This window comes from Neodiprion pinetum, chromosome 3 (assembly GCF_021155775.2).
Source record: "Neodiprion pinetum isolate iyNeoPine1 chromosome 3, iyNeoPine1.2, whole genome shotgun sequence".
Lineage (NCBI taxonomy): Eukaryota > Metazoa > Arthropoda > Insecta > Hymenoptera > Diprionidae > Neodiprion > Neodiprion pinetum.
Window position 1 is genome coordinate 41,942,250 of NC_060234.1, and position 576,716 is coordinate 42,518,965.

A 576,716-nucleotide genomic window follows, 5' to 3' on the forward strand; every position below is an offset into this window, starting at 1 on the left:
CCGAGAGCATTCTTCAGGGCTCTCGAGTCGAGTTGTTCCGTAGCGTGAACATCCGATAACCGATCCCGCATGGTTTTCTGGCTGAGCCAGTCCTCTTCAAAAATGTTTACTTCGTGATTAAAATTTATATCGACTGTTGTCTAGAAGGTTATCAGTTCGAACAGTCAAACGTCCAAATGGTTCGAATTTCGATTGGGGTTATAATTTCAGAAAATTCCGAGGAAGTTATCGACACCATCCAAATCATGCACAATTCTCAGGCCATGTCTACTGACAAAATCTAACACAATGGTCTCTTCGACTTTGTTTTTTAAACTTTTAACCATTCGAAATGTTGATCAACACAATTTTTTAATGTCGTTTCTGCTTTGAAATGACTTCACCGATTTTCATACGATTTCTTTATCTCACGTGAAAGAAAGAGTCGCTTAGGTATTTTTTTTTCATATTCTGAAACCTACTAGCATCCTTCTAAAATACATTCTTTAATTTTTTACACTACCATGAAGCAGCCAAACATACTATTTTCAATCTCGAACACAAAAATGGATTAGAATGATATCAAGTTTTAAATTTAATAAACAGCCTATCATAGAATACTTGAAAGTGAACATTGATATTTTCACCAGAAGGCTTGTATCATATTGGTCTCAAATATGTTTTGCAAACACTTTTTCGTACACATCGCATGCTTAATACTTAGCAATAAACTTCAAATTTATAATAGTCTGAGATTGCAGAGTTAGATATTGCACATATAGGATACAAAAAAAAAAAAAAATCCCTATCAAAAACAGACTTCACCCCCTGTTAAAGGAATGCTATACCTGCAATTTCTTCTGAAATCAGATAAGCGACGATGTGACTGATTAAATTTTTTGTTTTTCTTGTCAAAATGACGTGCGCTGAAAAACAGAAATCTTCAAGAATCGTCAGTAACGACAATATTTCGCGTAACCTGGAGGGGAAGGGAAAAATATCGTTCGGATGTTGAACCGAATCGCTTCTCTGGATCCGAGTCACTCCACCTAATGCGTACGATTTCACCGATGATAAAAAGATGATTTGGTTCGCGCGTCGCGACGCTGCACATGCGCGGCGTTCGTCGCGATTTAGGCGGGAAATCGCGAACGATGAATTCGTTTCTGAGAGGCTGCGTGAAGCGAGTTGCGCTTCGAGCTCGGGGAATCCCAGTGTCAATCTCCTCGCTTCCCGGGCGTAATACCGCTTAAGGTGACTGGCGGAACGGTGGAACTGCCGCCTTAAGCAACGCAGCCGGAAATAACCAACGCGCGACATTTCCTTGCTCGTTTTACTCTTCCGCTTGTATATTGCGCGAACGAATTCGCCGCTGAAGAGAGTTTGGAACATCCTCTCAGCGCTAGGGAGAAAAAAAATGTCTGCGCGTTGTTTTTGCAAATACTTCGATCTGTTTTCTGGAATAAGTTTCACCGAAGAAAATTTCCAAAAATTTGCAGTTCAGACGTTCGTTTTATCAACAATTTTTCAGAAGTTCAACATTAACTACATACATAAACTTATACCAATAAAAACTTTAAACTAAATTAAAACGCGCATTAATACTTCCTGAACTGTTACAAACGTTGAATAACATTAAAACAAACTTTTATCCCGAACAAGAAGTGAAAATATCGTGTATTGTTTTTTCTTTGTTTTTTGTTGTATTTTTTTTTTTGCCTAAATTTTACCAAGGTACGAAGCTATGTTTATTTTACCTACACTACGCGTAATTAGTGGCGGTACAAGAAAATGACTTTATAATGCCGGCGTAAAAGAAGAAGGCGTAAAGAAAAGAACGAAAAAGCAACAAGAATCGCTTACAAGGTTTAAGAAGCGACGTTGTGCGGAAATGGAAATTAATTATTTAGCTCCGTGAAAAGACGTCGCGGTTCCTGTAATTTCTCAATTTTTTTTTCTTTTTTTTTTCACCTTCTCTTTTTCCGTCTTTATTCCCCTTTCTTCATGAGCACGAAGAGGCGATTATAAACACTTGAGTTGTTGCGGTTACTGTGGGAAAAGACTCCGTTGAATACCGATGTATAATTTTGAAACTAAGATGAATACCGCAATTTTCCGCACTCTCGCTCCCCCTTCCTTTTTCCGTTTCATTACCCTTTCTGGTTTGAACATTCTTTCGATCACCGAAAACCATCGAAGCTTACCACAATTACAAGAAAAAAGATCCGATGGCGCAATAAATCCAGAAATATCGATTTTTCTACGTCGAAAATGCATTACGACGATTTGTTATCGCCGAAAGAATTTCTCGAGAAGAGAACAACTGATGATAGAAAAATTTTGGGCGGAGATTTGTTTATGATGAAGAATTTGAAATAAAATGTCGCCCATAATCGAACCAAGTGTCTCTTTAAATGCGCTTTAAGTTCGTAAGATTAATTTGTAATTATACATTTTTTTAGAAGTATCGTTATTGCGCAACTTTATACATGATCATATTTCGAAACTCAACACCTTCGGTCTTTTTTCGTTTGGTAGCAATTTGTTTTTTAACAGAAAGTAATCTGCACAGCTGGTATCACAAGTAAAAAAAAAACCCGGTTATAAACCTGGCGTGGTTTAAGCGAAACCGTGATTTGCAAGATTGATAAGAGAGAAGAGGAACAAAAAGTAGTTCATCCCACGTCTTGAAACAGCAGGCGAAGTGTTCTCGCCGTTTCAATGAACTTCCCGTCTCTCAAAAGTTTATTTATTCACCGACCAATTTCATCGCTTGCACATTATTTCAATCTAATAGAGCCAATTTTTAATAAATCTCGACAGAATAAATCGCAGCTCCGAATAGCAAAAAATATTTAGGTAGGTATTTATATAACGTATACACGAGTTCTACATTCCTCGCAAAAGTTGTTCGGCACCGAAGCTCCGAGGGCCGGGAGAAGTCGGATCTACCTTTTACGTGAGCCGAATAAAATTTCTCAGCTCGCTCAGAGGGTCTCGAGATATCAAGGATCCCTTGATATGTTTAAACGAAAATATTATACCTCTTTTATGCCCCATTATTGTTGTGCGGTTGAAGAGAAAAAAGGGCGAACTCGACGGCTTATATTTAGCCAATCTTGATCCTTGTAACGAATGAAAAACTGTCCGTTGTATCGAATATTACCAGCCAGAAGGTACAGGAAGTAATAAAAACCCTCTGAGATCGTACAGCTTTATTTTTAGGAACGGGTTCGAGATGAAAAAAAAAAATCACCCTATCCAAATCGGGAAATTCGCTGAATTTTCAATATCATGGCCACCCCGTGTTACATCGGGAAAATTCATCATCAGCAAGTCCCGAATTTTAGGATTCGGTTATTCAACGAAGGCATAAAATTCACGTTTGATATTCCGCCTACAATGAAAAATGAAATCATCGTAACAAATTGTCAGTATTAAGTCTATTCTCGTCGCTATACTCGTAAAATCTCGGGGTAATTTCAAGCGGGTAAAGATAAGCGAGGAAAGATTGTTCTTCTTGAAGAGAGAAAATTAGAAAATGAAAGAAACAAAGCAGAAAAGTAAACCACCACAAGAAGAAGGGAAATCTGCCGAGCCAAAAAATAATGAATCTTGAGAACGCGTTTAGGTCGTGTAAAAAATCTGTATTATATACATTCCTCGGCGTTTCCCACGCGAGCGGTAATAAAAATAGTGAAATAAGGAGGAGCGTCGAAAATGTTCAAGGACTCTTTATTGGACCGTTTGAAGAATCCTACAAGGGCGTGGAGGAAAAGGGAGATGCGGCGGGTTGGCTACTGCTTGTAATTTCCCTGCGCTTGATTTACCTAGGCAACAAATTGACGGAGAGAAATCGCATTAACGAGCGACTTACCAAGATCAAAGGAAGCCTCTCGGCCCCTCTATATCACAATATATCGAACCTCCTCCACCCCCGGCGTAATTTCTGCAAAAGGGTCTGAAGTTTCGCCGTCGTTATTACAGGTACCTACACACCCACGTGCCTGCATACTATACATGTATGTAACTATGTCCATTTAGTATATCGCCAATTTTCACCCTCAAATTTTCCCACGTTTCACAGCCACAATAGTCCACTGGTCATATTCTGAAATTTTATCACTTGCGTTACGGTGAATCGGTGATTTTCGTTATGGAACAACTCAGTGCTTTTGAGATAGGTAATATCTTGACGTGCCTACGAGATCTTTTCAGCCTAGGAAACATAACCTCAACATTCATTTTTAGCCGTTTTAACGAGAAGAAATCGATGATCGTTGGTTTTAGGTTATGAATATAGTTTTGCAAAGATGAACGAACTTTCTTAGGTCATTCGCAAAAAATATGGCCGTATACTGAAATTTTATCACTTGCGTTACGGTGAACCGGTGATTTTCATTATGGAACAACTCAGTGCTTTTGAGATAGGTAATATCTTGACGTACCTACGAGATCTTTTCAGCCTAGGAAACATAACCTCAACATTCGTTTTTAGCCGTTTTAACGAGAAGAAATCGATGATCGTTGGTTTTAGGTTATGATGTATTCATGTTTTGCAAACATGAATGACCTCTTTTAGGTGGTCCATAAAAACTATTCTATGTAGTGGCCGCTTTAGAGTTTTCACTTTACTCTACGGACGATTTCTTATCAGTCTGTAAGATAAACTGTTAAATCGGTCTACTGCATCCGTTTCGTTATTTGCTAGTTTTAATTTCCGGTAATTGAGGTTAAGTCACGTGGTAAATGATGGTAAAATATTACTCGACCAAAAAACATTCAAGTTTTTTTTTTATTAGTTTCACCGTTTCACCGTGACAAATCACAGACTTTCATTATACGGCTCATTTGGAATTTAGGCGCATGTGGGAGAAACTGATGGCTTTGTGAACAAGTGGGTTTTATGCACCTACCGGAGAGTCGAATTGTCGAGAGGGAATCGCACGCACAATATACGTGTTGCAATTTGCTGCAGGTTGAATTTACGTGCGCGTTAAGTCCCGTACGTTCGATTTCAGAGCGTGTGACAGAGGCGCGCAATTTGGCCGATACTGGAATCATATTTCGTGAAAGTAATTGCGAAAGCCGCAAACCATGATCGGACGGCTGTTTTCGATAATTCGAACGCGGTTTCGATCGATTTATTAATTATTATCCTCATTAATTTTTGCCTCAGACTGTTCTTCACAAAATTATCAGCTGTTTCCAGGGAAATGACGACGCTATTTAATCCGGGTATATTATACCGCGTTCTTTGATGTATAATCGGGTAAAAGTCAGACTCTGTGAGAAGAATCCGTCTCAGCTACCTTGAACTGAAGCTTTTGAAGCGAAGGCTGTTATTCCGTTATGTATTCAAAAAATTCGCTGTTAAATCTGCGGAGAATCACGCTACGCGATCCTTTCAGGATAACACTGCTTCGCTTCACTTATAAATTACAATCCTTCATCCCCTGGGCTTATCGTACTTCGAAATAATCGCTTGTGAAGGCTCGAAATTCCCCGCCAGCCTTAAGAATTTTTTCAGCTTATTTTCCGACACATCCGTTTCAGAGCTGATCTCTTACGTTTCGTATCTTGTTGTGTCAATCCCTTTGAAACGTACTATTATACGCGTACAACGAAGCAGTGAATTCAATATAAAAATACACCGAATAGAATCGAATTGAAACGCGAAATCTCTCGTGAATCTTACTTTTCTATAAATGGAATCAGGATCAAATGTTGAATTCGTTGAAAACTTTTCATCAGGTTATTTATTCATGAAGAATATAAACTCTGGGAACATCAGAGTCGGTGTATTTTGTTCAGCAGTGGGTACATAAATGACTGCCTCGAGTGAAATTACCTCTTGGTACAAAATCCCGTCCCGCTGTACTCAAGACCCTAATCAGCTCTCGCATTTTCCGCCGCTACTGCGACATCTCCGATCTTTTCGTCGAGGGGAATTACGCGTGTAAACGGGAGTTCTAGATTTCCGAGGTTAATTAGAACGTTCGTAGACCTGCAATTTGGAACGTTGCCGTTTTCCCCCGGCAGGAAACCGTCGCGCAAATCATCCCTGCACAGCTTCCAACTGGTAAAATTAATCGCCGCTGATCCACTCCCGATAACTTTTTATACACAATGCCAAATTCTCAAGACGCCCGGTCATAAATCAAGGTAATTTTCACATTACCCCGTCCAAGGTGGCCACAAATTTTTAGGAATAAAATTCCACGTCATTTCCAGGCCCTCCAGAATCTAAGATCTATTTTTTCCTGACGTTTTCCCAGTTCTGGTAAGTTACTAAAACCTAAATCATTCAGCTCTGTATTCGGTTCAAATTCAATTCGAATTGAAACAAAATACAATGTACAAAAAAGCCAATTTAAGCCGATTTTTTTTCTGGACGCATAAATCTAAACTTCTTACCTCAAAAAATCATTATTAATTCCCATGACAGAAAACTGATAGTATTCCAGTTTTTTCCATGACCAAGTTAAAATTTTCCTGACAATTCAAGGTTTTCCGGAGGTGTGTGGCCACCCTGACCATCGAGCCTGAAAAGCTTCTCCGCTTTTTGTCCTTCCGATCTTTCCCCCTTGGAGTAATCCTGACGAGAAAAAGATCGAGAAAATGAACATGCGAGGCGGTGTAATTTAATTGACACCGAAATCGAAGTCAGCGGGTTCTCGTTGTAAGACCGATTTCTAGTAAACGAAAAGGGAGAAGAAAAGATTTGGCGAAACACGCGGCCGGGAATTGTTTCGTTCGGTTTTTACATCCCCCGGATAAAATTGGAACGCGAAGCGAGGTGAATTTAATCTTTTTCGCGGGTCGTCGGGCACCGCATATCGGAGTCCAGGCACGGAAAGTATCCGGAATATTTGACGCCAACTGACGGGCGCCACTCGCCGCGTTGCGTGAAGCTGCGTGTCCAACGCGTTCGCTCGAATTAATCTCTCGGAATGGCGGGATGAAATACTTCTCTCAGAGCTGGCGAGAAACTGGCCGAAGAAATATATATCCGCACAGCTCTTGAAGTTGCAGGGTGCCGAACCATATAAACGGTGATTCCCGAAGCCCCTCGCGTCACGCATTCTCCGTTTACCGAGCAGAGAAAAAAATGACTCAAATTTTCCGGTTACGGCGAAAGAAATGTTTCATTGATTCAAATCAATATGGTTTTACTCACAAGTGAGGTATTCCGGATCGGTATATCCGGTTTGATTTCTTTTGTAGTATGTTATAGTAGACTAAAAACTATAAACGACATGTATTTTTTTTTTTTTTTTTTCAAATTCCATTAAAGACTTTAAGGTGGTGAAACTATCCTCCAAAGTAAGGCATGTCAAGGGGCGATTTGGTATAATACTCTTTAAACAAATCCAACTAGAAAAGTTTTCTCATAACGAGATATAAAAAATGTAACGGTGGTTTTACCCCCTTAAAGTCTTTGGTGGAGAACATGACATTTCTTTCGTCACATTTGATCGCTATATTTGGCGAATCTGATAACGATTAGTTTTACTGTTTTTCAAAATCCATCGAAATTCACCAAACAATACGATTCTAAAGTTATAAAAAAATGGAACAATAATATGATCTTTTAAAAATAGTCATTAAACTTTCTCCACTCGAATTTACGATCTTTGATATCTTTCTATATCGAGATGAGGTTCTGTTAATTCAATTTAAATAAATTGACCCCCTTAATTTTACCATTATTTTCGTTTGCCAGATTTTTTTACTGGACTGTACGGTCCTCAATATGTCAATCAGTAACGACTAAGAAGTTTAATTTAAAATTAGCTTCAATTGTCTACTCAAGGTGCGTCCCCGTTACCATTTCGCACATTTACAATTTCCGTCCCTCGCTGGTGTAACTTCCTGTTTCGAAATATCCGCCCTTTCTCGTGAATACCGGAGGTGGTTAAGCCCTGAGGACCAATAAAGGGATGAAACGAAAACCGTGTCGCAGTTAGGTGAAAGATAGAGGCTTGTATTCGCACTTAGGAACACGTTATAACCTTCGTCGGCTTAATTATAACTCGATACAATACTAAACAGTGACAATAAGGAGTGAATTATTCAGGGTATAGTGGTTGCTTGTTGTACGTGCGTCACGGTATGTTTCACACAGATATCTGATGCATTTGTACGTATATATGTATACATGCTGATGGAAACTTGCGACGGCCTCACTTACCCCTGCAGTGCGAGGAATAATATACCTAATTAATCACCTCCGATTGCCTGCAGTAACGAATCCCACACATCGAAGTCTGACACCAGACTCAGTCACCGTTTGTCTTCCTTTCGAGAATGTAAACTGATCGAAGTGGATCGGACGTAGACGTACAGTGTAATATAGACAACCTACGATATAGTTAGACACTGAAAACTAACATGCCCATTTATGTAATACGTAGTATAAAATAGACAACCTACAATGTAGTTAGACCCTGAAAACTAACATCCCCATTTGTCTAATACGTAGTATAAAATAGACAACCTACAATGTAGTTAGACCCTGAAAACTAACATCCCCATTTGTGTAATACGTAGTATAAAATAGACAACCTACAATGTAGTTAGACACTGAGAACTAACATGCCCATTTATGTAATACATAGCATAAAATAGACAACCTACAATACAGTTAGACACTGAAAACTAACATGCCCATTTGTCTAATACGTAGCATAAAATAGACAACCTACAATACAGTTAGACACTGAAAACTAACATGCCCATTTGTCTAATACGTAGCATAAAATAGACAACCTACAATACAGTTAGACACTGAAAACTAACATGCCCATTTGTCTAATACGTAGCATAAAATAGACAACCTACAATACAGTTAGACACTGAAAACTAACATGCCCATTTGTCTAATACGTAGCATAAAATAGACAACCTACAATACAGTTAGACACTGAAAACTAACATGCCCATTTGTCTAATACGTAGTATAAAATAGACAACCTACAATACAGTTAGACACTGAAAACTAACATGCCTATTTGTTTAATACGTAGTATAAAATAGACAACCTACAATACAGTTAGACACTGAAAACTAACATGCCCATTTATGTAATACGTAGTATAAAATAGATAACCTACAATGTAGTTAGACATTGAAAACTAACATGCCCATCTATGTAATAAGTACACAGTTCATGATACACATATTATAAAATATCCAGCAGATACGTTACGCGTCATTAATGAATAAAGTGTTATTACAAGCAGTTTATCAGTGTTAATCAAGAACCCTATCCACGTTACGTGCGGTAATATCCACGATTCACCGACATGAGACACCCGCGCACACTCAACGACATTTGCTTTCTCCTTCTCGTACACCTTTCTTCTTCTAAAAAAAAACAAAAAACAAAATGATGAACCGACACGTTTCTACCGTCGACAACCGAATTTATCGTTAGTGGTGATCCCAGAGAGAAGATCCACGCTGTAGGCAAGAATCGCGCCGTCTTATCCATACGTATAAGATCCAAGCCTCGACTCGTTTCGTTGGTCCATTAGCAAGGATCGCTAAATGGAGTCGAGACAGTTTCGTGCGTCTCCGAGTACTGCGCCGTTCTCTGTGCTAATCACTTTAGCTCTTGCAGGTTCTCTTGTATTATTCCTTGTAAGTATCGTTGCGAAGAGCTGCTGAACGCGGCGCCATGTTTGCTTGCTTCTCGCTAGCCGCCCGAAAGGATCGTGAATTATGAAACGGCGAGAGTGAGATGGGAATTTCAAAATTTGATAACTTACAGAGCTGTGCACGGAAATTTGGCCTCTTGAATTATAAGCACACGGGATACGTCGACGAGGCAAAAGCGGCCTCGGTATAGTGTTTTAGAAGTCTGCACCCACTTTGCCGGCTTCTACGACTACCAACTTCGGTAACTCGAGCCGCTCACTGCAGAAGGGTTTGCCAATCTCGTTGCAAAGTCAAGACTCACTTACAGACGCGCCCAGCGTTCCACGTACAGGGTGTACTTTAGGGTGGTATTTAAAAACGTTACTTTCGACCGGCTCGCCCCTAAAATCGGTTTCACATAATTCAAAAATAATTCCTTAACGCTTTCAGATTTATATCTCAACTCCAACACGTGCCCCCAAGAGCTTGGATTTCCTCAATGAATCTTTTTATACTTTTCTGGTGTAAAAGGGTTTTTTGGGACGCTGATTACGAAGCTGGACTCTAACTTTGAAAATTTAAAGTGACGGACCCAATATGGTGGACCAAAACCCCAAAAGCCACTTGATATTGTGATATATGATCTACTATTATATTTTCAACTTCTTAATTTCGAGATCAGATTCCTAATCAGCGAGTTTGAAAACCCTCGAGTACCGAGTTTTATCGAAATGAAATGTTTTTTTGGATTCTGCGCCACCAAATTAGATCCGCCGTTTTGAATTTTTTGACGTTGAGTCCTGATTCGTAATCAGCTACCCAAAAAAACCTCTCTACGTCAAATCTCATTTAAATCCGTTCAGCAGATTTGACGTGCCGCCGCAAGGGTTGAATGGAATCCACCCTCTTTGGAGCTCGGGTTAGAGTTAAGATAAAAATGTGAATAAATTAGGGAATTATTTTTGAATTATCTGGAGCCGATTTTGAGGGCGAGCCGGTCGAAATTCAAATATGACCTTTTTAAGGACCACCCCAGACTGCGTGGCTACTTCAAGGCGAATTTCCCGCCAAGGTATGAATACAAGAGAAAAACGAGTTTGAGGGGGATGAGGATGCCGAAGCGTCTCGACGCCTCGACTTATAATTGCAGTCGTCCGCTAGCGACGGGAGACACTTTGCTAAAAGGTAAATTAAAAATGGTAATTGATGGTAGAGTGGGAGAGAAGAGGATGACGCGAAGAAGGCGCGATGTCCTTCGATGGAATCTCTTTATCTTTTCGCTTCTCTTCTTTTTCTTCATCCCCGCACTTTCAGACCTCGAGAGCTGCGGGAGTGGGTGGAAATATTTTCTTCTAAATTCCCTTTTTGCAGCGGAAGGACGCCTCGCTAGCACTGAACCGTGAACGTATAGCAATACAATTGCGAGTCAATGACGCGTTCAATCCCGAATCCTCCGCATGACTACATCATACACCATGCATTCATACCTATAAGTATATACGTACGTGGGCTCATAAATATACCTGGATATGGAGGACGTCGCAGTTTGAATGATTCTCTGGCCCTTAGGTGTGGCAAAGGTACCCCGTGCTTTATATTTCGATGCACTCTTCGTGATTCGGGATCATGGAATAATGAAATTTAAGGGGTCAAGAGGTTGAAAAATCGATTTTTAAGTACTTTTCATGAAGAGCCATTTCAATTTATTAACATAATAATTTGTATATATGTCGGGGCAACATTGAACTTCATTCCGATATTTTTTATTTGGAAAAATAATGATTTTTAAATAGCCTGGATTATCCGAAATAAAGAATAATAAAAAAGATCTAGTTGATGTAAGGTATTATCTGATTTTTAGGCGAAGTAATAAGTAAAATATTAATTTTTAACAAAATGGCGACTTCTCAAAAAAAAAATCCGATTTGCCATAAAAATTTTTGCCTTAGTTTCTTTATAAAATACAAAATATTTACCGGCGAGAAAAAAATCCTTCGATCAAGGACTGAACGATATATGCATGAAGCTTGTTTAAAAATTTCAGGCTGATGGGTTCAACCGTTTCGGAGAAATCTTGTTCACCGACTTTGAAAACATAGTTTTGAGAAAAACGCGGTCAAAGTTTCAAACGCTCCGGGGCGACTTTGCAAATGTGCGCGTAACTTGGAGAATATTTGTCGAATCAATGTAAAATTTTCAGTGTATATACCTAAACATATATATATATGTATGTATATATTACCAAAATAAAATTTTTAAAAATCGAGTTTTGAAAAATTCCGACCCTGGGCAACCCCTAAAATCATAAAAATGTAAATTTACGTCGCATGTGTACCTATATAGCAAAAAACGACAAATAAAAAAATAAATGAAAGGAAATAAAAATGTCTGCATAACAGCTCGTCCGTCAAAGCTGCCCCGACGTCGAGGATCGTTTCTGTTTCTTGAAGTCTCATTCCTATCGCCCGTAGAGTCAGGCCTGCAAGAAAGTCCCCGGTGTATTGAGTTGGAAGAGGGAGCGGAACGAGCTGTTGCGAGCCAGGAAAGATCAAGCTCAAGCTCAAGCTCAAGCATAAAGCTCAGGGCTCAAAGCTTCCCGGGGCTTTCAAGTTTCGAGTTCGAGATCGAACTCCACTTTCCTGTTGTTTTTCCACCCTGGCTATGGGCAGGCACTCATCCCTGCCCCCCTCCCCCCACCCAACTCCCCCCCCCCCCCCCCCCCCCCCCCCCGCAGATCGTCCCCAGGCCCCGAAACTATACCGAAAGCTCCCCAACCCCTTCCGAACGAGTCTGCCAAACTCTTGAGAACCGAATCCTGCTTCAACTTCTCTTCGTATCAAAACGAGCCTCCACCTAATCCTGCCACCTCGGTTATCGATACGCGAAGGTTTAATCGATGATGAAAAATGAATGATGGGCCCTTTTTTATCTCGTTCGAATGATGTCGCTGGTCCTTTACTACCTTCGATGTGTTAGACCCTTTGAGAAAATCTTTTCACAGCATTTACTCCCTCCTCGAGAAAGAAGAAGACGACTTATTCTTAAAGATAAATGGACCCCAGTGTCCGAATCAAAAGCTTTAGCGGCTGTGTAATCTCTGGCGATGTCATTTGTGCCAGTGACAGTGGACACACAGGATGCCAAAAAATCCCTGTACGTAATAGAAATGAAATTGAGCAGATTCGGATGACACTATTTAATACATTAAGGAGATCCGCGAGTGAAATTTTAGCCCTACGATACATGTGTGCTGAGAAGCCGCTGATTTTTTTTTTATTTTTTATTCTTTCTTTGTTTTTGGATAAAATCATTCCCCATGTCGAAAAATAATTTCGGAAAAATCTGGGATATTTTCGAAAATGATATTTTTGAACAACGAAGAATGAAAATTTATATGAATATACAAACCCCGTTACTACGAAATATTTTATTTTTTTTTTTTTTACTTTTCCGTCTCACTTCCGCTACTTCTGCTACTTCTAGATCTATATCTCAAGAGAGTAGAAGTCATAAAACATGAAATTGAAGAGCTTGCCAGTATGAAAAAGTGCATTTTAGTGGTTTTTATTTACTTAAAAACGTATCTGCTCCTTTAAATACTTGATATCAAGATTCGTCGGTTATAATAAATAACAATAATAATCAGCGGCCTTGTAGCACATATGTATCGTAGGGCTAGAATTTCACTTAGAGATCCCCTCAACCCCTTAGCAGTCGGACGAAAATGATATTTTCGTGCTACTTTTGGGTTGAAAAAAAAAAAATCATATTTCTCCTATAATTCAAAGACCTCAAAAACGATGATTTGCCAAATCACAGTCAAATCGACGTAGTAAAAATATGTTTTTTTTCTCAAACGCCCACATAAGTGTCACGACAGAAAAGTGGCACGACTTTTTTCCGCCTATATATATGTCACTAACAGTCAAGGGGTTAAGAGTATGAGATAAAACTTTCCAGGTACTTAGAAAGTTCAAAGTGATAAAACTCTGTTGACGTTGATTCGATTCTAATGTTTTTCCGCTATTCCCAAATATCAAGTCAGATATACCTATCTCTGAATGTGAATTCTTCAAGTTGAACCCACGAATTGTCACATCGACCAATGTGGTTGAATCGTAAATTGCAGCCCGGTGCACGAGTCAGTTTATGAGAAGCGATTCGACCCGAATCCGAGAAAAGTGAGTTTCCGGTGTAGTTTGGGGTAGGAAATTAAAATGCGCCACCCTGTACGAAGTACAGAAGTTGTGGCAGTGGCACGACCACCTCTAAGGCCAGAGCCGATCGATCCGGCGTTGCAGTTTCGGTGTTTGTCGTTTCGGGCGTAGTAACGCCGCCTGGCGTGCCTCGAGCTTTCAGTCAGCCAACTTCCAACCCGGTAGCGAAAGCTTCGCGCGAGCGCACTTTATCGCTCTGGCGGCTACAGGCAACGCACACTTCGCCGACATAAACGCGTAAAGTTCGTTTCTGGTCCCCGTCGCGTGTCCCGTAAATACGGGGGTCCAACGAACCGCGTAAATAATCAACAACAATTAAATTAAAAGCTCATATCCCGGGAGGCCGCAAGCTGCGGATTGTCCGAAATACCGATGCTCGATGTTCGCGTTGATGTTGATGCGTGCAGATCTCGTTATTCTCGCTTTTTCGCTCATTTCGTTTCATTCCATTTTTCTATCGACGAATTGAATATTCGACGAGACACTTTGACAAATTTAATTATTATCGTTTGCACTTTGCGATATATTATACCTAGCTCTCTACGGTGGAAAAATGTTTTCAACAAATATATGAAAAAATTTTAAACATCGCTGTCAGTCAAATTTTTCTACGCTTAAATACCTCTCGTTTTATACCATGATTATTTTCGCGTGATTCGATCCTCTTCAGCGATTGGACAGAAATTTAATAACGCAAAGTTTTCAAATACCTTCAGAGTTTCGACAAAGAAACTGAAACTTGGATGATATATTTAATAAAATATTGAGCTCAAATTACGCTCAAGATAATCAGAGGTTAAAAGATTTGTTCAAAATTTCATTTGTTACAAATATTTAGAAGTATATTTTTCTGCACAAGCGGAGCTCTTGTGCATACGTATTTCAACGAAAAAAAGGCACAACGTTATCGGGTTGAAAATAATTTTTCGATGCTAGCGCTGGTAACTTGATTGTAACAATTTTTCAAAAGCTTCAAATTATTAAAGCCATGCCTACGGAATATCTGTATAAATTCTCTCGCGCTTATGAATAGAAGATCGAAAAAATAAAGCTTCGATTAGCGTGCGTAAGCTTAATATATAGATATATGCGTAGAAATAAATGGTCCCCTGGGGTTGGTTCGACAGTCCTGCACCAGACGGGGACCCCTTATGGGGAAATTGACAAATACCTGATCGGATCCCGAGCTCCGCCGGCATTGTACGTCGGGAACAAAGGAATATATCCCCGGCATCGTAATTATCCAGGCTCGATCCTGTTAATTAAGAAGTCGCAAAGTTATACGATTTTATTGTCGCCTTTGTGGTCCGATCCTGTCTGACAAAGCCACAATTATTCCAAAACTTTTTATGAGGAAATTGGCTCCTGGTGCGAGTCGAGGTATTAATATTACTCGACGTTGGGTTGCGAAGAGATGAGAGAATATTCGTAACCGATACTTTATCAGAAGTTGGAGTTTAGGCTGGTAAGTAATACTTTTATACTTACATCATCGACAAGGGTTCGCTGAGTAAAATTCTTTGCAAATGTAAATACAACGAAAACCGAGGGATTCATTTAATACTATTATGATTCTTAGAGGAAACTCTGAATATTCTGAAATATCAGTTCCCGTTAAAAATACAGATGAAATATTACGGATTCAGATTTCACGTATCATATGACAAAATGTTATCTGCGTTGCGAAAAAGTAACAGCATATAATTCTCATCGTAATTTGCGAGCATATAAATGTCGTGGAATAATGGTTCGAAAGCTATCGATACGCAAAATCTTGTAAAGCTTTTTTCGCGCTGACTTGATTTCATGCAGGGATAATTATTATTTATAAACGTATAGTTTAGCGCCGGTCGGCTGACCAAAGTCAAGTTCTCAGGGAGGATTCAGGGTAAAGGTTTCGGAGCCGGGACCGAAGTTCACGACTTGATTTACGAGGGAGGCAAAATGACGAGGGGTCGCCGCCCGGAGCCTTCGGCTTTTCGCCGCTTGACCATGTACATCATAGATATACGTATTGTACGTACATAAAACGAAGAACGTTATACCCTGAAGTATAAGGTACATAATATACCCATCGCGTGTACATGATGTAACGAAGGGGGGGGGCCAAAGCGTTATACACTGCAAACTGCTACGCCGGAGGCAATTTCACGGCCTATCGGGGTAACGAGACTCCTGGGGAAAACTTCGCCGCTGCTGCAGCTGCACCCTGACGACGCCTGAAGCGCATCGCGAGTCACGAGTCACGAATCAGCACTCCCAGGACGGCGCTAGGACCCCCCAAAACGGGACTGCGGACATCGAGAAAGAGGGCGCAAAGTGATTTTTCTACCCAGACGTCTCAATCGTCAAATTAACCTTGAGGATAGATATGTGGTGTATAAAAAGGAAAGAATCACGAAACGAAGACTGAGAGAGTGCTTAAACTTAGGTGAATTAAGACCAAATACGTCATCTTAAAGCGTAGGGGGGGATACAGTTTGGGTGATCTAAAATCGTACCTATTTTTGGGATTTTTTTTTTTTTTTTTTCAAAGAAAATGTACGTACTTAGAACCATTTGAGTTGGACGGCTTTGTTATATATATTTTCGAGGAAATTTTAGAATTTTTTTCATTGAAATCGGTAACAGAATATATAATAATCGTATGAGTTTACAGCCAGCCCCCCCCCCCCTCCCCCCCTTTAATGCAGAGAAACCAGAAAAAGTATCCAACAATAAAACAGCAGATTTCGTGTAACGATCTGACGCTTTACATCGAAATAGATTTATCTCATTGTCGGCAAAATTCATGTCAAACTGTTTGTGCGGAGTTCATGACTGATGAAAAATATCGGTTATCGTCCGTTGAAGTCTGAAAAACTATACGAATTTTGCATTCACGTTATAATATACGTACGCGATAATATATACCTAATTGTTAGTCGTCTCAAATTATATCACTGAACTATATCGATCGAGATTTGCAGTAGTAGACTTTTTTCTACGTACGTACCGAAAGAACAGTTTTCTTATAAACTTTGGTCAAAACTAATCTTGTTTCTTGATTCCAAACTTCTATTTTTTGATTTGTTCCAGTTTAAAATTTTTTTTACCCTGCTGTACTGTACTAACTGTTTTTGTACATATTTTTTACACTCTGATCAGGTCGAAATTACATTCTTTCCAGAAATCCGATAACGGGAAATTACAATTTTCACCCAAAATTGGACAGAACGTTCCTTCGAATTTAGACAGGCTAATTCCATTCGAATGGTTTTGCATATCAAGGCGACATCCCTCGGGGCTGTAGGTATACATACCTATATATGTGTGTATGTATATATATATATATATATATATATATATATATATATATACATATTTATTTATATATACGTATACGTGTATAATATTTTTAACATGGAAAGGGTATTTTTAGGGAGGGTCAAAAAGGTTGGAAAAAGGTCGCCCCCGCGGGTGGGAAAATCGACAAGGACCCCTAATTACATCCCTTAAAAGCGCGGAGCTGAGCCCGCGGGCTGAACTCACCGAGCTTCATGTTTGTATATGCACATTAATACACCTGCATAATCGCCTATCACTGTGCCCACTAACATTCTTCGGCAAATCACCTACCTTTACACGTCAGATGCACGTGCGTACAGGGCGTCTGCTCCTCCCCCCCATTTCATCCCTGTTTCAACCCTCGACTCTCTCGCTCACCGCGTTATTTCCCGAGATGCCATTAGCCGTATAGATGACGGGGATGCGACCCGGAACCCCTGCAGACTACCCTAGGATATTTTACATCCACTTTGGACCCAGCGATCATATTCCTCCTGCAGCAGCGATATTCTTGTTCCGACTAATCTTCATCGCGCGTATAACCGATAACAGCGCTCGTGATACGCTTCGCTGCATAGATTTCTCCATCAAATCGTCCCTCTCCATTCGCTGTAAACTTCACGTCACATATTGAAGATCTTGTTCCAAGATTACACCTCACAGGTATAAATTATATTATATAATATTGTATAAATAATATTATATATTAAATGAGAATTATACCTTTGAGGAATATAAGAATGTCGAAAATTATTATTCTGTCTTCTTATTTCACCTCTCGTGTTCAAATACATACACCTTTGTGACAGACGAAGTTCAATGGTAAATGCGAACGACAGACGGCAGCACATGTACACCCGTATATGGCAGAACTTGCGAGCCAAATTCTACCGCCCCGGTCTCTCGTCGAAGACGAAATATCGACTAAACTACTCCTGCCACCATGTCGTTCGGCGTGTAACAGCCCTCGGCAACCGGCGAGTACTCGTAGCGATCGTGCGGGCGAAACACTCTTCGAGGTGTCTCAATGGCGGCCATTTTGATTCCTTACCAACGCTCGAATTCGTTCACCCGACATGTCGAATCACGTACTAGGTATGTAACCGCGCAACTTTGTACCTATCGACGATTTTCGGACTGCAACTGTATTAATAATGGTAATAAGAATGATCGGGGATACGATTAATTCTGGAACATTCCAATTCGCGAATCACTCACGTTCATTTCCCTCCAAGACTTGTAAGCAGTAAATACAGTAGATGCATAGTTCGCAGCTGGCGCAATCAGCACGAGTGCTACTCCCGTAATGAGCACACCTCGTAAATGCTCGCTCTTCTCGGAGCTATGCACCCCACGAGGGAGAACCAACGAAGAGAATAGAAAGGCGGATCCCCTGTAGCTACGTGCATCAACCACTATTCGGCAAGATCTCGTCTTCGCGGGGAAGGTAAGAAATTAGCCTCTTACGCGTCGCTGAATGTACGAGCTGAAGCTACCATGAAGAGCTTCACTGATGGCTTCGCGAAGCGATCGCGCCGAGGTGTTATTATCGTCGTTCTTATACCGGGGGACGGATTTTTCACCGGAAGTCGGTTACCAAATATTCTGATACAATTTTACGGCGCGATTCACGTCGCTTGTAATGGTTTTGGGCGATGGTCAAATGGATGAAAGAAGATGCTCCTATAAAAGAGTGACGGGTTTTAGGTGGGATCGTTAATTATATTTATATACTACAGCGACGACGGGCTCGTGGGAAAATAAATATTCAAGTTTGTAGGGTGAAACGAAGGTCTATATTATGCCGCGTAAAACGTTACCATAGCAATTAGAATTCTAATCAAGAAGTTGCGTTTAAGTCTAAGGCTGCGGTTACGACCGTCGAGCGACTGTTGCTGAAAGATACTCGAGTAGAGACGATATAAAATCGCTAAAACTGTTTTAAAAACAAGTCGAGGAGTTGGACTGCCGGTGGGATGCGGATGTACCATTATTGTTTTAAAATTAAATTATGTCCCTGCGAAACGACTCGGTGTGTGAGTAGAAAGAAACGATGAGAACGTGGCGCGAGCTTGTAGGATAATGATAATAAAACCCGCTGGCTATGCCAACGGTTATTTTTATTCTCACCACTGCAACGATTCAATTAACGCAAAAAGGACCCTTTTCCGTCCGACGTTTAGTCGAGTTTATTTCAAAGCTTTTATCGCGCTACATCTCAGGATCTACATGCCTTACCAACTTTATTCCCGGTAAGAAATAAACGAAGAAAAACGATATAACGAATCGTTGAAACAACGTCGTTTTAACCGTATCACCTCACGGAGAGTTCCAGGAATTATTGAACAGCTGGGCAAGAAAACGGATAAACTTTGCGAAGCTGAATCGTATAATATATACGTGACTGAGAGTTTGACAGATTGGTTTATCCGAAGTTCCGAAACTCGCGTCAATAAAGCTCTTCGCAGTAGTTCGGCTTCTCTCATCACCGATCTTTTTATTTCGATTCCGACTTCCTTTTTTCACATTCCATGATCGATGCCCAGCTCGATACTTCGCCCGAATTTCCGGTTTTACTTTACTCTTCGCGCCCTGTATTTCGCCTCCGACGAACCTGAAAGAAACAAGACAAACCCGGCAGTTCTTTTCGCGGTTTATGAACATCACGAAAATCCAAAGAATATCCTTCACAGCGGGCTGCATATATGTATAGGCGTTGAACGACGTTGACGTGCGAAATGATCTGTGAGCCAAAACGGCTGACAGGTATTATCGATAATACGACACGTGAATTGGCTGCGGAAGGCAGGGAAAAGGGAGGAATCCCTGTCCCACCGTATCAGAAATCCCTTCGGACGGATTCGGTGAGGATCTGCGCGAAACGAAAGAAAGAAAGAATGAAGGATCAGACGAAGTGTGTAACAAATAAAGTAAGAGAGTGACGGAGGAAAAAGTGCAGAAAAATAAGGCATTCTCATTCCTTCCTCTCCTTCTAAATTTCATTATTCACTATAATTTATTCATTTATTCATTTATTCATTTACGGATTATTACAGTAGAATAGTTGGGTCGCGGTCGGTCTTTTTGTATATCGACACAATAATGTCTAATGATGATGTTATACATACATACAAATATATCATATATTTGTATATATATATCATATGTAACATATATTTATATGTATAGTAAATATATAGATGTTGTATTGATTTTATATATATGTATAGTATTTACAATTTATTTACAATGTCCTCGTAATATGCGACGTATTAAGAACACGCAATCTTACAAACCTAATTAAGCCATGCTCGTAGATATTATATATTTAGAATTACGTATACATATTATTATAATTATACGTCCAATGTCTCGATCCTTCTCGTCAGATATTCACCTACATTGATTGTATTTCTGTATATATTGTACCGAAAAATCAAGAAATACTATAATGAAAAAACAGCGAGGAATACGGAGATTTTTTTAAATAATAATAATAATAATAATAATAATAATAATAATAATAATAACAGTAATAACAACAATGATAACAATAATAAAAATCATTAATGGAACGACCGAAGAAGAAACAAGTTGGATAAAAAAAAATACAAAAATAAAAATTGTAATCAAAGAAAAAAAAAGCAAAGAAGCGCGTCAATCGCTTCGTGAAATCTATCCATCTAATTATTAGAGACTAGAAAAATGTATAATATTATATGTATACCTATAGCTGAATTTATTTTACATTGGATGGTTCCATTCTTTCTTTTGTTTATTGTAGGCATATATGTATACATATACATATACATATATACTGTGTATGTATGTGTATATCATATATATATATTAAATCGCATCTAAGTGCAGGTCTAAGTGTGTAGTGGGACGTCGATAATTTGAAGAGATGGATCAGCGCGTAGGAGAGGGCGGAGCAAGAGCCACGGAAGATTCTGGATATCGGGGCAATAAATCATCTTACGTGGTAGCCGGGATTAAAAATGAACACAATGAAGATACTTCAATTAGAGCTAGGAAAAATGAGCCTCAGATTTTGAGAAAAATCGAAGTACTCGATGAAAGTAGTTCGTCCTCAGATATACCAATTTACACAGATAAGCTTTCCCCCGAAAAAAATATACTTGATGAAAGCTATGATTAAGAACAGATTCGGCCTATTTCCGTGACTGCTGACAGCTCTGATAAACTAAAGCCCAATGGAACTGAAATGCACTGTGATGATGATGATGATGATGATGATGATGATGATGATAGTGTGTTTTTATTTGAGGGGAACTGCAATTACGTATTAGCGTCGTCTAAATATGGTGAAAAGAAGAAGCTTTATTACGATACAGTGCTGCCTACGATTAGAAATTATCTGGCCCTCGATGACAAAAACTTAATCTTGACTAATACGGACGACAGTTTCCAACAAGTGTGGGTCGAAATGAAATCTCGGTCTACAAGCATACCCCAGTAGGCCCAACGAATCTTCACTTCCTGATCCAATGGATGTCAAACCGCTTGGCCAAAAAGAACAGGCCTTAACTGCTGAAGAACTGGCAGATCTTCACAGATCATTGAATCCTCGTCCAAGTGAAGACGAGCGAGTTGGAGATCCAGAAGATCTAACAGCTTCTCTCTTGCCGTTTCAACGAGACGTTCTCGCATGGTTTCTTTGGAGAGAGAGAAGTAAACACCTTTCGGCGGAATTTTCGCTGATGGTGTGGGTTCGGTTGAAACGTTGACCATTATAGCCCTCATTATTTTAACTATAACGGATGCACATGATGACGTCAATGACGAAATTAAGGATGGTACATTGGTGGTGTGCTCATCTACGCTTCCTTTTAATTGATAAGATGAAACAGAAAATCATGTGAAACAAACAAAGTATACTATCTCTTGAACTGGGTCATAGAACTGATGGAGTAAAGGAACCAAGACGTTTGCCCAGAATTGATATAGTTATTACCACTTATAATTTAATTTGCAAAGATTATGAAGATGCCTAGATCCTCTACCAGATCAATTGGAAAAGACTTGTACTTGATGTGGCTCATACAGTACGCAATTATATAAACGAGACATCGGAAGCAGTTTGCAGGCTCTCAGGGCACTACAAGTTGGGCTTTAACTGGTACACCTATACAAAACAAGGAATCAGATCTGTACAGCCTTTTGAAGTTTCTGAAATGTTCACCATTTGATGGTCGGCGTGTCTGGAAGCGGCTGGTTATTAAGAATGCTGTTTAACACAAGAGACTAGCTATTGTCATGAATGATCTATATATTAAATCTATCTGATATCCTTTTTAGAATACAACAACGATAATAATAATAATAATAATAATAATAATAATCATTATGTTACCTATATAATAATTCGATATGATTAAGTACCCTATAGATCGAAATCAAAAAATCACTTTGTGGTACAATGTCACGTGGTGTACGTGGCGTATACGTATCGTTACGTTTGAAAAATACAGTCTTTTATAATTATTAATAATAGCAATAATAATTGCGAGTGAAAAAATCTTATAATCACGATACAAAACATGTATATATATATATATATATATATATGTATATATAATGATATATATATATGTATATGTAATGAATTATATTTCGACAATTTCAGAAATATGACCACCTTGACGTAACATATTTGCAATATGTTTTCATTGTTTTATTGTTTCTTAAACGAAGTCTGTATTTCAAGATTACATTGCAGGCCAATGATTGTAAAATTTTCTGAAACACGTTCCACGGAAAATCTTCGATGAGAAAAAATTATCACGGTGTCAATATTCGTAGTACAAAAATCGTTTGTATTTGAATACATGTAAAAAGCTTGGACCGCGAGGATTTTTCTTGTTCAGAAATTTGGCAAAAAGCTCTTGAGATCAATTAGAGATAATGAAAAAAAGAAGAACAGCTCTTTGAAGTTCTTCTAGAACTTCAACTGTTAATTATGTAAAAATTCAACGACGTCCCCCTTCAAGGTAGTCATACACGTATCGAAAGTTACAAGTATCTATAAAAACGGCTACATCTGGCAAAACATAGTCTATTGTAAACATAGGTATAAAACTAGCAAGTTTAAGTATAATAACAACCCCGTTGAGCGCGTGATGACAAGGATCATGAAATATGTCTATAGGTATAAGTTAGAGATAACAATGATGCAGAATCCGAATGGTGAAAAAAAAAAAAAAAAAAATAAAAAGAATAAACAATAAAAAATCATACAAACAAAAGAAAACTAACTTTTTTATTTTATAGAAAAGGGGAAGCGGTTGCAGTATTTGGAATAAATTTTATTACCGTGTACCCACATACCATGCGTATGCTAAAATTGTGCCATTAATCGCATAAACGATTGTACAACGTTCAAAGGATCAACGGATGAATCGCACAACCCTAATCATACGTACACTTGGGAACCATGAATCTCACAATCAGACGGATAATTTTTTCCACTCGACAGTTACGTTGGCAACACAGAGAAACCTACAGCGCCACATTGGGCGAGCGCGAAACGAACTCAATCTCAATAAGCGTAACATAACCCGTGACCGTGTCAATCCAACAAGTCATTATTCTCGCGGTATTTTAAGGTTAGATTCGACGGTCATGGGTTATGTTACGTTTATTGAGATTGAGTTCGTTTCGCGCTGAGCCGGCTGTGGCGCTGCAGGTTTCTCAGTGTTGCCAACGTAACCGTCTAGTGTAAAAAATTAGCCGTCTCAGATTCATTGTCCTCGAGTGTACAATGTCATACCTAAGATAATAGTGGGGGTCAATTTTCCTCCTCAATAATTTTCTCCAAGGTGTCAGACGATCCGTTATCCTTGTGATTAGCGGCGTTGCATCGGGGGAAAAATTGGGCGGTGCCAACGGGGCCGACGAGGAGGCCCTTCCTGAGGACGTTTAGGTACCCCTAGCTCTGCACTATGTCGTTGAGGTACTCGTCGTGGGTGGCGAGGAGGTGCCGAGGTACGTCCAGGGCCGTGTGAAGGGTGACGCAGACCCCCCGATTCAGGCTTACCGCCGGGTAGAAAACGCCGTAGAGATCGCGGAAGGCCACGCCGCCCTGCGGCTGGTCGTTTACGAAGAAACGCAGCGTGTGCGTCGTCTCCAGGTCCAGCAAAACGCCCACCGTCGATCCCTGCTGCACGCCGCCCTCAGTCCGTTGCGCGTGACCGCCGGCGTGCATGAACCACGACCTCTGACGGTCGATGTACATGCTCCAACCCTTGTCGTCTTTACCTGCGGGGAAAATACCGGCCCGAACACCGTCTTGAGTCTCGCTCTTCTACTCGAGTCGAGTGTGAAACGTAGCGAGAAAATAATTGGCGCGGAAAAGCGTCGGTGACATTTTTTTCAGAATTTTTTCAACAAAGGAATGCGCGATGCTGTAGATACGTATGTATATACATTAAGGTTGTCATTATATGGAGTTCAAAAAAAAATTCACTATTGAACGTGTCAAATCGGTTCCAAATGGTGAAAAAAAAAAATTCCCTATATTTTTCAGACTCCTATTTCATTCCCCTAGTCACCCTGTTTGAGCGGGAAGTTTAAAACTTTTCGAAAATATCCTCATTCACTATATTTTGTACTGTATTTTTGTTTCAAAGTTATTCGTAGGCAAAAAAATCCACAATCTCGAATATTCATTGAGATTCGTCTTCTTTTCAGTGAAAAAAAAATAATCGTTTTGTCAATCAGACATAATTTGAAGAAAAAAAAATTTGAAACAAAACACTAGCATTCGTTTAGTCAGCACTGTAATAAAATAATCCACATGTCGACACTATTAGGTAATATCACAGTCGATGACGTGCTAATGTTGAGGTTATTTTTTTTTACCTAATCTGATCATTTGTCATTTTGAAAAAAATTAATTAATGTAGGGGAGTGAAATAAAGACCTGAAAAAGTTGACTAATTTTTTTTTCACCATTTGAAACCGATTTGACACGCTTCATTATAGATTTTTTTGTTTGACGCAATATAGGGACCACCCTAATGTATACACTATTGGACAACGTCTTCGTGGCGTCAGAATCTGCATGTCGACGCCATTTTCTTGACACATAACCTAACTTTTCAATTCTTATGGACGCAAAATTGTGATACGTGATCAATGCTTGTCCAACCAATCACTTGTGGAAAACAAGGTCAAAGACCGTCAAAGATCGTCAAAGTCGTTTGCGGCTTGGTTACGTTAGTTTGATTTTGAAACCACCAGATACAGCCTTGCAAACTGACTATTCCGGTAGTGTATATTTGAATTTCGTACAGGTTTGCCGATAATTTGATTAAGGTGTATTGAAATCTCTAAGCGACAAACTTTTGGACCCTTTCAGGATGAATGAAACACGATACGTTATATGTTGACTAATTTGTGTAAGATGATTCTTGGCGAGGGTTTTCGGGGTTCCCGATTGCGAATCTAATATCATGGTGCGAGTTTCCAACTTCTGAACGAGGAATCCAATTTCGTGGATGGAAGGGTATGGAAACTAATGGAAGTCGGCTTTCGGAGTCGTTTGAACTGTCATGATTTAAAAAATACGGCTCCGAGATTGCGGATCGGAAAAGAAGGAAATAATTTAGAAAAATCGAAAATCGAAAGTTTTTTTTTAACGATTTTGAATTTCATTATATCGATATCAGACTTGGCCGAAAAACTGTGACTCACTGATTTCTGAACAATTGACGCACGATAATTCTTTGTTTACTGTTTTGAAATCTAACAATTTTTATACCTGACTATTACAACGGTCGAGGGAGAAAAATATGGACACCGATTTCCATGAAAATCGGAGGTTGTTTCAGATTTCAGGCCATCATTTAATTCGTAAATAAGAGAGAAAAAAAAAACGGTCTTGCAATGAGACATCGCAAAGAAAATATATTAAAAGAATAAAATAAAATGAAAATAATAAAAGTTTCAAGAACAAGAGTCTGTAGTCATGGACTTTTGACCTTTTACCGAAACGCGGTGAATCAATAGCTTCGTCTCGATATTACAATCTCCTTTGATCCTTCACCCGGATGAAAAACCAAGAGAAGAATAAAAAGGGGTAACAGAGAAATGAATTGCTGACAAAATTACGTCAGGATATAATACCGAATAAATCTGAATGGTCCGACAGATCGATCTGGAATGAACGAACCACCGAATTCCATTGATCATGACGATGAAAATTATGACAACAATAACAATAACCCATTAAAAACTCACCCAGCATCTGATCGCGGGCAACGTCAGCACGAGCAACTCCAAAGGCAGGATCGGTGTCGCTGTGATATCGGTCGATGGTCAATTCCCAGTAATGAACACCTCGGGAAAATCCAACACTCGAAAGAACGACCCGATGCTCGTACCCCTCGCAAGAGGCGCTCGTCGCGTCCTCGGAGACAGTGACTTCCTGGGGAACTCCGGGTCCCATTCCCATCCCCGAGGACATTCCAGATCCCATCGAGGCACCCAGAACCGAACTCGAAGGACCGACGGCCCAGGAGAACCAGGCGACTGGTTCACGCCGCGGGGAAATGTACAGGTGAAAATTATTGCGGGGTTATAGATTTTACCGCAAGGGTTAGAGGACAGTTTTCTTTAAGGGGATGTTTGCAGGAATTTCAGTTAATTTTTCTTTCTCGTGCAGGAAGAGTTTTAAAAATTTTTACAAGTATCAGGTACGCATGGATAGATGTCTTACATATTTTAGAGTAAATTTGCCTCGTTAGATCCTCGTTTAAATATATCAAGGTGATGCTCGGAGTGCAATTTTAATAGAGGGTAAAAAGGTGGAAATTCATTTCGCGCAAGGTTTCTCACTTAATATTTGTAGCATAGCATACGGATTTTTCCGACATAATCTATATGGAAATGCACACAAATTGTCATAGAATTTTTTCAACAGCTTCATTTTGACGGAAGATGTATCATTTTTTTAAATCATGACAAAAAACGAACCGTTTTTCAACATAAAATTTAAGGTATATCACTCAGAGGTGAGAATTTGAGAAAAATTCTATGACGATACGTGAAAAATACTTAAAAAAGACAACGTGTAAAAATTTCAGGTGAATCGATCAGAAACTGTATAAAAAAACCTTGCGTGCAGCTTTGAAAAATCAAAAGTGAAAAAAATACATACAAGTTTATACTGTTTAAAAAAAAAAAAATACAGATTTTCAACGGCTACAAATTTTTTTCGGACCAAAACTGATACGGGCTCATTTAGAGAAGAGATTTAAATCTACAAAAGTGCAAAGATTTTTTTACCGTAAATACCCCCTTAATTTTTAATGGTTCACGAGGGCGAGTTTTTTGAACAACTTTCCATCAGTCGAGTCAAGTTCTCGCGTGTCATTGTTTGACTTTCAAATCCAAAAGGACTTTAAACTGGCGGCTAGAGTTCCGGTTTGAGTACCCGACGGGTGTTTGAAGAGGAATTTGTGTTCTTAACCACGTCTCGTAAAACGGAACGACAAACGAGAAAGTAAAAAAAAAAATGAAAATGAGAATAAAAAATAAAGAAGAAGTTTGTCGGTTGTTCAGGTGGTGAAAGCGGTCTTACTCGTGAACAAATTTTGGGCGTCAGGGTAGAAAAGCCGTAGGGTGAAGATGTAGTGAAAACAGCGAGTGAAGAGGAAAAGGGAAAAAAAGGGAGAAGAGGTACGGCGGAAATCAGTGAGAGAGAGGGAGAGAGGTCGGACTTACCCTCGGCAGTTTGTAGGCCGATCAGTTCGGAGTATTCCCCTTCACCGGCACTGTTGAACGCCCGCACCCTCGCGTTGTACAGGGAATTGAAGTGGAGACCATCGACCGTGCAGATTGTCTCTCGTCCGCAATAAACCTCCTGTGAACCGGCAAGTTTCGATGCCTTAAAAATCGGTCGAGGCAAGCAAAAAAGGAGAAAAGCAGCACACGGCAGAACGAAGGAAAACACACAGAACGAGGGTTTCGAGTCACATATTTAAGGGGCAAAAAGAGGATGAAAAAAGAAGGGGGGAACAAGGAAGAGCTTGGAACCACGCGAGGTGAAAAATTGAGACTTGCCGCGCTCTCAAGGATGAATGGGCTTCGCTTTCTGAATCAAAAGTTAAGAACAGAGAGAAAATCGTTGGAAAAGTTTCCCGCGATGTTATTTATCGGGTCAAATACACCAGAGTTTAATCATTTTGAATGTTCTGACTACACGGATATGCAAAACTAGAATTTATTTTTCAACTGCATGGGATGTTTTTGGTAAATATTATGTTTTCGAGTGTGACGAATCCAAAAATTACTTCCATTTTTCTCAATCACGTACAGTATTTTTATAATATATAAGGTGTTTGCATAAAAGAAGCGTAACAATATTGAAAAAACCACCGTTGTATCACAATTAACTAAACAATATTTCTTGTACAATTAAACAAATAATTTCTTTATGAAATGTATTCAACATTCCGTGTTCATTCTTTTCGCCTGTGAAACCTTTCCTTCTTCTCTTTGATACACATCCGAACACGCTTCCGCTTTTCATTTTCTCTTTCTTTTCCTGTTTGTATTTATGAAAACTTTTAGAGTCAATAATATGATACCAGATTTTGAATGACACGGGAGTTTCACTCCATGAGTTCAAAGAAAAAAAAAAAAAAACCTGACGTGATGGATCTTTTTGAATATTTTTCGTGGTTTCAGTGATTGAAAAACCTATAAGAAACAGTATAAAAACACTTGTTCAGTTTTTTGATTGCAAACCTGTGTTACAACCTCTTTTCAGATTGTCGATATCTTAACTTGTGACGTTCGATTTTGCTTGGGTCCATTTTTATTACATAGCACGGATGTTGTTACATTCCCGTTGACCATCATTGACGCAAATAACATTGCCGAAGATTTTTCGACACGTTTTTTTTTTTTTTTTTTTTTCACCCTAACTCTATTCAACAGACCAATTCGTCCATAACGACGCGAAAGGAGAATTTAAAAAGCACAGCTCACTCTGAACTCCCCGCCACAACCATCGTCAAGTTCTAGAAGATAGCCTTCGACGGCTGGTCCTCTTTGTCCACCACTTCCTCCTCCCGGAGGCTGCCAAGCAACGGTAACGCTGTTGTTCTCCGCGCTGCATTCTTCCGGTATTAATTGAGGTGCACCGGGTGCTGTAACACGGGGAAAATCCACGTTACACCAAGAATCGGGATGGACGTCTCACATTTTTTAAGTTGCAAAACTTTTGAAAAAAAGAATTTGTCCCTTTAGAGCTCAGAATGTGTGGAATGATTCTGTGAATAAACAAGTAAACAGGATAATAGAAAAATGTGATTTGAATAACCATAATAATCACATGATTCTTAAATTCCAAAAACCAAAAACACAACTGGTGAACTAATTATAAAAAAAAAATGTAGTGTGCACAGCAGTCGGTGTATGATTTTCCTGTACGAGATTTTTGTGTAGGTATCATTTTTGTAGTATCATTAAATTTCCCAGGTTTTGTCCAAACTGTAGATCGAATAAAAAAATGTCACGCATTTACGACTTCTGTAAGGGACTCGCAAAAACGTAGGAAATTTCAAACGAGTTCACCGAATTTCGTATTATAGAATTCCAACATTGCGAATCATATTCAGGTATTCAATTACAAAGTAAGATTTTTTATAAGTAATACTTTGTTATAGATATATTATGATTGAACGAAACGGGGAATGGAAGAGGAAACATTTCCTGAAATTTCATTGTCGACTTCATCTCGATTTCAACATCTGAGGAGCAATGAATAACACTCCGATACAGGAATTTCGTAGGATTTCACGCGATATTGAATACAGAAGCTGATGCAACAAGAGAGAGAGAGAGAGAGACAGAATTATATTCCCTCTCCTTCCGAGATTTCGGGAAATTTTACCTTCGGTATGAGATATCAGAGATATCGTACAACTGTAAACAATTCGTACTTATAAGATGTCCACGTTAAAGGTACAATAATTTCACAATAAATCTGGAGAATTACCCTCGATTTCGGTACGCGAGACATCGGAAGAGAAAAACTCCGTGAGGGTTTCAAAGGATTTCTTAGGACTTCGGAGAATCCGTGAAACATCAAACTTGATCGTTGCGAAAAATTAACCCCTCGATTGGGAAGACCTGACGAGGATGAAGTTAGTAGCGTTTTTGTAACTATTCATGTTTAGGAAAAATCGTTATTTCGCACCTTTAGGGGTTCTTCAAGGATTTTTCATGAAGAGACGTTTCAATTTATTAATGTAAGAATTTATATACATATTCGGGTAACATTAAACTTCTTTCTGATATTTTTTATTTGTAGAAATAATGATTTTTGAAACTGCCATAGCCGATCTCCGGGAGCAGCTTTAAGAAAAGGTTTATCTCTGGACTGGATCATCCGAAATGAAAAAACAAAAAGGATTCAGTTGATATAGGGTATTTACTGGTTATTGGTCGAGGGAATAAGCAAAATATTAATTTTTAACAAAACGGTAGCTTCACAAACAAAAATTCGACTTTCCATATAATATTTCGCCTTAATTTGTTTATAAAACAGAATATATTAACCAGCGAGGAAAAAACCTTCGATAAAGAACTTAAAAATACATTCGTAAAGCTTGTGTAAAAATTTGATACTGATCGGTTCAGCCGTTTCCGAGAAATTTTGCTCGTCCGAAATCACCGACTTTAAAAACACAGTTTTCAGAAAAGCACGTTCAAAATTTTAAGAGCACTTTCAAACGCGCCGGGACGTTTTTGCAAATGTGCGCGTAACTTGAAGAATATTTGTCGGATCGACATGAAATTTTTTACGCATATACTTGAATATATGTAAATTACAAGAATAAAATTTGAAAAAAAAAATTGTTTTCGAAAAATCTAAACTAGGTATACCCCATTCAGCAATGTCCTAAATTCAGTAAACCATGATAAACAAAAACATGTTAAAATTGCGCAATAACGATTTTTAACGTTACTAACTTCAGCCAATCGAACAAGTATTATTCTATATTAACGCAAGTCTTCCTGGAAAAGTAACCGCCACTCTGCTTTTGGCAATCCGACAAAACATGGCTGCGCTTGTATCATGCAGGGACGAAATTTCGGATCGACGGTCTTCGAGGCGGAAATCGTTCCGCATAGACAGCCTTTGACTCCCGAGACATAGTTGTTCCTGGCACTCGGGGTCGGGTTAGTTCGGGTCGGCGTGTGCCCACCCTGGAAAATAGTTTACCGCATTGTTGACAGTGTGCCTCGTTTGTCCCTCCGAGAATCCCTGTGCAGGCCGCTAATAAACTTCGGGAACATCAGCAGGGCGGTTGACAAAGACAAAGGTTTTCGTAGCGCAGACGTCTATCCTCTATATATATATATATATACGAAACGACGTGAACGAAACAGGCCCGAGATCGTTAGAATCGCGGCAAAAACACAAGAGTTTGTTTATTAAGAACGTTTCAATTGGGATAAAAAGTAGAAGCGTGACTAGAGCAATATGGCGTCGCAACTGCATAACAGCTGATCAGTTGAGCTAGAATGTACGAACATAAGGAAACAGGAAACTTCCTTCATTTGATTCGACTTTTGTTTAGATACGTTGAGTTATTACCAAGTGAAATACACGTTGAAAAACGATTTTTGTAATTAAATCCCACCCCGTTAGTGTGGTATTTTTTCCTGCCACCAGATGGCATCCTTCGATATTTCAAAACCCAGTTTTACGATAATTTATCAGATTGTTGATATCTAAACTTGTGTCAATCAAATTTGATCACATTCTCAAATAAAGTCGCTGAAGATACGTTATTGTAAACGGATTTTTCCACTTTTCCCAACTTTTTGTTCAGCCGTCCGTCAGATTCATCGTTAAATTTCGTTTCGCCCAACGCGATATCGGCGGTTAAACGCGCTCGCGAACTTCTTTTTTCTTTTCTTTTTTTTTTTTTTCATCTCACTTCCTTTCTTCCGCTCGGTCGGTCGAGCCGCAGGGTGACTGGAACTCGATTCTCGAGGGACAGATAGACTGGGATATCACAAGAGGGATAAAACATCCCCAAAGACCTCTTCGCTAGCAGCGGAAAGGCTGTATGAACTCGCCTGGATGCAGTCAGGTGCGCGAGACCAAGGCGGAGAAACACGTGTAACGATTTCGAAATGAGGTTTCCCCGAGAAAAGGCGATCTTGTACTACAATTCGCGATTTCGTGAAACTTGTATACGCTGCATTGTAGATTTTGAACTCTTTTAAGTTAACATGTTACGTGGAATAGTCACAGAACAAGTTCTGATAGTTAGAAGATTTAATGAAATTGTACGATATTGTTTTACTGCGTTTTGCAGTATAGGTGTATCGAATATTGAGAGAAATATTTTTGAAAATAGATCGTGAAACGAAAATTTCGTAAAATTATAGAAAGTCGTTGAACGCGCTAACGTAGTGTAAAAAATCGCGTTTTGATCGTCGAATTTATTATAACCATGTGAAATGAGATTTCACTTTCCATGCATTCTTAATTTTGGATAATTTTGACGTAATAGATTTTTACCCGACGATGTTTCGGTAACGGATGAACGGATTTTGATGATATTGGTCTCAATCGACGCGGTATTTTTCTAACTTGAAGCTGGTTAGATTTTGAGAAGAATTGATTGAACTATTCCCGAGTTGTTTTCAAAAACGTAATTTTTTTTTATCAAGTGATAACGCGAAAACGGATCGACCGATTTTTAAATCACTCATGACACTTGGTCTGGATTAATCTGACTCAATGGCCGATAGTAAAATCATCGCGTCGAAAATTGTCAGTCGACATTTCCTGCCCATTGCGACACCTCGAAGCATGCTTTTGTCCATACTTCAAAAGCAAATCTATAGACACGAACAACGTAGCTAATTGTCAACATGTGCAGATCGCTGAACTCGTTTTACGATCCGGTTTTTGCCGTTTACCAATGACCGATTTCCACCCCGTGTAAATTCTATTTAGTTCCAGTCGAGGTTCCAATGTTGTTCTGACAGATTCCGACAGAATAATCAATCGTCCTTGTGTTGTTTGTGTTCGTGCAGTGCGTGCATGTTCGAGTGTACATTCTTTACCCATACAATGTATCCTCATCATCCGTTTCGGATTGTTTGATTGTTTGATTGCTTTACCTGCGGTCGGATAACGGTCCTCCCCCTCGGCGGCTGCAGCGTCCAACATTACAACGCTGTTTATAACACGAACATGTATTGACAAAATCTAACCTAACCCCTAACGCCCAGATATGAAATTTGGAGCCGAAAGAAACTACGGTTTCCGGTTTTCTTTTGGGAATTTTTAATAAATCCCAAAGGCGAAAACATGAAACTTTAACGCAGTTTCTAATTTTCTCTCTGCATCCGCTCCATCGATTCACATTACATTAGTATATCATGAATTCAATTTTTCGTTCATAAGCTTCTAATCGCTGTCCAGAAGGGATGGAATTAAAGAAATTCAATTTTAGTTTTTGAAAAGTTCTGAAACAGGTCTTGTGATTTTTTCATTTATTCAATTGCAACAGATCGTCTAAAGTTTGTAAACACATCGTCTCACGTTATGAAGCTTTCTTCATCTCAGTATCTCACAAGCTTCAAAACTCGAGAGGAAATTTTAACACTGAGATTGAATTTAGCAGCGTTATAATAACATGGATATTGGACAAAAGCACATTATTTTTCAAAATTATAACCACTTCTGATGCGGTGAGGTTTGTAAAATGTGTCTGACAGTCTATGGACTCTGATGGAGAACAAAGATTTCCTAAAAATTCAAGGTTCCTCCAGGAAATTATTCAATAACATACAGTGGGTGTTAGTTTAAAGACGAAACAAAAAATTATACGTATATATATATGTATAATTACCCTCACGGAAAAAACCCCAAATTGGGTGTAAATTCGTACCCCTAACTTTTTTCTTATGGGAAATTAGCATTATCTATGAGTTGGGGATACGAATTTACACCCAAGTGGGGTTTTTTTGTCCGTGAGGGTATATACACACATAGGATGTCCCAATTTAAAAGACGCATCAGTTTGTCAACCGACCTGATGGTTCAATTGGAAAGTGTGTCCTACAAAAGTTGTACGGTTCCGAGGAGGATTCCATTTAAAAAAGAATGCTCCATCTTCCACAGCATCATCACCACTTGAATTGCTGGACCGCGTGAAAAAAGTTCTTCACGTGTCCCCCTCCGAACCATACAACTTTTGCGGGACCCGTTTTCAGATCGAACCATTGGCTCGACTGAAAGGGTAATGCGTCTCTTAAATTGGAACGGTCTGTATACATACACATATATACGTATATATAAATCCCGATCCTCTCGACGAAATGAAATCTCAGAGCGGGCGGTGAGACGTCGAGTGACAATAAGTGAGGGCAGCATGTTCGACAGACTTACGTTTCAGCTGCACGAAGGTGAGCTGATCGATGGCCCTGCGAAGGGGTTTGTCGTCTAGGGTGAGGTCGAGGAGGGGCAGCCTCGCGGCTTCCTGAACACCCTCGGCTGCGCCCCAGGAACCGGCGGCCGTCGAGGCCCTCACCGAGAGCATGCCGCCGACCTGGAGGAAGGCCGTGCTGTCCGTCTCCTTGAGGGCCTCGATGCAGAAGGTCAGGAGGGCCGTCGTCGCCTGGAGGTGTGAGGCGCACCTCGCGACGTATTCTCGGAGCGACCGAACCCGGTTGTCGCGAGTCTGTCGAGCCGCGTCGATCAAACGACCCTTTCGGGCATGGATCTGACCCACCAGGCTGGCCACCGTGTCGTCCACGTCCCGCTCCAGCGCTGCGCACTCTTCCTGTAATGGGAAATTCGCGGCTTTATAACCTCCCGTTTCACTGTTTTCAAAAGAAAAAAGGGAGTTATTGTAATCGGTGTAAAATTTAAAAGTTGAGCTTTCGCTAGATCTCCATGTTTTCAGTTTGGAGAATGAACGTCCGGTTGTGTGGATGTACACTTGGGTGCAATGGATCTGAGACTGCTGTTTTTTTACACTAGACAGTTACGTTGGCAACACAGAGAAACCTAAAGCGCCACAGTCGGCCGAGCGCGAAACAAACTCAATCTCAATAAACGTATTATAACCCGTGACCGTGTCAATCCAACAAGTCATTATCCTCGCGGTATTTTAAGGTTAGATTCGACGGTCACGGGTTATGTTACGTTTATTGAGATTGAATTCGTTTCGGGTTCGGCCGACTGTGGCGCTGTAGGTTTTTATGTGTTGCCAACATAACTATCTAGTGGAAAAAATTAGCCGTCTCAGATTCGTTGTCGCCAAGTGTACATGCACGTATGTGATCCATTTTTTTGTCCGACGATATCTCGAAAACTAGTTACCGGATTTCAATAAATTTGGTCTCAATCGATGCGTCTTTTCCAAACTTAGAATTTATTAGATTTCGGCTTTGATCAGTATAGTACTGTGTCAATTATTCAAATAACAAAGTTCCAAAAAAATCAAATAAAAATGTTAATATCTTGAGGACGGATGAATGGATTTGAGCGAAAATTGGTACCGTGAGGTTTTTTGGGTCGTTGATCAAGATTCTAAGGTCAGATTTGCAAAATTTGAATTTGGCGTATATAATGACCTGAAAAATAAAATTTCAGAAAGAAGAAATGGTACTTATGCCACGACGGCGTCTGGGGAATTTTGGTGAAACAACTTCTTTTTTCTTAATTCGTTAATTCGACTGCATTTCGTAAATATCAGGACATAATCCGATCTAGAATTTTCTGCTCTATACAATGGTCAAGTCATTTTTCATCTGTTGATAGCAATTTAAAAAAAAAGAATTGCTAAAAACGTCAAATTCTGCCGTTTTCCTGAGGGTTGGAAATCCTTATACACACAAAAATGCAGCAATATCCCGAATGTTTTAATTTTATTTTATTTCAGACCTATTTTGACCGTACTAGAATAGTCCATATTCCATGATGCGGGTTGCGTTAAAAGGGGTAATCCTATCTTTTCTCCCCTCTTACTGGAACCCTCAGGGAACGTCGGCTCGTAAGAAATTCTAATTAACACGCCGGTGCAGGAGAGCTTAACAGAGATAAAGTGAGAAATGAGGAATGAGAGAGAGGCGGTATCCTCTTCGCACGTTTGACAGAGCTCGAGTGACGAGATGAACTGGAAGCTGGAGACTACGAGCATCGGGAGGAGTAGAAACGCGGGATAGACTGTACGTTGCCGGTGCAGGTAGAACACAAGGATAATAACCGCGAGGCAACAAACTCACGTGAACTTTGTCCGTCATTCCTTTCAACCTCTGGATAAACTCGGTCGTGGATCTCGCCCGCTCGGACAGCTGTTGCAGATTCTGTGATAACTCCGTCTGAAAGTAGAGGAAGAAAAAGGAAGAATTATTTTACAGCTGTTTATCAAATTGAAAGGAAATTTCGACGACGATTGTTGGAGAAAATACTATTTATTAATTTTATCGTGATATTTTTTAATAAGTTATAATTATATTTTTAACCTACGAAGACCTTTTCAATAATGCTGTGAAATAAAATATAAAATCTCTGATATCCATGCGTTTTTTTTTTATTTATGCTGCTGGCATCGATAAATAACATACATAATCAACAAATGACGATATTTAATTGGCTGCTAATAAAAAAAGGAAATTCATTTCAGCTAATTTGTGTAGAAAATAGTCTTCCGAATGAAATAAATCAATCGTAGAGTGACAATATCGAACGAATCTACTAGATTTTTGACGATGTTGAAGTTTTTTGAAACAAAGCATCGATTTCTAACAATCAGCTTTCGTCCGAAATTAGAATACTTTCCGTTCTTGTATTTTTTTAAAATATATCTGCAGATCATAACGAATGTTATAAATTAATTGTGAAACCAATAAAAATATACCGATTATTGGCCAGATACTTAAGAATGACAAAAATTAATTGATTTTGGATTAAAGCGGTTATTTTTTTTACCGATAAATCGAGTATAATCGATTATTTTTCCTCACAATCGGTTTTTGTTTATTACTCCCATGAACGACGCAATGCAATATCAATTAATGTGATTAAAGTATCAATTATTATCATTGTCTTACTTACTAAGTATCTGTTTCACATGATTAGTAAAAGATAAATGAACATTATTACCTGAAATTGAAAAATATTTTGAATAAAACTATAAACTATCAAAAAACTTTTTCGCTATTAAGACCAAATGTACGAAAACTAACGAAATTTCGGTATCAACAACACCGTTTCAAAAAACTACGAAATAATCGTTGAATCCATTAATTCTTACCGATTCAATCGAGTCCTGTTCAATTATTATTTTGGACCCGATAAATCGATGCATCGATTGTTTTCAACTTACCGGCCATCGCTTACGTCGGGCAAAACAGCCTCTTCAAAAACGCATTAAGCGAAGACTTTCACTGACTTGACCTAAAAAAAATTTCAAACCGCAGAGCCTGGCTCACCCTAAATGATAATTAATTATTGATATCGATGCCTCGGCACCCTTCAAGCCTTGTTTCACCCCTGGCCCTCCTTTCTCTCACAGTGCCGGATCAATACAGGCGCACGTGACGCCCCGATCACCGTCGACGGGCACCGGGAAAATAGTCAAGCAGTCCGAGAACGGTCTCAGAATTACGAGGGACGTGAGAAAAATTGCTTTCCTGTCTCGTTTTTTATACATTTATTTCTCCTTTTCTTCCCCGACTCAAATATTTTTCCATTTCTCCAAGAAAATATTCACCACTTAATTCCGTGCACGATTAACGTGCTGTTTCGATCTTTCGTTAAATTTTTTTTTTTTTTGTTTTTTTTTTAAACAAATCGTTAGTCCGATGCATGTATGTATTCTGGTTTGACGACGAGTGCGGATTCTGAATTCCGCAAAGCTTGAATTTGTTGTTATTATTATTCTCATTCTTATCCCGCGAACGATTTTGCTCCTATAACACCCACGATTTCTTACAATTTCCCGGATCACGCGACCGAAATTCCGTAACAAGTACCGGATGTTCAATTACACGCGAGCAGCGACGAAAATAGCTCGTCGAGACAATGTTATCGTACATGTATATACGTATGTATATACGCCTTGCAATATTCGTAGCTTTCACCGTATTTCATGGTTTTGCTGTTTTCTTACCTCGTGCAGTTATTTGTTCTTCTCTCCGATCTCTGTATACCAACTTTACGATATTTCTCTCCAGACAGGATATTACAAACTTTAGTTTTCTCGATTTCTCGAATTTTTCCGCCTCGTTTTTCATCCCATATATAGGTATATAGGTACATATATGTATATATATATATATATATATATATATATATATAATGTTATCCGATTCTTTTCTATTTTTTTCTTCTTCTTTCTGATAGCGTGAATACAATGATAATTGTAACTTGACCGAGGTGAAGTTATTTCGTCATTTCAAATTTAAATTTATTTATTTATTTATACAATATACCGTAGGAGAGAGAAGATCCTACATTCATACATTTTTTCACGAAAGTAATCGAGGGATGAAAAAACTTCCAGAATAAAATATTCTTTATATCCCGTGCGAAGTAATATTTATATTATATATATATATATACATGCACACCTGAGTTTACATACTTCATATACTACTTCAGTGGCTTTTCATTCACGTTACATGTACGTGTATATAAAAAGCCCTGCTTTAATATTATCACACGTATACCTTTATGTAAATACATACCTACTTACATATCAGGTACACGTATATATATATATATATGTATAATATATGTTGTATATCCGAATCGCGGAGATCTATACATTTTTCCCATTATTAGCATATGAAAGCTTGGTAGGTAATACAGATTTTATCAATATATATATATACATATGTATGTACAGTATGTATGTATAATACCACGGCAGAATCGCTGAGGAGGACAAGACCAGAAACTGCGAGTGAAAGATAAGCATGAAGCATGCATCTTGGTATAAGTAATACATATATAAGGCATTCTCGGCAGGAATGAAACGAAGATAGAACGTGAAGCGATTTTCGCAAAAGTAGATAATGTATATATATATATATATATATATATATATATATATGTATATATATATTAAAAGTGATGTGAGAAAAAGAGAAGAAATTCTTTTTTCTCTCTTTGTAGCGCGTTTACATATGAAAAAGATTTGAGAAAAAAAATATATACATACATCTATCCTCGCCGATATTTTTTTTTTTTGTTTGTTTGTTTCCTACTGCCAGAAGCTCGAAATTCGAATCATTACCAGAATCTCACCCTTCGCTCCCCCGGGAATTTTCAGGATGACTGGACACCCCAGGTGATTACTTGGAAAACTTTTACCTTACGGCTTTCGCGGCGAAGTTTGTGCAAAAGGAGGCGTTAATTTTTACAACAAGGGACGATAATTGCAAGCTTGAATAACCCGGTAGAGTGGAAGAAAAAATAAAAAAAAGAAATAAATAAATAAGATAAATAAAATAATGATAACAAAAGTAATAAACGAGTTTAGAAAAATAACATAACTTGTATAATGTATAATTATTATCACGAATTGTTCGATGGAAATAACTAATTATTTGTTATTATAACCATTCGATGGCATGTCCTCATGTTTTCTCTCCTTCTCAATCAACTACCAAGCATTATTACTTAATAATGCTGTGTATCATATCGTGCCGTATATGATATACTTTATATTACTAACCTCCCGCAGTCTGTAAAGAGTCTAGACTCGGCGAAGCGGAGGTTTAATTAAGATAATAGCGTCTCGGCTACAGACTCATTGTCAACTCGGAGGCCCTGCAGCCATTGTTACTCAAGGCGTGTGTTCGTCGTGCAGGGAATTGTATGTAAAAAAAAAAAAAAAAGAAAAAAAAAATCAAAAAATCTATGTAATCACGCGGGGAGATCTTTCATTCGGTAAAGACGCGATAAATCGCTGATGAAATTGATCGAAAATGTACATAGAACAAAAAAATTATGGGGAAGAAAATTGTTTAAACGTTTTGAAAATTGTGGGGAAAAATTGTGGCGTTATGTGACACGAGAAAAATTTGAGTAATGTGTAAAGATAAGAAAAAAAAAAAAAAACATCTTGAAATCAATTTCACGAATGAAAGTGCGGGGATAATAATTTTTAATGTGAAAATACAGAGCTTCGTAAGTTATGTAACGATAAACGAAATTATAAATACAATGGTAATAATTTTCTCAGCAAGCTTAGTCCGGGCGTTTTAAAAATCGAAGCCAGAGTGTATCTTTCTTTTCTCTCTCTCTCGTCGTTCGCTTGAGATTTTTTTTCATTTTTTTTGTTCATTCACTTCTCGATCTTCCAATACGAACGCCCTTTGGTAAAGTCCAGACTCGAATTTTTCTTCTCTCGAGAATTCTATTTCGTAGAAGCTAAGGTAAAAGGTTGGACTCTATCACCCCTGTACCCTGTATGAATATAATTTTCAATCAAATGAAAATAAAGTAGGGTACGAATAAATATATAATATGAGATAGCGGGACGGGTTGAGAGGAAGTGTGAAAAGGTCCATAGATCTAAAATAAGGGGGAGAGAGAGAGAGGGAGAGAAGCGTAGGTAAGACAGATTTATAGCTCCGGAGGAGGAATTGCACGGGTCCGGCGATCCAGAGGCGAGAAAGGGGTCGAAGAGACGGTGAATATAGCAAATGTGTACAGGATCTGGTAGCTGTGTATGTATAGGAATGCGTTATATAACAAACAGAGGCATTCTGTACGTGCAGAGGTAAAGAAGAAGAAAAAAAATAAATAAAAAAAAAAAAAAAAAAAAACAGCATCTCTAGAAACATCTAAGCCTGGAATAAAAATTTATCATTGTACTGCGTTGAAAAAAAGAAAAGAAAAGAAAAATAACTCGAGGCTGGTTCGACGATTCGTCGTCGGCGACTTTGCGAGTAAAATTTTTATACGTAATATCTATACCTGGATGTGTAATATGGGATAAACAAAGGTATGAGGTAGTAAAAGTTGCCGAGAAACGTAAAATGACAAAATTGATCCCGATAATCGCGATCTTCCGCACTTCCGTGAATCGTTATATTTATAGGTAATCCATATCGCGAAAATATATCGCGCTTTATATTGCAGGATAGAGATAACTTGACGCCCATTCGTGGAGAGGATGATGAAGAATAAAATATAATACTCGTTTTGTTGTTTTTTTTTTTTTTTGAATTTATATTTTAATAAACAAATTTTGATTCTATACATCGGGTAATAATCAAAACCTTCGTTTGTTACCTTTAAAGTTTGCTTTTGACTTTGTTATGTCGTTAAATAATCACCGGTCGATACGAATTTTTAAGTCTGCAGGTTTGCGGATGTGAAATTTTGATTCATTTCACGTAACTAATAGAAGAAGAAAAAGCAGTTTTATCGGATAATGCTTGCTTTTGTAGAAAACAAAACGATGATTCGGTTATAGGGAAAAAAAAAAAAATTACCCATCTTCTCAAACATTTATTATTGTGAGTAAAAATTAAACAAACATCACTTTTGCATTAAAATTTTTCACTAAACGTCTCTCAAATGCGAATCAATTCGTCCAATTAGCCAAATCAACAATTGTTTTATTATATTGTTCTTATAATTTGTCTTTAAACAATTCGTTTCACTGGTTTTGTTTTTTTATTTTTCTTAATTGTCTTCTTCTTTGTTTTAATAATCCTTCTACCGATTTCGAGTGCATTGAAAATCGCGTTTCTATACCGTCAGGAAAATCTTCTAGATTCAGTATAATTCCAATGACCCAGTTAAGAGATATATGTATATACACACATAACCCAAGTTAATTCCAAGATACGAATCAGTAGAATTAGTAAGATATGTACAGAGTGCATCCAAGCTCCGACTGCATCTCGCTATGCACGCGATGCGCTTGCTTATAGAAGCCGCGATAATCTATTAACAGAAATTACACTATCCTCAGGTTCTGTTTCTTCCATCATCCCCTCCTTCACCGTCATCTTCTCCAATCATGCTTTATACACACGAGTTCAGTTGTGCTTACGGACAGAAAATAAAAGGTATAATAAATTCACCCCGGATGATAAGTTAATTTTTCGATCAAACAAATGAAAAACTTAAACTTTGACGATAATTAAAACGAACCAAAAGAAATTAGGTATCAATACCACTTACATTGGTAAAATACCATGCAACACGGATTATTTTTATCGCACGATAAATCATTTACATTTAATTATTATGTTTATTACGCCTGTAATATATGTATGTATATTGTATATATATATATACAGAGCTGATAAATGGAGGATTTGATTGTAAAAAAACGAACAGACCAGGCCTTGTGTTCTAGACTATAAGAGCCGGGCAGAACCAGAGCTGCTGAAAGCCTGTCTAAACAATATTCGTAGTAACTTTATACGTTGGAGAGATGAAGATTCGAAAAAAGATACACAGAGTATCACGTGTGCTGCGATTCGATCAATTCGTGAGAACGAAAACCGTATTACACGCACTTACAGGGCATCCATGTTGAACTGGTCGAAAAAAAATTTTTGAAGCATATCTATATAGGTATGTTAAAAAATGCATTACGTGCATGTATCGAGTTTAATTTATATGCAGCTACCCAAGTGGACGCAGCGCGTATATATAAATGATGTAAAGTTACGGTCAATCGGTGCAAGAAACTTACAAGCATCTATATCGTTCATACAATATGCACGTTGCACGTATTTAAATTCTTCACTTATTTATAGACAAGTTAATGGGACGCAGAGACGGTGTCGAGGGGGTCAAATCGATGGAAATTGCCGATGGATTAAGTATAAACCGAGAGAAATGAAACCGCGGCGACAATAACCTTTGAGAATAAGAGGGTAATTATTTATTGCACGTTGTCTCGTTGTAAGAACGGTTTGATTTTGTTTCGTTATTCATTGATTTGTTTGTTTTTGTTTTTATTATATTCTTAAATCTGCAAATGCAACGCGGCAATCGAATAATTATATCAATGAAAATTTGACGAGGCAATATTTTTCCTCAATATTTTTTATAATCAATCACCGTTGAACAGATTTTAATACGTATAAAAAAAAAAAGGTAAAGGTATAATAATTTCAGGCCGTAGGATGAATTTTTATTATATATTTATGTATAATCGCGTGCGAAACGAAACTTTTGCGCAAACGAAGCTTTGAAGTACCTGTGGAGCAATTTTGTCCTTCGTACAGGACGAGAAGAAAAAAAAAAAAGAGACGGAGAAGAAAGGCTTGAATTTTTTACACCCTTTATTGCTGTTTTTTTTTATTTATTTTATTTTTTTTTTACAATCTCCACCCTCTCACTTTCTTCTTTCCTTTTCCCCGCTGCATAAAATTCGCCGATCCGCCGTGAATATTCGACAGGGTATAGAATTAATTCGCGAAACGATCGCGTAGCGTGACTATGTACGAAATTTGCAAAATAGAAAGTAAAGAATGAAGAATATTAACGATACCGAGAAGCGATAAAAATGAACCGACGGACGATGTAATAACAAGGCCTTTGAAATTGTTACAAGGCTTCGTATAATTAGTCTCGTTTTTATCCGAACTTTGTTCACTTTTACGTTCGATATATTTGAACGCGGTGTAAATAGCTTTTTGGTTTCGAAAAAAAAGATGAAAAAAAAAAACAAAGTCAAAGAAGAAGCAAACACGAAAGCGATAATAAGTGAACAAAGAACGAAAATTTAAATAAATTTTTCATATTCCACTGCCTAGAGCCTAGAAATATATGTCATAATTCTATGCTTTGTAGCTGCTTTAGCAGCTTAATTATTATTAAGTGCGCTTGAATTTTACAGGCGAAAATATACGTATATCAGCTTATGCAGACACGGGGCAAACCGCAGACTTGCGGCTTTGCGGTTTCGCGGTATTTCGCGCCATCCACTACAGAAGACCGCACCCTACATAAATCCGCGACCTTCTTCCCTTCTTTCGATTCCGGGACAAAAGTAACGCAAGGGGCATGGCTTGAAGTGCTCCACAAGACATCCGATACGCAATTTCTGCAGGTACTTGCAAATCAATATAAAGAAAGATATTTCTATGAAACAAAACAAAAGGAACAATCATTTTTTCGTGATACTTCTCACCGAATTGGATAGCAAAATTTGTTGTTATTTGACTTGGCATGGAACGCCCTGTACATTGGTGAGCATAATATGCCGTGCCAATGACAGGTGAATAAATATCAAGCAATAAAAGAGTGAGAGAGAGAGATAGAGAGTGAGAAACAAAAAGAAGATTAGTATGGAGTAAACCGGCGTTCATAATTCACGCTGAGGATATTTTATCAACGGGTTGAGACGAAACAAAAAAGAGGGTAAAAGGGAAAAAAAAGCAAACCTATGTAGAGTATTATGCCTGTTCACCTCTCTTTCACTTCCTATCTCGCTGTTATCTCGGTTTGTTCCCTTTGTCACGGGGCAATTTGTTCGTTTGAGAAAGGCGGGTCCAACAGCTGTTCCATCGTCTGTATTGCCTTTTGTCGTTGAAATGATTAATTCCACTTCTCTTTTTACCTCGAAATCTTTATCTGCCGTGGCACCGTCTCCCTTCGCTTATAATATACACCTACAGAAATCCGCCTCCCCTTTTATATATATATATATATATATATATATATACATATCATAATGGACGATGCTCACCCTTGCACCCTTTCGCTTTTATACGAGTACCATGAAGTGAGTCACAAAATGAAAGAGGTGGATTTTTCATTTTATTTTGCCTTTTTCCTCTTCTCTTTTTTTTCTGACCAATATACTTATGCGTACTATTATACGAGGGTTCTCGAGAATTATTATGTAATGAAATTCGTCTTTCATGTCGAAACCTGTTTACAAATTTATTTTTAATTTTTTTATAGACTTCACATGCATAATACCGCTTTTATTATACGTACATATCCTTCACGGACAACAGAATACGCCATTTATATTTATATTCACAATTCACCTTTGATCGACTTCGCTGGCCAAAGTGCAAAGAAAGTAAAACAAATCTTCACGAATCTATCAAACGTTATCGATGGAATGTATTTTCAATTCAATTGAATGCAATTTCCCTGAATAATCCAAAATTATTTTCCTACAATGGTCAATTTTTACCCTCAAATCCATTGAAAAAAGAAATGTTTCCGTCGCCACGATTGGTAAAGTAAACAAATCCTTTATCCCTGCGTGTCGAACCATCCATTTGTCATTCCGATATCGATGCACGAAAGTATGAGGATAATGTATGACATTATAATTGAAGAGCTTTCACTGATCGAAGTTCAATTATTCGGCAAGTTGCGGCGGTAGATAATTCATGAGCAACGGTTGGGTAAATGTTTGATTTCGGGAGTAGCTGTGCAAGCATGTTTTACAGCGGACTCGATTATAGGTATAGGAGGTAAAGTGTGTAAGGATTTAACCCGACAAATCGTTGGGGTCGAAACTCAACCGAGCCAGTAAATGAAGGAGACGAACAGCGTGCCGAACACGCGCATGCATGTAAATGTTGAGCCCACCTGAGGGCTTCTGGTACCGAAACCCACCGGCCGACCATGATGGGCTTGTTTGATGTTACAAGGGTTCAAACCGCGTCTCTATCCGCTCGGTGATTCACGAATTTACCAAAAATACCCCCAAAGCTCGGTGGCCTTGCGTGCAAAACGACCTTATATCCATACGACTTAGAAACGGTCCGAGATTTAAGGTATAAAACGATCCGGATAGTCGGGTCAAAAACTCTTGTTCGCATTTTTAGTCGAGATCGGGATCTGATATATCTGATTTCTGTATTGATTCTTCAAGAGCCAAAATTTTATATGGACAATTCAACACTCACTCAATCTGCCCGCATTTATACAACTTGGAACAAATTTTACCTAAATCCGCCTGCATTTACGCAATTTAGAGTTCATTTTAACGAAAATTCGCCTGCATTTATGCAATTCATGGTACATTTTATCGAAATCCGCCTGCATTTAGGCAATTTACGATACATTCACCTGACATTCGCCTGCATTTATGCAATTCAGAATACGTTCAGTCAAAATACGCCTGCAATTAGGCAATTCAGAATACGTACTACCATTCGCCGTTTGTCCAACTGTTCACGATTCGCCAACTAATCACTATCCAACCAATTGCGGATTACAAGACAAATGCTGATCGGTAAAATGTTCCCAGAATCGCTTAGGTTCCGACAAGTTTTATCAATTATAATCAAAATAATTCGGTATCAATTATCTAAGACGGATCACATGAATGAACTTGTTTGGTTTACGACCAATTTCGATGAACGGTAATTCATTTTGTTAGTAATAATGAATTCTACAAAAAACCGGCTGAATCGAATTTATCATAGTTACAGATTTGTCCATTTAAAAAAAGGAATAATATTATTATTCCGAAAAGTTTTTAACAACTGAACTCATTTCGTGTGAATACGTTGATTCTTTCCTGTTCCACCGCATCGAGGTAACATTGTTTTCACATCGTTCAACTCGATTAACCTGCGCCGCAGTTATTCAGTCTTAATTTCGCGATTCTTTGGCAGGGACAGTGTTTCGACCGGACTGTACACCTGATGCATTCTTAATAATTCGCCGCCCCCATTCCCCGAGGGAATCCCCGTAGAGTTTTGAGTTTAGTAGCCCTGGAAGGAGGACAAACAGAGTTAGGGCGGACTGGTGCAACCGGTTGCCGCGCTTTGATGCGCTCCTAAACAAACTTCCAGCAGGACTTTGCACAGGTTACACAAGGGCGGGGGCGGCGGCGGCACACGTGCAGCGCTTGTCCTCCTCCATTCACTGGGGACGCCGGCGCGAGTCGGCGTCGCGACGCTTTCGTCGGCCAAATGTTTGAAGACGAACGGGACCCACCGTCTCATTCAAAAGTTAGGAAACGAGACAAAAAAAAAAAAAAACATTTAAATAACTTGCAGGGGTGTTATTTGTGCCAATGACGGTGTAAACGAATTAAACAACATTCTTATCACAAGCGATGAAAAAGAATCTGAGGAAGTTCGAATCGCACAACTTAAAATATCAAGTATTTGAGAAAAGGTTATATAATTTAACTTTCGAAAAGATTAAACTCCTGCGTTTTTCAATCGATCCTAATGATTTTTAACCTATTTTGCTCACAATACAGATGTGGCCTGCCAGAATGTTTATCAATAGTTACCTGCACAGTAGATAAAAACAGACTTTTTAAATATCAAAGATTTGTTTAATATTGCGAGAGAATTTCTGATAGAAATGATCAGATTTCAGCCATTTTGAGCGTTTCTAATTATGCAATCATTTGTCGAATCGTTGATAACTGAGCTTCTGTGGTTCGAAGTTGGTCATATTCGTCTCTTCATCACGTTCTTCATTCAAGTTCCCCGTCATTGGCGATGATAACAGCTGGAAATCTAGGTTCTGAAAATTTAGAACCTGTTTTTCACGTGTTTCCAGCTTTGATTTCGTAGACCATTCACCGTTAAGGAAGGCAAGTCGATGTAGCGTAAACTACTAAACGAACCAGTGATGGTTATTGATTGACCGTCAGACTCCGTCCCACCGTTTCACAGGACCCGGGATCCGTTCTCCATCTCCCAATTTTCCCCCCTACTTTTGCTCCCACTCTCAATCCTACAGGAACCCTCCAGGCCTTCCTGTGACAGCCGGCGACGTTGCTTACACTGTTCCCACGGCTAAGCACGAGCAACACAAAACGCCGTATGCTTCCTCCACCCCCCCATTCCACCCTCAGGATTAGTTTTACACATTTACGGATATGGCGCGTTCCTTGCCAACTCGACCGGCTGCAATCCGCGTTTCGAAATTCCGAGGGATCAAGTTACGAAAAATTCGTGTGCATCAGGCGTTATGAAGGGGCTTAATTCGAATGGATGGCTGAAAAAATTGCAGATGAATTTTTGCAATTTTTCTGCCGACAGCCATTTGGTTCGTTCCATTTTAATTTTGTTCATTTTCGAAAAATCGGTCCGTTGAGATCTGCTTCAAAAGTCTGCGGACAATGTATTTTGATAGTTGAAGTTCTTGGAAATCAAGCGGAGGTGAAATCTGCCGAAATTTTTATACCTAATGAAAATCAATCGGAATGTTTACCTCGTGAATGCTCGGCAGAAATTTAAACAATTCAGCGAGTGCTTTTACCAACGATAAATCTGAATATTTATTATTCACTTCGGAATTTTCACCCCAACCTTCTCGTTTTCCAATAACCATCACACATTTCAACATTATTGTCCCAACTTTATCGCAGCATTGCAATTTCGAATCAATAATTAATCAACCGCAATGATTCCTAGCTGTTGAAAAAGGACGAATCTTTTAATTAAATATTTATACTGTTAAATGAATTAGTAAATATAAACCGGTCATTACGGTTTGAAACTCTGAATCAACAATCATGATAAGTGGAAAAATGGTAAAAAAAAAAATATCCTCAACGTAAACGAAAAATCGTTTCTTCATTTTTTCCTCCAAATTTCGGATTCAGACTTTATTTACCGTTAACAAACGTACATATTTAAATATATCGAGTTAAACGTTTCCTTACGATAAATCAAATCTTAGTTGAACCAGATACGATTTCTTAACAATAAAAAAATTTCCACCCGTCACTATTTGGCTCAACCAAAGTTTGACATTAATAAGAAAACATTTATTTCGCCAAACATTTATCCAAGTAAACTCTGTTCTCATTGAATACGTCCGCAATTCCGCAGCGCGCAGCAAACTAATTAATTCTTTTATCGATATTTAAAATTTGACTTCCACGAATGCGCGTGTAACCTACAAGCGTATGCAATAAAGGCACGTCGCGTCGGTTTATACGTACCTATACGCGAATCAATTTGCGTTCGTTCGCTACAAGTCTGCAGCTTATACAGCAAAACTCGCGTCGCCTCGTCGTAGAAAATTCGCAATTCGCGCCCGAACGATATAACGGCAATTACGTAACTCAATTCGAACGTTCCTATATACGCGGGGGGTTCGAGGAGGACGCCTGCCTGCAGGGCGCCTGATATACCGACTTTCAATCGAAACTTTCACCCTCCCTCCCTCCCATCCTCTCTCCCTCTGTCTCTCTCTCTTTCTCTCTCTCTCTCTCTATCTCTCCTCTCCTTCCGCTCGAGCTACCCTCGGCTAGATTGGACCTCAGCCTCCCGCCGCCTCCTGTTCCACTTCTACATCCACATCCCCTCATCCCCATCCCGAACCCCCGTCAACGAAGGGCGGTTCCAATGAAATTTTCAACTCTGCGTAGCAGCGAATGCATCTCCCATATTATACATGTATGTATGGTTAAGTTCGCGTATTTATCCCTTTGCAAGTACATACGTATGTGTATATATATGTATACATACAGTCGCAGATTCTGTGCAGAGAGCTGATTTCTGCATACCCTTGGCACGGGAATAACTCTCTCGTAATATCTTTCCCTTCTATTTTGCATCACGTTGCGTGTATATTCCTCGATGGAATTGTGAAACGATAAACCTAAATAAATATCGAGGCAAATAGCAATTTTCTCTCCGATATTTTACGGTCTTATTTAAAATTTCATTGTCAGTCAAGAACAATGGTTAAAATAGCAAAATTGAGTGTTTCCTTTTTTTTTTTTTTTTTCTTTTTTTTTAATTATATACAATAAAATCGGAGAACGAATCTCGGTTAACAAAAGAGATTAATCAAATCTCTTAGAAAAAAAAATTCTTTCGGGGTAAAAGTTTCTTCAATGATTGTATAATTTTTTCGGATTTCCAATAACGGATAAACAATAATTCACTGCAAATTTTTAAGATCTCGAATTAAAGATCGACTCATTGTCCGTCGAGTTAACGATTTATACCAGGAAAAGCATGAAATTTGTTTAAATAAATTATTGTACAAATAACGATTATGCGCCATCGAAAAAAATTGACAAGTTTGAAAAATTCCGATTCCTATAAATAGAAGAACAGGAAGCAACCGAAAGTGAATTATTATAAAAAATTTTGTATTGTTTTCGTGCCGCATCTCGCTGTTCTGCAGCTGCTTCGTACCATCTACTCAAACTTACGCGTACATCACACAAGAGACACATATATATTTATATATATATGTATAACTCTAATATGTACATAACGACCCGTTGCGGGGGTGTTGACAGAGCGTGTGTTTGCATAATATAGAGTCGATCCGTCTCGCAGTCTCCCCGAGAGTCAAGAGGGAGGAAAGTGGGGAAGGGATGCCGCAGAGTGCAGCACGAGAAGTGGAAGAAACCTTTTTCGCTCCTTCGCGTTATACGCAGTCATACGTATTGTGTACCTATACTTTGTTTTTACTACACGTTTTTCTCCTTTTAATAAAAAAAAAAACATCGAATAGCCCCCGTGCACGTATACCGCATCGCCTATACAAATGTGTATAATCTACGTATATGTATATGCATCCATCGTACTCGTTTGATCTCTCTGGAGTTGCAGAAACGGCGATCATGCGCGGAAATCTCTAAGTGGGGGTGAAAAGAGCGGAACAAACTTTTTTGACCAAACGTTTTACATTTAGGTACAAACGAAAGGCAAAAGCCTGACGATAAGTATCTTCAGATTCTGTGAAATGAAAATTTAACGAGAGACGTATTGAACCTTGAGTTGTAAGATTTGAAAACTTGAAACACAAATTTCTAGTATCATTCAAAAATCAAGTAGATTCTTGCCGGAATTCTTCGATGATACAGTTTGATATTTTTTAACCTGGAGTGGCAGAAATTTTTTTCGAAAAAGAACAGCGTCAAATTTTGTAAAGTTAGAATATTCCAGCGATCTCGATAATCAGTTGAAATTTTGATAATAAATATAATAAAAAGTAGACGAAATGTCGAGAATCGAAAAAAAAAAAAGTTCCAATTCACACCGAGGTATTTCAATTTGGCAATTATTTCATTTGAGAATTGTTGTTAGATACGCGAGTTCCTGCTTTGCACGTGAATAAAGGGATCCAATAATCCGAGCTTTTCTGACTACTACCATAAAAGTCAATTTCAGCTGCAGGGCGCGGAATCAGAGAAATCCTCTCTGTGAGCACAGAAGGTTGCGCAGAGCCGAAGCTGAGGTCTCGGTTTATAAGGAACTGCATACCTGGCCGAGCGTGAAAAATTGATTGGTCGACATCTGTCGGCGCGCTCTCGCGGTTAAAACCGGTCCTAGAAGTTGGAGAAACAGCGACGCTGTACGCGACTGACGTGTCTTCGTCTATGCATCAAAGGAGAAGAAGAAGAAGAAGAAGAAGAAGAAGAAGAAGAGACAAGAAGACGATGCGACGCAGTCTGTAGATGCCTATTTGTGTCCAACTTCTGATACGGTATGCCAGGAGAAGCTTCTGGAGTAATCGTGACTCCAGTGACATCTGGTGACGAGCAATTTTCGATGTTGACTTTACAGGATTTTGAAAAGGGATGCAGTGTGAATGTGATACGATATAATCGTAATATCGTTGGATTAATGAATGAGCTTTGACTCGTTGACTTTAAAATAAAAATATTCAGTCAAAATGCCTTTGTTCGAGTAAAGAAACACTTTTTCGACGATTTTCAGATGTTTTGGGCATGTTTTAGAGAATAAGTTTTTCGACTACACATAAACTCCGTACGTATCTTCAGCCTGTACGTTTCAATTATAACACACTTGGTGCGAGACTCCACCATGCCTCCTGAAACGTGGAAGAGTGGCAAAAAAAAAAGGGCAGAAAAAACAAATAAGAACCACATTTTTTGTGCCAAATGGAGTGATATTTCTGGATCAGTGGTTAGATACGTTCAGCTTCAAGTACATTGAGGAAGAAATTCGAGTTCCTAAAATATAACGAGAGAAAAACAATCTTCTCTCCTCTGATCGCCGACATTTAAGGAGGTTGTACTCCCAACGTAACCGACATGTCCAAAAAATTCTCCAGCTCAGAATCACTGACTTCTCATCTCAATTCTACACTGAAGTCGCTAAAATCGAGAATTAGATCGTCAGAACATTTCAATCATAAAAGTTTCATTAATTATCAACTAATTATTACAAACGAGGAATGCAAAAGCTAGAACGAATGAAAATGTTCAACGATTGATCCGAAGAGGTTGCTGAAATTTATGGAGAAACTTGAATTCGCTACGATCATGTTATTATAAGTGTGAATGATTTGTTAGATTTTTTTATTTTCGGATAGTTGGGATTGAACATTTTCTAACAAAAAATAATTCTTGCCAACACATGCTTGAAAAATTAGATTTTCCACACCTGTTTTCGAATATTCGCTAATTCAAAATTCCATAAATAAGAACGTTCGGAACGTCGAACGACTGTGGAAATTCAATTCAGCGGTACAAATATTCATTCAAATTTACAAAATCAATCGAACTCTAGTGCCCAAACACAAAATTTCCCAACTTTGCACAATGTCCACGATATAAGTAAAATCGTTTTAAGATAAAACAAAATCTTCGGTGAGTGGGTGCAACAGCTTATACCCGTATATTTGAACCCTCGCGGTATTCGAATCGTGAACGTATCATCGCAACCTTATCACCATAATCATCACAATCCCATTTACATAATGATCCGTATACTTCATTCGCTATTCAACGTAGCAAATGGTTAATCATGCGGAAAACTTGGTGTAGAACCGTTTTGAATAATTGCATAACCTATAGCTGTGCGTGTATGTGTATATGTATATATATATATATATATATATATATATATATATACACGTATCGCTTACATAGATGCATACGTAATTATCTCGACAGGTGAAACAATATCGTAGGGGGAGAATGATGTATATAATGTATGTTACGTATATAGTTGTCGTCGTGCATACATATATGTATAGATCGTGTACACATGTACACACAACGATTATGGGTGAATAGACGTTATTCAAGGGGTACATAAACAGGTAGGTACGTGAGGTTTCTAAGTAGGTTTAATAATAAAAGCAATGCAGGAACGGCTGAAACGAAGGGGTTTCACCGGCACAATTTACCTGCGTCAAAGCTAAGCGAAGGGTTGATTTGCTTATCGGTAGAGCGAATCGCGTTTAATAACTCAGGACGTATATGCATAACAATTCTACGCTCGACGACGAGAAACACATTTGGTAGGTTTAACATTTATACACATAGGTTTAACATGTATACATGTATATTTTATACGTGGATAAGAGTTTATCTAGGTAGGTACCTACAACGTGCGAGAGACTTTAACGGGCAGTAAACGTGGGTGAAATTGAATGAAAGTGATCGAGACACGCGAGCTGACTGTTATAAATCCACACAGTTTGTCACTCCGCACTTACACTGTTATACAGACGGCTGGACATCGTTCTATAAGACTTTTTACATACACGCACGAGCTTAGGTGAAAAAATGAAAATGCTTAAAGGCTGTATAACAGCTACGACTGTACAATTTTGTCGATTTTGTGCTATTCATGCGTGTTTAGTCAATTTACGGGTAAAATAAATATCATATTTATTGATATTAATTTTCAACCATTCGATAAATTCTCAGAATTGTGCGATCAACTGGTGCAGCCCAATCATAAAAAAAGCTTTAGAACTGCGATAAGGATGGATTTTTTTTCTCGTATTAAATACCCCAACTTTTCCCCGATTATACCTGTAAAGAAAAGTTCGCGGAATGGGGTTTTAAATGAAATAACAATACGTCAGTGGAACGTGAACGTTTTAATTCAAAGTTTCGCAATCAGTTGATATTAATAACGTATATATGTACGATTGTACGGGTATAACACGTGTATGCGCATGGGTATAGTATACAAAAGGAACGATGTGTACGATAAAGGAGTGTAGTTTAATTTTCCGTTTAATTTAATCCCCGCGAAATCGAAATTCAAATTTTTTGCACGCGGTGCTTCGACTTCCCCGGAGAGAAGGGCGCGTCCGTTGAATACAGCATTTGAAACCGGCATATGTGGCATTGATTTCATTATGTACCATAAGTATTGATTTTTTCGTCGAGGGGCGCAGACTTGCTCGTGCACTCTACGTCGAGAGAAAACGTGACTGCATGCAGCAAGCACAGAGAAGCCGCTGATACAACATACTCGTATAATACTTGATATAATATCACATACAATATTGAGTATATAATAATGGGAGGATTCCGTGAAAGTGAACGATGCTAGCAACGATTCGCCGCCGGATAGGCAACCCTCGTTACACCGGACGATACTTACCACGTGTAAGATGTATCTCCGGTTGCCTATCTGACGGCGGCGAAGCGTCGCTGGCATCGTTCGCTTTCACGGAATTCTACCGATACGTTTGTGTACGTTAGGGCAATCCTGATTCATTAGCTGTACTTGAATAAAAAAAAAAAAATTGAAGAACAGTGTAACATGAAATATCGATAATAACAAAATACACGCGTACATAATTTAGTTCGAAAATTTCTTGCTGAATCACGTTCTTCTTTTCATATTTATCGGATTGTCTTTTTCGAAAAAATTTGTTGTATCAGTATTTTTCTACGCGTGAATGAGCGGAGAGCTTGAAGACGAATTGAGCAAATTGACGAACATTTGTTGTAAAATTTGTGTCTCTTCGGGACTCCGGACTTGGTGGGTTTTGACGATTGACAAAGTGACTGAGGCAGCGGACGGCCACTATATACGGCACAACAACCGCGAGAGTATGGAGAGATTTTCGAGGGGAAGCTTAGCCGATAAATATAGGCGCCGGAGGAGTTTAGAAGAAGAGAACACACGTGACAGCCGCTGAGCAGCGTCAGTGTCTATTTTTTATCCGACGTCTTATTGTGCCCCAGTAATTTCCTCTCTCTCTCCGTGCGCGAGCTTTTTCATGTCTATGTGTATAAAAGTATTATAGTTGTCACAGATAGTTTCACGCGTTCATACCGCGGAGAAAAAGTTGCAGCAAAGAGCGCGGAAAAAGGAAAAAAGGAAACGAGAGACCGTCGGAGAAAGAGATAAAACGTGGGACGAAAGGGGGGAGGTCGAAGATGAAGATGAAGTCGAAGATGAAGTTGAAGATGAGGAAGAGCGAACGCGTGTCGGACTTCGCCAGGTCCCTCGGGTATTAATAGTTTCGTACACAATCGTTGTGCCGAGTGAGTCACCGGCTGATGTCCACGCGTACGTTTCGCCTTCCCTGCTTCCACCATCTGAGCAAGATTTACCCGCGAAAAGCTCTCGACTTCCGGGTTTCATTCATAAACGAGTGAAAAAGCACTTGTGTACGTAATAAGCACGCAAGCTCGCTCGTGTTGTTAAGGATGCCCGTGAATCGGCACCGCCGTCTGACAACGAAATTTAGGAAAAGAGACAGAAAAACGTTTCGAATCTCAACATCAACGTTATTTACGCCGATGACGCAACGACGTGATAAGTCTGTAAGAAAATTGGAATACCTAACGAAAGCTAAATGGTATCTGTACAATTGGACAATTTAACTGTGTTTAATATTAAGCAGATCTTGAGAGAACTGTCGGTTTCACATCTATATAGTTCCGTTTGCATATTCTGTGTACTTTTGTGTATAATACGTTGGACGACTAAATATAAATACAAAAACTAATTTACAGACTTTTTTTTTTTAATACCGGACTTGAACATTGACAAAAGTTTTGAAAAATTCTTGAGATTATCAAGTTCAAGATAATCAAACTCTGGTCTTTTTCATCCTATTTCAATGTTTTCCGGTTCATTCTCTACACCGTTGAATACATTTTTTACATCGTTCTTTCTTTTACATAAATTTTGATTTACAATTAGACGGTTCGGCTCATTCACTTTATTAATCCGTTGCGTGGCCGACTTGTACAAAAACGGCTGAAAATTATTAATTTGTTATGCCACGATTTGAAAAATATCCCTCACTCCTCATCATCATTGTAATAATTATTATAACTGTCTACAACTCTTCCGCGGCAGTAAACTCGTCGTATATAGATGATATTTTTAATCCTTCGCACAGCTGCGATGCCTGTGGGGCAAAAGCCGCGAAACAGGGAAAACGAGTAAAAGGCTTACCAGCCACCACCAACCACCACCACCACCACCTGTGCGGGCGGCTTGAAACGGGCCGAAAATTTATTCGCATTTTAATTAAACTCGTCGCTCGACGTTTCACTCACTCTTCATCTCTCTCTGTCCCTCTTTTTCGCAGGTTAAAATGGGGAGAATTACACATGATCATATTTTCCGCACCTTTATTTTTGACGATTCAAACACGCATTCCTTGTTTTCATTTTGCAGATCCCCGCGCACTTTCGGAAACAATTAAACCCTTCTCTTCGTGTCCAGAAACTCTTCTTTGATGTCCAGAACGTTGCGTGCATGAATTTCGTGTGCAATTCTCGTTTCGTTCCTCTCTTATCGTCGTAGCAAAAAAAAAACAAAAAAACTCTACCTTCCACACGAGAATCTTACAGTTTTTTTTATCGGTACGTCAATGTATGTTCTAGGATGTTTCAGTGAAAAATCGTTTGCGATTTTCCATCATGGCAAACCCTAAAAAGTTTGTTTAGGAAACAAGAAATCTGTCAAAAGATGAGCGTTTTACGTTACGTGGAAGATTGCGCTCAGTTAATTTTTCACTTTTTCTTTTCTTAAGATATGAAGTATTGTAAACGATTTTTTTTTTTTATCGTTCACATCAATCGTAATATCAATTTACGTCTCAAAGAAAACCCACACTTGTAATGCTAAGTCTCCAGTCGATATTTGACAAGCGCAATGTATCTGACGATTTTTTTTTTTTTATTAATACTTCAATCTCATAAAATAGTTACAACTTAACATGAACTTTTAATTTAGGAGAATAAGATTCCCGGTTGATACGATATATTGTGTTATGGATCGTGATCTTTGGGTTGAATATGAATGTCTCGAAAAAAATAATGACTGAAATGCTGGAACGTGTTTCTTCTCAAATTAAAAAATAAATGTGAAAGAAAGTCAAATATCAAACGAGCGCGATCTTCCAGATAACGTGTGACGCTCAGTTTTTCACAGAATCTGTCTTTTAACCTAAACAAACTTTTTAGGGGATCGTCAATTATTTTTTTCTAAAACACCCTAACATACATATATATACATTACAACGTTTTTGCCATACTCCAACGGAATTATGCCAATCGAATCATAGTGAACTGGTTTAAATAGACGCCTGTAACGCAGATATCCATATCGCTGATGTATGTGGTACAACGTATATCGTAGAGAGAACTAAGGAACGGCGACGATGGTGGTTATGTGCGGTTAAACTGGTCCGTGATATGTGAGGATATACGGCGACCCGCGAGGAGGAGAAACCCGGTCACCAGACTCCGGGCCAACCTATAATACCTTCATGGCCCTTTGTTCTCCAAGTTCCTCGAGTTACCAGGTACCACCGACCTCCCAGTCCTATCGTCATAACAAAACCCGAGGATTTCGCCCGGCTAATGGGACAACGAATGGCAAAAACGCCCGCCCGTGTACATCCGCCGTTCCTAACCCCGGAACCGCGTCCTCAAATCGCACTTCTTCGGAAGTAGCGGTAAACAAATACATGGTTTTTTATGAACTTGGATTTTATCACGACCGGAACAAAATCGACACTTTATATATTTTATATATTTCATCTATAGTACCTACATAGACTTCGTAATTTAACCCTATATTTTTTATACAGATTGTATATCAAGCATGTCAACAATGTCAATACACAGACACGAAAAACTTTAATCCCAAATTTTTGTCAGATTTGTCCAAGCTTATATCGATATAGAAAGCTGTTTTACCAACATAAATGTCCAAAAATATGAGCTACGTTTGATATACAGGGTGTCCCTAAATTGCCTCCCACGGACTAGCCAGCATGATACCTCGTTAAAATCCAACCGAGAATTTTTTTTCCGGAAGCTCGTCCGACGCGTAGTTTTTGAATTATAAGCGATAGCGCTAGGCCAATCAGAGTGCACCATTTCATCTAGATTTGCCGCCACGGATATTGCTGTTTTGTTCGTCTGGGTGAATTATTATTATTCGTTTACGAATTAAATATCGGCACCTCCCCTCTCTCCCTGTTGTACCCCTTCTCGAGCGCTGACCTCGGTATTGTTGCCGCGGCATACGCTGCCGGCCGCACATCCATGGGCGCACACTTGTGTGTGTAAACAGAAGCGCATCCTCAAGCATAAGGGGTACAGCAGCGAAAGAGGGGAGGTGCCGATATTTAATTCGTAAACAAATAATAATAATTCACCCAGACGAACAAAACAGCAATTTCCGTGGCGGCAAATCTAGATGAAATGGTGCACTCTGATTGGCCTAGCGCTATCGCTTATAATTCAAAAACTATGCGTCGGACGATCTTCCGGAAAAGAAATTCTCGGTTTGATTTTAACGAGGTATTATGCTGGCTAGCCCGTGGGAGGCAATTTAGGGACACCCTGTATATATGCAGGAGTTGTAACCATTTTTGATCGACTTAGAAAAATCTGTTTCTGCATTGCTAGTCGCTATTCCGTAAATATTATAATATCCACGTAAGATGAAGCCGGCAAGTTTCAATCAAAACTTCCCAAAGTGTTACGCAAGTCGTTCTAGAAGTATAAAGATGAATACCTATGTATGCGTAGACTGGCGGTCTTCGGTCTGCGTACACACAAAGAGAACTCTTTTGAAATTCACTTGAGGTCATTTGAAATTTCTTTTTGTGTAACGAACAGTCTTTTGAACCGAGTTGAAGAGTGACGAGAATTCCATTTCAAGTCTTTTGCGGTCCTTGGAAGCCTTTCATTCTCGGAGATGAAAACCATTTCGAGACCCGCTTGTGTGCGCGGTGCAGCAGCAAGTCTCGAAGCGAGATGTGTTGATATGTGTATGGTGAACCCCATCGCGGCACGCAGAATGCAGGTTAACCCCTCGATTATAAACACGAGGAGTTTACGCAGCTCCGAGCATACAGGGTGTCCCGTAAGTCGCGGACAGTAATTAGCCCGTGGCAATGTTGTGGGTGAAAAATGTGAGGATAATAAAGTATCGGTGAAATTACTGTGTACAATATACTATATCTATAATATATCGCATGATATTTGGAGAAGGAGCGTGCATTTTTCTTACCTCTGATTGGATCGAAATTTGAGAATCGGTGATTTTTGAAGTCTCTGATTACGGATTTGAACTGAAAATTTGAGAATTCAAAGTGGCGAATCCAATATAGCCGTGGAAAATGCAAGAAGTTATTTGATTTTGGTTAAACTTGGTACCTGAGGGTTTTCAGAGTGCTGACGACATGTCTGACGTCAAAATTCGAAAATTCAGAACGCTAACTACAAAGAGTCAGACATTCAGCATTTCTGAACTTTGACTTCAGATCCGTTATCAGGGACCTCAGAAACCCCTAAATACCAAGTTTCATGCAAATAAAATCGTTCAATTGCGTTGGTGCCACGATTTTGAATTCTCTAATATTCACTACATATTCGTAATCAGTGACTTCAAAGATCCTGATTTCCAAATTTTGAGTCGTTCGAAGGTGAGTAAAAACGCATGTCCCAAGTGGTGAGACATCCAATTTTTTTTAGAAATTTTACCTAAAATACCATACAATACTTCGCTGTTCCTATTTCCAAGACTAACGATACCGCGAATTACGGAACACCTTGCATAAACGAAAATGAAAAACCGCCGCCATTCAAGGTGCACCGCAGAGTGCCAATTTCGCTTCGATCGTGGCAAAATCGTCGCGAATTCGGGATTGATCGAAAACTGAGTACTTCCGGCGAGCTGGAATATTTTATAATACTTGACGCATTTCACGAATCGATTCGAACCCTCGGGCGTTGTTTCGCCGTCGGTATAAGCTTGGCGGGCTTCACGGTTCCGTGGCTTATTACATTCGCCCGATTTTCAGGGCGCAATTTGCATTTCGATTCAGCCTCGATAACAATCAATAATTCAATCCTGACGCGGACAACAAAGCCCGACCGAATCTCGGGCTTGTTCCTCTTCCCTTCCTGCCCGGTTCATGCATCTCATCTCAACCCAACGACACAGGTCCTTTGTATTATGTACCTTGTACGTGCACTTATACCTCGACACGTATTGATGGCATTATGGTTGGAGAGGATTGAAATTATTCAGGAGAATCAAAAAAAGCCGGTATTGAAAAGCGTTTACGGTAAGAGAGACCCGATAAACGTTTTTTTCGCACAGCAATAACTTTTTATTCCGCTGCACAATCGACTATACTTATATTGCCAATTACGGGGCTATATAAAGGAAGTAATTAGATTCTAGAAATTTCAAATATCGCACTTATACATAGGCCGAAATTCAGTTAAAGAAAACACCGTGGGTATTCGACATCTTTCAAGGCAATTTAGACAATTTTCCAGATGTGTCTGACACGTGATTTCTCGTATGCATGGTTGAATAGTTTTCATCCTTGTTATATCCTCATCTTTTCTTTTTATTAAAGAAATACGCGGTGAAAATTTTTTGTTTCAAGATTTAAAAAATAAATTTTCAAAGTTATTTGTAACCCGTGAAACCGGAAGAATATAGGAAATATTTTGAAACTGCACCGTTAACTGCATGTTTGACGATTTGAAGGATTTGCTGAAGAAATGAGAATAAAATTTTCTTCCAATATCGAATTTTGTTGTTTCATTTCTCACGGTTTTCAAAGTAATGAAGAAAAGCTACACTCGGTGCAAAAATTCCCTGATCGGTGTAAAAGTTTTCCAAGAATTCCAGCTTTCTTAACAAGATTAAGATTTTAATCACTCTCTGCGTAATGCCAAGTTTCTAAATGTTTTCTAAAAATTGACAGTCAGTCCGTAGATTTTTCTACTGCAGCGATTTTCACGCAGGGTCCAGCATGTAAGAAATATAAGAAGCCAATGAGAAAGAGGCTAACTATATAGATAGACCTAAGATATAGACTGAGTTGACCCTCTAGACAATTGGTATTCCATGGTTTTCTTCTCTCGAGCTATAACACCGATACCTTGTTTTAACTAACGCCATCATTGAAGCTAAAATAGACGCTACGCTATAAGTGCACGAAGTTCTGTTTCTTGTTGTATCGTAATAAATACTATAATAAAATTTTAAATCTACCATGAAAGAAATCCCGTCCCACAATTATCTTGGCAACACGGAAGACTCTCGATCCCAAATTTCAAGCAGCGGCCTTATAACGAGCGGGTTTATAACGAGAGTGGTCATCCCTGCGAAACCTCCGATTGCCGTTAGAAAAAATTGATGATACCGGGTAAAAAATATTCCGAGTCGAGCGAAATTATTCCGTGTTCCCCTTATTCCCGGTTCCCGGACCCGGGGCTGACTAGACTCTAGTCCTGAAAGCTATATCTGCAAAGTTGTTATCGAGGGTTGGACACGCGACACGTGGCAGCACCGAGCATGAAGGGGTGGAAACCCATGGAGACATGCACTTCCCGATGTGCGCAACAACGCCATTAGACATTCGTGCAAGCGTACTGCTCGCGCAATGGTACAAAAACGCACACCGATGCATAATACACACACACACGTATTCTCAGCTCGTGTTCGTATAAAGCATGCACGCAGCGAATGCATTCCCGGTGTAACGACGAGCCATAAATTCACCATGCAGATACCGTTCTTAGTTCGTTTCTCACACAAGCCACGATAGGCTCGGTTATTTGTGGAAAATAGATAATTTTTTACAATTTTTCATTGCGAGATAGTCGTGTACCTGTACTGAGTATTCTTATCAAATTATCGTATTATTTGAGACGTAAGGATCGGTTTGAAAATACGAAAATAGAAAATACTGGAATTAGTAACGCAAGTTAAGTCATCGATGCGTCGTTTCAAATCGCATTGAAATTGTTCAAAATTCAAATCGAATTCACACAATTTACAATGGGTTGCTTATATACAGTAGACCATTCTCTGAAAGTCCATTGGAAAAGACTTTTACAATCGCGTTGGCGTCGATAAACATTCAAGTTAACAATTTCGGACCGGTGTTGGTTATAATCAACAAATGGCAATTTCAAATATAGTACTCAGAACAAAAAAAAAACTATTTCATTGACTCAGTAGAAATTAGTCTTCCGAATAAAATGAACAATGGCAGAATAAATGTTTTCTAAGATTATATAATTGACGCAAGTCAAACTTTATGTGAACATACAGGAAAATTGGAGGTTCGTTTCTTCTTAAGGGGTTTTCGATAGATTGTACACGACGTAATTTATCCATTCGCAAGTGTTTCTTCGCATAAAGTTCTGAGAAGTTTGAAAATCGCTGAATCATCCTTGAAACATCCTTTGGCAGAAAGTAGTAACGTGTAAATAATTCACAGACGAACTTTTTCAGTAAAAGTCAATCTATTTGCATAGGTACAGTCGCAATATCGAGTTACGAGACTGCTGCTCGTTTCAAAGCGAGTATATCTAATCGTGCGTAAGTCAAAACGGATCCGGAGTTCTTTTTTATTTTATTTTTTTTTAATTCCCTTGCACATCTTCTAGATAAACATTACACTACACGATTGTTCAACGAGTTAGATGCGCAGTTAAAAAATTAACGTTGCCAAAATGTTTGAAAACTAAGGGTATCGATTGGTTCGTTATTCGGACCGTCGAGTTCAGGGCGTGTGTAATAAATACACGGGAAAACATGAGCTTGCAGATTTGGTTGGCAAAATTTGAAGTATCTGTGAGAGCCGGACGCGTTATAGGTATCGCATAACCAGCGTATAAACTCTGTCTCTGAAATATGCTATAATAATAAAAGTCAACGAAGCTTTAAAGCACAGGGGCAACGGCGGCGGCAACATCGATGGCTATCAGCCGGTCATGAACGTCACTCTTTGAACGTTATATGGACGTGGAGAAACACCGAAAAACTTTTCCAGTAAAAGTCGTATTATACATACATATACATAAAGAAAGGGGAGGACGGCTCGCCGGTTCCCGAAAGACCGAGAGAAACGTATAATGTATAAATATCGTACCTAAAAACTACGTTGTACGTACTCGAAGATTCTGTACGCATTTAAATACATACGCGATGTACTTTACATAATACATTTAGATGCTAAGTAATGGCGGTTATTTGAAACGAAATCCCGATTTCTTTCTCTCGAGAAACTTTCCAGAATCAGGTTTGATTTTTTTTTTTTTTGGTATTGTTTTTATTAAATACCGATTTATCTCCTTTATCTTTATTCCAATCATGCGAATCACTGATTCTCAGTTCGAAGAACACCGCGGACCCTCATTTTATACATTGAGCATTAATAAAACCCGACATTGACTGAACGTTACGTTCAGATTATTCTCTCGAATTGACGCAGTGAACATTTATTTTATGCTTTCGGGATAATATACCGTATAATATATTGTGCTTGTTTTTTTTCTTCTTTTTTTTTTTCGAGGTGAGAAAAAGATTATACGAATATACACCCATGTTCTGAAAACTGAACATCTTCGAAGTCATTGTAGAGGAGTTGTAAATTATAATTATTCGGCTGTAAATGTTTCGTTATCGGCGATAACTTTCCCGACTTAATTAGCGTCGTTCTTCTCTTATTTCTATTTTTTTACACATTCAAGCACACGTTTCACACGCCAATATCTCAGGAGTGAGAATGTAATTGAGTCGTTCCATTACGATAAAATCCCTCTTGAACATGTCGACACGTGGATACAAATGACGTAGCATCTCCTAGATAGTCATTCTCACAATATTGAATATTCAACCGCTTCATCGGTCTTCGTTCCTATCAAGAGTCTCGGCAGAGTCTCGCGCCAAGTCTACTTTGAGTCATCGTGATAAGTATTCTTACCACCTATTTTATATCCGTTTTTTGTGCATTTAAAGAACTTTGGAAACATATTTCTTTGCGGTTTATTTCTCATTTCTGATAGTATACTAATGGGTATTCAATACTCCGGGGTAATTATTGCGATATAATGTACAATGTTATTGTTAGAAACAAATTGATCGAAAAACAATCGTGAATAATTCATTTCCTAGAAAGTTAACTCTCTACACGTATACATGTTTTACATAAATTATTAATTTTTGGGCTCGCTGATTACGAATTTGAAATGAGAGTTCGAAAATTCGGTACGGCGAATTTAATCAGCGACCCCGAAATTTCTGCATAGAGTTTTTTGACCGGATTCAATCAAATTTGAATTTTGCGTCCGCCGTGTTGGATCCACCATTTTGAATTTTCAAAATCTGATTTCAGATTCTTAATCAGCGAGCCTGAAAATCTTGTTATGAAAGTTGACTTGGCACAATAATTTGTGACTGAAGGGGTTAATGAATTCTACGAATATATTTGCACAAAGGGAATCAAGTCTTTCTCTCATTCATTTACATTATGTGTAAGAAACACGGAAAAATAAATCACTGTTTTGTAATCTCCGAATGATTTCAAAAGGGTTTAGTTTCCAAAAACTAAGTGGATATCTTGTCGTTTGTTTATCCAGTTCACCGATTATCAGATAATATTCCCACAAAGTTGCGTATTAATTGTCTTTTTACTGTAAAGAATAAGAAATTAGGAATAGAGAAAAATACGCTTGTAAAAATCTCTTGCAAAGTTATTTATCAAACCTGCTTACCAAAACATGATTTCAATTTTTCCTTCTTCCGTGCAGATTAGTGTTTCAAAAAAAGTGGGGTAGGGATAAAAAACTGCAATTGTTGATTTATAGAACGATCAGAGTATCGAATTTTCATAGACGCGAAAATTGTATTCGTAGAATTTAAAAATGTGGAAAGTTCAAGTACCGAAAATTGACAACATAATAAGAAAACGAAATACAGAAACACAAAGCATAGAAAGGTCAAACATGGAACATGTTCTGTGATGTGATTCTATATATTATCGAGAGGAATTCTGACGATTCTACAGTTTGGAATCCTATGTTCTGACCTTTCCAATCTTTCACGTCTCCATACTTCGACTTTGAAAATTTTTAAATTCTATATATCGTATTTTGGCTTTTTTAAAAATTCGATATTTTGTCCCATCGATTGTTTACTCTTTCTATATTTCTATCCCAAATGCAAAGTCGCGACAAGCAAAGCAATGAATCGGTTCGATGACGCCGCATCATCGCCAAGATGAGTGGGAGTAAATTGTCACCGAGAATTCTCATCGCCAGGTGCACATGTGAGATCGCATAAATACGCCTGCAGGGTAACCGAGTTCGTAGTTGTTATCGGGGTCGTTTTTGCCCCTCACACGAGTCGGAACAGAAGTAAACTTTGGCTCGCGTTCAAGTATCTATTTTCGTATTTAGCGTTTTCAACAACGCACGCACCTTGTTGCTGCTGCTGCTGCGTGCTGCAGCACGCGTGCTCTTAATTTTGCGTAAAGATAACGACTCTGCGTACTGTCACTCTCCTCTTCCTTTCAACTCTTCCTTTTATCACCGTGAAAGCTCTTCTGCGGCACAGAAGGCGAAAACACTACGCAAGCGGTTGAGACGAATGACGCTTACTCGGAATAATTATACACCGGATGAGACGGAGAAAGAGAGAAAGAAACAAAGAAAAAAAACAAAAAACCGTAAGAACAATCGGTGTATAAAACTTGTTTTGGTGTTTTTCCAATCCACTTATTCAACCTTTTTTCCTCATCCTCGACGGAATGTAAAACTTCGTCAAATCAATCAATAGATTTATTTTCAACTCAGTCAAAGCTTCGATCATCATTATTGATAGACCTGTGTGAATATAGAGGTTTTTTTTACTCTCGATATGTGTATAATAAAATTATAAAATACCCAACTTTGCTATTGATACGTGACGTAAATATGTGCTATACGATCGATCGACGTTAATGGAAAGACTCTCAAAATAACAAGATTACACACGAATTTTTATCAAACTATTTATGAGCCAGCGAATTAGTTGCAACTACTACGTGATCTACTATTTTTTTAAATAGGTCACCTCATTATATTCTCAGTAATCTTGTTACATCATGATAGAGCGTTTTTAAAAAGCCGGCAAGATCATTAGGCCGGGAAAATAATATTTTGTAAGTTAATAAAGGGGCTTCAAATAATAGCGTGTCAATTTCTTTGAGATGCTGAAAAAATAGGCAAATCCGGAAGTGAAGCAACGCGTGATAGGGAGGAAATGTGGCCATCGGAAAATGTATTTAACGAAGTTAATTAGTTGGACGATAAAACGTTTCATTCGATTTTACTACGAGATAGCCACACGTTAGGTATATATTAAATTTATACACATTTGCAAGCTAGGATGATTTTCTTGAAAATTCTAGAAAACCAGAGATTTATTAAAATTATAAACAAGAGCTCGAATATCGATCCTTATTTACATTTGATTAAAAACGTGGACAAAAATCTGGTAGATTCATTCGATATATTTTATTGGGAAAACAGTTTTTTACAAATCCGCTGAAATATATTTTTCGTCTTTAATAGTCCTACTCGTTGATCATAAACAATATCAGTACATTATGGCAAAATTGAATATTCAATGATATACCAATTTAAAAAAAAATTCATAAACCGAACAATAACATTGTGAAACAAAATTTTGAAGCAATTTTAAATCGATGTGTAATAATTTTATTATCTTTATTTATTTTTTATTTTTTTTTCCGACGTATTAGGAAAAAATGTTTGAAATAATTGGCCAGCTAAAATTTGCATAAACAATGTTTTCACCACATACACTGTCGTCTCTGTCACTTTTTTATCTTTCGACAAAAACATGGAATCCGGCAACGGCGAGGATGAGAGAATAGACGACAGAGTACATAACGTACCATGTACCTAATTTACGAAAGGGATACATGCGCGATATAGGTATACTCGTGACTAAACTCGCACGTGTTTGACGTTTAGAAAGCAAGGCAAGAGCTGTTGAGAGCCAGCCATAAGCATCGGAGGCATCCAGGCATTCAGCCCTAGGTTGCGCAACAGCCGCGGGATTATTCTAGACTTCGGATCTCATCGAGTATAATTATACCTGTGTAGAATTATAGGCGATGTACGACACATACTCCGAAAAGTAATTAGAACGAGCAGGCCATCTTATCCTCTACAATAATTAACGTGTTTGCAAGTTTGACTCGATTATCCAGAAATAGAATAAAATTGTCGATTAATATTGAGGAGAAAAGTAGTTTCAGTCTTTCTTTTTGCCAGGCAAATTTTCACGGTAATTATGCCCTCGTTTGCAGTAATTTATAGTATATGTATATAGAATAAAAAAAGGAAGTACGAAGGAAAGAAAGGAAGGAAGGAGATAAAGAAGAAGAATCTCGTCGCGACGCTTGATTAAGAGCCGGTTTTACTACGGCAGTGGAAACGGGTATAACGTGTATACATTTCCAAGTATAAGTGTAGCTGCAGAAGTAAGCACGGGCGTATAAAAAATACCATCTGCCAGTATAACGAAATAGGCGCGATTTTTAATCCGACATTTTGATCCGTTGACGCGATACTTTCACAGGGTTAACTCGGGTCGTATATAACCCTAGGATATTTTATACCGCGTCACCTTTATACATGAGATCCCATATATTTTTACAACACTTCCTTGACTATTCTTATCTGCTCCCTTAGAATTGTTCAGATTCTTCAATTTCGTTCAAAGGCAATCTCGAGCTTTCCATCACGGGAACAAGAATCACGCCTACTTTCTCGGAGCAGATATTCGACAACTAAGAGATGAAAATCTTCCGGAAATGAATATTATATCGGAAGAAAAATTTTGTTGAAAAATTCGAATTTCTTAAATTGGATGTTTCAGCTCACCGAATGTTTTTTCGTTACACCTTGGACGAAATTTAACAATGGTATCTCAAACGATTCGAAAGTTCAGGGCAATTAAATTGAGACACGTTATATCGGGTTATCGCATGTGGCAAACGAGCAGATTTACTTAAGGTTAAACAGAGAACGGAGTGCAGGCGCCGTTTGCGAACAAGTTTCCATTTGCGGCGTTGTAGTACAAACGTTACGTAGATTATAGGTGGTACACTAACTGGCATCACGTGGAAAGTTACCGAACAAAACGAATTCTGATGCAGCAGATACCTGGACGCGGCCACGATACATAATACATGGTTGTACATGGACGAACTATACGTTGGTAAAATCGACTTTATAATCCATATCCCAAAGCGGAGCTTAACTTTGTAACATGTTGTACACACCGCTCTAACACCATCCGCGAAGAGTTTGAAAAACCGCGTTGAATACCGGTGATCAATTTTATATTATAGTAGAGAAAAAAATTTCAATCAAAACATTTATCCTTAAATCGGATAATTGTTTCATTAATATGACTCTTGAAATTATTTCGCGCAATAATTTCCTCGTATTAGAATTCAAATTATATCTCGTTTCCCGCGCATTCGCGAAGAACACGATCCACGCGGTGATTCGCTGCAGACGAATGACGTCACCGCTGCATCACGTTTAACGGACAATTCTCCTAGGATTTCAACCGGATTACGTTACGTCAGGTTGTCGAAACCGAAAAAGAGACTGGAATGTAAAGAAAAAGGACATCATGATAAGTTTCCAAGTTACGACGAAAGAAATCCTTCGATTAAAAGACCGGAAGACAGCCTATTGTAAACACTTACGTCAACATGGGCTAGGTAAATACAATAATAATATCCATGTGTAATTCTTGGCTGATACACACCAACCTATAATAATAATAATAATAACAATAACAATAATAGTAATAATAATAATAATAACGTGAAAAAACTGGATGTTCGAGTTTTTCCTGCGAATATATAAAAGTTGAGAATATTCCGGGGGGTCTGCGGAATAAGAGTGCATAACGAGTGTGGATGGGTTGCATATACGCGGTCTTGTACTTCATTTGTATAATGTGTAGTGTTATATAGGTAAGAGGAGCAGGATATCCGGAGAGAGAGAAAGAGAGAAAGAGAGAGAGAGAGAGAAGATTAAGAGGTGAGAACACTAGATGCGCAAGGCTTTGTACTCGTCTACCCTCTACTGCGAAAACTGATACTTCCGTTACGCTGATGTTTCCTGTGGTATTTGTTCAACGCAACCCCTCCACTATCAAATTTAATGGAGCATAGAAAACTACCTTCGAATATGGCGCTGCGCCCGGGCATCCCTTCAAATTCAATGTTTCTCGATTTGATGAAAATGGTCGGAAAAACTGATGGTTGAAATTCAATTTTTTCACTTTGCGTCATCGTCTTGTTACTATTGTCGTCGATTTTATGTCTTTGTCAGTTAAACAAGAAAAAAAACGCTTTCTCCACAAATTAGTGTTCTTATTGTTAGTATTGAAATTCTCAGAAAATCAAAATTTATGAGCGATCATTGACATGAGAAACGAACGGAAGAACGTTTGAAAAAATTCGTTCTACAAATTGATTTTCGCACGGAATTCGGGGGCAAGAGATCGCAATTTCAAGCTCCTAAATGGTTATTTCTTAAGCTTCGTGGGTGAAAACAATGTAAGCATAGAAGAAAAAAAGAGCGTCAACTAATTCAGACCTAACAATCCGCACGAGGGAAAGGAATTCTCAAATTTATATTCACCGTTTATTTATCCACTTATTTATTTTCAGAGAGTCTCGTTAAAAGTCCCCGAGGAATTGAGTTGAGCTTTAATTAATACGGGGAATTCTGTCTGTTTAAAACTCGATTGATACGTTTTATGCTCCGCTTATTATAGATATACCTATAAGGCTTCAAATCTAAACACATTTGACGCAGCAGCAGCAGTACTCAATACGTCTGTGTTTAAATAAATACACGAGATATTTATTTTCTCGTCGAGTGCATCAGAGAATTCACAAATTCCGTATCTATTATTGTGAGCGTACCTTTCCGTAAAACGTATAATTTCATTCCACGTAAAATTGAAAAAATAAACTCAGACCAATGTATTTTCAAAATGTATTCAAATACTCGGGATTCACGGTGAAATTTACTTTGGAAATATGATACGTTAATAAAAATGAACAGCGTGCGTTGTATCGAATATGAACTGTCTCGTTTCTATCCAATCATTCGATGTTGAACATAATTTTTTTTTCTTTTCTTCATAACATTTCTCAGTTCCCTTTCGCCTAATCAAAGTTTATCTTCGACATACTGTTAGATACACATTTAAACGTGAACCGATCTGCAGTATCGGGAAACGCGTTCGACGTGATTCCATTACTTTAAAGTACCCTTCTTCCCTCATGTGACGTATCGTCATATTTGATACACACGTGGGAGAAGCAGGCAGCCATAACGATGCTGCCAATCGATGCATGAAAGTACCACTTTACAATCTAGACATACGACGTAACTCGATATAATACATATTTAAATATACATGAGATATACATATACTTACAGCCATACGCGCGGCTTTTAGAGCACGTGACAACGAAATAAAAAAAAAATGAAAAATAAAAAAAATTTTGAAATTTTTTACCAGAATTTCAATGGATACGGAATTTCAAACACCACTATTTTACTTTTATCTTAACAGGTTTTGATCCGACTTTCTGCTTTTTTTTTTTTTGTTACACGTTTAATCAAAATTATTTCCAACGTTAATTATAAATTTATACTAATTGTATCGATAATTTAAAAACGAATTTCAACAAACTACCTGCAAAACTGTTTTACAAACTCGTCGTTAAATCGAAAATTCAAATTCGTAATCTAAGCTTCGAGTAGTTAATTTCTTGTCCTGAATTAAAACCCGTGCAAGGATCGAATTTACTGAAAGAAATTCTCGTTTATCCCGGAATATTTTCGCCTGCGCGTTAAGGCGATAAATATTATTCGCGATATGCGGTTCGTTGATACTCGATAAATTCTTAGGTATCTAGCTTGTAATATATCTATACCGCGCATCATGAAAGTCAAGGAAGACCGCGTCGGAAATCGAGCGATATATATACCGATACACATATTATACATTGATGCGGATACCTTACACACATCTACTTATCCACTTCATAAATCATGCATGCGATTTGTGGTTTATGTACATTGTATGCACATACGAGATACAGGATACCCAATATTACATATGCATACTCGCAATACTTCAAATGCAAACGACGCGGCGATTATTCGCACGAGATTTATGCGATTATTAAGCTATATCAATACGTAGGTATTCTATTTTTCACTAATTTTAAGAGGTTGGTTTTTTTTTCCCTCTCTTTCTTTTTTTACCTACGCATAAATTCTTGCTTAACGTATAACGTAAAATGAAAATAACAAACGAAGAAGAACGACGGAACGAATGGATAAACGAATTAAGGATAAAATAAAAAACGAGCGTTAATAAAACCTCACTGATCGGAGTTACAGATTCCCTGACGGAAACTCAAGACCAGGTGCATCAGAATCGCCGTCCCAGGTGCGTTTGTGTACTTTGTCCTGGTGTTCCCAAATCTTGCACCCTGCCTCGAATAATCGTTATACTTTTATAGTCGATTTCACCCGCGAGTATCGAAGTAATTATTCCACAAACCAAACCCAAAGACTCTTGTCAACTTGCCATAAAACCATGCGAATGTCCGTATACGAAATTGGGATCCGTTCAGAGAAAATTCACACCGCTTAATTATCACTCTTCTTTCCCACGTCCGTAAGTTGCGCTGATAATTTATGGTCTTACCCCTTGCAATTTGCGGTTTTGAATTCGCGGTTGGGTAAATATATCGCACAAAGTGATCGAGGTATACATCGTGCACATGGGCCAGGTGGCACCAGATGCGCGAATACGAAAAGACGGTTCAAACAATGTTCAGCCCTCGTCCTGCGATGAAAGTTTCGACTGAGGATTACGAGGACAGCTGCGTCTGTCCTGACGTCGATCACGAGGAACTCTCCTGTTAGTTTTCGAATGACGGGTATAACGCGTTATGGGGTATTCCTTTTCCGACGAGCCAACCAACGAAACTCTCGGCAAACGACGCTGGAGCGACTGATTTATACTCGTGGTTACATCACTGGAGTTTTAGGTTCCATTCGGATCACTAACGGTCAATCATCGTTCATTCGTGTACAGATTTCGTTTATAGGTGGATTGAAACTAGCGGAATTGATAAGAGAAGAAAGTCTTAGGTTACATATGCGACGACTTTTGATAGATATTATCAAAAAAGAAGAAGAAATGTTTTTACGAAGACATGCGATTGGACTTTGTAATGCTCAAAGATTGACCTGTTACTTTTGGAAATATGCGTATAGTACATTGTAAGAGTATACTTTGATATCCTTAAACAGGAAAATGGATGCAGTTTTGAATATCAAAGGTCGATATCAAAGTGCAGTCTCATTATACCGGTAAGGTGTACCATGAATTCCTAAAGTTAGGGAACGAATCGTCAACCATGAGGCCCGAAAGCTTATCGTCATTCCAAATTTTGACTCGCGGGTAGATTAAACTCGCGACGTGACATTTATCTTGATTTCGTACTTCCGAACCATGATTGGCAAAAATTCTCCCTCAACACGAGCATATTCTCTTACTTACCAGAAAGATTTAGTTGTTGTCATTGTTATATATGTACAATTCTTGAATACTCTCGTGCACATTTTTTGTCGTAACCGAAAAATACACGCAATTCCAAGTAAAAAGTGAAAATGAGTTTTCTACCTGTAACCAGAAAATCAACTACGAGAATTTTCGAACTGTAACTGTAGACGGACGAACCTCGCAGGTAGAAAAAACGACTGAATCCTTTGAATCGGGGGTGGGGGAAGAAGTTCAGGGACGTACCTTTTGGGCCTTGCAGGCAGCGGCGAGGGGCAGCACGTCGTGGGGATGAGCGGCGTGTCTGTCCCGAAGGCACAACGAGCATGCGGCGCTTTTGCACATCGCGCAGTAGAGACAAACCATTTCTGTAGGATGTTCGGCGCACCCCGTCGCACCCGGGTCACCCGGTCCTCGTTGCCTCGTCGAAGAGGACTGCCAGCTGCCCCTTGGTGGTCCGAGGTTATGAGCGGCCAGGGGCCCTCTGTTGGGGTGACAAGATTCTCGGCAGGAGTCGCAGTAGAGAACCTGAAAGTTTGCGGAAAGGTTCGTATCAATAACAAGGATTTTAGTGATCGTCGGGAAAAAATATCGTTTCTTCGATTAATCGAACTTGCCTTATAATAATTCTCCAGGCAAATCGGTATATGAATCGAAACCGTCGACTAATCGATTAGCTGGAAAAACGATTAATCGAAAAATTCAATTAATCGCGCTGCACTTGGTAGAAGCAACGCGATACAATATCAAACCGAACGTAGTAATCGGGACTGTTTGTTATAATTAGGGGTCGATTAACCGATTTAGCTGCTATGTAATCAGATGCTCGAATGGATTCATTGATTATTTATGCTTGAATAGAGACAGTTGGTGATAATCGGATATAGATTCCAGGCGTATTAGTAAACGGCTAATCAAGTGGACACAAATACCCTTTGAGGTGTTATTATGTCATACGGAATGTAGCCAGATTTGATAAATGAAAGTGACCGAAATGAGCCGTAAAAAGGAATGTAAAAATTAATTTATCTACGTGTTATACGTCGTTGAAAATGACTAAATGTGACCACAAAATCCATCGCTGAATTTTTATTGTTCTCTTACGTTTCACGAGAGTTTATAGTCAATTGATTAAAAAAATTCTGAATTTATTGGTTAGGATGCATATGTGTTTGGGATATACAATTTAGAGTTATTCAAATATCTGTCAGCGTATAACGGAAGCATATGAAAAGAAAAGAGAAATGAGAAAAGGAAGATAAACAAAATCGAATTCGGTTACTGTACAGATACATGCGGAGAGATTCATCATCGACGAAACTTGACTTGTTTGTAAATGCTCGAATTCCAATTAGAAAATTCAGTCAGTTGTTTTTTGCGACTCGTCAAGAAAGGTTTCTCTCAATTAGGGTACGACCTTTGATAAGACCAGAGTGAGTTTGAGTTTCTCAATGTGCCTGTGTTACGTATGTAATTCAACGGAGTTAATTCGGAAACAATGATACCTAACAAGAACAACAACAAGAACAACGATAATCCTACCTGGAGGGATCTCAAATGAGCCAAGTTGAGCCATTATATTTGATATAGAATTGAATGACAGGGTAACTAATGACACGAGGGATCCTGAGGTAAGCCCTTCGTTCGAAACCCCCCGTTTTTTAATCTCATCACACGATATACGTCAAAACGTGGAGAGATTATGGATGATGAATATACTTCGCCGTTTTTTTACGTCATCCCGGAGAGATCAACAACAGCGGAAATGTCATACGGCCAGTTCTCTCGTTGAAAAACACAAATAACATTATGCAGAATACATGACGATAGAAAAATCTCTACAGAGCAATACACGTGTACCTGTGTATCTAATCTAATCCCAGAGTTGAAAGTGTTTTTTTTTTTTTTAATGCATATACCAATATTTTATTTCTTCTGACACTAGGTGGGGCTTTATTTCAGGCGGTCTACAATTAAACTAATCTCACCGCTGAACGGAGGTGAGATGAGAGTAAGGGTAACAACATTCTGCGGAGAACTGGGTTAAGGTGGGCGAGTGAAGTGAAGAGACTTTTTGGCACACACCTCCAAAGAGGAAATAGCATCTAACAAGGTAGAAGAAGCGGGAGAGAGGAGCAAAGAATTTATCGCGGAGGTTTCCCTTTCGGAAGTTCGAGGGACGGACAGAAACGGAAATAGTCGGTTAAACAGTTCTCTTGACAAATATATAATCCTGTAAACTGTCGAACAACTGTAATTAAACTCGGATCAACACAGCTGTCCTATCAAGGCCGGGGAACGCGATGCTGGTGGTTCAATTTCATTGCTTGAATCACGTCGATGATCGTGAAGAACCTTTATTCGAACCCCGTAAAAGGACTCGTGGGACTTTGTCATCTGCAGACGCGTTTTTTGCAAAATACGGTTTCAAGCAAATACTGCTACGTGGGACTGGATTTTCACCGAAATTGAAGTAAAACCCTCGGTTCATCTCTCGGACATCAAAGAGCCCGGGAAGTTTGCGCACTTTCGTATTTGCACAGATTTTTAGCAAATTTTGTACTTGTAGATTTGTCGATGACTGACTCTGATCGGCTAAACAACGGTGAAAAAATTGGGTGACTCGATTCCTGCTACTCAAGAGATCCTGTGCAATTTAAACGGTTTCTGCATTTTAAGACGCTATTAAGATGGGATACATTCCATTAAAAGATTCGATTGTTGAACTCGTGAATTTTAAATCGAACGAGAACGTTCCGAGTGCCAAACTTCGAGATCCTTTCTGCCACAAAATTTCCCTGTGGGATTCTCAGATTTTCCAAGTTTTCCAGGTCACCCTAAACTCCATTAAGATCCGATATTCTCAATCAAATCTGGCAACCCAGAATCGAATTCTAATGTTGAAACGTACGACGATTCGATGTTTTCTTACACTTTATGGGGTTTTTAAGTTTTCGAGATTGTTTTAATCGCACGACTTCCGTTAAAATTCGAATATTGAACCACTCCGAACCTAATCCGGATTTTAGAACACTGAATAATCCCGTCCTACGATTTTTATGCCCACTACGAAAACGGTCTTACAAGTTTTCGAATTCATGACCATGAAGTTAGTAACGTTAGCGTAAGTAACGAAACATTGGGGAAAAAAATTACTATTTTGCAATTTTGTAGTGACTTTGAAATGGCTAAGTGTTGAAAATATGAATTACCGATTTGCCTTATTATAATTTACTGCATTTCAGAGACTCCTAAAATTACGAAATAACGGATTTTTCGAAACGTCAATCATTGCAATAACGTTACTAACTTCAACGTCATCCGAATTTGTGATGAATTGTGTTAAAATTTGAACACAGAATTCAGAAATATTTACTCCGAATTTGAAATAACCAAATACCCACCAAAAGACACTTCTGTCTGTTAGTTGATTATACCTCAATTCCTTTAAAGACGTACTATACTAAACTAGGGAAAAAAAATTGAACAAATCACGAGATCGAAGTTAGTAAAGTTATGATAGCCAAGCACGACAAAAAAAAAGTGTCTATTTTCCAACTTTAGAATGACTGCAAAATTTGATCAGGCTGAAGTTTGTAACGGTAATGTAACGATACATCTTTGGAAAAAGTCGTTATTTTACAACTTTAGGATTACTTTAAATTTCGTAAACTGTTATTACAGGATATCATCAAACTCAGATTCTGTGAATTCAAGTTTTTCAGGTGTTCGAAAGGTGCAAAATAATAATTTTTGTTACAAAGTTTCGTCACATTAATGGCAGTAACTTGAGCCTTGTAAAATTTGGGCATGTTTTCCTTGATTATGTTCTACCGTATCTCGTACAATCCCAAAGAGTGATCGTAATGAAACGTTAATCCGATTGAATGAAAAGAAACTCTAGTGGCGTGATGTGAACGTCGAATTGGCTCACCTCGCACTGTTCGCAGGCGACGGTTGCCTCCCGAGGGTCAGCCTCGCACATCTGACATTGAAGCCTGACGTTCCGGGCCTCTTGGTACTTGTCAACGATGTGCTGCATGGCCCTGTACTTGGGTAAATTGTGCGCACCACCCTCGTCAAAGTAGACCATCTTCTGGCAAACAGGACATGCAAGACAGAGGGTGCCCCCGGAGGGTGGAAACCCTCCGTTCCCCGGTGTGCCGACGTAGCTTCCGGGTCGCGAGGAGGTCGAGGTACTGCTGCAAACGACCCCCGAGTCGGTTTCCGACAGTATCGATAGCTTATCGGCCTCCTGGTCGGGCCCGTTTCCCGCCGGATCGGGGGCGCAACATTCCGGCTGTGAATCGGGGGGGGCCTGAAGGCCCACGGCACAAGAGAGGCAAAGCGCGTGCCAGCAGGGCAGCAACACAGGCTCGGAGAAAAGCTCCTTGCACGAGGGGCATCGCAGCTCGTCCTCCATGCCGAGCGTTGGAACCACAAGGTCTCAAGTCCTCGGCTCGGCGCCGATCGGTGTTTGAGGATCGGTTCACCTCACGAATCGGCGCATCGCACGACACCTTATCACAATATCATCTCCCCGTGGAGGCACTGAACTAAAAAACTTCTCGTTAGTACAATAACGAGCTGCGATTCGGTTTTTTTTTTTTATTACAATTTTAAATAATATATAGCACTCTTGTGTTACTTGTAGACTTTCCGGCGCGAACTTCACCCCGGTCCCGTTTCCTCGTTCAATTGAAACCGCACTTGCACTCCTCGGAACCAATGTCGACCCGACGCACAGCTATGCATCCAGGAGAGACGTCAAGCTGGCCCGAACGGCAGGCTGCCACTGGGTTGACTGACTCCCGGTTCTCGGACTGAACGCTGCTGCGCAGACGGTCCACGCACGGATTCCTCTCAGGACCGTAGAAAGGGGGTTTATCTACTTGTGAACGTTCGTTTGGGGCGCCGTCGATGACGTGACGAATCTTCCTTTTGTCTGTTGTCTGAAAACCGGGCAGCTTCACGCCCTTGAGATTATTTTTGTTATGGTAATAGGTATTCTACGGTCGAAAGTCGAGAGTATTGACAAATCGGTTTACTTGAACTCAAAAACGACCGTTCGCTCGGTGTATCTACGAAAATAGCTTGTAAACACGGGTCTGCCAGTTCCATAGACTTATACCATTCAGAGATCATTTGCTGTGCTCCAGGTCACAGCTATGTGGAAACAAACGTACAGTCGAGACGATTATGAAGCATAGAATTAACCATTTCTTGGACTCTATATTTTTCTAAGCGTTTTAAGGGTGTTAAGGGAGTGGTTGTAATCGGGGATATCAACGAATTTTTCAAACGTTTTAGCTACGCTGAAAGATGAAAGAGTCTTTGGAGAAATAAGCAAAACTGAATTCTTCACGGATTTACGATCAGAGGTGAATGCAGTTAAAAGTATAAACTCTGGAAACTACCAGATAATATAATCAACGTACAAATAAAGAATATATAACTATATACATTACATATGAGTTGTTGACTCGCCAGCACGATTTCCTGCACCATGTACCGATATAGGTGTTCTCTTTCAAGCGATAAGGAGACACTTTTACTGTCGCTACACCTGTGGAGATATGTTGCAAAAAAAAAATTGCTACACCATTGCAGGTGTCCAATTGAATTTTCAGTGATACTATTTGCATCAGCCTGATTACCTGTCTATCGATTGAACACAGTTACTTCGATCCATTTTTTTGTAATAAAGTGGAATATCGATCATTCAGCGGTGTGTGTTACTTCAAACCACTATCGATCCATTGGTAAAACCGTAAGATAAGCAGCCCCTCATGTTTGCTTGGGATTATCCAGCGAGGAAAAATACACAGTTGAGAAATACGTTGGTATAATAGCGCTGCAGACAGTACCGGAATGAAAGACGTATCTACCTGGGTTGAAAATTATTTTAAAGCTTAAGTAGAATAAAAATTGAACAACGACGAAGATAAGAAGCGCTGAAAATTCTACACTGTTATAAAATAGGACAGCATGTCAACTTTCCTATTATACACTGTACTGCACCAGGTAGTTCATATTTTACGATCTTGTATCACCGCACCTAATCTGCCGTAGCGTCGTTCTTTTTCTTCTCCTCGGTACAACTCTTGTAGCCCTGAACCATTCTCCGGCACCGTTCTTTGTTGTCGTTTTTTAAACAACATACCCACCCAGGTATATGGGTATAAACTTCGTTCCATTGAAAGTCGAACGTCGAGTTGCATCGGACGGAGAGTGGAGATCTGCTTCCAAGGACAAGGGAGGGGATGAAAAGGGCCAGTTGCATGATGGACCCCTGGAAGCGTCGAGTCTTGTCATTGTCGGGGCCCGATCAAGCATGCAAGTCTCCGACAAACATAATTCTACAGTAATCGCGTATGCTTCGGTTAACAATCCAAAAAAAGCATCGAAGTTTTGATAGCCCGTGAACCGTCCGTCGGTTTGTGATTTCCTCTGCTAGACCTTATCGATTGCAAACGTATTTAACCGTATGAGTCTATATTATCGAAAGAGTACGGGGATTAAAATTGAAACCTAAAAGTGATTTCAGGAGTGCTTAACTATAACTAGCAAATAGGTATGGCAAAACGTAAAGTTCAGCGGATAAGGGGCCCTAAATTTGAATTTCAATTATGTTCGAATCGAAGTAGTGATTTGAACATTGGCAGATTAAACCGCCTCAATTATTCACTCGAGAGTTTTGCAATTGGAGTTCATTAATCCTGCGTCTATATTCTAACTAGAACAAGCGTATTTCCTTGCGTAATAGGCAGTGACGATATTTTGCAAGTTCGCGATAGTAAAGAACACTCGCGAACGCGTCTCGTTCGAACAGCTTCACCGTCGTGACGTTGGAAGAACGGTGGCGCCACTTGCCGATGTTAGTAATCGAGATGGCAAGCGCCGTCGCAGCAAGAGCCTCGCATACGTCGACACGACGTCATCATGACGTCATTAATGAACACCGGCGACGATTTGCCAAATTATTTTACACATCAGATATTTTAAACCAGTTAAAGAGGGGGGGATCCGATGATCAGAATCTCTACTACGCACCAGTCAGTAGTGTCGATAAGACAGTCTGACGCAAAAGTGTCTGGCAGGCGTTTCTGTGTCGAAACGTAGAGCTCAGTACGATTTGACGTGACGTCGAAAGGCTGCGTGTAATTTTTGCAGCAAACGCATCCGTTGTACGTCCTTGACCATCGCGCTAATTGCATAACGTTGTTCTTGACCTTCGCGTATCATTCTGGAAACCACTTATTCGTTAGATAGACGTTCGCCACCTGTACAAACGCGCCTTGTACTAATCGAAATCGGAGTGACAATTCCTCGAGTCAAAATCGAATTTGGAATTTCAGTTACTATTTAATTTACATGTTATTGTTTCTGTAGTAAAAATTGAATCCTGGGGTTTGGACTTGGGAACGGACAGTTTCGTCAAAGATATCGAAAATCCACGAAGCTTGAAGCGACAATGAAAGGCTAATCTTACACCGCTTGAGGAAAAGTCGTTGGATGTGTCAATACGCATGAAATTCTTATCTGTAAACGCTGGATTGTATATAAAAATCGATAAGAACAAAATATTTCCTCGTCAACGTGGATCGGTCACGCATATGCCAAATGATCCCAGTGTAGTATTTCGACACTGCTGATTGAACCCACATACCCTGGGAAATTTCCTCGCTTTCGTAACATTTAATTGGTTATTCGCGCGCAAAAATTAAATCCCACGATCAAAATGTCTGCAAGCTTCCTGATACGTTTGTCGGCTCGAAAACCTGCCCGGCAATTGGCTAAATTATACTCAACTAGCGGAACCAGGTTGGTATTCAATTCTGTAAGATATTACAGTGAATATTTACTCTTCCACAAATAGATTTACGCAGTCGACAGGCAGTGGATGATTGATATAATTTCGAATTCGTTCGAATTCGGTTTGAAATTGAAAAGAATTGAACCGTTCGTCAACCCGTCAAACAGCGATGCGGTTTCAATTTGATAATAACCGTATATTTCCCAGTCTTTTTTCCTTGTGGATATAAAAGAGGGAGTGTGGTTTTATGCAATTAATATTAAAGTAGTTTATTAGAGTATAATGTCTATTTACATAATGCCAGTGCGGCATGTCCTATTAACAAGGAGTCCAGGAGTAGAGAGAGCTAGATTGTGTCCTAGCGCGTACGGTCCCGCGCGAGCTCGTCTCGCTACACAAAACTATCGCTGGCCAATAGATGGCTTGTCAAGTTTCATTCTGACCATTAATCAAGATTATGAATTTGTCTATATATTACAACATTCCTGTTTTCCATTTGGGATAATTATCACATCCTCATGTTAGTATAATAAGAAAACATCAAATCGATACTTGGTAGCAATACATATTGTCTAGCCACGTTCGCGCATTCTAAATTACAATAACAAACCGAATGATTTGAATTGTAGCCTGGAGCATCCTGACACATTCGATTTGGTGATCGTGGGCGGAGGCATAGTGGGATGCGCAACTGGAAGAGAAATGCTGACAAGACATCCAGGAATGAAAATAGCGATTGTCGAGAAAGAGAAGGACCTGGCGATGCACCAAACCGGACATAACAGTGGAGTGGTGCATGCCGGTATATATTACGCCCCGGGAAGTTTGAAGGTACGCGGTAATCAGAGGGCAAGAAAGGCGGGAATTAAATTGCAAAACGTTGTTTTACAATGCAAGACAATTCACCATACCTTGATTTCAAACAGGCCAAGCTCTGCGTCAAGGGTGCAAAACTTTCGTACGATTACTTCGACAAACATGACGTTCCGTACAAGAAGGTGGGAAAGCTCATTGTCGCCAAGGATGAAAAAGAGGCGGTCAGAATAGACGAACTCTTTGATCGCGGGACGAAAAACAACGTTCCGGATCTCGAAGTCGTTGGAAAAGATCGTATAAAAGATTTCCAAACGAACATTCAGGTGAGGAGATATTCCGATGCATCCAGATGCTCGCACGACTCACATTCAATACAACTAATTTGAGACGTTTTAGGGCGAGAAAGCGCTCTGGTCACCCTGGACCGGTATCGTAGACTGGGGAGCGGTCTGCAAGGTCTTCGGAGATGAGTTCAAAAAAATGGGGGGTGAAATATTCCTTAATTCCGAGGTGACAGGGTTCACCGAAATGATAGAGTCCAAAGGCACACTTGGTAAACTGATGCCAATGGTTGTTCATACTAGGAATAACAAGGTTTGCATTGGACCTTGCGTCTGCTTACTTCTTTCAGTTGCGTTTCACGCAGTTTGGGCTTACATGATTGATTGAAATTTTACAGCACATTCCGACGAGGTTTGCTTTGACTTGTGCCGGATTGCATTCAGATCGCGTTGCGAAATTGACAGGATGCGACGTGAATCCAAGGATCGTTCCGTTCCGAGGGGAGTACTTCAGGATGTCGGACACAACCAAGTCCCTCGTTACAACGAACGTTTATCCAGTCCCAGACGCTAGGTTCCCATTTTTGGGCGTCCACTTTACGCCCAGAATGTCCGGGGACGTGTGGATAGGACCAAACGCCGTCTTAGCGTTGTCCAGAGAAGGCTACAGGTGCGTAATCTGTTACGAAATGTTAGCATCACGAAGAAGAAATCCGTTGAATATCATAACCTACCGCGATTTTCCAGTTGGACACAAGTAAACTTGAGAGACTGCATAGAGATGGCAACATTCCCAGGCTTGTATAAGCTCTGCTTCAAGTACGCGCTTCCAGGGGCAATGGAGATGATTAAATCCGTATTCCCTTCGCTAATTGTGAAGGACTTGCAAAAAACTCTACCTGGAATTACTGGGAAGGATATACTGAGGTACGTACACCTGTATAAACTGTAATGGATAACTTCTGAAATTTTACAGTCTTGACAATGCCATGTACAATTATAATCCATCTGTAGCGACAAGGCTGGAGTCCGAGCACAGGCTTTGAATAACAAGGGAGAGCTGGTGGATGACTTTGTCTTTGACGGAGGAGAGGGTAGCATTGGAAGCAGAGTAATTCACTGTCGTAACGCTCCTTCACCAGCGGCGACGAGCAGTATGGCCATAGCAAAGTACATTTCAGACAAGCTAGAAAACGATTTCAAGTTGTAAAGAAAATGTTTGATGATAGGACTTCTTAGTTTCTTAGTTTTCGAATAATTGTCTATGATTTTTTCGATTTGGCATATTATATGCGCAACCAAAGAGATAATAATTCTTTGCCAAAGAATCTCACCGGAACCTACTCGTGTCCACTGAGAAAACGTCAAATGTTGCATTAGAGACCTAAGAATTATTGAAAAACAAAGTGATCTTTGACGTAAAATCCATCTATTTATCATCGGTAATGATAATAACAATATAAACCGTGAAATCTCATCTGATATCAGAAGACTAATTTACAGTATAATACAATAAATAGTATAAGTATTTATACACTTATATATCCTAGCTTTGGAAATAACAACTTGGTTATAGCTAACTTCGAGATGCTATTTTGTAGAATCTAAAAGTGTCATCCATATCTAACGTTACATAATACAGTATAATGAAATATAGATAAATGTGGTATTATGAAAAATATCCGGGAATTTTCGCATCAAAGTGGACATTGAATGGCAGAGTCTTATGAAATTACAAGATATCTAAAAATACGTATAAAAAGGAGTCTGTACATTTAATGTCCAAATCTGCATGAGAATCTCGATATCTGTACATAAATGTACAATATATGTATATAAATAAATGTTATGTAATAAATATATCATATGGATGATCGTATGGATAATCAGATTATTCTCAGTCCCTTTAAAGATACTAAAAATTTCCTTCCTGCGAAATCCCAAGCCGCAGTCATGTGAAATCCCATGTTGGTCAGAACAACCATATACTCTGACATGGCAAAGAGAGAGTACACTAAAAATGTATTATTTTATAAGAAAGGTTAGGTTTTGAAGTTTTAAATTTAGCATGGTCATATTTAGAACTCTTGAGATATTTCTCACCGTTCGCCTCGCAGTATTTATTGTGCCTGTAGAAAAAATAGCATGCCAATAGTATCGAAGACACATTAGCGAACAGCATACGCCATTTCCATTTGAATGAACTTGCTTCAACCGCATCTTTAGCTGGGCTTCTACAACTCCTCGTTATCACGCACGACAAGCTCATGTGCAGCAAAGACATTATCAAGAAGGTGATGAACGATAACTTGTGAAGAGCTACAAAAAAATAATTTGGCGGTAAAGACTAATTGCTGAACAATCTTACATCGGCTCTCTATGTTTATTCTGTAATTCGCATCAGCATTAAAGAGGTCAAATGATATTACGTACCATAATTGTCATGCGAAGACCAAAAACTTAAGGTAACTAAGGCAGTGTTTTCGATCGCATAAGCAGCCAGAGCTATATGGGCAACAAACTGCGCCCACTTATATACCGTTTCCTTATAGTGTCGATAGTACATAATCAGAACGAGTACCCTGGTGTGTGCTTGGATGGCAATTGCCGCCTTCCAGACGTCGCTTTGAGGCTTGTAGTGTCCAATGGCGGCAGAAATTGATGGAAGAAAATTGTACACCTGAAAATAATATACTGATTATTATAAGCTCGATTAAATGAAAAGGTACACAAGAAGGGTGAACCTGGTACCTCGCAGTGTGTGAAAGTAGCTTCTTTGAAATTGTACAGCACAGACCAGCAGACACAGAAGGCGAAACCTAAGAATGGAAGGGAGACGGTGAACCAGGCGATCTTCGAAAAAGGTATCAGCAAACGTAACCTTGTAGATGTTTCGCTGACAAGAGGAATGTACTCGGAGCCAAATCTGGATGATTTCTCCATGGCGGTTAGCAAATTCCGTGTGATTATCTCCACCCTATGGCACTTGATTTTGTTTTTCTCTATTTAATAAACCGTACAATTGAGGTTAACTTGTGATTACCGCTGACAACCATTTTCGACTAGTGCAAAAAATCCGAAGGGGCATCTTTTTTTCGGTGCACATATTAAACTATCTAATCAGCTGCACACCAGCATTCTCACTATGCACTTCGGGTATACATTTTCTAAACTAATTGCAACTTTTAAACTCATTCTCTTTACTAATGTCATCGATTCGATGTCATCGTCGATTGCAAACAATCGTCTGCTATCAGTCGCTACCTCGATAATCGATTACTCAAGATAATATATGCCAACTAATAAAAACAAAATACACTAAAATTAACCTAGAATCTCGTGGATTCTATCAAATTTTCCCAACATAATTGACCAATAACGGGCGTTTTTAATTGAAATATCAATTAATCTTTCAGCAAGAACGACAAATTTTAATTTTTTTCGCATTAAACGGGGATTTCGTGCCTTCGCAATTCACTTTACAGTTTAAGTGATTTTTGTACATTTTAGTTGGCGATTCTGTACAAAGACGGCGGACTGAACTATGAAGTTAGCGCCAGAATATGCGAAGGGGGTGTCTGCCACGGAGTTAGTGTCTGCTATGTTTAGTTCCGAAGTGAGGTTATGTTTCACAGTGATGAAGAAACGTCTATGAAAAAAATAACAATCATTTTTATTATTAAACACCGTTAAGTGACGAGCTGAGGGTCTAAAAACGGGATAAATATCAACAACATCGACGATGTAAGTAATTTCTTTTATCCCGTACGGATTCATTTGCTCCAAAAGTCGTACTTCGATTACATTTTTGTAGCAAAAATGTACTGTGCATAGACAAAACGTTTTCCAACACACGGCTAATGATTCCTCCCGAAACAACATTAGCTCATCTGCTTACGTTCACATTTCAACGCAAATATCGAATTAATGTTATCAGCGATTTAACCGACTCCAAAATGCATCTACCAGCACGTGCGAAGTTACGTGTGACTCTTGTTGATGAGGCAAATATACCTATGAGTATAACGTGCCAGCTGGTAAATCCATACGTCAAAATCGTATTTCATTTGATTTTTCTTCTACAGTTTTTAAACACCAGTCTGGCTACTTTACACAAGCACTCAACTCAGGATATCTTATACACAAAGCACTTATAGTTAGATAACCGTGTTTACAGAGCCTCGTGACGCGGGTGCCTTGTCAGGTAATTTATAGCCGGTATTACCGTTTCCCGTATCGTCAAAAAATCGCTTTTTAATTCAATCCCTCGCATTACAACAGAATTGATAGTGAGTTTCTCGTGAGCGTGACATTCCCATTTTTTACGCTCACGAAATTTCATTATCTTCATGATAAAAAAACACCAGAAAATATCAAATTTCGAATAAAGGTTCGTTCTGAGAACGATATATTTACACTGCAATTAACAAATTAATATAAATCGACAGATAAAGGTAAAAATGATGGAAATCATCTACAGTACACACAGCGTGCAAGTATTATACTTTGGGATATTTTTAATCCGATGTACGACACTTGGATATTATAAAGCGTGTGTATCCGTGTGTGTCATCCGTACAGACAATTGTAACTTATTTGTGACAGAATTTTCGTCTTCCCAAGGTTTTTCGCTGTTCTCCGTGATTGCACACACATTGCATACATACTTAAATATATTTTCTGCATATATGTGTGTACCTGTGCTCGCTACGACGACGTTATTGTTGGCCAACGTTACAGCTCGGCTTCTCGATTAGACGCAATGCGTCTGTACGAGTTGCCAGAAGCACCGCAGTACTGTAGTCATGTCGTTTAGAGATACATACATACCTCGATGCATGGAAGAATACATGTTTGTATATATATGTATATATATATGCCGGCGAGTCGCATTGCTGTCAATTCAATTCCCCCCTTTCGGCATTGTCATCCCCCATTTTACGTCGCACCCCCAGGAAAATAAAATAAATACAATCATACCTACCGTGTAGTTAAGAGGAGCAAATATACCTTGTGTAAGATACACGCCCTCGCCGCGTATCCGCAGTGCGAGATTAAATCTGGACACTTGCGAAAAGAGCGGTCCACCCCAGCGAGAGGTTTGCGTTTCCCTACGAGTAGGTGAAATCATATTTCCGTACCCTCATGTTGCCAGATTATCTGTAGGACATGTTTTCAGTAGGGTTTTATTACGCCTATTCGCATTATTTTTGTTTTTTTTTTTGTATTCAATGGTTACTTCTTAATTCTGCATTTGACAAATTTTGTAAATATTTTTGTGAGTGAAAGAAATAAGGAAAAGCGGTCTGGGAATACTGCGATGCATATGTCATCTGATGCGATAATGGCGATATGCTGTATCCGAAAATATTCTTTATGGAAATTAATTGTCATATTAGATAGTCAAAAATGAGATTAGAACCTAGCAAGACAAAATTGTCTTTTTCTAGCCTGAACGATATATCACCTTGACGGATCGGCTTTGAATTCATTCAACCTATAAATTCTCTTAGGTATACAATAGAATTTTATTCGTGAAATTCGTTAGAATGTTTTTCCTCCTATTTTTGTAATTATTTACAATTTATCTATTCGTTTTTCAACTAAGTAAACATTTTATCCGGTTGAATAAATTTTAATCGAGTCGCCTTTAGATCTACCGTTAGGTATATATCAATACCCAAGAAATTTTCTCAAGCGTTAAGTAATCGCAGCGTATTTTCAACTGAATAGTTCAGTTCGGTGGTTTAAAAGCACTCACAAAATTAATTCAGCTCGTTGTAAATTTCTTGAACTGATCAATCAAGGATTTTAGACCCTTTATACGTAGAATATGCTGCCTCGTGTAAATTCAGTGAAATTGTAAAATTTGTGCACAAAAAAAAAGAAAACAAAGTCAACATTTGTTATGATTTCAACAAAATCAGAGCGATCAATTTACCGACAATATAATTTACAAACTGATCGTTGTAGAATTGCAACGATTTTCTTGACGAAAAATTCGCACCAAACCGCGGTGTCGAAATATCAAGAGATTTGGAAAGCTCATTCGACAGTCATAAAAGTTTATAAATACCGTAGGTTGTTTAGTTCTTTATGTGTCTTTTATTTTTTCTTACAGAAGAAAACGTCCTCTTTCTGTAACTGCACGGTATATAACAAGTTTTAAATGCGACTCAAAAATGCAACCGTGCTTTCCAAGTGTAGCATAAAATTTCGAAGCAGATGATTACCCGCAATTATTGTTTATCCTACTTTTTCTCCAACTTTGGCCAAGAATTGTAGAATAATTTTACAAGTTTATAATCAGTTAAAATATTTTAGAGTACAAATTGAATCGAATCATTTCTTTTTCTCGGTGTAAATTTACTCAATGATAACCCCTTTGCCCTGTTAAGCAAGAGTCCTCCCCCCCCCCCCCCCCCATCCTTCCGTCTTGTTTCGCGAAATCTCTACAGCCTCCGAAATCGCTGCAGACGTGCGCGAATCCCTGACGTTTTGCAGTTCGCGGCGTGCGTCGCCGACGCCGATTGAAGAGGGCAGGAGGAGTGGCGAGAGAAAACGAGGATGAGGAAGGAGGGAGAATAGCCGGAGGCAAAAGCGCATGCGCGAGTAGCGCGTGGCGCGGAGTTGCGAGAGTTTTAGTTTTAGTCCGTTGGTCTCGTCCCTTCGCGCGCATCGCAAGCGCGGCTCCTCTTCCTCGATTAATTTCGAGGGCCCCGAGCGGTGCAACCGCCCCCCAAAAAAGCGCTCCCGAATTGCTGCAACGGGGGCGAAGAATAACCCGCAAAGGGGCACCGGTTGCGGATTTACTTTCCTCTTAATTTTACATAAATATATATTTTTCGCAAACTGCCCGTGGAACTCCAGTGAATACATATTGGTTTACTCGAATAATTGATTGTGAGAAATAAGAGGAAGAGGAACTGGAAGATAACCTTGTGCGAAACAGAAGAAAGTCGGAGGAGGAGACAAATGCGGAATAAACAACGCGGGAACAACACAACGGCTGTTTTTAATCGGCAATATCCACGAGCGTCAAACGCGTCGACTAATTTTTACAACGTATAATTTTTAAACGTGATCACGTGTCACGTGTGACGGTCATCTTCGGTTAATCCGAATAGGATAAAAGGCGGGAAGACAGCGAATGTTTATCCCACGTATCACACGTCACAAAGCGATCGTGACGAGAAGCTGAAGTGATCTACGGGTAAATTCACACACCGAGTGAACGATAAAAAAAGATCTGCGGTCAACGAGGATGGAGGGCTTGGATATCGGGTCGAGAAAATTGGAGGTGAACGCGAACCGCGAGAAGATGGCGGGAACTAAGAAAACGGAAATGATAAATCGGGCGCAGCGGCGATGGCGTCTCTTGGCGAGAGCGTTGACGAGATCGCCGGAGCCGCAGGAAGACGCCGAGGAGTTAGAACCTGACCCGATTTCCGTGAGACGATTCACCAACTTCGGCTTGGTGAACGCGGCGGCGTTGGAGAACGTTATCGGGGATCGTGAATCGACGTGGTATTCGTACGCGGCGACGATAGACCGGAAGTGCTTTGCTGTCGACGTCAGAGAGGTGAACAAGAGCTTCACGGCGAACGAGCTGATCGGCTTCAACAACACGGGCAACATTTGCGTGTGGCCGTCGGAGGAGTGCTTGGCTCATTACTTGCTGAGCAACCGGGATATTTGCCGGGGAAAAACGGTCCTCGAACTTGGCGGAGGGATGAGCTGCCTTGCCGGAGTCTTTGTCGCCAAGTACTGTAAACCCGCGGCCGTCACCCTGACCGACGGCAATGTCACAAGCGTTGATAATGCCAGGTGTATCGTCGCCAGGAACAAATTGGACACCTTTATAGATTGTCGTGTCGTTCAGTGGGAAAAGGCAGCCAAGGATCTGAGGCAGGACGACGTCAACGCCAATCATGTTCGTCAGGTTCGTGTCAATCTTATCGTGTCGAAGTTGGCAACGTTATCGTAACGGTTCGTGCTGAGGAAAAACCGTTATTTCGCCATTTTCGAACTGTTTGAAATTTAGTAAACTGTAATAAAACAAAACATACTCGTATACCGCAATTTTAGTTCGTTAAAAATCATTGTAACAATTATAAAATCTTGATTTTTTTCCCAATGTTTCTTTACGATAACGTTACTAACTTCAACCTCGTCCGATCTTGAGTTCTTGCCATTTCGTGAGATTTAACTTCGCGACGTTGAAGTAACGATGCGTTCTTATGGAAAATCTGAACAGTTCGGAACTTTGAGATTATTTAAAATTAGGTGAAATGTAACGAAGCGAAACGTACTGATATTTTGCAAACTCGGTTGCCTTAAAGTCATTCTAAGTTTGCCAAATAGCAAGTTTCGACTTAATGCTTCGTTAGGTTAACGTTACTAACTCCAACTCGGTAATTACGTGAAGCTGAAGCTGGTTGTCAGAATCACCAGTCGAACTTCTTTCGACAGAGATGACGCAGCTCAGTTTTATACCCACAATTCTGTCAAACTATAGGTACAATTATAGACTTCAAGGTATTTGACGAAATTTCGACTGCCAGGTATCACTGCCTAATTATTTGAATCAAAATTAGCACTTTTGGCAGTTAATTCTGGGTGCTAGGCTTCAACTTCGTTTCCAATTTATCTATTCTTGATCCTCTGTTCCTTCCCGCAGGCTCTTTAATAATAACAATAATATTAATAATAATATTAATAATAATAATAATAATAATTAAGATTGACACATCACCCAACTCTCAATTACTTTGAAATTTTTATCAGACTCGAGTGCCAGTCGAGTTAATTAGATTTCAGTTCGATTGCGAAGACCGATATTGTCACAGACCTGCAGAAATCTATAAATTGCCGCGCGAATTTCTTGAAATTGAATAATTATACAATTGAGACATCGCGTTGAGAAGCGTGAAAACCGCGACTCTCAATCTCTTCGAAGGTTGTTCAATCGCTCTGCAGAAAGGCTGTGACTCGTTATTATATAAACGCAGAGTGTAAATATTTTTCGTAAACAATAGCTGCAGTTACAGTACTTGCAATAAAAAAAAAATAAATAAAAAAGCGAATATATTTGCTCTTGACTCTGAAATGAATAAAAATTTTTTTTTTTTTGCATACCGATTCAAAATTGGTCTCCAAAAGACAAAAATAAAGAGCACAAACTTTGACTCGAAAACTTGAGATCACTCGACTCGATCGCCGTAATGTTTTTCGTTTGCTTATTTTTCTTTTTACGCATTGACATTCGGCTGAAGCCCCTGAACTTGTGTCCTTTGTTTTTTTTTTTTTTTTCTCTTCTTTTTTTTCCAACCCTAAGCCCCTACATTCTCTTTGATCTGCCCTTCGCCGCGTATATCGCGTCCGTGTTACGCAAATAATTTACGGGCTTCCACCATACCGTTCACAATCAGTCAGGTTTGTGTACCGAAATGCTTGTGCAACGGAAAAGATTGCATTACGCGTATATCGCATATACGCATGCGTAATACCCGTGTAAACAATCAATTTCCCCGGCGGGGGGGGGAGGGTTCCAATTTTTTTTCTTTTTCGTTTTAATAAAATCGACACTCTCTAATGGACTTGATGTTTGTCCTTCTGGCGAGACGATCAGTCGAGAGAGTTGATCTCGTGTTTGTACGCAGATTGCACGCTTATTTTTGCTGCATACAAGGCGTGCATACGGATGATTCTGATTGTTTTCCGTGTTCTTATCGTGGATGGTAAATCCCTGCAGGTATCGGTTTCGACGCCTCGTGATCATCGGGAGATAAGTCGACCGTGAGAAATTTCGTTTCACACATTTTCGCTCACAGGGTTTATAATCGCTCAGAGTGAGGCTATTTTAGACACAATTTTTGGACGCTTGTATTTGTATAATAACAAGTATCCATACCTGGCAATATATATGTGTCCACACGTGTATTTTCCTGTTCGAACGACCCCTACTCGCGTAATTCGTAATGTTTACCGAAATTTGACAACCATGCCGTGACACCACGATACGGGAAATTTTTCAAATTACCCCCGAATCTGAGCTTGCCTGCATTTTGCTTTCACCCGCAGCAGACGAATTGCGCCGTAAATCCGTCCCGGCCGGAACATGGTTGAGCACAATATGCACAAGGTACCGCGGAACGTCGGTTCGGTAGTAAAACTGGAAATTCGCTTCCGCTCGTTGAGTGAAACAAGCCAGAAACCACAAATATAATAATACGGTGAAAGTTTGTAACGGTCTCCGAACTGCGGAAAAATGAGCCCAAAAATATTCGAATCAGAAGTAAAAAAGACAAGATTTTAATAGCTTTAAACATTCTAATTGTAAAATCTCTTCTCTCAAATTGTTGATATCACAGTTTGTGTTATTGAATTCACACAGATTATTATATTTTATTATTAGATACATTGGGGATGATCACGTGACGTTACTGGTGATGTTTCGAAACCGTTTTTTCCTCTTTTTCTAACCTCGGATTCAAACGATTGCCGCCTGATCACCGTTATGAGGATGCCATAGCCGGCCTTTACCGACCGAGTAACAAAATTCATTTCCGCATGAACGAAAAAAGTTATCGACTTCTTTTGTTCGGAATCGCTTCTAAAATACAGCGCTGACTGCGGTATTTTCATATCAGTGATTCGTTGCAGACTTCGATAAGAATAAAAATAAGCGGCTGCACTTTACTCGGTCGGTAAAAACGGACTATAGCATCTCCTTAACCCTTTGCGACACAGCATCTGATATATGAGATACCTTTTTTGAATCGGTTATCCAAGAGTTACATTCAATTTTTGTAATATCGCTGTAATTGTTTTTGCATAATTGGACTTCTAAGATGTCGATGTTGATGTTTTAAGAGTGATTATGATGATTCCACGAATATAGTGAGGGCTATAAATAAACAAAGTGTTGAAAATGCATGTTTCAACAAACTAAATGTAATTGCGGGAAGTTTATGGGGACTAGAAAAGTGGAGCTCGGTAATCCTGAGTTTTTGGGATCGCTAAAAACGAATCCGACGTCGAAATAATGATATTCAAAATGGCGGAGCCAATATGGTTGACTGAAAATATGAAAACTGATGTGATTTGCTCAAAATTAGTTACTCGGGGGTTTTCGGGGTCGATGAAAACGTTTAATTAATCGTTAAAATTACAAAATTCAATATGCGGAATGCATTTAGATCCGACATTTTGAGTTTTGAAAATTTCTCAGATTCGACCCCATTTTTGAAATCAGCGATCTCGGGTTAAGACCAATCGAACTAGCTTTCCAAAGTTCCAAGAATTGAACAAATTTGCTTGCGATAATTTTCCGCAGACGTGGTCGACGGACTGGAACCAGCCGGAATCCCGGCGCACGTCTCAGGCCGGACTCTACGACGTGATCCTCAGCGCGGACTGTCTTTTTTTCGACGAGGCTCGGCTGGACCTGGTCGAAACGATATTCGGATGGCTGGCTGAGGACGGAATCGCGCTGATAGTGGCGCCGAGGCGAGGTTCGACTTTTGAAAAATTTACGGAAGCCGCGATCGAGCGGGGCTTCACGGCCAGGCAGCGGGAATTCTACGACCCTCGAGTTTGGTCGAGGCACCTGGAGCTCGTTGAGCACAGCCAAGAATACTGCCCGGACATCCATTACCCGCTGCTTCTCGAGCTGACCAAGAAGCAAATCAAGGCACCCGGATGACGGAGGATTTTTGCCGATCAGCCGATTTCGTTCCAGCAGCGTTTTGCTGTTTTATTAAATATTGTCGAAGTCGTCGCAATACACGATTGGGAAACCAAAGATCAGGGCGTAAGTTTTTCTGAAATGTATTCTTAAATTCCGGTTGTGCGATTATCATTTTTCTCCTTCTCGGGGAATCGAGGTGGTCCAAAGAATTTGGATTCATTGTTTCGGAAACGGAAAGCCGGAAACAAAATGAATGCGAAAATTGATATGTTAATATAATATTATATATATATATATGTATATGTTGTAGCAATGTTACAAAAGACACGTAATTATGTATATTGTAATAGAAAAGCGACAAGAGAGAGACTTTACATTGTAAACATTATTATACACGGATAGATTTATCCAATATATACGATATACGTAAAATGTGAATAGATTTGTCTCGCTGTTATTTTTGTCCGTTGTATCATTTATTCTATGTATAGGAATGAAAAAACGTGTCTAGTTATTTTGTTTACCCAAACGACCAATATAATGCTTGCGAAGTCACTCACCTACAATACAATAAAGATTACCGCCTTGTACCCACATTTTTAACTATTATTAAAATTCGCCTTATATTTATTAATTGTGCAAACTTTTCCGTCTGTTCAAGTAAGTAAAGAATTTTTCTATTATTCGTGCCCGTTGATAAGAAATTACTTGAAAAAAAAAAAAAAAATATCAATCGTACTTAGCACAAGGTGTTCAATTTTCACGAGATAAACATCTGCAAGAGAGAAACTTACGCTGGGGGGAAAAAGTTACAATAATTAGTTTACCTTCAAAGTTTTCATTCGACGGAAAAGTTTTTGTTTTCTTTTTATTTTCCTTTCTTGTTTTCGCATTTTCCGAACTCAATCTTGGAATACAAATTTCCCTTTATACCCTCGTTTCTTTGAAATGTTGTCGCACCCTGTTTGTGAGGCGTGATACATGGTATTAAATAGTCATATATTTTTTTAGCTGTCTAGCATATAATATATTGTAATTACCTGAAAGTACATAGATACACATCATACATGTACGTATAAATTATTTAATGTATATTTTACCGTTGTTACCCATGACGTCGGTGTATCTATAAAAGTCTTCTCAAAAAGGACCAAATATAATTTTAAGAATCCTAGTCAAGACGCGTATCAGCGTCGTACTATATATCATGTATGTATATTATAATTGTTACACACCGTGAGAATATTGTTAATTGTAAAAATAATCATGATGATAATAATAATAATAATAATAATACGATGATGATTGTACATACGCACTGACTTCTGTGATAATTTTCAAACCCACTTCCACATGGAGGACGCTCTTCCTTTGTTTTTCCTCACCTTGATTCCGGATCAGAGCCACGCGGTTAAACCGCACGAGTTACGCAATCGCGCGATAGAAAAAGAGAGATAAGATTGCTAAAGTGGAAACGAGATCGCAGAAGAAGAAAATGGCCGTGGCGATTGCACGGTGTTCGAGAATTGAGAGAAAAACGAAGGAAAAATTCGCACGAAAAAACGAGCTGGCATCCTGAATCGAATGATAATTAAATTGTGTCTGATTTTTCGTTGCCTGTAAGCGAGTTTTTACCTCATCGATCTCAATTATGCTCGTCTTGTTTCGCGCGCAAAAATTGTCATCTTTTTCCGACTTCTCATTCGGTCGTTTCATCACAATTCGTCTAGCTTTTCGCTAGCATGATAATAATAATAATAACAGTGATAATAATAATAATAATAATAATAATGATCTTTACACCGACGTTGTTATACATATATCGCGTGTCACTGCAGAGTTATACACACATGTTATAACAAATGTCAGTCGTTTCGGAATTATTGGCGACGTCTTAAGCAGTTGCCGTGGTCTTAACGAGGCGGCAGATTAGGAGAACATTTTTTTTAAATGGGCGAACAGGGAATCAGAGTTGTTGTATGAAATTGACGAGGTCGATTTTTCCTGCCTTCCTTTTTATTTCCCTCTACATCATCATTCGTTTCTTCATATACCCATTACTTTTTTTCCTCCTCAATCTCTCGGACACATGTATACACATATACGCTTGTATACGAGTAACTGATCTACCAGACTACACGGAAAATAAACTTTGAACAGAAAATTTTACGGTGTTTAATCATCGCAGCTAGGCGATAATATTCTTTAATCTTATATCGTTGATGCCAGCGCTTTTGTGACTGCAACGACTGATTTTTACGGCTGCAGACGCTCAGACTTTCGGCTTATACACATCGCTGTAATCCATATACATCATTTTACGTACACCGTGGGCTGTAAAAACATTTGAGAAATTTACACGACTCGAGTTTTCAAACTCTGCGGTAAACGTACATCTGTATAATAATTAATCGTTTACATCGAGCGCAGCAACGAATATGATTTTCTTCCTTTCCCTCTTGGCTTCAAAAATTCAATCCAGTTAAAATATCAGTTTTTTAAGAGCTTGTATATTCTTCTCTTTGCAATTGTTTGAGTCACAGGAACACCAATTTCTCGTAAAAAAAAATTCAAGCTTCTCAAGAACCGAATCTCTGCGCTTGTGCCGTTCGTCAAAGGGCCGGTAAAACCATAAACGGGTTTCGCTAAATATCTCACGACGACGCTTATCACGGTCGATAATCAATTATCTAAAATTAGCCTCGTATCCAGCCATCCAAAACGCTTTTCCGCCGTTTCACTGATTTTCCCTTTATTTCCTCGTACGCGGAGTGTAGAAAATGTCGTTAGTCTTCCACTAAACCAGAACAATAAAGCATATAATGAATTTCTACAATCACGACTTTTGCAACCGAATTCGAATTTTCGAATCCATAATCGCATCGATTCTCTTTATTACAGATTCCACTCTATGTGTTACAGGAGTAAAATTTAAAACTAAACTCGATACTAGTCCTCCCAAAATCCAAAAAAGTATCCATATCCTCATAACCAACCGATAAAACAGAAAAAATGCTTAATTACACATGTCTGAAAAAAAATATTTGGATGTTTTTTGTAAATATTATGGTTGCAAGTGTGCCAAATACAAAAATGACTTCCATTTCCCTTTATCACGTACAGTATTCTTGCAAAATACGAAGTGTCTGCATAAAAAGAAACATAACAATAATGAACAAACCACCATTTTGTTACAATAGACTAAGCAATATTTCTTATAAAATTAAACAACAATTTCTTTGTGAAATGTATTTAACATTCCGCGTTCATTCTTTTCGCCTGTGAAAACTTTCCTTCTTCTCTTTGATACACCTTCGAATACGCTTCCGCTTTCCATTTTATCTCTCCCTGTTTGTATTTATTCTCGAATCTGACTCTAATGCATATTAAATGAAAGTAAGAAGTCACGTTTGCATAGGATTTTTATAATCGAGAATAGGATACCAGATTTCGAATTACACGGGAATTTCACTCTAAACGAAACTACAAAGACGAGTTTAAGAAAAAAACCCGACGTAATTGAAATTTCTGAGTATATTTCGCGGTTTCAGTGAGTGAAACTCTATAAGAAACAGCATAAAAAACCTGTGCAGGTTTTTTCGTCGCAGACCTGTGTTATCGCCCAATCTTTCCTAGTTTGACTGCAATGAAACCTTCGTGCATGTTTGGCCTTCGCGTGGATGACAAAAGTCTTCTTATAACTAATTAAAATTGGTCAGCACTCCCCGCATCGCCGGATTGATAGTCAATCCATTAATCGTGCGTTCGCGTTTATTCCCGCCACTCGGCGCGCGGACATCCGACCTTCCGAACCTGCGAGTTGTATCAATTGGCAAAAGACACGAAAGGTCGCGCCGTTTATATGTCGGTTTTAATTAGTCCTAGGGAACGTCACGACGCCCGATTTGATACACCGACACGCAGGTACAATCCATCGCCAGCTACATAATAGATACTGCGAAAAGGCAGAAGACCAAGACTAAGGCTAGGCTAACCCAGCCTCCGAAAACACATCGCGTAGGTACGAAATTAGATCTTTCAGATAGCCGGAGTTTCTGTTTGGCACAGTTCGCCGGCTCGTTTAATTCCCCCCTCCTTCTTCTTCTCCTCGTATCTACCTTTCGCAAAATCATCGTGACAATAATAAAATAATCACTGTGTTGAATAAAAAAAAAAATTTTATTGTATATACCCGCGGAAGAGGAGATACGAGACTGAGAAAAACGAGAACGACAGAAAGAAAGATACGGTGAAAAATAGAATTTACGTCATTATATGATCGGAACCGGTTTCTTCGCTCATTTTCACTGCTCATGGAAGTTCATTCGGGCCTTGAAAATCGACTGTAAATTACAAATTTTCCTAAATCTTATATTTCACCTGTAAGTTATACAATTTATACACATTTCATAAGAATTATTAATTCCAATTTTTTTTTCTGCAGAGTAGATCGTATACATGTGTAAAAATGTACAGTAACATTATGAGAAATAAAAAAAGAAAAACCGCTGTCCAAGTATATAATAAAAATGCATATTCCATAGTTCTTTCGATCGAACCATCAAAATTTTTTGCATATTTGTTCACTGAATGAAAAAAATAAGAAAAAATCGAATGAAGTAACTCCGAATAAGCTTTCAAGGGGCTAAATACTGCCTATAGTTATATTCTCGAATGGATGGGTGGGGAGGGAGGGAGAGAATTGGCAGCTACATGGTTTCTTTCGTTTGCATGTGGCGTCTATTGTAGTTTGAAAGATATTTTTGACAGTCGCATCTGTTTCAACCTTAACTTACTACACCGTCACTATATACATATACACACAGGTATATTCTCTTCCTCTTTCACAAGCACGCATGTATGTATGTACATACACATAATGTCCAATGTATAAATACTACAAAGAATGATCGTTCCGTGCAGTGTTTGTGTCTCTTCCTCGATACCTCGATACCTCGAGTTTCTTTAAGTCTACGCATCGTCCGAGAAAGTTGGTTAGGCATAAAGATATAAAAAATTTTTAAAAACTAGTGTTACAAACAAATAAGAAGTATAGAAAATTTTAAAAAGAAAAAAGTCGAGCGAAAAAAAAAATCGTCGCGAGATTTATGATTCCTCGTGGATAAATAAAAGCTTTGAATTATCGAGTTCTCCTTCGGTTTTCTTTTCCTAGTTTATTATTATTATTATTAATATTATTATTATTATTATTATTCCTATTACTATTGTTGTTATTATTGTTATTTTCATTATTTTTCTCGAGTTTTTTTCATCCTCGTATAAAAGTGGGATTAAAAAAGAATCTCAAGACAACAGAAAATAGAATGGTTGAAAAAATAAATGACATCGTCCTGAATTCTCCAACGTCACGAAGTATCTATAAATTATTTTTATTTCATTTTTTTTTTTTCCTCTACTCTTTGCATCAAAATGAAAGTTACTATCGCGTGGAAAAATTTAACACTTACTACACGTGTTACACAAATAATTAAACCCGAGAGGCGTGCAGAGGGATGAAAAACGTCCAGTACGTTGTTTGTTTCTATTTTGTTTTATTTTTTTTTTTTCTTATTTTTCTTACCTCTCATATTTATTTATAAATAGTTTAAAGCCCTTGAAGTTTATTGGCTCGTGTTACCGAAAGAACAAAGAGTAGTTTAAACGAAGATTTCTCTTTTATTTTCAGCAACGCGGAAAGTTAAATAATCCAGCCACAGCCACAGCGTCGCTCTGTGCTTGGCGCACTGATTTAAAACGCACCTCCGCTGTATAAAGCCGCGAACAAAACACCGGCCAGCCGCTGATTTACAATGCAGCGTTTAGCGGTATAAAATAAGGGGTAATAAGCTGTTCCATGCAGGAATGCATATGTTTTTGTAAACTTATAAACGGTTGTAAACGTTATGCCGTGGCTCAATTGTTTTTCAAAATAATTTCAACGAGCGTGACTTATACACGGTATTATTTAACGAGAGGGAAAGTTATTGCATAAACAAACCCACCCCTGTATTTGCCACGTATTTCTTCTCCAAATTATATTCCTCCCGCCTTTTTCCATAAAATTTTAATAAACTCTAATAAACGACGTCGTAGAAAAAATGTTAAATTACCTCTTTTCAAGAAAAAAAAAAACAAAAAGAATACGAATCGAATTTGCGAATTCGATTTAGCGTAAATGTTTTCTATTTCTATTCCATTCTTTGCGTATGTATAAGAATTAGGAACGGAAAAAGAAGGAAATGATAGGAAAAAAAAAAAAAAACATGATCGTGACGAACAAAATCTAAACTATCATAGCAGTTTTGTATACGTAAACCTGCATAATGTTGAAACCGGACGCGTTGTTCTTAATTTCTTCAACAAATCGCATTCAATGTATATTATCGTGTCAAAAGTAATATAAATAAGTTCAATCAACGCGTTCCACTTTGATCAAATCGATCTTTGAAAGCTGGGTTAAAAGTGCGTGCGATAGATATCAAAAGTAAAACGAGACCAAGAAAGCGAGAAAAAAAAAAGAAGAATAATATATGAATTTAACACGAGTAAGAAACCGGGAAAAAAAAAAGAATAGAAATAAAAAAACAAATGGCCGACCATGCAGCGTCTAGTCGGGGCCTGGGGTGCGTAAAATTTGGCGGGAATCCAACCGTTACGAAGGTTCAACGCGTAGCTTCGTCAGTCACCGCGGATGAACAGCCGCAGGTAAGATAAGTAGGATAGGTTATAGGTATAACTAGGATACACGTACACTATACATACGATATTAGTGTGTAACGATAGCGTGAAAAAATTTGTTAGTTGGCACGTGACATCGATCGCGCGAGAAGATCTTCGGCTTACTATAACATAACGTGGTAAATAATAAAATAAGAATGATAAATAAAATCGGGATAGAAAGATGATGAATAATTGAATGTGTTAATAAATTTGTGTACATGTATGCAAGAGAGAAGTTTCGTAGTAACAAAATTGAATCTTGTATCCCTGAGAAAGGGGGAAAGAATCAATATTGTAGGAGATTTGATAGTTGAACGAGGAAATTTTTAACCTGTATTCGTACACACGCAAAGCGGAAACGAGTGTCGATTATTGCAATTACGGAAATAATCGCGGAAATTGTGATAAAAGAGTTGTGTGATACCTTTGATGGTGATAAACGCTATAGATTGATTTAACAGTATTTTGTTACCGCGACAGGAAATCGTCTTTGTGTAGCAACAATACGTTTTGTCATGTTGCGGTCCGCGGTTTGCATGGCTTTGGGCCATTTTATTATGTATAAACTAAAATTAAATTCATATGCTCTACTTGATATATAAAAGCGCGTGTAGGTCGAAGCTGTGTGGTTGTATATTATACTTGTGAAATATTGTCGTCGTTGAGTTTGTGGCTTTTTCTACTTGATAAATCACCTGGATAGCCTTATATATTTTTAAAAATATTAACTTTATTGATCGCCTCTCGATTTAAGTACATTATTTTGCCGTTCCGTGTCTAATATTCGAATGATCAACTGCACTTTCGTCGCACGTCAGATACCTGTTCATTTTTATTACGTACGTCACATCATAGTGGAAATAGCCAAAAACCTCGACCCGGAATACAGCTCCGAAAAAGAAACGAGACACAAGAAAACTACTCTCAATTAATACGATCATTAATACAAATCAGGAGACGCGTCGTCATCGAACGAGAAATCTTGGAAATATACGATGGTGAAACTGCCGAGCGAACCTCTCGTTAAAAGCGGTGACAAATTTATTGCATGCCGAATTAACGGGACAAAATAAACGCTCGAGCTGAACCCAGTCGACGGACCAAATGACGTGGACTAAGTAGCAAATTATTATTATTTTTGTTATAACTGAGAATACTCGAGAAACAAGAAAGAAAATATATCAAATAAACTAAAAGTACGAGGGAATAAAAATACCGAAAGCACTGAGGAGGTGAATATCGCACGCGATTCTTCGAACCATGATGATCATGGTACGAGTACACGTACTCGTCAAGACACCCGGAATCCTTCATCATTTCGCAGCATGGACTGCTTGTCCACGTGTCCATACATCCTTCATCGTTGATATTTGTCAAGGGCAAAAAAAAAAAAAAACACGCCGTTTGAAACTGTTACGATAGGCGAGGAGAAGCCCGAGTTTCTTGTCCAGATGACAGGTCACAATTACGAAAGACACAGACTAATGTAAATATCCGGTTATCCGATTTTTCATTTTCAAATTGATTCCCATTTACAAGTTAGAACTTGCAGATGTTTCCCGATTATTTTCCAACCAATAAGATCCGCCGGTTCAAAAGCTCTGACGCGAGTTTTGCATTAGCAGATAGTGGTTAAATGATTCACTCCCAAGTAGCATTGCATGTGCTTCACTCATCCGAAACACAGATTACCGAGCATTCGGTACTGTAGATTTTAAGCTCTGTGTATACCTATGTAACAACGTATGTTAAATAACAACGATACCGAGCCACTTTCTGGTATCGCCAAACGTCACGCTGTAAACTGTGCCAAGCAAAAAGTACCGGACATCAATTTTTTTGCACCATCTTCAGACAGTCGATTTGTGTGATTCTGAGTCACGATTTTGAACCTGGAACTTGGGACAAAGTTCAGGAAGTTGGAAGAATCCGTAACCACGGTTTCAGACAACCATCATTTCGTCTCTTGACTTCGCTCGGAGTGACATTAAGTCATGCGAAGTCAACCCGAGTCACAAGTCATTTGAAGTACACTCGTTTGAAGCGCTTTGAAATAGCGGTATATAAATTAATACCAAGGCTTTTGAAGTCAGGTGTATACATATAGGCACCTATATACACCGTACCAATATTTTATCGGAGGACGATTAACCACTCTTGAAAAAATCAGCCTGCAGAGATATTGTTCGGTATTTCATTCGACCTGTTTCACTCGACTTTGAGCAATACTAATGATCCTAGAGTACATCAAAAAAACAGATTCTTTCAAAAGCCTGATTGCACAATCGGTGTTTAAAAGAACAGAGCCACACACATCGTTTTCCTCTTCTTCTAAACAACGAGACAAAGAACGGGGCATAAAACTTTTTTGAGAAAAATCGTGTCGTTATCCGCTTTATTCCAATGGTGTTCAAACCAAGCCACAGAATGAATCGAGACTAGCCGGAAACTGGATATAATTGCCTGATAAGTTCTCGAGTGGCTTGAAGATCCAGGTGGACATGAGCGAGTTTGAGGAACTGTCGGAAAGAGAAAGACGGGTTAGCTTCACCAAAGCAATTTTCAGCTTCATGGTATAGAGGAGTTTGCAGTTTCTGTCGAGTGTCGGTAGTTTCGCTGGTGGGTATAATCAGCCGATGATATATCGCAGCTTTTGTGGAGCACGCGTGTAGAAGTTGAACTACCTATAGCCAAAGAAGTATAGCCTAGTAGTACACGGTAGAACGATGAGCTTTGGGAAGTGGAGGAGGAAGCGAGACGGATAGCTAAAGGCTAAAATCGTTCTAGATCTCGTTTCGTTTGCCAGGTGGAAGAGAAGAGATGTCGGCGAGTAGGAAGCACCCTAATTATCTAAATTGAATGCGAAGTTATCTAGCGCCACGTAAACGTATCTAAATTGAACGTAAAAGCCAAAGTTGTGCTACCCGAAATAGATCATACTCACACACTGTGCCTTCATCTTGATACATTCACTCGACTATAGCAAAAAGACACTTTTTCATCATACTTACTTGCAATCATTATAATCTTGCCAAAAAGCCTCGTAGTCGGAGTCTGTCGTTGAAAATGGTCAACGGATATACCTGACATAAGACGCAGCAGTGTCAGAAATTGATGAAGTGAAATTTTGTAAGTGTAACTGGCCGAAAAGCCCGAAGAATATAAGACCTGCAAGCACCTATCAATGATTCACAATTAGCTGGACTGTAACGACGTTCCTCTAGGAACTTGAGCGACATTTTTATCGCGCGATAAAGAAAAGCGCGTTAAGAGATTGGAAAAATAAACCATCGGTAAACATTTGTTTTCTTTTCTCTTCGACTTCGCCTTGGATTTATTTGTATTGGATGCTAATGGGCTTCGTTATTCCGTCGCTGAGCTCGGCTGCCGTAAGTCTACCGTGATATGGGAAATCCCTCCGTATGTTGACCAATCCCACTCATCGTTACATGAGCTCTTAAGTAAATAAACGGCTGTTGGGATGTCATCGGGGGATCGTCGTACTTGTCCCCCCTTTTATCTAACCTTAAAGTTGTGTACGAACAAACACTTTGCTCGTGTGCCTTGAAGCCGCTGCATGCATGCAAGCACGATTGTACCTGTCCTTATACAAATTGCGCAACTCAACCTACTTAGAAGCCCCACTTATTATACAACAGACACGTGTATCTCACAACAACGGCCTGTCTTTAATGAGACTTACAAGGAAGGTATCCCAGATCGATCTCCCCGATTTCATTTCTTTTGCGAATATGTTATAGTATGCTAAAAACTAAGCGACACGTATTTTTTTTCATCTGCCATTGAACACTTTAATGGGGTCAAAGTAAGGCATGTCAAGGGGGGATTTGGCATTTTTTTTTTTTTTTTTATTGAGAAAATTACATTTTTCATTTCTCGTTATGAGAAAACTTTTCCCGTTGGATTGGTTAAAAAAAATATTACGTTCTGGCGGGTAAAAGTGCGAAATCCCCTCTTGACATGTCTTACTTTGGAGAGTGGTTTCATCCCCTTAGAGTGTTTAATGGCAGATAAAAAAAAAATTGATATCGCTTAGTTTTTAGTCTACTATAACATATTACAAAAGAAATGAAATCGGAGTGATCGAACTGAAATACCTTCCTTGTAGGAGGAATCTTTTCTCTCAGTGAAGTTCCCCAACTTTGTTCGCACAGTGTATGACATTAATTTTTTCTCGACCCTCGAAACCGTGCCCAAGAAACCGAGAGAATTCCTTCATTTCTTCAGGATTGGCAGAAAGAAAGGCTGCCAGTGTTATGGGTGCAACATTTACGTATGTACGTCAGGCTGCAAGTGACACGCGACTAATAGCTTTGTTGGCTCAAATCGTGCCACACAAATTGTCCCCATGGGTGTATAGCCGGTAACGACCCGATGCGAATGTAATAATAGAACGAACGAATTATTACACCCACTGCGCATTTCGTGGCCCATTTTAGTAATCAGTCTTTTGTAATGGAATGCGGCACATTGTGCTCCTCGACTCAAGCTGATGCTGGCAAACTCGGGCGTGTAAAATCCGGTAAGATATTGTGGCCGGTACCAGGACCGTGCCGTATGGCTACAGCCATCTCACTCTGCACATAGGGGACGATATTATTGATGAAGATATTTATAGAATGTGCAGGGTTATGACGGTTACGCTGACGTAGGGCTCACCTATCGCGGTTGCGGATCGTGAGACCATTCCGAACTCTTTCGCGTGTCGTTCGACGTCACCTGGATCCTCTTCGAAAAGCGATAAAAAATCTCAAGTGTTTCCAACGTGCGACAGTGGCTCGCCAAAATCTTCGTTGACTTTGCCATCGCGTTCGCGATCGGTAAGAAGAGAATTGGAATAGCGTCAACTGGTCTTTCAGCTCAATGGCTCAAACTGGAAGCCATATCCAATTGGCAGAAGCGGTCCGCGCGACGATAGTGTTTATTTACCAGTGAAGTGATATCTGTTTATACGTGATGCATGCGTCGAACTTTAATTGGACTAGGCATCATCAATCGTTTATATTTGTTCAATATCGGGTTCTGAAATATTCGTTCGTATAACGGTTTCAATCCGCCCATCGGTAATGGAAAATTCCTTCGCAACACGAAAACTCTTGACGAGCTCGAAACGAAGGTTTCAACGAACTGTCGAACCGAACCAGCTTCTCTTTCACCTTATGACCTTCTGTAATCAAATTATTTCCCCCAACAATTTTTATACGGTGATTGCGAACGCCCGCTTTGACCGGGATTAACACAAGGCGATGTTCACGCGAAGTTTGTACCGCACTGACCTGCGGTATAAACATTTTTGCTATCACCAATCATGCCTGAGTTTCTGTATACCAAAACCGAGTATACACACAGCTGTGTATACAGAGTTGGCTGGCTGGATGGACAAGAAGGGGTGAAAGAGAGAGAGAGAGAGAGAGAGAGAGAGAGAGAGAGAGAGAGAAATAGTACACGTAGGCCGGTGTTATACTGGGACACGTCGACGCTTTGAGAATACTTATACAGAAGACAGAGAGAGGTCATGTTTAATTGGCAACTAGGCGAGAATGCACTTATATTATTTAGCACTTACGTCGACTATGGAACAACGGTCGGGAATGAAATGTAGATCAAGTACGCTTTGATGAAGATATCATTTGCAGTTCGTTTAATGGAAGGGCGACAATTGAGGGAACCACAGACTCGAGATTATTTTACTCGTCAATGACGCCTCCGTTCTCTCTTTTTTTTCTTTGTGACTTTGTCGCCGTCGGGAAGTTTTTCCTTATCAAATATACCGCGCGATGAAAACGTTGGTGTAATAATAGCTTTCAATTTGGATGACAATAATTACAATATTGAAAAACCTCCGAGGCTGATGCTGTTTCTTTTGAAATACGGACGATGGGGATTGCTAAAGACTCGACTTCCTTTCTTTTCGTTTGCACAAGGTAAAGAACGATAGTTCTCTACTATCAACGAGAAAATCGTGTATCTAATCGAGTCAGAGATCGAAATATTATATTATGAAAATAATTTAATGCCTCTGACCACTGCCTGTAACAACAATTGCAATATCAATGGGATTGTGACGATGAGTTGGTGCAATAAGCTGATTCATTAACAATATCATATTTTCCAGTATATTCATACGATCTTCGTTGACGAAATTCCTTTTAAACCTCGAATGAGACAATTTTTCCAGTGTGTATAATAAAAAAGAGATCCGAACTTGCAAATGTTCCAATTTTCTATTTCTCGGCGTCTACGATTGTCTGTATAAACCGAGAATCTTGACCTTAATAATGACGCAAACAGGATTTCGAAGAGTCAAACCTAACGGAATTGCGAATTCTCAATCCGACACCGTAGCCGTAATCCGATTTAATTTCAACCTGAAACGAATATATTCACACAGCATGTGCGTGACTCGATGCAATAATTGAGAAGTCTTCGAAACGGTGTCTGTACGTCATATCATGTATACATACATACGTATAATTGAGTTCTAACGGGGGCACTTTCGTGGGAAACTCGATATCGTGAGTTCTTATCGACAAAAATATATATTCTATACTCAAATATAGGATAATGAAATATTTGAACCATTTTCCACCAGTTCTTATTATTACTCTTTGATTGATCTACAATGGAGACGGACAACAGGTAAGGATATTCAACGAGTTATCAAGCGGAAAGAAACCAATTGACCGAAGACTAAAAAAAAAAGAATATCAAAGGAAAAAAAAATTTCATCAAGTTTAATTCCAATAAACAGATTATCTGTTCTTATACATAAACAACGTCCATTTGAATTTGGCCTGCAGATTCATTTCTATCGCATATTAAGTACCTACGTCCTTTTCATTCGTTTTCTCCATCATTGTCCAAATAACTTGGTTGGAAATTTTTAAAACGGCTTCTTCTCTCTTGTCAAATTTGGGTTCGGACGATGGGGTCCATTGATCCATAACTGCATGCGTCGCATTTTTAGGACGAGATCAGAATAAAGTATAGAATCAAGTAATGCGAACCGGACGGATAAAGGCACAACGGGACAGCTGTGCAAAACAAAACGGTTTACGTGTATCGCGTACGTGCGGGATATTGTGCGGTATATAGACTATGCGGAAAGCTGAGCTCTCTGAACCTCGACGTGTATCTCACGCCATGCAGTACGTATAACCGGATATCGGCTGGGCGGAAACCCATTGGGATACAAAACTCGTAGGGGGAGGAAGGCGGACTATCAAATTTTGTCTACGAGTTCAGATCCTCGTTGGCTTTCTGCAATTTGTCTCGTAACTTTGAAAATTGGGTGAAATTGGGGCGGATTTATTGACTGATAGATTTCCAGAATGAGGTTCGCTGTTTTTGAGTCCATGCATCATCGTTCAGAGAAAATTGATGAGCTTGGCTCACGATTTTTAAGTTTCCTCTTTTACCGTCAAGTTGACGAAAAACTGCAGAGAAGTTCATAGGCGTGCACATTGTAACGTCGTTACATATTTATTATACAACTCGCGGTATGTTGATAGCCATACGCTAAAAACAAAGTGCGGTAATAAATTTTACAGATCGATTTACGATGAACTTTGCGAAATATTAGTAGAACGCGAAAAATGTAAGACCAGTTTGTCATCTTGCGTATTTTGTGCACTTTGACCTCGTGAAAGAAGAAACAGTATGGAAATCTTAATTATTTTCGACGATGTGTGGAATCGAGAATCAATATGGTTTTCGATTCATCGTTGAATTCTCGAGAAATGCCATATATTTTTTTTATTCCTTCGTTTCGACTTTCAATCTACTGTATAGAGTTCCGTGAAAAGAAGCTTGCAATAGGATTATACGTGGAGAGCACTTAGAGACAGCCGATTTTTAAAAATGGGCGTCAACCAGACTGCGCCCTTGAACCCCGGATCGGTTAATTACTCCGAAATGTGAGGTGTACACTATAACGCGTTGTATTAGACTAATTACCGAAGTAGATACACCGCTGATTAATATGACATGCACAGCGCTGGGTTTTGGTCCGAAATTGAACCCATAATGCGTAATACAAGCGCTTTCGGTCATTTCTCAACATAATAATGCCCATAAAAAATTGATAATGAATTATTAATATTAGCTGAGCAATTTCAAGTGAGCAATTTTAATTATAAAAAATATTTCAAACGGACACGCGGATCGAGCCTTAACGGCACTTTGCAAACACTGCAAAGCTCAGGGAGGCGAGATTTAATTGCCAACTAGGCGAGAATGGCCGATGCACTATTTCGCACGTTCATTGTTATTGTTTAGCTCTAGGCTTGATTGTGTGTATAGGTGTACGGTAGATATTTCGCGAGGACAATAGACGGGAGTGGAATGTAGACCAAGTGTCGTTCGTTCGAACATACATTCTGATTTTATTAAAAAAAAGAAGAAACATGTTATGCAGGGCGCATCTTTGATACCCTCGACATAATTCGCAAACAAAACCATTTACCTACACGTGATCAACTGGAATATCGATTTCCGAAAAAAAAAAAAAAAAATTAATACAAATTGATTAGCAGAACAAATGCCTGAATATAAATGCACGTTACAGCCGACTCCTCGTAAAACCGCATTTCGTTGTGACGCATTAACGTGTTATCAAATTCCTACACCATGAATGAAAATGTGTTATTAGTTATAGGTAGAATTTATTGCTGTCAAGAGCCCAGAGGCATATTGTGCAGCAGTAATGTCTGCAATAAATTGTTCTCGCATTCGCTGAAGAGTGGAGGAGATCGACAGGCATTATCGCGTTTTATGAAAACCCATCTTGTACGAAGCGACGAGGGACGGAATAATGTCGGATTTCATTGTAACCGGATGCAATTGTCGTATATAAATCTCAACTGCTGACATATTCTGTAATCTGTATATCCACCTTTTTCCTTTTTCTATTCTCTTATTTCCATCCAACTAACCCAGCTTACGTGAAAATGAAGGAAAAGATTATTACCCGCGAAAATGTTTTTTCGGACGGACACGCGTTGCCTTTTTTTTTCCTACCCTTTCCTGATTTTCCGCTCGTAGATTCGCAAAAGTAGTTATAAGTGTAGGCTCGCCGAGGGTTTGGTCAACATTGAAGAAGTTCTCTTGCTCTCGACGTTCTAGCATTCAATCGAACAATTCCAAGTTTCGTTAACTTTGATTTTCAGATTGTCGCCTGGTCGGTTTCTCATCCTTATTCGATATTCGTTTACACTCCCTCTCCCTCCCCCCTTTCTCTCTCTCTCTCTCTCAGTTTTCCCCAACATTTTGAGTAAATAAGAGGAACACGTATATCCACAGCTTCATAATATTTATTCACCCGATTCACCCTCTTTGAAATTATGTTATATAAATACCATTTACATATTTACTTTCAATTTCTGCACGGTGCGCGCGCGCTTGATTCAAATGCAAATGATAACATGTTTATAAATAAATTTTGTACATAATGACTGATTTAACACGTGTAAAACTGTAACTGAATCCCACCACGCATCTTGTTCGTTAGGGCCGATTACTGGAAGTCTCAGGGTCGGAAATTCTGCGATTTTTGCAAATGCTGGATCGCCGACAACAAGCCGAGCATCGAGTTCCACGAAGGTGGCAAAAAGCACAAGGAAAATGTCGGCAAACGACTCCGGGAGATTCATAAAAACAGTGCTAAACAGGCCAAGCAGCACCGGAAGTTCGAGGATGACATTAAGAAAATGGAGACCGTGAGCAGCGAAACATTTATTCCACTCTTCTTTTCTTCCGCTCTGCATGATTACCGGTTCTAAAAACGAACATGGCACGTCCAAAAACAAAAAAAAAAAAAAAGTTGCGCTTACACGATTCACGAGAGGATAAGAAATAAAACGCAATTTCTTTCGTTTCAGGCAGCAATGGCGGCATATCTCAAAGACGTTGAGAACAACACGACTGATCTAACAGCGGAGAGGATAATTCGTGAAAAATTAGAAAACGCAGGAAAAAACGACGTGAGTTGTAAGTTAAAGGCGGCTGAAATCGTGGTATCTAGTAGTCCTGGAAATGTCCTTGAATTTTGCTTGTCCTTAAAGAGTCCTGGAAATATCCAGGATGAAGAAATGTATATAACAATTATCATTTTCGTGTATTCTTATTTTTCCTGAACGTTCTTGAATAATCTTAAAATGTCCTTGAAATGTCCTTGAATTTGCTAGAAATTTTTTACCGGACACCATGTGAAACAGCTAGCCGATCGAAAATAAAATCTGGGTAAAAACGAATCGGCTTTTTTACAGGCCGCACCGCCGAATGTTCCAAAAGCACCTCAGCTGGCACCTCCAGAAGCCAGTCCAAGGTACAAGAACAGACAATTTTACCCTACAGTCGGAGGCGCGCAAACACGTGGAAATAAAGGGAATCGAGGAGAGCGAGAGGTCAGAAATTATTTGAACGTATAGATAACGAAATTGCTGAAAGAAGCACGCTTGGATATCCTCCGACTAATCATAAGCTGTTTAATCCATTTCCTCTCCTCTTCTTTACGTGTGATTTCGAATATTAACTTTACACTACACTACGGGACTCGAATTATTTTTTTCAAACTTCTTCGTCGATCCATTTTTATTTATCTCGCATTTTCACGATATCTGAATCAATCCTCCTAATAATCGCAGCCCCAATTCGACGTCGATCCCTGCGATCCTTCTTCGTCGTCTCAACCCAGATCTTCCAGCCACAAATCGGGCTTACCCGGAGCAAGCGGAGACGTGAAGATTCAGGGCAAGGCTAAAATCAAAGGCAAGAGGGTCAAGAAAGGGTTGGAAGACGATGCAGCCAAAGTTAGGAGTCAACTTTTCGCCCAGAAACTTTGGTACGAAGCAGTCAGTCCCGAAGGATATACCTACTACTGGCACATCCAGACAAACGGTTCGTGACTATGCCTTTCAATTTTTAAAATTTGAAAAACGATTGAGGAAATTTTATTCGATCAAAAGTTCAGAACAATTTCCGAAGAAAATCAGCTCACGGTTCCCACTGACTTTAGGTAAGCTTTTCACAGCGAATTTTAAAGCCTGATCGATTAATTCGATCAAACGTCTCGAAAACCTTAAAAAATTAGAAATGAAATATCGCGAATCATCAAAAATAAGCTTTGAAATCGATTAATATTGCCTAATCTCAACATAACCTAACCTAATCTAACTACATAGTATAAAGCGTCTCCGCCGGAGGCGGTGATCGATGTGACGTCATCTACCTGAAGCGAATCGCAAGCGATGGCAAAAAAGATGCCCAAAAAAAAAAAACGATTCGAACGTCTTTATTCAAATGACCAGAATAAAAACCACTCAAAAAAATATTTCTCGCAATATTTTTTATCCACTGCAGACCAAGGCGCGGCGTTAATGTGTGAATGTGTAATTTGAATCGCTAAATTTCAACAGAATCTGTGTGGGAGCCACCAGCGGAAGGTTTCGCGACAATTGCCGAGCAGGAGGAGGAAGCCAAGGAATTGGCTCTGCAGGAGGAACTGTTGGCTCAAATAGCCAAGGACGAGGAGAAGAAGAAGGAGGAAACCGCCGAGGAGCGGCGAGCCAACGCCGAGAGAGAAAAATACAAAGAGATTCGGAAGCAGCGGGAGGAACAAGAACACGCCGTCGAGCCTGACGATGATGAGGATCAATCACCCAGCGTTCCCTATAGGAGAGATTACAGTGTGCCTGAACGGCCACAACCCTACGGAACGTGGAAGACCGTGCAAGTGATGTGAGAAGACCAGGATATAATTGCGTCTTCGCGTGAAAAAAAAAGAATTAACCAATTTTTTTATGTGTACAAAGCAGAGAAACACATAAGATAATTAGATCGGATATTTCCTCTATTTTATCAGAATGTAGATAATTGCGCATGTTAAGAGCAGTTGAATTGAACTGATCTTATGATCCCGTGTATGACTGACGTCATTTCTCTGCTTTTCCATACATGTATTCAATTTTTTCACGCGCAACGACCTAATTATTCATTTTAGTTTTCGGCCGAGAATAGAAAAAGTATAGTATCTGAAATGTCTCTGTTTTATATCATCGATGCAGAAATTACGTTCCGTAGTATTGATTTGAATCTCCCTGATTGAAAATACCGGGTATCCCGGCCTTCAAAGTGTAGAAATTTGATGAACCCCCGTAAATCCCGGCAAATTGTGTTCGTGTATTCCTCAGGGTAATCTATTGGGCTTTGGGGAGCTGGATACAGGGGTGTGTATAATATTATAGTGAAAACTGTAACGAATGCAGAACAACCGGGGAAATACGTCAGCACGTAATGAATTTCATCCGCAAAGGTACGAAGCCGTATCACGTGTCCCATGGCAGTTTGATTTTTCGTATTTCCAGTCGAGCCTCGCCCGAAGTAAAGTTTACCGGTTACTTAGAAAGGGCTTTTAAATAACAGATTCTGTAATAACCTACGGATGACAGGGGACGCATACAAATGTCCCCGTGTTTGAATGCTGACACAGGTTCATTTGGCGAAATGTTTTATGTTTACCTACGCAGAGACAGGCATAAAGTCGATTCGCGTCGATTCTTTGATGCGATTCCGTCTCGTTTTGTACCGGTATACATACCTATATTTTTTACCCATCGGCGACAAACACGTTCCGCCAATTCAGCGAGATAAACTGGGTTACGTTGAATGGAGAATAGTTTCGTTTTAACGAACTTCGTTTTTTTTTCTTTTTTTTTTTTTTTTTTATTTCAAATTCTCATCGTTCGATCAATTTCGCTAACATATCGGAGTTTTTTAATTGAATGAAACGAGATGTCCAGTCTCTCTCGATATGGGAAAGTTTTTTGGTCCGTGTATTATTTGCCGCATAAAATATTATTGAATAGCTTATGTATGTAATGTAATATTGTGGATTTAGAGGTAAATTAAATTGACGGACAAAAGAGGTCGTTATTACCGCTTCGGATGTAAATGACAAAAAGCAGTTTACATTTTATTGATTCGAGCATATTACACAATGTTGTCCTCGCAGAGTCCTTTTTATGGGACATTCACGTTTCATCCCAGCTCGACCATTAATATTACGTACAAATTTATAACTGTATCAAAATCGCGATTCAGCGTTGTAGCAAAACAAAAGAGGATCGGATCTTACTCAACTGACAGAGAATTTTCGTTCCCGTTGTTTTAACGGTATTCGAATACCGAATAATGTTCAATGTCTAATTACGATTACGACTACCGGATGACGTAACAGGAACATCCAAATTGCTTTTCGTCCTCGAAATTCAATTGAGGAACCGAACCAGTAAATTAATTTATTGTTATAATTTCAGCGAGAAGAAGCCGGTCGATTTGCAGCTACCGAAACATGAATTTGTCGCAGTTTCGGTTCCCTCGTTGGAGCGAGAAGCGCCCCAGCGAATTTTCAAAGAGAAAACAATATCCAGAGTCGATGCCGGGGATAGCGATGAAGAGACCGTTCCCTCAACCTTCAAAAAACGCAAGTTTGGTAACAAAAACGTTCGGAAAAGGCTAGACGACGATTAAACACCCTAAATTTAATTTTTTTTTTTTTTCTAAATAAATAACTACATTCACCTAGGAATGCTCTCGGGATTTTTCTACAGCTGTGCGCTCTTTGTCCTGACGTAATCACCTCTCCTTCGCTAATTGACAACTAGTATTAATTCAATTTGTGGAGAGTATTTTCTATTCTTTCCTGAAAGAACGGGAAATCTCGTGAAGTCGAGTTGGCGAAGAAAACTCTTTTACCGAACACTCTATAAGAAGTTCCAGTAATTCAATTATTTTTACTTTCATTTCGTCATTTATTTTCTGGTGACGTTTCTCTTCCACTGACTCCCTGCTATTTGTCAATACTTTTTATAAATGAATCAATAGTACATTGAATAGTAAAATATTTCGATGTGTGAACATTTTAAGAAATTAGGACTATAAAAATTATGGGCAAATGACTGAAAGTGTTTAAGCAAGTTCAACTAATGCCGTTTTTCGCGGAAAAAAATAAATAAATAAGAAATACCTACAGTTCTTGATTTTGGGAATAATTTTTCTACGGTAATACACAGAAGATTGTTTTTTCTGTTCAAACCGTAAAATATTGTTTATTTTCACGGTCCGAGCGCGAATAATCAATCTGATATGAGATTTCGCAATTTTCGTTCATACTTACACGCGAAAAATACGACGATTAGACACACGGGATTGAGATATAAACGTGTTTAGCGAATTGTAAACTAAAATATATTGTATATTTTACTACAACGATGAATATCTATAAGTTAAAAATAAATACTTATAGCTAAAATTTACAACAAAAATACTCTGTGCTAAGTTACATTCATATCTGTATAATGTAATAATTATGTTACATATTTATAACGTATGATACAACATTTTTCTTAAACCAACGATATGTCCAATACGATATCCGCCTTAATAGCAAAAGCTGATAACTCGGGTCGAAATTGTTATTTACAAACTGAATTAGTCGATCTCATTTGTTACGCACCGTAGATATGTGTGTTCAAAAATAACCGCGTCGTGTTCCAAAATGGCGTCGATGATCAAGACGTCACCGATTCGCCAACGGTGGCGCCTCGCTCGCTGCTGCATTGAGAATTCCTGGCCTATAAAGCCCTCGCAATTGTTTGTACCTCAATAATTCTCATTCTTCTAAACATTTACTTTTAATACTTCTTTTTTTTTTTTAAACTAAAATTCTAAAATTCATCACACGAGTCGATCGTCCGAGAGCGGAGGATTCAAATAACGCGTACATACGCTTGTAATTTCGAAGTGGAACGACCCGATTAAACGACTTCTCACCTGCTGATAACTGACATCTAGCTGCTTGGCGCGAAGCCCGTGGCAGTTTTTCAAACGTAAGTTTAAACTGGGGCTCGCCATTTAAGTTAAAATTATGCAATTTCAAAAGCTAGCTAGCCTAACATCGATGCCCGAAAATATTCCATCATTCTCATGGTCCCTGATCCCTTAATAACAATTATCAAAAATAGAATGACGCGAAAGTGAAGACAAGCGAAGAGATTCTACTCGTCAACGATCAATCAAAGCCGATATGTTAATTCTTTTGTTTCAACAAAAACAACAAATGTTGAACTAAATTTGGAATTGTTCCTACTTCACAACATTCGCTTGGTTGGCAAAGCTGATCCCGGTGTGAAATTTGAATATTCTTATATAACGTACAATTCGACGTTCGATATTATTGTAAAAATTTTCAAAAAATAACTAACAATTATCACGCTAGAGTTTTCTCTCTTCACGCACTGCGTCACACATGCAAATAGCTAATGAAAATATATGCAATGTTTTTTTTTTTCTTGTTTTCTACTAAAAATCTATCGAGTTATTCTGAACTCCGATTTAACGAATCTTTTTGCGAAATTTTACTTTTTTCTTAATACTTCTTCTTCTAAAAGGCACGACTGCGCAATCGTAAAGGCATAAGACTGCCTGGACTTGATCATTCACCTACGTAAACACGCAAAAACCACAATATCGCTCTATAAACAAATCTCTTATAAGCTATACCTGAGTTGGCGGGGCGGAACTTGAGCCGGTTTTGCTCGACTCTTCGGTCGTGATGTACTTCGCACGGTCCCTGAGTTTCGAGTTTCCGTCAAGTTCTTGAAGAATGGAGTCGACAGACCGGCCCTTGGTTTCCGGGACGAAAATCCACGTGAATACGAACGTGAGCGCGGTGAACCCGCCGAAGATAAAGAAGCACCCGTAAATACCGACGAGAGCGGAAATGGTCGGGAAAAATTTTAATACCAGAAAGGCCAGTATCCACAGAAACTCCATGGAGACAGAATTGGCCAGCCCGGCAATCTCCGGACTAAAGACTTCCGAGGCGACGACAAATGGCACTGGACCCATGCCCAAGGAGTAAACGATCACGTAAGCCGACAACGCAGCTACGGGAATCCAGCTGAAGGCCGTTACCTCGTAACCGTGGTTTTGGAAGTAGGAAAAGAATCCGAGTGTGAAGAGGCAGACGGACATACCGGCGCAAGAAATCAGAATCAATAGTCTTCTTCCAGCGCGTTCCATCATCGCCGTTGATATGTTCGAGCCGAATACTTGAATGGCTCCAACAATAATTGCGGCCATGTCAGGGGACAACGAACTACCCGCAGCCTTGAATATCGTCGCCGAGTAACTCATCTGAAACGACGATTAAACAATCGTTATTTACCGCTCGGTATGAATAAATCGATGAAGATGATGCTGAGAATGATGTGTATGTCGTTGGTTGGGAAGCGGAGCTTTTTGCGAGACGATGAAGCCGACCCTGGTTACTTACTATGGCAAAAATTCCGGAGAGCTGTTGCCCGCCGAGGAGGCCGAACGCGATTATAACACCCTTGATCGTTCTACGGGTTTTGAACAAGTCCTTGAAGCCGACCTTCTGCTGTGACACGATTGACTCCTTGGCCATTGAGCTCAGAAAGGCGAGCTCCTTGTCCACGACTTCTCGCTCGCCACCTCGAAGCCACAGCAAAGATCTGTCAACAAGCGTAAATCTATTCGTGTAGCACGTTTGCCATAAATTAACATTCTTTTGTCTACCAATGGCGACATGTGTCAATAGACCAATCAGAATACAAAGCACACTATAAATAGCAGACAAAAATCTTCCTGCTCAATTTATCTCCTCGGCCTCTTACACTCCATCCATTCAGCGAGACGTACGAGAACACTGATTATTATAACTACCACGCTGCTGTAATCTCCGATAAAAATATCGGTCAGGAATACTCGGAACTGAGCTTATTTTGCGATCATACGTAATTTGTTTTTCAATTAATGGAATCGGTGTGAACCAACACCATCAAGTCTTGCTCGAGAATCGGGACGTCGCCGCGTCGGTACAATGACTCGAAATAATGATCGTATTAAGACGAAACTAAAAAGCGTCTCGAGTCTTTCGATAACGGTAAAATTAAGTCACAATGAATATCGTTGAACAATTTCCCGAGCAAAATTAATCGGTGATCTTTTGAAAACATGACGGAAAGTTTGAATCCATATGACCTACCTTCCAGCCTCCGACATCCGTTCACAGCGAACGAGATACGTCGGCGATTCGGGCATGAATATAAACGCCCCGAGATAAACCATGGGGATAACCGAAGCACAAATGGCGAAGACACGGAAGGACAGCAGAGTCCCCAGAACGTATGTGAGGAGGATACCAATGTTGATGAAGAAGACGAGCAGGCTGCCAAGCATCCCGCGGATGTCGTTGCTCGCGATTTCCCCGACGTAGAGGGGAACCACCAAAATTGCACCGGCGCCACCGATTCCGGCGAAGAAACGAGCCACGAAGAGGTAGCTCTGATCCTGGGCGAATATGGTGACGAGCCAGCAAATTCCGTAAGGCATCGCCACCAAGTATCCGGCAGTTTTCCGCCCAAATTTTTCCGCCATCATGCCAAAGAGCGGAGTGCCCAGAAGACCCCCAACGCAGAGGGAGCCTCCAAGCCACGAAGCACCCTCATCCGACATTGGTTCAACTCCAACAGGCGGATTATCACTCTGGAGTTGCGGTGTCATCGGTGATGTCCAGCCTACCATTGTTCCGTACGCGAACGCGGCCAGGTTGACTGAAAGTTTGAAACAAAGTTATATTTAGGGGAGAAAATGGTCGATTCATTCAGGATAGGGAACCAAAGGGGTGACACTGTCCTCGTCTGCCAAAAGTCATTTTGGTTCATTCTTAAGTCGTGGGAAGTGGCTTAAAGTCATGCAAAGTTACTAGAGTATCAGTGACAAGTCATTCCAAGCCTTTCATTCGATCCCGGGTTTTTTAGAAAGACTTGCAGCTTTGATTTAGTCCAATGCCTTTTCCTTTGATTAGGTAATGGGACTCCTTAAGTAATCCGTACGTAAGAAGGAAAAGTTCATTGAGACGTCAAGGATTGATGCATAAAGCTATACTAATTAATATCGCGATAACTGATGTATTTGTGTTCACAAATCGACAGTAATGACACGTTGTCCATTTATACAAACACAGAATTGAAATGAAAAATGAAAGGTATACGATGCAGGGTATTCTGATCTGGACGATTTATGTTTTAGATGAACCATTTATGAATAATTCCGACTGAGATTGTAGATTTTTTTTTATCGCGATATATTCCATAAATAATTACGAACTTCAAGTCAAATTCAAAGTCAAAGTGCACATCAATTGAATAATTTCACCCCCATCCATCTCCCGCCAATTTCAATGTGACGGATATTCCTATAAACATTTCAGACAAAACTTATACTGTAGTTGAAGGCACGGGTAACTGAAAAAACCAACTTTCAACCCCCGCAAGTTTAACTCTAAAGTTATTTTTACTTTAATCATTACGACGCACAAAATTTAGAGCTACGCATATTTATAAAAGTACCCACGAATGTTTATATTTGTTATTATACACACTTGACACAGCAGCGATGATTTGTTGATATTTTCCCGATTCCCGAACGGGGGTGCACTTTTCTTTATCCATGTCGGATGGTTGTGTTTCAACCAAATGTCCTCGGCACGTGACCATAAGTGTTGTCAACGGTAACGTGGCTGTACAAGTAGTCACAGCAACCCTTCAACAGTGTAACAGAAGCTGGAAACCCATCGTCTGACCGTGGCGAGATCAACTCAACTCAATTTATAGTAAATCCGTAGCATCGGAAACTGCAGGGAGGAGCTTGCGTCTGCTGTAGGAGCAGGAGAGCTTTATCTTGCCTGCCGCCGTTTATCTTCCTCCCTGACGCCAGTCCTCCAGTCCGAGAAGCCGACAGAGTTGCACCTTATAGAATCAATTTCGCGATGCGGCAAGAGGCTGCACTGCTGACGCCGCATCGCTGATTTCTAACATTTGCTCCGGCTACAGTCACTCAAAGTTTATCAAGGTCGTCTGAAACCCACGAATTTTCGTCAATCGACCGCCGAATGAAACGTCTGAAAAAAATGGAACCTCAGCAATTATTGCTTCTCTAAACTCGGTACATATCAGGTCTCAGCTTACTCATCATTTCTTTGAGAAAAAAATCTCTCGTCTTTTGAGGCCTTGAGATGAAACTGGATTTTCGGTCGAAACATTCTGAAAAATATGTGAAAATAAAGACTCATGCGATTCTTTCACAACTCATCAGTACACCAGACACTCTCCACGTGCGTCAACTGAACCATCAGTCCTTTCTTTCTCTCTTGATTTATGCATTAACCACGTAATTTCATATTGTCGTCGAGGATTAAAGAGATCAACTTTCGAGTAGGTGGTGGAAAAAAAATTTTCAAAGACGAGCAGACGAGACGACAATAATTCGGAAGAATCATTCCGCGCATCTCTGTTGAACAGGTACAGTTTCATTATCAGCGAATAATTGTCATAGCCTGATCGTATATATATCACACGTCTCAAGATATAACAACTCCAGACTTAAACTACACGCTATATTAATTTACAGAACTCTTTGGCAATACGAGAATTGCAACGGTTCATGAATTTTTCTCCCGCACAGTTCCAAGAGACACTTCCGACGTGAGCTTTACATAAATCCTCGGTGTGTAAGATTTTTCACCGTGAACTTGACGCCGACTTCAAATAGCCCCCCTTCCCACTCTCTCAGCTGCAATCATCTATTTTGTGCCAACAATCTAGTAATTTGTCCCCCATTTCTACCGAGAATATAACACCAGCCACGGTGCATGAACTCATCGCGTATCTAATGTCAAGTAATTAATGCGGTCTGTTTCAAACGGTACAAAAATAGTTCCACACACCTCGATTCAAGTGATTTAATCAAATCAAACAAGGTAGAATCAACAAACAAAGTTCGTTTCAAATTCACATAGTCAACTTTGAAATTGCAATTCACTGTTACATCATTCGGAATCGCAGATGATGAGTTAAAGAGAGAGAGAGACCGTCATATTCAAGTAAACATATCACTCTATAGAAATTTAATCGAAGCACAGAAAAATTGGGTGACTTTTTTCACGGTACTCGAAACGTCGATGTTAATTACTGTTACCTTCTCGGTGTATTTTGCATAAACCAGGCTACTCCGACACCACGTTTATCACTCGGGAAGCTCGGCCCAAGTACTTCCGTTTCCCACCATTTTCCCCCACTGACAGAGTCCTTCGGGATAAGGACTGGGTCAAGCCGGTGAAGTGGGTCACGGTGGCTGTGGAATCTCGACTCACGACCTAGGTTCCTGCATATTCCAGAGCGCGCCCATATGCAACCAGATAGAGTCGCGACCGTGAATCGACTGAACCCAACAAAACCCGGGAATCCAACGTACGAAATCAATACTACAGAGACCTTTGCTGACCGTACCTTGTACAGTGAGAAAGTTGAGCTTTAGCCGCGGATTAGAGACGCTTGGAGACCTCCACGTGCCGCAGCTTTACATTCACAGTCGTCACGGATCGTTCTATAAATGTTTAAGCGGACCTTTTTAAGATCGCGATGCGCTCTTCGCCGCTGTGTCATTCGCTCGGATTATCGTTTCCTATCTTGCGAGTATCGTTGAATTTATTGTATGTACTTTCTTGCTGGATAGATACGCTCCTCGAGAAAGCTGAGGAATAGAAGAGGATGGCATGGCACTGCAACGGGGTAACTAATCAAGAGATGGTCGCAAAGCTGAAAAGTGAGTTGCAGTGAATTGAAGAAATGTCCGCATCGTTACGCCGCGTATATACGAATTTCCGTCTTTATTATACAATCGTCGGCCGTTTCAGGCTGTACATTAGTGTGATGATAATGTATGAATTAGGTACGCGATCATTAGACCTCCGTATATGTATATATATCATGCGTAAATTGGGTAATTACGTTATAGGCGCCGGGATAATTGGATCGGATAAAGCAGAAGATGCTATGCTGGCAATTGACAGAGGGAAATATTGCCACGAGTCTGACCCTTACTTGGATAAGCCAAGAAAAATTGGCTACAACGTCACCATAAGTGCGCCCCACATGGTAAATGTTTTTTATAAATATTTTACATTCAAATTTCTTTTACAAAGCATAGAATGATTTCAAATTATTTTCGAATAATGGGGAATGGCGGAATCTTTAACAACTGATGGAAAAAAGCATTCTTCCCACACGATCGGCTTCGGTGTGAAAACTGGAAGAATTTTTTATGTCAATGATTATCGATTATTTATATTTCATGACACAGAAATCTTGAAAAATAAGATAAGATCGTGACAATGGTTTCGCATAGCTGGCTGCATTTTTATTTACCTACCTTATACATTTTGCACGATCCTATCTTACAAAATCAACACCTGACTTTAGTGTTCTCTCCACTCATTGCAACTGTCACGGTTGTTTTAACGGAGCGTTGCAAATAGCCTAGGTTGTATTTATTTTTCAATTCCGAATCAACAACGTCTCACTTTTTCCAACAACATCGATGTAATGCTCGAATGTTGCATTTCACGTTCGCAATTTCGCAAATCTTGGTTACCTTGAGCTGCTCTTGGTCTCCGTAGATTTATTATACGGCTGCGACAAAAAAAAAAAGAACATATTCATTTGTAAAACAAATCTGTGACATTTATATCGCAGCAGGGCAACAGATTGTCAAAGATCCGTAAACGCAAATTGCGAGTGTTAATTGATTGATGGTCGTCGTCGTCGAACATGAAATGGGGGTATCTTCGTAACCCTATTATCTCTTTACACATAACTTCTCTTGTATCTATATTGAGAATACAATTTCTTTGTCGTTTATTGGTAATTTTCCATCTTATCGCCGTATTTAATTAGATACGCAATTATGAATTATACTTTTAGCATCAACTTAGTGCGGAATTAACGAATCTTCTCTGAGACGAAGATAATGAGTCAAGTTTGAAAAAAAAAAAAAAAAAAAAGAAATACAGAAAACGAAGAATTAGCAACGGTGCAAAAATTTCCCGCGAAAAGCTCAACTTCGCACCTCTGAAACTCGATTAATTAATCAATTCATAGAAGTAACGAAATTATTATAGACGAAAGATTTTTCATCCAGCAAAAAAAAGAGAAAGGTGAACAATTAAAATTCTCTTTCACTTCCGTGTCTTATTCATACTCAACTTCTGAATCTGACGTTTTATTGGGGAAACAGAAGGGAACGTTACATTCGAATAGCCGAAATCTTCAACCGTGAAATTTGATTTCTGTCATAGCACGCTTACGCCCTGACAATGATGACGGAACAATTGTCGCGGAAAGGCGCCCACGCCCTGGACGTAGGCAGCGGAAGTGGCTACCTCACTGCTTGCATGGCTCACATGGTTGGGTCCGGAGGACTCGTCGTCGGCCTCGAGCACATCCCCGAGTTGGTTGAAGACTCGAGGAAAAACGTCGAACTGGACAGGCCCGATTTAGTGCAGGACGGGCGAATCAAGTTTGTTGGTACTATAAAAAATAAAATAAAATATAATATAAAGAAATATAAAAATTCCAACCCGCTCTACCAATTCTGTCATGAAAAGTCTCAATTTCGAGTAGCTTATATGAATAAACGACATTATCGTCTTACAATTTTTCATGTATTTTGCACTTTTATACGTAGTCAAGAGTTTTATCTTTCCGTGATGTCTTTTTATTGGAAATTTTTCTTTTTACTGCATTGTATACATCGTTTTAACATTACAGTCGGGGATGGTAGACTAGGACATGAAGCGGACGGTCCCTACGATGCAATACACGTTGGTGCCGCGGCTGATTCTTTGCCTGAAACCGTGAGTTGACCTTGGCAAATTTTAATTTCACTATTCGACCTAGTCTGCTGGATTGGGAAGTTTCGTGATTTCAAATCCCTCTGGAAGAAAGAGCGATTTTTTTTTTCTATCCTTCAGTTTCCCAATTGTCGTCTTTCTTTTCGGCACGCTTTCATTTCGCTACAGGTGCGCAATTTGTTGATCCAAAGATCTCTTCACCACGCTGTTACTGAATCAGTTTGATCTTCTCGTGTATACCTATAATAAGCTCCACTGCAGCTGCGCGCTGCTTGAAGACGCTGTGTATTCGTATAATTATATGTATTATATATAGGCTTAAATTGGCATATCTGCTGTAGCGAAATGAATGAGTTTCAGTGTTGAGTTTTAAATAATTACGCATATCAGATATCTTTCACTCGCCGCAGTTAGTAAGCCAGTTGGCGCCCGGCGGTCGTCTTCTATGCCCCGTTGTCGCAATCCAAGGATTTCAACGGTACCAGGACTTCGTTCAAGTCGACAAAAATCCCAACGGATCTATAACGACGAAAAAATTAATGCAGGTCATGTACGTTCCATTGACCGACGCTAAGGCTCAGCTAGCTAATTTAAACTGAATTATAGAAGAAAAAAAAATAATTAACAGCATCATTTTAGTCGAGTCCTCATAATTTCATACGATTCCTAAAATGCTCTCCAGCCAAATGCCAAATTAATTGGTCATATATTTCTTATATAAATTGCAATCCGCGTGTATCGCATTATTCACATACGTTATACGCGGGATCGCGCAAAATGAAAATTCAACGATAAAGTACGAATTTTGGAAGTCGGAGTTGGCAAAGAGAGATACAGAAGAAAGAAGAGATTTAGAGACATTGTCAGAATACATACATATAGAAGGATCCGATGATTATTATTATTATTATTATTGTTGTTGTTGTTGTTGTTGTTGTTGTTGTTATTATTACTATTATCGCCTCTGTTTTAACTGAATTAGTTCGAACTTAACCAGCTTCTTCGCAATTTAAATTTTATAATTCAGAATGTTGAAATTTATGTTCCCAATTTTACTTGTAATTTTATGTTTTCAATTTATTCTGTTGCACACTTTGTGTTCTTTGTATTCATTGTATTCATTGCACTGATTGTATTTACACAGCTAAATAAACATTGTATTACATTACATTATTGTCATTACGATTTCGCTAATTATTAATTAAATTTTAAATTTTACTTTTTAAAATCTACCGTGTCTGGATTATATTGAAAATTGTATATGTATACACGAATAGGCTACACGTTGGTAAAGTTTGAATTTAGAAGTAGCTGAATATATCATACGTTATATACATAATTAGATAAAAAATAATTTATTACTTTTTCATTAATGCATAAAAAATAAAATATACATTTATACATACATATTTTTCCTTGAACACATGGATTCAGATTTACTTGTAAGTCAATAGTATAATATTTCAACGCTCATTTTTACGGATAATTTATCGTTTCTCATTATAGCAGCGAGTTTGAACTTCACATTCCGTTATGCTACTTATTCGAATGGATTTTATATCCTTATTCACGCAGTTTTGGTACAGAAATGGTATTTTATTACCATGCAATTTTAAGTGCCATATGCATCACGAGCCAGATGCTGGTAATTCAAAGCATGATACATGTATCGTAATTTGGAGATGAGGATTAGCGAAATTTGCGACGAAATGTTCGTTGTCAAATGATTTTTAGCAATGTACTTGAAGTTGAAAATTTCTTTTTTGAAAATTATCTCTTCCCACAAGCAACTCGTTATTTTCAATTTCACCGCTCACCCATTTGCGGCAAAAGTAGTTTAAAAAATGACCACCAGGCTGCAGTGCGTTTGAAATGAACGGAATTAATATTGAACAACACAATACAATTGGTGTCGCCATCTAGTATAAGTACCGTCACGTATTGCATACATCAAGGAGCGTCTTTCAACGACAACATAAAAACGTCAAGTTTATCGGGTGAAAAATGATTTGCCGCGAGTACTAGATGCAATGCGGAGCACTGTTTTCAAATTAAATCTACTAGACTTTTACTTTTATTCACGCTCTTTTATCCCGCCACGAAAATGTCTTGGCTCAGCCGATTTCACGGAAAGAACAACCACGAATTGGTTCAATATCTGAAAGGCAAGTTGAACGAAATATTATTCTGAATATTTACCTACATAGGTTATACACCACATTTTCAAATTTCGCGTCTATTAAAGAGTATCATGATGTACGAATTGGTATGGATTATCGCCTGCTTTGGCCTTAGCAAATATATAATTTTACCAACGCGCAATTATTAACAACGACCCGTCCAATCATCTAAACTCACTACATATTTGTAAGCTGAAGATCTGTTTCTGAACAAAAAATTAATGTGAAATTTTTAGACTCGAAGATAATAAAAGCCGAACGAGTCGTCAAGGCTATGCAGTCTGTTGATAGAGGAAATTACACGAGCATTGGACAAGCCTACATTGACGCACCCCAAGGGATCGGCTATGGAGTGACAATCAGCGCACCCCACATGGTACATTATAAGAACAGAATGTTTTCCACCTCCGTCAAGCCATTTTTCTGCTTTATCGTGATCAAAACTTGACCAAGGTCAAGTGTATTATCAAATTCGATTTAATAACTGTCTTTATACTGTTCCAGAGCATTTGTAAATTGATCTACGTTGCTTCTAGATCGCAGCAGTAAATTCACCAAAATGATCAAACAACTTAGACTCACTCACTGAACAGAAAGCTTGCATAACAATTTTATTTTCTTCTTTCCTGGCTAGCTGTTTCCTTTGATTCATCGTCTAGTTTACTTTGAAATTTTACTTTCAGCATGGCTACGCACTGCAACTCCTTGAAGATAAACTCCAAGAGGGTGGAAAGGCACTGGACGTTGGCTCAGGCTCAGGGTACCTAACCGCATGCTTTGCTATGATGCTGGGTCCTGAAGGAGTCGCGATTGGTATAGAGCACATACCAGAATTGAAGGAGGCAGCTGTGAAAAATATCACAAGAGATAATCCTGAGCTACTAAGCAGCGGGCGGGTTAAACTAGTGGGTAATTAATCAAAAGATTCGTAATGACCCTGAAAAATTAAGACGTCAACATTATGACTCGTTTCATTGATTGTTCGACATTAAGATTTTCACATTTACTCTAGGTGGAAATGTTAACATTATTTTCAGTCGGCGATGGCAGGCTAGGCTGGCCCGAGGGTGGACCCTATGATGCAATACATGTTGGCGCAGCTGCAAAGGAAACGCCTCAAGCTGTTAGTATACGTACCGGTATCCCTATTGCACAGATATTCCTTTTCTAACCAATCGACGTCTATTTTGATACGGACATCTCTTTCTTTCCCATAGTTGATAGATCAGTTGGCTCCTGGAGGTCGCCTCCTTGTGCCAGTGGGTGCAGAAAATTCAGATCAGACTCTGGTTCAATTTGACAAGTCGGATGATGGTAAAATACGACGTAAATCGTTAATGGGGGTCGTCTACGTTCCATTGACGGACAAAGAACGGCAAAAACGGTCATGGAAGTGATGTTATGTTCAATGAATCCGTGGTTGAATTAGTTTTTTTTTTTTTTTATTCTAATTTCAATCGATCAATCGTGAATTATACTATTAAATCGGATTTATTTATTTTTTCGCGAAATTTGTGTACTATAATTCATCTTTACCCATGATATTTGAACTGTGTCGCCGAGAGCTGAAATTATCAATTAAATTTAAATTGCCTCTGTCTATGAAAATCTCGTACATATTCATCTTCGAGGGTGAGCTGCAGCTTTACCTTTTCAAATCACCCTACACAGTATTTATCAATCAATCAAATGTAGTAAATACATAGTGTACAATTTTCTATGCACCTCATGGGTCGAATAAAGTATAATCTTACGTTAAATATCAACTATTATTGGAAAAATTATATTTACCCAATCACGGATTATAATTCTTTTATTAATAACATACATAAAAATTTATCTGTTCTTATTTCTCTAGTGCTAAATTACTATAATTTCTTTTTCTTTTATCTACAATCATAAATAAGATCACTAAAAGTTTGTCTAACTGTACTGCATCGATCGAACGTAGAATCGGATCTAAAATATTACTATTTTACGATTTGACGTCCCTCAAATGATGCAACGTTACATTATTTTACACAAGTTTATGAATTTATTCATACGATATACATTTACTAATTGTTGACGGGTACACATCAAATATCGAGCTGTTGCGTTAACTTGAGTAGATTCTCGTTAAAACATTGTTCCACTGTGGAAATGTGCATTTTCAGGAGTTCTGTGATACGCAAATTTAGGTAAAATATCACGAATTTTGTAAGGTAGAATACAAAACAAAAAAAATAAAAACAAACAGAAACTCACTTGTACACTCAACACAATTTAAAAAGCATAATTTACTTTCATTTCGTTATGGTTGAAAAAAATCCGAAAATCACTGTTTAAAATTACAAATTTCATATACCTTATTACGTACAATCAGTACTCAGCTGAGTAAAAAATATTGAGATACCGAATGTATTTTGAACAACAGTGAAACCCGTAAACTCCTATTTATCTCGTCATTTTTACAAATCGTGTAAATACATACACATAATCACGTAAAGATGATATTTGATTTGGTCGGTCATAAGCTTAGTACCCTATTTGTGCCGGCTTTGAACTAGATACGCGATAGAAAAAACACATATTACATACATAATCACCAAGTGACTAAATGAGTCAGCAAGAAATTACAATCATACAGTAAACTGGCTGTAAAAAATGCGTTTTTCATATACCTAATTATGGAATGATGCCGCAGAGGTAGAAAACAGACTCAATACCTTTTTTGTAATAGATACGTATAACTATATGCCACACTCATTTTTTACGCATTTCTACTTTATTCTATCATAGCAATACTAATATTGGTATGGCAGTCTGTCTTAGGATGAAATTTTTTTCTCACATTTCCTTTTTTTGTTCTTACGTACAGTAAAGGAACTCAAATACTTCAAATAATCATCACGAAAAACGATAATCATATCCAAAGTTCAGTTGATCATCAGGTCTTGGCAGTCTATTAAATACAGCAGTGTTCTTAAAAAAATTAATCACAGTAATTTCACCATCCCCAGGCTAACAACTGAACCTATTGTTAACCCTGCGCCCAAAAAGGCACCCATCATTGCAGAGGCAACTTCTTTTTCCTCGGGTTCGACGACGCTGTGACAAACCGAAAACAAAATATAAGATAACAAAGTTTGTGTTTTTGAACATCGCATTTCAACAGTAAATGAATTCTCCTGTACTTACAGCGGCGTTAATATCAGAACAATGTTGCAAAGGTAACCGTTGGTGAAGGCAAAGCACATGGTTATCAGGATGTAATCGATGTCGTCAGTTATGTAAACGGGAAGGTGATGTCTGGGATGTGCATTGCACACCATAATCGCTGGTACGAAAAGAGCTCGTATGATGCTCAGGAAAATCACTACCCATGGCTTGTTCTTTGGCTAGGCGAAAATAAAAAACAACACAAATTACTTGAAGTGTTTCCAGTAGATACACAACAAGAAAAAAACAGTATAACTCTTGTTATGAGGCGATTAAAGAGGCATAGAAGCCGAATCGAGATTTATAATTTGAAAAATATATAATATGCATCAAACGTGAAATTTTATATCCTTACTATACGTAGACAATATCACATTTACCCATTCTAAAATTCCTGCCAATATTCTCCCTGCGTAGTCGCCTATACTGAATAAAAGGTAGGCAACTACTGGGATGAAGTATATATCTGAAACGAAACAAGATATATAGTATTGCAGTATTAAAAATGATACCGAGGTGAACCAGACGCAAGGAAATGATTGGAAGAGTGATTTACCATTCCATGCATGACCTTGTCCTTTATTTTGACTGTCTACGAGTACAGTAACTGCAGGATAAACAGATATGGTAACTAAGAATGTAATCGCTTCGCTTAGACCGTAATGCCAGATCTTTTTGAAAATCTTGAAGTAAGATATCGCTCCCTCGTCATAACCGACATCCTGGGAATTTCCACCAGCAATATGGTTATCTCTGTCAGATGCGATTAACGACTCTGAAGGTTCTTTAAGCATGTGGTACTTGAAAAACACCTGTGAAAATATGTCAATGAATCACATATCGCTAATGGAATATGAGTCGATAAAAATTTTCCAACAAGTATTCACTGCATGATGATTCATGAGGTGTGCAATATAACTTCAGAATGCAGAAGGGCTTGCTGCATTAATTATAGGTATATCCTTATGAGTGATATAGACATCTACAGCAGGTGAAAATATATCAACTGATCTTTTAGAGAAAAAATATATGGATATTATCTGCTCGTCACAGTTCTGACGGCTGCAGAATACTAGAGTTGAACTGATTGCATAACATCTGGTACGAGGATTTACATGCGTACTACATCAATCAAAGAGGAAGAGTATATATAAAATACACGGATAATCAAAAACCGCTTATCGTATTATAACTCTGAAACAGCTGCTAATCGTCGGTATTATTTCGTATAAAATGATTCCAACACGCGAAATACCACTTGCATGAATAATACAATTTTACAATTGACGCAATTGTATTATTGAAAGATTTCGCGAATAACATATTCAATAAGGTGATACAAAATGTTTTCCATCCTCTAGACGTTATCTGAATCTATTTTATACGTTGTTTAATTCCTGTTTTGCAAATTGAATCCGTACTTCGCCAGTTTGAATAATTAATCAAACGAATGATAATGAAATTTTTTCTTACTGCTTTCTCAAGGATCATGTAAGCAACTAAGGAGAGAAACAGCATCGCATCTCCTATGATGAAGTACACCAGACCCGAGAGAACGGGACTGGCGCCTATCCAGAGGGAACCGATTTCGGCGAGAGCTGTGAAAATTCCGCCTAAAGCTTGGCCACCCATCATCGCCGTTATGTAGCCAGACGAAAATCGCCCTGCTATCCCCATTAAACTTCCTCCGAAAATAGCGCAGGAAGCTGAAAATTGAACGATACATTCTTCTACAATAATTTATGTGATTGTGAACTAATCCTTATTATCTAAAAATGAATCATACTTGATTATGAGCCGCTTTATTTCCTTGGCAAAATTTTTCTAAAGATAAACGTAAATTGCACGACATTAGAATCTTCAAATTTGCAAAAATTTTGTTTGATTATCACAATCATACGTACCATTGATAGCTGCAACGGTTGTTAACGTGATTATGAAGAATAAATTCTGCCCTGTAATTAAAACGATTTAACATTATTAAACACGATAAATTGAGAATACTAAATAACGTAAGTATTTCACTACAATTCAGATGCAAAGAATATTTATTTCGGAAAAACGCGCCAATCTTTTCGAACTCGAAACATAAACACGTGAAACACTCTGTTATTGTTACACTTAGATGATTAATTGTCACGCGATTACAATAACTATAATATAATAAACAGCACTCACATTCATCTGTGTTGACCTTGATAAGTGCGGTTGTTATGAGAAACAACAGGAACACTATGAACTGAGAACCGACCATCCGCATCCTCAGAGACATTCTGCGAATAAAATATTTCAGGATTAATAAATTTAATGTTTTTTCCGTGGATTAGGAGGTTTTATTCCCTCGTTTCGTGCAAAGTATTTTTTCTTCTCGCTTCAAGAGGCGACCAATATCCGTATTATTTCAATCTTTCTCTAACACGTGAACTTCTCATTTACTTTTTGCTTATGAACGTGTTGACCACCAGGAAAAGCGTATTTGGTATCGCGCTAGCCACGCTGAGATAGGATGTGAAACTCGCCTGGAGGTCATTTCTCTTCTCTAAATTTTCGGTGTGAGTGTAATTATGCCTCCCGGTATTGTTTACATGGATTTCTCTGAACTTGTACATCCAGTACTGAAATATAAACAAAAACGCTTTTGATTAATTAAATTAGGATATGGCCTCCTTGTTTATACCCATCAATTGTATCCTGATACGTCTAACGCCTTCGAAAATTGATAGTGAGATCCCACAGTGACAAGTCCAGATAAGAACATTCATCGTCTTGACCATGGCTTTGTACGATAATGTCTGCAGCGTACGCAATTGATGTATAAGCTTAATCATCGCGGGACCAAGTTGCAATGATAAACAGTAGCTGATTGAATTGCGACTGGTAGGTCATAATTCAATAAACTTTGCTATTTCAAACTTATTTTACCTTATAGAAAAGGGTAGAAAAATAAAGTATAGATACGTTCGTATGTCGTGTATGTGTCATCAAAATTAAATTACTCACATCATTGGCAGTGACGAAAAAACTCCACGGTATCAGTGTGTTCATTCCGAGGAAGTAAAAAATTATATACGCCAACTTGTATCTGTAAAATAAGAAGCAATAACGCGGATAAATTACGCGTACTTTGGTTTATTGGATTATGCGCAATCGCATAACTAGGTCATTACAACCCATTCTGTTATTACTTGTAATTTCTTCAGTGATATCATCTCGCGACTAGAGAAAGATCAATATGAATTCTTAACGTATACATAAATACGTTATAGAAAATTTCGTGATATAATTTGAAAGTGAAATTTTTCAACTGCTGTCACTGCAGGTTTCAAATATCTACCGATTGGCTGTAGCCGTATGACGTCACCCGCTGTAGTGATGCCATCTTTATAGCCTTCGAATGAAATTATAATAACGACGATTCATAAGCATGCAATTGCGAAAATAGCGCCAGAATTCAAGCTTGCAAAAGCTGTCATATTTTTCCCAGAATACGTTTCGAATTTGCAATAATCTTTTGAAAAATCAACGAAACTTAATAATGTTTAATTTTCCGAAATTGAATTGAAATTTGCCAACGTCTAGAAATGCTTTTTTAAAATCAGAAATAAACCCGCGCCTGTGAATCAGATTCAACTGAAAAATTTGGTATAAGGGGACAGTTGTCCGTACAACGAATTAATTAACACGGGGAAACATGATATAACTCTAAAGTCAGTGTCAGTTAATATTTCCACACAATGATCCGTTGTATCAGAGCCGAGCTGAATTCTAAGATTATACGCGAAGCTGCTGTGATACTTAATAAAAGTATGAATATCAGAGCTGTGCAATGAGATTGTTTTGAATATGCATTGAACCATTGAATTTTTGCACCGAAATTTAAAATGACAGTTGTGATATTTCAGCCCACCACATCGCAATACATATGTAATAACATTCGATACAATTCACAGAAGCCTTTGCGAATTCAGAACATAACAATAAAAAGGAGTTGTAAGGAAACGATATGCAGAAAGCAATGTGAAATTTTTGTTTCTTCAGCGAGCTGAAGCAAGTCCAGCACTCGTATGACGTGATAATTTCGGCGGAAATTATCTTTGCCGTTTCTTTTTTTTTTTTGTCTATGTACGCTCCACTGAAGATGTCAAACTTTTATCATTCGGTGTTGTGGTTTCGGAAATTACACGCGAATACAATCAAATAATCAGAAAATCATCTTCCAATGTTATTTCAATGTGTTTATCGGTTTAAGTCCGATAAACTAGCCTAGAAGCCATATGAGTTCTGAATTAGTGCAGTAAACAGACGAAAAATGATATTTTTGTATACGCAAATACAGCAGCAAGTCCTTAGTTAAGGTCATTAAATAAACCCCTATATATTATATGAAAGCTAGTATATCCATACAGCTATTATCAGGGCCTTGAATACAGAGCGTAAAAGTAAAATCTGCAAATTTTCGGGGAAAATTTCCCTCGTTGGTACGATACAAGCTCATATAATCAAGTAAGTGTGATTACTTGTCCAAAGGTTCATGTGGCTTCAAAAGCGGTTTTTCATCCCTTATGACGACACTAGGGTCGTCAACTTCGGTCAGATCATCTTCGAATTCGCTATCGCTAACTCCCGCCAGCAAGGGACGCCTGTTGATTGAATATGACATCGCGTGCTTGCGACGGTATAATCTGAAAGAAACAAGCATTTCGGCCATACACCACAAGTATACCGTAATATAATTAGCTGTGGGTAATCACGATAACGAGCGGATAAATAAACGGACCGAACGTGAACTCGTTCCTAATAACAATCGTAGGTGATGGGAGAAAATCGGTGGTCTATAGATGCGTCAGAAGATATGAGGCTGAAGTTAGTAACGTTAGCGTAACGAAACGTTGGGGGAGAGAGAAAATTACTATTTTGCAATTTTATAGTGACTTTGAAGTGGCCAAGCTTTGAAAATATGAATAATCGCTTTACGCTACTATAATTTACTGCATTTCAGATTCCTACGGAACGAGAATCAGTATAATAACGTTACTAACTTAAGTTACTTAAGCCACATATCGGAAAAGCCGCGGTTTGAAGTCAATTGAGAAACAAATTATGCAAGTACAACAAGCGGTAATTACCGTTTGTCTAGCAAGTAAGAAAAAAAGGTAACGAGACCTTGAATAATTGGTTAGGACAAAAGGAAGGCGACAATGAAAGGAAAAAACTATAAAACCTATAACACAATGCGAGAATAACAAATCAATGCCGCAGAGGTGCATCAGCTCCAAAGCAAATTCCTCGCTCCCGCGTGAATAAATTGAAACGAAAATTGTCAGTTACAGGAATGAATTTGAAAAAAATAATCAAAGGAGATGGGGATTTACCTGAGATAATATTCCTTAACCGGAGAACCAATTAAAACTTACGTAATTTCAAGTAGCGATATGTAGTTTCTTTGTTTTTTAAACACAAGTATAAAAAAAAGGAAAAAAAAGAATTAAATAAATAAACGATGCTCGGACAAAACTAAGACCCGTGAAAAATTTCCCCAATCGTCAAATGCTTGTTACCGTTCCAATTCTACATTAATGTTTCACTTGTACACACGCGCCTGCCCCTATCCACGTCATGAAATGACAGCGTCAGCCGTCAGACTACCTTCGAATTCGACCATGCCTGCTGTCTTTTGTACTTATGTACACTCTACAGTTGTCAGACCGAGCGAGACTTGTCACTGCAATAACAAACGACGAATGACTACCGAGCCACCGTAGATTGCTCGTGGACGAGTGAAAGGGCGTTGAATTGATATTGAGCGATAACAAGACCTCGGAGATTAAGTGGAAATCCGTCAGCTGGCTAGCAGACGAACTTTACCAGCCTCCGCTTTATTGTTACTGCTCTCGCTATCCCGTTGAACCCGAATTTCCGTACTTTCTGCTCGAAGAAAGATTATTTACTGTATCTAGTGGCGTAGCTCGACGTTTTACAGCTCTGCGCAAGATGGCGTAGCCTCAGCGCTTTTCCGTCAAATGTTCAAAACTAAGAGCGACGCCACTGCGCAAAGAATATTAACGTTACAGTAATTGTCCATATGTTTTGGACTTCCCGCTCACGAAGCATTGTGTTCGTCAAATGAGAACTGATTGATTAACCTTTGAATAATATCACTGTAAACGAGAGAATTTCCGCACCTGAAATGCAGTTTTTTGCACCTTGTATCATTGAGTACGCGTCCTATTTTTGTAGCGTATGATAATGCACTTTCTTGCTGTAGCGAGGTTTAGATACGGTAGGTACTGTTTTTCTTTCTGGTTTGCATCCGTGCTGTTGCGTCATGTCGTTGCACGTTTTTGTCACAGATAGCACTACTTCGTAACGTGGAATATGAGATTACGAATAAGAACGGACGCGAATTAATTCTCTTCAATCCTCAGGGAAGAGAAAAAGAAATGGCGACCCCTTCATCGATATGCTGAAATAAATCGACTAATTAAAAATTTGAAGATGAATCGAGATGAATCAATATCACGATTTTTGCGAATAATCAGCCGCGTTGACTGAAGATATATCGCCTTCTGCATTCTTTCTTGCACCCGCAACCCAATCTTGCAACTGGTCGGTATGTAGAGGCAACAGGAATCGATGTTACCACCACTAACCGCGTGTTCCCAAACAATGCGATGTCGAATATTATTATGGATATGGAATGACGAACGGGAACAGACTGAAATAACCTCGTAAGAACGCCGTATACTTTTTGACCAAGCAAATTCATTTGACAATGAGTCAAATTCAGAAATGTTAATGCAACTCCATCATATAGACAAAAATAATGTCATCTGAATATACGCGCAATAAACATACACCTGACCCACTGTAAATATGGTTAAAAATCGTTTCTTCATGCAAACGATAGGAGAAATAGTCCCCAGAAGATTGAAAATGAAAGTGTACGATCTTGGGATCGAATAAAGCTATCAGACGAAGCTGAATATTTAAACGAATGAGATCAAAATTAACACCATTTAGTTAGTTGAAATTTTAGTAAAACGTACTGCACGTGCAAAATACTTGTCTCCTTCGGAGGATATGTTCATATTGAATAGAGGAAGAGTGCTCCCGTGACAGAATGGCGAAAATCGAACTGTATCGGGCTATTCTTTAGTTTTAAAATTTTAAATTGCATGAGTTTAAGTAGAGGTTTGAGTAATACACGGAGTGCACGTTTCTGATGTTTCTCAGATTTTGTGCATAGTTCTGAGAGCAAAAACATGTTTCCAACAATCAGTGGCAATAGCTAGCGTTGATAATTTTTCTCAAAGTTGAGCAAAGAATCGTTGAACGCAAAAGACTCTAAGTTTCCGAAAGATTTTGCAGCCGGCTTCTACTTTTTTTGATACATGTATCAAATTCCAAAGCCACATGCCTGTACTTTCTTTAAGGTATTTTTGGTCACATTTCCAATAAGTTGTATTACTGAAAGACAGCGTTAACAGCTTATCAAAATATGAAATAAATCCGCAAGACTTTTATCCTTCATTCTGGTTAATTTGTAACGAACCGCATGATAGATTCGTTTTCATCATTCATTTTCATATGTATTCAAGAACTTGCAAACTAATTTTTCTTAATTACACCCAATTGCCGTGTCCAAATTTTTGGAAAACTCTTAAAATAGGCCTTCGACATATATTCAACGTACTTCTAGCAAAGAAAAAGATTTTTCAGAAATTTTCGGTTAGTTTCAGCACTTGAGACATTGAATTTTTTGAATTCATAATTTCAAAAATTCTCACTAAGCAAAAAAAAACTTCTCCACAGGAAAATTCCTGAAACAATTAGAATTGAAAATGAATAAGTTCAAAATTTTCTCAAAATATTTGCAGCTCAAAGTTGATTACGTAAAAAATTATGAAAAAATAAATTGAGCATCTTAGAGATGCGTCTGATATTTTCAGGTAAATATAAACGATACAGATTCATGTATTTGATTGACATTTATTTTTTCGTCGCATAATTTCGGCATACATAATATTTCTTGTACGGGATTTTCTCAACTTTACAGTTTCTCGATGAAAACGGTACGTTTTGCACGCGATAGTTGTTGGTTATGATGAACTTCTCTTACCGACATAGTCAGCTTAGTATTAATATAATTATTTTATAAAAGTTATAATTAGTATCCCGACAGAAGGCAACGAAACAACGACAAGAACAGAAATTAGCTAGCTGTGTAATACATAAAATGTATTGTACGTAGTACGTAGACATGTCGCTGTCAACTCTTAATAACGCCGAAGTGGCTATGACGCGATAAGAAAATTGTGTAATATTCTAAACTACAGAAAGAAACTACTGTATTGTGGTATATTACTACATATATTACAAGCTTAAAGATAAAATCAAGAACAAGCTACTGCTGTCGGTTTCCAGAGTAGCTGCAGGTGGGGGAAGACCCGATAAAATGCAGATGAAGAAAAACAAAAGAATGGTGATCATCAGTTAACTTATTAGGCGTAACAATTGCCAAATGGCCAACTCTAAATAGGCGAGCGTTGTTACAATTACGCAGTGTTGAATAGATCGATTCATCAAAGTAATAAAAAGCGAAAATTTTCCGAATAATGAACAAACCGGAATTGTACGTAAAAGCTAATAACCCACAGCGGAACGATGCTGATGATATTTCTGATGAGTTCGAGGAGGTTATTAGAAAAATGTCCGGACGTTGCCTGGACATTGGATCTGGACCTGGAGACGTGGTGATGGATTTCATATTGCCAAAGCTGAACCCGAATGCTACCATTGTCTGTGAGTTTGTTGCCGCCTGTATAAATTGTGCGAGAACAGTTGCAGGGGGATTAAAGTTAACGTAAAAATGCGACACAGGTTCAGACATTTCCGAGGCCGTGGTGAAGTTTGGAAAGGATACGTACAGGGGAAACAGTCGGGTGAATTTCGTCAAACTGGACATCCAGACTCCGAATTTACCGAGGAATCTAGTCGGACAATTTGATCATGTCACTTCGTTCTACTGTTTACATTGGTGCCAGGATATGCGGTAAGAGCTTCTCCTCTTTTGAAATCAATCAGAATTTGTTCAATCGATTATACCACGTATCTTATTTTATTTTGTACAAGATACTCCTGGCTGGTGAAAAATTCTCAGTCACATACATCTGTTTACAGGCAAGTGTTTGACAACATTTATAACTTACTTCAACCCGGTGGAACTTCGCTTTTAGTATTTGCGGCTAATCACCCTAGCCTGGATGCTTACAAGGTCTTGGCAGCCACGACTTGTTACAAGCCCTACATGACGGTATAAATGCGCAAACTAAGTATATTTTCGACTAAAAGCTAATTTCATTTCATTTTCACTGAGTTTTCGAAATTTTGAACAGGACGCAGACCGTTACATCCCGTTTTATCAGCACACTGACCAGCAACGCAAAACTCTGAAGACCTTACTAAAAGAAGTTGGATTTGAAGTTTGCCATTGCAGCCGCAGAGAGAAAAGTTACGTTTTCGATAAACTGGAGGAATTAAGCCGTGAGATATCTTCTTCCTTTTTATAGCACGCAATTATGCATAAATTATCTGCGACAATATTACGTGAAATTGCGTAAATAGTAGGGGAATTTAGTAAGCAGAGTTTACTGTTCCAGAATACATGCTCGCTGTGGATTCGTTCATAGACAGAATGCCGATGGATCTAAGAGATGAGTACAAAAAAGATTTGGTCAAAGAAGTTGCGAGACAACAATTTATATTCAACCAGAATCCAAGTAACGAAGATATCTACAGTGTATTGTCTATATATTATTTGTTCGTAGTTTACATAAGAAAGCCTTTGTAAGAACGATATTATCACTAGAGATTATAATGAAACCAGAATCAATTATCTCAAGCATGGAAGAATACACATTGTAAAATATAATCGCACATACCTATAACTACGAAATAATAATGTTTCGATCCCAACGAAATATCAATTTACTCAGTTTTGAACTCTGATCATCTCCTAATGAATACGACAAGGAATGTTTCCTTGAATTTAATAAATCAGTACTCTCAATGCAGCGAATAAAGATCGTGTTCGCGCCTAGTGAGCTAGGCTGAAACAGTACGAGGGCTGCTCCCTGAACCAAAGCCAATAGCATATTTTTCGACTGGCTCCAGTCAAGCACCTTCCACAAGATTATGCAGCTTAATCGAAGGGCTGTTTCCCATACTGTTAAGACCGTTTCTTATACCATTCCTATATTAGACTAGGAGAGCTCTCTTAGACTTATGACAAATTAAGTTAGGAACTAAGGTATTAATTCTTGTAGTATTCACCCTGTAAGAAATCAGATCTTGTCTCACCTTTGTGAGTCCTTTATCAATAAATTCACTATCATCGGCTGGTTTGCTCGGATTTTTACCTCTACACCGTGAGGGTTTTTACGTCCAATTACTATATTATTATTCGAACGTCGACTACTCATTCCCTTCCGAATTCCCCCTTTTCGTGGTGTAAATCAAAACAGATTAACTAAATGGTCTGCTGGAGAAGGAGTCATTGCTTGAGACAAAGGAGAAAGGAGGACGAAATCACATCAAATTATCAAAAACAAAAGCGGGGCCACTGCCCAAACAATATTACCTGCACAGTATTTATCCCTACGTGTTTTGAATTTTCGTTTCTGAAGTAGCGTGTGCATCGAATCAGAGCTGAATCATTGACCTTTGAATAATCGTACTTTAAACGAAATTATTTTTCTGCACTTACAGTTCATTCTTTTGCATCCTGCATGGCGTTATAATGAAATTTAGATAATGTGTATAGGTACTGGTGTTTGTTCAAGTTTGCGTCTACTACGCTACTGCGTTATTTCTGTGTCGTTTTTACTTTTTTCTTTATTGATTATGTATATTCAGAAGAATGGTTTAATGTTAAATGCGTGCTTCTTTCACAGAATGGACAGTGAGTTACTGGCTTACAAGTGGTTGTCTGTATCGTGTGATCAGTAACTTGGAGAACGACACAATTTCGTTGTAGGTACGTTTTTGTCACAGATAGCACCAATTCTTCTCGTATAACGCGAGATTTTGAATTCGAAACTGTGCAAATTAATGCCCTTCGATCCTCAGGGAAGAAAAGAAGAAATAATTTCCCTTAAACGATATGCTGAAACGAAGCAACCAATTCCAAATTTGAAATATTTTAGATTGAGATGAATCAAACTTCATCAAGATCTCAAGCCACTTTTCAAAGATTTCGAAATTAAACAAATCGAGGCGAATCAATGTCATAACTGCTGTAGATAATCAGCAGTAATTAAGCAAAGGTAATAAACAATTTAGTATCTCGACAGAAGGCAGCGAAACAACTACAAAAACGGAAAGTAGCCGATTATATAATACATAAAATGTATTTACACAGCAGGTACGATACATCAGTTTTTAAAGAATGAATACACGACAATATTGATGTTAAATATATGTGACAGCATATTATATTACTTCAAACACGTCGGTGTACGTCGCTGTCAACTGTTGATAACACCCAAATGACCCTGAAGCGATAACAAAATTGTGCAATTTTCCAATCGATAAAGAACTACAGGTATACAGGAGGACAGTGATTCCTAGATGGCTAATTTTGCGGCCGAGTCCATCACGTTCGCAATGTCGAATCAGCCGGCAGCAATCCATTTGAATTTTAAATTACATATTGGGTTCCGCTACGTTTACGAAGATATAGCCTATAATTTGCGGCTATAACGGAAGCGGAGCTTTAACGAAGGCGAAGGTGGATTAATTGATTAAAAAATATTTTAAAGCATTATATTTTCTTAAAAAATAAACTACAAGTCAACAGCAATGTCTTCTTCAATTATATCTAATTTACTAATTACCACACCAGGTAAACAAAATCATTAAGTTAGTTCAACAAATATCAAATTACATCCATTAATTATTGATTTAACAAGACATCAAATTTACAAAATTAAACCAGATCCACTGACAAGTTGTTCACTTGGTACCGAACCAGGAGGAAGCGCCAGATGAGCACAATCTTGTGTTCACTTTCCGCCACAATGGAGGATCCTCGGTCAGTTGGATAAATATAAATTTACTAATTATTTCCATATCGTAATCCGCGTTCTTCATCGCTGTTGTCTGTTGGTATGTTTGCCAGATTAGAGCGAATACCCGGCAGAAGTACAATTTGAAAGCTATAGTGCTTGATTCGTTTTCGATTATACCTCGATCTACTCTAGATTTCTGTATGTGTCGCATGTTACAAAACTTCCGTTACACCTCCGCGTGAAAAGTTGCGGAGGCGAATGGGATGCAGATCCAGAGGTTCAATTTCACGCGGAAGTTCCGCACCAGAGGCGAAGCTCCGTTACAATCCTGGTTCAGAAGTTCAGGAGGTAAATTTCAGCATTGTCGGAAATTCGTGACAAGTATTAAAAAGTTTTGATGAACGAATACGTAGCTTGTAACAAGCAGCTCTTATTTACTGCTTCCAGCTGTAAGGGGTTGAATACAGTTACCAGAAACTGCCAAGTCGCACAAATTCAAATCAACGTATCAGAGGGATAATAGACATACATACTATCTCAAAATGCAACCGTGAAAATCGTTCATTCATATAGAAATTGGTGAACAGTTTTTGAAATATACAAATGTCGTCATGTGAATCGAAGTATCTTTTTCGATTCGATTTTTGTCACCCTTTAGTTACTTGTTTAGTTTGTTACCTTCTAAACCAAATGTTGAAACTAATACAGCTGCGACCAAGGATGAAGGAGGAGAAAATGAATACATAAATTGAATATAATTTGGATGTATTCAAGGTGCCATAGAGTCTCGAACTGTATACAGAGTTGTTATGATACAAGGGTAGCTACTCTGACGACACTCATGTAACGATTGACCTCTTATTTCTTCAGCTCATTCTCACATCTCTATCACACACGCATACACAAAAGCTTACCAACTTTTATCTTGGTCTCAAAATTTTCGTTTCTCAACAAAAAATTGATGAGAAAAACACTAGTGTTTATGGCAACAGTAAAAATCAAACCGTGATTTCAAATTTGGTGAGAATAGTTTTTTTTCTGTACACTCTACACAATACTTGAAATTAAAGAAAATTGTTCCTCATATGTTTGTGCTGTCTGGGTTACATAGGCTTCATTCGCCGAAAATAAATAGTGATTAGACATAAATTATGATGTACTGCCAGTTCAGAGATAAATAAAAGACAAGCGACTGCGGATGTTTCCGTGACCGGAAGGGGGGTGAGATGTGGTATAAATGTACACAAATGAAAAAAACCAAAAAAAAAAAAAAATCAACACAGAAGAATGAAGACCATTAGTCAGCTTACAAAGCTTTCATATCGAGGTACGGCCTGCTATAGATAGGCGACCGTTGCTATACCGCGGTCTGAAATAGAACAATTTAATAGAGTCATATAAAGCAGAAAGTTTCGGAATCATGGATAGACCGGAATTGTACATAAAAGCTAATTTATCACAGCGGAACGACGCTAGTAATATTACCGCCGAGTTCAGGGAGGAACTTAAACAAATGTCTGGACGTTGCCTGGATATTGGATCTGGACCTGGAGATGTGGTGATGGATTTCATATTGCCAAGGATCAACCCGAATGCTACCATTGTCTGTGAGTTTGTTGCCGCCTGTATAAACTGTGCGATAACAGTTGCAGGGGGATTAAAGTTAACGTAAAAATGCGACACAGGTTCAGACATTTCTGAGGCCATGGTGAAGTATGGAACGGATAAGTACGGGGGAAACAACCGGATGACTTACATCAAACTGGACATCCAGACTCCGAATTTACCGAGCAATCTAGTCCAACAATTTAATCATATCACCTCGTTTTACTGTTTACATTGGTGCCAGAATATGCGGTGAGAGTTTCTCCCTCCTCGACATAAATTAGAATTTATTCAATCGATTACATCACGTATCTAATTTTGTTGTACAAGATATTCCTAAGTTCGGTGAAAAGCTCTCAGTTACATAAATCTGTTTACAGGAAAGTTTTTGAAAACATTTTCAACTTGCTTCAACCCGGCGGAACTTGTCTTTTACTGTTTGTGGCCAATGATGCCAGCACGAATGCTTACAAAACCTTGGCAGCCATGCCGCGTTACAAGCCATACATGACGGTATAAATGATCCACTATATTTTCACCTAGAAGCTAATTTCACATCATTTTCACTGAGTTTTTGTGATTTTGAACAGGACGCAGACAGTTACATCCCGTTTTACCAGCACCCTGACCGGCAAGACAAAACTCCGAAGATATTACTACAAGAAATTGGGTTCGAAGTCTGCCATTGCAGCCGCAGACAGAAAAGTTACGTTTTCGATAAACCGGAGGCATTAAGCGGTAAGATATTTTCTTCCTTTATATAAATATAACACGATATATTACAATATTATGCATAAATTATTTGTGACAATATTGCGTGAATATAAATAGTAGGGAAATTTCGTAATACAAGTTTACTGTTTCAGATTTCGTGCTCTCTGGGAATCCGTTCGTAGAACGAATGCCGATGCATCTAAGAGATGATTACAAGAAAGATTTGGTCAAGGAAGTTGCGAAACATCAAATTATATTCAGCCAGGATCCGAATAACAGAGATCTCTACAGTGTATTATATATATATTATTTATTCGTAGTTTACATGAAAAAGCCTTTTTAACAACGACATTATCACCATAAAGTAAAGTATAAAATTACCGTGAAGAAAGCTTATAATGAAACAAGAATCAATTATCTGAAACACAAAAAAATACAATTTGTAAAGTATAATCGTACATACCTATAACTGTGAAATAAAAGTGTGTCTATTCTAAGGAAATATTAATTTACGTAGTTTTGAGCAGGTTATCTTGATTACTATAAAAATAAGGTACTATTTGTAACAATCAATCATTTTCAAAGTATCAACGCAGTAAACATTTTTTCTCCTAAGATCTTCTTGTTTTCCAATGGAACCAAGAAGAATGACTTCGTACAAAGAACCGTAGCTGAAGCAGAATAAAATACACTTAACGAAATGACGATGTACAATATGTACAAATGCACTGAACGGAACATTTCAATCTCACGAATACATTTATTTGGTCGATGGCGCACTAAATTTTTGAAAAGTTGGCATGCCACCCCCTTTTTTTTAAATGAAGCGCGTCAAAAAAGAAAGCCGCACGACTAATTTACGAATAATTAACGGCAAATTATGCAATAGTCTGAATTCACATTCTCGACGATTGGCGTGTCAAGGTCATATACCTCAATCTCATTCAATCTTTTGATTATTCAACCGCTGTTCGTGTATTAATTAGCGAATGTAAATTAATTAAGAACACACTGATTAAATCATCTGTGTGAATCTGAGCACGACCATGTGGATTCCGGAGCGTTCGTTGATCACGTGACTCCCTTTACGCTGCACGAATTGAATGACGAACTGAGTAACCTCGCGGGCTGCGCTCATTCAAATTCAAATGCATCGAATTACCATCAGAGCACAACCGAAGAGTATGGAACGAATTTTGTGAGAAAAAAATTCGTTAAAATACGAAGCAAATCGAAAACTTTGTTTTCATTCAAAATACCAATGAACATGTCTTCAGTCAACGCCAAAGAACACAGGATTCAAACAATAATAATGTAACCGATAACGTCGTTGTATCGGCATACCAATTGGCTATACCGACACAACAGAGTGCCACTAGTAATAACTCGCTAGTTCATGGCGATACGGTTGAATTAGGTTGGTCAAACTGTAATTTTCACTGGTAATTTTTCTCTGAAATTGTGATAGCTTTGTTTCAATGGTTAAGTGCGGTTGACTCGGTTGACTGTTGGCAGTTTGAGTGTTTTCCGGGACTGCTTGTTAAAAATTCAGCCTTAGACTCGACGTTATTTATTGTAAAATGTCTTCGTTCTTGGCCGACGTTTTGGTTACCGCAGGTAATGAAAGTGCTCGCAAATGCATCACCTTACCTCCCACGGACAATTATTTTCATATCCTAAAACGCCGAATAACAGTCGGATCACATTTAGTTAGTAACGGTTATCTTTTGACAACAATATCATTGTTGTACCAACGTTTATTCACTTTTCTTACAAACACAGAATGTTGTAAGCTCCGCAACATTACATTGTGTACTTGAATTATTATTTTTCACATATGAGCGTACTATACAATTTTTCGAATTTGAATAAGCTTTTGAAAAATATATTTTTAAATTTGATGTAGTTTATAACTTGCTTTCATTTAGGATTTTTATCTATGTTGCTGAGCCACAACTAATATTACACTCTCATACCTATAATCATTTACTTTTAAGCATAAATTTTATACATTGGTATTTAAGGGAAATTCGAAAAAATCGATTTGACTACAAAAATATCCGAGCTTCAGGCACAAATATCCAAATCAAAATGTGATGTCAAGGAATACATCAAAGATAACTACATTGAGTTTGTACCAAAGTTGAAGAAAGATCAATCTCTGATCCATGATATCCAGAGGCATTTTGACGAAATAAATATACTCCAAAAAAGAGTACAAGATCAGGTAAGTCTTCAACGCCGTTATATTATCTCACAAATGGGTTGCAATGATGTGTATCAGGATAGTTCGAGATTATTATTGGTCACAAATGTAGCAAGCACTAATATCAAGATTCTTCTCTCGTCAGATTAAAATCGAGCTGTCTGGCTCTACAAGAGAACTCAAGAATCTATCAAATGATCTTCAAAAATCAAGTATCAGCTTGACTCTCTCCAGTCGTCTGATCGAGATAACCGATTGCCTGCAGTCGGCAGAAAGTTATAAAAGAGATAAGCAATATGTAGAAGCTGCAAAAACATTGCAATGTATGCAAAAATTGCTAGACGATCCCAATACGGACTTGCAGTACTTGGATATTTTTCGAGCTTTGAAAAATAATTATTCTGCAACCTATGGAACTTTTTTGACGGATGTTACAGTACTTTGGCAGCAGTATATTCAATGGGAAATAGTTGAAGACAGTTCTCAACATTCCTGCGTTAATCTTAGCATAAAATGTGACCTAGAAGAAATGCAGAATCTCGTCGAAGCTCTGCATCATATGGACAACTTATCAGGCAACTTGAATAAATTGTCTAATAAGCTAATGAAATACCTGATTGGTCCGATAATAAATTATAAATGTTCCGTGTTTGTCACTGATGAAACTAAGTTCTCTGTCCAGCATCTGGATGAAACAAAAAAGCCGGAATACAAAAGTGTTCTCCATAATTTGACTCTGCTTTTCCAGTTTATGCATCAGAATTTAAATGTTCGTTTGAAAGATGGCCAAAGGTTCCTTACAAAGCTGGAACCCCATATTTTTAAACAATTCTCAGAGAATTTGATCAATGACTGCATATCGCACACCATACCGTGCTCTAGTCTAGAATTACAAAATTTTGAACCGGTAATTCAAGATATTTCGAAATTTCAAGATTACCTTGTAGAAATTGGTAAGATTTTTAATTTCTATTATATTGATAGAAGGTGAAAAGGAATAGTTGTATGTATAAATAAGTATCATCTAATTGTTCATTCACAGAGTTTATTGCGCCAGATAAAGTATTCCTGTCTGAATATATTAAAAACGTAGATGGTTTGTTTATAAAAAAAATATGTCAAGACTTTTTGGGTAAGGCTAGAACGGTGATGAAGAAAGATCTTCACGATACAGTTAAACACGAAATTCAGGTTTGAATATTATTCTCAATTATAATTCGGATTTCAAAAACTTCTCAAATTTTTGTAACGCTGCATCACTAAATTCTTTCAATTTATTCAGGGTCCACAAAAATGGCTCGATAATACGTCAGCCAGTAACGATTTCACAATTAATAGAAAACTCAGTGAGGACACATTCCAGTTACCACTTTGTCAAATAAGGTAGTTGTATACCATTGACCAACAATATTTTCTATTGTGATGCATAGTACACCAAATCAGTGTTGAAAGTTTACTCTAAATTCCTGTTCCTATCGTTTCAGTAAAAGTGTCAAAGAAATCCTAGATCTTGTGAAAGAGATTCTTGATGAAACGTGTCGTAGCTCTGACATGTGCGCAGTGAGATTATTTTACACAAGTCGAAATATAGTTGAAATGTATGCAGTCCTGGTGCCCGAGCACCACAAGAAATTTTTAGAGACGATACCTCAGCAAGTTGGTAAGAACAGGATAGACTTACTTCAATGATTACTGACTTGGATCATTGGCCAAGTATACATGATACATTTTCAAAGGAACAATACACCAAGGATTTCAGCAAAATGTATCAATATTTATTAGCTTTGTTTCATAACAACTGCATGTACCTGGCTCATCATCTGTTCGTATTGACACATGAATATAAAAACAAGCTGCCAGACGTTTTACGAAACCGCAATGTTACTTACACTGACCAAACTTTGGTGCTTCGCTCTACTGGCTCGGAATGCTTTTTGGAACACATGAAGTATCAGAGAAACATTATCATCGACATACTCAGAGAATCTGGTACAATATCATTTCTTTATACACTTCTTATTATTAGAGTAGTATAGTGTTACGACTTATTTTCAGCCATTCAATCTCATTGCAAAGATAGTTTTTCATCTCCAACCTGTCTCCGCTCAAACAGCGCAAAACATATTTTTGCGTTTTAATCTAAAAAAGTTTAATCTGCCAATGAGATTGCAAAATGAAAAAAAAATAGTTTTCGGCCTTGAAATTCTAGGCCTCGTTATCGACCTGAAAGAACTTTTCAAGAAGGTCCAGTTTTTCCAGAATCAAGTTCAGTGCAAAAGAGTTTTTTCGTGAGATCACAACTTGGATAGTGATTAATCTTGATTGAATTTTCTTGTAGGTTTGTCGACATTGGGCCAAGTACCTGAATTACCGCCAAATACAGAGAAAGCAATAAGGCAATGCATCAGGCAACTTGAGCTACTGAAAACAGTGTGGCTCAATGTTCTTCCTAGCAATATATATTGCCGTGCTGTAGGTAAGTATCTTTGTGAAGAAGAATCAACCCTCGTGTTTAGCAAACTTCTGCATTGATTGAATCAACTATAAATAATTTTTCGCAATTATTCTTCAATAAAAATGACCGAATGACTCCGTAATCTTGGTGATTTATCAAAATCAAAGTCTAATGCAAGAATAAAACGTGAGTTTCGTATACTTCAGTTTGTGTAAGAGTTCAAATCACTTTGTAAGTTGATTCACAATTACAAATTTGAAAAATGTACAGGAAGAGTCAGACAATTCAATTATAAACTTTTAGATTTAGATGTGAGATTGACATATTTAAAAACAATTGCTCATTTATTATACAGATGATTTTATATTTTGCGCAAATTCAAAACTAGGATTTAGCATGGTATTTTTCAGCATCTGACTCAAGCTATCTTGAGAGGAAAAAAAAAAAAGTTTCGTTACGTTCAAACTAGAATGATGGAGATTCTGGTTACCAAAATAGTCGAAAGTTTTTGCAAAGTTCCAAAATGCAAGATTGAAGCAATCACATTTTTAAATTACAATCATTACAGGTTGTATAATGAATTCTATGATCGATGAACTGGTTACAAGGGTGATCAATGTTGAAGATATTCCCGCTGATGTTGCCACTGAATTGGTTACATTGTTCAATATGATCATGAATAGAGCACCCTCTATATTTCCTGTAAGTTTTCTCATGTTATCGAATGTTATGAAGCTATCACAATGTAAGATAATAGAGTGCTTCAAATTGTTTTGGTGGTGGAGTAAACTTGAGACACAATCGTTTATTTTTTCCATATATTTCTATGAGTTTATAGGTACAGGTTTTTTTTATATCTATTTTGTTTTTTTTTTTATTAAAAATTATCGTACACTTTTCACTGTTCAACAGTACCGTGACAAATTTTTTTTTTTTCTTTTTTGCTTTGCATTGAAATATTTATTTTTATAACATCATCAGTCTGTATATTACTGAATTGAAACAACGAAAAATGTGTTTATATGAATTTAAGAAAACGAATAAATTTTGATAGTAAATTTTATAGATATATATTCTCCAATTTCTGATGAATATGGTCTTTAATCATCAAAACTTTCAACCGATAAACTTAGATAATTAATGAACTAGATGTAGTTAATATATTCAGGTTATTGAAAAATATATTCAAATTTTACAAATCGAAAAATAATTAACCACTGATGAAAGAAGTGTTGTGAATTTACTTCAATTCAATAGTTCCCAATTTTTGTATTCATTGCGAAAAAAAGTGATTGTCATCATTGGAAATATCAAGATATTATATGCAGTGGAATATAATTAACAGTAAAGTATTTGAGTGAGGTAATAATTTCTGTTTTTTAGGAGCCCAATACAATTCGTCTTCACGTAAAACGATGGCAGAAGTTATCGGAACTAGTGATTGTGCTTGGCGCCTCCCTGAAAGAGATCGACAACAGATGGGCTGATGGTAAGGGGCTGTTGGCTCACGAGTTCACGGCTGCCCAGGTGAAGCAGCTAATTAGAGCTCTCTTCCAAAACACTGATCGCAGATCTATGTTACTCGCTAGCATCAAGTGATGCTTCTCTGTATGTAATAAGCATTAGAATAAAAAATAAAAAAACATTTTTTCATTCACATATAAAAGATAAACATGCATTAATTTTTCCAAAACCCTTAAATGTGATGCGAAAAGCTTACGAAATTAAAAGATAATTCTCAGGTATAATATTGGATAATCTCAATACTAGCAATTTTATTCGAAATACTTTTAGGTAATGACACAATAGCTATGAATATTGTGCAACTCGATCATTTTCATGTTATTTACTTGAATACTTTCTGGCAATTCTACAAATTACTTCATTGTGAGTCAGAAGCGCGCTTAAAACAAATTTATACACACATTAAACCTATTCACACAAAAACTCAGTCACTCAAAAATTATTTTCACCTTTCAACACTTTAATTCATCCTTATTGTTAGGTCACAATACTTACATTGTATCGTTTCCTCTTGAAACTTACTTAAGCGATGGAGCAGGTAAAGGAAATTCTGATTCTTTTAGTGACGACTAATTGCAAGAACTTTTCGTACTTCATGTGAGAAAATTTCTTACCAAAGCTGGTATTTCAATTATATGTATGCTTCCTCTTCAAATCCAGGCAAACCCAGTCATACTGTTTTCGTTCGAAAACTTTCAACCGTGTGTGAAAAAAGATATCTGACAAGCTGGCTATCTGCACGACGTAACTTTGAAACTATTCTCCACAAGTCGGAATATTTTATCAATCAATGAAATTCTGCGTTCTGTTCTGATATCGATTTAATTGAGTGCATCACAATTTGCGAAGAAATGCTCGAAAATTTTTTGTTTCATCGGTCAATTGATAAATAATTCATCTTTTTTGTTTTCCTTATTTTCGTAGAAACGTTGATATAGAGCAAAACTTTACACGAAGGTAGATCTTTCAATTTTTTTGTTTGGTTTGCTCTTCACGTATGTGGTATTTTTCCTTAGAATGTCAAATATTAAAATTCTGTACTTTTCTCATCTTTCGAAATATTCATTTATCGCCAAACTCTTGAGGTATTTAACTAACACTGTTCAATAAAGTAGACAGAGATAGTGGGCAGGCAGACAGGCAGGCAGGCAGGGGTGGCGGGCAGTGGTGTGCGCAAGTTATTTAATTCTTTTTCCATTTTGAAATAGTAATTTACAGACGATTAAAACATTATTGCGAAGGTATTGGTGTTTTCTTTTCAAACTTTTTTTGTTCGGCTAGGTACGACAGATCACAAAAGTCATCGCAGTTTGTAAAGTCTGTTTCATTTTCTATAAATGATTCGTCGGATTGCGTTTTCTTTTTTCTCCATTCCTTTTTTGCGGCATAATACCAACCACGTAGATATATAGATATTGCTATATAAATATGTATGTCCTATTTATTTTTTGATTTTTCAACAAGCGGCGAAAATGTAAGACAAAAAAAAATGAAGGGAAGAAGTTTATATAAATAGATATATTTATATATTCATTTTACTTCATGTATACCAGTTGCTTTTGAATCAGCTCCACAACTTAGTGAATTTTTGTGGCCAGCCGTACGATACGATACGTTAATCCAGTGTCTTGGTACAATGCGTTGATTGATGTATTTATTATCAGTTCTTCTTCTTTTTATATATATATATAAAAACATTTCTATCATTACGAATAGTAAACAAATGTCGCTCAATATTTACGTGAATATTATAAAATTGTAGTATGTAATTGTTCATTCCCCTTCAACAACAATAACGTTATTCTGATTTTCGGTTTTAAAAATAATCTCACGAAGTATGACTACTTTCAATAATTGATTGGAAAAAAAATTTGATCGTCTATAAATAAAGATGGAAACAGTTTCAACCGCCAAGCGGTGATTGTCGGGAAGTTTTTTTTATCCAGAGTGCGATGGTGCAGTGGTTTTTATACGCTTCCTTTGAAGCAAACGATGGATAGTTGACTGAGTAATTACGATAATTATTATTACTATTATTATTATTTTTATTAGCCATGCAGCTCTACGACATCCTGTATCAAACTTTTAGAGCAAATGCTCAGTTTTTGTCGTATACGAAAAAAAAAGACACGAATGTAATTCATTCTCTGCTTTTCACGCTGATGTGGACTGTTCGTCATTCTTGTAGAAACGTAGATATGTGAACACAAATAACACATTGGCGACAAACTAGCTAGTAACTAGTACGCATTGTTTTTCATATTTTTTTTTTTTTTTTTTTTTCCTTTTCTCATGGAAAATATCGAAGCGTTGGCAGGCTATATATGTATATGTATACGTAAACGAGAATATAAAATGTGAAATAATGTTTCGTTTTGTTGTTGGTTTTTAGCGTAAATTGTAATATGTAATTAAACTTGTATATGTACATATATCGCTGCGTAGATTGGACAGAACGTAGTCGTCGAAGGCGGGTTGTTGAATGGCCCGCAGTTCATAGTGGTAACGCAGCGTAGTTCATTTATGTGCATTCACGCAGATGACGATGACTGTGAACATGGGAAGTGCAAAACAGGGTTTCACATTACTTTCGGCTGACAGTAAGATAGACGACGTCTTTTCACTAACAGACGGTCTTTATTTACCATAGAGATCATCACCTCAGCATAGATCTCTGCGCATGCACCTGCCAATTCCGATAATAAATGATAAGTATTCGGCATCAAACTGCCCCTTTACCATAATTAATCATGCATGTTTTTTTTCCCCTATTCAATACAATCGCCAGAGTCCATAATCAAATTTCATAAATTCTGTACAAAGGGAAACTTAATTGTAAAATCAGTTCAGTCATTGCGCAAATTTTACTCGTTCTTTCATCTTTCACAAATTTATACTTTGAACAGATGCTGCTTGCTGCTGGGCGACTACTCGTGAACCGGTGAGGACTGATCAAAAAAAAAAAAAAAAAATCGACTATGTGCAAATTCAAATTTTCTCCAAAGTTAATTACTGGCTTCTTAATATGGAATTCTACTCCTTCGAAATATCAATGGGAGTAAAAGGATGCTTAAACACTTGCTATTTTGAAAAATGCCAAGAAACTGAAAATTCCAGGGTGTGAAACAAATGGGATGTACCTTTTTTTACTTTTATATTAGTGGGACACGCAACGTGAATGTATGTCTGTCACATTTACTAGTGGGAAGTTGATGCATTCCACAGTAAACTTACATGTTCGGAAGAATATAAAGTTTTCTTCTATTCCATATTCATTGCAAAATATATTACTGGACAAGTATAACATCATTCTACATTTAATTGACGTTGGAAATTACAAAACACTAGCATTTTTCACGATTGTTCTAGAACTGTAACTTTTTCAAATTATCCCTCATTTTCATTCGCATTTGCAATTCAACTCGTTTTCCATAAAGCGTTAGTGGGACCATGAAATAGCTAATGTTCAAAATTGGGTAACATCGATCAGGTCACGTTTATATTTTTAAGATTTATCAAATAAAGAGGTTAGAGATATTCAATTATTACTGAAAAGTTTGTATGGAACTGATTTGAAAAGTTTTAGAAATGTAATCCGTTTTCTGAATATACAAATATAATTCCGATGTACCTGATTGTTTGCTGACTAGTGTGATGACCCAAAACTGCGGCCCTCATTTGCGCGATCGTCACTGTAGCCAGAACGGGATGTGCCGCGTGGGCTGCAAACACATCCCAAAACATTCCATAGGAAAATTGAACCACTTGATAGGAAACTATTCAATTTCACATCTATGTGATCGCATACCCGATCGATTCACAACCCTGTTCATTTTTCATTCTAGTTTTTAGTATACAAAAGTAACTTAAGTAGAATTCAATGATTGGCCTGTGACATAAATGATTTTAAACGATACCTAAGTTTCAGTAATCTGAATGTTCAAAAGCCTTTCCATATCTACAATGTGTTCAATAAAATTTTGCAACAACCATCATCTAATAATAAATAGTTTTGGATATGTGCCCAGCCAGCAGTGCGCAATCATCAACATGTATACATTTTTTTTTCTAGATGAAGTAAAAAAAAAAAAATAATAATAATAATAATAAATTCAGAAATAAATTCTACTATCTTAACAGCCGTCTTCGAATTTTGCAGCACCAAACGCATTCATAAACAAAAAATAAAATATTTTGTACTTTTGTATGTAAGATTGAGAGTTTTCTCCGGCCCATTATTTTGAATATACGGACACCCAGATTTAGTTGAAAAAATTATTGCAGTTTTTTTTCTACAATGGCGAGTTTGATTTGTGTTTTCGAAATATATAAGGTAGCAAGTCTGCTCGTGGTTGCAACAATTTTGCCATTTTGTCGACGACCGTTGAAGTAAATTATTCAGAAGTTAAACATTGCAGATGTACCACAGAGCGCAGAATTGATAAATGTTTGAATATTGTTAGATACTCGAAAAGAGGTATCATGAACCACTTGTGTTGTATTAAGAAGAATCGATCGAAGACCATCTGTTATTGTTTTTAACCTTAATTTGCCATTTGTCGTGCCTCTTTTAACGTAGAAGTTTTTCGTCGATTAATCGAAGACCACTTTTTTAATTTGCCTTGTCGTTTTTTGCTCGCTACATATTTGCTAAAGCTAGTAGCTCCTGTTTAGACGAAGAACATGTAAATGAAGTTTGCCAGAATGCTTCGGAGTAAAGTACAATAACTTCGAAGATTGCTTTCGTCGATTAATCACAGGACAAATTTTCAACGTTGTGTCCGATTCCGAAAACTTTTCTTTTATGTGTAAAGTCGAAAAAGAAAAAGGAGACTAAAGAAATGAACTTAATCTCTTGACCTCTGCACAGTACAGCATATCAATACCAAAAAGTATTCAAAATAGATTTGTTCATTGTTTCATAAACACTTTTTATCAAAATTCGTCACACTACAAAAGGGAATGTCTATTGCCACCATCATTATGTCATTATACGACTGTAATCTAGGGTGAAAATAATTCTTATCGTACAATGCCAAACTGAGTATAAAAACCGATGAAAAAATAACTTCAAAACTAAAGCTAGATACAAAGAAACCTCTAATTGAGTAGTTTCTGGCAAATGCGAATCGGAAGAGTGAAGATAAGAGATGAGCTTGTGCTTTTCAAAACCCCACTGATAATTTTCCAATCTCATCACAGTTGCAGCGTTGTATACAATTTGATGACTAGTAACAGACAGACTCTTATTAAGGAAGCCAACCATCCTTGACGTATTTGACATATTGGTTTGTTCATTGGGAGATTCGTATACGTATATCATTTGATGGTATAATTTTGTTGTAGTTTTCAGTTTAGTTTTGCATAATTTTTGTTTTGTTTTACGAAGGAATGATCGTTTGTACCTGCCACGCCCAGCCGGAGATCGACTGCGATACCTCGACGATCCGTTGTCCCTGCCGCTGTAGTAGTCACTGCCACTACCACCACCCCCACCACCACCACCACTACTGCCGTAGCTGTCGCGGCTGTAGCTGTCTCGACTTCCATAGCCGCCCCCGCCACTGCTGCGACTAGAGCTGTAGTCGTCGCCAAAACGGCCTCTGCCCCTACCACCACCCCCACTGCCTCTGCTTCCGCGATATCCTCCGCCGCCACGATCTCCGTAGCTGCTGCCACCCCCTCTGTAGCCCCCTCCGTTTCCACCCCTAGATCCGAACCCCCTACTACCTCCACTGCCCCCTCGACTCCCTCTGAAACCGCCGCCGCCTCCTCCTCTACTACCCCCACGGCCTCGACCCCGTGATATTTCGACTCTGAGCTTTGCCCCCATTATCTCTGTCCCATTCATATTGTCGCAGGCTACTTCCGCCTCGTCTTCGTTTAGGAATTCGATAAAGGCAAAACCTGGCGGGTTGAAGGCCACCCAGACTTTGTTCAGTTTTCCAAACTTCTCAAACTCCACCTGTAAGTCTTCCTTCTTGATGCCCTCATTCAGACCGCCGACGTACACTCGCGTGTAACCTTCCGAACCCATCTTGTTAACCTGGAGATGATAAATTCTTTTATTCAACATCGAACAATCTACGTCTTAGGTATATATCGATCTGAAGTTAAATGTAATCTCAGCCTTTTCAGCTCACTTTTACTCGACTTACTAAACATTCGAAATCCATTTAATGGATGTGATAGAAATCCGGAAAATGGAAATGACCTTCAAAATACTGAATGTTTTTTTAATCAAAATTTATTCCACAATTGAATATTATGGAAAAGCATTGTAATTTGTGCTTTGGCATGCTTTTCTTTAGATAAGATTCTTAATTTTGCTTGATAAATATTCTAGACTTAAGATTGCCTGATATTGTAATGTTCTCAGAGTACAACTGTGATTTAAGAATTTCTAATACAATCAAGTACCCTATATAATCAATAACAAATTTGACTGCCCAACGTTCAAGTGTGAGTATAGAAGAGTACTATTATTTCAAGTATATTGTGATTTAGCAATTTCTCGAATATTCGGAAGGTTATTTTGGATCTGCAATCTTTACTTTGCACAACTCAAAGCATCTAGTGCCGTTAGAGTACGTGATAAAAGGGGATGATAAAATTTAGTTATTCTAATTTTCATTGGAATGCCAAGTCTTAGGGGTATGTTGAAACGCAAAATAAGTTAGGAACAGGTGTGCATTTTAATAGATGGATAGTTAAAGCCTATGTCTATGTATATATAGAGGGCAGATGCAACAGATGAATATTTAAGCCAGGAATCAGGTAGACAAGACAGCTTGACCCAGCCAAATATTACTTAGTAGATACACACGTCTATAAACAGATACACATAAATGCGTCGGTTTTCTTTCTCAATCACGTATAGATATGCAAATGATGGGGAACATAAAAAGGTGTACAGCGCTTATTTGGCAAGGTGTTGGACATTGCTGTAGCAATTAATGATACTAAAAAAAAGACAAACAGCAGTTGTTTCCGGGGCATATATCAGCCGAGTGAGCCTGTGAGAACGGATTTATTTATCGCCGAGTTTATCATTAGTTACAATGAGGAAAGTTGGTGTAGCGATAAGAGATACGCGTTAAGATGACGTTGTACTCCTTCTTGACCGACTGAAATTGCCTTAGTTACAACTATTTCAATTAATCACGGAAATCGATGTAAAACAAACTTTCGGTGTACCTTTTGTGAGAAAATAGATCGCAGAACACTAATGTATTCGGTGAAATCGTGAAATAAAATTCATTTCTTGTCGAAATGTTGGTCTTGCTTCGTGTGCACAAAAATGGCGACTCATACCGCGTATTTTGTACATTACTGTGTAAAAAAAAAATGCACCTACATAAAACGAAGCAAAGCACGATATTTTGACAATGTTGCATATACTTATGGACAAAACCAACGTTTATTGCATTTCAAACTGCCCAGAATTAGCAGCATAGTTGGGACATCTTTCAGTTGTCATAATTTGAGTAGGAAAAGTATTGCTTTCTTTTTTTTTTTTTTTTTAATGTTGTTAAGATTCTGAATCGCAACTTTATCCGAAATTACGCTATTCTCAACATGTCAAATTCGATGATGTTTCTTAAATTCCGATTTCGATGTATTCCTTGTACTGTGTCCTTAGCTAGGCACCGAAATCCATCGACGAGCATAGCAACGCGGTACAGAGTAATATTTACACCTTAGCTCCCAACTTTAGATTGGTAAATCGTCTAGATTTTTAGCACCAGGCCACGACAGACTCAGGCATTTTATCGTGGAAGGAAAATACCACTCGGCCCGTTAAACAGACGGGAGATACGGTTTGGAAATCGAGAATTTGGGTGCGTAGAAACTTGTTCCAAAATGGATGATGCCAGGCAGTGATTGCCGGCGAGGCAAGGTGGATGGAGGATAGCGAACTCTGTTAGTAGCGCGGATTGGGATAACACTTCTAAATCAAGGTAGGGTTTACGGGGAATGCTAGCTCAATTGTACGGGAATAAGACTCATACTTACGGTACTTGAACCTGCAGATCTTCAGCAATTCACGAAAAAATATCAAACCGTCACGTGAAGAAATACGAGGACACCGTTCACAACAGAAAGGAAGACGCCGCAAGGGAAGCGCGAGTACCAACGAATCAATACAGGACGCAAAACGGGGTTCGCGCCGCTTCCATCACAGTCTTTCCAGTGGCGCCATCTACACTCTCCAACCCAGGCGCACATCGTGATTTTATTCAGCTATCTTGCCGTCATTTCCCGCTCATTATTCAAATTCACTTTTGCGACACTTGCTAACCACAGCAACATTTGTTATTCTTATTCTGCGGCTCCAAATGGTTCTTTTGATGGAAATTGGACTTTAATCCACCCAATGAAATGATTTTTCATTTCACAAAATAAACAGGATTGGACTTATAAATGCAAGGGTGCGTACCCGTGGTGCGCATATTGAAACGATTTATATCCTCAGTCAACGCTTGAAGGAATGTAGATTGCATCACCGGTGATGATACGAATAAAGGAATTTGCTAAACAATTGCGTATAAAACCGCTTGTTCGACGCAAGTTCGACACTCCTATGGCATTCTAATATACTTCAGTCGATCTATCGAACTACCCGCTGACAATTGAAATACTCAAGTTTAGAAATCTGGCACCATCGAACAATAATGGCGTATTCTGTGAATATATCAGTCGAAGCACCAATAGAAAATCAAATCCAAGAAATTACCTACGATGGACAAGAGATATATCAAGCGTAAAGAACCATTAAACTATATTTTATTTGTGTGTTTGCATTTATCTTCAAATTGGTTTGTTTGCACATCGATACTTTGAACGTTATTGTGCATAACTTGTCATAACCTCAAAATATTTTGGTTCTTTCTTCGCTTAAACTCCAACCGGTCAGAATGTGCATCCATTATTTATTTATACTATACTGTTCTTTCATTTCTCTCGATCGAATTATATCCGAGCAAATTATACGTATATTATACAAAAAACAAAAAAAAACAATCATGTGACAGCTGTCAGATCCATTCAGAGTGTTCGTAACAAAATGGTTATTGTACATTTTTACAAAAGATTTATATTTTTGCCTAATGTAGAATACCGAAAGGAATCGAAATTCAGTGTGCTAGTCCAAATCTTCGAATAAAACTGCTATTTGATAAAACATAACAAGACTGACATTTTTTACATCATTCAACAATCTCAGAGCTATTTATATTTTTTTTACATATAATGAGCAACATTTATTCACAATACGGATTTTTCTGGCCTAGAAAGCTGTTAAAAAAATATTAAAACTGAGATACAATATCCTAACGCAGAGGAATTGCTAATAAAAATCGATATCTCACCAGGCCACTCACCTTGTCCGAAAACTTGGCAAAGATTGCGCAAAAAATTGACTTCAGTAAATCTAATGGCGATGAAGTAAAAAAGGAATCACCTGAGGGTGGAGAAAAAAGTGAAGATGATTCTAAGGATCCAGCAGCATTTCAGTCGTCCCTGTGGCCCTGGGATAGTGTAAGAAATAAATTAAGGTCAGAAATCAATAATCTTTAATCTTTTAATCTTTAATACTGGGCCTATAATATTGAGATGTTGACCCAATTCCGATTATATCAGTTAATTCAATGTGAAAAATTATTGCTCTGCAGAAACGCCCTCACAGAAGTTTGCGTTCTAGCTGACGTTCTTTCAATAGTGAAGGAAAAAAAGTACATGGTTTTAGATCCTGTACCCCAAGAAGTACCTGATGTTAAACCTATGGTGCAAGTCTATGCTAGAAAAAAAGCTCTGTCAGGTGCTGGACAGGTGCTTCTTTTTGGTGCTGAGAGGTTGAGAAATTGCCAAAATGAATTGGCCAGAAGTCGAGCAACTCCTGACTTTCATATCGAACTTTTAAGACTCAGGCAGAACTGGCGGCTCAAAAAAGTTTCCAATTCTATTATTGGCGATCTTAGCTACCGCACAGGTATTTTAAATTTTAATTCACATTGAAGCATTATGCAAACAAAATATTAAAATATCTTAAACAATGTACCCCGTACTTAAGTAAAGATATCTGGATATTAATAAAATAATTTCGATACTTCACAATTTTAGCTGGATCCAAGTATACACAGACTGGCATGTTTGAAGTGACAAAAGCTGAGGAGGAAGAGAAGGTTTGGAGCAGTCCACCTGCATCACCGAATCCCAATTCTAGCAGCTCATCAAATTCCACACCCTCGCAATCACATACTTCCTCAAATTCCAAGGTTAATCCTTCAGCGCTTAGGGTTACCATACCGAGTGAACTGCAAGGGGTTGCGTACATTGAAGTTCTTTGTCAAAAGGGTATTAAATAATTTCTGACTGGTATTTTAATTTGAAATTTGTAGTGTAATTACGAAAATATGAAGAACAACAAATCTTGATCGCTTTTTCCAGACCAGGAGGATTTATGCAGTGCCAATATCAGCCTCTTAAACGGTGGCACGAATAGCTCTAACGCAGATATGCACTGGCAACAGAAACTGGAAGCTGCTCAAAACGTTTTATTCTGTAAAGAATTGTTTAGCCAACTAGCAAGGGAAGCTGTACATCTACGAGCTCCTATCCCTCACATGGTTGTTGGCAATCAGATCATGGCAACGGTAAGGACAAATATCAAAAAAATTTTTGCTGGCAAGAAACCAAGAAATAGATGTAGCAGTAAAAAAATGTATTTCCAAAAAAATAGAAGATAGACATACTATGTTATTCATTAAACTGAAGGTTTTGATCGATACCAAAAATAGCCTTCTAACAATATGTTTTAGGTTCTCCCAGGCATACAACTCATCATTGGCTTGTGCCACAGTACAGGCAATGATAAGAAACCTTCGGCACCACCGCCACAAAAAACAGAGCATGACCATGTACTGGAACACTCGTTGCATCAATTGCTGCGTGAAGTTCACCACAAAAATACACATCATTCATTTCCTCATCCATCTTCAGGTCCTATAGGTCCAAGTAAAAGACGCTGTTTGGCAGGTCCAAATGCTGCAGACAGATATGAACTACTGGAGATGACAAAGAGGTGAATTGGCATTATGAATACAGTTCGAAGTAACTATACTGGTATCTACACTAATTTTTTATCAATTTGCAGCCAAACATTGTTGGAGCAGATAATTCAGCAAGCTCAACATTTCTTTATGCGGCTAAGGACAGAGTACGTCTTGGATACGATAGCAAAAGAAGTTAAAGACCCATTAATAGTTTCGCACTGGAATGCTCTCAATTCTCCGACCCAGTCTTGTGTCAAGATTAATATTTTGACGCACGGTTACGACACCGTTTGTCGGACGTCGCTAGTTGTACACGTGGGTGAGAAGTCTCTGAAATGCGTATGCAGGGATGGACGAGTGATGCACATGAGTTACGAACCTCAGGAATTACGAGATCTCATTTTTTGTCAAGTTAGAAACTTCATTGGATCGCATTCAAGTTGAATCAAATTAAAACGGCGTAAGGTTACATGGGTGAACCTCTATCTTAATCTTAATTTTAGATCTACCAACATCAGATAACAGCTGTCCAAGCATTGGCCAAGTGTATGGGCTGGCAGTTCTTAGCTAATAGTTCTCATTTGGGACTCGGGGCTGTTGAGCCGCTTGGTAACGCCAGTAGCTGTATACTAGCATCGCCTATAGGAGATAGGTGAGGAATTTCGATATGTTCGATCAGTGTTAAAAGTCAGAGGATTCACAGGAAAAATTAAAAGACTATAAAAGTTGAGAAAGAAATTAATATAACGAAAAATTTTCCCACTTAGAATGATTGCAGTCAGATGCGAGCCACAGACTGGGGTTCAAGTTGGAATAGCACATTCACCAAGAAAAGATTTCTTTCCCGGACAATTAGTGAGAGAGCGAAAATGGGAGAACTTGGGTGGTTCGTTCAAAGAAGTTAGGTGGGACAAGATGGAGGGTAAAAATTTTTTGAATAAAATGGAGCTGTTGATGGCATCGCTGACAAGTTCTTAACTCTCGAGGATTATACGAGTGTTACATTAAATTAAACTTAGGCATAGACAGTAAACTCTATTCAACGTAGTTAAATATTATGTGATTGTGATGGTGAGGAGTGAGCATTGCATATTAGTTAATCAATAAATTTATATACATCTTTTTCTCTAATTGAGAATATCGGTGATTTTATCTTGTCCTACTCAACGCCGATAAACCGAATTTATCACTGAATTGAAATAATTCGATACATTTCGTTGCATATTTCCTTTCTCCAGAATGTTGAAGTTTCTGTTTTAAATATTCAAATTACCCGCCGCTGGTTTTCTCGCTCAATTTCCACAGACACCACTGACAGGTTGCCAGCTGCAACAGCCAGTCTGCCACGATTGGCGTATAACCTCCAACTTCAAGTATGACTAATTTGAATAGCAATATTACCCATTGAAAGATGTCATATTAGGGCTTCCTTATTACGAAGTTATTGTGTATGAATGTGATTTTATTTGGGACCATTCCTGGCGGAAATGGCAATATTAAGAAGAAGGAAAATTAACTTGAAAGCCGTCAAGGAACTGGATGGTTTTCCCAAAGTACCTGACACATATATTAAACAATCTGCTGTTGGTGGTACATGTAAGTAAACCAGCGTTTATAATGTCTATAGTTTGTTTATGATGCTTACAAACTTTTCTGTCCAATAAATTCATATGATTTTGTGTCTAGTGGAACATAATGTTAGCTCAAGTCAATACAGCGTTTCATTTTAGGCATTCGCTAGGTGCATTCAAATAACAAAATCATTCTTTAGTTTCAGTGTTGAGTTTCTGCGTCATAGCTTACTTGGTGATAGCAGAGACGCAATATTTTCTCGATACTCGCCTGCAGTTTAAATTCGAGCCTGACAATGACTTCATAGATGCTAAACTAAAAGTCAATATTGACATAACAGTAGCGATGCCATGCAGTCGCGTGGGCGCCGACATACTAGATTCTACTAATCAAAATTTGATGGGATTTGGAACATTAGAAGAGGAGGACACGTGGTGGGAACTGACGCCTGAACAACGGAACCACTTCGATTCTCTCAAATACATGAATTCATACCTAAGAGAAGAGTACCATGCTGTCCACGAGCTTCTGTGGAAGTCTAATCAGTTGTCACTGCTAAGTGATATGCCAAAACGGTACAAACTTTCATTTCCTCATTTCTGCATCTAATTACAATTTTCTTACATCATTAAAAATGTGCAATCTAGTTTCAATCTCATGACAGTCCAAAGCAGTAAATAGCGTCAAGTTGAAATGTATTTTGTCAAGAAGACCACGCATAACAAATTCTACATTTTTATTTCAGAAAAAATTACCCTAATCACACTCCAGATGCTTGCCGCATATATGGCAGTTTAGACGTAAATAAGGTCGCTGGTAATTTTCATATCACTGCAGGAAAATCATTGTCACTCCCTAGAGGACATATTCACATATCTGCTTTTATGACCGAACGTGATTACAACTTTACGCATAGAATCAACAGGTTTTCCTTCGGTGAACCAAGTCCTGGTGTTATACATCCACTTGAAGGAGATGAAAAAATAAGCGACCATAGTGAGTTCTTTCGTCTAATACAATTATAATTTATTCAACGCAAAAATATCATGGTTTGTTTTTATTTTCAATAACATATTCAATAATTTAGTAAAGAACAATAAATTTGTCATTAATTTTAAACGCATTTTTTTTTTTTGTTATCACATTATATAATCCTCAGTGTTTTGAAATGTAGAACATGATTTTTATATATCTGCTGTCAGCGCAGCATTTTGTTATGAAAGCAAATAAATTAACCTTTTATTGTATCATTTCCAGGTATGATGTTATACCAGTACTTTGTGGAGGTAGTTCCCACAGATGTCAGGAATTTATTGCGGTCGTACAAGACTTATCAGTACAGTGTAAAAGACCACCAGCGGCCCATTGATCATCACAAAGGCTCGCATGGCATTCCTGGAATTTTCTTCAAGTATGATATGAGTGCTTTGAAAGTTAAAGTTACACAACAAAGAGATTCAGTATTTCGATTCCTAGTTAAACTTTGCGCTACTGTTGGTGGTATCTTTGTTACTAATGGTGAGTATCCCCGAATGTCTTTTAATATTAAGAAAATCCATTGTACATGAGGTGTAATCTCATCAGGCACACTTATTGTTAGTCAAGTGCAGATGTCAGTTTTATCTCTGCATTAGTAATTATCAACAATTATACGAACTTGTAAATAATTCAGGCAAGCTTTAATTTCATTCTCTTACAGGGCTGTTGAACAATTTAGTACAGGTATTCTGGTATTTGATCACGTGCCAATTTCTCAAGAATCAAGATCCTCGAAATGAAGAAAAACTAGTTGTTTCGTCACCAGTTGTCCAAAACGAAACTCCAAGTTCTGTGGATTTGCTCACAGCAGCGTCCCCGCCGATTTTAAATATTGAACTTAATTCAAAGAAATAATTTTTCCGTATGGAAACAACATTGTTCCTATCTTAAGTGTAAGGACTTGTTCACAAGTATTCAACAGGTGACAATTTCCAGAAGTGCATGCAGAGCATTTCTCTGCTTGGCATACATTGATGAGTGTACAGTTACACTCTTTTTTCGAAACTTCAATTCGATTCCCAATACATAAGTGGATTCATGCAGTTAAAGTGCCGTTCTTACTGTACAATCTTCATATCATCTCTAGGATTATTCATCTGTGGCAATCAAAACATTGATAACAATAACGAATCACGTAAACAATCTACTTACATATTATTCAGATGTATTTGAAATTGATCCAGGGATGAGTACCGTTAGTTTATTTTACGTAATTTTGAATGTGATGAAAGACTCGTGAAAATAGTCAGCCTTAGGGACCTTATGAATCATTCGCATATTCGCACATGACGCGGACCAGGATGTAAAACCTCATAATTACCAATTCAATACGTGTGAGTTGTTAAATCGATTTGGTAATTTTGGAAAACAGTTGTACTTCCAAGCTCATCAATAAAATTTTATATTGTGTAAATATGAACCTGTAAAGAAAAAGTGAAGAATAAAAGTCTCAATAAAAATATATTTTCATTCATCTAGTAGCTCTATAACCCAATTACATTGAATGATTATAATCACGAAATATGAATTAGGAATTATAATTACAAACGTACACAATTTCCAGTAAAGGTACTTTAGTTTGGTTTACGCCACAACTCGTGAAAAACGCTGATCTTAACAAAAATTTGTTTGGTATTGCCTGTAAATGCTGTAACCCGTTCACTATGTCAATATACAGGACCGTCATCTAAATTGTCATCTTCGTCATCAAAGGCTTCTCCATTGTCGAAATAGCTATTGACGTAGTCAGTTCCATCATCCATCTCTTCATCTAATTCTTCCTCTTCCTCCTCGGGACGTTCTTCTAGCTCTTTTTCATCATCTTCGTTATCCCCATCTCCTTCTTTTCCATTGTCATCGACGTCACTTCGTTGACTACTTTCCTTTCTCTCAAGTTCCTTCAACCTCACCTCAACATCAATATCTCTCTTCTTCTTAGCCGGCTCTTTAACAATTGAATCTTGACGGCGCTTATGGCTACTATTCCTGGGTTTTAATTCACCTGGCATCACAGTCCAGTCGTATTGTTCCTCATAACTAGTCTGGTCATTCATCATGTCCTGAAACCAATCCGAATAACGCTCAATGTCCTTATTAACGACGATCGGTTGTACGTAGCTTGGAGTATCTCGGAGAAACTCTGCATAATCTCTTTTTATTTCCAGCATATAGTTATCCTGGTCTGTTATTGTGAAAGGAGTTGGCTTATAATCCAAAGGAGGGTACTTCGGTGGTGGTTGCAGAACTGGACCCGGTAGCGCCTCTCCTCTGCCGAACCCTAATTGTTCGACATTTATAGACATTGAGACCTTGCCTCTACCTCTTCCACGATTTGCCATATCGTGGCAGTGAATAGAAATAACGGTTGAGCGATTTATTAATGTAAGCGATTATCGCTGAACAAATTAGCAGTCTATCATCATTCGAGTCTGTAACGTCAGAGTTCTTTTTCTTCTTTCATTCTTACGTCGAAGGAAAGGCAACGAGCTCTTTAACCTTAAACCGTCAACGGTATCAACTGATGTAAATATTATCACAGTCCCAGAGTGCACCATGAAAATAGTGTCTATGGGTAGGTTCATCGGCGTAAGAATGCCTTGATTAGATACGTATATTGCAGTATGCGTTCCATTGTCAAATCGAGTTAGCCATGAAGTAAGGTAAAGTTAGCCCGCCACTGAAAAGAGAAAGAAGATCTAACGGGACTTCTTTTCTCTCTGTAATGGCGCATGCGCAGTACGCAGCTGACTACGGCAATTACAATAATTTCTGCACACATGTTTCTAAAATAAAGAAGAAGGTCGCAGAAAATGTTTCATTGATGTTTCATTAGTAAGAATTTGCTTGAATTTCGGTCCGTTCTTAAATTGTGGACTCAAGGCCTTATAGTTTACAAATATTGCATTTGCACTATTCGTGTGTAGTGTGGTGAATTCAAACAGCGGGTTGGCAATACGTTACGTTGGTACCACTCTCAACTTTGAGCGGGCCCGGATAGGCGGGATTAGCGGCGATCAACGGCGACTCAACAGTATTTTGCACACCTGCAACTTTTATCATTTTCACTGAGAACGCGAGTCGAATGAAGTTTTAATAAACGCAAACCTGACTTTTCTGAATAACTAGTGCCGTCCGTATATCGGCCATTGACTGATTTGCGTCGTGTCGAAAAGACCGGAGCAGTATTTTGGTAACCTGTACATCTGCATCAGCCTCTGTTTTTTTGACGGGATCTTGGTGATAGGAGAATGTCCGCGGGCGGCGACGGCAGCTCCGTCGGGCTCGGGGAAGTCTTTAATAATACACCTCGACGAGTCCAGAAGCGGCTCTTCACTTCGGGAACTAGTTCGAGCAAGCGAACCCTGTTCCGGGACACCCAAACAGCGAGTCCTAGTGGAGGAAACTCCGGGGATGAATCAGACCTTGGCCCGATGTCTCCCTTGGCACTGAGCGATGCTACACCAAGTAGCGCGACCAATTCGCCTGGTAAATCGCTTACTTCTCCGGTGGTTGGATCCACCGCAGCGGCCTTGGTATATCTTGGTTCCTTGGACTCTAATCTGTGGGAAATGGGGACGCTAAACATGGGCCACGACGAAGCCAATGTCGTACCGTCGTCTCCTTTCAGTGTCCTTAAAACGTTGACCCGATCGGCGAGATATTCTCAACGTCGCAAAACTTGTCCAGTTTTGCCAGAACCAGTGATTCCCATCAATGATGAGAATGAAATAGTTAAAGAAACTCCGCCGACATCTCCCAAACGCTCTGGTAAGAGTTCAGCTTGGAACGAGTCTATAACTGAAACTCCCAAGAGAAAGAGTTTCGGCAAGGAAATTCAGAATGTACAAATTCTCGATTCCAGCATTATTGCCGAAACACCTTATAAGGACGATAGCCCTATGAGAAGGCTGATTACACCTCTGGGTTCGGTTAGCAAAGAGGCTGCACTGCCCCGCTTACATCACAGAAAGTCTCTGAATAGCCTTGCTGCGACAGCACAAAACTCTTCGCCAATAGATGGCAAAGAAAATATATTGAAAAGAACTGCCCGTGATGTAATTATACAAACTTCGGCAAAATTATTCAAGACTGACGAATGTACTTCCGCTCCCAAGGCCAGGGCTGCGCTCTTCCAAGAAAGGCAACAAGACTTTAAAGTGAGCACAAAAGTGTTCTACAGCTCTTCACCACCCCAAGTCTTACCAAAACAAGACTCCCCGATAAACATTGAACAAAGTGAAGTTCGTCATGGGCAAAAAAGGCGCAGTCTACCTAATAGAAGCAGTCGAGGGAGATCAAGCAAAAGACATAAGTATGGTGAGATCAATGCCGGGATTGGTCATAGAATAAGGAAGCCAAAAGTAAAAAAACACATCTCACTCGCTGATGGGTTTAAGAAAGAAAATGTTAACGATGTTTCTCCCATTGCCACTTCTACTGAGACGTCTTTTGCTGAGTCTAATGTTAGAAATATCACGCAAAATATGGATAACACTTTGCCGAATATCCATGTTGAACATTCTGTGGAGAAATGCGCCATGCCTCAATCAAGAGAGTTGGCAGCATCCCCTGAAATTGATACTGCAAAGAAGTTCTTCAAGACCAATAGAACTGTATCAAGAAAGTCTCTGGCTACTGTCACGGTTAATGATTCGATAAAATTACAGGTCTCACATGGTAAAGTAAAGCTAGAATCACATCGATTTATGAAAAGGCAAAATCCCCACAAAAAAGCCAGAATCTCTGATTTATCATTAGATGCCAATGATCTAACAGTCGACGATCCTAGCTTCGGAGTGCCTATAGATAAGACAAGTGTTGATAACATTTTGAAGGTATTGGAAGATGATTGGGCGGATGATGAATATGACACAATGGAGCCCTTAATAAGCACACAAAAATACGCAATATCGCCATTAAAGTCTTCAATCGTGCTGAATGGCATGTCCATGTCTCCTGCCAGTGAACTCACTAGCATGACATCGGTAATGAACATAAAGGATGCATATGGCCCTACCGCTAACCTTGATCAGGTTTCTAGCAATCTTGATAACTCTAATCAAAACAAAGGAACAAAGTTGTATCCTTTGTTTAACAAGGACTTTGCAAGGACCAAAAGCCTGATGTAAGTAAATGAGTTATATTTTTCCAAGCATCTTGTAAAACTTCTCTTTTTATTTTTATCCGACAGAGACTCACCCAAAAATGTTACCCGTGGCACCAAGAGACCTGCAGGCTGGCAATTATCTGCCAAAAATGGTGCCCAAGATGACCGTCAATATCAACTCGATGTTGGCCAGAAGCAGTTTGGTGCAACTCAGTGCCCTGAATGTAGGGTTGTTTATCAAATAGGAGATCCCAGTGATGAAACTTCTCATCAAAATTATCACGACAGTATGAAGATATTGAAATTCCCCGTAAGTATGTCCTGCAATCCTATTGTTGTGAAATAATAATTATTATTCAACTGTACTTTGGGAAGGAATACACATGCACAGCTAAAAAAGAATACAAATGAAGCAACATTTTTATAAACAACTGAATTTCAAATAAAGACAATTTGATAAATTTCACTAATATTGCAGGGTTGGAAGCACGAACGAGTAGTGACTACCGATAGTTATACCTCCAGTAGAATTATCTTGGTTGAGGCCTCAGCTCCTAAGTATTGCTGGAAGAAAGTATCAGAGATTTTAGCAGTTATTGACAGGGATTTGGGGTTGGCAGATTCGAAACTTTCTGACTACCATAATGACAAGGTAAATCGATTACTGGCATTTTGTCATAAAATTATTTTTTATAGTTCTAGAGAGTTTACTAACATCCTCAATTCGATTCTCATGTTACAGATATACCTGTATATTAGAGAAAAAGAGATCCTGGGTGTGTTAGTTGCTGAATATGTGACGACGGGCTATCGCTTAATTCCTGATTTACAAAATATTGATTGCTGCAGTTTGCAGAGCTCTTCCATTAAGTGCGGTATTAAAGTGGTATGGACAGCTGCTAGCTATCGGAAACAGGGAATCGCAACAAAGTTAGTGGATGTTCTAAGGTGAGCTCTCACTTAATTATCATATGGACTTGAAGAATTAGATGTCAGGAGGAATTGTTACACACCTGTTGGTTGAAAAGTAAATCAGTGGAAAAAAAACTTCTCGGTTCAGATATCTCAATAACCATTATGGTGGCTTCTGTTATGGCAGTCTAAGAGAAAAACTCCGAAAAAGGCAGTTAAACTTTTTCGATTAATAGCGTGCATATTATGCACTTTTTACTGGTGTCATAATTTAGAAATAAGGTAAGTGTACCAGTTACTGACCCTGTCCCAATTATTTACCTTTTTTGGTTGTATCTGGTTGATCCTTAGTTCTAAAATTACAAGAAAATGAATTTGTAGTGTCTAACCCTTTAGCGATTGATTTTAGTCATCGAGAAATTCACAATTGGTGCCGTAAATTTATAATTTTGTGAAATAAAAGGGCCAATAATTGGGTCTAAAGGCGTCTATAACTAGTACACTTACCTTACTGATGACAGTTATGCTGTTGACATTTTACATTGTTATCGGATTTATTATATTTACAGGGCCAACTTCTATTTTGGGTATGTCCTATCCATGGATGACATCGCTTTCTCAATACCAACCCCAGGAGGCAAAGCTTTTGCAGAGAAGTACACCAGTACTAAATGTTTCAAAGTATATAATTAAATTTTCGCGTGCATCAACCCATATAATTATATTTAAATTATTTCAATGTCACTGTAATATTATTTGAAATTTTAACAATTTGGTATTGTTGACACAGAATATAAATAAATAAATAAATAATATTAACCTATGGCTGTATTTTATTTTCAACTTCTGAGCACGGTATTTGAGATGTCTTGCCTGCTGTAACTATTTACGAGCAAAGTTGCGAGATAGAACCAATAGAACTGCTCTAAGGATAGAACTCACGTGCGTACTTACGGAATCTATAATGGCCGTCGGCGCCGGCAACTTTGGTGGGGATGGTATGGCGAAACTCCACACCTAGATCTTGCACCATGTGGAAATTCCACACCCTCAACGTAGCGAATTTTTTCTTTTTTTTTCGTTTAGAAAAATACATAATCCAGTATCACACGTGATACTTATTTCGTATAATTAAAAATCAAAATGCGATATGCATTTATGTCAAGTATATTCGAGTTCCAATTCCTACACCTACTAACAGGGCTCGATTTTCAAGAGCCTAAAAAAATTTCCTACAGCTAGCAATTTTCAGTGTAGACGCGTTACATTATTCCAATAAACATATTTTGATGAAATTTTGAAATCTGAGTGCTGTAAGGGGTGACAAAATTGTTTAACCGCCAAAAACGGTAAAAAATTGAGACGTCGAAACGGTGCCTCGCTTGCGGTTTGAATGAATTTAAAAATTTCGAAAAACTGAAAACACGATTTTTTAGTGGATATTTATTTGAATATGTCCAAATGGATTTTTTTATTTTATATTGACTACAATTTTGTCATCTTAACAGTATATTTTCGGACCGAACGAAATATACTGTTGGAATGACAACATTTTAGACAATATAAAAAACATATTTATTTGGACGTATTCAACTAAATATTTGTCAATTCAACACATTTTCTTTTCTCAGTGCAAAAAATGAGGTGTACTATTTCTTCAGAATTAATTTATCTAGAAGCTTGGAGGTTTAGATTTTTTTAAATCTTTTTTCCATCAATTTTTATAACAATTACTGCTACGGTTATAAGTATAAAAAAACCACTGGTTAATTTCTAATATTTAAAACCATTGTAAAAATTGATTAAAAAAAGATTCAAAAAAATCTAAACCTCCAAGTTTATATATAAATTAATTCTGAATAAAAAGTACATTTCATTTTATGAATTCGATTGATTTTCATATTTTTTATGGATTTTTAAATATTGAGTGATTTGTCGTCGCGCCAATATATTAATATTAGCGTAATTGAAGATTCTGATTTTTGCCCCCCCAGCCCCTTTCTAGCCACGTCAAAAACTCCACGCCCTCCGCGGCGATGAGTTGCCGGCGCTGATGGCCGTATCGATATTTTTATTTATATCTTGTCTTGATGAATGATGGGTTATGAAACTGAACGAACTCAATCGTATTATATCAATGTATTTTGAATATGGAAAATATAAAACGTAAATAATACAGTACAAAATCAGGTATGCATTTTCCTATGATATTTTGTATTCTAGGGTGCATTAAATACTATTTATATGCCTTAGATCTAGGATACGTTCAAAATCTTTCAAGAGATCTGTAGGAACGTGTTAGTTTTTAACATATTTAGGAACATCTTCAACTATATGTGACTAAAGCCAGTCATAAATACATGTATTCATTGTAATTGTATGGCCATACATTTTTTTCGCTGTATAAAATTACGGCGTACTAATACCAATAGATATTCAGGGTTTCCGGCACTGATTCACATAAGTCTGTAATAAAAGTATGTGCCAACAAATTGGCAATTTCTGTTTCTGGCCGTCAATAATGAATACAAATGACAATTCTAGTAACAATGGTATAAAAGTAACATTGCCAAGGCGAGAAATATCTGAATCACAGTACACTTTACAAGACTTTTACTAAACCTTTATGCTAAGTTCTTTAAGCCACATCGAACCAGCGATCAGATCGAATTAAAGTGCGCAAAAGCATATGCCCCGCGATTAAGCAGTTTGAAGTTATTACAAAGGGAAAAAGCTAATATAATTAACAATTAATAGTAAAAAGAGATCATGAGAAATAAACATTTAGTCAAATATAAGGTAATACTGTAATGAAGAAATTTTCCTCGATATAGGTAATAATTTCCCGTTTCTTATATACTGAATTTTATCAAAAATAGAAAAATTTCAAGCGAACGAATGCATGTGTGTTATGTACGCACTCAGATTATACTTTTATTCTTATATACGTGCAACACTGCAAACACACCGCATTGAAGCTTCGACTCTGCGGTCTTTCAAGAAACGGTAGGAAAAAGGCGGGTAGTTCTACCATTGATTTTCTTAACTTTTGTTCCCGCCTCGCCTGTTACCGTCAAATCCACCTCTGCTATTTTCGCGTCCTGTGCCCCATCTTCATTGACCGCCGTTACGTCTGCCCCCACCGCTGCGACTACTACCAGCATCGGAGCGCTCACGCTGCTTCTCCTGTGCCCGTCTTTCTTTCCATGCGAAGTGCCGCTTAGCCATTCTCCGCACTTCATCAGGTACATCCTGAAGAATAAAAATCAATCAAGATAACTACTCTATCAGTTCTAAGGAATGTTCATGTCAATTTTTTATTCGAGTACTACTTGACGGTCACTTCTGCCGAGTCATTTCACTGTATATATTATGTATGTGTGGCATCAATCATTATTCAATTACCTGATTAGCTTCCTCAAGGATTTCGATAAGTTTTTTAGCGTGTGACCAATCACTTCGGGTCATTAAAGTAATACTTTGTCCTGTTTTTCCTGCCCTTCCAGTCCTGCCGACTCTATGAACATATTCCTCAATATCTCGTGGAAAATCATAGTTGAATACGTGCCTGTCAAAGTATAAGCAAAATATTTGAGTAAATAAACAGTTAAAAAATAGTTAATCATTCTCCATCTTCAACCTCTGTAATACATGAATGAAAAAAAATAAATGTTTCTTACGTTATGTCGTCGATGTCTATACCGCGGCTGGCAACGTCAGTCGCAAGTAGAATTCGAACCTCGCCGGATTTGATATCATCAAGCGCCTGCTCTCTATCGCACTGCTCACGGCCACCATGTATACTTTGACTGAGGATACCTTGCAGTGCTAAATCGCTAGCTAAATCATCAACACGTGACTTTTTACCGATGAACACGATCACTTTGTCATCACAGCCCATATTACGGAAAAAATCATTTAACTGTGGAAAAATGTTTCAACATTGAGTCTGTTCACATTGTATAATATCACGAAGCATTACAGAACAAGTAGATCTGAGTTCAATTCATTCGTACGATCTAGTGTGTATCTTCGAAGTTTTTGTTCCACAATGTTTGTTTAGTCAAACAATGAAAGGGTAAGACTAAGATCTACCCCCAAATTTGAATAATTTTTTTTAATAAGTCGGAAAAATTTCGACGAAATACTGTACCCACCATTTCTGGTTTCTCGCTCTCGTCTACTACAAGAATCGTTTGCATTACAGAATGCACAGCTGCTAAATCTAGCGATCCAACACAAACTTGGAGCGGGTCTTTCATGTAAGATTGGGCAAGGCGTCTGACTCCAAGTGGCCAAGTTGCACTATCAAAATATAAGTACAATAAATTACGGATAAGTCAGTGTAAAAACATGCTTGATGATTATAGGAATTTCAAGTGACAAAGAGAAAAACCTTACCTAGTCATAATAGTTTGACGATCAGGACGGATGTCTAACAGAACTTTTCTAATTTGCGGTTCAAAGCCTAAGTCAAGCATGCGGTCAGCTTCATCAAGTACGAGATAAGTGATGGATGCTACATCCACATGCCCAGATTGGACTAAGTCATTCAATCTTCCAGGTGTTGCGATGATTATTTCAACTCCACGAACTATTGTATCGACCTGATCCTTCCGACTTCCACCTCCGTACACACACACTCTGCAATCAAAGAATTTTGTAATAATCAATTGACAGATATTGTCACCTTACTCATTCCTAGACATTACGAGTAAGTCGAGAATGTTTGCGTCGTATAATATTTCGCAAATAACAGGATTATTCTCTTGTTTATCTTGTCTAAAGTATGGAGTAAGCTGGTTGCATAACGGACAATAAGAAATTGAAAGAAATAACGAATTGGCACGTACGCCTTTATTCCCCGATATTCGTACTTTCGCACTTCTTGCTCAATTTGCAGAGCTAATTCTCTTGTTGGAGCAATTATAAGAATGTTCGGTCCACTGCGTTCTAATCGTGGAACAGTCTGTCCCTCGATATGGATTAGTGCTGGCAATAAGAACGCAAGTGTTTTACCTAAAATGAAATAAAATCATTTATTTCGTTATCATGATATCCAGTGAGTTCAACACAATATCAGCAATAAACTACAAGTTTCAAATAGTGTACCTAACAGTTACATACCTGTGCCAGTCTGAGCAATTCCTATAAGATCCTTGCCACTTAAAAGGATAGGCCATGCTTGACATTGTATGGGACTTGGTTTTACAAATCCTTGCCTTCGTATCTCTTCCAAGATTTCTGGGTAATCCTGAAACGATGAGACATTACAAAAAATGTCTATACTGAATGAAATGACAAGTGAAAAATTTTCAGAAAACTATAAATCGATATTTACTGAAAAATGTATGAGTGATCAAAGTATGACTCAAACCTGAAATGCTTGTTCGAATGTTTCGATGGGATTTGGTATTGTTAGGTCATCACTGCCTTCCTGACCATTTTCGTCAATATCTTCAAAAACTTTACTAACGGAAATGTTGTTGTTTATTTTCCGAATATAAGACGCTTTCCCTTTTGACATATTTGCCACGACTGGGTCTTCGTGGTAGAAATTTTTAATGAGCGGCGGACATTTAGCCCATTTTTCCTTGCGGAATTCTTCCTGATGTTAGGAAATGAGAAGTTGGATATTAAAAAGTACATGCGATGTATCCCTTTCTTTATACAGAAACAAGCACAACTCAAGCATTGATTTTCTGTGATACTAGATTGAATATCAAGTTTTGGTTGGAAAAAAGTTCACATAAAATAAACTACCGTAAAGTGGCAACGTGTTTGGGCAAGTGGCTTTGTACCAGCATAACATGGCAAAATCAGTTCAATCATCTATTATACAGTACAGTGTTTTGACAAAAAATACTTACATAGTCTCTACTGGCTTTGGACCAGTCGAAATTTAAAAATTCATCATCATTGTCAGCGGTGGAATGAGAACTAACTTTTGGTGGCGGTGATGGCGGTGGTTTGTCAGTTAATAATTCATCAATCAATGCTTTAGCCTTTTCTTGTGCTTCCGGAGAGCCAATCAAAGTCACTGGTGTATTTATATAGTCCACTGGTTTACCAACCTATGTAGAAATATCAAGGGAAAGTAACATGAGGTAAAACTGGAGAAGTTTAATCACGTAATGCAGTTGATGCGCTTTAAAATGAATTAAAATATGAATTGCAAAACTAAGAAATGGAAGCAGTAATAAAACATTGGTTTAATTTAGTTGGCCAATTGTCAATTAATCCGCTGCAACGACTATGAAGTTGAACTCATGTTTCTCCGAGTTGTGTATAAAAAACTTGCCAGAACTAAAGCATCAATTATTTAAACTAGTAGATACGTACATTTATCTTAGTATCACTCTGGTCTTGCAACTCCTTAATTTTGCAACCTCCTCTGCCAATAAGTTTGCCAACTTTTGTGGAATCTATCAATATCTCAAGTCCTCGAGATTTTGTAGTGTTTTTATTCTTCCATTCTGTTTTAGGTCCGCGATCCCTTCCACGGTTTCCCCTAGGTCGAGCACCATTGTTATTTCTCCAGGTTCCATTATCTATATTAAAATTATCATATAAGTCCGTTCACTTGGATACTAAATGTAGTAAAATGTATCAACCATTAATTTCGCTTGTTTCAATTGTGTAATCGAGTACTGCAGATTACTCTAATAATCTATTTTTAAGATTTTAAGATTTATAGGATTATTTTTTCCTCAGTCACCATGGCTTGTGGAGGGTCCGCTTCCATCTCGTACATAATTCTGCGTACGTATATTCTCAGTATTACTCTGCGTATTTTCATTGCTGTTCCACTCATCGAGGGCTCTGTAAATTGGGTTCATTTGATGAAATTGGTTAAAACCGTTTGATAATATGAAGGGTAAACAATATATATAGTTGACTGCTACATAACGCACTTGTTTATTCATTATTCTAGTTATTTATCAAGCAGAAAATTACAAATTTTGCATGAAATTTTGATTATAATGTAATAAGTAATTGTGTGCACTATTAAATTTTAATTATCAACTGCATAATAATGAATTAAATATCAGAATTGAAAATACAAAATAATCAATAAGTCAGTTTATACAAACAATAAGTATTCAATGAATAATATCTTTCCAACTCGAGTTGGAATATATGATATTCTGCTTTCCATTATTAAGGTAGTACCGTGATAAATCACTTTTCTTACAATATCTTTCAATTTTTGAATACACATAATTTGAAGTGTCCTTTATACGTAGGAATTTTTTTTAATAGACCTTGCCGTACTAAATTTTGCAATATTAGCGATCAAAAGTCGTACAATTTACATGTATTCCCTATCCCGACCGTAGTTAGAGTGAGCATTTTATTTAATAACAGCCATACTTTTCTTAGAATTTTTTTTAAAAACTGAGAATTATTAATTGAGGATATAACAAGTAATTTTTTTCAAAAAAAACATAAACAAGCAGTATTCATTTTTTTGTAAATAATTCTTAAAGTTTGTTGCTTTTAATGATTTTCAAACTTTCTCTCATAACCTGACCCGTGAGAAATAGTGACTTGGCAACGTTGCCCTACGCGGGAAGTTCAAAATGCCATAAAGGCCCAACGAATTGAAATAAATGTCAGAACTTTGCGGATATAGGTTACGGTACAGCAGTCCTTTTTTGAACAAATCTGCCGTTTCTTAATCGCGAAGTCATTGTGTATTATTTTCAGTCTCCAATTATAACTAACCTCAAATTGATTTCATAACAATACATTTCTCTACAACACATGCTTGACGGGCAAGAGATACTGAGTTAGAATGCAACGTTGCCAAGTCAGACAAAAGACGCAATGGGAAAATTTTTATACTTCTGCGCATGTGAGAGGAGGCGCAAAGGTGTACTGTATCTCAACTACTTTTTACTTTAGTTATAATGTTTTATACAGGGGATATTTCTCTGGAAGTTGAGGACTGCTGCTATCACGGTACTACCTTGACTGGTAATGTTTATACTATTCAATTTTGCACACGTATGCGAAATCCGATTAATGCTAACATTATTCATGTGTTGCAATTATGCATGAATCGTCGTGCATGCTCTTGAGTAAAGTTACAACGCCGATATGCAAATGTAGGTTAACCCTTTCAGAGGCACATTAAAAAAAAAAAAAAAGTTATCAGTCAGTGGTGCACGGGGTTTTCGGGGTTTGGGGTCGCTGATGACGAATCTGAGGTTAGATTTACGAAATTCAAGATGGCGGGTCCAAGATGGCGGATCCAAGATGGTGGACAAAATGTTAAAAAATCACGAACTTATAAAAAATCAACCGACTATGCCAAATTTAATATGCGGGGGTTGTTTAAGTCGCTGATTACGAATCTGACATGAGATTTGCAACGTTTAAGATGGAGGATCGAAGATAGCGACTATTATTTTCGAAGTCCTAAATAAAAAATGGAATATGGCGCTTATTCTTCCTTTCAGCGTGACCCAAAACTAACGACGTGGATACGGGAAGAAACTAGTCCCTTTTTAGTTATTGTTTTCTTTTTTAGGTTTTCTCATTTATCCACTCAAATGGAAAAGCGCTAAGAAAAGCCAAAAGTTCTGTGTGACAATAGCTCTAGTTATAAGTATTCAAGAGTTAATTTTTGATCGGGGGTTTGTATTCGCCACCTAGTGATGGAATATGGAATCATTCGCCATTTGCCTCGTGTAAAATTATATTATTTACGTACTCAGCGCACCGTAAGAGATGGCTTTGTCAAATACGTTTATTGGGTTATAGGGTTTTGGGGTTATTCAAAATTCAAAATTTTTTTTGAAAAAACAGGGGTGTCAATAAATGTGCATAAAATATATATCATAGTACTAAACATAGAAAACATTGATAAAAATTTTCATAGCTCTAGCTCTATCAGTTTGCCAATAGCAGATTTTTTCCCGAAGAGATGGATTTTTTTTTAATTCAATGTTTATGAGAATCAAATAAAATAAGTCAGTTGGCCTAATTATTCATAACGGTTACATTATTTAGGAACCTAAGTGTCTGAAAAATGCCTTAGTAAACGTTAAAGACCCGAAACATCGGAAAAAAATTAAAAAATAAAATAAAATAAAATAGGTGAGAAGAATATACTTTCCACTGTCTCCCAAAGGGTTAAGGGGGTGTCCTGGTTGGCTTCGACGTTGACATTTATACCTCAAAATATCACAATCCACGTATCTCAAACGCAAAGAAAGGCTTAAAAACCCTGTTCTATAAGCAATTCTGAAGAAAAACACTCGAATACGTTTTCATTTGAGCAAGAAATAAAGAAATGGCACGGATTCTACGAAAATGCAATAATAAATCCGTAGAATATATGCCAGTTATTTATTTATTTCACCGTGGAAATCGACCAGGGCATCCCCTTAAGATAGAATTATAGCAGCGTATCTTATTGTTTTCTGAACGTCGTACGGTAAATTTTGGGTTCAATTGTGAGCATAACGGTGCTTGGGCGGTCGGGGTTAAGTCCGAAGAGGTTAGAATAATTGTTTACAAATATATCATAATAACGCTGTATAAGAAATTGCGAATATTATTCAACTGTTTTGAGTAATTGTAGAATAGATGCGCTGTAAATTAATTGTACTTACGCCATTTTAACTGTGGCTTCAAAAGGTAAGAACTTCTTTACGTAGCACTCGTCCCTGTGCACGTCTTATCCAAGCAGTGTTCAAACAGCGACTGAAGAGCGTCAGGACTTCAGAACAGCGGCAGGGCAGCGTCTGATTCAACTGTTCAAAGTCTAGCTACGCTAGGAATTTTACAGTTAAGTGATCAGAAAGCTTCTTTACGTAGTACTCGTTCCAGAACACGTCTTGTCCAAGCAGTGTCCAAGCACTGACTGAACAGGGTTGGGACTTCAAGGCAGCAGCAAGACAGCGTCTGATTCAGCTGTTCAAAGTCCAGTTACGCTAGGATTTTACCGTTAACAGTATTCACGAAGCTACGCAAAAATGATCAACTCGCAAATTGTATTTGCGATGTTGACTAGACGATATACCATCTGGTAGCAGACTTTCAAACTATTAATGCTATCGAAATTTGTAAACATGATGCTGGTCTATGAGTATAGCTTCGCTACGGTAAGCGTCGTCTGTGTTACCCACTAACGGTAAGTACGGTAGGTTATGAGTCGATAATTGCCTCATGAAAATTAATTTCAAAAACCTATCTCGTTGGCTCCGCCATTTTTGGGAAAACGAAACCGCGAATTTCAAAATATTAGGCAAATTACGTACCAGCTTCAGAACGGTTCAGGTTGTGATACTTGAAACTCACTCGGAAACTCGCAGAAGAAAACTTAGTTTTTTTTTGGTATTTCTTTTTAAACTAATCTATTTCTGATCAACATTAATTGAATGTCACTTTGTCGACTATTTTACAATATTTTTTATAATTGATCTTATATAAAAACAAGTTTTTATACACGCAAGTAGTCATATATTTATTGTTTACATTTTTTATCATAATCTTACATAACATTATTTCTATACATTTTTCTACAATGTACGCAAATTTTTATTGTTTCTTGATATTTTTGTATTCATATATTACTAACTTTAGATCTACTTTTACGTATATGTATCAAGTACAAAATACATACAAGTACATACATTTATTTATAGTTTACTGTACATAGACTCTTGAAATTTTGCAATAAAATTCACAATATGTATGTCTATTATTCAATATTTATTATTCATTTCATACAATTTTAAACGTAAGTGCAGAAAAATAAGTCTCTCGATTAATTTTTCGAAAAAGGTTACTAAGAAACATTCGCATAAAGATGGTTTAATATGGTACGGAATTCAATCGGCCGAAATGTAGAGCCTAGAGCAGTAATTGAATGTGTAAGTGGATACACGTTTCAGAATTATTGCTGTACGCTTTTAATTATTACTTTAATTTGATTGTATAATTTTTTTTTTCATCCTAACAGCAATATGCTATTAGTAATGTAAGGTATGAATTCCGCATCATGTGAAACCACCAAAAGCGATATTTTGAATTACGCGGTTTATTTTTCCTGAATATGGTGTCTGCCACACTGTTCCTAGACCCTCTAGTGATACGAAAAACCATAAACGCAAGCTTGCGCCTTCTCAGGCTCATCTTTGAAGTGGGGCTGCTGTTAAGGATAAGCCATTGATCTGCAATTCAGAGCGTAACAATAATTACAACAAATGCTATGACATCTACAAATGTAATCTACCAAATTTATACGTTTCCAGGGCTTCCAGCAGCCGTGTGTTCTTGGCATTATATGCGCGTTGAACATCCATCTTTCCATTTATAAAATTACGCCTCACTAATAACATTCCCTATAAATGAAAACGGACTACTATGACTCAGTTGTATCAACCTGTGCAAAATGTTACGAACTTGGGGAAATTCGGAGCAAGAATAAAAGTCTGCAACAATGAGCAAGAAGGCCTTTGCCGTCCCGCTATTTCATGTTTCAACAAATTCGTACGCAAGTGATTTATATTTATCAATTGAGGAGGTACGGAGGCAGAAAAAGTATCATTCATGCATCCATGAACCGATTCATCTGCACGAGCACGTATTTCAAACATCTTTCGGCTATAATTGATTATTGAAAAGGCTTGAAAAAGCCCTGTATGAATCCGTACGAAAGTGTGTCAGTTGATAAGTATAGTCCGTTGCGGATCGTTCAAATCTTCGTTGTCAACGCGGATATACGGTTATTTAAAAATCGACTGGGCACGCGCAGCGCGCTGAGTAAAGTTTTGAAAAGGGCGCGTGATTTTGAACGTTGCAGGTAGCTGCTCAGGTAACCGGACAACCACGCCACTACGTCATTTCACCGTGTATCGCACCTTCGCTAACAAAGCGTAGGTGTAGTTCTACGTCACGACGCACACAGGACGCGATTCAGATGACGGCGCAGCGCAGGCATCGGTTACCTGGCGACTTTAGCGTTTAACGGGGAGACGACGCAGCGGTCAGCGGAACTGGAGGGGTTCACCTGTTTCACAACCTGCGTAACATAGTCGTGTCACGTGACCGCGACTCTTTTCGAAACGACTCCACCACTTCCACTCCAACAACCAGTAAAACCGCGCCCAATGAAACAGCAGGAGATCGCGGGCGAAAGCATCGTCAGGGAAGGCGTCCTCCGAAGAAGCGATCCGAGGCAGACGAGTAGCCTACATCGGTCAGAAAGCAGCTGTGTAGTAAAATACTCGCGAAGAGTACACGCGAGTACGAAAGTGATTGTTTTTCATGACCTGTTTTTGCGTAAAGACCGATCGTCGCAGTCAATGGCACATGTGAATGTGTGTATACGTGTTTGACGTGTAAACAATCGCGAAACTTGTGAATCTTTTAACGGCTGCTGCGTGTGTATACATATATATATATATGAACAACTTTTAAATTTTTCGTATAACGAATCCAGTTCGCTATTGTAACGGTTATTGGGTGAAACGCGTGTTTGAGAAAATGTACGCAAATCGTAATGCCTAAAAGACACAGAGCTGTTACGGTGACCGTTCGTTCTTATCGATAAATCACACTTAAATCCTTTATGTGGATTCATCATCGAAGACGTAACGCTTGATCTTGGGATGTATGATTCATAACTACCGCATGTGGTTCAAAAGTAGGAGGCTAAAGGCGAGGCTCAAGATTTTTAATAGGTGCACTAAAATAATACTAATTCGTAAGTAACTATAATGAATCATAATTTTTGCGTCACAATAATGAGAACAATTGATAAGCGTTCGCGTTCAGTAGGAGACACTACAGTGTTTGAAACGGAAGGCGGACTATGTATGGGTGAAAATTCGAGTTATTTAAATTAATTTTTAATCGATCCCTTTTCGCGGTTGTTGCGGTAGTAATACTTGCTTCCAGGTTTCCATGGCGAGTACAGTATTACAACTATGAGTACAAGAATACTATTGTGTCGTGAATTCACGTAAAAGTTGCGTTTGGAGTATGTGCCCACAGTGCATGTGTAATAAGAATTTGAATCTTCAACCGTTGAAATTTTCAACCTTAATTAGTGCGATGTCAAATTGAATACCTGTGCTCTTGAATTTTTAAACAAGATTAAGGAAGGAACAATACACTCGGAAGTGAACGAGGTTCGTCGCTAGGATTTATTAGGAATCATACAGGGTGATACACTCGAATTCGGACAAGCAGAATTTACTTCGACGACGATGTACGGTGTGCAAGCCTTGGTCATTTTGGCATGTTTGTGCAAAAGTTGGAATGTGGCGGGACAACAGTCAAACCCTACAGATCCATCGACGATATACTACACCGAACCTCACAGCAATAGGGTGACGCCTGATTATGGAGTATCAAGCTTCACCGAATTACCCGGCGGTCGGATTACCAAAGGTGAAAGGTTGCTCCAGAGATCCCGGAGTCCTTACGTCGTTCGGGAGGATCTTTTCGTCGAACGTGATGGGACTCTGGTGATCGAGCCTGGCGTTGAGATCCGGTTTGCTCCTATGATTGGCATCACAATACGCGGCGTTATCACTGCCGAGGTAAGTTGTACCGTTGATTGACTCTTAAAACTGCTAAGCACTTAGGAATTATCGTGGATACCGTGCTATCTCTCAGCGTTTACTGCACCGACAAATTCAGCCGTAACTAACCATTCCGATATGACTGAGCAAACCGAGAATACGAGTTGCAGAATGTGCACGTGTCCAAGGTTTTGGAAAAAATTGCGGTGCAAGATGGTGTTGACGACGGATTGACGACCAACGATCGAAGAATGTTCTTTGTTAGTTGTGAGCAGAAGGCGCGGTTGGGGACGGACATGGACATATAGCTGCTATAACGCAGGCTGTATTCTGTAAACGTATGCAGTCGCTTATTCGATCCTACGACACCCTTACATTAGCAGCGTAGTGTCTGCATCGCGCCTCACTCGATATACAGGGTGTTCCATTTTAGTCCCTTAGTGGCGCACATATACCATAATTTTACATTCCCGAATACTAGATTCCAGAAATGATCTTAAATGGCATTTGTATATAATACAAATCAATTATCCAGTAACAGAGACACAGCTCGCCGTTTTTAGGAAAAAAAAAATCAACAGGACGTAAGGTGTCTCAAACGTGTCTCCCATCAGAGTCTGCAGATTTGAGGTTGAGGGAAGTTCCAAGGGCTACAGGGTGTCAGATCGCGAAGCGAGTTGATACCTCGGAAAAGTCAATATATAGGCTCGGTGATGCTTTCACCAAAGTGTAAACCTAGACGCGGAAGGTCTGACAACATTAAATCCGAACCTCCATAGGACTATTTTGGTGTCAGCGCGTGTGCGCCACATGATACTTTATGCGCACCTTCTTGTTATTTGGAAATTCATTCATAACAAGTTCCAAGATTTCACGCAAGATTATAACAAATTCACAGTATCGATCGGTTATTGAATCGCATGGGTGGAATGAAACTAGTCAGAAACGGGTTGCAGTAGATTTTATTGTGTCTAATCGTTTATCAGTATTATCACGTAGCACGAGCCGGCTGTCGTAGTTGATGTTTCAGTTATCTGTTTGCCCAGCGATAAGAGGGTGTACGTTTATCAAAGCGTCTTTGTGTGCAGATGCTGTTGCACCATCGCTACATCGGTATGCATGGGCTTAGTATACATTTGCGCTTGTACGTCTGAGTACAATACTGCCGTATTATAACGCATCATATGGCATACCAGCATGTAGTTAAGATATTGTACGATGTACACGTGCTCAGTCACACTTTCAAGTCATATCTGTTTGTGATTCACCTGATCATCGCGCTCCACACATTTGTATGTACGTGTAATAATAATATTTTTACACACAAATGAATCACCGATTTCAACTTTCCATTGAATGACGAGACCTGCAGGATCAATGAGTCCTTCACATACAATCACTCGATGTTCTTCAGATAAGATATTCTATCATTGATTGGATAATATTTATCCACCTGGTTGTAAAAATCCTTTTTCAATTTGTTCACATTTTTACAACATCTTGTGTCGGAGTATTTATACCTTTTCCAGATCGTCTTATCATTGAGACTGTAGCAAATGATGTTCTGCGGCGAAAAACTAATCCCAGTATGTCTACCGTATATTATTAAATTAGGCGGAATTAATCGATCGACTAATTTACCACAATTTCACCTTGTTACGAAACCTACTAAGTGCAACAGGTATGCGTCATTTTACATGTTATGCTTCCTGTACTTGGACGTACGGCACAGGATGCAGAGGATATGATAACAGCTTCACGCGTAGGGGGACTTTACAATAATCTAATTTTCACCTGCAGTGTTCACCTCATAAAAGCTGATTCCTTAACTGCCGAAATTATGCGAATACCTTTTAATCGAAGGTTCTAATCGCTAACATAAATATGACCATTTTAAACAGCATAAAAGAAGGCGGCTGAGTTGTCAGTAACTCGAAATTCATCCGATTCAATAACTGTGGAAATTAGCACAAGTTCATGATAGACTCTGCGAAATCTTTGAAGTCAAATTTGAAAAGCTTATTTGTTATTAATAATTGAAATCTGCGCAAGCTCACAGATGTACATTCTAGTCAACGTGTATGAAATCCAAACTTGCAGACTAGTTCGAAATCATAGAGATTAAAGTACACCACATAGTTTCCGAACACCATAAGATCCGATCACGTTACAGGAGTTAAAGAGATTGGATTACTAACTTACGTGCAGGGTTACTTAAATACATTAGGCATCGTAAATTCCGAGTCCAATAAGACGACTACATTTGGCATCTGTACACGGCTACCAGGTACCAAAACCGGAAGCACAGTAACCGCAGCAAAATGTATACAGGGTTGGTGTAAATTCGAAATGAGTGAACGAGAAGTCTTACTTTCATTACGAAACATCGAGGTATAGTAAAAAGCGCAACTCATGTTTTACGTCGATATTGCTCGCGTGTACCAGAAAAGAAAACTCGAAGCTTTCTTCTTTTAATTAAGTCTACTTCACTTCATTTTGACCCTATCTCAGTACCATTGAGTTCAACAAAAAAAAAAAAAAATAGTCAGCTAGGTACAGTAATCCTATAGAAGCGAATGCTTCGACAAGGTTTTGGTGTCAATATCGGTGTTGTATATTCCTGGTTGAACCTTTCACTCGCAGGATTACTAACTTTACTTTCTTACGCTAGATTCACGTGCAATAAACATCTAAGAGGTGTTCACACTTACAAACTTACAATTTTTCTTGAAGAATCTGGAGTATCAAAAAAAATCATGTACCATAAGGATAACGACACGGGGTCAGCGTGAGAGACTCTTAACTGTCAGAACAATGATTCATTCTTTCATTCTTTCTCCGCAATATGGAATCTGGCGAGAAATGGTCATCTCTGCCATTTCCCGCTGTTCTACGTTCCGGGTTGCGAGAATGGAAACGAGGGCTTCCCGCCAGTTTCGGGCCAGTGATCTCTACACGGTTCTCATTGCGGTTCTTGGCGATCCTCGAATTCAAGTCTCAGTTCTTTATACCCAGCCAAGCATTATACTCGTGCGTGTACGAGCAGTAGTAAGGTAGTGTATCATTATCCATACGCACGAGTTCACTGAACGTTCGGAAGCAAGGTATTAAATACGCTAAAACTGCAACTTGTCTTGCTCAACTTTGAATATTAGTTACACAATATGTATACCGTACTCGGGCGCAACGTGATCTTCATCGAACTTTCGGACCTTGATGAAAAAGTAGATTAACAATGTCCGCAGGAAAATTTTCATTCATATTATACCGCTGGTTTATATCTTCACATTTTACATAACATGCCATACTCTCTATAGTACTGTAAACGCCATGGGTTGACGGCTGGCTGACCAGCTTTCCTGTTCCGTACATGTATATGTATGCGATGATACACATGGCCATACCATAAAATACGCAACACCGGCTGGTAGGGGTGTACAATTTTGCGTTAGGTACATTAGGGCTATAGAATGGAGCACTTATGGGATAATACGATACAGACACTGGCATGTTGTTCGGCTCTTGATTCCACGCTTGTAAAAGCACTCTGGAATCTTGTACGTTCTATAATTTATAACGTGTGCATCCTCTCCATCATTATGTTACCTACTTATATTCGTATAATAAATGAACGCTGTTAATACACGGCACATTTGTTCGTTTTGGTTATTTCCTGTATTCCATTGGAGGGGGGCGAGTTCCGCGGAACTATAACGGAGTGAAGCCCACGAGGCAATCACATTTTACAGTCATTATTCATACGTTCACGAATCATTGTTAAACGATGAAAATTGATGATATTAGCTACTTGGGTAATTGTCTCGCGAATTTTTTGCACATGATTACGATTGCTTGCACTGCGGTAAGTTTCGTACACCTTGTACAACGACGTCTTCCATCTGAAACACACTTATGCCATTGTCGGAGCGAGTTGACTTCCGGTGAACAATAATTGCCCGGTCTCTTAATTTTCTAATTGACATCGCGAGGTGCCTCCTCCCTCCTCTGTCTTACCACTCCGACAATGCTGGAAGTACACGATGCAGCCGTTATGATTGGTTTCAAGAGCCGTTCTGTTGAGTCAAGAAGGCCACGCGACGGGTCAACTAGGATTGACCCGAGGTTAGGACTGTAGCTCATTGTCAGCAGTCTGGTAACCAGAGTTGAGACCGGGGTCAACCGATTCATTTGACTTTCGGCTGCAGGGATCTCCGTTAGATGTTACAGTAATCCGCTATAATGCGCACACAACGCATACGCACATACTCTGGAATTATCAAAATTTATTGACAGCACAAGTCAACAAAAAAAAAAAAAAATAATCTTTTTTCTTCCTTGAGTTTCTATTGAGATAAATTAATTTCAATTCTGCACATCGAGTAATAACTGTAACCAATATTTATTACTCATAAAGTTTGTTTTTGCATATTCGAAAGAAAAAGGAATATGTTTTCACCAAGATGCGATGGATTTTATCGGTACCAACGTTATCAGGGAGGGTATAACGAGAGCATAATGGGAGATTACGTTTTGGGTTCGACACGAGAAAGTCCCCACGAAAATAGAAGAAGTACGAAAAATATTCATTTTTAAACTCTGTCTATCAATTCTTTTACATTTGTATCTCATCATTCGTTATTATTTTTGAATAAAAGTGATTTAAATGCAAAAATGAAGTTTTAATAAATATATTTTCTTTCATTAGTTACGTAGAAGAAATCAAAATTTGACATCCAGAATCTAGACTCACAATTCGTGTTGACCGGTGCAAATGATGTAAAAAAGAGTAACGAAGATTTTTATACACTAGTTAAAACACGGAGCAATGGGCCGAGTTCAAGTACAATATAGCACTGTTTCCTTCAATTTTTTTCTCGATGATACCGTTGTACAAAGCTATATTTAGGCCAAGCTAAATTCCGAATTACTGACAGTGTTCGCAATAGCTATAGATAAACATATGTCGGCTGATACGTGTTGTATCGAGAGGGCAAATTAGACACGTCTGGATATGTGTACATTCAGAATTTCGTATCACGTAAGATGAGGCATGTGTAGTAAACATATGAGCAAATTCCATCACTAGGTGTTTAAGCGTGTTTACAACTTGAATGGTAAGATCCGTTGTATTCGGTTTTCGACCATTGTACTGGTGGTCATCGAGTAGGTAAGTATCAGGCCTTAGGAACATCTTACGACCATAACGATCAATCTAAAATTTAACTGCAATTAGCGCACCAGAATTGGACGATTTTTCATTCATACAACCGATCACTATCAAATAATCGAAAAATAATTAACTTTTTCACAATGAATCTTTTTCCCGATAGATTCTTATTAGCGTTAACGTGCTGATTATATTTCAATTATTGCTAACATTTTTTGCCAGAAAAACAAGACTCGTACAGTACTTAAACTTTATTAAACAACGCCAAGGGTGTGGGACGGACTATAAAGCATTTAACAGACCTCGTATGAGAAAAAAAATTCTCCTTTTATTCCGTGTGAGTGAGTGCAGGAATGTTACATACAGGGTCCGAAATTTAAAGCTGTTAAATATAGACCATTGGGAATTTGTGTATAAGAGATAAAGAAAGAGAGAATAAGAACACCTGAATTAACCTGGCATCCGCGTATTTGACTCTCTGACATGCAAGGTTCAGGTAGCAGCATCAGTCTGGGTCTAGTTCAGCAGAGAGCTACTTATGTTGACTCCAGGTTAAATCAAGCGTTCTCTCTCGCACCCATTGATGGTCTCTAAACACCTTGCGGTGTCGGAACCGGTGTGAGCACAAAGCAATAACATTATCACGGATTCATTCATAAATAACAAATAATCATTGGTCATGGTCCAGATGATATTTGATTGTGAGATATTTTGTTTAATTGCCAGCATAAAAAGTATTAGAATAAAGTGTTGCTATTGGAATTCTGAGTTCGATTACTCAATTGCATGTAATTGTACCTCTATTGTTAGTTTACCACTAAAGATGAGATTCTCTATTTTTTTTTTTTATTCAGTTACGGGAGCCAAGACGATCATGTAGAAAAATTTTTGTTCCAGGGCACACCCGAACAGCCGGTCGTGTTTACGAGCGCTGAGACGCAATCCACTCAGCCCGAGGCCAGGTCTATTCGACTTGTCGATGGGCCGAGTCCGCTCGAAGGACGGTTGCAGCTCCTTCATCAGGGCGAATGGCGAGCCGTTTGCACCAACTCTCGAAAGTACGTTTTTAAGACTGTGATATAAAAATGACTTTTGACGGAGTTTAGGATTTCGTTGTCTTTCGATGACCTTGTTCTTCAATTGGCTCGTGACAAAGCTCATCAGGCAGGGTGGTCACTGGTCAGGGGATTCCGGAAAAGCTGAAAATGTCATGGAATTCTAAAATTCTAGAATAGCCAGAGAAACGTCAGCGGTTTTTACGGAAAGTCAGGGAATCGTATACTATATATTTTTTTCATACAAATACGTCCCACAATTTTTTTTAAGCTTTAGATAAATTATATCAAAAAGGTTCTCTTCAAACTTTCAATGTTCCTAAATATTACCTTACAAACGATTGTGCGTATCGGCTAGATGGGACAGTCTGACCCAAGTGACAGTTCGTACTTTCGTTGAAAAAAAAAGTGATATGGAAAATGCATATATTTTTTCGATTTTCTATAACCAATTTATCCTAATTGGTCAGGGAAAATTATAAGATTTTCACCTGGAAAACCTGGAAAAGTCAGGGAATATCGTGATGGAAATTTGATGGCCACCCTGTCAGGCCGGCTCAGAAATCTATAAATTTGACGCACCTAGACGGTATACCTTTACTAAGATTACATTTCATATTTCAGTTGGACTCGGGCGGATCTTGAAACGGCTTGTCGCGAATTAGGATTGCAAGGTGGTGCGTGGCGCGGATGGTTGGATAGACAATGGCCAGCCAGACCTCGTCTTCTCTACGAACAGCCAGGTTGTCGCGGTACCGAGTTATCCCTGCAAAGTTGCGACCAGTGGTCTTACAGGCAGCTCGGTGCTGGGGCCTGCGGTAAGATCTCGTTTTTTCTCGATTTATTTTAATTATTTTTTTTTTAATTTACTTACACAGGCCATGGCCAATCGAATCTCGTAAATGCCCTTTTTATCTGCTACTGTATTGTCTACTGTATCCGAAGGAGAAATTGCGGAATTTTTCGTTACAACTGGCAATAAAAATCCTAAGGGATTGATATCAAAGAATAAATCATTTTCCGTTTTCGTCGTTAACGACGAGAAGTACGGTAAATAAATCAGAAAATTAGATTATTATTCAACGAAATTGTGCAAATGCTGCATTATATATTCGCGGATGCCTGCAGATTACCATCCGGACCTTGCTATCTCCTGTCTGCCGCGACATGACGGGGCTACACAAGCAGTTAAACATTGGCGAGGCCTCCGATTTGAGGGTAGTATCTACGACAAGCCGTTAATACAAGAGAACACCATGTACGTTTACAGATCCAAGTCCGTCCTGAGGCATGTGGACATCAAGTGAGTATTCGTTACGTTTTTATTTTCTAATCGAAAACTGTGGTAATTTTTGAAAAATAGGACAAGCACCGTGCCTTATCATATTACTCGATTTAGTTTATATCAGTTCACACCATCTCCGAGTAAATTGTTACATGGAAAACGGTGGTGAAGGTTAATTTAGTACAAGTATATTATCTTTAAACGACCGTGGTGATTTGTTATTCTCCAGATATGCGGGCACAGGCCGCGAGTACAACACAACGTCGGCTCTCCATGTTGAAGGTGTTCCACCACGCATGGAATCACTTTCAATTCTTCACTCGTCGTTTAACGGTCTAAATGTGACTTCGCCGAATGCTCCAGTCGTCATCACCAATTGTACCATACGCAGTAACAAGGGTGAGACTTGAGTGTATCAATTGCACAGCTCATATATCTTTAACTTTAGGGATAAACTTTTCACGGAAAATGTGGAACCTTATTTGGCACTTCTAATTCAAACGAATATTTTTAGGGTATGGAATTTACGTGAACAGTTCAACCGGCCTTGCCCTGGTTGAAAATTGCGTGGTACTCGACAACGGGGCGGATGGAATAAAATACGTTCATCACGATGAGAGACCTGACGAGAAACTGGACAGAACCGATAATCATGACTTATGCCAACTTCCGGGAACTACAAGTCAAACCTTTCCGATAATTATTTTTATGGAACAACGCAACTATAAATTGAACCGGGAAGTTTGTACCAAGGTTGGTGATATACCTACGTTACATCCATAATACAGATGCATGCCTGTTGCGCGTTGATGCGAAACGTTTACGCATGGCATGTTTATCACAGTTCTACGTGATTTGAAATATATATCCCATGTGAAATTTTTCCAGCACATTTATACGCGACCCGGGCATGTCCTGACGGTGCATTTCCTGCAAATGATTACGGATCGAAATGACACGGCTACAATTGAAGTTTACGACGGAACGAGCGGGGCGGAAAAACTTTTGGGAAGTGTCAAAGTGCGGAATGGAACATTGCCGCAAAGTGTGACAACGACGCGACACAATTTGTACATCAAATTCGTTGCCGAACCTCGAACGCGGATGATCGCCTTCGTCAGACTTTCCTCGGGATACAGTAAGATTGCAGTTTTCATTACCAATCTCATTAGGCCTGTTGAACATAGTACGCGCACATTTCCGGTGTCTTATTCTTTTTTTTTTTCTCTTATTTCAGAAAAAACGTATGATTTAAACGTGACCGGCAGCACAATAGCGGACAACAATGGCCGGGGAATAGCCGTTGAAAAGATACGTTCTGCGCTGCATATTCACGATACTTCTGTATCGAACAACAATCACGTGGCGGGGGTGCACATCGCTGGTGGATCGGCGGATATAAACGTGACGGAAAGTCGCATATCATTCAACAACGGGGACGGTGTAAACGTAACTCTGTACGGTGGTAATCGAAATATATCAAGGACGAGCATTTCCTCGAATCGTGGATATGGCTTTGCTGTGTGGCTCAACGACAGCTCGAACTCGGAGTACGTTGCCTTCAATCAAACTACCGTCGTCGAGTATTCGGAGGTGTTCAAGAACAAGGACATCGGTGTATTGGTGAGCTTTACCGATATTTCATACGGCGAGGCACCGGAAGAGTATGTAAATAAAATTTACCCATTCGCAGGTTGGAAATGCGACGGGCAATTCTTACGTGAACGTAACTGGAAATTGGTTCAACGGTAGTTCGGAAGTAGCGGTTCAAGTCGAGTCCAGTTGGAGGCAGAATGGAAATTTGCTCAAGCTACAAATTGGTCACAACGTTTTTATACAAAATACGAAACTTGGGATAAAATTGAGTCCTGCTCTGAATATGGATGGATGCATTGAGTACAATCATTTCAAAGAACACTCTTACGGCGGTATATTGGTGCGGAATCCGCTTTACGAGGAATTCAATACCCTGCCGGCGACCCTGCTGATACAACATAACGAGTTCTACAACAATCGTGGTGTATTTGTTGTCAGCATTGGGCTGTCGCCGTACAGCGACATTCAGAGGCTATTGTTCACCAGAAATTTTGTTCGTAACAACCGGATTCGCGAAGCATTGGACGATGGAGAAAACCAGGGTGTGAGATTGATTCCAAGATCAAGGGTAGCGGCTGCTGTGGTCGTTTCATCCGGGAATGTCGACGTGTTTAGAAATATTCTTCAGAATCCAGAATCGCTGTACGAAATTGGCTCCCACTTGGGCGACCAGAGTAAAGTGATCAATTGCACTTATAACTGGCTTGGATTTTCCGAAGAGCAGAAAATATTTGACCGATTGTTTCACAGGTATTGTCTATATATGTTTTAGTTTGTTTATCCAACGATATAGCTGCGACGCCATTCACAGTTTTGCGCGGAACTGCCATTGTTGTATCTTTGAAATTTCAGGAAAGACAGGTACAATTTAGCCAAAATTGAGTATCTTCCGTACCTCTTGCACCCCAGCAATCCGGCGGCCAATACAATAATATCAAATCCTACTTACGTGGCGCAATTCCAAACCCCGGGCACGAATTTGGTAGGTGGAGAGGTCGATGGACAGGAAAGTCTCTCAGCTGGAGAGTACATTGTTCTACGAGATATCAATATCAGGCCTGGAGGTAAACTGACCCTGCAGCCAGGTGTTACCTTGCGATTTCCGCCCGCGGTCGGAATGATGATCGCTGGTAAGCTGGATGCGCGGGGCAAAGAGCCGAGCGACATCATGTTTACCCTAAAGGAGGAGATTGTCTACGAACCTGAAAATGAAACTTCCACGGACATGGCGATGCTTGAAGACGGCGAGACAAATGCCCCCGTAAGACTTTTGGGCGGTCGTACGAATCTTGAAGGCAGACTGCAGGTATGGTGTTCAGACGACATTTTTGTCATAATGAGGCCAGTTTCGTTGTTCGACGTGTTATACTTATAGCTTATTTATGTCGACACGTATAGGTTCGCATAGGAGAAAGATGGGGAACCGTCTGCAATTACGGTTGGACGATTAGAGACGCTGCTTTAGTGTGCCACCAGCTAGGACTGAGCTTGGATCCAGATAATTGGTTCATGGAACGCTCAGAGATTCCCAGTGCCGGTACCAACGAGGAAATCGTACTGAGCAACGTTCAGTGCACGGAGGACGACGTTGATATCACAAAATGTCGGTCCGAAAGCGTAAACGAGTTTGAAAATTCTTGCACCCATGAAAACGACGTCGGTATTGTTTGCTCGGAAGCCGCCTGGGCTGGTCTCAGATTCAGTCCGTTGGCTCAAAGAAGCGACCTTCAGTATATCACCATAGAAAGAGCTGGTCTCTTTGACTATACAACGAATGCTTTCAAGCCTGGTAAGTACAATAAAGATTTATTCTCCAGATTCGTCAGTGTGATACTCCTTGAAACGATAGCGTGACTTACCTGTCAATTAATCATTCCAGCGTTGCAAATTGACTTTGCAAGACACTCTATGGACGGCATAAAAGTCGTAAATAATCTACAAGACGGACTGGGTGTATTGTATTCCGACATTTACTCAGCGGACGCCGTAAATACCGTCCGGAACAGCGAGTTTTCTAACAACAGAGGAAGTGGGATGAGTTTCAAACAGCTTGGCTTGAAAGTTATCCGTTCGCGGTTGGAGAATAATGGGATAGCCGGGATCAGGCACAATCCCGCTCTATCGGCAGTTCAGCAAAGAGAGTTTGCCGGATGGTTTGATCGTTCTCCCGACATGACGGTCGACACGCCTTACAATCCGATCGTAATTCCTGAAGACAGTGGTGATATTGAATTGGCCAACGGGGAAACGAAGTACGTTATTACCGCTAAGGCCGACCGAGCAAATCTCGACCGTGTGATAAATATTCAGGTGAGAATTCATGAGAGAAAAAAATTTCTCAGATGACAATGGCAATCACTTCGAACGTGTCTGAAAATATGTCTAATGTGATTATATTTTACAGTGTACACCGGGCTATGTGATAGGTATCCAGCTCTTGAATCCGATACAGAATCGAAGCACGGAGCAGATAATTATCCATGATTCCCACCACCTGAATCACAGAGGTAACATCTGGTATCTGAAGAGAGATCTTACTGTATTTCCTGTCAGTTCCAGTTCGTACAAAGTTATCCTGGAATATCACAGCGGCGATGCTTCTCTCGGTGGCACAGTTATCGCGCTTACTGCACTCTTGGCACCAGTTCAGGTAAGCTTAAGAGCTTAAAAACTTATAATCCCACAATTCCTATCGTAGTAGGATTCCTCAGCTTGGGTTTTTCGGAACTCAAAACGATCGAGCCCTTTTTTTAAAAGATAAGTCTTCTTCGCAAAAATACACGATGTTATATTTCTAGCGGTATCAGTAGTAATGAATATAATGATTGTAGCATGCGTAATATATTATGCGTAAATTTGAATAACAGCATCTGTATTTACGCATCATGTGTATTGTAGGATATTCGTAATCGAATCGTTCAAGGACCAGTTCCAACACTGACCGTCACTAACACAAAAATTAAAGGGAATAAACGCGGTATTCTGGCCTCGTACTACAACCGATACCTGGACGAATTAGGTGACCACTTTTTACGAAAGGCCAACGAAACGATTAAACTGATCGGCTGTGAAATATCTCATAATACCGATCAGGCAATTTATGTGAATTCACCGCACTGGAACGTCTTTCAATCTAACGTATCAGAGATTTCGTTTCAAATAAATAACACATTGATTACCGACAACGGCAAAGGAATCCTGCAATTCAGCCGGGACTTGAGACATTCGAATAACTTATTTCATTGGCTATTGCAAGACAATACCTTCGAAAGAAATCGTGCTGGTGGTTTCGACGTTACGTTGCCCTACGTGTGGCAGTACAATGAAAATTTCACTCACTCGTTATACTTCGATAACAACACCTGGCGCAACAATGAGCAATTTAGTTTCATCGTCGACGGCCACTTTGCCAATTTGAACATGTCTTTCAACGTGTTCGATACCAATAGATGCAAGACGGGTCTCATATCCATACGTGGTATGGAAAAGCGGATGGAGATTCACGATAACAGGATTGAAAAGAACAGCGGTACCTACATGGTAGAGTTCAAGGCTGACAGCCAGTCCGAAATATTGGGCGAGATAAACGCCATATTTTACAAGAACGAGGTGAAGCGAAATCACTACGAAAGCGTAACCAGAGGTTTTCATCAGATGTACAACACGCCGACATACGTGGTCGGTTTTCACGGTATTCAAAAGGTGCGTGTGTACAGAAATTTATTCGGCGAAAACACATTGGATTACGAACTCTTGGCTGGCATCAGAACTGCGAAGATTAACAACGAGGTACAGGTAACGGAAAATTGGTGGGGCACTGCTGACTTCGCCCAGATAAGGTATGTCTAATACCAATTTCAGAACAGTACCATCTTATTTTACAGATGCCTGAAATTTTTATAGAACTATATCGTTTCTTTAACTGTCGTTATTACCACAGGCAGAGAATCTTTGATTTCGACGATTGGAACGATCATGCGGTGGCCAACTTTGTACCCTACCTGACAGAGGACGCGATCGATTCGTCGATTTCAGTCACCTGGGATCTCGTAACCAGTGCGGATTTGGATAATCTGGGGGGAAGGCTTACCGAAACCTTGTCACTATACCCGCGTGAGAACCCCTACGTCATACGAGCTGATATAACAATAATGCCGGATGCAACGTTGAACATTTACCCAGACGTTGTGATGGAGTTTGCACCCAACGTCGGTATTTTGGCTCTCGGAACTTTGAATGCTATCGGAGCTCACGGGCATGAGATCGTGATGAGACCTTTGACCGTCGACAATCCAAGTTCCAATATGTTGAGAAAACGGAGCGTGAAAAATGCCCTGTCATTGGACACAATTCGACTATGCAAGGAGGGAAATTGCACATCCTCTAGCAATGAAGGTATGATACAAAAGATTGGCAACTAATACCTCGTGCACTCACTTGCATGTTTTCAAGCATTGATGAAAAATAATTTCAAGTAAACCTCAAAATTTTACATGTTGTTTACTTTGTCTACTTTCTTTTTTTTTTTTTTTGAAATAGGCTTTTTGGAGTATTTCAATCACACAACCTTGCAATGGATACCAATATGCGACTCACGTTTCACCGAACGCAACGCGGAAGTTGCTTGCCGTCAATTGGGTTACGATTCGTTGAACGTTTTCGTTACTCGGGATCGCAGATATGAGCTTCATCAAGGCTCACTGACGCGAATTTGGTCGTGGCCCGAACCCTTGCAGGTGAAAATGATTCCCACATTGCTACGATTGATCGTGTATAAGGGACTTAAATTTCTTAATCAATCCTTGTAATTATATGATATTTCAGTGCGTCGGAGTCGAACAGCGTATCGAAGACTGTCAGATCCGATTGAATGGACAACTGTTTGGCCACAAGTACGAGTGCCCGTGGGATGGTGAATTCGTGTTCGTTCACTGTGGCGAACGGAACCTGGATCTAACCCAGGACTATTGGGGTGGCATACGCATGGCTAACGCCGAATTCGAACATCACTTATACGAGCATCGCATTCATGACGTTATTACTCATGGTACCGTTCGCCGAATAGAATCTGTACTCAAGTTCGTGAACGTCACGGGGGCTGGTATCCTGCACAATGAAAAATCTGCAGCTGTCCAGTCTATTATGAAATCCCCGGAAATTACTCACGTCGGAGTTACCCAGAGTGCTTATCACGGGATCAATATCATTTCTCCTACGCATACGGTATGTGGACTATTGTAACAGCCCCAAGTGCTAGAAAAAAATTCATAGAATACTATAAAATTCTGACTGACTAGCAGACCTGATCACCTATTGAACCTGCCTTTACATTTTGACAGGTGGAGCTGCTGTTCAACAGTATTGACAACGTATTGGGAAATGGTTTAAATATTCTGTCGTTAACCGGGGAAGGTCGAGAGGCCGATGAGAGTTCGTTTACACCTATCAAATCTCTAAACATTCCGTATCACTTATTCAGCATGATCGATATTTGCGATACCGATAAAGAAATAACGATCGAGGAACGGGTACTCGTTTACTACAAGTACGATAATAATCCGGTGAATTGTGTCAAGATATTCAGGAGTACCTACAGGGCTAAGCCTTTCGGATTCAGGTGAGCGAATGCGCGGTATACTCATACATAGAGTTTTGAAAATTGTCGTTTGTGATCCGTTCAACGAAAATTGGCAAATCTGTGTTGCAGACTCCTCCAATTCGACTTGTTCAATTCGACCGGCAAGCCTGGACGTGCCGACGGAATCACTTTGTACGACGGAGATATTTACAACGTGACAGCTCGTGAAATTGGGCATCTGGAAGCTGGTACATCGCAAGAAAATGAGCTGTTCCGAACCACCGGACCTAGCCTCAGTGTTAGATTATTCACTAACGGTGCCAGCGGTATCCATGGATTCATTGCAGAAATTGTTACATTACCGATATCCGCGATTGGATTCAGTAAGCGGAAAATCAGACTCATTATTAACGCGGTCGAAAAAAAAGTATAGCAGGTGGAGACAAAGAAGTCCTTGTATAATAACGCAATTGTTACAGATCGCGACGTTCAGCACAACGTATCCTATTCCATAGTATCAAACTGCCACGAGGGTGCGGTTAAATACGCGAGCGCCGGGGAAGTGAACGCAATAATGACCCTGGAGAGGAATCAGTTTACGAACAATTGTGCGAAGCTCTATGGAAATATAACAACCTGCGGATCCGCGATTACATTGGACGTACAAAATACACAGTCACTGTATTTTCGCGTGAGTGTTTCCGGGCAATCAATCAGTCTCGTCTTTTGAATGAATCGGATAACCGCTTGTGTTATATCTAATCCTTAAAACGTTGCAGAATAACTTGCTGAAAGGGAACCAAGGTGGTTTATTGATACGTGCTGGTTCCGGAGGGTCTGCCACCTCTCTGAAAGGCTGGATTCATAACAATTTGTTTACCGACAACTTTAACAAGCCCGCATTGTAAGCGTAACGTATTTCTGAATATGCAACCCTTTTTCTATCCATGTTAAACCGTCGATGTAATTTACATATACGTATTTATAATCTTCAGGTACGTGGAAGGTAGACAAAGTAGTCCTTATCAGGAAGTCACGATATTCCGAAACTATTTTACGAGAAACATTGCCCCGTACGAGAATAATATTGTGCTGAAACAGGTAGTCAGTAATATGACGTTGAACTACCTGCACGGCAATCAGGGCAAGCATTTATTAGAGATTTCTGGATTTGAACGAGTTCGATTACCGATATATCAGAGTACTTCGCATAATGGATTTTACAAGTAAGTTTCAATTATATTTGAGCGAGTAGAAAAACAATCGCATTGTGTATGCATTTACCTATAATATTTATCTTTGTTTTTTGTAGAAATTATGCAGTGAACCGAGAGAGTAGAAGTACTATTGTCGCTGGCACACCGGGACAACAATACGTCGACAATGTATTTTTCAATCCCGACAACGACTATGAAATGTCAACAATGAACAGATCGCTGTAAGTGTTTTGCAAATCATTTTTTTCATTAGTTGGAGTAATGGTAGTTAGGTACACACGTTATATGCATAATGCATAATATGCATATGAAATGGTGGATTTCGTATCACTAAACACAGCCAGAATGCCTGAACCCAGTTGAAAACTTTGTATAATCCCTGATTGATACCTGAACTTACATATAACTCGTACACCTTAAAATGAGCGAGTAACGATTGGATGGCTCTTTATTACTTCATATTTTTCATAATCAAAACGAGGTATTCTTGGATTCTAAAATCGTATAATTAAATTCCCCATATTATACACATTCACCTAACTCAACTGTATTTACTTTCATCTATACATATACATAATTGGATGGAACCCGCATGTGCATGACAATAATCAGACTTGTCGAGACGGAGTGGTATTACAAGTAAGTTATTGAGTTGAATTCAACTATAATATGCAAGCAATCGCGCTACGCTTAGGTGGAGGTGTAACATTTGGTTTCGTCAACTTGTCCCGCTTTTCCACTCTGTTTCTTGATTTAACGAACAACTGACATTTCTGTAAATACATGTAAGTACGAATGGCGTTTGGCTCTTTTCTCATTTTGATTAAAAATTTCTAATTCAAGTAAGTATATTTACATTGTGCGAGTTTGAGACTACATTTTTTGCACGCCAGTTGAACTCCTTACCACGACTGCTTCTCAAGTTAGTACCTTGGTGCATTTCTTTCACGTCTGTCCGCACGGAAGAGTCAAAGCATATTGTTGTTGAATGTGAGCAGCATGAAGTTTTTGTCGTCGTAATACACGGTGGCCACTGATCAGGGAATTCTGAAAAACCTGGAAATGTCATAAAACGAAAAATTACACGGAAAATACGAATATTTTTTTCCATTTGCTATAACCAATGAGATTCCTATAACCGTGATGGAGGTTCAGTGGCCGCCCTGCAGTAATATCATGTTCGCTTTACACGTGCCGCGATGTGGTAACAATGAGTAACTGCCTAACATCCACAATTAATAAAACACACTATTTTGACCATGCATCGCCGTACAGCGAATTGGAAATGTGGAGATCGCACGTGGATGCAAGACACAACTGGTGGGGCTATAACGAAACCATAGCCGTTGCCGGAAGGATAAGAGATCGCGAGGATTCACCTGAACTTCTCCAGGTAGATTATCAACCGTTTCACATGAGTAACAAGAGCGTTTTGACTGGCAAGTGTCCACCTGCCTGGGAATTGGTAGGCGACACGTGCTACATATACATTGGCGCTCCCATGGACTTTTACTCAGCAAGAGATTTCTGTCGGGTACGTAACTTTTAAAATCCCTGCAAGAAGAAAGACGGGCCCTTCTATAATTCTACGGTCAAAACTATCGAAAGATCATTGCACAAATCAATGATACAAACTGAATTACAGATGGCCAATGCGTCGATGCCTTTTATAATGGGCGATTACATCGAATTGTGGAAATTCCTGAAGAAGCAACAGACACGGTTCGATTATTCCGAACGAGTTTGGGTACAGCAATTAGAGAAGGTCGACCAATGCACGATGTTTACATATCAAACGATCGAAGTTGATCACTGCATGCAGCCAAACACATTCATTTGTGAAATTGGTAACTATGTTGATGGGTGTATTTTTAATGCAATGCCGATTCTCCGATCGGAATTTTCAAATGTTGGTCGTTGAACTTGCATAAATCGTAATTATTTCGTTGTGTCTAGATCCCAGAGTATATATCGACCCCTTATCGTGGAGAAAAGACATAGTGGCAATAGGAGTGTTGAGCTCGGCTGGAATAGCGCTTGCACTTTTGGCGGCTGCCATAGCCCTTTGGGTTTCAAAATCGAAGAGAAGACGAGTGGAACGTCTTGAAAGACGAAACTCCATCAGACAGTCTCTGCACTCGCTTCGATCGGTCGGTTCAACTTCTGGATTCACGGAACTCGGTTATCGAAGAAAGCCAATTTCTGTAAGTTGCTCGATCTCCCGTATTTTACTGTAAATTTATTAATCTTATCTTATGCATTTTATAAGCGGCGAAAACGGGAAAAAAGAGTGGTTCTGGTACCACCCATGCAGGTTAGAAACTAATTATTTGAGAATTCCGTTACTCTTGTGCCATTCGATCAATGTTGCTTGTGTCCTTAGATTATAAGACACCAGTTACACAGGTCTCCAAAAAAAGATTTTTCTTTAACTGCATGGCATGTTTCGGTAAATATTATGTTTTCGAGTGTGTTGAATCCAAAATATACTTTCATTTCCCTTAAAGAAGCATAACAATAATGAAAAAACCACTATTTTATCAGAATGAACTAAACAAAATTTCTTATAAAATTAAACAAACAATTTCTTTATGAAATATATTTAACATTCCATGTTTATTCTTTTCCCCTATGAAACCTTTTCTTCTTCTCTTTGATACACGTCCGAACACGCTTCCGCTTTACATTTTCTCTTTCCCTGTTCGTATTTATTCCTGAGTCTCACTGTAATGCATATTAAACGAAACTACAAACACGAATTAAAGAAAAAAGATGACGCGATGGAACTTTTTGAGTATTATTCCCGGTTTCATTGAGTGAACATTTATAAGAAACAGTATAAAAAACCTGTGCAGTTTTTTGGTTGCAGACCTGTGTCATTACTGTTATGTATTATAACGGCTTCATGTAATCCCCAGCATATTCGTGCGATGGTAAATGTGTACACTGCAATATTGTAATCCGACATTTTGTGCAAACCTTACTGCATAGGTAACTGCGTGTAATACGAGACAGAAGACGGCTCGAATTTAGTGAATGAGAGTGTGAGAAAGATAGAGATAGAACTTGTTTTATCAGCCACAAAACTGCTTCTAAAGCAGATCCAGTAAGGAAGAGAGTGTTTTGTCTTTTTGGAGGTTATTGGTATACGCGCAGTTCCCACGTCATATTTGCACGAAATGTCCGGTCGGTAAGTTAGGGAGTAGAATGTTGGGCAGGCGCTTTTGACATCTAGACGCGACGTATTTTCAGGCGAAGCAATCAACCGATACGCTCAACTCTCGATCTCTGGATTATAAGAAAATGATGAACTCCGGGAGCATAGATTCGATGGATAAGTCTCAGTTGAATTCGTCGATGGAAGACAATCAGAGTTACGACGTTTACGAGGCCCACAATCCTCGTTATTCACCGAGGGCCACTAATGCCGCCGAATTCAAGGCTAACAATCCGCCAAAGTATCATCCGACAGCGAGATCCGTTAACCCCGCCTTCGACCTCTCGTATCGAAACGAGGGATTCAGGAATCACTCAACCTTCACGGTCCCGGATCAAAACGGATGGCCCTCGACTGGGAACGTCGAACCTCCAGGCGACACTCCCGAGGACAGCCCGTCCGAGCCAATGAATGAGCTATCGTATTTAAACAACGCCTCGACCTTGCCCTTAAATTCGAGTCTCGCTACGACCGATTCAATAAGCGATATGAAGCGGGAACTGGAAGCAACCCCGGCGCACAGCCCGACCGGGGGTTTCGCCCCATCAATCCAATACGACACCGAGCCGCTAACGCCTGGATCCGAACCGGTTCCAGAATACTTTAGCCCCCCGCCTCCCCATCCTTATTATTACGAGGAAAGGCCCAGAAGCGAGGCTCTTCTGGAATCCAATTTAGATCAGCCGGAAGAAAAACCTTTACGATCAAAGAGCGAAGCCTTGCTGGAAACTAATTTCGACGTATTCACACCGCCCGAACCTACAGAATTGACGCAGCTCTCATCGGGCTCACGCAGCAAAAGTCAACCTCTCGAGACGGCTATGTAAATACGGATACACGTGCATATATGTATGTATACATGACCAGCTGTGGTACACAGTGATTGTACAGATCGTTCGTATTACTTTGCCCCGTTCGATCTGCGTTTCAATATTCCAACACTCGTTTTCGTTTCTATTTATTTTTGTTTTTTCGTTGTATACGTATTTTTGTTCTCGACGCGAGATAGAATCCCGAAACGCTACTATTGAATAGTATAAAAGTTAAGAAGACGTGAAAGAGAAATGAAGACCAGAAATATAACAAGTACCTGATTCAGAATGTCGTTTACTCTGAATGTGACTCATCATTTTGGCTGCTGGATCCTAAATTTGACAAGATTAACTTGCCGTTTTTCTCTATCCTCCACTGGAATGGTTGGAATTATCCTTATTAAATAATGCAATTGTAACATTTATTGATTTTCTTGAAATAATGAAACTCTTTCTCAAGCCTCACATCTTTTATAATATCTTAAGACCCTATATCTTAGGAAACTATAAAAGATTTGTTTGAAATTTCAATTGCTTTCACAAAAATTAATTGTTACCAGAATTACTACTAGGAATTGTTACTAGTACATCTACTTGATGTGGTTTAATTCAACACGACCAGTGCGATGGTTTGTGAATACGTGCACGTCCTATACGAATTAATAAGAAAGCAAAATGGAAGCCCGGGATTCATAGTATTTGACACAGTGTTTTTGGTACGTCTTTTTAAACTGTCATTGAAAATTTCATCAATTTGCATCTTTGCGGATAAATTCTGAAACGAATTATGCGTTGGCCTGCACAGTCTTCCTGGTTAATTAATTGAAATAATCAATTCCCTTGGTCCAGCCTATTTATACACCGAATTAGATTGAGTATACTATTGATAATGGATACAACATTCACTACGAGTAAAAGCTGACTGATAATCAGACTCTTCGATTTCGACAAAAGTATTCTAAGACATACAAGTGTTTTCATATTTTCTGCCACCATTGCGGAATGTTTCTTGTGCAGTTACGATTCGATCTTTATTCCAATTATACATAAATACACAGTATAGACTGTTTAAACACATAAGTAAGTATAAAGAAGCCGATAACCGATCAACATTTTTCTAATCTTTTGGATGAATGCGTAGGTATATGAAATGATCGTTCTATTAATCGACAAAGTTCAGGGTATGATGTATTTGTGAAGACGTACTTTAGAGAGAAAAAATGAGGTTTGCTGTAATTAATTAATCACGCGTGAACATGTCTTACAAAAAAAAATATGTATATTAGTGACTAAGCTTATAATAATGCGTAGTATTACATTTATGTACAAACGTATACTTGAAAATTACACGTGCATGATAATCCAGAATGTGAAATTCCGTAGTTTAAGATTCGTAACTTACATAATAATTCATTGTATTGTTGTGTCCCGTTCTAATGATATAATTTGTTAATTTCATCATCGCTGTATGGAAGTTTACATGTAAGATTTATTTGCGTCCATAATTGATATAAATAACTATTTAGGATTAGGAATGAATTATCATATTTTTCGTCTTTATTCTTTACAGTTAAACAGTCTAATGTTTCCACTATAGTTTAAGTGAAAGAACACACACACACACTGCCAAATGCATAAACGCGTTCATTATGTAAGTTAATGTTAATATAGTACTGTTTTCGAAGTTGTGATATACAACTCGCACGAGACATCGAGCGAGTATAATATTAGAATATTTCTATATCAATGTAATTTTTCTATAAGTGATTATTGTTGAGCAGGTACATTAAACCCAAAAATAGTTCTTGCAGAGTTTGACTTGCCGTTGCCACTTCTGCGTTTAAATTTAACAAACAGACAAGCTAAGTTTGAGCGCAGAATGCCTTGACGTCGAGTTCAAATCTGAATGAACTATCTTACGTGCGTTAGAATATATTTGCAAATTTGTTTTAATCTCATTTTGTTTGCAAAATTGATTTTTCACGTTAAGATTGATATAATTAGTTATAAGAATTTTCTATGCAAGCGTTGGTGCATGAATTTGTCCGTCCATGATGTTAATAATTAAAGTTTGAATATTAAAAATATATTATAAAATGATGCGCCACAGTACAATTACGCAGTATTCATTAAATTCCCTGACATTTTCATGGTTATACTTCACTAAAGAATGCTGAAAAAGAAGACATCCAATAAATAAACTTTGTGTTCAGGAGGTCGTATAAAGGAGCTGAGATCAAATACGGTGTAATTCATTTTCCATAATTAGATTATCTGATCATTCGAGCATCAAAGAACTGCAAAACTGGCCCCGGAGCGTTCCCGGATCTGCAACAACAAGGTACTAAGGCCAAGGACGAGGACAAGAATAAGGCCGACGGCTAAGACACGGAATAGTTACGAAGTCTCTTCGAAATATCAAGAGATTAAGACTGTTTGAAGGTACCCGCATTTCTCCCCTTTCGAACAATCGACTCATGCCCAAAGCCATTCTCTGCTGTACGTCGGATACGTGACTTGCAAGAGAACCAATTAGGCCAACGAAAGTAATTCAATACTCAGTTCATACCTCAATGTGTCGCTCCACGTGTAGAAAAACGTAAAGTAATTTTCAGGCACAGATCAATTAATTTTCAATTTTACACACATAAATTATTCGTATTGTAACTTTGAATTGTTAGAAAATAAAGGGGTTCTTCTATAATAAAGGAAATCCAGCGAAATACAGAAAAACAAAAACAAAACAAAAAAAAAAAGGTATAACCTTCGTTATAACATACACAAGGAACAGTAATTGTGAACGATGTTTAAAAAGTTTCGAAACTTGTGAGTGCTTTCGAGAACTTGACCCTAGAACTGTAAAGTTATTTTTTTTTTTTTTCCTATTCCGGTTACTTGGGACGAACAAACGCTCCAATCATGTAAATTCCATCTCCCCGCGGGTACATCACATCGTTCAGTGTCCCATAAAGTCTCATTTTCTTCGTTTTTCAATAAAGAATCACGTGAGCCAAAATCATTTTTGCCCAAGTTCCAAAAAAGTGGCCAAAAATTCATATGTCTCGAGTCGAAAATGTGAATATTGTTCTCTTGCAACCGGAAATTTAAAATCGTTTGGGGTCCCCCTTCCCTCCACCCCCTCCCTCTGTTTCCGTTATCGGGTTAAGTTGCAATTAGCTTTACAGCAGCAAGTGATTAAGGCACAAGCTTACACGGCCTTGCCAAAGCTGTAAATTAAACGATCAAAGATAAAACCTTTTATCTATGCAGTGAACGAGAAGGCGTCGAATGAAATTACTTCGAGTTAGTTGCCTTTGCCTTTCTCACATTACTTAAATTTACACCGCGCATTATTGCTTCAAATTCCGTCACGAAGTTTCCTCTGTGATGTATTTTCTCAATGACTGCGGATTATTCCTTTCGTCAAAAACAAGCCCCCAGGATCGTTGAGTATGTGAACGATGTAAACTGTAATATTCTACGGTTTCCGTGACGGAAATGGGAGAGCTTAAAGTTTGACATGATTGACTGATTGGATCATTATTAATATCGCATTTTTGTTCGTTATCGCTAAACCGGCAGAATATTACAACTTGTTCAAAGTCGATAAAATTTTATGGTTATTTTGTTTACTCTACATAGGTAAAATATATTTACTTTTAGATACATAAGCTGTGTGCTCTTCGTTTTGAAACGGGCGTTGTTCACTTGAAGTGTCTTTGCTAAAGTTCTCATTAGGTGCCTCATACTTCAAGTAAACAATCCTTACTCCTTTGATTTTGAAAACAGCCAACCACCCCAGTAGATACATATACAACATCGTGTCTCGCAAAAGTTTTGTCATTTTAAGTTTGGCCATAACCGTCAGCTATAAGCGGACATAATCGAGGGACGGAAAACAACTATAAATAGTGCATTTCTGGAGAATGCCTAAGCAAAGTGTAATTAAAATCAATAAAAAGTGACACTCGTTTGTCATTATACGCGCTTTATGACTCGTACACAATTATACGTCGAGTGAGGAAATCTGAGAACGAATGTTGAAATGAAAAATCAAAATCCCGGGAACATGGCTGACTGATTAGAGCGGAGTGAGTTAAATTCCATTGGGTAAAAAAATTGTGATTTTTTAAAGTAAACAGCGTTTATCAAGGGGCCTCCGTTTGTTTGGATTCGACTGGAATAGAACCGAAAAGATTTCGAGCAGCGAAGTGAACACGCGGTTAATTTTCATGGCTGCACAACATCGGCTTTGTCCAGGCATGATCGAAGGTTCCCAGGTTTCAGGTTTCCGTTCTCTTGGGACTCTCGATCAATTACGGTTTCACATGAAACTGATACGTACATCATGAGGCGTAAGTCAATTCCCGGTGTTTACCCCGGGAGAGGAAACATCTCTCTTATTTCCTGCAATATTCCGGGCATTGGAATCAATATTCCTGTCTAACCGGAGGCCTTTTTTCTACTGCAGGTGAAACGGTTTCGCTAGATGCATGCATTCAAACCCGCGATTGCATCGCGGTCTTCATAATTTGTTAAAACTGGTTTTCGCGTCTTGATGAAACGGATCGAAACGAAACGGCGTTAAATATGAATCTGCGGTTCATTGTCTGAATCGAAAGTTAGGAAAATTGGAATTATAAACGTTGTAAAAAACCTTCCGCAGTATTAGTTGAAACAATTATGGCGGACACGAATGAAACGACTTCATACTATGTTTTAGGGATGATTCAGAGCAAATTCGAGTGAAACGAACCAAGACGTAAACGATTTGAAGAAAGAGTTTCCAACAAAAAATTATCAATCGAGAACGAAGAGGTCTACAGAGTTGAAAATGTTAGGAAATCGATATCTTAAGAAGTACTTTTAGTAAAAAAAAAAAAAAAAAAAAACGGTGACGAAATTGGTGACACGAGTGCGCGCGTTTTGATAAAAAAAAAATTAACCCTTTCAATCAAGCATTTCTCTACTCAATATTTTGGCCTGAATTTTGTTACTCGGAGTTTTTTAGGGTCGCTGATCACAAATTTGAAGTCACAGTTTGATCATTTCTAAATCCAACATGGCGGATCCAATATGGCGGATGTGAAATCGAAAAAAATATAAAAATGCGACGGTTTTGGCTGAGACTTGTTACTTCAATATTTTAATAGCCATACGAAGTAACAGAGATTATTTTAAGTTATAAATAAACTGTAATAAGGCTAGGACATGGAAAGTTTTAATGCGGGACGCTGAGCATCCCAATGTGACTGAAAGGGATAACGGATGTACCCGAGTGGTTAATCACTCATCGATTTCATGTCTACCTGATTTCAAGATTAGAATGATTTCGAAAGATTTGAAGAATTTCAAAGGAAAATTTCGGAGATTTCAAGAGATTTCAAGAGATTTCAAAGATTAGAGAAGATTTCAAAGATTTCAAGGTTTCAGATAATATCACAAGATTTCAGGGATTTCAAAGTAAAAGTTCAGACTTCAAGAGATTTCAAGAGATTTCAAAGATTACCGAAGATTTTGTTGGTTTCATTTATATGTAATGGCTTACGTACAAAAACTAATCTCTATTATACACAAGGACGGTAACTCGAACCTAAACTGCTGATGTTTATACCACGCTCTTATGTGTCCAGAGCGACAGGTATAAATGAATACCCGATTCTTGTTCGTCAGTCTTGTCTAATACTTCGTAGAAGAAAGACGTAATAAACTTTTGATTATAAAATCTAAAGTTTATTAACCCACTTCCTACAGATTCCAGCAGATTTTAAAGGTTTCAAAGTTTTCAGATGACATCAAAAGATTTCAGGAATTTTAAAAGATTTCAAGAGATTTCAAGAGATTTCAAAGCATCTCACGAGTAAAAACACTGAATTCTCAATATCCGACGATCCGGCAATAAAATACCCGAAAAAGTATCGATTCTTGAATTCTTGACTCTCCACAAGCTCCCAAAGAGTGACCGCATCACCATTTTAAGCTCTCTTCGAGCAGCTGGTTCCATTCAGTCGGCGTTGTTCGCCGGAGGGAGAAATCGCACCCCGTGATAATCACACACGGTAGTTTCATTGATGATCCCATGCAAGGCGCCTGCGCTTCGCTGGTCTTCGAAATACGGCCGCGGGAATCTCGGCCGGCATGCCAGTCGATCTCACGAATCCGTTACTGTTCCCACGAAAATATATACCGGATCATTCGCACGGTCCAAAGTCACTCGGGGTGACTCGAGTCACGGCATTGTAATTCGTAGAAAATCTGTCTGCTGAGATCTTGTGACTTAAGACTTACCACTTGATGGACAATTGATCACAGAGCACTGCTTCGAGTTAAAATACCGAGTTAAACTTTTAGCCGATTAAATTTCTACGTCGTTCCGTCAACGTGCGCGGGTATTTGGGGCTGCGAACGGTCCGCTACAAATGAAATGACTTAAATTTAAGAAAAATAAAACCAAACTGCAGCGATCCCTCATCAATTTGCAAGAAAGGTAAATTGATAATGCATTCTAAATTTTATGCCAGAGTACACTGTTTAAAATATTTTAATATCTACGAGTCTTCGTCTGCAGTTTTGGCAAGGTTCCAAAATTTATTTTTCGTCGCATTTAGATGATGCAAATCCATTATTTACATAAATCCATGCCACTCAAAGGTGTGAAAGAAAATTTGTTGTTTCTTTTTCGCTCCTTTCCCAGCTTCTCTGTAAATTTACGCCATATTTTCAACAGTGTATATTATATGTTACATGCGTAACATCCTTTGCCAACTTCATTACTTTGAATGTCAGCACACACATGCGCGGATTACTGATTTAACTAACACACACACTCACTACGTAAAGCCTTAGTATCAATTTCAGCCTACGCCTAATTTACTTTTAGGGTTTTTGTCGGTTATAAGTTTTTCTTGTTTAGTGTTAACAAGTATCCAATTCTAGATTTTTAAAACGATACATCTTACTCGTAGATATTTTATATACGATTTCAGATGTCATTATACTCCAGTGATAAAAGTTTAACGTAAGTTAGTTTTCTTCAAACTAATTTCACATCAAGCGAAAAAATTTGGTAATTTTACAATTATCTGTTGTGCACGAATTTGAAAATACAAACTTGAAGAAACTCGAATATATTTTACACAATTCTTTGCGTACGAAATCTCAAAGAAATCTTTCCTGTGGATTATATAGCTTTGCTTCGGATCGTATAACAGTTGTTAAATTAATAAAATACTTTGTAAAATTACTTTTGAAATCCATAAAAATATTGAGTTACGTCTACCATTAATGACATCGATAATTAAATTTATTACTACATACAATCGGATAACATCTGATTGGGGAATTAAAAAAAAAAAAAAATGAATAAAGAAAAGTATTCAAAGCTCGGTTATAAAGAGTGACGAGCTGCTTTGAGTGCCCAAATTGTATTCAGCATTGATCAAAACGATTCTACCTTTTCGACGAAAAGTCATTACGTATGCGAAATGCGTGAAATGAAATTATTGGGAAACACCTCAACCAGGTCAAAGGTACAAGTTAACTTTCAAGTTTGCACCGATTATCAAAGGAGCAATAAGCTGAGGAAATAATTGGCAGAATTTGAGTGTGAAATGCGAAAATGCTGGAGTGAAGTTTTCCTACAATCTTACGAAATTAACGCAGTACCTTCGGCGTATCTTAAGCCGTCCGGAATTGCTCATTCTATCCCCTTGAAGGGATTCTTAAGGTCCCGTATACCTTGAAAGACTTTTTTCACGAGTTGGCAATTCGCAAGTCCTCTCATTTTGATCAATTAAAAGTTCGGCTTTACGCAAAAGTCTCTCAGCTCTCAAAGATAACCGAACTCGGAGAGTACAGAACAAGCAATTAATCCGAATATGTCGCCCTCGGGGAAAGCTAAACTGTCAAATAGATTGCTTGACAATTTTACTCATACATTCAATAAAGGTGAACCCGACAATTTCCATAGTCGTGTAAATTTTCTGATCCTCTGCCATTCAAGCACTACGTTTTCCGTAATTACCTACTTTACGAAACTCAGGATCCAGCTCTATGAGACGATAACCGTCGAGCGACTTTCTTCAAGTTCTTGTATATTTGTACTTGAAACTTGCACAAGAATGGCGTCCGAGATTTTTCATACGATCCGGCCTTTGTAACATACGTGTTTATTTTCTTGTTGACGAGTGCGTTTCAGAAGGTAAAGAAGAGGAATTTAAAAAATCTTGAAAAAAATGTGAGAGCAATTTTCCTCCTCCTCACACGTCATCTCATACTCTCTGTCTCTCTCTTCCTCTCTGGCCTTCTCTTTGCGCTCGACCTCGTGATCTTCGTCTCTTCTATTAGAAATTCCACAAAACGTGGTGACTTCTAGCTCCTAGCTCGTTTCGCATCTGATGGAACGTAGAATCGTGTCGCAGTCACACGTGTCTCGCATAATTGATCAGTCCTTCGTCCTTGTTAGTGAATCAAGTCACGTCTAGAAGTTATGGGAAATAGGGATTGACAAGCAAGAAAGAAAAAAAAAAAATCACGTCTATTCTCACCCTAAATCGCATTCGAGAACCAATTGGCAATAAATACAAGGCGTATGCAAAAGGAAGGAGGAATTACGACTTGGAACGTCGTAAATTGGAGAGAAGTGACACCCTCTGCACTCTTCCACAATATGGCGCCACATGTTATTGAACCATTATGACGTCAGAATACATGTCGATACCGGGAACTGCCTGGCTGTTATTTATACTATTGAAAAAATTCAATACTCTACAAAATTTCCCAGTCCTGCTTACCATCCTTGCTTCATAAGAAGCAATTTAAAATCTCATAACATGGGAATGCGATGCTGGAGGCTATTTTTTTTATCTCTTTCTGGACCTGTCGCAGAATGAATGCCGGTATTTTTTACCGATAAGAGATCGTACCGATTGTAAGTCGATCGATCGACGGAAATCGGTTAGTAAATAAGGCAGGAAACCTTTTTATTTTGGTTTTTAATCTCATCCTGCCTTTCGTTAAGAGATTTTAAATTTGCATTCAATCGTTTGATCATTGTGTCTCAGATGTAAACCGTCTGCAAAGTTATCCAAGGATTCCTGTAACGAACGGGAAACGTTGAGGGGAAAAAAAAACTTAATTATCCTTAGAATTCTTGACACGCGATTGGGCATAATGCAGAGCTTTTGTAGATGGTTCGATAACGTGTGTCCGGGTTTGAAGAATTTTTTTTATGAGATTTAATTCAGGGACCGTCGCTATTGAAGTTTCACATCATTGTTAGGTTCGCCGTGTGCTCATATTGTTGGGATATTTGACACGAGGGTCGAAGGGTGCCAGTGTTGATGAAAAGAACGTTCGGCACCTTCGAATTACAGAACCGACCTCGCACCGTTTTTTGAAGGTTGCAACGCCTTTTAGCACGAACGAAAGGCCTGCGTTGAGAGACCTGTATCATAATATTTATCATCGTTGTTGGTGCGATTTCAAGAAAGTTGGAAACGTTTGAGTAATCGAAAACGGGTCCAAAGACAGTTGTCACATGCCGTTCGTCATTTATGTAACAGATGGGACGTTTCCGTCTACATCTCACATCGTATAAAACATGTCAGACACTTGGGGGTTTTTTTTTCTTCCGACGGTATCGGAGCGGACAATCTTTCACGTCGTCTTCGCGTATCTTTCACGCGCAGATCAGGCCTGAATCAAGAAGGAACAGAAAGTCATTGACTGGAGATCTTCTTCACTTTGAAGCTGAGCAATGGATTTTATTTCCACGAAAATTATGAATACTCATTGTGTGCCTCGGCTGGAAAAAAATAACTTTCGTAGAAAAAGTACAATTAAACCAGACGCCACTTTTCAAACTGAAGAACAGCACGAGTCGAGACGAAGGCTGCTTAAGGACTCTTGAGACGGTGGGCTCAGGATTCTAAGGCGAGAAATTCATGGAAATGTTTTACCAAATGGAACACCAATGGTAGCGATTCGGTTGATACGATGTTAATTGACCTGTGCGATTGTGAATTACTACTTACTGCGTTGAATGTTGTTTCGTCTAATTGCGACATTGGAGACAAAAAAATATCTTCAAACGTGAAATCATACGAGAAACACGGGGATGCAAATAATTACTGCTAGTCAAAGAAGCCAGCAATCATCCGGCCGTGTAGACGAGACCAACTATGAAATTAACAACATCATTGCGAGGACAATTTTATCTTGACATTTGACAATCTTGTTCTGCTGAACCTTTCAACTCGCTTTTAACCACGATGGTCGTGGACTAAACCTTGACATACGAAAGAGCAGTGAAAGAGCAACAAGCGTGGAAGCGTAAGTGAATCCAGGCTTTGGAACTAGGAGATTTATTGCGCATAAATACGACTTTGCATCCGGGATGAGCGGCTCAATTTCAATCGCTGACAACGCAATTAACCCGTTGATTGAATACGACGCATAAAACGGGGTGAAAGTGTTGTCATAATCAATCATATACGCTCTTCAAGTAGAATCACACAGAGATTTGTACGTAATTAGAGGAGACGACCAGGTTGAATTGTTGGTCGATGTCAACTGCGACTGAAAACCATTAGAAACCACTCGCGTGGATTGTTTTTGGACATCGACACTCAACAACTAAAACTTTGACCTCTTTGCTTCGCAATCATTTTGCATCAGTCATTGGAAATTCATACGATTTTTAAAACGTAATATTTAAACGGAATAATACATGCATAATGTAAAGATTTATTCAACGACTCTGTATTTATCTATACGTCGACCAATTTTCCGGCCGAACCTTCCAAGCTTTTGAAATAACGAGTCGATTCCACGTGATAACGAAAGTCGGACAAGAATAACACATCCCCAAAATACCGAGAAGGATTGGCAAGGTTGGCGAACGATATTGTAAAGGCGGATGTTCTGATTAATGTTGTTTGAGCTATTCGTTACACCACGCCTAATAAATTCCTAACATAAATTGCAATCCGTTTTCGCGTTTAGTGGAACTTTCTGATTTGGTTAAACGGATTAAAACTCAACCGTTTCGGATTTTGTTGGGGGGTAAAAATTGCCCCTCGGAGCGTTACCTTATTTTAGTGTTTATTCGAATACATCGTTTCACTGAAAAACCCGATATTGTTTCTGGTTTGTTACACCAAACAGCACGAAGAAGAAAGCAGTGTAATAAAACTAACGTTTATGATTTCAGAAAGCATTCGCCGTGTCGAGACGAGAAAATGAGGCAGAAAAGTGATTGAGATGAGGATTCGACGGTGCTTCGAAAGTTACTCAAACGGTCCACTAAGCCCGTTGACGCACGGCTAAGTCAACGACATGAGTGATAAAATCGACAAATGGAATCTCACCCAACTCCGTGACTGAAATCCAAAAACACCGTTAGAAATCAAAGAGTAAATATTTTTTTTATCTCAAACCGAATCACGATGCAACGAATTGAAATGACGCCAGGCCTGCTTGTGAATGGCTTGCAGAAAAGTGGAGAGACTTGCCTCGATCGATGAGAGGATCCCGATTTCTCCGCAAAGCTGAACGAGACTTGTTAAATAGTCGAGTATTAAGACCGAGAATTCGCAACATGGACGATTCAGGCATGCCGGTGTTCGACGGCTTCGATATTAACGAAAACGAAACTGCCGACGACAGCAACAATTCCCTCAAGATGGACGAGGTGAATGCAATTCTCAGCGACTTCTACAACAATCTTAACAGCGAGACCAACTATCTTCTCATCACCCTCTACGTTCCCGTCATCGTCCTCGCCGTCACGGCCAACATCCTCGTCATCGTGGTCGTCCTCAAGTACCACTACATGCGGAGGTGAGTGTCGTATTTCCTACGCTACAAACCGATACCTCTTGATTACGGACAGTTTTGGTTATTATACAAACTGCGGACACCGTGGAAATCTTGCAAAATTTGACAAACAATCTTAGGATTAAGGATGTGCCGGGTATACATTCTGAACGAAAATTCAGTCTCGTTGACAATATTGAATACTTTGTGATAAGATGAGAATCGGAAAAAAATCATACCGCAATAAAGACGATAAGAAAACTAAATTTGAATAATACCGATGCTCAAAAGTTATCAACGAATTGTTTCAACAAAACGTTGTGTAACGAATTTTGGGGGGTTTTTTTCTTGATGTCGTGTGAAATGAATTCGTTGATTTTTCTGAACATACATGAATTTTTCATGAATTTTCTCATTATTTTGAAATTTCCGTTTTCGAAAATTCGTAAAGGCTGTATTCACGAAACTGTTTGTTCAATGCCCCGGAAACTTGTTAAATGTACAACGTTTTTACGAAAACATATCCAAAATTGACAATTTTTCCTCCATTTATTAAAACCTAAAATTTTCGAGAACGGAAACTTCAAAATAATGAGAAAATTCTTTAAAAATTCGTGTGTTTTCAGAAGAATCAACGAATTCATTCCACACGGCATCCAAAAAAAACCAAAAATTTGTTTCACAACGTTTTGTTGAAACAATTCGTTGGTAACTTTTGGGCATCGCTATTGTACGAAATTAATTTTCTTATCGTCTTTATTGTGGTTGATTTTTACCGCTTTTTATCTTGTCACAAAGTGTTCCATATCGTCGACAAGACTCACTTTTTGCTGAGAATCCTTAAGTTTTGCAACAAAAATAATCAAGGTAATTATTGTAATTTATGTGGGAATTTCATTGCCGGGTGGTCGAAAATTTCTACAGCGACGAGGGTAATCAGTCGTTCCCAGATGAGTAAAGTTCGAATTTTATCGTACCATTCTTCTATCCCGAGTATAATAACTCGTAGATACAGATACCCCTTAGATAATAGATACATACCTAGTTGCGATACGCTAAGTTAAGCTTTTGAAACACGGTGCTGGTTGATACCATGATATTTTTCCTCACCAAACGATAATTACAAAGCTCTGCCGAACCAGAGGCCAGCAATTATTATGGTTTAATTAACGGAGGCGGGTTTAAGTTCAGCTTCGATCTTCTCGGCAGCTTTCATTGCTGCTATGACGTACATTCTGTACCCTTCATCTTCACATTGGAACAACTTTAATAAGAGCTTAGAGAGTAAATAATGTATGATTTATTTTATTCGATCGGATATAGTCGTGTATTACTTTTAACAACCGTTGATTCTCCTCCGACTTCGCCCAACACACGGTACCCAAAAAGCAAAGACACGGATCCCGTGAACCGAAATTGCAGAAAAACAAACAAACTTTGAAAATCAATCTTATCCAGGCTTCCGTGATGGAGAAAAACAACAGATCATAGGTAAAACTACGGTTCCAGAGCTTATGCGCAAGTTTGTAGCACGTTTATGACTCTGGGCTCGAAATTTTTATCACCTTTCTGCCGTGTTGCGCAGGTCAGGATTATTTACCAAGAAAACAACGTGATCGTTATGATCTTTATATTTTACACCATGCGGTGCTGCAGAGTAATAAAATGATCGTGTGGCTCAACAGTCGACACCGTAGAAAAAAAAAAGAAAGAATTTATTGCACGTTCAGCATGTTGAAAAAATTATTATAATCGTCGTGAACTGTTTCCAGACTAGTTTTTAAGATTTCATTTCACTCACGACTGACAACAAGGCCTTAATTATCACGGTTAGGCTTCCTTAGACATTAATAATCGAACATCCTCAACCCAAGCTTTGCTTCTGTTTTCGAGTTCCTTTGCCAAAGTTTTTCCTTTGTTTTGGCATCCTTTCTTCCCCATCGTTTTGCAATTAGTGACTCTAGTCCGAAATTTCCTCTCAAATTTATCAGGAAACTTTTAATTGACACTTTGTGCTGTAGCAATTAATCGTAGGTCACATTGAGCTGCAAGAGGGTATTTTGCGTCTGTATAGGTCGGGCATGTGCGTACAATTGACGAGAGAATATTTGTTGCTTTCTAACTTATAGTGAACAGAATTTGCCCTCTAATATTTCGCGCTGTTGGCGCAGTACGTAGTTTACACCGAGGTATCCAAACATTTATACTTCCTAAGCCACATCCAACGGCTCAAAAGTATTTCTAAGTCGAAACGTTTCTAAGCGACGCGACGCGTTGTTACCCATGTTTTTTATTTTTCATCACCCGCTGATGTTTCATCGGTAAATCAAAAAAAAAAAAGGAAACTTTGACACGTGGTGTGTCACAAATAGCCTGTCAAAAACACGAATTGCGGGGATGCACGGCGACGACGACTCAAATATTCTATTTCCAGCATGCGGGTGAGTGGAAAAAACGAAATCTGTGTCAGATATCTTCTTTATCGGCAGTGCTGATTCGTATAAACGTTGATAAAATCGCTGCACCGCAACCATAGGCACAATGCATTGTGATTGGCCAGTGTCTATACGCATCAGCACGCATAGAAATTCTGGAACTCCGTTCAACCGCCGCTCACACATTATTCGAAAGATAACCCATGCGAATAGGGTTGTTACTGCTGACATGTGACACACACACACACACACACACACATGCGCGTATATGTAACCGAGTTCTGTTCTGAAATTACAGAATTGATTAGAACGACGTTGAATAATAATCGTCGAAGCCTCCCTGAGCAATTCAAGTGTTGCGCAGTTCCCATTCGGATCGGAAACGTTTGTTATTATCCGTTACAGCCTTCGCTTATTGTGAAACGTTTATGTGAATATGATTTTGATGTCATTTGAATGACAGTAAGAAGATGTTCAAATCGTAGGTGAAATGATTGGTAAACCCTACGAGAGAACTGAGAGGGATCCGACGTACGTGACGTTATGCTATCAGATTAGTTAGTGGAACAAGTCGAGCTTCTGTGCTCATTCCCGAGTCGTAAAGTGGACGTGTGTAAAGGGCATATACGTGTAACCGTACAACGGCGAAATAACTCACCTCTGAACAGCTTTCCACGAATTATCACGCGTCGTGTACAATTGAAGGCGGTGGGTTCATTAGAGAGCTTGCAACACGGTTCAGGTATAAAATATGCCTACACTGCACGCTCATTAGTCTACACTAATCACAATGAATGAATTTAGACCCATCCTTCGCGTTGCGGTTCATTAATTGTAATTTCTGCAGTGTTAAGTAGTACGCGGTAATTGGCTGACCTTAAAGCGAAAACTATTTCTGCTCAGAGATTTGACTGTAACGTATTATTCCTGATAACTGAAAAATGTGCTTTCACGCAAACCAAGAGAAACGAACAAATTTCCCCGATGTCGTTAAATTTCAATCCATACGTACGTACCACTGATTAGATTGAAATAATGAGGAGGGTTATTGAAAAATGAAAACTATCGTTGTAGAAAAAAGCAGGCGACGCTCTGACTGTGTAAAGTTCCCCAAACGGAACTCACGAACCATTCGAGATACGCCGAATTCCAACGATTTGCCCTCGCCTTTTAGTCCTGCAGGGCTCAAGCCGCACACAAACTTGGTACTCACACGGATGAACACACGAAAAAGGAAATAGCGTGCGGTATTGCCTCGTTTACGGTTCAGACGCGTACCCATTTTCGTAACTGTAAGCTCTCGGACATCGTCTTGCCGGCTGTTTATTCCGTTGATGGTGACCATCCAGTCCTACCTTTCAGTCTCTGGTACCTGAACGGCTGGCGAAATAGCTTTGGCCAGTGGATTTTACCGTTATGGAGATAGATACAAGGAAACCTGAGTCTCTGATGTACTTGGCTGCTGTTTCTGCTTATTCGATTTATCGTCAGCTTTTGGGCTGGGGTTGGAATTCCGAATTTGAAAAGTTCCGGATGCTCCGAATTCAGAATTTTTTTGTGTTGCGCAACTTGAAGTAAAGACATTAAACTTTGACCAAGCATCAATGTTTCGAACGGTCCGAAACCCGAGATTCAAATAACCGAAAGGGCAAAATTCCAAAAGGACAAAATGCCGAAAGGGCGTAACTGCGACAAAGTCAAAGTTCCGAAAGTGCAAAAATGAGAATATTTTAAAATTCGAAACATCCAAATTCCGAATGATCGAAGATTTTCAGTTCTGTGAATTTCTGGCTTGGAGAAATTTCATCACTATCATCTTTTTTTGTTTTTTATTTTCGATATTTTCATGTTCGGCATCCTGCTCATTTTGATTTTCGGTTTTTCTGATTTTTTACACCCACTCGTTAAGTAAACTACGCATCGTGAGTATATTTTAATTTCCGGAATTTTTCTCTATCGGAACTTTACGCATCGAAACTTTTTTCTATCGCAACTCAAATTTTCGGCACTTTTAAGCCGTCGGGTTTCCGACCATTCGAAACTATATTGTTTCTCAAAAGTTTGATTTCTTTACTTCAAGTTTCGTCACCAAATAATTCGGAATTAGACGTTTTCGGAACTTTTCAAATTCGGAACTTCAACTCCGCTCCAGCTTTCCCGAATAAGGGAGCGTTCAAATATTATGTAACATTATTTGAGGGACGGGGGAGGGGATAGGAGGTAGGAGTCAAGGTTATGTCAATGTTACATAGCCCCTAATTCTAACTGGCTAATTGCTATAATTCCACGGTCATCGCATCTATCGTGATTCGGCGTTTCAAAATTCTGGTTGGTATAATCCGGTGGTCAGTGACGTTCATCGATGGGTATAGATATTACGTATAAAGCCCACGTCGAACGCTGTTCGTAGGTACGAAAATAGCTTCAGCTTGATGCGAATATCAGAATTTTTTAGATCCTACAATTAGTTGGCGTCGGCATTCGTAAATCCGTTGTCGGTGATTAAAATATCCATATCCAGTAACTGCAACGCTACTTTGACTAAGAGCTGTTACGTGTAACTCATAATTATCGACGAGAAGTTTGTAGCTGCATTATTTTAAACAAACATCAAAATGACGGCGATTCTGCCCATAACGGGTTCGGTAAATTGTCAATCAAGTTTGCCCCTGCAAATATCCGAACGAACTTAGATTCACCGATAACTTTCGATGACTTGGAAATTTTTTTGGACGTGTACTTAATTGTTGCTTTCTGTTTCAGGTACTGTCCTGATTTTTCAAGGTATTGTGAATAGGCGTGATTTCGTTTGACCGTTGTATTCGATTGAGTTTTGAATTTTTTTTTTCTTTAACGTCTCCGAAAGATTATCCATTCACATCAGGTACATACTAATTTAACAACTCTCGCATCGCGACTAATCGTGCAACAGTCTTTGATTTGACTAATAGTAATATGCATCGAGTAATAACCAAGAACTTTATTTGTCAGTTATAAAGTTTGTTTTTGTCGTTTTTACGTTGACAAATAAGTCGTGAAATTTTTGGTTGAAAGCTGGCATGGGTGTCTGTTCGGAGGAAAAAGGAAAACGTTTTCACCAAGATGTGATGGACTTTATCGTTTTTAACGTTATCAGGGGCGGTATAACGAGAGGATGGTGGGAGATGACGTTTTGGGTTTGATACGAGAAAGTTCATACGAAAATAGAAGAGGTACGAGAAATATTTATTTTTAAACTCTGTTTATCAATTCTTTTACATTTCCGATTTATTATTAATTATTACTTTTGAATAAAAGTGATTTAAATGCAAAACTGAAGTTTGTTTAGTAATTATTTACAGTAAACGTTCGAGAAAATAGGTAATTTTTCTTAGAATCCGAAATATTCTTCTGGTTTCTACAAAAACAAACTTTATCTAATAAAACTATTTTTTCATTTATTAGTTACGTAGAAGAAATCTAAATTTGCCATCTAGAACTCAAATTGAAAATTCGTGTTGACCGGTCTTTTTCGTCTCATTATCACTTAGTACTTATGGTTACTGAATCATAGCAGTCTCAATTAGAACGAACGTAACTGATTGACCTCGCTATCTACCGAAGAAATATTATTATTGTATAAGAATGAAAACATCCTATTGGTCGATACTAGAGGCGATATACCGTATGACGTGAATTTAATTATCCACGTTGAAGGTGTGAAAACACCAACTATGATTGACGTAAAAAAAAAAAAAAATTGCAATTGTTTTCTGCGCAATCCCTTCAGACGTGATTATTATACACGCATCGCTTCGATCTTTACTCAACACATCCAGATATCACAGTAAAATATTATCGAACGCATAACGTGAAATACCTATTCCATTTGTTTTCGTAGCGATAAATAAATCTAGGGGTAACGAAATGTGTTTGCTTTCCATTTGAGATACCTTAAATAAACGTTCAAAAATCCATACCAACGGTCGGGTTTATTTTTAGTGTGTAAATTATAGCTGTCTTACTTTCATTTGTACGCATATCAATTGAAACACGCGTTAATCCACAAGTCTATTACCGGGAACGTGTCACTGGCCTCCACTAATATCCCGAAGGAAATTATCCCGAGGGAAATGCAATCGTTCGCAGCATCTACTCGATAGATCCTTTGTTCGCAGGTCGTTACTACTCCAACCATATTCCCTTGAAATAAGTATAAGTATATGGTGGCAATAAACAACTCCTTACTTAAACTCACATATTTTGTCAAATGAGTTAAACTATACCGTATATTTTTCCCCGTTATTCTACTAAATTCTGACAGGACGTCGCCTTCACTTATCGTTAAACGAAATTTGGTGAGGGTATTGGGAATGAGTTTGCGGAAGGACTAATGGCCTTGTTCCGGGGTTGATTATAAATGACCATTAGTCTTGGAATAAGCCTGGAAACACGTGAGGTTAATCCATAACCATTATCCGTAGCGTGAGAAAATATGTGTACATGTGCGTGTGTAGATGTGGCTTGGTTCTATTCGTGTCAGTTGTCATGTTTGTGGAATATTTCCGCCTGCCTGGTCTGCTAGATTAACATTTCCCGCATGCCTTTGGGAGAGAAAATTTCGTTTAGAAATATTTTTCTCTCGATGGCTAAAGTAGTACGAATACCTGGAGCGTAATCGAGGGATTCTTAATGGGTGACATGTGTATACATCAGCCATGGGATTGCAAAAGTTGGCATTACCCAGAGATTGATGAGAAGCGGTTTTTCGACGTATTAAACGTACCGTGCTTAAAATGAAATCTGAAATTGGGTTAAAGAGATGTTGAAATCATCAGGTTTTGCAAGTTGACGCTTTCGACTCAAACGGTTCACGAAAATGAGTGACACTTGACAAAAGAAAAGATCGACCAGTCGAAGTAAAGAAATCAATTAATGTTTCGTCAGTTTGATTTCTTTACTTGAACTTCCGCCACAAAAATATCCGACATTTGGAGCTTTCGGGATATTTTGTATTCGGAAATTCAACATCTCATCTCGCGACACAGCGGAACGAGGCTAACATTTCCTGCAGCAGATGGAACAGCCTGCGATCGATCGGCGGATGTTCTCCTAATGCTGATGTAATTATTCATCAGATATTTACCTTTCACGAAATTCTCGAAAGCTCGCCGTATTTTCTCGCCACGTTGCAGGCCTATGTCGATTGCAAAATTCATACGCCCCGAGGAACGTCTCTGGTGGATCGATGTATCATTGAATTGCATGTTTCACGCGAAATATCTCGCGGTAAAATGTTTTCTTTTTCATTTTCGGAGGATATACAGCCCCCGGGGATTCTCGGAAAAAGCACACGACACTTTACGGTTATCCAAATTTCAACCCTACGACCAAATCCATTAAGATATCACAACATTCTTGGGTTAAAAATAATATGGCTTCGCCTTGTCGACGAATGGCTCGTCTGGCCGCAGGTCAAGTTTGTTTTGAAAAAAACCCCGAGCGACTTTGAGTTTATAATTTTATTCTCATTCAACTCAATCAAGGTGAATTCTAATCCGTCCATCTGACTACCAAGTCTGCACATAACGCTTGTATAAAACAATCTATTCATAGCCTTTTGAAATGGGACACCATGTGGGTTGCACCCTGGTATTCGAACGAAACGTGAAAACATGCGATGGCTCTGTAAGAGGAGCGATCCTTTGACATTCGAGAGCTCAAGTGGAATCGGCCAAACTGCGGTTCCACCCTCGCAGACATTCCGAGTTACACGTGTTCAGGTAGTACATATGTGGCATTCTATGCGAACCCAACCAACGTCTCAGCCTCAACATTTTTTCTGCAAATATCCCAACTCTGAGACAGTAGCCTGAATTTTTTTTACATTTTTAATTCAACCGGTTAATTATTTATAAATATTGAGAGTTATTTTGACAAGGACCTTTTTTAATAATTTCGAAATATTTTCACAAATTGCAGTTTCTTTTACATACGTATCAAACCCGCGCCGAACTTTGCCGATTTATTATTTTTTAGCACATTTAATATTTTTGCTCAACTAAAGTATTGGTTGATCAGTCTGAAAATGCTTAAAAAAATTTCAAAACTTCTACTTATCACTTGGAACATTTATAGACCATTTTCGTTACGAACTTGATAAAAATAAATAAAAAAAAGTGGAAGTTTTGAGAATTTTTCGGGAATTTTCAGAGCATTCAAAGCATGTTTTCGTTGAACATAAAAATTGAAAGCGCTGCATTAAAAAAAAAAATGGAAACAAATCGGCGCATCATAGATCCGGTCTCGAAATACAGTTTCTGAGGAATTTTTGATGATGTTAAAAGAGGCCCTTTTCAAAGTCACTAAACATTTGTCAATAATTGTGCAGTTGAATAATAAATCGGAAGAAATTCAGGATACTGTTTCAAAGTTGAAACAGTTGCAGAATTTTTTTTAAACAACATCAGAAATGATAAGGGTCAGACGTGTGTCGGATTCGCATGGAATTCTCCATATATATACACACAATGTAACTCCGTACCTGTATCACATACGTTATTGGATATGGTGAATGGTATGCCTAACCGGATAATCAACCTTTTACCCAGTAATGTACAAATCTCTTGAGAGCACTGCCTTCTTCGCTGGAGAAATACTCAATTTCATTATTGCAGCATAATAAGATTTTCCTCCGAGGCTTGGGTCCCCCTCGCTGCATACACTTGAACCCAAAAGTTGCGCAATCTGCTTAAAGTTCCTCCCCGAGTCACTCCACCGAAGTTAAAGTAAGGTCGAGACAACGAAATATGGAATACAAAACCACTGTTCGCAAAATACATATACGTGTATGTTTACCTTTGTTTATACGATTTACCGCAAGCCAAATATAATAAAAAAATTTATAATCATGAAATTCATATAACCTTCAACAAGTTTCACTTCTTCGGAATTACTCATTTTTTCAGAATTGAAAATTCAAACAGCCAAGCACGAACTTACGAATCGAGTAACGTACCTGCGTAACTTTGGACTTCACGCTTTGCCACGAGAATGTTTCCAAGACTTCGTATCGGTTTCGATCAAGAGATGCCAAAAGGCAGTTTCTATTAAATTTACGGTCAGTGAAGCGATTTCTCCGACCATTTTCATCCCCGAGTCCTGTGCGTCACACGCCTTATACTCCTTTATCCAAATTCCGAACGATGCCGCAGAGAGAGAGAGAGAGAGAGGAGTTGATCAGTCTTCGAATCCAATATCATTCCATGAGTCACGGTTAGCTATTTAATTACACAGATTACCACCGACCATTTTACGACTTCTCGCTCCATCCGCAACGTGGTAACACCCTCGACGCACATATATCTATGTATATATATAGATCTGTTTACTTTCTTTCCTCAATAAGGTAAAATCAACCCGAGGTACTTAGTATCTATAGGTATACATGTTAAAGCCGTGTCCCTTGGCTCAATTTCGTGCCCAATTTTCCATCGACCTCATATTTCCCACAGGAATAGTTTTGTACAAATTAATGTTCCCAAAACATTTTATCGCAGAGTAGATCGAGTTTACAAGCATTCAGTTTCAAGTTGACAGTGTACGTTTTAAAAAACCCGGAGCTTTATTGCCGAAAATTTTTTGGTACGAGTGAATTTATGTTGAGAAGACGTGTGTACCAGGCGTACTTGTACTCTTGACCTATAATGTATCGTAAGATTGTGTTATAACACCTTATGCTCAGCCCACGCAACCCATAAAACGTGTAATATAGTAAGCGACAAAAGCGTAATAAGAGTCCACTTTCAGACGGCAATCTCGGACCACCCGACAAGTTAGACACATACCAAAAGCAATTTCCCTATATCTTTGACAAAAGAATATACACTAATAAAATTAGGAATCCAAATAACAACATTCGGGGAACGGCATGATGAGAAAAAGCATATATAATACTCTCGGCTTCAAATTGGTCGTGGTGGAATTCGGTGAAACTCGCCTCAGCAGAGTTGATGAAAGATTCCAGAATCGAGAATGGAAATAAAATATGCTCAGACCCGTCCCATCGGTCATCCGAATATGAAAAATTATCCTGACGTGCCTTATTAAATTCGAAATTACATTTTCTTCCGCCAAGATCGGACGGTAATGTGCTTATTTTTTCGGCATAAAATAATCGACGGATAATAAAAGAGGTAAACCTTCTGTTCCAGCGTGACAAACTATTTTCTGGTCAATCTCTCGGTCGCCGATTTGCTCGTTACAACGATCTGCATGCCGATAGCCGTCAGCCAAGCCGTCACCATGATATGGGTCTACGGTGAAATAATGTGCAAACTCTTCTTCTACCTTCAAGGTGAGTGTTCGAATACCCGCATACAAACCATTTATTTTCCGAGAATTCTTTTTTCTTCTTCAAAGCTTTGAGTCGATAGTTATAATCGTGGGTGAACTTTGAAAACCCCGTCAATGTTGGTGCGAAACTAATACCGCACACGTCGTTGCCACATTGTAGCCGTCAGTTGCTCCTTGGCACTCACAGTTTACAAAAGTAAAGATATTTATCGAGCAAATGGGGAACTGCGCTTCCTCAAAGTCGAGAGAGATCTTGGGATGTTTTGTTTAGAATTCATCAAGCCTTGGAAGCCTTGTACCAGCTGCGCAATTCACAAGCTGATTCGGTTATTCTGATCAATACGATTCTCTTCTCGAATTCAATACTCTCGAATAGAAATTAAATTCCCTATCAGTATTGGCTTTAATGCCTTTCGGTTTATCAAACTTTCGAAATAATTAAAAGTTCATTTATTTGGATGGCAATAAACTGCCGCTAACTCGGCTAATTGCTTCGTTTATATCCTACCTATCATCTCCATAAGAAGATAAATTCTCTACTCCGCGAGTTCCCGTTCACTTAAAAATTCAGAAAAATACAAAATTTTCCGTTCGGTAATGATTCGGCCACTTCAGGCTTGGAATAAAATTATCCACTGACTCGATGAATTTTTTCACGTGTATCTTGAAACCCTTGTTGTAACAAAATTAAAAACGGGTGATAATTGCCTCGCAGTACCTATAGCCGAAAAGCGTGATAACTTGGTGTACAGATGCGAGTTTTAATCAACACGAGTAATGCTCGGTCATAAACGGTAATCGAAAAAAGCAGCACCGAGCAGCTCGAACAATGTAATTGAGTACAGCGGGGTTAAATAAATAATTCGCGATCGCGTTCGTTTCAACAACGCTTGGCTTGGTAGTGGCGACGAGAGGTAGAATAAAATTCTACACGAATACATTATGCAGCACAGAGGCCAGTCCGTTCGTTTATCTCGAAACGCAACCGAGGCACTTTGATACATAACGAGGCATTAAAGCAGGCGGAGAGCATCACCGTTATCACAGTTCCCTTATTACTGCAGGCTATTCATCATCTCGAAGGATAATGTCAGACGTGAAAATACGTCTCGTTTGATCAGGACGATCTCATACCTCCTTAGGAACACGGGAACGTTGCGTGTAGACAGACAACAATGTACCCTTTTTCATCTCCTCCAGAATCTCCCGGCATCACGATTTACAATCGAGAGCCTGGTTTTGAGTGTACCAACCAATTTCGAGGGCAGATGTAATCCACGTTGCTACTTTGATATGAGTATTGATTAGGAACGTGGATCTGTTCCTCGATGAAGCAAGAAAGTTCTGTTCCGTTCATTGAACAGAGCTTCAAAAGTGGCTTGGAAAGTAATTAATGGAAAAAGGACAGAAATAAATCTGGGAAATGAAACGGAAAGGAACGGGAATAACAGATAATCGAGATGTTACTTAGAGCTGGCAACGTGGAATATCACTTTCCGATAAACCCCGGGGGGCGAGAAATCAATCGCTCGGGGTTTTCGTTCTCGCCTTCTTCATTTGATAAGGGTATACTATATACGCACAAAGAGGATGGGACTGGAAAATTCGTCTCTGCCAGACACATCTTATATCTATTGAAAACTACTTATTTTTTTCGATTCCAGAGACAGACATCGTCTGGGGTATCTTTGGCCAGGATTAAGTTGTTCGCACCACGGAGTGCGAAAAAATATCGGCCAGATATCGCGTGCCATATACGCATCACAAACAGTGCTAGAGAAGCGTGGTATTCCGAAATAACCTGTCGACCCGCGTCCCGTCTCCACTTAAATTTAAATCAAATCGTAAACGGAGCCTTTACTTTCTCTTCGACAACGCTTCGTAAAAGTATGGAAATCGGCAACATAGGTGTTCGTTTCTTTCGAAACCGAATATTTCTGCCTATATGGACGGAGTGACAACGGTTTTAAATCGCGCTTCCGACTATTTGCAACGTTTTACACCGCTGAGAACGATGGGGCAGTAAGATTTTATCTTCCGGTGACAAGAGGCTCTCGTAAGCCGAAAACGTAAGCCCATTGATATCATCAATCTTTGAGCATCCTCCCGGATCCGGGAGGCTTACCACGACCGGTAAGGACGAAATCAGGCTGCCCTAATAGATGAATAACATTAGCGTGATATCGGGGTAAAAGCGTTTAATGGATTACCGTCACGTCAAATAAATTACAAAATTCTACCCGAAGGAGGAATGTATTTCAAGGCAATCGCGTACCGGGTCAGAGAAGATTAATGCTTTGTACAATATCATTCGTCCAATACCGTATCTTGTTTTTACAAGTGCCGTGCCACCCGCATGAATGATTTAATCTCCCGCAGAAAATATCGCAGAGCAATTACTCCGTTACACCATTCCAATAAGCGGGAAATAATTCTCTGAAAAAAACATACCTGCTGTAAAGAGGCAAGATAAAACACCAAGCTTCTGGATTATCGTCCGATCACTTGGATACGGTACGATAAATCAATACTATTGATTAAAGTATGAGTATCCTCATACATAAATTACCATCGTGCTAAGAACGCGTGAAGATTTTAAGATTTTTAGATTCTGATACAGACTAATGTAAGTGTACCACTTACCAACCCTGTTCCAATTACTGACCCTTTATGATTGTATCTGATTGATCCTTGGTTCTAAAATTATCAAAAAATAAATTTTCAGCGTCTAAACCTCTGGCAATTGGTTACATTCATCGCAAAGTTTACAATTTGTGCCGTCGATTCATAATTTTTTTTTAAACAAAAGGGTCAATGATTGGGTCTAAGCGTGTCAATAACTGGTACCTACTTACCTTACAGTACCGATGTGCAAGAGTGAAACAATCTTTGCAGGCGTCGCAGTGGCCGCTTCCGTTTTCACAATAACGGCGATGAGCATCGACAGGTACCTTGCAATAAGGAGTCCGATAGCCTTCAGGAGGGTCTTCAACAGACGGAGTACCATACTAGTAATCGCAGCTCTCTGGCTGGTCGCCTTGAGCATCTTTGCCCCGGTTTTACGAGCTGTGAGTTAATATCTTACTTCACACGGCACTCTTTTTATTTGGCGCATTATTTTCCCCTATAATACACTCATGACACACGATCGCCCCGTATTTGCTCCGTTGGCAGTAAACGTTGGTGAAAACTTTTCAAAAGCTGTTAACCGGTTGCCAGTATTCGCTTATCCGTTGAATATCTCAGGTGACGTTGAGCCCGATGAGTGAATTGGACAACATAACGATCGGAGGGCAACGCATTGAACACCCAACTTTTTACGTATGCTCCGAAGACTTCAAGCCACTTGGTATCCACACCCACATTTTTGGCGCCGCCTGCTTCGTTCTGGTCTACGCGATTCCCGGTAAGACCGTGTATTCAAACCAAGCGTTTACGAATCAAGTCAAGATATCTTTACTGATCACATTGATATTCAATGATGCTATTGTTATTGAATCCAAAAACCAAAGAATAATAACCGTTAAGAAGAAACGTGTGAATGGACAGGTCATCTTTTAGCACATGTGTCTTATTTCAACGGGAGATTAAGTGTAAAATCCCCCTATGACCTCCTATTGGATGTACCTAAGCGTGCAATTCAATTTTACTAATCTGTGTACTTTTTGGGAATAAAGTATTGTTATTGTTATACAAGTTTCTGGCCCTGTATAATTGCAGGGTTCATCGTGATTCTGGCGTATTCGATGATGGGCCGAACCCTATGCGCCAGAAAACCACCTTTCGATTGCGACAGTATAGAAGGCAGTGCCAGCTCACAGCAGGTAAGCTCTCATAGATAACTAACCTAGTTCCATAATTGATTATTCAAATCCATCATTACGTGCGATGGCTTAGCGAGTTTTAGGCCTGTGGTAAAGTTCACCGACATATGGGTTAGTGATAAGACACAAGGGAGTATGTTTTAAACCCATTTGATCAACTCTGCCGAGGGTCGTTCATCTCCGAATAGTACACCCATTTATTTCCCATTTCCGAAATATATATTCCGTCACTGCAGACTAGGCGACAAAATCGATCAACCTTACAGCCAAGGGTTCGTTCCGTAATCAGGGCACACTTACTCGACCACTTCCGGCTTGCATCGTTTTAATTATGCTGACGGCTGATGTACCGCCTCAAAATGAGCTTCGCTCGCATGTCGATATTCAGTACTGGAATCACGGGTGATTATATGCAAAGATTCACGGCGTAATCTCGAGCCAATAACTGTCTCACAAGTCATTTTAACGCCGATAATTTCACCATTCATTGCTAATCGATACAAACTTTAATTCCATCCCGAGCGTTTTATCCTCATTATTTATATCCACGCTACCTGTCTCCAAGCGGATGATACTAAGAGTATTAAGACCGTATGAAAAATGTATATGTATATTCCTTCGTGAAAAAACGCTGTATTATGCATCGATTTACAGAGAGTCGATAGTTCTTTTCTTTTTAATGTAAACTTCCAATTCCAACCGCGTAACGTAATCAACGTATTCATCCCCTGTTATTTATGGTATTAAATTTCTGTTTGTAAGAGAAACTCCTGGCGACTACTCGATGGTAAATTCATCCTTCAGCCTAAATATATACCGCTTAACCCTCTTGTGAATCGCTCATGACTGCGTCATTTTTTCATTAGAATGAAATACCGTTGAATAATTTTTCAAGCTAGCAATATTGAGCTTATGCGACAATTTTCCGTGTTTATCAGGGATTTCGTTTAGTCCGTGAACGACGTCGCGTTGCTTGGATCCTGCTTCTTCTGGCGGTTCTATTCGCTTTATGCTGGCTGCCATACAACGTGCTCAGACTTCTGATGGACCTCGGGGCACTTGGTAAGTAGCTGAAATTTCATTCATGGTAACGATACGACTTTCCGAATGAACGACGTTGTTTAGGGACTAAATTCAATAGGCGGGGTCTGTTCAGGTCGATTTACTTTTGCCACACTTGCCAAACATCTCAATTTTCGGAACCACGTTTCATCTCTTCCAGATTTTTTAATACACGCAATTGTTTTTGAAACGCATTTTCGAATCCCACGAAAAACGCCTACAGTTTTCATTCGAACGAGGTCAATTTATTTCCAGCTTCCTTTGTTTATCCTCCAAAGATGGGTGACGCATATGTTTATAAAAAGAACACGTAAACAGCCGTGGCTGGTGTTCAAAAATTGATAATCATACATGTATACGGACCATTCGTTCAATTACATCTATATTGGATCAAAAACCAAATCAATGTTCAATCGGAATTATTCTGTACCGAATTTAATCGAACGTTGGATCGGCTACTACATACCGATTTTAATATTCCAAAATTATACCACATATCCAATTCGAATGTTATTCTTTGATTATTCAATGGTGATTGGAGAGAAGAAAAATATCCCTATCGTTCCAAGCGGTGCTGTTACAGATGTTTAATAATAACAAATTGCTACAACCACAAGCTCGTTGGAATGCAAGTACAAAAAATTTTCCAACAATTTCAAGCTCGAATCTATAAAGTGAAATTTTTCAGCCTTGACAACACCATCGACCATAACGCGTTACGTGGGTACAAACTTTACCAGTTAACGAACAACGTGATGAAAAGCTGTTGACTTGCGCGAAACTGTCAGAACGATAACGAGACGCGCGGGGTTCACAAAAATTCCTTCACAAAGCAAGAGAATGTCGATATATTATTTAATCACGCACACTTTGTGTTTTCAGGGAGCGGTAGAAACATGTCGGACGTTTTGTCCTACTGCTTGTTCCTGGGTCATGCGAACAGCGCTCTCAACCCCATCGTCTACTGCTTCATGACGCGTAACTTCCGGCGTAGCGTCTCCGAAATATTGTTTCGCAGTCGACACGCTCTTGCCAGGCGTAAGCCTCATCGTAAAGTAAGTTTCGACTCTGGTTGCAATCGATTTTAACCTTTTAAATGTATTATATACTACGGGTATATCTAATCAGGATTGGCAAGGCGCTGGTTTTATGTACGTTAGATGATTTGATTAAACGTCTGACTGAATTATCTCATCCTTTTCTTTCTTAATTCAAGCCAATCATTGTCGACTTAACAAATGTGGGATAGAAAATTTCCCGGCGTTATTTGACATTTTTTATCCCGGTATTAGAGTTGGCTGGGCTAGGCTGGGCTGGGCGTTTGTTAAATAAACAATTATAGAAATTCTATAATACACCCAAACTATTACAAATAAGCGGATAGAATCTGACGCTGAATATGACTGCATCTGGCGACGAATTTCGATGGAATTAACAGCGACGGTTATCGTCTCAAACAAATCTGATACAGCTGTCGAGTTACACGAAACTCCCATTTCCATCTATTTATCACTACCAAAAGTAGTTACAACTAGTATAAGATAACCAGACACTCACTGGCAGACTGTTCTAATCTGTACGTGCAAAGTGTATAGTTTCCGTTGAAAATTCAGCTATCGAGACAATGGTGACGATTAATCACAGCGATACGAACAGCGACTCTACGATACAAATTCTCAAGTTCATTCTGGAAGTCTGTATAAAGTGTGCGAGCAAGGTTTTAACAATTTTTCGATCAACTCGAAAATAACGAACCACGCTGGTTTCTTATCATTTCGCACGGGCAATTAGTCTACGTAGTACGAGCCATCGCGTTTATGATCGAGACCTTATGAACACCATTTCCATGAAAATAATTTTATTTTCCTATACAAATAGCCGTAAAAACGCGGGGGGTATTTTTGGGTCGGTAGATGTTTTCACAGAAGGGGTCGGCCAGGTCAGATATAAATTTTCCCTCGTCGCACGGGTCGTTTCTCACTTTTATTGCTCTGCGGCGGAGGTTGCCAAAATTTGAAATACACGCCTGTACGCCGGTGTATATTGTGTGCTGGTCGTAGCGTACAATAGACCAGAATTCACCACTCACCACCCCCAACATGTAAAAACGTATACAGATATCGGTGCAAGCCGAACTACCATGACTAGTTCGTAATTCGAGCTTGGAATGCTGGACGACATCAATCACAGGGGTAAAAAGTAGCCGGAGATTGCAGGTGAGTGGATGAACCCAACGAGCGTTACTCTGTGAGGAAAAAAGAGGGAGAGCTAGTTTTTTTTTCCCGACTTACTCACGGCGGACTAGCGAAGACGAAGCCTTCGGATTTCCACGTTTTTTTTTTTTTTTTTTTGCCAGGTCCAAACCACATTGGACTGGAACTCTTCTCGGCAAAGAATAATACGACGTGGAAGAGGGAACTCATTTCCGGGGATTCCGGAAATCTAAACCTTCCAGACGACTACATTGCCCTCAACCCGATTGACCTTTTCACCGTAATTATAAAGTTGAGAAACTTAAAGGACCCGATCCCGACCGCTGTACAACCCAAGAATAACCCTCCAAGAGCAATATTTCCATCCAGTAGGATACGGGAACGCATGAGTTGATTGTTAAACTATTTTTCGGATCTGATCTCCCAATGAAATTCGAATAATAATAATAGTAGTAATCACTACCATCATCCGCCATGATTCGTTAGGCTTGTGCAATGCAAGGGAGGCGATGCGAACCAATATGAGAAAAGAAATTCTACACATTCGATATTATATAATAATCATCATTAGGTCTTTGTACATATTGTATAATCATTGTTGGCAAGCAATAGCAAAATCGGCTAACTGCCTATTTGCAGAGTATATATCGAGCGCTATTGTTGTCTCGCTGATTTATTTGACTAAAGGTGAGGACCATTATAAATTGTCAAAAGCCAAGCCTCTGGCGATCATCTATTATTAGAATTTAAACCCTGGGGATGTGAAGCGGACAACAAAGGGCGTAAAAACTGTCAGGGAAATACCGTCATCCGACGAACACTCCCCACTTGACGGAACGGCCGTCCCGTGATAACGGGCAAAGCGTGGGTGTCGGAGACACTGCGTCAATTTAACGCGAGCGAGAGAGCTTACGCCCCTGGACTTTCCTTCCTTCATTCCTTCCTTCCTTTCTTTCTTCCTCTCCCGACACCTGATAATCAGTCAATTATATCACGAGAAATCAGACACTGGACGGAAATATAGATTTAGCGCTAACGCTCGCAATCAAACGTATCGATGAATGCTACGATCAGTCTCTGATTGCCGTGAATGCAGATTCATTCAAGACTGTAGAAGGAATGAGTTCAATCACGCTCCAGCACGGGGTGCGGTTGAAGTTCCGATATTGAAAAGGTAGGAAAGCACCTAATTACGAATTATTTGTCGGCAAAACTTGAAGTAAAGAAGTCAAACTTCGGAGAAACAACAAAGTTTCGAATGGTCGGAAAGCCGACGGCTCAAGGTTCCGGAATGCAAGACTCAAGAAAAATCAAGTTACGTTAGAGCAAAGTTCCGAAAAGTTTGATTTCTTTACTTTAAGTTTCGCCGCCAAGAAATTCGGAATTTGACGCTTTCGGAACGTTTTCCGTCACTCGGTTTATTAATTACATACATTTACATGTACATCGTGTCACGGAAGAAATTAGACGTATTCCATTAGTGGTATTGACGTCACGAGTACAACGACCTTTACGGGTAGCGTGTTTCCGAACACACCTCGAAGCCGAACTACCGAACCTGACATCTTGTGCCGGAACGTCTCACAGCATGGCCCAATTCTCGATACCACAAACTAAACTAACGGCTTGGGGACGTACGAATGTACATATTGACCGTCACTCTTTCGCGTGACGCACCCTCCGTCCAGCTCAGTCCACCACACCTCTGTGTCGTTAGCAAAATTACTCAACATTAGTGCCCAAAGAAATTAGCCCGAGTTTATTTCGAGATATGAAGAATCTGAGCTGTGTGGGTAAAAAGCGTGTAGGTACCTATAATCGTTCTTTGTCGAAGCCCTGCCGATTAACCTTTGAGCATATAAATATGTGTGTAGTGTATAATACTGTCCATGGTCAATCAATGGGAGCGTTAAGAGTCCGAAGTGATCGTTTCAACTCACTCCAACCGTAATTGAGTCAATTTGGTGCTGTTGGAGTGGCTGTCTTGTGGTTCCAGACCACGGGGCCCGCTACGGGGACCTGCATCGGATGCAGCGGTTGCGGCGTAACCCCGGACGTCCCCTGGACAGACCCGTCAGGTCAAGAAGTCCCCCGTTGTCATCTCTGCCTGACCCAGGACCAATTCGCGGCGGGTCAGCATCGGGGGGCAACAACGAGCAGCGGATACGACACCTTCTACAGTCGGCACAATCCGCACCGGCGGTGCTACATGATGAAAGCCGTGTGCAGCCCCCAGCGTCAAGGTCGGGAGCAATGTCAAGGCCGGAAGAACCAGGAGGCCGATTCGAGCCGAGCGACGTGCCTGCAGGACTCGGGAAAAAGCTGCAGTCGGAAGACTTGCGATCGGACCGACTCGACGAGGTCAAAGATTTAAGCGCGACGGAGGCGACGGCGAAATCGGCGACGTCTACAACGATGACGAAGCCTCGATAAAACGGGATGCGTATAATGACAGGAATCTCGAGACTCCTCGCCGGACGACTCAAGGCAAGAGTATATCTTAAATATCGTCAATTGCAATCTGGTCTGGACTCATTCTCACTCTCGCACACACAACACACACGCGTCATATTGCTTGTCGTTATTGCTTTGCCGTCGAGGCGGTTATTATCGGTGAATTTATCGTATTGGTTCATCGCAACGACACGGGATTTATATCCTGACGTGAGTGATCCTGATCGTGCCGATATGTATAGACGCGGTAACGTATACCTACACCTTTTTTCACGTCCAACGCTTTTTCTCCGTCCAATTTCGTACGCCACGAATAGGTTTTATGGGAGAAAATATTAATAACGCATATCGGCTTACGAAGGCTACACAAGGCGGCGAGGTGGGACCGGGTGCTGAGCTTCGAGTACTTTAATAAACAGTAATTCATTATCGAGAAGACCAAATATTCGCACAGTATCACGATCAGTCAATGCCTTCCACACGCAACCCTTTCTTACTCTATGTACCTACACTCAATTCGCGTGACTCGGCACTAGATACAACCCTGAGGCCATGGATGTTGTTGAATGGTCCCTACACGCGAACCAATATTAATACGTACCTATTCACGTGACTACAATCATGGCGCGAGACACGCATTGTTGTATCCACAGGAACACCTTTCCTTTATGAAAGATGAATAATTCCTCGAGTAGCGAGTCAAGAGTGATGAATAGATACTTGAAAAGGTACAATATGTGGACGGTCATTTTCCAAACGTTTCTTCCCTTCGAATGCAAATTCTCGTCTCAAGAATTGATACAGTCGCATAGATGATTGAACAAGTGAACTTCATTTTACCTCCGGTGCAAGAATCTTTAATGAACTTGACACTGACGGACGGTACAACAGAAGCTTTACGTAACATGCATACAAGTGAAGATTACCTATCGCCCGTTTGCCTAGCCTCCCCAGATGCAGCCAAATAATCCTCACCCTGAAATCTGGTAAACTCTAATTTCTCGACAAGTAAGCACTTGGCTTTTTCAAATTTACACTGCAAAAAAAAAAAAAAAACTATTACTATGGTTAAACAAACGACTAATTTTAGGGTTTAATTAAAACACAGGAGAGTCGATTAATTATTGTCAATTTCTTTCCAACTCCGAATTATGCGAGAAAGTAATTGAAATGGTATATGTTGAAGATGCTGTTGGGGCATGAATCTATAATCCAAGAATCAAACCACCGTTGCAATTCGATGGTCATCTCTCTTTTCTTGTGTTCCAGAGTCTTACGTACACAAGGGTGGTGTACAGAGGTACTCAAAGATCGCTATTGTCCGTGGAAAATCAACCACCGACAAATTCTCAACCAACTGTAATCCGCAACGGTGGAGGACAAACATCTTTAACTAATGGTCCCCTGCAACGTTCCCTACCGACGCTAAGCTCTCAAAGAGTATCCTTCGACGAGAAGACAATTAAAATGTAGTGTGAACAATTTGGATCGTCTGTCTCCGGTCTAAATTACGCTCGTGTACACAGGTTTCGACATTCTCCTAGACTAGAGGGTACAGGTACACTTATTGGGGCCCTCTTTACTGGTTCATTATCATCTCCGCGACCCGACATGGATATTGAATAAATGTACCATAGAAAGAGAAGTATAGAGAATGTGCCAAAGACATTCACCCTTCAGCAAGAGTGTATGCAGGATGTTTTTTTCTTTAGAAAAAAAACGTATTATTCTTCACCTTTTTCTTGCTCATGCATTATCTCGATATTTGCATTGCGTTTAGGTCATATCCTGAACCAAAAATGAGACCAATAAGAGACTTACCCTCACAGATGTTTGGGGTATAGGAGTGTCTCGAATTATCGTAATGGAATCACGATTGTGCAAACTTCAACATTCTAAGGGATTCTCAAAAACTGACGCTGGCTTTCACTCTTCTCTAACACATCGTCAATGTTTTTATGACCTAGTACCTCTAGTGAGATATAAATTATACGGTATTATGACCGATGGAATTCATTGTTAAGCAAGCATGTGGATCGGAAATGGAGGGAAAATAAATCCGCTTTATCTTCAAGGTTGTAACAAGCCTTCACTACTACTCAACTTGTTTCATTAGTTGGACCAATAATCGATGACGGAAAAGTGGAAGCTACTAACTTCACTAGAGAAGTAGTGGTCCAGAGCCCCAAAGTGCTGGAACTGTAACTTGGGGAGCAAGATTAAAGACGCCACATCAGGACATCGCCAATAATTTTCCAACAATTTTCCCTAAAGTCATAAATTCAACACATACTTCAGCTCTATGTGTGAAGTAACTTATTGCCAAGAAGCAGCTGGGGTTCATGTTCCATAATAAATATTGAGAGAGAGAGAGAGAGAGAGAGAGAGAGAGAGAGAGAGAGAGAGAGAGGGAGGCAACATTTTTCCTCGTTAATTACATGCGAGTGTGATTAATATCATACTTTACCGCTACATAACATCTACCTTTACTGCAGTGGAAGTACCTGTTCTGTCATACCGTATATTCTGTATAGTTCTTAAATTTTATACCCGTTCGCCCAACTGTGGCATATCTACCATTATAGTATATAAATCTTGACGTATACTGCACTACTATTATATAATATGTCTAACATGTATTATGCACGTATGAATGTATGTATTTATTGTTATACCCGTAGAGGGTGGATTTGGTTTATCTGCCTTTACTGCTATGATATGCTCCGCTGGCTTCATATTTAAGATTGTCTAACTTGAGTTTCCAAAGATAAGATTGATCCTGTGACAAAGACCTTCGTAATGCTCTCTCTTGATTCCCTCAAACGTGAGTAACTTCAAACCGACCGCATTGCTCCGTCGGGAACGGAAACGTTGCTGCACATTTCGCTACATGTGATCACGTCTGTAAGATCAAGTTTGATCATCGGCATTCGCTAATGCGTTTCCAAAATCAGCTGTGCTATAATCATACGCGGGCGGAAAAATATTTCAAATTTTATTTCAAGCGTTCAATTCAATTCCTTGCATATGCGAATGGCCGACTATGTCATACTGTAAGGTCATACAAACTTTAAATATATCCTGCCCCTTCCGAGGCTATTACGTATGTAACCAATGATGTCGAAAATGATTATATATCCTATAATCCCTTAGTCACCCTCAACTCTGTTTGTGATAACGTTCAATGTTGTAAACGGTGTAACGTATTCAATTTGTATGTTTTGATCAGAGCAAAGAGATCAAATTATAATAATTTTGGCACGTCTATTCATAAATGCGTTCATACCCGCAACTGCTTTTACAATAATGATAATTTTTATTACCCACAGAGGAGAAATAAAGAATTATTCATCTACACATGATTCATTTAAACTTTTTAAGGTAACCAGTTCATTCAAAAGTCACATTTCAGTAAACGACTATTTACTACCAATACCCGAAAATAAGATAGTATAGCCAAGCTGTGGTAAAAATATACCATATACGATATACGTGAGATCCAGTTTCTCGTTATACTAGACATTTCTCATTTTCCTCGACCTAGACAAGGTTACAGAGGGTGATTCACCCAGAGCCAGTTGTACCTGATGTACGTTATCAGTAGTGATTCATTCTGCCACGAGGCCCAACAATTCGACAATCCCTCATAGCTTTAAATTTATGTACGGAAATCAGCGCATGTTGCGTTGAAATTAAATTAAATAAAGATGTAAAAGAACATTGGTTAGTGGTTAGATCATATTATAATTATTAATACAGATTCCGATAAGCAAATTAACCATCTAACGTATTCACGAGCTGAATGTTTCGGTATAATAGAATACGTGTGGATTTTCGTAACCCGAGAAGATACATGAATGAGAAATTCGTCGGGGATGGTCAATTTTCGACAGGAGTAAAACCGTTAGGGTTCTTTTGGCATCGTTTCGGCTGGACCCAGCTAGCCATCATCAGGATTGACAGACCTTCCTAAGCGCTTAGACCTTCATAATACAGCTAGGATGGAGGAGGTCAGCTTAGGAAGGTCTTTTAATTCTGGTGATGGCTGGCTGGGCCCAGCCGTAACGTCGCCAAAAGAACCCTAACGGTTTTACTCTTGTCAAAAATTGACCTTCCCCGAAGAATTCCTCACTCAGGTAAGGCCGAATATTCATGCCATAGGTAATTTGCAACTATACCTACCTGAGAGGGTATAATATATATTTACACACGCATAATAAACGGGAACCTTGGATAAGTATTTACATTATACACCCATCTTACCTCCTGTAATTGACATTCACAAGAAATGCGCTGTGGGTTTAACGGCATTCCCAGATTTTAATTTTTGCCTAATCACCGCCGTGGTAGTCAGCGTATACATACCTACTGACCAATTTCGACATTTCAAATATTACAGTTTATCTTCTATGACTAACTGTTATCATATGTATATATTTGGGGATCTGCGTTTTTGGTTTGGGCGACTGCGGAACTTGAATACTTTCAAAATTGTGTGTCCTCTATGACTCACTTCACCGTGTGATAAGGGGATATGAATAGGTGTGGTGACACAACTCTGATATTGGAATATCCTTAGAGAAACGATGTTGGGTGAGTTTATTCCATGCGTATATGTACATACATGCATATAACCCGTCCAGTGGTTGGTAAATCTTCCTTGAAGACATGAACCACCATTCGCGCCACCCCGTCACTGGTAATTGTTTTTAAGACTTCGTTGCTCCCAGCTTAACGTAAGCCTCAAATCCGTCACATCCATTAGCCTAGAGGATTAACCCTATGACCAGAGTGACTGGTGCAAATGGGTCCGGACGCAGGATAAAGTACGTATAGAACCTCCCGCCACAGGATTGCGGGTTTGCGGGTAATGCACTAAAGCTACTCTATCATTGATATGTTTTTTTCCGATTTATAACATCGAGGAGCAAAATGTGTGTTTAAGTGGTCAAGGCAGATCGAGCTGTATAATACTGTTACAAAGGGTGAAATCACCCGTTTTGCTCCCTTTTCTAATGATCTAGTAGTTATTAAGCTTTCACATGTCTTAAAATGAATAAGGTTGCTGCGTCAACCAGCATTCTTGTAAAAACAGTAAACGAATAAACACCACATTTTGCAATAAAACATTATTTTCTCAGCACTAATTTTCGTCACTTATTTGCTTCATAAGCTCAAAAAACCCATATTTTATTACGTAACTCTACCGAGAGTTACAATACGTATTAGGTATACATAACTAACGGCATGCTCGATTAAACATTTCCATGCTGAACCGCGTTTTGGTGCGGTGTGAAAATGTTCTTGTGCCCTGCCGTGACCCGCGGAGAGCGAATAATAAATGATTCAAAGTTATACAGCTGTCAGTAAAGAAATTCATCACCAAGCTAGAGCTATCTCTAACGTTACCAACGATATGCCGTAAGTCATCCAAACTTCACCGATTGCGGTACGCGCGTAAGAACAATCTATAACTCTCTTTGTGCACTACCTCGCCTCTGAAAGAGACTGTTGTTTTAATTGCGAGAAAAAAACTTGAGAATTTCTATGTACGTATAATTCTACCAAATCACAAACCTATGCTCCATTTCACAAGCTTCCAATGACAACAAACTATTGACTTGTTAAAAATCATTCCTAAATCCAAATTTCCGCGGTTGTACCTGATTTCGAAAAATTAAATTGCATCAAATGTAAAGACTCAATTTCACCGCACATATTAAAAATGGAAAAGATACGATTAATCTCGATTTAAACGAATGCCGTCGCCGGGTTCGGCATTAGTCGTACTCCAAGTTTACCATGACTTCAATTAATTAGTTTGGATCAGCTTACGTCTGAACTTTGTCTGAGGCAATCATCTTAACAGATAAATTCACCTCGACTTTTATCTTGTAGAGATAATATAAGTCGAGTTCATTTAATCATCTTTCATGTTTATCTTGATAAATCTGACATTCATCTTCATCTTTTTTACGGTGTAAAGATGAAATAAACTGCTTACTGAAATATAGGCGACACCATTCGGAGTCAAAACTCTAGTACCATTTTAAGAAAGTAAACAATTCCGCAAAGACGTGTTTCTGAAAGAGACTCTTCGCAGTCTACTACACTGATAAAAAGGATTGTTTGATCCAGACTAATGATTCTTTGCGGGTGGCAAAAAAGTAATTTTGTTGCTCGAACTAAGTTTTACTTAAGTGCACGAAATCTTTCGTTACGACATCAAAAAATTATTCGCGGTATATAACCACATCTCATTCACCCCTGGCAAAAGTACATTTTATTGCTCCAACAATTCCATTCTTCTCACGTGTATTAAGAATCTTTCGTTCTTATCGTTTTCTGTTCGATTATCTAGACGAAAATAGGGCTAATCTTATCTTTTATAATATAATTGCATAGCAATCTATTTTTCATCTTATTTAGATAAAATTGCACAATAATAATCTTTCTTCATCATCTTGTCCGTCACTGCTCGTATGTAATAGAGGAAAAACTGAATATATTCGTATAAATATAGTATATCTTGAAAGTTCGCAGTCGTTAACCGCCGACTCGGCACCACTCAAGTTCTTCGTTTGTTTCTCGCAGCCTGGCCATACCATATTTAATTTCAAACTATGAAAGGCCGTAAAATGATTGCATCAGTGGATTGTGTTTTCATTTTATTTATTGAGCATACCCTGTCAAAACTAAATCGACGTCGTCGTCGATGCAATCATTTTACGGCCTTTCACAGTTTAAAATCAAAGATGGGACCGACTGCGAACTTTCAAGATATTCTCTCGCATATATTTCGTGACGTCAGACGCGAACAAATTTCCTTGTCGAATCGTGCGAGAACGGGGGTACGGATCTGACCAGGAAAATTTTTAAAACGTAGCTTGAATAAAAGTGTGAGTCCTAATCTCAGTTATTGCTGACGTAGATCGCCGATAATGTTTATTATGAATAATGACGAAATAAATAAAATCACGGCACGTCAAACATGGCGGATCGGAACTACGGACTTGTTGAATATTCACCGTTTCTACGATTGCAGAATTTTTTTCAATGCCGACAGGGAAATTGAGACATATAAAAACATACACTCAATCTAGGAAAATCCACATCATCTGTTAGCTTCCCGTAAATATGGCACTGTTCGATGAGAAAATTCTCAGGTGACAGGAGCCTGTTCATGATCCACAAGAAGGCTGTCTCGACTTGTAAGTGATTTCATTAGTAAGATCTAACGGAACAAGCCAATGAAATCAGCGGCCTTAGTTCAATGTCGTGATTATGACGTCACAAAATTGATACAAGCCAGGTCAACGGCGCCTTAAGGCCCGTTTACACTGCGGCGTTGTAGTGGCAACTGACATTGGATCGAATAGAATCTACCAATTAAAAGGCCTCACATCTCTGACGACAAGGCTCTGCCAATCAATTGGAAGGCAATCCAGCAGTTGGAACGACCTATTGTTCTGTCGCCATGCAGTACGCTTAAAGTGAATAATCGAACGAATATACCTTGTGTTTATCGTCTTTGGCGAAAATGGAGGTGTCACTTGACTCCACAGCTTGACGGAGACGCTGGGGTGTCAAAGTGTTTTTGATTGTATGTTTTAGTCCCGTGAGATTGTTGAATCCGGGGAGAAAATTGAACTAAAATGACGTCCCGGTTGGAGAAGGAGCGTACTAAACAAATACAGGAAAAATGTCAGACCTTGTTAACCCAAATGCTTCGAGATGAAGACAATAAATATTGTGTTGACTGCGATGCGAAAGGTACATGTCATATGCCGTGATTTTATACTACGTGGATCTATCAGTCCTCATTTCCCGAAATCGAAACGTAGCGAACTAATTATGGATCATCGAAATTGTATATCAGACCGATTTCATGTAGATTCATATACGATAATCCTGTACTACGAAAATTTTTCCTCCCCTAAAATTCGTCAGTATTTCACAAACATTACTATCAGGTTCTGTACACATTACATTTCCCGATTGTTGATAACCAGAGACTAATTCTACTAGATAGCAAAATTGCTTTGTTCGATTCAACCTTTCACCTTTATTCTGGAGGCGATTACGCTGATTTTGAATATTTTTACTAAATAACAATAGCCTTGCATGCCCATTATCTTAATAACAGATGGTTAAACTTGTGTTTATCTCGATCCAGGACCGCGATGGGCCAGTTGGAACCTTGGGATATTTTTGTGCATTCGCTGCGCTGGTATACACAGAAACTTGGGTGTTCACATAAGCAAGGTCAAGTCTGTGAATTTAGACACATGGACACCGGAACAAGTTGTGGTAATTTCATTTACTATACCAATAAGGCCATCTAAAGCTAACAGCAATGATAAAGCACATAGTGTTACGATATAGATGAAGAAACGTTCAAAAAGCGATTATGTCAACAGCTTTATATGTTGATGAGAAAGCGGCGTGTCATCATTTGTTCAGAGACAAACAATATGTCTTGCCACGTACATGCTGTTAATATAGTATCATAAATTTCAATTCAATGGTAGCTTGCTTGATAGTTGGTTGTGAATACCATGTTAATTTCAACACTAAATTACTACTTAGCGCATTTCATTTATCATTAATAACTTCTCAACTTAACACATTCCAGAGTCTTCAGCAAATGGGTAATTCCCGAGCTAGAGCTGTGTATGAAGCAAATCTCCCAGACAGTTTCCGTAGACCACAGTCAGATTCTAGTCTGGAAAGTTTCATCCGGGCAAAATATGAACATAAGAAATACATTGCCAAAGAATGGGTACCACCGTCTTTACCTAAGGTTCTTATTTTCATATCCGATACATGAATTTACCATCGATAGATCCCATAACGATTTCATTGACTGTTGAAAACCTAAATAGGTAAACTGGGACAAAGAACTTGATGAAGAAGCGGAAAGACAACGTAGACGCAAAAAGGAGGGAGCAAAAAGTAGCGGGGGACAGACAGCACTACCGCCAGTAAAAAAGCCAGAAGCAGTTCCGCAGCTTCCTAAACCTCGCAGTTCTGTCAGCCCGAAATCAACTAGAGCCAATCCGTCCGCTACTCTAGATTTGTTAGGATTAGGTAGTTAAGAATTATCAACCTGATGTTTATTACTTAATATATAGTTGGTATATATAGTAGGATAGTTGAGGAATAAAAGTGTTCTCATCTACAGATGCACCATCAAGCCAAAGCAATACCAACAGTTCAGCATCTGGCGATGATATATTTTCTTCGTTCCTATCAGCCCCACCAGCCTCAATATCATCTTCAAACAGTGCTGCAAATGCAACAACCGCAGAAGCAGCAGCTTCTGCTGAAAAAACTGAAGAAGAAAGCTTCTTTAATCAGCCTGTGCCCACACCTCAAGAAAAGAGTAAAATGACAAAAGATAGTATCCTGGCGCTCTATGCCACTCCCAATCAACAGCAAAGCATTTTTGGAGTTTCCGGTGAGTAATTCATTATCAATAGTGGAATGTAAACCTACATTTTTAAACGTTGCTGTGCAAATTTTTCATGTGAAAGGTTCATGTGATTTTTGTTAAAACGTTTCTGGAGTTGCTAGTTCTGCGTTAACGTTCGTACGAATCAGCCTGAAATTGAGCAATTAATGGTGCCTTTTCTTGTCAAGAGTACATAGTATAAATTCATGACTCATGTATACAAACTGTTAGCAGGAGGTATGTATGCTCAGCAAACAACAGCGCAACAATTTCCACAACAGATGACTGCAATCCCTGGGTTTGGCCAGCAAAACAGTTTTCAAAATCATTCGATCAACTCTCTTGGGATAGTTAACCCTGTCCAAGGACAGGTGGGAATGCAAAATCAATTGGGCAGTTTACCCTCCAATCAATTAGGTGCCCAATTAAACCCAGCATTAGGGAATCACCTTGCAGGAAACAATATCAATCAAATAAATGGTGTGCAAAATACCGCAATGGGAATGCCGGGCAATCAAATGGGGGGAATGGTAAGTGATTAATTCATCAGTTTCAATGCGCATTGTCTTAGTGTGCATTTTCCTTTCGTTGGTACCATAAACTCCTATAATAAAATATTTCACAGGTCCAAATTGCCCAAAATGGATCGAATAACGGATGGAGTGGAATGTTGGCAACACAGAACTTACAACCTGCTCCAGGTAGTAATCCTTTTTTTAATTTACCAAACCAACAACAGAGCACTGCGTTCGCCAATCAGGTAAATCATTATCCGTATCTTCTATTGTTGTACAATTTACGTAATTTTAGACCTGTACAATCTACTTGAGTTATCAAATCTACTTGAGTTATCAAATCTACTTGATAACCGGATCATTATCTCAACAACTGAAATATTAATAATGATACATTGATTCAATCCTGATACCTAATAATAATGCTGAGAATTTGTTTCACTACAGCTTCCCCAACAGATGACACAACTGTCGTTAGGAGCAACCAGTTTTCCACCAGTGTCTGGAAAACCGGCTTCCCCTATGATGCCTGGGCAAACACTATCGACCAACTTATGGCAGTAATACAGTCTACCATATAGATAATCGGTTTGTTCGTTTAATCGATGTTGTGCGCTCGCGTTGTTAGGCCTATTTTGTTTCGACATGTTTATTCACGTTCCAACGTTGTCACTCATCTAAGAAATCGGGTAAGAGAAAGAAACGCCCTCAGATTTTCAAGAAGTAGACACAACAATGGCGTACCATTACATGACGAGACACCTTATAATGGAATCAAAGTATTATCTAACTTCAAATAGGAAAATCAATATCTTAAAACAAATTATCTCAGTGATATTGGGGTTCTAGAACCCCTTGAAGATCAGGGAAGACCTGTATACCTGTGCAAAGAAAACTTTATCAGTAATCAATTCAGAAATATAATAATGAAAATACAATAACGTTACTTCTTACATAAATTTATCTGTCACTGTACAGTTCAGCGTTCGTGCCTATATCGTCAACTCTTATCTATTTTTCTGATTCTACTGGTTAGTGAAAGAATATTGGTAATGAATTTTTCTCTAATAATATTAATAAATATCTACGGCATAAACGAAAAATCTATTATTCCCGTCATTAGCGCTATAAATTATTTTACACTCACATTATTTGACATCTGCCAATAACTGTAGATATGATTCACATTTATGTTCAAGGCAGATATTAATGCAGAATGATTGTTTAAGCTCGTGGTTTGTCACAACTCACTCGGTATGTACATAGAAGCCCTGAAACTACCAAGAACTATATAATTCATCGATTAGCCCTTGAGTCTGTAAGCATACAGGCTTTGAAATGTCATATCAAAGTAGAACTGGCTGAAAACTAAAATTGAAAAACAAGAAGACTGACTAGCAATGAAAACAGTGCATGAACTAACACAGTATGAGCTACTGCCTAAAGTGTCGTCACTACTAATAAACGTGCCAAGACCTTACAAAAACATGGAACTTGTTACGATAATTTCTTCTCAAATTATTTTTATTAATTTAAGAATATTTTACATCACTTCACCATGTTGACAATGGCGATTAAATAGGTGCAACATTATTGCTTCGTATTTTCGACTGTATTAATGCAGCAAACCAAATGTTCAGGGCTATTAACGTAAGGCTTATCACCCTGCAAAGGGACACTGGATTTGAGTGGATCTCAAAACCTTGTTGACTCGAAATTAAAATTTTCGTATAATTAAGAATCCAAAGAAATGGAAATTCCTATACTAACATCTTTCTAATACCTTGAGTAAAACGACAATTCGAGCGGCAAACACATGCGATAAAAGTTGTCAAAATTCACCTTATTATGGTAAAATATATGTGCCCTTCTGAGATTAAACAATTCCATGTACCAAGTTTCAGAGTTTAATCAATTGTAATGATATTGTGGTATGCAATTTCGACAAATACGCTTCATGTTATAATAGCAAGATAACAGAGAATATTAAATTGAAAAACCATATTGAACTTCTCAATTGGAGGAATGTCATCCTTGGAAGTTCAAACATTTCTCCGATCTGAACTATGTATTCGTGGACCACTGAGCACGAACGAAACTTAAATAATATAGACAATAATTTTTGCCATGTTTGCGATCTCCGAATTATGCTTGATATAAAACCGAGTAATTTTGAATGGGTATTTAAAGAGATCACTATGGCACTAGAATTTCACAATAAACGAAGCATTTACACACACACACACACACACACACACATATATATATATTGGACCATCCTCGTTTTCTCGCTCGAGTATTATTAAATCTTACTCATATTCAATAAAGACATCTCATTTTCAACTCATTTTTCCTCAAATAAATCCTAGAGTTACCTGCTTACTATACAAGGAGCTATATTTGGAATGATAGTAGAATTTATTTAATCGCGTCTTTTTTTTTGATAGCTTAATATTGAATCATTTTACATGTGTAGAAATCCGATAGCATGTTATGTAACCAATAAATGAAATATTGGATGCTGATCAGATTATATTTAGCAAGCAAGGGTTAGCATGTAGTCGATTATGTCATTTATCCGTATTTGAAGAAACCAAATTGCAAATTGATTGCATAATTCACTACACTTCGTGCGTCCTTGATACTGTGGAACACAAAAATGTTATCAGTTTAGCTATACATTATAATTACCTTTAGTAACTTTAATAATAATATCCTGCGGACCTATCCACTATGTACGTACATTAAAGGTGCTATCACACTTGAACATTATGTACGACATTTGTAGGTTCGTTAATATGAAATAAAAGTTTCAATCCGTGTATCGTGTAGCCATGTAAAAATATGCATATGTACATACATAATACATATATTATTATGCCTGCGAAGAATAGTTGATTAAAATTTTCGGCAAATTTTATCAGGTCAGACCGTCATTTTTGAACGATATTTTGAGGAAATTGATCTCTTTTACTGCCCAGGAGGTGCACACAAGTATAATAGTCACCACCTCATATTTGCTAATATTTTGTAGCGGTTAATCGGCTGATATGTACTTGATTTCAGCAAAAATCATATGAATTCTGTAAACTGTAAGAAGTTTATTCTATTTGAACAAATATATTTGTACATATATAGTAAACTCACGTTGATGGAATATTTAAGTGCACATTATTTGGTCATCATTTTTATAACTAATCTCGCCCAATTTTTTCCCACAATATTTTTCAATTGATATGCAACAAAATAGTTACATGCTATTTTGAATATAACTATTGTTATGCAATTACTTAATAATACCCTAAAGCATACAAGTGCATGATTATATAGATACATTCTCTGAACACTGTGATCACTAAAAAATATGAGGAGAGTCAGAAGAATACTGTTATCGAATACCCAGTTATCTCTGCAGGATTACTTGCCATATAATCAACATAATCTGGATCAGTTGGATCTTGATCTGTCATAACTTAATGGTGTAGCTCACGATCAGCTTGTGATCATTGATCACAGTGCCAAAAGAATAAACTCCATGTTGGGTATTTTGAATTGAACCAGAACTCCGTTTTTATATATAGAAGGTGAATTATTATTTACCATTGAACTATGAAATCATTGTATCAACACCGTGCACAAGTAAATACAGAAAAAAAAAATATTCTGTGAAGTAGACCACTTTCGTATAAGCATTTGGAAGGTGAAAGCAGAATTTCATTTAATTATCACTTAGTTTGTATGTATAGTCTTCAATAAATAAATATGCAATCTCGCTAAACTGAAACCAATAAACTAATTCAAGATTTCAAAATCTCCGAATGAAAACTAATCCTAGTCAAACTTGAAGGAATAATTTTTTCTTCCCGATGAATTCTTTCTGATTTGTAGTCTTAAAAATGAACTTAAACTTGAAGGAATTACCCAATTTTACTTCCTGGTGAACTCTATGATTCAGTCTTCAGAATTTGGAATTAGTCAATTTGTTTCGAGTTTGTGATGTTGTGGTTTGCAAAAATTGAATGTTGTGCAATAATGAAGCAAATTGAAAACACATGAGAAAGCGTTGCAATTATATAGCTTCATATTTTTATCAGAGTAAGAAGAAACCCTCAAACTTCCCAAAAACATATTCCTTATCTTTTTTTTATTCAGAATATAAGTCATTCTTTCCTTGCTGATTAAAAGATCAGAGAGTAATTCAAAACAGTAAAATCAAAATCAGGGTAAGTTGACTGCTTCACCAATTTCATACTACCATTCAATTATTTTGTATTTATTCTGGATTCGGTCCAAACTTATAGAACTATATATTTTTAAGCAACTTTTCTTAAATTAGGTCATATTCATGGAAGGAAACAATTTGTAGGACGCAAATTATTTATCCACGAAATGGGTACATACGTGGTATATTATACACATAAATATACAAATAAATGCATCAACGCCAAGTGTACGCAATTATAAAATATACAAGTTAAACTGAATTGCATCAGATCCGTAAGCTGCAGTGATTTTAGTCCCTGCATGTACATATAAAATACGATATACAGAATCAATAATCATATTATTTGCGTGAATTTAAAAAAAAATATTAACTCCTTAACAGCTGCATGTCAACGTTCATTTGAAAGTGAGCACAGAAAGTGCGCCTTATCCTAATGTTGTTAGCTTATAGAGTCTTTTACAGGTATATATAACTCAACTCTGGAATATTTAGTCAGATTATAAAGTAGCTTCGACCCTTATATGCTCTAAGCGTCGACCTACCCAATTAAACTAGGCTCTAATCGTAATATTTATCAATTTCGGAACGCACCCTTGGTCTTTCCGAGGTCTAAAGGTTAACAAAAACAAAAGCCAGCACCAACAAGAATTGCTAATAACAAATCCCTCATCCACGGACTCTTACGGCCGCCGGCCGTTGCAACACAATTTAAACAGTGTTAAATTTTTTTTGTATAGTTTTGAGATTTAAACTTCGATTAACGTTCGAGAAATCGGACCTTACAGTTAATAGATTTTCGTAAAGCGGAAGCTGGCCATATGAGGAGGCTTTGACTCGCTGTGTCACTGCGTTCGTAGCGCCATCGAAAAACATTATCATTGGGCACCACCAACGTCGCTCTCTTTCGCTTCCGGCGAGGTACGTCCTGCTGTCGCATAAAAGCCACGTGCTACGAAATAAGTTGAGAAAATTATAAAATCATGGATAAACCCGTGGTCCTCGCCCGTGTGATCAAAGTCCTAGGACGTACCGGATCTCAAGGACAATGTACGCAAGTCAAAGTCGAATTCATCGGCGAACAAAACCGTCAGATAATCCGCAACGTGAAAGGGCCGGTCCGTGAGGGCGACATCCTGACCCTCCTCGAGTCCGAGCGCGAAGCTAGAAGGCTTCGATAGAACTGTTCTGACCCATGGAGAATAACTGAAAAGGTTCCTGCAAGAAGAAGTATTCCATTTCACCGAAGTTGGGCTCGCCAAATTGGAAACCAACCACTTTTGTACCATGGCGTCCGATCCGTTTGAAATTCTTCGATTTGCTGTACCAAACCAACCCAACATGTAATAAATCTTTCGCTGGCAACCACAAATTTTTATGACTGTATTTGAACTTCACAACCAACTAAGCTAATTCCATATGAGGTAAAATTCTTTCTTATGCGCAATTCAATGCGGTGAGACCCGCTCTAACCTGCCAAAAATCCAACCTAGCTAGCATAAGCGTGTCTTAACCTTCATTCCATTCACGTCCTCGGTCTGTCATTGTTTACAACATTCAATATACGTGCCTGACAACGAGTAAGAGCGTAGTTTAAATTTGTGTTTACAATTATCTGAGGCTTCAAATACGATAATACCGTGATATATTAATCATAACTATCCTGTAATGGTCCTGTGAATCATTTTTCCTACTTCATACAAGTGTCAAAGATGGGCCCTGTGCACATCCAAGCAGAGTGTAGCATACCAAGAAAAAACCTGAAAATATTGCTAAACATTCAACCGTTACTTTACTTTTGAAAAAGTCACCCGATTCATAAAATTTCAACGTAATACATCAGTAAAAATCAGAAGACGAGGATTTACTATTTCAGATAAGTATTGTTATCTTGACCATTTCTGTGATCGGTGTCAAATTTCAGTTGTAACACTTTCTATCGTACCAAGCTTGGACCTAATCTAATGATACTTGAAGCTGACGGCACACTCATTCATAAATTTTGTGTAAAGTGATGTGAAATATTTCCATTTGATTGCGAGTACAAGTAGCAATAGCCAACATTGATGGTTAGGGACAGGTATGATGTTGAGCCAATGTACAATACATTTTTATAAAAAAGTGTAGTACTTTTATTTACATGGTACATTATTAAATCTAACCAGATAAAGATACGGTTCGATTTATGATTTATGTTTTGGCTGTACGTCTTAAAGCAAGAATTCATCTGTTCTCTGTTCAAAACTTTCAAATACATGTAATGCAAGCTAATATTTACATGGTACATTGTTAAATCTAACTAGGTAAAGATACAATGTGATTTGATTTATAATGTTTTAACTGTTTGTTTCAAAGGAATAATTCATCTTTTCTCCCTTCAAAACATTCAAATACATGTAATGCAAGCTTTGCATTACATGTATTTACATGGTACGTTGTTAAATCTAACCAGGTAAAGATACGGTGTGATTTATGATTTATGTTAAGCTGTTCATTTAAAAAGAAGAATTCATCTGTTCTCCCCTCAAAAGCTTCAATTATATGTACTGCAAGCTTTGCCTAAATCGTAGGCAATTCGTTTATGTTTACATCATGGGGATAAAATTGGATATATATACCACCTAAAATATCCAGATTGTTATATTCTACGTCGCTTTGGCGGTGGTGTATCTCGTGGGCTTGACGACGCTTTTGATGTATTATCTACACTTTGTCTTGTCGGTCTTTTGACACCTCGCTTTGGACCATCACGGCTTGATTCAGAATCCTTCCTTTCCTTTTTGCCGGCCGAAGCTGCAAAAGATCGGCGCATTACTCGATATGTACGAATTAGGTGACAGCTATTGGAACACCGTATAATAAGTGCTTGGCATTAATCATTCTTGTTCAATGTTAGAAAATAATTATATTTCCTTTAAAACAAAAGTATAATTTGGCTAAACAATCTGCAATCCCACCTGTTTCATCATCGTCCTTTCCTTTGGGACGTCCTTTGGAAGATTTGTGTTGCTCCTTTTTTATATCCTTGGAGTCGCGAAGCTTGTCTTTCTTCATATCCATTTCTCTGGTAGGCTTTTTTGGCTCTTCCTTTTTCCTGTCTGGTTCTTTACTACCTTTAACTTCTTTGGGAGGAGGAATATCTTTCTTTACAATATCCTTAGAATCTTTATCCTTCCTCATTTCCTTCTGTTTCTCCTTTGGTTGGACTTCTTTACTTTTTACATCTAACTCTTCCTTCTTTCTCAATTTCATCAAAGAAGAAAACTCCGACTCCGGAAGTGCAAAATCAGTCTCATTGCTCGGAAACGGAAGATCTTCCATATCATCCTGAAACGTAATTGATCAAAATTTTTATTTAAAATTTTTAGGACTAGTAACGAAAAACTGAACTTTTGTAGTGTTATACATTTTATTCAAATTTAATTTGACGAGGGATCAATGAAATAAATCACCAGTAAACTCACCAGTGCTGCTAAGTCGTACATTGATTCCAGATGGCTCCAAACAACTTTCAACGAAATATCTTTGTGTATTGCAGCGCGAAATTTTTCCCAGATACAGACCATGTGGAAATATTTGTTGATACCTGTAATTCAGATTTCTGTACAAAAGCTAACCTCAAAATTAGTTCCGCACGAGAATCTGATTTCTTCATTGTATCGTGTATTTTGTAAAAATGAATATCTTACCTACTGGCTTGTGACCGTTCATGGCAAAAAATAATTGTATTTCATTGTCAACATTCCACTCTATTTCCTCCGTGTGGTCAACTTGTTTTTCCTTGACAGCCATCGCGTGAGGTTGGCCTCTATCGTGTGGTATATATCACTTAAATGCGAAATAGCGTGGAAATAGGCCAATTCAACGGAACCTAACCTAACTCGCACAACAAACTTCACTCGTCTTCTGTAGTTTTCTGAATCAAGTATCGGGTCGGACGCTTGCTTTACCTACAGGTGACTCATTTCAGTGGGTGACTCACAGCGAGTAGGCCCCGCATTGAGAACCAATCGCATCGTTCCCTTAGACCATACAGAATCAACTGAACATTGGAGTATTGGGGGTACTACCGAGTAAAGAACTAGGTTAGCCATATCGATATACACGCGCGCACGAATAAGCCTTGTACGTACTACATGGTAATTCTTGAAATGTAGGCTCTGAAAAAAGCGCGTATTTTGATACGCTCTAGCTGTGCAATTCACTCTCAGCATGCCCAAAATCATGCTGTTTAATTATGTGAAAAATGAATTTTTTAAGTTACCTTAAAAAATGTATATGCCAGTGAAATTGAGATAACCTCAATAACATTGATATTTGAAAAAACCGAAATGTAAATACTGTCATACATACGTATAAAAGGAGACACGCGTTTTTTATCGACCGCTTCTTTACAATTAAGAGCCCAGCAATATTTCATTTCATTTCATTTTTTTACTTATTTGATCACAACAAAATTCACAGTAATATTTATTACATTGCGGTTATGATTCCTTATAGTCAATATTATTATTCTGTTGACTTATTTAACATAGGGTATGGAATCCTAGCATAGCAACGGTGCTGTTGAACGCGGCAACGTTTACTCTGTAATAGAGCATTTCGTCTCTCTTCTACAAATGATATAGCGTCTTCTGTCTCTTTTGCTTTACTGGGCAGCAAGCCGTACCATAGGCAATGCACAGTTCGTTCTCTATGGTCTAAGCAAGTTGCGGTCAAATAGTTGTTGTTCTGGAGATACTTTGCGCCATCTCTCGGGCTGATCCTCAATTCGCAAAATTATGCCGGATTTCCATGTATGCATCAGCTGCGACATATGCTGACGGAGGGGTAAACGAAAACGAATATTAGCCAGATTGATACTTACGCTTGCGTCAAGTGCTCTCAGGTGCTAGAGCATGGATAAATCTCTCTGGGAAAAGTTTCTTGTGTAATTTCATTTGCCTAAGCAGAGCTTCACTACACATACCTATGAATCACTATACAATCGCCATACATCATATATCTGATCTGATGCAGGACACAGATTGGGATACACACCGGAAAAATATTGCTGATCGACGGTCGCTTTATTACGGTCTGAAGGTAAAACAAGCCTGACCAAACCGAGCAGTTGCTCCAATACGGATATATATTTCTGACAAATTTTTAATATATTAATAATCTCCTTTTCTCCAGCTGCAGGTACCAGCATTTTCACAATGCCTGTGTAAGATTGAGTCTAGTGACTACTGCCGAGAAATTCCGGGATTCTTATTTAGCGTCTAAAAGTTCTCTTCAGTTAAAGATCACTATGCTTATTGTACTTAGTGCTATACCAGTACTCCGATTCTGACTTATTTTTAACTCGCGAAAGCAGTGATAAGTGCCATCTGAAGCAATCAGACAGCAGCTTTAAACGGAAAATCTTCCTTTCACGAATACAAAATAAGTCAGAATCATGCTCCTGGGATTCACACATTTTAGCGAAATAATGAAAACGGCAAATTATTGTTGTTCATCAATGTATCGGCAGATGAAAACATGGTAAAAAAATTGTAGTTCATGCGGAGTCCGATTTCGTCAAATATGGTTGTGATTAAGATAGCTGCTACCGTAATAACGGAAATAATTAGCGGCAGAGAAGTAGGAGGTGCAGACAGAAGTAGACAGGTTCGCGAGACCGTCAAAAGGGAGCGGAAAAAGGTAGAGAGCGATGATGACTAGACGCGGTCCGCTGCTTCAATCTTTTCAACTGAAGCAACGCGGGAAGCATAAACCTGAACGTTTGAAACAACGTCGAGTTGAACAACCCTGCAGCCTATATACGTGTACATAACTGACTATTATAAATGTATACGTAAATGAGGAATTCTTGCGATCATCAGGGCCAAACTTGAATAAGAACAGAATATTCTTTATTACAAGAACCTTTTGAACGTTCATTAAAGTAGCGCCAATCCATGCAATAAAACTCCTCAAATAATCGGCAGCATAAAGTCAACGTATAAAGTTTCGGCAGCTCTCTTGAATCTAACATAACGCCAAAGAAAATTTGTATTCATCGAAGGCATCGCGATCAACTTTCCTGCACCTTGATTGCAATCTGACGAACTGTTCAAAATATCACAGTTATTCTTTTCGTATACTGCGATGTAAATATTTAAAGCCAAAAACTACTTGTGCCTAACACCATTGATTATACGTACATGTATACTACTTTTTCTCCTTCATTTTCTCCTCCTTCTTTTCCTTGTTAATGCAAAATTATGCGCCACAATTGTCCGTACGTAAGCCATGCTTTATACAGTATACACCAATGCAGTTTAGTTGCATGGAATTCAGGTGCCAATAAGTGATCAAGCGAAAGATATCAGCGATGAATGGTGAAATACTTCCGTTGCTTATATATACAAATATTCTGAACTCTCTCTTGTAATCAGTAGTAATTGAGCAGACCATTAGATAGTAAGCAATTACGGATATAACGACACTTATTACATATAATATCCAATTAATTTTTCTTCGCATAATTAACGGTAAACTTCAATTCCGCAGTAGAGTCTACGCCACTTCCAACATGAGAGATAGAGTTGAAAGGAGGACAATCTTGGCCACACACGAATAGCCGCATCAGAAATTTTATAAAGTAGTGTTTTTGCCTTAAGCTATAAGTGCTTGTGGTATTGAGCCTGAGAGTGGATTCATAGACTTATGCAAACAAGGAAACCTCGCGTGGTCTCTCCCTCCAATCTGAAGCAATTCCTATTGTCAGGATTGGCTATGATGATTGTGCAGGCGGTAGAGAAAAAAAAACCGGTTAATTGTCAATTTTTAGAGGCGAAATGTTCCTTCAACAATAATATATTTCAAACGAATTGTGACTCAATACATTGTTTGATCACAGGGATTTTTTTATCATAGTTTAAAAGGACTTTAAAAAATAATCAATTTATCATTGACCAATCGACAGTGTCAAGATTGTTTCGAATCCGTATTTACATTTCCATCTCTGCAAAAAAAACGTTTAGTCAGGATCACTTGGCTGACTGATGGAAAATCTGAATCGGAAAGTATTCTGCAGAGTGACTATGAGCTTGCAGTAGAACCCTGAGTATGAAAAGGTATTTTTAGTACGTACGTACGTAACAAGCATGCGGTAAGTTCTTTCTCCCAACTTCTTAACCTTCGATAAATGTTGCTCGGCGAAGAAGCCCCGGAGCTTACAGGCTTATTCTCATATCTGTTATACCTGCAAAGGTGCAAAGGCATTGGGGTGGAGTGCTGTTGTAGCGGGGGTACAGAGGTCCAAAGGTACTTGTGTACAAATAGGCAGGCATGCCCTCGGTAAACCGACGAATGCCGAAGCAAGCCGAAGTATCAGCAACGCAATAATATTCCGGGTAAGGTTAGACGAGGTGGGGTTAAGGTGGGAATAAAATATAAAGAGGGGATTGACTACATGGAGTCAACGTTCCTTCCAGGTCACCGACCACTATCTCTTCCACAGGCCGTCGAACGGTCCTGCGGCCGTCTTTTCCCGATGGGCTAGCTGAGCTTCGTTGTACATTACCCGCCTTGTTTGCAGCATCTTTTTAACTCGGTTTGCCTGCATCGCAAACATTCTTCAAGTACCCGGTCGAGCTGCGAGATGTATGCAGCGCGTCAAACTTTTGTACTTAAAAAAAACAAATGGTGTATATGTAGACGAGTTCTATGAGGTTCAATGCAGACGAAAGGTCAACTCGGACAGACCAAAGTATTCTCTGGGTTATCCTGCAGGACCCATGCATAATTAAATTGAGACCTTTTTGACAAGTCGTTGTAACCTCTTGCAAAGTATATCAATTGGGACGGTAAACAAAGGTGAATTATTCGAACCGAAAGTATTTTCAGGGTAGTTTTTATTTTGCCACACAGATGAATCATTAAATTGTCGGTAACAAACTGATCGCCAAAGTCTCCATTTGAGGACAGTGCAGAAGATTGTTGGGTTCGATCATTTCATGTGACGGAGCTCTACATGTACGACGTTATGTAAAATAAATATGCCGAAGCTTGCAGATACCCAAGTTTATATACCGCTAGGAAATATGTTCTTTTATCAAAACGAACACCAATGGAGAAAAAAACCGAACGAATTTTCTAAAAAAAAATAGAACTTCTTGTGCCTAATTTTCGTCTTGTATTATGAAGAAATTATATAGGTTTCTACTAGATAACTGTTTTCAGAATTTCTCGAATTGCTGGAGACTTGGTCAGTGAAGTTGGCAATTTGGGAAATTATGACAGCACTAAACAACATTTTATGGGACTGGAAATACTTTCGTATATTTTATTACCCAAGTTCGTAATGTAAGTTACATCATCATGCAGAAAAGCATGTACGATAATAAACATTTTATTGCATGGGGACAAAAATTTGCCAGGTAATTCGACCGACAAGTATGTTGGTTGTAAAAGGTGCTACAATTCCGAAAGACGACCATGAACAATAGATGTAGGTATGATTACAGTATTAAACACACTGCAATATAATCAATGATCAACTTTGATAGGGAGATTCCAAGGTCTCCTTGAACTGGTTGTGCAATTGCTGTGTCACTTCAGGCACAGCTCAGGACAACTAACGACGAGTTGGAACGTCCACCGTGGAAAAGAGGTACATTAATAATCATCGGAATTATTTTTGGGATCATTTTTTTCAGAACTATAAAGGAAATGAGAACTTCCTTTGTTTTTAAGGTATCTCAACGGAATAGTTAGAATATGTATAAGGTATGAGGTGCAAATTAAATCTAGAATAGTAGGACGTCGACTCTATCATCCGTACATCATCTCTGTTAGGTCTTTATTTCCAAATCTCATAATTCGAAGACATATAATTACAGCCACGAGGAATAGAGAAATAAGGTTGTTTCTTATCCGTCGGCAGAGGCTGCAGCGCAGGATGAGCCTGCATGGTTTGGACTCGCTGCCACCTTCTCTGCTTTGCGCCGTCGCGAATCCGGCTTCTTCTCGGCCATAAGACTCGAATATCCGGTTTGAAGTTACGTACGGTCGTCGGTACACTGGTAGGTAATCGTACGGTTACGCAAGTCAGCGGTTGCCGTCGATCAGAGTGTACGGAGAGACATTGAGAGGTGGATGGAGGAAGAGAAAAGGAGCGGCGAAGAGGAGAGAAAGAGAGAGAGAGAGTGAGGAAGAGAGCGAGGGGACAACGGTGTGCAGAGAGAGAGGAAAGAGAGCGATTGTAGGGAGCGGGGTAAACCGAAAGAGAGAGACTAAAGTGTGCGAGGTGGATTCCGAAGTGTTGCGTTATAGAGTTTCGACCAGTGGATATACGTATATACTTGCTTTTCCGCTACAGCCCTTTCTTTGCAAGGTGGACGTTGTCCTGAAAAGGTTATCGAGCCATCTCTCGAAAACTACCGCACGAACCGTGAACTCTCAATGCCTGTGTGCATTTATGAGTATACTCGGCATTTAACATATTTCGATTCCATCGAATAGGTGTTTTACTCTCGCAGGGCGTTCAACATATTTTTCGTATTTTGTTTTCAAGAAATAAACCTTTTTATCTATATCTAATGAAATCGATCAGTATGTAAACATGTTTAAATATTCCACGATGTGTAATGTCCGTATAATGCAATGTTATTGGGAGCCTGACATAATATGCTATGGTGCATTTATTGTTAGACACACAGGTCCGCCTTAGTCGTTGTAATATTTCTCTCATTCGAATTTAAGTTCTATATTTGAGTATGAGACGAGCTCGCACATCGAATGTGCTATCTAAATTAATATCTGGATCGATAGAGTGTACCTAGTATAACTAGAAATACATTATGCATACACGCGTGTACGTAGTCGTAAGGCAAGGGTAAAGAATTACGAAAAACAAGAATAAATCTCGGTCCGTACGTTGTTGACGTAGAAGGTAAAAAGGTGAGCCAAAAAAACGGGGACAAAAAATGTAAATGATATTTCATAAGTGTAGAGATATAACTATACGTACGCTGATCGTGCCGTATATATTATACGAAGTTATATACTTGCGTATGTCACAGATATATCCAATCACACGCTCTGTGCATGATTGTGCGCATTAATTTCATCCTTATACCTACCTACTTTGCAATGAAGTTTGCATTAATGATGGATTGAAAAAAAATTCTTGAAAAACCCGAATAAAAATTCGCTGATCGTATGCAATTTGTATACGCATGTGTGTATGTATGATTAATATTAACGAGCCAACATCGTGATGCATGAGATGACAGGAAAATTATCGTTTTTCTACCTCTGGGTAACCGTACCATACACAAACTACCATAATGCATATTCTTTTACGATATGGAAGCGCTTTTCAAAACTCAAAGGAACATCAATTAAACCTAACTTATAGTTTACGCAGTGAAGATACAAATAAATATTTCCATGGAATTGATGATAATGCAAACTATTTATCGTTCATCCCTATGTAGAGGGTATTTTGCATTGTTGATATTTCTCAAAAATGTCGATGTTATAAACAGAACCTACGTTTCACCGAAGCATTGACGATCAAGATGCCTGAAACTTTCTTATAAATCGTAAATCGGTATCCATACTTGCTTCGTTGCGCTTGGCTGCACACCCCAGAGTTTTATTATTACTTGAGAGGCTTTGACCACTCCGGGATTAGTCATGAACATTTTGCTGCATACAACGGGTTGAAGAAGCCTTTTAATAGTGCTTCAGGTGCAAGGACTGTTTGCAACATGTTATAAAGAATTAAAATCCCTGAGTCAAATAAACAGAATAACGCAACGAAAAGCCGTGCGAACGGATGTACGGTCTGCACTCTTACGTAACCCATGAACCAGCATTACCATACCTACTAACCTTCTACACAGACACTCCAGGTTCTTTTGGTTCTCAATCTTTATCACTTTCCAGTGCATGCATATATATTTGAGAACATCATTGGACGTTATACCTAAGACGGATGTCTTACATGTAAAACAGAAAAATATTGTACAGGGGGTAAGACAGAGTCAGAAACTTATTTACCGTAAAATGCATAGTTTTCTCGTTGTTTTCCTCCTTCTTCTCTACTTGTTTTTCACGTATTTACAGATCTGTAATCGATTTGACAAGCCAAATTGTATTAAAAAATAACAAAACGAAAAAGATTCAAGGTCAGGATTGAAATTCCAGGTTTCCAAGGCTCTAAAAAAATTGAAGGCTTATTCCAGGTTCTCCAGGTCTTCAAGGTTCCGCAGACATCCTGGCTTACGAGACTACTGCGCATAAGCCAATTCAAAAAAGTTTATACAACCCGTCCCAATTACGTCGATTTACCATTCGGCTCTGCACTTGCGGATTCAATCAGGATTGGATCAGGCCAAGATTGCCCGGCGGGCTTCGAGTGTCCTGCAGGTATACTTGGTCAGCCATGACGGTCAAAACAAAAAGAGAAACTTGGAACGGCGTGGCCATAGCGCCGTTGGATCTCGTTCTCCCGGTACCCCGCCGACCCTTCGGACACAGTGGCCAGTGGCCGGCGGCTGTTCTTACGGGTACTCCCACTTCAGCTCTCCTGCGTAGATAGAGTTACGTAACCTTCGCGGTGCTTGGTCCAACCTGGTCACCGGCCAACCGAGTCTGGATGTAGGTGAGTGTACGTGTATACTGTCTCTATCTATACGTACAGGTAGGTACCGCATCATCCACTATTTGCAAATTGTTGTTCATTGGCCTCACGATCCGATTATACAGTTGATATGTTGATCGAAGAAAAATTCCTCTCATTTTTCCAATTCTCGCTTGCTGAGGGACTCGACTTCGGGAAGTTCGAAATATTAATCCTAGATTTTCAGGTGCTGTCCACGTCCAGAATTTTGTCGTGAATGAGGTTCTCTGCTGAAAATCTTGCCCCAGCCTTTACATCGGCATCAATAAATCAGATGGAAGTGAATCACAAATTATAATGAGGCTGAACGTTGGTAACATTAACCTAACGAAATGTCGGGGAAAAATTGTTACAGCGCAATTTTAGAATGGATTTTTAAGGAGCTGGTTTTTCAAAACAAAAGCATGTCTTGGTTATCATGGTTTACTAAAGTGAAATAATGATTTTTCCTAAATATACATCGTTACAGTAACGTTACTAACCTCATAAATTATATAGAATATTGTAACTTGTACGGCTTATACGTACAGGCAAGATGACAGGTTCACCTGTTCCCTATAAATTGCCACTTCGAGTACGCATGACGCGCTTTTCACCAAGACGCCCGCGATGCGAGACAGTGAAATTGGCCCTGACACTTCAGTTATTCTGCTAATTCTGTGTACCCATTGCAGAGCGTTTACTCTCTTCCATTCCATGCAGACGTATTGTTCATACGTTTATGCATGTAAGCAACAGGTGTTTCGCGCTGCAAATTTTATCGCCAAGGCATGGGCATTAACAGCACAGTTATCCTTGACGCCGCAGAAGAATGTATGATATCCTTCCGTCGGTTCGTAGCGAGGGGTACGAACGAACGTCGGGACCATCAAACTTCTTCTAGTTCCGCGTAGGAATTCCTCTTCCTTTGAATAGGTTGTCATTATGGAACCTTAGGATGCTCTGCATGTCAGCTACGTACTTCGTAATTACTGAATTACATATGCTAGGAGTACACGTGTCGTATGGCAATTGTGTAAATTATACAATGTATACTGTAACATCTATGCCACATCACTACCTGCAATTAATTGTGGAGCGTCAGGCTTTCGAATTATAACACGTGGCCTTACTTGAAAACACTTCACAAGGACAGTTTGGTTTTCGTCACCGTGAAACCGTATTTCCAATTATTTCTAGAACATCACTCCCATGGATGTATGATGATACCATGATAAATGATATCAAGCATATACAGATGCACTAACGCAAACATCAATCATTACACCGCTTCGCACACGTCAACTTGAACAGGTGCATATAAGTATTGTGTATTTCATTGTCACAAGGTTGGTGAATAAGAAGTTTATATTAAAAATTTACCGGTATGACATGTCTACAAATATACGAATAGCTTGGAAATTGCATCCGTCTAATTCAAATGCGTTTTTTGTTGCCGTTATTTTTTGAAACGGAACGAGCATTAAGTTCCCGTGTTATACTGAACACATCAATACTACGTCATCATTACATTGCAGTTTCTACTAATATCAGAATGTGAACGTATTGTACCTTGTTTGAGCGTGTTTGTCCGACGTTCCGTATTATACAAAAGGGTAAACAACTGTCGAATCTGGCTACCTGGTTTTCAGAAATATAGGAATAAAAACGACACGTGGATGACCGTCGGAAGACAAAACGTAAAGCGAAGCTCGGTCGATTCTCAGACGTTCTAAAATCGTTGCATCGAAGGAGAGGCATAAGGGGGCAAAGAGCGGCGATTAAACTCTGATACGGGACAACAGTATGTAGGCCCCTACATACGTATCTACACGTAACGTAACGAATGCGCGCGTTGCGGCGCTCGTATGCTGACGATGAGCTTGTGTTGAGCTTAAATGCCCCACCACAACCAGCTGTTTCTTTCCTTGTCGGTCTCACGCCGCTTGTCGAGGCACCTGTCTCGCTTTAACCACCGTTACGGCTCCGTGGCAGCAGCCAATCGCTAAGGAGCAGCCAACAGGTGATCCGCCAATCGGATTCATCGTATAAGCGTCCATTGCTCCTCCGGCGATGAGAACTTTCAACAATAAGTCTAGAGTTTGTACGACTTGGAGCGATATGCCAGACGGTACCGTTATAATATATACCTGTATATATATATATATATATATGTATGGCCATCGGTGTTGTTTTCAATTTTAGTGCACTGGGGAAAATTGTTAGATATGTATATGTATATGGAACAATTTCGTCGCAAGAGAGGAACGGAGGAACTGATATTTAAACCTCATTAGGGTTTCAGCCTTGCGTCGAACCGTAAAAAATACGCCGGACGTGCCGAATCATTGTCATCACATCACTAGCAACAGGTGTAATCAGAGCTCGTCACCTACGTGAATTCCGCAATTTATATCCATTGGCGTATTCCAGTGAAACGGGTCGAAGCCGGCAAGTCCTGTATGTCGAGCCGATGACTTATACGCATGCATGCTTATTAATTATTGCAGGTCTATCGGCTGAAACGTAGTGAAGAAACCGAAGGGAACGGGAAAATTTGTTTATAATCCTGGATCCGGCAGATTCAGAATTTCCCTGAACCGACCGTCGCTTTTAATTATTCGTTACCTGTAGTGCTGTACTGTTTATATCCTAATCAATAATCGTTAACATCGTACAAGGTGAGGTATATGTGTGGGTATAACCACAAGCACCGATTTGGAAATTTCCAACGTACCTAAATATACACAAATTGTGCATCCTACGGTTGCGAAAAGATAGGTGTAAAATTGAATAAATTTAGGCACGGGATATAAATGATCAATTTACAGTAATTCGAGATTTCGATAAAAAAAGCACATAACAATCACAGAGGCGAATCGAGTGAAGGATTAAAGCCGATTAAAACAGCACGCGGTGAGTCCGCCATTATGGCGAGAGAATCGGCCTACAAAGAGAAACAAAGATCTAACAATAAAGCTCGATTTACGCCGAGTCCGTACCGTAATTGCTGCGATGTCACGGTGCTCATCGACTCGTACACATCTCGATAGATTTTGCGAAAAGCTGGTGATAAATACACAGGAGGTACAAAAGATGCGGATGGGGATATATGCGTTGTTCGTAGAAACGGTGACTGCAAAGGTAGGTGAGGGGCAAAGGAGGAGGAGGTTAAAACGAGACTAAGCGAGAAGAGCTGCGCCGCCGAAACTCTCCGTAGGACACGTGATTACGCGAGAGGTAAAGGTGGGTATAGGTAGGTAGGTATACCCTTCTTGCTCGTCATTAGCCATCGGCGCACGGAGTTGAATATCTGCGCACCTGGATAATAAAGCGAGGTTCGCCAGCAGGCAAGCAGGCCGGGCCAGTCAGGCAGGCGGGCAGGCGGGCAGGCAGAGGCGGCCACCTTTCCTTTCCCTTCGCTTACCTGCCTGGCATTTTCACTGCGGGACAGCGGCAGCAGCTCGAGCCGAAATCGCGTCGCCGCGCGCAACCGACGAACGCCGTACGAATAAGTACATCCTTCGAAGAACAAGATATTGTTGTACGCGTAAAGCGTACCTGCGCAGGTACGCGGTATTATATATATATGTGTGTATATACAGAGACGCATATATATATATGTATATATGTATAAAGAGAGAGAGACGTACTACTACCTGTGTTCGAATTGTATTTTATTAATGTACCTACGACCGCGTGCGGGACACGATTTTACCGATATCCGAAATCTTTTTTCAATCGGTACGCGAACCGAGTTGGAATACCTATAATTCAACCAAGAGTGAACAGTGAAACGATTACATCGGTGCAGTGGTGTCCCTTTGCTGCTGTTTACGGGTATTTTACGTTATGAAATTACTTCGTACATGTTTATAACGATACGCTATAACCGTCTGATATACAGGTAGAGAAGAATTACGGACGAACGGTTCCGCCGTTCACGGGTCCGGTGATTTCGAACGGTGTTCAATAATCGTGATACTAACGAATCAGGGATATAAATCGACCGATCAAGCTCGAGCGATACTCGCGGTACACGTGTGGGAATAAATTGATATTGTGAAACTGTAATAACCACAGGTGAGAAGAAGAAAACAGCGTTGTTGGGAAGTGTTGCGTATAACCTAACAACCACCGAATTGAAGTACTCGACACCTGGTCTGCCTGTACACAGTGCGCGAGGCAGGTATATCTTCGTACATAACCTTAAATCGGAGACCGACTTCGATTACGACGTGATATTATGACGCCGTCTTGCCGTATATTGTGAATTATTCAGTGTTGAAAGTGCAGCCCGTTGGATTAGGATTCCGTTATAAGATTGGCTCTCTCTTTCTCTCCCTTCCTCTCTTCCTCCACCCTCGGCCCGCATTCTCTTGTCAAATACCAAACACATATGCATTTGCCGACAACTTCCCACCACTTGTCACACTCCTAATCCTGTATTTTAAAATTGGTGAGGGTGGTGCTAGTGTTGTTCTTTCACCGTGGTTACGGGCTGATTCTGATATAGACGACCGGAAATGCAGATGATGGCCGGAAGAGGGCCGACGCACCTGGTCGCCCTTTACGTGGCCACTGCCGGACAACAAGGAAACGCGCTCGGATCCGACGAGGAGGAAATCACGCTCCTCGTTTACGTCCTTATCGACGCTCTCCAAAACAAGGTATAACCCCGGCATCCGTGCGTTATGTAACTTCTGATGTACGCTACGGTAGGGTAATATAATGTTGTGTTATGTATCGACCTGTTCACTGTGCATATTAATTATACTCGTACGCACGCAAAGTAAGAACGGCGAACATGGACATGCCGGTGGAAATGTCAACGGTGCAAAGAATCGTGTCCTCGCGTAATAACTGGATTACCTTTCTCTTTGTAGAAAAACGCCAAAATCGTTCAAGTTTCGATCGGCGCCTCGAACCCTGAAAGCGTAAAATTAACGTGCCAGCCGACGCGACGCGACTTTCTGCGAAAAACACGACGAGCTTCTAGCTCCTTCCAACTCATCGAAAAATCCCACCCGTCTTTGCATATTCAATTCGCGTGTGCAAGCATTTTAAATACGGGAGAATTCGCAATGGCACGCTAATGCCCTTTTCACGTCGTTGAATTCGACTGGCGCAGACTTTTAACAAACTTCGGATATAAGGCAGTAAAAATCTGAGTATTTGTTTGACGTTGATTTATTACGCACGGTACACTAAATTTATAGTCAGATTTCACAGCTGGGGAAGTCACTGTGTCCACGGTTTACCTTCTTGGTGCTGTGTGCCATTTTATCTTCCTGAATCACCTTACTTTATAATTTTCTCTGCCGTGTAATTCGTACCCTCTGTTCCATAATCTACCTGAATTAACCGCATGGCAGTGTCGCTTTGCAACGATGCGACATCGATCGTTGATTTCGAATCTTATCGATTTGCAGTATTTTTTCATCATGTGAGATTGTAATCATGCCTGTATACTCACTACCAACGTCTTCTCGTAGCTTGCAATTAGTGAATTAAGGGGGCGCTCTGGTTGTTTTCTACGTTGACGTATGTATCTCCAAATATCGAAGTCCACGCGTCTCATACACGAAAAAAGGGCTTAACGGGATTCCAGGATTCGTAGAATTCGTGTCGTTTCTTTATTTCTGCGTTAAATGAAAATTGATTGGATTGTTTTTGTTCGAAATCGCGTATAGAATGGGGCTGTTAAGCCCTTTTTCGATTTTGAGACAGATGGATTTTGATATACGTCAACGTAGAAATCGACTAAGGCACCCCCTTAAGTTCTGCACATTATCGTCGTTCTCGTTATCTCGCAATGCATTAAGCCTTTAACTGCTCTTGAGGAATCATTACCGGCGGAAAAATTATTGTGATATATAAATACGTACGGTAATCGTCTAACCATTTGATCTATATACATGCTTGATGCGAATGTATAATAAACCAATGATAAAATAACTCATTTTTGTGTAGCATACACTCACGACGTATGAAATTATATTATTGTCTCTACTGCACATTTTGTCCGGGAAACTGAAATAACTGAAGAAACATCGGAGAGAATTTTTAATAGCATAATCAACGGCGAGTGTCTTTAAATTAATGCCTGGTAATGTTCGCCCCGAGCAGTCGGTTCGTTTCGGTTCTACGGTGAATAATATTTTCATCTTTCAATGCTAATGGTAAAAGCTGAAAATCGACTCGGATCAACGTTACTTATACATATACCTACACGCAATCTAATATCCACGGTATGCGGAGGGAGATACACACACATTTTAATTATTACAGGGGTTTATTATAATCAAACTTCGGACAACGTTGTCGCAGTAATTTTCTTTGTAACAGAATAACAGGTTTTTGCGTATCAGATGTACTGGGCGACAGGTAGCTGCTAAGGATGCCTAATCAGGGAAACCGGTTTGAATGCGATAATATTTTTATCAAATTTCTGAACTAACACAGTGTGCACATATACACGTATAGGGTCTCCGCTTTTCTGTAACCACTGTAAGCGTATTTTCTTAGTACAAACATTGCGGGTAATCACTGATGAAAATCGGATCACACCTGACCGCATAGATACACGGTATATGCATGTAGGCTTGACGATTTAGTAAGACGTGAAGGATTTCAACTCTCACTTATCAGTTGCGTTGTTGCGTTATCACTTATCACGACGGGATCATTAATGTGAGGGTTCTTCTTATATATTGTGCCTATCCGTAGGCTTACTTATGTTACGTGGATAAGTCTAGAAGAGGTGGGTATAGGTACAAAGTCGCCAGCATGTGTCTATATGTTATACGTATGGGATGTTCCACGACTTGAAAACGACTTTTCATAATCTCCGATTCTCGGTTTCCCTTCCCTCTCTCCCCCCTCCCCGAAAGTGGTATGTTGTAAAGTATTCCGATTGCTTATCAGGTTGAAAAAATTTTAAAACGCTATCGCTACGTCTAGAGCAACCCGAATTAACGTGCATTTTTTTAGGAGTATCATGCAATCCGATAAACATGTCGATTATAGAAATTAATAAAGATCATACCAAGAGAAATAGGGTTTTTAACTATAATCTTACAGCGGCAGCGCGACCTTTAAAATCCCCCTGATTCATGCATCTATATAATCAACGATGCTTCCAAAAGATCGAAAAATCTTCACTCGATCCCTCATTGTTATACACATATAGAGATTTTTTACGTAATGGTAAATTGATTTTAACAGAGTAAAAAGACTCGAAGACGGTGAGAGGAAATTCGAGGTTTACCGGGCATCGAATGCCCTTTACACGCGATTATGCTTGTAGTAACGAACCAATGAGTCGAATCTAGAGATACGAGGAGTTACATAATGTGTTCGACATAGGTTACCGCCGCCCGACAACTACATAACATAAATATATAAATAGGTGATCCTCGATAGGTATACTTGGTAAACACAGTTATGTATAATACTTACTTATCAGGTACTGTACCTGAAGCTAAGCATCGTACGATACTTATGTATCGCACGGCTTGTAATCTATACTAACTATATTTTGGATATTGAAAATGTGAGAGAGGGAGGCTCCGTCATCACCTTATGGAAAGACTGAACATTTCATGATGATTGGTACAATATTTTCGTGAATACAGATTCCGACGGACAGCTAAAATTAAAACATAAATAATCGATGAAAGTCATTGGCAATGAAATAGTTGAATAAACCGGAACAACGTACAACCAAGTGATGAATATTATGCGGCTTGGCTTCTACAACAACACGGATCGCTGCAGCTTTGGCACGGCTCCATGTCATTCCATTCCGTTCAGTTTAGGTAGGCTCGATTTGGCCAGGTGAAACTAGGACGGTATAGAAAGCTTGCTGGTATTTCAACTTCGATGAAAAAAAAAACGGACAAAAAAAAAAAGAAAAAGAAAAAAGATACGGTCATTGACCTAATTTATTTTCACGCTTATTTAATCTTTTGTTATTAAACTGCTTATGAATATGGGGTGATTTATAAACGACACTCTTTGATGCTTGATTTACAATATGCATAGACATTTTCCCGTTGAAACAAAATGCATATTATAGTATTATGCAATATTTTTCAGCATTATTACCACATGATTAGGATACCAAAGCAAGCTTTCTACTATTTGTAGTATACATACGTGTCTCGTATGACGTCACAGAAAACGACCATTATCGTGGCTTTCATCTTTTGATAATACCCAAAAACAAACTGTGATAAATTTTTTCGTTAATTCAAGTTGACGTTCAGTTCCAACGACACGAATCTCTTTTTGGTTGCGACGTCATATTTTCCACAGTAATTGAAACCGCGTTTGGGCATTTTGATAATTTACAGTATCGACCAACTTCGTTCGAGTAACCGAAAATTCTTAGGCAAGGCTGAAAATGAAAAGCCCTTGGGAAACGAAGATGAAACGCACGCGACGTCGGACTATCACTTTAGCATATTTCAACCAATAGTCAAGTCAGCTTCCACGGATCGAGCTTTTCGACGTTCCTGGACTGGCAAATCAGCGTGGCAGACAGGCGATGAGGAGGACAAACGACGGGAGGCGGCGGCGATGGAGAAGGAATTAGAGTGGGAGACGGAAGTTGTACTGCCCGTCTTGACCCGTAACTCTTGAGGAAAGACGGGGTGGAGAGAGGTTCACATTCAACCTTGCCGTAGACTGCAGGAGAAACCTGACTTAAATTTAGACCTCGTTGTATACCATTGATCTTTTTTTCACCTTATGATTCTAAACGAGAACGCGATAACTGTTATGGCCAACTTTTATGAAGCTGAAGCCGGGGGCCAAATTTAGCAGCCGGACATGTTAAACTTTTTGGAATTGAAAAAATGTAGCTCGGTTTTATTGGTAGTTCAAAGTATTTAAGAAAATTTTTATTGCCGGACTTCACTAACTTATTAAAATGAACGTTGGAACGTTTTGCTGCTAATTTGGACTGCCGGCTTCAGCCTCGTTCAACTTTTGGTACAAAGCTGATGGATTTCAATTTAATATTTTCGTTTGACGTATCTACGTTTTGATTTTTCGGTTGATATGACAAGCAAGTGAAAGACGCTCCGTAATCACCGGGTAATAACCCACACCGAATCCAAAGGCAAGAAATGAAGTGCGTCTTTCGTCGCTCCGTCTCGTTCTGCCGCCACTTATGTAACTTGAAATAATAAGACAGAATAACCTTAAGCTCGGTACACACCGTATGATTTTTTTTTTTTTTTTTACAACCATTTGTAGGATGTTTCTTGGGTGATTATTATCTCGGTGTTAATATGCAGGGTTTTGGTTCATGGGAAGAAGAGGTGACGAATAATGTATCCCCTGGGTTTGATATTATTGCGTCAAGTTTTTTGGCTGTTCATTTTCAGGTCTGGAAGTCAAAATCAAGTGTACTATATAAAAAAATCTGTCACACTTTTGGACCAATGATCGTGAATAAAAGTTCCGTGTATTGATTATAGCGATCGACGATCTTCCAATCCACTCCATTGCGCCTGGTTCGACAAGTCTCAAGTGAACTTACCACTTCTTAATTATATTGCAACCTGAGAATGATATAACAGCAGAGAGGCAAAGGTATAAGTAAAAAGACAGGAATACATCGCGTTTGTCGATGTGAGCAATTGTGCGGACAGCCGTGACACCTGCGACCTTTATGATAATCTGAAAATTCTGACGCGTTATGTTGACACTGTCTTGTATATTATGCTTTGATCGTCGTGTCATTGGAAACTCGAGAAAATTATAACAATGCGAAACGCTAGAGCAGCACGTGAAATTACAACAAAACGTATCGATATACGCAAGGAGGGGTTCATTGTAAATTAGTGTAAAGCCGTACCGTGAACATCTGCAGCTTTTCGTGACTAAACGTCATATCGTATTTTCGAAGATGTCAAACTAGTAAATTTTAAACCCCCTCCCCCGCCTATATGCCAGTGATGTGCATATATTTGAATGTGTAGCTGCAGGATATAGGGAGGGTAATAAACAAAATTTTGAAAATAATTTTCACACTGTACATGCGATTCTTTAAAAATTGAGAGGTTACTGGATTTAGTGTACGGAACATTACGTATTAATGTTGCAGATTTTGACAGCCCAGAACAGTTTGAAATAAGGTTCGGAGTTTGATTTCTCCGATTATGGAAACAGTGTTGATACGACAATCAAACATTTCATTGTTAGTTGAATTTCCTGAGTCAATAATTAAAACTCCACAACAAGCACAGATAAGATAAAGTAGATGCTGAACGTCTTTTTACCAACTCCATTGAAGTAATTCAGGGGATGCTATAGTCAGTACTTACCGACTGTGTTTTGAAATATATTCTCTATATTTTGGCTACAATCAGAGGTTTTTGCATCGTAACGCAAAAAGGGCATGACAGCCGTATTCTAAATGCAATTTCGAAAAATATCATACCACTGCATTTTGGTTTTATGCAAAAAATATACTGCAATATTTTTTGTTTAAAATTGCGTTCCAAATTTGGCTGTTCTGTTTTTTTAACACAGTCTCGGTAAGAACTGACTGTAGCATCCTTTTAATCTGAACATGAGACCAATCGACTTTGAATTCAATCAGATTTCAATATTTTGAATTCGGCAGGATATTGCTGATGAATAAATGTTAGACACCGTTTATTCACGCTTAACTTGCATATTCGATGCTATTTATTACAGGCATACAGTACAGCGCTTGAAAATGGCGATTAAAGTACGCGGGCGCAGATTTTCCGGTATTATACATGATAAATGTAAGTTTAAAAGATCCTCGAGATTCACACTTTGGTTTCAGTCCCCTTCAATCACACGCCATGTCTTGTCCTCCGAGCAAACTAACATATCTCTGCATTCATCAATACTAAAACGATTGTCTTTGATGTACGTAATTTTATGACGATGGACTTTACCGCAAAGACGTCATGTCGTCTGTGTTCGTGCGTCTAATTCTACAGCGAATACCTCCGTAATACCATTATTCTTTACACTAGTCGTACCTTGGACCTTGGACGTCGGACTTTTGGAACGACTTTGGATCTCTGACCTTTGCATGGCAACATGCTAATTTGGACTTGTTTTCTAATGAATGTGTATTGGGGAAGAGTTTCCACGTTGAAGTGCAGCTTCGTATGCATACGATCAGATGCTCGTCTCAATCGACGTAGACTTACTTCCATATTTGTCCACCTACCTCGGAGCGTACACGTATATAAATATTTCACAACTATGCGAATTTTCGTCATTCCGGTTCTTTCAAATCTCAGACAAATTTTCGTCGACGAGATCTCGTCTGATCGAACGATGAGACGTCAGGGCAAATGTTTAAGATGAGTGCCAACGTTGCTAATACTGTGCTAGCTGCTGTACCTACAGTAGATAATAAACCGGCGAACCTGTAGTGGCAAAATGTTGGTGCGTGACTGTTTTTACGGTTCAAAATTATACCTATTCTGAGGATTTTTTTTTTAATGAAAATATTTGGAGTAATTTGAACTTGAGGGTTCTATTATTTATCGATTCAAGAACATTTTAGAATTTTGTCATTTAAATTAATAACAAAATGGCGGCATGGCGCATATAACTAGCGATCGAATCTTGTTCGGGTTCCAACTCGCAGCTCAAATGTTGAAACAAAAATTTATTTCAAATATATGCGATTATGATCAAAGAATTGTTGAGAGAGATTTTTTGTTAAATATTGGAATCGGAACTCAACAAGTTTTAAAGATTCTATCAAAATTTCAAGACGATCGGAAAAAAAATTGACCGAGGAATCTGCGCTATCGGATTGAATACGCGGTCGTTCGCTACTCATATGCGCCATGCCGCCATTTTGTTATTGATTTCAGTGAAAAAGTTCAAAAATTTTCCTGGAACTATAAATAGTAAATCCCTCAAACTCAAACCGCACCAAGTACTTTGATTTTCTTTAAAAAAAATTCCAAAAATAGGTATGATTTTAGACCTACCAATCTGTACTCCCCCTCCTTCCCACCCGTGGAGCAGCTTCTTGCAAACACTACCGCTTCCGATCATCGGCAAGGCCTTAGTTGTTATAACACAACGAACAACATGGGAGATTAGGAGCTGTGCGTGTATCCATGGACCGTCCTCGTAGGCGCGCCCGTGCAAGTTGGTTACGTAAACGTGCAAAAAAGTACTTGACGAATACGTGGAGTGCATATGTATGGGATGTCCGGGTAAAATTCGCATAGCGAAACATCAGACATCATTTTTCACACTCACACGACTGCCTTGTTTCAAAGTACTTACACACCCGTACTTCATGGCGTCCAGTGTTTCTGGAAATGTCCTTCGAAAGTCCTGCAAATTGTCTTTGAATTTTTCTTGTATCCTGAAAATATTCTATTTTCAATGTCCTGGAAACGTGTTTAAATTTTTTTACTGGACACTATGCACATCCTTACACCCTTACACCTTTCAACTATTGCACATATCTTCTTACTTTAGCAATTACGTACGCACGTTCTGTTTCACCTGTTCCTCTACAAACTGTTTACTAATGCGCGGATCGAGCTGGATAGAAACATGACCTTGAACCTCATTTCTCTAACATTCCTTAGTGGCCTACCTACGTCTGTAATAATAACTTTAATCTCTCGATGCCACATTCGGTGTGCTCTTGCGAACCCATCGAGATGCAACGTTTTCGTATAATACGTGAATTCTCAAAATTTTCGACCTCAATTATTCTCCCCGCATGCACATTTTGTTTCGAAACTCCTTAGCTGATTTTTTTCGTGCTTCTCTCTTTTACGCAATACGCGTAAATCTTAAGCTGCGGTTCTCTCGAATTCGGAGAATTAGCGAGAGTATAATTATATGCAATTTCTTTATCCAGGATCTAGCAAAAAAAGGCTATAATTTTTATTAATAAACGTAGTGCCGTCCGATTGAATAATTTATAATTTATCCCTGTAGCAAAGTGAATATTATGGTATGGACACTAGGGAGTCTACGATAAGTAGCCAGATGAAATTATACTAGATGAAACGAAAATCTTGATAATAATACCGACGACGAATTTATATCCTACTTAGTACAGACACTATACCAGTTGAGAAAACTGTTCATGCTGAAGTCATTGATTTCTTTGTTTGCTCACTCGCCATTATATTTGCATTGTGAATCGCGAAAATCATGCCTTGAGTGCTTATTTTTTTAATACTACATCGTGCGTCGTCGAAAGTTTTTACCTGTAGTGGTGTTCACTTAACCACACATGGTTACGTGTGTTATTTTCGTGTGCGAAATAATTATTATGGCGTGTGGAATTAACCAACGAACACATGCAAAAGTTTGAATCATGTTTCCGGTCGGTTTGTCTATTACGCAACGTGGTTTGAGATATAAAACGCGTATTACTGAAATTCCCAGTTTTTGTCCTTCGTGTAAATTATAATGAGTTTGAAGTTGGTAACGTTAGCGTAACGATGCAGGTTTATGGAAAAAATTGTTTTTTGTAACTTATAGGATTATTTGAAATTTAGTAAACCGTAATGGAGCAGGACATCCTCATACTTTGAAAACCTAACTCCGTCAAATTCGTTCTAAGAACAAAATTGCAAAGTAACGATTTTTTGTTTCATAATTTTCCGTTACTTTTTAACGTTATCAACTTCAACCTTGTAAATTGTATAGGTATGATACTTCGAATCCAACAAAGAATTATTTTAAACAACCGACCGAACGTCAGATTCATTGGCAGATGATGAGTGGAAAATGGATCAAAAGTAATCCAATCACAGAATGCCAGTTAAGAAAAGAAGTTCACTGTTTCGAAAATTTAGAACGACTTTGAAGGAATTCAGTTTCGAAAAAAACTGAATGTACGCTTTACTTCTTAAAATATATATATATATATTACTCAATTCCAGACAATTATCCTATAGTTGCGAAATAATGATTTTTTCTGAATATGAATGCAGCGTATCCAATAAATAAATACGGTGTGAATACTCGAATGACGTCGATAATTGAGATTGCGCAGCTACTCACGTAGCGAAGAGTACATTACGATTTCTTACACCCAACTCCTTGCAACCATAAGTGGCAAATTCATAAGGGGCATTCCATGACATCTCGATAAAAATTTTACATCGATGTCTCATATTAGCTATATCTTTTTTTTTGTACGAATGTACATGACAAAAACGCAATCGCAATGTTTTTCGATCCAGTTTCTCTGAAGTATAATTTAAAAAGTTTAAAAAAAAAAAACCAACTTTCTAAAACCTGAAAAAATCTAGAAGAATCTCATATAATATAACAAAATTTTTGAGACCTATTAAAAGATTTCCTGTAACTTTCTAAACAGACCGTTTTTCGGCCCATATTATAATGAGGTTTTATATTCATTTTTATGCCAAAAATGCTATTGAATAACAATACATTTTTTTTACTTATTCTTCTTATTTGTCTTTGGAAGTTATGAAATCTCCGTCTTCTAATCGGTGTCAAAAATTTGATTATATTTTATTAGATTTTTCAGAATTTAACCGAGATTTTAAAAACTTGAGGTCTGTTTTCTGAAGTTTTTGAATGAATAGTTCACATACACTGCATACACTGGGTCAATAAATTCTAAAAACAATTGCGATTGCCTTTTCCGTCATACAACTGTAGAACCGTCATACATCGCCGTAGAATCATGATCGAGATATGTATGTATATGTATGTATGGAATGTCCCACAAATTAGAGTACGTTGGAATTATACGTGTGAAAACGAATAACTATGCGTGTACAACAAAACCTGAATACATAATATCAATGCTGATGAGCGTCTCGAGTTTTACGAACGGAACCGTTTACGCCTGTTTACAGGCAACTCTGGTTACACGGATGCGATTCCAAATAATGATAATAGTAAGCACAACGATGCAAGTATCTTTATTTAATTCAACGAGCCATTTCTCACCAATTCACACCATTTAAGGCTGCGACATATAATGCCCTACAAGCGTGAGGTTATAAATTGATCATTTTTTTGCAGGTTATGGGGAGGCAGCAGTACATCGTTCGGCCCATGGTGATGGACAGCGGGGGCGTTGGAGTCACGGGCGATAATGGCGTGCAGGTTGCCGGTAGCAGCGGCGTCATAAGCGAGACGGCCCTTGCTCATGCACCAACCCTCACAGAGTCTAACCTCCGAGAACGCGGAATCCCCTTGCACCAAGCCATCAGACAGGTATGATCCGTGGAAATCCTTACACGCTTGTTAATCCTTTCGGTCGGACGTTTTTCAACTTGATATTTTGGCCTGAATTTTTGTTACTCGGAGATTTCTGGGGTCGCTGATCACGATTCTGAAGTCAGGATTTGTGAATAATTTTTTAATCCAAGATGGCGGATCCAATATGGCGTACGCGAAATTGATAAAAAGTGTCAAAATTCGATGATCGTGGCCGATACTTGTTACGTTAATATTTTAAGTGATTATGGGGCGTGTATCTCCAACCAAAAGTGAGTCTTGGTGAGAATATTGAACGCTTCGCGATGAGATAAAAATCTGAAAAAAATCAATGATATCCAAGTTGATAGAATAATTCGTTTTAAGTAATAATATTGCCAAAAAGTTGTTAGTAAATTAAACAAAAATTTATGCAACAAATCTGTAGTGAAATCTTCTTTATTTCATGTAAAACAAATGTATTCATTGATTTTTCTGAATACCCATCAGTTTTCGGTGATTTTGAAAAACCCGTTAGCAAGAATTTGAAAATTTTTGAAAAATAGATCAAACATCCTGAATTTTTGGCTTTCGCAAATGGTTATACACTGAAGAAGTTTTCAAGGCATGGAACAAGTAGTCTCATAAATAGTAGTGGATTAGAAAACCAATGAATTCGTTCGTTTTATATGAAATTAACAAAATTTCAGTGCAGATTTGTTATAAAAATTTTAGTTTAAACAATTTATTAACAACTTTTTAGCATTATTACCATTCGAAACGAATTACCTTATCAACTTCTGGTTATCTTTGATTTTTCTCAGATTTTTGTTTCATCACGAAACATCCAATATTCGCACCGAGACTCACTTTTGGTTGAGAATATAGGTCCCATAACACTTCAATAGTCATACGAAGTAACGAAGATCATTTGAAGTTGTAAATAAACTGCGATTGGACTAGGACATGGAAATTTTTTAGGTGGAACGCTGAGCATCCTACTGTGACTGAAAGGATTAATATACCACCAACTATCGCTCTGGGAGCCAGTCATATTTCATGGTCGATTTCACATATATTAGGAGAACTAACCTGCAGGTTGTAAATTCAATGTCTTTCCAGTTACGTCGAAACCTCGTTACCGCAGATAAGCCTACATGTATGCGCATTGCGAAACTTTAGCACACAGTTATACCTCTACCTATCGCCTCAACGACAAAAATTGACGATCTTTATGACTTTGTTACAGCTTACTGAATTTCAGATAATCCCAAGGTTTAAAATTAACGATTTTTTTTGCCATAACAATGCATCGTTATCCTCATAGATTGCTGCGACCAAACTATCTAGCCAGGAGGTGTGATTACCATGAAATTCGAAGTAACTTCAAAAAGTTTAGGCTGATCCAATGTTCAGGAATCGTGTATAATCAATTGTTCGTAGGAATAACATTTTCTCATACAGCAGGTACAGACGATTATTTGGCAGACCGTTAGACCGTTTCGTTTCACAAAATTAGATTTGTAACACAGTCGGTCATTACTTTTTGTACGTCCAAGGATGAGTTAGCGCAACGTTGTCAATGTTACGTCACGTTGGCGGTAAGTCGAAAGAGTGACTTGTCAAATTCGACGTGGCCCTGTGACCTATACTATAGTTAACTCTCAATCCAAATCTATACGTCGAATCATTGGCCGGTCAATAGCGGTTTTATTAACATTTTCTCTTTTTGTTCTCACATTGAGAAGGATTAGAGAACCGCTACATTAAAAATTGGCAATTTGCAGAAGTAATGTAGCTGGTTATTATTTGTAGAGTATAGGTTGTATTATACCAACTCTAATTAATGTCTGAAACCCATAAGTGTGAATCTTACCAACACATTTTTCACACGCGTTAAATGCATGATTGTCAATTTTTCAAACTAAAGCAATTTTTACTTTGAAATATATGAGTGGGATTTTTACTAGCTGTTCTCCGACATTGTATATTTGCTAGTAAAAATCGGTTCGCAGGTTTGTTGAATTGGATTCAGTTTTTAGCTTTGAAACACAACCTTCAATTGAATTATGAATGCTGGAATGGTTCAATGATCAGATACTGTGTCGCCGTCCACCATTGTTTGATTTTCACATACAGTTTTAGAATCAACGCACGAATTAATCGTGATCAACAGATTCGCAAAATTGTATAACATGAGATTAACGCCCGCGAGCGTTATAGCTTGTAAACTATCGAATGAATAGTGTTTTTGTTGTCAGCCGTCAACGAGAGACAACGCATCCTCACCTCATCACCTCGTATGATCGTCTTGGAATTTTTAAATTAACAACATATTTACTACATTACATATAATACAAGTTCAAATTAAGAGATTTGCTTTTGCTTACCCCTTATATAATGTGTTTAGAAATAACTATCTCAATGGAATCAACGAACCGTGTATAACGATGTTTACCACAAAAACAGCTTGCGATAATGGCTCAAGTGATCGTAAGGTTTAATTCTTTTGAATTCCATCCTATCGTAGTTTTTTCATAACAAAATATCATTTCATATTCTATGGACCGAAAGTTTTATTTCACAAAATGTTCACTTTATACTTACATATTAAAAACATTACATGTATTTACTATCATCTCGATGTTGTTAAAGCCTGTACGAAGGTGTATGCGGGTAGCAAGGTGCGGTAAGTTTATCCTGACTTAAGCACTATAGCGGTAAACGAATGGTTTTCACATATGATGTACTCACATACCCCGCATTTATACGTTTGCAAACAAAGTGCAGGAGGGTCCACACCATAGGTATATCGACAAATGCTATATACATATTTACAGGTGTATACATATTGAAAATGGTTGTGTATGAAAACCAGGAACATTTCTTATAGGGGCTAGTTAATAGCCTCATATCAGTAAATACCTCCCACATATCTTATAAATTATACAGCCATCATTATTACACATTCGTCAGATTGGGTTCTACATACCTGTATGGGATACCCGAAAGTTAAACACAGTTAACGGACCACTTTTTTAATCCATTCACTTGCTACCGTTGTTTCGAGCAGGAAATTAAGTGTAATATACTATAAGATATAGATGGGATAAAATTTAGGATGTAATTCATTCACCCTTCTTGCGAATTGAAAAAACAATAATTAACAATCATCGGCTGTAACTATGATTCCTAATTTATTCGTTCGTCTGTGCAGTTCGAGGGCTGGTGGTCGTCGTTGACGTGTGTCGCGGCCGGTAGTTCACCCCGCTTTGTAGTGGACGGACAGGCGCCTTTGCGGCAATGCCTTCATCCAGAAGCCTGCAACAAGGACTTCGACCTTCCCCCGCACTACACCGTCTTCCATGACCTGCGCAAGGAGTTTGCCACTTGTTACTCATCCCAGGAAGACCTTGCAGCCCTCAGTATACAGGATATGCTACAATGTATCCTTTCGTTTCTCGTCCTAAGCATCGCGCAACTATGAACAGGAAGTTCAAACCTGATCTGAATTTTGGAAGCGAGGGGACAATAAAGAAAAACCTGAATTACAGAAGTATACGTATAAGTTGGCACATAGAAAATTACAGTAAACTGTAAATCGGCAACGTTTGAATATTTTTCAACTGATGGAAAATCACGTACACAAGTAACCATGTACATATATATATACTAAATTTTTTTGAAATTGAACAACGATCTGTTTGCTTAGCTTGTTACATTTTTTTCTTGCAAACAAAATGACAGGTAACTTTTTTATTGCATCAACATCAAATTGAGTCAACAGGCAAAAGAATATGTACGGTACAAGTGATAATATCAACAAAAAAAAAATATTAAGGTTTAAGATTTTTCGGCTACAGCTACGAAACAAATTTTCATTTTCATAGTCAGAACCATATTTTTCGTTTTCACTAAAAAATGAAAATAGTTAAGTACTGTGTACTTATAGCCGTAACTAGAAATTCTTCTTAGTGTACAAATATTCGAGAAACATGCATTTTCTGCCACAGTACGGTAATATATCGTTCGTTCGTCGCATATGTGCTTCCAGTAAGTCGTATATCGCGTACACGGTGCATGCGCCCCTCTCCTCTCTTTTTCTCTTTGCCACTCATACCTTCGAGGCTCGAATTACTCGCTGCAGTCGCATAGAAACCAACTCGGCGTTTCTGGATCAATTCTAGGACTTAAGAACGCGTCCATTTTATTACAACGCGCTTCGGCAGACACAATTATTGTTCATCAGTGAAACAAACATAATAATAGCTGTGCTAAAATTTCAAGAAATGAAAAGAATCGCCACTGATCTCGTAGAGGTATTATATATGCATACGAAACACGGTTTGTCTGTCAGGTATAATCGCAACGATCGCAAGGGTTCTTGGGGAGTTTAAAATTATCAATATCATGCTGAAAACATTGAATACCAATCTTCGTACACTCGAACGATTAGTAGCAAATCCGATGTACTCAAATTCGAATTCATTTTCGACATGAGGTCACTTGTCCGTGACTACGTCGAACGGAGAAAGTGTACATATCCATATTGTGTACATATAACGCATGAAGTTCGTTCGGCGTCTTCAACCCTGCCAAGTTACACGCAGGTAGTCGCCGATGAATGAATGGCACACAGCCGCGTTGGAATTCTCTGGTGTCAGATGAATATCCTGCATAGCCAAAGAGTAAGGGAAGCTGGTAATGCTGCAGTCTGTGCAGTACATGCACCTACCTCAGACCTGCGTGAAATCTTACACTAGTCCAGGGCTGCCCCCGGCGCTCTAGTCGTCACGTTGGTCGTCTTATACTTAAGTAACTAACGGTGGGATGCGCATGCGCATTTTGCCCCCGGCCCCTGACCGAGTCTAAACCGAGTCCCCGAGGTGCCCCGTTGCCCCGAGCATAAGCGGCGAGCTTGACGGCTTGCTTGTTCGTTTCAACGTGTTGTACTTACCACGACGACGACGACGGGAACGTTGAGGAACCAGATTGCCAACATCTGTAGACCCGCGGCATTTCTTTATTCTCTCAGCGATACGTACCCTGAGATCGGAACTTGTGTTCTTTTTTTTATTTATTTTTTTTTTATTTACTTTTTCGATCATAACAAACAAGCGCACGCGCGCCGACGGAGGAAGAAAAAACGGAAGAACGGCAAACGGGGGGAAGGAAGAAAATTATACCTCAAGATACGTCGGAAGTCTAATTCTTGTATTCGAGATTCGACAACAAGTTATATTCATACCCATATTTAATAACGTTCGTCTGCCATCTGGAATTTTACGTAAGTTGCAAATATTACTTATATGTAGGTACTAGAATTTCCTCAACCGTATAACTTGTATGGATATATTTATGTGCGACGTATCTTTCGCAGAGATCCACGTATTATGCTCTTTTCGTGTTTTACCCTGATTGTTTGAATGTGATTGGAAGTTTGATTAGTAAGAAAATAATTTAATATCCAAATTAGAATGTCTTGGATAAAAAGGAGTTAAATCAGATTCTCCAGAAAAGTGGGAGAAGAAATTTTGCGTAGTCAAGCACAAACACCGCATACTTTATACATATTGTAAAAATTACTGAAGTGGCATTGTAACATTTCGAACTGCGTGATAAATTTCCTTGTTTCTCTTTTTAGCTTTGTTCTACAAGTTTCGATTCATTTCCCTTAATTTTCCCATACTTGCCGTTTGAATGGCAAAATTTTTCTTCTGGATAAAATATCGTTATTCTCGGTTCGATCGATGGCAGAAATTATTTTAATAAAACAAGAAAGATACACGTGGCAATTGGAATTATCGTTTATCCGACACAGTTTTCGACCATTAGCGCATGCGTCTGTATTTTTACATTTACGTCTGACTTACAAATAATATACCTACTAACATTACCGCGGGTCCGGAAGGATCTAAGCGAAAAGCTTGCCGAGTGTGATATTATTGGGGGGGCTAATCATGATCTCGTACGGCTTCGCGCTACCGGCGATACGGGTTATTTTTGACACACATCGGAACGGTACCACCTGTATCATCAGTTCATGCATCTGTCACCCACCTGTAACTCGCCATTGATATGTGCTGTTAAGAAGCGATTAACTCGCAGCGATTCGTATCTTATAGGACTGTTGGTAGATTTTATATTTCGTATGAAACATCGTAGGGTTATCAATCATTCTATACTGTCGTATATTCCTTATAATATTGTGAAATAAAATTTGTATCGATCTTTGGATCGCAGAAGTTTGAAGTAGCCTGAATTTTCATCTTGAGTAGTGCAATGATAATAAACGTGCATTACAAACATGTTCACAAACTCGAGGTCAGTTCGGTGTAGCGAATAATCTGAATATACAAGTGCCTATAGATAATACATAGTAGTAAACTTAAAGTATCGATGGCCCGGATTATATACACGGGGAAGATAAACAAACGGTATGATCTGCAACTTTCGATTTGATGCTCCAAAAGATTGTCCATAATGGCGTCGTTTTAGTGCCATTGTTCGTTTATCTGTCTTCAGATAAGATTTTATTTGATTTCTTTGATTGCAATTAATCCCAGTAGGTATGTATACATAAGGTAATTCGAAACAGTTGTCGCGATTATAATTGAATTTCACTCAATCTTGAGTTGACTTGTAACAGCGCCGGGTTGTAAACGTTGAAACGATTCGAACTGCACTTTTCAAATCTCCAGTTTCGCAGGCACCGAGAGAAACGAACACTCCGCGATGCAGGGAATATGCGAACGATCGGATATTGCGGCGGGATGCAATGAATATTATTTACAGTAGCGTAGACGGAGGAAAATGAGGGAAAATAATTAAGCAAAAGCGACCGGCTTGTTGTTCCCTTGGACAAGCAATGCCGATTGGCCACTCTTATCAGCGTTCACGGATTAAAGGTCACCCCCGTGAAGATATTGGTATACTTAATGGCTTAGCGACCGTAGCGACGATACCGCGTAGTTTAGCCCGCAACTCCGTTGCACTCGTTCTCCATTGCCTGGCTAAGTTTTGTAAATGAATTTTCATTCGTTTAACAAAAGTGCACGATATGTCTAGTAGATTGTTGAAAATAGTATAATCGTGCGGTATTTCAGTTTGTCGTTTGTTTCGCTGTAGATATAGACGTTTCTTTCTTTTAACTCAATATTTTTCGACAACGCTGTTTTGCCTCGATCTGCAACGCTGCACTTGGAGTTTACGTATAAGTGATAATCGTGAGACGCCAGGTAAGCATTATTTTACACCAACTATGTGTTTCGAACGTATCTACCGATATACGCGCTTCGCGCGGGCATGAATGTCTACAGTAGAACCTCTCCTCGTCTATCTTTGTATATATTTTTAAATTTTCCGATTTCCTCAAAAGTTTCATCCTAATAACTTGAGATCCGCTGTCGAATAATTTACGTGAAACTCGGGTGAAAAGTATGAAGGGTTCTATCGTACATTTCACCTTCGATAACGGATCTATAACATTATTATAACGCTAATGCAACCGACGCGGTCGCAGAACCGTCCGTCTTATACATATACACCAACATATGCATGTGTTTACTTGGAAACAATAATGGAAGGTCTAGCGTAAGCTCCAAAGTACGAACCGCAATAAAAATGAGGTGGAGTGGGAGACGATTGAAGTTTGAGGTGTAATAGTCGGCGAAATTACTTGGAATTCCAAAGTATTCGTTATGAATGGGGGGGGGGGGTATTGAATTCCATTAATTGCAAATGCTGTACGTTATCAGGGTACGTTTCATTGCAATTGACGAAGGCATGACCTCGTCAAAATAATGTAGAAATCGCATAACACGACGAAGTGACGAAACTTGATGCCTGCAGTTTCTTAACAGGATTCCACAATTTTAATTATTCAAATTCTTCGGCATTGGGTGTTCCGCATGAAAATTAATTTTCTGTAAATTTTACCAGTAGCGAACAATAATCATACATTCAATTTTATTTCCGCGACTCAACATGCAAGAAGAGCAAGTGAATCTTCTTTCTACTCGTCACCTCCGGTTCCAACGCTAGCTTCGGATTTCCGTCGTCTCTTTGAAACGTTAGCAAATTCTTAACACTAGTACAAGTACCGTTTTCCTAGAGTAGGTAAAATTTTTGTCCTTTGTACTGTTGTCAGGTATACCGTACCGTACCATAACTTACCCTACGCACAGCACAGTATGTATCAGGTATGCACCTAAAGCAAAGCATTGTTAACGCTGGTACTTACTTTCTGCAATAAATGAATGTCCATAGGCGTAGAGCACGTTGCTTGTTAACGATTCCTTATCGATTCAGGTTATATGTACGTAGGTATATTTCCACCGCACCAGCAGTTTGAGAAGTAGTCGAATAGGTCCGAACTTTTCCAATTCTAACGGACTTTACGCTACCCTATTATACAAACCGTAATCCTTAAACCTGGGGATGTTGTACGCATGTACATCAATTATAAACAGGTATGCGTAGGTTAGTTATCTGTAGTATAGACTTACTCGTTAAGTACGGAGCCCGAAAGATAATGCTCGACGAACTGCACCGACCGACAATAATAAATGCACAAGATATCTCGTGCCTGTAGTTACAAGCGTATACATCCATACATATCTGCAATCCCTGAGTGCCGCGAGTAGCAACAGCTGATTTTACCTGTGGCCCTCATATAAATCTCTCTCTTTTGGACTGTTACTGTGGACATTTTTTTCTACTTGACCCTACAGACAGAGAGCCGCTTATGCGGGCCCCGGGTTAATAAATAAGCTGTCCTTACTCGCATTCACAGTTTTTGCCTCATGGTTTACCTGGAAACGAATGGCCTTGGGCGTATGTATGTACCAAACATCATGACGGTGTTCGATTTTCGTCTTTGCAAAAACTAAATGCACTTTCGTATACCGACACGAGAGCTCGCTGCCTGTGAAGTTAGTAACGTTAACGCAAAGCGACATCAGGAAATAAATCGATATTCTGCAATTTTTATAACGGTTTTGAAGGAGTATGGCTTTCCAAAATAAGAGTGTAATGTTTTGTTTATCATGGTTTATTAAATTGCGGACATTGCTAAAGGTGTGAAGTGACGATTTTTCCAAAACATGCATCGTTGCAGTAACGTTGCTAACTTCATACTCATGATAATATAATCTGTTCGAATAATACGCGATGCAGACTATAATTAGTAATTTTTGCGCAAATTATGTACCCCTGAACAATACCACGTTAAATGCAGGTAATTTTAATATTTCGCGTATGCGCTTACTTGCATTATACTTAGAATTCTAGTTTAATACTTATGTGCCGTACTGTGTATACGATACGACTCGACCGAATCGGCACTTCAGCCTTGAAGGTATGTTAGGTAGGTATTACAATTCGAGCTCGAACGTAGCGAAATGTGAGACAACGAATACGGCGGTATATACCGAGATACATACTTATGTACATACACAGATGCAGCATAGTGCATACACAGGTTCGGTACGTATGTATAACGTTGAAGAAAATCATATTTCCTTAACAATTTTAACCCCAGACTTTGGCCTGACACCGGACACGGAGAATGATTACCATGTGAAGGAGGTTCAAGATATGGTGACTATCATTCAGAGGATGATTAAAGATGGTAAGACACAGACTAAGGAGCGAAATGAAAACGAAAACAAAAACAAAAACAAGAAAAAAAAAACAGCAACGAGTTTAGAGGCCAATCCGACAGCAACGAATTTAGAGGACATTTCGACAGCGACGATACCTGTTTATTACCAGATATGGACACACGTTTTCAGCCGTACGTCACACCGGATGTTGTCTTATGGAAGAACTAATCGTTATATTCATTAAATTTTTATTAAATCTGTAATGATGAGTTTGAGGAACGGGAGAGGTTTTAAGTCATTCAAAAGTCACGTAAGTGTAAGGGATGGCGGGGGCTGTTTTCTTGCTAACATCATCCTTATACGGGGTGGAGGGGATTCAGGATGAACGGACCATTGAGTTCCAAGCCGAAGTTGAGAAAAGAGGAAAAAAGAACGTTGAGAAAAATCGCTAGTAACGTTCTTTGAATCAATGATAGTGAATTCATTCGAATGAAATACTTATACGTAAGAGAAGTCAAACTGAGCAAATTCGAAACCTACAAACTGAGATATTGGCGATTTTAAAGAAGCCTTTATAATTAGAACATTCGGAATGATAAAACTTGGGTGTATTTTTTCTCTTTTTCCAACTTTTGATTCAGATGGTTGATCCTTTTTGGGGGTGCCCTGATCGATTTCGACGTTGACGTTTACATCTCCAAATATCCAAATCGATATATTCCAAACGCAAAAAAAGGCTTAATAGGCCAATTTTATACATAATTCTGAACAAAAACACTCGAATACATTTTCATTTGACGCAGAAATAAAGAAATGGCATGAATTCTACGAAATTACTATTACGATTTCTTAGAATCCGTGCCATTTCTTTACTTCTGCGTCAAATGAAAGTGTGTTGGAGTGTTTTTGTTCGGAATTCCGTATAGAATAGGGCTGCGAAGCCCTTTGTCCATTTTGAGATAGACTTTGATATTCGAAGATATATACGTCAATATGACGTCAACTTTGAAATCGGCCAGGGCACCCTTTCAGCGAAATATTTTTTCCCACCCTGTTTATCGTGACATTAATTGTGCAGTAATCCAGCCAAGTATTCCTAATGGACACATTTTTCGCCATGTAAAATGCTCGAAACCTTATCTATCATGTACATACATACATGCACACATACATTTGTAATATTATGATATCCGCGCTCACATGACAACCGTCGGAATTGTCGTATATTGGAGCATATCAGACACTCATAACTGTGCAGGGTTCCGAATACATTTATTACGTGTTTATCTTGGATACAATGTCTCCACTCCCGCCTCAAATAGGTACGTCAATGCGCGTATGTATGTGTAACAAAACACATGCGGATGGAAATATTCAACAGGTGCCGGAGCTATAGGGAGGATGCATGATGCATCATGTACACATATAACACTCTGCAATCTGTCAGTAAACGGAGATATTATTCTGTTTGAATGAAATTTCACGTCTTGTTTTATACTTTACAAATACCAATAACCGTCTCAGAGCTCATGCTATGAACTCCGACCTACGAACCGTGAATTACGAGAAAAATGATGAGGTTGTGTTGAGTTGATCTGTTTTGACCCATTTGAGGTTAGATTGCGCCAAATTATATTCGTATTTCCTAACAAATTTTCTTCAGCGATTTTATTGCAGACTTTATTAAGCTTTATTGTTCTCACGTTTCAGGTCACACATTTCTGAATCCTGAAGTGGTCAATCTTGTCCTGGAACCAGGCATATGGTGAGTCTTTTGAATTTTCAAACCTCTAAAAGTGTACCTTTAGTATTCTTCACCCACTAAAAGCTAAAAAATAATCCTACCGCTATTGCAGTTCAAAAGACGAAGAGGTCGATAATAATTGTGTTGTGAGAGCACGCGGCTTACCTTGGCAGTCCTCGGATCAGGACATTGCCAAATTCTTCAGAGGGCTTAATGTTGCCAAGTGAGTACACAAATACCTTGCGATATATTTTTCTAAGGTAACAAGGATACTGTCCCATGTTACATGCTCAAACTTTGATCAAACTTGAACCAACTCGATATTTGAAAGCATTCCGAATTTATGCATCTAAAAAGATTAGTATGTAAATAATGGATTTGATAAAGAGTATTTAATTTTTTCAGTCACTCAACCATGAGTAAACTGATTTTAATCGCGCGAGTTCTTTTTGTTGAAAACTATCAGAGTTTCTGGTTCCATACAAAACCTTGTAACTGACCAATTAATCCTGGCATGATCAAAATTGAAGCACATGACTTGAGATACATTCTTTATACGTAATGATTCACATGATTCAACACTTTTTAAATAATCTATTCGATTTCTATTACCAAGCATCATTGGAGGTAAAATGAAGGTATTTATAACTAGGTGTTGTATAAAGTTTCAATTTAATCATTTAGATACAGTTTCATATCTGGATAAATTTAGATCTCATTTATAGGATATTCGTTTGCGCGTGTTTTGAGAATATTGAATCGAAAGCTGAAGGCGTATCAATTATCATGAACATCCATAATTCCCCATATATTGGCTGCTTCACGTGGGTGTGTAGGAGTTAAATTCGTCGTTAATAAAATATACTGACTGTTCCTCCTTCTGTTGCAATAGAAACATATCTTAATTATTCCATAGAAAACTCGCAGTTTTTTAATGTAAGAAGTGCCATTCTGATTTGAACAATTGTCCAAAAATATCAGTAATTCCTATGTTTAAACAAAATTAATTTGTGAGGTACTATTCTTTTATGTATAAAACTTTATGTAACTTCTCTGTTATTGAAAAGAGTTCGGAGTGGACTTATAAATGTAGAAAATTTTGCTATGTTTTTTACATCACTCCCACTCGTGTCAAAACCATCCAGTTTTGCTACCAGCAAAAAAAGTCATTGTTTGACTTGGAAGGTATTACACCAAGATTTTTTTCCTTGATTTTGTCCTCGCTCGCATTTTTCTGATACAATTTTTTATTTTTTTTGGGATGTCGCATGGTAACAGTAGGACAGTAAACATACGTTGGCCTCGGTGGGTCTATGTCCGCAGCATCATCGACTGATAGGAGTTATCTCGGGTCACAGATCATACTTATGAGTTAAAGCGATGTGTTCCCTACTTAGCTTTAACTGTCATTTTAGAACTGCCATATGGAATATGCAACAAATTTTTCTCTGCCAAGTTTTGACCCTAATTGCTTAGTTCATTTCCTTTGTGTTCAGCCTGCTTACGTGTTTCTCAAACTAGAACAAGCTTGTTGGGTGCACACTCTTTATTTTCTAAATATTATAATGTGTTTCTTTTTTGTATAATGTCGTGTATATTCTCCAGTGACGAAGGAATAATTTAACTTTTTGTTGATTATGTAATATGCTTAAATTCTTATTATTTTTGCAATTTGTCTGATTTTTCGCTTTGCAGAGGCGGTGTTGCCCTGTGTTTGAGCGCACAGGGTAGGCGTAACGGGGAGGCATTGGTGCGCCTAGTAAGCAAGGAGCACAGAGACATGGCGCTCAAAAGGCACAAACACCACATTGGGGCCAGATATATTGAGGTATACAAGGCTTCGGGTGAAGACTTTGTTGGTGTGGCAGGTGGTGCTAGCGGTGAAGCACACGCATTTCTTTCACGCGGAGCCCAAGTTATAGTTAGAATGAGAGGGCTGCCCTATGATTGTACAGCCAAGCAAGTTGTGAGTCATCCAAACATATTACGAAAGTCAATTGAAATTCGTTTTAGTTAACAAAATGACGATTAGAACTTGGATATATTTACTTTCAGTTGGAGTTTTTCCTAGCTGGCGAAAATTCGTGTCAGGTACTAGACGGTGAGGAAGGTGTGCTATTTGTGAAAAAACCTGATGGAAGGGCGACTGGCGATGCATTTGTACTTTTTGCCAAAGAAGAAGATGCCTCGAAGGCTCTCAGTAAACATCGGGATCTGATCGGTAGCCGATATATCGAACTCTTTCGAAGCACGACAGCCGAGGTTCAACAGGTACATACTCTTAAACTAAATTAATCTTAGGTTACTAATAATTAAGTAGCGACTTGGTAGCATGGTGTATATTATTTGTTACATACAGTACGAATTAATGCAATTATTGGTATTAGTGGCATGTAATGGAAAATGGAACAAGGTACGGACTAACTTACATACTACATACTGCTTGATTTTAAGGAACATCTTTTCCTAAGTGGGAGAGAAATAGAATGTTTTAAATGGTCTCTAAATTGGTATTTTCTGATTATTTGTTTCTAGGTACTGAATAGATCAATGGATCCAAAGACGTACGAGGCCCCAGCACCATTATTGGCGACAATTCCACAAGTCCCTCTTCTTCCGCAACACATAATCACCTCTGGAACACGTAAAGATTGCGTGCGTCTGCGTGGTCTCCCATACGAAGCACAAGTTGAACATATATTGGAATTTTTGGGTGAACATGCAAAGAACATAGTCTTCCAAGGAGTTCACATGGTTTACAACTCTCAGGTAAGCAGACACTCTTTGCCTATCTTTCAATATGAAGCCCGTTCTGACCAAACTAACAGATGCCGTTCATGCGATATATGAAAGCATTGAAGGAAAAAAGGCCACTTTACGAAAATATACGCAGGCAAGTGCTTATTAGCAAAGTAATCAAAGCCTGGTTTCTTCTGATTACGTCTCTAATTGAACATGAGCGAGTCAACCAATTTAACAATCAACCAGACACTCATCAAATCTATGAACAATTATGTTGATAATATCATTGTTGTCTTGATACCCAGGGCCAGCCATCGGGCGAGGCTTTCATCCAGATGGACAGCGAAAGTTCTGCTTATGCCTGCGCATCGCAGCGTCACCATCGTTATATGATATTTGGCAAGAAGCAACGTTACATCGAAGTATTTCAGTGCAGTGGCGAAGACATGAATCTGGTATTGACAGGCGCTGTCGCACCACCACCTGCCAAAGCTCTACTATCTCCCGGTACGTTGACGACACATAGTCCTGCAACCCTGGCCCATCCTCCTCCTCCATCGACGGTGGCCCTGCCGAATCACCACCAGCAAACTCCCCTGTGGGATATACATGCCTTGGTCCAAGCTCAGGCTCAGGCCCAAGCTCAGGCCCAAGCGCAGGCTCAAGCTCAAGCTCAGGCTCAGGCTCAGGCTCAGGCTCAAGCTCAGGCGCAAGTTCAAGTCCAAGCGATGAGAAATCAAGATTTATGGTTAATGGCTCTTGCCTCAAACCCACCTCCCAACTCATCGTCATCTCCCGCCTCTCCGACGTCGGCGGTAGCTAGTAAGGCATTGGCGCTACCGCCACCACCACAATCCCAAATCTCCGCTTATAACATGGCCCCGCCGACATTGCACGCCCAACCTCCCCCGGCTCCGTTCTTACTGTTCAACATGCAACCCCGTTACCCAATACTGCGAGCTCCACCCCAAGCACTGTTACCTCCGTTGGTACACACTAGCCAGTTAAATCCGGCAGCTTTCATGGGTCTGAAACGCTCCTGGGAAAACGCTTTTCCAGCCGAGAGTGCCAGCAATCACGCAAAACGAGCTTGGCAATCTCCGGCAACGTTTCAAAATCCGCAGCAAGCGGCTGCTGCCTCAGGGCTGGCCTATCCCGCTCAATTCTATCCACAAATGTAATGAATGCCAACCTCGACAGGCAGCTCCTGCGATCAGCTAACGGAATGAGTACTTCCTATGGTTTCAGTTGTGGTAGGTTACGTATTTAATTAGCAATCCCGAGTACGGAAATGGCTAGAGAACAAGGAAATATTGCAAATTGCCGGAACGTAGGATGTACAAGTAGCGAATTTTCGGGTAACTGTAGCAAATATCCCGCAAAAAAATCATTCGTCTGGTGCAAACGGACGTGGCTAAAATTTTCAGCAACGTATTATTTATGCGATATTTTTTATACAATAATTATACACATATAGCCGAGATAATTCTTAGAAACGTAGCAGTTCTCACTAGGCACAGAGAGGGCTCGTGGAAAGTTTAGATATTTTTCTATATCTTTGGATCAGTACCTGCAGTTCAAAAGAGCCTAAGTGTAGGTAGGGATGGTAGCCGCTACTCATAATATTCCATAACGCGGACGAGGCTTACGGCAAATTGAATTGAATCGGTTTAATTGATATGTGTGTGTGTGGGTGTATATATATATATATATATACACACATATATATATACAAATAAATTTATACTAAAATATATTATAAGGTTATGATTGCGTAGAGGTATGGGTATTGGGATCATGTATTGCATATGCTCGCCTAGAGATGCAATTTCCGTACATCATCACTTATATTTGATAACTTTTACCCTTTTGGGAATACTTAAGTTAAATGACGCTCAGCAGATATTTAGGCGGGAGCAGTAAGACAATTCTCATTCCTATAACATATATATAGATTCACGGACAATTGGGACACATTTAACTGGACTTATCAATGACAATAATTATTTGTTACGCGTGTCCTATTTTTGATATATACATGTATATTAATTATTGCTGATATATTGCCTGCTCGGGCAGACCTATAATATAGAAATACTAGGGACCATTCATATAATATGCTGATAGGTGTACAATATTTATCGTTGTACAGATTGACCAACGACATTCCAATGGAAATCTTAAACTTTTTTTAAATATTTTTTTTCAATTTTCCTTTTACCATTGCCAGCACCTAAGTGCCTTTTTCATAGGTGATAGAAAGTACTTACGTAATGTTAGGATCTATTAGATCAGAGCTATTGTTGATGATGATGATTATTATATTTGTACCTTCGAAGAGATAGATTGTAGGAAACTATTAACTCTAGGTAGGCACCATGATTCGCTCTCAAATCAAGATTTAATAATGTCTTGTAATATGTATATAGATGTAGTAACAATATTATTATTTCAAGTATAGTATGATGCGGTGGTTTGTGACAGCCCTTCGAATCAAATCTTTGTACAAATTCGACCTTTCAACAACATTTAACAAAAGTTCAAGTTCCGAATTGGTATAAGCGAGCCTTAATAAACACCGAACGTGGTCTGCAATATTCTCATCTCGTTCATTTCTATAAAGTTGGAAGTAAAATAAGTGATAATCAGACTTTTGACATTCTTCCATGCGGACCTATTTTCTACATATTATTATGATTAGGTGTTAGGAATAGTTATTCCATCCAATATAATATAATAATTCTTAATCTTAGCATAGTCCTTTTTTCATTCTACGAGACTGTTTTATTCTCACAAGTTTTTTGCACCTTCGATTCTCCATTGTACCATTGAATTAGTCTCATTCGAACGTTAATTTTGGATTCCGATATGATTCTACAACTCCTATGCGAAAGTTCTATTCTGAACAGTTCCAAAAAGGATCAACTGGGATAAACTGATAGATAGGCACTGCAATTTTTTGTCATATATCCAGCAATTGTGGTAAGAGAAAAGTGGTGTTAATAGAAACACAGTGGCAATATAAACTGTTGACAATTCTAATCCAGATTGTTCATTTTAAGCTTTTTACGATCAATGCTTTGTTCTTAGTCGCAGGTAGGGGCCGCAAGTAACTTCCAATGACCCCCCTCCCTCCCCCTGTTCCTTATTCCCTCTCAGCCAATATTCAGCACTTTTTTCATCGAGATCTTGTACTTAACTCGGTGTTGGGAAATCCAATTTCTTCCACGTTCCCCATTGATTGATAATTAATAACCAATGTTAGAGATATTTTGCAGCTGTTATGCACTCAGAATTGTTACATTTTTTTTCTTAGAGAGTTGTATAAATTTTATATGAGCAGCCTTTTGCTAAAACTATAAAAAATGATTACCCCGATATCATTATAATTTTTTTGCTCATGCATATGATCATGTTTAACTTGCATGACCGAAAAATATGTAATCCCTGGCGTTGCAGCAAGTTACACTGGTATTTTATTTTATTTATTTCTCTACAGCTCGTTTTTTTATTAACAATGAGACTTATAAAATAATCATTTGCATATGGCGTCACACATCAGTACATGCTGATATATATTTACTGTGTCATGTATGTATTTATTTTTTTATTTTCCGGCAGTTTCAGCAGATCTATGGTATATTGATTTTTATGCAAATTTTGTTACTTATATACTTCCAAAATTTTTATTTATTTTTCATAAATCCTTGGAGTCATGGTAGTTGTTAAACTTTACGTTAAGTAGTGTGAACAGAGTTTTGTTTGCCGAGCAACGTTCGTCATAAACATCTTGCTTCTGATGGAAAAATACGACATTTATTTTCTAAAAGTTTAATAGACAACAAGTAGTGTTTGTAAATATTTTTTATGCTAATCTAATCAAGAAACAATTTACAGGGTATCGAGATATTTATTACGACGTTCACGGCATAGTGCGAGAATCAAGTATATGCCAATTGTTCGCTGAATATCTTTCGTCGGCAAGGAAATACTTGTTCCTCCCGCTTGAATAGTATAAACAACATAAATCTAACGATAACGGCTATAATTCAAGGTAGAACAAGACTACTTGGGTATGACATGTGTAGCAAGTGAATGTAAATTTATTCTCTCTGTTATCAACCCAGTTATGTTACATATTTTATTACATGCATACAGTCGTCGGTTCTATCTTGCATTGCCTAAGAGTGCCTCTTGAAAATTCTGACAACAACTTGACGAAATGGTATGGGCAAATTTTTTCGCAAATGCTGCATCAGCAGATACTCAAGTGTAGCGTACATTACATCACTAATCTCATAGTTGCAACGATTATCGTTTCAATTGAAAGGTTCGCGAGTCGAAAGACCAATACTTGAATATATATCACGTGGTTGTCAACATCTCGATACAGAAATAACAATCAATGTATCGAGAAATTACCAAAGTAGAATACTGCGTACTTTATGTTGCTGCAAAAGAATGACAAAGCTTGCATTTGATATTTATCGGGTAACCGTCTTCCATCAATTCCTGATGTGCCAGAATTTTCGAGAGAGATGTACACACTACATTGCATTATAATGTTGGCTTTCGCTGGATTCACAAACAATCATGGGCAGAGACAATTATTTTCTATTATCCCTGTACTAACCGATGCTATACATATTGGACCGTGACTTGTGCTGGATGTGTTGTTTGGTGTTCTGGATGGCTAACCTGGTGACTGATAGTTATGTGTATCGTTAATTATTATATTGCATATAGTTATCTGCATTAATTATTATCACTATATAGCACTTGATGTCTTATGAATATCGAGCGGTATTAAACGCTCCGGTATTGGGCCATATAGGACATATTTTAGAGGGTTTCTTTCCGATCTTTTTTTTTTCTATCCACCTGATTTCCTGTTTAGTTTTCTCTCTTCCAAATCGTGTAAATCCTTGATTACATTTATTCAACAAATAATTAATTTATGATTCCAAGTTATCAATAGGTAATGTCAGTCGTTGATTTATATGATCGTTTTTTTCACATTACGCCCACTACGATTCGGAATACAAAACAACGCGACTATGGTCACTTTGAAGAGAACTGATGTTTGAAGATACTGCAAAGTCTTGTATTCATTTTTCAGTATGTTTATTTCATCCTTCATCTTTGGAAAAGGATGTAATATACATTAACGCGAATTACATTTTGAATGCTACATATGTTCAAGCAAATTTAACGATTAGTAAAACTGCAGTTGATGGACAAATCTCATTGAGGCATGGAATTCGGTATTTCACTTACAATTAGAACCTGTAGCAAGTTTAGCCATCTCCTTTTTCCGATACTTCAACCATTTATTCGAATGACACGAGTCTTGACATAGGATTGGAAAACGTGCCAATGAACTCACACTAAGACAGGAATAGATCTTATTAAATTATACATCGATATTCGCGACTGTTGAATGGATATATTATTCAATTAAGTTGCAGCGTGTATTTACGAGCTCTTTGTATCTCTTCATCCCTTAACAACCTTTTCCCTTTTCCATCTCCACCGAACTCATTCGTTCTTAAAAGTTTGTTGAAACTAAACGGTTTCAGCAGTAGATAACTTACAGAATTTACTTACATGCTTCTGCCTTTTTTTTGAACTAGCGAAAGCTAACACACATGGTTAAGTGATTGGCATAAAGATAAAATTTATCAATTCAATAATGGAGCATTTTACACCAATTCTAGCAATACTGGGACTTAGGACTATTTATCGCTGTATACTCTCTGTATGTCGATCATTATATTAATATTAATAATCATGTTATTAATAAATGTACTCGTGTCTCGTGGATATATACGCTTGTTGGGTTGGTGGACTTTTACCTTGATACCTTATTCATTGCTCGTACTTTTTGTTCAATCTTTCTCACAAGGCATTTTTCAGTTTTTTTTTTTTTTTTATCCTTCCATTTTCTATATTTAAATTTCATAGATTTACTTAGATACTGTTGAACTTTTTATTCCCATTTGGGTATACTTGTGCACGCATGTACATACCTTACATACCGGCATACAAGTGCCAGTGCATTTCTTGTATGTATCGTATGTCAGTATATTAATTGCATTTTTTTTTTGCAAGGTAGATTGCTTGTGAAAACGATGCTGAACTCATACAACGGGTGATTAATAAATAAAGTCGGGATAAAATCTTGGATATTTAACTCTAAGTGTAGGAATAACATCAATTTTTATCGATCGCCGATCTCCCCTCACTTGTGTAAGATTATGCATGTACATAACGGCTGAACTTTATTGGAAGAAATAGGAAAATATTATGTGAAACGCTCCAGTAAAAATTATGTAAGATTCGTGCTTCTTCCCTGAAGAGCCTTTGCGCAATTCACGTACGGTTCCTGAAAAAAAAATTGAGGGTATGTTATCAAACAAGACCATCTTCGGCCAGTCTAATCACTGCTTACTGCATAAATAGATAAACTGGAACTTACTAGCGTCAAGCCATTACAGTAAGCAGTGATGCGCTGCTAAGTCTCAGTCGGCTAAAAAGTAACGGTGAATCTTCAAATTTATTATTTGCTTCGAAAAGAAAGCTGCTGCACCTGCAACTTTTATGGTGATATACAAATAAGTATCAGTATATCGTAATAGATTCACCTTGCAAAAGAAATGTGGTTAATATAAGACACTATGCACATGTATAAGTCAGATGAAAATGTATTAATCGAAACTTTTTTTTTACCCTCAGTGTTCTCAGAGTAAACCAGTAGTGTGAAAGAATAACTTTTACTTTATATAGGGGGGACATTTTTGGAGTGAGTAACTCGTGGCAACATGAGATTCTCTAAGTCGCCAACCTTGAGAGGTCTTCCCTTTATAACAATGCATTTTATATGCATACTGTCTTACAAAAAGTACGATCATCACATTCCTGTTCCGTTATTTACGATACTTCACTGGATTCGCAGGTATTAGTAGGTACCAATTGAGGTCAATTTTACACATGTTGCAGCCTCTATTCTCTTTTAAACTGTCAAATTTTCTGTTCGTATTCTCTGAAGTGTAAGTTTAGTTAACAAAAAACCATTTGGTGCCATAGATATTCCGTTGACATTTTCCATGGTATAATGTACAGTATGTGATTTTGGCTTCATCATGAGTATTTGTTAGTTTTCTGTTACATTCAAGAACTGAATTATGCAACGATCAATGTTAGCTAATTACCGCTAAAAATCTCATAGTTAAACCTAATGAAAACTTAAGTAACAAAGAATGCCTAAGCCTAATCATATTTTCAAATATCACTATGATCACATTCAGTTCTTATTATTATCTTGCCGACACTCAATTACGATTTTCTTCTTTCGACGGCGCAGTGAAAATTTAAATAAAATGAGGTCAATTGATGAGAATTCGCAAAAATTCTGTATATTAGTATTCACTTATGAAGTGCAATATTGGTGTCCACTGAATGTATAAAAAATTGTGAACTATATAACTTGCGCATCTAGTGAAGGTGTCACTTTCTTATAGGACTGTAATCACACCATATTTGGTGAGAATAATTACTACCTAATTATTGAAATATTTCAGAAACCAACGACCAGACTTCGTTCAACTGATGTTCTTTGATTTCATTATCACTATGACAGAAAATTTTATTTGATCTATTCGTTCTGGACAATTCAGAGTGTAATTGTGTCTACATGGTAAATCTCTACGCTAGGATATATTATAGTTTTTAATCAGGCCGTCAGTTACCCTTAAACGATTTGGTTAGGCAGATGCAAAAATTATTTGCAATTGTGGGTTGGCTATAATAGATCACTGTTGAACATTTTAACAAAGTATCATTAAAATCACTTTGTCACAACGATGATCATTTTCATTTAGTATACATTTTACTCTGTTCAAAAGCAAGGAGCAACATTGGCAATATTATTAATTAACGTAGTTCTGAATCTTGTTGCTAGCTCCTATTGTAGCGGAGCGTTGGTTTCTGAATATTGTTGGTTGGAGGCATGTGCAGCCAAGGTATCCGAGTCACGAAAATATATTTAAAAATATTAGTGATTCCTAGCAACAATGTTGATGGTCCTATGGTATTTTATGGTGTGTCCGGGGCTCTGCCTGGTGGATGGACCATAATTATCTCGCTATCTTGCCGAGTCCAACTCCGGTGTTCGCTACTATATCCCTGCTATATTACTCTGTCCGCTTGACCTGCGATATATTATTCCCAAAATGATATTGAATGTCACATTTGGGAATACAGACGCGTTTTCTTTTGTATATTTCACAAAATAACAGCATTAACTTGTATGTATTGTAATCTGTATAAACAATGTATTATTGTATATTTGTTTGTTTCAACTCAACGTGTTCTACAGGCACATAATGCGGGGAAATATAATGTCAGTTTTACAAAATCTCTCTTTTTTCAAGTAATCGGATGTTAGTGTGGTTAGCAGTGGTAAAGGAGCAGACTATCTGAACGGCGAAGATTATTGGTGTGGTAAGAAAACATTACGGGGATGGAATAAATAATTAAAACAGCTTATTGTGGTCTGTGGACAATTGGACATAGAAAGTGTGGGGATTGGTTGGCAGAGGGAGGGCAGAGGGTGGGATAGGGGCAGAATTTTACAATGGTCAGTGCAACGTTAACGTATGTTGCGTGGTGCAGTGTCGATGGCGGTATGGTAGCGGGACTACAGTACGTATACTAACTTCTGTGCTTCAGGTAGGCCAATTATTCCAATCATTATATCATCCCGAATCAGCTGTCGGTGGTTTACAGTTGATAATAATAAAAGATGCCCTGTATTTTTACATTCAAGGTATTTTTATTTTGTTCAATTTCTCAACACTTTAAAGAGACTTGCTGCTATTTTTTTTTATTATTTGACTGCATCCCACCGAACGTCATGGAAATTCTATGTGCATTCAGAATTTATGACATTGATGATTCTTTCCAGAATATTTATCACTTCATTACTCGATGATTCAAATCACAGTTGACAAGTGTCGGATAATTAAATTCATTTATTAGGAACTTAATTCTTCGCGCCTCTTCAGAGCACTGTCATTACCATTGCACTAATACGAATCACGATTCTAAAATTATCACTGCACAAAACCACGTTAAGGCTATACACTTAACTGTATGGGTATAATAGCCCATAGACTTTATTTGTAAATAGAATCATGGGTTCGTTGGTTAATTGGCTAATGTTACTCGTTTGGTAGCTTTCTATAACGAATTTATTATACATTGCTACAAATCTGCCTACTTTTATATTGTCACATAGAATGATCTTTGTAAAAAATAATATAGCAATAAGCTTTGTTATTAAAATGATGGAAAAAGCTTTTACTAGTAGATATATCTGTATGTATAACTTTAATAATTACGACTACTTTCAAACTCAAGTTGTGGCTTTGAAATACAGTTAATTACTCCTCCAAATTGAACAAAGTCTTTTTTTTTGCAAAAGCTATACACTTATTTTCTTCCTGCCACATATATTTGTCTGTGGTATCAACTGTCGTCTTTAAAATTGTAAACGTCAATAACATTTCCAGTCAAATTAAATTATTTCTAAAATATCAGCGAGCAATTATACACTACCATTTTGTAACAATTACCCTGGACGCAGTACACTTCTTTAGAGTTGGAAGCTAGACACGTTAATCAGATTCCATGAAATTATTTCACATTTTCATAACTTTTACATTATTTGATCAAACTTCTCAAATTGTGACTAAATGAAACATTACTATTTCTTCCTCAGGAGGTACAATGATGCCGCCTCCGTTTGGACCAGGTGCGATATATCCTGCGCAAGCGGCAATGTTACCTCGGGGGCCACCGCAATTTGCACCCGCATATCCACCTATATTCTATTGGCCATACCCGTCACCACCAGTCAGTCCAACCAATTACTATAACCCAGCTAACGTTGGCGGCATAGCACCGATTCCTCAGCAAGCTACTCTGGTGAGTATCTCTTATTATATCTCATAACAAATATTCTTTAAAATTGAAGTCAATGAAAGTGTATTGCTTTATGTTTGTAACACTATTGATAGCGAGGTGAAGTTTATGTTTGAACTAAAACTCGAAATCGTATCTTATTGCAGTTGACCTCCCCAGAATGCCTTCACCTGGGCCCACCAGAGCCTAGGATACAGGATGCTCATATACCAAGACCTGAAATAGACAAGCGTATTCCGCTACCACCATTACATGCTCCGCGTAGTCAATACATCGAATTATTCATGGTTTGATCGGGCTACTTGTTCGATCAAAGAAATAATCAAGTCAACACCTTGCCTCGCCCAGCATAAACTACTGATGTATCATACAAGTGATATTATGATAATAATCGTTTGTGGTCCCTCCCGTAGTTCTATCGAATAATCAGACGAAAAGGTCGATACAGCCTTAATCTTACAAAATTATATTAAATTTTATACATATCAAATATATTCGTACAGTCGTCTGTGCGTTACACTCACGATAAAGGTTGAAATATTCCAAAAAATATTAATATGCGGAAGGCATGCCAGCCTTTTACCTTTCGCTTTCCCTGTACAAATCATTACTGAAGTATATGGGACAAAGTGTAGAGAAAAAATTAGCATCTTGTTTGAACATGCCGACAGAATTATTTCTGCAATGTCGGAGTACTAGATAAGAAGGCCACAGATTATCAACCTAATAGATTTTAAACATAAAAAGTTAGTTTTAATACTTTTACTATTGTTAATAGCGCAATGAAAATATTTTAATGAATAATCAGATAGCTTAACTTATAGGTAAATATAAAGAATCTAATATATTCGTTACTCTTATCAATATTTCAGATTGTGCTCCTCGATGGTACGACATGTTATGTGCTTGAAGAATTTTTATCTATGTCACTGGTTGAACATTTAACAGAAATTTGTATTATTTGATAGACAAGTTGATAAATGCATAATATATAATTGTGTACCAAGAGAGTATAGAACAATGCAAAGTATAATCAAGGAAACAGCAAATATCACAAAAGTCTTCCAACAATCTTTTTTAGTATAATGATTTCCATTGTTAACTTATTATATTAAGTTATTGATTGCATTTTTATGTATCCTAAAATACCGCTCTTATTTACTATTGACTATTACTACTACGTATAATTACTATACTGTTAGCTAATGAAACCACAGAGTAGCATGCAACGAATTATTTTATTTTCTATATATATATATATATATATATATATGCAGCAGGCAGTAGTGTCTTAAAATACTGTCTTGAGCGGATTTTAAAGAGAATATTCTTATTTTTACCCAAGCTTTATATTAATTCGATTCGTTTGATGCAGCACCTATGCCATTTATTTGGAATCAGTTGAAGGTTGCCTATAGCTGTATCGAAATAAATAATACATTGGCTGTGACAGGCGGTAACCCATTAAGTCTCTGATCGCGCGAGTTGAACATATTTCTCATTAAATTTATTAATTTTTACACTAGTACGAAATGAAATTTTCTTTAGGATTCCGTTAAAATCTGTACAATGCGAACATTATTTGGGTGTTTATCCCGATTATCGCGTTATATGCCATCTCTCAATTTTTTCTTTATTCGACAGCCCAATGAAAATGGAATTTCATTTTCAACGGCATACTTACCCTTTCAAAAACCTATGCGACAGTGCAGTTGAGAAGATTCCAAATTTTTTAATTATCCTCAACGTATTTTCTTCGACTTTATCAATTTAACCGTTTTTGAGACCACGTGATCCAAATAGTTTATATTATTATATCATTTATTTCTTAAGTTTGTTGATTAAATTAATTCTAAGTAAACAATCATCCTCTTTATATACTAGATAATAGATTAGCAAGATATTGTTTCGCCTTGTTCCTCTTCTTCTATTTTCAAATATAATTAAGCCCGACAGGTGCAATAAAAATCCTGTGCGTGGGTTATATTTTGTGCAATACAAATAGGCCGGTACGTTGCAATACCGCTAAGGACCACGAAAAGTGCATAAAGTTACAATTGACGGTGTAATTTGTACAAGGTTTCTTATCGGCCCAGCGAACGGCAAAACTTTCAAACGGACAGGCGTTCCGAATAAGCTTTTGTTTCATTTTTCAATATTCAATACCAATTTACTTTTTCTCGCTTAGAAGAAACTGAATTTCTTATTGTTGTTACAAAAACCACGAAAATACCTGGATGCATGTCTATGATAGATGTAAGTAATATTCAGGTATTTGTTTTTTTCGTAGAGTATCTAAATCGTTCCCAAAAATGATGCCTGCTCTGTGTCGTTTCACCCTTGTTGTAATTCTAATCGAATTTGGGTCGATAACTAATCAAAAGCTTGAGCCACGCATCTTGATACATATATTTTTGCATTTCCGTTGTCTCCTGCTTTTTATTCGACTTGTTATCAAACGGAGGTGGACAATTTTAAGATTTATCTTAGTCTTGAACTTTGGATGTCACGCACCCTCCAAAAATATACCCGTATATTTATATGTTATATTAATATATTTTGTAGCAAATGTAGTTAGCCAATTGAAATGACAGTTTTTGCAGCTGTATTGAGCATACGATATTCGTATCATTTGCGCACATCTGGACAGCTGTAGCAATTGATCAGTGTGTGCCGCTTTCCCAAAACTGTCTAGCCAAGCAATATAATTCTAAGTCGTGGAAATTTTTTTATTTATATTTACAGCTAGTAGCTGCGAAAACTGTTTTACACTAGTGTTAATCTGTTACTAAGATGTGAATTAAGTAATTTACAAAAATTAATATATCGCATACATAGATTTTATTAGATGTATAATTACTTAAATTATAGTCAAATTTTATAATGATTGATTTTGTGGGCAAAGCAGCACATTGCAATAACAGCAATACAAATTATTAATATATTGACAAAATTGGGTGATTATCAACATTAGCAGAGTTTTGCCTCGAGTGTTGTATAAGAATTGTGTGCATTCTATGCATTTTTGCATGTACAAGAAATGCAAATTACACTCACTCGGCAACTATTTCGAATTAAAAATGAATTGTTAATTGGTCAATATTTGAATTATCATGCTACTCTTCTCTTACGAGAAAATTTCCTGAACATAGAAATTCTTTTGCGTGAAAAATCCATCGGAATGGAATTCAAGTATTTCCAGAATTGGTTGTCTCACCAAAAAAAGATTATGCTGCGTACATTGCCAGTTGTTAATTATCGATAAAAACTCATTGTACAACACGAAAGCGTTGATGCTGATTGTTGGAACTTGGGAAGCTAAGAGTGGATCCAATAGAAAAAAGAAACATCGTGTGATTCACAATTAGTATATTACTATTAGCATACACTGAGAAAAAAAAAAAAACACATCCGTGACATGGAAGTCTAAAATGCCTAGTGTTCTAAATATTAATTGTTATATGTGGTTGAAACTACATAATTAATTAGAGCTAGTATCGTAATTGTAAAACGCATCTCAAATAAAAACTACACAAAGTGACAGCTGAAATTAGGTCGTATAGAGGTATTACTGCATGTCTTGGTATTTTATCATTACTTTTATTGAATGCCTTAGGAAATATTTTTAACATATTATACTTGTACAAAATAATGAAAGACCATATTTAAAATTGAAAGAAATATTTGAAATCAGTCGCATAAGATAGTAAGCACCATGTTCAATGTTAAGCGTGAGAAAATATATATTGGTATAATTAGTCTAGCATTCAACAGAAAATTGCCAATAGCCAATTAATTTTTTCGAATGTAACATTGAATATGGTGCCTACTTATATTAGTTATGTCACTAATTTCAAATATTGCATTCAATTTCAAATGTTCTCTATTTCTTATTACCCGAAAAATAAGATGAAAAATTTTATTAATGTTTTTGTTCCGAACTGCGAATAGAATGCGGGTATCAAGCCCTTTTTCCCAGGGCACCCGCTTAAAAAACTGCCATCCTGACATCTTAATTTCCAATTTAATTGTGAAATCGTCGTGTCCCGCTCGTGTCGTTGGTATATTTGTTGCGGTTAGTCCAGTTTATGAATGTAATGCGGTGTGTGGTGGAATTCTCACGGTAATATAATCGGTCAAATGACACAGAAAAGCATTTAAACTAACAAAATCTGCCGTTTTAGTTTTCATTTGTCGTGATTTGAACCGGATTATAATTCCAAATTATTAAAATGTAGTTTCGTTGGATACTAGTAACTGCAACGATTTTTTTTTTTTTTTCTTATCGCGCTAAGTAGTAATATTTGGAGTCAGTGAACCAGTGGCATTTCAGAATACAGCAAGTGGTTCTACATGAATATCATTATTCGATACTACGAATCATCGCGAAGATTGTCAAATATTAAATTTATCCGTCGATACCGAATGGAAAATAATTTGATAATACAATTAATTCAGCGCTCTTCGAACGTAATATTTATTTTGTTTCTCGCCTCAGAAATATCAAATTTATTCACCATGTGTGAGTCGCATGATTGAAATTACTATCTATCACTACTAACTTTAAGCTTTTCAAATCGTTCGATTCGATGGCGTCAACTACAGACCGTGATCGTAAGCGTTCAGAGCGTAGGAGGGTTCTGCTCTATCGACTCTACATAACGGGTTCACACCGACATTCGTAGCAGCCACGGTCATACATAGGTTTCTCTCTGACAATCAGATTCGATTTGAATGACCCTTATCCGACTAACTGGACCCTCAGGAACTCAGAAAACGCAGCGAAAAGAGCGTAGAACCAACAGGAGAGAAACGGCGAGCAAAAAAGCACCTGCTGAAAAATGTCGAAAACACAGGATCTCGTTTATTGGCTGTAACTTTTGATGCGTTGATCGCAGCGTATTGGAATTGCGCCCAATCCATTTCTCTCGCTAAATTACGTCGATATAGTGCGCCAAAGAATTGATTCCAGCACTTTTCAAAATCGCGAAAATTTTCGCCAAAAACACAAAGGGGTTAGCCTTACTTTTTTTTCGGGCACAAAACTTTTGGTCTCAGATTCGATTTGAATGACCCTTATCCGACTAATTGGACCCTCAGGAACTCAGAAAACGCAGCGAAAAGAGCGTAGGACCAACAGGAGAGAAACGGCGAGAAAAAAAGCACCTGCTGAAAAATGTCGAAAACACAGGATCTCGTTTATTGGCTGTAACTTTTGATGCGTTGATCGCAGCGTATTGGAATTGCGCCCAATCCATTTCTCTCGCTAAATTACGTCGATATAGTGCGCCAAAGAATTGATTCCAGCACTTTTCAAAATCGCGAAAATTTTCGCCAAAAACACAAAGGGGTTAGCCTTACTTTTTTTTCGGGCACAAAACTTTTGGTCTCAGATTCGATTTGAATGACCCTTATCCGACTAATTGGACCCTCAGGAACTCAGAAAACGCAGCGAAAAGAGCGTAGGACCAACAGGAGAGAAACGGCGAGAAAAAAAGCACCCGCTGAAAAATGTCGAAAACACAGGATCTCGTTTATTGGCTGTAACTTTTGATGCGTTGATCGCAGCGTATTGGAATTGCGCCCAATCCATTTCTCTCGCAAAATTACGTCGAGATAGTGCGCCAAAGAATTGATTCCAGCACTTTTCAAAATCGCGAAAATTTTCGTCAAAAACACAAAGGGGTTAGCCTTACTTTTTTTTTGGGCAAAAAACTTTTGGTCTCATGTGATACATACAGGTCTGGCAACGAAGCCAATTTTCTACAGAGCGGTGTGGTTCTCTTGTTGTCCGTGGTTTTTAGTGTTTGAAATAGCCATGCGCTGCTATCTAGAGATGTACGTGGGGTAGGGATGAAAATGTGCCACCGAAATTATATTTGAAATGAAGCATATAACCTAAAATCAGCGCGTGCATCATACTCACGGTCTTACATACGCGTGAAACGCAGTTGCGTTTTAAAAAAAAAGATGGTTAAACCATGTGCCGTACCGCGGTTTAAAAAATTATTGAAATTGGTTAACCAATAAAAACAACACCGTTTCTTTAGACAACATACGTTTATTTCATTTATTACCTTCGTAGATTTATTATTCGTACATATACATGAAATTTATATTTTTTTTTTCCTTAAAATGAACGAGATTGATATAGATATTTTGTTTACATTTTCTTCTAATATTTAAGTCATAGCCCCGCTTGGGGTTTAATCAAGCTTGGTGGTTTATTCGGTTAGGTCAGCGCCTGAATTAATTCAAACGCAAGCGATACAAGTATTCCATAACTTGATAAGTAAACCATAAATTTCAATAATGACGGCTGAAAATAGGAAACGGAGATGATACTATTTGCCTCTAGTCTCCATACATATATCATTCATCATAATTATATCACACTAATATTTATATTAACTACTTTCATTTATAACAATTCATTACTTGTAATAACAATAAGGAACTTCGTTCCAATAATAATATTATTATTAGGGTGGCGCTGCATTGCGCACGCGTTGATTATCCATCCCTCGATCACAACACCGACTTGGCGGCCACAAAGTGAGATAAATAACCGGCCGTGAAATGAACCACCCCCACCACCTTCGTTGCCAGACCTGTATGTAAGACCGTGCTTGCGACTGGCTAAAACAGCGTTTCAATTCTATGCCTACGAAAATTCAAGATCGAAAGAGCAAATAAAAAGTTGTTGGAATAATTATGAATATTAATGTTACGGAATACATCAAGGGCGTGTCGAATAGAATCCCATTTCGAAATGAATAATTCTTCAATTTTCATATTATAGCCGATTATTGTAGATAATCTAGTTTGGCTCCTTGAAAATTATAAAATTTATAGTATGCATCACGTATTAATCGTAAATGGATCATATATATTAATATCGTACATGGACCGCATATACACATGTACTTTTTGCTCTCTGCATCATTATTACATCTGATCTATTATTATTTATGATCTATGTATACATTCTTCTCTCGGGTAGCTATACTTTGATTAAATCACTGCTTTGCTACGAATTTTCGAAGAAACTTATTCTCATTATCAATTTCTTGCATCGCCGACAAGTCGATAAGTACACACAGGCTAAGTACTGGCTTGGGCTTGCCATTGAGAAGACTGTGTTACTCGAAAAGTGAATGCAGCCAGCATCATGTCGGAATCGTTAACTCTCTGATGTTCTGCCATAAGTTCTCAACTCTACCGTTGAAACATCTCAGGGGGCGCAAGCGCACGACGATTTTCGGCTGTCACACCAAAGCCCATTTTTTAGAGCCAACACTAGGGCAACTGTCTTTATATTCTTTAGTCAACCACTGCTTGTGAACTTGGCTCGACAGGTTGCAGTGTTTTGTATCGGCCAATGCGCGTGCGCAAATTCATCTGATTTTGATCACTTGTTCGTGTTTCACAATCCTCAGTGATTCGTGTGCAGAGTGAAATTTTTTTCGGGCCGTTTGAATTTAACGTCGCTGGGCAGAATTGAATATTAGTAAATATTCCATCAAAGTCCGAATGTATAGAAATATGACAAGGTGACTCGTGCAGCGAAGGACGTGAACTTATCAGGTCTGTGTTAACTGTATAGTGGATTGACTGTATCGAAATAACACTATGACATCAATCGAAAGTCAGGCAAGAGACGATGCAGCTATGCCGCAAGATTTGATAGATATTGGAAATGTGGTAGACTTTGATGAAAATCCAAGATGCGAATCACCAAAACGTGGTACAACTTTATCGACAAGTACGAGCAGTTTTGAGGCCTTGGATCCTCATGATCCTAACCTGAGTCGTTTGGCTAATACCATGTTTCAAAAGACAGGTGAATACCTTCAAGAAGAACTGACCGCGACTCATGCTGAGTATCGCCTACTTGAGCGTTTGAACAACGAAGCAATCGGAAAGTATGCCGAATTGAAAACAATAGCTTCAAACGTTTCCCACGTCATGGTAGCACTCAACTCAAAATACAAGAAACTACAGCCAGTGCTTGATAATATTAATGAGATTGAGGACAGCGTTACAAAATTAGAGCAAGCAGCTTATAAGCTTGCAGCTTATTCCAAGCGATTAGAAGCAAAATACAAGGAAATTGAAAAGGACGGCAAGATTAAATGAGGGTGCTCAATCTTACATTGTTCAGATGTTCAATGACAATCTGACGTAATCCAAATCTGTTAAAATTAGATTAAAGAAAAGATTCATTCTTACTTCTCCTGTAGGATTTTGGAACCTGTATATTTCTATTGATATGTTCGTTATACGTAGGTACTGTTAGTTCAAAGCAATTGATGAATATGGCGCAATGCCATTTGTAATATCTATCTATGGAAACACATTTTCACACACATATTAACATTCATAGTCAGTTAAACACGATCAGTCAACGTGTCCAGCTTGATTCCAAAAAGTTTTCTACAGCTTTGTATGATAAAGAGAGTACTATTTCTTGTTCCAAATGTTTGACATACAAAGATGATCTTTGGAATTACGTATTTCTAGCAATTTAAAAGAATTCGAGGAAATAATATTAATAACATAGGTTCTGGTGGTCCATAGTATACTCAGCTCTATTTGGGAACGCTTTTTTGATACCATAATCTAGTATCATGTGTTTCAAATTTCATGTGCAATATCATACGGAACAGAATGTTTTAAAAACAATTTGCAAATACAATGTTTTTGTTGTTCGTAATTTTAGCTATACATTCAAGTATTGTAAGACTATCAGTAACAATATTCAGTGAACGAGACCTTTCACTGGCACTGTGGGAGTTCTCCTAGAACAGTCAACATACGGCATGAAGTGACTTTTAAGTTCTCTAGAATGGTCTCATTAACTAAATATTGCAAAATTTATTCTCATTACAAATGCATTTCATGAAATATTTTATCTTTAGCATATATAATTGCATTAGGTATAATTTGAATAAACGAGAACTTTATCTGTTATATAGAAAAATCACATTTATTCATCGGACATAATAAATTCTTCTCAAGATGTAGGTGGGACAGTTAAGATGAAGCTTATGGCTATATATAAAATAACTTGTAAGTAATTTGACATTTAATATGATGGGATTCGACACACACTGCTATACAGAAAATTGATGGCAATTTGTTATTAAATTTGATTCAAATGTATTATTGTACACCATCACTTACTGTAAATTACTTGTGTATTTGAATTGATTGAATAACATGCTCATACGTGATATCACATTGTACTGTGCATAAATAAAAGTTTCGTTGGGACCGGGCAGTTGCAAACGAAGCTTGATGGTATCAAAGTCAATTGTTTGTCTAAATTTTCTTTCAACAAGGGTCATCATCTGTTCACCCTATTGTTTGTATAGAATTTCGAAAAAGTTGATACACGTGTGGACAATTCCTAATTTAATCACATTATTATACCCCTATACACTTCTATGTGTAGTAGCACAGATATGTCACTTCAACTTTATTATGAGCGGATTGGGTATTATTCAGCTTGACAAACTTGCAAGAATACATAAATAGCAATGCAATGGATATTTGAGCACTTAGATACCTTTTGCCACAGGCGTATTCTAAGGAATTATCCAACTTAGACCGAGGAATTGGCTTATTTGAATATACTTATTGGATTGATTCTTAAAGGAAAAAATGAGCATTTCAAGATCATTTTTATTTTCATTTTCATTTTATTTTGGACTCTGAAAATTTTTCTATCATCAATATATCCATGCTCACACTTATTCATATAAATTTTTTCTAATTCTCTCATTGGCATGGTCTAATAGCGCTTCATAAAAAATTTAATAAAATTGGGTTGTTCAATTAATTTTCCTCGTATTAGGAGCAAATATAGGTATTTACATAGATCGATGAACACTAAGCAATAAATGATAAAATCTGAACTGTTAAGTAAATTATGTAAACAGATTCAACTTTTGTCTGTACTGCAAAGATATGAATTGGCAGACTTGAAAAATTATTCAGTATTCGGCAGGGTAAGAGTAATAGATTGAATAATTTAATTCTTAGTGAAAGCATTTTATTGAATTAGATCATGGTGTATTAGTGAGCTAATAGATATTCAGCTATGAATCGGCAGCAGTCTTAATGGTTATAAAAGTTTTTATTATTTTTAACGAATTTATAATCTTTACATACAAGCATTTGTTCTTAAATCTGTAAATGAATTTGATACTGTGAACAAAGCATTAAAATAAATTTGTAAATTGTGTTGGCTATGTTCCAACAGACATAGTTTTGTATGAAATATTAATATTGGCTCACATGTATACATACAGAGGATCAGATATCAACGAAATAAATAAATTTTAGCATTTCAACCAGCTCTGCATGATTCAAATTCAGACGTGATAACTTGATGTAAAACCTTACGCCTAGACATAATGACAATTCATCCAGCACCTCAGACTGACAGGGTTTATGTGAAGTCAAAGTCTTAGACTAATCTCTTCCAGGTTTACTTCGATGTGCTGCACTCTTCTCCGTGTCACCATATTCCGTTATTAAGTATTAATCTGATAAATTTCGTTAAGTATCTAGAGTTCAAATCTACATCGATGAGCCCTGAGTAATCCGATCACGACCCTGGATGTTTCTCTGACATATTGAGTTTCAGTTGGTAGTATTATTTAGCAATCAAGGAAATTGCCAGCCATAAGGAGTTCTAAAGCAATCTCAGGTGCTATTGGAAATTCTGGTATTTCTGTACTGCTGTTCGTATAACGTACCTTGTATGTAAAGTACATGCAGACTTTTTGAAGAACGTGAGACCTAAAAGGAATAATTAACTATCTTGATGTTGAAAGTCATTTTAGGCTTTGTGGTACTGCAGATATTATTTCTGGGCTTTAAATATACTATAACTCACGGAATCTCACGGAAGTTGACCTCGTTCGCCTCATTTTCAGCAAATTGGCCAGGACCACTCAGCATTGCCTTGATGGTTCCACTGGTTAGAGCATGTTCCCGCTTCACTATGAATTCATGGCCATCGCTGCTGATTAGTTTCACATACATGGCATCGGGTCCTTCACACCCGCCATAAACTGGCCCCAATTCCTGCAAGCAAACATACATATACTGAATACTGGCAGTCTAAATTTTTCTAATAAGTGTTTAAATGATAAATCAATTACTTGGTTATCAAGCCTGCATGGCTATATAATTATGTGCCTGTATCGCAGTTTCATGAGAACAACAATTTATGCTGTCAAAGGTTACATTGCGTGGATTAGAATCAATTATTGCCAGTGGTAAATGTACAGAAAAAAAATTTGGCGATGTTCCTGAATGCGCAACTTAGCAAAAAACATGTTCCCTGAGAGGACGTCTCAATATGTTGAAACTTCAACGATGCTTCTGAACTTACTAATTTTTAAGCCAATAGCCAAGTATCAAAGCCATGGTATTTGTATATACCTATCGGATTCAACAATTTCTACTAATAGGTACGATAATAGGTACCACATTTGGATCGTCATGAGACTTTTCTTCTTCCTCGTCTGCATTTTCGTGCTCTTCTTCAACACATTCATTCAGCTTGATATGAACAAATATTTGGGGTTAGTAAGTGGAGGTGTTTATTTAGTTTTGCCTGGACCAAGGTCGAGTTTGCACTAAGCACGTGATTAATCCTTCGGGCAGTTTCACTTCAAAAGTTTTCGTGATGAAAAAATTTTTTAATGGGAATAGGGAAAAAAGTGGAATGTTTTATCAGCATAACTTACCTTGTCAGCGGACATGTTCATTTCTCCTGACATTTCTCACGAAGCTGGTGGTTCACAGATAGACTACGGAAAAGACAATACATAGTTTTATTAGTCATCAGTTTTCGATAAATCTGAGGTTAGGAACTTGTATAGTCTTCAGCAGCAAACAAAAGTTAAACTATTTTCTCTGTTACGAGCCTTGTGGACATAACTAAGGAGACTAGACTTGAAATTTTCCCTGATAATTTGTTACCCGAATAATATACCAGCTTACAATATTTTGTACACCTTACGCGCTAATGAAAATGAACGAACGAAACGTCAGTACAGTCAATCACCCCACAGTCACAGGGACGGCCGTGTGCTATTGTACTGAAATGACTGAAATTCAGCTGGTTTCATTCGTTTCACGCTTTTGATTTCTTCAAGAGCGCAATACAGACCAATCAGGTTCTAACTATCGATTTCTCCACCAACCGCTGATGGCAGCACTGTAAGATCGCATCAAAACAGGCCAATTGCGTTGGATTTATTAAGGAAAATTTTGGCTGATTGTAAAAATCACCGAAAACAATTTATTTGGACGGTATATCTACGTAGTTTTCCGAGAGAAAACGATTGCACATAGTACAAAGTCGTTGCGAACAGCGGATCAAAAGTATCAGTCGAGAAACGGCGAAACTCGTAATTTATTCTCGTCGCACGCCCAAATTAAACGATCTAAAAAAAATGTATTCTACTTCTGAATGTGTACATATTTTGATTTTGAATTGGAAAACCGTTAAGTGGATGCCCTGGTCGATTTCGACGTTGTCGCATGTATCTCCAAATATCGAAGTCCACGTATCTAAAACGCGAAAAGGGGCTCAACAGCCACACACTATACACAATTCTGAACGACACCTCTCCAAAACATTCTCTTTTGACGCAAAAACATTGATATGGTATGAATTCGAAGAATTTACCATTGCGATTTCGTAGAATCCAGACTCTGTTCAGGGGCCTACTTGCCCCACTCCAGATACGGTACTGGCGGGAAGAACACCGCGTTTACCGTACACATGTTATCATACATACGAGCATGTCAGGATACGCGCTATGGCAGATGTCAAAGAGAAGTAGGTTAAAGAACCGGTAAATCAGTGAAGTAAATTATTAAATTTAATTCACTGCCTACTTTGTTTGCATATTAACATAAACAGGTACAGAAGAACAGCGGATGACGTACAGAAGGTGATAACGCTGTCAAAACTCGACGAAACGGAACTGACCGAAATTACCCAAGTCCTGCAGTTTTCACCGGAAAGTGATCAAACTTCGCACATTAAATTACTTGAATTAGATTCTCATTTGTTACAAGCTGTTAAAGAAGGTGACAGGTGCGTAACTATACGTTGTATCAAAGTTATTTTAAATTCGACTCACTAGACAGAAGAAAATAAAGTACATTCTGTGCGAATGGTAGCGCAGTGTGTCCAATTTGCCAAAAAGACCGTTAGTCGTGTCATAAATCAATTATCTTCTAAGTAGTGTTAAATTTCAGCTTAACTTTTCGAGGCTCTGAAGAAGAATCGGTCGTGCTTTGTTCTAGAAACAGAACATATGACTTACAGGAAGCTGAAACCTCGAATTCTTTGCTGCTTGTCCCAGATTGTAAATTTTCAAAAGAGACAGGTTCAAGTGCAGGCACTTGTAGAATCTTGCAAGAAACAACAGTCAAGGGTGTTTTTTATACGTACTTTGAGGTATATTACCAGTTGCTACTTATCACTATATGTTTTTCACACTTCTTCCCCTTTGGTCAGTCTGTTTGAGACACTAATGATATATGTATATGCAGGTTTCCCAGTGCAGACCACGATTGAATAAGCTCCACAAGGTGTTAGCATCCTCGGCATTCAATGGGAAAGAGTGTGAGAGCCTTGTGGACCAAACAACACTGTACAATTGGGAAAAGCTTGTTCAAGAGATACAAGCCAGTGAGGATGAACTCAGAGAGGCACTGTCCAGTTACTTGATTGTCAACATTAATGGTTAGGTTATTATTAACTTGTATGTAACTTTTTGGGTCAATATAATACAATACTGTTAATACTGTTGTACAAAAATAGACAGCCCTAATTGGAAAACAATTTTTTAAATTTCATGCTGAAAAAGGTAGTTTGGAACAAAAAATCGCTTATATCGCTACCTCTAACTACTGCTTTAATGAGTAATTGGTTTATTGTAATTTATTATTCAAGGTTACTTACGATCTTTGACGTTTGAGTACGAGACACATGCATTGTCACTGATGCTTGATTTAATAGATGAAAACTCTTGGGAAATGGACGAAATAGACAAGGAGATGTCATTCTCTTTGTTGGAGGAACTTATCCCAGATTCTGTATTCCAAGTTTTATTTCATGCCTATGCCGAGCCTAGTGGAAAAACCAAAGAAAATGGGGAATCGTTATTCAGGTTCGTAGTCCATATGTAAAAGTAATACATGCAGATAATATTGTTTTGTTACCTAGAATCTCCCTTTGGGTTGGAATTGACTATTCCTGGAATGTTCTAAAATTTCACCATATTCACTGAATTTTTTTCTTTCTCTTCATAAATCAGTTATTGTGTGATGTTCTAGGTACAACGAAGAGAAGGTCTGCAAATTCCTTGCCAAAGTACTCTTAGCAGCATCACCTGTCAACAAATATGATGAGTTTATGGAAGCTTGGAAAATAGGAACTCCGGACTGTACGTTTTGTAACATTACAGTAGAGGATCATTTTAAGTATTTTATTAGTAAAGTAATAGAATTCTTTTCTTCACAGTAGGGAATGATTGTACTGCATCACGAGTAAAGCTTCATTATATTTTGTTAATATTATAATAACGAATGTCTTGTTTTGTGAAACATACCTCGGTTCATCATTGCTTGGTGAAACAGATATATTTACTATTGATTCGAAAAATATTTTAGGTATGGAACCCAAAGACTCGTGGCTGGGTGGTATAGCATTGATTGTTTTCAATACTCGGAAAAATGTTAAAGAAATCATCTCTTATCCAGCAGCAGACTTGCCTGATGGGATCAATCAAAGATTTGAGGAGCTCTTCAAAACAAAGGAAAAGTGGACAATTGAAGAAATCACCCCTTATATTTTGTGAGTAACTGCGAATAGCATGTAAATAATAAAATGCTTCTGTATTATAGGATGTAAAATTAGAATTTTACCTTTTCATTTTTAATCTTTGAAATTTTATATTTTCACGAAAGTATTTAGAATCATCATAACATAAACACTCAAAACTTGATGTTGATGGGATAATATTTCAGCTTAATTTTAAGTATAGTATTCAATAATAAATAAGCATATTTTCTTATTTCAGCGATCTAACAACAACTAAAACCAACGTTAATGGCTTGTTGACCAAATATGCTAGATCTTCAATGTCGAATGGTATCAAGTACTACAGTTCAAAGCACTGTAAGTGATTTATTACTGGGATTGGCAATAGGCCTCTTGGTCAAGTTGGATGGTTCAAAAATCCAGCAAAATTTGCCCAGGGATGAAGAAAAATGCACACACAGCGGCATAACTAGAAAAAAGTGAAAAAAAACTTTGATCAAATCATATGCATAATTTATTTTGCATGTATTTCATAATACATAATAAACATTTACACAAATTTACAAATATTTTTTTAAATGAGATTACAGTTTATGCAATTCCAATACTTCATTCAATTGCTGGTTACATGAATATGTATTTTAGCAATTTTTCTGCTTCCCCGTTTATCTTTGTATAGTTTTGCTAAAATTGGATAGAGAAAGCATGTAGTCTTATTATTAGCTTTAACAACCTACGCTGATTAGTTATTGTTCATCCAGATATCTGGCATTCGTTACAACTAATCACTTTGGTTTCATTTACTTTTATTTTACGTCTTCTGTAGTCCAAGTGCTGTATGCTCAGGGTGTTGGACTTTGCCTCTACTGACTGTGTGTTGCCTATTTGCGATCGTCGCAGGGTCTGACACTTGTTCGCTTATGGTCGAAACCACAAAATAATATAGATAAACACCATAATTCGTTCAGGGATGAAGTCTGAACTTTTGCGTGTAAAAAACACTTGGATGTTTATTGTAACAGAGCACTAGTACATTTCAAGTTATTACGCTCCCACTATAAGTTCGGGAGTTGATGGTATAAATATCAGAAATGTATATTTGCTAAGTAGTTATGGTGTTTTACGTAAATCAACGTTGTACAAACGTCCGTTGTGGAGGTGTGACATATTGCATTGCTATAAAACCAGCCAGGTATCGTCGTCAAGACCAGATCAATGTCTATTGAAATTTCAGTATATCCTTAGCCACTTCTACAGTAGGAGAATGCAATTAATATGATAAGAAACTAAATTATACTGTTAAGCATCTTATTCAACGTAAAATTAAATAAATTTACATTTTTACGAATTATAAAGTCACTTTGCAATATTTTATTATATTATGAAGAAGTAAAATGTCTTTTTATAAATGAAAAATGAAGAATACATAGATTAGGGTATTTCAGAAAAAAATAATTTTCCAACGTGGCAACTCCTAAAAAGTTTGTTTTGATTAAAAGAAAGATTCTGTCAAAAGAAGATCATGCTCATTTGATTGTGCACCTTTTTTTTTAAATATTTTTTCGAATCCTTGAAGATAACGTGTATCACTTTTACTAACGTGTTGCACTTCAACTGGGAATCTTATCCTTTTAAATTAAGAGTTCATATTAAATTATAACTTTTTTATGAGATTGATTTAATGATGTCATCAGACACATTTCACAAACATCAACTAGAGACTTATTATAATAAGTGTGGGTCTTCTTTCTAACATAAATTGATGTTATGATTGATGTAAGCAATAGAAAAAAAATTTCATTGATACTTCATAAATTTAAAAAAATGTATAAAAGTGAAAAATCAACTAAGCGCGATCTTCGATATAACGTAGAACGCTCATCTTTTAACGGAATTGTTCTTTCAACCTAAACAAATTTGTTAGGAGTTACCATGGTGGAAAATTGCAGGTTATTTGTTTCTGAATCAACTCAATAAAGATATACTATTACATTATTTTCATTAATACTGCATTGAGTTGCCATGCCTCTCGACGGACTTGAATTATTCTTTTTATATATACAATGTAGCAATTAATCACCTGACTTCTCGAATATCGATGCAGTATTGACAAATAATAAGTAAAACTAGTTCTTATAAGTTATCAGACATGATACTCTTACAATATTTTTAAATTACGTACAATTCACTATATCAATTTCGATAGTAACATTTGTTTAAACCTTTCGATTTTTACAAAAAACGTGTTATAATTATCATTTATTCTTTTTTTAATCATAATAATCATAAATACTACAATAATTGCAATCTTTAGCGTTTACTTACAGACACATACATAGGTGATCCTAAAAGATCGCAACTTTCTATGCCAGTGGGTTCCTTGTAAAAGTATAATAATGAAATTTCTAATGCATTATTACATACCTATGCATGTGAAGGGATCAGCTCATTTCTGTTATAAAATTGGGTAATGGAAATAGCTTGTATTATAAAATTTTCAATCCCTCGAAATATGTTTATTAGTCATTTTTGCTACATATTTAGAAAGAATCCACTGGTAAAGGGAAGTATGTTAATTCTGGATCACCATACGTCTCAATATTATCCATTGCTTAGCATTGAATCTTGTATGAATACATCTTCAAGTCAGAAAATATAATTGACTAAATGCAAGAATACACGTACTTCGATTACTGCTCAATACGTAACTTTTCGCACTTATCTTTTTCAAATCAAGTAAAGCAAACTCACTCTTAGTACAAAATCCATTGCACGAAGCGGAGTATTCAATGACTCGAAAATTTAATTGCCCCTAATAGCTTAGCGTATTACGATATTTTGATATTAGACGCTTATAGTAGCGCAATATCTAGCTTTTGCATGAGAAGCATAAAAATAAGCGTATGGGATTTATTGGCCAATACCGCCAATACCTACACGGAATGATATTTAAAAATGTGACGACTCTGGTAGTTACGATTAATTTCCACTCCCGAAAGTGATATAATAGTGGTGTTACATAGGCCGCTTGAATTCCGTATTCATGGACTGTAGACCAAGATACTTATCCTTGTTTTCGACTGCGAATCAAAAATAATCCTTCTAGTATTCGTATTAATGCATTGATCACTACCAAATTTACTTTGTGACATTTTTTTTCCGTATTATAAAATACTGGTCTACTAATCGTGGTCATAAAGGCATGACAATGAATAATATTCAATCAGTAATAATCCCAATATTTCGCAATAAATATATTTCAGTTGGCACTTGAATTTTTATTTAGCAATTGTTTTTCGTTTGTTTACCGCTATTGGTCAGTTACATACTCGTGATTTGGACATTCATTTTTCTGCTAATGTTACCAAAAATATGGATGTAAGCGAATAACTCAAGTTAACGTTAGCCAAACAATTTCCTACGAAAATGTTTTGAAGGATCATATCAACGCAAAAATTTGATTTCTTAAAATTTTCATTGCGGTCGTATCATTTTTCTGCTAATGGAAAATCAAATTCTTTATCCTCGTCATGTTTCTACTCCAAACGTGTGACAATTTTCCAATAGTGTGAGAAATTTTTGTGACAGGGGGAGAAAATACGATTAGAAGTTTCGTAGAAATATTTGTCTTAGGAGCTGTCAACGCACCGAATATTCATTTGGATTCCATATGTATTACAACAAGTACATGCTAGTCAGATATCTGTAGGATCTTACCGCGAATGGACTTCTTTGATTAAATTGTACACATAATTGTGCAGTCGGGATTCAATTCTACCTTACAAAACTTTATTAGTCACGCATAGATATTTTTGTTTTGTTAGTTTGATAGATAAATTTGTTTTAAAAACAATCTTGTAAAATTATAATGTCTATAAAACTGAGTCATGTATCATAACTGATGATGGGGGCTTTTTTTACAAACATGTATGTTTTCACTTTTATTTACGTGCGACTGTTAAATACCTCGAGCTATTCTTCATCTGGCAACAATTAACAGTAAACTTTTGATCCTGAGTATATTACACACAACCATGAAGGTGTGGGTAATCATTGAAATGTAATTTTCCTTCTACGTGTTCAATCAAGTCGCGTTAGTTTTACTATTTTCACTAATTGTACGTACAGGTATTTGCGCAACTCTGTCAGATATATCTGAACTACCATTTCTACTTCCTTTGATATCGCAAACAAGCTCGCACACATAGTGAGTTTAGCTACATTTCTCTTTTCTAAATTACAAAAATGTCTCAGCTTACGGAAATATGTGCAATGAAAAATGATCTAGTTATTCTCTGCACGTGATGTTATTACAGTAAATGTTCACGATGATCCTAAAATTTTTGAGTTGCCAATTTAATATAGGTAGCTATAGATTCATATTTGCTAAAAAATCTTTCTAAAACTACACTAATAAATACAATCCTGTCTATAAGTACGCACAGACAAAAAGGTTTTGTATTGAAAAGTATAAAAGAGCTAAGAAGCAGGAACACTGATCATATGTGAGAATGCTACTCGAAGGACATAAACTTAGTAGTTACTGCCTAGCGATTATCTGCATACAAGCTAAGTCTGTCACACTCTTTCCTGCAACAAATTCAAATATATCAATTAGTTCTTTTGTATACAATACTGGTATATTCAACAGAAATATACAAATATCGATGTTTTAAGTATCTTTTCTACATAGTTTTAATTCTTTTAGTCGCCAGCTTAGAACAGCTTCTTTTAGGTAGGTTCAATTTTTGAATTTTTAAACGGACAATGAAATATTTAGTAACTTGGAAATGTTAAAACTTTTATTTACCGATCGATCGATCAAGAATGTTTTGTAGCAGTATTCAACCTTGTAAACGGAATTCTAAGCTGTTCACCTGGATTAAAGTTGTCCTGTTGTTAGCTGTCATTTGGTAGCGTTTCGTTGGATGTTTCATTGTACGTTTCATTGTGAACTGCAAACATGGAAGAAGATTGGTTGGCAACTGCAGTTCCACCCACATGACTCGGATGTATGACTGGTGTAGCTGACTGGACTATGCTACAAGAAACCGGAACCAACGGCGGAAGATTGGCCAGATTGCCAGGAATCCCCATATTGCATGATAGGGACGGCCTCTTTCTCTCCAAACTATTAGTCGCCATTTGTCTTCTTGCTGTCGAATTACGTTCCAAACTGTTCGTCACCATATGATGTCTTCTTTCTATCGTAGAATTGCAACTAACATCTGATTGGCTATCCTGGAATACAAAGATAATATTGATTATTGCAACTGAGGTATTTACAAACAATTATATTACTTTAGCTTCAACCTAACATATTACCATTCTAGGCACACTTTACCTGAGGTGTTCTCTCTACCGATTGGCCCATTCTGTGCAACACGTCTCCACTTTGGCTTTGCCTAAACATTGATCCATGCCGTTCGGTTGACTGACTCCTTCTTAGTATCTCTCCAGATTGGCTGAAATGAACTTTATTTTCTACAGACAATTCCGGCTCACTAGATCCCTCCACTCTTTGACAAATTTGTTCGTTAACATACGGGTAACGGATTCGTATGGAGTCAATGACATCCAAAAGATTTTTCGCATCCATAGCCAATATATGCGCTGCGGATAACATGCCTCTGAAAATTTAATTTAGAATATTAAGTTAATAGAGGACTAACAAGATCAATGTATCTGAAAAGTAATAAATATTTCAATCCAATCTCACTTTCTATACTCTGCATCTAAAGTTGTGGCACTGTAGCTCTGGGCCAATTTCATAGCGGAAACAAGTTCAGCCATATCTTTGCTCAGAACTTTGTGAGCCATTTCTACTTCTCGATGCGCGCATGCCGGTAAGATTTCCATTAGAGAATCCACAGATGTGAGGAGCGCTCGTAGTTCCACGCCCACCTTTCTTACCAGCTCAAGATACTGTTCGGCTTTACTTTGTTGCACACCTACAATGTTGTAATTAATGTTTTAGCAATAGGTATTGAATAACACTTTATGACACAAAATCGGATATCATTCCAATGACAGGTGAAAATAATTGCAAATAGATAGTTGGTGGATTTAAAAAAAAACACAAATAATGTATTGTATTCCTACCCTGGGAAAGAGACATAACAGCTCTGACGACACTCGTTGTACAGTCATATACTTTGTCGTTAGTCCTATCTAAATCGGCTGTCGGTGTCGGTTCCATTTTCTGTAAATAATATGTCGATACTCCAGTAGCTGATATTTGATATTGTACTGTATTATAATACAAGTTGGATAATGCAGTTGCTTGTCAAGACTCTTGTAAATACAGTATCTTTTTACAATTCCTTGTAAAAAGACACAAGGGAAGTAATAAAAGTCAACTATACTAGATGCTCAAACTTCAATTGTGGAATGTATCAACTATTCAGAGTGTTTATGAAACAATAAAAACACGTGAAACCCTGGTAGTCTTATTGGTCTCAACATACGACTGATTTTCCAGCCAAGCAAAGCTGTTAAGAACTTTCAGTCCATGCAATGAAGCTTAATTATGGTTACACATGAATGTAAAATATATATCATAAGTATAGTTCATTGCGACGCTTGCACTTTCACAAAGAACAATAAAATAAACAGTGAAGCAAGATAGCAAATTCTGTGTACAAATTATAGCATATAATTTTCAAAAACTAGAGGCACTGAATATATTTCTCCAGAGATGATTCATATTGGTTCAAGCAAGAGACTTCAACAGCGTTGAAATATAATCGCGTGGAAGATACACTTCGATATGATCACCTTGACGATGATAACTTTATCAGAGCCCTTATCTAGACCAAGGGATCCTGTGTTGACGGGTGTAGCTTCATTACTGGGTGATTGGGTCACCGAACGAGGTCCTAGAGGACTTCCACTTTCGTCGCCACTAGTTGCGATCGAAAGTCGTTTCTGAAAGCGTTAATACAAGCTAGCATAGATATTTGGAAAAGGCATAAAATTTTTAAAAGTTAATTGTCAGTGGCATTAGTTATAGGCTTGTGTTCTACAGCAGGCGGTATTTATATGATTGGTTAAAAAAAAAAAAATAATAAAATAAAATTAAAATTTAAAAAAAAAAGAAAAAAAACAGAAGAATGTACAACTTGCTGTATGCGGTGCAGTATTCAGTTACACACCATTGCAGCTGACCCTCTCACTCGAGTCACTTACAGGAGATTGGAATCTGACTTATGAAATTGCCAGTCTATCCAACTAAGCGCACCAGGTAATTGTATCGGTGAATTGCAGTTTTTCTTAATTGCCCACTTCTGCCCCATGGTGTGAATTGAAAATGAATCAATTGATTCAAAATTGTAAGCGTTTAACGTGATTTTTGGAAAAATTTCCGAAAATCGAATTAAATTTTTCAGCAAAAATTATAAACAATAACCATAAACTGTACAAAGATGTATAAACTTTAATTCATCCATCTGTTTCAAATCGTATTTTACACAGTGCAAATGTTCCTTTGCAGCCACACATCTAATTGCTGGTAAATTCATCTAATCCCACAGTCCATCTTCAGATTGGTAAGCTACTACCATTTTTTACACTGACTATTTTTGCATAGTCTTTGATAATAGACAAATATGTCTAACGGTATACTCCGTAGACTTTGCGATCAGATAGATCCACCATGACATTACCTCTTCTCTCGCGAGCCACCTGCTATCTTCTTCGGACTGACGTTGCTGTTCTAGTAGTCTTTGTTCGAGTAATTTCTGTTCATCGTCCACACTATGACCAAAGTGCTCGATAGCGCCATCGAACACCTGCGATTGTGTGTTTCGCTGTAAAAGAAGTATCGCCTACATTAATGAGACCAGTAAGTTTAATAATTATAGAACGATCATAACAACCAAGTAATTTTTTATAGGGAATAATTTATGTAGGGGATCGTCATACTGGACTGCTAAACGTAGGAATTTTCGTCAAAACATATATACTTTTTGTACGAATTCGGCATTTAAGAGGTTGTAAGAGTTGAACAATTTCATCGGGCATCGGAACTATTCCGTTATATAAATTATCCACTTCTAAATCTATATTTAGGTTTGAAAATTGCAGTCTAGCTCATAATCAGGAGAATATCAAGAAACCTGTAATTTAAAAGATCAAACACTGATTTCAGAGTGGTCAGTTACTTTCAGAAGTCAGTCTGTAGTAGGTCCGAATTTGTCTCTATAATATTATAGTAATGGTGAACGACAATTACGTTTTTTGAATTCCAAGCAATAAACCGTAGAATAATATTGGAACGTATCGGCATACACTGCAGTACAGAATTACTAGTACTGACAGTACGTTGATTATGCATACCATTCATTCAGTGAGTTTTGCCAGCGCATGTGTTCAATTATGAATGAGAGTTTTCTGTTTTCGGTCATCAAATTTTTAATTAGTTCTGGTAATACTGTACCATCAGATGTAATGCGATGTTGGAAATACTTATTGTATACAGGGTTTGTGTTTTCTATAAAATGTAATATGTGTATAATATTGCAGACATGCAACAGTAAAACACGGTAATGGAACATTCTTCATGCGTAAACAAACCTACATATGCAACCCAATTTATCCTACAAAATTAATCAAAATAAAATCAGACTTGAAGAGGTGCTGTTGTAAGACCTAAATCTATTGAAAAAAACAAGAAATTAGAACGTGGTACTACCCAGGTTAAATGCAGAGTTCATTGTTAGTTGAAGACTCGGAAGTCTTGACCAAGTGGTTATGGGAATTTTTAGAATCTGTTTTATTAGGTAAAAAAAAAGGTTTACTTCCTTTTATTTTGGAGTGTATCAAAAAATCCTGGAATATTGATCATTATACGAGCTCGTCAATCATGGAATCTGCAGTACTTTGGCATCAAAATTTTCTCGGTTACCAGATATGTACGTATACCCGTGTAGTCGACAGAACTACGATTCCCCAATTCAATGGTAGATGGGTTTTATTAAACAGTGCAATAAAATATAAACTGAATGATAATAAAGAATAACTGGAACGAGGCATAGGCAAAATCATACAGTGATCAATGAGGAAAAATCAAAAGATATCGTTGCATTCCGCAAAATGCAAACATCATTCCTAAGAGCCATTATCAAACCTGATCTTGTTGGCTTTCCTCCGTCACCGAACTGGTCGACGAAATAGTGCTGTCGCTAACGGCTGACGACACCAGGGAACTAGATAACGCACTGTTGATAGAACGGGTCAACTGTTCGTCAGATTTATGAGTTACAAACGTAGTTATCTTTGCTATCCCAGTCGCCAACAAGGGCGGATTTGACCTCGGTACTGCCGTCGCCAATTGTGTGTGAAGACTTTGTTGCTGCGTTACATTAACACCCGTCGCTACTTGGGTACGTTGATTTGTTTGCGACGTTATGGGATTGGAGGTAGAATGGTGTACCTGAGAGCCGTGACCTTTCACCACGCCCGTTGCCCCAGAGAGTGAACTTTGCAATATTGAGCTATCCGAATGTTGATGTGAAATTTGTGAGGCCTCAGTATTTGCTAAAGTTGTCAATAATTCTTGCTGAGTTGAATGATTGGAAGTACTCATATAGGACTGAACGGGATGTGAAGGTTGAGGGGGTGTGGCCTGTTGAAAAGGCTGACTATGAGTAGGACCGCTTTGCATTGAATATGCTTGATTGAAACACTGAGCTTGGGCGACAGATGTAGGTGTGGCATGAACCGTATAAATAGGATTTGCACCGTTTTGTTGCTCGCATTGCTGGTTTTGCGCATAAATGACATATTGCCCCTGGGAGCTTTGTCTTTGAAAGTTTTGACCAGACTGGGCTCGAGACCCGTAAGAAAGTGGTCGTGCTTGAACCACGTTAGAATAGACTTGTTCTTGATCTTGATAATTTTGTGGATAAAATGGTTGCGGCTGATAATTTTGTCCCGGCATGGGGCTGTACACTAAATTACTTCTCGCATTTTGAATATGTAATACACTTGGAGGTGTCGAGGACATTGGATTTGCACTTTGATTTTGAACCGTAGCTCTAGCGCGAAATTTCATAACGGGGCCGTAGAGACACTCAGTATTTGATACAGGAACTGTACTACTCACACTGGATAAACCACTACTACGTGGGTAACCTGCGCCGGTGCTAGCAGCATTCTGTCCACCAACGTATGACTGATTCGGGGAATTACCGTAATGATTCACTGAACTAGATGAAGCTTGGGTTGTTTGCAAATGAGCGCTATTCGTGTATTGGATTTGTCCCATAACAATCGTGTCGGCACTAACAGTCTGCGCATGATTTCCTGAACCTTCCCCGGTATTACCACCAAGACTTGGACTCTGACTAAGGTTTCCTACGATTGCAGAACTCTGAGTAAAGTTAACAACTGGCCCATAAATTTCACCGCAGGTACCTGCGGGCTGCGAAGATGAAGTTATTGGTATGGGATTTGATGTGACGAGTTTTTGCACAGGAGCATATAAATCGCCAGTAATACTGCCAACCAGCTTCGAGCTGACAGAGTACAAGTTTTGGGTGTCTTTAACTTGATGCTTTCTCCCTGTAACTGGGGACTGGGTTTGTGCAACTATACTAGATTCGGACATACTAAGGCTCGACATTAGTGGTGAAATTGTGTCATTGCTGTCTAGAGAGTCCATGTCTTCGATCGAATGAGTATCGTGGTGAAGGGCAGGGGTTTCAGAAGATACGGTTTGGTCAAGGGCGAAGGGTAGGTCAGTAGCGATGGCGGTAGTTAGAGCTTGATCCTCGTCTTGAAATTGCACTGCGAGTGTGTTAAATGGGGATGCGGGGGTTGTGTAGACGGAGGGACATACCCCCCGAGATTGGTTGTCCTTGAGAAGTTGGGCAAGTACCTCCGGACTCTGGGCAACAATGTATGTTGACACTGGAGCGACTGAGCTCATGCTACTTCCCGATTCGCTTGAGTTTTGTGGTTGACGTGATGGTTTGGGTGGTGGGGCTTCGTCTGCACCTGTAAGCGATTCGCGTTAAAAATTTACACACTGCTTTTGTGTCGATGTATACACGCAATTGATGGAATAGTAAACTGGAACGTGGTTCTGAGAATCTTTGTTCGTCAAATGCAATACGCGAATCGGTGCATCAACATACCCCAAGACATTGCTTGAACTCTCCTATTCTCTCGCCTCATTGTCTCTTGTTGCTGGTGCTTTTCTTCCCGTAAAATTTCACTGCAATATAACACAAAATTCACTTGTAATTTCCTCTTTACCGACCGGATTGTTCACGTTGAAGAGAAAAATATCTTACTGCAAATTTTCTCGTATGTCTTTGAAAGTTGGTCTCTTGCTTGGCTCGTAACTCCAGCATTGAGACATCAGAGAATACAGTCTTGGAGGACAATGCTTTGGGAGTTCTAGCCTTTCTCCATTTTCCAACTTCCGTATCACCTCGTTATTCCGCACTCCTTGGAATGGCTTGACGCCCAACATCAGGATTTCCCACATACACACTCCTACCATTAGGAATAACATTTCTCAAATGAAAAACTCTGACTACGATATTAAGCAGCATTTTAGCTGTCAGAATCATTTTAATAACATCAGTGACGGTACTGACCAAACATCCATACATCCGAGGATGTTGTAAATCTACGGAAGTTTATGCTCTCCGGTGCCATCCATTTGATTGGCAGCTTGCACTTGCTCGCTGTGTAGTAGCTCTGGTCCTCGACCCATCGGCTAAGACCAAAGTCAGCCAATTTTACGCAAGTGTTCGATGATACCAGAACGTTTCTTGCAGCTATGTCTCTATATGAGAAAAACGTGATACTTTGAAAATTCGGTAAACGACATATGAAAATGCACAAGATCTTTTGACCGCAATTTCTTTGTGAAGCAGTCATTTCATTTTTCAAATCGAACTTACCTGTGAACGAATTTTTTGCTCTCAAGATACGATAGAGCTGTACTCAACTGGAAAGTATACAATAGAAGAGTGGCTACATCAAGCCTGTGCTTATTGGACTGAAGATAAGCGCGCATTTCTCCAAGCCGTGCTAACTCCATGACCAACCATATCGGAGCCTCAGAGCAGACACCAATTAATCGTATTATGTGTGGATGCTCAAATTGCTGCATAATATCTGAAATAAAAATATAAGATTAAAGTAACCGCTCAGGGGATTTAAGCTTGTGTGAAATAACAAAGTACAGTGTAGCAACGCACATGCTTCTTCGAGGAACTTTTCGGCAGTTGCGAGGTCTGCGTCGACTTTACAAGTTTTTACTGCAACGGCTACAAGTTGACCATCTCGGCCTCTGTACGATCCTTTGTGAACGTTGCCGAATTGACCTTCTCCAATTATTTCACCTAGCTCGACTTGATTTCTAACAATTTCGTAGTCCCGAGCTGAAATCATTTCGTACCAATTGTACGTTTGACGCAAAGATATGTACCCGATGGTTAAATAATTAAAAATAGTAGACACTCACTAGCTGGCGTTGAGTAATCTCCTTCCTCGTCGACAATCTCTGCATAGTCCTCAGATAGAATTGTTCCTGTTTTTCCGGAATTTTTCTCGGGACTGTCTGTTGCGTCATGCCTATACTTTGGTGGATGAGCATCTGTAAATTGATATCTTAGGTATCACTTGTATTCAGTTATTGCAATTTCAATTATATAAATAATGGCAGCATGGTGCAACAAACCTTTACAAGGGCAGGGATAATTTTTCCAGGATGCAGCTTGGAAATGAATGCGAAACTAGTTATTATACTTGTGTAGTGACATGCTACCATGCGCTTATTGTTATCGGTACATGCTATTGAAAACTTGTGAAAGTGGAATACATTAAACAACGAACGAACCTACCTTTTCTATTCCACAAAGATGTGTTACTCCCAGTGGTTAGCCTACAGTATCCATCGATCAAGTCTGCCAGACTCTCTGCTTGATCCAAACTCGAGCAAGTGATACTCAGGGTTTCCGCAGCTCCTGCCACTCTCAGTTTGATGCAGGCCTTTGCATGTTCCTTGCAATCCGACACCAAAGTCTGAATTGACTGGATCTGCGAGAACTCGGCTATTCTCGACGGCTGTAGAAAAATTAAATACATGATTAATTCTGTATTCGTTTTTACCTCCATGCTGCCCATGTCAAATGACAGTTCTTATACCTCCGATTTTTCAATTTTCGATACAAGTATTGCTGGGTGAGTTATGACGGTGTTTTTTAATCTTATGCCAAAAACTTCCGGCCTTTGTCAAATAACAATATTTTGAAATATTGAAAATGATTGCCGGTAAAAAGAATCGATTTGCCAATTGATAGGTAAGAGGTAGAATTAATCTTTGCTTGGAATAGATTTATGAAAACTACGAATATTAACAACGGAAATTACACATATTAAATCATTCTCAATTGCGGAGCAGTCGGTAGAAAAAGAAAAAAACAATAACTCTTTCAGGCTAGCAAATCTCCCAACACTTTACGTCACAGTAATGTACAGATTACGGGCTTTTGCTTGTGGAGTTTCGCGACATCTGTGAATCACAGTTAAATCTGGAATATCCATAGAAAAATGTATGGTACAGTGAATAGTGTACGCCTGGTATATACATACATCTGTGTATGGTCGTTTTTAATGCATCGTTACGTTGCAATGATAAATATATAGAAGTGGAACTCACCACTGTTCCACCTCGATGTGCCATGTATGAAATGCCCAAGTCAGGTCCAATCACGAGTTCAACTGGTATCGACCAGCTCGACTGAAATGATAAGCATATATTTTTTTTGTGGAAGGCATACCAAATTCAGCATAAATTTTTCATAAGTTTCACCAATCAAAGATATTATCCTCATTACAATCATATGTGCGACTTACCCCCAATGCGCATATGAATCTCTCCTGGTCAAATCTGTAGTAGGATCGAAGAAGTTCGAAGAATTTGAACATACATTCGAGTTCGGAAAGGGCGGCTACTTTTTTGAAATGTTGTTGTATCAGCTTGCGGAGTGCCTTCGGTTTCATGCCATTCAAAACGGTTCGGGGCAGAAACTTGTGGAGTCCGACCTGTCGTTGTTGGAAACAGATTGATTGGCAAACTTTGAATGAGTCTGGAAATGTTTACTTGTGTATAGTTTAAATATTTGAAACGGGTTCACAGCTATTTATAGCGCCATAAAGCGTGTAATATTAAAAAACGCGCGAGAGAAGAATAAATTCTGAGTGGGCTGTATGCGGGGTTACCTCTCTTTCCAAATATTCCAAGTTGCTTTTCTTGTCCAGCGCAATTTGCGGCATGTCTTTGAAGAAGTACCGAATCTCAAGACAGCACAATTGTACGGCAACATCTTGGTCCAGGGTGGCGTGATTTGCGCTCAGGTAGTCGTTCCTCACCTTCAACGAAACAATTCAACACCAAAGTTAGACTAAAACTGCTTGACACCTTGTATAATATAGTAGAGAACATTACACATTCAATGTGTGTTGTTTTGTTGACGAGTTTACGGAATTAAGTTCAACTTTGGTTTATGCAAAGCAGAATTGGGTGTAACACAGGGTGTACCCAAGTTGAATGGACATTATTTCTGTCGGAATCTAGACGAGCAGTAGACGAAAAATGTTTCTCATGCGGTATTCCAGAAAATTTGATATACCTTACCTGATCGTAATAGTAGTAAAACGTAACTTTGTCCTTTTCGTAGAGATCGTTAAGGTTCTGCGGGAGATATCGGACCCTTAATTCGTACCTCCACTCGCTATGAGGATGCTTCCGTTCGTATTTTTCTTGAACCTGTCGTTAAAACATAAATCAAGTTTCCACTGTGATATAAATCGGTAACGGGCAGTGTGTGGCAAATGCGATTGCAGTTGTCTTTCTTTCAATACTCAAGACCATTAAGGAGTTTAGAGCACTGCAGATTGAAGTTCGGAAGTAACTGTTTACGGTTAAAATGACACCACGAGGATTGCATTGTCTGCTTCAGACATTGAGGATGATTTGAAAATGACGCCAACCTGGTACATGGTTGTGTCCTGATGAAGCCAGTAGCTCTCCCCAGATCCTGGATGGTGTAACCTCATGGCGTAGAGGTGACGATATTGCCTGGTGCTTACCGCCAGCCGGCTCGTCACGAGAGAAATGATCCCCCTAACGTCAATTGCATCACCAAATTTGACGACATTGAAACCCCCTGGAACAGTCGTCGCGTACGATTATCATACAGAATGTAATTTATCCTAAAATAACGTAGTGTTCGAGATCAGAATCGTTAACTGTTAACTTTCGCTTTCACGTTTCGGAAAAGATAATGGTGCATGTTTCGTAACATTCCAAGTCACGCTATTCCATTCTTTTTATATGATTTTTGGAATATCGATGTGGTAGATTTGTTGTGAGTTTGTATTTAAATGAACAAATTTTGATTCTATACAGCGAGTAATAACCAAAATCTTCATTTATTACTTATGAAGTTTGCTTTTATCTTTGTTTACGTTGATAAATCAGTTTTGAAGTATTTGGCTGATAGTAATAATCAGCAGGTAGCATCACGTTGAAATAAAAAGCAAATTTTATCTAACGAAACTACCTTTTCTTTTATTATTAATTACGTGGAAGAAATCAAAAGTTGTCACCTAGAACCAAGAATGAAAATTTGTATTGACCGGTGTAATTTAACCACATTAGCGGCAGGTTTTACAATCATACACATGAAATGACGACTATTCCATTCAACAAAAAATACTATAAAACACCATGAAGCTGTTATATTCCTTCCGTTTCGGTATAATATAATAACTCGGCGGTATACTCGGCTGCTAAACAACGGAGGTAGAGCAAATACGTCTGTATGGGTATATCTGTACCAAAGATTAAGAGGATTCGAAAATAGAAACGTGTATGATGAGACGAGAAAGCGATGCGAGGGTCTGCGGGCTTCCGAATGAAGAAGCTTCCTTGCTCCTCGTCGACATTATGTAAACTGGGTTTAGGAAATTGGAACATGTCAATCAAATATTAACTTGCAAGGTGCTAGATTGATAACTGTCGTGTATAATATAATGAAAAATGTGGAACTTTTTAAGCTCAAGTAAGATTTGACTCGGAAAATCGAGTATATCCAAATAATCCAAGATTTCATCAAAACTTATTATATTTCGTCGCGGTTGTACAGGTTGTTTAACTGCCTTATCTCTACCGAGCATGGAGAAAGTTGGTGCAAGAAATGAGTCAAATCAACCCACCATTGGGCAAGTGAACCTTGAGCGTTGCCTTGTCCATTGGGGTAGGCGAGCCGTGCGGAGGGGTTCCACGACCACCTCCGCCGACGCCGGTCTGGACGCCGACGCCGCCCCCATCCCCTCCAGTGCTCATCCCCTCATGGCTGAAACAATGAAAATTTCAGGATCGTCAAGTTTGAGGCTGTTACAGGACCTGGATAAGTTACGGTCAGAATATGTAACTGATAATACAGCTGCATACAAGAAATATAATTATGGAATACACGGTGTAAATTATTTATTCATTGTCAGAGTCATATAACACAGCATTATTCAAATTTTTTCAATAACTTTAGCCAGTTTTTGGCCGCTCGTATACCTAAGATCTGAAATGAGCGATGGTTCAGTTGGTTTCTATCGCCTTTGAGACGATACCTATTTTTACTTTTTTAAATCGCAGGCATCCGAATTCCTGTCCAACTATGCGTTATCTGAGTACCCAAAAAGTATCGTTGTTATCGTTTCGTGCAGTCAGAAGCAAGCCGTTCAAATCTAAAAAGATTCTCGTCTCACTATAGCGCACAGCAGGTTTAACTCTGAAGTGAAAATATTGCCAACAGTGAACTCGTAGCAATACGTACATGACTGATTGTCCGAAGAATATGGTTACGGATTTGTTTTTTTGTACTCTGTTCTTTGCATATCTAAATCGGTCCCGGGGTGCAATGTCGTCCGATGATTCCCATTGGAGGAATCGGCCTTGCAACATCGGTGTTGGGAGTTTGACGACATTGCCAGAATGTGAAATCAACCTTTACCTTCACCACTGTCTTTTGATGGACTGAGGAGAACGGGCGGGGAGAGGCGGAAATTACTAGCGAGTGGTGCCAAAGGCGGTGGAGGAGTACGTTGGCCTGGACTTTGATGCCCCGGTCATTGCCAAAGACCTCGAACTTCGTACGCGGAGTGAAATAGGAAGTCCAGGCCTTACCCTTGGGGTGTACGCACAGAGTTTGAAAACTCCGTTATACCTGCGAGAGTAATTCGTCATTGAATCATTAAATTTTGTAGGAAATTGGTAAATATTTTTAACAAATTCACCGACGGTAAGTCAATCGACTTGTTTTTCACAAAGTAAAATATATTGCGCAGTTTTTAAACGCACCGTATAAGGTGGTGTATTTCGAATTTGTACACGTGACATCAGTTTCTTACACATAAAACATTTTTGTATGAAGAACATTTGAAACACCTGAAATTCAATTGGACATATGAAAGTGCCAAATAATGCTAGATAGTAGTAAGTAATTTATAAATGTATTGAAAAAAAATTCGTACGAATAGCACTGTAACTTTTATAAGAGGATAACATAATGCCTGAGCGAGAGGAAGTTGAGATTCACCAATAATATAGGAAAATAATTGGCGGAAAGCAGATATAAATACAAATTATCAGCACAATGGTTTCCGTCGTGTGTTGTAATATCCCAATAAGTTCGCCCAGCGATAATGTGCACAGGAAAATACAACGCACCAAATATAATACCGACAGCTTTTGCTGTGTATTCACGTTCGCAGTGGTGGATATAGTAAAAAAAAAAAAAAAAACATGATCAATGACCAACGTATATTGTCCAACGTTGTGATAAAGTTACGGCTGATCGCAGCGTCGCAAATTGCATTCATGTATATATAAACATACGCACAAGAGCCGAACGCTGTACCGAGAAACGGCGATAAAGAAGTAAGAAGTGCCGATTAAACCAAAGACGACCTTCGTGACGCACCGGCATTCCCCGAGGTCACGTGACTTGCAGGAATGCTTTGGACGTGCGACCGACAAAACGGCCGACCCGTTAACTTATCATCGGAAATGGCCGCGAGGCAATCGAGAGACGCAACCGTTGGTACATGATCGCAGAGTATTTACTCCAGCGAGCATATTCGCTGAAGAATCCGGTTAAAGGAGGGAAGGTGGTAGGTATTATAGGTACGCGTCATCGTCTGCGGTGTTCATCGACCTCATTTAATATCTACCAGCTGATTGTTCTCTCCTTGTGCGTGACAATTATTGCGCACAAGAAGAAGAAGAAGAAGAGGAAGAAACGTTGACTGCAGACCCCGTTAAATCGGTTGTCTACCTCCCACGGGGCTTCGCACGTAGGCTTTGAAAAGAGAAACATTGATCGACGAGTCATACTGTTACGATGCAGTGCCCGTGCCACCCTTGCGGCTGTGGCAACCCCTAACAAATTTTACCCCAACCGGGCGACGATGTCCAACCCCAACATTCGGCATAACCATATTGCAGGATCCCAATGCGCGTGGAATTTTCTTGCTCTCTCTACATTCGTCGATCGGGACTATATGAAACGAGGTTGTTATTCGCTTTGAACTTCGCGGTTATTCAAGTACAGTACAGTCTTGGAAATGTCCCGGGGTATATTAGCCGGGAATTATGCAGGGAACAGCAGATGGTCCTGTCGTTGTTGCACGATATGGTTATGAAGAAAAATACTGCAAGGTAAATTGCAGTTCTTCGTATAATTGACGATGTTTCATACTTACTCGGAGGTTTCGAGATACTGGAAGACCCGATAGACGGGGCGTCGATACATGAAGAGATGACCTTCCACGCGCTCCACCATCATCCTAAACAGTCTTCATCCGAACGGCTGACCTCAACGCAGGTCCCGCACTTTAGGTTTCCTCCTCCTCCTCCTCCTCCTCCTTCTCCTCCTCCTTCCCGCCCCCCCCTATCTTTATAACGTTCAAAGGTTTTCTCAAAGTCTACGTAAGCGTATACCAGTTTTTACTCCGCACTGTAATCGTCGCGCACTTCCGTGAAAATTTCACCTTTTACACTTTCCTCCTTCAATTTCAACCTTGCTGTCAGTCACGGCAACGAAGATTAACCGTTACTAAAACTGTACCAAATCTTTTAATCACACCTCATAAGCCCCACGATGTTTATTATACCACAAAAACTCTTCAGTATTTATCCGTTGCAATCAGGATCATACACGACGAGGCATTCGTCCGAAGACCTAGATATATTATTCAATCACAGTAAAAAAAAAAGAAACTACGTTTGAAAAACTTTAAAACCGGTACCGCATAGAATGAACAAAAAAACAAATAAATGAATAATAATAATAAAAAAAGAAAAATAAAAAAAAAAGAACAGATTGGATCGGAATTACATGAAATGAAGTATGTGTTTATTGTTATTATTGAAAAAAGACTGATCGCGTTGTCTGAATAATTCCACTAGAAAAAAAAAAAAAAACGTTCTTTATTTCCCAACGATAGTCGTTAATTGTTCAAAACTATATCCGCGACACAATCGGTGAATTGTCGGATTGCACTTGCATTTACCACCGCATTCTGGTATACCATATAATACTACGCAGAAATTACTTATAACGTCGCCGAGTTTAGCTCACCACGCGATTAACTTTAACTGTAACCAAGACCGTCGGTGAAGCGGAATAACGCGAAACCTCTTGATACTTATCGTTTGTGGAAATAACGGTCGCGGAAAAAAGGATTGGGATACGACCACCTAGCAACAGCGTGCCGAAGAACAGGGCTCGAATACACAGAGGATCTGAGGAGAGAAGAACGTCGCGCGTGCGGGGCAAGCGCCGTGCTGGGTGCGGCAGTCTGCGCCGCGACGCCCGGCGTAGCTTCCTCCCTTCCACCCTTCCTCCCTTCCCCCCAACCGCCCGGCGTTAGCCACCCCCGAGGTGGATAATAAGTTGCGAGGCGACGCCGACGACGCAACTTTTATTCCACAAACACATCTTCGTATCCGCTTCCGTCGCAAAATTCCTCCACCACCGTTTAGGAACACGACTAATTTTCATCACCCCCCCTTCCACCAAACCGTTAAACACAACAACTTTATACAATAGGTGTAAACGTGTAACATATTTTGTACAAGTTTAGATTCGTCGCATTACCGAAGCTGATTTAGATCCGTTTTCTGCTACGTTAATATCGATATTGACGGTATTGTACATTTTAACGAATCATTCGCGTACGGTAAAAATAATATTCTACATTATATCGTATGTTATATGGGTTATCCCTACACTGCTCGTACATTCGTTGTATTCTATGTAGTATATGTAGTAAATCCCCCCTCCCACATCTTTGAATGAATAAATTTAACCGCCACAGTGCTGTACTGAGATAATGATAATGCACATACAGGGGTTATTATAATACTTTGGTCGAGTGGAAAAAGCGCTCCGCTTTTACCCTCCCGCTGCCATTTATACCGATTACGAAGATCATTTCATCTTTGCTAGTTTACTCGTCCTTACAGCTCGAGCATCGCATCGCACCCGATGTCGAGGGCAAACTGTGGGAGCGCATGCATACGCTAATCCACATATGCACAGAGTAGATATGTGCGTGTGTGTATCAGGGTAGGAAGGGTCGAGTGCCCTCTTGACACGGTGACTACACCTCGACGAAGGGGATGTTTTTCAAGTACTGACGTAACGCATCACGTATGGAAATGAGAAAACGGTTCGATGCTAGCAGCTGCAGAATTGGAGCTGAAGCTAGCAGCCAGAGTTAGAAGCTAATGGTGATCAATTTCTTGAAAACAAAAAAATGCCGTTCAATTTTATCTTCATAATTCTATAAAAGTAAGGTATTTTAGATAATTTTGATTCTCGGTCTTCACGCTGCTTTATTCGAATGAACATTAGAACGTTCGGCTGCGAAGCTTCGGCCTCACGCTGCGAGAGAAAATACAGAACGATTAACGATCCCGTAAAGTTCGGTGAACAAAAAAGAAGATATAATTTTTATTTTTAAATAAAATTCATCCCGCGAGTTAATAATCTCCTGATTGTGGGTGTAAGAAGTTTAATCAATAAGAAAATGACGGTGCAGCGCAGTTGCGGTTCGAAGCTTAACAGGTGGTTTCTAATTCCGAGTTATTTGATCAATGGATCAGACGATGGAACGTGAGAGCGTGCGGAGAAGGTCGGGCCAGACAGCGTGGCCGTTGCGGTGGAGGCCGCCTTGCGTAATATAAGGAACCGATGCATGTGCACGACCGACTCTGAGACTCCCTTCGACTCTTTGCCGCCTGTGGCATCAAGCAGCCGGCTCCGGTCTCCGAACCACGCGGTGATGAACAGCAGCCATCTGACCGCCTGCACTCTATTGCCTCTCCATGCTTTACTCGCGGTGAAAAAGCCGCAGAGTGCGTATTTTTAGATAACGTTAAGATTCGTGCTTTATCGTAACTTGCGTTGCCGTTTGCGCGCCTGACGATAATAACAATAATTATTAGAAATTCTGACATTGCGCAGAGTGATGCGGGAAATTACCGATCGTCATGTGGAGAATAATACCGCGAGATTGTGAATAATCTGACGATACTGATTCATTCGAGAGAAGAGATGACAAGGAGGCAAATTCAGGCTTTTCGAACCGAACGTAAGTTTTCAATATACGAGTCACAGGTGAATCGAAGATATATTGCAAATACGTGAGGCGAAAAGACTGTTGCATCCTTGTTGCACACTATTCGTTATACCAAGGTTATGTTACGCGTGTTTTCACGAAGCACGATTTTGAGGTTAGGGTCGCGTAACGCCAGATTTATTAGCGACAGCGCGTGCGCGTAAACACCTAGGACATAAAAGTTGTCTTTTCAGTACTTCGCGCATGCGCATTCGCAGACTCACTCGACCGTCATAGAAACGAATACTTTACGCATGGAAAAACGCGTAAAACATTCTCGCGTTACATCAAGATGTATCGTTACGACGATTTAACGTATAGTCCATTTTCAATACCTGGGGATAAAGTGTTTCACGGATACATTTTTGCAAAGTGTCTATGTTTAGAAATCTTGGTACCGATGCTACGATAAATATCTACGACAGTCCGCTGCGGAGTTGTTGCCATGGGCCGATTAGCTCTGTAACTTCCAAGTTGCGGTAATTGGTGTGGTACTTGATGACGCGTCAAGGAGAAGTACCGCATCGCAATAGGTATACGAGGAACAGAGACGGTAACTGCACCTGATCCACGTGGAAAGAGGAGGATGAGAGTACACGAGGACGTCCCGTGGTTATGTAAACTACCCGTAAATGTGGGAGGGAGGGGGAATCTATTTCCAGCGATTCGTCTGGACGACCTGGTGGAAAATCGATGCGACGCTGCACCAGAATTATACGGAGTCTACCGTCTGCTCGCGACTGACCCCAACTGACCTCCTCGACTCGACGCGACGCGTCGCGACGCCGCCACCCACACTGCATGGCTGGCTACGCCAATTTGTTTGTAAATTGTTATTGTCCCTGAGGTGTAAGAGAGACAATTGCGTCGTTGAATTAGTTTGGAATGCGGCGGATAGGTTAGATGCACCGTTCAATTGTGGTAACTGCAGGCACCTACCGTTTGTGCATTTTGACCACCTTTGCAAAATTCTGCATTTCCTAAATTCACTTTTAATATCTTCGACAATTTTGGTGAAATAAAAAATTCAGAATACCTTGACATTTTCTCGCAAAATCTAGGTTACGTTGGGCAGCTTTTATGAGCAAAATCTCCAGAAGTTGTGCACCTTGAATATATAAATCAGGATATAAAAAACGCATAGTATTGCTGCGATTCACACATACAATAGTTAGAAATTGAAAAATATACCATTTCCGAAAGTTTGCTTGGCTGAATTTACGAAGCATAGCTGAAGCTTGAAAAGGATTCATAAAAAAAAAAAAAAAAAACTACGTTTTTCCCTATCGCCTACCATAATCCCCCTGAGTTTTCCCGATGGACGAAATTCTCGGTTTTCCCGCTCTGTCGCCACCCTGCCAAAGTGCGACGTTAAGCAAATTCCAGATCGAAGTTTCGATACTTGGTTGTTTAAAAATTAGTTTTCACCTTCGTGCGTTACGTCATTGCACCCCTGTACCACTTTTGCATGACAGGAACGAACATGGGCAGTTAACCGGTACCAATGTGACCGAAACCGGTACATCTACGCTACCACGTCTCGTCCTGATCCCGTTTATGAAGCGTTGCAGAAGTACGTCGAAGATGCGTCGCACGGTGATATTATGGTATAGACGCAAAGTCGTACGTCGACGGAACCGGAAGATTTCGCGATCAACGCAATTTAAGGAACCGACCCGTGACCGCGGAGCGCCTTATAAATGGACGGGTAGGGTCTACGTGACGGCAGACACCTGCAGCCTGATAATTATGCGGTAAGCATGAACGCCGGTACCGGGGAAAAAGTGTCCGGATATGGTGGCGGCGGAACTACTCGAGGCGTGTGTCGAGCCTTTGACTCTACCCTGCGAAAAGAATTTACAGTGAGTTTTTGCGAAGTCTGTCATGTGCCGAAAAACGTAGAGAGGGTTTGTCTTACGATCTATTTTTTTGAATAGTTTAGGGAGGTTGGTGAGAATTTCGAACGTAAATTATCGAAAATCCAAAACAACGAAAGATCAAAGTGGTGAAATTTCACCTAGCCAGAAAATCACGGATCTGAAAATCTTGGATCATTCGAAATTTCGGTGCTTCGGATATTTAAATTTTCTCATTTTCGCACTTTTGGAACTTTGAGCGTGGGGTTTCGGACGATTCGAACCTTTGATGTTTCGTCAAAGTTTGATTTCCTCACTCCAAGTTTCGCTACCAATAAATTCAAAATTCGGCGCTTTCGGAACATTTCAAATTCGTAATATCAACCCCGCCCCCGTTCATTAGTTCGAAAGCTCCGCAACGTGACGTACATAATACACCTGATATTATGTATTTGCACGTGATGCGACTTGCCTGATAATCCAGGCGCAACTGTATTCCGAGTATCCTCAACAACAATTATAACATATAAGGGGTAAAAATAATGATCCGAGCGAGGCTGCGTCGTTGGTCGACGACGCAACACCGACTTGTACGATTCGCCAATGCGAATCTCACCGCAATGCGTACGTGTAATACGCGTATACGCGATGCGTTATGTGACTCGTATCTGTGCGCGCATGCGACGTATGAATATGTAAATGACGCCTTATGTACATACGGTACAACACGTCGACAACACCAAAGGAGCGCAAATGCGGTGCATGCGTGCAGACACGTTCAACTATATATATAAAGTCGGCAGAGAGCCGATCGTCGTTACAAGGCTCCTCTCCTGCATATCACATGTATTACATACCACTAATGATAAATATCATTAGCGTCGTTATCTTACGACTATGGTATAATACATACACATATGAGCGCTTATGCATAATGCCAGGGTATAATAACTTCCTCGGTTTCTTTTTGCCCCGTCGGTCTTTTTCTCTCGTTCACGGACACGGGGTTGGTTGGCGGACCGCCGCAAGTATACAAGGTATAACCCACAAGAAGATGTGCAAGGTAGTAGCATCGGGGCGCCGGGCAGACCTGGTAAATCTCGATAAGAAAACCATAACGTCTACAACGCCAGATTTTTCACGGAAAAACCAGGTGGAAATTTTTTCTTCAGGTCAACCTTGACCATTTTCACGGTATTTGTGTACCGTTCGGTCTGGCTAATAAGGCCGTAGCGGTGGAAAACGGGACGACGACGTGTTTATTTGACTTGAAAAATCCCAACGGGATCTATTGTCGCTCGAGTTAAGCGGGCCAAGTTCAGCCGGCTGCGACCGGCTATAAAAATTCAAAGTTGGGTCGAACCCGAGGAAAGCGTAGACGACTTACGCGTGCTTCACGCACGTCGTTGCGGCATCCTCCTCAGTCAGGGGTTGTTTCGGTACCGATTTAGACAATCCAACGGGCGGAGAAACGTCGGGTGCTTTACACGCGCGCCGGGCAAACGGCGCCACAGTTTCACACCGAAACTTTATGAAAACCGTGAAATTGTCCATGGGAACGAAATTAACTCACCCCGTACGAAATGACCGAAAGGTCAAGCTCGCGAATGAGTTTTGGGGGTGAAATTCAGGGCCGAAATTCGTTCGTTATCCTTTCGGGAAAAGTACTCGTCCGCAAATTTGTTATACGTAAGCAATTTTTGCAATCAAGTATAGACACCCTCTATTCTCGATTCTGACAAGGTGGATGAACCAGTAATCGACGCCATATGCGTTAAATCGTGTGATTTCATCCACGGTTACACTCACTGGTGAGTAATACAGTGTACAAAGTGTTGAAACTCACGTCTAAACGTAGCTCAAAATTAGAAATGCACCTTCGGTGACGAACGTTGCATAGTTGAAGATGTTAACAGTCAAATTAAGAAAAAAGATTTCCACGATTGGTACACTGACCATAAACAGTGCACGTCCATCCTACCGAATAATCCATCAACGGCCTTACAATTCATTTTTCACACGCAAGTTCTACCAAGAAATTATAAAGCGATCGCATCAGGTACCGTTCCTCCCTATCCCTTTTTCCGTTACAAAACGTTACCCAAGGTTTACCCGACCTTTCTCCCCCGAAAGGTGGAATGCAGGTAATTTTCTAAGTTGTTCTGGAAAGTACTCGAAAAATGCAAAGCACAATAATTTTCCCGCGTTTTTCCAAATTCGGGAATCAAGAACGAGCTGAGGAACAGACCGCGTGTGTTGGAGCCACGCGTGGATCGTCGTGTGGACGGCTAGTAGTCGTGTTGGTTTATAAATAGCTAGACGCAGGGTCGTTGTACAGAGCTGAGCAAAGCTGTGGACCCCCGGTTCGATCTGTGCGGCGGAGCGTCGAGCACTCGGCGAGGAGGCGACGAGACGGGGACCGACGAGGAAGACGACGACGAGGATCGACGACCACCTTCCCGTTCCCATTCACCTGCGCGAAGCGCCAATTTATCGGCAGATCGTCGGCCGTCCCGAGGCGAGGACTCGGGGCGGGGTTGAAGTTTGCTTGGTTACGAATTATTTGGTGGCGAAACTTTAAGTAAAGAAATCAAACTTTGGAGGAACGACGAAGCTTCGAATGGTCGTAAATCCGATGGCTCAAGGTTCCGAAAATTTCAGTTACGATAGAGCAAAATTCCGAAAGTTATAATATACTCGCACAGCGTAGTTTACTCAACGACTGGGTGTGAAAAATTAGAAAAACCGAAAATCAGAATGACCAGGATTCCGAACTTGAAAATATCGGTAATCCAAAACAAAGATAGATCAAAGTGGCGATATTTCGTCAATTCGGAAATTCTTCGATCACTCGGAATTTCGATGTTTCAGATTCTTAAATCTTCACATTTTCGTACATTTGGAACTTTGACTTGTCGGAGTTACGCCCTTTCGAAAATTTGCACTTTCAGAACTCTGAGCGTGTCAAGTTTCGGCCTATTCCAACCTTTGACGTTTCACCAAAAGTTTCACTTCTTTACTTAAAGTCTCGTCACCAAAAAATTGGAAACTCGGCGCTTTCCGGAACTTTTAAAAATTTGAAATTTCAACCCCGCCCCGAGGACTCTTCGGTCTTCCGGTTTTCTTTACCAAGGGAAGGTTCGAGAGTCTTGTGTTCAATATGCTGTTGCATGACTCCAGCGTTCATTATTTATTATACGCGTAGGTGTGCAGCGCAAACTCTGCGCAGTCAGCGTGACAGTCACAGTAGTACCGGGTATTTGTCGCGGTGTTGTCGTGTCCTTACTGCGTTTAGTTGCATTTCGACAGATGCAAGTGTTTAATGGAAAGAGGAAGAGAGAGAGAGAGAGAGAGAGAGATTACACGGTACGAATATAACAGGTACAGGAGTGAGTGCAGTGGTGTAGTTCCACATGAAACTCTGGACTTGCAATCCGCGATATCTCGTCGGGTCTGTGAAAACTGTACGGAACATTAATACTCGCTATTTATCTCGGCATGCGTGTAACATATGACTCAGGACTTCTTCCGCTCCGGTTGTTTCTGTGCGTTGGCTACTTATCGCCACTTCTGTTTGTTAACAGGGTTTTGTCATAACTTGGAACTTATTCGAGGAACTGATTGCACGTTGTCAGTCTCAGTGAAACGATCGTATCGGTCATGTTTTTAACGATATCAGATCAGATCAACCTGGAATCTTGATTTCGCCAGATCAATCTATAGTTTCATACACCTTACAGCCTTGAAAATCGCTACTTGTTGGCTATTCTATTCCATCAAGCATCAAGTTGCGGTCTCAGTGCTTGGATAAATGTTCGATCTCTTGTTTTTCAGGCTCTCTCGGAGCGTTGGATAAGCAACAATGTTATTTCGCGGTTATAATATATTCCGAATCATTTGATATTCCCGACAACTTCGAGCCTCCGAACATCTCTACGATCGTCGAATCGCGATAATGTTACAATCGCCATTCTGCCTGGACAAGAGCAACGCTAGTGAATAGCCGATTCCTATATACATACACATAAGCCGCACAACCTAGTTATCGCGATGTGTCGATGCAGTAACCGTATAATAGATAAGAAAAAAAAAAGGTGACGGTTGAATTGTGAAGGTCGAGATCTCGCGGCATAGCCGAACAGTAGCAGCACCGTTTCCCACAACAATTATACAGAATCCGATGTGATACTGTACTTGGATACAAATGTATGCACTGTAGATTCACACACAATCATTGGGTCAGCATACTCATGTACGTAGATGCAGTATGCGGACGAACAAAACGCCATCATATCACTACACGAAAATATAACGTGTATAGGTAAGCGATGGGCCTATAGATGTTACTCGGACGAAATACGCGACTCGTCGCTGATGCGATGTATTATACAGTACGTACAAACGCATACGTGTTACACCGCGGACATTGGGTATGGGTATAATTAATTGCGTAAGCGTGCGTGTACGAGTCGTGTGACACACCGCAAAACGTTGACGAAATAGATTTACAATTAGATTAAGATTTAGCGCGAAATGTACGGGGCGCAGAGATGATTGGTCTCTGTAATTAGAATAATTGAAAAAATAAGAAAGAAAAAAACTCTCACAGCATCGGAAAAAAATAATAATACGAGAGATGATCGAAATTATAACAAAGACTGCTAGCGCCTCTGTATATAAATGAATATTAATGTAATAACGTTTAAGTCCGCACAGAGCCGGGCGAACTGCAGCGAAGCCTCGAGTAGTCTTAATCACACTTGAAATTTTGAAATTATATTTAATTATCTGTCATCCGGTGGCAGAGTCGACGACGTCGCGACATTTAAACACGGATAATGGGTAGATTAACGCGAGAGCGTGAATGTGTTACACGTACTATACGTATACTGTAATATTTACGCGTCTATGTGTGCACGTACATACGTTGAACGTAAACTTTGGTAGATACAAAGCTCACTCCGTGAAGGCTAGTCGGGGATTTAACGCCGGTTTCGTCTCTCCGTCGATTCAGCGAAGCGAACGCGAGTACGGCAGACGAACAACTGACGACTGTCGGACGTGACGACGACGACGACGACGACGATAGCGACGACATCGGCATCCCCCGCACGCGGAGTGCTAGCGCCCCACCCTTTCAACAACCCGACTGTTGTAATATATGTATGGATGTATGTAATAATGTTTATATAATAATTATAATAATTATGTATGTACCGTGGTTCAAGGGACCGTTGAACGCTACCCGATCTGCAGGCGTTTTGGGGTTGTCTTATCTGCACGAGATGCAGTTTTTCATCATTTCGCATTTTTATCAAGTCTGCGTCATTTTGACTTTGGAGCTTTGCGCGTCATTCGCCGGAAACTGGGATGATGACGATTCTTTTCATCGAGTCATTCGTACGGTATATAACTGAACTTGAACAAGTATTCAATCAATTTTTTATCGAATAGTTTCGACGGTGCGGCTCTGACAATCGGTTTGAAGAAAAGTCATTTTGGTACAAGGTATGCGTGTCGTGTCGCAATTGAATTATTTTTCTTTTCAGTTGGTTTCGCATGCACCGAAGAGAGATCTTATTATTTCATAGTTACAATAACGTTAAAACATTTGTCAATTTACTAAAGTTTCTGGTTATTACAATCTTAATCCAGTTGTTTAGTTGACTGCATTTCCTCGGTTAAATCAAGACTCAAATTATTTGCTTTTATCACAACAGTTGCGAGAAACAAAATGTGACTAAATTAAAAAGATATTATCCAACGCAGATGCTTACAGATTTCTTGCTGATGAATCTGATTGTGAACAAAAGTTATTTTCATTTCGTACCTGTGTGTAAATAATCAAGGAATATGCGCAACCAGAAATTACATTTCTCGTTTATGACTGAAGTTTTCGACGGATTTCTTACTCGCATATGACTGCGCTTCAGTCCTCGTTAATGAACAGTTGCACGGCTGATCGTGAGCTTATACGCTGCGAATGCTTCTGCGCACTCGGATACCCACCACAACGTGATTTGATCGTTATCAGGCTCGGTTCTATCATTAGCCAGTGCCCGAGGAGGATAAGAAATCCGCCTGCTACTCATTGCTAAGGCGTGTGCACGTGTGCGTCGAAATCGAGGCTAATTACGTTGAAAGGAGTAATGTAGCCCCCCCCTCCCCCTCAACACCAACCCCAAACTCGTTATAACACCGGGCGGCGAAATTACAATATTTCAACCGTCGACTATAAGTCGAGTTTCCAGTTCCAAGCCTCCGTAACCCCGGGTGACCTTAGAATTAATGGTGAGCCCTGTCCCCGAGGGCCTTCGACTCCCCCTGTTCTATGGGATGGGGGGCAGGCAAACTCCAAGGGAGCCTGCAGGGGTGCGGTGGGTAATGACACGTAAGGCCCAACTCCAGGTACGTACGTACCTTGAGGTGTGGGCATTATACGCCCTATCGCAAACCTTGGAAGAGTGGGCTATAATGTAATATAGGTGGGCGCTAGGGTGGTTCGTTTTTTAGCTCCTTTTTTTTCAAGGTGCCATTCGAAAAATTTGTGACTAATACTGAAAGAAAAACTGTCGTAAAACCTGGAGGAGGTAGGAAAATATTTAGAGGTCACTAACGATTATTGTAATATTTTTATTTATTTTTATGCGTACACCTTACGGACTTATATGTATTAGTTCATTTTTTTTTTTTTGTATCGTGATATTTTCCTCTCTCCTTCAGGTTTTACGACAATTTTTTTTCAGTAGTTGTCACAAATTTTTCGAATGGTACCTTAAACAAAGAAGAAGAACAAAAAAAGAGGTAAAAATGAAGCGCACGTTACATTCGTGTAACCAGCTTACGAGGGAAGCAGACTGCGGGCAAGGGTTTAATTGTTGCCCGCAGACGCGTCCTTTAGTCCTCCAAGTTTTCAGTTCTATCGGGGAGGGGCGTCAATTGTTTGAAATTCTTTACCAGGAGTGCGTCGGCTGAATATCGATCTGTCTGTTGAGATACCGGCAAGAACGTGACTCCGAGCCTTGAGCTCTATGTTATATCCAAAGTTGCGACGATGACGACGACGGGAAATTGTCTTACAATTGAATTTCTCGCGAAGCCCTCGTGAGTTGGACGTAACTTGAGATCTGGAACAACGCTGATAGCTATTTCTTTTAGCCTAATTGTTTATACATATACTATCAGGATCCTTAAATGTTCCGTTCACAACTTAGCTGCAGATTTTTTACGCTCACGAGTATCACTATTTTTGCAATCTCACTTATAAATTTCTCATGCTTTGCAGGATTGAAAAGTATTATACAGATTTTGATACGTTTGACTGGTCATTTGCACGTCTGTTCAACTAAGAATCTACGAAATATTTCATGAATCTTGAAAGGACCACCGAATCGAAATTTTGGCCCTAATGTAAGCCTGTAATGTCCCACGTTTGGTAGAGGGTAAGTACGATCTTGTAGAGGAGGTAATATAGGACTTATGTAAGACTATATTTTAGGTCTAAACTTGGTAGATATTTCAATTTATTTCACGGGTACGTTCAAAGTATCATCTTTAAGACTTCAGCAGGACTTTTACTGAATCCCTTACCGTAGAACGTAGTATATACGGAACAAAATGATCGAATGCAGCAAATATCGATGTACGTGAATCATCCGAGGACAGTACCTACAATAATTTGGACCTCAGCATGATACTGAATAACCTTGAAACTAAACAGCAAGATACGAAGTATTTATTGGCAATGCCTATCTTTTTTCCCCTATCACGTGACCGTTGCTTCGATTGTAATAAAATTCATACTCCTATAGTTTACAATTTTTGTTCTGATCTATTGATTTCACTTTTAGTTAAAATCGAATCTCTAACGATTAACATCTCGCCGTATGAAAACCGAGATAATTGTAAGTGACAGTCTAACTAGGAATGCTTGGAGTCAGTTCTCACACTCACCTTACACTAATCCGCTGCCCACTTTCAAACACGCGAACAAAATGCGCCTCGGCGCCCCTAGCGGCAGACGCACAAGTTACTCAGTAGTAAGTCAGAATTCTGAAATAAAACTTATTGATTAAACACTGCAATACGCCGAGATCTCAAGCCCGTAAACAGACTTTCACGTCGAAGGATTGGTACGCGTATACTGCCAAAATAGGTTATAGTAGGGTGCCCAGAGATACAAATAGGTCTGTCAAGTTTCTAAATATGACTAACAATAAGGGCTACAAATGATTGAATAAAGCTTTACTCTGTATCTGCAGGTCTACCGTAGGGCAAAAATTTTCAACTCAGAGGCCGATATCGGTTCATATTCACATTTTGAATAATTTTCCTTTTGGTTCGGTCGAGTCGACGATGACAAGATGGTAAAAAGTCCGATCATGTGCCAACAACGCCTCGTACGCAACGGTGTAATAAAAGGATCGGTGCTCTGCGGCCCTGCGTCGCGAGTTTCTGCTTCCGGGACGTTGTGAACAAAGTGGATGGACAGACGGATGGGGACGGATGGACAACTGTGTGAAAAGGCTAAATCGTGGCCTGAGAAAGGGACGCGGAGGACACGCGTGACACGCGACGCAACGACGAACGAGAAGGCGTTGCGATGCATTCGTCCCGCGTGCCCAGAGAATTGAGGGATTTTCTTTAGTCCATCCTTGCGAATACGATCGTCACGTCGATTGGAGCGCAGCCAACCGTTCCGTCGTAATAAGTCTGTCCCATTGAATCATGTTGAAATTTGTGAACAAACGCTTACGCGCTTGTGTTCATCAGATCCTCACAACGGACCAAAGTCCCCGTTCATGGATACAACACGTGATCCTGGACCTCATTAAAAGGGTTCATCGGTAAGGTCGGAACGACACGTGTCATCAAGATCATGTGACTTGAGGATATACCTCGAACATGTTGTTCGTTCACACGTCGCAAGTACTCGGTATGAATTTCAGTTTGTTCGAGTTCTTCCTGTTTTGCGGTGGGTTAAAAAATCTGTTGGTGTTATGAAATTCACTGTCAGTCAGTGACTGTAATATAAAAGGAAACACATTTTTAGACGGTTCCGGGGTTTTTATTTGTTCTTTCAGATACATTTCGGCTCGATTACAGATTCGGTTAGGATGGCACGAGGGCAGATGACGTGGGCGGTGACGGCTGAATTTGTTTTCAAAATACCAGTTTCGAGGAGCGAACCGTTTTCTTTCTCCGATCCAGACGTCTTCTTACGTAAGTCGAATTCACCCATAAGGTGCCCCATGCGTTCCAATCTCTCTTTTAAGCGGCATTTCCGTATCCACTCGCCAACGCGAAGATTAACACCAACGAAAATGAATCTTGGATCGACTTGCGGTGTTATGTGAGTGCAATTTTCAGCCGATTGAATAAAAATGACGAAGTTTGCATTATAAAAATAGTTTACGTATAAGATTAGATTGCGCGACATGAATGATATAATTTACAATTAGTTATATTGTTATACACATGCACAGTATTCAACTTTGTAAGCCACAAAAACATATGCAAGAATAAAAGTCACTGCGAAGAATTGAAATGACATGTTTACGGGGAGCACAAAAAAATCAACGAATAAATCGCGTTCATCGTTGTTATTGGAATACTGATTTTATATCTTCCGACTGGATATTATTATACGCAGATGTTGAATCACCTTATTGGTAAAGAATCCAAGAGAAATCACTGAAAACAGTTCCGAGCCTGAAAAGGGTCGTCGACAATGAGATGCGACGAGAAAAGTGGGCGATAAGTGTCCGCGAGATTACCGATTTTTATTTTAGGAATCGTTGTATGAACGCATCAAATGCCTAACGGTTGATTCTTTTCTCTAAATATATGTTCGCTTTGGATCCACATACGGGTGATCCGGGAGTACAAGGGCTGGGAATGTGTGTTTTATGTGGTGCACAACCGTAATCAGCATTTAAAACGAATGCTCTGACCTTATGTACCGGCAGTATAATACAGGCCAGCAGCAACCAAGGGACAAGAAGCCCACGCAAGTAAAGTTGGCATGTAAGCAGGGATAAGATAAACACGGAACTATCTGAAAAGACAAACACTATATAATAATACAACAAGACTACCAAACAAACAAGTTTTAACTTGAACTTCCCCCGGTTGGTTCGCGTGTGAATGAAGGTACGTGGAGCGAAGGCCTGTCTGCTTGAACAGCTTCGCGAGATGAGCGGCTGCGGCTTATCGGTGCCCATGTAACAGGACGGAAATCTACTTGCAGTGTGGAGCAGGCTGTGACAACCTTCGTTTCGAGCTAAAATCAATGTCCCGGACTTGTTAATCGTAGTGCAATAAGGGGTTTACAGCTTGGACGGTCTGAAGTCATCCCCATTTTGAGGAGTTTTTTTTTCGCTACTTATATGCGCCATGCCGCCATTTTGTTATTAATTTTAATGAAAAAATTCTAGAATCTTCTTGAAACTATAAATAATAAAGCTCTCAAACTCAAATTGCTCTAAGCGTTTTCATTTTCGTTAGAAAAAAAAAAACAACCTAAAAATAGGTATAATTTTAGACAGTTCAAGCTGTACCCCCTTTTAATCCGTACCACTTTCACTACACCAGAGAGTGCAATGTAGACTAATGCTTTGGTTATCTTAGAGTCTTGACTGCGTATATACCAGTAGCTCTTAGGTACAAAGAGATTCAATCGACGAAAATTAAAACCAATGCATTATGGTCGTGTTCCGCTATAGATGCACAACATTACACACGTCTGACCGCGCCAAAACATCTTTCAAAAACAACAGTGGTGTTTGTTTCCCAAAGTCTAGATTTTGGATTCCGTTCACGTGCCGTATAATAATTAATGAACGTGGATGTTTTTTCGGAGAGGAATACGAAAGAATATTGTATTTGTTATTGGTTCCGCATGAGGGGGTTTCCACAAACGTGTAACGCACATGCAACCGCGATTCCTTGCCCACCGAGAAGTGTAACAAAAGAGAATTGAATGAAGTTAAATTGCTCTAAAAAGCAGCTAAAGCAGCTCTCCGTTTTACGGTACATACTTCCCACATGCGCAGTTAATCGTGTCGTCGGTGGTTGTCTCATCGTGCATAGTATGCCCACGCATCGGTTCTTGGCGCTGCAACGCTCTTGGACGGTGATCGGAGTCGCCAAAAATGCTAATTGCCCCCTCTGACGATCCAAAGAAGGCAGCTTTCCGAATAAATTTTCTGTTTCGCAGGCGTCCGAAGACACGAGAATTTTTCTTTTATTATTATCATCGTTTATTCAAGACGTGAACGCGTAACCAACCGGTTTCAAATCATTTAACGTTGGATACAAAAGAGAATAAAAATCACGCAACAGAGGCTCGGCCCAACTTGTATAATATGCTTGAATAATTTATTATACCGAGGACGCCGTATCTTTTCCGAAAGCTTCGCGAAAAAATAATGAAAAATCCACTGACTCCGTCTCATGTGTTCTACATCGGTCAATAAGATTGTATTAGAGGTTACACAGTAGTTCGTACGTTCGATAAGGATTTCCATCGCGATGACGCCATCGAAGGATTATGTGTCATCTTGATGCGGCACGGTGTAAGTCGGTTTGAGAAATTATTCGCAGGACGCGCTGCACGCGTTGTGGTTACGAATGAAATTCTTCAGAATTGTGATCGTTGCTGGCACTTTTGTGTCACACAACGCGCGGAATGGAAATACTTATATATTAACAAGAAAACCTAAGTTGCTGGTCAGTTACTGTTCCACGTTTATAAAATAGGTGATTTCACATGGTAAAATCGAGTCAACGTTTCGTTCGTCTCAGAGAACGAGGTTGAAATTGGTAAGGTTATCGCAATAAAACATTGGAAAGAAATTCTCAAATTTTTAATGCCTTTGAAGAAGCTTAAATTGGATTTCAAAATATGAGTGTGTTTTGTTCTATTACGATTTGCTGAATTTCAAACAATTCTAAAGTCGCGAAATAACGGTTCTTCCCTGAAGATGAATCATTACAGTGTACAGTGACGTTACTAACTTCAACGTGTTCTTACAGAAGGAATTTATTTCTGCAAGTTGCTCAACTCATTCTCAGTTGTCACCGCGAACTTCATACTCTGGTAGAAAAAGTGACCGTTGATGAAGTCGATACGTGACAAGCGGTTAGCAAGCAGTCTGCAGACCTCCGACTGTCTCGTGAGTGACAATGAATTGCGCACAGCTACGAGAGCTGACTCTTGTTAATTCCGTCGGTCAAGTACCTACCTACAGTACAGTTGATTGGTCAAAATTTCGACGGCACATCGTATCGATGTTCGAACTGGTGTCACAATATAAAGTGATCCTGGGACGGTTGCTCGTCCGTGCACCAGTCACTTTGGATCAGATTGAAGTTAGTAACGTTATCGTAACGAAAAAAAAAACAGTTTTCCTAAATTTTTTAAACACGAGCGTGTTTTGCTTTATTATACGGTTTACCGAATTTCAGACGCTTAAAAATTTGCGAACCAACGGTTTTCCTCAACACGTATCGTTTACAGTTAATGACGTTATGCGAACTTGAACGTGATCACCTTTGTCCGTCATGCACTCTTCAGCAACCCGGAGGCCCTTCGCCCTTTCTTCGTGCTGTTGTAAACTAAGAACGACTGCTGAACTTATGCGTCAGTATAAATTTATGACGCGTGTAAGGAATGTGTCTGTGCGTATGTGGTTGGTCAGCGGCACGATCGTAGGCGACGACGGCGCATCGTTGGCTCGATGCCCCAATCCGTGGGGTCAATTTACGGGGAAATTTATTTTATTGGAGATACTTGTGCGATCGAGTAATTCGAGTTGTCCACGTCGCGCGACGACGATGTGGAGTCAGCTCAGCTCTTAAGTGACTCAAGAGAGCCGGGCTAGCTGACAATCGGAGAGTGGTGCTAGATGGCCAGTTCAGTCCGTTCCTTCACTTGCCGAGACGGTCCTCCTTGTGTCCAGCTCTCCTGCACTCATTTTTAACGCCAACCACGGCCTCTCGCCTCAAATGCGTACGTGATCGGAAATCGTAAACAATACCACCATCGGCTATTATAGCTGCCGTGGCGGAATATCGACACGGCCGATGAATATATTGAATGAAACAAACCTACGCGCGCATGCCTGGTTTATGCATACCTCGAGCGATCGCCGATCCCAGGCTTCGATGCCTCTTCGATTGGTCAAGGGGTCCAAGTTCCCTTCGTTTAACCCATCGTCAAACCACAAACAATACATCCATTTCTTCCATTTATTCTTCCTTTAAATGGCTGTACGCATACCTACACCTACCTTACAGTCATAGGCGGTGTAACCTGTGCCTTCTTTTGACTCATTGTTCATAGTTGGAGCATGAGACGGTATAATAGAGAGGGGTGAGAATTACAGAGAATAGAAGTTAATCCGCAAATAAAGAGATCTTTTATCGTTTTCTACATTCGGATATTACAAAGGCACGGTTAGATGAGGACACTGGATTTGAAGGAAGCTTTAATATCTCCCAGCTGCCGGTACTTTGTATATAAAGACGCGGATGGCACGAGGGTGGATAACAACATGTTGCCGGTTCGTATAAAACATCCACACTCGGTTGCTGCTATATCCGTGTCGGCTCGGCAATAAGGCCAAGAACAAAAGCGTGTGACAAGGGCAGACTTTGGCCTGATTCAATGCTATCTCCACTCATGTATTATGTGGACGACGACCAACGGTTGGCACGTAGTGCATCATAGTTGTACAGAAGCAATGATCAATTGTTGACCGTAGTGTTGCGCGGACAGAGTATTTTTTTTCTTGCGATCGCTGCGATTTCTTGTTTAGGTGTTCAATTACCGAGATATCAAATCATGACACTGTGTATGTAATACGTACATACAACAGAGCAAACATTATTGTATCGTATTCGTTGTATGTACGTTCCTTCGAAATTGCCGGGTAGGATTACAACCAGCGATACGCAATCGCGGATCGGTTACGGATAATGGATCATTCATCATATTCCTCGTGTGTTGCTGGTTGCTTGGGAAAGAATGCGAAGTTCTTCACTACCTTGATAATTTTTCACAATGATAGAACATTGTGCTTTTCCGTAAGATCGATAAGAGCAGAGAGAGAGAGAGAGAGAGACGGTTGCAGAGTCGGTATCGAAACAATGTCAAAGAAATCGGCTATCTATCCTTTACTTGACATTTCTAATCTATACCTAGACGTAAGCTGAAATATAATAAATGAGCAGAATTGACAGGAACACATCAGCGCAGAAATTGGAGAAGGGAGTGAGGTGAGTGGAGGCTGGAGTCTGGAGAAGAACTTTACCGTTCGTACTATCGACGATCACCGCGTGTCGAGGTGACCAACAAACTCCACGACAGTTGGCATGAAAGATGAATTACGTAATAGAATTGGCATAACCGGGAGACCGAGGAATTCGCGGTATGAATGGGAAAGAATCAAAGATGGTGGTCGGCAAGTTCTCTTAGCTGTCAAATTAGGGCAGTATTCTGAGTAGCGTTCGCAGGTAGGCCAATTGCGAATGACGATTCAAAGGTCGCCGGAGAGTCGAGTCTGGCCTGTTTGCTTGGCCGTTAACAATGGAATACGGATTTTTTACTCACAGTTAAAACAGCGGGCGCGAAGAGTAGGGTACGTCACCTGGACGTTTCTGAATCTCCTTGGTGTGCACAGATATTTGATTAGATTGTTTAGCGGGCGGCGATAACCGCGCGTACTTTACATAACACTGTCACCCGCCAGACGGCAACAATAATCACTTATTCAACACAGAGTATTCGCGAATTGATTCGTTGACTCGTATCCGACGGACGAATGCCAAATCCGCACCACGCGATTCAAGTGCTACGCGATTTAGAACGGCACTTCGACACTGGATCAGTTGTCGTAAACACTTGCCGCCATACTTTTCACCGTCTGTCAATAAAGTGCCGGCAGCGCTATCTCTTGGCCATGTTACTAACTTCACAGAAGTCTGCCTACAAGTGTCTATGCTGCTCGATTCAGGCATGTGTACACCTGACCGAATTGATTCTGTTCCCTCCGATTTCACGAAATTTCTCACTTGCGATCTTGGTATAAGGAAATAAGGTGAAACAATGCGCGTACGCGTACGTAATTGAACCAATCGGAAAACATATCCAAGGTGACGTTTTAAATAGGCTTGATATTTTCTCCTTTAGTGTTTGTATTATCATTTTTTCAATTTTTTTACTGAAGAAACTGGCATTTTTAGGAAACAGAATATACAGAAATACGCAGACTGAACGAAAATCGGCCTTCAGTTATGACATACCTTATTTCCTTACATCATGTTGCGCATCAAAGTCGCTTCGGCCAATGAGAACGTGCCCTCACGTGAAGTCATTTTGAGCACTATTTTTAAAAGTTATATAGAACAGCCATTCATTCTTATGTTCACCGTATCATGTTTGATTGGGGAATAATAATCGAATGTTAAATAATTGGTTACAGAGATTATGTTGTACTTTTTACGACAGAAACGGAAGCAGCACACCTTGTTTCCTTACACCATGCTTGCAATTAAACTATAACCGTACGATACAGCTAGTTTCTTGAAGCAGGTCGTACACGTCTAACGAAATTCGTCTGACGCTTATCTGGGTGAACGTCTACTTTCAGCATAACCTGCACAGATCAATGTACCACAGCATAAAACTTGGCTAAAAATAAGTATTGATCAGATCCTTAGAGCTATATGCTCTAAGATCGGATCCAACTGACGGCTCCAACAATATTATTTCGGGACAAGTTGTGTCGTGAGCACCGCAAGGTGGCACAACAGGCTCCCTCATTCGAATTCTCAACGATCAGGTAGTACCATTATCAGATATCGGGCTTCGGTAAATGCAAAGTACTCCAATCTGCTCAACATGTGCAAACTGTTGCATCGTTCATTATACTTATTAAGTATTTTTGGTACGATCTGATCCGATACATATCGATTCATATAATCGTCAATGTTGATGGTTTAAATCGAGGATTCGGATTTTACGATTGAATTCGCTCAGAACGCATACTGGGCTTAAATGTAAAAAGTTTTACGAGTGTCATAAAAAGCTAATTATTAGACAAAACAACTCTCGATGATCCTCGTACCCGTTTTCTTATTTAATTGAGTGAATTGTAAGATTATGCTACAATGTATTTATTGTAAATTATAACTGTCCTCAATATTATAATCTTGATACAATAAGAGTTCTCACGTATTCAATAATAAATAGAAAAAAAAACGATATAATATAACACACATCACATAATATGGTATAGTATAATGTATATTAACGATCAGAAGAATTTTAATCAACGTTCTGCCTTACTTTCAGTATTATATAGTATATTATAACATTACATGATAGTAGGGCGCGAATATATGATGATATCAAAAATAGTATAGGGATTATTTGATATTATAAACTTATAATGGTTTATGTCCTAGTATTCAGTACCTTATTTATACTACAATAAATAACAATAGAGTCGTGCTAATATATTTACGAAAAATATCATTTACCTTTGATATGTGTATACATTGGTGTATACCTACCTATGTGTAATGAATCCACGCTTTATAGGTATACCCTCTACTATTTGATGGGATTTACGCTCATTCTTGGCACGTCGCGTTGCCGTGGGTGAAAGCGTTTGAAAGTATAATTAGTACAGGGGTGTATAATGCGTTATAAAAATATGAGTTTCGTGCGCTTTCTTATATTTTTCCAAGCATAATGCCTGAGCTGATTGTCTATCGAACTGAAGCTTTAAGGAAAAATATTAGCTCCAATGTAAACTTATCTCAATTTTCAACAATTTCGCAAAATCAACACATTTTTCAGGTATTTCTGAACGGTCCCGAAGTGCTCTAGCAGATTGAAATAAGCGAAATATTCGAAAATTAATTGTCGATATAAAAAAAGAAAGTTCAACCAGCCAGCATTGATTAAAGATATGCTAAATGCGCCAAAAAGATTTGATAAACTCGTAAATTTCATTATCTTTCCTCAATTGTCGGCATACGCTTACCCACGTGTCATATAGTAATCACTCCTGCGGGAAACCTGTCGTATCCACCTATAACAATTGAACTTACTAAAAACTGATATTTAATACACCAACAAGAATGGTGTTGATTATTCGACAGGCAAGCGCGATGGTTCTGTCCCCTGATTCCAGTAACACATCCAATATCACTTAATTATCTTATGACGTTACGAATACATCCGGCAGAAAACACAGTTTGCATTCTATGCGCGTTGCGCAGATTGATAATTCGCGGTTATATCGGCATGTAGAAATTCATCCCATCTAACGGCGAATCGCGTTCGAGTTCCTCTCACGGGCTCCTCAAGTGTAAGTCCTAGTACAGATAATTTTTTGGCTCCTCGGTGGGCTGGCCGCATACACCGTGGTACTTTTTCGTGACGAGACTTCGACTGCGGCAATTTTCAATCTCTAGGAAGCACTCGTTGCTGTAGGTCATGCCGTCAGTGCCGCAGACAGGATCGTAGTAAGGGGGGCAGATTTTTTGGCATCCACGAAAAGAAAATCCTTGAAGGCACCGTTTCATCGGCACGACGTAGACGTGCTTCCTACGGCGTGAACGAAAATAATGAACGCTGGTGAGGGACTGGAGCTTCAGGGAACTGACCCCTGGGTGAAAATTTTCGCAAATAAAGATCAGTTACGATCGACTCACCCGCAATTATCCCGTTTCATCTCACACTCGTTCCTGTAAAGCTTGTTGTCCGAGCCACACACGAATTGCCGGTCTCCTTCGCAAACTTGATTGCACAGCGCCGTTGTGGGGCAGTGTTGAGCAGGGACTGGAACGACACGTTGACCGCAAGTGTCTCGCCGCAAATGGCACGTTGATCTGTAACGTGTTTTATGATTAATTTGCGGTATGACTATAATACACGTGGAACAGGGATAAAATGATGCTTCGATCGCAGGATTAAAACGCTGATCATCGGTTGTGTTCAGACTGTACAAAAGTTCTCAAAGATGCACTAACAAGGAAGATACCCCAGGTCGATCTCCCCGATTAGATTTCTTTTGTAATAAGTTATAGTAGACTAAAAACTAACCGACACATATTTTTATTTATCCGCCATTAAACACTTCAAGGGAGTGAAACGACCCTCCAAAGTAAAGCATGTCAAGGGAAGGTTTGGCAGTTTTCTTTTTCAATTGAGAAAATTATATTTTTCAATTCTCGTTGCGAGAAAACTTTTCCAAGTGGATTGGTTAAAAAATATTACGTTCTTGTGGGTGAAACTGCCAAATCGACCCTTGACACGCCTCACTTTGAAGGGTGATTTCACCCCCTTAGAGTGTTTAATAGCAGATAAAAAAAAATACGTGTCGCTTAGTTTTGAGTCTACTGTAACATATTGCAAAAAAAGTAAAATCGGAGAGATCGACCTGGGATACCTTCCTCGTCAGAGTGAAATGTAAATAGAGCAATAAACAAATTATTCTACCTATAAACATTGCCGTCGCTTCCACAAACGGGCTCCTCTACAACTTCGCTGCAGTCTTCCGGGCAATTTTCCACTTCCTTCAAGGCTGTGCACTGTCCGACGTGAGCCAGCTGGATTCCTTTCCTGAAACCGATTGATTTTGCAATCGTTATTGGATAGTGCGACCGACTTCGGTGCAGGTCTGACGACGAGCTGTCAAGGAGCGTTACTTAATTCAAACAGTGCAGAGTAAGGTCTTACAGGCAAATCGCGACGTTGAGTCGACACTGGTTTGGATATGTGTTGGCGTCACTGCCGCAAACTGGGTCATCCTCATCGACGCACCTCTGCTGTTGTTTCATACACTTGTTTAACCGTGGTCGACACTTCTCGAAGTCAGCCTTGGTCACCTTTCTTCTAGATTGTCTGTTGGATTTTATGAAGATGAAGGTCGAGCAAACAGGTGAAAAGTCTTTAATCGCTTGGGTGCGAAACATCAATTCGATACAAACCCGCAATTCAGCATCTGCATCTCGCATTCATTCCGATATATGCCTCCGTCCGATCCGCAGACGGGTGTTTCCGGTTCGTTATTGCAGTCCAACGGGCACGTTGTGGGCAAATTTCCACCGGCTGTCCGTTCCCGAGACACACAGAATGACATTGGCACCTCGAACACGTGCTTGCTGCAAAGAAATCGGTACCCCACATTCATAAGCCTTATGGTGTTAAAACACGGTCTAGACTTTTTCCACACCAACGATAAAAAGCGGAAGCCATTAACTCGGAGGGGATAAGATTATGAGGTAATGGAGAATCGTACCCGCAATTTTTCGCCCGCATTTTGCAAGTGTTCGAGTAGAGAATTCCGTCGCTTCCACAAGCTGGTTTGGCACCTCTCCAGCAGGATTCTCTACAGTGCCGTGTAGTTTGACAGTGTTTTTTGTTCGTTCGCACGACACCTTGTCTGTATGGGATGTTAAAGATGTGCAAAGGTTAGCATACTCTTACAACTATAATATTTCCGATCACCCTTTACGTCTTCGTCAAACGGCGACTCACCCGCAGGTGAGGAGTTTCATCTGGCACGTAGACTTGTAGACGTTTCCATCGCTGCCGCAAATCGGCCCGTCCAGTGGGGCCAGATCACAGGATACTGGGCAATTCTCCCTGTGTGCCGAGATGTTGTTGCATGGACCCAAGTGCGAAAGCTCGATCCCAACTCTGCATATCTCGACCCGCAACATGCACTTGTTCAAGTAGGTACGCCCGTCGGTGCCGCAAACTGCGTCCGAATCGCCCGGACAACGATGCTCGCATTTGCTACCGGAAGACCTCAGACAGGCTGATTTCTCCTTGGAAACGGTCACCCCTGAAGAAGATGAAATTAAAATCAAACACAGTCTAAAGTTAATTGACTATCCGGTAACTATCATATCTCTTCCGACTTGATACTTGGAGCCTTGTTGCGAGTCGGCAATTTGCAATATTTGCAGAAGATGATGTATTGAGTTATTAAGGTTCACAGGTTTGTTGTAATTTTTTGTTTTTTAAGGAAATTCCTGCGCCACAAGGCGGAATAATCGATGGCGCCTACCTTTGCCGCACATTTTTTTCCGCATGTCGCACTGGGAGGCATAAATGACATCGTCGCTTCCACATACCGGTTCTCCGCTCGGCGGACATATTCTGGGACAATTCGTCGCACCTTCCGCTACGTAATCTGGAAGCAAAATTATTGAAAGGCGTTATACGATGTGCGGGATGGTCGGAAATTACGGTTCACAGAAATCAGTCTTCCTGTAGAAAGGCGTTTGAAGTTGTTATGGCGCCATAGGTAAAGTGTCGCTTTTAGTATCCGGCAGTCACAGAGTTCGTCGTACTCTGTGACGGTGTAAGATAACGCTCAATTATCATCGACAATTCGCATCGAGGAATTCAAAGTTGTGTACATGCAAAGATCGCATACCAACATAATTGACAAAAAAAAGTCTTGCTATAATTGGCTTAGCAGTTCGGTACATGATATAAGGGTTCAGCCACCAGTAATAAGCATAACGAGGCATGGCATTGCGTGATAGGTATCTCATCTGTTGATAAGTACGAGGCTGAACCATCACCGCCTATTAACACGTAATTATACCCATACAGATCATACGTCGGCGGGTATAATTTCCAATTACGTATCGCGTCATATCTGTGGCTTGATTAACCGACATTTTCGCACTCCCTTCATCGGTGTATAATTGCGTATATGTGTACATCGGTATTCGTTACGTCCCAGCGAGCGTGTAAATAGATATGATGCCTATAAGTATAATCGTGAGCTTCGGTTTCGGTTGGCTTGCGATACACCCGCATAGATTGCGGACATTCAGATACCATATACATATCTTTGCGTGTATGGGTAATTCTTATATGGGGACGAAGGGAGACTAAGGGAATGAAATAAAAATCTGAAAAAATGAGGGATTTTTTTTTTCACCATTTGGAACCGATTTGACAGGTTCTGTTACGAATTTTTTTTTTTACCCCATAAAAGAACCATCCTAGTGTATACCTATGGTGTATGACCAAACATACCGTGAATGCATTGGGGGTTGCCTTATAGATCGAACCGATGAACGACACGGACCAGCGAGTGTGCCGCACCTCATCAGCGATAGCTGTTGAAAAAGAAGATGGCAATCCCTGGTAGCTTAATCGTATGTTCCGGTTGAATTGCTTGCAAGTATTGTAACCGCCTGGTTGACCACGATAACAGCCCCGACTCGTTGTCCGTGTCGCTGGACTTGTGAATCAGGGAATCCCGGATTAAACTCTACATATACTGGAATGTCTGAATACATTGCGATAAAATATTCCGTATGGGTATATGTATAGTAGAATTGCGGAATGCACGTTGAAGTATGAGAATTTCAGCCTATAACAGGTAAATCGAACTTTACAGTAACAGTTTTGCATGTAAGGCATTTTTCTCACGACCTGAATACCAAATATTTTACATTCTTTTAATTGTCATTTTTTCTTCTGTATATCAACCTGCCACCGTCACCGTCGTGGCTAGAATTCTAGATGTCCTACAAAGGTTGTTCGGAATATACAGCCCGTACCGTTAACACGTTTATTCATTGTTCTGCGAGCGTTTTCGGATTTGAATTTGAATCCAAGAAGTAATTGTCTCAAAAGCGATAAAATTTAGGGCATGATATACGTAATTCCGAAGCACTTCTTTTATCATGGAAAGCGGTTATTGTTTCCACGAGACTTGTCATTCAACATTCCACGTGACGTGATTCTAGGAAAGATTTCAGACGAATGATGCTGTCACTTCATCTCTGATGGATGTTTATACTTCAACTCTACCGAACCATGAGAGCCAAAGTTTCCTGTATATTTTGAGCTATGCAGGGTATGAAGATCACGCTTGGGAAGCCTACCAAACAGGTGTCATGGGAGTTGCTATATTTTATTTAAAAATCTCTGAATGCACGCTAGTCCCTAAAAGTACATTTCCAACATATGTCAGTGCGGGCAGCAACAGTTTCGTGGAAATGGATATTCGAAGTTAACGAAGTTAGCTCGTTAACCGTACGTACCGAACTGTAAACTTCCGAGAGTCCGAGAAGTATCATAGTTCCAAAATTCGGGGGATACCGTTCATGTGCCGTAAAATTATAATGTATATATGTATGTGTGCCACCTGGCGATGATTCGAGTTACGGGTCAATGCATTAACCGCACTTTAATTCTCGAAAACACTGACGTTTCCTGTACATATATTATACACATATACGCACGAACACAACGACGACAAGATCACCTACATGACAGTAGTCCGTAGGTGTTGTTATTGCCAGTGCAGCGATCGAAAAGACGTAAGAAATAAAAAAATTGGTGAAACGGTATCGCGAAAGAAATTAGAAGAGAAACGTACACACACTCTGTGTGCACAGTTATAAGCGTGAGATTCTAATGGAACGGTCGTCGTTATTTCCGGTCCATTATACACACGAACTGTGCGCAGAAATGTATTGGCTATAACGCGCGGCGACGTTCGTATGTGAAGAAGAGTGATTTACTGGGACCCCAAGCACATGTCGCGGGCTTCACGGTCCAGTGATCAACCGGTAGGTCAACAGCATTCGTCGCTTACCTGGACCAGCCTCGGGCGTATAAGTATATCAGAGTTATGCGTGCATCTGTAAATATATTTAATCGGCGAGTTGTGTATCCAAGGTGTAAGTTTTGCCGCGTATTAGGAAACCGAGGCTTAAGGTCATGCAGTAATCCTTTCTTTACCGACCGAGCAAACTCACCCGTTTTCTTCCTACATTAGTTAATTAATAGGGAAAAGGGTGAGTTTGCTCGGTCGGTAAAGAAAGGTGTACTGCATGACCTTAATACGTCTGATGCAGTCCAACTGGTTTGCGGACAATTACTGATTCGGGGTAATTCCGTGGTGAGGCCTTCGACTTGGATCGGGTCACGTAACGGTCGCAAGATATTTGACTAATTTGATTCGTTTTGGGGGAATTTGGTGCGCTACCATTCGCGAACGAGGAGAAGTCGATGATTAGTTTATTTTTTTTACTCTCCGATTGGGTGTAAAAAAGAGTGAGCTGGCGTATAGAGGAAACCTCGATGATTTTACATAAATCATTTCGTGTCTGCATATTCATGCAGAAATGAACGAGGGGATCCATTCTAAAGCGAGAGAGAACACGAGACCGCCCAACGGCAGCTCGAGGACGCCGTTGATCTTGCAAGTCGATAAGCATTATCTCCTGGCTCCGGGACACCGTTGAATTCCATTGCCTAGATTTTTTTACACGTTTTGTTATTACTCAAGAGATACATGGCAGCGATATCGCGATACATGCACTTCTAAATTACATCCATGCGAAGACTTAGAGTATACATATGCCTCGAGGTGAAGTTCGAATTTGAGATGATGAATGTCATTTTGTCAAATCATTTTGACCGTGGCGTTATGCTCTCGGATTTTATGGTCGTTTGATCCTCGATCAGTTGTAGAAAAGTAAGGAACTTTTAAGTAAGGTACTTATTGGATTTGAATTTGGGAAAACTGGGTGTATTACGGTTCATTGCGATGTCGAAATAATAAAGTATCCTCAAGCAGCAAAAAAGTCGGGTTCAATGATATAACAACCACGCTCTGGGAGGTTGTTGCGCAATCAACGGAATCACTTTAAGTGCGAGGTGGCAAAGTCAGAAGAGAGAATTTGTCACGGGTACGCGGATATTCGATTATTCGGAGCTATAATCTGAAGGCGTCAAGGTATAAATCCGCCTAAGTCGCACGGTTCGAAATGAATTAATCAATCAGTACTGTCTGACCTCTGATAGGCTAACAATGCCGAGGAAATTGTACACGTACTTACTACTCACGCGTACAATTGTCCGCATCTATCTGCCAGTATGAGATGGGGAGGAGAAGCTTTTAACAAGCAAGCAGAGGGTGGAAGAGAATGACCGAGAGAGAGAAACTATTGGCAAACCACTTGAAAGAAGAGGTTCAATAATTGTTTAAAAAAATCCGCCCTCCTTGATGGAATCAGGGTTCATAAGTTTAGAGTATACGTATCTTACTTCCGTCGTCGTTGACCAAATCAAATTCCTTGGACATGGCCCAGTTGACAAGGTTTCATAACTCTGTACCAATATACCATGCTTGTACAGAATAATTGTCTCATTGTCAGGAATGGGTGGAAAGCCAAGACGTTACCTATTGTCTCATTGGTGGTTCACGAATACTTTCTCACACCGACGCCTGTTGCAGCTTGACAATAATGCAGACTCACCTCAATTCAGGTGAAGGCACCCAGTTCATGTTAACGACGCTATTGCCCATGACTATGCAGACTGTGCACATAATACGTTATTGTACGTATACAACATGTGATTTCTGCAACGGCACAATGCGGCGGGAGGCGAAGACTACCGGTATAGTTAAAATCTCGCTTCCTTGTGGGGCATTGTTTTACGGTGATATAAAACTATCAAGACCGTGGCTGGAACCGGCATGCGGGGTGATATATACGAGGCGGGTAAGGCAAGGAACATGGGGCGAATAAGCGCGACGAGAGACAACACCTTGGAGCTTAACGACCGTGTACCCCGTTATACGAAGGCGGGCACGTAGCTGCATACACGGATTATCATCAGTTCGCTAATTATCAAGCTCAAAGTAGAGTAACAAGTACAAAGGAGAAGAAGGAATGGAGGCATACCTGGAGCTAAGGAGGCCAAGCAAGCTTACTGATAGAGAGCGGGACCGCGCCCTTAATCGGAAGATTAACGAGTGTAACCAACGTCGAGAGACTAGCATGGATAGAGGGTATTATAGAAAGTAATGCTGCCTCCTGCCGCATAGTTACAGATATGCTTCCAGCGGCACTCTACACGTCATTGAAAATAAATAACATCGACTGAAATAACAGGAAATGAATATTTCCTGCTCTGGAATACTGCTCACGCCAGATACTTGTATATCTCTCGACAATCTATATAGACTAATTACAACGAAGTGTCCTATGCCCGAGAAGCGGCCGTTAGTTCGTCAGAAATACAGCGAGTCAAAATCCCCTAGTGTAAACGACCCGCCAATTGTGACGGTGATTTTCTCGAGAACCACGCAATTATAACGACTCGAGATAGCTAACGCTGTTTTTCGATTCGCGTGACTTCGCGACATCAATCAGTTGAATGACACTGCAGGTCTCGGTGATACTTCGCAGAATACGAATCTGTTACTGATTGTGAATAATTGACCAACAGGGAAGAGCCGTTAACGCTTCTCAATGTTCATTGGATCAACTGGAAAAACATACATATAGTCCTGCTTTCCTATCGAACTGCGCGAAATCGTCGAACAATTACATTAGTCAATGCGGCTTTTGACGCTGTGATTCTCGAACATGTTTAGACTTCATTTTGCAGTCTTTAATGGCACTTTTACGATCGATCGATTGAGTTGAAAAGTGCATCAACCACCCTGTTCTTGCGTGGTTTGTCTAAAGCTGACATTCATTGGAACATGTGATTAGGAAGTAGTTCTTGCTCGTTGTAAAAAGTTAATGAGGGTTCCAATATAATGGCCATATTTACTGCAAAGAAGAATAACGCAGGGTTAACTTGTACATCCGCCGAAGGTTTGCAGTTGGTACCAAACAAAGGTTATGCATACATGCGGTGGTTAATTCTCCGTCATTATCCAGCTGCAGGTTGTGTTTTAACGTATTTTCATCTCTTCTGATAGGCGACCAGAGTTTTTGTCGCTTCTCGTTTACGGATTACGAATTGCTCGCGGGATAGTAAATCATAAAAGCCGAGAAATCCATACTGCGGAACGAAACATACGGTCTACGAGAGACCTAATTATATAGCTGGACGCAAGTAACAGATACGCGGGGCATCGGCAAAACTCCTTACAATACATCCACAACACGTGTCATATATGTGGGCACACGTATACAATACACACGCATGTAGGTAAATTACAAGTACGCCAGAGAAATCTGGGACGCAAGTGATCATAAAAGATCCAAACGCTGAAGACTGAATCTATGTGTACATATTTTGCATGCCCCAAGAAGTGCGTACATGCAGTGTCTTATACCTATGTTGCCTTCGGGGCGAACGCATGGGTTTCAATTTCCAGACCATGATAGAAACTAATTTCAACATCCAAGCCTTAGTACGTCGTCTACACACCGCAACGAAGTTCCAGCCGCATTAACCGGTAATCATTGAAAGCATTTGGTCGTATTGATGTTATTTGAGAAGCAGGCAAGTTTTCTGGACCGTTCGTATAACCTGTTGATATCGGACACCGTTAACATTGTGCAATGTTGGATAGAGTATTTTCGCAGGGTCATTGCATGGAACTAGTCGTGAGCAAATGAAGACCTTTGCAGTTACTCGAATTTACACATTAATTCTACGATGAGACGGTGGACTTTTAGTGACATATCCGAGTTGATCCGGCATTCGAAGACGCAGGCTTCCATAAGATGAGGACGAATTGGAAACATGCTGGAGAGGTTGACAATTTGAAACGCACTCCACTGCAGGGTGTTGCGGATATTATCGACTCGCTGTTCTCGAGAAGGAAGAATGAACGCAAGAAGACTGTTGTCCTACAGTCGAAAAATTTCTAACCATAGTATCGGGGTGAAATACTTTGAAACCCAGTAGCAGTGATACAGATCTAACTTGAATAAAAAATATCATGAGGCTGATATCAAGAAGGTCGAGAGTTGGCTGTGCACAAATGTAGCTACATTAGGGTGTTTCATTTTTTAACTTTTTTTTTTCAGGTGCCACTCGAAAAATTTGTGAGAAATACTGTAAAAAAATTTTTGTAACACCTCGAAGAAGTAGGAAAATATGTAGAGTTCACTACCAATTTCTGTAATATTTCTTATACAATTTTATGTGTATACCTTGCCGGCTTGTGTATAATATGCTTATTTTTTTCGTATCATGATCCAATTAATAATTGTTAGTAAAAATCAGTACTGAAATAGGGACATTAAGGTGATGCGATACTTCTATTTCGGTAACAAAAACTGTTATTCAACAAATCTCTCCGAGGCGATTAATCTTTCGGATAAAGGTCAAGAACAAAAAACTGCGGAATTGTTACGCGCAGTTTGCTGTTGATTAGTGAACGATTAATTGGACCACCATAAAAAAAATAAATAAACAAACTAATGTATATACATTTAAGTTCGTAAGGTGTACACTTAAAAATAAATAAAAAATATTACAATAATTCGTAGTGACCTCTAAATATTTTCCTACATCCTCGTGGTTTTAAGACAGTTTTTTTTCAATACGTATCACAAATTTTTCAAGTCGTACCTTATAAAAAAGCAAGCTACATGTATCGGAACCTTGCGACGAACGTGGATACTGCGATTCCTCTGGTCCCAAAGACAAAAGCAAACACCGGACTCTGCCTGCGGGTGCAGTTAGGAATATACCTGAACGCGTTAATGCTTCGACGAAAAATGGAACAGCGTGGCTTGTGGTCGGTCCCGAGCTGTGTTAGCGTCTTTCCCTCTTTCTCTGTCTTTCAGCGCGCTGATCTTGGCTCTACTCGTTAAATATTCAAAGTAGGACTGTTGAGTTATTCGAAATTTTTTAACGGTTTACTCCCGGTGCCCGCGCGACAAACCGACAACCAGGAAGCAGGAGGAGCGTGCGCAAAGTGTCGGCAAAGGCAAGGTACGACCATGGTATCAAGGTTTCAAGGCCAAGCAGCGAGGACTGTTGTCAGGATTGCCGTTCGGCTATTCGAGGCGCAACGTCGCGGATTCTTGGACGCACCAGGTTCGCGGTAATATCATGGAAAGTCATGGATTTAGCTTAGCGTACAGTTAATCTAATTTACGGAATGATAGATGTGGCCCCAACCATGAGTACGTGACTCGATATGGGCTTCGACTGACCGCCGGCTGTTTAAAAGAATGCTGATCATGCGGTCGGTCACGATCATGTACTTAAACGATGCCGATCTCGAATCCTCTACTTGAGAGGGGAAAATGAGGAGACTTACCATCACGCAGTTGGAAAAACAATTAGAAATGAGCGAGGAAAGTAAGATTTTGGCCCCAATGCGTGTATGGCGTAATAGTTGTTATTCGTGTTATATATACCTATGTTTGGGGAATTTAGGTACACCGTTACAATTGATTGAAAACGTATTCTATTTGTGATGAGGGTGAAAAAAACAGAAAGAAGATTAGAAAGAAAAAGCAAAAAAAGAAACAACAAACAAACAGAGGTGTGCATATAGAGTAATCAGACCCGAACGAGAGTGATAGAGGTCCGGGAAGGCAAAGCAAGTGGTGCGTGAAAAGTAAGATTAGGAATAGAAAAGAAAAGGGGAATGGTGAAAAAGTTGGAGAATAAAAAGAGACAGAAGATAGGGAAAAAATTAGCCGATATAAATGTGTGAAAATGGGAACAACAACTTCGATGAATGGATCGTTAGAGTCGATCAATGGGAAATTGAATGAGCTGATTGTCCGTCGATATTCACTCGCTTTGAAATCTCTGACAGTCTGCGAGCGGAAAACAACTGTCCACCTTTTTTTCACCTACTGTAGGTATTATACGTGTAATTACTAGGTATCTATGTGGGAGTTTCACTTGTGCTCAATTCTCACACAGAGCATTGTAAAAGAGGAAAAGAAATCCACTGGACAATAATTAATATCCATTATTATAGTTTATTTTCGAAATAATAATGTACATTCTCGTGCAAGTGTATCTTTACCGCGACCGTATACGTGACCCATCCAGATTATCAACCACGCCTAATGAATAACTAATTATTATTCGTAGCGCATCACACCCATACCGGTTGAATTTTTGTAACAAGATTCAGCACTTATAGTCCAGTCCATAAAATACCCCGTTATGATTGAGAGAGAAAGAGGTGCGAATGAAGAAAAAAAAAAAAAATGAAACTAAGAAATGGAAATAACGTTCTGCTGCCGTGCCCGAGTCTCGGGCATAATTATCTATAGATGAACTCTCATTGGCGGACGGATAATTCGTTTATTTTCTCTATCATACTGCTATAATTAATATCAATTTGGTGCGAAGATTGTAAGGCGCGTTCTCTCTCCATGCTGCCGCCCTTTCATCCGACACTTACAATCGGCTCGCCGATTCTGACCGTTATTTATTGCCGCGCAAAATTCAACACTGGTTTATAAGATGTTTTATTGCATGAATTACATTTGCGAACGTTGGTTAATCTGTTAGTCCTTTATTAGATTAGGTTAGGGGAAAAGGTTATTAGCAACGTGGCACAAATTAATCTTCGGTTTCTCTTCGATGCACCCGCAGCTTTCTACTCGCAATTACCTAATGTAATTCTAATGTAATTCTAACGAGCTGATTCTAAATCATGTTCCCCGGGAAAATCATTTTTGCATAGGTTGATTGGAGAAATCTTGGCAAGGGTTTGTGCGTTTTATTCGTCTGGAGAAACTATCGACATGATACTAAGTTTTCCGTCTCGGACAGTGACGTTTTTTTTTAATACTTTTCTTAGTTTTCAGTGTGTTCGCTATATCTAGCTTTCCTTCGGATTATGTTCTATTGAAATTCTATTCACCTACTTTCGTCACCTTTGTTCAACAATCGGACATGCGCAGTGTGTTCTTTTTCAATACCTTCTTTAATTTATTTTTGGGATACATGGTACTAGAAATGAAATGTTGGCAATTTTGCAAAACATTCAGAACTTGTTTGAAAGAAAACCTTTTTTATTTATTTTTTTTTTTTTACGTCGTGAGCCTCACTCGAAGTAAATAATATAGACCGTGTGAATGGATAATCAGTGCAATTTGTCTCTTCCTACGGATTTGATATTACATGTTCCTCGCTCTCAATGGTGTAAGACAATATGCATACACGCGAGGATGTGGAGCGTGAGACCAGAACGCGACGGAAAAGGAAGAAATAATATAGAGGTGAAAGAGATGAAAGTGTAGAAAGAAAAGGAGAGGAAGAGAGATGAGAGGAGGCAGCGGTGGCAAGGTGATTTAAATTCAGTGTGGAACGTTTAAGTCAGTGGGTCTCCGGGTCAGCAAAGTAACCCAAGTCACGATGTCTGGACAAAAACCGTGGATCGCGAAACAAATCCTGATCCTGCGAAGACCGCAAGTTTGCGGAAAGGGTGGATTATGTTCGCGCCTTTTTTTTTCACCCCACCCCTGCAAACTTACCCGAGACACGTGCTCCTGTTACGTGGTCGACTATAAAGGGTATGCTTACACCATAAACGAGATGAACTTCTATAGCCAGTCATGTGAATTTTCGATATATCCGCTTTTACACTCGATATGACACTGGGTAAACAAAATTCACTTTTTGTGTGTAACGTGAAAACTTTCAACTGATTATATTAGGAACAAGGTTTAGTGTAATAGAATTGATATTAGGATATTTCAGACACGAAACGTTTTATTGTAATGATTTTTTTAGTTTTTCCAAAAATAAAGTCTACGTGAACAAAAAATGAGGGTACATAATTATGGTGTTACAGTACACTGATCAACTAAATTTTGTAACGAGGAAGGTGCTTACTAATTTTGAAATACCTATCTAGCCTCGTTATAAAACCATATTTATTTTGATTAGATCAAGTCTAGTTTTTGTGTCATAACATCGTTTCGACACATATTTTTTGATTCAGGGTTTCTTGTTATTTATTGTAACCAACTAACCGGTATTTATAGAAAATAAAAAATACAAACTGAATAAAAAAAGGTGAGTAAAAACGATAAATATTCAATTTTAATGGTAGTAGTTATAACACAAAAACTAGACCTGATCGAATCAAAATAAATATGGTTTTATAATTAGGGTAAATAGGTATTTAAAAATCAGTAAGCACGTTCCTTGTTACGAAATTTTGTCGACCGGTATAATAAATCATGTTTTCGGTTATAGCTCTAGACTACAACAAGGACCAGTTTGACTGCTCGGAGAAGCAGAGATTTGAGGTATGACTAAGGCTTGCGGTTTCTTTCGGCGAGTACCTACACCGTTCTCCGACGTCTTTAGCAACTAATCATTTTATTTGGAATGAAATTTTGAGGGGAGAAGCCGCACAACCGGTTCGAATGAAAAGGTCCGAGTGAAAATTGTCCTCATATTCTCCATCACGACGAGACGTGATATTAGCTCTGTGCCCGCGATTACGTTTATACCACGGTGAACTTCGGATTTTTTCAATAAATTAACAACTAATAAAACGGTTATCACCATATAATCGTAGGTTCTTTAGACGGGTAAGGTAATTAAAAAGGTGTGAAAAACAAGCTGACCGAAATTTACCGTCGACGATTCTTTACAGCTATCGGGGAACGTTCCAATGGAGCATCACGCGTCTTCGCATGAATAAAAAATTTCCAGGCTCAGATCACCGGCATCCAGACACTTCGGTATGGGACAGCTGCACGTAAGAGATAACTAGCTCAGTTGAACGAAGAATCTCGCGCAAGTTATGCAGATATCACTTGAATCTCAGTTTACGTTCAACGGTTTATGGGTACTGTATACCGACTAGCATAACATGGTGAAAAAAGTAAAAGAACCACGCAGAGATGCAAACGTCTGCGTTAAGAGATGCTATCGAAACAGCTCTCATGGGCTAAGGCACGTATAGCACGTACATACGTATATCAAGTATGCACTGCATACCTATATAAATGTCAAACGGACCAAGTTCATTATTCATCTCGTACCAACTTTACTACCCCGATTCCCTCTGCGATCTTCTACAATGTATGCAGGTACAGTGTTCACATGCATACAGGATGTTCGATTGAAATCTGTTTCTGGTATACAGGAATGCATGTATACTCACCTTCTTTTGGATCATACATAGGGAGAATCATATACAGCCGTTGATAGAATTAAAAGACGATTATTCTGCATCATGAGAATGAGAATACAAAATGCCTGCGTGAGCAAATTACCACAGTAGTAATAGTACAGTGGAAAAATTTTCTTCAAGGAGCCACTCGAAAAATTTGTGACAAATACTGAAAAACTTGTCGTAAAACCTGGAGGAGGTAGGACAATATATTTAGATATCACTACCAATTATTGTAATATTGTTTACTTATTTTTATGTGTACACCTTACGGGCTTATATATATTAGTTTATTTTTTTCGTATCGTGGTCCAATTAATCACTCATCACTCGAAATAGGAGTATCGCATCACTTTAATGTCCCTATTTCGTTTTCAGTACAGATTTTTATGAACAATGGCTATTCGGACCACGATACGAAAAAAATAAATTAATATGTATATAAGTCCGTAAGTTGTACAGATAAAAGTAAATAAAAAAAATTACAATAATTGATAGCGACCTCTAAATATTTCCCTACTTTCTCCAGGTTTTACGACACTTTTTTCCGTATTCGTCACAAATTTTTCGAATGGCACCTCGAAAAAAAAAAAAAGGTTAATAAATGTACAACCCTAAGGAACAGTTTGACCACGAGTAAAAACGTATCAACATTACATCCTCCGTACAGGTACGGGTGATTTAGATAGTCAAGAGTACGTCGTATAGTTGCTATCCGGCCGCGGGTACGCATTAGCATCTCTTATGAAGGGATTCTAACCAGTTGGTTTTCACATCAAGGGATGAAAGAAGCTGCTGCAGTCACCCGTGCATACAAAGTCCTACGAATTCAACGTTTCAACTCCACCGCGTCCGCGTTCCGCGTTCACACCTTCAGGCCTTTAAGCCTCCAGGGCTTCGAGGAACCCCTTGGCCTCCCCTTGGAGTCTCTTGCTCTCTTTCTTTACAGAGCCCCATTTGGTGCAGCAGCTGCCAAACTCTACGTGTCAATGTTCTGATCGGTCCATTTCGTCCATTCCATTCCATTTGCATATTTCGTGGATTATTTCTGCAAGCTGTGCGTATCCCCATGGATTTGTTGTCGTAAATTTTTTCATCATTCGAGATGTGATTTTTTCGTCTTGAAATTTGCGAGGAGAACACGGATACTTGTGGCGTTCGATCGTGTTCTCAAATAGACGCATGTAATGATGAATTTCGTTACCGACTCTGTCCTTGGGGACCGGTATTACGGAAGACGTTATGATCACGAGTGACATAAAAGACAATGACAGGAAGTAAGATCCTCACTCCATAGATATAACGTACATTAAAGTGGCATTAAAACGAACAAAAAACGAAAACCATGAAAATACGCTGGATCTTTCAAATATAACAAATTTATATCGTGATTCAAAGTGGAGTTGAAGAACAACGAAGAGCAGACAATAAAGACTTTCGTCGCGAATACATTTCTGTCGGGAATCGGGACATGAACTGATTCCACAGATGCATTTATAATAATAAAACGCAAAGTATATGTATACAAATCTGAATTACACGAAGTAAATGCTTAGAATTCTAACCAATTGACTGCAGTGTGCACATGGATGTGCAGCGTGAGTAATCTGAGTTAGTAAGTAACGTAGTAGGTACATACGAACCATGTAAACAGCAGAAGAGCAGCAGGAATGCCCCGACGATGTACTGGAACCGCATGACGTTTGGTCCTCGATGGGTTTGGGGTTTGGTCCAGGTGACGAGACGGGGAGAGGAAGAAAAAACGAGCAAAAAAAAAAACCAACAGCACACTTGGAACTCCGCGGGCTCTGGTGCGAAACGAGCTAGTGAGCGAGGGAGATAGTGACACTGTGAAGAGAAGAGACGGACAGAGAAAGAGCAAGAGGCAACAGGGAGGGATTGATGCCCTCTTCGACCTCAGCTGTGTGTCGAGGTCGGCGAACGACTGAAGGAAACAGCTCGACTGTTCTGACGTCTATACCTTGTCCTGCCCTACCCCTGCTCGATCTCCCTCTCTATTTCTCCCTCGCTCTCTGCTGCTCTCCTCGACAGTCGCCCTCTCTCTTTCTCTATCTCTCCCTCCCTTTCTAATCCTCATCTTCACCGTCATCCGTGGCGTAAATCCTCCACCTCTTGGCTCCCGTGGTGTATTCCCATTACTATTGCCAGGCTCATGTCCACGTCCATGCCATGTTCATATCCAAACGACGACGTGGTGCATTGGTACCCTGCAGTCTTCTCCCTTCCCTGCAGCCGAGAGGTACTCACGGATGCACGCTCCTACCTCGCCTTGGCTTGCCCGTCAGATTGCCCGTCATCATTATGCTATCATCCAGTGAACCACATCCAATGACTCGCGATCGAATTCTCTCGCGCTCATGTATCGCGTACGCTGGTTGCGCCCAATGTTTCTGGGCCACTGCAACGAGCCAGCGCGAACCGGCCATCACCGGTACTGAAAATTGTTACTCTGTGATGTCTGCGAGATATACATATAGTAGGTATGTACTATACATGTTGCTCGGTTAAACACTTAATTGAAGGTAGGCTTTTTCAGACCGATACACTTCACTGCAGAAGTATGTATACGCGTTCGTTATGTACCTCGCTGAAATTCGTCGATTTCACGAGTCATTCGAATATAAGTCTCAGGTGACTTTTTTCTCGTTGGACTAATTGGACTGCACAGAACTTGGTGCAAAACCTGACACCGTGAAGATCCATAAGTGATTGCATACAGTTTCGTCTATTTTAGGTCAAGGTCAATCGTTATTGTCAAATCAGGAGTTTCCATATTTCCTGAGGTAATGACATGGTTAGAATCCGATTGTCCATTGGCATTGTACGGATAACCTATAGTGCTTTCTCTATTGGCAAAGCTTCATACGCGGTGGGACTGACGAGGACTGCAAATGAACGGAACGTAAAATAGAATAACAACAATGAAACCATGATAATGACCTTTTCCCGGATAGGCGGCTGAGTTGCTGCACCGAAGCGATGAAATTCTTATAACTTCCAGGCAGTTAACTATTTTAGTAGTGTTCTTGTAACGATAGTTTAATTGTAATCGCATGGCTAGTTTCGTTTGGCCGATTATATAGTGATCCGATACATCGTGGGTAGTAGCAAAGTGACCCATATACGTGATCGAATTCTCATACAGAGATGAAGGTGCATCTGCAGATGCAAAAAATAAGAACATTTGTTTCGCCGGTCAATTACTTTCATTGTACTACCATACCTAATCGAGTAGCGATCCGCAGCCACCGTTGATTTGTTTCAATCGCAGGTATATAGGTCGCAAAAGTTCTCGCTGATCCTTATGTTTGCAAAATTAAAGGACACCGCAAAATCCATGGATGTATACTTAAAAATTCTTCGGCCAGGCGCAACGGTCGATCAGATTTTGTAGATGAACTAAGAATGGCTATGATGAGCCTTCGGATGACGATGATAACTTCGGGAGGAATGCACTGCGCGTGGGATGGGAATTCGATGCTTCAATCGGATACAGTGCGACTCACAATCAGGGTGCATGCACCGAAATTCGAGAAGGCACTGAACCTCAGCGAAACATTCGTCGAACTGTACATCTGCGGGGCGATGGTGCTCGAGAACGAGGTTATAAAAACGACACCTTGGCCTCGGGCCCGGAAGTGTTGGACCCGCCAGGGATTTCGAGGTTTTGAGGCTTCAATTACATAGTCGCGCGAAATGCTACCACCGTAACTTCTTCTTCGTCCAACTGACTGCCATGTCGCTGCTGGGTACATCGATGTGAGAATGTGCCGTGTGTATATTGTATGTACGAGAACACGATGCAGTACCTTATCGGAAGTGGAACGAAGGAACGAGGCGACGAGAGAAAAGGACGGCTGCCGACCATGGGTTGGATCTCGGTGATGAAAAGGGTTATTACCCGCAGGCTGCGATCAGCCGCGCTTTCTCGCCTCTCGGCTGAACAGCGATTTGCACCAAGAGCATACGTCCGTGTTAAGTGTAGGTAGATGTGGATGCACGTAATACGCGGCTACCTGCATGCACACGTATATAATTCGTATGTTTGCGCGTATGTACCTACACGCCCACGTGTGTAGGTCCGCCTACCATTCTTACTCCGGCATATCGTGAATCATGATTCAGGCTACTTAATATATTGGTATACCGGCACATTGCATCTCTACGGCTAGCTCTCGAATACAACTGCACTTGGTAAGTCAGCGCAGGACTGCGGGGCGTTAACCTACTTGCACGTTGACCGGGAAACCCTGCTCGGTCAATAAAGTGGGTTTCAACCCGAACAGTATCCCGGTCCTACGCCAAACGCAGATTCCGCATCTGCTATAGAAGATCTTTGAGCGACGAACCATGGCTTATCGGTCAGGCAGGTCGAAATAAGAGACAGAGTCCTTATGTACAAATTGAAGAACGACGCTGGTATTATAGCTCGAATGCCATATCTCTAATTAACATCACGGTTCTATCCAGATCGTCACGAGTATCATTGTGAGTAGAAAAATGGAACGAGTATCCTTGTGTAAGATCACATCAATGGTTCCATCAGACAGAGGACTGGATTTTATGCAGTGATAGTCTAGGGAGATGGAGGCGGATACTCGAAGAAGGTGCAACAACCTTCTCAGATCTTCATCCTGCCAGACCATTTAATGTTTTTCATACTTATGACATTGCAGCCGAGTAAATCATGCTGTAAGATGCAAGCACGTATCAGCATATCGGACCCATGTTGTTCGTGGTGCAGCCTGATACGGGAGTCTTGTCTGTAGCTGTGCATACATTATATTGTAAATGTGCACTGCGCGACTCGTAAAGTGTAGCGGTCCCAACTAATACCAGCTCAGCAACTATGTTACGTACCGGTGACTTGTTGTTAGTAGTAAACACATTCAATTAATTTTTGTCTATGCCTCAATTCTTCCATTTAGCATTTATAACAGTGTCCAGAATATCCAAGCTGTTGTTAGTTTACTGCAACGGAAAAGTCATTTAATATTTCATGCTTGCTATGGGTTGGATTTTTATGATGAAAACAGTATCCAGTGAAGTTAGTTCTTTAATGCATTCGCATAAGTACGGAAGAATAGAGCACCTTATACGAGCTGCGAAATGGGGACTAACTCTAGACATTTCCCAATTTCTATTTATAAAGTAACATCTTTGGATTTCTGCTTTTCAGTAATGCAAATCGTACGATACGATCGTCAATGACGATGATCTTCCGTGATGAAAGCAGATGTTTTCGTTCTTGTAGCCTCAGCTGAACTCGTAATTGTTTTCAGGATCTTCCACGAAACAGATTGTGAGCTGTACTTGTTTTAATTTAATTTTGTTCTTCCGTATGTTCGTATACACCAAAACAGGCTGATCTGCGCGTGTCTGTAACGTTATACGTATGACTTAAAGGCTTGGAAGTTTTTAATCGAGACCAAGTTCTCATCTGGGATTTGATCTTCAGCACCCTCAAGGCCAATGGGACAATAAGACAGTAATTTAAGGTATGAATAACGGCGATCGTAAATCGCCGAACTTCACTCAGCCTCAGAGAGATCAAGGTACGGAATAAAATAGAAATAAAAGGGTACTTGGTAATTGTTTTTTCAAAGAGCAAGGCATCGTCCACTAGACTCGGGTCGGTGGTAGGATCATCAATTCGTCTCGTTTAATTGGATTTTGAATAAACGGTACAAACTAGGGAGTCTTGCAGCGGCATCAAGTTTTTACTTCCCGGGACGTAGAACGTACAATCACTTACTGGTTTTGGAGATGCTAATTAATAGTAAACAATACCAGGGAAAGAAGAGTAAAAATCAGACACCTCATTGATCTACAATGGTGTCGAGTGATTTGAAACTTTGGAAGACCGTTTGCTCGACAACATACACCTGAACATTGTTATGTAATTTAACGTACCCATGGCATGTATAAACTTTTCACTTGACTACTGCATAGACCAACAGTGACGGAGTGTAATTGGCGCAGATAGTGCGAAAGTAGGATACGTGAAGTTCTCTACATGCTAAGTATTTTTTGCATACTAAATGCCGTTTCCTTTTTCAGAGTTTCAAGGCATTGTGTAGCGTAGCGATTAAGCCCGTAATGTTACATTAGTTGACCTAGATTGGCGTACAGAATGTACTAAAAATCTGTTGAATTACTTTCAATCTATCGTTTTTTAATTCCTAGTTTCAGTAATCGGACAGTGTATCCCATTCACTTTAAGTTGGTTTCGGCGTATCATTCGGAACACTCCATCTTCGATCCAAATTCAGCGAATCGCGGAAAGGAGATGACAATAATCTGGAACATCCAATTTGTCGTGCTACATTGCTTGACCCATGTAGAAATTGAATTGAACGAAAGTGACGCAGCGCACCGCGTGTTGAAGAATTTTCTAAGTACGATTTATTCATGAAGTGTGCTAAAAATCATGTAATTGCAATTATAACCATCACCCGGTTAGTTAGGCATCAAGGCATGAACGTGCGCACAATGGCAGACCATTAGAAGTTCAATCATGAGAAGATATCGGAAGTTCCATACTCTTCTAGTTATTCGGCCTCACATTTATCTAGTGAAGTTGAATCACGAGTACTAATAGTTGGAGTACATTTTAATCGGTACAAAACATCCGAAGTGGAAAGTTGGAAAAAAAAACAAAAACAAGCTACCGCGAATAAGTAAATAACATAGGGACGGTAAAAACTCACAGTTAACCAGTCACGTACTGTAAAAATAGTTATGAAAGTGAGTAATTAACTGTGGTATGCTCCTTTAACTCGTAACGACAGCTTTTTCCGTCAGAACTACCGCCGTTGCAGCAGCAAAGTATCGCAACGTCATCATCGATGTATAAAGTGCACATGCGGCCGAGTCCATGCACGCTTCTTCCGGCAATGCAAGGAGCGTTCCGACCTCGGCACGGATAGTTTCATTAGTGTGTCAACCACGTGCAGCAAGAAGTAGAAGAGTCAGGATCGGCGGAATTTCCGCGCCTCACGTAGTACCCCGGTGGTCTTTGAGCGAAGGAGGCAGAACTCGTTGATTCAGGTCTTCAGAAAAGTAGTTGGTATCATTATTTTGTCGTTTTCGCACCCGTCACCGTTACTCGGTATTAATATTTCAAGTAATTATTTCTATAACGAATCACGACTGGATTGCAAATTAGTCTTCCTAATGACACGTCTGCAGATATAAATTGAGATAGATACGCGAACAGTAAATGATCGGCTGTTTTATAGGACTCTTATTCACAACGCCAACGAGCTCACATGAAATTATATGTGGATCAATTGCAAGCACTTCATGTCTACTATGATTTGCACATAAATAAACCTCCAGAGCTCACAGAAGTTCTTTAAACTTTTTGAAGTTAAAGTTCGTCACGTTGTTACTACGATGCATTTTTAAGAAGAAACTTTATCGACCAACATTAGGATTGTTTGAAATTCAGTAATACTGTAATTAGAGCAAAGCGTACTCATATCATGAAAACTCAACTGTTCTTTTCACCAGTCTGAAGTTTCAATATTATTCTGCTTTTTTCAGTGTTTCGATACTTTGGCGTTACTAAACTCAACCTTGACGAATTTTGGATTCTTTCAACCGATAATTTAAACTGTAACTCCAAATGTTACGACATTACGAATATGCGAAATAAGATTTGTGCAAGCTGGCTATCGGGATTGAGTCTTCATAATTACAATTCGATTGTTCCGGTGCATGGTGGAAATTAGAGATGAGGATATACCAAAATTCATCGGAGTATTAATTTCAAATTTCAACACCTTTGGTAAGTTCGAGGCTTTAGCTCACAACGCGCAGCGTTGAGAGCCTGCACCGTTAATCGGTGCGTTCAAGTGCCTATAGTGTGGCCCACGGCCCCACTTTGGTTGGCCTTATATTGGAAAACCATGTAATGGGATGATCGGTCGGTCATGCGGTCGCGGATCGGTCGGTCGGTCGTTCGTTCAACGCTCAAGTCCTGGTTATCCGTAAAAACACACCGAGGTCTGGGCCGATGATCTCGGGACCACACGCATGACCATAGCTAGAAACTCTTAAGCATACAACTGGAGAAGTAATGGTGGCCAAAGGTGAGCTCAAAACGAAACCTATCACCTCTGAACGGTTATTCACATTTCACCGTGCATAAAGGTTATTTTAATACTTATACTATTGAATTATATATTATAGGTAATCTGTTGTGTTTTTATGATATCTGCAGTCTAGTTTGTGCAACTACTGAAACTACTACTTGCGAAAATATAATACAAGGTTTCACCTCCGAAGTTGTAGCATTGTTGACTTTGGAAAAATATTACACCTAGTTTATTAGTAGGGGGAAGCGGAAAGTCCTCAGAGGGGCATTTATCTTTATACCAGATACTGTAAGATCTTTAGTTTTATGATCTATATGAAAATTATTGCACTATGTTTACATATGATAATGAGTGGTTAGAATCAAATTTCGTCCATTCCAAACAAAAATTTTCCTGTTTTTTGAAAAAGTAATACATACGTGTGGGAATGCTTATTGGACTTGGAATAGAACTTTCATCTAAGCCATTTTTCTATCAAACCTGTTTTCCGAACTATTCGACCATTTCATTTAAAATGGAACACTCTGTACATTACTATATTTTTCAACCTTAAATCAGTATAAGAATACCATATACGGTTTGCATTTGCCTGTAGCCTTTAAATGGCCTTTATATTATTATACATTTGCGTCCTCGATTCGTGGAGCTGGATGTCGAGCTAGTAGAACCCTTGTAAATGCACAATATGACCCGAGTATCAACACTAACTTTCTCTCAAAATACTTTTCTCTAGCGGATTTTCATTGCGTCTGTACCATGCTGCTACGCAGAATAATTCGTCGAACCAATTGTTTCGTTACCTTACTTGTTCCTGTCGAATACCCTTGGGACAATCTCAGAATTTGGCATAGTCCCGTTTTCTGTACGGGTAGTTAAAGACGTTTCAGTCCCTGAATCGATTCTTCGATTGTGAGTTCAAATTACGAGACACGAGAATCGAGAAACGAGAATCGAGGCTCTACGTCGAGGAATCTACGTTACCTTCGTTATTCGCACAGTCGGGATAGATGGCGCCATTAGAGCGCGTCGTTCGAACTGTGATGTGAGACTAGTTCGAGCCAGCTCCCTGACACACGCTGCTAAACGTGGTTCGCAAAATGTCCCTCGATTCTGCTGCCAATTTCCACCACTAGTGGCGCTAGTAGTTACCTGATGAGCTTGCGCGCGGTCAACGAGGGCAGCGAGCGTGCCAGAAGTCTACTAGCGCCACGTAGAGAAACTAAAAAACGGGGACAAGACGCGTACAATTTTTTAGTATACGAGCAGTGGTGAGTGTCAGGGGGCTTGTTCGAGCCATCGATAATACCATGGAGACAAAACAAGGAGGAAGAATTCAAACGGGTGAATTGACATATTCTGCCCAATAAAAATTTGACCACAAGCGTCGCTAATGTTCTTTTTACACCGAAGCGTGATTGATTGCAGGGATGCCGAAGATCGATTAATCGATGAGCTTGGAATGTAATTTGTAAAAAGTTATACTCGCTCCACTGTCTTCGGTGCATACGGAACACCGGTGTCATTTTATTTCAGGCAGCTATTTGTTTAGACGAAGTTCAGTCTCTTCGTATAGTCTCCATGGGTAATATTGGCACATAGAAATAAACAAGAGAAGTGAGATTATTTGGAAGTAGGAGAGACTGTGGCTGATTGTCCCCCGGAATCAGCGCCCTCTGTTTCCAGCGAAACAGGCAGGATACTCCTTGCAATTGCAAGACTTAAAATTACCAGCGAAATTCCAAACTTTGGGACTAATATGTCATTCTCGATGCTGTACAGTTTCGTTTTGACTTTATTCAAGTTGACAATCAATTAATTTCTGAAGTTGGACTTTTAAAATAATAAAACGAATTTCGTACGAATAATTTTGCCCTCGTTGCGAAAGTACTCTTATTTCTGTTCACCACCCGGTATCTTAGGTTGCGTTTATACCATGCGACTGAAACTCATTTATGCTATTGCAAACGACAAGAAAATCACTCGAAGTACGTAGTCAAAGTTAAACAATACGACATACAAGGAGATATTTGGAGATATTTTTCCATTATAAACAGCAGTTGCATACGAGACTTTTTCGTGATGCTGGAAGTCACGAATATCTGGTGAAGGGAATGGAGAATACAAAAAAAATTTTACATATGCATAAACACAGTAGGATCTGTCTTCAGTCTCTTCTATGAATCTCACAATCAGTAAATACAAGAGATAGTAAAGTGAAGTAAGTTTGAAGATAATTTTATCTGCGATAATTATTGCTGGCAGTGTGATTAGATCCTCTGAAATATAAACATTTCTTTGCATGCACTATTTCTATTCAGTAACGCTTGTTGACAAGGTTTACTGTTATGCTATACTGCATTATATACTACATAAATTATAAATTGCACTGTCCAAATTTCATTTCAGTGTTATGAGTTTATGCAACTCATATATGTTTTCACAGGGGTTAAACTAACAATAAGATACCAATGTTTATATTTATGTATGTTCAATGAGTTATCATTGTAAAGTCACCGCTGTGTTGATCGAAGTCAGTACTAGTATATAGCGTTGACTCTAGCATAAGAACCCCAATGGCGATGGCATATTAGATTTTGATCATGCTTCAAAAAGCTTGAAAACATTCAAGCTACAACTGATTAAAAAAATGGTTTTTATATTTCTGCAGAGCTTGGAAGGTTCACCAAACACCGTGATCTCCGGCTTTTCAATCATAGGCACGTTGAATCCATTCATCGGGTGTGGACAAATCGAGGAAAACTATTTTACTTGAATGAACTTACTGAAATGGTGGTAAGTACTCGTACCAGATCCATTCAAAGCTCAGTAACTTGACTATTGACTGAAATGTCATTTTTTGTTTTGCAAATCATCATTGCTGATTAGAAATATTGTTGACACCCTGTATGGGCTGCGTTTATTTTAGAGTAGTAACAGTGGTGGAGCCATCTGGCTCTATATTACCGACTGAATAGAAACAGGTAAGAAGATATCATGGCTGCAAGCTGCTGACTCTTGAGCTTGGTAACAATACATTGATAAATAGCTTGATGAACCTTAGTAAGAAATGCAGAACCAACAAAGAATACAACATGCGGTATGAAATTTGGCATAAGAGCTAACGTAATTCATTCCCTTCTTATTACGTACTCATGGCGTAAGGTGAAAACCATGTACTTTGAACCGTAATAATTATAACAGCGAACTACAGGCTTTTATACAAATTGTACAACTTTTCAGCTGCTTAGTATCATTATTTTGTTGCTCTAACTTCAATCACGATGACTTTTTTTGTGTTTGCATTTGGATATTGATGATATTACTCCTTTCCTTGTGATACGTTAAGTGCAAATATTTGTAAGCAATGGCATAATTTTGTGTACCAATACAAGTATACCAACTACTATACAGTTTATGCTTTATCGCATTAGATTCAATTTACTTTTTCCATCATTACTCTATATCGTTTATTACAAGCGTATGTTTACTACTCGTATTATTGACTTATAAGGCGTGAATCTATTATTTTCAGGAATGAATCCACTGTTCAATCCTACACAATAAAAACTAATTTCAGAGTTTTTAGTAAATTGTCACAACCTTGATTAATTGATAATATTTTTTGAAAACAGGATTCCGATAAGCCAGATGCTAGTCCGAAATTTGTAATCTCAGCTCTACCTCGACTGAGAAGGAATAAAAGACTTGAAAATAAATGGGGACAGAAATACTACACAACTCTAAATGAGGCAGTATTCATGCAGCAATCGATTCCCTACATGCCTGCAGAGCCTCCTGCGTCGCTACAGAATGAAGCAGACGATTGTCACCCATTATATGTTTGTACACAATGTAACGATTGGTGAGTCAATCTGTGAACTTGACTAGCAATAATATGCGACACAAATTAGTTTTCGCAGTGATGTAGTGAAATTTTTAGATTTAATCAATTCTACCAACTGTCAGCAGGTCATAGGCAAATTCTTTGATCATTTCTTGACCCAAAATATTGTTAGTTCATGGATACGTAATAAAACATTTTGTGTGTGTTAATGAGGGTAGTACATAACAATGTATTGTAGAAAAATATATGCAATTTTTGCTTCCAGTTTTCGCTTTTCGAGCAGTTTTGATGCCCACAATTCCAGGCGGAGTTGGGTTTTGGGTTATTGGTGTCAGAATTGTTTTATGACTGATTGTTGCCACATGAAGAGCGGTCAACAGCCATGCTTCGATTGCCAGACGGCAAATCGTCAACGAAAGACATTTTTAAGAGCAAAAGGTTTGGGCAAAGGGCGAAAAGTGGGTGCAATCAAAATTTTCTACAACCAATGTCAGTTTTTCGCCCATCTTAAGGCTCATCAAACAAGCGTCGTTGACATTGGTGATATTATGCTGATGCCAATACCAACTGACATTGATGAACCACAATATACTGAACTGGAACGACTTTGCGAAATAATTATGGAGCACATGTTTGTCACACGGACGCATATCATGGATTGGTTACAGACAAACGAGCTTGGCAATAAATGGTGGAGACTATTACAGTCGAAATTGGAAAATAACGACAATTCAGTGGCTGAACTTCTTGGAATTCATGGTAATAAGAAAGTCGGAAGACTCTTTGTTAAACGGCCTAAAAAAACTACTTGTGCACCCAAATCAATTTTCTCATCTATTTCTGATACAATTGAATCAGTCATTGCACAATCAACTTGTAGCGAAACACCACCACCGACCGAAAGCGAAAATTCAAGGAATTCCCCCATATCACCAGTACTCATTGACAATGCTGAGCAACACGTAGAAAACGACGACAGCCCTTGCACTACTACAGACATTGCATTTGTTGATTGTGGCCCATCAGCCAAAACTTATCCACCGGACGTCGCAATCTTACTCCCCCCGAAAGATAAACTTACAATAATTCCAAATGGAAGTACCAGCTGCAGTAAAGTTACTAATTTGACGCCAGTCAGTACGAATTCACATCAGTCCGTCCAGGGACCTGAAATCCCACTGAAAATGAAGAATTGTGACGCCAGCAATGTCATATCCAGCAAGCTCTCAAGCTCCACTTCTGAATTTAATCAGCAAGTATTTGAACCGAAGATTTCTGTTAAAAAATTCGCCCAAGAACGATCACGAGACCCATCTGTAATTATTTGCAGCAAGAATTCTACAATATCAGTTCTTCCAAAGCCACAAATACCGAAAAAACTGGTTCCTGCTTTAAACATCAAACTACCTATTGCTAAAACACCATTATCAGGTCGGGAAATAACGAGAGCCATCGAATCGTCAAAGAAGGCGGTGGCACAAGCTTCCGTCTCGACTTCAGGATCAAAAATACTGACTGTGCACACTCCTAAAAATGCCGATCTCTCAGACATTATTGGGCAGCTACCACCTGAGGTAATCAACGGTAAAAAATTAGTCTTTATTGGTCAAGGGGCAGCTAGCTTTACTATGCTTCCCCAAAATGAGCTAATTTCTAGTCTGGGAATGATAAAAATTTCGTCTGAATTGGACAAGCAAAAAATAATTCAATCAGTACCAGCAATGTCAGTGTCAAGTACTTCGAACCAACAAAGTGTGCTTTCTACGTCGGAATCCGTAAAAAAAAATCTTCCGACAGAAAAGGCAAAACCTAAGCTCTCGCAAACATATGCTGACGGTCAAATTGTTTATAAAAATGGGAAAAAATTCGTCATTCGACATGCACGTAAATCTATTTCAGGACCCACGTATCATAATTTAAATAATGTAAAGTTCCAGACGATTCCCAAACATGTCAGCCTTTCGGCATTCTTGTCACAGTCGGAACACCCTTTAACTTCTTACATACCAATAGCACCCAAGTCAGACGAACAATGCGTTCAAAAAGCTGCACCTCTTTCAATACCATTACCATGCAATTCTCCTGACTCCTCTTCATCTTCTTCGCCACCTCGTAATGCCTCTGCTCTCTTATCCACTTCCCAAAATTCGAAAGGTGTGATATATGAGGCACAGGTCAAACAGAAGAATAGTGACATGCCGAAAAGAGAAAAATCTCCTGGTTCTCGAAATTCGTTTGAACCACAGTCTTTAATTTCCATTCCTGTTGATGTGCCGCAGGTGGATGTTGTCAATGACATCCACACAGTTCAATATCTTTCAATGGAAACCGATACAAACGGCAAAATATACATTGATTTTTCTAAGAAAATGACAAGACCAGTTAAGATAAACGAAGGGCTTACACGGGGGCAAGGAGCTATAAATTACAGCACGCTACAAAGAATCTTTAAAGAACAACTTCGTTACCATGGTGAACAAAGAATCAAACAACAAATTAAACACTTGATACAGGTGAATTCGGAATATTCCAAAACTATTGGCGACACAAATGGTGTAAGCATTTTGAATAACCTTGTCGCTATCGAAAGATTAGAAAATGCTTTAAAAGAATACAGTTTGCGGCCTGAAACAGGTCAGAGTTCAAATGATCACATCATTGAACTACTAGCGAATTCGAATTTTGAAGAACCAGAGGCACCAACTATTTGCCCTACTTGTAATAAACCCAAAAAGTCACACAGTAACTTTGTAGCATTTTCAGAATCGATTTCGAGAAATCCTGACATATGTCACTGTGATAATTACATATGCTATATTTGTAATGTATTTCAAGGAAACATGTCTCGTTTTATAGCACATTTGAATTATCACGCTAAACAGAAACCATATCAATGCCCAGAATGTTTCAGAAAATTCGCTACTTTCTCTCGATTGAAGGCACACACATGGACGGCTTGTTTTCATGTATTGGCAAAGAGATGGTTCAAGTGTAAAGTATGCCAATTCGAAGGCTTTCTTGACATGGAATCAATAACAAAACACTATATACTTGCACATAGCAAATTGAAAATTGCCTGTCCCGAATGTGGGCTGCTCTTTGATTCACATGCCCTTTTCGTCGAGCACTGTAAAGCCGATCATCCAAATGTACCTAATCATCTAAGACCAGTCAATCTGGTAGAGTGTAACGTTGGAAATTGCCTTGTTAGCCTTGAACATTATAGATCACACTTGGAAGATCACGACGGCATAGTGAAAATACTTTATTACCAATGTCCGTTTTGCCCTTTCCCATTTAAAGACAGGCAGCGAGGTCGGGAGATAATTAAACGTCATTTGCGTACATGTCATCGTACTCAACATGATCAATTATCTGACTTGGTAAGTTCGGAATGCTTACTTGATGCCATGTTTCCAAGTGTGTCGACAAAGTTAAAGTCAAATACCGAACAAATACATCAAGATGAACAAACCATTGAATTTGATCAATGTTCTAATGCTTCAGATGTAATGCAAACAAACATAGATACTCTCAGCCAAGATAGTATAGAAAGTAATTCAGAAGCAAATAATCAACCATCGTCTGACTATTTAAATACCACCGTGACGAAACAGGAGTTAAAAAATGGCGTAAAGTGTAGTATCTGGTCTATAAACTTGGCCCATCCACAATTGGAGACCGTCGATAATCGTAATAATGTAATTAGCGAATATAGCTCGTCACCAAAAATATTTGATGTGAGATCAGTTACACCAGATTCATATGCAGAGCTAGGAGAAGCGACAAAGGAGAAAAGAGATATAAACACGGATGAAAAAGATACTAACCCTGGACCAATTTCAGACCTGTGCATGTCTGAGGAAGTGTCTGAAAATGTTATTGTAACGGAGGATGTGGACAGATCTGAACAGTCATCAAATGTTGAAGTTGTGTCAAATCATGCTCTTCCTAAGATCGTTGAACACCAAATTTTACCATCAAAGTTGCCCCAGTTGATACTCATTAAGGAAACAGGAACGAACGTAAATATGACAAAAATGAACCAATCGACTGTGGCAGCTTTAAATGCAATTGTGAAATTATCGCATCAAAACAGATCAAGTCAGAGCCTAGTGACAGGAGAAACTGCACTTAAGTTGACAGAACTGGAAACAGAACCTACTGATGAAAAGACTGATGCCCGAGAGAAAAATAAGTCCACTGTGCCAGTTATTAAAATCTCTAATACAATTGTGTGTACATCTGGAGCTGAACAATTGAAGAGGCCAACACAAGGGAAACAAACTATGGCTGTTAAAACACGCAACCTACCTGTATCGGTTCTGAAATCCAAGAGTGCTGATATTAGAATAGTAGAGAATGTTACTGATTGTGAGACGAACAATCAATTATCCAATTCCGGCACTGACGGTAATGATGTATTACAGATTATCAATTGCACCTCAGGCACTGGCAAAGAGGGAACCAAAAGTATCTCGTTCTTTCATGATGTTCCAAAATTGCCACCGTTAGCAAGAATCCCTCAACATTTGTTAGTCACGTCCCAGCAGAATGTAGAAGTTACCAATCCTCAGTGTACAAAGGATGCAGCAGGCAAATTTTCGACAAAATTGAAACAAAAGAGAAGGCAACTTTGGCGGATAGCTCTTAATGCTCCAACCGATACATCAGAATCGGTTATTTACTGCTGTCACTTGTGTGGAGAATTAATAAATACATCGTGGTCAGTAATTGCAAAACATTTTGACTCTAGGCACTCCGAGGATTATAAATTAGCTATAGTTACACCCAGACTTTTGAGAATGTCCGATGATTTTATTTCTAAGGGTTACAAGGAACTCCTTGGACCCCGAAAACGTAAGACAGATGCAAACAGTCCCACTTCTAAAAGAAGAAGACGATGGAATCCTAGAAAACATATTGAAAAAGACTTGTTAGACTTGGGGTTATGCATAGAACAAGAGTCTGTGCAAGATGGAGAAGGAAATTTTGTATGCAAAAAGTGCGACCAGCGATGCAATGATATTTCATCTTTGCGGAAACATATTGGTACTAATCATCGAATCAAGGACCATTATCTAGTGTGTTTGGAATGTGGAGAAAATTTTGTCGTTGAACCAAGCTTACAGATGCATCTGAAAGCGTTTCATCGCATACAGGATCCCACCACTTACTTAGCTCAAAACACAGCATATGCTAAGGAAGTAACAGAGGCGATAGAAAGTGAACCAAACACTGGAACTGCCAATCAATGCCATGTATGTATGGCTGTATTTGAGGACAAACCAGCCGTTGACAAACATTTGAGGGTCCATGGTATGGCATTTCTTAATCGTAAACGGATTGAGGCTCGGATTGCGGCACGAAACCCTGAAAAAAAGTTCAAAATGGAAAATCCTGAAGATGTCTCAGCGGTTACTGTCTCAAAAGGTGAGACATTGGAAAATCACAAGCCTGGTGCAACAGAATCTGTTGATGAAACAGTACACCAGTTATCAAAAAGCGATATTGAAGAGGTGAGCTTGCAAAATTTAGAACTACTTTTACATCACCTTTGTTTTGAAATAATGCTAAGTACTCACTTCGGGCTGAAATTTTTTTCGTTCATATTCTGCACGCAAAACTCAATTTTATCTTACAATATTTCAGTTTATTTTGTACTTTCACCAGTGTTCAGCTATTGTACCTCCACTCATTAATTTGCTACTGTTATAACTGAAATAAAATATATCAATCGCTGAACAATTTTGATACATTTTAGTTATATCTAATGTCAACAAACCATGACCATGGATTATTATATTCCTTTCAGAAAACGGGCAAAAAGGCTCTGTCGTAATACAGTGACATTCAAGCAGGAAACTTGTATGGTAGGAGGTGCTCATCAAAATGAGATAAGACGAGTTAAAGACTGTCAAAACACATTGCGGTGAAAAATGACGTGTCAACCATTAAAACGGAGGAAATAGATGGACTTTATATTTTACAGTGAACATATACTTTATGTTATTGATATTGAGTTTTTTTTACAAATACTACCTGCTATGCATTTTGATTCTTATGTTCGTATTCCGAGATGTTCGTCAGTAAAAATACTGGCATTTTAAAACAGCCATAATTGTTTCTTGGATATTATTTGAAAGTTGTATATTTAGCACGAAGAATTTTTGTCTGCAAAAAATTGCATTGACGTTTGTATGCCGCAAAGCAAGGCAATAATTTTCAAATGTGATAGCACTTTCCATTTTTCAAAGGTTCACCCAAAATAATGTAGTATGTTAAGTGACGAATAGGTTATTGAATAAAATATACCTTACGGACATTATGCTCGAAAAAAGCATATTCAGCGGAAATTCACGAGTGAAGAAAAGAGGAAATCGGACGTTGTGTGAGAGTATTCATATCGGTATAATTATATCTGTACATTACCGAATATCTGAAATTCTAAGAGTTTTTCAGTGTAATATAAATATAGTCATAGAGATAAAACATGTTATTTGCGTACCTTGACCTTGTTTGAGATGAGCGGGAATAAAGATCGTTAATTTTCGTAAATAGTGCTTTTTTCGAACCCCATATTGATTTCAATTCTTGTGAAAAGTTGTACAACAGAAACTGGAATGGAATTTCAATAACCGTTTGATCAGCGCACGTTACATGTAGCACCGAAGTTAAATTAACGGTAAGTCAACAGCAGTCGGTACAACACCGCATCGCCTTGCCTTCGGTATCGTTGAACTTTTAGTGTTCGAGTAGTCCGTCAGGTGGTGAAATTATTAATTCAGAAGGTAGCGCCATCTGCGCGCAATTTCGTAAACTACATTCGTTGCACGCGTCTTGAAGTGAGTATCAATCATACCTTTTGTTGTGAACAGAATTTGAGAGCATTTCATATCTGCAATAACTTTTATTCGTGATCTCGATTTTGCATAACATATGAGTTTCAATTCCGTTTCGCAGTTCGAGGCATACGAATATTTGTAGATTTTGTACTTCCGTAACTTTTTTCTCAAAATATAGCATGTTAGTAAAGATTGCTCGTCATTTTACAAGACCAGAAGCATATTGGCACTGAATAAATATCCCGCTCAAATTCCGACAACGATCCAGTCGACGTAATTGATTCAGTAAGCATACGTATAATTACAACTATCAGATAATATAACGTTTTACCAATAGAAATCTTCGATCTATGCACATATAGTCGAGTATATTGTATTTTAATAAGTGGAGCGTTAAAAGATTGAGCATAAAATTTTAGACAGATGTCACCACTCTAGATAACCCGGAGCTTTTACAGTAATCTAATCGATATCATTAAATATCAAATATATTCAATAATCGATAGAACCTACGTGTCGCATAAACGAAACCCTGCATATTACGTGATAACTGTAACTAGCCGGTAACTAATTGCTGATAAACTAATTCCGTTTCGGCCGAGACTGATACGTGTTACACGGATGGTAAGGAACGTGTATACAGATACAGAGTTTCACGGGTTTTGCAGCCTGATAAATAAAGAATTTTCGAGGTTAGTGAAGGGAGGGAAGAAACGAAAAAAAAAAAAAATGACAGGCAATAAAGAAAATCTCCACCTTTATGGGTACCTGACGGAAGTGACGTTCTGTGTCGCGAAATCGTAAAATTGGGTCCCGGGCCCAACCCGCCCCCCCCCCCCCCCCTTCCCCATCACCCTTCGGCCTTCTTGCGGCTTCGGTCTGCACATTGATGGCTATCGATCATATTCCGAACCCTTACAATTTTATGGTAATATCCGAGAACTATGGCCTAAGAGTGCCAAAGCCCCGAGTGCCTTGCACGAATCCGTGCAAACTTCACGTATACCTATGTATGCATGCATGTACGAATGTACGTACATACGTGCGCGTATAACTCGTGCTGCAGTCGGCTGTCTAAATGCAGTTAAAACCTGCAAGATTGCGAGGTAATCGCAAGTAATCGTACGCATTGGCCACCAGAATGATGGTCGTTTCTGTATAGGCGTAAAATCCGCGGAGCTGCGTTGTAACATTTGTAAGGGGTTGCAAGCTGCAACTTGCAGCGGAAGCACGAAGCATACCTTATACTGCACTGCAGCTACGAAGAGAGTGAACACATCCCTCGTATCTAGCCCGGGATCAAGCGAGAGCCGGCTGTCCTGCAACGAAATACGATAGTCGGTGGGTAAATATGCTCTACCTGATCGTGCCAGATCGCGCGTCTCCTGGCTGCGTCGTGCAAACTTATCTACCTACCTACCTTAGACTACACCTTCTATACCGTGTACTACCTACACCTTAGCCTAGCCGTATAATAATGATAATAAATAGACGCGCGCTGCTACCGCTCGAAGTGATCTCGTTATAATCTCTCGTTATCATTGTCAATGTGTGGATGGCACACAGTGTGTGCTCATCGTCGTCCTTAGGGATGAATACACCGGGGCTACCAACATCGGCGCAGAAATCAAGCTTGTGCGTACGTTAGGGCGGTTCGGAAAATTTTTTTTTTTTTAAATTTCACTCTTCTCCCAGATTCTTGTACTTTTTTACTAAAAAATGTTTAACGCGAAACGGCTGGGGGTGAAAGAAATTTTCCATCACTGCGTTGAAATTTTGAAAAATGGCTTATGCTTAAATCCTTCGGTAGCTATGTTTTGTACGACGAAACAAAGGCTTTTGTGAAACCTGAGATGCGTGCGATTTTTTCTTGTTCTTTCGTACCGAAAAATCTATGTCGAATTTCGTAAAACCTAATTTCTCATAACTAAGATCTTGAAAGAAAAAAATCAATAACTCGATGAGACGGTACTCAATATCAGCTCTCACTCCTCCGGTTTCGCTCGAGCTTGTGTTTGCTGTAAAGCAAAGAGACATATAAATAGCAGTGAAATATTTTTATTTAATGTGAAAGTTAAATCGAAATCCAAAATAAGGCTCTTTCCTGAACCCCCCCCCTATGTATTTACTTAAGTTACAGTCGTGATGTAACGCAGGACACGAGTCACGTCGGCCAGTTGATGTCACGTGTTATATACGAGTACATGCACTATAGACGTGGGCACATGTGAACACCCTTGTGTAGGCAGGCGAGGCGAGGGCCGAAACGGCGTGCAGAGTGGAAAGTTTACGTGGAAATTTGAATCGAAATTAATCTGGCTAATCTACTTAATCGACGATCAGCCATCGGTACCGCGCACAGAGTACATATATACATATATGCATATATGTATAGTGGTGCGATAGACGCGCAACGGTTTGCGTATACGGAAGTTGGCCGTAACAGCGTACGTTACATTTAACGTTACATCTGCGAGGGATCAGCGGCATTATAGGTCTACAAAAAGACCATCCATCATATCGGGACAGACCTGAGTTTAAAATTGGGGCCGTTCTATTCGCCTAACTAGTTTCTCTACGTGCGTTTATAACGGAGATTAGATTTTGTACAAATATTAATATTGAAATTCTCGCGTTTCGTTTCGACGTCGTTTTCGACCTCGAATAGGTATGTGTATATATATATACACGTAATATACGTACCTAGTTATAGATGTGCCGACAAAAGTATTCCAGGGCTGAAAACTTTTCGCGGCTGTAGATAACTCTGTATAAACTCCTGTCTTCAATGCTGCTACAGAGGTCGGCGCTTACATCATTTTCAATCTTCTTCACCCTCTTTTTCGTTTCTGCTCTCTTTCCGACATAAAATCGTTCATTATTATCGATCTGCTGCGAACTACGAAATAATCGTTAGATTTATAATCACATCGGGGGAATGTAATCCGAAATCATAAAAATTTTATGACGCGGTAGAGCAAGGCAGGTATACGTACGCACGCCGTCTTCGCGGTAACGAGAAAACCGGGAACAATAATCGGCAAACCCCGTATAAATGCTCGGATGAAACGATATCGATTGGAATAAACTATTACGGATTTATCCGTGGAAGAAGGCAGAATGTCGCTAAGGGTGTAATGTTGATAATTATGCGCTAAGCGGATACTATAAAACTCTTCGAGAGATTGAAGTTCGTAAAGTTATCGTAACGAAAATTTTGTTTTATTATACAGTTTGCTGAATTTCAAACAATTCCAAAACCGCTAAATTACGGTTTTTCCTAAGCACGAATCGTTACGATAACGTTACGAACTTCAGCATGATAATCCTGCACGCATATTTGCAATTATACCAGATTGAATATCGTGGGGTTAAAATTTTTGGCCATCGCACCGCGACGTAATTACGACGTCACCGCAGCTTCGATAACTGTATTATATCCTCTGCGTGCGTCAATTAATCGGTAAAAAGAGAAAGAGATAGAAAAAATAAAAAATACACTTTGCCTAAGCGATTTGAATGCAAATTTGAACCGTGAAAGGATTACGACGCGTCAGCGCGATGACTGAACGAGTGATTGTTGGCAGGGTCTAATACTTTGAATAGTTCGCATCTACAATGGGCTTTATTGGCGGGAAAACTGAGGGGGGTGGGTTCGCGAAGCAAGCAGAGGACATCCATCACGCGGTGTCAACTCGATTGTCTTCCGTTCGTAATGGCGCGGCAAAGTTTTGGATAATATTAGACGTAATTACTCATCAAACTATCGGCAATTTTACGAATTGAGTTAGCGAAAAGTGCATTGGCAATTCATCCGAGGCTTTCCCATTCGAAACGCATCTTTTTCGCGCCAATATTTTCACCCTAAACTCAGCCAAGCGCTCATTCGCCACCCGGAATGCGACAATATTATCCCCGCAACAGAATTTATCCATACCCGATGCGTATACCGCGTGGCTATTGTGCCGTATTAAAATTAGCTTTCTAATGTATTTAGTCTGAAAATACTATGCGACGAAACCGCCTCGTGTCGTTAAAGACACGTTTTGTTCCAGTCTAGGCCTTTCCCCGGCAATCTCTGTGGATTTTATACCCATTTAAGATACTTTTGGTCTCCGGTAGGTGCGGCACGAGCCGCATAAAATTATATAACGCAGTATGTGTACATTAGGATGGTTTATTTTTAAACTTTGCGACAAGTACTGGAAAAAACACCATGATAAAACCTGGAAGAAGTAGGAAAATATTTACAGGTCATTATCAATTATTGAAATAATTTTTATTTATTTCTATGCGTACACCTTACGGACTCATATATGTATATTAGTTTATTTTATTTGTATCGTGGTCCAATTAACCGTTGACCAATTAACAGTAAACTGCTCCTAACAATTCCGCAGTTGGCTGTTCTCGTCTTTTATCCGAAAGATTAATCATCTCGGAGAAATTTGGATAACAGTTTTTGCATACCGAAAGAGAAGTATCGCATCACCTTAATCTCCCTATTTCCTTTTCAGTACTGATTTTTATGAAAAATGATGAATTGGACCACGACACCAAAAAAAATAAACCAACATATCATACGTTATAAGTCCGTAAGGTGTAGACATAAAAATAAAGAAAAAATATCACAATAATTGGTAGCGAGCTCTAATTATTTTCCTACCTCCTCCAGATTTTACGACAGTTTTTTTTTTCAGCATTTATCATAAATTTTTCGAGCAACACCTTAGGAAAAAGAAAAGTGAAAAAATGAAACAACCTACCGTACATATATGTAATTACTTAAAAATTTTATACAGAAAGCGAATGCATAATTTATACATTCGCTATTGACTAATAAACCACCAACCATTTTTTTACAATCGTGACAGTATTAAACCTTAAATACGTCAATCACTGCAGCTAGTTGGGAAAAGTTTTTTCTGGTCCATACCCACATCATATGCAACCTGGCCGTATGATTTTCGCACTTTGTCCTGAGTAATTATCAAACATTACGTCCTGTCATTATTATTGTTATTATTATTATTGTTGTTGTTGTTGTTGTTATTACTATTATTATTGTAAATAGCAATTCGTTACGGTTGCGCACACGTGGTTACGGACACCCGTCGACCACACTCGCGGTGATCGTAATGGCGTGTTATCGGATAAATAAAACAGATAGCCAACGGCCGATGCGAGGGTGGAACTCGATTACACATAACAGCGTTGCTGCTGCACGGTTTTTGTCGCATGCATTTATTACGAGGCGGTATATACCTACACATCTGGTCACTGACCTGTGTGCTTCGTTCTACGGTAATCAATCTGGTAATCACCGGTTGACTCTTGTACCTCATTTGCCTACCTTAAAGAGCTCGGCACACTGCAGTTGAGTGACGAAAGTCGATTAAGCCGATTAGCTCTTTACCGGCCTTACAATTAATAATAACGATGTAAGGCATTGCGATACATATAATATATTGTCACGATTGTCAATCAATTGCAGGAGAGAGGAACTTTAGTAGCATACGTTAAGATTTGATTGAAATATTTTTTTTCATTAGTTGTAGAGGACACATCTGTTGGTAGCATACCTATACCGAAGCATCATCGCACAATCGGGATATCCTTCTCATTACTATAAGCTATCGGCACACCCCGTATCATCTCATACAACCCTTAATCGCGAGCTCTCGGCCGGCCAAAGTGTCTAACAGCGATTATACAACAAGTTGAAACTCCGCTATCGGTTATCGGTCATCGGTCATTGCGACAAAGTGAGTCGACGTTAGATGGATAGATAACGGGCACTTCTATCGTACCGATACAGAATATATAATGGGTATAATATACATATATATTCCATACGGCGTACATGCAAGCGTAGCCATGTGCATACCTATACTGTGGCCGGAGTTAGCTGCACCCTCGTCCATTTGGCATTAATTCCACTAATTGGAAGCGGTGTGGACGCTCTCCTGTAGCTATAATTTCAGCTTACATAAACTGCATCTGTAGGCACGACGGCTGCACGCAGGATCCTGCAAGTTCCATTATCGAATACTGCGTGCAATATTTTTATGCACTCAAAGTGGTACATCTTACAATCAGATCCGAGTTTAAAGTACGTTTCAACGGGTACCGCGTTGATCTATCGGCACGGTGTCCAGTGCTCCTGGAAATGTCCTTGAATTTGTTACACGCTGCTTTTACCGGACACCGTGATCGGTATTGGGCAGATGGTGAAAAGCCGTCGTGACACGACGACGCAGAGTTGACGGTACGACGGAAGCGTTGCACACGAACGCGAAATCGCGAAGGTGCGCGATCGTAGGGTCCAGTGTTTTCGGGGTTGCGCGAGGTCAAGGGATCAGCTGTGTACCGTAGGTATGGCACGGCGAGGGTCCCTCCTTGTGGATCTGGGTCACCGGGACAATGAGGGGGCCGAAGGGTTCGCGGTGGGATACTGCCGACGCAGTTCGCGGCCGGGGGTGCCGAGGAAAAAGAGGGGACTATCACTCTCCCTGTTAGTCCGAAGCCTAGCTGCTCCGCTGGCTGCACTGCGCTATAAAATCCTCGCCTGTGCACGCACCGTGACGAGATAATCACAGCCTCCGCGACTCACGTGATTCGCAACCAATTTATGTGTATCGGTATACCTATGCCTACCGCTGGAAGGGTCGAAGGTAGCCTTATAGGCAACCGTGGCACGATTGACCTGCGTTGTTCTTTAACTGCGATTTCCATCAATTTTTCAAACCCCCTGAAACGGTCGGTGGCCAGTGATCATCACGTATAGCGAAAACCTGCTACTGCAATCTTAATATTTCACAGCCATTACGGTTCGTTGCTTATATTATACTTAGTTAGGTGTCATAACTTTCGGTTTAGAACGTATAGCACGATTCCTGAAAAAATGAAACCGATTAATTCACGAGGCTTAAGTCGGTAACGTTATTGCAACGATTCGCGTTTCGGAAAAGCCGTTATTTCGCACTTTTACGAATCTATGAAATGCTGTAAATTATTATAAGGCAAAGCGGGAATTCATATTTTCAAACCTTAGCCACTTCAAAGTCACTGCAAAATAGTAATTCCCCCCCCCCCCCCCCCCAACGTTTCGTTGCGCTAACGTTACTAACTTTAGCCTCGTATTAATCGTAAGTTTTACCGATGCTTCAAGCTCGTCTCGAGACGATTTGCTGAGGAAATATCTGCAGAACAAACGAATACGAAATATTATACGCCATATTCACAATCTGTATATTTGTAATTCATGGTGCTTTTCATCTGCATATTCGGGGGTGAATTGTTATTCCAGCATGTACCATTGGACTGTGAAGAATGCAACTTTAAGTTCAAACTTGAATTGCATCTGTGATAATTCTGCTCATGTAATGATCTGCGTTGATCGTCCACTTTTATCCGGTTATAAGGTACGCATGTTGCAGTTTACTTGGATTGCCAAATTCCGGCTGTCCTCACTAAAGATTTCCTATAAAGAATGAAATCAATTGCAGTGCATGGTAGTTGTAATGCTAATGATTATCCATCACTGTAATCGGGGTGTATTATTACAAGAGCTGATTCGACGGTCGTATTACACTATCGTCCACCTGTAATATTCCGAATCATTCGAAGTCTCGATGCGTTTCATAATAGCTAAAATGCGTCTACATATGCCAAGTTATCGAAATTTACGGCACAGCGGCGCTGTATAAGTATGACGAACATGGTTAAGCGTATTCATACAAGGGTGCTATACCGAATGCGAAATAAACGAGGTACGTTCCTTGTGCGTGGATCATAATATTTGTGAATCCTGATGCATGTAGTTTTCGAATTATAATCTCGAATGGTATACCGAGGACTGTATTATAGGTCGATACGTTACAAAAAAAGTCGAGTTACGGAAAGAACAGAACTCGAATAATCACTGTAGGTATAGGAACTTTTTTCGTGATGCATGGCAGTTTCGGAATAAATTCCCGTGCAACTGCGCAAACAGTTCCGCATGTCTCGAAGAGTACGGTCGTGGCGGCGTATGGATGGAGAAGAAAGAATCCGGCTACCGAGATCGACATCTCCTGCCGTAGTCGCTTGCCCCCGGGGGCGGTTAAGCCATAGGTCTATAACGCGAAGAGGTCGTGCACGCAAAGGGACGCATGACGAGCGTCGTTTCGGAGGCTGGATCGTGTTGCAGGTACTTGGATATAACGTACGTTCGATGGTAGTCCGCCTTTCCGCGTTCATGTTGCATTAATATTAGGTACAATACATAGATGCGGAATGTGAGGCGTACGACAAGAATGATGCACTTCCACATTTGAAGGTGCAGCAGCAGCAGCAGCAGCAGAACCACCATCACCACCACCACGACCACCACCACCATCACGACCAGCAGAAGCGACACACGTATGTTCATGAAATCGGAATACATCCGACGCCGAGGCAGACGGGCGACCCGCAGGAGGTACGTCGGGGTTGGCAGAACGTCGAGGACGGGGGTCTGCAGGACGAAGAGCGCCCGGAGGTGTATCGATTCAAACGCGGACGACATTCTTTGGTGCCGCGTTGCGAGACAGAAGAAGTCGTCGTAGTCGAGCGGGGGCGGCGGGGAAAAAGGATCCAGGGGCGCCCCCCTCCTCCTCCTCCTCCATGCCCCGCACCGTCCGCAAAACACTCGTCGTCGTCGTCGTCGTCGTAGCCGTCGTCGAGGTCCCGGTCCCGGTCCCGGTCCCACCAGTCGTACTGTTTCCCCTCGACTTGGCGGCATTCGTTCACCTCGTGGTGGGGGCCGTCGACGACTGACGGAGAGGGGCGTGTCCGGGAGGGAGGTGATCACGTGAACCAACGGGAGGGTAAGAGGGCCGCCGAGTTTCGGCCAATCGGGTGTCGCCTGCGCGCTCAGCACGCCCACACTCCCCGGACGAGGGCTCCCACTGATGTTTTTATTTATTACATCTGTGACTGGGGAAGGGAAATACTCCCAACTGGACTGCCAGCGAGCGGCTGCTACTTTGAGAACGAGCGACGCGTTCCTGCGTACGGGTCCCGTCGACGTTTCCGAAAGACCCGTTTCCGCGTTGTTACGTTATACGGTTTAAACTCCAATACCATCCGAGTGTTTTGTTGCGACAGTCTTATCAGAGTTTGCTCCTCTACCTGACACCACCCCCCGCGTTCGGTCCGTTCCCACCTACCGGATAAAATATCGCTGAGGTATCGCCCCCCGGTCGTAGTACAACAGTGTGATCGCGAATCGTCGCGTAATTATCTCTCTCGTAACGCGCCTCATGTGCACGGAAAGATAGTGAAGAAACTCTTGGAGGTATCACCGACAGTACAGACTTTAAGCGCCGATGTGACGAGTGGAATCGTGTGATATAATACGCCGAGTGACAGTGACATTTTTCCGGAATAAACAGTGAGTAACGACGATAATCGATACATCGTTAATAATCGTCAAAAGTGAGAGGCCAGTGAGGGGAATTCGCCGTTGACAGCGGTGGGCAATTTTAACAATCGTACAAATGTTGGGAGTAGTCGAGTGAAGTTCCCGATCCCGAGATCGGGCCAAAACCCAGAGCCTGCAGACGGCGAGACGATGCAACACTGATCGGATACTGGATCGGACCGGGTACGTCGGTGGATCGAGGCACAGGTAGACACGTACCTACATGAGACCGATCATAATTCGCGATTAGGCGGTTCGTTAGTGACAAAAGTATCGAGGATCGCGTATCGGTGCAGGGCCTCCGCGTTTACTGGATAGAGCGACCCTGCCGAGTGTGTGACACAACCCATGGACCACGGAGCGATGGACAGTTCCTCCGAACACAGCAGCCGCGCCAGCCCAGTCACCGGTAGCCCAAAGCACCCAGCGCACAGTCCCTCGAACCAAACTCAGCCCCAACACCACAGCTCGCAGCACCAACAGCCGCCCCTGCCGTTGCACCAGCAGTCCCATCCTCGGGACCAAATCCGCGAACAGCAACAGCAGCAACAGCAGCAACAACAGCAGCAGCATCAGCAGCACAGGGGTGTCGCAACACCGGGGTCACCTACGCGGGGCTCGCCACCTCAGGGCCTGCCGCTGAGCCCGCCGCCGTTGTCGGCCGGAGGGGGACCGGGAGCACCTCCGGGAATGGTCCCGAGGATGCCGGGCCTGCCGCCGCCGGGTCTCGGCTTGCTGGGCCAGCTCGGTGGAATGCTGGGCGGCCACCACGGGTCGCCGCTCGAATTGATGGCCGCGCACCACGCGGTCCTGCCCCCCAGGTCGTACAACAGCCCGCCGCCGATAAGCTCGAGTGACCCGACCGCGAACGAGTGCAAACTCGTCGATTACCGCGGGCAGAAAGTAGCCGCGTTCATTATCGGAGGCGACACCATGCTCTGCCTGCCCCAGGCCTTCGAACTCTTCCTGAAGCACCTGGTCGGCGGGCTTCACACCGTCTACACGAAGCTCAAGAGGCTCGACATCGTGCCGCTGGTCTGCAACGTCGAACAAGTCAGGATCCTCAGGGGATTGGGCGCGATTCAGCCGGGTGTCAATCGGTGCAAGCTGCTCAGCTGCAAGGACTTCGACGTGCTTTACAGGGACTGCACCACCGCCAGGTAAGAGACACGCACCATCTCGTTGAAAAGCGCGGCTCCGTCAGTCGCCGATGGATCACTCGTACGCGTTGGTCCTGTCGGAAAACCTGCCTATAGTTGGGAGGGAAAATTGTGTAAAACGTGCGAAAGGAAAGTACCTACTCGGGATGTATGTCCGGTATATACAATCACGGTCGCGGATCGACGATCGCGCCAATAACCGTTCGTGAACGCGTAATTGTTTACAACCGGTTCTTATCTGCGAACTCTGCGACGCGTGCAGTTATTGCGAACGGAAGCCAACCGATCTTCGCATATATTAATGCAGATATGCCGTGTGCTACCGCATGTGTCCCCTCTGGGCAGCAGTTAATCTTCGGAGAAAACTTGCGCCCTTTTCATCCTTTGCGCGGGGCCCGAGTTTTGTGCAATTTGTTATCCGCCTCTTATAGGTCTCGACACCTGCGTTAGTCCGTTTCTTCCGCTACAGCTGGGGGTGACTCCCTTTTCTACATAGGGTCGTATAATCCGCGAACGAGGCACTCGAATAATTATCAAAAAATCCGAGTCAGTGAAACTCGAGACGACCGAGTAGTGCTCTCGCTCTGATTCAGGGACCGTAGCTGAAGTGTTTGAGGAGGATCCGGACGAATCCTCGATGACGCATCGTTGCTTCGAATTGGACGAGTGTTTGTACGAACCCTACAGCGGGAATCGTCGTCGTTTAAGCTACAAGTACCGCGGCTTACCCGGATAATTGAGAACGAAACCATTCGGCACGCTCCGGTCTCAGCTACACCTAATTGTCAGTCATGAAATTTGAACCGATAGTACCAATGAAACCACCGAACGGTCACCGAAACGCGCTTCTCACTCCACCAACTCCACCAACCGATGCGACGTTGAAAGCGGTACCACCGACATCGCTCGGACCAAGCGTCTCGGAACCAGAGCTATAGTGATTCTTTACCTCTGTGCAACGACGTCGCTCGTTTCGTAGGCCTACAAGACCGAAGCATTGTGTTTTCGAATGATGTGACCAGGGATGTCGAGGACGGGTGTAGCGGCAGGCACGTGCCAAAGTTGCAGCTTTGTGCCGATTTCTCGTACTGTCGCCGCAGCCCCGCCAACAGGTGTCTCTTTCACTGGGAGTTTCTCTCAATGAATTCCCCCCTCGGTTGTACTACAAGCCGACAGCCACCCGCGCGGCAGACGGCAGACGAAACGTAATGGTAAACGGAACCGCGACGGGGGATCTCTCATTGCCGGTATATGTATTGTCTCTTAGCTGTCGTCGTCCTGCCGCCCGTTCTTATACAAGACCGAGTGTCAAGTACGAAGAGTGCGAATCGCGGTTGTAGAAATTTGATATCCATAGATCCAGAATCCTCCGAGGATATATGTATGTTGCGTATAATTATGTCGAAACCGTGGATAGTGGAATAATATTCCGCCTGCGTTGATGCAAGGCTTCTCATTCCGTTCGAATTACGCTGTATTTCCTCCTAACTTGTCCCGACAGCTTCTCGAACAATAAACTTTTCTCACTTTCACCGCATATTATACGTACTACAGTGTGTGTATAATATATTATATGAGCTAACGCCTGCAGTCCGGCACATTTATCATTGTTTCTGCAACTTGAATTCAACATCGTTCGTTCACCTCAGTCGCGGGACTGAAAGAGGTTCAGACCTCTCGATGCGTAAGAAGCCTTGTTACACCTGCATTCTAACCGAGCTTCGTTTGCAACGCGCAAGGTGGATTTTTATAACGCGAAACTTCCTCTTTCGTCTCCTTGCGGACAAAATATTTGCAGTTGGCGGTGCGCAGTGGCACTCGCAACGGAAACGGATTCCAGCATGGGTTAGAGAGAGAGAGAGAGACAGAGAGAGAAAGGGAAAGAAATATATATATATACATATATACGTATAGAGAGAGAGAACGGGAAAGCGAGAGAAAGAGAGAGGGAAGGCAACCGTAGGGACAGGGATCCGAATAATCCAAGTGGAAGTCACACAGTGCAGAGCACCGCGTGCCGTCGGCCCGTGCGGTCCTCTTAGAACACTTCCGGATTTCTTTGCCGGAAGTTAAATTCTCGACAAAATTGTATCTTCCGCTTTTCTTTAGTGCCGTTTATTATCTGAGCTTTTTCTTACATGCCAGCTCACATCATGTTTACTTTAGTGAATTAAGAAGATTATATTGTATTGCATTGGTACAGCACCTACAAAGACAAAGACAAAGTTGATGCTGCTGGCTTACGGGAGTAATAACTTGTCGTAGAAACATTGATTTGACTGTCATCGGAATGGTAAAATCCGAGACGGGCACCGTTGGATTTTGCTTGCGGGAATTAAAGTGGCAACGGCCAACAGCCGTATAAAAGCCGCAAGAAAAATTCCTTGAATTCTCGTGGTTATATTGTGGCTTTCTCCCACTCTGCATAAAGCAAACTTGACTCGTGGTTCGGCTCGCTCTGCTGCGCAATCCGTAGAATCGTGTCACTTGAACTAAACTGCCGACTTGGTGAGCGAACATTATATGTGTACTGTACATGTATGTACAAACCTCATATTATTAGAGTTCACGTCCGCGGTTTTTAGGCTCGACATTGAAGTGGTTGAATATGTTTTGTACCTGCACGCTTGCCGCGAGTAGATAGATATACCTTACAATAATTTTCACGACGGAACGAACGGATACGAGTTGCGCGGTATTTGACGAAATTTCGTTCATTTTGCGGACGATGCAACACCTCGATGATTGATACATAGTTACAAAAACTGTTTATCAAAGGAGAAACATTAGGGGAATACACTTTGGTCCAAGTCACAGAGAAGATCGAAGTAATTCGAAAGCTGGCAATAAAGAATCGCGCGCGGAAGTTGAGACTATATATACTGACCCGAGTGTTACACCCTGAAACGGGTACCAAAAGATGGTATCGTAGGTTGGAACATATAATTGCATCTATAGGCGAGTTAATAATCGTAAGCCGTAATGCGGCTCCTTTGTATGCAAGACGTACGGTTAACGAGAGGCGTCAATTATATTAATTAATTTGCCTAACCAAGTCAAATGAACAATATATCAGCTCTTTGCGTGGTGTGCAGGGCTTGTGTGCGTCTGTGCGAAGGTCTCTAATTGGTATGTCCATGGATAAGTTGTCTAGTATGCACGTTATATTTGCATGCGCCGATGTATTCATGTATTTTTTCCAGCGCACACATGCCTGTAATACGTTGCAACGAGCACATTTGCATCTATCCCTCTGGCTGCAGGTATCCTACGAATCTAACTTATTTAACGTATTTCCATCCTCCGCGTTCGACGAACCGGGCTGCTTGTATCGTCGGAATTAAAAACGCGGAATAGCTATGGTACCTGAACGAACGGTGGCAAAGGATACATCAGCTAACTCTCTCGTCTGCGAGGCGTGGGAGTGTACGGCCCTGGCCTGTAATTCCATGCGCTATTAGCTATTTAATTATAAATTGTGCATAGATTAATTGGCTCTCGTAATAGCAGTTATAACAACGCGCATCGGTCTGGGGTACTAATTTTTATTTCGCATACTAATGCGGAGAGAGGACGAGTTACATCGGTTTTCAAAGATTCGTAAGGGGTGAATCACGCGTCGCGCATATGTCGAACAACTCAACGCGGCCTTACCGAGCCGCTCGTCGATGTTGTAATTGTAGCTTTGAATCTTTGATATCGGAGCCATGGAAGTTAAAGCCCCCCGTGCGAGACGCAACCTCGGTTTGTTTTCATTACCCGGATATTAAACGGCGCGCGGCGCAGAATTTTCTCCCAGATACGTACAACAGATAGCTCGATGGATATACATGCTTTTTATTTTTCTTTCTTCCTTTGTCTCGTTTCACTACTAGATACGTGCTGCAATTGTATCGGTTTATATTATACTGTATATATGCGTATATACGCGCCCGGCGTGCAGCTGCCCCTAACTTTTTGTTGGGCCCTCGGGGATCCGATCGGGAGGAGCTGCCGTGTCCTTGGTGTTAGTACGAAGGTACATTGTGTATCCATACACTGCACTGCCAAGGGTCTATCAAGCAGCGTTGGTTTTTCCCCATTGTTATAGTTATGCTTTTGATATTGATACTCACGTGGGTTATGGGGATACGCGTGCATTAGGCGTGTATGTATATCCCAGTCTGTCCATGTACGACATCATCGATGATCGATACTTTGCAGTGTCCATTCACTCGACGGTCCGACGGTCTGATTAAGCTGGATTAAAAACGGGACTCCCCGGGTTTTCTGGATCTGGTCAAATTCGTCGTTGTATATTCCCACGAGAATAACCCCGCAGATTCCTGCAGGATTCTTTCCCGCAGTTCTCGTTCTCCGCACGCTCTCCGGCACCGCGTATCTTTCGCCTCCCCGAAATCTCCCGCGGCGTAATTCTCTGTAATTAATAATCCGCAATAAGTAAGAATAAAGTAGGGAGTTTGGAATCCGGCCACCGCCTCGACGTTCTTAATTCTAGATAATTAATACAAAGACAAACACGAAGGATTAAACAAGCGCTGTGTCTGTCCTCCCTTTCTTCCCAAAACAGTATCGCGGGGGCGTCGGAGCTGGGAATGAAAACTCCTCGTCAGGTTCGAATTAAGTTGTTTCTTCGGGTTGCGATATTGCCAATCTCAAATATTTCACCACATCCGTGCCGTTCAATCGACGAATATCGGATAATTCGCAGCACTGAGGAACCTCCAGAGCCGTATCACGGTTCGATTTAAGGTGCGCGTCGGACTAAACCATTGAGCATTCGCGTTGTTATGCAGTAGCCGACGAAGAACCAAGTGCCGGGTATAACAGGGATTCGTTCCCTCGACGAGAGCGCAAGGCGCGGACGGACGGTTGCAAGTCACTGACGATGAGGGAACATCGAGATACATATCCAGATTGAAGAAGGGCCCCACAGTCTGATCCTTTCGTCGAACGTGCGTTATTATGAGTGTTATTGTGTCGAGAGGAAGGCGCCAGGCTCCTGTGCTGTGAAACTGAAAACAGATTTAGGTACACAATGAAAAGTAAGAAACGAAAAGACGCTAGCTAGAGGCTGCCATGCAGTAGCAATGCTCGGAGAGAAAGAAGACAATGTATGTGTAGAGGAACAAGCGGGGGTGGGAATCTCGTTCGGTCTTCTCCCCGGGGTCCGTGAGTCTTTTAGCTCGCAGAATGAGTCGGTCCTCCCCTGCAGTGATCCTCGTGCATCGATTGTTCCGTCGGAGCCACTGACCCACATAAACGAACGCGTGAAAACAGCTGACCGCCGGGTTCCTCCCCCCCCCCCTCTCACCCTCCCTGTCCATTTTCCCTCCTAGACCTCTCTTGTCGTCGCTCTTCTTCCTCGCCCTTCGAACGAGGGTCGAATCTCCCCGTGTCCAGCGATAGAGTTTTCGCAACCCTCGCCCTTCGTCGACCCGTCGAATTAGACTCCAATAAACGCCTATATCTGCCTGCGTGCTTTACACATCCAATAGGACGTATCTTGTCGGATCTCGCGTTACTTGGTAGGCCAAACAAGTAGCAGAAAACCCTGAGACCTTCAGTCTATCGGGGGTATAATAAGAGGTAAGGAGAAGTGTCTAATACGTATTTTCAACTGAAAAAGTGTTCGCCAAAAAGCAGCAGACACGGGTTCAACAAGTCACCGGAATGGCGCTCATAAGCGATAAGGGCGACGATCTGATTGTCACTGTTAGTAATCAGGATTCAATGTGATTGGTGCTTTATGGAACGTTTGCAAGGCCATCTTAATTTGCTTTTTCTTAACGGAAACTTTCTGCACACGGAGATAGTCCTCTTCACTTCTACCCTCCATACTTCGGTCACAGTGTGCCGGAGTTAACGAATACGGAGAATAAGTGTCTTCGTGGCAGGTGCGTCATTTCGTTAGATCGCGAATCGACTCCAGTGCTGACATGTTCGAGGGCCGTGACGCGGTTCGTGTACGTAGAGTGTAGTTACATAGGTTCGAGAGGAAAACGAAACGGACAAACCCCTCACAGCTAGAGCAGTTTACGGAGTTCGCGTGCCTCGGCACTTTGTTCGCACGGAGTTGGCGCTAAGTCGTGCGTCAATCAAGACGAACACTTAACACTTTTACTCCCCCTCTGGTCAAAAGTAACGATCACCAGGCACCAACACGCCGCTCACTGGCGCACGCGCACGCTATGACTGACGATGAGCTGCACGGCCAACGAGCCGGTTGACGTGCGTACTTATTGGCACCCGTGTACTTGGCTGCACCTTGTGTATCCTCTGTCGGTAGTAGGTAGGCAGGCACTGGTAGTCCCTGAATTATGCAACCGTGCAGCGAATCGGATGCACGGCTGCAATTGTCCGGTAGGGACGTTTACCGAAAATGGTACGTTATCCTTAGTCCCGGCCTACTCTGACTGCAACAGACACCGACACTCAGCGTCGAGTCATCCCTCGATATAACCTCATACGGTGTTAGAAGTGCGCGTGTTTCCGTTGCGTGAGACATGCCAAGCTGCACGCAACGCCGCACCGAGCACTCGACGCGCACCCGACTTGTTACTCTCCGTATGATGGAGGGAAGCATTCCGTTTGACGCTATACCTTGTCGACGTGTAGATCTGCCATGCTCGGGAATCATCGACCCGCTCCTCGCTTTTTCATCGCTCCGCTACTCGACCAGGACCTCGAATGCGCGGATTGAAAGTAATCCAATGTAGCAGTATCGAGACCGTCAGCAAACTATAAAATGACCCACAATTACATTTGCGGTATGCAGCAGAAGCTATTCGTCTCTCATCGTACGAAGAAATTTGAATCGGCTCATCAAACGTTGGGATACCGTCAGCGATTGACGGGTTTGATGATCAGCCGGAATGGGGTGAGACGGGGCCCAAGTGGCGAGAGCCTGCAGAGGTATATAAAGTTGGTGGGCTGGGGTGCCGGCGATGTAATCTGACGATATTACCTGTATTATGATAATGTTAACGTTTACATATCGATTGTGTCGGCCATCTTGACATATGGTACATGTAACGCTGCCCCGCCGCGCTGCTGTGACGTAATCTATCCAATCGGGAACGGACGACATAAGGGAAATACTCGCCCCAACCGGTTGAAAGGGATCTCTATACGAATGCACCCACACCCATAAGTAACCAAGCATAACATGGGAAATGTGCTTCAACGTTTCGGTGACACGTCCGTCATCCGTGTGCAGGATAATTCGGATTCTTTTCTCAACTCGAAGGTATTGGAAAAGGGTGTATACCTGCGACCATAAGGCGGCGATGAAAATCAGAGTACAAGGTTTTCGTGGTTTTGTTGTGAATCCGAAAGCAGCGTCGTTCGATTTGGAAGGCGGGATGATCTCGACAGTCGAACCGATCTTCAATATATATATATCGGGCCAAGTTTTCTGTGCCGGTGGCGCCGTACTACCGACGCTTTTTGTCAGTTGAGAATTTATCTACCATTAAATTACGATTTAATTTCCGATACCGTCTGCCTCCTCGGTCCTCCTTGCGTGACTGCCGGTCAAAGCGTTTCAAATCGCATTACCTTCTCTTCGCCTCGGGCTTTCTTCGCCATCGTTCACCTAGGTTCGCGACTAGTCGGTGACCCAGGTCGTCTGGGCCATGCCGAAGTGTGGCACTTTAAGAAATTCAACCTCGTTCCACAGCGATGCTGGACGAGCGAAGGTGGCGTATAGTTCAAGCTGGGCGCGCAAGCAATCGCAGAGAGGAAATGTCTCTTGGTAATCCCATTCGATCAACCTTGGGCTACTCAAATCGATCTTCCATCACTTCTATACACGGTCAGTCACTTCGCCGTGCAGGCGGTGTATTTTTCCAAGTCCTATAGCCCTATGGTGGGTAGCCCGGAACGAATCGACAAAGAAAGAGTCGCTAGAGACAATCCATGGAGCAGAACGAATATGTAAATAATACAGATCGATTGACTCAGCGTTCCGTCTCCCTCGCCCCTCTTCATCTTTATTTTCTTTACTCCTTTTTCCTTTTTTGTCTCACTTCCATCACACTCTTCGTTAAAGCTGCTTTCTGGTCGAGTGATGTAGCTAGCAAAAACCGGCAATTTATTTGGGCAACGTTGCGAGCGGAAATCGGATCTCATTGTACCCGCCACACTGCGTGTACAACCGATCTCGAGGAGTTTACCCGACTGAACGAGATTTCGTCGGGGTTTCGCGTTTTTGGTCGACCATAGAATACCGCGGCAAAAACCACCGGGTCCTCATCGTCACGTGGTCTAAAACTCCTAATGTATTCTCCGCCCTCCTCATGCATATTAAAATCCACACACATTCACGGCTTGTCATTGTATGCCTACGGATACGTCAGTGACCACGTCGACGGGTGTCTGAGGCATTTCGTTCGAAATGGTGGAAGCCTGGTCAGGCTATCAGCTGTCCGAGTTTGCCTCCTTGCGGGAATTATATGCAATTCGTTGGGATTCGTGACCATCGACTGCACGCGAATACGAAGTAAACACTCGAGTGACATTTCGCTCGTGATTGATGGGTCGCGTTAAAGTGCTGCACTTTTGCAAATGTTTTATACGACAATTGCATCGGCTGAAGGTTGAGTCAAATGGTATCTGGCAATCTATGGAATGAGCAGCTCATCTGGTTCGAATTCACCATCAATCGTTCCCTGCAAATCGCTTCGATGGTCTTTGAACGAAAACAGTCGTTGCCATAGGTATGACATGTTGCGTTCGACTTTGGTCTCGTGCGATATTATTTGGTATATCAGTGTAAAGATACATTACGTATACCCTTGGCCACGCACGTTATACCAATCACCTGTTATACGTATAGCGACGAATTCCGGCGTGCAGCGACATGGTGGCGAATAAAGGTAAGAATCACGAAATCCTTACATTATCGACGCCACCGATCCGGCGCTCGCATGCTGCACCTTTCCATGCCCCCATTACGCAGAGAGCCCCGAAATCCCGCGTCGAGATCGACTAACTTCCAGCACAATGGCAGAACGAAGGTAGTTGTTGTTGTTGTTTCTCATTACAAACTGTACGGTTTCACGAAAGGTCCGGTATACAGAAGCACGCGGGATCGAAGAACGGGTAAAAAGTGATTTCATCAGCTGTACCGGTACAGGTGCCTCTCTCTGATCGAACCGCGCTTGAACAGTCTCAACCATCGAACCGGCTTCAAAGTAGTTATTCCTCGAAACGACAACGCGACTCGATTCGATCGTTCGTCTGGCACAAGCTGGAACTGCGTTATTGGTGTTTACATGCATCGCAGCTTCGACATGTAATTCAAACCGTTCTTGTAACTGCGCAAATTATCCTGATAGCCGGGTGCAACGTATCGTCCAATGGGAACGAGCGTGTGCACAATTTACGGTGAAATTACTCAGCACTGCCAATCGCAAACCAACATTAACAACGGATACTGACCATATACGCAATGTTACGAGTACAGTGTGTCTCGTGGCTGCACACTTATTGTTAAGACAATAAACTCGAGCTATCTCAAGAAGTGTACAGAGTTGAAGACTAAAATTTGTTCTTTATAACGTTGACTTTCGGTGTGGTATTTATACGTATACAAACTTAGTGGGAATGTGTTTTGAATGTATGCAGAACGAGGATTGCACTGATGTTATTCGCTTTAAAACACACGTGCAATGATTTTCAACGAGATAAAGATTCAACGAGTTGTACTTATAGTTGGTGTTATACCGATATGTAAACGTACGTGTAAGCCACATGTGCAGGCACAAGAGTGTATGCAAGTCGGTCTATCCCATCCAGTGGTGGAGATTGCGGTGAGATGTCGACAGTAACAATAAAAGTACGGTGATCATGGACAGCCCTGAAAGGTGGTCCCTTTGTATAATGCGAGCAATCAAGATAATGGTGAACGATATGTAATTATATCATTGTTTAAAATTACCCACTAGCCTGAGACACGGCTGTTTCGGAGGGCTGTTCAGGGCACTCTTCGCTTGCTCTCTCTACCTGTAACCATACGCTATACGTATACATAATACACGTATATACGCAGAGCCAGGATCTCGAGGCAAGCGGAGGTGTTATTAGGGCCTGACATTGATACATCCAACCGTAGCCACAGTGGCGTAGGAAGTTCTCGATGCCGGTTTCTTACGGACGCAGAATTCGCCCGGCTGCGTCGTCCATTCGGAACCCTGGCTCGGACCGAGTTCTAAACTCGTTTCACAGCCAAGACAACTTCAGATCGTACACGCGAGACTTTCGCCTCCTCACCACGGGCCCCCTTCGATCATCGAATCCCGATTGTTTTCACCCCATCTGACGCGCAACCGTCCTCCATTGCAGGGATCTTTTCGTCAGTCTCAACACCCATTCAGCAATTCACAGTATCCTCCGTTGCGAAACATCGATCAGCTCCGTATTTGACAGTCTATGAAGAATATGGAAAAACGGTGAAACTGACACCAGATGTATGAAAATAATATACGCAAAAGATATTTGCGCCACAAAAAAAAGTACGAACAGCACCAAGTTGCGATAATTAAAGTCATCAGTCCCGTTCGGTATATTGAAGAAACAAATTGGCTCCGTCTACTTCACAGGTTTCTCATTCTCGGCTTGTATGGTAATCTCTCTTGTTTCGTAGCAAAAGTAGAAGAAGTAGTGAACTGCAGGGGTTAAAACGAAAGACACGAATGTTGGGAACGCTCTAGTCCAGGAGCCTACTTTATTTTCCACGAGTAACTGACCCATTTGTACGAAAACAACCGGTTTTTTAGTTGCCCTAAGAAAAGGGGGACTGTCCCGAGTATTGACGAATGACATTCGAACCGTTACCATTCACACCATTTCAAACCAGGTGCACCTGCAGCGTCTTAGCGAGGCTTCCAAAGCCTCACTGTAGGTATTTCGACTTGACGTCAAGGATGTAATGTTGGAAACAGTGTCGACCGGTCACCGCCGAACCTGTACTGAAAATGGTAGACCCAGGGAGGAAATAAGCGCTAGGAGTAACGCAGACTGAGCTCGATCGTTGCGGATCGCTGTTGTACCTAATAAAGTCGCGGGTCAGGTATAAGAGTTCAATGCGTTGAACCGACGATCGGGCAAGATCGTTGACCGTGCAATGCACATCATGCAGTCTGTGTACGTAGATCGGGCCGGCGCGCATAGCGAGGAGAAGATGCTGGAAGGCCTCGAGCGAACAAGGAGCTCGCTCCCGTAATGCTCCCGCCTGGTTGCACGATGCTCGACGACGAGGACGCCCAAAGTGTTGGTAAAGCGCGGGGCCGTGGGGCGTTTATCCTACCCATGGTGGTGCCGAGCAGGGTTGCTTCATGGGGAATCGCAGCCGAACCGATCTTCGGAGATATCGGAAATCGAAATGGAAAACAAACACGGGGCCGCGATAATTGATAGAATGAATTAAACCGTTTGTCTTGCTGGATATTGGGGGGAGGGATGGGGGTGAAAATTAAAACGATGATTTATGCGCGATTGGGCGTTGCTTCATCCGTGCATGGGTTTGTTGCGGATAGACGAGGGCGAGGAGCTCCGTGTTTTTTAAAATCGTTTTCTTTTTTTTTTTCAATTCGGGTGGGGGCGGATGGTCCGCCGTGTTCTTTCTTCTCCTTTTGTTTTCAAGGTCTCTTTCGATTTATCCCTCGCTGATGAATCAGGTGCGGCTTTCGACTGAGAGTTGAGATTACTTTGGTGGGCGGGTCTCTTTCTGTCAGAGCCTCCGCTGCTGCTGCTGCTGTTGCTGCTGCTTCTGCTGCTGATGCTCGATGCTGCCCCTGCTGCTGATGCTGTTAGTGGTTCTCGCTCGCCGAGGAGAAGAGATACGTGGCGCTTCATCTGCCACAGTGTATAACACCGGCGTCCCGTTTGCAGGTATACCTCCTCTCTGCCCTGCAGAGCTTCTTCTTCGCCGTGTAGTTTCTTTCTTCTATACTCGCTCGCACTGCTGCTCGGGCTCAGGTAGAAATATTTACGTTTAATCTTCATTTTAGTCTCGTCTACGTCAGCGGCCCAAAGCCCCCTCCTTGTCTCACTGCGGGCTTGATTTAAATTGGAAATATATATGTATATGCAGACTCATGCGCCTCCGTGTGAACACCGCTAACAATCGTTACACGTTCAACGCCTCGCCTATACAGGTATCACCGAATGTATTCTAATTATTACCGTTTACACCGGAACGAATCGTTGCTCGCAAAATCGTTTCATTTCGTATTATTTTTCACCCGCACTTATACCCGATACATTTATTCATTTTTAATTCTCTCCCTCAACTCGGCAAATCACGCCTAAGTATAACACGTATCTACATTCCGGTTTTCATGCACTGTCCATTACACCAGCTACCTAAAATTTATTGCCGTAGACAATAATTGTACCTACTCCGCGAGTAGATTTTGCCTCATCCACCGCATCTGGTTGCTTCGCATTCTGTGCTTCTTACGTGAAATTGCAAGTATAATTAGTACAGCATTACACGCGTACCGGCAACAGTGCGATATTTATACCGCTGCATAAGTGAGGCGGAACTGATATACGAAATCATCTCTGCGAATGCGCAACGGGTTACAGAGATCAGCATCCGTAGCGCGGGAGTTTTTCCCCCTGGCTCTGCATGTCTTCGGCGCATCGGTAATATCGCCGGTGCATTTTATTCGTAGTGCGTCAGGGCAGCAGCTATTTTGTTCACCGTGTTAGCTGAGAAAACAGGCGTGCTCGTACCAACATGGCGGGCGCCTGGCGTCAAACCCGCGAGTATGTGTATGCACGCGGAGAACCCGAACCGTTCTTCTCTCCTTTCGACCGGACCGACTGCAAGGGGAGGCAACCGATGCTAGTTATAGACGAAGAGCGAGAGAGAAGGACAGTCGGCCGACTGCCTGGCATAACACAACCTCGTTATTTATTAGTAATTGTAAAAATGATGCGCCTAAACCAATATCATTAGCGGCTGCAGGCTCGCGAGGGGCCGAAGTGCGTGTCATCTGTAAAAACACTGCCTTTAATTGGCGGCATATTTATTGTAATTTTAAACACGTGAGTCGAGAGACGCCCGCCGCCGGCTCGAGAACCTCCGCCTCTATCTATACCCCCTTTTTCTTCTCACCATTACGCGTCCTTTCTTCGTTCCTTAATTCCACACGCGCTGGCCTTTCCAGCTCTCTATTTATATCTTTTTATACGCTTTCTTCTCCCACTTTGATCACCTCATTTTCCGTCAAGATTCAATCACATTCTCGCATGACCCGCGCATCGGGTGAATTACACCGCATCCAATGCAATCGTTGAGACCATATTTATCCCCCTGCCGGGTAAACAAACCGAGCTATTCTCAATTCATCGAACTCGTATATCGGTTCCGGGATAAATTTTCTAATGGAAAACGCGAGAGGAAAATCGCGGTAGCTTAAAAGCCTCGATCATTAGCTTCGCCGCGTTCCGTGTTGACGATGATTTTCACCTTCCTATTCCGCAGGGTTTCTTTTCATCACCGAAACGGCCTGCGCAGGTAGGCACGCAGAGGTTAAAATTTGGCGCTATATTAATGGGTTTGTTTGCCCGTTTGCTCGGGCTGTTCGTTTCGAGTCGTTAGCGGAGAAGCCGCCAGCTTTATCTCAAACCTGCACCGCAGTTCGTATAATAATGAGTAAATACGCGACTCGAGGATGAAAATGAACCCGCGGCCTCGATTTTCTGTTACACTGTTCGGAAAATGAGCTGATCGGAGATTCGAGAGTGTATACCTAGGTATTATACAGGCGTATACCTACAGAGACGCGGTCGTTTCAACTTTCAACGCACGAATGACTCGGCTCAGGGTCCCAAACGAGGTTCACGAGCAACCTGCAAGGCCCGAAGATCGGGCCCACGAAACAAGGCCAGAAGGCCCTCCGGCCTAATCCCAGAAAAATCAAAAACAAAAGCCGCCCGAAGCGGCAGCGAGGGACGATTTGTTCGCTCTGCGGGAGGCCCGACTTAACGAAAATAAGCCAACTTCTCACATAATTCACCGGGGAGTGAGTGGCGAAGAGGAGAAAAGCTGAATACAAATAGAAATCATTAATAGTTTTGTTTCAACGGCTCGCGCCCATCTTCCACAACTAAACCAGGCATGTCTATGCTCACTGGAGGAATGCAATCCAATTATATGCGTACAGGTATGGACAGGTATACCCCCACACCTTTCACCCCTCTCTCTTCCTTACCATTCCGCAATTTGACCAAATATTTTCATAGTTTTCAAATTTTACCGGAAGAGAGGAAGTTAAAAATAAACTCGACACGATTTTCCTCTCGAGCTCACGAAGCTGAAGCCAGAAGCCAAACCTTTTAAACTTCTCGAAATTAGAAAAATGCAGTTCGATTTCATCCTCATAATTCTATAAAAGTATCGGGGGCTCAAGATACTTCACAAAGTTTTGATTTTCCGACTTCACTACCTAGTTCCAACGAACATATTAAAACGTTAATTGGCTGGTAATTCGAGCTCTCGAATTTAGGTTCGACGCTTCAAGTTCCACCAAGTGACGATTTTGCCAAAATTTCTAAATATTTGAGTGTCTTTTTATTTCGTCTGACTTCTTTAATCCGTATAGAAAAACAATCCAGAAATTGTTCAGAGGAATGCAATTTTTTTTCAGCACTTACAGGCACAACATGTCGGCTTCTACTCGGTGGACGTTATCCATACGTATTATATGTATAATAACCATGTATATGTATGGGGTCTAGATCGTAGGGTGAGAAGCTCAACTATCCAGTAAAAATTTTTCCCAGAGCAATAGCAATAGCAGTAGCAGCAGCAGCAGCTCGATCGTATCAATCAATGACACATACATTTCGTACAATAGTCCTCAGGTTCCCTCTCTCTGTCTCTTCCAGTTTCCTCAGTCTCCCTCTCCTTCCCTCTGTTGTTTTTTTTTCTTTATTTTTTTTTTATATCATCGTCGCCGGTATGACCATTGTAACAGCGATCACTGCAGTGGTGCCCTTTTTTATCCTCTCCAGCATGTTTCTTCACGCATCCTTCTCCTGCACCAGCGTCATCATCAGTCACTCGGTGGTCGGTATGTCTTACACATGCACACGTGTACATAGTAAAACGTATATACATACGTACGTAAATATTAAATTCGCTAAAAAACCGATCGCTTCGAGTAGGGCTAAAGTTGCAACGTCAGCCTGGTAAACAAAAACGTCGCAGCTGACCGGCTAAGCCAATCGCGCGACGACGCTGGCCCTACACGCTTCACTTTCAGACTACCAACATCACGATCGGCCCATACGCCGATCGTCACGCGTGCTCGAGACTCACACCCTGAAAGTAAAACGACATCCAGAGCACAACGTTGTGTGAAATTGTCCTCGGTATCGTCACGCTTGTAGGCGTATCATAGCCATGTATACGACAGCTCGCGGCTCGGCTGAACGTCGATAGGATTATTCCAACAACCGGGAGAATCGGGTGAAGTCAAACCGACCCTGATGCCCAGCGTCGATAAGGCCCGTGTCGCGAATCGGGGAACTCGCGTCGCCTGTTCGATGTGATTCTGATTGGCCCGGGGTCAGCCGGGCTTAACGTCGCGTTATTGGCTGTCGCGCACTCGCCGATTTCGATCGCAACGTGCCATCTGGTCAGTGTGTCACGTGTGAGAGGAGAGGAGAGGAGGCGGTGTGTTGAGAGACGAGGAGATCGAACATGACCGAGGCACGGTAACGCGAGTGCGTCAACCGGGATTGAGGGGCCCCTGTTAAATACACCTTGGCCTGTGTCGTAAATACGTGTATCGGTGAGACGCTGCACACACGCATGCGAGAGAAAGATTCGCTTCACGTAACGTTAAAGCATCTATGCATATACCTGTAGGGTGGTTCGTTTCTTGACAATTTTTTTTAAATTGCCACTCGGGAAATTTGTGACTAATGATGAAAAACAAATTTTCGTAAAACCTGGAGGAGGGGGTAGGAAAATATTTACAGGTCGCTACCAATTATTGTAATATTATTTTTTATTTATTTTTATGTCTACTCCTTACGGACTTGTATGTATGTGTTGGTTAATTTTTTTCGTATCTTGGTCCAATTAATCACTGTTTATAAAAAACAGGACTGAAAAGGAAATAGGGAGATTAAGGTGATGCGGTACTCCCATTTCGGTAGCAAAAACTATTATCCAAATTTCTCCGAGACGATCAATGTTTCGGATGAAAGAGGAGAACAGCCAACTGCGGAATTGTTAGGCGCAGTTTGATGTTGATTGGTGAACGATTAATTGGACCACGATACGAAAAGAATAAGCTAATACACATAAATCTGTAAGGTGTATACAAAAAAAAAATTACAAAATATTACAATAATTGGTAGCGACCTCTAAATATCTTCCTACTTCTTCTAGGTTTTACGACAATTTTTTTCAGTATTTGTCACAAATGTTTCGAACGGTAATGTAGAAAAAAGAATTAAACAATGAACCACCCTAATATAGCTATATTCTTTAATTCTGAAGTTGGTGATTAATGTATCGGCTGGAAGATTTGCAGAAAAGCTAGATTGGATATCGATTTGGAACTTCAAGTTTTTTTAAACGTGACCTCATATAGGTACAAGTGTCAAGTTTGAAAAAAATTGTATGTAATATATATATATATATATGATGTATGTACGTAATGACGATGAAGATGATGATGATGATGATGATTTGGTGTCTAATGAAATTGGTTACATGCAGTCTTTTTGAATTTATAGAGGGTAAATTTGTATCCTATACCTATAGTTGTACAATTCCAAACCTGCTGATCGGTACAAGGAAAATTTTTCTATTATTTTTTTCAGATGTCTCACAATGAAAGCGACAGACAGGTATGCCTACAGAGAAATCTCTGCGAGTGTGTCTCTAGAGAGTTCTTTAAGAGTGATCGTCTATAGCTACCCTATAGCGATCGATAATCGGTACCGTCACCCACACCTATAATGCTATATCGATATTATCCGATATTCAAATTTTTCGCCCATCTTCACACCTAACTTCTATCACATCTTCTCCTCTTCGGCTTTCTTAGGTACGTGTTTGCACAAATTATTTTTAAATCCATTATGTATCCTCTATATTTCTATATTCATATATAATATAATACTCTCTCTCTCTCTCTCTCGCTCGCTCTCTCTTTCTTTCTCTCATTCTGTTTCTTATTGTCTGTATATACATAACATACATATCTTTCTCATTTGTGCTGCACAATATATATATATATATATATCTCTCTTTATCTGCCCATTGTCATTGACTACATATTTTTACATACCGTAGCTGTCTATGAGTACAATGTCTCGCCTGTATCCTATAATATACGTTATATGGTATAAGCGCACTATATCCCTTATATTATGGTTTTTAGATTTTTTTTTTATAAGATATACTGCCTACTGCGTAGCACGTTGCTATAACTATGCCGATCGCACTGCGTAGTACAACATTGTGTTATAAATACGTTTGCCTGTATAATCACTTATATTATATGGTGTGTCGCATTAACCTCCTTGTGTTATTTTAATTTCATGCACAAAATTCTGCAGAATTGTTATATGCGCTCGCTGCGTAGAAAACGTACCTATATAGGTATAATAATACATAGATAGATAAGCGGAACGTAAATGCGTAGCTGCTTACACAGGTATTATACATACCTTCTTATGATTTTCGGGCAATGGCTGCAGCGTCATCGCTACGGCTATATATACACACACATATATATATATATATATATATATATATATGTGTATATATATGTAATGCATGGGTGTAAACTGAGGTTACGCGTCTCGTTTTCCCCCGATTAACCGAATGTCGCCTGAAGCCGGGTGGGTCCTTCAAAGAGAAAAAAAAGAGAAAATACACCCCATCCATTCCGCAACCCCGTGTGCATGCTGCACAGGGCACACTGCAACAGCATGGCGGTAGTTCTTAATATATGCCACGGTCATTGGCGCGTGTACATATACCTGTGTATGTATATATATATTATTATATATATATATATATTCGTATATAATACATATATACGAGCCATGCGCCCGAACGGGGCTAATTATATGTCGGCCATTTTGTTCTCGTATGTATGCTGCACACACACACACACACACACATACACAAACCCACACTCGCTGACACGTTCTAACACGAACGCTACTCCGAACATGAGAAAGAAACATAATTCGTGCACGATGCACACGCGGAGACTCGATTCTCTGTAGTAAAGAAAAAATAAACGTACGATCGGTTATATTTTATCCCCCCCCCCCCCCCCCTCCGCTTAGCATGCGACAATTATCGCTGTACACAGCGTATTTTTCTTCCCCCCACATTATACAGTATGGCACGAAAATTTGTCAAAAAGACGTGAAAGAAAAAAAAAATGTCCCGCTAGATTGGTGTAATTAGAGGCGTCCGCGGTTCGAATTTGACCTATACGCTATACGGCGGTTGATCTGCGTCTCGTGTCTGTCTGTCTGAACCGCCTAAATCCGCGGATCGGCCCCGGCATGCACCGCGGCACACATGGCATACCCGTGCATGGGTATTGTTATATCTATATGTGGATCTGTACCTACCGTCGATAGTCCGTTTCGCGCGATTACCCCCTTCGCCCGTTCCTCGGTTCCTCGGTTCCTGGGTTCCTCGGTCCTCGTTCCTCGTTCCTCTCTAGCGCGCTCTTTCGAAACGTGGTTGGCGTGTTTCCCTGTACGTATAAACGCGGACAGCAACGACGCGACGAGGCGATGGTTTCGTGACGGGATACCCATACCTACACCTCGCCACAATGCACCACCTATAAACCCCGAGCCAATACCTATCTATATACGTGCGGACACCGAAAGATGTGGTGATGAAAAAATGCGCGAAAAAAGAGAAACGGAAGAACGGAGAGAGAGAGAGAGAGAGAGGAACAAAAATAACCGTGAGAGAAAGAGAATTATATTAAACCACGCCTCTAAATCTGTTCCCTAGGTAAGTGTAACGCTTGTCCCGTCCGTCTGGCCCTCCCCTTAGTCTCAGCCCCAAACGGGGTTCACCCACCTCCCCCACGGCCTCTGTGTACAAGGTAATCCCCCTCCCCCCTCCCGCCCGTCACTCACACTTTCTCTCTTTTTCGCACACAGCTCCATCTTTGACGCGAAAACATAACTTCTCTTGTCGATTCGAGCACGTGGTGCGGCAGATCGTGGGTCAAACGATCGTAATGTACAAGAAACAGGCGAAAATTTAGAGAAAGAGAGAGAGATCTTTCTACACTAGAGGCGCTAGAATTGCTAATTTCGGGTTTTTTTTAAATTTAAAAAGGGGAATGCCCGCGATACCACGCGATAGAAACGAGAAAAAACGGACGCCGTTAACCTGACATTAACGTCACCAGCGCCACTTTGGTGGACGTTGTGAGAAAATGATCTTACTGATTTTTTCTGGCCGTAAATAAATTATACTTTATCCGGGCTCCGTGAGATCGAACGGATCTACCAATCCCAATTCTGCAAGTTGTTCTGTATATTACAGCATTCACTGTTGTATAACCTATAATAATTACAAATCACCCGTCGTTATGCTATTAGACAGATTCGACAATACCTAGATGACACGTTGCAGCCGGGCAGGAGGATCGATTTACCTCTGATATGAGATCTGACGTTGAATTGTGCACCGTGTGCAACGATCATTCGAGGCGATTCGCATTGTGCGATAATTTGTACCGTAGGTAACGTATTGTGTACTCGCTCCGCAGGGGTGTATCGACGTTGAAAAAACGTATTATTTGAGTGGCGCGTTATGTCGTTCTTGTGTTTTGTACATCGTCATGCGTGGTTATTCTACTCGGCACGTACAACGCGCCTCGAGGATGGAAGGGTATCAGTAGCTCGAAACTCGCGTCGCGACGCTCTTCAGTCCCGACGTAGGTATTAGGGTACCTTATACTCTAAGAGCTGCGGGATGAGAGACTCTCGAAAAGAATCCGGACCGGACGGCACGGCTGGTTGCTCTCGCTTAATTCTAAAGAAGCGTTTGATTAACAATGCCATACCGCTTCTACAAATCGTCTTTGTTGCGGTTGCAGCAGTAATTAGATCGAGTGCTCTGGAGAACGGGGAACCGGCGAGTCGATCGCTTCCTACCGTTAACCTAACCTATACCCTAAACCTCCTTCCAATTGTTTTTGTTCACGTAAGAACGACGCGGTGTCAGCTGCCGGCCAACTTGTCTCAGATTTCAGAATTCGTTCGTACACGACACATTTTGTAATGCGGTAGCCAACTGTTGCTGGTAATTCTTCAATCATCACCGTTGCAAAAAAAAACTCAACCATCTGTGCGTCGAGATTATTAGAAATTTTTCAAAAAAGATTTGGAAAACAAGGGTTCGTAACACTTATACGTAAAACAAATTGAATCGGGAGAAGAGAAATTGATAAAGTAGACAAGCGACATTCTTGAAAACTGATCTGTGTTAGAACAGCCTGAGTCAAGTCTCATTATAGAATTAGCTTCGGGGTCGGAATAAAGTTGAAAAAATATAATAAGATCAGTAAAAAAGATAAATAACGGTGTGGATGGAATGTTAGTTGAAAGAAGGCTAAAGTAATCGGAATTATTCAAAACGCACATTATTTTTTCATTCAAACAGCTATTTATCGCAATGTTTTAAAAGCTGTTTACAACTGTATCAAGTTTTATATACGTTGCGCGGGCAGTAGTTATGTGACGCATGAAATAGGCATTTTTGCCGTGCAAACCTTGAGAACTACCGACTTTTAAATTCTCTCAAAGCACGCGCTTTGACAGCAACACATGCGCAGAGTTGTTTTCTTTTCCAATTTCAAAATTATGCTTCTAGACGATATTCGGTGGTGTGCCTAAACAATCGATCATTGAACCAACTGTACAACAGAATTGATCATCCGAACTTTGATAAACTGAAATTCTGATTGGGGGTCAAAAATTGGAAGGGTCGATACTTCGAATGACCGATATGCCAAAAGAAAATAACGAAAGATGAATGTTGTTCAAAATCTTTCGTATTTGACCCCCGCCCGAAATTGTGGAGCTTTATATCACGTGGCTCAGCACACTTCACCTGTACCTGAAACATGTGAAAAAGGTGTTTAATAATAGTGTTTAATAATGGTAATCTTAGGAATAGTCCGAGTGAGCAACGCGATTAGTCAAAGTTTTTACCTAAAAATCGTCAAGTTCAGAAACGTTCCGTAGTCCCGGCGCTTGGCTCGTTGCCCCTTCGCCCTGCGTGAGATAACCCCGAGATGACGAAGAAGGAAACGTTGTCGGCTGGAGGCACGCTCGGCGTCTTTCTCGCCCAGGCGATATTCCCCGGTTGGATAGAATGCGCCCCCTGGCCACCTGCATTATCCTGTCTTACACGATTGGCTGTATCGTACGCGCTAAACTAACCTCGGACAATGTCTAGCCCGTGTGCAAAGTCTGTATGTACCTACGTCTGCTCGATTTTCATACACAGACATAGATATGACGGGTATTTTTAGAACTCCGGAACCATGTGTGAAGGTACGTAGGTATAAGGTACACAGAGTTTATTCCCACACAACGACTAGGAGTCACATGGAGAATAAGAGAGAGAGAGAGAGAGTGAGAGACGAGACTAATGTAAGATATAACCGACATGTGGTTCACGTTCAGGAGCTCGAAATTAAAGAGGCTTGACGATTACGAGAGAGCAACGAGCTGAAAAAACTTGCACGAAAGAATTACAAATCATAATATACATCATACTAGTCGTTTTTTGCTAACAAATTTCGAATACCGTATACCTGCTATAATAGCTGCATGTTTGCAGGTTTATTACTTTTGTTTTTTTAACGTGCCTACTGTTGTACGCGAGGCGAAGTATTCGTTTTTTGATGTATAGTTGTGACGGAAGGTCAGTCGCTGGAACGCTTAGCATACAGATAGATAAGTCGAATTATACTTTGTGAAATCTACGTGGAAGAAATCGTTGTTTTTCACGCTGGATCTGAGAAGAATTCTTATCGATTAAAACCGGGATGAAGATGGTAACGGATAGCGAGAGAAGGACAGAATCAACGTGTATGAAGTTAGTAACGTTGCTTCGTACCTTTGGCAAAGTTAGAAATTTAGCATACCATGACAAGCCAGACATACTTTTATTTTGAAAAGCCATACTCCGTTAAAACTGTTCTATAAGATTGTGCAACAATGATTCTTTTCCTCGTGTTTCGTTATTTTTCTTTAAACCTTGGTAAATTCAACCTCATCAGAATCAACGGTTTGGATCTCGACGCCTCAATACCGGAACAAAACGCGACGCGATTCAAGAGCAGCGCCCACTCGAGAATAAAGAAAAGAATGGTTACTTATTGTTAAACATAGCATTCGGTAACTCGAGTACAGGTACCCCATCCATAAACTCGTGCTTCGTTCGCTGTCTCGGAAGCTCTGCAGTGCCACAATGGAACTCTCTTGTAGGTACATTAATTAACAATTAGCATCGTAGGTTACCGCGAGCAGTGATTATATTTTAATGATATAACAATTTCGCAACGCTGCCGCTGCGTGTCGGAGTATCTAAGATCTCTCTCCTCTCCTCTCCTCTCCTCTCCTCTCCTCTCCTCTCCTCTCCTCTCCCCCCTACCATCGTCTCTCTGTCTTCCCCTCGCACTTGCCGAGAGATCGGTAGTAGGGCTGCAAGTACCTCTCTTACAGAACTCTATGCTAAATTCACTTGAGATCTACTCGAGTCTCTAGAGCCGCACTCACGTCGCGGTGAACGCGCGCGCTCCGCTCTCCCTGTCTATAAACCAGCTCTGTGTAGGTACTTAAACTTGTAAGAATATCCTGACAAGTAGATAGATATTGCCGCGAACAAGCCTCGGAGCAGATCCGATCGTCACAACTCAAACACCCCGTGCTTTCCCATCTTTCCGTCTCAACTTCTCCGACATTGTAGCCCCGTGCATTTCATTTCCGCGTTGTGCAAATTTTATAACACCTGTAAAGATCTCACGAGAGATCTTTCCTGCGCGGAATCAGAATTACTAAAATTTATTCACCTTGTATCGTATACCTAGTTTAATTGTACTTGAAACCTTTTTTTCTTACCCGTTTGAATTCGTTATCTTTAATCTTTCTCATTAAACACTTATAGGTATACATAGCCTGCCTTCCATAATCTATGACTCGACAAACCGATTTTCCCGCGTCTTCTAAATTAGCTGTACGACCACCGCGTGTCGTCGGCTTGTTTACTCGCCGATAGATAAGAGAGAGAGATACCGAATTCGTATATAATAATTATCAAACCCATAATCATTTTGAAATAACGCGACGAGGAGAAAAATATGTAATAACTTTTGTATTCTTAACCATCTGAACGTCCGTGATGCCCGAGAAGAGTTAAGCGCTAATGATTGAAATGTAAACTATGATTTCAACAGTTATTATCATCCTCATTCCGCGCGTTTCCATCTCACATATCTGCGTGCATACATATGAAGAAGGAAAATATAATACGTATATATTTACATACTCTATACGCAAAATTGTCACCTGTTTTATTTCAATTCTTTCTTTTCCTCCACTATGCACAGTATTTAGACTGCAAGAAATAATTGCAGCGAACACGCGAGGCACACTGCACTTTATAAATGATTATGATAATTAGACTATAAACTCGAGGCGCGTTGGGGGAAGGGGGAGAAAAAATTCAGGCTGTTTTACTATTTAAAACGGACATGCGATACGTTATCACAGTTTCAACTTATTACACTACACCTATACACTCGAGATTGTTTCACCTTTAATCTAACTTAAGATCCCGCACATCTCGGTTTTATGAGGATAATATAGCAATAATTCACGAAACGATAAAGGAAGGAAAAAAAAAAATAAAAAAAGAAGAAAAAAACAGAAAAACGTGGAGAGAATCGCACAGCCGCGGATATTTGCGCGTATCTACGCAACACGTATTTATTCCCATCTTTTTTATATACTATAACTTAGAGCGTAATCTATACATCTTGTACGCCCGTCGACTTTGCTGCAAACGTGGGAGAAGCTCCTCACGCCTAATTGTGATACCTACGCACGTATATGTAGCATAAAGAGTTGCATATGGTCGCTGCGAGGTGGAACGCGATATCCGATGCAGGGACCAATTAGCTGCCCGGCATGCCGTTGAGCTCCTGCGCTTCTTCGGGATTCCTTGTACATACATTATGCGTATGCGTACCTTATAACCGTTGCGACTGGTTGTCAGTTGGCACGCGAAACTCGCATTTATACTATAGCGGAATATAAGGTCGCTACTTAGTAGCTTGTGTCGCACCCCGACGAGTTAATTATTTGCTCCGTAAATTGAAGCATTTTACACGCTGTATACTTGCAAGGTACGCGTACCTCGTGATGCTTGCTATTATCTTTTCGTACGATGATCACGCGTCTCCGTACGGTCGAAACTTTGCGCCTGTGATAGAAAATTTGTAGGTTCTATTTCAATGCGATATTGGAACCTACTTTGGCGCTACAAATGTCCGAAACTTTCCGATTTACCGAGCTTAGGATTGAAATACGGTCTGTTTAGAATATCCTTTAACACTCCAGCGGTAGGGTTGAACCTGGTTGCTTGAAATCCTTGTTCAACGCTAAATATCCTACACCGTTGATAAAGGTCCATTGATTCTGATAGATTATGGTAGAAATACAGTAAATACTATTAAAACGTATGTAATCAAATTAAAATTCCAGTAAATAGGAATCAGCTTACACAACCTCGTTTAATCGTATTTTCTCTATATTCAATCAGTTGAAAGGGTTTCGTGTTCGTAAGAACGTTGAACAAGTACAATTGAAATGCAGTACTTAATTTTCAAACCTTATTCTCACTTAACAAAGTATGTCAAAATAGCCCTTTGATTATTCATTACGAACAATCGAATGTCGCTGTAATAATATATCTAGACAGGAGGAGTTGCAGGTCCAATAGATGAGCTGCAGATGAAATAGCGTTAGAATAGATTCGATCGTCCACTGATAGCGTCAAAGTAGGATTTGTTAGTTTAATTTTCAGGAGTTGGAGATTCAATGTAGAGTCTGTTCTCAAATTTTTACGACTTGGAGGATCGATGCGGGATTTCTAGGTTCAGTTTCCTTCGAATCAGGTTTTCACGAACCTTGGTAGGATAAAACGTAGGCCCTAAATTTCTACTCGGATCGATCCTCGATCCTCGAACTCCTTTCGACACCTTCTTACATTACATAATTCCGGCCTTCAATCAAGTTCAGAGACATTTTTCTCATACCACGACGCTCGGCGTAGTTTCACTTCGTACATCCAAACGTACAGTATACTCAGTACAACGTTGTTGTACACTTAACGTTAATGTATCGTGCCCACGTGTCTCGCGTGTATTGTACAATATATTTCGGAGCCATTCGGTCACGCACGAATGGCCAGCGACTACTTGTACGCAGGATATATGCCCTGTGGAACTTCCCGATTCCCGAATCTAAATTACGACGGGATCGGTGATATCGAAACGCGTTTGTCCCCGTAGCTAGACAATCGCTGTTTCCAGGAAAACTGGTCTCTGGATACGTGCAACATTGACCGGACATCGGGCAACAAATTCCGCTCGTATCACGATCTCGAAGTCAGTTAGTCGGAACAACGTTGGAGGATATCTTAATATTTGCCACAGTCGGAAGGACTTTGACAAGTAACCGATCGTGATTTTGCAATCTGAAAGTTGCTGATCCGCAAGATTTCCTGAAAATCCATCGTTCCTCCAACGCTGCGAAGTTGAACCTTCAACGTCATATCTGCAAGGTCAAATCTCATTTTCAGCTCTAAAAAATCACCGAGCGAAACCCCTCACTTATGAATTTCCACCGGCTCCCGAGCTTCCGCCTCCAGGTGCAAAACGATGACCCGGAAATCGGGTATCCTTTGGCTCGTCCTGGTCAAGGGGTGTTTATACCCCAGCGGCGGAGGCCTCGAGAAGTTGTTAACAGTCTCGACGGTGATCGGATACTCGATCGGCGCCGGAATGCGGGAAAATTATTACTGACTCGATCGGCCGGTTCGCATGAGATATGTTGTTATTCCCTGATCGAGCAACTGCAGCAGCAGCAGCTTGCAGCTTGCAGAGACGGCTCTTAGCTGTTAGCTGTTAGCTGTTAGCTGTTACACCGTCGATGATCGTTTTGCTGCGGGAGGCGAGAATTGCCGGATATCTGCATGATGCAGTTCGCCAAGTTTCTTCCCACCTCATCCTTATTCCTGAATTAACTCCCAGTGCCCGATAATGTATACTTTGTAAATTCTTGTACACGCCTCGCGGTCAAGTATCTGTTGAATATATACATGCACGCGTCTTTTTCGTCCCCCGTGTACTTGCGTAGGTGCTGTACTGCACTCCCCCCAATCATAATAGTTATACCGCACACCATCGCTACCTGTGACTGTAATACGTGTGCTGTTCGGCTGATATTCGCATGCCGCGAATCTGATGTTTCTCTTGCATGACGGAGTGACGTTCCACGTATACAACCGAGGGTTAATTGTACCCCTGTATTCCTGTGACAAGCCAGACACGTATACCTTACCCATAACTACCTACCCACTTTGCGACGCGTAGGACGAAAGTCACGGCATATATATTCGGCTGGTTGTAATAGTTGTGTGTACAAATAATAATATATTGTGCAACGAGTGGGTAAAAGTGACGATTCTGAAGCAATGAGAAGTTATCCGATGTCATATTAACTCAGCATTGTCGTTACTTGCGAGTTGCGCACGATACTTTTCACAATAAAAATGTAAAATTAGACGATTTCGGCCACCTGCTGAAAATGGACGAAAGACGCTATTTTTGTCTATTTATTTCCGTCTACCTATTTCTGTCTACCTCTTATTGTCTATCTATTTCTGTCTATCTTCACGCCACTGGTGGAGCAATGGTTCGCTTTTATCTCAACGTGCGCGTCATTCGTTCAGAAATAGCGTATTTCGTTCATTTCGTTCATTTTCAGCAGGTGTAGACCACAATCGCTTATTTTTACGTTTGAGTCGTGAAAAAATAATTATACGCCGTGACTTCAACAGTTGAAACAAATATACAGAGATAATTCATAACGACCGAACGATCGGTTGTATGATCAAATTTAACGCGCACGCGTAGCCTTTTAATCGCGTGTCATTTCAATTGTCTTGTAGCAATATTATGGGAGAAACTTTAAAGCGGACTGCAGATGACGGATTATTATTGTAAATTTGTGAATCTTGACAATTAGATACACTTGTGAAGACGTGTTTGAAAGGCCATATGACAAAAGTGCTCGTGCCGTGTTTTGACTGAATATCGTTTCTTTTTGGCTGAAACGTTTTTAACACTCCCGCGTTTATATACATATACCTACTGTTTCTGCGAAAGCGTGTGCTTGATAGAAAAAAAAAAAAAAAAAATGTAAATGTCGACGATTCTCAAGGTTCGCTTGGCAAAATTGCTATCACGTGCGTCATATAAACTATGCCGTTTGAATTACGTAAACTTGAAGCAGTTGTGAAAAGCTTTTTAAACACAGCAATAATTCGGTGTCGGCGAATAAATTTCTGTTCTGAACAGTTTCGATTGAATCAGCCTTTCACCAATCTTATAACGTTATTTTTACATTTTATACCACCAGTTACACCACCACTGCATCAATTCTATTCCAGCTCGGTAGATAATTTTTAACGGTGCTTAACTCAGACTCTAATATTATACATCTTTGACACAAATCGAGTTTTAAGAATTTACCTCTCAGGACCGAGGCAACTATTTTAATATCTCCTTTAGCGGTTTAATTAATTTTTAAGTAGTAATTGTAAGTAGAAATTGCGACTCACCGTAAGCTTCTTTCTATTCCGAATTAGGTTAACCGAAAAATATGAACGAGTTTATTTTAAGCAAGCCTGAAACTTTCGTACGAGGGTGCAATTCGCCGGGTTATCCTGTCGGATCTCGGTTGGATCAGCAAATCCGTGCAGAATCTACATCGTGCATACCTATATATTGTATAACAGCAGGATGAATAAAGCGCGTGTCAATGGGACGAACAGAGGCGACAGCGGAGGACATCGCGTACATCTGGGAAGCATTTCCCATTGGTCGGCGATTTTCAAAGAATCGTCGCGTTGAAAAGCTCCGAGTGCATAATCGCGCCACGGGTGTCATTTTACATCGAGAAAGGTGGCCGAGTTCTCGCCCTCGTTTGTCACAACAGCGGGACGCCGAGGCGCCGAAAACTCCGCTTTCCGCTCTCTAAATCGAGCCAACGAAGCGCCCGGTCACAATGGGAATAAGCAGCCTCTTAAATTGTTACGCCCTGTTTGCCCGCCTAAATGGGCCGATGGATTTTACGCATCCACGAATTATTTGTGATCCGGATGATACAGGCCTCACCCCTATTCCCGAATCCAAGCGGCCTGCTCCCTGACGCAACCTTGGAAGATCGACCGATGTATGACGTCGAAACCCCGCCGAGTGCATTTGCAGTTGCAGTTGCGGTTGAATTTGCAGTTGCACCCAGAAAAAGGATCCATTTCAATAATCTACGTTGCAAGATCTGCTTGCTGGAAAGACAAATTTATTTCACCGATATAATCTTTGTTTTACACACTGTACAGAATCTATAGAATCACGTACTTGACACACCTGGGTCATTTTGCATCCCAGCCACAAAAATGGTTATGAAAAATGAACTATTCAACATATCCACTAGACAATTTTTTTTTAAAGTTCTTAAAAGGTTATTTTTTGATCTTATGTATGTATATATATATATAGATTACATAATAAATTATGAAAATTCCGGATGGCGCAACAGATCCGTTTTTTTAGATTCAGTTACTTTAAATTAACCATAAAAATGCGTGGGGTCGTTTGTACCCCAGAGTGTCTAACAAGGGTTAACAATTTCTTCGTTTCAAAGAAATATCGAAGAATTACTTTACCGGTAAATAATTATACTGTAAGAATTATTCGAGAATAATACTTTTTCTCTCATCTTTCTCCATCACGATGATCGCTCAACTCGGCGATAAAGTGCAACAGAATTGGAAAAGGCAAGGGGCGATGTTTTCTCCCGGGGCTTAAGCGCGCCCCTCGGACTCAATTTATCTCCGATTTCCCCCGCAGCTGACCATCGCATCGGTCAGTTTGCGAATTGAAATATTTCTCGATTTACCGTGGAGATACACACGGAGTAGGTGGATAAATATTGGTCGCTATATTGGAAACGAAATGCCTGGCATATTTCATACGATGCTCTGTGAATAATATGGCCGAGGTTTTCCTACCAAGAACAATAAAAGCGCAGACTTTACTTGAATTTACTCTAGAATTAGTACCATTTATGGTAAAAAATGTAGTTGAAATGGGTATTTAAAATTTGTTTTTTTTTTTTCTTTTTATCAAACACCGTGATTAATTTAATGACATGCAAAATATTTAGATGGCATTTTTTGGATGATTAATCATACTGATTTTAATTAACAGAGTTCAAACCGGTTTAAATCGTGTTGGTTTCTGTCCTTAATTCGGGGAAAGTTTTTAGTATCAAATTGATAAAACGGATAACCGCGTTATTTTTATTCAAGTTCTTATCGACGTTTAAACATAGCGACCTCTCGTTGTTTGATTAAAATTTGTTTCAGTAAAATCTGCTCCTCTTCTTCTCTCCGTGTTCGACGTGACGTACCTAGCATTAGGTATGCATACGGTACAGTGGATATATCGGAGCTGCCCGACTAATTTCTCCGATTCGTGCGCGATATGGAAGTCAGGCAGGGAGGCCGGGATTGGTCGGAACCCGAAGCATAATGGAACGTTACAAACGAGCTTGTGTTTCGTTAGAACGTAATTTATTCAAACCACCCTGTAATTAGCGGGCAACCCAAAGCTCGGGACGTCTATCCGAGTCTCGAAACCCGCGCGCGCCTTCTCTGAATTTCATTTATCAAAAATCTGCAGCTGCGGCTCAAAACTTGTTCGAATTAAGATGAGCCCTCAACGCAGCTCGGGCAACTGCATAATTTAAAATCTTACTTCAAGATTCACGGCCCATCGTTCTGCCTTCAAAAATTATTACGTTCTTTCAGGGTTTTCATATTTTTATAATCAACTAATTTGCCTCAGGTTTTCAACGTTATCGAAAGCGCAAATTTCAATCGTCACGACGGTATTGTCAAGGATCGAATGATCGAGGTGATATCATTCGGATGAAAAATCTTGGACAATTTTTTGCTTTCAAATCGATGGGTGGGGATAGAAGTTTGGAAGGATTAGAAAATAGAAATTTATTTTATAGAATTTCAGAACGCAGAGAGTGAAAATATATCGAATAGTCAAAATTTACATCATATTTCGAACTACAGAAATTACTATTGAGTATAAAATCGTCAAGAGTTTTTCAAAATTCTACGTTTCGGACTGCTGCCTAATTTGAATTTTCTATGTTTCGACTTTTCTCTATTCGAACTTTCTACGATCTGAAATTGTGTGCAATGAAACTTTTTAAATTCGACGTTGTATCTTGTACATTTTCACGCCCGTCAAGAATATCGTTACTTTTTCAAATTTGAAGGATCGACACTTTCCGGTACGTTGCGGGATTTTCATTAATCTTAGCGAAAAAATCGTTTCTTAAAAACCTCTCTCAGTCATCAAACGTTTGCTTTCCTTTCGAAATCGTCTCCTTGTTCGATTATCGCGGGTTAGTTTGAAGAGTCGAAGAAGCGAGGAGGAAGGAATACACACTTGTGTAGGAAAGGCTTGTTCATTGGTGTATAATTTGTAAATTAGTTCCAAGTTAATTTAGAGTTATTTGTAAATGTTTGCTTGATAGAAAAGAAGTTCAAGTTTAATAAACCACCCTCTTTTCACGGGATCGTTGTGAAAAGGGAGAAGAAGGAATTCGATGAAAGATGTTGTAGAAAATGAAACATTCTGTGAACAATAAATAAAGTTATTCACAAATTTCATATCGCCGGTATCACCAAGTGCACTGGAAAAGTTTATGTGAATTCGTTATTCAATTCAAGTCGTTCCACCTCTGTTGTAAAAGTTCGTCAGAGAGAGTCTGGCAACTTGAGTTTATCTAAAAGAAAAAGTCTTCCAGAGAACTAAAGACCAGGATCTAACCAGCTGGAGATTTCAGAAATTCGCAAAACTTAAAAGTTAACATCTTAAAAAAATCACCGATTTATCTTAAGATAAATTGATAAGACTTCTCGTGACGAACGAAATAAATAAACATAGGGCGCGAATCGCGTTTCTCGGCGACGTTCTTATCTCCGTGGCTCCCCTCGAGTGACAGATTTTGTAACTTGTACTTTTCCGGTTCTTCGCGGAGCTCAACAAGTCGAATAAAAAGCTCATAAATAAAGACGAGAAATTCTCCGGCTCGCCCTTCGCGGTCTCGCGGCGCCAGAACGCGACCCTCGATTTCCCCGTTTCCCGTTTCCCGTTTCCTCCGGATACCCGTGTTTCTACAAATGTCCCTGCGCCGACACCTGTTGCGCCTTCACGCCAGCCTGCACTCGATTCGCCGTATCCGTACTCGTCCTCCTGCTCGTCCGTGCGAATCGCCACCCCCGAATCCACTTTTGCACCGCGTTGCAGGGGTTCGCGTCGATCCGCGGCTAATGCGCCCCCACATCCGTGTATATAGCGCCGTGTCTTTTTCTCCCGAAGGACCCGCGCGTCGTTGAAACTCGAAACGTGTACCTAGAACTTGGACATTCGAAGAAAAAGGTATCTCCGAGTGGGGGTCAAAGATTAGAATGGTTTCCGATTAATGGAAGGGCTGAAATACCGAATTTTCAACGAGGCAAAAATATAATTCGTGGAAGTATAGAAAATGCAGAAAGGCCAAGTACAGAAAGTCGAAAAATATCCAAAGGTCATAACATGGAACGACAAAATTAAAAATCTTTACACGATTCTACGTTTGTTAAAAACTGTAAAAACGTTTGTTAAATTACATTTTCGTTTATAAAAAAATTCGATATCGCGGCCCTCCTAGTTTTCGACCTTTCTATTTTTTCACCTCCACCCTATTTCCCTGACTGCGTGCACTGAGAAGAATGTCATTTGTTAGTTGCTAAAAAATTTCAGTCACCTATGTATCGTGCAACAATGTTACCAGCTGCAAGTATCAAAACCACCAAAGCATCTCAAAGTAGTTGGCAAATTCGATACTCATCTTGACAGGAATTTTGGTCCGTTCATATTCGATCAGCTGGCAAGCCTGCAAGGTTCGAGTTGCGTGAATCGGATCAGAGTTACAAAGCTTTTCCATACAATAAAATTTTGAGGGTAAAAATAGGGAAGCGAAGGGGTTATTAATTTCACGTTATAGATATTATTACAAGCCGCGTATAATGGAGGGGGATTTTTTTTTCGCCTTCGGGGAGGGGGGAGGACGACGCACAACGTCATTGATGATGCAAGTAGTCCAGAAACGGGTTGCAGGATTCGGTAACCCACCTTTACAGCTTTACCCGGATCGCATTCATATTCCCAGGTAGCGGCTGCTGCTGTCCGATGGCGCGAGATGGATACGATTTCGGCGTAATCCGTCAAAGGAGTTTCTCTCTCTCCCTCTCTCTCTCTCTCTCTCTGTAGACGATTATCTCCGATCTCCATTAAAGTTCAGTTTACGCCCTCTTGAGTCTTGACCCTCTTGGCCCGCAGCCCTGGAAAAGCTCTCAGCAGCTCTTGCTCGCATGAAAATCACTCACACCCAGATTTTAATTCCCTTATTCGCTCCCGAATCCCAAACCGCGTTTCAAAGTCGCACGCTCCTCTGACTCCTGCGAATTGTCCTAGATTCAGACTACTCTTTGTATCCATAATCCAAGTATTTTTGCTGCCCGATGTGTATTTTTTTTTTTTTTTTGTACAATTCTTCAGGATTTAGTGCTTCGCTGAATAAACCGGCTGCCGTCTCAAGGCTTTTCATGGAAATGACACTATTTGATGGTTGCTTCTTTGTCGAACAAGGGCGTAATGGTCGTGTAGCTGTTGCTTATGCGGAAGAGGAACCGGTTCACGGACACAAATTTTCGATTTTGCGTTATTTGCATCGTGATTTTGAAAAAAAAAAAAAAATTTTGTTTTAATCGAATTTTAACAGCGGATCATTTATTTCACTCGAAGGGAGATCCGTCGGTCAGTTTTCCTCTACCAGATGTAGTCGCCTATCGAGTATTTAATTTGTCACACTTTACGCATTTTTAAGCTATGATTATCACCCCAAAAATGGTAGACAATGATGAACTTAAATTATTACGGACAAGAGTTTAGATATCGATTATTATTCACGTCAAGTTGCTTCGTGAAATGGAAACCTAAAATCTGTTCTATTCTCTCCAATCCCGGAAGGAGACACTTTTTTTTTATACCGTTGCAATTTCGATTTCCATCAACAAATATCAATAAAACTAATTATCGGAACAAAATTTAATTCAGTAAATCCGTGAAAAATAGTATTTCGAACGAAATTCGAGTCATCGTAGATCATTTCCTAACCACCATAGTTTATAATTATAAACGCCGTTTCGAGAACGATGAAAAATCCTGAAAAAAATTACCAGCAATTATACCCATACATCTCACTATAACGCAGGAGAAAATCCTTCCTCACGACTCCAACAACAACAACAACTGTTCCGAGCCGTGTGTAACGTAAGTTACGATTAGCCGTAGACTTCGCATTGTAATTAAAACCTCTTGAATAAACCAAAGGTAATTTCCCCGCGCACGCGGCTCAGTTTCGCCTTATTCGCCGTTGCATTGAAAATGTGTGTATATCCGGCAAGTCGAGTGTGCCTCGTGCATGCTTTTATTCGTGTGTTGCGTGGATACGCGGGCGTGTCACGCCTACTCCTCGGAATCGGGCATATAACGCGCATGCAAGTACATAAACTTCTACACGTAGCGACTACCAAGAGGGGAGGAAACTCGGTGTAGCTGCAACCCTTCCTTCTTAGACGCGAGAACCCCTTTCGCCGAGGCTCAAACTCCACCCTTACACTCTCTGCAGAACATATCGAGTTACCTCGGAATAATTTTGTTAATTACGATTTCAGAGTAGGTTATATTATATGCGATTTTACCGTACTATACCTGCTGTACTTTGTCGTATATTATTGCACACATACTCTAGTGTACATATATATAATATAACTATAATATAACAAATATATATATTATAACGACGTAAAACGCGTGTGAAAAAAATTGAAATTCAACAAAATCGCATGGAATCGAAAATAATTAGACAAGTGGTCACCTTTTTTCTATTCCTGCGATTATACCAAAAAATTGAAGCAAACGTACCAGATTCGAAACTACGACGCGACGGTATGACGTCATCGACGTTGATGTATATTTACATTACCGTATAATTATACGTCACACAATCAGCGAAAGTTGTTTCGACTGAAAACAAAATAGATTTAACAGCCTTGATTTTTTTAGTGTTTCTACGCTTTATTGCATGCACGTTTGAATAATAGATTCTTTTGCAATGCAAATTTCAAGGTCGGAATTATACGTACCCACATGGAAGAAAAAAATTTATTATATTGAATATAAGGGAGGTAACAATTGCCTAGCTCGAATTAGTTTAGTTTAAGAAATTTTACACTTTTAACTTGAGTCTTATTTTTGTATCGCGAAATAATTTTTCTTTACTGCATACGCTACAAAATCACAATTTACGAACCGTTTACTCAGTTGATCGGAGAAAATTTTCTTTCCAGTATAATACATGCAGAAATTAATTAATTGCGGGCTGCCGTTGAAGTGTTTCACAGTAGGAGAATTTGTGAATTTAGCGGAAGAGAAAGATATTTATCTAAAGCAATCCACATAATTTATCGGGGCCAAGTGAGTTTAACGTTTATATCACAAGGTGAAATCGATTGAATATTTTATACGAAGCCTGTAATAAATTCAGTTCGTTAATATAGATCACTCGTAATTTTCTCAAGCCAATCAAACAACTCTCCGTTTTATATGTATATATATATATATTTAAAGAAACATTAATTCCTGTTGTGTAAACGAAATTCATTGAATCAAGCAAATTCTTTTTCTACCTTCAGCGTAAAAATTTATACCTAGATTTAGAGTTTTTAGATTTGCAGAGAAGCGCGTGTACTCGGTTATTTAAAATTCCTAAATATCCCGGGAGGAGGGAAATTTTTCCCCGTCCAAACGAGATACGATTACGTTACTCGAATGGGAAAAGTTGGGCAGTTGGCGGAATGCCGGACGAGTCGAAACGTCAACCGCGAGACCACTAAAATTGTCCTCGGCGAGCGCCACGAACATAATGAGACAAACTTTTAATTCGTTAATTTCAACTGTGCAGGCTCGAAAGGGTTGCGGAATTGGGCTTATTAAAATTTATATTCCTCTGTCCGGCTTCTCTCTCTCTTTCTCTTTTTCGTCACTCTTTATCTCTCCCTCTTTTAACCCCCTCGAAACACGACCGCGCGCGGACTATACAAGATAGAGTAGAGTTTCATTTTAATACGCAATAAAAAAATTTTCACGCGAAGAAATTACACTTTTATACTTTAATCCTTGGAACAATACCGCGCGCCGCTGCTTGCACGGAGTAGGAGGTGAAGGGGTTCAGAACGGAGCTAATATTTTTCGAAGGGTTGAAATCTCGTTTCTTTTCTCTTGGCTTACTTTCCTTTTTTTCCTTTTTTTTCCCCGTCTTCTCTCCTTACACCCCCCTCCCCCTCACCATTTCTCTCCATCGGTCTTCCTTCTCCCCTACCCCCCTGTAACCCTTTGCCCCCATTCCCCTTCGGGGATTCGAGACTTCACTCCCAATAGACGCGATTAAAACACGATGTAAAATATGCATCCCTTAATAAAACCGTCCAATTAGGAAGAGGGAAAGAAAAAGAAGAAGAAACAACGAATGAAATTAAGTATTTAGGGTGGTGTCAGGAAGATTTCGGCCGGGACTCAGGTGCGAGGGAAACCCTTTTGTGAAAAGATTAGTTTCTTCGTTCTTATATATATATATATACTGTACACACGCACGCAAACACACACAAACACAGACAACTTGGTAACCGTGGCGCCTGCACGACGGAAGCTGAATTATTTATGGCCCCGCAGGATTTTTCTGTCAGTTTTCCTTCTCAACGTTTGGATTTATGGCAGCGCTTCTACGTGAGCAAAGGGGCGAAGAAACCATGAACGGAGGTGAAACGAACGGTGTACGAAGCCGAGTTCACGACGGCGATGCCGATGCCGAATATAATATTATATACCTACGTTAAATAAATTTCTCGCTTCGTTTCGACGACTGCTGAGCAACTTGCACATATTGCAATACGCGTATGCCTACAACTCGTACAACGAGTGAATAAGACGAGGGAATCCCGGGGGATAATAATTGTGCCTCGGATAGGTTATCCAAAGTTCGGAGCCGCGCCGCGGTGTATAAGATTTCAATTAAAACAACCCCTCGCACGCCGGGGATTAGCAGTCGCGATTCCACCCCTAAGAACCCGGTTATGACTCGGCATAAATATCAATGTAAATGGGCTTCTCCGAGCTCTGCTTGCTTATACAGCATCGCTGTCTTTGCTGCTGCTGCTTCTGCAAGGGTGGGTTTTAAACGCGGACCAGGTCTTACCGCCAAACAAGACCCGGGTCTCGCTTATTAACGCAATTATTACCCGCGTTTCTACATTCATGAGGTTTAAATTGTCCAATTCTGTCCTTACGATATATATATATATATATATATATATATATATATATATATATATATATATATATATATACATACTGTGTAACGCGCGAGGATCACCGAGCGACGTAATTTCCTGCGTTTCTTGAAATTTCTGAGAAGCGACGTAGACTGCGGAATACAACTTCCAACTTTATTACGTATCGAAGATCGTTTTACACGAATCGAAAACTTCTGCTTCAGCTGTGACACGGCGTTTTTTTTTCTCTCGGGATTTAATCGAGCAGCGTTATAAATCGTGAAAAAATAAAAAACAAATTAGGTGAGGCGGGACAAACGCGGTCGTAGTTTCGAGGCGCGTAGCTGCGAGTGGTTTGATTTATCTACTTTTCATTCAAATGTACTCTCTCATCTCGCATTTATGTATTCCGTGATATTGCAGTTTTTAAAACTCTCTGTATAGCTGCCCGCTGCAGGGCTGCGTCGAATCTTAAAACCCGACTCGGTTACGATATTAGTAGCATAATAAATTCACCTGAGAACGGGGTGACGTTAATTTTGCATCTCAATCTTCCTCCGGCGGCTATCAACTTTCCCGTGCCTTTCTTCGGCCGCGGTTAATTTCCGCGCTGTTCGGTTTCCCCGAAAAATCTGTCCGTAGATCGTACGCGTCGGTCGAACCGGCCGCGAGGTACGAGAGAGGAAAAATCGCGTGCGGATGAAAAAAGGAAATACCTACCCCGAAACAAAATGCTTTTGCCATTTAGCACCGGCGCGTTTTTAGCATTTTTAATAACCCTCCCCCAAGCCCACGGATAGAATTCTTTCCAGTTAATTGCATGGATTTTCGATGGATCCCAACCCCGTGGAATTTTTACAATTGAGAGGGGCGGCTCGGATGCACGCATATTACGAATGAAATATTTCGGGCCTCGTTCCAATCTCTGACTCCACAAACGAGCACCACTCCGATATCTCACGAACAATGCTCGTTTGTCATTAGCCGACCAGGCCTCCCAAAGTCCGTTCGTCGGTGATCTACCTTCGGAGGTGAGCATTCCTCGGGAAAAGATATCTTCCAAATGAACCGCGGGCGTGTCCTCGAGGCAATTAGTAGCTGTATCTACGTACCTGGACGCCACTCCAGGTGCAGTCTCTGGCCCTCATCGTCTCCGAGGAGAGTAGAGGAGAGGAGAGGTTACGCGGGAGGTGCTATCCTGACAAGAGCGGAAACGCGACGTGCCGTAGTTCGATCGATAAAGCAGGTCGAAACGTACGGTGGGCGAGATCAGAGATCGGCAATCGTAAACCGGCGAGAGTTGGAAGAGAGAAGAGCGAAACGCAACGCGATTTCAAAGATGACTGATATCCGGGCAATGAAGAGCGGGGGAAAAGAGAGAGAGAGAGAGAGAGAGAGAGAGAGAGAGAGAGAGAGAGAGAGAGAGAGAGAGAGAGAGAGAGAGAGAGAGAGAGAGAGAGAGAGAGAGAGAGAGAGAGTCGGACACGTGGGGAGTGAACCACCCCCACTTCCCCCAGCCCCGTATATTGTTGCACGGGGGCTGCTTTCCATGGATGCTCACTCGATATACGTGCCCGGAGCTCGAGATAAAAGAATCGAGTGGGCAGGACGTGACGAGACAATGGACCACTAGTCTCCGTATAATACAATCGCATCAGCATCTCTTTGTACCGATACCACATCGCGTCGAGGTTCGATATCACACCGCCATCCTCTCGGCAGAGATCGGATCCGTTCGGCTTTGTCGATGCTGATGTGTGAACCTGGTACCTAGAAAATACATGCAGGATATCGTCGTACTTTTCGTTACTCGAGGCGTCTACTTCTTCGACCCTTCGTTGTGAACGTTGAACTTTGTTTCGAAACCTGCATCGTCGCGGTGTCTACGGTTTTTAATACTTCTCGGTACATCTGCGAACCACTAGAAACTCGATGCTCTGATTGCGGTCCGATAAGCTTGGAAATTTGTGATCTTTCAGCAGCCCCTTGATTGTTCTGGAATCATGTACTTTGATCGGTCGGATATGGTTATTTTTTTTACACGGAAGACATATTTTGCTGTACCGATGCTCGTAGATTGCTGCAATTGTGTAGTCAAAGCTCACGTTTATCATTATATCAGGAATGAATTTTGTCCGTATGATACAAATTTTTTTTCGAGCTCGTTAGATAATGAAGAAAACCCGGTACATTTTAAAATCGTTATAATTTATAGTTGATAAAATTGTTATTCGACCAGAAATAAAATATTGTTATTGAAAATATAGTATCAAATTCACGTTAGATGATTTATGGAGAATTCATTTGCGAGCTGATTTTTCGGTGAAACGATTGCAGAATCGTGATTCTTCTGACATCGTCAGTATAACGAGATGTTTAGAACTAATTGCTTTGATTGAAAAAAAAAAAAAAAAAAATTTCCGTGTAACGGGGAAATTTTAGTTCAAATGTAACCAGATTAGCTGATTGAAAGACACTTTTCGAGCCTTTGTTTCGATCCTTTTCTTCTTCGATCCCCTTAAACGACGAATACTTTCGACGCCGATGACGCCGGGTGAAGAGGAACGTTTTTCGGTCGAAACACGGAATCAATTATACATTCGTTCGAGTCACGCGCCGGTTGCGTGCAATATGTAAGGTTATAGCGCACGGTCGTACCTTGGGTTATACGTTTCATTGTTTTAACTATGAACTCTGCAGGAAAATGCCCGCAAACAGACCGACACGTGCCCTGCATGGTGGTGTGGAAGCTTCGGGGGTGTTAGAGTCGCGGGGGCGTTTGCCGGGGGCGGCGGGATTAGCGAGGTGCAATATAAAGGTTCAGTATATCACCCTTGTACCAAGCGACCCGCCAGGAACTCGGTAGACTCGGTCTGAGATATTAAACCTTGATAAATTAGATAGACAGACACCTCCTGACGTGTAGGTAGGTACAACATTGTAGGTTACACGGTAGCTACCCTCAAATACTGGGACGTCGCCGACGCGTGTTTAACATCCGCCATTTTCTTCCCCAGTAACGAACAATAAACAAACGAGAACGATCATGAACGTGAACCTTTACCGTCGTACTTTTTTTTATAAAACCTATATTGTTTTCAACGATTTCGACGCCGCGATCGTGACCGATCGTTCGAGAAGCGAAAAGGGCGGAGATCAGCTTCCACTCTTCGTCCCCCTCTCGCCCCCCCCCCCCCCCCTCTCCCCCTCCCCACTCACCGGGAAGAGTTCCGGAGATTAAACGATCGAGCCCTTCACCCTCCCCACCCCCTACTTCCCTTCATCCCTTCCGTACCCGGTTTGGAAAGTTCGAGATTCGAGCGAGATCCCGTCTTAGCTCAGACAAACAAATTAGTACAATTAGAATCCCTCAAAGAAAATTGATAAATTCCTTTCGAACAATTTCGCGACTCATTTCACTCCGGCGTTGAAAGGGCCGCCGTTTCGCGGTGCGTTGCCGCGCGTTTCCCTTCTTCTTCTTCTTCTTCTTCTTCTTCTTCTTCTTAGAGGAATATACATACCCTTGAACGGAATGGAATGGAATGGAATGGAACGGAATGGAATGGCGGGACAGGGGCGAATGGGGGGGGGGGGGGGGGGGGGGGGGGCGGGTAAAATCGAGGGGCGAGGGGAGCGATGCTCATCCGCGGCCCGCGAAGAGGAACGGATCAGACAAATGGGATCGAAATTAGCGGCAAATTGAGAACTCATTTTTATTCCCGGAGTTCGGAATTTGTGTAATAGCTCCCCCTCACCCTCCGATAGGATATAAATTGCTTGCTTCGGTTTAGCTGCTCGGCTGAGGCAATTGCCAAACTGCCGTAGCCGTGATACTGATGCTTCTACTTTTTGCGGGCTTGCCGAATTTTTACACGCAGAAAAAGTAAAAGAGATATTTTTCTCGTTCGTCTCATCCTGACTTAACAGTGACCATTTTAAAGGGTTCTCTAGTTCCTCTCAAAGTGACGTCCAGCATTGACGGTCCATTTGTAAAAGAAGTCATCGAACATCGATGATCGTTCCGTTTCTTTGGCAATCGCGTACGGTTACTACTCATCGAAGGAAGCGTTACTTTTCAAAACCGTCCCGCGGTTGCCTCGCCTCAACGCGAAGCACGATCGGACGATGAATCACTGAGTATTCGAGGCGAGCCTTCGTACCTACCATCAAAGATCGGAGAGGCTTGAGTCACTGTACCATTTGCACCGCGAAGGAGCGGAGAATGAATCTCTTCCGAAAGTTGCGGGGCAAATACCCCTTCGCTGTACCCACCCCAGCGACCCGTTCGCGCCTCGACGTAATAATTCAGAGAGTAAAAGGGGTTGCGCCGAGTATGGAATGCGTAAATGTAGTTATAAATAAATCTAGGCCCTCTTAATGTTTGCCAAGTCTCTCAGAGTTCGGCGGAAAACCGGGCTGCTCTGTGATGGGGCAAAGTCTCTGCCTTCAGCACGTGCCGTTCGCCAAGCCTTCCGCCTTCCTGCCTTCCTTCCTTCCTTCCTTCCTTCTTTCCTTCCTTCCTTCCTTCCTTCCTTCCTTCCTTCCTTCCTTTCTTCTGTATTTCACTGCGCGTTCCAGCCCCGTCGCTTTGTACGTCTCGCCGTCACTCTCATCAACTTCTTGCCAATTGAAATAGCCTTGAGTAGCCACACTAGGGTGGTCTTTGTTCAGGATGTTGACGAATTTTTCTGACCCATCCCCCAAATCAACTTGAAATAATAAAAAAACAATTGCTTTATTTTTTCAAATTTTTATCTCACCTGTAAGATAGTCCGCTTTGTGATCGAAGATTCTTGTGGAAATGACATGGGGGAAAACTTTTATTTTCAGTACATATTTTATTGTAAGAGTAATAAGGTTCCAAAAAATCTGTAACTGCGAGGTTTTAGCGGGCATTAATGTTGTTATGTGCTAAAAAAAAAAAAAAATATTCACATCATCGTACCATGCAATCTGGACGAATTACACACCGTGGAAATCGGACTTTTTTTTATTTAGAGAAAGTGCAGTTCGTCATTCGGTTATTTTCATAGGAAACTTCGATCACAAAGCGGACTGTCTTAGAGTTGAGGTGAAGATTTGAAAAAATGAGCCAATCGTTTTTGAATTATTCGTCAACACCCTAAACAAGCCACACCAATGAAGAGGTAAAACACACAACGTGATATTACGGTTTTGATTTTTGGAAGAACCCTTAGCGTCGACGTTAGGTTATTCGCGTCGAAGACTCGCGTGCCGTACGCGGAATGCAAAGCACGAGTTCTTGAGCCATTTCACATGTGTCGGTGTGTTTCGCCCCGTCCCTGAATATCTTCCACCCTCGTCTCTTTGGTTTCAGGGTACGGCGGTGTAGCTTTGCTAGCTCGCACGAATACCTACCGACATACCTGGTAACGTTTCATCGGGAATTATTTAGGCTTTACATCAAGTCTTACGACGTTGTTCCCCCGTCGTAAGGAATCTAATTTGAATAACACACGGACGCTGCCGAGTGGCTGCCGCTTCTGCCGCTGCCGCTGTCATCCCCCGCGATGCGATGGTATTATAACGAGGTTGGGCTGAATCGTTTGCCTGAACATGAAGCGCGAAAGTGACGAAAGTACCGCAGTTCAGTAACGGACGGTTCGTTACTTTTCAGGTATCGACGAGAGGGTTCGATACTCTCGTCGGCGATGTATTATTCAGTCCGAAGTACGTGCAGGTCGACGGATCTGCGGCGGCGTCGCGCCGCCGGACCGCGAAACCTTGGGGCTGCAAAGGACCCTCTGCGGACGGGAGCCGGAGCACAATGCAATATCATCGAAAGATCTAAGACAACATTTGGCGAAGGACTTCCGACCGGGAACAGTGTAATCCGCGAACTGTGTAGCGTATCGGCATTAATTCTCGTACCCTATGCTTTTAACCGGAACAGACGCACCCTGTAATAGGCAAGTTGGAATCCAATCTGCAAGTTTGCAAATTCAATCCGACCGTCTTACCAGCCTCGGGATCCTTTGGAGCACGCAGCAAGAATTACCCTTGTGAACGGATGATAATAATCTACGGAGATTAGGTACTCTCGGCGATCGGTCCGCGTCTATTATTCAAAGAAAGAGACTTCTCGCCGCTTGGATCTACCGATGATGCACTCTCTCCATCCTTCCGCTATCCGCATTCAGGCAGCGGGAGTTGAATCTTGGTCTGTTAATTGTCCGTCTCACCTTTTCCGAAGCCTCCTGGATATCCGATATTGTACACCATGTCACCGGTCTCCAAGATCCTCTCTTGTATGCCTTTTGCGTGCAGGCATTAGGCTGACATCGTTCCGATTCTGGTAGTACCTACCCAATGAGCCTGAAAGCTGAAGTGATTCCGGATATAATCCGTGCTCCCAAGTCGAACGTCGACACAGGGAATCGGGAAAAAGGCACGGAGCAAAGTCGGGAAGAGGATGCGAGCTGCGGAGCTGTAGGTGGTATTCCATTTCAAGTTGTGTAAACCTCTTACAGCCTGCAGTGGGTAATATTTTCCCTCGTGGAAATGAGCCTCCGGTCCCTTCTCGCTCTCTCTATCTCTTCGTAGCTCTCTCTCTCTCTTTCTCCCTCTCTTCCCAGTGTGTATACGCAGTCATCAGTCGAGTCGCGTGGCAAAGAGCGGCCAACTTTGTAATGCGTTTTATTTATTCACAAAGACAAATACCCGTTTACTTCTGCGGGACTCGGTGTTTGCACAGAGCTGGCCAGCTCAAAGGAGAGCGAGTCTTTTCGGAGCCGCTTACAAGCGGAGCTGCAATTGTTCCGTGGGCAGGCAGAACGACGTCGAGTCGAGAGCGTGATATCGTCGATAAACGCTGGCGTCTATCGGCACCTTTGACTTTTCCAGCGGCAGATCGAGTTCCGCGACGTCATTCACCGTCCGTGTCTCTGCGGCGGCTCTTCTTCGCTCCGCCGCGATTTCCTTTGACGGGGTTTCTCCAAATGGACCCTTCTAGCCTCGCCGGCTCGCGTCGCCTTTGAAAGGCTTGCACCGGGCATTTTTAATTTTCCAGGATTACCGAGGGATGATTGTTGCCTCTTTGACTTCGATGCGCCTCTCTTTGCCTCTCGGTCTCGCTTCTTCTTCCTCCTCCTCCACTTACTCCCGGCCTTCTTCAATATCGCGTTGCCGCCCGGTATTACGCGGCTCCCGTTCTTTTGATTCTCGGATTATAAACCCCGTCTATTTGCTCTCCGGGTAGAGTTCCTTGTTCTACTTATTTGCAATTTATACCCACTAAGCACCTTGTGTCCCGTACTCCGCGATATCCACGCTCCACTCCGTGCCTTCCACACCGCAAAAAATGCGCCGCATCCTGCGCGTTCGCGTCGCAAACGCAAACGTGGTCAGACTTAGGCCGAGGGTGCTGAAGGCTGGTATAACCTGATCCTGTACCTTGCCCGTAATTACGACGCAACAAAGGGATAGAGACGTCCTGGCGAGGGTCGCCGCCAGCCGGAGGGTGAGTTTCGTAGCATTTAACGGAAACGTTGGATGTTGCGGTTCATTGCTGTCTCCGTAACTGTAACACTCGGAGCGCAGAGGCTTTCAACCTGGGTAAGCTGGTACTGGAATTCCCCCACGAAAGTCTCGGTGTACCCAAGTGTTTCTTCTCCACGTTGTTTTCCGATTAGAAACGCGCGTATCCCTGGCAGAGTCGATGAAACGACGAAGGTCAACGAGGGAACCTGGTTCCAGGGGAGCCCACCAGCTCCACGACAACGAAAGCTTCGTTTCCGAGATGAAGCGATATTCCGCCTGACAACCTCTGCGGGCACTCGCCATTCTCGGTGCGAGTCCCAGCGGCGAGCTGCGCGAGTACGAAGGCAGCTTTCATCAGGACTTCATTAGATTGCGGTTAAACGAATTATGACTTCTGATTGAGTGGCGCCGGCTGCGTATCTGGATACTGCGTCGACGCGGTGACCGCGCGGTGTTCGGGGCGAAAATCCTTCCAAAAATCCCTCCACCCTGGGCTGGACTATTATACTAGATTCGGTTTGGTCCGATGCCTACATACACGCGATGTCACGTCGATAGAGCGGCGCGTGGGCGCGTTTCGCGAGTGTCGAAGCGACCGCCGGACCGGAATGGGGCAATATCGATGGCAAAGATATATAATTGCATCAGGCATTGAATTTAGTTAGGTCGGCGATATGTGCCGCCATGGCGAGAGTCCGACGCAGCATAAAATGGTAGCGAAATTCAGTTACATCTAGTTCGCTTTACAAAGCGCGGAAGGCGAGCCCGCTGTGTAATGTCAGAATTATTGACGGGGGGCGAATTTCGAAGAGAAATTTACGCCCCCTCTCCTGCCCCTTTCATATACAGCCTGCACAAATTCACTACCTCCACCCCCGACGCCCTTCGCGTCATTACTTGGTCGGTTCTTCTGTTTACACGAATCAGTTGCGCGTTGTAGATAAAAAAAAAAATCGACTACAAGGGTGTGAGAAAAACGGCACTATCTGGAAAAATTTCTTTATCACGAATATTTTCTTTTTAGGGTTCCGTACCTTATAACGTAAAGACGGAATCCTTATAGGATCACTTTGTTGTCCGTCCGTCCGACCGTCAAGACTCTTTTTCTCAGGAACGGATAGAGGTATTATCAAATTGAAATTAAAACTCGGTCCTAAGTACTAAGGTCCACGGTCCGTTGGAGATGTAAAAAAATCAAGCTTCTAAGTCAACGCAATTAAAATATACGGTAATTTATGTCACATGTTTTGATACTCGCAAACTCACTCATCAGAGACTCTTGGCTACTTCCCGTTGACCTAGAATCATGAAATTTGGAGAGAAGCAAGGTCTGACAGCACAAGTAAAGGAAAAAATCCGAAAATAGTTCATTTGTTATATGACATGAAGAAAAAAAAGTAAAATAAACAAATATATCGTCCGGTTGTTTTTCTTTATCGTACCTGCGTACTCGAAAAATATGTTGAATCCGGACATAAAATGGTAAAAAATTAGTTGTGAAAATTTGATACTTGGACTACTGTCCTAGTTTTTTTTTTTCGACACAGTCACTCGCACTATGATTCTCCTGAGTGTTTTAATAGTTTGATGTTGGCTCGAAGAATCATAAATGATGTCAAGGCCTGATTTAACTGATAAAATGTTTTACTAACAATACGCCTAGCAAACTATGTTAATGTTGCAATTATCAGCAAATTTAGTGTACCAACAAGTGATCGAATCAAATATTCATTAGCACCAGATATTTTATATATTCGAAACTCATTCAACCGTATACGAGTAAATCTCTATGTTGATAAAACCGCTGCGTTTCTTCCAAAAGTTACAAAATTGATCGAAGGATTAGTCGAATATTCCGCTGTCCGCTATATATATATATACGCAGCATAAAAATTTCTTTCCCATATTTCGGAACAATTTAACCCAATTTGATGCTGACCGTTGGTTTATTTTTTATCGGGGCGTCGCGTCACGGTGCTTCGAGTTTTCTCCTTCCCCGATCCTGCGGGGCAGAGGGGGGGGGGGGCATATTAATACAAGCCCCAAACGCGGCCTGGGAATTGTTCAGGTGTCGAAGCATGTCGTCGCCCTGCACCCTTGGGCCGAGCGAGCGGCTCGGTTAACCCTTTGAATTATTTCAACTCGCATTACTTTTAATGAATTTCATGATTAAGCATTTCCAACACCTTGACAGTTCCGTCTCCGTCTCCTTATTCTTCTTTACCCCTTTTTCTCCCCACATAATTATTATACATCCTCACGGCGAATTCGTTCGATAACTAGTTTTGTCCTCGGTTGTAGGAACGCGTGTAAATATTCCGTCATTTGTCGACACAATCGCAGTTCGAAACAAAGTCTATCGCGTAAGCTCAAATGAAGTTCCTCAGGCGTTTTCAACCTCGCTCGCCTCCAAGTTTACGGCTTTATCCTGATGTCGATTATTTTCAGCCTGTATACCTTGTCTTATAGCGACGGTTTGGTTACTTCGTTCAGCCATTGAAGAGAACCAATCATGCTTTTCTCACTCATTTTATTTACCCAAACAATGTTGCACGTTCGTTTTTCTTTTCACTTGCTCCAAACGATCGTTAACCCGAAATATTAACTGCAGAGCGATGCTTATTCGAAATATGTTTTCACGTCGCGGGCACGATCAGGATTGGACCCGGCTCCGTTTCGCCGTTCGGACGGCATTGCGACGTTTTGCAAATTAATGATTTTATCCCGGAGCGAATGATCGACGGTTTGTCGCTGGAAGAGTGGGGGACAAATTGACCGGGGCTCGAAGGGAGAGAATTATAAACGGATTTACAACCGTCCATAAATATTGGGCTTTTAACGCATAGCCTCGATCAGCGATCGGTGCCGTTTCTTTATCCTCATTTTTTCCTCGCTATCCTCTCTTTCGGCAAGTGTACCCAGAGAGAGACTCGACGCAAGAAATCGAACCTGAGACGCATGGCCGCGCATCGCGGCGGCAAAAAAAAAAAGAAAGAGAAATAAAAAATTTAGGAACGAAAGAAAGAAATACCTGTACACGGATACTTTGAAGCGGTGGATCGGCTCTCGGCCAATTTCCGTATTTAATTATAAAACCCCCGATGCTAATTAATCAAGTAAGACTTTCAATGTTTTAAACTGCAATTAATAACGGAGGAGAATCGAAGAGTGCAACCCGCGAACGAACCGGCTTTATTTTACACGCTTTGACGGACTCCATTAAAATTCCTTACCCCGCGTGACGAGACGAGGCGAGATGAGATGAAATTGGAGGAGAGGAGAAGCGAGGGCGAACGGCGATGAATAATTTACTTGTACATTCCTTTTTTCCTGCCTCTGCCGTTTTCTGCGATTGACGGAAAGATATTCGCGAGCAAATTTAACATCGTCGAATCGAAACGGACACCGGTTTCCGAAATCTCGTCCGCAGCAGCCGAATATACGAGCTTGACGGGATTGAGCGTCGGTATTTTCACCGAAAAAAGAAAAAAAAAAAGAAAAAAATACATCGATTCGAGGGTGATTTTCGCCCCCTCTTAGCAAAGTATTTCTTGCAGATATTTCCGTTTTTACGACGAGGTGCCGGACGCGGGAAGAGCGGGAGCGAAGCGGGAAGTTCTGATTTCATTAGGCCCCGTGTTATGCGATTAATTAAGTCGCAGGGCAGGAAAAATAAGAGAAAAAGCTCTTGGAAAAAAATTAACTCTAGACATTCCGCGATGGCTGTTTGCAGCGAGCAGGGTGAACGAGGGTGGAATAAAAAGTTAGCGGGTGATGATAAGGAAAGGGGGGGACGGCCGTGCAGGATGAAGGAACGAGAGACTCTCGGCAGCCCGGAGCGAATTAACCGAGTAGAAAATACATCTTCATTTTCATCGAAACCATTCGCTACCGGCTCTCCTTCCCGTCTCCCAAACGCCAAAACCTTATCCGCACGGAAATGCTCTCCGCGTTTCTTCTCCTCGTCTCGTCGTCGAGTGCAGACGTCGTCCCCCGGCGCACGCGACTCTTGTAACTTAATTCCGTGCACTTCAAAGCGGTTTTTGGCCGACTCATTGATCACTGAACACGCCGAGTATACAAGGGAAATTACAAGTCTGTAGAAATGGCCCTGCGATTAAATCGCCTAGTGTTTTTACCTCGATTATAATTAGCGACTGTAAGAGCTCCCGAAATATGTTATCAACGCTTTTCGAATAATCGAAATATTACTAAATTGCCAGTTCAACACTGCTCGCGTATCCCTGAAATACGCGGCAGTTAAATTTATAGACAGGTGTATAGGACGTACAGTCGGGTTAAAAAGTGCTGATGATAATGGGATGAAACTAAAGTTTGGAAAGACACGCCGAAGAGCTTGTTGAGTAACGTAAAAAACTACCTGTGAAAGAGGGAAAAATTTAAGGACGCTGAATTTCAACTCCAAATTCTTCACGTTATAAAAATATCAGAAAACGCATGTAACGAAAAATCCGAACCACGTGTCCAATTTTAATGCTCGTTTTATTTATAAATAAATTGTCGATAAATAGTCGGAGTTAGATTTCAATAATGTATTTTTGTTCTCGATTCATAAGTTTGTCGGCTGTAAATTAATTATGACGATGGTTGGAATTATCGCATTTCATTCACAAAAAAAAAAAAAGAAAAAAAAAACATCCCACTGATATGATCTGTAGAAAATTTATAGCTTATAAATAAAATGAACTGTTTTTGAGTAGAGTTGGACAAACTATTCAAATTTTTCTGGTCGAAAAATAGAAGATTAATGTGTAATTTTTCTAATTGCGCGTGTTGACGATTAGGTTTGTAAAATTGAAACGCAGTGTTTTTTAACATTTTTTTCGAATCACAGGGAGATTTTCGATCCGACTGTACGTCGCACGCATCTATCCTTGAGCACAGTGTTACAGGCCACACCTATAACAGTGTGTATTTACATGGTTGGAGAGGCGGAGAATCGTGTCCTGCATCGGGTTAAATCGAGTAGGTAAGCCAACCGATAGTGATAGGCAAACTGTACGACTCGGTGTAGAAGTAATAACATCACATCTAATTGCAGTACCATAGATATCGTTTAATAACGAACTTTTTCAAGTGTTTGCCCCGATCCTCGTTCGCCACCCTTTCTGTATACCCACATTGTCGAGCTATCAGATACGCCTCGTCGGCAACGGGACGCTCGATATTAGAAGAAATCGGACAGCAGCAGCAGCATTGCCAACCTATCGGACGAATATTTCCTTAAACGGCGTCGAAACAATTCTTTAGACTTTTTATTTAAATGGCACGACGATCATTCTTCATATATAGCATATTCAAGAGTGGCGATTGACGCCGTTGAAACACGATAAATACAGGAACATGGAACATGTTTAATTTTTTTGCTTCGTAACGTGGACAATTTTCCTAAAAATATATAATGATTATTACCGAACGAGATAATACAGACAGATTAATATCCTACAACCTGAATTGTAAGTATAAAGATGTTAGAAACTTTCACTTTTGTAACATGTTTTTATTTTTAATATCTAGGACCACCAAATCGTCAAATAGGTGCGTTTAAAAATTGAAGAGCCTGTCTAACTGTTGCATAATTTCTCAGTAACCTCACAATTGGTCGATTTTTAGTCCGTTGTTTCGATTTCACAGACCATATATTTAAAGATCTCGTCAGAGATCTTTAGATTTTCTTCAGATACCGTCCTAGACGACGATATATTTCTCAATAAGAAAACATCTTTCCTCTCTCCGTCGACTGGGTTCCAATTTCTTCAGGGTTGGCAGCGCTGACCGCAGCCCAGAGTTTCAGGTACCCGTCAAACCTACGCGCAATTCGATTTTCAGCAATTTATAAGCGAGCGTGTGTCGGCCTATCGGGTTCCTCTAAGCTCCCGTCCCGAGTGTGTGTCGGACATCGACGTGCAGCCGAGAATAATAACGATTGATAAGAGAGCCAGGCGTTGATTGATACGCCATATCCCTTGCGAGGCGATCAGCGCGACGATCGGTCGGACATTCGGTCGTTTCACACCTGCACAGTTCTCATTGGCTTCGATCTCTTCCGTCTGTAATTGGCCCGTTCTTTTTTACCCCCCCTCGGCTATATTATGTTTGCCGATACCACGTCTCTGACGGATATTAGCTTCTGCTCGATTCCGTGTAATTTGGCTCTGATCCCTGTAGGACGGGCTCGCAATCAGCACACAATCAGCCGTCCCTCCTGCAGGTGACAAACACGCGTGAATCCACGTCACGTTAGCGTAGAAATGTTCGCCGGAATTTTTTTACGTCCAATTTTTTTTCCCCAACAAGGCAACGTTCCGTAAAAACTACAACGACAAGTCTGCTTTCAGCTGTCGAGACCGCAAAAATTAGTTCGAGTAGGTACATTAATTCTGCTCTACAGACAATAAAACTTTGTCTGCAGTAAATGAAATCCGATGTACGCGGTCATTTGCCATTTCCCTCGACCCTCTCTCGGTCCATCATCCTACATGAGCGCATTCATCGCGCTACGGAGAGGGATTAAAATTGGGTTTTCCCTGACGCTCTGAAGCGAATGCGAGTGGCTACGGAAAAGGGATGGAAGAAAAAAGGCCGGGGGACTTTAAAAGTCGGTGGAACAAACGGCGGCGTCGCCTTGTGGCCAACGCTCCTTGACGACTGAAACTGACGCAATCTCTACGAGTGGGTTCAGGATGCGGATAGACACTGTGGATAGATGCGCGCAGTACAAGGCGTAACAATCGCACCGCTGAGTGGCTCGTGCATTATTTAGGCGGTCAGAAGTCTCCGCGATGCCTGCAGCACAGCTAAGTGTACATCGTAAGCTGATGCGTAAGCCCACCGAGGTTTGTCTGTGTGCGTGCGCTTCTCGTTGGCCTGGCGCACGTGTCAATTGCCGAGTTCCATTTGTAGCTTGCGCGCGCGCCATCTGGGACCGAAAGCAAACGCTGATAAAAATTATGGCTTTACAAGACTCCCGGCAATTAAGAGAGCAACGGCTCTGCTCGCCTGTTCTCCTCTCTTATCTTACGGGGTCCCCGTCACTTCCGTGGCACCAGCTCCCAATGGGTAGAGACCGCCTATCGCAATGCCAGGAGCTGACTCCTGTGCTTTTACCGATTGCCCGTTTCTCGCTCTCCGATTTCGGGTTTGTCCAGATTTTGATAACGCCGCCTCAACCCTTTCATTTGATCGGATAATGCCTGGAATTTGACGCTTTTGGATCGTGGTCAAGGTCCTGGTGTCACGCGTGCAATCCATTTGTAACAATGTTGAAAACAAAACAAGTGAATCGGGGCAATTGACTTGAATTAGGTCTAAATAATGTCCCCTTGGTATAGAGGAACATAAAAAACCGTCCGGCTTGCACTGCAGAAAAAGCTCAGTTAATGACTTTTTTTTTTAGACATTATAATGCTCTGCCTTTTTTTTATAATGAAAGAAACCACACCGTTCATTAAATTTCAATATATCATAGCTCGTTTCTTTTTTTGTTTTTGTAATTGAATTCTTATTTAGCTCTTACATTGACCGAAAAAACAAGTTATGTGAAATAACTAATCCTTCATTTTAAAATACGTGTATTCACCTCATCAAAAATCCGTGTCAGTCCATTCCTAAAGAATTTATTGACGAAAGAAACGGGCTGACCTTCATTGAAAAAGATGCACGATAACGTAACCCGTTTAAGGTTATCAATCACCGAACTATTCAATCTAAATCCACTGATAGTGTCCCGATGAAACTTGTCAGATCTCAGATCAGTCGATGGTTTGAATTAAAGACCCTATTCCTTATATGTATTTTCCGTTTCGACACCGTTTTTGTCTAGACTGTACAGCAGAACCACCCTTAAAGCACGGGTGAATTGCGCTGCAGCCAGTGAGCAGAAACAAGCAATAAATTGACAGAGTGAAAAAAATCATCGGGAGGAAAATAACGCGAGAGCAACATTTCGGTGAGGTGTTTTCGGGTTTTTCCGATTGATCGAACGGTGTGAAAGAGAAGAACGACACCGTTAAATAATAATCTCACATAGCCGTACTGGACGGAATTGTATGGAATTCGTGACGTGGTGAGAGGGAGGGGGGGGGATTGACGTGTAAATGAACATTTTCGTTGAATGGGTTTGTTTGGATTGAATACACTGTGGCATTTAGCAAAGGGGGTGCAAAATAAGCTGTCAAAACCGGCGGATAAATTTTGTCCTCTTTTCAAAATTCCCTTTAATACCCTTCCCTCTCTCACCGGGGTGGCGTACCGGCGTCGTAAAAGAAAAGAGAAACAGAGAAAGAACGAGCCTCGACACCGGCACACGTCTTTCCGTTTTTTACCCCCGGGCCGGGTGGGCGCGGGCTGATAATTGCGGGCAGTGTCTTCTTCAAACAATGCGCCCTCCCGAGTCGTCAATACTTCCAACTGACCCCGCCTAGTACCTGCAGCCGTCAATCAGCTCGGTTATTACGCCGAATCGTGTGGAATCCGCGTGTGGCTGTGTTTTCATTTCCAGGCTTCTGGCATTGTTTCCTACGCGTGTGCAGCCCGTTTGGTAATTGACATGACGCCCCCTTCCCCATTCGCCGCTACCCGCTAAATTCCGCTCGGAATCGACGGTCAATTGACAAAAACTTGAGTCGTCGGTTTTACGCCGCGGCTCGAGAGGCCGCAGACTGCCGCTGGCTGCCGCCTTCGCCGCGGCGCGGCGTTCGCCCAGCTCCTCGTTCAACTGTCGTTTGTTAAATTATATTAGAACCGAGTTCATTGGTTCGAGTAATTTTGAAAAGCTCTTGACCGTATCCTACGCTCTCTCGACTCGCACGCTTGAGCGACCTTTAACGCTGCTTGGGGGCACCGTAGGAGGAATTATTTATAGTTGTGTCGTTGTCTTCTCCTCGACGTTCCTGTTTACTGGACGGTGTAAACACGCTCGGCCTCTTTGTAACCACCCGATCGAACATACGTGCAGTGCGTCCTCGGCGCTGGATTGATCTGACACTTGAGCAGGAACGGAGATATCGTTCCGTCCACACCTTACACTTCGGAATTATTGACACTGCGTGGTAAAAGTTGCGCAGGTGTCTCTTTAACCCGCGGCCAGGTTCGCGGTTCGGAGAATTAAAAGCTCGTAAAACGTCGAGGAGGAAAAAGATGACCGGTTGCGATGGAAGCCTCGGGTCGGTTCTATGGCTAAATGTCCCCGTGCGACGTGGACGGACAGACCAACGCTAGAAGTTACCTCGCAACGCGCTGCTAATTGCGACCTGAAACAATATATAAAAAATTTTTACCGCCTTTTAATTACCAATTTTATTGTCCCCCTAGCGGACACTTTCGCCATTCCCTGGCACCGTCCACTCACCGTATAGTCGCACATGCAAAATGCAGTCGTGTCGTAAAACCGAGCTAATGGAGTCGTTCGATCGCATGTGCAGTTTATCGCCCGGCACTCCCCCGCGCATGGCAAGGAGACAAACAAACCCTTTTCCGCGAAGAAGATCCGATAGATAGGAAACTGCCAGAGAAAACCGCGACTAGTCTCCTTTATACTCGGATGGAACGAATCCGCAACAACGCGGACTTGGAACTTTGCTCCGTGCCTCGCGTACCTCGTAGAAACTCTTGGTAGCTAGTTATTGATCTCGGTGAGCTTTCCTCGAGCAGGTAATGCGGGCATGTGTAGTCGAACTCATATAAGAATCATGCAATCGCACCCTATCGCAATGATAATAAAATTGTGAAATGGTTTTCTGTTTAAAGGAACAGCTATCAATTGGGGTACAGCATCTTTCCAGAAGTTTATAGACGAAGGCAAGCAATACCAAATATACCTTTATACTTATATAATAGTCAGGATCGTACCGGGTTCCAAGGCATGCCACTGTAAGCGAACGGTCGAAAGTAATCGGTTGGTTGAATCGCGCGTGGAACGAGGAAATAACGATGATTTTCGGTATCCGAAGTTTGTCAACCGGGCAAAGGCGTAATTTTCGCGTCACGCTGCTCACCGTGCAGAACGAACCGCAACGAAATTCCGCGCTGCGTTATTCCCGGGGTTTCGATTTTAATTACAGGCCACCAACGCGAGTCGCTATCCGAGGACTATTGGCGCGTGCTGCATGTGTGCGACTCTCTTCGCCGTCGCTGCAGACGACCGTGTGAATCTCAAGTTAAGTGGGTGCGTGCGTTCGAGTTTAAATGAAAGGGTCGCCGTCCACTTGGCAGGGTTTGCCATTGGCCATCGGCCATCGGCCACCTCTAGCTAATCATAGACTCTCGACACATTTGTCTGTCCACCGTGTTTCTCCCCTCTTGGCGCCCGACTCGCGGCGTCCTCTACAAGGGTGTCTGATTGTAATTACTTTGCTTAAGTGCAGTAATTAAAGCTCTCAGGTAGCCACTGTCCACCCTTGACGTTGCCTCCGCGATAATTAAGGGTTCGTTTACCATTGCGTGAAAAATGTCAACCCTCCCCTTCTTGTTATCCCTTACGGGGTATTATTTCCGTCGCCACGAGTATCGTTCCGTCCACGTTACACCGCGAGACTACATTACTGGGTCAGTTTCACACGTACCCGCTGTTTTTCATCACCGCCGCACGATCTTCTCACCGTGCAGGCAAAGATTCTCGTAGCCTTGCTCAACCGAAATTTGAGATACGCAAAAGGCATCGTTTCAATAAAAATTAATCCTTCCTGCCTCACGGAAACATTTTTTTTTGTTTTGTAATTCACTTATCGATTAATCATTCGACGATCGGAAAATAATTGTGTTTGAACGTCGTTCTGATCTGTGCGTTACGTACATGATTCTTTGCCCTTTTTCTAACGGTTCGGATCCAGTTTATCCAGGGCATAACTCCTGGTATAGTTGGTAATATCGGTGTCCATATAAGAGCGTTGATCCCTCTGGAACGGGCGGCACGGATGACAGAGCACTCCAATCAAAAGGGCGGTTTATATCTTCGGACCGTTTCTTATGTAATTCACGTGTCCCGTAATTGGCTTTGCGTGAGTCGTTCGCCGAAGCGATTGCAGGAGCGTTATTTCTTTTAAGGTTGCCGCGGGACTTGGAGGGTATATCTAATTCCGCTAAGAGTTGGACTTGATTGATCCGGGGCACAGAGTAACAGCCGGGTCCCGATTCGAGCGGAAGAATACTTACCTGTAGGTATGATAAAAACAATAAGAAAACAAAAAACAAAAAGAAACAAGGAACAGAAATCGCTCAATATCGGGGACGGCGATATTTGTCCTAGGAGAGTGGAATTTTTGTCCGTGAGGAAACGCTCTTACCGGAGCGAATGCCGTGAATTCCTAGGAAGACACACAGTCCTGTGTTTGAACGCGAAATGTGGACAACATATGTAATGGCCTGTCCGCGGGCCTGACCGATCGGGACACTGGATGAAAGATATTTGCCGAGCAATTCAGACGATTGCGCGTCGACACGACTCAATCATGTCGCAAGCTCTTTGGCGTCCTCTGACATCAAGAGCTGCATTCGCAGAAATCATGGATGAGGAATTTTCCCTCCCAGGGCTCGTCTTCCGACTTTTCATCATCCTCATCCTCCTCATCCTCCTCTCACCCCCTTTCGTTCCATCCCCGAATCCAATTGCTGATACTCCAGGGAGGGGCGACGAGTGGGTACTTACAGGATGAAACATCAAATAAGTCCGTGATGGTTGACGGCGCGAGTTAAGGTCCTGCGATCGCGGCTCCGACCGGGGGAAGAAGGCGATATCACACCAATAACAAAAATCATAAACACTCGGACCGTTGATTAAGTCTTCTGATCCTCGCAGGGCTCCATCCCCGGCACGAGGAAACGGCCATCCGGGCGTATCGCACTGCGACGACCTCGAGCAGTAATACCAGCTACTCTCCCGGGGGAAAAATATTAGAGAGCCGCTTCGTCTCCGGCCTCGAATGCCGTCGACTTATAAGAGATTAGCGTCTTCGCAAACTGCCGAGTAATCCGTAACTTCAGCAGTACTTTTTTACAACTAATACCCGGAGCAGTACCGACCTCGCGTCGCGTTATAATTCTCTTCGGGTTTTCAAGCTTCTACTCAACAAAGAATCGACGTCCATTTCTCTGCTTCCGCGCGTCGTTAGGTACGTTAACAATTTCACACACCGAGATGCATTACCTCCAATTATCATGTTTCCCGACTCTATCCCACTTTGCACACGCTGCGCAGCTCCAGTCGAAGTTGTCAAACATACTTGAAGCTGTTTGCCACACGCGACTGACTACCAAGCGCTTCTTGGAGCCGGTTGACCGTGTAGTGTAGGCCACTCGAAAGCCTCGCTTTCCGATTGGATCCAGTGGTCCATGACCCGCACGACGTTAAGAAGAAGAAGAAGAAGAAGAAGAAGAAGAAGAAGAATAAAGACGGGAAAGAGTTTCACCTCCTAGTACCCGAAGAAAGCTGATCCAGAGGTCAAGGTGGAAGACTCAATACACGCGGAGCTTCTAGTTTGCCGGAAATGATTCACAGGCAGGCTGCATGGCAGTGCCGAGTCTAGACCACGTTCGTTATCGTCTATCGGTCTGCGCGAGTCTGTTTTCCTTTCGAAATGTGACAGTAAAAGTTTTGTTGTCTCGAGTGGCGTGGCTCGGTTTTCATTTCGCTCTCGAGATAGAGAACCGAGACGTTCTTGCGATGAGGAGGGAGACCAGGAGAAGCTACTCGAAGAAACAGACTGAACAGAAACAGACCCTCGTCGCTATCGGGCCTCCACGACCACCATATTGGATTTTAAATTCCCCCCGAAAGACAGATGCGGTCTCCCTAGATCTGTCTCCAATTTTTCCCCACCTCTCGGCCTCTCGCGGAAGAGGGCAAAACGTGTCGCTGCTCCGTGAAACCTCGCCGTAGACTACAAAGCCCACCTCACAATGCTGGGAGAGACGGGATTCTGATATCTCGCTCATTTCCGTTCAAATACCGCGACGCCGAGTCCTCGTGTAATATCAAGGTACAACAGCAGGTGTCAACTCGCGTTCCCCGTTCTGCTTCCGCATACGTGGGATTTTTGTTCCGTCACTCGTGTTCGTCGCTCTGGCTCCATTGTTCTTCGCGCCGGTAAGGCAATCGCGCTCTTTTCCAAATCACGCGGCACGTTTTCATCCCTGTGTATCGGGATAGGCGGTAGAAATTTATCGACTACCATAACAGTAGTAATAACCAAGTGTCAATAACTGTTAGCACCGTTAGGCGAGCGGGAGATCGTGAGACACTGCATCGCGATTCGTACGTTCGACGACTTCTCCTCGGCCTACATGCGCGGCTGATGATCTAGGCTTTACGATTCATAACTCAAAGAGGGTCGGCGCCGAGATCCCTGGTATAAAACGTTTATTTATACCTCCCTGCCCAGCGTTGGGCTCCGCCATGGGACGATTTGGCCCGTAGGCTAAGGGAGACATTCCCCGTGACCTTATGATAACCCGCGAGGCTCGGACGCAACTCCCGCAATTCGGGATTGCACCCTGCACGCAACGTGATCCAATTGCGGAATGAAGTCTGTTTGTTCGGTCAACGAGTCTGCATCCTCTGATGCTTGTCGATTCACCGAGGTATCAAGTTGATCTGACGTAACTACTCGTTGATGTGCCTCCGTCTGTCACAAGCGGGTAATGACGGCCACTTAGCGCTAATAATTATTTTCATTGGGGTCCGCCGCATCGGACATCGCGTACCCGGAGGGTCTCCGCTGTTTACCCCTCTCGCCCTTCCACTTTGACGGACTGCACAGTCAACTTCCTGCATACGAACGGATATAAAAATAGAGCTGCGGATTGAGCGATTGAGCGACGACTACGAGCAACTCGACCGCAGCGTCTCTAGCCACCGATCTTTCGGGCAATTATGATATTCGCCTGTGTAAATGCGGCGATTCTTTTCGTTTCGGAGAAGAGGAGAGAATGGATATGTGAAAACAATGGAATGAAAGATCTGTGAATTTCCGACCTGGGCAAACACTACACCGAAACGTGCGGTGTCGAGGTTTGAGGAAGGCGTGAAATCCGAGAGAGAGAGAGAGGGGGGGGGGGGGGGGGGGGGGAGAGAAAGCGGCGCGTCGTGGTATGGGCGTAATTAATGAAGGAACAACAAGCCCGTAAAACAATGAAAGAACAAGCGTCGGGAAATCGCACCCCTAAATAAAGTGACCGGCCGCTATTTCCGCGGCGAAGGGAGGAAGAGAGCCAGTGTCGGGCAATAAACCTCGGCCGCCTTCGGGGGGCGCGAGCCAGGCCGTAAAACTTAGAAACAATTGCCTTTTATTGTTTTGTTGATATTTAATTTTCTCAGGATTGGACAAAGAGCTTGACCAGCCCCCGTCCGGAGACCGGCCGACCACCTAGGATCTCCTCCTCCTGTCCCGTCGCCGTATATCCTCCCGCTAGTCCTAAATAATTTATTGCTCACGCCGGCAGATTTGCGGAAAACGACTCCTATTGTGTCGGCGCTATACGGGCACCTTATATACCTTCTTTCCTTCCCCGTGCCGCGTGGTTTATGGCCTACGCCATACTTCTCGCGTCTTCGGCCACTTCTCGTCAAAAAACTCCTCGTGCACCCCGAAATGGGATGAGGGTCAAAACTCGGAAGGGTCGATATTTCGAACATTGCGAAAACAAAATAACGACCAATGAATTGTTCGAAATTCAGATAAATCAAAGTGTCACAGCACGATTACTATAGTCTTTCTGATCAGTTCGGCTATTCGAAATGTCGACTATTGACCCTTCCAAGTTTTGACCCCCACCCCTGAAATGGATAGCAAAGAGTACCGTAAGTTGTACCAAGATTGAATTTGATATTCGAATCTTCCGAATCCGTGCAACTTTCTTTCCAACAACTGTGGAGTAACCTCAGAACTATTTGTCATGCAACCCGAAGCAAGAGACGAATCGTTTCACGGTTTACACCGATTGTGGCACATTTAAAGTCCCTGAGCAGCTAAAGACTGCGGGACATCAACCGAAGGTATTAAAGACCGGGGCTCGCGTCAATTGCCGTCAGTTGTTTAATTACGAGACTAGCCGCGATAACACGTCGGGGGGGGGGGGGGGGGGGGGGGGGGGGAATTAAGGCGGATTCGCGCCGTATATCAGGTGGTAAGATTTTTATTTTGACGCTAACGGCCCTGCAGGAGTACCGCGATCCCGTCCCCCGGAGCGACGACGCTATCCTCGAGGACTCTTGTACCTACCTTTTATACCCATACCCGGCTTGGATCGCGTTAATCCGCCCTCGATATTGCCCTTATAAATCCTTGCGAGATCCCGGCAACGTAACCGATTATTATTATTATTATTATCATCACCGTCGTGTTATATTTTCTGATTAGAAGTCGTCAAGAGGGTTCTGTGCTCCTTAAACTTGACTTACATGATTTCTAACTGGTTCTTACGTTGAACATCTATTATAAGGTCAGCGAGATTAATCATTGATCATAATCGAAAAATAATGGCAATTAATCGAAAGATGTGTTAAAAACTGATAACTGATTATGATGAATTGATTATTCTTTCAATTTTGAGTATTCAACTTGAGAACACTCTCTGGAATATTTTGTGCTACAAAATCCTGACTGATCAGTAAATAATTATACTAATTGGATTATTGTTTTTTCTCTGTTGCAGGTAGGTAACGGATTCAATCAAATCTCGCGATCGGCTGCATGGGGATCTTTATCCACTTCATACCAAAGTCGAGAAACTATCGACTCGGTTACCGTAACGTATGCTCATCACATAAATCTAGACTTGTACAAAAAAGTTTTTTCAAATCGCTATAACGTTGCACACGGATTATGGGGAAATTTTTGGGGTGGTAGAAGATCCCGCGTTTCTAGGCGAACGCTACAGCAACGGTCAGCATTCCGCGAGTGGGAACAGAAGGCAGGGGAGACAGTATCAAAAACAATATTCCGGGTCGCATTGTCCCTGACAATAGACAGTCATAAACCAGTCCGCGTTTCGCAACCGTTGTGTCCTCCAATCATCTAAATTATTCCATAAGACGCGGGATTCGGGGGAGGCGAACCGGCGATCGCTGCGGCGTTTACTGCTTCATAACGCCGTACAATCGGGCGTTATGTGATTTCGTATGGTGCAGCAGCGCTATTTTGACTATACTCATCCTGGGTGGCCTTTCGCCTCCCGAGCCAGAAATATTATGCTATTATCCTACGGCAGCTATGCTCTCTTCGCTCTTACTAATGCTCACCCATCTCTATCTCTGAGCGCCATCGTAAACTCACCCTTTATTGTGTAGTGTTTGAATTTTATATACATATAAATATACACTATATAGACAAACAAGTATTACAATTTCCGTGTACGGGTGCAGCTCTTCCTCGCTACATTTCCTTCCCCAGCTTAGCGAACGGTAATTATTCGATACACACCAGACCAGGGTGTTTGAAAGAAGAAAAAAAACACAACGTAACACTACCATCGTCGCTTCTTATTCTCTCGACCTCCCAGGGTCCAGTTATCTCTTTTTCTCCAGTCGGTGATTGCAATGGATCGTCAAAAATAAGCCTTTATCGTCTTTTAATTTGAATGACAACTTAGGTACACTGTAACAAATAGTGGTGTTCAAATGGACAGAAATTGGCCGGTGTCTACTATTATTTATGGAACAATTCTTATGGTCACTTCGGGTTATTCAACACCCAGATAGTGTTTGCAAATTGACACCATACGATGGTCCACGGAAGTTTACACGCACCGTACTTTACTCACATTCCACATGCGTGTAGCAGCAACACGTCTTCTACGTTCAATTCGGATCAACGCCGTTTGCATCGCGTTTTCGATCACTGGAGCTCGATATATTGCGAGTTGAAATATGCACTGCGGGTGAAGCGAGCAGAGGGTGGGAGACAAGATGGATATCGCAGCTCTTGTTTTGAAAAACCGTTCAACCGTGTGGTTCTTTCTTATTTCTTAGGATAGCCGCAGGCCCCGGTATAACCGAAATCAAATACAATTCCTGCGTATTATGTATTCAGACGTACCGTGGCTTTATCCCTTGCAGCTCTCCCACAGAGAAATAAATTACTCAGCAAACTTTGTGATTCCGTAATGATTTCTGCAATGCCTCGAGGTGATGGTCGTCTCTCAATACGGGCGTTTTATACGCGGTTCCCAGTAAGAATCGCCATCATTTTACAATTACCGAACAAAGTTTGACTCATTGGCCCTTTGCTTCTGCAAACCATGAATTTTCACGCTCATTTCTCAATTTGGAATTGTTGGAATTTTACTTTTCCCATTTTCCCGCGATCGCATCGTTACTAAATTCGAGCAGCTCGTGACTCGCGAAATTTTCAAGTATCTTCCTACGCAGGTGGTATAAATCTGCCAAGTAATGTGGAGCAAACAGCTAGCGGTATTCTCTCTGCAGCTCGGTGCATCTCGATCTGTACGCGCCAAAGATCTTCTACGGATTATCCTGCAGCGGGCGTCGGTCGAAACGAGCTTGCTGCCGCCGCGTTTGTAAACACAAACAGAAATAAATATTCGTGTAAACGGATGGTATGACGATAATGATAATAATTCGTGAACTAGTACCGCGTGAGGTCATACTGGCTAAATATACATTTATATCGAAGATCGAGCCAAACTACATGCATGTGTACGAGGTACACATCAACACTGACATGTGCGTATAAATACATCGCAAAACATTTGTCAAAAGTAATATAACAAGGAGAGTTCTGCTTACAGATCTCGATACCGACATATTACCGACTAAATTGTCGGTAAGATGTCGGTATCGGGATCTGTACACGGAATCCTTCTTATTATACCACTGTGAAAGGTATATTTTACCTTCGTCATTCAGAGTAGTAACTCACGAGTCACCGCACTTTAGATTGTCAAAAATTCTCTTCCACCAAATATTTGCGCTGTGAAAAATGAAAAGTCCGTACGGCGGCCTCGTGCAAATTGTACCTACTCGTGAGGTAGTCGAAATTTTTGACAGTGATATGCGGCTAGTTGTAAAAATTAGGCGTTAAACGCAAGAGTGAATTATGTGACGGGACGAAAGGCTACGCGATGCAGTGCATCGCGACGCGCGTATAAGCGTCGTAAACGATATCAGTAACAAGGAAGGAAGACGCGGGTGCGGTCTGCGGTTGCGGCTGGCGCCTGCAGGCCGGGAACGAGATTGTCTAGGATCGTTGCAGCCCACGATTCGAAAACGTACGCAGATGGGTGCAGCAGCAGGAGCTAACGCCGCGGCGCGGCGTCTCGTATTTTTAGTTGCCCGCTGAACGTAGGTAGGCACAATGTACGTCACGCGTGAATTTCACCCGAACGTCAGACGTTGGTCTCGGATATGCATTGCAGTAGCAGCGAACACCGATGTGTAATAAAGACGAAAGTCGTTATACTTCGGTGCCATGTTTTCCCTCATCGAAATATGCATTCCAGGCTTTTTTGTCGTCCGTTGCAGGGAAAACACGGAGCTGGGAAAACAATTGAGATCAGGTACTGCCATTTGTTATCGAACTCTAGTCCTACGAGTCGAGAATGATTTTTTAGGCAAACGGATGGTAATCGAATTCCGCGCCCTGTTTTTCCCTTCCGACACTTGTTCTCGGCCTGAGTATGATATCACTCGTAGATACACGCGCAACACTCTTGAGTAACCCAAGTTTCGTTATCTCAAATCGTACGCTCGAGACCTGCAGCAGCCTGGTTTGTATAAAAGCAGAGTTGAAAATCTGGAGTTTTCCCTCGAAAGTGTGACGTATAACAATAATAATAATAATAATAATAATAAGGGACGAAAACGTGTCTTCGTCTGCAACGTGCAGCGCGAACGGGAAGGAAACGCTGATGGGGCATTAAAGGTGAGGGGAACGGAGAGAAAAGTCGCGGAGGCGTAGAAAATAATATTAACATAAGCTTTATCTAAATGTTAATACGGGCCATTATATATCGAGTTCTCGAAAATATCACAAAGCGTCGCGGAGCTGGGCTGCAGGGCAGGAAAAGGGGGGGACGAAGGAATCGCGCCTTCACCCCCGGCATGGATCCGACCGGGATGTATAAGTGGGACCCCGCGGGCTTAAAAAGCGAGCGTTTAAAAATGGAAAAATGTAATATCAAGTTGAAAGTCGCGAAGCAACAGGGACGCGCCCGCTCTTTATTTTCCCATTATTCAAATATAAATGTAAATGTAAACGTTGATACAAACGGATAGGTAAATGGAAAGAGAGAATTCAATTGTTGTCAGGGAGGAAGGAAAATTAGTTTATAAGGAAGCGACGCGGGAAAAATGCCCCCCGGAGTATAGAACTGCTGTGCACGTCGCGTTGTTGTACCGACGTTCGGAAGAGCCTTCGATTCTCTCTCTACTCTCCTCTCCTCTCCTCTCCTCTCTCGCTCTATCTCTCGTCCTCGCCCTCGTTCGAGTCGACCGGTACAGTCCGTCGCGAAAGTAAATCAAACGCTCGAGCAACGATGTCCGCGACCCCTCCGAGGTCCGACCCACGGCACCCGAACAAACAGACTGCACTCGTGGATAGGGAAGGGGCTCTTTATCTCAGTGCCGGAATCAAATCAGCTAGTCGGAATTAGAGATGGCATTACTGGCTATCAGCACATGTGCACCCTGCACCCCAGAAAGTGGGGGAGCACGAATTCGCCTCCTCTCCTCACTCGAAACAACAATGCGACGCGGGTGGACGTCACGTGATTTCACGAACCCCCTTTACGCGTATATTCGGTCGGACGATGCGTTCAGCGCGCCGAAGGGTGACATGTAAACTTACCGAACACGACGTCGAAACTTGTTCATACGATTTTGCTCGATTGCTCGCATCCGGCAAGTTTACTTCTCCTCAAATTTCAAAGTGTTGTAACCTGAATGCAAAATAGTTAGGCCAAGGTCCGGTAGACAAGTTGACACAAGTCCTGTCTAATTAACAAATCTTCTATGGCCGATGCCAAGCGGCGTCTGTTCGTAACGAGACGCTCGTAATGTAATGAGATGTAAAAGTCTGACATTCGTTAATAAACATTATTCGTTATAACACGAATTCCCGTGTGACTTTATTTGGGTCAGACCGGGAAGTAACCTGTTAAAAGATACCGTAAAAGTGTGAACCTGGTCAAAGGCAACATAACCTTTAACCTGACTCTTAAGTTAATAACTTAGGTGCGAACCTAACCTACAAAGTTTACATGACTTGACCTAACCTATCACGATTATTATTATTGATTGCTGTATAGCAGCACTGCAGCGTACTGACTGAAATTTCTTCATCTCGAATTACGGTGAAGGATAGAGCCGTGGATGCCTGCGGTTTGATAGCCGTTCAGGCAGAGTAAGGCAGAAAGCATTCCTTTCCATTCGATCTGACGAATGACGAATCGAACGGTTAATGTGAAACGACTGGCCGGTATGAAAGGCGCGAAAATCGGCGAACCAATTCAACTCGAAGGCGTCGCTTCATTCCGGTTCGTTGCAGATCGGCGAGGCAACGACAGGTTTCGCTCTTCTCGGTCACACAACGGCGGAGCGGCGCGTGGATATTCCGCGCATCCAATACACGGTCCGAATTCCATTTACCTTTTTGCTCGAAACGATGCAAGACGCGACGCCTCGGGGTGGCCGCTTCTCCTCGCATTTTATACCTATATGCACGTGTATTACGCCACTCGGTCTCGCGACCGCAGAAAAGGATCGAGGAATGATGCATGGCCACGGCTCAGACCGCAACGAAATGTCCACGTGCCCCTCCGACTCTCTTCCCTCTTCCTTCATCGACGAAAACAGCACCTCGGCTGTTATTACGGGGACTTATTACTCGAATAATCAAAATTCTTCAAACTTCGGCAAATGGCAGGGTTTATGATTCTGCTTGTTGTGGGTTGACTATAAAAAATAGTTGATTCGGTTGCAGTAGTGAACCGTTACCTCGAATCGAGTGAAAACTGGCCGCAAATACTTGAGTGTTCTTGTCCATTTTCCAAACTTTTCCTTGTTAAACCGCAAACACAACCGTGAACCCTACGTATCACTTTCCAAACCTGAACTTCCCCATATTTTGTTACTCAGGAAAAAATAGAATACGATACAATGTATATTTCACGGAGCTCAATTCACTTCTTACCGACAGAGTAAAATTCAACTATCTCGACTATTATCCACGCTCAAGCATCATGGCACGTGGGATTACGCTATCCGCAGCTTTCTTGCGTGAGAGTGACGCGTAAGTGAGTGTACCAGTCATATAAGCAAAATTTTACTCGGTTGGTAAAGACTGAATATAGCATCCTCTAAAGTAGTGAATGAAAAAAAAAAAAAAAAAAATTATGCCACATGTGTGATTTTGGGATTTTCATCCAGCGAATCTGTCCATTCTCGTCGATCAAGTGCGGCCGCACCAGCCTTACGTTAATCGCAAGTTACGGGGCATAATTCAGAGATGTTTGCGACGGGCGAAAATCGAGTGGAATTTGGGCACGGACGGCTATATTCCTATAATTTGCCCGAAGGCGATTTTACCACCGCCATCGCCGAGGATTCCGCTCCTGATCTCTGTGCAGCAGAAGTGAGAATAAGAGACGCAGGATGATGACGGGGGGAAACGGGGCGATTCGGAGGCACGCGTGGGTCTCATTTCTCCACCGTTCGCGAGGCTGCGTGGTCAGCAGGAAACGTTAATTTATCTGCGCGCACCGAGGGGGCACAGACCGATTTCCGATTGCAGGGGACGGGCTCTGTTTCGCGTCGTCTTCACTTCGCCCCTCGTGTTTTTCATACGTCTGCCTAATCGGCGCTCGTCAACTATCGGAGGCTGCATTCCGATTGGAACATGCGAACTGGAACCGGAATCCTCAGAAATTATCAAACCCTGCTGAAAAATAAGATTGCGGGGAAAAGAGGCGACGCGCAGCAGGTGCTCGATAATTACAAACGTTTCATACTTAATTATAATTTAGTGGATTCAACGTTCTTGGCTGGTAAAGCCTCAACTTTGTTCGCCCTTAGCTCTCTGTTGATGGTGCACAGCGTCACTCGGGATTCTTTGAAACAAATAATCCTGTGTAATTATTCTCCCCTCCTCTTCCTCCCGCCATCTCCTCGAGAAAACTCCTTTGAATCGTGGTCGAGCTATTTAATAACGTTATTAATTATGCAATTAAAACCCGTACAACACTCGGTTCATTGCTGCGATTTCAAATACGGTTTCTGCGAGGGACAGCATTCTCTGTCCGCTATAATTCGCCTTGATGGAAGTAAAAAAAAAAAAAACAAGAAAAAGAAAAATATGATACACGAAGAAAAATAATAATAATTTCTCCTTTTCATAATCAATAGATGAATTACATATTATTTCAGAACGTTTCGTAAAATTTATGTCTCATTTTGCGTTAAATCAACGAGCTTTAAACTGCAATCTATACCTAAGAATATTACGTCATAATCCTAGGAACAAGAATGTTCCGAGAGTCGTAAATTCTTGCACTGAATCGCATTAATATGGGCCGCTCCGCTAAGAAGAGCTTTAATTTCACCCCTCGGCCGAATACCTGCTCCATGTTTCTTTCGAGTAACTACACGGGAAGCGGCCGCGAGAATTAGAGCACAATAACTCATTAGAGAGGGACATCATGCCGGCGGCGAAGGGGCGCCGTGCCGTGAGTTTTCAACGGGGAGATGCACTCGAGAAAAAATAAGAAGAAAGAGAAATGCGGGGTGAAGAAAAGTTTTTGGGGGATGTTGCAGGGATTCGTTAACACCTCGCTATTACGTCTTTGTTCTACGATACGCGGCTCGTCTTTGTGAAATTAATTAGGGGATGTCGGACCTTCAACTTTTACCGACAAGTCCGGTAAGTCTCATATCTTACATTCTTTTCTTTCCCGCAGAGAGATAAAATCGCTTCAGACTTTGGGAATTGGTGGGGTTTATGATTGCACTTGCATGTTGTTTCTATGAGGGAAGTTCGATGAAATTGATGGAAAAGCGAAGCAAAGAAGAGGGGATTTGGCTACAAATTAGCGTTTCATAACCTCAAAGTGAGTTAGAAATTCTGAAAACTTGCAACGATTTTGTTACTCAGGGGATAAAAAGAAACGTGTAAAATAAGATTTACTTACTCGGTGGGCAACTCCGACATTCCCTAGATGAATAGCTACCCGCATCACATGATGGAAGCTTCGTATCCTCCAGTTTTTCTCATTTCGCTGAGATCGCATATAATTTTACATCAGAAACACGTGCGACTTGATCAAGAATGTTGGCTTTCTAGCTGGTACGATTAAATATCCTTACTCGACAAACACTGACCGATGTATCAGACGTTACAGCGTGTTACCGAAAGTAGATAAGGAGAAAAAGAAAGTTGATAAATGATAACAAGGAAAAAAAAAAGAAAAAAAAAGGAAGAAGAAGAGGGGGCGCGCTCTTGTTCGGTCAAAAAATACTTTGTTATCTTTCAATTACTCGTATCGTACGAGCGATAATCGATGTAATAAATTTAAAAAACACACCCTGCAGAGAAGGCTCGGAGTGTATCTTCTTCCTGGGCGCGTGGGAGTGCAGGGAAGGCTCGGACACCTCCAGGTAGACGACGACGTCCGGCGAGGCGCCCGCGGCGCGTTTCAATTTCGGTCCCTCGGAGGTGCAAAATATCTATATTACCGAGCAAACACGCGATACGTCGCGGCGTAAGGTATAATATATATACCTGCGAGGTTATACGCAGCGTCGAAACTTGGTCAATAAAAGTAATTGAAAACTCCCGCCACAAATGGCGCGGTCCCACGCAAGAACAACTCCCGATGTTGCTGCATGCTCTTTACAGCTTTGGCTGCTGCGGAACCAGAATCCAGCCTTGCTTTTTATGAATTCCCACCCTCTCTTCCTTATTTACCCTTACGGGCAATCAGCCGATACATGTATGCGCATGTCGTACACTACATACACATATTCGCCCTGTTGTACCAGCGTCGCTTTCTCATCCTGCTCCTGCTCCTCTTCCTCCTCTAATCCTTCCAATTTCAGTGTTTATTTGAGGAGGCCGCACGTCTCAGGATCTAATCCTCCCGATTTGTCCCGCGAGAGGTTGCGGATTATCTACCTCGAAGGATCATCCGAGCAGATATACTTCTCGCGTCCTTCCAGCCGATGCTAATGTGTCTCGGATCGTCCTTGTTAATCAAACTGGCCAAACTGAAACTCGCAGTTTTCAATCGAGTCGTAAAATCATCAGACTTTCAACACAAATAACGTGATCAAGGTGTTTTCAGCGCGGTGTCACATGACGGATTCAAGAGTTTTTACAAGGATTTATGTCATTCTTTCGTTAAACTTTGAATCGAATTGGAATTTTTCGTTAAATGAGGGCGCTATTGTCGAAATGCGAGCTTTGATCAGCTGGTCTTGAATAAATATCGTACAGACGTTGCATCTGTTTATTTATAATTTGCTAATTATTTGATTACCAATTCGCGTGACGATTCATCGATTCTAGCTGACCAGAACGCATTTCTAAACATCGAATCGATCAAATCAGATAATTTTCAAAACAAATCGATATCCTACGAAAGAATGAGATGTATTCTCGTAAGAACTCTTAAATCGGTCACGTGAAACCATGCTCGAAACGCTTCAATATAATATTGCCAATCCGATTCCTGTCAAAGATATTATCCCGTATCACTATCAACAGCCCCGACCATAGTTTGTATCAAGAGGAGCAAAATTCGAGCCAACTAAGAACATTTCGTCAAATTTCGTTTTTGTACAATATCGTTATCCCGGCAATTCTAGGACCCCAGCATCGCAGTGCTAGGGAAACGTAAATAAATGAGCTTACACACGTACCGAAATGATAATCCCGACCCATCGTCGGCCACCCAAACTCAGCAGCATCAGCAGCAACAGAAGCCTAAGAATTAAAATTAGCTCCACCGACTGCGCTATGCAGCAGTGTAACTTCTACTTGCTTTATGCAGCCAGCGCCCCACCGAATATTATGCAAAGCCACGGCAATAAAAATAACATATTGCGACCGAGAGACGGGAGTTTTAATCCAATATTTATACCGAGATAATTTCACCCCCCTTCCTTATTTTTTCTCCCTTCCTCTACCGTCGCTCGGCTATATCTGCACCAACACACATATCCCATTATATGCGCAAGTTCCGAAAGATTTCTTTTGTGTTAGCCAAACTCCAATTTTTCTCGATTGCGGTTTTTAGCACGGTGTAACCCTGAACCTTGGCTCGGCGAGTTTTTGTAAACCTGTTCTTTTTTTCTTTCTTGAGCGCAGGTACCGTATACGATATTTGGGTCAGTTATGCGATCAGTGATCAGCAGAGCTCGGAATTATACCTAAGGGTCTGGTTTTCTTTTCTTTATTTTTTTTTTATCGATTCTCGTGGTTCAAATAGGTACGATTGACACATGTTATTATGTACATCAGTAATTCATCGTGCACATGTCTTTTGGAAATATAAGGCTGTGGATTATACCTGTGATGAACGGGAATGATCGTAATATGTAGGTTAAAAACGAATTTCATTTTCAATACGTAATATAAGGGTGAAAAAGAGAATAAGGAAAAAAATGTTCTTTCCCTGCAGCAAAAGTTTGGAGCATTGTAGTAAAAATTGAAGGATTTGGAGGGTTGGGGTGTTTGCCTGGCAGAAGGGAGGGGGCTGGTACAGGAACCGTAAAAAGAAAGTATAGCCGATCATCCAGCCTCCTCCGACGCGTTTTCCGTTCATCTCTTTCTCCGTTTTTATTTAACGTGTGAAATCGGACAAATCCAATCTGACTGGATAGTCGTAAAAATTTATAATTTGGAAAATATTGCGGGTTCGGATTCGCGCCGCGGGGTACATATGTACGCCGGTTATGTAACGCTCGCGCCTCTTACATACATATACTGACGGAGCGGTCGGTCGCTTCGATGCGAATCAAGTTTATAAAGCGGGAAATCGAAAGGGCGTGGGGCGGCGTAAAGGGCCGATAACGAAAAGCGACTTTTGACGAAAATTGAAGTCGTTGTTATGACGGGAATTGCATCCGACGACGGGGCTTTACGACGCCTTTCCAACGGCTGGATAATACCTACGGCCCAGAAAACCGGGAAGCAACGCAACGCAACCCCCTCCCCCATGACTATGATAATTCGACTACGAAATGTCCCTGTCGACCTCCTAGGAGAGTGCACTGCCTGCAGGAGACGGGGGGGATCGGATCGGCCCGAGTGAGAGCACAGAGGGAAATCAATAGCGGGTAGATTCTCCTGCAGTTCGCATGTAAGGGTTGCACGGCTGAAACGCCGACCACCCTCGTCCCTTATACCCACAACGTATAACTGCACTGATACCGAAAAGCTACATCGTCCCGACAGATGTAAGGTCACGTGTAATCCGACACCGCAATTTTGTACACCCAAGGGTCGATGGGTGTGTTGGTTCTTTGAGTTGGTAGTATCGAAGTACGGCGCGTTTGACATTCAACGCAAAAAGCGTCGGATTTAATCTAAGATAATTGTTTGCTAGAAAATTCGGCTGCTTCAGACAGCTTATTTTATGGTATGTATTTGACACTACGTTCCGTAGACATGCGTCATACTTTTGCAGTCAGGGAAGTTGTGGCATATTGGTGTAGAAATTCTGAGCAATCAAAAGTAGCGTTGATTACAATTGTAGAGAAACTAGAAAGTTTAAGTGGTCAAAACATTGAGAAATAATTTTGCCGAACAAGCCGTTCGGAGAGTTTAAATGAGAAACTTTTAAAAATTGAAATCCCTTCAATTAATTTTTAGCATAGAATTTTTGACCGAACGGAAGTCCGACCAATTCGAAATTTCGACTCGTCACGACTGATGGAACTATTCGTAACGGACGATCTGAATTGCTTGGTCATTTTGCAAATTGACTTAGATTCGTGTAGAGTAAAGACTCGGCATAAATAGAAAGGAAATTAGGGTGTAGAGCTATAACGGTACACGAGAATTGGATAGGCTGTATTGGCATCTTCAGAATCATCATTAAAAATGAAAAGATAACCACGAATGTACTCTAATTCCTGAAGTTGGATAACATTTGGACGGTGTATATTCGTTGCAATAACTGCGTCATAAAACCGTCAAACCACAAACGATTGTATACACTTAAAGACCAAGACTAAGCACCGTAAGAATTGAAATGTGATTCTCCCTGGAGAGTTGTCGTTTCGATCGTTTTCAGGTTGCAATTTAGTGCAGTGCATAACATAACGCGAAATAATATTCATTGGTATTGCAGGGTAATTGAAGAGGTTGATGCCATTATACTCTACGGGATTGGAACTCGATCGGTGTGCAACCCCTTCTATACAATCGTCGATGAGGCGTGACCTTATACTCCGAGTATCAGAGTCGTGTATACATATATATATATATATACACATATATAATAACCGCAATGGATCCGATCGCCATAACTCGGTGAAACGCGTGGCACGGAACGAAACTCGGCGGGTAATCTCCCGCATTAATATCCCGTGAGAATAAAGCCCCAGAAATAAAAAGGCATAAAAAAAGAAAAAAGAAAACGAGCTCGACAGCGTCGGGTTCCCGCCGGGACGACGATTGTAAACGGAAACTGGGGCCTTGCTTCATTCTAGAAATTTTTCACGCTCCCACACCGGGTTGTTGAGGGAGTTTATTTGACTCTCGGCTGTACTATTTGCGCGCAAGACGGTAGCCGCATACACACCCCGTGATAACGGAGGCAGTATTTCAAAGATAGCGCTGCTGCAGGTAGGCCGAACACGGATGCAGACTGTCTGACTCTACGCACACACTGCTTCAACAAAGCTCTCCCTTGTTCAACGCTAATTCGAGATTAGGCCTATCTTTCTTCTCTCGACTTCCGGCTGACCCATTATTTCCTGTTTCTCGCGGTCGCCGATATAAGCTCCTCGTTTGTAACTCGTACCCCGCATATTTTGCGGGACAAGGATGAGGATTGACAAATTAATGGGGAACTCCACTGTATGAATAAAAAACGTCGGGGAAATGTTAAGCAATTTTACGCTAATTGCTGGTGATAATGATTTTGGTCGAATTCGAATTACGGCACTTAAGCGTGTGAATTATCAAAACTTTTATCAAACCGTTGACGTCTTTGGTGAGGGTAAAAATATATGGAAAGGTGAAAAAATCGAAGGGCCACAATATCGAATTTTTGAAAAAGCGAAAACTTGATACACAAAATTTACAAATGTCGAAAATCGAAGTTTGGAGAAGTAAAAGATTAGAATGGTCAGAACATAGAATGCCAACTGTAGAATCATCAGAATTTTGCTGTTACGTGTTTCAACCTTTCCATACTTTGTCTTTCTGTATTTCGATTCACCATGTTTTCAACTTTGTGTACTTGAACTTTCCACATTTTTAAATTCCACGAATGAAAATTCGATATGCTGGTCCTTCTATGTACGTATATGCTCAGATTCATTAGTATATTGTCTGGTAAAGATGTTTTTTCATTCGAGTTCACCATCGACATTGACGCAAATAACGTTCATGAAGATTTTTGAAACGTTGACTGACTTTCCTCTAACTTTCGATTCAGATGCCGGACGGAACTCATTTATCTCATTTACACATCTAATTCTTTGCGCCACAATTATACACGTATTCCGATTTCTATCAATCCTTTGAACTTTTGCTCCTCTTTCTTCGCTTCGTACACTTTCGCTGCGCGAATATCGCTGCCTGCTCTCCCAGATCATTTAATTGAACGGTGCAGACGAAGCGCGAAAACGGGGTTTCGCAACCCTTCGCGTGTAGAGCCAATGCACCCCTGCAGAGTCGCGCCGCCGCCGCCGCCGCCGTCCATTAATAATACAACCGTATACCCATATTGGACACAATTCACCTTGAAATTAACTGAAATTACTGGTACCCGATTGCTAAACCCTTGTGCCAAATTGACTTCGAAATTGACAATTCGCCCCTCGAGTTATACTATGTGGCGAAGAAAAGTCATCAGCTTACGAGGCGCGAGTTATTCTATATCGAATCTTTGCCGACGATCAGATATTGTTTGTTCGTTTTATTCGTTACTTGAGGCGACACGAATCTTCTCACGTGAGATAAAAGTCTTCGGAATTTCGGAGCAGAATTAATCGTTTTGTAATCGCTTTGCTACATTGTGTAACAAAATATTATGAAATTTGTTAGTATGATGAACCTTAATTTAAGGGAAATTCAAGCATTAACCTCTCTGGGTATATACATACATATACATGTATAATAAATACAGCATTCCACGTGTGTACAAACCGCGTGAAAATAACGGTAGAGATAATGCGAGTGGAACAGCGAGCAAATTTGTTAGCAGTCGCAGAATTTGCGTACAATAATGTATAAGCTGTAGAAAAAATATAGAAGAACAGAACCAAAGCGTGAATTTGTGCACGCGTATGTTCACGCATACAGTATCTTACAAGACGTTACACCCAGCCCTATGCATATTAACTAGGAAGAGTCTTGGCTCTTCTAATTGGAATCGTAACGAATAACAATAATAAGACAGTAGGACTACAACAATGCTAACGTCGAGGTTTTCTCGATCTGATAATGCGTCACGATTTGTTGGCTGAGTTTTAATTGATTTAATTACGCACCGTGAGTAGCATCGCCATGCATTCGTATATTGTACGGTGATAATATAATGAAAGTAAAAAGTTTCCGTTGAGACTGAGAAAGAAGAAAAAAAACAAAGAAACTTCCCAGCTGCCGAGGAAACGTTTATAACGTTTCTGGATCTTACACAGTGTTACCGGATGATTTCCATACAGTGATTTCCGGGTTAGACAGAATCACAGAAAAACACAACCGATCTCTGGAAATTACCTAGAACGCTGAAAAATAGTTGCAAAATCAATGAAAAAGACTCGACATATCGATACGTTAACGAATCGAAACCATCTTACGTTTAACTGACTTTATTTATTTCCGATTTCGGTTATCTCGATCAAACTTCGAGCCGTTTGAATTCCTTTCATTTCACACAATTAGCGTTCCAACTGTCGAATTTACGACTTTCTCGTGCTGCGTTACGACTGTGTCTTTCTTTCTCCATACGCGATGCAGTCGCCGGCTAGATCCCTCGATTTATCGCCAAGTCAATATCGGTACACGATTGGTTGATCGAGACCCTCTTGTACGTGGATAATATACGGCGTGTACAGTGTGATCAGGAATCCATACGTGCTCGTGTAATTTGCCGGTAATTTCGGCCCTGCTCCGCTCGAAACGACTCACGGTTAGATAGGTTATACGAGTGATGGATCTTTTCTCGCGAGAGGCGCATGTGCAGGAGGCAATTAAACCGATCGCCAAGCACCTGGCGACGCGAGCTCGCAACGAGTTCGACGATCGTTTCCTTTCCTTTTCTTTCGTGTCGTTTCATTTCGTTCATATTTCTCCACCATCGATTTGCGGGCAGAGTGTATGCGTGGATAAAAAAAAAAAAAAAAAAAAGAGTAAGAAAATAAAAAAAAAGTTAAGTAACTGGACTAAAACAAGTAGGAATGAACGGGAAAAGAAACGAAAACGCATCGTCTTAATCGACCACCGTGCAGGATCGTTGAATTTCGTTTTCGAAGACAGCTGAACGATCCCTGCATGCGCTGCAAGCGTCTCCAGATTCTCGTATGTGCGCACCTTGTGGATGGTTTTTTGTAACAGCGATGGCCACTGAACTGAAAATAATCGGCGCGACGATTAATCGAGTCCAAAAAAATAGTCGAACACGACTCGATTGAATCGGTAAAATTAATCGATTAATCGATTATTTCTTATTTCTTTGAAACGGTGCATATGAGACCAGAATTTCGTAAATTTCAGTATGTAGTTTGAAGAGTGGAAAAGTTTCTTGATAATTTATAGTTTCAGTAAAAATATTTTTCAATTTCACGTGAAAATATTTGTTTATCCTTCACTTATTGTATTAAATATGTACTAAGTAAGTAAGACAATGCTAATAATTAATACTTCAATTACACGAATTGAGGAAAAATAATCGAGTCGATCGATTAATTGGGAAAAAGTAACCGATTTTATCGAAAGTGGATTATTTTTGGACATTCTTAGGTTTTACAGAGAAAAGCGCTGGCGCTAGCTTCCGAAAATCAAATCATCCACTTATTTCTTCAATTGTATTTATCAAATTTCAAAAGTGCAGCTTTGCCAAATGACTAGAATCATTTGTATAGAATTCTTTGAGTGACAGATACAGTAATTGTGTAACCTAAAATTAGTTGTTTGATTGCTCGGAAGATTATCGTTCGTAATTATACCTACCGTGAAAAAACAATCACCTGACTCAATTTCATTTTCACTCTTTTCGGTTGTATGAAAGAAATAACGCTTTGATAATAGGTATAATAATCTTGATATTCTTCATTTATTGATCTTGCGTCAAATTGAGCTTCGCGGCCATATTGAATTCTTTTACTCAGTTGACGATTTTCGCGTCTTTTTTACCGAACGTGAAAGTAGCCAATTCCGCCACTAAATGTTGGAAATTTATAAGAAACTTGAATCAATTGTATCGATATTCATCTATACATTAATTCGAACTACTCTTATCGATTTTTGGTACTTTAGAAATCGTTCGTGCTGCGTATCGACATCGATTCGATATTATTTCGATTTGTCATTTCCCGTTCGCATTGGAGAGCACCATAGGCACACGATGACCGAAGTAGATATATCTGGAGAGGTTCTGGGCCAATCTGCTTTACCATGCGAGTAGGGGCTACAGGGTGTCTTTCACCGGCAGCCCCCACTCGCATGGTAAAGAAGATTGGCTCTGAATCCCCCCCCCCCTATATACCCACTGACCGGCGGTGGAAATATGACGGTTCGACTAGTGCAGGTATTATACGAGTTAAGCGTTTAAGTGCGTTTCTTGTTTTCGGTGTAACCCGAAGCTAAGCGGGTTAAAGGATCACGCGGATATAAGCGGCCCGCGTAAGCCACAATCTGCAGACCCTGGTCCGCCTGAGAAACGTCTGCGGGATAAAACGAGATGCAGCGTGTAAGACGAGCAGTCGAGAAGGGGGGGAGGGGGGGTGACTTGGGATGAAAAATTGGATTTACAAATCGGTCCCGCCTGTTGCTGAATGCGCAACGCGACAAAAAACGCGGCGAGTTCGTTTATCGCGAACTATTGACGAGGTAAAATTTCATGGCGGGAGTTGAGCCAAATGTACCGCATGTGTAAGCGATTGTTTGGTTGTCTTCGTAACTTGTATGTAAAAAAGCAAGGAATCAAATCCTTCTCCGTGTGATAAACAAGCAGTGTTGAAAATTTTACCGGCAAAGAAAGATAAACGGTTTTATCTATCGCTTCAAGTAAATAAATATAAATGAATGTAATAATTCTCACACAACTTGTAAAGATGTGAATTAAGCATAGCCACAGTATTAAAATCAATTTAAAACGAATTTGCAACACGACGCAACAATATTGCAAGAAATTTGCGAACCTTGGGGGTCCCGCAATACAACGTGATGTTTAAACCGGTCTTATAATTGCTAGGTTATAACTCCGTTCGATGGTCTCTGATCCCACGGCGTGAACTCGACTTTTAACTTTTCGTCTAACGCAACGGGAAGGTTTCTTCCAAGCGCACAGATAGCTGCCACGCCATGCCTGCTTTGTCGAAATATCATATCCTCATTGTTTCGCATCAAGAGCTACAAGCGCGTCATCTCCGGCTTGCAATGCGCGTGAGACCATGACCCCCGCTGCTTTTTTCCACCAGGCCATCATTTTTGCACTCGCATTTCCGCGGCTCGCCTGGACAAACATGCCTGTATCTCGGAGGAAGTTATCGAGAGATGTAAACCGTTCTTGTGCCCGTTTGTACGGTGCCGCGTTGAATCCTCGCGGCTGCTGCACGACGGACGCAATTATTCCCTCTTTTCTACGATTCCTTTGGTCATTCTGTATTTCTTATCTCCCGCAGCACGATGCTTTTGCACAGCATACCAAGCTCCCCGTTAGCCATTAGAATCATCCGCCTCCAAGACTGGAATGTGAACGAGGATAGTTTTTTTCCACCGCCGTAACGTTTCTTGTTGTATGTAGGTTATACTGCACGGATATAGAAATCGTGGGATCTTCTCCTTTCGCATATCGGACGAATCACTCGCGCGCAATTACACACTTTACACCCGAGGGTTTGAATCAATCATCGGAAGACCATCGAGTGTAATCTGACAGGAAACAAGAACGAGCGTAGAAAGTGGAACAAAATCAAGCAGACTTAACGTTTCAAGTAGAATTCCACCTTCCTACGACATTTGAATGCGTAGGGATTGGACTGATTGAGAATAGCGCGTGCGACCGGAGTTTGCTAGGATTAATTGTCAGAGCTAGGCGACGACGATTCTCGGGTAATCCGGTAACTCGATGCCGGGTGTCTCTAACGACAGTAACTCTCTACCATTGTGCAGCTCCAGGCCCGGGAGACCCCCGAAAAGAGCCTCCGTCGGCCTCAGCCTTGCCGCCAGCCACCTCGCAGCCGCTGCCGGACACCATCCTCATCATCCCCTCAAGAAACACCGCATGGACAACGGCGACTACTACGAGAACGGGCATCTAGGTGAGGAGAATCATTATTTATACCATTATCATGTGACTACCGAGTACCTGTAACGCATACCGTAGAATGTGAGGAAAGAGGTGTCTACTCCGTCGATTCAAGTTCAATTTACCTTGTCCTTCGGGTTTTTGCACAGTACGTGTAATACATTCCACGCGATGGTAAATGATTCCAAGGCGAGATAACTGCTGCGCCAAGCTTACATCACTTCGATAAGTACCGAATGCTCGACTATCACGTTCAATCGATACAAGGTAAGTGTACCAGTTATTGACATCTTTAGACCCAGTCATTGACCCTTGCAGTTTCCAAAATTGTGAATTGACGGCAGAAATTGTAAACTTCTCGATGAGTAAACCAATCAAACCGGAGGTTTAGACACTACAAATTTATGTTTTAGTAATTTTAAAACTAAGGATCAAACAGATACGACCCAAGAAGGCTAATGATTGGGACAGGGTCAACAACTGGTACACTTACTCTCAACCTTTTCATCCAAGACAAGCGATCCTGGCTTCAATCATTGGAGTGATCAACACGTCAAAAGACGCGACCGATCAGTCCTCTAGTTGGTTCTCCACTTTGGCGGGTCGCGAATCGGTACCACAACGCAATGACATTACATTCCGTATATTTCTCTCTAGTTCTAAAGTATAACTGCAGCATGTGCGTACGTATAATGCATGCAAATATTGGGACATTCAAACACCGTAGGCACCGGCATTTGATTACGATCGCGTTGACCCCACTGCAGCGCACCGTTGCAATCAAATCAATTAATTAGGGGAATCAAACGCACTTGGAGTAAGCAAATTAACTGCAGCAACTGCACGCACTACGTGTTGCGGCTTGCGGCTTGCGGCTGCGCCCAGTCGCCCCGTTTCTAGATGCACAAGTTATGAGCGTCCCATGCACATTGCACACCGTACGTATGCAGGTATACACCGTTGTGAATACATCGGAATGTAGGATCGCTAATATTTACCGCAAACGAACGGTCCTCTGGAGCAGAAACGACTTCAGAAGCGGTGCAGAAACAGCCGGACTCGAATAGCGTTGTAATCGTCGCGATTGAATCGTTTCGGAGCTCGGTTTGACACGGAGAGAATAAAAGAGGCACGTCAGGTTTTTTGATAAAATCTACTTCGTAAAATGCAGAATTTACTCTAGAATCAACAGTGAAAACCACTGAAACACGCTGTGTGTATAAAAAAAAATACAGTCAACATGGATATTTTGTTTTTGTATCAAAAATTTTGATATTTCCCTCTTTTCCCGAAGTTTTCAGTAAAATCTGCTATTTTTCTTCTCTCCGTTAACGGCTGAACCGCGGAGAATCTGCAGTTTTCGAGTTTATCAATTTCCGCTCAGCCGACGTATGAACGACTAATTGAAGTTAACTCTTTTAATGCTGTACGAGTATACAACCGGAATACCGTGTTTAAATAATAAATCATAGATGTGACGCGCGGGGTTGCGCAATCAATTTTACGAGCAAATACTGCGCTCCGCGAGTTGAGTAATGAATTAATAGTGCATGCAGGGTTTGTACGCAGTACGTAGTATTCGGGTTGTTACGCCGCTGGTCAAAGCTTATACGTATACATGAGCGTTAAAACTTCATTCGAATATCTGCACGATCCGAGCATCCTGCACAATGATCACGAAATTGTTTCATTACTCTCCGAACGGTAATAATAGTTCTAGTTTTCGGTATTTACATTTGCCTGGCGGTAACCACGAAGCTGGTACACGAGTTAGCAAGAAAATTTCGAACTGCACCGATAACGCGCAGCGTTGCAGCATATCTCTACGTTACATTCGATTCGATCTCATTAGGGCGGCATTTCCCATAACCGTAATTAATAAAACGAACAACCTCGATCAATTTGCGATATAGGTTCGTATACACGTAGGGACATCATACAAGCGTGCGGTCTATGGCATACCCATTCAGGGAGGACAATGGGAACACAATAGCTGTTCATTGTTGCCGATACGCATCTATGCTGTCTCTACGAAATTAAAAGTGATGAGAAAAATAAATAGCGAGTGCTGCACACATCGGGGAAAACGGCGGGAAGGGGGGGGAGGATTGTTTAACTGCCGGCGTCGCCGCGTGTCTGACGGCGGGGCGAAGAGGTGCGGTAAGAGAGAGAAAGAGAGAGAGAGAGAGAGAGAGAGAGAGTGGTGGATAGATAAAGAGAGAAACGGAACAAAAGCCCGCTGTGAGCTGCAGCTACGCTATCGCCCTCGAGCAGTTTCCTTCCTTTCTCTTTACAGAGACCTGGGTTAGGTTGTAGTATCAATGCACACTGGAGTACTCGGTACAGTGCAGTGTGCAATGTAACAACACGTATGTAATAATTCGCGGCCAAGAGAATCGCGTCAGGTCACGACAGACGAGCAGTCAGGTAAGTAGAAGAGGGATGGGTAGACTGACGTTTAGGCATGGAATAGGCAGCCGATTGTCAAGCTTCACGACACGACGGCACGTCCTTCGTCAAAACCGACCGACTAATTGATGAGCGCACGCCACGCTATCTTCTCACTCTTACGCCTCGCGCCTCGCCGACCATCACGACTAGATTATAACCAAGTGTTTTCCTTGGCTTCTACTGTTTTTAACGAAGGGTTATTTCCTCTGACGAATCGATCCTGTAACACCCGGTTCAAGTCTCCCTCGTACGTGGTCTCACATTCACTCGGAAATGGATGGACGACGTCACTATTATCATGGAACCGTCAGTGAGTCACGTCTCATTCTTTCAACAGTCAATGCAAAATCGAGACTCTTCGTTCCTACACTTTGTATACTGGCGAATGATCGGAGACCACATTGTCAAGAGATGATACTCGTCCACGAATCATAAGCTGGCAGAAGGTAGGCAGGCAGGCGGGTAGTATTAGCCAGGTTTTATTGCTACAAGCTAGGCAGAGCGGCGAACCGAGGACCGGGAACAGTTAATCAATGCTTTTATGAGCGGTGCACACCCACGCGCGAGTTGTACCAGCGCCAAGCCCAACATCGGCCGACACTCTGTTCATCGCCTCATTATATACCAGATTGATGTCTAATATAGTCACACCGTTCTTCCCCCGGCCAGAATTCACCTATGCCAGGACGTTTCGCACCTTCATCGATATCGCTTCCCGAGACGAAACCTTCAGACCCCAATAAAAATGTCAACGTTTTCTAAACCTATCTAAGACCATTTTCTTCGTTAGGGAAATCCTGAGTGAAAAGGACCTAGTTCCAACACCTCAAAACTGTGCACAAGTCCCGATTCCGAGATGTGCTTCAGGTTTCAATGAGAACCAAAATTCCGACTCGTTCGACCCTCGTAATTAAAGTTCACTTTCGATCATGTAGAATTTTTGAGACCTGGATGGTGCAGATGAGACCTAAATTCGTACTACGTTCCAAGATTTTGACTCGGATCTGCATTTTCCACGCAACTTCGTACATTTCGAAGCAGTTCGTCGATTACCGCAGTCCAGTGACATGACTTTTTCATCGCACTTTCCGAGGGTGCACGATTCTTCTCGCACCCCGCGGTTTCCGAAGTTTCGAGAGTTTTACACCGGCACTGAAAGGGCTTGAGGCGGCACGCGATGAAGGTATCAGCAGCGTACCTGAGGGTCGCCGTGCGTGCGGAGAAGGGCGACTTTGTGTGGGATCGTGGGACAATAATTTGCTAATTTGCGATCCAAATGGCCCGAGGCCACGACATTAGGGCGAGCCTGGTGTACGTCCGGGTGGCGGAGCGGCGGTTAGCCGTAGTAAAGTATTTAACAAATTAGGAAACACCGATTCACCCGCCGGCCCAAATCCATGGTATAAGAGACTTAGCGGTTACGGGGACTGCAGGGGCTGCTTGGCCCCGGTCACGGGACTCGGACGCCTCGCGTTTCCCCGCTCGCAAAACCATCGAAGGAATGCGAACCACTGGAAGTGTGGAATTTTCACCCCGTCCGCGTGGTTGGATTACGTATGATTTAAACTCGCCTCGAAATTTATCTGCGAGAAATACAATACCGAAATACCGGGCATTTATTTAATTAAGACTGGATGGAATTGAAGTTTCGGGGTTCCTAATTCGTTCAACCCTTTCCCGCATTATCTTACCTACTTCTCTCGGATTATTTTCACCCTTGTATATTCTCCCTTCGGTTTTACTCCCTTCAACGAGTCCTGTCTCTCTGACGTTGCATCTTTTGACCATAGATATAAAGTTACAACGGTCATCATCAAAGGAAACGAATCTACGACGTTTGTTTCGACTTTGGAAAAAGTTAACTTCACCGTTAATTGCAAACGGGGTAGATCATTCGAGCCTAATTGGAAGAAGAAGCGAAACACGAGACGAAGACGAACGAGATGAAGTCGAGCCAGCCCGAGGGATGCGAAGGACAATTTCGCGCCGATCCCTCGCCCGGTGTTTCCATCTTGTGTCATTAAATATGTAAAGAGAAAGGGGCGGTTCCGGTCTGTCCACACGTCATTCGATATTGTTTTGCGCTTTAAGTACGATACATGCGGTGAACGCGTGGGTGGATGGCGTGCGTCATTTGTTTGCCTTGCGTGGGTTACACCGATTACGGTACTGGGAAATGCGAAGTACAGAGACAGTATATTTCAGACACGTGCATGACATACGTGCATGCAGATGCACACACACGCATACACATACACGTAACACATACCCGGATGATATTGCGAGTACCTTTTTCACCTTTGCGATTATTTTGGCGTATAATTTTATGTACAATTTAAATTCTAGCAAATTTTTCCGATTCCATTTCTCTCTTTATCTCGATCGTTTGTCATTTGGCAAATAAAAGACTCGCCAAGATAACGCGGCGCGATCTGTGACGTGTAACGCGTGATCGTTACACGCAACACATACATACATACACACTTATATTCGCAACCACGCAGCCGCCGTGCAATTTGAACGGAGCCCTCGTTTTCGGGAAGCGTTTTCGGTTATAAATACTTTGATATCTTCATTTACTCGATTGGCCCGGGGGAGGGGAAAAAAATTGCGAAACGAGAATTTTCGCGGCTGATTTAAGAGGCACTAAAACTATAACACTGTTACCAAAATGAAGAGGTTTAATGCTCGAGGGCCAATTAGATTTTTATTTTTGCACAGCTATCGTAAAAACGATCAAGCTTCTCGCGCACGCAGCCATTGCAAGCCCTCTTATGTATTCGGACCAATTATACTTTCCGTTCCCTTGTTCTCTCTCTCTCTCTCTCTCTCTTCCTCTTTTATTCTCCTTTCTTATAATGCTTTTGTTACCGGCATCCTGGTCAAGACTTTCAGCGCGCGCAACAAACTTGCGCAACGTTATGTCTCTCGTTAAATTTGAAATGGTAACACACACACACACACACACAAACATACACGTATATGATCTTTTGCCTCGAGAGCTGTTGTATAGAAATATACCTGCATCTTTTTTCTCGAGCTCTGATTTTGCAAGAGTTATATTCCGTCCCTACTGTATCTCAATCCGAAAGACACCGATGTTCGCGTCGTTACGACGTCTGCCGTTTGCATCGCCCAACGCGATCGTGAATCTGTCGATCAGTTTTCCTCTCTCTACGTCGTCTCATTCATTTCCCAGAGTCCAGCGAGCAATTACAACCTGTACTCAGCGATCCTCCGAGTTCGTGGTTCGAGGCTTTCGAGTACACGGTGGTCCGAGTCCAACAACTTTTCATGGTTTCCGCGGGTCTTCCGCGATACACGTTTTCCCTCTCAGTCAGCCGTACCAGAGGCTGTAAACTCATCCTGGGTATAACGAACCGAAACGAGGAATCGTCGGTGGGTCAGGGCGAGCACGAGCCGATGCGGCGTGACGCGACTCTGCGACTACATCCCGAAGTCGTAAAGTCCGTCCATCCTTCCCCCCGCGACACGGGATATCGTGTGTACGCATGCCTCTTGCCTGATCCACGACTAAATTACACCCCGTCGAACGGAGCTGCGGCAGGGCGATGGTCAAGGGTGCGGGATCATTTTTATTGACCCCGAGGCCCGGGGGCGATTCACTTTAAAAATGTTCGCCCGAGAGAAACACGGCGCCGGGGAAGCGTTTCCGGTCGGAGAAACGGCGGAGGTGTGAAATATTAATATCTCAATTAACGTGTCTTACACTTACTGTCTTTTATACGGGGATGCGGATCGCGATCCAACGGACATATCTCTGGGTAAAAATCCTAACAAGCATCCAGCAGAGTGTCCGTAATTTCCTGTAATTAAAAAACCCCGGGTAATTGAGCAGAGACGGGAAATATGTAACATGTGATACGGTTTGTACAGTATGTACAGTTTTCGATCCGCATGCAGGCGTATCACGAGAGGAGAGGAAAGCAGGATTCATTCAACAATTTACTTGTTAGCAAAGTGCCCGACCGCACGCTCAATTAACCCGCGAATCAGAGCCGCTTTGTTTGAAAGTGGGAATTTTTGTAATCTACACCGGGTATTATATAGTGCTGGGTACGATACGCACACCGTCAAAACGGGGCATGCCGCGTTCGAGTGTTGGCCAAGGGCCGCCGGACGCGCGTTTGGAACGCCGCGAAAAAACAGCGAGAGAGTGAGAGAGGATACGAAAAAGTGGCGAGTCGGGGTTTGTTTTAATTGTAAGCGTTTTTATACCGCTCACGTTCGTACACGATAACGCCCCGTGAATCAAAAGGCTCGCCAATTTATCTCCGCGACAAAGTTTACATACGTTTCGTTAAAACGAAAAGGTGTATGTGGTAGGTATGCATATCGTATCAGTTGGCACGTTTCAAGGGATTCAGAGTGAAACGAGGGTCCTTCAAAAACAGTCGTTTGCTTGGAAAGTTTTTCAAAGAATTTTCTCCAAGGTATTTTTCAAGTTCTGCAATCATTCGAACTACGATCAATGATCACGTGATGTTCTTCACCCAATGCTTAGATCGCTTTGGTCGGTACAGCGAAGATGTCGAAAGAGTTCATTTCCGAATATCTGCATATTTATTAGTGCAGATGAAGCGTAGCTGATCACCGGCGGTGATTTCAATGCTCACGACGGTGCTGAGTGCCAGTGATCAAAAGCCTCGGGAATCTAGTGGCGACGTTTAAAACGGGAAATGGATATCGAGCAATGGCGTGGAGACATCGTAACTCGTCAGGATTTTAACAGTACGGTAATTATCGTGTTGTGGGTTTGACGAGGAATCCGTTTTTTGACGGGCTAACGGAGAGGTTGATCTTCCGATTTCCTTATCGAGATCTTCCAAGATAACTTTGCACGCATTATGTCCGTCTAACGCGTTGCGGGCCGTCTTGACTGGTCATTTTTGTTTCCACTTTTGTTGTCGCCCTGTGTAAATCAAGTACCATGATCTTGAGATGTCGTCATGAGATGCGTGAACTGTATTCATATAATGCCGAGCGTCGAAACAAAAACCGATGATTATACAGGTCTGCAAAACAATAATTTTTTTTTTAGCTGCATGCGATGTTTTTGGTAAATGGTATGTTCTCGCGTGTGCCGAATCCAAGAATGACTTCCATTTGCCTACGTCACGTACAGTATTTTTGCAAAATATTAGGTTTTTGCGTAAAAGAAGCGTAATAATATTGAAAAAAAGCATCGTTATACAACAATGAACTAAACAATATTTCTTGTACAATTGAACAAACAATTTCTTTACGAAATATATTTAACATTCCGTGTTCATTCTTTTCGCGTATGAAACCTTTTCTTCTTCTCTTTGATACACCTCCGAACACGCTTCGGCTTACCATTTTCTCATTCTCCGTTTGCATTTATTCTAGAATCTGACTCTAATACATTTTAAATGGAACTAAGAAATCACTTTTGCATAGGATTTTTACAATCAAGAATAGGATACCAGATTTCGAACTAAACGGGATTTTCATTCCAAATGAAACTACAAACACTAGTTCAAGAAAAAGACCTAAGCAGTCTTTTGGTCACAGACCTGTGTTATCGCCGTGTTTCAGGGTTAAAGTGACTGCCGAAGTGTGACAGAGCTCGTGAACTGTTACCGCACGACGAATGTTGTACGAAGCTGGCTTTTCTCAAACCGTGGGAGTCGGACTTTCTTGCGTTGGATATTGTAAACTCTCGGTACGCACGCCGCACGTACGGCGAGAGTCGGGAGTGTGTGAAATATACATATTTTTTCTCCGCCAACCGGAAGCCGGGAGCGTTGGGCTACAAATAGCCTTACACTTTACGCGATGTACGGGCGCAGCTCTTTACTTTAATTACGACGTAAAATGATAAACAATGTCCACAGATGGTCGCCCGCCTCGGGATCTGTGAGATTAAAGTGAGCTCGGCGGGCATGTCGCGGGTTTGAATCGCTCAACAGTTGGACTCATATGGCGCCCATCAAAAGACATAAACCTGGCCCCCATAAAAAGCCAATAAACCGACGATGCGCACCTACGTTCGGCTTCCACGCGTGCAGATATGACGCGATTTGACGAGCAAGCCTCAACCTCGGGGTAAAAATCCTCAACAGCCCCGTTCCTTCCAAACCTCCGGAGTTCCGTCGATCGGTTCGAGCCTTTAATCTCAAGGGTAAATCTGCGGCCGCGCAGCAGATCGGTATCAAAACTAAAAATCAAAACTAGCTTCCTCCGCAGGCCGAGGGCGAGGTTTCCGCTGCATCTGCTCATCTCATTCAATTTCCGCGGAAAAGGTTTCGTCCTTGAAGTCCAGGGTGGAGGTTCAGTCCCGCGTCTTCTGGCCCGTCAATACTTCGCAGTCCCGTTTTTCCCTTTCCCTCTCTTTTCGCTCCTTTTCCTTCTCCCTTGCACTCCCGTCGAACCGGTAGCGGCGTCTGTTGATCCGTAGCATAAACAAGGTATTGTATTTCGCAGGGGATCCTCCTATTATATCATATTTTGTTATTAATATTTTCCGACTGGCTGAGCTCGACGAGGAGACCGGCAGGTATAAGAGGACGCAGGAGCAGAGCGAACGAAAGCGGACCCGTCCAAAATGGTTACAATTATTACTGCATCTTGCGGATGAAAGTTGGACTGCAGGTATGCGAATGCCGCTGCAGGATCACCGCGATGCCTACGCATTGAGACGTTTCTCTCCCCGGAGACGGTAAATCCGAAGTCCTCCGGCCGCCTCTGACTCAAGAACCGACAAATCTTCTTCTTCTTCTTCTTCTTCTTCTTCTTCTTCGCATCTCGGCTCGTTTCTCTCAGCGTTTTAACGACGAAGAGATATCCTGGCGCGTGGACCTCGCGCGATCCTCGGATCGGCCAAGGACCACGGGAAGAGTTGCAGGTATTTGTTCTTCCATCCCGCTGCCATGCACCACGTCCGCAACCTCGTACGCCCCGGCGTCATCCGAGGGCAGTAAACCTTTTGATATATAGTCGAAACTTTTTAGAGTTCTGTCAGCCACGCCCACAATCAGCCTTACTGTTATTTACACTCCGTGTTGGGCTGCGATATTCACCGGGATATTCCTAAACCGAAACGCGGATGCGTTTTGTCTTCTTATTTCGCGACGGTAGTTTAGATTCGTCGAAATTGAATACCCGCTACAAAGATGACACGGTAACGTGCGCACACCTGGATTTCTCCCAAAATCGATAAGTAAATTCACTGTAATTATACACGCCTTCAAGTGTAACCCTATCATTGTGTTATCAATTGTTCGCAATTGCTAAAAAAAAAAAACTGTTTCAAACTCTGATCCATACATAGCGTACGAAAAATCTCTCCTGGATCACTCACAAAATCACCACTCAATTTCGAAACATCTATCTTAGAAATCTGAGCTACATGATCGGAATCGCGAGGTTTGAAGAAGCATCGTTTGGCTCTAAATCGTAGATCTGGACCGCGTGTGGTTAGATAGAAGGGCACCCCCTCTTGTATGAATACGTAGGCGTTGAGAGGGTGTGTGAATATAATCCAATATCTGTACATACATGCATAAGGTATAAATATTATACATGCATTGAGTCTGGTGCCGCGGCGCGGATGGATGGACACACACACACATATATATATATATAGATATATAGATATATATATATAGATATATATATAGATGCGAAAAAGGCGAAGCTGGCCCTCCGATCCGCACACGCTACGAATTTATGAAATTATGGCTGGTCGCCTTGGCCAAATTATCTATTTCAGACGTCCGCGCATCTACCCTACGGGCCTCGTTTGATTTCGGGTTCTGATCCGCGAGCATTCTTTGTTTCTTTGTTGTGCGAGCGGATTCATCCATAGCTATACATGTATGTATGTATATTAATGCATATACCTATAACACTGCGAAAACGGCGTTGAGAACCGTGGATGAATGCGTGATGCATATTTTATTGTGAGATACAATATGAGCCAGGATCTTGTTCGTTCCGCCATCTTTTGCGCAGAAAAAATTTACTTGTTTTGACTGATTTGGATCATTCGGGAACAGATTATTTTTATTTCAAATGAAAAAGTGCACTGGAATCTAATAAATTTATTACGTTCTTTGGTCAATTATTTTTACCAACGATCCATGTAAATTACGTTTTATGACTATTCGGAGAATTGAGGCTCTTCTTAGAGTGTCGGTAAATTTTATCCGAATCAAGCGATCATTTTACAGACCTTAAGAGTCTATAATTATTCGAGTTATACTTTTCACGCGATGATTGGTTGTCGTTAGTGAAGGGGGGGGGGGGGTGTAACGATGCAATCGGTGCCTTGATCCTAGTAAATTCATGACACGTCTATAATACGTCCTATTTGAATAACTAAATTATTCATCGAACGGAGCAGATTGGAGTTAAAAAAAAATTTAGCGATCATCATTGGTCCACATAATGAGAAAATGAATACACGTTTGGTAGACTTTTGCGCTTTTGGTGGTAAAATTTAGCGAACTGGATTTGGCCGTGGTAAATATTTATTTATAGGCAAATGATGCGCCGAGAAACCCCGCGTTTCATCATCCTTGCAGGAAGAGAAGAACCCAGGGGCCCTAAAAGATCCCGCGGACTGCGTTCCCACCGAACTTGGGTCCAGATTGGGCCAGGAATTAAGTGAACGCGCGAAGGTGTATGAGAAGCGAGAAGAAGGAGCTGCACGCATCGGTAAAAAAGACTCGTCATTCCAATCACCCAAAGCCAAATGAATGAAACGCGAGCGTCTCAGCGATAAAATACAATTTGAGCTAAAGACTGCCTCCACCTAGCCTCTCTTCTCCTCTCTCTCCTCTCCCCATCTCGTTCCTCTTCTTCCCCCTCCGCCGTCGAGCTGATGAGGTGACAACCCATAATTATACAGCCCGCTGTCTGTCGGACATAACTGCAGTGGCATGCACGGACCTCGCTGTGCCCGGCCAGATCCACTCGAAGATCGCATTCCCTCCTTCCCCCCCTTTCTTCATCCTCACCTTTCCCCGTTCCCTCCCTTTCTCTCTCTTCACTCTTGCTCACGAATAAGAATTGCAAATTTACGAAGGTACCAGGCCGATCTCCGATCAAGCGATCGATCATCTGGCCTTATAGGACGAACCCGACTGTAGCGATCGCTTCGATTGCATCTTTTCCGCAACTGTTTTCCAAATCACAGGATATATCGAACATATCGATCCTTTGTCCACGTGATGTTTCACCGTCTCGTCCGAGACCACGACCAGACATCGACTTTCGATTTCCAACAGTGGGTTGAGCTGGAAGTCGGTATTTGTTGCTCAGCTTTGATCGTGTGTTATATCCAGATGATTACGTTGGTTTGGGAGAAAACCGTGAAATTCCCGTCTGAGAACATATTGTGGAGATTTTCCGAATAGGTTCACTGCAGAGGACTATCCACCGCCTTTCCCTCGCTTTCCACCTTGCCGACTCGCCTCGGCGATCCGCATCTTTTGTTTGCCAAATTCGTTGGCGCGTAAGAAGCGTAATCCTGTATTTGGAGGAGAAACGACAAGACCATGAAGCGGTCGAGGGAAAGCTAATCGTGAATGGTAAGTTAACGAAGGTTGGGTTGGGCTCTTTTTCGGACGTTCAAAACAAACTTTGACAGAGTCTTCAAGAGTAGCTACTCATCTCTTATCCTCCAATCCCGCGAGCTTAACCTCTTCCGACGCTTCTCGAGAGCTACGCAAGGACGTTTTGTTCAGGACGCCATCCGTGCAACCGTGAATACAAATCCACGCAACGATCGCTGATTTCGCATGCGAGCCGCGAGATCGATAGCTGGGATTTTGCACCGAGCAGGGCAGCTGAGCTGCGGGGACGCGGATCTTAAGCGGCGAGTTTAGAGAGATTTCATTAAATCATATGAATTGAGGATAATGTATGTTATTGAGGTCCGCGTCCAAATCGCGTTCTATAAGTTGTAAAGTCCAATTTTAGGGTTCGTCACGGACGGTACCGGCGGGGCCCGCTCGTCCCATGCGGTTCTCAAGCCTCGGGTGGAGGCTTCTTCCTCGACGCGGCCCGACTCGAGGGTTCTCCACCTCCAGTCATCGATCCGACAGTCACTGGTCGCGACCGCAGCTCTTCGAACCCGCCACTTACCCGTCAAACGGCCAGCCGGTCGGAATCACCCTGGAATCACTACCATTTAGATAATTTGTAATGAATAGGCAGACGTTTATTCTATATTGCCCACGAGCTATGCAACGGAATGACAATAAGCTGCTTGCGACCTTATACCTCCTCCACCCCGCTTGCGGTGCGTTTAAGTCTGAGGTCCGTGGCTTCCTTCCAAAGTGTCCGTTCGTCAACATCCCCGAACCGATGATTTCTGATCGGCAGGATGGAAGAACGATTGGAAGTTCATCGGTATAGGAAATATCAATTTTTAAATATACTGTGGAGTAGGATCAGTTTTCGTCACCGTGTAGCAGGGTAAAAAAGGACAGTAATTGTCTTCGGATTTGGTCACGTTTCAATTTGATCGGACCTTTCAGACTAGATTCACCGCCGGGTATCTGAAGGTCTATTATATTATACAAGGATGACAATGTGGCAAATCCGCTATCAACACAATTCGTTAACCATTCTGCTTATTATGATATTCATTATTTCACAGATCGGTGGTGTTAAGTTGTCGCCATGTAATTATTAAGGTTATGTTACATCCTCGCGACGGTAGTTTTTTAGTTGAATTAACCCGTGCATGAAATCTTGACTTTAATTCTTCACCCCAAGTACAATTTTGGAAGTCAACTGTCTTTTAAACTTTACCCAACCGAGCTACACCACCGGCACAGCTTTTCGTCTCTTCAACAGCGATCGGGCTCGACGTGTCACGAAAAATATCGTAGACATTTCATCATCCGTTTCTCATCCAGTTTGTTGTAACAGTATAGCAAATTTAGCACTGTGAATCACTCTTGTAAGTCAGGACTCAACGTCTGAAGGCTGCACCGTTTGCAATTTGCATATACCGACGGTGGTCTCGCGAAGCGGGGCAATATTTCCCGCGGACTGGAAGCAGTTGATAACTTAGCCGAGCGATTCTTCTTTCTCACACAGTGAACGTGTCCGAATTCTGTCAGGGTCTCCCATTCAGGCACCCCTCCTGTATTTGACTTTCTCGGATCTCTGGAGCGGCGCCTCGCGTCGCGACGACCCGCCTGCCTGGGTTCGGGGCGATAATGTATGCCCGGTCACGCGTCTCGATTGATGCCCACAGAGCCCGTCACCGCAAGATGTCATTCCCTCGCTTCTGCTGTCATTTGTTAGCCAAACTCGGAGGTCTGGCCAACTGATAAGTCGTCTACGGTTAGACTCGCCCCTGCTAATGCGTTCTTGATCTCTCCGCGAAGATCCTTCCACCCTCCCTGCAGTTCTCTCTATTTCCTTTCCAAACGCGTTGGCTCTCCGAAGTTGCATATTCGGTGCTTGCCAATCGAGCGAAACTCGAACTGAATTGCAGTTATTTTTTCGAACAGCCTTCCACGTATCCTCTGCTCGAGGAGAAGAGAACCGTGGAGATCCATCAACGCGAGCTGGAGTTTATAAGTCGAAGAGCAAACAATACACGGTGCCCGGGATTATATGCAGACTGCGAGGATGTGATTGATATTTGGTTAAGTTGGCTGGTGCGTTCGCTCGACGCGTTAGCCCCGATCCATCAAACCTCTTTATCCGCGACACGGCGCAAGCCACACGTCTCTGTGATTTCACCGGGAACCGCTTTTCGTTCTTTTCAACGACGATTCGTCTTCGTTGCAGCTATACCGAATTGTTCCTTTCGAACTGCTTTCAATTCGTGATCCTTTATTCCGCGCTCGCGAAGTGTGCTTGCGGTGAAACCTTCCCATCTTCTAACGTTCCCCTTCTCTCATTCCTGTTTCAGATGTACCAAGAATGGAGAAATCCCCGCTTCTAGCCAACGGATACAACCACCCACCCACACACTTGAGTCACATGCAGTTCATGCAGCTTGGAGGACATCCCGGCGCTGGTCACACGGCGATCCTGTCGCCAGCCAGTCTGCCACACCACCTTCAAGCTCAGGCAAGAGCCGAGCAGGGTCTCAAGGTCAACCCTAACATGCCAAACATGGAGGCAATCGCAAGGTGAGACCATTTGCACACTTTTATATCCAGGCATATACGACTTGCGTCCAGTCCAGAAGCCTAATCCAAAAATTGAGCAAGCTTTTCGGACGTCTTGCCGCGGAAAAGAGAAAAGACGGCTCCGTGCTTTTGGGGTATTTAAACGAAATCCTTTCAGAGCAAAATAATTCGGGACGATGGCGGGGAAGGAATGAGCGGGAGGGGCGGGGGGGATGTTCGGAGTGAAATTGGCGGCGGGGTTGGGAGGGGAATCAGCCCGGAGGGGCGAAAGGTGTCTCAGGCGAAATGGAACGAGCAAATGCCTCGACTGAAGGTCTAAAGATCGTCAGACTAATCTGATTCACCGTTGGCTTATATTAATAATATTTTGGAAATAACCGACCACAGCGGGAAACATTTTCATTAACTCGACTTTCCGACTCCCCCATTGGCGCGGTTGTTGCCCCTCGCCATCATCGCAGCCCCGAGGGCCTGTCCAACAAACTTTGGACAACTTTTGAGAGTGTAAGGACCAAAAGAGAGCAAGACAGAGAAGGAGAGAGAGAGAGAGAGAGAGAGAGAAAGAGAGGGGAAGAGAGGGATCCGGTAGCGGGGGGGAGAAATTGGATTTATTTGTTTTAAGTTCTCTGATCCTCAACCCCCGTACCTCTTCTCGCGATGACGCGCCTGGATGCGAGTTGGCGAGGCCAAAAGAATACAACTTTAAGAGGATTTCAGAGACGAAGAAGCCGTGGAAATCCAGGGGGTCTCGACACTGTTTGATCTTGCTTCGCTCCTAAGTCCGTTTCCTCACGTCTTGGCATCGCCTTCGACCTGCCCTCGAGCCGTAGGGTGATGGCCCTTGCACCGCCGGCATTGGGGTGTATTCATTTCACGCCATCGGAACTACTATTAAGTTAGAGACGACTACGGTGGAAATCGGGAGCTGATGGGAAGTGTAAAAATAGGGAGTTGGTGTATAATGCGAGGGTCGCGGCAGGGGGGAGGGGGGGGGGGGGGGGGAGAGGGGGAGGGTGAAATTAGAGAGGGACCATTGAATTATTTCGCGAGGGCTTAACTCCCTCGCCTGAGCGCATCTTAAGCCAGGTACATAATTCAGCGGTAACGAACGAGTACTAATTCAACTATATTTAGGCATCTTTGAAGCGGCGGGGAAATCCTTCGGCTAGGAAAGACTGCCGCTCACCCTTTGCTCGTAACATCCCTCCCACTCCCTGTCTTATACGCTGCGGAGCTGCGGTTCTGAGACGAGGCGAGATTAAGATTTCGCGCCTCGAACGCCACTGCGCGAAGGGTTAATCCTCGGCATTTGTTAACCGAACCGCGTTAATGCAGAAATGTCTTTCAGACAGCGTTCGTTTTATGACGGGGGTTGTCGATGCGGTACCGATCGAGTGAGCGAATCGTATTTTGCACTCTTTTTCCATCCTGGTCGTAAAAACGTTCCGAACGTTGGCAAATTGTACAGTATTTTTCAATTGCGCTATGACGCGGTCAACGAGAAAAAATTTTGTAGAAGTGATGGAAAGACTGGAAATATTGTTAACTTGCAGCTAATTTTGACATCAATTTTCTCAAGTTCTCTTTTCAACAATCACACAAGTGTGATCATAAACCGCGTATCATTTCCCAAAGAAATGTGAATAATGCGATGCGCTGATTTCATCGCGATAAATCTTGAAGTTGTATTAGGTAGAACAGTTCTGAGAACAAAAATAAGCCTGTATCTTACAGTGAAATCGAACGAATCTACCAAATTTTTAACCATTCCAAAGCAAATTAAAGCATAGATCCGATAGTTTTTGGTAATTCTATCTCGCATGTAAATATTCAAATTGTGTGATTATCTCGTAATTAAATTAAGCAAAAATATCGATTCACCACCTTGCGCCAACCTTCTGGAATCGTTAATAAGTCTTCACACGTTCTTTGCTCGTCCTTCGTTTAAATTGTCATCGTTTATCGCGGCTTTGGTAGACGAGTATATGCGAAATCACGACACGTGCGCGAGTCACAGCTTGTCGAGGATTCACACGTACATTATACGCCTTCAAATATAGGCTACACATGTACGGGCGGGAAGGTGGAACACCGCAAGACAGAACAGTGTCCGCATTATGATTTCAGAGCGCTTTGCTTTTAATTAAAATGCAAATCTATATCGCGCACGAGGCGTGAGTTCGGAAGGTAAGACGGATTACGTCTGGGGTGCCACGACAAACACCGGAATATGATTAATTCAGCGCAACCCCATCCTTGTTATTCCCAATTCTCGTCACCCACTCGCTGGACTCGGTCTTTCGATCACGGCCTGTTCACCCTGAGCAAATAGGAAGCCCTGCCTTCTTCGAATCTATGATCCGCCAATTACGGTGCCAAGAAACGAAGAGCAGAACGATTATCTCTCACTGCTCGGCAGAGCTGCCGAAAACTTTCGCAGGAAATAGTCCGGTAAATAAGCATGAATGGTAGTACTTTTTAGGTATGAATCCGGAAACTTGATCCAAGGTTAACTCGATTGGGTACGCCGAATGGAATGGTGATAATAATTTTGCTATTAACCCCCCATTTCGTTATAAAGAAAGGGTTAAACCGTTTAATTCAGAACCGAATATTCTTATCCAAAAATATGTCGTACAAAAGTTGTTGGGGACAAAAGAAATCGTAAAAAAGTATCTTATGTTCATCTTCGTATCTTTAGAAATAAGGGAGATAAAAACGAAAAACCATTTAAATGACGGTGAGCGAAAACTTCAGTTTCCAATAAAGCAAAAAATATGAAATTCGTATTTATGTCGGGTTTTTTGTACATATTGCTTTAGTAAGAGTTAATCTAACTTTGTTTACAAACATATTTTCATTCACCTTTTTCTCTCTTATTTTTGAAGATGCGAAGATCGAGAAGTTACTAGGTTCTGAATTAAACAGTTTAATCTCTTTTTATAACGATCTCGGGGGTTGATTGCGAGATTATTATCACCATTCGATTCAGCGTCATCGAATTACCCTTAGATCAAGTATTCACACTAGAAAAGTACTATCTTTCGAATTCTTTTCTTGGTCTAGCGAAGCATAACCAAGCATCGATAGATAACTGAATAGTGATGAGAAGATCATCCAGGAATGGAATTCGAATTTTAAATTCAAACAACTAAGACAATTTCAAAGATGACAAGAAGTACAAGTGGTGAAAAAATGTGGAGGGAAGAGATCGCGTTAATTTACTCCAAGCGAAAAATTCGAACCGGTGATTCTGCGACGGTCCTGTATAAACATGTATAAAGCATAATCAAGAGGCGTACGGCACATTGCTTTCATGGATTAGCACTGCACGGCTCGACGACGGACATTTTTAATCAGCGACATCAAAGCTCCGCCTTTGCCTACGCCGTGTTATTTTGTTTTCGTAAATTTTTTTTGCTATTTTTCCCTTCAATTTCTTATTTTCTGGTTCTTTTCGTCTCGCGTCTTGCGAGCACAAGTTGGCGAGGAAACGACGAGCGTCGATCGAAATATCACGAGACAACCGGATGCCAAGGAAAGACTCTTGCCAAACAGAGTTTCTGAAGAGGCTCGGTTAATTAGCAATTTCGTTTCGTATTTCCGAACGACTTCAACCTTCGTTCCTTCACGTACAGCAAATATTTCACATCTTTTCTCCGTCCTCTTCTTACCTAATCATTTAAACTAAAAACCTCTCCTCACTCAGCCGCCTAATTTATTATAATATCCATCGGATTTCGCTCATCCATTAAATTTTCTGTCATTTCGCAGATCTGGGATTTGGGAAAACTGCAGAGCAGCCTACGAGGACATCGTCAAGCACCTTGAAAGGTAGGATAGAAATTTTGAAATAAAATATACATGTACCACGTCGTGGAGTAAAAAAATTCAACTTGCCTTATTCCTTCGGGAACGATGATGATTGCGCTTCTTTTGTCGAAGCAAGAACGACGAAAATCGATCAAATCCCGCGGGAAAACGACAAAGTCTCGATTACAAACAGGCGCCGATGAAATATATTCCGTGCAACGGTGCACCGTTGCATCTCCGATAAATCAGCATTACCGGCATATAGTCGCGGCGGCCGCGAAACCCTGACGGGTTGAGTCGGCTTCGGACGCAGTAATGCCATCATGATTTGTACCCCGGTTACCCCGAAAATTCGAGCGGCTTGATCCGTGCCGCTTGTCACTTCACGGGACAGAGATCATCGCCTCGACGTCCCGTTCATCATTCGGGGATTAAATCATTGGATTGTAGAACTGGGAACGCGGGAAGGGTTGATCTCCGGGTTTCGCCCCGATTATCCGCGGCCCTTTTCGCCTTTTTCAGACTCCTCGCGTATATCCCACGTGTATCCGATCCGATCGGCAGGCACGCACACCGGGAAGTTTGCTTCGAGGCCCAAAGTCGCGGGAGTTTATAAACTCCGGATGGTCAATTAATGGGACTACGGGTAAGTTTAATTAAAGGAGCCCGGGTGTCTTGTTCCGGGAGACAAACGTCACCGTGCAGCTACGGCCGGGTCTGGAGGAAGGGATTAGCATAAACAAATCATCGGGATTAGAATGCGGGGGCCGTTGCTCGGGGCGGCCCACCGCGCTTGTAAAATCAAAAGGACAAACAATTAATAACCCGGGGAAGGACGATTAATCAGAATTCAACCTCGCGGAGCAGTTAAATACCCGACGAGGAGAATCGGGCTGCACGGATAAACAAAGGTTTATATCAGTGTCAGTTGCAACAAGTCAACTCCGCCGACACCCCCTCCGATGAATATTCAACCGGCCGCCCCTTCCGACATCCGAACGAACACACAGGCGTGCCTCCCTCCCGACAAGGCCGCCGCGCGGTCAGTCGAGTCAAACGACTCGAGTCGACTCGAGTCACACTCGACAATACTGCGGAATCGCGGGAGGGTCCGGCTGCGAACAGCTTTGAATTGCTTTGAATTGGAAATTGAATCCCACCCCGGCGTCCCTCCTCGCCTCATTCCCCGACTCTCGTAACAAAAACACCGCGAGTTATTTAGTCGCTATTTGCAATTTGGCGGGAGAAAATTGCCACCCTCTACCGGCCGGTCCACCTTTCGCCCCGCGTTGTCACCTCGCTGATTTCAATCTTCTCTCCCTCGGTGATGTGCGCAACTTTTCATCTCGAAGGTTACAAAGAAGGCGATAATAAATATAAACAAAGTACGTTACTCCGCGAAAACTGGGCGATCGCAGCGTCAACCCTCACCGAGTTTGCGTTCATACTGTTGCACGGCATATACAACACGGCAGAAGTAAGTAATATTAATGGTCTCTCGCAGAAACGGGTCCCTCTCCCCGCTATCAATGCGCAACTCTGCTAATGTCGGCTTCCTGGCTTTAAAACCAGCCAGTCATTCTACGCTATAATTCGTGCGCATTGTCGCTTATCCATCCCCTCCTTGCCTCCTCCCCGTTAGCCGTGATCCTCGGCCAGGGTTTGCCGTTCTTATCACCCCCTCCCACCCACCCTGACTACCTACCTCAGAAGGTCATTAATTACGACGGTGACGCGCGTCTTATATCGGAAAAGACATCTGCCGGAAAATAATATTCACAAAGTCACGAAGTCTTTCGGGCTTCTGCAGGCGCGGACCAACTTCGTTCATATTTCAACCACGTCGCAGCTCCGTTTCCGGTGATACACGGTAGAATCGTGAACTGCAGGGATTTTAAACAAGAAATATTACCGGATACCGAGTTTAATTCATCTCAGTCGCTCTCGCAACATGAAAATACACTGCGTGAATACGGTTTCTAATCGGAGCGAAAGTTTCCTCGAGTAATAGATCGAAAATTTTTCTCCAAACGGTCGACAAAACTTATCGAATCGAATGAAACAGCCCGTCAATTGGACTGTAACGACGCTTTGCAGCGTTGCTTCTGTTGAAAAGATTTTTGGAAGACTTGGGCTAAAAATTGAGTGAAACTCGGATTTCTATTTGGTTGTTAGGTTAGGTTCGGTTACGTTAGGTTAGGTTGGGTTAGGTTAGGAAAAGCTTTTCGGAAGACAGTAATTCTGGGGCTAAGAAATGAGAGAAACTCGGATTTCTATTTGGTTGTTAGTTTAGGTTGGGTTATGTTAGGTTAGGTTGGGTTAGGTTAGGTTAGGTTGGGTTAGGTTAGGAAAAGCTTTTCGGAAGACAGTAATTCTGGGGCTAAGAAATGAGAGAAACTCGGATTTCTATTTGGTTGTTATATTATGTCATGAATTAGGCGTTTTTGGTTGATGTTGAAGGTGTTTGAGCACTCGTGCAGGCTCGAGTTCACGGAGCACGCGTTGTGATTAATATTACACGCGCATAGCGGGCCTTTGGTTGAACTTGTCAGCGGTTGTAACAAGATATGATGATTAGCGACGAAGCGAGGGGAGCTTCCGCGTTTCCGGTTCTCCGAGCTCCCCGCGGGGAGTTGGAACTTCCAAATGAACAGCAATCAGCGGAGTTGCGACGTCAGAACGCGAGGTGAAAAATGCAAGAAGAAAATTAAAAAAGACAAAAAGAAATGTGGAGTCACAGTTCCTCGACGAATTATAATATTATATACGTGTAGTATGATAATTCAACATCAAAAACTGCTGCGATCCCGTTTTTGCGTTGCCTGATTGGTTTGTTTTTTCTTTTGCTAGTTTTGAACAATTCCTGATCGTATCGTGACGCAGCTAGACTAAAATAATAGTCGGCTATATTATATACAGAATTCGGGCGAATCCCCGATTGAATAATCACGAGACCTGTTTAAGATCACGTAGTATTCCTATCTTTACCGACCGAGCTAACCCACCCTTTTTTATTCCTATATCAAATAGATAAAGAAATGAAAAGAATTAAAATTTGGTCGGAAAGTCATTTTTATCCCGAAAATCATGAAAAAAGTGTGGTCTTTTGACATGTGTTTGTTCATTCAGTATAGGAAGAAGGGTGAGTTTGCTTGGTCGGTAAAGGTAGGAATATTACACGGCCTAAGCCCCGCGATTTGAATATTGCCGTTGGATCGTTTCACGTTACCCCGGATATGGATTCGTTACATTAGGTATATCAAGTAGAGAAACATAACCGCCTTGTCACGTGACAGGAGAATTCCGACAAGTGATTAATTACCCAAGCCCGGAATTCCCGCGACTTAACAAGCTCGAGTCGAATGAATCCATGCACGCGGTATAATTCGGATGATACCAAACGGGTTCGAGGATCGATTTTCGAACTTCTCGGAAAGCTGGAATTTCGTCCGTCGATCGCTGGATGCAGTCGGTGATTTCTCCGAAGACGATCGAGCGGTTTTCGATTCCCTACCTGGAAGTTGCCGCGCGATCCTTTGCATGCCGATTTTTTGGTACCTAAAATAATAGCGAATGGAAGTTGAAGACTTGTCGATCACTTGTCGATACACAGACCCATGCGTGTGTCGATGAAATACCGTGCTGCTATTTCGGCGCGTATAATATCGCTGCTAGTTAATACAGATTTCGGAAAAGACGTCGAGAGAAGCGTAAAAAAAAAGGAGGTAGGTATTTTGACGCGGGACAGGAGGGCCGTAACATCTCGTTAGTCGCTCCCTGCGGCCAAGAGAACCTTGACTTCCTGCCAATAGGCGCGTACAAAAGCCGGGTTTTCATACCGCCCGTATTATACCCGAAAATAGCGAAAATACCAGAAAACCGTCTAATGAGACAAAAAATCGTTGTCGAATGACAATTTTACGGTACATTAGCTACGTGTGGGAGGAGCCTGCCTGTTTGCCCGAACTCCAGCCGGCCTCTTGCTACACCCTGCGGAAAACTAATTATGTTTTTAATTAATCACCATTTTGTCACCTCGCCGTCTAGTCTTTGTCCCCATGTGCGGTACACGCCCGTGTATGTTGAATATCTCGCGTTAACCGATTACGCTTTGCACTTCTCAAACAAACCGTGTCTGCATGAGAGAAGATATTATATACACGCTCTGCAACATCTGTCTGTCTCCTCTCCGACTATAATGTGGAGAGAAAAATATAGTGTAAGCAGTTGTACCTCGGAGGGGGATGAGGGTTCATGATTTTTGTTCGCGTACCGTACGGTCAGTTCCTTTTTTGAACCTTAGGAATAGAGGATAAGGGAGGTTATTTCAATTACCTCGAAAATTAAAAGTCGAGTTTTCACCGAACCTTGACGTTTCAAGGCCCAGAGAATCACCTCCGACCATTTTTGAATCGACATGCAGATGTATGTGTGTCATCAATTTTTGTGCCTACGATGTCTGGAGAACAAATTAATGGGTTTGGATGATTTCGGTCTGCATCGACTGGACTAGTCTTAAGTTGAAACTGATAAGTTTTCGGATACGATTGGTCCGCTAATTTTCAAGTTATTCGATTAACAACATGAAAAATAAATAAAAACGATGATATCTCGAGAGAGGATCAACGGATTCTCATGATTTTGGTTTCAACCAACGGAGCTTTTTTTTAGCTTGAAACTGGCTAAATTTAGTATTTTATCGGTGGTCTACTTTTCAAGTTATTCGAACAGCAATTTGACATTGACACGTCAACAAAATTCATTTTCCAATGTTTAGATGGCTCGAAACTCGTCCCAGCGGAAAGTTAGGCTGGCCTCATTAGTATCACCCAAATTAACAACTTTTCGTTTAGTAGTATTTTGCCTCGCGCAAGTAGTGAGTTCGTTTTTGGCGAGTAGAAGAGGCAAACGGATCCGCAGAGGGAGAAATGAAGCATCGCGTTGAAACGTTAATTGCAATTTCACGGCGACAAACGTGGGCACCTATTATAGGTACAAGGCGCGAAGGTGATACAGGGATAGCGCTGCGCATAGGTGAAGAGCATAGGCGTAGAATTTAATTACAACCTTATACCGTTTGCCCTAAATCAACGGGGAACAAATGCCTCGACCCAGCAGCCGGCAGCTCCGCAGGAGCGAAGCACAATAGCCTCTTTTCGCCTTGAGGACTCGCGAATTCCCTGCTGGAGCCGGAGGAGCGAGCATCCACTAGCTGCGAGCTGGAGACTCTAGCATTGTGGTCGCTAAGATATATTGTTATTAAATGGTCCCCTTCAGCGGTACACACGCCAGTATATTACCGGGGGATCTCAGTTGTCGCTACCCCGGGCCTTATTTATGCCCCCGCGACATGCGATCGCAATTCTGCAGCGGAGGCCGGATACCCTCACCGGGAGAAGAAACCTCCGATTTTTCCAACACCATCAATTTTCGGACTTATCAATCTTTCCTTGCTGATTTCACGAAAATATCAATCGAACGATTGCTTTGAGATTGATGAAAAGTTTGTATGTTTTTCAGGTACATGAGAATTTGGTAACCTTGATCGAAGAATATAATCAAGTCTACTTGTTGTTAGCCAAATTTACCGAATCATTAGAGTCGCTGATTGATCACAGTAATGAAATGGTACTTTGGTAAGTTTATCGGATTTTGGGGCGGGGCTGAAGTTCCGAAAGGACGTAATTCCGAAGTATTTGGTCGTGAAACTTGATGTAAAGAAATCGAACTTTGACGTAACAACAAAGTTTCGAATGGCCGGAAACCCGACGCGACGGTTCAAAGTTCCGAAATGCAAGATTCCGGAAATTCAAGATACGGTAGAGCAAAATTCCGACAAATAAAGTTTCGATAGAGTAAAATTCTGAAAATTAAAATATACTCACACTTCAGATTTTTAAATTATCTCATTTTCGCACTTTCGGAACTTTGAGCATCGGGTTTCGGACCTTTCGAACCTTTGATCTTTCTTGATTTGATCTTTCACCAAAGTTTGATTTCTTCACTTTAAGTTCCGGCAGCGAAAAAATTCGGAATTTCACCCCCGCCCCGGAATCTTCAAATTTCTTCCGTTAAAGTGGAAAACTATCTCTCGGTCATGACGTTGACACAATTCCATTCGGTTGTAAAAAAACTTCCTCGGTCCGGGAAAAAAACGTTGCCTATAAATTCGTCCGCGATTTTGGCGCGGAAAAAACATCGCGGAGAGTCAATTCCGCTTCGGGCGGCGGCACTTTTCGTAATTAACCAATATTTGCAATGTCCGGAGTTCCGCTGGCCGTCCTCATCCCCCAACCACGTGGCTGCGGTCCATTCGTCGCTTCGCGATGCCGACTGCTCGTCTAGCCCTCCGTTTTCCAAGATAAACACGACGCCCGCGCGTTATCACCCGTGCCCCTCCGCAAATACGGCCCTGCTGGGGGGCCCCTGGGTTTTTCACTTTTGTTCTCCCCTCGGAAGCCCGTAAAACTGACCACCGATCCGCTACGATATGCATACAGGTCAAATAGCCCGGATTCGTTTGCCCTGCGATTCGAAACTTATTAATTGCATACGCAGGCAGACGATCCTGCGATTCTCGCGTCGAATTATCTCGATCCAAGGATTTCTGTTCCGTTGAACCCGAAATTGGAACACTTTTTTTTTGTACGGAATCACAGATTGTTCGTTCTTAATTTTGGGCAGTGAAATGTCACTCTTTGGGCTTTGAAACGTCAAAACCGCAAGACGTTCTGATAGGGGTGAGATTTTACCGAAAAACAAAAAAAACAAGTTTTGTTAAATTCTCTGAAACTTGTTCACTAAACTTTTTTCACAGATGTGAGATTCTGAACAATATTAACGCTTTTATGCATACATTTTTCCTCGAATCCGATTCACTTGAAATTTTGCATTCACGGGCTTTTGGCGTTGCTGATTATGGATCTGAATTCGAAATTCGAAAATTCCAAATAGCGGATCCAATATGGCGCACAAACAAAAACAATAAGAACAAAAAATTTTTGATGCGTATTAAATTTGTGTAAAAATTGGCATTCCTATTTTTATGATGTATTATCAGAAAATGGTTTCTTTCGGGGAAAAGCACGAATTTTGACCATTTGTTCACACGTGCTATTTTTGCAATAATTTATTTTTTTTTTACTTTTGAACCAAAAAACTTGGCAGATGTTACGAAAAAATTAGTTGAGTAAATAAAGGGTTAAAAGTTGATTACTGCAACGATACTCAAATTCTTACAAAAATTTCATAGTCTGGACTATGTAACTAAATTGAATCACCATATTTTTCAAGCAGAACTTTTCACTTTTCCCGGGCTTCTCGTCGCGCCGCGTGGTTTTGCAAAAGAAGTTGTCAAGGTAGCGAGGGAAACGTCTTTATGGTCTGAAAGTGACGCGACCAGCACTTGAGGAAGGGTCGAAGAGGGGGCGAGTATTAACTTCTGGTGACAAACGAGCAGCCGACTACCCGGCGGTCGATCCTCGGTTCTTTCGCGCGGTCACTCCGGAAGAATAATCGTTTTCCAATTGAAATCCAATAGCGACTCGAGGCCGGCTACGCCGCCGCGGAATATCATAATTCCCCGAATTTATACAGATCTATCATAATTCTAAAATGTTTCTGACACCCTGCCGCCCGAGGGGGGAGGCATATAATTCTTCGAGGGAAAAGCTTCGCGAAACTTATCCGGGGGTAGATCCAGATCGAGGAGCTTGAATTTTTAGCACCATCAACCGGTCCCACCGTCTGGACAAAAAGTTTGGAGAGGAGAAGGAAACCGTTTGAAAAATCTCTAGCGGTGTTATTTCCGCCAATGCGGAGGTGAACACGATTGAAATAAACTGTAAGCTAAAATATTGTCGGTTTAACAATGAGGCCAGGTCTTAGAATTAGAACCTTCGAAATTATCTTAAACCGCTGCGTTTTTCCGCCGATTTCAACGCTCTTGACATCGTTTTGCAAATTGCCTGAACATTTTTAAAACGAGTTCAAAAACATCAGAGTTTAACCATTTTTAACGTTCCAATTGTGAAACGTTTTGTCAAATTGAGGCTCGTGTTGCTCTCGTATCAGCTCGGAATAATTTTGGTTCAACATCATCGGCGGAAGTAACGTCGTTCCTTATCCTCTCCTAACTTTTGGATCAGGCGGTGGGCCGAGTTCGTCCTTAAACTCCCTCGGGAACGTTTAACACTGTGTCGAATCCCGCAAGCTCGGCTCGACATCCGGTCGAAAGTCGGACGAGCAACGCCGACGTGCGTCTGACACCCGGACTATAAATCGCAGCGGCACCGGGAGAGAATCTACAATTCTAAAGCGTTTCATAAAATGCTCGACAAAACGCTTTCGTTGCACTTTTGAAGCGCGGATACCCTTCCCGGATTCCCCTCGCGTCCTCTCATCGCCCCATCGAGAGAACCGGAGGCCAGATTTTGTTGAAATATGTAAAACTGTGTAGCCTCTTCAATTTACATAGCCCCATACATTACGATCCTAATGAAAAGTGGCCGAAACTCTTCTCCGTCGTATTTAACATCGAGTCTGCGATACTCCGCTCGCCGCTTTATCAGCTCGAGGCGAAAATCATGTGCAAGTTTAATTTTATCGTAATATTCACAAGCGCCCCGAGATGAAAATAATTACACTCGTTTTTTACCCTTAAATGCCGCATTCGAACTTGGCATTTTAATTGACATTTGTGCGAGATTCGTCTCATTATAAACGTTTTTAATTTCACCATTCTGACAGTCGATTAAATCTTCGATGCCACCTTGGTTGTAGCGATGGGAAAATCGAAACCCCAATTTGAAATTGAACAGTTGATACGTCAGCAGGTAAAAGTAATGAAAAAAATTTTAAATAACGGAATAAAATAACAGGTGACAGTGAGTTTTCAAGGCTTGTATAAACACTATTTTCAACTAATGTTGTATCAAACGTTGCCTCAATCCCCTCTGCACCAATCGAGAAGTTATTTAAATATACGTATAATACAAAGGTATAAAAATCGCTGCTATTTCGAATGTGGAGTGGCTGAACGGTCCCCTTCGTGTCCATTAATTTATTCCAATGATCGTTGAAGTATCTGTACAGCCGGTGTAGCTGCAGGAATCCGAACCCTCCGAATTGGACAACTCTCGAACAAGGCCAGCGTCGAGTCAATCCGGAAACTATAAAGCTCGTTTCAAAGTCTACGTTGAAAAGAATCAGGTATAAAATTAATTTTCATTTTGTTTACGTTTTCCGGAATTTTATTCTCTGGTTTTCGATGAAAAATGACAGTCAGTAAGGATTGCGTATCGACGATAAGTAGAAATTTCTCCCGTTACAGGCGTATGAATATCAACGTGCAAACTTGCAGTCATGCCCGGAGGCATCGAAGCAGCCCGGCAATTCTGCACAGTAGAGTCGTTACATTGATTATTTACAGCGTAAAGGACGAGACGAAGGACTCGTTCCTTAGCAGTTATAGAAGTGATAAAATATGAAAGATACAATGCACCCGGATACCTGTAATAAACGACGACGAGTCGGCGAGACGTTTATTATCGTTCTCTGCATTCTGTCGTCGATCCTAAGTGAGAAGCATCGATTTTGGTGCAATGCCCAGATCTCTTTGCAGGCTTTCAGGGTTAACACTCGAGGCTAAGGGTTGCTCGGCACGGCGAGAAAGTGGTCGAAGAATTTGCAAAGACCTGCAAAGCCGGTGAAATTGTTGCGGCGATTTGAGTGAAATACAGCAGGATACCGACGCTTCGTCGCGTCGAGGCGAAACTAAGGAGGAGTTATAATGAAGAGCGAGCAGCTCCCGCGGGGTAAAATGCAAACAGCAATTTCTCGGCTCGAGACGGTAGCCAACGAACGCCGTGGCGGCATGGGAATCAGTTTTGACCGAAGTCTCGGAGCGATACGGACGATAATAAAATAATATTCAGCTCGTACGGAGATGCGGCGAGTGGCCAATAATGTAGGGGAACAAATGTGCCAGACGACATTTATGAAATGGCTCGGGATCGAGCTCGCAGCTCCTCGAGCGAGTAGTTAAAACGCAAACTCCTAACCCTTTGGCAGCGGCGAAAGGGCGGCGCTCTTCGGATCGCGGCTCGCGGAGGGAGAAATATTAAATTTTAAATACGACCGCCAAACACCCGGGGCTCGTCAATAAAAATATCGTAAATAATTGTCCATCTGACCGTGGCTGAGCGGCACTTGACCACCGGATGTCGATTCGGACACTTGTTTCAACCTGCCGCGATAAATTCATACCTCGCGAAAATTGGATTTGGATATTCGTTTGAAAAAAGCGTTCATAGATACATTTTTAAAAAATTTTAATTACTTCCCGAAACTAGATATAAACGTCAGTTCTCTTGTCGGGATAAAATCCTCACAAACTACAATCCACGTTGGCTTTTAGCTAAATAAAAATTGTATAATACTTGCCGTCTGGTTTCTTCTCGGTATTTTTCAAAATAATGGCTTGAAAGTTGGACGGGCTTAATTTTAACGTGGATTATAATTACACATTTGTAATGCTTGTTGCATAGGTTTTAGATTTTAGAAGGTGGGTATAAAATTTTTTATTTAGTTTCCGGTTGCTTATTATCAATTTTGGAAACGATTAAATCTTTTTTCAAAACGGCAAAGACTAACGTTGTCAGAGCTTTTTCAGCGAAAAAAAAACATGTCTGATATGTTACAGAGTGTTCGAAAAATCTGATAGGTTAAAAGTTGACGAATAATAATAATAATAACAACAACAACGACAACCCTTGACTGCTTCTTCCTCTCTCCGGCATGGCAGCGGAAGTTGGTTAGCGCACTGTCATTACGCCTGATTGTTTACACTCGATTAACGGCAGAGAGGAGTGTGATGACAAGTTTGGAAATAACGATCCACAACTCAACGAAACACGGCAGTAGCAGCAACGGCACCGGCATCGAGGTTGATTCGTGATGTATTTTAGGCCTGAATAACTTCCAGAAGTTTGAGTGGCCCGCAATGGCGTTGCAAGCCTCCCCGCGCATGGCCAATAAAACGGTGAAATATTACGCCGTTCAAGAGAGAGAGAGAGAGAGAGAGAGAGAGAGAGAGAGAAATGACGCGGGGTGACAGCGACTCCCTCTCTCCTTTCTCTCTCTCTCTGTTGTGGAAAAATAAAGAGAGGAAGATAGAGGGAGTGAATTTACGTTCGTGATGACAAATCGTTTTTAAGTCTCATCCCGAACGAAACGAGCCAAGAAGGAACTTTATGCCGGCGCACTATAAGGCTCGAGATGGAAACAGTTACCCGGCATCCCATGGACGAATGAATGGTACATATGGCGCCTGACTGATGGTTCCTACTTCCAGATGTATTCCCGGGACTTTTATCACCGCTTATTTGTTCAACTTGCATTTTTGCCTCCACGAGCGCAAGGGAAGAGATCTCCGTGCCCTGCGATTCGGGAGCATCGTTCGATTCAAAATTCCATCAAATACCGAGTTCTCGTGTACGAGCATCCGAGTGGATTATCTCGTCTCATATATACCAACCTTGATCAACCACCGACAAAACGATAATAGACACGTCGACATGATCCGTGTGAAATGTCTCGCCGCATGCGCACGTTGAGGGTAATAGTAGCAGTAGCAGTATCGGTAGTAGTAGCAGGATCAACAAACAGTGCCGATTGATAAATTTCCACGTATGAGAGCAGAAGCTTACCCGGTTGATATAATCGCTTAGGACTGTTCACCGCGTTTGTTATTCCACCTTTTTAGTATCGTACGCGATATTGTATTTATTATCTTTGAACGGGTACAGTGACTGTTGTTTGAGTAGTAAGAGGGAGAAGCGGGGGATACGTTGTGCCCTGAGAAGGAGGGATGAAACTTGCACAGCTTCCGAATGCCGGAGTAACGAGTGGCTAGAGAAAACACAACGAGGTAGGGGCGAAAGGGGGAAGGGGGAAGTTAGGGAGGCGAGGGAAGGAAGCGGGGCGAAGAGATGCGAGGTAGGCACGAAAGAGTGGCGAGAGGCACAGCTGCGATCACAAAATTACGACGAGGTAGAGAGTCGCATCTTGAGGAAGCGTTGACAAATGACGAAGGCAACTTTTATTATTTTAGATGTCAGCGTTCGCGAGTCTCGATGTGTTTTACATATTTCGTTACCTCCCACCACCACCACCACCACCGCCAAGGAGAAGTCGCCAACCCCGGCGTCCTGAAGGAGCGTGCGGCACGGGAGACTCGGTCATAAAACCGGGAGCGAGAGAAAGGAAGACGTGATAAGAGAGCGAGAGAGAAATCGGTTCAGGGCGGTAGGGGGGGGGGGGGGGGGGGGGAGGAGGAGGGTAGAACCCACGAAGCCAGTTTGACAAATGGGACCGGGTTTTATTAGACGAACTTTTTAAGGTACTCCCTCGCGAGGACGTGTGGTTACACTAAATAAAGATAAGCTGTGTTTCTTCGGGGTTGTTGGATATTATTTCATTTTATTTTCTCTCCTTCCAACTCCATGCATCTTCTTCTATCCTTCGATCCGTCGGCGTACTCGAGATTCTTTGACACTTTGCAAAAACACCGAGACTCCGAGGACACCTCCAGGTGACAAAGTGCTGCGGCAAAACCAAGATAGTAAATGGTTTTTAGAAGTTTTACCGAAGCTGAATTTTGAGAATCACCGTTTCAACCGTCAACTTCGAAGGTGAATTTTATTTCAGTTGCAAATCAGCAGAATACTCTCTGTTTTCTTTAACATTTTTTATAACAAATGTGTTTGCAATTCGGTGTCTGGTATTTTTTCTACGAATCACAGGCGTTTTTACTCTTCTTCGTCGAAGTCAATTCGACTTTTTAAATCTCTGATTCCTAAATTTTTGTTTTCGATAAACTTTGAATAGCCTAACGAATCCCAAAACACGGTGTGGCTTGCAAATTGTCCGGCGGTTCATGGTGAGACTCCTCGTCAAAGTAATGCTCACTCGAAACCTTGAGTAAAGGTTCGATTTTGGTGTTTGGCTCGCGTTAATCCCTTCACTCTTCCTCACTCTCGCCTTTTCGAAAACACCTCCACCCATCCGGCGATCATCCACGCGATATTCGCACCCTTTTCTGCACCACGGCGGCAAGAATGATCGAAGATCGCGTGCGGTCTTCCGGGTCTGCATGGGAACGCTTACATGGACTCGAAAATCCCCGGAGTGATCTGCGTGCAGCAGCCGACCCGGCTCGATCGGTTAATGTATTTCTTTGAGGGGGAAACCGAGGCGAAAGCGCACCTAACGTTTCAATCGCCATTCACCTGTCGGCCTGTTTTCACCGCCGAGCCACTCGTATAATCCATCTAACTCCCATTCAGGGTGGGAATTTTCCCTCGTTTTATAATTCATCGCGCTGCACCACAGCTAAGTATATCAACTTCAAACTTTTCTTCGGCTAACTCTGCCACGAACCCTCGATCGATCCTTTTTGACTACAGCACAGCGGTAAATTTTGCCCCGGTGTCCTTCGCCCGCCTTGTGAATAACTCGACACTTCGATTTTTAAGGGCTGGGGTGAAAATGTAGATATATTCGAAAATACATCAAACATAGCGTAATAAAGAAACATTTTCTCAGATCCCTTCGTTCGATTTGAAGCAGAAATGTGTTTGAGTAAACAAGGTATTATATTATAATTTCTGTCAAAGTACAGAAAACCGAACTATAGAATCTTCAAAGTTCTAGATCCTAATCTGAATTTCGAGATTCCGACTTTGCTCACGTACTTCGAATACCTAAACTTTGAAATTCTCTGAAATAAATCGTTCTAACGTTTTTAAAAAATCCGATATAGCAGCCCTATTTTCTTTACCCTCCACCCCCGCCTTTCGATAACTACGGTAGAATTATCTCGCAAGTCGTGCAGAGTCGGCGATTGAAAAGCGAGCGGCAGAAATCAACGCTCGCAGCACGTGGTGCAGACGACGGGAAAACCCGGCAACTGCAGGGGCGAAGCGTTGCGCACGTGGGGCGAAAATACGGGGTGCAGGTTAGCCGACAAAGGCAATTCGAAAAAAGGGGCGTCCTCGGCCCGGCCCCTGATTGCTAAATATTTAATTTCGACCCCCCGGATCGTTTCGACTCAGGTGTGCGAGCCACGCGAGCTGCTCCAGGGTTACTCATCCGCGTTTTCGACAAGCGAATGGGCGAGTATCGCTGCGAATTGATGACGTGTAACGAAAATAGAAATTAAAAGTCCGAAGACCTATTTTCAGAGCTACAACTTCGATGGTCTTGTAATTATTTTCTTCTACTAAGGATTTCTGACGAATTATAGCGAACAAAATGTTTTTCCGATATATATATATATATATATATATAGGTGAAGAAATTTCACTTTTCATTGAAAAACAACCAGCAACAGAATTCCTACACAAATTAGGGTTATTTTTGAATGAATGAAATTAATTTAATTTTCATATTTAATAGTCAAATTTGATGTGTTGGAAAAGTATTAATTTTTTTTTTTTTTATCTCATGTTTTTAATTGCTGAGCACCCCTGGAGGTGGACGGATGGTGTGTATAACGCAGTGAAAACATTTAACCAATAAATAATAATAATAATGAAATAAAAAAGTTGGGTCAAAAAAATTATGAAAGCGCGTGGTGCAAAATTAATTTCATTTTTTCAACCCTGCGAAAAAATTAATTATGTATTATTGGCTCTGAGGTAGGTATGCGGTCTGGTTTGAACGCGGATACGCGCATCCCTTCTTTCTCTCTCTCTCCCTCTCCGGTGGTCATATTAGTTTATAGATCGGGCCGGAATTCGCGCAATGCCGCAGCGACGCAGGAGCAAAGTATTGACCTACACAATCCGTCAATCATTCCGCCTCGAAAACAACAGATTTTCGCCTGCTGCAGTAGGTATTTAATAAAAATACAAACCTCCAGAATCCGCGTCCTCATCTTTTTACATCCCTGCAGCGAACAAATCAGCCGTACAAAGAATAATAAATTTTTCACTTAGCAAAGAACCGTAATTTTATTCAATAATATATTTCCTCCGACATGTTTGATCGCCATACGCGTTGGTAAAATTAACGTAACTACAAATTCTCTCTGCGATGAGATTTGTACGAGTTACACTTGAGACTCGAATGCTGTAGAATAAATCTGAGCAGGACAAATCCAGTGATTCGGATGTTGGACCGAGTATCATGGAACCGAAAAATCGCGGCGTGTGTCGAATATTAAATCCTGATGGAATTTGAAAGTTTTAGGCGCGGTATTAAGTAAGTCGAGTTTGGCGAATGACGTAGTGCCAAAGTTGGCAAGTCGGCGTTGCTCCTCGTCTTACCCCGAGCTCGGTGCTTCCCGTTTCACGGAGCTGAGCGTATATACGTATACAATATATATATATAATATAACTATATATAATATATATATATATATATATATATATATATATATATATATATGTATATACAGCGCAGCTTCCAGGGTAGCAATCTTTTATTATTAGTGTAGGCTTTGCCAGACAATGAAACGAAAGGAACGGAATATGATATTGTACCGCGGGATGTAAGAGGAGAAGAACGGTGGGGGAGAAGCTGGGGGAGTGCGGGAAAGCTATTGTCGGCCTCTTTGAATTTTAAAGTCACCGATCGATACGGCTCAGTCAGGGATCCGCCTTTCCTTTCCCCGCGCCTGTTTGTTCGGGACCGACCAACGATGAGCACTCGGTGATCCGCCGCTCCAGCTTCCACGACTCGTCTTTGATTGCGGATTACCGCGAGAAGAATAAATTCTCGAGGAACGGTCCTGCGGCTGACGATGATCGGAAACACTGAAAATCCGACATTTCGGCAAATCGAACTGTTTTACCGTCGGTAGGTAAATTCAAGGATACACATCACTCCGCAATCTTACGTTAGAAATAATGACACATTTTACAATTAGTCTCTTACTACGTACGAAAAATTTTTACGTACCGCAATCCGAAAGATTCCGTTGTCATTGGGGGGAACATCATTTTTTAAAGATTGCAAAATGACTTCTATTACTGTGCATTCGAATCATGCATCTATATTTCGTTTTATACCCAGAACACGGTTCATTATTTTGATAAAATCGTGAAACAGTTATCATCGTTTCATCAAGTCAGAGTCAAATCTCTTAAATATCTCAATTTCGATTACATTTTTCGTTCAGTCCGGAAGGAATCATCTGATTGATCGGTGTAATAATTAGCAGCCAAACACTGAACCTCCTAAAAAATGTGCTGGAAAAATTGATTGTTTTGAAACAGTGAAGGGTTTGAACATTGTTGAAAAGAAAAAAAAAAATGCACCGCGAATTTCTAGAGAATATTTCTTGGTGTAAGGCTGACACTACATTTTATGTCAATCTGACACTATCTGACGTTCAAGTTTTGAATTGACCACAAAAATTGTTCCACAATAGTCCCCATCTCGATTTTTTACAGCGAAGTTGCGATTCCGTGGGAAATTCCAACTCGCTCCGAACTCCGCGTGTGAATCGGCGTGGAATTTCGAGGCGATAATTGAGCTCCGAGGAGCTGCTGTCACCGATTCGTCGACTCCGATGATAAATTGCTCCCTGCCTCGGGGAATCAAATTGCAATTTGCTATTTGTAATTTTGAGTGTCGCTTAATACACTCGCTCGCTCGCTCGGCAGGCCGGCGGGATCGAAACATGCAGTCTGCAGAGACGAGGCGAAGGGTTAGAAATTAACCGAAACCTCCCCGACTCAGCGCTCGCTCATCCCCCGATCGAAAGTGCGAAAGCACACGGCGAGGAGGAGAGCGCTCGTTTTTATTCCCATGCTGATATTTCGCAGGAACGCGTTGGATTTTGGCGTCCCCGTTCCTTATCAGTTTTGCGCAAGAATAGGAGTCGACGAGGCTTCCGAAACCCATAACCGAAACGGTAACTGCCACCCTCTGACTGATCGAACTTATTCTTTTTTCCCTCGCCCCAACCGATCGACGTATGAATTCTCTGATAATATTCCGATGGGTTCGGATGAGTTCGGATGGTTCGCTTGAGGGTTCGCAAAGTGGTATTTTTCTGGAAAATTGAATAGTCAAAATTGAATGCTGCCGCGCTCTTCTTCTTCTCTCGCGGAGCGACGCTTTCCTTTTATCGCCGCCTCGCGTTCTCTTCCTCGATATAACTTCAACCGCTCGCACATCTCGCCTTCTTCCTTTCTGCGCCCCGCAGGTTCAGCTTCATCCGATACCAACTGCATCGGCCGATCCTCTCGATCATTTCACGCGAGTCAACCTGCAACCCCTGCGTCCCTGAAATTTGTGTACAATAATAAAAAAGCTTATTCCCGCCTAGTAGCTCTCGTATTTTTCTTTAATCTATGACCCGCCGGGGTGGGTTTATTTGCCTTTTGCCTGCCGGCGCTGCCTCATCGATCGGAACAACCAGACTCGGATATGACAGATGGAGATCGAAGTTCGAAGACTCGTGGCGACGTGGTTTCAATTATTCGTCTACACCGGTACGGTAGACAGAAAAAGCAGAGCTTTTGGCAGAGGCTGGTTGCTTTTCGTCGTAACATTGAATACTTAACGACGTTGAGAGGATGAGAAACGATTAGTGTTTCAGCGAATTTGTAGATAACAATCTTCCCGAATAAATGTTGCCATCGTAAATTGAAATCGAACAAATCTACAGCGACTGCTGGATTTCTTTAACCGCTTCGAAGCAATCTGAAACCGATCATGGATACCTGAGTTTTATTCGTAATTCCAGTAGCTTCTGTTTTTCCATTTTTACAAATACGACGAATCTGATAATTTGATGAACTGTAAATATGAAACGAATGAGAAGCATTGAGACAAAAACCAGCCTCTGATCGATACGATCGATGCCGAGTCGCGTAACTAAATGTAACAAGATCGACTGTTGCAGTGCAAGGTCGAAGGTAACGAGCCGCAAAAACGAGAGAGGAGGAGGCAGAGTCGAAAGTCGGTATCCGAGATCTCTTTCCGCCGATCGCTAGGGATAAAGATAGAATAGGAGAATATAGCTTTCAGGTTTTTGGCGGTGGTGAAAGCGGAGTAAAAACCCGCTGGGGAATGGAAGGGCGGATCGGATTCCGGGTGATCCCCGGATCCTGGGAGTGCAGAGGACTCGGCGACGGCGATAAGCCCCGTAACGACTGTCGATAACCCCATAATCGAATCATACGGCGGTTCCGCCACAATGCTGGAAAGTGATTTTTATTATTAGCTGATGCTGATTTATCCCCGCGGGACGCGTTTTCGGCAAAACTCGTGGGAGGGTCCGTCTGTTATCTCTCTCCTCTCCCCTTCCCCCCGCATATGTTTCCCCCTCCGCCCCGCCGAGGGTAATAATTTCCAAATTTATGTACAAATGTTTCTTTCGCTCGGGCTTTCCTCGCCCGTTCTCAGGGGGAGATTTTTATCGCGACATTCTTTTTCTTTCTCTCCTCTTCATCCTTTCATGAAATTGAAAAATACGGCGACCACCGCAACGGGGGGGATGCACACTTGTGAACGATCGAAAGCTGGGATATACACGGTATGCGTGTCTTTTGATCTCTTCGCTATCCTATCCATAACCGCGGTTTACATCAAATCGAAAGATCCATTGGACGTCCAGTCGAGTTAAAATGCGTCGAAACAAACAAACTTCGCACGATTATGGAAGTGAAATTGGAAAAAATCAAAAAAATCAATGTCTTCATTCTAAACGATTCTTGTTAATAATAATTATTGAATGAAAATTATATTTTTCAAGTAATCGACCCTTGTTAGCGTATCCTGCGGGATGAGTCGATTACGGTCAACCGTACTTCGGTTAAAAAAACAAAATAAATGGAAAAACAAAAAAAAAGAGGATACCCGATTCTGCACGCGAATGAAATCGCAAGTAGACGCAATCAAGGGTAGCCGTAAAAAAAACGGAGCTCGCGTTTCTCCGACACTCGCGATCACCTTCGTGCAGCTTTAATGGCGTACCAAGTGTGTCTCGAGTCGTGCATTAATTTCACGACCTGAAATTGAACAGTCTGTGCAGCGTATATTTCTCCGGTTTCGAGCCGAGGCGATTTTTTCGTTGTATAACATAACGAGGCGTTATCCGAATCATCGACGCAATTTACTCGACACTTATCACGATTTCGTAGCCATTTCTGTACCTTTGCACAGGTAAGACCAAAATGTTTAGGAATCTTTTTCACCTTCCGAATTGCATTTCGCATGTGGATATAGATTTATCAAATCCGTAGATTTAGATATTTACAATCGGAGACATCGAAATCGAGCCTAGCATCCGCTCAAGGATGACGACGTTTATTCAGCCTTAGCTGAAATTTCAAATCGATTCAAAGTTTCGCGACTTAATTAGATCGTTTCTCGTAAACGCTTTCAAATCGGTCACGTGACACCAAGCTTAAAACACCTTGAGCGCCAAGAAAAGCGCTCGCATGGCGTCCAAGCGCCAATTCGAAACAGTCATTTGCCTAACAAGACGTTATCCGTCCCTGTCTCCTCCTTCCATTTTCTCTCTCCGCTTCTTTCCCTCCGCAGACACCCGGAGAGCGGAAGGTGGGAAGCACGAGGCGCGAGAGATCGACGACTATCGCGCATTGTACGCAGCTTCCGGGACAATTTAGTTCAATCAGCATTAGAAGGGAAATCTCTGTCATCTAATTAAACGACTGTCCTTCTCGGACGTAAACTCCGCTTATCTCTGTACGAGAATCTCGTTTAATCTGCAGACTGCTGCACCGAGTTACGCAGATCGGAGCGCCCGTTTATGTACGGAGCGGATAGAATATCCACTCGCCCCCGTCTCATTTCCTGTCGGCGGGGGTTCCGCGGGTTCCGGGGTTCCCCGGAGGGGTTCCCCCAAACGGGGGGGATCGACGCCTAATTATCCAACCTACTCCGCTTGTTTAGGGAGCGCGAGACTCCGTCTTTTCACCCGCTGCACGGTAAAAATTTGAATTTCTCGGCCACGTTGCACTGAGGTATAAAAATAACGACAACGACAACAACAGCAACAACGAGACCGAACAACGGAACTTGAAATCGAGGGTTGAAATCCTTCGCGTATTGCAATTAATTAATCTGCTCGCCGATCTGTTCGAGGCTTCGGCTTTATCTTCCGCCGTCGCGCGTCTCTATTAAGCAACCGATGATAGAGAGAGAAAAAGAGAGAGAGAGAAGCGCGTCTCTGACGGCGAAGATGGAAATATTAGCTGCCGCGTCATCTTCCCGAAGGAGAGACGCCTTCCATTACATCTGTACGTTATAGGTATACATGGAGCGGAACCGTCTCCGTCCCGAGTCTGAAATATTGAATGAAAGATTCGAGACAACATCGGGAGATAGAAACGAAATTAATCTCAATAGCGTGTGCCTCGCGTCATTTATCACTCTCCTCGTTTTGCGCCTGCAGGGAGAGAGAGCGGAATCTCCCTTTTCTCCTCTCCTCATCCCGCCCTTTCATTCCATTCCTCCCTCGAAACTACCGTCAGTCGACTGATGTATACAGAGAGTCCAGCTTTTACACTCTTCGTTGCAAAAACACGGGGATATTAACATTTTTTTTTCCTCTCTCTCTCTCTCTCTTTTAATAACCGCTCTGAGGGGTGATTGAAAAGGTACTTCAAATTCAGCACGATATAGGTAAACTTGGACATTGTGCGCTGCAACAGATTCTCACTTCGTTCGGCACGATGAAGATACAGAAAAAATTTCGACAGGTCAAAAAGATTAAACGTTTTTACAGTTCAGCGAAAATCTGTAGTTTCATGCGTCGGGTCACTTCAAGGATATTATTTGCGTGATAAGATTTCGAAAGATAGATACTTATGGTGTCTCTCACTCATGAACAATGCAGAGAATTCGACGAGTCTCTTCAAAGTCTTTCGAATGTCAGATGTTGAACTTTGGAGTGAAAAAAGATTGATGGTACCGATGAGACGGACTCGTTGGGAGTCTACAGATATAGAAATCATTTCATTTCATTGGATTTCAACTTGAGCAAATTTATTTTTTAATTATCACAAGTAATAATACGTAATATATGTGATTCCACTTTGAAGGCATCGTTTTTTATTATCAAAAAATAAATTTGCTCAAGTTTAAAATTGATCGAGTGAAATGATTTTATAGCGGTTGAAATTCTTTATAAAAAATAAAAAATCACAATATTTTGTCATTAGTCTAGTATTTTCGAAAAAAAATGTTCCTACATGATTTCGATTTTAACCTTGAATAACTGTGGAAAGAGTTTAGTTATCAGGAAATTATAGGAGACCTTTTTCTATAGCGCATTAAATTCTCTACAAAAATATATATCGGACATTCATATCCATTGCCTGGTTACTGAGCTACATAATTCAGAAGTAACCAAAAAATTATTCTGTAACGTTAATCAAATAGAAAATGGAAAACTGCGTTCAGAAACCACTAAATATTAATACTACCGGCTTCAACTTCCAACAACTGTTAAACATGTGACTTTGAGAGAGAGAGAAAAAAAAAGTCGATTTTATGGGCTTGACTAATACATATACACGCATAATCGAGAATCGCGGAGAGCGATTGAGACGCGAATCGAGCTGCATAGGATTAAGGATCGTGTAAGGATAGGGGGATGATGCCATTCCGAAGCCGAGGAGGAAAATTGGGCCAGACGTTTGTATCGGCAAATCGAATTTCGTGTATGAAAACTGACTCCGGCGGATTGATCGTCGTATACAGACCTGCAATATGCCGTGGAAAATTTTCGCCGAGTGAGAGAGAAATTCCCTGAAGGGATCCAGGGGTGGTGCCTGCCAATGGCAACGTTCGTCTGTGATTAAGCGTTAGACTCGAAAACACTAACCACCCACTTACTCCTGCATATGGCGTAACGATACGGTTCTACGATTCCGGATGCGGTATGGCTTTGTATTAGCGACACGGAAAAATCTACTTCGCTGTAAACCGTTGCCGCAAATTCGCGTTGGCGTGTTTAAATTGGCGCATACCCCGCGCGTCCGTTTCCGCATATTCCCTCCCTCCCTCCCTCCCACCCTATCGCGACTCCCTTTGTTACTCCGAAATTACAACCATTGTTGTCATTATCTCGCGCTATGCGGACGATGCGTTTGATTTCCGAGGCCAAAACGCCCGCCTGCATATCGATGCAGCCGTTTGTCCCCGGTGCTGATATCGCACCGCCTCATAATCGATCAGCTTCGATCATCCCTCAAGAATGCCTAGCGAGTACAGTCGGGTGAAAAATGTGATTGAAAAAAGGATCCGAAATTGCTATCGTGGAATCTCGATCAGAAACGCTCCTGCGAGACGGGTAGTGATTATTTAAACAATAATCTTTAACCGTGAAACGCCTTGTTATTAACAACATCGTAAACGAATCATACCGGAATATATAAATATTCCATTAGTCCGATTCCGGTGCAAAAGAGCTAATTTTATTCGCAAATGAATTTTCTATACGAACAGACGTAGACAGATTTTTCTTTTCTCCATCTTGTCAGTTGGTGAGAAAATCAATCCGTTATGTACAATCGTTATAATTGATAGACGACCAACTCGTGATTCAGCAAAAAAACAATAATGTATTATCGTTACCGATCTGAAATCTATTTCAAACAATCTGTGGATACACGATTCATTTACGATATATACGTATGAAATTTGTAGATCTTCTTCAACGAGACTTCTTAATTTTTTACTTTGCCACGTTTCAATCTCGAGAATTTTTCACCTTGACAAGTTGGCGAATGATATTTCGAAGTATCGACGAGTTCCTGCAGTTTCCCACAGTAGAATCCTAAATGCGATACGACGTTGCGGAAGTTTTGCCCCGGGTTTGAAGTAACTAATTTATTCGCATACATGTAACACGGTATGAGGGCCGCATACGAAGTGATAGGTACGTACGTACCTAATGAAATCCGTAACATATTAACACCGTCGTCCCGTAGCTGCAGCGGCAGCAAGAGAAGCAGAAGCAGCAGAAGCGGCAGCAACAGCAGCAGCAGCAGCAGCAGCAGCGCCGCGACGCTCGACGTAATATTCAACTAATTACAAATTTAATAACCCTGCGACGTTCGTCGCTGGTTATTGCAACCTTGCGATGTCTCGGAGCGACTCGAACGCCGGGTAGGAGAGAGAGGGAGAGAGAGGGAGAGTGGGAGGGACATTGTATACGTGGATATAGACGCTAGATACCCGTCGCCCGTCTTAATCAACTCGAATTTCCAATTAAAATTTAATTATCACCAAAATTAAGTCGTTATGATATCTGGTGCTGGCTCGAAACGCGGGGGGAACGATGCCACTGATACATAATCTTCAATGAACACGAACCCTTTCGCCGACGGCAGATGAGCAGTTGCAGATATATTTTTGAACGCGTGCAGGTTCGAGTCTTTAAGACTAACTGAGTCTCAACTTGTGAAACAACGCTTTTGCGCCAATGGTTTTGAGCTCAGATGAAACAGCATCTCAATCCACATTCCGATAAAGATTGGAACAACACACGATGTAAAAAAAAATTCGTCGCGGACTTTTATAGAATATTTTTTGGTATCAATCCAACACTGTTTCATGTCAACCTAACACTATTCGACGTTCAAGTTCTGAATTGACAGTGAAAATTGTTCTACAGTTTAGTCCACACCGTATTCAATTTTAACACCGTCAATTTTTTACAGTGCAAGTTGCAGAGATGTCAGTTACAATTTGATAAAATTGTGCAACTGAAACGATCGAACGGGTTCGAGGATTCCTAGGCTTTCGAGAGTGCGAAAAAAGTTCAGTACAAAAGCTGAGACCGCGCGGCTTCTTCTTTTTCCGCGAAGCCAGAGCCGAGCTTTCGGAAGGGAATAGAGAAGGGCTCGGAAGCTCGCAAATAGGGACGACGGTACCTATTGCTCGACGGATAATATTTCTCTCTGGCTCTTTAAAAGCATTTTCTCATTAAAAAATTAAAGCATTATAAGCGGGGTGGAGGAAAGATGCCTCCGCGAAAACCGCGCCACATAAGAGGGGGAGTAGGACGAGTCGAGTCGAGTCGGCGGCGTTTAGCAAAGTGCTCCTCGCGGCTCCCAGATGCGCCCGATATTATATAGCGTAATGATATTAACTTTATACTTAATGGACCGCGGTTCGATTCGAGGTGCGAAGCAGTGGTAAAAGAACTTCCCGATGCGTACCCTCGGGAGTAATTTGCTCGGAAAAAATGTTTAAGGCGTCGTTCAGCCGCCCACCCTGCATTCTATATGCAACACAGAGTGAGAGAACAATTTCATTTATTTATTCATCCCCTCGTTCCGGTCATTTCAAAATTAATTTCAATTTTTTCTTTATTCCTTTTTTTTTTCATCATCTGTGCATTCAAATTTAAGAGTGTCAACTTCAGCTTCTCGTTGGACCGGGAAAATCTTTCCGCTGAGAGCAGTCGGAAACGGAAAGTCTTTACGTGCGGACTGTTTCTTGAAGCGGCGCAATGAGATACGTTATTACGCGCGGTAAATGCCTCCGGGCTAAAGGCGCAAACGGTATAAAAAGTGAAATTAAAAGTTTCCCAGCTATGTTGAGAATCGTAAAAAATAATAATAAGAAAAGTATAATACACGAAACGCCTGGAAGGCTTATATATAACGCATTTTTAACGAGGAACATTGCCGCGAAGTTTGACAGCCTCCGTTTCGAGGATGTTCACCGTTACTACAGTTTTTATCCCGCAGTCTGAAATCGACTGGCTTCAGCTTCGTCCAACTTCCATTTTCGCCCCTGAAGCTGATCACTCTTTCCTCGCTGATCCGAGTTTCTTCTTCTTCTTGTTACAGACTGAGAGAGGAGAGAGGAGACGCGGAGCGGGCTCTGGCACTGGACCACAAACCCCGTGACCTCAGTTCCCACAACGGTGAGTGTACGAATTACCATTCGAGACGGCGGCAGCTTCGCGGGTGTTAACAAAAGCTCGATCCTGCAGTCTCATCCTAAGGTCAAGATCGGAAAGCGCGATAAATCCACGCTGGATTCGATTACCATCTGGATCTTAATTGAACCGGAGTAAAAATCGATTTCAATTACCTTTATTAGACTCGTAAAACGCGAGCCGCATACTTATTAGCAATCGTCACTTGGCCTTCCTCCACACCTATCCGTCACAGCTCGTGATTTAACTCTACAAATCTTTTCATCGGGATCATTCCGGTTCGTCAATTCAAAACACACGGTCTAGATATAATTCGAGTTTTTTCTTTTCACTGTTTTTCCTTTTTTCTTCTTTTGCTTTTTCATCATGCGGACGAGGATCACGCGGTATTGTTTTTTCTTTCAATTTTCAGCGCAAGTAGTTACAGCCGATCGTTTAGCCCCGCGCAGAGATTAGGTTCGATATCGTGTTTCAGACCGTTCGAGTCGGGTCGCGATGACCGCCCGCAAGGGTTTTACTTTATTTATTTTTTTTTTCCCCAATTCCCCTTAATATTTTAATCTGTCTAGCCGCACGAACCCTTTATCTCCGGCGTTGGAAGGCCAAGATAAATTCATTCCGGGGCAAAGCTGGTGCGATTAAAGCATTTCACGGACGAGGCATGAGGCAGAAACTGGGGGGGGGGGGGGGGGTGGAAAGGGGGGGCTGACGGGCCAGCGGCGCAGACTTTATTGCAGCTACAAGTACGGATTCGTGTCCGCGTGCCGCGCCTTCGGGATCCGTTTGCGTTTTCGGGGGGTTAGGGGGACCCGAGTCCGTTTAGCGAGGAGGGAATCCCCCCGCGAAGGGCCGTCGATGCTCGGTCGAGTGGCTCATTCGCTGCCCAAACAGAATCCATCCACGTCAGGATTAAAATGCTAGGATATCAAATACGGACGCGGCCGACTCGGAAAGTGGATAGTTGGCTTGTTCCACTCTAAATGGGGATCCGCGAAGGCAAATAAAATCCATCAACTTGTCAGCCGGGTCCCTCATGCTGCAGCATTCGGGGAAACTCGACCGCCTTCATCCGGCGCCGCAGGAAAGCCCCGGACTCAACCCGTCTTCTTCTCGCTTTGTTTCAGGCTCCTCGAACGGACACAGTCCGGTCCTCAACTTGTCCAAAACCGCCGGCAGCGGCAGCGTCGGCGAACAATCCGGCAGCGAGGCCGGCGCCTCTCATCGTTCGCAGGACGACGAGGACGACGAGGACAACTTGTCCGACGATCTCGAGGACGATAACGTCAAGGACGAGGGTAAGTTCATCCCTCAATATTTACACCTTCCGGTCAGCTGGGAAAGCCCGTTCCTCTGTGACGAAAAGAAGCGATCCTGCAGATCCAAAAAGTCGGCGCATCGATTCCGTAATTGACGATTCAGTTTACCGTCTGCTTCTCAGGTTGACCAACTCGCAAAATGTACAACAGGTTACGTTGGTAATGGCATTTCACTCGTTACTCTGCTCCTGTAGTCGATTTCAGGCTTATAGTAACGAGCGGCCCGATAGATGAAACTACTCATCAGAGGCTTCGTATTTTAGGGCAAAAAAAAAAACACGCCTAGAAGTTCCAGCAGAACCCGTGACCCGGAGGTCTGATACTCTGAAAATCCGTAGGCATCTCGAGGTTATGTTGTACCGAGAATTTGAGATGTCCAAAATGTGACGGGTCTGAAGTCGAGTCTGCTCATACCTCAAAACGATTTCAAGTGTTGAAAGTTCGCGCCGGGGAAAAACCAGACACAGTTGGCCCACTGATCACTATACTAACTGGATGGCTGACTCCTGTGCTTGTAGAACCAGAGCTAGTCACATGGTTCTGTCACTTTAACCAATGACATACACAGCGAACCACGCGACTCGTTAGTTTCATTGAGGCTATTGAAGCGCTGGTGTCGATTTCGTCTGCTTCTAATCGATTCAGGTCGAGGACGCTAGTCAACCCACCCAGTTAGTACAGAGATCAGTGAGTTGGCCAGCCTATCTAAACACAAGAAACTCTGCGCATGCGCACTTGGTAGCTCAATTTCTCGAGTACGTCACGTGGGACCAGCCGTCGATTGTTCTTCATCTTCCTCCGGCGAAGTGTCTTGGAGAGTATTAGTGCAGCGTGCAGACAGGGGGTGCCTAATTTACCCCTCACAAGGCAGAAGTCTGAGCCGAAGGGAACTGATTTCGTTGCATATATGCAAATGGAAAATAATTATATCGGTCCGAGTGTTGCGCTGCTGCGGTCTTCGAGGCTCGTGTACCTACGGCTTAGTGGTGGTGGGTCAGAGGTACCTCACCTCTCATCGATCATCGGGGGCCCCAGACGTTCTGGGATTCATTCACGTTCTTCGCTCGAAGAAACACGTCTGACATCCCGGTCCAGCGGTTGTCAAAATATTTCGAAATCGTTCGATTCCGATCCTCTCTCGGCCTCCGCGAAGCGACTTTCAACCCCCTGTGCGTCTCTTCCTCTACTCGCATTGGGATCATCGTGAAAAGATTGGTCCGTTTCGCCTGCAACTTTGCGCCGAATAGTTGACTCGGATTCTGGGGCGATGGAATAATACGATCTAAGAACCACTGAAGTCTCGCTTAGGTTCCGAGGGATTGTGAGATCATTAGAGGCAGATCTACGGTATATTTAGTTTCATTTTAATAACGAAAGATAAGGGACGCGGGATAGGGATCTCAACTTTTGAACACGACAACTATCCTATCCTCTTCACGATTCGGCCTCACACCTCGACGCGTCCAAGCGTTATAATCGCATTGATTTCCAATCGATTCCTCGATTGTCGCTCATATGGGACGCGTTAATTGGAACGCGGTTCTGCCCAATTAAAGACGGATCAAAGTCGAGGCGAGTCTGCATGAACGATCCTCCTTTTTCACCTGAGGAACCGAAAGCAAATAAAAAATGACGAAAAAGAGGTATTAGAATCGTCTCAGTTTTTAAACATCGTCCAAATTTCATACTCCGATCCCAGGATCTGAACACGGTTATTATACAACAACGAAAATAAGACAACATTCTTTCGCGCACTGGCTATACGTACCTCCAATAACCCTGAAAATAAAAGATTCTGGCTGCAGTTCCGTTTTAATGAGGTTTGTAACATGTCGCCGCGTTCTCTTGAGAACAAGGGAACTGCTAACAGTGGGTGGGAGGAGGGAGACCATCCTTGTAACTTGCTGGACCAGCTCGTCTTCCGATAGAAAGTAGGTTGCAAATTCGATTCGTGAATTGAAGACCAGTCGAATCGCCTGAAATTGACGTAAATCACGTTGCAGCAAATTTCTCGAACCGTCGTTTTTTTCAAATCATTTTGATTCAGCCTTAAGCTAGTGCCGCGAAGAAGCCGATGACTAATTCTTGGGCCCGTTGTGTACGGGCGAAATGAACGACGACTCCTTGACCGGTATCCAGGTAGTGCTTGGTGTGCGGTTTCACCGTTACCGCTACGATATTATTTCGCGTGTAACATGGCTCGCTAAATATCAAGTTGTACCGATAAATCCCGCGGGTGGGTGGGTGGCTGGGTGGTTATTTGGTATACCGAAATGGGCCGTGTATGCTCAGCGTGGAAGCTGCGCGCGCGCCCCCGAACAAGGGGAAGCCTTGTGGGAGTGAACACGCGTTCGGAATGCAGTTCTGATTTAATGAGACGCACTGCAGTTTCTTAGAAATAATATCTCTCGCTATACCGCAGCACGACGATAATAATTTGCTCATTTACTGCGCGGGCGCCGCGGTGGCCCATCGCGCATGCGCGGAAGCGTGAAGCGAGTCTGAGGCGCCGGCGCGCTGGACAAAGGGCGAAAATGACGAGTCCTTCGGCCGATAATTGTAATGGCTCGGTGTCACCGGTCCCTAAGTTGCCGACTGGCGCGTTATCGTCCCGGGTCGCGAATCCTGCGGGACCTCCGGGATCGGAATCGGTCTAAGTACCACCCGTAACAAATGCGGCGCTGTAGGTGCGCGCTGATAATTAAAAGACGATACAATAAACCACCTATCATTGGCCATAAAGCTGCACCGGCGATCCGATGAAAGCCACTTAAACCGAGCCCCGCGCAAACGGATCTCCTCGCTGTCCACGTGCACGACTGACTTTATTCCTCTCTCTCTCTCTCTCTCTCTCTCTCTCTCTCTCTCTCTCTCTTTCTCTTTCTCTTTCTCTCTGTTCCTCCGTCTTGCCGCTCGGCGGGATTCTACACCGCGCGTGTGCTCGACCCGCAATATCATAACCGTTCGTAATACTGCATTTCTTGGGTTTCTTACGCTCTCGAGTCAGCCCCTCGGGCGATCCACGCATGGATCTCGAAGACTAACCTCGACCGTGTCACTCGTAATTTTTCTAATTGATCCAGCCTCAGTATCGACTTACATAGCCACGTGGGAATCTGTCCAATGTAATCTATGATCCCAGACGTAATTTCCATTAGAGTGATTATCTGAATATGACTTTTTGACAAAAATTCCCCGCCTTGTATCGATATCGTTGTTCTTCGAGTTCATTATTTATTATCGTCAAGCTATGTAAAACCGTTAATACAAACTGTAATTAATCATTCGCAAAGCCTTGAAAATTTTTGAGCATTCTCTAAACAATAACGAATCATTTTGACCTTCCTTCAGATTCTCGCTCGCTATCCTGTGTCATGGATTTCTTTCCCCGAACCGACTCGAAGCTGTATTTCAAATCTATAAATAATACAGTTGCCCAACCATATTGATCAAATTATAGTTGCTTCAAGATATCGTTATGTAAAAGGAGAGAAGATGTAAAAAAGGACCGGTTCTAATGGACAAATTATCAGCGATTCCACTTACAGCAGCGTTAATAAAAATTGTGCTATAAACTAACGGTTACGATCAATTAAATAAAAATCAGGTGGCGCGTATTTCTGTACATCAATTTCTTTCTCCGATTCCGTGACGCGTATTAGTCTCGAGCTGGATGAGAAAATTGTTCATTTCATCAACGAACATCCACTTAGTACTCCGGGAGCCGATGAATGAATAGCCATACATATAGATAGACGTCGAAATATCCCGGGAGGACATGTTAAACGAGCATGGTCCTGCCGAGGTACAAGATCGGGATGAGCATCGGGGGTTCCGAGGCGATGTTGCACTCCGCGGTGAAAGTTAAATATTACCAGCGTTGGATTAATTCGAATTGAAATAACGTTAAATCAAATGTTCGCGGATAGGTAACAAGGGGGCGTCGCGACGTTACGGCGTCGAGACACGCACGAAAACCGGCATAACTTTTCTGTCTACCTAAATATAAAACTTTCGCTAAGTATATACCTTACCCACCTTGGGGGTATTCGGCCACGGATAAAATTTATCATCGACATTTACTGTGCGCTTTTGAATCCTCTGAGTGCAATAACAGATTGCCGGAAACTCCTCGGAGACCCGTTGTTATAATTCCTGTGTAAGGGAGTCAAACAATGGCCGCAGAGTAGATAGGTACAATATCGAAGTTTCAGAAAATTTAAAATGTGCGACAAGTCGAAATGTAGAATCAAGTCGAAATGTGGAATGGTGAAAACGTGAGAAGCCAAAATATAGAATCGTGAGAATCAGTGGAGAGATGTGGAGAAATATCGTTATTCGGATAGAAATATATAGAAAGTTGAAATTTGGAATACCTGGTCCGAGTAAACGTAGAAATATACAAAAATGTATAAACACTGGCATTTGCAGGTTTTGCGATGCTACAATTTATACTTTTTACATTTTGAATTTCACATTCTCCGACCTTCTGCATTTCGAAATCCTTTAATGAATTCTATTGTCAGAATGTCACTTCTAACTTCCTATTCGAATTTTGCTCATACATGATTTCGGATCGGAAGATCAACTGTAACCTTTAAACAAAGAAAGAGAGGTTATGTCATGATCGTTTCCCGCCTTTCAAGTGCGCCATCTTTGCTGAGTTTACTGCGTCTTTCATTGATCCGATGAATCGCCGGTGCGTCTCAACACCTGTACAATGTAGCCTTTATTCATTTTCCAGATCTCTCGGACGTGCCGGAGAACCTCCCGCTGCCAGCGCCCGGCTCCGAAAGCCCGCAAGCTTTAAATTACTCCCAAATAGCCTCGGCGGCGGTGGCCGTGTCGCAGGGTGGGCAGGACCCCTCGGTTTCCAGCACCGAGACCCTCCTCAGGAACATCCAGGGCCTCCTCGAGGTCGCGGCGGACAACGCGCGGCGGCAGGAGCGCAAGGTCAACCACGAGAAAGGTCAGTGGCAGGGCTTTCTTAAGACCCTCGAGGGCGCTCTCCACAATTTCATTATATTTCAACTATCCCAAAACCACATTAGCAGGCGGCACTGAATATCGCCCGATCCGAGTTCCCGCTATTTTAATCGCCGATTCATTCTCCGGGATTCGGAAAGCTCTGTACCGCACATTCATGATTTACGGCTCCGATCCACTTCAATCCAATCCAATCCAATCCAGTCTCCGGACTTTGACCATTTTTTAACCTCTTCTAGCTACATTTCGAAACTGTTATTAAAATTTGTTAGCTATATCATACAGAGAATGTTTCCAGTCCTACGTTGCACAGAATATATTACCAGAAAATTGACGAGATATCGTGTGGAGTGCGAGATGGGATTTAGTAAATTTGGCGGCCGTAAGTCCCGGTCTTTTATTCCCGATTTACCGTTTTGACGATCACTCGTCTGTCGCGTTCCATCGACTCGACGACCACTTTAATGACGTCGGCACACGATCTGTAGATTCTATTGTCGTCACCACAATTAGTTAGACGTTATGCGTATCCGTCGATGATCGACAATTTTTTTTTGAATAACGTCTCTCTGAGCTTTTGCTACAGTATTTCTCTGAAAAATTTCAGATATACGAATAAAAGATCTTGAGAGTACAATTATGAAAAATCGCATATCTCGTCAGATGTACTTTACGTGCACAGGGTATCTAAAGAATTGGATTCGAATTTTATTAGTATAACCTGAACGATTGCTAATGTATAATTGATTAGATAGTTTTTCCCTATGTTATATATCCAAGCAGTATAATGCGCATAGATAAAAAAATTTCACGACGAATCAAGAGGCAAGGGAGAATGAGCGAGAGCGAGAAGGAGAGCGAAAAATGGATAATAAATCAGTTAGAAAAGCATGAGACCCTGAACGAGAGTCGGTCGTGACTCGATAGCTACATCGTAAAAAGTCAGTCAATTTTTCATATACCTATAATGGGCTGATCAGATAGGCAAATCGTAAAAAAGAGTATAGATATAGAGAATTTATTAAGTTAATTAATATAACCATAAGACTTAAATCTCGATGTGAAGCATCTGTCCATTTTATTGTTACCGACTATTGCGAAATCAACTTACCATGGCAGACGTAAATAACAAAAATTGGCAACAATAAAATGGCACTGCATATAAATGTTGCCATTTTAGTCATAAATTATTATTATCATTATTATTATCATTACTATTATTATCATTATTATTATTATTATTATTGTTAGTATTATTATTATTACCATATACATGGGTACATAAATTTTAAAGATTTTGAATTCATTAAGTATCAGTGTAACAGTTCTTATATAATAATTATCGTAATATTACAATAGACATACAGAGTGAGTTTGTTGAAGCGAGCCTTTCGGACTGACGGCCAAAGCCGCCGATCCTCAAGACTCAGAGTCACCTCAAGTGGCGCGAAAGGATCGCGTCAAGAGACCCTCACGGTATATAGAAAAACAAGCACATCTACACGATCATGATATACATACATATAAATTCGATGTCGATACGTATACATATACATATACATATATATATAAATATAAATATACAAATATAAATATGAGTTATGAGTTATGAAAATAATAAATGAATTATAAAGACGAGAAGTTCTGAATCGAGCTTAGTCTTTTGCTTGATCAATCACAGATACGTCGAGCATTGTGGTATTTTTCATAATTATTATTCACGGCTATTTAAGACGCACTGCAACGATCTAAAATTCACTCACCGTATCTGCCTTTGATCAGGCACAACTGAACTCGTGTATAAAAAAATTTGTCACTCATCATTTCAGTTGTAGGGTACGGTTGCTTTTAGTCGTACAGAGCAATGTTCCAGCGGTATAATTCCAATCTCCTTTTAGGATCAGACGGAATGTTGAAAATAAAAGAAAGTCGAAGATTTTGAATTGGTTCCAGGCGAGGTTTTCCAATGATGAAAATTCAATAATAACATGACAGAATGGAATTATAGCCGCGGTGGTGTGAGCTGGGAAGGGATCGAGGCGGATTGGTGATAGAACGAAGCATCGGGGCAGATAGTTTCGAAAGACGGGCGGTGCAGGTACGCTTAAGCCGTTCAAGCAGTGGCATCACGTGTCTCGAAAGACCCAATTTAATACTCGAACGAAGCGGCATCTCGTTTTACACCATATGGTTTTACATACGCGAGCGGCGGTGTCGAGTTACCCGGCGTTATGCCTTATTTCACCTCCTCGAACCTCGCGGTCTCTTCGTCTCTCCGTCTCGATCGCTGCAGCTTAGAAGACTTTAGAGGCTCTCATTTTCAGCCCACCTTGAGGGCGGCGTGACGTCGGTGCTTCTACACCCACCAACGCGAGCCAATTCACGCGGGATGACCGGGGGTATTATCGACATACGCGTTGTCCTCCTTTGTGCGAAGAGGTCTACCACCTACCACCTACCACCTACCACCTTTCCGCAAAAGGACGAAAGTCACCGAGAAGACGCGAACGAAGGCGAGAGGCGCGTCTCTCGTAACCCCTCGCTACATTTTATCCTCGCGTGCCGTCTCCGGTTTCACAAAATACACCCCGCGTCACTGTTTATCTCTTTTGCCCCGCGTTCCTGTGACCGTGGTTTATAAGGTACTCCTTGCGGACATCGTCGGTTCGGGATATCGGACGAAAGCTGTAAGTGACATTGAGAAACGTCGCGTGAACGGAACGGAGGAGCATTTGCAGATTTCAATATCTATTCTTACGTTGAAGGAGACTGCTAATCTGCACTTATCACAGTCGATACTCGGCAATGTCATTCTCAATTCAGCATCGATTTCGGGCTACACTGTACATTGTTTATATCTAATGCTCAGCCTACGTGTCATTCAAACTTCCGAATGATTGTACGGTAAAATTGAGTGAGAATTATTTTACACAGTCATTAATGTCGGTAAAGAGAATTCTGAGATAAAAATATGGTATGAACTCTGATTTATCGTTTGACTTGCCCAAAATGTAACATTATTTATCATCTTCATGGTCCTGCTGACAGTTTCGACGACTTATTTCGACCTGAAACCAAGGTTTCAACTACTCAACCATACGTTAAATTTGTCTCAAGTCTATCGCGATACTTGAAATATTTAATCATTTTTTCAACTTCTCGCCAAGACTTGACATTCTAGGATTAATTGGTGGAGCAGAAGCACGCTGGTGACTTCCTACTGTAACGGTAGTATTTTCACCCCGACACCAAGGCATCGTTAACGTAGTACGTGCGTGTAAGAAATATCGAATCACGACTTCGCCGTACGTACGGAGCTGGGAAATATAGGGGGTGGTTAATTCTTGACCCCCCTCGTCGCCGGTGTTTGGTTCCATTTTATTTTTTTCCTCCTCCTTTTCGAAGAATTTATTCAAGCAGACAATACGGGTGGGAGGCATGTGTAACTGCGTCCAGGTCGTCGCTGCCGATGGTGATGATGGTGGTGGTGATGGTGGTGGTGGTGCCGATGCCGGAGTTGCTACTATCTCCGATCTCGGAGATAGCGACGTATGGCGGTAGGTGGATATCGGCCGTGGGTGAGCCCGCACACACGCGTCTCTTGGCGATGAGAGAGGCGCCCCGAGGACCAGGGGGCCCCCGGAGGGAATTGAGTTGTAGCCGGGAGTGGAGGATCTTATGTAGATTCCTTGTAGATCGTGCGCCCGATTCGATCGCGATTGGCTACCCGGTACCGGGTTAATTAAAATTGTAGACTCGCCGCGACTCTCTCTCTCTCTCTCTCTCTTTCTCTCTCTATCTCTTTCTCCTCCTCTCTCTCTCTCTCTTTCTCTCTGTGCATTATACGTGTACTAACCTGCGTGTTTCTCTACCTCGCAACTTGCGAGTATCGCGATTTTTGGTCACCGCCTGCTCCGCGGAACCGGACCTTATACCCACTCGCCCGATCTCTGGGTTTATCAAATCATCGGTCCAACCACGTTCAGCTTATGGCCTAGCCGGAAAAGCTCCGGCTTTTCAAGCGACTAGGACTCTGTCGCTGTGATTCTGCTTGGCGTGGTCATCACGAGGTTCGAGTCCTCTTTAATCACCGCTCGTATTGGACGATAGACCAAGATGTCGGGAGAAATACAAAGCACAATTTTTTCTGTATAGAATCAGTGAGTAGAAAACATATTTGTGTATCAGTATACGTTTAGGTCATGGATTATACCCTTTCATTCAATATTCAAAGTAAATTATCGCCGAGACATTATCGTCGCCGCAACTGAAAGGGGGCGGATATCGGAGTGATTTCGGTTCCCGGTTAGAGAAGACAAGGTCGCCGGGGGTCGGTAGTGAATTACCGGTATAAGAGAGGCAGGAAGCGGGAGAAGAGTTCCGTGATCTCGAGGCCGATCAGCAGACACGTGAGCGAGAGAATAACTTTTACAACCGGACCGGCGATGCGGCAGCATGGCAGCGTGCATCGGGATCCAGGATGCAGGACTTCGACTCTCTTATAGCTTATATTATACCTGCGTTCGGATACCGGTTTTTATTGTGTTTAATGTTTACTTTAATTAGTGCCGTATTGTCTTGGATTTAATTAAGACCGAAATTAGTTTATTAGCCGGGACACACCCTCGCCCGTTAATGCTTCTTGTGTATACCAATACGCAGCCGCAGACCAATATCGGAGGCACACATTCGTCTCGGTAAACGGCACTCGCGCAGTTGTAGGCGTGGGTTTGGCCTGCAAGTTTCTACCAGGCGCATCACAGGTACCTGTATCAACCTACAATAGACTCTGCAACACACGCCGGATATGCTTCGCACCCATGGGTATTATATGGTGGCGCTTGGCAGTAAACCTTCTACACCTTCATCCCTCGCTTTCCCTTCAAAGTAACGTCAGACGGAAGAGCGAGTCGTCTCATCGATCCTTACGGTATTTGAAAAGACTTGGGCTGGTTGGCACACTATTCAAAGATAAATTTTTAGCGCATTACTGAAAATGTTGATACACAACACGCTGATTCAAAGCTGAGCATTTGCGCAATTACTCTCTTAATTTGAATCAGCGAAAATTCACTGACTCCCAGTTATAAGTATACCACTGGAAAAAAATCAGTGCACATACACTGACGATGCAGTAACTTTTCACTCATACTTCACTGATTGACAGCGTATACACACTGATTTTCTCCAGTGGTATACTTATGACTGACTTACGTTTAGAGAGCAGTGTCAATGTCGATTAACTCCAATCATAATGTAGCAATTAGATCCCTCACTTTTGTGGTGGTGGTGCCAACACGTCCCATTGATACATTCTGTCTTTGAGGTTGGATCTTGTCGGTGGGTGCATTAAAAAAAAAAAAAACTAACCACGAGAAATCATGACTACACGACACATCTTTCGATTGCTCGTAACCCTCGTAACTCATTGTAACGAGTTATTGTTTTGGAGAGATGAATCCAATGCTTACTATTGAGCCGTGAATGTACTCTCTAGTATCAAAAACGAATAACATCGTGTTTCGTTTGCATCCTTTATTTGTAGACACTGGAACCATTCCGATAGATAGCTTCCGTTACTTTTAATGTCATCGCAAAAGGATCGCCGCCAGATGAAGACGGAAGTGAGAGACAAAGCAGAGGTGCCGACTAGCTCAGGTTTCAATGCCCGATACATGATTGTTCGCGAATCGAACATGGCCGAGTATAATAAAGCCTGTGTGAAGTATTAGTTCGTGTATGCGTACACGCCGAGCTATAACGTGTAGATATAAGGCCGCATCAATTATATCAGGTTGGTTCCCATTATTAGCTGCCTATAATTTATTACTTTCCATCTTAATAAGCATAATAGTTCCCATGCCATTCTGCATCACCGGGGCTCGTATAACCGCGACCGAGTAGGGTATTATTTGTGCGATGTGTGCGTGTGCGACCTCTGACCCAGAGACAATCGTTAAGGTAGCGCGTTGGGCGGTTGGACTCTGGCAACAACCGGCGGATATTTAATTACCTCCAACGAAACGGGGCGGCCGAGGGGGGCAAACAACGCTCTCAACAGAGGAAGAAACATTCGCCACGAATTCCGTATGCACGTGCATTATATCTTCCTCCCCCTCCGCCTCTCAACCTGTATGCGTATTTACGCCGTAACCCTAGCGTGAGTCCATCCAGGACGGGCCGGAGATAGAGTGAAAAGAAGTATAAAGACTCCTCGGGCCGAAGAGAGACAGAGAGAGAGAGAGAGAGAGAGGGAGAAAGAAAGGGTCAGACAACAACGGTACCGCACGTCTTTATAAAAAGATTCGAGAAATATCCTCCATTTTTTCGTCTCGATCGTTCTCTTTTATCGGATATGGATTTGGGAAATTGTTGAGAGAAAAGTGCAGCTTGCATAAAAAAAAAAAAAAAAAAATACGCCAACTCGCAGAGACGTGCTCAGTGCGCTGCTCGTGCAGTGTGATTAAAACGGAAGAGTATCGTTCTTAATTAAGCCGATCCGCAATGTATTATACCTGTGTAGTATAATGTATAATGCGATGATTGATTATCCTTCTACAAAATTAAAATCGTTGGATCAAAGGAAATCGAACTAGAACCGTCTTTTAACCCTCAAGTCGAACGATTCGAGAATGTAAACCATTTTTCTTCTCATCGCTGAGTCTGAAGACTACAATCTCGAGAGTCGTTGGAAATTTGTACGTATAATGTATTTTTTCCGAACTAGAGGCAACAAGAACTTTTTTTTGAACCTCGATGAAATGTGAATGCTTGAGATAGAGCGGAACGAATAATCGTAATCAATAAAATCTTTGGAAATAACGAAACGTTAAACGACTGCATTCGTGACGGCATTGAATTTCCTTCTACCGACGTGAAATCTGAGGCAGAAAATTGCTACTGTACGAGCGTATAAATTGGAATACACAAAAATGAATGTATGTAATTGAAGTAAGACTAAGAATCGGACACGTGTATATGTATACGACAAGTGCAGATGGCGATGCTGATGTTAATAATCAGAGTTGAAATACCGAAGAAGCAATCCGCGCGGTTAACACTATGCGGGGCATTATGGTATAGGGACTGGAGGCGTTTATTGGCCAGAATACAGAAACTGGTTGTACGGCGAGGCTGGTTGCCTTATTATTTTTGCCCTGCGCGCTCTGGCAAGAAGTTAGCGAGTTGAGATCAGCTTAAGAGTTGGGCGAGGAGAAGGGAAGAGGGGAGAGGAGAGGATCAGGTATGTCGTCTCAAACGGGGGCCCTCAACGAGGCCAGAAGAGCGCATATACCTCGGTTCCCGTAAAATGAGTAAAAAGAAGAGGGCGCTGGGATAAAAAGGAGGAGAAAATCCGAAGACAATACGATGTTGCCGCGGCCGGCCGCTTGTCGGATACCACCTCGGACCCACGAGCAGGCTCCGGGAGGGCGGCCCGCCGATTGTCAATTAAAGAAACCTCGGGCCTTAGCATATAGCACCACTTAGAAGGCCCACGGCTCGAGCGAGGAGGCGAAAGGGTCGCGGGGAGAAGAAAATAAACGCAACTCAACGCAACGCGGCGCAGCGCGGCGCAACGCGCGCTTTGCACCCGCGCGGAATTTAAGAGTTTTAACGCGCTAGAGAGAACCGGAGGAGGAAGGGGCAGGAACCCCGAGAGGATAATAAATTATCCCTAACATGGGAACAACTAGTTGATTATTTACTTAACAATAAAAGAACTCGCCCCATGTAGCTTGCCAAGCTCGCTTCGCTGCACCAGCCACGGCGATGCGAGTACTCCCTCTCTTCTTTTAAATTGACAACGGAACCTCGCAAGGTGTCCTCCTCCGATGTTAACAACACTCTGCCGGATTCTAGAGTAGGTGGAAACCATTCTAACGCATTTTTTCCGCGTCTCTCAATGAAATTTAACCATCGTGATAAAGTCGATCCTTCTATTCTTGCTCCACCACTTCGAATTTTGACGTTCGGACGGTAGATTCTAAATCAGTTATCCAAAAAACTCTCATAACCACTTTTGTCACATCAAAGTATCCTCGAATGATTGTCATTTTGAGAAAACATGATAGAGTATCAACTAAAGAATACGATACAATCAGGGGTTGACTCCATCGTCTCATGAAAAAATACATTTCGAATGTTTTCATTCACTCTCATACCTCAGATTCAGACTGCGAATGAACCCGCAAGTTCACGCGTGGCTTGTGACTTCCGATCCCGAGCAATGTGAAACACGCCTCGCTTCGCTGGATCAGAGTTACCATTCCGTTCATCGGCAATGATCCGATCATCCGGGTTTCGGAATAGAAATTCTGATCGAAGCTTGTCTGTCGTGTCTGGCAAGCAACGGAAGTCGACGACGGAAGAGGCAGCCGAACACTCGGGTAAGTGGCGTCTGGTCTCCACCTCAGCATCTCATTTTACCTGCAGAAAACTGGAAGGTGGGTCTGTTTTTCACTTGACTGGGCCTGATCCTTCTTCTTGACCTTTCGTCTCATTCATGGGTTTGGAAAAGGGCACCTGCATCTGATCCGAAGCCATTTCTCCTAGCCATCTTCTACGTTCCATGTTACGGTGCCTAAACTGGTCGACTTGTTTTGCTGTCCTTTTTCCTAGCTGACGAATGATGGTCGCGTCAGCTTTCGACTTTTTCCTTGATCGTTCTTTGTGACAGTCGATGCTCCTCGCCTCGGTCTGCTGCAACAGATCGGGCCTCGGTGACCGTAAATTCATCAGCCGAAGGAATAAAGTGGTTGGTTATGTGCGATTCCGGCTGAAAGCCACGCAGCTCGAAAAGTTGCACTGTAACAAAATCCTCGTTTCTTGTGGTAATAAAAGGCATCGTTAACCACGACACGAACTACAAGTTGCTCTTGTGCATATAATTCCTCGTTCTCTCGTAACCCTCTTTTTAACTGTCTGTAAATAACTCCTTTTATTTACCCCTTTTTGATCCTGGTGAGCTGCATAATTAAACGGTAGTTAAAACTCTCCTGTTTGCCAGCCTCGGCTATGCATGCACGGTGCTTCTCTTTTATATTAATCAACGCGCACTTTTGCTGAAGGCCGCACGCCACAGAGAACGCGAGGTTCCGATGAACTTTGTTTGTGGACTCTGGCTATAACAGTTTCTTCGAAATCGCGGTAAAACGGTTGCAAGTCACGATTAGGAAGACAGATGAAAAAATTCAGCGATCGTTTGGTCTTGAATTCCAGTATTGCAATACCAATCACCTGCGAAAAGAGCCTTCTGGAAGAAGACGAGAGAAAAGAAGCACGAGGAGTTTGATGATGGAAACAAAAGTGTGCGAGTGAAACTTCCGAATCGGCATCTACTAGTCCATAAAGATCATATCGGTGGGCTGGCAGTTGGGCGTCCTGCGGGTCGTTGTTGAGCGCGCGTTGACGTCTTGTTACAATACCAGGTGGATATTTACGATCTAAAAATAAACAAGAAGGTCTGTTCACCACGTCTGCAGTCGTTAGGCGACTGAAATAAGGGGATCTGCTAGTGTGGGTGATGATATTCCTGTCTACCCGGCGCGCGCTCTTGTATCACGATCGTTTCCTTCGAAGCATACCCCGAACAGCCGAAAACCGTTTCACGAAATCCGCTGCAGTTCCCAAGTAGCGCACATAGACAATTATGTTCCTACAAATGACGCGCAGATTTATCGATATACGGAAGGAGTCGAAGCCAGTTCCGAGACACGCATGAACTCGGGTGTAACTACTGTCACGGTCCCAGGGACAGCCAGTAATATCGCTGATCGAGATCGAGTGACACGAGTAGAGCGCAGCTGCTGGCTGCCTGCAACTAGCAAAGCGAGCGCCATGCTGTGGGGAAAATTGCAGCGTAGAAATTAACGGTGATATTTGCATTTCCGGTGTCGGCTCGTGTTAATACGACCCGTAAGTGGCCGGGACATGCGATTCGAAGGACGTCTGGTTACTGCGGATGCGAGAGTAAAAGGACTCGGGCGACGCGGAATTTTCGACGTTTCGAAATCGGCCGATTCTCCGTCCCCGCGTCTCGCGAAATCAATAGCTCGCACCTCGTAATTCTGGGATCGTAAGCGGGCGGCCGCCATAACTCGACAGATTACCACCGGCGGAAAGGACCTGCCGAGGCTATCGGCAGAACCAGAAAATGCTTTCGGCCGTATCGCGACGCGGTCCGAGGCGAAGAGCCGAAGGTTAGCCTTTCAGGAGATAGATATTACCAATATACCACTCGGCGATCGGTAGGTACGGCATGCGAGTATCGGGATTACTAGGTGTCTACACGCGCGTCCGTTCAGCCTATAATTCCGGTTTGACAGACGCTTTTAGTCCGGCTCTAGCTACACCGATGCAGTACACCGCTCCTCTTTTTGCCTCGACTCACACGGGCCGCCGCTGTAGTCGCGCTAATATAACTATTTACTCAGTGTTAACACCTCCCCGTATAATAGACCCTGTTTAATATTTGATCGGCTAATGCTTTGATCGAAATCGAGCCTTGTCCCGGGTGTGTAGGACCATATGCCGTCCACCGTCCTCGACGACACTATCTTTCGCACACGCGTGCATGTTCCTGCATGTTCGTTCGTGTTTTCGGAACCGCTAACAAGCCAACGGAGCCGGATTACCGGGACAAAAATCAGGAATCAAGACGTGCGCCCGTGTCAATTGAACGTGAAAACATTGGTCGAGCCGTCGCTAAGCTCGACCAACCGTCAAGCTATCCGACTTGACGTTCGAGGTAGCGAACTTCGCGGAGTGCGAAATTCCGAAAGACGCAACGAACAGTCCGGCCTAAGTCGGGCGTCTATCTGTTCCGAGGATCGCTTTTAACCGATAAGGTAATTAAGAGTGCAGTAAAACGCGTGCTGTCCCAGCGCCGGCGCTGAACCGAGGGACCATCTGCTGTCCATTTGAGCAACGTACGACAAATATGTACCTACATATCTGTATCACTCGACTGACCACTTACAGCCGACTCTGGGGACGCGGTGAGCCGGGCTGAAAACCACCTGTATCTCTTTAAACGTCAAAGTGTACCTGCTGATAAGCCGGCACATTCTCGTGTTAACAAATGGATTTGTCTATATTACTTATGCACATACGTGAACAGCGGGTACAGTTCAAAGTGGCTGCATATCTGGACAAACGTCGGAACCGCGTGCGATAAAAGTGTTGATCACTTCCAGATCTGCGGATTACGGTTTTATTGTTAGACCCGAATCAGGAGTGACGTCTGGATGAATGACTAATCGATCACCGTTTTCTCTGAATTCCGGAACGCGAGTATCTACCAAAAAAAATTCGTTGGGAACGGCGATCGTGATCGAATGAAACTTGAGAAGCCTATGGGTGTTCTTTGAGTTAGTGTAAAGCTGAAAACTTCTGGGTTTTATTGACGTTCGGTTGCGGTTCTGCTGCGGAAAACGCGGCCTGCCGCAGGGAACTGGAGAAATGGTCGAGTTACATCGAAAGCCGCTATTCGTTGTAGCGTAATCCTATTTTCGTTAATGGTTAATGGGAGGCAAAGTGGCCAGCAGCCGGAACACCGGCTAAGTCCGTCTTAAACCCGGACCGAACCCTTGTAGACTATTCTATTCTAGGCCAGGATTATAATCTGCATCGGATAACTATTGGCTTGTACGAGTCGCGTCAACGTCCAAACTTGGGAACATGTTTCCGTCCCTTGGCCCTGCGGCAGAGCCGTGCAAGAAACGGTGGCCCCTCGCGCAGCGTGAAAACGGGGAAAATTTTGCAGCATCGAAAACTGCGGCTAAGGCGTTTCACCGAACTGCACAACCGGAGTCTGTCCCTGGGATCTCGCGATCTGGCCCTCGCGTAATGACAATTATATTTCGACCGGAAGGGGAGGGCCCACCCTTCAAGAGAAAACGTTTAATTACTATTCAACTATAATATGCAAGGGTAGAAACAATAATATTCTACAACCCTTCGCGAATGCCCCTACCGTCTAGGCAAACACTGCAACATTAGGATTAGCTGGGATTAGGATTTCGGATTTATGAAATTCAAATCTAGCCACGGGAAGCGGGAGAGCTGAGCTTGAGAATGAGGATCGATTGATCTCAATTCGCGGTCAGCTTTGATCAAAATTCGTCGATGCAAACTAGCTGCACTCGCGTCAAGTTCACAAGTACGAAACGAACGACGCCTCGCCCCTTACGCTCCTCCCGTGTCGTTGTAAATTATAAAATAATCCCCCGGTTAATTCCTATCCATAGTTTATTACCGCACTTAATCCATCAGTTAAATTAAATTCATAAATACCTAGCTAGAGCTCCGAGATGTTTCCCCCCTTCTCTATCTCTCGTTTTCTCTCTCTCTCTCTCTCTCTCTCCCTCTTTCTCTTTGCCTCATTGGAAATACACTTCCACTCAACTCTGCTCTGCTCTGCAAGAGGCGTTCCACGGTACCAGGCAGCTGGAAAGTTAGACTCCAGGACGGTAATTGCCTCCCCTTGATTGAATTATATTAACGTTCGCATTATTAATACCTACCCAGTTATTTATATTCCAAATCTGAATGGCCATTGACGATGGCTGTGGCTCGATCAGGGTCGGGAATAATTTCCGTTAAATTCATTTCACATTTCTTTTAACTCCCTATGCTTTTCCGGCCGCGATAGACACGTTTTCTAACTTGATTTCACGTCTCCCATTGTGTAAGAAAATTAACATATTATTTCAGAAAAGCCTTCAACGCGTGCCTAATATTTATCCAGCGAATGTCTTTTCCGCTCCCGCGATATTCGAAACACGGAAACCACATTATACCGGCGGAGCGATTGCCGATCTATGCCGCCCCTTGTAGGTACATCCGCCTTATTTATACACGTTCCCGGGCTTTCTCGATGTGTGCGCGAAAATGTACACCACGCACATCTACACGGGCGATATTTACTCCTGTATAGGCGAATAGCCGCGGGCGGTTCGCCTTGTTGTTTCTGAGGGTGGGCCTCCGGGCATGCGAATATCTTAGCACGTGGCCTCGACTTGACTCTGGGCTAAGGACGGCGGTGCAACAGTCGCTAATCAATAATCATGCCCTTCCAATCCACTCGCCTCGCGAATTCGCAGCCGCGTTTTCTCGGCTGGAAAATTCTCATTGGCCAACCGTTATAACCTCCCTCCGTCCCTCACTCCCGCCCGCCCCGCATCGTGCACGAAAGAGGAGAATTTTTCACCTGCGGTGGAATTCACCGCGTTTTCAACATCTAATGAGAATCCCCTGACGCGTTATTCAAAGTTTACGACCTGAGACCGAGTCTAATTGAAATAAGAATGATATAGAGTTTGCGAAAGAGCCTGAATTAGGGGGACGCGGCGATGCCTCACTTAAGAATCGGATCCCCCATGTACCAGCCACGGTGGGAAAGTGACTATGTGCTTTCGCAGCATCACACACTTCTTCGCATATTAATCCCTGCAACTTTAATGCTCACGACCACGCAGGCTAATTTCAATACGCACATTTTCCCGCATAATTGATTTACGATTCTTCTTCTTATCCTCATTTTTCTTCTTCTTCTTCTTCTTCTTCTTCTTTTTCTTCTCGTTATCCTCCCCTCTCTTGAAACCTTGATGTATTTTTCGACCGCCGAAAATTATCTCAAGGTAGTAAATATGGTGGCTGCACGCGCATTTGCGGGAGTGCATTCTAAATGATAACTCTCGGGAATCGGTCAAGGGGCGGAATGACGAGGGTACGTACATTAAGAAATGTCTAAAAGGTCGTCTGAAGCCCTCGGCGAAGGTGTGGAAATAAAAATTCACGGTTCGTTGAACAAGGTCGTATCCCAATTCCAATCGAGTGAAGAAGGTGGCGCAGATCGGCAGGCAGAGAGGCGGAAGGCAGAATGTGGAACTGGTAAGCCGATAGAGTTTTAAATTCTACGGCTCTAAATCAAGACGCCTAATTCGGTTTGCGAGAAGGGACGAAGGCTCGCCCTTTTTTCCCCCCTCCGTTCGATTACGTTTTGGTGCAACGATCCGTCGCCGCCAAGGCTATAATTCGGTCAATTTAGTACATGGCAGTCGATAAAATGACGATTATGGCCTCGTCGCGTGAAACTCGCTCGGGGTTCTTTGAATACGGAGAAAAAACAGTCCAGCATCAAAACCCGCCTCTTATATCCCAAGAAGGATCGCGGGTAACCTCGAAGATGGGACGAGGGATGAACGAGGGGAGGAAGGAAGGAAGGAAGGAAGAGAGGGAGCTCGAGGTAAATTGGAGCCTTGGTGGTTGTGTCCGGTAATTTTGGCCGGCCGCCCGGACGTCGACCGGCTTTATTCCGCAAGTTGCATGGCGGCTCGATCGAAGAGATTCAATTTGAAACGCCGTGCAACGTTGTTAAGAAATCGCTGCGAAAACCCTCGGTTACTGCAAAATTAAACGCGTTCACCAGCCGTTATGCCCACTTTAACCTCGTTATCGATCATCGTCCAGAGTCCCTCCTACCCTCACGCCTCGTTAGACTGCATCCGAGAGGAGACGCCGTTGATTAATTTATTAGACAGAGCCTGATCCTGGCCGTGGATTTTCCTACCAGCGTCCCTTCGCCAGGTGAAGTGGCCCTTCCACTTCAGAACTCGACCTGCACTCCACCTACCGGGGAATAATTCAGTCCGAGGAAGATCGGGTCCAAGATGGGAAAGGATCGCAGCAGTTAGCACCGGCTGAGGTCAGGTTAATTTGGCAATAACAGTCCTCAATTTCATCGCCGGAGAAATGAAGAGCCGGAGACCCGCAGGACGAGAGATGAGAATAGGAATATCGCACGGTCGACTGGCTCCGTGATTAAATCCAACGGTTCGCGAGCACGGATCATCGCGGAGCGACCAGCCAGTTCGGGGAACCGGAGCAACCAGGGCGGGCATAGTTACCTCTAATAGAATTATATTAAGAAGCGAAGCAGAAGCCGCGCTGCACCGAGCACTTCTCTCTCACTCCCTCTCCTCAAATCGAGCAATGTATCCCACCGCCTCGACTACCCTTCTCGCTGTACTCGTCCCTTGGCGAGCACTCTCGAATGTTCGGATTCACCATCAGCCAGTGTCCCACCGCCATGCTATCCCCCCTAAAGACGATCCACCGCCCCCTGCTTGGCTTGGTGGAAGTCGCTGGGTCCCCGGAGAGCCACTGGGAACCAGATTAGGCATTTCGAATCTCGGAAGATGAGGGTTCCTCGCAAAAGTCCGAAACAATCGGGAGAGAGACGCTATTAGTCGCGTCAAATTGGGCTATTCTAGACTGCGGAGTGTGGTGCGAAGGAATTGGGACCGTTGGAATGACGATGAATTTACTGATAAAAAGACAACTATTCATAATGTACTTTTGTCACGTTTCAGCCGAACTTAGGATGGACGTACTCAGGGAGAAGGAGGTTAAAGACAGCTTGGAAAGGCAGCTACAAGATGAACAGAAGATCCGTGGTGAGTGTGAATTGTAGTTTAGACAGAACGTTGTACCGATTTCTCAAAACTTCAGACCGTCAAAACTCCGACCGTCATTAACATTCACGTTTGTGGTAAACTCTTCACGGCACATGTGCACGTTGGTAACATTCGGAGTTTTGATAATTCGGAACGTTGACCCAAGCCCAAGATAACCACAACATTATTTGCTTATTTACACTCCGCAACAATCTGTGCATCGAGTATGACCGCGGGATGGCTTCTCGGCACGAGAGGGTTAATTTGGTAACGAACCATGAAGCCGTACATTTTAAACTAGCTGCGCACATCAAGTCTGCCGGCTTAAAGGCCCTCGTATCCTGTTGCCTGACGCTCAAGTCTCTCTTCGTGGATGTTGGCTCCGGTGGGATGAAGCGGGATCAGGAGACGGCAAATTCAGGCTCCGCGATCGCTCAACTAACTTTGTATCAGATGCCACTTCGGAGTATCGACATAGCTGCGCAGTAGATGCATCAGTCTTAGCCTCCTACATGCCTCGCGGACTCGATGCGATCAACTCGTAGACCAAAAGGATTCTGATTAAAATTGGAAATCGAGATCGCGATACGCTGCAAATGTGCGTCTAAGAACACGCCGTGTTTGGAGACGCGTCAAGGGTGCGTGGTGAAATATGGGGGTGGACAATGCGTGTCAGATAGGTTGGTACCAGCTTCCCCGGTCGTCGATTCTCTGTTCTCGTCTTCGCCGTCGAGTTCGCGTTACTCGAGTTCGAAACCGGACGAGCGAAGTACACGCGTTCAAAGATTGATGACGCGGCTTTTTCCTCCAGGACGATTTTTCACCCCAAGATTCTTCCTTTTCATTTTTCACGTCTTCTCTCTCTCTTCATCCGGTTCGCGGGATTACAAAAGCCGTTCAAATTCACATCGATTTGAAAAACTTTTCCCGACCATATTGACGTTTCTCTCGCTACTTCCTATTATTTATTATTTTTTTCTTGTCGAACCTTCGAGCGTGCATCAGCACCGAGACCCTTAATGTCACACTCGCAAGCTATAGCTGCGTACACACTCTGTGCCTAATATAATATCCTAAAATTGTATTTAAAATGTGACATCGGTCTGACAAGCGAACAATAAAAGGTTTATAAATATGTAAAGTCGAAGATAAGGAAATCCACGGGGTGAAATCCCGCACCACCACCGCCACCCGCCTTTATTAAAAGACCATTTCAACGAGCCCCGATAATCAATAAATTCAACCCCGACTCCGCCCTTCTAACATCGCAAAGCGGCAGCTCGCAGTTGCACATACACCTTCTATTCCTGCACGCGGAAAATTCTACCAATTTCGACAAGCGCGCGGCGCATTGCCTTGGCCTTTGTTTATCCTTCGCGAAAGCTGAACTGCAGTCGATGGAATCGAGGAAATCGCGGGAATCGAGGGAATCGACTGCCTCGCCTCGGTTCTGCACCCTCGCGGTAACGCGAGCCTGGGACAACACCGGTCCATTAGTCAACCAGCTCGGTGTCAATACATGAATATGACAGGCCAGTCACTGAACCCAACCCTAGGTCTCACGATGTCGAGTAAATAGAGGAAACCGTCCGATCCTGCACGTGCTGGACTCACGAACGAGACACACGTCCTTGCAAGTCGCGTTCCTGCCCACAGGACTCGCTGACATTCGGACATTCGCCTAAGAATATCAGCAGCGCGGAGGAACCTTACCAAGATTCCTTCTCCCGTGCGCCAACAACCTTGTCCGCAGTCGGCGTCGTATCGTCTTCACAGTTGAATGATCGAGGTCCTGAACCGCGCGTGAATAACACGCGCATCAAGCACGAGACTCGGTGGAAGGTGAGACGTGGTGGGGTGGTCTCTGAGAATTTTGAAGACAGGAAAAGAAACCACCCTTGTTAGTAACGTCGTTAGTTTCGCGGGGTGAGGAGGGGCGGCGAGAGGAGGGGAGGAAGAGGCGGGTGACACGGTGTCTCTTACAAGACAGTCATTAGTCGAATGAGAGGAGATATTTTCAAGAGTGTGGGTAAATATCCGTGCGACTGGTTCATCAATCATCTGCAACTTCCAGACGACGTGGACACACATACAAGTAAAACCGGAAGATGCACATCTTTTTCTTTCTCCATGTGTGTGTCATTTGTACATTGTACAGGCACGTACTCGTATTAAGATACGTAGACGGACGACCAAACGAAAGGCGGGAACACATGAACGCCTGCTCCAGAGCACCAAGTTACTAATATCACCTTACGAAGGCTGCTCCTTAAAACGACGGGATCGGAACCTTCGATTCCACGTGTACGACACGCAGCTTTCATGGAAATTAGATCGCCGCTTGTATATCGTCAAACACGGGTGTATGCGTACGATTTTAATTAGTGATATATTTTGATGACGGTGCTTGTTTTCTCGGTTGCCTTGGTATGGTATTAACCTCAAATTCCATCAATTCAAGTGTCCAACTCTGAGACGTACCTCAACATTGACTAGTGGCAGGAACTCCATGGGATTGTCCACAGCAAATCCAAAGTCTGGGGTATGGAACGAGTTTCACAGTCTCTGTAACCTCTTCAGGAGTCAAACATGAGGGATGGAATGGCTGAGAGAGCAAGGAAGGGGGATATTAGCCTACTTAATAAGCTGCTTGGCATTTCGATAAAGGTTGAAAGTCGCTGGGGTGTACGCATGGGGCGAAAGGGGGATTTATTGTGTCTTGTGCTAGGTAAAGCCGCGTTTCGTCTTCCGTATACCGATGCAGAACAATATAAGGCGACCTTTATCACCCAGACGTACAAGCTTTTACTGCCAAGGGGTTCTCAGGCGACATCCAGCTGACAACGATTGCCTGTTCGGGGTATCGATCAGACTGTCCGTAGCGGAAATTGTCTGACATTACCTTCTGCATCTCCGGTGTGTGCAGCCGTGATGTGCATAGGAGTATCAGTGAGACGGTATTGATTGAAACTCGGCACATAACTGTGGATTACAAAAACGATCAGGGGGCGAAGGGGATTAACGTTCGATACGCGATGTTAATGAGGTTTACGACTCGAAGAACGGGTCGGAACGTATTCCATATACCGGTTTCCTCTCGTAATTGAGTAAATGTTTAAGGTCTAAAAGCGAGCGTAAAAATATACATCTTACGAAACGTATCCCGCGTATATACATATATGATAATACGGGTACGCGGAACTCGCGCAGGAAGGAATTAGTGTTTTCACGGTTTCGGTTATGCAGTCTCGCATACTTCCGCGTTTCTTTCTTCAATCTATATAAACGAAAAAGTTCGTTTACGTAGCGTTCTTACAGCTGGCAGTCAAATTATGACCTAAAGCAAGCCGAAAATTACACCCGAAGACGGATATTGACGGAGCACAACGCAGCCGCAAAAAAAAAAAAAAAAAAAAAAAAACAAGCGGAAAAAGGAGAGACAAACTTATGATTGGGGAATCAGAACTGGATACGATTGTCACCTTTCAACCATCAGACAGCACTGATATTTCTTCTCATCGGCAATATTACGGGTGATGGAAAAATCCGGCAGAACGAACGAGGCGACGTGAATCTTCGCAGGTGGCGGAAACGCAGAAAAACGGCTCTGCGATGAAGGTTAAGGCACGAAAAACGATGACTTGCGGTAGCGAACGAGCGGCGCTGACGTCTTGATTCGAAGCTTGGTTCTTACGTCGAAAATCCTTCAGGGGGGAAACCGGGGGGCGTGGCTGTGTTCTCGATGGGATTTGTTTAAGGCTGGTATAACCCCGCAAGAAAAGTAAACAATTTTTTGGCCATTTGACGTCAGGCGGGCCTCTTCGACCTCTTTAAACGGATTGGAAAATTTTTATCCGTGTCTGCAGACTCCTCGGCGACGACGCGACGTTGGTATTTATCATCTCGCACTGACTCAAAAGATAATATTAATATTATAAACCCGGCAACAACGTAGCTTCGATATCATAATAAATAGGCAAACTTTGAAACCGACCTCGGAGTTTCCCGCTCACCCGAGCAACGCCCTCCAGTCTCTCGCCACCTCTGGCCACGATCCAAAACCGGATGTTCTGGCCACCCGCCTCTGTCTATAAGGGAAAAAATTTCACTCCTACAAGTACTGAGGCCAGCTGCTGGTACGTGTATTGGGTGTAGGTGCCGTTTCACTCCTGGAACGAATCTTGGAAGTTATTGATAAGCGCCGAACCGACGCTCACAAATCCATCGACACCGTCCATGGCCATGATCTGGTAGACAGTATAACTTTGTATGGATTCTGCACGTTTTTGGAAAAATCGTAGTGCCTGATGAGCTGTCAGAGCTGCAGATGCAAAACGTCGGTACGTCGGAAGTCGTCGATTTTGAGACCCGCAGAGAACTGGTCGAGTGGCTAGAAGCCAGGAGATGCGACCGGGGTTGCGGAAAGAGATTTATACGACCCTCCCCCGAAGCGGGTTCGCTCGCGAATTAGCCAAGCTGTGACGCCAGGATCGAGTGTCGGAGTAATTGGGCCTCGGGGGACCTGCGGCGCCCGCTTTTCCCCTCGCCGTCAACCTGCGTCGCCATTTCCCGAACCTGGACGTGACGCGCACGCCGAGCATCATCGGGCCGTGATTATTAATCCCGCATAGAAAGAGTTCAGAAAATGTTACAAAATTTCGGAAACAGGCTAAGATGGAATCGTCTTGGGTCATCTTAGCGTCAGGACAGTTGAAAACTGCAGATGACTTCTTAGGTTAGAGGTTGCACCGTTTGTACCGTTGGCTGGCAAATTGATCCTGACAATATAGCCTGCCGCCAAGATCGATTCGTCTTCTAGCTGAAAATGGAAAGGTACAACTTGTTTGCACAGTGTTTTTCAAATACATCGAGTTCAATCGGAACAAATTTCAGTGCTCTAAATAATACAAGATTTAAAGTTTTGATCAAGAATGAATCTCAGTTGGCAAAGTTTGTTGGAATACAACAGAGGAAAGCGAGTACTTAGCTGCGCGTTGAACACAAAAAAACCCAGTTCTTCTGTCTTTTGAACACAAAAATTATTGTTTCAATTTCGGTCAAAGAACCGTCCGGCGTCCTTGGATTGACGCGGACGGAAAAAAAGGGAGGGGGATTAACTTCGGCTTTGTCGCCTTTTTCCCAGATATATAATACACGTTTTACGTGGTTAGGACCGGGCGGCGGAGCCCGACGATTACACTTTATCGATGTACAGAGTGTATTCCTCAATTTCCAATGAGTCGGAATAGGAAATGAACGCCGTTGAAGCATGTCGACAAAGGGGATGCCGATGTAACGCCGAGCATGCCGCGCGGCGCTTCGGCTTCGGCCGAGTATGAACCTCCTAATGTTCACACGCCACGGTCAGCGGCGTGACTTTGTTTCGCAGCCCAACGGAAGGGTTCAATGAATCAGAATACGGCACGTAGGTACCCACCTACGCCCGTTCGCCTATCCTGCAGCGGTCTGTCGTCGCCGCGCCTACCTTCGCACCTACAAAGCGAGCGTGTTTACAAAGGCCTTCTTCCGCGAATTTGCATTGGGAGGTGGGGGTGTCCAGTCCTCTCGCGCCTCCGAGCTTCGCCACCGTTTCGTGCCAGCCTGCCGACAGCTTACTTCAAAGCGTCGCGACGCCGCCCCCCCGTCTCCACCGCTGAGTCTTGTTACCTCGACGAAACCCTCTCTCGAAGGGTTGTCAACCCGGCACATCCGCCACCCTCTGGCTCTGTGCTCCACGATGAGCATCCTTTTTGCAGAAATGTCACTGCGATGTCTGGGATTGCGTATAATCGAGCTTCGGAAGAACGCATGACTGTAATGCTGCGAAGTCTGCAGTGGTGACTTTAACCGAGCTGATCGAGGGATCTGAAAACGGGAACTTGTCTCGGCACATGTTGCAACGGGAATGAAAATAAGCTCATTGGAACCGATCAGTTCGTTGATCGACCAGTAGTACACTGCCACATATCAGTTAAAGTTTCGTAATTCAATTAGTTCTTGCACATTTCAAAAGAAATACTAAAAATCTGCACGTCGTTCTTGGAATCTGATATTACGAAAGAGGAGAAAATCATTCGCTGCAAGCTTCAGGAGGCGTCCAATCTTGGAACCCTATAAAACGTTTTCTTAGCTCAAAAGTCCAATGCAATTGAAGAATTCGCGGTTTTAAATGACAGATTTTCAACTATATTTTGCAAAGAAAAATTAATAAGACTAATGTATCGTGTGAGCTATCATCTCCATGGTCACTGTGAGTAAAATAAAATGAGGGCTACGTTTGTAGATGAACGAAGTATTCGAAAATAAATTATCGATTTCCGGCGAATCATTATTATCCAGGCTATCATTTTCAAGCTGAAATTTCACCTTTTCTCGCTTTATCGATGGCTGCATTTTCCCTGTATTCAAAAAACGACGCGTCCAACTGTAAACACTTTGCTGCGTCTCGTACATTCCGGTCTGTTCAATACGAAAGTGTTGGTTCAAAGTTCACTGAATTTTTTTTCCAATGCTGTTGTTCAAACAAAACGTAGACGGCAATTTTTTCGAGTTTGCGGAACGTTCCACATTCTCAGTTGTAACTTTATCAGTTTTTGGAATTTGGGGCTTGTCAAGCGATTAAAATGAAGCTGAAGGATCGCACTACGATAATATACAAATAATAATAATAATAATAATAATAATAATAATAATAAGGAAACGATCGTGCAAAGTCGAGCAAGTATGCTAACGGGAGTGAGTTGGAAACACTGTACCAGCATTCCGGCACCCTGGAAAATAAATTGCCGTCGGGTGTTCATGTTTCTTATGGTGTTGATCGGCCGCATCGTTTCGACGCATATCCGATGGCAACGACAAGGAGCGAAAGTACAAAGCAAGGGAAGCTGACACGGCCGGGGTCAACGGTGACGGTGCAGGCGATGGCGTTGCGGTCACTTTGCGAACTAAGCTGGCTTTGCTCTCGGTGTTTAATTAAGTTCAGGGATGTTACGGGTGTCGCTGAGCACTCGCCCCTCGACTGGACGCCCCGCGCCTTTGCGGTCACCTAGGCATCGTCTGCAGGAGGAACGCTAGCTGCAAGGCGCGAATAAAAACAGGGATCGAACATTCCCTTGCGGAGAAAAGCTCCGGATGCGAGCTTTTCAACGCTCGATTTTCCCGCTCACAAAGGCTTCGCCCGCCGGAGCTTACAGGCGTTGTTCTCCGGGCGACGTGCTTGCAGGCATCACGGCTTGACGGATCATCGACTCACAATCGGGCAGCCGGTGTATCGCATGCACTTATAGATTTACCTGCGTACGCATGCCTACTTCTCTTGTCTGATGACGCCCCTCTTTACATCCTTACGTAAAAATAGAACGTACGTCGACGCGTAATACAGAGCCGCGAATTACCCACGCTTCGACCGGCTCTCCATTCGCCGACGGTAATCAGTGGTCAACCGAGAAAACGAACTCTGCACGATCCGGCTTAAGGCTGCGCTCGGGACTCTCGCCTTACCTTTGCAGCATTACGAATCCCGATTCAGAGGTTTTCAGACCAACTAACAAAGAAGGTATTCAAGGTTGATCTCTCCGATTTGATTTCTTTTGCAATATGTTATAGTAGTATCCATCATTAAACACTTTAAGGGGGTGCGAACCACCCTCCAAAGTAAAGCGTATCAACGGGGGATTTGGCAGTTTCACCCACAAGAACGTAATATGTTTTAACCAGTCCAACTGGAAAAGTTTTCTTATAATAAGAAATGAAAAATTTAATTTTCTCAATCAAAGAAAGGGAAAAGAAATTGCCAAATCGCCCTTTGACATGCCATACTTTGGAGGGTGGTTTCACCCTCTTCAAGTGTTTATTGGCAGATAAAAAAAAATGTATGTCACATAGTTTTCAGTCTACTATAACATATTACAAAACGAATCAAATCAGAGAGATCGACCTGGAATACCTTCCTTGTAAAAAAACCCAATGACTCTGCGTGCACGGAAATTGAAGCAATCATTCAAGCTGCTTGAACGAATTGTTATTGCTATACTGTTCCAAAATCATTGTTGGCCTTACGTCAACTGTCAGTCTCCAGCTCTTTAGCGAGGGTCCTGACAGCAGCTTTTTGATAAATGGCAGGTGCAGGTGTAAAAGTTGAGATTGCGAGGAATCGCGGCATCCGGAGATGCAGAGCAGAGAATTTGCGAGTGTGAGCCAGGGTACGGATAGGTTGCAGGCCGATGATAGGGAAGGTTTCCTGCGGATCGTTGCGCGCGCATATTCTGATATAATACTTCCGACGAACACGCGGTGGGGCGGGGGGTCGAACTCCGCACCCCGCTGAAAAATAAACCGTCATGTGAAACGTAGCGAAAAATGAAATTTCAAAGCTTATTCGCATGCAAGGTGAAATACGTGAAAAACGACGTCTAATCTCCCTTCATCCGCAGCCAGCCAGGCAAGAATCGGCGCGCATGATGAAAGAGAACTTGCTGCTGCAGGTATTACCAGTTTCTCTTAAATTGATACGAATTTCACGAGTGCGCCGGGAAACGAGCGAGAGATAAAGACAAAAGAGAATAAAGAAGGTATGTTCACCTCCGGCGAGAGTTCTTTTCTCGCGTGTAATATCGTCAGGCGATTCTTAACTTTGAAGGAAGGCTCGGTTCATCCCCCCCCTATTATAATCTTCAATTTTCTTACATGTGATTGTCTACGGCATGATCATGCAATAACACCCTTATTATACCCTCGCAGTTTGCAGATATACCTATGTTCTCATTTGCGCGTGCCATGTCGCGGCCTTAAGCGAATATTATATGAAATACTTGTAACCTAAACGTGTGTAGGTATAATAAATAAATACCTTCATCGCTGCTAGGGTGTGACTGTACGCGTATTTTCGTATATTACCGGGGAATATACACCTTCGTAGGAATGTAGTTTGGTAGCGATAAGCTAGTTACCCTCGCGTCACGCTTCAAAGCTCAAATATTTAGAATGCCCTAGGCAGCGTTGTTGCACAGCGAAAATATATCTATCCACACGATATGCTGTCCAACTGTAAGTGTATGTTTACACAAAGAAAGTACTCCGACGCAGTGGCAATTATACGTATTTCTGCATACGTACACATGTTTATGACGGATGTGCGAATTACTGTCATGCCATGGGATAATTCGTCTATAACCGAATGAGTAATAGCTACAAATCATATGGAGAATTGCACTGACTATTGACAGCTAAACCAGGTGGCGACATGCCCTGGCAAAGAGATCTGTTGTATGCTGTATAACAATGAGTGGTACATTAAGCGCAGTTGCGTTAGGTCCGCTCCATAAGTGCGAGCAAGGGAAAGTCTTAAGTGGACCAATTTTCGTCAAACCATTCGTGGTTCGTAAAACGAAATTATTTTCCTACCGCACGTATAATAACAGTGTCGAAATATGTGTGCAATGGAAAAAATTATCGATGGTGCGAGATTGCATAATCACGATCATCCGCGGCAGCTGTTTTGCTTCGATACGAATCATCGTCGTAGATATTCGAACGGTGTTCAGAGGATTCGGAGGTCGGATCCATGGTTCGTAGATAGATGGCTGGACGGAGGAAGGAAGGAAGGAAGGTATTTCCATGAAGAATTTTCCGTAGGAACAAGAATGGCGATTTCATTGTCAGACACACTATCCGCAAATTGGAATAAAAATACCTACTCCTTCCGACACTGTCTCGTGACGCGTATTTAACCACAAGGAACCTGCGGTAATGCTCAAGCCGCGAGACGCCTTCCGGATTTCGCCGGAGGCCTGAAATTGCCCGGAATTAGTACGGTGTAAATAGGTGAAATCACACAGACGGTATAATAAAGGCGGGGGTAGGTAACCGGTCATTAGCGACGTCGACGGTGTCAGTGCCGGCGGGTGGCACGACGGGTGGCGACCAACCGGCGAACCGCCGTCACGGCAGGGAATCACGCTAGCCGCCGGTTGTCATTACCATCACCTACGAGTTAGCCGCATCCCATCAAAAATAGACGCCGCACCGTCCATTAGCGGCGAACAGTCGCAGTCGAGGGCGCGTGCCTCGTCCTTTCCTTCGCGAAGATCTTTCGTCGGGGGGTAAGGCACGTCTGTTGAAACGCCCGGGTTCGGTGAATACGCGTAAAACATTGAGGTTCGTACCCACTTCCCCCGGACCGAGAAGCTCGAGCTGGCTTTCTATTATGCATGCCGCCCTTATTGGCAGTAAACGGGCTTACGCAACCCTCGCTGTCCCCTCCGCATCGACGAGCCTGCACGCCGCTAACCCCCGCAAATATCCTACGCCGCGTCAACCATTTCGCTCGAAATTACGACCGTAGACATATTTCTAATTATTACCATTGCCTCCGTGGCGGAGGATGGGCTCAAGTGCAGATGGAGCTGGTCGAATACCGTACCGTGGTACAACTGCTACATCTGCCATGAGGTTTAACGCCTCTTCCTCGGGGGCGAAGAATCGGATAAAACTGATTTCACAAACGAGGAGCTAACGGGACGTATACGTGGCGTGATCCCGGATCAGCATGAAAGCCCCTGCAGTGAACCGCGGACTGCCTAAATGCGTATAGAGAGCAATTTGGCTCGGCGATGATCGTCAACAGTCATCAGCAGTCATGAACGGTCATCAACGGCTCGTTCCGGATAACGGTTATGTCACGTATCGTGTTTGGGCTGTAATCGTTCGGCACCGATTGTCCAAATGATCGGTTTGGCGGACGAGTCCGAAGCTGGATTCGCGTTATGGCGCTTGACGAATTCGCCCGTCGATTAATTTCCACGCACCAGGCGACATATCCGAGAGTAATGCGACAGTCCTGCTGATCGACGACGCGGTGTTTCAGGATCGCTAGGATTTCGGCTGAGACGTCGAGACCTCTTGTCGGAATATCTTGCCCCGCGGAAAACATTTACGGCATTTCGGTGATTTCGAGGCGGGGCTGCAGCGGCTCAAGAAGAGGGGGGCGTAAGACGGTGAGCTAAGATGTTCGCGGTTTCTCCAAACCCGCCAAGCTGGGGTCCCTATCCGTAATTACGCCGACCGCAAGCGAGTCCACGGCACCGAGGTTACACAACCGAGGGTGGCCGGTATTACAAATACGTGCAGATGATGGATTTTTTCATTCGTCTCGACAGTTTTAACTTCAACGGTGAACGGATAGAAATTCATTCGGATGCTTGTATCTGCACCGATTCGGATTTGAAAAAGACTTGTCCGTGTGGTGCAAAGCCACTGCGCCCTGTCACCTTGGCGTGGATATTGAGGATTTACCGGGGGACTGTACCATCGGCAACTCCTACATGTATACTTTAGCGCGGGTTTAGTTTCGGGACTCCTCGTTCCGGAGAGGCATAATATTGAATTAGTAATACCTAAGGTCTTACGAAAGGGTCTTGTAAACTATAATTGCATTAATTGCGGTGATATTTTGGGCTCAGGTGGTGGGCGCCTCGTCCTGGCGCGGTTATGGCCGCCATTACCGTTCCGACTTCTCTCTGTCCCTCTCGTGCTCTCGCTCTCGATCAAATTATCCGGACGCCACGCCACCACCGCACTGTTTCTCTTATTAATTATTCAAAAATTTCAAAATTTACAACTACTTGAGAAGCTCTCTACCTCCCTCCCGCTCTCACTTTCGTTCTGCCACCCCTTGAATTAGGAGGTTGATACTTTCTTTTGCTGGGTTGCGGGGGAGGAGATGACGCGTAAAAATGAATGAATAAACAGCGTAATAAGGGCGCGAGGTGTTCGTCGGAGAAAGGGAAAGGCCATCTTCTTCGGTAAGTGCGGAGCGACAAATATCTCGCAATTTTGTAAACGGTCTCTCATCTTCACTCGCGTATTCAGAACGCGCGCCGCCCGCAAGTGTGCGTATCCTGCACGTTTTCTAACACACACGGTTTCTCCTCCTCCTCCAGGAATGTCAGGATCGATTATCGCCAGCCTTGCATATCGATACACTCCTCCCTGCCATACATCATGCCGAGCATACACAAGGGTATGCGGTTTGCCGCACACATACGCAGGCTGAGTACATATGTGCGCACGCACACTCGTTAATGCGCGGATAAATACGGGCGCGGATCCAGGGTCCTGTGTCCGTGTATCTGATGTTCTATCCGCACGTTGGCGATACGTGTAAATACACACATTGCAGAGCTTCCGGTGTGTGCCGCAAACTAATGACACCGCCAACCTCATGCTTCGAATATCATCGCCGCGATATTGCCCTCGTGAGATTAATGTTTTATTATAATGTCTATCGCTAGATCGCGTCGCAGGCTCGCTGTTCTATTATTATGGCTGACCGGAATAATTTTACGACTTGTGGATAATAATGAAAAGCGCCGCAGAGCCTCGATCCTGCGGTCAAGTACTGTGGGAACGCAACGAACGTCACGGAAAGTCGAAAAATCACCGAACCCCAACATTTCGTCGGTAATTGTCATGACGCTGGGTAGGCAAATGATTCCGCGATACACCGAAATGCCGTCGTATTTGACATCCAGAACCGGTATAGTCATGGTGCCAACATATATGTATGCGAAGTGTACCTGAAAGTGATGGAAAAAACATTTCCAAGAATAGATGCAAAACGTGAGTCTCCGATAATATGGCACTCAGCCGATTCGGTGTTCCTGCATATTGAACGAGTGTAGCGGCAAACGTGGATGTTCGTCTGCAGGATTTGCAACGAGGCAGAGGCACGGACCGCCGGCACTCGCCGATGAAGCCCTCCTGGACTCTCGCTTATTGTTCACGTTAATTGATGCGTTATGTTTGATGCCGTTGTGATAGCCATTGTACGCGGGGTGTCCACTGATAACTGAGTTACCGACTGCGGCTAGCAGAGTGCACTCAAACCTAATTATCTCGTACCCGGTCTGGCACCATGGCCATACCACCCGATTCTGCCCCAAACCCGTCGTGGCCCTGATAAAACTTGTCCTGTTCCTCCCGATCGCCGCGATGATATTTTTATCCAGGAAAAGATGGAAGGGTAACAAGCGGTGGTGAAAACCACAATTACGATTGACTCCTGCAGTCTAGCTCCGGTGACTTGGGACATTTATGAACTAACCAACTGCCGTGCGACGATTCTGGGGTTTTCGAGGAGGAAATTCTCTTGGACTGCTGGTCTCTTGCCTTTGAGACCCCGTTTGGTGGAAGAAACGTGAGCGAGGCGAGGTCGAGAAGCGTTTGGTCCCGTTTCATCGACCACTGTGGTGTCTAGTTACTTCATTACAACGGGCGCCAGCGGAGGGTGTTACGCCGGTGGAGGGGGAAAGGGACGGAGGGACGGAACTCGACCAACCGACCGGTGGTCACTTCCATGTATAATACATAGATACTGACACACATAGACCAGCTCCACAAAGCCCCGTAATTAAACTCCGCAGAGGAGCGTCTTAGATGCAAAACATACTTAGTAAGGCGAGCCTCGCCACTCTCGGTCGGCCGATCCCCGTCCTTTCCAAGTACGCTGCAGACGAGCAAAGCTCCGGTGGACGGACGCCCTTTGGCCCTCCGCTCGCCCGACCTTCTGGTTATCTGTATGTGCTTCTCTTGGACCCGGGCTGATGGGGTTTGCGAACCGAAAAGTACGCACGCAGCACCGGCAAGTTTCAGGTTCAATTCGGATCACCTTCCCAACTACCGACTGACCCAAGATTGACACCTGCACACTATGCCTATATACTGCCTATCCACTTGCGTCATGGTCACCGCCTTGATTCACCGTCCAGCAATCGCTGAAGACACGTTTAACGAAAGAGCAAACAGCAGCGCGGTAACTGTTTTCATGAACATTGAAACGCAACTCCTTCTTCCACAACCTGATCCTCTAGCCAGAGCTCGAATGAACATGGCTTGCCGAGTACGAGTCGCAATTCGACGCGCGAATTAAGTGGTAATAATACCGTATCGGAAATTCGGGAGGAAAACGTTGATGCGAGTTCGTGCCAAGGGGCGATAACATTCGGCATTTATATAACCTAATAGAGATAGATCATATGGATTGGAAAAACGAAGCGCGTGCACCGGAAGGTGCTATATGGGATTGAGTCGTCCGGAACTGAAAGGTGCATGATATACACACATGACGTACGTTTTAGTTGGTTGCAGCCTCATCGAGGGTAGCCACCTCGCGCCCCTCCTGCCCTCGCACCCCCGGGAGGAGGAGACCAATAAAGTAATGGACACACGACCGCAAACACCTTCTTTCTCTAATATCTGTGTAAATAATGCGCCGTGGTTCTCATGGTTTTTCTGGCGCCTTACTACCAGGATTCGGAGTTTGGCATGTTGCGAGGAACATCCGTCACCTTGCTTCTCCTCTTATCATTCGCCACTCGCTATGTCGAATCGAAAGGGGTTTTAATCCCGACGATTTTGGCGATCATCTCCTCGCCGCAACCCTCGCCTTGACGGTCCTTTTCAGTTGACTATCGCTGTTTGTAATTACTCAGCTGTTAACGAGATGCCAGCCGAGAGCGAGAGGCCGTGATGGATCACCCGCGACGATGCCCATTTCGCTTTCCACTTCTCTGGCGATCCTCTGCACGCCAACCCCGACGGACGATCTCGTCGATTGAATCGCCTCGAGGCACTCGCTCGCGTTAAGCGCACCTCCGACTGTCAACCGGACTGAACTCAACCTTGATATTCATCGCTGCACGACTCTTCTATGCTGGATGGTTGATGAGGAGCGGTATGTAGCCGTGATCTATACGTGACGGGTACTCGAACATCGGGTGTCTTCTCACTTTCCATTACGGTTGACTCTAAACGACTCAATCCAGGGACGGTGCAGCTTCATACCTAATAATCGTCAGGAGCGGAGTTCAATTTTCGTAACAAACATTCCAGTGACGCGGTAGAGCGTTGAACTTTCTCAAAATCAATTTCTTGCGCGTGTTTCGGTCCCAGGATGTGGACTTAAAAGGGAGGTTAGGATCCGGTGAGGTGCACCCTTTCTCGACCGTTAATTGTTGGCAAATATTAATACCAGCCCACCTAACTTCGTGCTTCGGTGCCGAAAACAGGGCGATTCAAAGACTGGAAAATCCTTCGGCCGGGTGAACCGGTTAGACTCGAGAGCAAATAATAATGCCTGGATGGTTGGGCGCGTGTCGGTGGGGCGGAAAGGGTGCCACTCGCGAACTGATTGAAATTTGGAAACTCGCTTTGACACAATTACTCGACCCGCGTAGCCCGATTCCTTAACCGAAAATATGCCCTCACCTATTACACACACACACAACATCATAACTCAACGTGCGTATAATATTAAGTCTTGGCGCGCTCTCAATGCCCGCGGCTTCCTTCCCACCACCCCGATTACTTCGAGGATGAATTCATCCAGGTGACACAAACGCGTTTGTAATTCTAGAAGCGCCGCTCATCCGGCAGCTCATGCGCCAACACATCTGTTCTCATTTATACACTTATTCACATCCACGGTATATTGGTTAGTTCTGAACACCATCGTACATACAATGCCCAATACACTGTCCTGTGTAAGTGAATTTTCATTCCACCTTCACAAGTCCACCTGTAACGACTTTGTTCGGTGCAATCAAGTATCGAATCCTTTTCGAAAAACTTGTCATCCACTTCGGCATGGAAGAAAGACGTTTGGTTCTTGGCAAGACATTAATACGGAGAAGTGTGAATGACCGTTGGAGGATCATCCAGGTCAGCACCGATCATACGAGACGTTGTAAGTCAGGAATTTGAAGCGTCTAAAGAGAATTAGGAGGCGGATGTGACAGCAGCGAAGTTAGTTGGCCAAGATCATCGACGAGTAAGTCCGGGGGCGAGATTCGTGGAACCCCGATAGTTTCTCGGAGGTCTGAAGAACATATCGAAGGCTTCTTATAGGTATTTAAGGGGCTTCGTTTTATAGCGTTCGCCGGTCATTTTTTCAATCTGCATCCACCTCCGGACGGAGCGCGGTGCGGTGGGTCCGTTGATCTTTCTCTCACCGGGACCGCAAGAGGTCGGCAGCTATGACATGCCGGTGTGTGCATAGCGCACACAGTGACTGCAGAACGGTTGTCCGTGAGTGAAGGGAGGGGGGGAGAGAGGGAGGGAGGAGATGAGACAAAGAGCGAAAGAACGTCTTTGGAATATGAAAATTCGAGTCCGGCTCTCTCTCCCTCCCCCCCTCCCTCCCTCCTTCCGCGCGGTCGTATTCCCTTTGCTGGAAGTTTAATGCGCCAATCTGGGGTGAGATAAAGAGCGGGGCAAACAAATGTGAAAGAGAATTCCATAGCGGATAGAGTCGATCTCGCTCGGGCCTCGACGCAACCCATTACATTGTATAAACATAAAACCGCAGTGGTCCTGCAGCCAGTTGCAATGTCTTTTTTCATCCCTGGTAGAGCAATGCGCCCTCCCCGACTGGTCAGGGCTCAATTTATCCAAAGGACCACGGACCCTGCAGGGCAGTGCTCGCGTCTCCGAAACAATCAAATTCGCATTCAACAACGCGGTCTTTTGATCTACAAACCGACACTAGTCGGAGATAATCGCGGAACAACTCTCTTCTGCGATGCGACCGATCCTCTTTATATCGCACAAGTTCCAGCGTACGTTTTCCTCGTGTTCTCAAAGGCAGAAGCTTCAAAAGGCATTTTTCTTATCTGTAAATGTACGCATGTAACGCGTATGGGTTTTGCGGCGCGTCGGTACGTAGGAAGCGAATACCGAGCTGCTGCAGCGGGTGCGGGGAGGGTACGATACGTATACCGTATATATCTGTATACGTATATCGGTATCTTCGCAAGCCATTAAATATTGCACAAGTTCCCTCTTTCTCCCTTTCTGCAAAGAAGAATTACGTTCTTTGCATATTGGGATTAAAAGGCAAACAGTCCGCCTCGAATCGCGGTGCTGTGAGACGGGGGTTGGGGCGGATTTCCATGCTCGTTGAAAGGAAATTTATGGGAATTAATATTGGCTCCCTGGGGTGGAGCCCAAGGAATGGAGGAATTTGACTTTTCTTCACGTATGAAAGGAATTAGTTTAAGAATTTAATTCCTCCGTCTCTGTTTCCCGGCTTTCCTGCCTTACTTCCGTCCCACGTGCGGGGTTCGAAGCTAGAAATCCGGCATTTGATGCACCCTCTTACATCTCGAGACGCACACAGAGCGCGGGATAAAGAGGACTTGAGAAACGCATTCAAATATGTAACACAGAGCTCGATCAATATTTCCGGATTGTCACCGACTGTCGAAAAGCTTATATGTACCTAGAGATTATTGTATGCGTGTACCTACGTACGTATTTATACGTATGTACGTGTATAATCTCTATTCTGAGGTAGCGAAATTACAAATCCAATTTGCTTCGCCTCCGCCGTGGAGAATGTTATTATTTTTACTTGTTCAAATTTGCCTTCAATTTATTTTCCTTGCCTTGGCTCAAGCCTCATAATGCTTCCGCACAGCCAATCCTTTCAATTTTCAATTTCATTTCTTCTCCTCTCGCCTTGTACAAAGGCACGATGCACACGCGCGTAAAAACAAACTCACACTCACACACACACGCACACACACACACAGGCGGCTGCATAGGTACAATTTTTAACCTCCCGACGGAGTAAAAATAAAATTATTAGAGAGACAGAGAGGCAAAAAGAAGAGAGGAGAAACTTCTTCACCGTAGTTGCCATAGCTCGTGTGCTGTCGGCCCCTTTATACATGTAATACAAATATGTGTATGCGGGGTACCTCGACGATATGTTTATTTAGCTGAAAGCTGAGGATCTTCTACCATCCAGTCCCCACATATCCCACTGGCAAATATAATAGATATGCACACGCTCGGTTATACCGGGTGGCAGACGAGCGACTCCTTCGGCGACACCTCGCTGTTTTCCGACCCGGATCTACCGCAAAAACACTCCAAGAATCCAGACGCTCCAGGCATTCCCTCACAGACCCGAGTACCTGATATGAGAAAGAAACCGAAAAAGCTCGGAGCCCTCCGTTTGGGGCTGCATCGGTCGACGATGTTCCATTTACGGGGTGACGCGTGACGCGGCCGGAAGAGAACGGCAAAAGGGAAAAATGACAAAATGGGAAAAAGGGAAGAACGGGAACCGGCGGCGCCCCGCGGCTCGCGGCCCGGGAGTGTTTTAGCTTATCGCGTTTACGCGTTTAATACCTCCCGTCGGGCCTCGCTCCTCCCTTGGGGGACATGCGAGCACTTAATGCTGACTTTTTTCCCACTGTGAATACGTCCATATCTATTTATGGACGTATCGTGTACGCCTATCCAGCTTCCCCGTGTGTTGAACCTACTTTGCGCCCGGATGTACGAGCATTTTCACTTGCCCAGCTGCACGTTCGCTTCTCTGTCCTCGGGTGGTCCGAATTTTTTCCTTTCTCGTTGCACGAGAACTTTTGCAACTTTATTACATCATGCGCAATTTATTTATTTATTTTCGAACAGACGACCACTTATAGGATCGATTTCTTTTAGTTGTAACTAAATATCGAGCGAAGACGGAAGGTTGGAGTTTTTCACCAAGTTTTCAGTTTCGAGCATCTGAGAACAGCACGGCGCGATATTTCTCGCTACCGAAATTCACCCTCGAATTTTACCGGGGCGCGCACATAATCCTGATATCTGTTGGTTTTCGCGCAATAAAACACGCGTCGTACACATCGAGGCACCGTGAACGGCTGCTGCTTCCAGCTGATAAAGAAGCGAGTAAAGATACCAGGGCCATTTCGACGAGGCCGCCCCTCCCGCATTTCGGCATCGCGGCTGTAATTGATAAGACCCGGACAAACTATCCCCAGCTACAGCTGTGCTCTGCTCCATCACGATTATGAGTATATCATGTGTACCGGGTTCCCTTCGATCCACCTGCGACGGCGATTCGCGCGCAAAAGTGAAAGGAGGAATCTCGAATGCCGATTCCCCGTCATCGCGGGTGAACGGGGAAAGCGCTTTTCGAACTCCGGTCGGCAGTCAACCATCGGAAAATACGACAACACTTGTCAATTCAAGGTACCGCAGTGCGACCAAAATGAGACCATGCACACGTGACTTCAACAACGTGATCTTGATGCTGTCGAAAGCCAGGATCATAAGTTTGTTCCTTGTAATCACCAACGATGACCTCAACTCATCATTGCTTTGAGAGCGATAAATTCATGAAAAACATTGGAAAAAACTTGGCCACACTTTGGGTTTCAAGCCAGCATCCGAACTCTTGTGATGCAAGTTACAGATTAATCGGAATGTGACGTTGGCCACTTGCAGTTTGAAACGAGAAGATATCATCAGTGTTAATGGTCCATTACAACATGGACTTAAAAACAGTTTCTTACGTTGGTTTTGACGCGTTTGAAGAATGGTTGGGAGTCGAGTGCCGCCTTTGTTGTGAGAAAGAGTTATAAATATGTATAGGGTTTGATTTTGACCGTTGAAATCTGTTGCCTGCATCCTTCCTGCAGCTCCCCGATTGAAACCAGACGCCTGCAAGTCTCGGGTGACCCAATGTGCACGGTTACACGTGGATGTAGTAAATATTTTCATATTAATTTACCCGGGCGTAACACAACCTCCGTAAGTCGTACGTGCACTCGAAACCCCGCCGACGACACACTGAGCAGACCACACAGGATTCCTGTCCTCCATGCAGCGTGTATAACGCTTTCGCCTCGAGCTACGGAGGCAGATCAGCGGCTACTGCATCGGAGGAAAGTTGCAGCGAACTTCACGCTGCGCTTTTTGCACGAGTCGAAATCAGTCCGGTACGCTGAAGTCTGAACCCGAGGAACCCAACCATGAACCGTAGGGCAAAGATTCCGACAGGCGCGGTACATTTCTTGCAATCTGGAATCGACTCTAGGCAGAAATTTCAAATTCTTCTTGACTTCGGTTTTTCCTTTAGATGAAGGTGAGGACTCGTAGCTTGAAGTACCGGATTGGCATACGCGTACAAAAAGGTGCGCGAGGGGACGAAAGGCACCCTCCTCGGCTTCGGTGTTCGGGTCAAGTGGAAGATAGATGTAAGAATAATATGTAAAACCGAGAAGCTTTTGAGTTCACGTCGCAAGTTCGATATCAGTGAAAGTGGATAAGCTGACCCTCCTGGATGCTCGAGCGGCGCAAAACTGGATTTCCATGACCCATCTCCGAACCTCCGTCTTCCACCCGCCCCCCAGCAGTTTCTCCAGTTTTTCTCTCTCGCTGGCGAGACCCGCTCATCCGCGATTCTATTTCCATATGGTCCCAGGGAAGGTTGACACTTTGAAATTGATATTTGAATGATTGGGGCACGGCGTTGGTTTCGGGCCTATGGGCAATTCCGATGGATTTCCTTGATACGACTCCGGGGAGAAAGAGTCCCGTGGAAAGCTGTCAAAACGGTGAACTTCAAAGTCCCCACCTCTCCTCGACTCCCCGCAGGGGTTCTCGTTTTTCACGCGTGATCAATTTGTGGAATTAGACGCGGCATTGTCGGGGTGAGGAAAAATCTTGAAAAAAAAAAAACATTGGACTTGTTCGTCGCATTATTTTATTTAAGATACATCACGAGACCAAGGAAAAAAGACTATCATTGGGAAGCCCGGTTTGACGATCGGCTAAGAACGGCTTTCCTGACCGTTCTTTTTGGTAATTCGAAGCCTCAAACTCTTTATATTAGCATTCACAGGATGCACGCTCCAACTACTATCGACGTTGCTAACTATAATCATCCGAGTGGCGAGGGTTAAGTGTAATATTATTCAGCAGACAGCTTTGTATGGATATCGAGGCCTCTGCGCACAGATGCTTCCAGCTGAAACTACTGCCATGCGTATAATAGTTGTTACGTTGTTCTAACTGGCTGAGTGGCTTCTATTAGACCCGCGTCGATGACGACGGCGTCGTTTTATTAGGTGTTTAGCTGGGTCCAACCCTCGCAACTCCGATTCTCCGTCCGGCAAACTTGTGCGCATTAGCACGATCCCGCGAATTATATGCCTCAGAGAAAGTGTAAACGGTCCAATTATATCTTCCCCAAAAAAAGTATCTCTTCAATTACTCGTCGTTTGACATTTTGTCTGAAGAAAGCGCGAAAGACGATCGAAGAATTGTTAAAGGAGGTCTTCGATGTCGGGAAATAGTTGAGCCAAGTATGCAAATGCGATGGCGTATAATACGTCCAAAGGGAAACGGACCGATATTAATTTCCTTCAAGACCCGCAGGCAGGGGTCATTCTTAGCCCAAAACCTCGTGGGATGAAGGCGGCCTTGCGGGCGTGTTGCAGGTGCCCGGAATGGTCAATATAAACTCAAAATGTAAATCATATTGCTATTCCATAGTCAAATCCTCCTCCGTCAGGCGGTTCCGGCGTGCAGAGGAGTGAAGACGTGCCGTCTGCACACCGCTATATTAGTTTGTACAAGCCTGATTAGATTCGGTTATATTGCCATCGGACTTTGACTGTTTGCCGCTGATATATCCCTCCTGCTCGCCCGCACCGTCTGCCACTGCCCGTCAGAGTCCCCCTCCAAGGTTAACAACGGCATTCCGTTCGCAGGATGTTATTTCACCTATTTCGTCCCAAAACGGATCGCGTTGCTTTCTCGATTTCCAATTCGGTAACAGAAGTCAAATACGCAACGCGACGGAAGAAAAAAGAGTCTTCCCATCCAATCGAGAGAAAGCATACGTCGCCTGTACGAGGTACACGCATATTACACAACGCAGTCAGGTCACGGGAGCGATCGCGTCGATTTATTATGTATACGTACCTATACATTCCTCCTCCTATCGGAAATCTATTCCTCAGATCTATAAGCGACGTGGGGAGTCCATCGTCCGGAGGAGCCGGGCTCTTCGCCCTGGCTGAAGAGCGAGCTTCTGACCGAGCGCACAGCGGTAGCTGATGTATTTTGACAGGGCTTCGCCGAGAGAGCTCGACCCGGCGGTGCAGCAGTTCTCCCCGTTGACTGCGTTATCTAATGGCTTTTCCCCACCTTCGGTCGACGAGTCCAACGCCGCCTCGGGCTCCGATTCGTGTACGGGGTACCATGAGAATTCGGCCTTGCGTTCGTGGATGAGGAAAGGGAACCGGGAGGTCAGGGAAAAGGGATCACGATTTTCACGCAGCGGAATGAATCGGCCGGTTTCCATCTTCTCGTCACCATCCTCAGAGTGTCTGATTACGTCAGACGTGCATGCACGCAAGCATAGCAGAGTCCGAAGGAACTTTGCCCCTGGTGATGGTGCCTGAAATTCCTTTGCGACAAGTCGTTACGGACCAAGGAATATCGCGAGGGACTCCCGGGTGACTCCCGTCGACTCCTGGAAGACAGCAACGGTGGTGGCGGCCTCCGTCAATTCTTTGCCAACTGATTGCGTGCATTCTTAGTATGCAGCGTATGCACTCGGTAGTTATATATCGAAGGAGTGGTTTGCAAGGCGGCCAATGGCGAGTGCTCCGGCTAATTCTAGGGTGCTGCCGACGCGCCATCTTTGCATCATAATGCCCTGCTCGTGCTAACCCCCCTACCTCTGCCCCCCGTCGACCCCCTCGCCGTACTCCCGTTGCGCCAATCTCTTACTCCTCCCGCGTGTAGGTATACCTACGCTTTTCTGCACGCCGACCATAGCGCAGTGCTGTTGCGGTACACCTTGTGCAGCGCTCGTCCTGCCCGGGTATTAATATGGGGTATGCGCAAGTGTGTATGTAGTTAGGTAGGTGGATACAAGACCGAGGTGCCCCGAGGAGGGGGTTGTCTACGCCTTGTCTGCCGGGAATCAATCACTTGACAGCGGTTTTCAACCGGAGCGCTTTTACGCGTGTCAACCCTTCGCGTGTTGCTCCGATGGGATTTGCAAACCGATGGCTTCGGAGCAAAAAGTAAGAATGGTTTTTAGCTGGAGCTGCCCTCGAGGCGAGGGTGGAAAAAATAATTGCGATATTCAAGGGTTGACCATGGGCTTCTGTACGAAGAACTCTGTGCGACTTTTTACACGGTTGGCATCAAACAGAATCGACCGCGCACTATTGTCTCTGAACAAGAAGCTTCGGGATCGACGCTTTGTCGATTACAACGCTAAAGCTCCCGTGGAATACCGGGACGATGAATAACACAAAGCCCTTCGTTCTTTTCCTCGCCGAGCGCGGACAACGTGAGCCCGCAGAAACGATCCGATCTTCGGACGGCATGCCACAATGAATGTACGATGATGCAGGTTCCGCCGTGCACCGCGAATCTCGCGCTTCATCCCCTCGCCGGATAACAATGAGACCGCGAATGATTATATTCGCAATCTGCGAAAGGAAGAGAAGCCGCTTTTTCCACTGGAGCGAGAGTTCGAAATCCAGGGACACGTTTAGCCCGTCGAATCGATCTCTGACAAAGAGGACCAAGCCCGTGACTGATTCCCGATGCAGACCATTCCCACTCCTCTTTTGTGTACCCCTTTTTCTCTCATTCCATCATTCCGCAGGGTCGAATTTTACTGGCGTGATGATTCATTACAGCCTCTTAATCGCCGCTAACTTTTTCAGTGGTTTTGTGTTTCCTTCGATTCGAACCACACTCCACCCACATCCAGGTATTCAATCGGACCCGCATCTCCATCCATCTTAAGCTCTAATGATCCGATGATAGACGTCTTGGTCAACACCCGGCCAGCGTAAGACGGTAGCGAGTCGCACAATCGGACCCCCGCCTAGATATATACCTGGGGGGGGGGTCGAACCCCTGCGGTAGCCCGGAGATAATCCCGAGGCATCGCCACGCGGGGTTTCGCCTCCCGCAGACGACGATCTCCCCGTCTATCAATCTCTCGAGAGCGATTATTGCTGCCTTTTTATCGTTGATGTGATTCTCGATGTGCAATGTACCTGAAGTCTGCAGAAATATATTACTTCCGCTAATCTCGTCCATTTTTTCTTTGCTCCTTTCAGTGGCCTACCAGAAACGCCTAAAAAAGGAACGCAGGGTGAGAAAACGACTCCAAGATCAACTCGACCTTGAGATGAAGCGACGCACCCAACTCGAGGAGGCCCTAAAGGCCACGGGGGCATCGACGGAACAAGTCAGAGCTCTCACGGGTGAGTTTTGGAAACATTCGCAACACCTTGTTCCATTGGAATCCTGAACGCTGCTCCTTCTTCTCCGGACCAAGTAACTTGCGAACGACCGTGTGGTCCTTTAGACACTGGCAGATGTCGATTAGGTGTCGACAGGTTTTTCAATCACTCGATGAATAAGTTTTCGACGCCCGTGTGCGATCGGTGTATCGACTCTCCTCAAGTTCCACTCATTCCAGCATTCCAGCACCAATATCTTCTCCCGACTCGCGCTAATATCCCTCATACCTACCCCGCGGCGAGATATCTGGAACTTCGTCCCCGTCGCCCCGAGGGCAGTTTTCGTAATCTCGGAATAAATTAATTAATTCGTCAGACAGAGTAAACACTCTGACACCCGGCAGAATATGATTCCGTGCTTACCTCTGCCTCCCCGTTCCATTCCGTTCCGTTCCGTTCCATCTCGCCGTGCCCTCGAACTCCAACCGTTCTCCATCCCTTTCCGCCGGAGTTGTAGGCTGGAGTCGGGCGCCCTTCCTGTCACTAGCAAACTCAAACAGGAAACCCTTTAAGTGAAATCTCTTATTCTGATAATATAACGTATACGTGTACATAGTACACGCTACACCGACCTGGCTCCTTAAGGCCTTGCCGTTTTCGCCGTTGATTAATCCTGTCAGTCGCAGAGAATTGTGATATTAATTTCAAACCAAACGCGAAGCACCGTTTCGACGGCTGAGAAATTTGAAACGTGCAGCCTACACTCGCACAGGTATAATACGCAATGTCTACGTCTTGACATTCGATATATCTCGGCTACGTAACGAGCTCAGTCCTGAGTCCTGAATCCTGATCCATTCAACTTCGCCCCGGTTTCTCATGTACTCGTCGCTGTATACCTACCGCTGATAACTCTGATCTCGACTTCCTTATTCCAGACAACATATCCACGGAAGCACGCACAATCGCCGAGCCCCCTGAAGAGAGCCCTGTGCATCCGCAAACCCAACAGCAGCAGTCTCAGCAGCAACCCGCTCAGCCAGCCCAGCAGTATAGAGACTCTCAGGCGACTCGTCCACCCCAGCAACCACCTACGCCGGAAAAACCAGGGTGGGGTTACAGCGGGCTCGACCTAATCGGAAACCAGGCTGCCTCCGCCTTTTGGCAAAATTACCAAGGTCAGGATCAATCTGACATACCCCTCTAGATGTAACGTCATTCGTCAGGGCAAAGTCGGGAACAATGTTTTAGGGTGGGGGTCAAAAGTTGGAATGATCAATATTTGGAACGGCCGATAGATCGAAATTTCAAACATGCGAAAATAAAATAACAAACGATGCATTGTTCGAAATATTGATTTTTGAAAGTGTCACTGATTCGAATGACTATTAACCATTAAAAATATCGATCCTTCCAAGACTTGGTCCCCACCCTTGTTTTAGCTAAACAGAAAACTCGTTCTCACGAACAATCTAACCTAATGCTATGAAAATTACCATTGTCACGTTTTTCGTAGTTACTACCATCGTCGTGTGAACGTTACGAATAACCTTCACCCACAGCTCCTTTCTTGGGACTGTCCTGTTCGCTATCCTTTTGTTACGAATGATCAATTAAAACTATAAAAATTCGAATTCCAAATTTGTCTAGTTAGTTACACGTTTTTGGTTTCCCTACTAAGAGTTCATCATACGAATGACTGATACCTGATCAAAATTGCAAGAAATATCACATAGACGACCATGTTATTATTCCCGACTTTGTTTGTGCGACTGAGTAACGAAAAACTGAATATCGTGAATTCGAGACTGCAGCATGGTGACGTCTCGTTAGATGGTCCATTTATGTAAGAGAGTCCGTTCGAGACTGGTTTCGAACAATTACTAACTCGTCAAGACGCCGGTCAAACTGTGAAAGAGGGTGGCGAATGCAGGCATTCATTCCAATCCATTATCATATTTCTAATCTTCCCGTCAAGTTAACCGATGCGTAATTGCTATCGCATGCAGATGAACCGCGCAGCACGGATGAAATAAAACAAATTCACGAGCACGCATGCACGAGGTAAAACGATGCACGTTTCAGCCGCGCTTCGCTGCAGCTCGCTACTTCGCGGAGGAAATTCATTATACACATAACAACAGTCGAGAATCGTGACGAGAAATAAATCCGGGCCGGAAGAGCCGCACAATAATTGTCGGTATGCGGTCGCCGGCTACACTCGTAGAAAGGCCGGGTCGTAACAACGACGATAACAACCCTCGTGTCAGGGGCTGGAGCGGGTCCTGCGCGTCCTTACTTACCCATCGCAAGAGTTACCCGGGAGTATCGTGATGCGGAATCCATTTGCAATAAACAACGCAGATTTAACCGACGAGCTGGCTGGAAGGGGAGGGAAGCAAGCGTCGAGCCGCGTCGCAGGGGCGGGAAAGGAAAGGGGGGGGGGGAGGGATAGACGCCCGAGGGGACCGAGCAGTGTCTTCGGTTCAAGTCATGCATTCTATACGAGCAGCGGTTCTCACGCGGATGAAAATCCCCCCAGATCGAGATGCAACAGTTTTTTGTAACCAGAGTGGCTCGCAGTGATCCGTTAATCAATGTCTGCGATGTTTTTCACGATTCTCCTCCGCTTCTCGAAGCAAATCCGAAAGTCATGGATCGACTTTGCCGCCGTACGAAAGGCTGCAGGTAAACCTGGCAAGAGAACCACTGCGGCTGATGCAGAGTTTATGCACATCTCTCAAGTAAGGAAGAAGCCGTAATTTCCCCGGCGACCGCGTCGCCTTGGTGGCGCTGCAGCGGATCCTCTCTTCTCGTTTCGACGCGCTTTAGTATTCAGACTATATGCAATAATTTCGCGAAGACCGTGTCAGCTGACTACGGAATTTGCCCGCCGCGATACGCTTGCGTACAGCCCGTAAACACCTAGCTGATGATTCTGAACCGCGGGGCGGGTTCGACGCCCGATGTGAACGGTTTCGGTTTATTCGCCCCGAGATGAGGAAGAAAAATACGTTCTCGGGCTTCCCCGTACCGCAGCGTCCCGAATTTGCGAAATCATATACAAAAAAGTTATCGCATATACGAGCGAACGTTACGCGGGCAGGTGATGAAGCATAACGCGTGTGTACGAGCGATGCAAGGGGGGGAAGAGATACAAATGTAGATATCGGGGAGGGGGAGAAAACGAAATCTTTCGGGCTTGCTTCAACCGGGGCGAGGGTAAGGGAAGTAAACAACTAGCTGCGCGAAGAAGGGTCGGAGAGGATTACGTGCGGTGGCGTATTTCACTTGTTTTCGTTTCTCCACGCTGACACCCTGCAGCAGCGGTTCTAGCGTTACCGGTCTTCACAATCTACGGCTCTGTTTTACCGACGACATTAGTCTATCGTACACGTATCGGTAAAACAGATTGCTAGATCATTCCGCGCGGTGTTATACGTATGTCGACGTTTCTTGAATACATGACTTAATGATTAAATTACCGTGTAAACGAAATTGTAGGAAACGTAGAAAACGGATTAACCGCGGAGTTGTTGTGAAAATAAAAAATGAAACGACGAAGAGAGAGGGGCCGCTGATTCCCCGCGCGTTTATAGTAATATTAGCATCAGACCATAAAACTTAAAATTAAAAAAGAAAACGTGCCCGCTATCTCCGTCCCCGTCGAGCTGCACCGTTCCCGGTTTCCTGTTTGCCCGTTCCCGTTCTTGCAGAGCGTAATATATTGCGAGAGCAGCGCCCATCTGCAACAGCCTTACTTTCATAAAACTTCCGTATTTTTTACCTCGTTTTGAAACGTACGTAGAAAATCAGAAGGTAGACGGTTTTAATATAAAAATATTATATAAGGATACGAACTTGCCAGATAAACTTTCCCCGCGTCATCCTCGACCCTTCTTCTCCGTTCCGGATACCTACACAGACTAGCCGCAGCAGGCGGTGCCACCGCTACTATTTCACCTTCCAAGGCGACCTAACGAAGAACTTAAAAAACTTGTATGACGCGGTCGGCGAGCGCAATAGTGGGTGAATTTCGCGCATGTATCTACGAGTTACCAAAGATCTTCGATCGGCGAAAATCGCCGTTCTTGCGTGTTTTTCTTTTAATTAGCATTCCGCCGAGGGATGCGAAAGATGAGACGCAACAGGCGTGGAGAGTGAGTCGTAAAGACGAGGGTCTGGTGCTTGATTTAAAAAACCTGAATACAAATAACCGTAATTTCTTCTCAGGACTTCGAATCTTCCATATATTAAATCCCTTTTCATTACATCTTTGCACCGGCGGCATTGTAAATGCAACGCGGGGCAAAAGCTCGCAGCAAGGAAGCGAAGAAAACGAAATGCACAGAGGCAAGAAGGAAGGAAGCGAGGAAAGAGAACATTAAAGATTTAGAGGCGGACGTAACCACCTCGCGCTCTTTGCAACTGCGCTTTATGATTATTACCAAGAGCTCGGAGAGCTGTACCTAGTTGGTGAAATTAAAAACTTTCTTAAGGTTATGTACTTGAGGGATTTTCGCGCGGTGATATTAGCCCCAAAACTCGCCCGCTGCCCCCTAATTAGTTTTTAATTTCTACTTTTTACCATCCGATCGACCGTGTCGCGAAGTCTTACAAGCAAACGTCACACAACAAAGGAGGGAAAGAATCAAGCACGGATTACAAAAATCACGCTGCAGAGACCCCTGCACCGTTGGATATAAGGGAGGAGGATAAATGAAGCGTGGAATAAAAGACGAAAATAGCTCTGCGTAGGAATGAAAGGAAGGAGATGACTCGAGCCTGCGGAAATTTGAAATTATAAATTATAAACGACGCGATCCGAAAGCGAGTATTCGGCCTCTTTTGTTTTTTGTGTCTCCAGTGCCTTCTTGATTCATACAATTTCACGCTCCGCTTGACGCCCAAGCGTGCGATCCTCGACTTCGCTTTACATAAAGATCAGAGCATTAAAAACGCAGGCTACACGAAATCCGCCCATCCCCCACCCCCCCAACCCCCGCCCCCGATCCCTTTCGAACCCCATCTTCACCGACGAAATCGCAAGTGTTACGGGGTTCTCTCTCCTTCGAACGTGAACGCGGCAGGGATTGAGCCAATTATATGCGACGCGATACCTATACTCAAATTGCTTTCCGTCTCTCCCTCCGACGGACGAGTTTTATATAAAACCTAGACGCAGTCAGCTACCACGGCTCGAGAATCAGCTGCACTGTTAAAAATATTTGTACGAAACTTCCGTGAAACAGTGAATTACCCGTAAGTTCGCTGTTTGTTCAATTTACAAGTACGATGGAATTACTTTTTTGTACTTTTCTTATAAGTATTTGTAAAATCAAACATTTTCATCGTAAATTTATACCTAATCTGTAAATCTACAATCCGATTTCGTAATTTGACAACTATTTTTTGTACGGCAAATGTGTAGTGAATTTACAATAATTTTCAACAGTGTGAACAACACAACGGCCATGCGGCAAGAACGAAACGAGCCGAGGTTTCGGGCTCGAGTTTATATGGTGGCGAATCGCGTTTTCTCATTTGACAAGTAGACGTTGAAGAAACCCGAGACCCTGAAGTCGGCGCCACGTACACACAATGCAGGAATTTTTCAACACCGGCCCCGATCCTCCTCTCAGGTTCTTCTCCCGCTCAGCTCTCTCTCGTGCAGGCAACGCTGCATTGTTGGAGTTAATTACGTATAAGCGCAGAGTCATAGCGGGCCCCGAGTCTTTCGGGCGCCTCGAAAAATCGGGGCCCCTCAATGACCGTCCGACAATACGAACCGTTTAGGTCTACTCAGTCTTCTTTGAACCGGTTTGAAATTGTTTTCATTGTACCGTCGATTTGTTAGGGTGTGTAAAACGGTAGCGAAACTATTAACTCGCCCTTTTTTACAACTCGCACGATATTCTCGTTGGTTCTAGGCATCGAGACGGGTCCGTCCGCGATGGCCGGCTGTCGAGCAGACGGATCACAGCCTCCGAATGTCCCGTACCTCTCTTACAAGACCCTCTCGTCACGCCCGTTGGTTTGATTTTTCGCGGAATCATAATACACGGGCACGACGCGCGTCCTCGGGATTGATTCCCGGAGGAATCTCAAGGCCGTCGGGCCTACGGGGCCCCGAGATGAGAAAGGGCCCGCGTTTTTTCCTCCTTAACCTCCCTTTCAATCTGTTAATCGATATAATCGTGCCCTTGCACCCAAAAGAGGGACCGATTTTGCTGGGAACCGAGCTCCCCGAAAGTCGGGATGCGTTCCTTAATAGGCTTAACCCCCCGCCCCTTCGAAACCCCTGCGCAACGCTCGAATCCCATATCTTGAGCAGTTAAATTGTCATTTAGATATCAAAGGGAGCCGGGCGACAACACTACCCGGTTCGCGGATGAGGGCGTGAGAGGTAATTTGGCTCAGTGAAACACAAACAGTATATTCGCTCGCTTCCACGCACAATTCACACCCACAAAGCCCGAAACAGCCCTCAGCTATTGTTGCTCCAAGCATAATGGAATCTCCGCTCTGCTCTGCTCTGCTCTGCTCTGCCTTGCTGCCTGTCCGCCTGCCATTTCTCTGCTTCGCTCTTTCGCCGCCGTCACACCGTATGGATATAAAACCAGAGAGAGCGAGAGAGAGGGAGAATTAACTGCGGCTTAATGGGTTTACAATTGGATTTTACCATTGCTTCTAGGCCCCGACACAAACGTACAATTGACACGCTTCTCGCACAAAGCGTTTCGGATATGGAAATAAAACTTTGGGTATAAGTAAATTTCAACAATAATGAGACTCCTGAACTTGAAGAAAGTGCTTGTCTCTGTCCTTCTTTCACATCGGTTAATTTCTTTCGAATTCACTTCGTCGAAACTGTTATGAATGTTTGATCAGAGGAGGGGGAGTACGACTCGGACGGTCTGAAATCATACCTATTTTTAGGACTTTTTTTTAAATGAAATCATTTAGAGCAATTTGAGTTTGAGAGTCTTATTATTTATAGTTTCAAGAAAATTTTTTTATTGAATTTAGTAACGAGATGGCGGCATGGCGTTTTCACTTCGGTGGCGCACATTCCGCGGTCGATTTTTATCCCATCGACTTGAAATTTTGACACAATCTTTAAAATTTGTTTGTCGATTCACGTTCGTGGGTAGATTTTTGAATTACGATTTCAGAATTTTTTTTATAACATTTTTTTGTTCATAATTGTATATATTTGAAAAAACATATTTTCAACATTTGGGCTACAAGCTCGAACCGAAAAAAGTGTTTTTGACCCGAAAATTTTTTTCTATTTGTTACAAGTTGGACAGTGATGTCAGGAGATGCGCCACCGCAAAAACCCTCGAGTTCGGAATCGTTCGCTACTTATATGCGCCAAGCTGCCATTTTGTTATTGATTTCAATAAAAAAAATTCCATAATGTTCCTGAAACTATGAATAATAAAGCCCTCAAACTCAAATTACTTCAAATGTTCACAGTTTCTTTTAAAAAAATTCCTAAAAATAGGTATGATTCTAGACTATTCAAGTCGTACCCCCACTCCCTCCCTTAAAAGTCGATAATCCACTTCGCCCCGATGAACTTAACCAACCTGTACGATTCATTTGAAAGAGATGGTGCCAATTGTGGCTGTTGAATATTTAGTATTTGGTTCGATGAGATGAGATTAGGTTAGGTTAGCCAACTCAATCTTAAGCCTTCTTCCCAAGACCGTGGAACCTGACGACACTTTGAATCAGTTTTAAACTTTTGAATGAAATGATTATGTATAATGCAGTGTGGCAAAAGTGGGAAACAATTCGGATAGGAATTATTTCAACCAGTTACGTATGATCGATGATATGGCTGAACACTTCGTCACAGTGGAAACGGTGAATATTCCGCCATGACTGGTTTATGTAAAGCATTCGCCGAGATATGCAATTTTCAACAAATTATTCTCGTTGAGAGGGATAACACTTTTTACGACTCTACCAGTGGTTATGAATTTTTTTTTTTTTATTTAAAAAAGAAAAACTCTATCTATCTGTATAACGATGAAAGCTCGAGACTGATTCGATTTCTCGAACTAATTGGCAATCCCGACTCTTTTTGAGGGTTGTAAATAGAGTTTGCGGTTTTCGAAGTAAGAATCCGTTAGCGGAAGGGTGCGAATCGAGCTTTGAACCAAGTTGTGCTGCAGGTTCTCGCAGCGTTATAACAGATCTTTTACATTCCAGTTCGAATGGTCGCCTCGGATTTCGGCGTCAGGTAATAAACGCACGGAAGAGTCCCCGGTTAATTCGACGTGATATTATTAAAGGACATTTTCCAGTTTTCACCCTAATCCGTGGAATTCAGTGAGCTGCAGACCGCGTCGCACGACTCAACGCCGAACCTTTCCACCCTCCTTTTCGCCTCCTCTCTCTTCTCTTCTCTTCTCTTCTCGCCCTCCGCTGCTGCCGCCTGTCGGGCGAGTCGAGTTTTCCACTAATTACTGCTTTGTTTCATCGCGGTTTCACACGCTGCTGAACATGTCCCGAGAGAGATAACCGAGCTTTATAAATATACACGCCGTGCGTAAACTGGCTACCAATGAAGCTTCGTGGCGGGATTTGGGTCACCGCTTCCTCTTCGTAAACTTCGCCCGCGCGCTTCGATACGTCCCGTTTTTGAACACCGTGAATCTGACTAATCTTCTTTCTCGTTTCCTTACATGTTTCAGAATCCCTGGCCCAGGAGCTCGAACTCGAGAGGAAATCCCGACAGCATCAGGGCGCCGAACGGGAACAAGTCAAATCCCCACTACAAGGTATGTTGTACTTCACGCGACAAATGAAACTACCTTTTCATTCTAGTTGAAAAAACTTCCCGATACCCAAAGAAATTGCTCCTCGTACACGGCTTCGAGCGTCCATTGATCTTGTGCTAAATGGTTGCGTAGAATCAAAGAACATCGCAGTCACTGAATATTGCAGTCAATGATAAGCCTTTAATTAAAACAGGGACATAATTTCTTTATATACGGTAAATAGGAAAGTAGAGAAACCTTTTTCGTGTATCAGGCAACATCTTTCATCTACGGTGAAAATTGCATGAATTTTCTGTGTTTGATGCCAAAGATGGTGTAGCGGCGGAATTAACTTTGTCTGCACGTGCAGGAATCAGTCATTGATCTTTAGTCGGAACTCTAGTTGGCCAAGTTTGAAAGCCGGGCGAATTTCAATCGAAAGTTTAACTCCCGGCTCGCGGTCTTGAAAGATATATCCTGAACCCTCCGCCAGCTGAAGCTAATGAATGACGTTGTAGCGGGGAGTGTACACAAGAGTGGTAGCAGTAGTTTCTTACGATCGAAAATAAATTTAAATATCTAATTAGAAAGTACACAGAGGAACCCCCGCCGCTTTGACTCGCAGTATTTTCTTGCAGCAGATTCGAAACTTGGAAGTTCGCAGTCCTGAAACTTGGCGCAAGAGCGAGCAAAGTTTCTTTCGCAAAAAGCCACGACGCCATTTTGGTACTGCTCAGGCACTGTTGCCGCTGCTGCAGTCTAACTAATCTTGTTGCTTTGCTGCGTTAATCCTGCCAATGACGAAGTGAATAATTGTTTTCCCATGCGTCGCGCGGCAAGCTTCGTCTAATTAATCAAAGAGTTCCTCCAACTTAACTCAACCTGAGTATCCCGTTAATTAATTCCTCTTTCATCAATACGCCCAAATTTTCAATTCACAAATTTATTTTCACGTGTCCTTTCATCTTTCACGTATATATGTATATCGTCTTTCAATCAGTCATCTCATCACCGCGAACTCTTGGTGCAATTTTTTTCGTACTTTGTGGCTTACCGATCGTGTATTCAAGCTTCAAGGACCCTATGAATCGTCTACTAAAGAACACGTATTGTATTCTGATTATCTATCGATGGATTGATCGAATATTTTTGTCCAAGAGACACCGAACTACGTATCAGACTAAGATAAAAATTTACAAAACGATCAAATATGCGATCATAAGCCTCGTTCGGTTAGCTTTTGAGTAATTTATTTCAGATTCCGTTATACTAACGAAGGTAGCTTGTAATATTACGAGGCGTTCATAATTGAATTACCGCATTAAATATTATAATACATTCAATTTCCCGCATACTTCTGGAATTGAGAGAAAAAAAAATCCTAGAAGTAATCGAATCTCGTAATAATTAGTAGAAAATAAGACAACGTTGGAACCCTTGTAGAATTTAAATTCCCCGAAAAACAATATCTTTGAACTCCATGTTGTTTGATTTGCATAATTGAGAAGCAACCGGAGGCTGTACTCGCCTCTCTCTTACTCTCTGTAGAATAACGAAGCATTATCTAAGTTGTACCGTATTGTACAATATTATACTATACATATTACACGGATATTTTTAAGAGTAACGTTCGTACAGATTTTCATGATTTTCTGATATTCTCAAACCTTTA

At 41.2% G+C, this 576,716-nt stretch overlaps 31 protein-coding genes and 3 long non-coding RNA genes across 85 annotated transcripts in view; 22 read left to right on the top strand and 12 right to left on the bottom strand.

The window, feature by feature from the left end:
• Nucleotides 1-20,669: 20,669 nt before the first annotated feature.
• On the bottom strand, nucleotides 20,670-77,769 carry Trim9 (E3 ubiquitin-protein ligase Trim9). Of its 2 annotated transcripts, XM_046618510.2 has the most exons (9): nucleotides 76,750-77,769; nucleotides 73,062-73,343; nucleotides 36,459-36,554; nucleotides 34,618-35,011; nucleotides 33,345-33,377; nucleotides 29,184-29,344; nucleotides 27,915-28,053; nucleotides 26,430-26,720; nucleotides 20,670-24,446 (listed from the first exon to the last, which is right to left on the bottom strand). In XM_046618510.2, the coding sequence occupies exons 1-9, from the start codon at nucleotides 77,236-77,238 to the stop codon at nucleotides 24,118-24,120; spliced, it is 2,214 nt and encodes a 737-aa protein (XP_046474466.1). In that variant the 5' UTR covers nucleotides 77,239-77,769; the 3' UTR covers nucleotides 20,670-24,117. The 2 variants fall into 2 exon arrangements, with proteins under 2 accessions (XP_046474466.1, XP_046474467.1); XM_046618511.2 differs by lacking the exon at nucleotides 33,345-33,377 and having other exon boundaries at nucleotides 76,750-77,768.
• A 2,102-nt stretch (nucleotides 77,770-79,871) lies between these two features.
• Nucleotides 79,872-83,699, top strand: L2HGDH (L-2-hydroxyglutarate dehydrogenase). The gene is made up of 7 exons (XM_046618520.2): nucleotides 79,872-80,639; nucleotides 81,261-81,462; nucleotides 81,558-81,770; nucleotides 81,844-82,041; nucleotides 82,127-82,398; nucleotides 82,476-82,655; nucleotides 82,743-83,699. Exons 1-7 carry the CDS (start codon nucleotides 80,557-80,559, stop codon nucleotides 82,936-82,938), a joined length of 1,344 nt encoding a protein of 447 aa, XP_046474476.1. The 5' UTR covers nucleotides 79,872-80,556; the 3' UTR covers nucleotides 82,939-83,699.
• LOC124215303 (Post-GPI attachment to proteins 2) lies at nucleotides 83,013-85,003 on the bottom strand. Its single transcript, XM_046618527.2, has 4 exons — nucleotides 84,480-85,003; nucleotides 84,162-84,408; nucleotides 83,832-84,047; nucleotides 83,013-83,742 (listed from the first exon to the last, which is right to left on the bottom strand). Exons 1-4 carry the CDS (start codon nucleotides 84,669-84,671, stop codon nucleotides 83,615-83,617), a joined length of 783 nt encoding a protein of 260 aa, XP_046474483.1. The 5' UTR covers nucleotides 84,672-85,003; the 3' UTR covers nucleotides 83,013-83,614.
• Nucleotides 85,004-85,279: 276 nt separating this feature from the next.
• LOC124215301 (WW domain-binding protein 4) lies at nucleotides 85,280-115,940 on the top strand. Of its 4 annotated transcripts, none has more exons than XM_046618523.2 (7): nucleotides 85,280-85,472; nucleotides 109,670-109,877; nucleotides 110,040-110,141; nucleotides 110,427-110,564; nucleotides 110,805-111,057; nucleotides 111,576-111,897; nucleotides 113,475-115,940. In XM_046618523.2, coding segments are annotated over exons 1-7 (1,239 nt in total). In that variant the 5' UTR covers nucleotides 85,280-85,470; the 3' UTR covers nucleotides 113,689-115,940. The 4 variants fall into 4 exon arrangements, with proteins under 4 accessions (XP_046474479.1, XP_046474477.1, XP_068990789.1 ...); XM_046618521.2 differs by lacking the exon at nucleotides 85,280-85,472 and adding an exon at nucleotides 99,980-100,125; XM_069134688.1 differs by lacking the exon at nucleotides 85,280-85,472 and adding an exon at nucleotides 104,873-105,092.
• LOC124215302 (calmodulin-lysine N-methyltransferase) lies at nucleotides 88,362-94,214 on the top strand. Of its 2 annotated transcripts, none has more exons than XM_046618526.2 (2): nucleotides 88,362-89,661; nucleotides 93,067-94,214. In XM_046618526.2, exons 1-2 carry the CDS (start codon nucleotides 88,993-88,995, stop codon nucleotides 93,433-93,435), a joined length of 1,038 nt encoding a protein of 345 aa, XP_046474482.1. In that variant the 5' UTR covers nucleotides 88,362-88,992; the 3' UTR covers nucleotides 93,436-94,214. The 2 variants fall into 2 exon arrangements, with proteins under 2 accessions (XP_046474482.1, XP_046474481.1); XM_046618525.2 differs by having other exon boundaries at nucleotides 88,369-89,670.
• On the top strand, nucleotides 114,905-124,103 carry LOC124215304 (protein-L-isoaspartate(D-aspartate) O-methyltransferase). Of its 3 annotated transcripts, XM_046618529.2 has the most exons (6): nucleotides 114,905-115,046; nucleotides 120,760-120,849; nucleotides 121,042-121,181; nucleotides 122,381-122,609; nucleotides 122,853-122,938; nucleotides 123,346-124,103. In XM_046618529.2, exons 2-6 carry the CDS (start codon nucleotides 120,795-120,797, stop codon nucleotides 123,532-123,534), a joined length of 699 nt encoding a protein of 232 aa, XP_046474485.1. In that variant the 5' UTR covers nucleotides 114,905-115,046; nucleotides 120,760-120,794; the 3' UTR covers nucleotides 123,535-124,103. The 3 variants fall into 3 exon arrangements, with proteins under 3 accessions (XP_046474485.1, XP_046474484.1, XP_046474486.1); XM_046618528.1 differs by lacking the exons at nucleotides 114,905-115,046; nucleotides 120,760-120,849 and adding an exon at nucleotides 120,857-120,975; XM_046618530.1 differs by lacking the exons at nucleotides 114,905-115,046; nucleotides 120,760-120,849 and adding an exon at nucleotides 120,857-120,975 and having other exon boundaries at nucleotides 123,326-123,465.
• Nucleotides 115,459-120,468, bottom strand: LOC124215298 (facilitated trehalose transporter Tret1). Of its 3 annotated transcripts, none has more exons than XM_046618514.2 (6): nucleotides 120,223-120,468; nucleotides 119,214-119,288; nucleotides 118,628-119,102; nucleotides 117,230-117,797; nucleotides 116,495-116,696; nucleotides 115,459-116,355 (listed from the first exon to the last, which is right to left on the bottom strand). In XM_046618514.2, the coding sequence occupies exons 3-6, from the start codon at nucleotides 118,740-118,742 to the stop codon at nucleotides 115,714-115,716; spliced, it is 1,527 nt and encodes a 508-aa protein (XP_046474470.1). In that variant the 5' UTR covers nucleotides 118,743-119,102; nucleotides 119,214-119,288; nucleotides 120,223-120,468; the 3' UTR covers nucleotides 115,459-115,713. The 3 variants fall into 3 exon arrangements, with proteins under 3 accessions (XP_046474470.1, XP_046474469.1, XP_068990788.1); XM_046618513.2 differs by having other exon boundaries at nucleotides 118,628-119,146; XM_069134687.1 differs by having other exon boundaries at nucleotides 118,628-119,288.
• A 752-nt stretch (nucleotides 124,104-124,855) lies between the features above and the next one.
• On the top strand, nucleotides 124,856-126,881 carry LOC124215306 (Protein-L-isoaspartate (D-aspartate) O-methyltransferase). Its single transcript, XM_046618531.2, has 5 exons — nucleotides 124,856-125,100; nucleotides 125,352-125,491; nucleotides 125,799-126,024; nucleotides 126,153-126,238; nucleotides 126,333-126,881. The coding sequence occupies exons 1-5, from the start codon at nucleotides 125,040-125,042 to the stop codon at nucleotides 126,510-126,512; spliced, it is 693 nt and encodes a 230-aa protein (XP_046474487.1). The 5' UTR covers nucleotides 124,856-125,039; the 3' UTR covers nucleotides 126,513-126,881.
• A 70-nt stretch (nucleotides 126,882-126,951) lies between these two features.
• On the bottom strand, nucleotides 126,952-134,656 carry Ent1 (Equilibrative nucleoside transporter 1). Of its 5 annotated transcripts, none has more exons than XM_046618517.2 (11): nucleotides 134,499-134,656; nucleotides 132,834-132,998; nucleotides 131,317-131,398; nucleotides 130,753-130,931; nucleotides 130,495-130,589; nucleotides 130,221-130,271; nucleotides 129,790-130,022; nucleotides 128,873-129,128; nucleotides 128,697-128,782; nucleotides 128,296-128,495; nucleotides 126,952-128,205 (listed from the first exon to the last, which is right to left on the bottom strand). In XM_046618517.2, exons 2-11 carry the CDS (start codon nucleotides 132,974-132,976, stop codon nucleotides 128,094-128,096), a joined length of 1,437 nt encoding a protein of 478 aa, XP_046474473.1. In that variant the 5' UTR covers nucleotides 132,977-132,998; nucleotides 134,499-134,656; the 3' UTR covers nucleotides 126,952-128,093. The 5 variants fall into 5 exon arrangements, with proteins under 5 accessions (XP_046474473.1, XP_046474474.1, XP_046474472.1 ...); XM_046618518.2 differs by lacking the exon at nucleotides 134,499-134,656 and adding an exon at nucleotides 133,963-134,311; XM_046618516.2 differs by lacking the exon at nucleotides 134,499-134,656 and adding an exon at nucleotides 133,731-134,310.
• Nucleotides 134,657-134,800: 144 nt separating this feature from the next.
• Nucleotides 134,801-138,489, top strand: LOC124215099 (juvenile hormone acid O-methyltransferase-like). Its single transcript, XM_046618070.2, has 6 exons — nucleotides 134,801-135,044; nucleotides 136,741-137,118; nucleotides 137,197-137,368; nucleotides 137,497-137,629; nucleotides 137,712-137,859; nucleotides 137,976-138,489. Exons 2-6 carry the CDS (start codon nucleotides 136,932-136,934, stop codon nucleotides 138,164-138,166), a joined length of 831 nt encoding a protein of 276 aa, XP_046474026.1. The 5' UTR covers nucleotides 134,801-135,044; nucleotides 136,741-136,931; the 3' UTR covers nucleotides 138,167-138,489.
• A 3,204-nt stretch (nucleotides 138,490-141,693) lies between these two features.
• LOC124215096 (juvenile hormone acid O-methyltransferase-like) lies at nucleotides 141,694-143,404 on the top strand. The gene is made up of 5 exons (XM_046618064.2): nucleotides 141,694-141,991; nucleotides 142,070-142,241; nucleotides 142,370-142,502; nucleotides 142,580-142,727; nucleotides 142,856-143,404. Exons 1-5 carry the CDS (start codon nucleotides 141,805-141,807, stop codon nucleotides 143,044-143,046), a joined length of 831 nt encoding a protein of 276 aa, XP_046474020.1. The 5' UTR covers nucleotides 141,694-141,804; the 3' UTR covers nucleotides 143,047-143,404.
• Nucleotides 143,405-144,163: 759 nt separating this feature from the next.
• Zw10 (Zeste-white 10) lies at nucleotides 144,164-149,036 on the top strand. The gene is made up of 10 exons (XM_046618058.2): nucleotides 144,164-144,320; nucleotides 144,728-144,930; nucleotides 145,055-145,862; nucleotides 145,952-146,100; nucleotides 146,192-146,292; nucleotides 146,394-146,569; nucleotides 146,692-146,898; nucleotides 147,248-147,385; nucleotides 147,933-148,066; nucleotides 148,748-149,036. The coding sequence occupies exons 1-10, from the start codon at nucleotides 144,284-144,286 to the stop codon at nucleotides 148,961-148,963; spliced, it is 2,169 nt and encodes a 722-aa protein (XP_046474014.1). The 5' UTR covers nucleotides 144,164-144,283; the 3' UTR covers nucleotides 148,964-149,036.
• On the bottom strand, nucleotides 148,210-157,060 carry Rsf1 (Repressor splicing factor 1). Of its 3 annotated transcripts, XM_046618065.2 has the most exons (4): nucleotides 156,905-157,060; nucleotides 154,294-154,934; nucleotides 152,520-152,610; nucleotides 150,057-151,437 (listed from the first exon to the last, which is right to left on the bottom strand). In XM_046618065.2, exons 2-3 carry the CDS (start codon nucleotides 154,923-154,925, stop codon nucleotides 152,535-152,537), a joined length of 708 nt encoding a protein of 235 aa, XP_046474021.1. In that variant the 5' UTR covers nucleotides 154,926-154,934; nucleotides 156,905-157,060; the 3' UTR covers nucleotides 150,057-151,437; nucleotides 152,520-152,534. The 3 variants fall into 3 exon arrangements, with proteins under 3 accessions (XP_046474023.1, XP_046474021.1, XP_046474022.1); XM_046618067.2 differs by lacking the exons at nucleotides 150,057-151,437; nucleotides 152,520-152,610 and adding an exon at nucleotides 148,210-148,970; XM_046618066.2 differs by lacking the exon at nucleotides 152,520-152,610.
• Nucleotides 157,061-157,345: 285 nt separating this feature from the next.
• On the top strand, nucleotides 157,346-161,073 carry MED17 (mediator complex subunit 17). 3 transcript variants are annotated; one of them, XM_046618061.2, is made up of 9 exons: nucleotides 157,346-157,652; nucleotides 158,263-158,445; nucleotides 158,563-158,879; nucleotides 159,011-159,244; nucleotides 159,338-159,543; nucleotides 159,709-159,971; nucleotides 160,044-160,353; nucleotides 160,446-160,594; nucleotides 160,710-161,073. In XM_046618061.2, exons 1-9 carry the CDS (start codon nucleotides 157,564-157,566, stop codon nucleotides 160,918-160,920), a joined length of 1,962 nt encoding a protein of 653 aa, XP_046474017.1. In that variant the 5' UTR covers nucleotides 157,346-157,563; the 3' UTR covers nucleotides 160,921-161,073. The 3 variants fall into 3 exon arrangements, with proteins under 3 accessions (XP_046474017.1, XP_046474018.1, XP_068990793.1); XM_046618062.2 differs by lacking the exon at nucleotides 157,346-157,652 and adding an exon at nucleotides 157,715-157,800; XM_069134692.1 differs by lacking the exon at nucleotides 157,346-157,652 and adding an exon at nucleotides 157,715-157,800 and having other exon boundaries at nucleotides 158,637-158,879.
• Nucleotides 161,074-161,240: 167 nt separating this feature from the next.
• Nucleotides 161,241-164,014, top strand: LOC124215095 (endoplasmic reticulum-Golgi intermediate compartment protein 2). The gene is made up of 5 exons (XM_046618063.2): nucleotides 161,241-161,538; nucleotides 161,714-162,089; nucleotides 162,260-162,510; nucleotides 162,772-163,032; nucleotides 163,214-164,014. Exons 1-5 carry the CDS (start codon nucleotides 161,430-161,432, stop codon nucleotides 163,405-163,407), a joined length of 1,191 nt encoding a protein of 396 aa, XP_046474019.1. The 5' UTR covers nucleotides 161,241-161,429; the 3' UTR covers nucleotides 163,408-164,014.
• Nucleotides 163,559-165,205, bottom strand: Polr3G (RNA polymerase III subunit G). The gene is made up of 2 exons (XM_046618068.2): nucleotides 164,106-165,205; nucleotides 163,559-163,973 (listed from the first exon to the last, which is right to left on the bottom strand). Exon 1 carries the CDS (start codon nucleotides 164,889-164,891, stop codon nucleotides 164,220-164,222), a length of 672 nt encoding a protein of 223 aa, XP_046474024.1. The 5' UTR covers nucleotides 164,892-165,205; the 3' UTR covers nucleotides 163,559-163,973; nucleotides 164,106-164,219.
• LOC124215100 (uncharacterized) lies at nucleotides 163,559-169,506 on the bottom strand. The gene is made up of 3 exons (XR_006882274.2): nucleotides 169,392-169,506; nucleotides 167,752-167,988; nucleotides 163,559-163,649 (listed from the first exon to the last, which is right to left on the bottom strand). It is a non-coding gene; the product is annotated as an uncharacterized lncRNA (long non-coding RNA).
• Nucleotides 165,537-169,385, top strand: eco (Establishment of cohesion). Its single transcript, XM_046618057.2, has 5 exons — nucleotides 165,537-167,677; nucleotides 167,744-167,969; nucleotides 168,138-168,311; nucleotides 168,402-168,607; nucleotides 169,141-169,385. The coding sequence occupies exons 1-5, from the start codon at nucleotides 165,801-165,803 to the stop codon at nucleotides 169,262-169,264; spliced, it is 2,607 nt and encodes an 868-aa protein (XP_046474013.1). The 5' UTR covers nucleotides 165,537-165,800; the 3' UTR covers nucleotides 169,265-169,385.
• A 1,189-nt stretch (nucleotides 169,507-170,695) lies between the features above and the next one.
• Nucleotides 170,696-178,470, bottom strand: LOC124215093 (probable ATP-dependent RNA helicase DDX43). Its single transcript, XM_046618059.2, has 12 exons — nucleotides 178,195-178,470; nucleotides 175,290-175,393; nucleotides 174,914-175,122; nucleotides 174,442-174,645; nucleotides 173,949-174,179; nucleotides 173,699-173,825; nucleotides 173,425-173,590; nucleotides 172,973-173,215; nucleotides 172,729-172,876; nucleotides 172,252-172,493; nucleotides 171,977-172,139; nucleotides 170,696-171,823 (listed from the first exon to the last, which is right to left on the bottom strand). The coding sequence occupies exons 1-12, from the start codon at nucleotides 178,197-178,199 to the stop codon at nucleotides 171,686-171,688; spliced, it is 1,980 nt and encodes a 659-aa protein (XP_046474015.1). The 5' UTR covers nucleotides 178,200-178,470; the 3' UTR covers nucleotides 170,696-171,685.
• Nucleotides 178,471-180,570: 2,100 nt separating this feature from the next.
• Nucleotides 180,571-204,157, top strand: bark (protein bark beetle). 6 transcript variants are annotated; one of them, XM_046615737.2, is made up of 29 exons: nucleotides 180,571-182,133; nucleotides 188,180-188,340; nucleotides 188,962-189,155; nucleotides 189,466-189,640; nucleotides 189,852-190,021; nucleotides 190,137-190,375; nucleotides 190,511-190,760; nucleotides 190,860-191,245; nucleotides 191,316-191,968; nucleotides 192,071-192,524; nucleotides 192,617-193,007; nucleotides 193,098-193,528; nucleotides 193,623-193,868; nucleotides 194,117-195,057; nucleotides 195,159-195,613; nucleotides 195,758-195,954; nucleotides 196,043-196,441; nucleotides 196,558-196,835; nucleotides 196,926-197,179; nucleotides 197,276-197,487; nucleotides 197,576-197,700; nucleotides 197,792-198,022; nucleotides 198,109-198,234; nucleotides 198,626-198,652; nucleotides 199,289-199,547; nucleotides 199,659-199,860; nucleotides 199,970-200,217; nucleotides 200,283-200,327; nucleotides 201,249-201,468. In XM_046615737.2, exons 1-29 carry the CDS (start codon nucleotides 181,798-181,800, stop codon nucleotides 201,318-201,320), a joined length of 8,157 nt encoding a protein of 2,718 aa, XP_046471693.1. In that variant the 5' UTR covers nucleotides 180,571-181,797; the 3' UTR covers nucleotides 201,321-201,468. The 6 variants fall into 6 exon arrangements, with proteins under 6 accessions (XP_046471693.1, XP_046471691.1, XP_046471687.1 ...); XM_046615735.2 differs by having other exon boundaries at nucleotides 201,232-201,447; XM_046615731.2 differs by having other exon boundaries at nucleotides 180,575-182,133; nucleotides 201,266-204,157.
• A 4,015-nt stretch (nucleotides 204,158-208,172) lies between these two features.
• LOC124213714 (RYamide receptor-like) lies at nucleotides 208,173-235,584 on the top strand. Of its 4 annotated transcripts, XM_046615278.1 has the most exons (12): nucleotides 208,173-208,529; nucleotides 213,255-213,456; nucleotides 213,538-213,883; nucleotides 219,058-219,078; nucleotides 224,487-224,629; nucleotides 227,491-227,696; nucleotides 227,875-228,034; nucleotides 228,349-228,452; nucleotides 229,391-229,514; nucleotides 230,397-230,569; nucleotides 233,724-234,214; nucleotides 235,451-235,584. In XM_046615278.1, exons 3-11 carry the CDS (start codon nucleotides 213,564-213,566, stop codon nucleotides 234,099-234,101), a joined length of 1,629 nt encoding a protein of 542 aa, XP_046471234.1. In that variant the 5' UTR covers nucleotides 208,173-208,529; nucleotides 213,255-213,456; nucleotides 213,538-213,563; the 3' UTR covers nucleotides 234,102-234,214; nucleotides 235,451-235,584. The 4 variants fall into 4 exon arrangements, with proteins under 4 accessions (XP_046471234.1, XP_046471236.1, XP_046471235.1 ...); XM_046615280.1 differs by having other exon boundaries at nucleotides 213,255-213,883; nucleotides 227,524-227,696; XM_046615279.1 differs by lacking the exon at nucleotides 219,058-219,078 and having other exon boundaries at nucleotides 213,255-213,883.
• A 6,056-nt stretch (nucleotides 235,585-241,640) lies between these two features.
• Nucleotides 241,641-247,307, top strand: LOC124213715 (stromal membrane-associated protein 1). 2 transcript variants are annotated; one of them, XM_046615283.2, is made up of 8 exons: nucleotides 241,641-241,954; nucleotides 242,358-242,491; nucleotides 242,817-242,984; nucleotides 243,067-243,271; nucleotides 243,366-243,641; nucleotides 243,867-244,165; nucleotides 244,261-244,395; nucleotides 244,598-247,307. In XM_046615283.2, exons 1-8 carry the CDS (start codon nucleotides 241,837-241,839, stop codon nucleotides 244,712-244,714), a joined length of 1,452 nt encoding a protein of 483 aa, XP_046471239.1. In that variant the 5' UTR covers nucleotides 241,641-241,836; the 3' UTR covers nucleotides 244,715-247,307. The 2 variants fall into 2 exon arrangements, with proteins under 2 accessions (XP_046471239.1, XP_046471240.1); XM_046615284.2 differs by having other exon boundaries at nucleotides 243,870-244,165.
• A 1,960-nt stretch (nucleotides 247,308-249,267) lies between these two features.
• On the top strand, nucleotides 249,268-249,744 carry LOC124213717 (Ribosomal protein S28b). Its single transcript, XM_046615290.2, has one exon. It carries the CDS (start codon nucleotides 249,356-249,358, stop codon nucleotides 249,551-249,553), a length of 198 nt encoding a protein of 65 aa, XP_046471246.1. The 5' UTR covers nucleotides 249,268-249,355; the 3' UTR covers nucleotides 249,554-249,744.
• Nucleotides 249,745-250,488: 744 nt separating this feature from the next.
• MrgBP (MRG/MORF4L binding protein) lies at nucleotides 250,489-252,988 on the bottom strand. Of its 3 annotated transcripts, XM_046615287.2 has the most exons (5): nucleotides 252,726-252,988; nucleotides 252,062-252,438; nucleotides 251,837-251,958; nucleotides 251,330-251,699; nucleotides 250,489-251,165 (listed from the first exon to the last, which is right to left on the bottom strand). In XM_046615287.2, exons 2-5 carry the CDS (start codon nucleotides 252,162-252,164, stop codon nucleotides 251,011-251,013), a joined length of 750 nt encoding a protein of 249 aa, XP_046471243.1. In that variant the 5' UTR covers nucleotides 252,165-252,438; nucleotides 252,726-252,988; the 3' UTR covers nucleotides 250,489-251,010. The 3 variants fall into 3 exon arrangements, with proteins under 3 accessions (XP_046471243.1, XP_046471241.1, XP_046471245.1); XM_046615285.2 differs by having other exon boundaries at nucleotides 252,062-252,988; XM_046615289.2 differs by lacking the exon at nucleotides 252,726-252,988 and having other exon boundaries at nucleotides 251,837-251,973; nucleotides 252,062-252,174.
• Nucleotides 252,989-254,915: 1,927 nt separating this feature from the next.
• Nucleotides 254,916-256,416, top strand: LOC124215288 (uncharacterized). Its single transcript, XR_006882323.2, has 2 exons — nucleotides 254,916-255,754; nucleotides 255,836-256,416. It is a non-coding gene; the product is annotated as an uncharacterized lncRNA (long non-coding RNA).
• Nucleotides 256,417-258,428: 2,012 nt separating this feature from the next.
• On the top strand, nucleotides 258,429-260,496 carry LOC124215289 (uncharacterized). Its single transcript, XR_006882324.2, has 3 exons — nucleotides 258,429-259,382; nucleotides 259,595-260,013; nucleotides 260,219-260,496. It is a non-coding gene; the product is annotated as an uncharacterized lncRNA (long non-coding RNA).
• Nucleotides 260,497-263,296: 2,800 nt separating this feature from the next.
• LOC124215286 (RNA-binding protein fusilli) lies at nucleotides 263,297-303,236 on the top strand. Of its 5 annotated transcripts, XM_046618487.2 has the most exons (13): nucleotides 272,130-272,243; nucleotides 274,890-274,931; nucleotides 275,059-275,253; nucleotides 278,453-278,681; nucleotides 284,777-284,866; nucleotides 286,551-286,605; nucleotides 286,697-286,807; nucleotides 288,280-288,550; nucleotides 288,640-288,855; nucleotides 289,120-289,353; nucleotides 289,632-289,833; nucleotides 299,108-299,313; nucleotides 299,457-303,236. In XM_046618487.2, exons 1-13 carry the CDS (start codon nucleotides 272,145-272,147, stop codon nucleotides 299,601-299,603), a joined length of 2,097 nt encoding a protein of 698 aa, XP_046474443.1. In that variant the 5' UTR covers nucleotides 272,130-272,144; the 3' UTR covers nucleotides 299,604-303,236. The 5 variants fall into 5 exon arrangements, with proteins under 5 accessions (XP_046474441.1, XP_068990794.1, XP_046474445.1 ...); XM_069134693.1 differs by lacking the exons at nucleotides 272,130-272,243; nucleotides 274,890-274,931 and adding an exon at nucleotides 263,303-264,680; XM_046618489.2 differs by lacking the exons at nucleotides 272,130-272,243; nucleotides 274,890-274,931 and adding an exon at nucleotides 271,435-271,455.
• A 3,548-nt stretch (nucleotides 303,237-306,784) lies between these two features.
• On the bottom strand, nucleotides 306,785-312,949 carry EloC (elongin C). 7 transcript variants are annotated; one of them, XM_046618679.2, is made up of 4 exons: nucleotides 312,797-312,949; nucleotides 311,076-311,138; nucleotides 310,217-310,407; nucleotides 306,785-310,119 (listed from the first exon to the last, which is right to left on the bottom strand). In XM_046618679.2, the coding sequence occupies exons 2-4, from the start codon at nucleotides 311,106-311,108 to the stop codon at nucleotides 309,978-309,980; spliced, it is 366 nt and encodes a 121-aa protein (XP_046474635.1). In that variant the 5' UTR covers nucleotides 311,109-311,138; nucleotides 312,797-312,949; the 3' UTR covers nucleotides 306,785-309,977. The 7 variants fall into 7 exon arrangements, with proteins under 7 accessions (XP_046474635.1, XP_046474634.1, XP_068990859.1 ...); XM_046618678.2 differs by lacking the exon at nucleotides 312,797-312,949 and adding an exon at nucleotides 312,023-312,117; XM_069134758.1 differs by lacking the exon at nucleotides 312,797-312,949 and adding an exon at nucleotides 311,812-311,830.
• Nucleotides 306,943-309,289, top strand: Blos2 (biogenesis of lysosome-related organelles complex 1 subunit 2). Its single transcript, XM_046618672.2, has one exon. It carries the CDS (start codon nucleotides 306,943-306,945, stop codon nucleotides 307,447-307,449), a length of 507 nt encoding a protein of 168 aa, XP_046474628.1. The 3' UTR covers nucleotides 307,450-309,289.
• On the top strand, nucleotides 311,701-317,250 carry LOC124215356 (sister chromatid cohesion protein DCC1). The gene is made up of 8 exons (XM_046618671.2): nucleotides 311,701-312,175; nucleotides 312,260-312,436; nucleotides 312,601-312,802; nucleotides 312,898-313,090; nucleotides 313,301-313,517; nucleotides 313,684-313,793; nucleotides 314,020-314,203; nucleotides 314,430-317,250. The coding sequence occupies exons 1-8, from the start codon at nucleotides 312,156-312,158 to the stop codon at nucleotides 314,533-314,535; spliced, it is 1,209 nt and encodes a 402-aa protein (XP_046474627.1). The 5' UTR covers nucleotides 311,701-312,155; the 3' UTR covers nucleotides 314,536-317,250.
• On the bottom strand, nucleotides 314,662-352,651 carry Fak (protein tyrosine kinase 2 Fak). 8 transcript variants are annotated; one of them, XR_006882334.1, is made up of 23 exons: nucleotides 332,954-333,095; nucleotides 330,410-330,549; nucleotides 329,183-329,358; nucleotides 328,827-328,958; nucleotides 328,412-328,561; nucleotides 328,046-328,234; nucleotides 327,849-327,929; nucleotides 327,031-327,253; nucleotides 326,868-326,903; nucleotides 326,652-326,783; nucleotides 326,386-326,568; nucleotides 326,086-326,302; nucleotides 325,777-325,967; nucleotides 325,468-325,672; nucleotides 325,309-325,388; nucleotides 323,298-325,168; nucleotides 321,835-321,978; nucleotides 320,948-321,097; nucleotides 320,273-320,372; nucleotides 319,890-320,121; nucleotides 319,515-319,800; nucleotides 318,981-319,411; nucleotides 314,662-318,760 (listed from the first exon to the last, which is right to left on the bottom strand). XR_006882334.1 is itself a non-coding variant. In XM_046618664.2 (23 exons), exons 2-22 carry the CDS (start codon nucleotides 330,537-330,539, stop codon nucleotides 319,070-319,072), a joined length of 5,250 nt encoding a protein of 1,749 aa, XP_046474620.1. In that variant the 5' UTR covers nucleotides 330,540-330,549; nucleotides 352,346-352,651; the 3' UTR covers nucleotides 314,662-318,760; nucleotides 319,048-319,069. The 8 variants fall into 8 exon arrangements, 7 of the variants coding, with proteins under 7 accessions (XP_046474620.1, XP_046474625.1, XP_046474624.1 ...); XM_046618664.2 differs by lacking the exon at nucleotides 332,954-333,095 and adding an exon at nucleotides 352,346-352,651 and having other exon boundaries at nucleotides 319,048-319,411; XM_046618669.1 differs by having other exon boundaries at nucleotides 319,048-319,411; nucleotides 325,050-325,168.
• A 2,085-nt stretch (nucleotides 352,652-354,736) lies between these two features.
• On the bottom strand, nucleotides 354,737-371,584 carry LOC124215355 (serine protease inhibitor dipetalogastin). The gene is made up of 9 exons (XM_046618670.2): nucleotides 371,294-371,584; nucleotides 357,822-357,947; nucleotides 357,287-357,596; nucleotides 357,048-357,191; nucleotides 356,737-356,910; nucleotides 356,486-356,650; nucleotides 356,246-356,368; nucleotides 355,459-355,635; nucleotides 354,737-355,351 (listed from the first exon to the last, which is right to left on the bottom strand). Exons 1-9 carry the CDS (start codon nucleotides 371,346-371,348, stop codon nucleotides 355,120-355,122), a joined length of 1,506 nt encoding a protein of 501 aa, XP_046474626.1. The 5' UTR covers nucleotides 371,349-371,584; the 3' UTR covers nucleotides 354,737-355,119.
• Nucleotides 371,585-379,711: 8,127 nt separating this feature from the next.
• LOC124214106 (uncharacterized) lies at nucleotides 379,712-388,175 on the top strand. Of its 4 annotated transcripts, XM_069134274.1 has the most exons (7): nucleotides 379,712-379,991; nucleotides 380,442-380,566; nucleotides 380,700-380,870; nucleotides 381,406-381,635; nucleotides 381,883-382,873; nucleotides 382,952-387,136; nucleotides 387,433-388,175. In XM_069134274.1, exons 3-7 carry the CDS (start codon nucleotides 380,841-380,843, stop codon nucleotides 387,457-387,459), a joined length of 5,463 nt encoding a protein of 1,820 aa, XP_068990375.1. In that variant the 5' UTR covers nucleotides 379,712-379,991; nucleotides 380,442-380,566; nucleotides 380,700-380,840; the 3' UTR covers nucleotides 387,460-388,175. The 4 variants fall into 4 exon arrangements, with proteins under 4 accessions (XP_068990375.1, XP_046472070.1, XP_046472071.1 ...); XM_046616114.2 differs by having other exon boundaries at nucleotides 381,883-387,136; XM_046616115.2 differs by lacking the exon at nucleotides 380,700-380,870 and having other exon boundaries at nucleotides 381,883-387,136.
• A 9,260-nt stretch (nucleotides 388,176-397,435) lies between these two features.
• Nucleotides 397,436-576,716, top strand: part of dac (dachshund family transcription factor) — a 184,290-nt gene continuing 5,009 nt past the window's right edge. The window contains exons 1-12 of one of the 4 annotated variants that reach the window (XM_069134496.1): nucleotides 397,436-399,067; nucleotides 453,183-453,233; nucleotides 476,951-477,099; nucleotides 491,461-491,683; nucleotides 495,458-495,517; nucleotides 520,342-520,418; nucleotides 521,558-521,728; nucleotides 526,494-526,718; nucleotides 542,110-542,193; nucleotides 566,145-566,291; nucleotides 567,209-567,448; nucleotides 574,979-575,065. In XM_069134496.1, the coding sequence (XP_068990597.1) occupies nucleotides 398,256-399,067; nucleotides 453,183-453,233; nucleotides 476,951-477,099; nucleotides 491,461-491,683; nucleotides 495,458-495,517; nucleotides 520,342-520,418; nucleotides 521,558-521,728; nucleotides 526,494-526,718; nucleotides 542,110-542,193; nucleotides 566,145-566,291; nucleotides 567,209-567,448; nucleotides 574,979-575,065 (2,326 nt within the window). In that variant the 5' untranslated portion in view covers nucleotides 397,436-398,255. The remainder of the gene's footprint in view (nucleotides 399,068-453,182; nucleotides 453,234-476,950; nucleotides 477,100-491,460; nucleotides 491,684-495,457; nucleotides 495,518-520,341; nucleotides 520,419-521,557; nucleotides 521,729-526,493; nucleotides 526,719-542,109; nucleotides 542,194-566,144; nucleotides 566,292-567,208; nucleotides 567,449-574,978; nucleotides 575,066-576,716) is intronic. The other 3 variants (XM_046616829.2, XM_046616830.2, XM_046616832.2) reach the window with 3 other exon arrangements.

What these genes read in the sequence shown, in the direction of transcription:
- LOC124215286 (XM_046618485.2), top strand. Translation starts at nt 264,537, where the DNA reads ATGCAGATGATGGCCGGAAGAGGGCCGACGCACCTGGTCGCCCTTTAC. An exon ending in TCGACGCTCTCCAAAACAAG is followed by an intron (nt 264,681 to 275,058) that starts GTATAACCCCGG and finishes ATTTTTTTGCAG; the next exon opens with GTTATGGGGAGGCAGCAGTA. An exon ending in AGAGGGCTTAATGTTGCCAA is followed by an intron (nt 286,808 to 288,279) that starts GTGAGTACACAA and finishes TTCGCTTTGCAG; the next exon opens with AGGCGGTGTTGCCCTGTGTT.
- LOC124215298 (XM_046618514.2), bottom strand. Translation starts at nt 118,742, where the DNA reads ATGGTCACGTGCCGAGGACATTTGGTTGAAACACAACCATCCGACATG. An exon ending in AATCATCGCTGCTGTGTCAA is followed by an intron (nt 117,798 to 118,627) that starts GTGTGTATAATA and finishes TCAAACTTTCAG; the next exon opens with TCAACCTGGCCGCGTTCGCG. An exon ending in CGGATGTCGGAGGCTGGAAG is followed by an intron (nt 116,697 to 117,229) that starts GTAGGTCATATG and finishes GCTTGTTGACAG; the next exon opens with ATCTTTGCTGTGGCTTCGAG.
- eco (XM_046618057.2), top strand. Translation starts at nt 165,801, where the DNA reads ATGTCCGCGGGCGGCGACGGCAGCTCCGTCGGGCTCGGGGAAGTCTTT. An exon ending in GCAAGGACCAAAAGCCTGAT is followed by an intron (nt 167,678 to 167,743) that starts GTAAGTAAATGA and finishes TTTATCCGACAG; the next exon opens with AGACTCACCCAAAAATGTTA. An exon ending in CTGACTACCATAATGACAAG is followed by an intron (nt 168,312 to 168,401) that starts GTAAATCGATTA and finishes CTCATGTTACAG; the next exon opens with ATATACCTGTATATTAGAGA.
- LOC124213715 (XM_046615283.2), top strand. Translation starts at nt 241,837, where the DNA reads ATGACGTCCCGGTTGGAGAAGGAGCGTACTAAACAAATACAGGAAAAA. An exon ending in GGACACCGGAACAAGTTGTG is followed by an intron (nt 242,492 to 242,816) that starts GTAATTTCATTT and finishes AACACATTCCAG; the next exon opens with AGTCTTCAGCAAATGGGTAA. An exon ending in GCAATCAAATGGGGGGAATG is followed by an intron (nt 244,166 to 244,260) that starts GTAAGTGATTAA and finishes AATATTTCACAG; the next exon opens with GTCCAAATTGCCCAAAATGG.
- LOC124215304 (XM_046618528.1), top strand. Translation starts at nt 120,873, where the DNA reads ATGTCCGCATCGTTACGCCGCGTATATACGAATTTCCGTCTTTATTAT. An exon ending in CGGGCGAATCAAGTTTGTTG is followed by an intron (nt 122,610 to 122,852) that starts GTACTATAAAAA and finishes TTAACATTACAG; the next exon opens with TCGGGGATGGTAGACTAGGA. An exon ending in CTGATTCTTTGCCTGAAACC is followed by an intron (nt 122,939 to 123,345) that starts GTGAGTTGACCT and finishes CACTCGCCGCAG; the next exon opens with TTAGTAAGCCAGTTGGCGCC.
- Zw10 (XM_046618058.2), top strand. Translation starts at nt 144,284, where the DNA reads ATGTCTTCGTTCTTGGCCGACGTTTTGGTTACCGCAG. An exon ending in AAAAAAGAGTACAAGATCAG is followed by an intron (nt 144,931 to 145,054) that starts GTAAGTCTTCAA and finishes TTCTCTCGTCAG; the next exon opens with ATTAAAATCGAGCTGTCTGG. An exon ending in GACGATACCTCAGCAAGTTG is followed by an intron (nt 146,570 to 146,691) that starts GTAAGAACAGGA and finishes AATATTTATTAG; the next exon opens with CTTTGTTTCATAACAACTGC.
- LOC124215099 (XM_046618070.2), top strand. Translation starts at nt 136,932, where the DNA reads ATGAACAAACCGGAATTGTACGTAAAAGCTAATAACCCACAGCGGAAC. An exon ending in CCCGAATGCTACCATTGTCT is followed by an intron (nt 137,119 to 137,196) that starts GTGAGTTTGTTG and finishes AATGCGACACAG; the next exon opens with GTTCAGACATTTCCGAGGCC. An exon ending in CATTGGTGCCAGGATATGCG is followed by an intron (nt 137,369 to 137,496) that starts GTAAGAGCTTCT and finishes ATCTGTTTACAG; the next exon opens with GCAAGTGTTTGACAACATTT.
- MrgBP (XM_046615287.2), bottom strand. Translation starts at nt 252,164, where the DNA reads ATGGCTGTCAAGGAAAAACAAGTTGACCACACGGAGGAAATAGAGTGG. An exon ending in TGTACGACTTAGCAGCACTG is followed by an intron (nt 251,700 to 251,836) that starts GTGAGTTTACTG and finishes ATTACGTTTCAG; the next exon opens with GATGATATGGAAGATCTTCC. An exon ending in AAAGGACGATGATGAAACAG is followed by an intron (nt 251,166 to 251,329) that starts GTGGGATTGCAG and finishes GATCTTTTGCAG; the next exon opens with CTTCGGCCGGCAAAAAGGAA.
- LOC124215355 (XM_046618670.2), bottom strand. Translation starts at nt 371,348, where the DNA reads ATGCGGTTCCAGTACATCGTCGGGGCATTCCTGCTGCTCTTCTGCTGT. An exon ending in ATGCAGATGCTGAATTGCGG is followed by an intron (nt 356,651 to 356,736) that starts GTTTGTATCGAA and finishes AAAATCCAACAG; the next exon opens with ACAATCTAGAAGAAAGGTGA. An exon ending in CTCAACGTCGCGATTTGCCT is followed by an intron (nt 356,369 to 356,485) that starts GTAAGACCTTAC and finishes AATCGGTTTCAG; the next exon opens with GAAAGGAATCCAGCTGGCTC.
- Polr3G (XM_046618068.2), bottom strand. Translation starts at nt 164,891, where the DNA reads ATGGCAAATCGTGGAAGAGGTAGAGGCAAGGTCTCAATGTCTATAAAT.
- LOC124215306 (XM_046618531.2), top strand. Translation starts at nt 125,040, where the DNA reads ATGTCTTGGCTCAGCCGATTTCACGGAAAGAACAACCACGAATTGGTT. An exon ending in ATTGGTTCAATATCTGAAAG is followed by an intron (nt 125,101 to 125,351) that starts GCAAGTTGAACG and finishes TGAAATTTTTAG; the next exon opens with ACTCGAAGATAATAAAAGCC. An exon ending in CAATCAGCGCACCCCACATG is followed by an intron (nt 125,492 to 125,798) that starts GTACATTATAAG and finishes TTTTACTTTCAG; the next exon opens with CATGGCTACGCACTGCAACT.
- bark (XM_046615731.2), top strand. Translation starts at nt 181,798, where the DNA reads ATGTACGGTGTGCAAGCCTTGGTCATTTTGGCATGTTTGTGCAAAAGT. An exon ending in CACATCCTCTAGCAATGAAG is followed by an intron (nt 195,614 to 195,757) that starts GTATGATACAAA and finishes TTTTTGAAATAG; the next exon opens with GCTTTTTGGAGTATTTCAAT. An exon ending in GAGACGGAGTGGTATTACAA is followed by an intron (nt 198,653 to 199,288) that starts GTAAGTTATTGA and finishes ATCGCCGTACAG; the next exon opens with CGAATTGGAAATGTGGAGAT.
- LOC124215095 (XM_046618063.2), top strand. Translation starts at nt 161,430, where the DNA reads ATGGCAATATTAAGAAGAAGGAAAATTAACTTGAAAGCCGTCAAGGAA. An exon ending in ATCTGCTGTTGGTGGTACAT is followed by an intron (nt 161,539 to 161,713) that starts GTAAGTAAACCA and finishes ATCATTCTTTAG; the next exon opens with TTTCAGTGTTGAGTTTCTGC. An exon ending in TGGTATCTTTGTTACTAATG is followed by an intron (nt 163,033 to 163,213) that starts GTGAGTATCCCC and finishes ATTCTCTTACAG; the next exon opens with GGCTGTTGAACAATTTAGTA.
- LOC124215301 (XM_069134688.1), top strand. Translation starts at nt 105,025, where the DNA reads ATGGCTCAAACTGGAAGCCATATCCAATTGGCAGAAGCGGTCCGCGCG. An exon ending in AAAACGCAGGAAAAAACGAC is followed by an intron (nt 110,142 to 110,426) that starts GTGAGTTGTAAG and finishes GCTTTTTTACAG; the next exon opens with GCCGCACCGCCGAATGTTCC. An exon ending in TGGAAGACCGTGCAAGTGAT is followed by an intron (nt 111,898 to 113,474) that starts GTGAGAAGACCA and finishes TTATAATTTCAG; the next exon opens with CGAGAAGAAGCCGGTCGATT.
- LOC124213717 (XM_046615290.2), top strand. Translation starts at nt 249,356, where the DNA reads ATGGATAAACCCGTGGTCCTCGCCCGTGTGATCAAAGTCCTAGGACGT.
- LOC124213714 (XM_046615278.1), top strand. Translation starts at nt 213,564, where the DNA reads ATGAGAGGATCCCGATTTCTCCGCAAAGCTGAACGAGACTTGTTAAAT. An exon ending in AAGTACCACTACATGCGGAG is followed by an intron (nt 213,884 to 219,057) that starts GTGAGTGTCGTA and finishes TTTCTGTTTCAG; the next exon opens with GTACTGTCCTGATTTTTCAA. An exon ending in TCTGGTCTACGCGATTCCCG is followed by an intron (nt 228,035 to 228,348) that starts GTAAGACCGTGT and finishes GTATAATTGCAG; the next exon opens with GGTTCATCGTGATTCTGGCG.
- Fak (XM_046618661.1), bottom strand. Translation starts at nt 333,036, where the DNA reads ATGATGGTGGAGCGCGTGGAAGGTCATCTCTTCATGTATCGACGCCCC. An exon ending in ATCTTTGTGGAATAGAAAAG is followed by an intron (nt 326,904 to 327,030) that starts GTAGGTTCGTTC and finishes TTCATTTCCAAG; the next exon opens with CTGCATCCTGGAAAAATTAT. An exon ending in AAAGTTCCTCGAAGAAGCAT is followed by an intron (nt 326,303 to 326,385) that starts GTGCGTTGCTAC and finishes TTTTTATTTCAG; the next exon opens with ATATTATGCAGCAATTTGAG.
- Trim9 (XM_046618510.2), bottom strand. Translation starts at nt 77,238, where the DNA reads ATGGAGGACGAGCTGCGATGCCCCTCGTGCAAGGAGCTTTTCTCCGAG. An exon ending in CACCTTCGTGCAGCTGAAAC is followed by an intron (nt 33,378 to 34,617) that starts GTAAGTCTGTCG and finishes TGGACGCTGCAG; the next exon opens with CCGCCGAGGGGGAGGACCGT. An exon ending in CGGCCTACAAACTGCCGAGG is followed by an intron (nt 26,721 to 27,914) that starts GTAAGTCCGACC and finishes GGCGTGAACCAG; the next exon opens with TCGCCTGGTTCTCCTGGGCC.
- Blos2 (XM_046618672.2), top strand. Translation starts at nt 306,943, where the DNA reads ATGACATCAATCGAAAGTCAGGCAAGAGACGATGCAGCTATGCCGCAA.
- LOC124215303 (XM_046618527.2), bottom strand. Translation starts at nt 84,671, where the DNA reads ATGGAGAAATCATCCAGATTTGGCTCCGAGTACATTCCTCTTGTCAGC. An exon ending in CTACTTTCACACACTGCGAG is followed by an intron (nt 84,409 to 84,479) that starts GTACCAGGTTCA and finishes TATTATTTTCAG; the next exon opens with GTGTACAATTTTCTTCCATC. An exon ending in GTCTTCGCATGACAATTATG is followed by an intron (nt 84,048 to 84,161) that starts GTACGTAATATC and finishes ATTTTTTTGTAG; the next exon opens with CTCTTCACAAGTTATCGTTC.
- LOC124214106 (XM_046616114.2), top strand. Translation starts at nt 380,841, where the DNA reads ATGCAGAACCAACAAAGAATACAACATGCG. An exon ending in AACAAAGAATACAACATGCG is followed by an intron (nt 380,871 to 381,405) that starts GTATGAAATTTG and finishes TTTTGAAAACAG; the next exon opens with GATTCCGATAAGCCAGATGC. An exon ending in CAAAAAGCGATATTGAAGAG is followed by an intron (nt 387,137 to 387,432) that starts GTGAGCTTGCAA and finishes TATTCCTTTCAG; the next exon opens with AAAACGGGCAAAAAGGCTCT.
- LOC124215093 (XM_046618059.2), bottom strand. An exon ending in CCAAAGCCAGTAGAGACTAT is followed by an intron (nt 174,180 to 174,441) that starts GTAAGTATTTTT and finishes TCCTAACATCAG; the next exon opens with GAAGAATTCCGCAAGGAAAA. An exon ending in ATAGACATCGACGACATAAC is followed by an intron (nt 172,140 to 172,251) that starts GTAAGAAACATT and finishes ATACTTTGACAG; the next exon opens with GCACGTATTCAACTATGATT.
- EloC (XM_046618679.2), bottom strand. Translation starts at nt 311,108, where the DNA reads ATGTCAGGAGAAATGAACATGTCCGCTGACAAG. An exon ending in TGAACATGTCCGCTGACAAG is followed by an intron (nt 310,408 to 311,075) that starts GTAAGTTATGCT and finishes GTTTGCTTGCAG; the next exon opens with GAATTGGGGCCAGTTTATGG. An exon ending in GTCAACTTCCGTGAGATTCC is followed by an intron (nt 310,120 to 310,216) that starts GTGAGTTATAGT and finishes TATTCCTTTTAG; the next exon opens with GTCTCACGTTCTTCAAAAAG.
- MED17 (XM_046618061.2), top strand. Translation starts at nt 157,564, where the DNA reads ATGGCGTATTCTGTGAATATATCAGTCGAAGCACCAATAGAAAATCAA. An exon ending in CGATCTTAGCTACCGCACAG is followed by an intron (nt 158,880 to 159,010) that starts GTATTTTAAATT and finishes TCACAATTTTAG; the next exon opens with CTGGATCCAAGTATACACAG. An exon ending in GAGATCTCATTTTTTGTCAA is followed by an intron (nt 160,354 to 160,445) that starts GTTAGAAACTTC and finishes TCTTAATTTTAG; the next exon opens with ATCTACCAACATCAGATAAC.
- Rsf1 (XM_046618065.2), bottom strand. Translation starts at nt 154,925, where the DNA reads ATGGGTTCGGAAGGTTACACGCGAGTGTACGTCGGCGGTCTGAATGAG. An exon ending in TCTCCGGCTGGGCGTGGCAG is followed by an intron (nt 152,611 to 154,293) that starts GTACAAACGATC and finishes ATGTGTTTGCAG; the next exon opens with CCCACGCGGCACATCCCGTT.
- LOC124215096 (XM_046618064.2), top strand. Translation starts at nt 141,805, where the DNA reads ATGGATAGACCGGAATTGTACATAAAAGCTAATTTATCACAGCGGAAC. An exon ending in GTTACAAGCCATACATGACG is followed by an intron (nt 142,503 to 142,579) that starts GTATAAATGATC and finishes GATTTTGAACAG; the next exon opens with GACGCAGACAGTTACATCCC. An exon ending in TAAACCGGAGGCATTAAGCG is followed by an intron (nt 142,728 to 142,855) that starts GTAAGATATTTT and finishes TTACTGTTTCAG; the next exon opens with ATTTCGTGCTCTCTGGGAAT.
- LOC124215302 (XM_046618525.2), top strand. Translation starts at nt 88,993, where the DNA reads ATGGAGGGCTTGGATATCGGGTCGAGAAAATTGGAGGTGAACGCGAAC. An exon ending in ACGCCAATCATGTTCGTCAG is followed by an intron (nt 89,671 to 93,066) that starts GTTCGTGTCAAT and finishes AATTTTCCGCAG; the next exon opens with ACGTGGTCGACGGACTGGAA.
- LOC124215356 (XM_046618671.2), top strand. Translation starts at nt 312,156, where the DNA reads ATGGCAGATGTCAAAGAGAA. An exon ending in ATGGCAGATGTCAAAGAGAA is followed by an intron (nt 312,176 to 312,259) that starts GTAGGTTAAAGA and finishes TAACATAAACAG; the next exon opens with GTACAGAAGAACAGCGGATG. An exon ending in TTTTTTATACGTACTTTGAG is followed by an intron (nt 312,803 to 312,897) that starts GTATATTACCAG and finishes ATGTATATGCAG; the next exon opens with GTTTCCCAGTGCAGACCACG.
- Ent1 (XM_046618517.2), bottom strand. Translation starts at nt 132,976, where the DNA reads ATGTCATATTCAATCAACAGGCGTCCCTTGCTGGCGGGAGTTAGCGAT. An exon ending in TTTTCGTCACTGCCAATGAT is followed by an intron (nt 130,932 to 131,316) that starts GTGAGTAATTTA and finishes TTTATATTTCAG; the next exon opens with TACTGGATGTACAAGTTCAG. An exon ending in AACCGTTGCAGCTATCAATG is followed by an intron (nt 130,023 to 130,220) that starts GTACGTATGATT and finishes TTCAATTTTCAG; the next exon opens with CTTCCTGCGCTATTTTCGGA.
- L2HGDH (XM_046618520.2), top strand. Translation starts at nt 80,557, where the DNA reads ATGTCTGCAAGCTTCCTGATACGTTTGTCGGCTCGAAAACCTGCCCGG. An exon ending in ACGCCCCGGGAAGTTTGAAG is followed by an intron (nt 81,463 to 81,557) that starts GTACGCGGTAAT and finishes GATTTCAAACAG; the next exon opens with GCCAAGCTCTGCGTCAAGGG. An exon ending in ACTGGGAAGGATATACTGAG is followed by an intron (nt 82,656 to 82,742) that starts GTACGTACACCT and finishes ATCCATCTGTAG; the next exon opens with CGACAAGGCTGGAGTCCGAG.